At 40.1% G+C, this 463,338-nt stretch overlaps 36 protein-coding genes and 1 non-coding gene across 66 annotated transcripts; 20 read left to right on the top strand and 17 right to left on the bottom strand.

The window, feature by feature from the left end:
* Positions 1 to 5,167: 5,167 nt before the first annotated feature.
* On the bottom strand, positions 5,168 to 118,434 carry macrod1 (mono-ADP ribosylhydrolase 1). 2 transcript variants are annotated; one of them, XM_068326485.1, is made up of 11 exons: positions 117,879 to 118,434; positions 116,911 to 117,009; positions 116,072 to 116,179; positions 52,669 to 52,698; positions 39,723 to 39,839; positions 18,380 to 18,501; positions 14,719 to 14,749; positions 13,213 to 13,286; positions 9,366 to 9,447; positions 8,892 to 8,921; positions 5,168 to 5,720 (listed from the first exon to the last, which is right to left on the bottom strand). In XM_068326485.1, the coding sequence occupies exons 1-10, from the start codon at positions 118,420 to 118,422 to the stop codon at positions 8,917 to 8,919; spliced, it is 1,212 nt and encodes a 403-aa protein (XP_068182586.1). In that variant the 5' UTR covers positions 118,423 to 118,434; the 3' UTR covers positions 5,168 to 5,720; positions 8,892 to 8,916. The 2 variants fall into 2 exon arrangements, with proteins under 2 accessions (XP_068182586.1, XP_068182585.1); XM_068326484.1 differs by lacking the exon at positions 8,892 to 8,921 and having other exon boundaries at positions 5,171 to 5,720.
* flrt1b (fibronectin leucine rich transmembrane protein 1b) lies at positions 92,986 to 96,254 on the top strand. The gene has a single exon (XM_068326483.1). It carries the CDS (start codon positions 92,992 to 92,994, stop codon positions 95,182 to 95,184), a length of 2,193 nt encoding a protein of 730 aa, XP_068182584.1. The 5' UTR covers positions 92,986 to 92,991; the 3' UTR covers positions 95,185 to 96,254.
* Positions 118,178 to 127,681, top strand: fermt3b (FERM domain containing kindlin 3b). Of its 3 annotated transcripts, none has more exons than XM_068326482.1 (15): positions 118,178 to 118,311; positions 121,307 to 121,431; positions 121,656 to 121,889; positions 122,175 to 122,291; positions 122,547 to 122,715; positions 123,399 to 123,501; positions 123,607 to 123,714; positions 124,142 to 124,276; positions 124,527 to 124,573; positions 124,720 to 124,844; positions 125,274 to 125,380; positions 125,494 to 125,715; positions 126,016 to 126,140; positions 126,754 to 126,895; positions 127,009 to 127,681. In XM_068326482.1, the coding sequence occupies exons 2-15, from the start codon at positions 121,308 to 121,310 to the stop codon at positions 127,186 to 127,188; spliced, it is 1,938 nt and encodes a 645-aa protein (XP_068182583.1). In that variant the 5' UTR covers positions 118,178 to 118,311; position 121,307; the 3' UTR covers positions 127,189 to 127,681. The 3 variants fall into 3 exon arrangements, with proteins under 3 accessions (XP_068182583.1, XP_068182582.1, XP_068182581.1); XM_068326481.1 differs by lacking the exon at positions 118,178 to 118,311 and adding an exon at positions 120,081 to 120,267; XM_068326480.1 differs by lacking the exon at positions 118,178 to 118,311 and adding an exon at positions 120,081 to 120,284.
* Positions 127,682 to 127,818: 137 nt separating this feature from the next.
* trpt1 (tRNA phosphotransferase 1) lies at positions 127,819 to 131,140 on the bottom strand. Of its 2 annotated transcripts, XM_068326486.1 has the most exons (7): positions 130,989 to 131,140; positions 130,728 to 130,809; positions 130,281 to 130,450; positions 129,183 to 129,360; positions 129,043 to 129,099; positions 128,844 to 128,954; positions 127,819 to 128,735 (listed from the first exon to the last, which is right to left on the bottom strand). In XM_068326486.1, exons 1-7 carry the CDS (start codon positions 131,061 to 131,063, stop codon positions 128,713 to 128,715), a joined length of 696 nt encoding a protein of 231 aa, XP_068182587.1. In that variant the 5' UTR covers positions 131,064 to 131,140; the 3' UTR covers positions 127,819 to 128,712. The 2 variants fall into 2 exon arrangements, with proteins under 2 accessions (XP_068182587.1, XP_068182588.1); XM_068326487.1 differs by lacking the exon at positions 129,043 to 129,099.
* A 75-nt stretch (positions 131,141 to 131,215) lies between these two features.
* zbtb3 (zinc finger and BTB domain containing 3) lies at positions 131,216 to 136,154 on the top strand. Its single transcript, XM_068325915.1, has 3 exons — positions 131,216 to 131,248; positions 132,127 to 132,986; positions 133,413 to 136,154. Exons 2-3 carry the CDS (start codon positions 132,142 to 132,144, stop codon positions 134,431 to 134,433), a joined length of 1,866 nt encoding a protein of 621 aa, XP_068182016.1. The 5' UTR covers positions 131,216 to 131,248; positions 132,127 to 132,141; the 3' UTR covers positions 134,434 to 136,154.
* Positions 136,155 to 136,333: 179 nt separating this feature from the next.
* rnaseh2c (ribonuclease H2, subunit C) lies at positions 136,334 to 137,752 on the bottom strand. The gene is made up of 5 exons (XM_068326170.1): positions 137,676 to 137,752; positions 137,118 to 137,272; positions 136,830 to 136,942; positions 136,615 to 136,734; positions 136,334 to 136,485 (listed from the first exon to the last, which is right to left on the bottom strand). The coding sequence occupies exons 1-5, from the start codon at positions 137,696 to 137,698 to the stop codon at positions 136,462 to 136,464; spliced, it is 435 nt and encodes a 144-aa protein (XP_068182271.1). The 5' UTR covers positions 137,699 to 137,752; the 3' UTR covers positions 136,334 to 136,461.
* Positions 137,753 to 138,150: 398 nt separating this feature from the next.
* On the top strand, positions 138,151 to 143,881 carry LOC137602920 (seipin-like). Of its 6 annotated transcripts, none has more exons than XM_068326032.1 (11): positions 138,152 to 138,201; positions 138,787 to 138,868; positions 138,948 to 139,211; positions 139,313 to 139,391; positions 139,487 to 139,630; positions 139,749 to 139,784; positions 140,048 to 140,182; positions 140,270 to 140,367; positions 142,398 to 142,521; positions 142,610 to 142,691; positions 142,777 to 143,881. In XM_068326032.1, exons 3-11 carry the CDS (start codon positions 138,961 to 138,963, stop codon positions 142,917 to 142,919), a joined length of 1,092 nt encoding a protein of 363 aa, XP_068182133.1. In that variant the 5' UTR covers positions 138,152 to 138,201; positions 138,787 to 138,868; positions 138,948 to 138,960; the 3' UTR covers positions 142,920 to 143,881. The 6 variants fall into 6 exon arrangements, with proteins under 6 accessions (XP_068182132.1, XP_068182133.1, XP_068182134.1 ...); XM_068326033.1 differs by having other exon boundaries at positions 139,313 to 139,400; positions 142,806 to 143,881; XM_068326030.1 differs by having other exon boundaries at positions 139,313 to 139,400.
* A 277-nt stretch (positions 143,882 to 144,158) lies between these two features.
* Positions 144,159 to 158,265, top strand: nxf1a (nuclear RNA export factor 1a). 2 transcript variants are annotated; one of them, XM_068325261.1, is made up of 22 exons: positions 144,159 to 144,222; positions 147,038 to 147,097; positions 147,542 to 147,752; positions 148,433 to 148,595; positions 148,680 to 148,763; positions 148,902 to 149,006; positions 150,000 to 150,080; positions 151,460 to 151,529; positions 151,887 to 151,975; positions 152,103 to 152,210; positions 152,311 to 152,420; positions 154,584 to 154,620; positions 154,831 to 154,899; positions 155,096 to 155,151; positions 155,261 to 155,368; positions 155,639 to 155,697; positions 155,812 to 155,927; positions 156,021 to 156,063; positions 156,562 to 156,640; positions 157,516 to 157,698; positions 157,790 to 157,850; positions 157,940 to 158,265. In XM_068325261.1, exons 1-22 carry the CDS (start codon positions 144,180 to 144,182, stop codon positions 157,976 to 157,978), a joined length of 1,974 nt encoding a protein of 657 aa, XP_068181362.1. In that variant the 5' UTR covers positions 144,159 to 144,179; the 3' UTR covers positions 157,979 to 158,265. The 2 variants fall into 2 exon arrangements, with proteins under 2 accessions (XP_068181362.1, XP_068181363.1); XM_068325262.1 differs by lacking the exons at positions 144,159 to 144,222; positions 147,038 to 147,097 and adding an exon at positions 146,758 to 146,980.
* A 1,616-nt stretch (positions 158,266 to 159,881) lies between these two features.
* On the top strand, positions 159,882 to 186,885 carry atg2a (autophagy related 2A). Of its 2 annotated transcripts, XM_068325367.1 has the most exons (42): positions 159,882 to 160,407; positions 160,787 to 160,949; positions 161,231 to 161,380; positions 161,559 to 161,661; positions 162,939 to 163,083; positions 165,843 to 166,088; positions 166,214 to 166,313; positions 166,626 to 166,790; positions 167,180 to 167,325; positions 167,775 to 167,853; positions 168,071 to 168,320; positions 168,823 to 168,964; positions 169,289 to 169,387; positions 170,044 to 170,199; positions 170,636 to 170,909; positions 171,264 to 171,336; positions 171,469 to 171,643; positions 171,728 to 171,870; positions 172,200 to 172,312; positions 174,441 to 174,592; positions 176,979 to 177,111; positions 177,226 to 177,410; positions 177,495 to 177,575; positions 177,797 to 177,903; positions 178,001 to 178,093; positions 178,281 to 178,351; positions 178,864 to 178,940; positions 179,810 to 179,980; positions 180,244 to 180,370; positions 180,961 to 181,184; positions 181,283 to 181,506; positions 181,740 to 181,875; positions 182,216 to 182,437; positions 182,520 to 182,621; positions 182,936 to 183,020; positions 183,146 to 183,299; positions 183,418 to 183,487; positions 183,601 to 183,683; positions 183,903 to 184,024; positions 184,129 to 184,283; positions 184,483 to 184,641; positions 185,090 to 186,885. In XM_068325367.1, exons 1-42 carry the CDS (start codon positions 160,237 to 160,239, stop codon positions 185,324 to 185,326), a joined length of 6,063 nt encoding a protein of 2,020 aa, XP_068181468.1. In that variant the 5' UTR covers positions 159,882 to 160,236; the 3' UTR covers positions 185,327 to 186,885. The 2 variants fall into 2 exon arrangements, with proteins under 2 accessions (XP_068181468.1, XP_068181469.1); XM_068325368.1 differs by lacking the exon at positions 160,787 to 160,949 and having other exon boundaries at positions 160,283 to 160,407; positions 185,090 to 186,884.
* A 765-nt stretch (positions 186,886 to 187,650) lies between these two features.
* On the top strand, positions 187,651 to 190,529 carry trmt112 (tRNA methyltransferase activator subunit 11-2). The gene is made up of 4 exons (XM_068325876.1): positions 187,651 to 187,852; positions 188,530 to 188,631; positions 188,866 to 188,958; positions 190,186 to 190,529. The coding sequence occupies exons 1-4, from the start codon at positions 187,778 to 187,780 to the stop codon at positions 190,285 to 190,287; spliced, it is 372 nt and encodes a 123-aa protein (XP_068181977.1). The 5' UTR covers positions 187,651 to 187,777; the 3' UTR covers positions 190,288 to 190,529.
* A 1,731-nt stretch (positions 190,530 to 192,260) lies between these two features.
* On the top strand, positions 192,261 to 199,365 carry tgfb5 (transforming growth factor, beta 5). The gene is made up of 7 exons (XM_068325605.1): positions 192,261 to 194,122; positions 195,076 to 195,239; positions 195,404 to 195,536; positions 195,613 to 195,723; positions 196,803 to 196,980; positions 197,330 to 197,483; positions 198,916 to 199,365. Exons 1-7 carry the CDS (start codon positions 193,753 to 193,755, stop codon positions 199,072 to 199,074), a joined length of 1,269 nt encoding a protein of 422 aa, XP_068181706.1. The 5' UTR covers positions 192,261 to 193,752; the 3' UTR covers positions 199,075 to 199,365.
* A 4,316-nt stretch (positions 199,366 to 203,681) lies between these two features.
* On the bottom strand, positions 203,682 to 214,279 carry kcnk4a (potassium channel, subfamily K, member 4a). 5 transcript variants are annotated; one of them, XM_068326327.1, is made up of 10 exons: positions 214,127 to 214,279; positions 211,501 to 211,651; positions 210,110 to 210,189; positions 209,675 to 209,965; positions 209,283 to 209,400; positions 208,970 to 209,130; positions 208,380 to 208,566; positions 207,822 to 207,955; positions 207,468 to 207,742; positions 203,682 to 207,197 (listed from the first exon to the last, which is right to left on the bottom strand). In XM_068326327.1, exons 4-10 carry the CDS (start codon positions 209,876 to 209,878, stop codon positions 206,654 to 206,656), a joined length of 1,623 nt encoding a protein of 540 aa, XP_068182428.1. In that variant the 5' UTR covers positions 209,879 to 209,965; positions 210,110 to 210,189; positions 211,501 to 211,651; positions 214,127 to 214,279; the 3' UTR covers positions 203,682 to 206,653. The 5 variants fall into 5 exon arrangements, with proteins under 5 accessions (XP_068182428.1, XP_068182424.1, XP_068182427.1 ...); XM_068326323.1 differs by having other exon boundaries at positions 203,685 to 207,742; positions 214,127 to 214,277; XM_068326326.1 differs by having other exon boundaries at positions 203,685 to 207,742; positions 209,690 to 209,965; positions 214,127 to 214,277.
* Positions 214,280 to 215,080: 801 nt separating this feature from the next.
* Positions 215,081 to 235,104, bottom strand: si:dkeyp-115e12.6 (centromere protein F). Of its 2 annotated transcripts, none has more exons than XM_068325918.1 (18): positions 234,916 to 235,104; positions 232,045 to 232,225; positions 231,631 to 231,827; positions 231,325 to 231,428; positions 230,543 to 230,604; positions 229,435 to 229,696; positions 227,362 to 227,555; positions 226,772 to 226,897; positions 226,486 to 226,614; positions 224,425 to 224,547; positions 223,761 to 223,896; positions 221,541 to 222,976; positions 220,604 to 221,437; positions 219,940 to 220,280; positions 219,743 to 219,842; positions 218,422 to 219,001; positions 217,558 to 217,686; positions 215,081 to 217,090 (listed from the first exon to the last, which is right to left on the bottom strand). In XM_068325918.1, exons 2-17 carry the CDS (start codon positions 232,204 to 232,206, stop codon positions 217,571 to 217,573), a joined length of 4,902 nt encoding a protein of 1,633 aa, XP_068182019.1. In that variant the 5' UTR covers positions 232,207 to 232,225; positions 234,916 to 235,104; the 3' UTR covers positions 215,081 to 217,090; positions 217,558 to 217,570. The 2 variants fall into 2 exon arrangements, with proteins under 2 accessions (XP_068182019.1, XP_068182020.1); XM_068325919.1 differs by having other exon boundaries at positions 229,435 to 229,693.
* Positions 235,105 to 236,987: 1,883 nt separating this feature from the next.
* Positions 236,988 to 239,501, top strand: zgc:162144 (RD3 domain-containing protein). The gene is made up of 3 exons (XM_068326176.1): positions 236,988 to 237,191; positions 237,559 to 237,866; positions 239,123 to 239,501. The coding sequence occupies exons 1-3, from the start codon at positions 237,186 to 237,188 to the stop codon at positions 239,484 to 239,486; spliced, it is 678 nt and encodes a 225-aa protein (XP_068182277.1). The 5' UTR covers positions 236,988 to 237,185; the 3' UTR covers positions 239,487 to 239,501.
* A 5-nt stretch (positions 239,502 to 239,506) lies between these two features.
* On the bottom strand, positions 239,507 to 247,615 carry stx5a (syntaxin 5A). Of its 2 annotated transcripts, XM_068326174.1 has the most exons (12): positions 247,471 to 247,615; positions 246,857 to 247,087; positions 246,341 to 246,411; positions 246,042 to 246,097; positions 245,866 to 245,936; positions 245,627 to 245,743; positions 244,842 to 244,898; positions 244,650 to 244,731; positions 243,431 to 243,517; positions 243,185 to 243,288; positions 242,774 to 242,895; positions 239,507 to 242,129 (listed from the first exon to the last, which is right to left on the bottom strand). In XM_068326174.1, exons 2-12 carry the CDS (start codon positions 246,917 to 246,919, stop codon positions 241,970 to 241,972), a joined length of 990 nt encoding a protein of 329 aa, XP_068182275.1. In that variant the 5' UTR covers positions 246,920 to 247,087; positions 247,471 to 247,615; the 3' UTR covers positions 239,507 to 241,969. The 2 variants fall into 2 exon arrangements, with proteins under 2 accessions (XP_068182275.1, XP_068182276.1); XM_068326175.1 differs by lacking the exon at positions 243,431 to 243,517 and having other exon boundaries at positions 239,510 to 242,129.
* A 4,229-nt stretch (positions 247,616 to 251,844) lies between these two features.
* On the bottom strand, positions 251,845 to 266,517 carry vegfba (vascular endothelial growth factor Ba). 2 transcript variants are annotated; one of them, XM_068325509.1, is made up of 8 exons: positions 265,055 to 266,515; positions 260,024 to 260,075; positions 259,737 to 259,933; positions 259,570 to 259,643; positions 259,432 to 259,467; positions 257,555 to 257,629; positions 256,154 to 256,381; positions 251,845 to 255,583 (listed from the first exon to the last, which is right to left on the bottom strand). In XM_068325509.1, exons 1-8 carry the CDS (start codon positions 265,130 to 265,132, stop codon positions 255,562 to 255,564), a joined length of 762 nt encoding a protein of 253 aa, XP_068181610.1. In that variant the 5' UTR covers positions 265,133 to 266,515; the 3' UTR covers positions 251,845 to 255,561. The 2 variants fall into 2 exon arrangements, with proteins under 2 accessions (XP_068181610.1, XP_068181612.1); XM_068325511.1 differs by lacking the exon at positions 257,555 to 257,629 and having other exon boundaries at positions 265,055 to 266,517.
* A 1,637-nt stretch (positions 266,518 to 268,154) lies between these two features.
* Positions 268,155 to 272,731, bottom strand: dnajc4 (DnaJ (Hsp40) homolog, subfamily C, member 4). Its single transcript, XM_068326271.1, has 8 exons — positions 272,306 to 272,731; positions 271,763 to 271,825; positions 270,661 to 270,785; positions 270,482 to 270,572; positions 269,850 to 270,031; positions 269,484 to 269,648; positions 269,181 to 269,267; positions 268,155 to 269,085 (listed from the first exon to the last, which is right to left on the bottom strand). Exons 3-8 carry the CDS (start codon positions 270,750 to 270,752, stop codon positions 268,989 to 268,991), a joined length of 714 nt encoding a protein of 237 aa, XP_068182372.1. The 5' UTR covers positions 270,753 to 270,785; positions 271,763 to 271,825; positions 272,306 to 272,731; the 3' UTR covers positions 268,155 to 268,988.
* nudt22 (nudix (nucleoside diphosphate linked moiety X)-type motif 22) lies at positions 271,760 to 276,728 on the top strand. 3 transcript variants are annotated; one of them, XM_068326269.1, is made up of 7 exons: positions 271,760 to 271,845; positions 273,607 to 273,706; positions 273,803 to 274,286; positions 274,373 to 274,492; positions 275,183 to 275,280; positions 275,991 to 276,084; positions 276,275 to 276,728. In XM_068326269.1, the coding sequence occupies exons 2-7, from the start codon at positions 273,621 to 273,623 to the stop codon at positions 276,407 to 276,409; spliced, it is 1,017 nt and encodes a 338-aa protein (XP_068182370.1). In that variant the 5' UTR covers positions 271,760 to 271,845; positions 273,607 to 273,620; the 3' UTR covers positions 276,410 to 276,728. The 3 variants fall into 3 exon arrangements, with proteins under 3 accessions (XP_068182370.1, XP_068182369.1, XP_068182368.1); XM_068326268.1 differs by lacking the exon at positions 271,760 to 271,845 and adding an exon at positions 273,005 to 273,144; XM_068326267.1 differs by lacking the exon at positions 271,760 to 271,845 and adding an exon at positions 273,198 to 273,339.
* On the bottom strand, positions 276,682 to 282,267 carry si:ch211-107m4.1 (heterogeneous nuclear ribonucleoprotein U-like protein 2). Its single transcript, XM_068326266.1, has 11 exons — positions 281,741 to 282,267; positions 280,814 to 280,890; positions 280,424 to 280,666; positions 280,228 to 280,340; positions 279,837 to 280,103; positions 279,410 to 279,532; positions 279,206 to 279,307; positions 278,846 to 279,014; positions 277,371 to 277,604; positions 277,253 to 277,293; positions 276,682 to 276,822 (listed from the first exon to the last, which is right to left on the bottom strand). The coding sequence occupies exons 1-11, from the start codon at positions 282,199 to 282,201 to the stop codon at positions 276,751 to 276,753; spliced, it is 1,902 nt and encodes a 633-aa protein (XP_068182367.1). The 5' UTR covers positions 282,202 to 282,267; the 3' UTR covers positions 276,682 to 276,750.
* Positions 282,268 to 283,187: 920 nt separating this feature from the next.
* Positions 283,188 to 287,191, bottom strand: zgc:153018 (Transmembrane protein 179-like). Of its 2 annotated transcripts, XM_068325830.1 has the most exons (4): positions 286,731 to 287,187; positions 286,166 to 286,303; positions 285,963 to 286,041; positions 283,188 to 284,656 (listed from the first exon to the last, which is right to left on the bottom strand). In XM_068325830.1, the coding sequence occupies exons 1-4, from the start codon at positions 287,051 to 287,053 to the stop codon at positions 284,465 to 284,467; spliced, it is 732 nt and encodes a 243-aa protein (XP_068181931.1). In that variant the 5' UTR covers positions 287,054 to 287,187; the 3' UTR covers positions 283,188 to 284,464. The 2 variants fall into 2 exon arrangements, with proteins under 2 accessions (XP_068181931.1, XP_068181930.1); XM_068325829.1 differs by having other exon boundaries at positions 285,963 to 286,303; positions 286,731 to 287,191.
* A 2,083-nt stretch (positions 287,192 to 289,274) lies between these two features.
* hs6st2 (heparan sulfate 6-O-sulfotransferase 2) lies at positions 289,275 to 293,618 on the top strand. The gene is made up of 2 exons (XM_068325685.1): positions 289,275 to 290,525; positions 290,850 to 293,618. The coding sequence occupies exons 1-2, from the start codon at positions 289,951 to 289,953 to the stop codon at positions 291,676 to 291,678; spliced, it is 1,404 nt and encodes a 467-aa protein (XP_068181786.1). The 5' UTR covers positions 289,275 to 289,950; the 3' UTR covers positions 291,679 to 293,618.
* Positions 289,438 to 289,510, bottom strand: trnaf-gaa (transfer RNA phenylalanine (anticodon GAA)). The gene has a single exon. It is a non-coding gene; the product is annotated as a tRNA-Phe (tRNA).
* Positions 293,619 to 293,632: 14 nt separating the features above from the next.
* Positions 293,633 to 322,496, top strand: mbnl3 (muscleblind-like splicing regulator 3). 2 transcript variants are annotated; one of them, XM_068325687.1, is made up of 9 exons: positions 293,633 to 293,838; positions 294,314 to 294,398; positions 300,890 to 301,850; positions 309,682 to 309,846; positions 310,294 to 310,497; positions 310,587 to 310,826; positions 311,420 to 311,573; positions 315,843 to 315,937; positions 316,806 to 322,496. In XM_068325687.1, the coding sequence occupies exons 3-9, from the start codon at positions 301,677 to 301,679 to the stop codon at positions 316,821 to 316,823; spliced, it is 1,050 nt and encodes a 349-aa protein (XP_068181788.1). In that variant the 5' UTR covers positions 293,633 to 293,838; positions 294,314 to 294,398; positions 300,890 to 301,676; the 3' UTR covers positions 316,824 to 322,496. The 2 variants fall into 2 exon arrangements, with proteins under 2 accessions (XP_068181788.1, XP_068181787.1); XM_068325686.1 differs by lacking the exon at positions 294,314 to 294,398.
* Positions 322,497 to 323,606: 1,110 nt separating this feature from the next.
* Positions 323,607 to 328,037, top strand: rap2c (RAP2C, member of RAS oncogene family). The gene is made up of 4 exons (XM_068325688.1): positions 323,607 to 324,125; positions 324,241 to 324,574; positions 325,880 to 326,165; positions 326,664 to 328,037. The coding sequence occupies exons 2-3, from the start codon at positions 324,302 to 324,304 to the stop codon at positions 326,156 to 326,158; spliced, it is 552 nt and encodes a 183-aa protein (XP_068181789.1). The 5' UTR covers positions 323,607 to 324,125; positions 324,241 to 324,301; the 3' UTR covers positions 326,159 to 326,165; positions 326,664 to 328,037.
* Positions 328,038 to 329,884: 1,847 nt separating this feature from the next.
* On the top strand, positions 329,885 to 334,204 carry zgc:92907 (uncharacterized protein LOC436733 homolog). The gene is made up of 4 exons (XM_068325821.1): positions 329,885 to 330,029; positions 331,012 to 331,174; positions 333,293 to 333,431; positions 333,514 to 334,204. The coding sequence occupies exons 1-4, from the start codon at positions 329,949 to 329,951 to the stop codon at positions 333,623 to 333,625; spliced, it is 495 nt and encodes a 164-aa protein (XP_068181922.1). The 5' UTR covers positions 329,885 to 329,948; the 3' UTR covers positions 333,626 to 334,204.
* A 5,459-nt stretch (positions 334,205 to 339,663) lies between these two features.
* Positions 339,664 to 350,226, top strand: sesn4 (sestrin 4). The gene is made up of 9 exons (XM_068324911.1): positions 339,664 to 339,881; positions 346,682 to 346,879; positions 347,017 to 347,199; positions 347,383 to 347,628; positions 348,070 to 348,184; positions 348,303 to 348,427; positions 349,607 to 349,773; positions 349,854 to 349,998; positions 350,087 to 350,226. The coding sequence occupies exons 1-9, from the start codon at positions 339,816 to 339,818 to the stop codon at positions 350,174 to 350,176; spliced, it is 1,335 nt and encodes a 444-aa protein (XP_068181012.1). The 5' UTR covers positions 339,664 to 339,815; the 3' UTR covers positions 350,177 to 350,226.
* A 5,788-nt stretch (positions 350,227 to 356,014) lies between these two features.
* Positions 356,015 to 361,328, bottom strand: foxo4 (forkhead box O4). Of its 3 annotated transcripts, none has more exons than XM_068324909.1 (4): positions 360,999 to 361,328; positions 359,310 to 360,898; positions 356,709 to 358,241; positions 356,015 to 356,152 (listed from the first exon to the last, which is right to left on the bottom strand). In XM_068324909.1, exons 2-3 carry the CDS (start codon positions 359,748 to 359,750, stop codon positions 356,739 to 356,741), a joined length of 1,944 nt encoding a protein of 647 aa, XP_068181010.1. In that variant the 5' UTR covers positions 359,751 to 360,898; positions 360,999 to 361,328; the 3' UTR covers positions 356,015 to 356,152; positions 356,709 to 356,738. The 3 variants fall into 3 exon arrangements, with proteins under 3 accessions (XP_068181010.1, XP_068181011.1, XP_068181009.1); XM_068324910.1 differs by having other exon boundaries at positions 359,310 to 359,759; XM_068324908.1 differs by having other exon boundaries at positions 359,310 to 361,328.
* Positions 361,329 to 366,894: 5,566 nt separating this feature from the next.
* Positions 366,895 to 373,407, top strand: ubl3b (ubiquitin-like 3b). Its single transcript, XM_068325499.1, has 6 exons — positions 366,895 to 367,037; positions 367,580 to 367,695; positions 370,092 to 370,200; positions 370,722 to 370,808; positions 371,342 to 371,419; positions 371,832 to 373,407. The coding sequence occupies exons 2-6, from the start codon at positions 367,669 to 367,671 to the stop codon at positions 371,882 to 371,884; spliced, it is 354 nt and encodes a 117-aa protein (XP_068181600.1). The 5' UTR covers positions 366,895 to 367,037; positions 367,580 to 367,668; the 3' UTR covers positions 371,885 to 373,407.
* Positions 373,408 to 390,984: 17,577 nt separating this feature from the next.
* prss23 (serine protease 23) lies at positions 390,985 to 394,700 on the top strand. Its single transcript, XM_068325887.1, has 2 exons — positions 390,985 to 391,151; positions 392,934 to 394,700. Exon 2 carries the CDS (start codon positions 392,951 to 392,953, stop codon positions 394,094 to 394,096), a length of 1,146 nt encoding a protein of 381 aa, XP_068181988.1. The 5' UTR covers positions 390,985 to 391,151; positions 392,934 to 392,950; the 3' UTR covers positions 394,097 to 394,700.
* A 303-nt stretch (positions 394,701 to 395,003) lies between these two features.
* Positions 395,004 to 401,845, bottom strand: cfl1 (cofilin 1). The gene is made up of 4 exons (XM_068325888.1): positions 401,693 to 401,845; positions 397,768 to 398,078; positions 397,305 to 397,381; positions 395,004 to 396,006 (listed from the first exon to the last, which is right to left on the bottom strand). Exons 1-4 carry the CDS (start codon positions 401,693 to 401,695, stop codon positions 395,894 to 395,896), a joined length of 504 nt encoding a protein of 167 aa, XP_068181989.1. The 5' UTR covers positions 401,696 to 401,845; the 3' UTR covers positions 395,004 to 395,893.
* A 1,733-nt stretch (positions 401,846 to 403,578) lies between these two features.
* Positions 403,579 to 413,788, bottom strand: atl3 (atlastin 3). Its single transcript, XM_068325986.1, has 14 exons — positions 413,661 to 413,788; positions 411,714 to 411,936; positions 410,467 to 410,601; positions 409,804 to 409,908; positions 409,671 to 409,721; positions 408,434 to 408,490; positions 408,229 to 408,321; positions 407,994 to 408,132; positions 407,758 to 407,885; positions 407,620 to 407,676; positions 407,471 to 407,542; positions 407,173 to 407,364; positions 406,716 to 406,955; positions 403,579 to 405,532 (listed from the first exon to the last, which is right to left on the bottom strand). Exons 2-14 carry the CDS (start codon positions 411,915 to 411,917, stop codon positions 405,470 to 405,472), a joined length of 1,536 nt encoding a protein of 511 aa, XP_068182087.1. The 5' UTR covers positions 411,918 to 411,936; positions 413,661 to 413,788; the 3' UTR covers positions 403,579 to 405,469.
* Positions 413,789 to 414,262: 474 nt separating this feature from the next.
* si:ch211-145o7.3 (forkhead box protein N2) lies at positions 414,263 to 418,948 on the bottom strand. 2 transcript variants are annotated; one of them, XM_068326099.1, is made up of 5 exons: positions 418,705 to 418,948; positions 417,307 to 417,956; positions 416,976 to 417,097; positions 415,950 to 416,005; positions 414,263 to 415,548 (listed from the first exon to the last, which is right to left on the bottom strand). In XM_068326099.1, exons 2-5 carry the CDS (start codon positions 417,913 to 417,915, stop codon positions 415,202 to 415,204), a joined length of 1,134 nt encoding a protein of 377 aa, XP_068182200.1. In that variant the 5' UTR covers positions 417,916 to 417,956; positions 418,705 to 418,948; the 3' UTR covers positions 414,263 to 415,201. The 2 variants fall into 2 exon arrangements, with proteins under 2 accessions (XP_068182200.1, XP_068182199.1); XM_068326098.1 differs by lacking the exon at positions 418,705 to 418,948 and having other exon boundaries at positions 417,307 to 418,097.
* Positions 418,949 to 419,425: 477 nt separating this feature from the next.
* Positions 419,426 to 423,749, bottom strand: yif1a (Yip1 interacting factor homolog A (S. cerevisiae)). Its single transcript, XM_068325473.1, has 9 exons — positions 423,671 to 423,749; positions 423,230 to 423,281; positions 422,586 to 422,830; positions 421,955 to 422,059; positions 421,153 to 421,231; positions 421,010 to 421,067; positions 420,768 to 420,923; positions 420,537 to 420,630; positions 419,426 to 420,100 (listed from the first exon to the last, which is right to left on the bottom strand). The coding sequence occupies exons 2-9, from the start codon at positions 423,258 to 423,260 to the stop codon at positions 419,942 to 419,944; spliced, it is 927 nt and encodes a 308-aa protein (XP_068181574.1). The 5' UTR covers positions 423,261 to 423,281; positions 423,671 to 423,749; the 3' UTR covers positions 419,426 to 419,941.
* Positions 423,750 to 427,156: 3,407 nt separating this feature from the next.
* Positions 427,157 to 430,593, top strand: fosl1a (FOS like 1, AP-1 transcription factor subunit a). Its single transcript, XM_068325869.1, has 5 exons — positions 427,157 to 427,325; positions 427,425 to 427,546; positions 427,773 to 428,030; positions 429,109 to 429,216; positions 429,340 to 430,593. Exons 2-5 carry the CDS (start codon positions 427,430 to 427,432, stop codon positions 429,892 to 429,894), a joined length of 1,038 nt encoding a protein of 345 aa, XP_068181970.1. The 5' UTR covers positions 427,157 to 427,325; positions 427,425 to 427,429; the 3' UTR covers positions 429,895 to 430,593.
* A 138-nt stretch (positions 430,594 to 430,731) lies between these two features.
* Positions 430,732 to 433,749, bottom strand: ccdc85b (coiled-coil domain containing 85B). Of its 2 annotated transcripts, XM_068325871.1 has the most exons (2): positions 433,276 to 433,749; positions 430,732 to 433,150 (listed from the first exon to the last, which is right to left on the bottom strand). In XM_068325871.1, exon 2 carries the CDS (start codon positions 433,107 to 433,109, stop codon positions 432,624 to 432,626), a length of 486 nt encoding a protein of 161 aa, XP_068181972.1. In that variant the 5' UTR covers positions 433,110 to 433,150; positions 433,276 to 433,749; the 3' UTR covers positions 430,732 to 432,623. The 2 variants fall into 2 exon arrangements, with proteins under 2 accessions (XP_068181972.1, XP_068181971.1); XM_068325870.1 differs by having other exon boundaries at positions 430,732 to 433,749.
* A 2,704-nt stretch (positions 433,750 to 436,453) lies between these two features.
* Positions 436,454 to 443,442, top strand: fibpa (fibroblast growth factor (acidic) intracellular binding protein a). Of its 2 annotated transcripts, none has more exons than XM_068325374.1 (11): positions 436,454 to 436,500; positions 436,899 to 436,983; positions 439,776 to 439,974; positions 440,556 to 440,682; positions 441,123 to 441,223; positions 441,476 to 441,609; positions 442,059 to 442,167; positions 442,263 to 442,326; positions 442,395 to 442,481; positions 442,576 to 442,673; positions 443,144 to 443,442. In XM_068325374.1, exons 2-11 carry the CDS (start codon positions 436,899 to 436,901, stop codon positions 443,211 to 443,213), a joined length of 1,074 nt encoding a protein of 357 aa, XP_068181475.1. In that variant the 5' UTR covers positions 436,454 to 436,500; the 3' UTR covers positions 443,214 to 443,442. The 2 variants fall into 2 exon arrangements, with proteins under 2 accessions (XP_068181475.1, XP_068181474.1); XM_068325373.1 differs by having other exon boundaries at positions 436,461 to 436,786.
* A 1,268-nt stretch (positions 443,443 to 444,710) lies between these two features.
* Positions 444,711 to 454,596, top strand: efemp2a (EGF containing fibulin extracellular matrix protein 2a). 3 transcript variants are annotated; one of them, XM_068325678.1, is made up of 13 exons: positions 444,711 to 444,896; positions 446,478 to 446,793; positions 448,358 to 448,530; positions 448,883 to 449,166; positions 450,076 to 450,124; positions 450,249 to 450,434; positions 450,971 to 451,093; positions 451,199 to 451,315; positions 451,710 to 451,829; positions 451,967 to 452,086; positions 452,204 to 452,330; positions 452,886 to 453,081; positions 453,695 to 454,596. In XM_068325678.1, exons 4-13 carry the CDS (start codon positions 449,065 to 449,067, stop codon positions 453,866 to 453,868), a joined length of 1,314 nt encoding a protein of 437 aa, XP_068181779.1. In that variant the 5' UTR covers positions 444,711 to 444,896; positions 446,478 to 446,793; positions 448,358 to 448,530; positions 448,883 to 449,064; the 3' UTR covers positions 453,869 to 454,596. The 3 variants fall into 3 exon arrangements, with proteins under 3 accessions (XP_068181779.1, XP_068181778.1, XP_068181777.1); XM_068325677.1 differs by lacking the exon at positions 446,478 to 446,793; XM_068325676.1 differs by lacking the exons at positions 446,478 to 446,793; positions 448,358 to 448,530.
* Positions 454,597 to 463,338: the final 8,742 nt, after the last annotated feature.

The following is a 463,338-nucleotide window of genomic DNA, read 5'->3' as shown; positions in this document are numbered from 1 at the left end:
TTTGAGGGGAATGCTATGGAGAATAAACCCAAGGGACAGTTTTATGTTCCAGTAGAGCCACTTATCATAGAAATGTCTGATATCTGACATCTCTCTCTAGTCTCTAAATGCATAGCTATGCAGTATGCTGACATTTTAATACGACGATCATCTTTTGACTTTGTGTAAGGAATAGTGGCTGAGACTGCTCAGATACATACGTGCTTAAAAGTACTGTGTATCATAAATATCTTTATCATAGTTGTTTGCATATTGAAAAATACATAGTATAACCTATGACATAAGATACGCTTAAGAGTTCACTTAGTAAATCACTAAAAATAAATGGGAGAACCTCACCTTAGTGGTCAGATTAATTTTGATCTTTGCCCCATGAAACAAAATTAATGTGCTTATGGTTGCTACACATTTCTCTCAGCATCAGTTAAAACCTCTTAGTTACAGTTAAAGGTCAGGACTTTAACTTCGTAGTTGTTTTATTCCAGATCGAAGCACTGAAGTGAAGAGCCAGATGAGTCATAGTTCAAATACTCGTAGGCAGCGATTTACTGCATGTTTCAACACGAGGATGCTGCATGTGTGATTAGGCCATTTTACTTAGACATGATGCATTTCTACATTAAACTTTTTCTCCATGTTGTTTTTCACTGTTGCTATTTCCAAGGTCAAGAATGAACTTTAAGGCTTTGAAGTTTTGATTTATCATGAAGAAGTGCTCAAAGTGATCAGAGAAAATAAAGAAACCTGCTGATAAAATTCTTGGGGCAACATAAATTAATTATTAAATTAACAGGGTTTTTTTTGACTCGCTCACACACTCTGAATAAACATGGCTGAAAACACAAGTGGATCATAGCCGTTTGGATGCCATTTTCAGTAGCCATTAATCAAACACCATGCACAGAATGATGACTATATATCTGTCAGTTTCAAATTGGACGCTATTTCTCTCTACAAAGTATTAAAATTGTGGCGCTCGATTAGTTTTATCACGTTGCTTGAAAACCTCACGTCCTACGGTGGTGATTGTTGCTGCTAAATTGTGTTTTGTTTCATAGAAGCAACATTTGTAGTGTGTTTATGATTGTGATTAAATGTGAATAAGTAATTGTGCCCTAAACCATCATTTATTTTGTGGTTTAATGCACACTAAAGCTGCGACAATACCTCTTCCTGCCACTTTTATTGAAGTGTTGATTCAAAGTGTAGCCCTTAGCTTGAAATGTCACCCACCCTGCATGTGTGATGGCCTGAGTCTGAAGGAGAGCCTTCAGACCCTTTGCTCGTAGGTAGCCTGCAGGTTTGTGAGGTCCTTCAGTGAGATACTGAAATATCCCATAACTGCAGATTCAGAGAATTTCAGGCCAGAGCAAAGCCTGCAACAGTCAGTCATGCAGAGTATATCATTCACTGGAGGAGGACTCTTGACAGCTTCTCAACTTGTTAATGCTGTAACCTTGAATTTCTCATTTGCACGCACCCTTTATTTAGTATACATATGTCATAGAGATTAACATGTACAGGTAAGTCCAGAAATGTTGATGGTCCCACAGCATATGTTATACTGCAGAGTTTCTTCCGATATGAATGACTTCTCTATGGACCATTACTTCATTCCACCAAATGAGAAAACCTGCCTTTAACAGCTTTAGTGTTGAGTTTGCACATGCATCTGTCAGCTCTAACACTGCTTATCCTTTTGCAGGATCAAATCATGCGAGACCTGAAGTGGACTCCAACTGACAGCAGGCAACAGGCAGCATACACTCCAGGCAGGTTGAAGGTTCATCACAGGGCTGACACATAAGAAGAAAACAACCATTTTTTTCAACTGATACAAGGACAAAACACCACACATGGAAATGCTTCGGATTTGAACCCAGAAGCTTCAGGATATAAGGCCACAGCACAAACCGCCAACCTTGTTGTCACATTGGACAAGTAGTAGAGCCACTGAAACAGGACTAAAATGACGGACAGTAAATCTAGGCCGAGTACGCCTAGTCATAACTGAGATTATAATCATCTGTGTAGGTTCAACTATGACCACGCTGTTCTATTAAGAAGGAAATATGTGGCAAAACATAGTCCTTCAAAGTAGAAAGACTCTATCAGAGTTCTGATTATCATTTCCCTCCTTTTATTCAGCCCATAATTTCAGTCCAACACCAAGAGTTAATAGCACGACAATCTTTCCTATCATTTCATAATGTTTAAATGTTATTTCAAGATGGCTGTGTAAGAAAAAGTAAAGAAAACCAATCCACTCTGCAATTAGTAGCACTGCTCAGGTGTGCAACAACACAATCAGCTGGGCAGACTGATGAAAACTGGAATTTGCTGCAATAAACACAAAATAATGACCAACAAGATCACACAAGCACAGATTTTCCTCAGTCTCCATATAAGACCAGTTCAGCAAAAAACAGAAAGAGTTCAGTCTCTAAATAGGAGCCACTTAGATTAAAATGACACAATGAAAAAGCAATAAACTAAAAGTCGGACCAACTACTTGAAGATTGTTTTCTGTTTCCCTGCTGGACGAAACTCAAGCAGAAGAGTAACAAACATGCTGGAATGCCAAGAAAATGTTGACAGGGCAGTAAACTCTGAGGCTGAAGGAACAAAGTCAGCTACAGCAGTAATCAGCCTAAAATAATTCTTCATGTGATGCACAAACAGAATCTAAAAGGAAATATCATAGATCAAGATAATGTGTGCACACTTTTTGCCTTGTACTGTTTTGGTCAGGTTTTATGTCAAAAAGGTTTTTGTTTTGCTTTTTTTTTTTGTTGCTATTTTGTCATTTTATCAAGTACGATTTTATTACCTAGTTCTATGTCACTATACTTAAATATCCTTAAAGTTATTATTAATTGAAATTAAAGTTTAATTAGTCTGCGATGGATGTTATTTTTCTTATTTATTCAAAACTGAACTGCAATATTTGATACAAGAGTCAATATGATAATCTTTAATGAAGAGTCAGGTTATTTTTAAAGCATGCTTACATTTGTCATCTTGCCATGCATCTTATAACCTGAGATTAATTTCTCTCTCTAAGCAATCTCATTTCTAGTACTGCATTAATCTTGGTCAAATTTATTTTAAGCATATTTTTTAAAATAGTATATTTTACTTCAAACTTTCATTTTCCGGCGAGCGTAGTGTTATTATATGACAATGGTCATGCCACGTTCTAGGTGGAGTTTGAATGGCATCCTGTCAAGGATCTATCTCAGAGTTTAGCTGGGTTAATGGCAATTGCGCCCTTAATGTCATCACTGCAAAGCAGTTAGAGTTAATTGTAACAAACCTTGAATCAAGAATTGTGTTTATCACTGGTTTTTCACCCAAATTAACAAAGTGAAGCCAACATTCATTATGGTTAGGTGCTTAGAATAAATGGTTTGCCACCTTCAAGGGATTATTCACACTTCCCTAACCTAAACTTACCAAGTACTGTACTATTTCCTCACTGAACAGAAAAGTAAATTAATTTACCTGTACCCAGCTCCTTCTGAAATCAAGTCTTTTTCTTTCATTTGGTCTTATATTCCGTTAAGTGTTGCTGCGCGAGAGTTAGCTGCAGTCAGATCATTCCAGTCGAAAAAGTAGAGGACATTTTTCTAAGACTCACTCTTCCACAGACTTTTCACACAATATTTAATAATTGTGATAAAGTTCTACAAACATACACACACAGTTTTGAGAGCTATATGGAGTGAGTAATTTCTTATGGACAACAGGATTATCACTTTGCATTCTGGATGATGGCAGGGAATCAGCCTTCAAGTTAACAGTTAGTATAATTGGTCTTCATCTGTCATCTCAAACAGAGCTGTGGAACATTTGAGTCCCAGACAGAGAGAGAGAGACAGACAGACAGAGAGTGAGAGAGACAGAGAGAGAGAGAGAGAGACAGAGAGAGAGAGAGAGAGAGAGAGAGAGAGAGAGAGAGAGAGACAGAGAGAGAGAGACAGAGAGAGAGAGAGAGAGAGGGAGAGAGATAGAGAGAGAGAGAGACAGAGAGAGAGAGAGAGAGAGAGAGAGAGAGAGAGAGAGAGAGAGACAGAAAGATTACGAATGGGGACAGTGATGAAAATCAGAGGATAATGAGTCTCCATGTCTTTTCATTCTCTCTTCCTGTCTGTCTCTCTCATTACTCAGAGTGACTGGTCTGAGCGTAGCTTCACAGTCTGTTGCTTATTAAAAAACCCAGAGCGCCCTTAGATGAGTTCATCAGGCACTCCACCACTTTTCTCTCTCCATCTTTCCATCCTCCCGCTGGCTATGCATCCTCTCATCCCTTCACCTTTTTCCTCCCTCTCTATTTTCAAACTCATACATCCTTCTTCTGTCTCTGTGCCTCCCATCTGTTTGTTTTTTTCCACCATCCTGTGGAGTGGAACAGGGAGGAATACAGATGAAGAGAAGGAGAAGAAACAGGCCCAGACACAGAGGGAATCAAAGAGCTCAGGAGAGGAAAAGACAATCCCCTTTGTGACAGATGAAGCTTTTATAGAAAAAAAAAAAAAAAGAATCTTTCTCCCAATTTCCTCTTGATATTCTTTGTAATTTTTTTTTCCACATCTACCCCTCTCCTTCCTTTGTCCCCCGTGCGTTGACGCTGCTGTGGAAGATTGTTTGGAATCGTTAATGATGGTTGTTGGCAGATTACAGTTGTGGGGCGGGACGGCGGCTCACTAAACACTCAATTCGCTTCACATAAATCACCGCCTGAGTCCCACTGACATGTGACAGCTACATCCAGCAACACAGTCAACTACCAATGCAAATGCACTGCAGAAACAAGCATGATCTGTAAGCACACATATGGTGCGTTCTGACAGACAGACAGACAGACATACAGGGTATATGGGATCTGGACAGCATGACATAAAAGACATAAAAAAGGGGGAAGGATTAGGTGTGATGGTTGTAAAATAAAAATGGAGTTATGAAGGTGAAAAACTGAATATTGATGGCAAATGTATTCAGAGTATTTGAATCAATCTGATGCTCAGCAGGAACCAGCATATAGACATAAATGTATCATTTTCTATCACTGTTATACTTTACTTGATAATGATACGAATAAGTGAAAAAAAGGATCCTTTTAATGTTTCAAATCATTAAACTTCAGAGGCAGCTGTTTTGATTTTTTTATTCTATCTCCCTGACAGCAACTGGAAGAAAACTAATAAGAAAATATTTCTGTGTTCCCTCATGACACCATAACACACTGGCTTGTATTGCAAGCAGAGAAATAATCAATTCATGAACACCATATGCCTGCGTGATTCATTTTAATAAACCTTGTCACTGTCTCACATGCATTCATACACACTGAAATTGCTTTATTCAAATAACAAATAATTCATAAAGTGTCCTAAGCTTGACGCTGCTGATCAGATATAATAAACAGTGCCATTCAAGGTTCACAGATAATTTATCACTAGGAGAAATGAATATAATTTCACACCTTCATCATGCCACCTCGCTTAAACTCAACTGTTCAAAATTTGCACAAGACAAAGAGCAGAATTTAAAGAAAATTGCATTTATTAATTTAGGACTCATCTTGTTACTAAAGATGGTGTTCAAGATGGATGATGAAGAGAAGCAGTCTGGATGCTGAGCTTCCATGTGTGCATCCACAGCAGCCAAATCTAACCAATCAACTCACAGTTTACTCTTGACGGTGGAATCTATGGGAGCTGCAAGAAAAAAAACAGGCAAAACTTGTTAAACAAGGAAACGTAGCATTTTATAGTGGTCATGTTGAAGCTTTTGCTTTTGGTAGCTTCAGAAAGATCTGATAGCATTAGTCACTACACACTTTTAGCACATGCACACACAAAACATACAGACACACACACACACACACGCACGACAGGTGTTGGAGATGCATAAGGGTTTAAAGTGGTGGGTTGGAGAGCTGACTGCAGCAGCTCTGTCACACAGGCAGTTCCAGTTAATCTAACAGTAAAGCATTGCAACAACATACTAAATGCTGCAAAGAATCTGCTACACATCCATTAGTGGAGAAAGATAGCAGCTGTAGAATATGGACAGGGTTCAATTAGGGATGCGGACACTAAGGATAGATTCCAGCCAGAGGATCCTTTTATCAGCTTTATTTTGAGCAACTAGTCACACAGGCCCACACATAGAAACTACTTAAGGTTAACACACATACACTGAAAAATCTCGATTATACATATGTAACTGTAGCAATGAACTTACACAGTGTCCATAAAACACACACAAAACTGAGAACGAGAGTTCTCCGTGTCTGCTGTCATCATCTCCGAGCATCAACACGTCAGCAGCGCATTGCATCCGCTCTTCACATGATGGGGCGTTCAAGTGCATCATTGTAAAAACTAGCGCTCAGCGAATAGGCTTTCAGACAGCAGCTATTGCAGCTCAAACTGATTAAAGGGGCCCTATTATGAAAGTCACACTTTTTCATCGTGTGTATAGGGGAAATAACAGTTCTTTTCTTGACCGAAACGTTGTGTCCCATGCTTCAACTTTTAGTCAACAAAGCATGACAAAACCAAAACCTACAATGCAATGGTTCATCTATCAATACTGAGTGACTTACTCCTATCGTGCTGGGGACAGAAGGCATATATTTTCAAAATATATCTTTGTAATGATGTAATTATTAACAGGACACTGTGGTCCTTGTGCAAATACAGGAGAAAACAGTACACCGGGAATTCTTTGAGTGGTAAAGAACAGATGAAGATCTCAAGTGAATGTTAATAAAATACAATGTTGGGCTTAAGTAATCTTCGATGAGCATTTCCATTCATCAACAAATCATGTCTACACCTCACTGACACACATACTATACCTGTCAGCCTGTCAACTAACCATTGGTTCTTGCATCTGCATGGGATTTATTGAAAATAATAACAATCTCAATAATGCCAACATTGTTTTTAAGCTCATACTTACAACTAGATGCTATATTCTATTTCAGTCTATACAGTTAGACGTCTGCTTACTTATCATTGTTTTAAAAGAAATCTCCAAAACACTCCCTACAATAGCAATTTGGGATTTTATTCCAAGCGTAGAGAAGCACAGACGTATAACAGTTTAAGATCCCATTATTTGGTAATTGATTTTCCCTCAGGGTTGCATTGATATGAGAGAGAAATTCCTCTTGGAAAAGGCTGCTGCTGCTCAGCTCTGTCTGGAAGAAGTAATGAAAATGAAGACTTTGTCTGAGTTTAAAGCTTATGTGAAAGACGGGTGCAAAGTTGATTGGCTTCTGCTCTTATTTTAGTTGGCTTGTCCTCATTTGTACTTTTCTCCTCTTTAGCTCTTTATCTGTCAGGGCAACAAATGTACAATGCTTCAACGTCTCAGTTCGTTTTCTGATTTCTAACCCCAACTCTTGTTTTTCAGCACACATAAAAACATTAAATGTCATTCATTACAGATAGAATGTCTTTGAAATGTGAACAGCATGCACGTGAAGTTATACTGAATGACAGATTCCATTCCTTGAGGCTTTTCTCTTCTGGGTTAGTTTTATTGTCTCCACCATGACATTTCATCTTTCAGTTAACATTAGATATAATAGTCTTCGAGCTCTCTAAGATAGTTTTCTATAGTTGATGTTGCCAAGGGTCTCTTGAAAGTTTAGTGTGTGGAGGTCTGTTTGTTGTGGTAAATCTTTGGTTCTTCTTCTCAGTGAAAATATTATCAGTTTTTGTGACTCATAACTCCCAAAAGAAGAGACATGTAAATGATTTCAGTCAGTGGATTCCAATAGATTTGTAAGGTTGTAAGTTCATAAAAACAACTAATTCACAAGGTTAACATTTACAGTGTCTCTTGATAGTTTTGTTTTTTGCTCATAATTTTTGCAGTAGTTGTGTACAAATCAAAGGGAAAAAAAATCTCACTACAAAAAACATCAGATTGTTGAAAAAAAAATCTCACAATGTTATGGAAGCTAGAAGTGAGTTTGATTTATAGCTGTGGTAAAGCAAGACATTAGAGGTTAAGGCTGCAGTTGTAATACCAATGCTTAATTTGAATAATTGAGTGAATGACTGATCATGCTTAGGAGCCCAGCCTGCTTGGCATTATAACACTATCCATCAAGAGTGCAATCAAAACAAATGGGCGAAGTCATCAAGTCACAGCTCGAGCCAACATAAAATTTACGTATTTACTAAACTTAATTTAAACACACCCATCAATCTGAGCTGATGGTAAATGACTTTCTTTCCAGTTAAATTTGAAAAGCAGGTCGGACAGGGCCTGCTGACTGACCGAGGGACCCTGAAGGCTTGAAAGATGGCAGTTTAAAAAAAACAAAGTAAACCAGAACCTTCTCACCTTTGCAAGTGGAGGTTTTCACATCATAATAGTGACAGTTTCTAAACTAGCTAACTAAAGGTCAGCAGAGCTCATTAGGAATGGAAGGAAGACAAAAAGTCATTTTTATTTAACTGAAGTTCAAATACAGTCAATTAATAACCAAAATATGAAAAGTACTCGATAGAGGAAATGTCAGGGTTTGCCTTTATGAGCACTTCACACATCATTTATATTTCATGTCGGGGTTAAGGCTGACCATCCTCAGCCCTGATTCTAAATGAGTTACAACCGTCTAAAATATTAATATAACGGAATGAGATAAATTCCTTATCTTCTATTCTATTCAATGGGCCCCAGTTTAAAGACAGTATAAAATTATACTTCATGAATATTCTGAGTTTCACTCAGTAGCAAAAACAGAATATAAAATACTAGAAAACACCTGACTGTACCACCCCATAGAGTTGTGCAAACTGATTAATTTGGTTATTGTTTTGATAAAGCAAATTGGTGGTAGTAGTTCACACCGTGCTAGTTACCTGAAAGATAAGCTGTTGTCATTGGTCAAGCTAAACAGACAGACATAAAAATGAGGAAAGAAAGTGTTGATGACTAACAAACAGGGTGAGTCAAACAAGTAATGAAGGTCATATTCTTGGAAATATGGATTGACTGCATCAAAAATGGTCCGAACAACATGTGTCATGTTGGATTAATGTGAAGCCGCTGTATGAATGAGCTAACAGGGGTATTTATTATTTATTTCTGTTTATATGAGTTTTAAAGAAATCACTATTGCTTTTATTTTTTCAGACTTGGATGTTCCTTTTCCAATTAGTTGGCAACAAGTGATCTACAAGAGACTAGTATATGTATAAAACCAGTGGCGCCGTTATCATGTGAAAGAGTGGATCAATCAGACAATTGTGTGTCTCTATTTGTTTATTTTGTGTGTGAAATAAAACCGTTGAGCTGAGCTTTCATCACAGAGCGAGAGAGAGAGAGATGCTCACCGGCAGGGAAGTAGAGTGGGAGATTCTGCAGGTACAGCTTCTTATCCGTCGGCAGGAACACACAGAAGATGACTCTGTCCAGCTGAGACAAGCAGACACAGACAAATGTATCCTGTCCCACATTATGACTGCATTCAATAGCTGTGAAACCATTAATAGCAGGGAGGACAATGAAACGGTGTGTTGGCAGTGTGTTAGAAGAAGCCGCTAATGGATCAGTCCATTAGTCCTCTGTTAGCTGCCTATTGTGATATTGCCCCAATACACCATTTATTACAGTACATGTTGAGGAAAGAGGGCTACAAATAAAGGGGGTAGAGAGAGAGAGAGAGAGAGAGAGAGAGAGCGAGAGAGAGAGAGAGAGCGAGAGAGAGAGCGAGAGAGAGAGAGAGAGAGAGTGAGAGAGAGAGAGAGAGAGAGATTCTCTTGTTGTTTGTGGGTTAATATAAGAGTTTTGGCAATGCATTTTATCAATGAAGTCTGTGTGTGTGTGCGCGTGCGTGCGTGCATGCGTGCGTGTGTGTGTGAGAGAAAGCCTTAAGCTTTTCTCATTGGTATGTGCAAAAACATTCAAATCAATCCAGACTCAGCCACAGACAGTAAAACTCAAACAATATACAGACAGGGGCCCCAGTGAGTACAGAGATTTTACATCAATAAAAAAGCTTAATGCTGTGCTCTTAGTTTCTTTAGATCCTGGCTCTGTAGTCCATTATATTTATATATATATATATATATATATATATATATATATATATATATATATATATATATATATATGTACGTTACTGTAGTAAAAATAAGCTTCCAGGGATATTAGATCCACCTGCTTCTTATTACACTCCACTAAACAACAGTACCAGCCTCATGCCTCAACAATAATTTTGATTTTTCTGTTTTGGGCAAGGCAGAGTAATTTATAGCAAGACTGGATGTCACTTTGTGTCTGATGTGGAAGTTAAAGTTTGATTGCTTTCAAACACAGACATTTGTGCAGTCTGTCACTCTCTAGGATTTGAACTGAGGCTGTGACAATATGGAAATGTGGCGTAAGTAACTACCTTCCACAAGTTCAGAATCTGTAAACTCTGTCTGAATTGCCTCAACTTGTGCCATTTTGCAACCCTTTTCAAATGAAACCAAATAGTTATGATCAGTTTTTTTTTTCTTTTTACAAATGTACTAAAGCAATTATGTTTCATACTAGTTTAAAAAAAGACCTTGGGAGCTCTAAACCTAATTTAAAAAAAACCAATGGGCTGTGACTACTGCCTGGTTAAAGAGAAACACTGAGCTGCTAAGTGTTCCTTTTTTGAAACAGATAATGTGTGAAGCAATTATTATTTTTCCATCTTTTATGGGTTTTTACCTCGATGGCCTGCTGTGGAGAATTCATGGGCACTAAAAATTTAAATCACATAATGGACTACACAAAGTTGTACACCTCCATTTAATAATTTCACATTTTAACACAGTGTACTCATGATAGAGTTTTCTATAAATCTTTTTTGTGTTAAATACCTGTTGAAACTTTTGTGATTTAACATTACAAGGGCAATTTTATGATTCAAAATTGATGGAGCCTCAGTTCCCAAAAGCGGGGAGTCATTTATGAGGAGGGAGTAACAACACCCAATCAACATTAGCATAAAGAGAATGTAGAACAGGACAGGTGTGTTAATTTTTGTGTGTCATTAATGAATCAAATATAAGCCATGTTCATACGAATTGTAGTAAGTTTCCAAAACAGGTTTCATTTTAGTAGCATCACAGAGGATCGCCCTGAAATTGGCAATTAATTTACCAACTACTTTGTCCTGTTTTGGCAGAAAGGTGCTGTCATTGGTACTTTACTGGTTTAGCAGCTAAACAAACAATATATAATTTGGAATGAAACTCATCAAGCAGCCAAAAATACTCATCCAGAAGGTTTCATACAGGATCTTATTTGAATTTTACAAAAAATATTTGGGATGTATTTGGAATTTCCTTCTACGTCGAAATTAGATGTCTTTATTAGCTATTCAGATATTTTACAACCAACGTGTGCTTTCTTTCTTCTTATGTCACTCTATTTTCTACTTTAACACATTACATGCACAAATAAACAAAGCTAAATGAATGAATGTTCATTTGTGACCCATAACTGTTTGTTTACAAAAATCAAATCCAAATAGGAGCAAAGTTAAGTGAAAGGAAAAAAAAAAAGTGTTCAAATTGGATCAGAAATCAACCGCCATCTAACAGAGACCGTAAATGAATGGTTTTGGTGAGTAATTTGAAAGTGCTGTTGAAGGGATATATAAATTACTACATTGGAAAAAGTTGCTGCTGCATTACATGTTACACTTCTTTTGCCTGTGGAATGTTGATGCCGTCTAAAATCAGGCACTAGAGTGGTGCTGCTGTGGATTTGCTCAGAATAAATAAAAGAAAAGAGGCATAGAGATTGTTAGCATCATTCATCTCTCTCACTTTGGGCTGTCAATCAAAAGCAAACATATAATTCAAATATGTATTTATAATCAAATAAAAGGTAGAAAGATGGGAAAAATACACATCAGATATAAAATATTTCAAATGGAAAATTAGGTTATTATGGGCAACATAGTCAGGTACACTAAACATAACAACTTAATGACTATATATATAAATAGGAAAGAATACAACAGAATAAGAAAAATATATTATATTATTTTATGTCACTATTAATAATAATAATAATAATATTGATAACAATAATAATAATAACAATAATAAAGATGGATGGAACCCTACAAAAATCAACGTAGATAAATGTAAAGATAAATTTTGCAGCTATGTATGTAAAAGACGCCAGCAAGGAATAAAATAGGTATAAAAAGGGACTAAAGTAGGAAAGATGACTTAAAACCATGGCTGATTAAAACCTCAAATAAAACACGAGAATAAAATTTAAACGAGTGGCAGCACATCACAAAAAAGACCCTCACACTGAGCTGAAATGAAAACAGATCACACACATAAAATAAACTGAAGGAGGTTCAGTTAAAGAATGAACCCAATATCCTCAGCTGACAATTATATGTATGCAAATAAACTGCCAGATGTTTTCACTATAAAACCCTCATCTTCTTTAAGAAAAAAGGCAAACTGTTACTGGGAAGAATGTAAAGTAACATCTCTTATGTTCAGCCCTTTAAAACCTCTTGACTGTTGTCCTCTATTGGGAGGCAGGTGACATTTAATATTGGTTTGTTGAACTTGCTGCTGCTGATGGCATAAATCAGCCGGTATTGCCACAAAGACTCTGGAGACTCCGATGCTAACAATAACATTGTCAACACCCTCTCTGGGAGGTCAAACAGCAGAGTATTTAGAGGGGAAGAAAAAGGACAGTTCAGAGCATGTAAACTACAGATTGGAAAGTTTCCTTTTTGCTCCCACCATTACTCCTGCCCCCACCCCCTTGGCCGTCGCCTCCAGTCATCTATTCCATCATTTTTGTATTTGCCTTTTCTCAGGAGAGAGAGTGCATGTGTGTGCATGTGTGCATGTTTGTGTTAGTTGGTTTTAGTCCCGCAAGGAGCCAATTAAAACACAGACTTGGCCATGAGCATGATAGCAGGACCTCAGGAGTGTGTGTTTGAATACGTGAATGATTGTGTGCATGTCGTAGTGTGCTGTTGTGTTTTCTCTGTACACCCCTCTCCTCTTTCCCACCTGAAAACAAAAACAACAGCTGTGAAAGGAAGAATACCTTGAGGAAATGGTAGGGAGAAATTACCAATCACACACACACGCACGCACACGCACACTCACACGCACGCATGCACGCACACACACACACAGACACACACACACGAACCTTGTCATGATGATCATCCAGATACTCCCTCACAGCTGCCAACGCTTCATGCACAGCCTGCTCAGGTGGATATCCTGCATGATCACAGAGGCAGCAAAAAAATAAACACACAATTTGTGATAGCAGGTGCGGCAACAAAGTTGTGTGTGTAAGGTCGCTGTCTACACTGTTCTAACACTATACGTCCGGTGTGTCTCATATATCCTCTCATCCCAACTCGCTTATTCCCGCGAGACACAACAAACACACCTGTTGGCTGCAAGAAGGACAGAGAGAAAGACAACGTTCCTTTCATAATCATCCACTGCTCATGACTTTTTTAGGGTGGAAGAATCTAACGAATGTATGTGAAGCCGGTAAAAAGTCCACTTCTGACCAAAAGTATGTGGTAGTTGCTGCACTCAGGAGAACAACAGCCACCAGCGAATGTATGGGTTTTATAATATTATTTAAAGAATGCTTAAAATACCCACACGTTGGCAGCTAAAGCACGAATCACGTTGCTAAGGCTATGCTTGGGGAATTTTTAATATGATGACTGTAGAATAACGATCAGCAGCTTAAAAATATATTTAAAAGAAGTAATACTTAACTAGATGCATCTGCTCCTAACTGTAGATGATTTTTTTGGTTGTCTTTACTGACTCACACGTGTGAGTAAAATTCAGCTGTTTATGCTTTTCTATGCCTTACTGTGAACCCAATAAATATTTATGATCACAACATGTTCTCAAGTGGATTTGGAAGGCAAAAATCTGTGATCTGAGTAAAAATAAATAAATTATATATATATATATATATATATATATATATAAACACATATATAAACTGACAACATTATTTCCATTCCTCTCATTGGCTGCTACACTGACAGATACCAGCTTCCTGATTTAACCTGATTTTTAAAGCGACATGGAAGACAACTGACAATACTGTTAATCCATCCTCATTAAAATGGTTTCAGATGAAACAGGTAGTTGGGAAAAAGATACAGATCACTCAGTGAGCCCTTTCCTCTATCTAGCAACAGAGGAGAGTCACCAGCCTGCCCTCACACTCAAACCCACCCCAGGGACTGTGTAAGCACTATTCTTAACTCCCTCTCCTGCCAATGTGAAGAGGGATTACAGTCAGGCTGACACAATCTACAGCCTAATCTATCTTAATCTGCTGGTCTTAATCCAAGACCTTAATCTGAGAACCACCTCTGGGCGGCAGGAGATAATGTGACAAATGAAATTGGTCCGAGTGGCTCAGCACTCTGGTTAAACAGGAAGACTAATACTGGGAGCAGGCGATGGAAGAGCGTACAAACACAGACACAGACACAGACACAGGCTGCTGTCGTGGTATGACAGTGGATGTTTTCCTCTCTCATTCTGTAACCATTAGTTTGGGTTTAGAGCTTAGAGCAGTGAGATGTAAACACTTATAAAATTTGAAGATACGAGGCACGCCACACAACACATGGAAACAACATGACACGCATAGAAACAAGTCACTGACCATAAATCCCAGTTGAGATGCAAGGAAAAGCCTGCAAGGAAAAGACGACAAACAGTGTGTTTACTGGCTGTTGTTGATCATTTAACAGACATCTTTCATTCCTCACAAACAAGCATGCTCTCTGACATGCAAACACACACACACACACACACACACACACACACACACACACACACACACACACACACACACACACACACACACAAACACACACACGAACACACCATTGCACACAAATTGTGTCTCGATTGAAGATATCTTCTCACTACTTTACACAGAAGACTTTTTTTTCTGTCACATTTATTTAAACACCAAACTGTAGCTCGTCCTTCATTTTAGAGGTCTGAAGCAGCTCCATCAGTTTACATTGGAGAGATTATATTCTTATAATAATAAATATCCTCCTCACCCCATGGGGAAGATTTTCTAGTATCTTAGTTGTTGATATGACTGCACATCTCTGGACAGAGATGTTGACAGGGCCTAATGCTCCTGTGGCCACTGGGACCACTATGGTTTTCACCCTCCACATCTATTCCAGCTGTTCCTTCAGCCCCTGGTATTTCTCTATCCCTTCATGTTCCTTCTTCCTGATGTTCCTGTCAGCTGGGATTGTCACATCTATCACGAGTGCCTTCCTCTGTGCCTTGTCAACCAGTATGTCTGGTAGAGTAGCCAGCAGCTGCTTGTCATTCTGGAACCTGAAGTCCCACAGGATCTTGGCTTTGTTGTTCTCCACCACTTTTGATGGTGCCTCCCCTCGGGACTAATACTCAGCACAGATGCTTGTGTACACTTTCCCAGACACTTGGTAATGCCTCTGAGTGTATGCCATCCCAGCTAGAATCGTACTGCATGCTACTATGAGTAGGTGTCTCAGGGGCATCTGTGCACAGCCTGCGCTGTGGGTCCTGTCTGCTGTGGTAGACTGCGGTCTCTATGGATCTGGTGCTTAGGGATCTTCATGTACTGCCATCATCCTTCAGTCCAGCCACCTGTACAGTTTCTTGATGACGTCCCCTATCTGCTGGTAGCATATCCCATGGTCTTACACAATGCCACTTCTTCTTCCTCATCACTTTTTGTCTCTTGCTGTCCGGGACAGTCCACCCACGGGTATGTTAATGGATCTCATGATCTCAATTGTCCACAAGGACTTGGCTTGGACCAAAATGGACCAAAGTGTACCAAAATGTGTGGAGCATTCACCTCCTGAGCACTGCTGTAGTATGGGAAGGCTCCTTGGGAAAGGCACTGAACCCCACAACATGGCTGCCCACCACTCAGGGATTAATAAAGTTCATTAAATCCTATATGGCTCAGAGTCTCAGGGTGCTGGACTGTTTGTGGAACAGTTTTCACATCTTGTCATCAGTCAAGGCAGATGGCCGCCCAAAAGAGTCTGGGTCCTGCACGGAGTTTCTTCCTCATCGAGGGAGTTTTTTCCCGCTGCTGTCACTTACACTTGCTCTGCAGGGCTCAGTTGGGTTTTTCTGTTTGTTAAAGCGCTTTGAAATGTCTGTTGCCATGATTAAGCGCTATATAAGTAAAACTTGATTGATTGATCAGTGCCAGTGAATCGATGTCCCGTTCATTCTAAGCATATATCTTAATGACATCCATGTACAGGAGGTGGCTGATGGTCACTATGTTTGTAGCCTCTCTTCTTGATGATCACTATGCAGACCAGCAGTGGGAACAATGGTCAGTTCGGTTCATGCTGATGGCGTTCAATGCAATGATCTGTTGTTCTCAGTCCATGTGTTTGTCTCTTGTTTCAGTAGTAGTTCCTTTTCTATGTCCTAATTGGTGGCTGACCAGGACCGGCTGATACAGATACTTTATTTTATTTGACTTTTGTGCATATTGTATGAATAAAAATATTAGATCTATACCTTTTTGCTTAGTTTTATTTATCTATTTATTCCTACTTCTTAAGCACAACATGAGGGAGCCTATGACACAACAATTTCATTGCCAGTGATGTCCACTGAGTAAAGATTTTGTCGTTGTACATATATTAATTGAACATTTTGTGACTGTGTCTCAAATGTGAACAGTTCAGTACAACATAAAGAGGTTCTTTGTCTCTGAAAAGCTGTCTAATACTTTCAGCTGAATACTGGAGAGATTTATAAATAGAACAAGGATTTTCTCTTTGTTTTTGTTTTTTTTCTTTTTTACATGAAAATTGAATTAGAAAGTTAGGCAAGCTGCCAGGACAGCTCACTGGAACAATTACAGAGACCAACAACTTTTTCAAAGAGGCAGAAAAAAGACAAACTGTCCTTTAGTAAAAGGCAAAATAATTCATGTAAAATCTTTGCAATGGCAGTAAGTCAATAAAATGCAGAAACAGCAATTTTATGAAATTAAATAACAATAACATGTATGTATTGTGTCCTATGAATTTTTTGTTTCCTTTGAATAATTTTTACTAACAAAATAATTCCAAACGCTGGGAGGTGAACTACTCCAGCAAAAGAGCAATAATTAGTCAATGCAAATATAGTCAATGTTTTATGCTGAAAAACCTCAGCGTATATATACATATATATTTATTTTGAAATAAAATCTATAGATAGTAACATTAAGTAATTCAGATCCATGGCAGCCAGCCTTATGCCACACCACTGGCTGAGGAAAAAAGTCAGGGAACTTCAAAGTTAATCAAATCTGGCAGAATCTCAGCCTGCTGTCGAATACTGCAGCGCGAGCAGATGCCAAGATGCTCTCTGTGTCTCCCGATCTGTTTGTTTTACCAGATTGCAGAGCTGGCAACTAAAGGCGAGAGCAGTCATGACTCCTCCGGCTGTAAGTTGCTCATTAAACTAAATGAAAATAAACTAATAACAACAGTAAGGTTGCTTTTAACAGCAGGTTACTGAGAACACATCAAGATTTAAAGTTCAGTTGACCATCCTGTGTAAACAGCAATAAATACCTGACTGGTAACAAAAGTCAAATTCATTCTGTGCCAACCAAACACACGGAAGGCCCTCGAAACAACTCTAATATTAATTAATTGAAGTTTTTTTCATTTTCAAAAAAATCCTTTAGATGAAGATTTTTGAATTTGGGGCAAAAATAAAATTAGACTTGACTATTGGCTGAAACCATACATTAAAAACCTTTATATCACATTACTTTAAGGGTAAAAGCACACAAATGCAGGGAAAAAAAACAGGAAATAAGTGAAGACAAATTACTGTTGACAATAAAATTTCTACTACGTTACTACTCGAGCTGAATGAATAGAAAACTCTGACCTTGACACGAGCATCATGAGCTTGTTTTCTTCTGTCTGCTTCTGACTTTATTGTCATTTTGGTTTGGTGCATTTCTTTGACTCTAACACCTCGTTCAGTTGTGAAACCACCTGCCTGGTGTGTTTCATAAAAACCTTAGAACTCAGCATCGGTAACAGCAGCACCTGTTCCCCTCTCTCCATCTATCTCAGTTTGAATTTTGCTTCCTTTGAAAAATCTTTGTGTGATAAATTGCTTTCTTAGGCATGGGTTTCTCCATTATTCTCACAACCACCACTCATTCTTTCCTTATTACTTCTTTTACTCTTATCTCTACAGCTTTTCTTTCCACTGCTTCGTCTCCACTCCTGTTTGTCCTAGCCTAAATCTTGACCTTGTCTTTTTGTCCTCACCACTGAACGTGTAGTGTTTTTAGTGGCTTCTTTCAGACTGTTGCTGTAGCATGATCTCAAGGCCTTCTTTTCCTTCTCTCCAACTCCTCCTTGTGCAATCGGTCCCACTGTATGGATCACATCTGCAGACAGCAAGAGACAAGAATTTTTTTTACCATGGTGTTACATGGTAAATACAATAATGGGATAAATGCGATAATGACACCTTTTTTCTTCCGTGCTAAAAACCATCAACACTGGCATCCCATTAGTCTTTGGTAAGTCTTTAATTTTTCTCATGCTAATTACAAAGAGTGTTGTTTAATTTTATGTTGTAGTTGTAAAACTGCTGTCATAGCTGGAACTAATATTGGTATTTACCGTGCTAGATTATTTACATATTTGTGTCATATCAAGCGTGATCATATTCAGACTTGTGTGACTATTGTTCATCATCCACGGTACAAAGTTTCTGAAAGGTCCAACAAATTCAACAAGTTCATGTAACTTCATTTTCAATATTACGAGGAGCATGGATGCATGACCTCAGATATGGGTCACTGAAATTAAACCTAACCTTTGTGGACACAGAATTATTCCTTTTTTAAAGCTGGTGCAAATGGTGAGAGCAATGGTGTGCATGAACTGTGCCACACCCAGCTGAACATTCAGTGGAGTGGACTGTTTGATTTACTGTTTTGGATGGTAGAATCGTTTTGAAAATTTCATCCATCCATTAAGCCATTAAACAAAACCTGCCAACACCAGAGAAAAGTTGGCTGGGCACAGCAAGAGCCTGGGGGCTCAATCCTGCAGCTACAGATGAAACTTGAATACTGATACGTATCGGTGAATGTTGCGTGTGTGTGTGTGTGTGTGTGTGTTTGTGTGTGTGTGTGTGTATAGACATATATTGTCCTACCTTATCTCTGTTTGGGGCTGTGACATCTTCTGTATAACCGATGCCCTGAGCCTGTATACCTACTATTCATTAACTGCTGTTTCCTGACACTAACTTCCTTGGATGAATTTTTAGGTCAAAAAGACAGTATGAGAGTGAAAGCAGTGCGTTTGTCATTTAATGACAGGAAACTTTAGTCGTAGATATGTTGACTATCAAGGGATCTTCAGCTATCAGGGGAGTTAAACCTGTTCTATGCTTTCTTCTTGTTGTGAGCAGGGTATGTGGGGGGCAGACCATGTTTTTCATGTTTCATACAGTAATGTTTAACCCACAGGAGACTGTACTCATTTCTTTGACTTCATTATTTATTTCTATCCAGTTAGCTGTAAAGAAAAGCTGCAGAAGTGGGTAAAAATTCAATGGGTCCAAAACCAGCTACAGATTACATGCACTTAGTGATCAGTAAACAACTCCTTCTCTTATAACCGGCACTGTACACAGAACACTGATGGCATTTAATGTTTGATTTTAACTACACTCCTGGGAAGCCATAAAGGAACTGCTGTCACTGGTTCGAATGCTGCATGCAAATTATTTTTAAATGTATAATTGGGCAGGAAAGCCTGAGACACTTGTAAAATAATCTTGTGGGTGTTAGTCATTAAATATAAAGTCGTGGTTTGAAAAGTAAACTTGTATCCTAACTGCTGAGGATAATTTGCTCGGCACTGCTAGACTGTTAGCCTCTAAGGTACCTGACCAAATATTATTACAAGCAGCACTTTTGTCAAAAGCTGACAAGGCTGTCAGAGGAGGCATCAGGTCACCAACTAAGTTCTCTCCATTGTCCAATTTTAAATTATTCTCACATGAATGCTTCAGCAGCACAAACATAAAATTTATTGTTTTGCAGTGCACGTTAAAATGTAATTTTCTATCACTCTTTCCGCAAGCTTAGAGCTGCAATGTCTTTCACAGTTTTGCAGCATTTTGGTCAACTGGGCATAGATTACCTACTGGATTCATAACATTTGATGGAAAACGGAGACATGTGCCAAAATGGAAGCCTAGAATTTTGGATGGCATCCAGATAAAGGGGTGGATCCATGAATTTTTCAGTGAAATGCAGTTGGGAGTTACAGTTCCCATGAATCTTTGAGAGATGCAACCACTACGCGGAAAGTTAGTCTACAGTATATTTACAGTTTGGCAAATGAACTCAATCAACAGTGTTTAAAATGATTAATTTGGCAGATTCTGTTTGCAACAAAAATAGAAACACAGATTTCTTTATCTCTGTAATTCCCACATGTATTTATCAGCATCTGTTTGCAGTAGATACCAGAAATAATAATATCCTCTTGAAAGTGTCACAGCATGAGCTGCACACTTCTAATTTTCCACCATCAAAGCGGCCAGAGCAAATCGACGCCAAATAACCTGGACAATAATGTACTTCCTATTGTTTTCAGTGCTGTAATGCACCGACCCATTCGAGCTGATGCAGTCGTGTCGTTTCAAGTCTCTCAATCAGCAGTCCCCTTGTGTGCCAGAGCAGATTGATCTCTTTTACAATTCACAGTTGCAGTTTCATGACTCATTATATATTAAGATGGACACTAATACACCTGACATGGTGCCAGAATTCCAGATTGCCAAAGTAAGCCAAAGTAATTTTGGGTGGGCCTTTTAATTGTACATATTAACACTGTTTGTTGTCATTCGATGGTTTCGAAATATTTCCACTAAAATAGAAATTACCAATATTAAAGATTAAATTACAGATTAAATTAAAGATTAAATCAAGAGTGTTTGTCCACTCTTGTGATAGTATATTTTTGCCCAGCCCAAGACTTAGCGCACTGACCTACTGCCGTGTATTACTGAAACCATTTGACAAACAAAAGTATATTCACTATACTTTTTTTTCCGATGTGTAGACCAATATGTCTGTTCATTTAACAATGATAACATTTAAAATCTATTTAAGGATAACATTTTGATAAATATAAATAATACTAATAAAGTAGAAATATCTTGTCTAAATTATCTTCATCAATATAATTTTGGCTTCAGTTTGATGCTTAATATGACTACTGGGTGAGCTACATTGAATTTCAACAATAAAGAGAGGTATACTACACTGTCACTGTGGATTTCAAGGTAATATAAAGAAGTGAGGTAGGACTTTCAGCTGTAAGTCCCATCTCGTCTTTGTCGCCTCTTAGGTGCTTACACAGATTACACACAGCATGATGACACGACATGATCCTCGAGACTCTTTAAAGCTATTTACGAATCAATGATGTTGTCCTGTAGCAACAGATTAATGTAGTGCTGCTGTGATTGGACCAGACCTCACATGTGGTGCAAGATCAATCAATACCATCTGTCAATATTTGTTGTGGACATAAAAATAATTATTTTAGTCTCATTTGTGCATTTATATGTACGATAGAAAATAAATTCAACCTCAACCCACCTATAACACCATATCTGTCAAACACACACGCACGCACGCATGCACGCACGCACGCACGCACGCACACACACACACACACACACACACACACACACCATACTAACAACCCACAGACTACAAACAAAAGCAGGAGCTCTTTACTATAATCTAAACCTCCAAGGACGGGAATCATTTAGGCAGAAAGATTGAACATTTCTCTGCTCATTTCAAAACCAAAACTGAGAGACGCATCAAATGTATGAAACCTTTTTTGTGGACCCTACACCCTAACCTATCTTGTCAGACATTGTTGTAGGAGTATCATGTGAAAAGGAATTTTTGAAGCCTAAATACGCAGATGATGCAGGATTTCCCCATTAGGGCAGCAGGATAAATGTCTGGCACCTAAAAACTGTTATAAAAAGTTTCTTCTTATTAAAGAAGGACTTGAAGCATGAAGATGAGACAGTGGACAGTGGAGGAATGAAAAAATGAAGAAAAAGTCAGAATGAAAAAAAAGTCACAGCTTCAGTCTAGAAACACTTTTTGTTTAAACATTTTGTGACATAACAAAGGTTTTATAATGACGGTTTCACATGACCTTGTTTATACACTGCCATTTACATGTTTCAATTATTTTAAGTTTAGTGTATTTTGGTGTTACAAGCAGAAAGTAGATTTAATTGTTTTTGTCTATTCATGAATTTTTGTGACTTCATAGCTTTCAATAAATAAAGGCCACAAGACAAGTGTTCATGAATATGTTTAAATTAAAAGTAAAACAGACAATTTTAGGTGCACCAACTGATTTTTTGAGGCAGCACTTGTTGTCAACTTAACTCTGACATGACTCTGACATCTGGCATGATAGTGCTTTTATAAAAATATTCAGTAACATAACTATGGAATCATGTGTTTTGTCTATCCGACAAACAGTTTTATCCTCATTCTCTGTTAGCTGCTCTCCACCAACTGCTGAGAGAAATATGTCGTCCATTTGCAGCTAAATACTTCACGATATTCTCCAGCTACATGCTGTGTGTGTCTACTATTTGGTGCTGCAAAGGTAGACAGCAGTAGATTTTAAAAACATCTGCCTGATGTGGATAAGAACGCTAATGAGAGTGAAACATAACTGTTAGGGGACGTAAAACCAGTACAATGAGCTGAAATATTATAATAATATGTTAGTGAATCACTCTAGGAAACCCCTCTCAATCACTCAATTCAATGTTTACGGAATGACATCATGACAGCTTTAAAGTGAACAGAAATATGCACCGCAATCAGTGAAGCTTTTATGAGTTAGCACCCCAAACATGGGTTGTATGCTGTCTTGGATTTCCGTCATCTCTGCCACACATTAACAGACTATACTCCACATGCAGTAATTAAACAGGAGACGAGTAGCTGTGCAGCAATGGCAGGGCATCAAAAAGCTCTACGCTGCGATGCCTCTTAAGACCAGAAGTGTGTGGATGAGTGTCTGCACCACGGACGAGCGTAACAGAACATCTTACAGATGATAACACTAAGAGAGTTTTATGAATAACACTATGCTGATGGAGAGAGAGCGATCCCTGAGAACTTACTTTACACTTAGACAGCTGTGATACAATGATATCCGCCTCTTGCATAGATTATCAAATATTTATGCATTAAACCATCAGCCCAATATACTAACAGCTGAACATTTGAAGAGCACAACCTCTTTTATGACAGATATGGATTTTTCCGTCATAACAATATCCATGTTATATCCAGCATACAGGGATGAGGTCCACTGAGGGGACACTGTTTGACACATTTACGCCAAAAATCTCTGTTGCTGCTCTGCAAATCTCCTTGATGCTTATATTTTATCCCAGTCAAGCGTCAATGCAGACGCTCATTCCCAATCAACCGTTAATCCTGTACAATAATGGACTCCATTATCCACCTTTTATTGATGGTGGATCGACCTCTAATAAACAGTGGAGGAAGTGACTGTTGAGTCCCTGGAAAAAAAGCACAGCTTAGAGTCGCAGGCGTGCAGTTTTACCATATAAATGAGAAGAGCCCTTTGAGAAATCCCTTTTGAATTAAATCATTTCATCAGTTTTTACTTCAATCTCTCCTCTCATACACTCATTTACTTGTAGCTGGAAGAACCAATGATGATAATTCTTTCACCAATAAGTCAAAAAGCTTAGTGTATTGAAAAGCCTCCGACAAGTGATGCAATATGACCAGACATTTGCCAACAGCCAGCCATTGGCCTGTAGCGTCGCTGCCCTTTGGCTCTGCAAATGCTTGATTTGTCCAAGATACAATTCGTACTACAGTGCGCCCTCGTTCCTCGCGGGTAATGCCTTCCATTTATATTATTATTTACAGTAATTTAAACGTTTATGACTGTCCCCATACTGATATTAAATCACCTTCTATCTGTATTACCTTTTCCCACACTCTTATCAACTGTTTGAAGCACTTTTGTGTCTCAAGGAAGTCAGAGACTCATGGAACAGAGCGCACTTCCAGATGCCATCAGCTAATAGAATGTGCGTATTGTATCACGTGACTGCCTACCGAAACTCCAATGAGGTGAAGTCGCGAGCGTTGAAGCGCAAATGCGTGAGGGCGCACTGTAGTCACTTTACTATCGAAAAAAAATAAACAGGTAAATGTTTACATTTGAGAGGCTGGAGCAGTAAATGTGGGGTATTTCACTTGATAGGAAAATTAAACATTTTAACTAATTTTTTAAAACATTTGAGTATTAACATTCTGTTGACAGAAGAATTTATGTTTTCAAGAGAAATTGTTTTGTGGTATGTAGTAAGTTTGGTGTGTTCTATCAGTTCAGTCAGCGTCTCAAATAACTTCACAAGGGAAAAATAACACCTTGAATAACCTACAAGTATTTTTACAGTGCAGAAGCTGTGAGCTGACATTATAAAACCAAATATTAGACATTGAAGCAGAAACAAAAAACCCTTGTTTTAATGTCAGACTTTAAGAGCTTCTAAAATCTGGCTATTGCGTGACTCAGTATTGTCATTCACCGCCGCAGCGAGCCTTTTATTTATCACCAGGTCCATGCAGTCGATGACTGTAGAATATGGACAGGTTTCAACAACGACTCTTTCAATTGTCCTCAAGGTAAAGCAGAACATGTGATGTTATGACACAAGTCCGATGGACATGAGTTCAATCACCTTTGTCAAACACCCAGTTTTTCTTGAAGCAACCAAACATAAAAAGATCCTCATAATCAGAACAAAAATGTGCTTGTGCGTTATGTGTATTTTCTTTGTTAATTTCACCAACAATTGTTGTAGGAAGTTAATGTTTGTGACAACACAATGAAATTTTGTGGAAACTTGGGTCGTTTAAGGGGACAACTGATTTGAATTTGCGATTTTCCAGATGACAATATCCCACACTACCCTCTCTGTAATGTAGTCAAGATTCTCTCAATGAGGAACATATAAGAAATATCATCGTCATGCCAACCCAATATGCCGATGCAGGGCACTGCAAGTTACGGCACTGCCATAGTATAGGATTCGTAAATTGGCGGGGTGGTGGGCTGCACTCTCAGAGCGCCCTCTAGTGTTACTCGTGCATTTACGCTCTACGAGGTTTATGCAACTCAGGTAGCCCAGACTGATCATGTGATCTTAATGCGTCCAGGTTCAGAACTCATGTTTGTTTCTCTATGGGTCACTTGGTGGTCATTCATCGGCTAAATCTTAATCTAACACTGTTTTGAAATCCTTTGTGTATCTTTGCCTTCTCGCTTTCCATCATTTTTTTAATCTACCATCACCTTTCCATCTATCTTCACTTCATTTTTCCATTTCTAATGTCCTATGTCATCACTCTTCTCTCTACTTCCTCCTTAAACATTACCTCATCCTGCCATCCCACCTCTTCTCTAACCCCATTATCCTCTCCTCCATTCCTCTGTCACCTCCTTTCTATCTTTTGCTCCCATCATCCCTCTCTCCTACCTTGTCCCTTTCATCCCTGCTTTATCCTCTTATGCCTCACGCCTTTCTCTTCCTCCCTCTCCTCCTCTAATAACATATTCCTCTCACCCCCGCTCCCCCCATGTCTCCTCTTTTTCCCTGTCTCTCTCTCTCCGTCACCTGAGGTAGACAGTTCTGCCTTATTTACGGCTTCTCTTCACTCCTGTTTACATTATCGATCGGCAGGGTTGCTTTAGTTCCACCATACATCAACAACACCCCCTCTCCTCATCTCCACCTCAGTGTTATGGCTGCTGGCTGACATTACCCTGAAACACAGAGGGTGAAGGAGGGAAAGATGGGGGAGCACTGGGGAGATGCAGAGTGAGTGGGGCATGTTAGAATGTGAGAGGGATTTATGTGTGAAGGACAGCGTGTGTTGCGTAGTGTATTATGGAGCATGAGTAAGTAAGGATGTGAGGAGCACTGTTAAAGTGAAGAGGTGGATGTGCATGTTCTGAAATGTGTGTGAATGATACTAAAATGGGATCTTATGGTTGCTGGTATCAATTTTGGAGGATGCTCAAATCTGCTCAGATCAGATTTGGTTAACTTGATGATATTCATTCATCATTATAAATAATCTACATTTACTCTGGAGAAGGAAAATCAGTGCTTAATTATTACTTAGCACAACAGGCTAACAGCTAACAGCATGACTATTGTATGAATATCAAAAATAACGGTTCATACAATTTAGTTAGTTTCACAGAGGTTGCTGATTGAAGGTTGTTAAATGTGCAGAGTGTACACTACATGGACAAAACTAAACGGACACTCAAACATCATTGAGTCTGCTTAGTTCATCCTAAAGGTGTTCTGTTGGGGTCATGAGGACACCCAAGGACTGGTTTTTGTGGCATAAATTGACTTACTCATGTATTAAAGACAGGTTTTCATTTAAATGTAACATACATTTTACAGAACTTTCAGAACAGACACATTTTCATCTGCCACCAAATTGAAGAGCTGGTGACACTAACTCTCCAGTCGGGTACTATTAAACCTTTGCAGAAGTAAAAGGACGTAACAAGATGGTGTCATTAAGGGAATTAATTGTCTTCTCATGGCTCCGCACAGATCTAATGTTTTAGTCTGCTTCTATTTTTAGCCGCTTCAGTGAGCATTCAGGTGACATACCCCATAAATCATTTCTTTAGTGTTTTTGTCATTGCATTTGCCCATTGTCACACTTTTCGTGCCTCAACTGTGGATATTTTTTCCCAATATTTAAATGCATTTTTGAGTTTCTGGCATTCAAATTAAAACGTATACCTTAAAAAAACACCCTTAAAGAGGAAGATAGTAACCCACTTAAGAAGTACTGTGAACTGGTGCAGTCGAGACTTTGGACAGAATAAAAATACAAATTACCTCAGAACTATTTAGGAAGGTATCACACAGCCAAATAGGGGAAAAAATTTAAGTGGATGTACATATATATCCAAAGTGAATTTTTGGATTTGAATCGAGGTAAGGCTGTCCAAAAGTCCTACACTTTATCCCCCTGAAAAGATGAGATGAACTCCATCACTTTAAGAAGTTCAACGTTTGACGAGACTCTCATGATTTGTGAGGGATCACACCAACAACAACTGTCTAAAGTGTTCCTAAGCTGCTGTAATAATTTATATAAATGTGTTTCACACATTCTCTGTGTTTTCCTGTGAATGATCTCAAGCAGTAGTACAAACATGGTACTATTGCCCGTTATGAATATTAACCTGTTTACCTGTGGAATTATCCAATGAGGTGACTGGGACTATTTGCATAATGTCTCAGTTTTTCGCTGCGCTTGTCCAAGCTTGTCTAAAAAGTGTTGCTGGCTTCAAAATCAGAAAGAGCAAATTGTAAAAAAAAACAACAAAAAAATAATGAAGTTGATGAGGCAAAACATTCAAAAAAGGAATTAAAGGATTAGCGGATTAGAAAATTATCACATTTGGTTTTGATTAAGTTTTACACAACATTCCAACTTTTCGGGAATCAGGGCTTTATGATTGAGCTATGAAAGCTTGGTAGTTGGTCATAATCCGATGTGTGTCTGACATGTTACTGTGGGTGGGCTAAAAAGACTTTGGCAATCTTGCACAACTGGCCTTAATGACTGGGAGAAGATTCAGGTTTGAAACATTCATTGGAATTCTAAAAGTTTACCCTTACCTGTAGTCTTGAGATGTTTTCCTTTTTAAACCCCAAAGGTAAAAACAACAGTGGTTTTCCAACAAGAAAACAGGTAACTGGACTGTAGACACTGAGGCTAACACATTCTCTCTTTTTGTTGCTTGATTCTCTATTAGTAATATTTCCTTAGAATTTAGGCCAACTATGATGTCATAGCTGACTTTGCACACACTACAGGTACCCAGATTTTGCTCTGCAATGGATCTGAAGTACTTAGAGGTAGAAGTAGTTTTGGTGTGATAGTTGTGTCTGAGGAAGTGAGCAAAAACTTGTTAATAAAACAGGTTTTGTACAACCTTTCAGATTGTGTCGGCTACAGATTAATTCATTCTATAATGTACTACTTATTTCAGTTGACACAGCCCTGATATTATGGTATAAAGACCTTCAACAGCTTTTATTCAGAGAAATGAGATACTATCTTATATAAATGAGAAACGCCAACACGTCGGTTTTTCGACTTTCTACCTTGTTTTAATCAATTAATCAGAAAATGAAACTGAACAGCTCACTCATAACAGGAAAAACGATTTTTCCCAACAAGCGTGTCTGCTGTACTGTAAACTGTAATGGCCACATTTTATCACCTCGCAGTCCTTCTGCTTCCAAATTGCCATACATGTTAAGTGTCTAAGTGCATGTAAAACTACGCACAGACATTAGCATAAAATATGAATTACTACTTTATCTTTGTGAGCCTTGAAAGGCTGAACTTCCTCACAAAGGGAGGAATCATTGCCACTTGTTAAAAAGATGCGAGGTTATTTTTTTCTTACCCCTGCAGGTCATGTTATCAAGACAAATAACAGCAAGCTTGATCAGATGGTAATGGGACATTCTCCGTGATTTAAATGTAGCCTAGCGTCATGTTATCTCACAATGCAGATTTCTCATTGATCGCCTAATTCTCTTCTCCCCTCCTATTAGTTTGCTTTTCCCAGTGTTGACATAATCATCATGGCCTTGCTGCTCACATATTTCACAATTAACATTTTTCTTTAAAATTTTAACCAAGTTTGGTTAAATTTTGACTACTTTTCAAAATAAATTTGTGTTTTGTTTTGACTACATCTTTTCCTTGAATAATCTTAAGCATCTGAGCGCATTTGACAGGAGCCAAACTGTGATGCTACAAAAGTGGTACATAGCATATCAGAAACTACAGGTCTTGTTGAGTGGTCTCTACAGGTTAGTATCGATGAAAAGTTTTCTAAGAAAAGATGATAATGAAACCAGTAGCAGACTCCTTAATACCTATGGGGAGCAAAGTTAGCCAGTGTCTGATCAACCCCCCCAGAATAAGGAAAAGGGTTTTACTGTTCCTGCTGGTTTTGATTGAAAGGTGTCCAAACACACAGTGCATTGCAGTTTGTAGTATAGAGGGCTGTGTAGGCACAGACCAATAGGGTGCCCATGGTGACTCCTGAAGTACCAACAATGGTTGCATGACCATGACAGCTGGATCAAGGAACAATAGAAGAAGGTGGTCTTGTATGATGAATCAACTTTTCTTTCACATCGAGTTGGTAGCTGGATGCATGTGTGTCACTTACCTAGAGAACAGAGTCACCAGGATGCGCTGTGGCAAGCATATAAGGAGGCTCAAGCAGAGTGATGTTTTGAACAAATGCTCTCTCCTGGGAAACCCTGGGTCCTGCTATTCATGTGGATGTCAGAATTTACATAACCTATGTTGCAGAGCTAGTCCACACCTTCATGGGAAATGTATTCCCTACAACAGTGGCCTCTTTCAACAGTTGCTCAGATCCTGCAAAAGGGGTTCAGGAATGGTTGAGGAACAAAAAGAGGAAGGTTGATGACTCATCCTCCAAATTCTGTATATGTGAATCCACCTGACGATAGGAGGTCCTGGAAAAACAAGTCCATACTGTGTAGGCGTTTGCTTACAACGTACAGGACTTGTCATCTTGCTGTTAGCACCTTGGTACCTGCTAATACAAAACACCTTCAAGTGTAGTGTGAGATGTTTTGGCTGCAAAAATGGGACTCATACAGTTAGGAAGGTGGTCATGATGTAAATGTACCACTGTAAAATACACTGAAATATTTCTTTTTTTTAATGTAATAGGAGAGAACATTAAGTAAAATATATAGAATAAAACCATAGATATAAATATTTACTTAAGGAAAGTATCAAAAGAGGGCTCTGGTAGAGTGAATACTGTCAGGCAAATTTACAAATGCCATGAGAAGCCCTACAAGGCCTCAAGATGACATGTCTCTAATATTGGCCCCCAACAAGCCAGTAAGAGCAGACTACAACACGTCATGGTGTCGCCATTGGAAATATCATTAAAAATAAGTAAGCAAGAAAACAAGCAAACAAACAAACAAACAAACAAACAAACAAACAAACAAGCCCCCGCATTCATGCCATCATTCAAATAAGGCTCAAAATCTAATCACCTTTTCCTGTCCCTAGCGTTCACCTAGGGACAGAGAGAAACAGAGAGAGAGAGAAAGAGGGAGAGAGAGGGAGAGAGAAAGAGGGAGGGAGAAATAGAGCATTGATCACATTACCTCTTCCAGCTCTCAATGGTGGAGGTAATTAAATGTGTTTTGTTGCTTTCCACCACAAGCTTCTAGGTGCATTTTCATTTGTTTGGTTACAAACAATGGAAATAATTCTGATGTAATAAAACTGGTTCCTGTGGATCCACCACTCCTATTTTTTGGAAAAAGATGTAATAAAAACCTATGATATGTTACGTTATAAAAAGAATAATTCAAAGTTGGTGTGCAGTATCTCCCTTTCAGTTTTCCTTCTCGTTTCTCCTCACAGAGTGCTAATGTCCTTTGTTTTTATCCTGTTTTCCACCTGCTGTTCTTTATCAGATGGATTAGAATAAGATAAGAAGCTTCTTTCATCAACATGTAAAAACACAAATTCAGTCTGACATAATCACCGGTAAAAGACAAAAGCTTGTTTGTAACAGAGAAAGACACATTCGTAAGATATAATGCTTGACTTGATTTATTAGGTCCTAATCAGACTGTCAAATCTTTTTGCATGAACAATAATAAACTGGGTGACCAACATAATGAAAGGAAACGCTGTAATGGGGGAAAAATAAGGGAAGGGAAACACTTAGTAATGCAGAGGTAAGCAATGTGTCCACAGTGTGTGGACCTGATCTCATGGGCGTCACACTAGAAAGAACTTTAACAGAACTTGACTGAGTTCCATCTGGTGAACCCGGCCCAGCTCTCCTCTTTGTCCGCCTTCAAAGATTTTCTTTTTTCGTGCCTATTGTCATTATAGCGCTCTTTAAAGCTCCATCCACCCTTCCTTCCTCCCATGGCCTCTTACTATTCTTACCTGGGAGGGTAATGAGTCCTCGCTCGTTTTTCTAAGTCTGTCAGTCCGTCCATCCTCTCATCCACCCCTTTTTCACTCTCTTTTCTCAGACTCCCATCTGTCCCTCGCCTTTCTTTATCTGCCTTTAAAGCAGGACGCAGGAAAAAGGCTAGCTGGTCCTTTGTGGGCTCGGCCTCAGTTTGTGCTCAGCCAAGCGAACACAGCTCTTAAATCCAGGCTCTGGCTTTGGCATAAAAGGAAGGCTCAGGTCGTGTAAAGGCCCCTACAGTTCACCCTATCTCTTTCCACCTTTCTCTGAAAAAGAGAGAGGGGCGGTAATTCTAAGCAGGACCAAAAGACTGGTCGGAGAGGGTAAGACAAGATGCCAATGCTTCAGGGAGCTGACATAATTTTCTACATCAGAGAGTGGCACAAACATTCTTTGGTCCCTCTCTCTCCCTTTCCAACTCTCATTCCAAGAGCCAAGCAACACTGGAACTTTTTTTTTTTTATCCCTTTAGCTGCTTGAAGGCAAATGAATTAACAGAATGAATTAACACCAGGACTGCTGCTGCTGTGATCATCATCATCAGTAGCAGCAGCAGCAGCAGCTTTGATGAAGCTTTTCAACACTTAGTAGGTTCACACTGCTGACGCCGAGGCAGGAAGAAGTAAAAAATGTCGACAACCTTGTCAAAAAAAAAAAAAAAAAGTAAAAAATAAGTGAGGGGAATAAGCTCCTGAGCTCACAAGGTATCACCATGTGAGTGTTACCGTCTTTAGCCCAGGGCCGTAAAATGTCTTTGCACAACCAAAGAAATCTTAATGCTGTTGATGGGAGGAAGATGGAAGAAGTGAGATAGGGAGGGAGAGGAAAAGCAGGTAGAAGATGGGCGCGAGATGGAAAAATTGAGATAAAGAAAATAGAGAGAAGGTGAAAAGAAGCAGAAAGGTGAGTAAGGGGATGAGAAGAACTGAAGGAAACAAGATAGTGGAGTCGTTGATGGCAACAGGAACACACTATGTCATCAAAGAAAGACAAACAGAAAGAAGGAGCGATGGGGTGACAGGTGAAGCAGAGATGGAGGTCTTCGAGGAGAGGAAGAGGAGTCTGGGAGTGCTGCAGTGAGGATTTTAATTAGTAGTAATTGGCCACTGAGGGAACAGAAACTGAGAGATCGGAGGCAGGGAGGGGAGCCTAACAGTCAGTTTTTGACAGAGTGATATCTCTCTTGCTTTGTACCTCTCTATTTCCTTCAGCACTTTTTCTATCTGATCCTTTCATCTCCATCTTGTTTTCCCTCCATCTTTTTCCACCTCCAACAGTGCTACTCCTGCAATCCTCAAACAGTTTCCTTCACTCCTTCATTTCCACCTCAACACAAGAGACCACAATATATAAAATATTCTGCATATAGGATGACAGACAGCCATATTTGCAATTAATATGAAAGCTTCTCACACATTACTAAGCCTCAGGATATTTTTTTTTAAATTCAGTTAATTTGGATCTTTTGCACTGAAGCCTGAAAAAGATGTGGAAACCATATGTGTCATCTATAGATAACCTGCGGGCAGACTTTGTGTGGAGAAACATTCTTTTAGGATTAAAGGTGTTGATTGTTTTGTAATTTATTTTAACATGTTAGCTGAAATGAAACAGTTTGTTCTGTAATCAACACTTTTATAATCACTAAGCTGGCGCTCATATATCAAGAAATCCAAACAGACTCATAATCTACAAATATCCTCAACTGTACAAAACCTCACAGTTTTCAAGTCTTGTTTAGGTTTTTCATTCTCCGCCTTTTTGATGTGATGTGATAATCACCTCTCTTCTTAGCATTGTGTTCAGTTCCAGCTATTTTTATTTCCTGAAGAAGAAGCTTTTAAAAACCCTCTGTACACAATTTTTCCGATTCCGAAAGATGCAGTTGCCAAAAACTTTGTGAAAGTAGTGGACCACTTAGCGGCTTAGGCGCTAGATAATGACCACAGGATACTGATCAACAATAAATACAAAGGTAAAAAAGTCAATATCAGACGTACACTCCCCAAGTGGCCACAACGGCAGATAAATCATGAATGAATGAGTTGTGTGTCTGCTGGATGTGCAAGTCATAAAGTGTTTGCTAACAAGTTCATCATATCTTCATAGTTGCTTCGTCGATGACATGTTTACAGTCCTGAGGGGCTAAAGCATCAGTTATGGCTGGTGTAAAGCTTCTGAGGTAAATGACTGCCATAAATATAGAGAACAGTTTTGGTTTTTGAGTGATAAAATGTTTCGTCTTGTACTTATATAATCTTCTGAACGACTGAGTTTACCGATCTGTGTTGAGATTTTCTACTTTTATACGTTTTGTCATAAGAACATTCAAAACTGTGACATTCAGAAAAAAATTACACACCTCTATTTATATGTGTGTGAAAAACTCATGGGCTGTCTTGGAGTACTTTATGTCTTAGATTTTTACACTGTATTTTCAGCGCTGTGATGGTTGTAGATCAGTTGATCAGCTAAGAATTAAAGGTTGTCTGTAAGTCTCTGTTACTAAAGCAGAGTGCCGGCTTTACCAGACAGTAATTACAGCCCCGATCTCTTGTTGTTGAAAAATCTCTCTCCGTCTCTTTAGACCTGCCAACGGCTCCTTTTCTCCCCAATGAGTCATGATGTTATATCTCTTCATGTTTGGCAGGGGAGCAAGGGCTGGCTGGGGAACAGGTGAGCATGGTTGCAGGAGTTTTTATTGGTACACAGGTGAGCTCTGAGACGGTGTGTTGTCTGGACAACACATATGGTCAACAATCCCCTCTCTGACAACTAGACAAAATTAAACACCTACAAGTGGGCAAGAAAGTCTCACAGAATGCAGCCACCTCACCGGTCAGCAACACATTCATGTTATGTTTCCACACTAATCTCACACTTATTCACTTGAAACGATCCCTCTTATTATAGTAGTTGCTATAACCAGCTATCTGCCTGAATGCTGATTTGACGACTTTCAGTTCCAGTGGAGTCGATTTTAGCAAGCATCTGCTTATAATTTTCTAGCTGCCATTTGTCAACATCCTTAAATTGTATGTGACTCTTGCAAAAGAGAACAGAGTGGGTGTTGCTAGGTTACAGTACTGGGATGCTGCAGGCTAAGTGGCTGCAGGATCATTGATGGACACTCTCCGTGGAGGGTTGACAGCAGTTCTTCTGAACTATGTTGCAACTTGTGAGTCAGAGACTCTTGAAATCCCACATTTGATGACAAACCCATACAAATCAAGATCAAAGTATTGGTTTGGAGATTGGACCTGTCTCTCAACCTTTCTGCCTCTCTCCTGTCGAGTATCATTTTCTTCTCTCCTCTTTATGCACAGCTATACTTCACATGATTGTCTGCTTGCTTTGTTATCCCTTCTTTGCTTTCCCTCTGCTGCTGCTGTCACATCTTTCCCTCCTGCTGAGAGGTAATCAAGTCCTGTTGTGAGTGTTTAAGCTTCGGTGCAGATGCATGTTGAATTAGTCTTGGGACTTAACATTTTGCCTGGAAGAAGAGTCTCGACCTCCGTACCACATGCTGGGTAACAGGCACACGCACAAATGTAACAAACATACAATTACCCTTTGTGTGTGTGCGAGTTGGACAGTCAGTCATAGAACTCATGCTGGTATAGTACAGGTGAAAGAATGATCTGAAAGGTAGCTGTATTTACTGATATAGAACACTTAACCCAGCATAGACAGTAGAGTAAGTACAGGAAACACAGGTACGCTACCACAATTTACAAACAGGTAAATTGTCAGAGATGCTCACAAGTACAACTTCACACACATATGAGCGCACAATGGTAAGCATCAGCATCATCCACATATAAACAGTATAGCAATGTACTCAAAAACAAACAACTGAACCAACGACGGCGATTTGGCAATGTGAGAACTCATTTCCTTCGTTGTGTTTTTTAGCTCCACTCACACTCATCGCTACCTCTCGTTGCTTCATTTTATTTCTATTTATTTTCATCACCCCCCCCCCTCTTTTTGTACTCCTACCGTCCGTGCTGCCCTAAGCATATCTTTTATCATCACTTTTTCCTCTCTTGCTTTTTCTGTTAATGATGCATAAGATATCAATCTCAGCGTTTCTTAAATCTTTATCTTTCTCTGTCTCTCTAATACATGCACGCACGCACGCACGCACTTGCGCACACACACACGCACACACACACACACACACACACACACACACACACACACACACACACACACACACACACACACATAACCTACCCATACAAAGCTTGAGTAGGTTATCACTGCAATGCCCATTACAGTTATCTTTTGTGTGTGATAGAATGAGGAAACTTTCAGTGAAGGTTCTTTTAAATGATTATAAGAATTCTTGAACTAAGGGTGTCTTAGTGATATAAAAAATTGTATACCGAATGTTTTTGTCAGGCTTTTTTATTAAACCTGCGGTGCAGATTGTTTGTCTCTCTATATGGAGGCATGAGTAATTGTACAGCCACTGCTGAGGCTCACATGACCTCACTGGCTCCTGCATGCTTCTGTTTGCTGCAGCCGACTCTGTCACACCTGGGTGACCAGTCTGAGCTGGACCAGATAACACACATCACCACCAGCACAGCAGTGCAGGAAAGTCACCGCGGACTCCACATTTACAATGTCTGGTCTACTGTATAATACAGAGACATTTATGGAAACATTCAGAAGCAACACAGTCCCTGCTCTGTCTCCAGACAATAATAGCGATTCGTAATCCCAAATTCCTCTGTTGAAATATATCTGGAACACCATCCTAACACGATATCCAACTGCAATCTCACAAACAGAATTTATAAAAAATGAATCCAATCATAATAACAATGTGCAATGATGAGGTGCTGTCCACTGAATCACCAGCCTAATCAGTATTGTTTTATTTTGCTCATTTAGGAGGGAAGACAGCCGCTTGGCCGTTTTTCAGCGAGGGCTGAAAGCTACCGACAGAGTTAATCATCTTAATGCTCAATGGTGGCCCCCAGAATGGCTGCTGAGCACAGGAAGGTGTCCTCTCTAATTCAACTACTGAACCTACAGGGACCCAAATCAGCTGAATTCCATCTTGTGGTGTAATTATGGTATTCTCTAGTTCCAGTAAAGTAGGTACTACAGTAATTTGGGACATCATTACAAACAATCCTGTAAAATAGACACATCTTAATGTACAAAATGTCCATCCCAGTCATCCCAGACTGATAAAATGAGCTGAAAGAATTGTTTAGGTGACAGAGGGAACTTTTCTTGGCACCAGATAGACTAGTAAGCATGTAACCATTTTTATAAGAAGTATTTTTTTCATCCTGAAGCAGAAACCAAAGAAAATTTCCGCAAATATCTGAAGGTCCAGTTAAAATTAGTGCTGTCAGGAGATTAAAAAAATTAATCTAATGAATAGATTTAGACATTATACACATGTTATTTGCTAATGCTATTTGGTATTTTTGCTAGCTTCACAGTAGTCAACTTTAATCACACTCTCATTTAATCTTTGCAGACAGTTGAACCCTATCCCAGTACACACAGAGCTCACAGAACTCATCTAATCTTTTCTCACCCTTGAAGTCTGTACACATTTGAACAATCACACACACACACACACACACACACACACACACACACACACACACACACACACACACACACACACACACACACACACACACACACACACACACACACACACACACACACACACACACACACACACTTCCACACCCCCACACATCCAAGGTAACAGTTCCATTTATGGAAGTCTTCACACTTATGGGGTGATCAGGATGTAGGCAGGATTGTTTACAGAATGAGACCGGAGACGGAAACTACGTCGAGAAGATGCGGCCGGAAACCTATCACGGATTGGTCCAGAAGACACCACATCCCCTCATGCATATTCTTAATCTGAAATTGTTTAAATCTGACCGGACCAAGATAGAATTTGCTCTTCTTCAGCTGCGTCAGATGTAAGACCTGTGTAGTACCGGCAGTCAGGGACTATGGAGAGCCTGGATATCTGTATTAGACTTGTTGTCAGGAATAAACTTTTTAAACTTATGACGATCGGCTAAGTTTCCTACTTTACCTCAATAACAAGAACCCACGGAATAAAGAAACTAATTATTTACAGCATTTGTAATTAATTAATCTAATTAATCGCATTTTAACCTCATACCTGCTAAAGGCCCCCAAATAAAGAGTTTGAATTCTAGGACATTACAAAATTGTAGTGAATGACTAATCAATAGAATACACCACAAAGAGAACATTTGAAATCCATATTTTTATAGGTTAAGTGTGCTTTATAATTGAAATGCAAAAGAAAAACGGTCAAGCACATCAGCAAACCAATTAGGCCAGGGGCATTTCTCAAAAATGCATTACGAATACAGTTAAATAAAATGAATAAAATTCAGAAATAAAATAAGGCTGAGTCTCAAATAGGCACATAAGCAGACTCTCAATCAAAATGAATACTAAAGCTGACTCAATACAGCGATTCAAAATGAATAGAATAACATGCCTCTCAATAAGGCAACTAAATAGCAAGATGCCAACAGGCTTTTCCTTTAAAAGGGTAAGCTAACGTTCAACTCTCTGTCCTTGACATGTTTTACATTTTAATGATACGTTAGGCTGGAGCTGCTTCGGTGATATGAAAATTCTCTTTTACAAAAGGTCAGTCAGTCATCTTACAACCCGCTTAATCTGCTAACGCAGGTCGCGGGGGAGCCAGTGCCTATCCCGGCAGTCTCAGGGCGTGAGGCGGGGGACACTCCGGGCATGACGCCAGTGTACAAAAGGTACAAATAATAATAATAATAACAATAATAATAATAATGGATTAGATTTATATAGAGCTTTTCTGGACACTCAAAGATGCTTTACATCAGATCCATTATTCATTCACTCCTCATTCATACTTGGTGATGAGAAGCTACATGTGTAGCCACAGCTGCCCTGGGGCAGACTGATGGAGGCAGATTGGCAGCGCAGAATCACTGATAGTCCCGTCTTTGTTCTTTTTAGAAATAAACTTTCCACCCAAAGGTCCGAGTGGGCTTGGATCGCTCTCCTGTGTCGTGTCCATCTCTGTTGTCAGTCTCCCTGCTTTTCACTAGTGGCGCAGGCAGGAAGTGACGTCACCGCAGCCTACGGGTCCCTCAATTGGCCAAATTTAAAATGCTTGCGCATTGACTTGTCACTCGCGATTAATTGCGTTAATTTTTTATAGCGTGTTAATTTGTAGCGTAATTAATTAATCTGATTAACGCGTTAAAGTGCAGATTTAATGCAGGCCTCATACACTAGTAATCCTACACTTGCTGAGTTTATGTTTGTTCTGCTTTTCAAAGGAAGACATTCCCTGTTGGAGCAACAGAAAACCGCAATTCAAAAATATTGCTTTTTCCTTTTTTAACTCATACTTAAATTTTTGACCATAACCTGTCATTTTAATCAACTAATTATTTAACCAACAAGCATATTCTGCAGATTAATAAACAAGAAATAAGATAAATAAACGCAGCCCTTCTTCCAAGGTGTCAGTATTAAGTGTTTTCCTTTAAACTTTCCAACCAAAGTCTGACAGCTTTGACGCTTGAGCTGACCACCCAGTTTTCTTTCAAAATGTCAGAACAATTTTGTACATTACAACAGTGTTATATTTTTGTCTGCTAAAGATAAACAAAAATGAGAAGAAAAAAATCAGAAGCAACAAAAATGATGAAACTAAATGAAAGACCTCAACAGCCTTATAGCTAAGACAGTATCTGGAAACAGAAAGAGACTTGGTTTCACAGTTGCTGTTCGTTTCTTCTTATTTATGTCTACATCATGCATTCATCACACAAACCTGCAGAAGTCACGTGTTGAGTTGTGTTTCAGACGTTTTTATTCTGAAAGGAAACACCTTGAAAAGCTTTTTTCCTGTCATGTCCAATCTTCAGTTTTCATCATATTACACACAGAGCAATGGAGTGTCAATTAATAATTGAAGGCCATTTACATTTATCAAAAATAGAAGGCAGCTTTGTGACGCTTTCAATGGACATCTAGCTAAGTTTCCAATGCTGATCGGAAAAGGAACCTTATCTACTTTAAGTCCTAATGGAAAGTCATTAGTTAAACAAAGTATTTTTTTTTCTTGAGAAAGAAACATGTTATTTACTTATTATATACTTATTATATACTTACTTACTTCCTATATGGACAACAAAATAGACCTATTTTATGTTTTTTGCTCTCATTTTATTCATGAGGTTGTTTATCTCAGGAGAAGGAGCTGTGTGGCCTGGTCTTATTTAGCAACAAGTTGCATCATCGTCACACACTCTTACACCTGCAAGCAGTCAAGTGAACTCACATCAAGCAGCCTCACAGGAGAAGCTGGAAAATTGGGCATGAAGTCACAGATTTCTGTACTCACACTTTGCTGGTAAGCCATAGCCACCAGTGATCTTGGCCTCGCCGGTTTCGCATCCATGGAGGGAAGCACACTCCTTTACAAGCAAAGGACCTGCAGCACGGTGGATGGCTCCGTCCACTGGAGAGGAAACAACAGCTGATTCAAAGTGGCCTACTTACGACATGAGAGAGTCCAAATGTTGTGGATTTCAGCAGACACAATCACAAATGCCAAAGCTTAGGACCTGGATAATGGGATAATTAATTGAATTGATCATCTTGAGTAGGTTTCTTTTTTCTTTTACCCCAAATGCTGCTTTCATTTGTTAAATGACCAACACATCAGCCTCTTTATATCAGTGTATTTAATGGATTTTAGGGCTACTGCTTTAGGTAATTACTTGCTTTAATGACTTATTAAGGACTCAGCTGGCTATGACTTTTTGGTAAATTAGTTTTTATTAATCACATTTTCATAAATCTACATATATTCAGGAATATGATCTATCTGTCATCCACACCTCTTTTAAAGACCATGACTGTGTTCATTTCCAGAGAGGCAATGGTGCAAAAAAAAAATTTAATTTTCCAGATGTGTCAATGAGACGCACAGTCATAATCTTTGCATTCCCAGTGGTTAAGCATGCACTTTTCTAAAAGTTAATATTTATATAATTTAAATCTCTTGATTATCTTAATGCTCAGAATTCTGGACCCAGGAAATAACTTGTCATTTACATTTACTCTTCATTTTTAACACTGATTTCAGTGTTGTGTTGGAACAGATATAAATTATTATACAATTCTATGGCAACACACTTCAGGCACGTTATAAATGCAAGATCAGAATTTCACAATCTTCATTATCATTTCAACAGAACTATAATATTTAATATGTTTTCTGCACAAAAAAGATATTTGAATCAGATTTTATAAAGTAAAATCCAAGTGAGCCCTTCCACCTACGTGGCACATATGGCAGTTCAGATGTCAGCTAAACTGCTTTATTATTGCAAAGGTATGCCTTTGACAGGATGGAATGAAAGGACACTCTCAAAAATGTGTAGTTGTATTCGACAGCAGGACACCCAACATGTTGCACACATTCAGGAAGGGCACAGCTGGCTTGCTGGCTGCAAGAATGTCCATCAGACCTGTCCATGAACTGAACTTTGATTTTCATGCCATTAGCCTGAGATCACATCCAACCTTGCCAGATTCTCCTCACTTGGCCTCTTCATCTAAATGTTCTCAGTGGGACGTTGTTTACTCGCAGGTGACTTGAGGAGGTCAAATGCTCACCTTTGCTGCCATCTGGCAGTTTGGAGTATTGACCCTTTCACATATGAATCCCAGTTTACACTGTACCAGTAAATGATGGATGATATGACCAAGCGTGAGCCAGTGGGTTGCTGATGCCAGCGTTGTATTGTATACATGGTGAGAAGACCCTGAGGCTAGCTATTATGCCATTCAGCTTCCTGGAAATTTCTTGCAGAGCCAGCATTCAGGATGCTCTGAACGGTCGTGAACGACAACCGCTTCCAATGCCTGCCAATTATCAGCCATGTGGAAAGTCACTGAAGACGAGTGGGGCAAAAACTTACAGATGTCAAACAGGGAAACAACTGATATTACGGTACCTCCAAAAGGTCAAAGGTCAACTTTGATGTGATCTTGAATCAAGACTCTAATGAAATGTATAATTTACTAGTGTGGCGTAAACCAATCATAACTAACTCGGAATAAAACACATCAGACCAATGATTGGAAATGTCACTGAGTGGAAATTATAGGATTACATCCACTCACATGTTGCAGCTCAGTTTGATGGCCTATGGCTCCAACCGCAGTTTGACTATATAGGGACAAGCTGTTACAGCTGCGCATTTCACCAAACCGAGTAGCTCCAGGTGGGGGTCTGCTGTTATCTGAACATTACCGTTTAAGTCAACGCATCTCATGCGGTGCTGAACTGTAGTGAGCCTCGTCACGCTGTGTCATCTTGAACCGGGCAGCACTGTGAGCTAAACGTAAGTGTAAGTGTGTGAAAGGTGAGCTCTCAAATGCCAGCAAGTTCCTCAGGGCACAGATAAACAAACCCAAGCAGTGTGTGTGTGTGTGTCCATGTATATGTGTATGATGGTGAGGAGGAGTTTGTCTCTCAGTCATCATTACAATTTATAGATGGTATTTTTTTTGACCTGACAGCAACTCTGCTTAGTTCATCATATCCTCTACTGCATGGTTGCAGTTACAGACGCACTGCGTAGCTTGCAAACATTAAAAAAAAACACATTCACACACAAGAGCACATTATTGCTCCACAAAAATATAAGCACTTGTTTTATGCACAAGTTCATGCAACAATATGGAGAAGAGATATGCAGCTGTCCAGGGTTTGGATGGTTCTACGTGGCCTGAGGCTGCGAGGAGGGATGGTTCTGCTGCCCAATTCTTGGAAATGATGCTGAAGACAGTTTATGGTAGAGAAATAAACATTCAGCTCATGGGAAACAGCTCTGGTGCACCATGAAATCTGCAACATCTGTGCCATAGTGATGAATGATAAAATTGCGTGTTTTAGATTGTCCTTTCATTGTGACCATCCTAATGCACACCTGTGCAATAATGATGTTGTTTCATCAGCATCTTGATGTGCTACATCTGCCTGGTCTGGATGGATTAGCTCAGTCCAGTAGAAATGCTCACAAACAGATTCAAACCAAGTTGTAAAGAAAAGCTGAAGCCTTTTGCGTGCAGAGATAAAGCCTAACATTCTTTGCTTGAAATTATGAAAAATGGTGCTCCATTCATTCCAGGATAGACATCTTTTCTTGAAGAAGGTAAATTTAGATTTCATGACATTAGTAAGGACATGCAAACAAGCAGATGTCTAACCGCAGAACCATAAAACTTAAAAACTTGATTAATGTGTTATTTGTACAGCTTGATGCTTCCCTACTTTGGCAATTATGTTTGTCACCCTCTTAATAGGAATATATATCTTACAATAAACCTTATCCTTATAGCAGACACAAGTTTGTGATGCTCGCAAAATTTTATCCTCAGTTTTACTACCAATGGCTGTTTTTGACAAATACATTTTAGGTCGATGTGCTTCACATGATGAATGCAGGAGCTTCAATCTTCCTAGAGCCGCTACAACAGAATCACTCAGTGACTTTCCTGGGGTTTTTTGCTGTTTTATAGTACAACCACACTCTCTGTCAATTGAAAAGTACACATACGTAACTTTAGGGTGTTAGAGTAATGTTCTTTGACAGACGGTGGTCTCCAGATATAATTTGAGCTACGACTGTATTCTTCTTCATTTTGTTTCAAAGTTCAAGTGATGATCAACTTGTGACTGCGTCTGACTCTTTTACCTGCAAATGACATTATTTGAAATTCAAACTCAGCCACAAACCCTTTCAGGTGAATTGCATTTGATGCACTTTAGAGAGGAGAGGAGATGAAAATGAACTCACCCAAACTCTCCCTCTCCCTGCACAAACCCTGAAGAGGGTTAATAAATATTCACACACCCATTCATTCCTCCATGCTTTCAAACTCCGTAGAACAGTCCGTCTAACTACATCCACTGAAGACTTCCCCTGCCAGCTTTCTTTTACATCATGGTAACTTCTGACTCAGTGGGAGCCGGTGTAATAGCCCAGCATGAACGCCACATGCTGCTAAGCAGCTTTAGACACTGTCCTGTCACTTCAGTGCAGTCACAAAAATGAAGGGGAATTCACGAGCAAGGGAAGTGCGAATTAAAGATGCATTTGAAGTAAAGCTCCACCTGCAGCACTTTGTCAGTGGGGGCACAACACAGTTCTCTTCATTAAGGATGGCCTGTAAGTAAGAGAAGCTATAATACCTGTCATTTTTACAGTAACTGAGTGCTTCTGGTCAAAGGTCAAAGTAGATTATATTTAATCAATTGTTCCTCAAACTTTTTTAAAGCAAAAATGGGAAGAAAAAAAAAGAATAGGAACTTGCATTTGTTTGTTAATTTTCTTTATGAACGATGCTTTTTTCAACCTGAGGGTCGGCTCAACGGAGCAGCAGTAAACCCTGCTGCCTCACCCTGTTCTGGGTTGACACCAGGTCTCTCTGGGTGCTGCTCATATCCTTACCACATGTCGGCTTGACTGAGCTGACGTGTCATCTCCACACTGCAAAAAATAGATGAATTACCTACTCTGTCATACGTTAAAGGAATGTCCTCTGCTCTGATGGCAAGAAGCTCCAGGAGAAGGTCTGAATGACACACGGCTCAGTTTCGCAGTTAGTACAAACCTTTGAATGAATTAGAATGACTATGTTAAATTTCTTGGATACTGACGTTGACTGTTTCCCAGATTTAAGCACGGAGACTGGAACAAAGCAGCTCTTATAGATCAACTCCAGCAGAAATGTCAGAGGAGGTTTTGCTCTGAGTAGCTAACTGCTAACTATTATGTATTTTACAGTTCATTTGGGAGAATGATCATTAAAATGTAGCTGATCTGATGTGTTGAAAAGTTGTCTTTATTCTGCTGACATGTGTACACAGTTTGACTGATGAAATTTGTAAATAGCATTTTCCTTTATTGATAGCTCTTGCTTCTGTGCAATCCATTCATTGCACTGGCAGCATATTGCTTAAATATGCAAAGAAAGTGCTTATTTATGGAGAACGCAGGGTCGTGTGTTTCCCCCCAGCAACACATGGCAGATTAATATTTTTTGGTCTTGGGAGACCTATCGTAAAAAAAAAATCTAATTCTGTCTCTGTAATTTCAGCAACATTAGATGATATTTAACAAATCTGGATGATCAACTATTTTACTTCATGTTTTCTTTCTTAAGTGCTCATCAAATATAAAAAATATCCAAAAGTGATTTTGAAACATAACAGAATCCATGTAATGTAATACATTCCTCATCAATTACAATGAGCTTTCCCCAGTCGCCTTTCAAAAAGAGTATTCTGGGTCGGGTCCCGCCTATTGCTTATTCCTGCGATATTTGTAATGATGTTCTGTAAAACTCTGAAGCAGCAGAAGCAACAAAATGTACATACCACATACTGCTCTGGTTGAGACATATTTCCTCACATGTAGTACATGCTGCCACCTTTTAGCAATCACGCACAAACATTAGTTGGACAACAGGCACTGAAAACATACGGGGAAAAAAGGAAATCAAATTAGCTGGTATGATCATGATTATATCCATGACAGGTTCTTAATGTTGTTTAACTTCAGCTCCAATCTAATTTCAAGACACATTTGATCAATTTTCCTTATCAGTGAGTTAGCTGCTGACTAAATCTCCTGGTTGTGGGTAGCACACATAATACCTTGAAAAAAATGCCTCCTTTTTGTGACTGTGTTGCTTGCTCTCTGCTTCTATACAGAAATCCATTCCATGTTGTTGCTACTTTCCCTGCTGGCTACGAGACGGAGTAACAATGATGCTCCATTCAGGCTTTGTAACGTAGAATAGTGCGCTGCCATCTTCAACAGGCTGCATAAATGAGACCAGCATGTCAAAGTGCAGTCTAATTATTCTGTAGTTAAAATAGCTGTATGCTGTGTCTGAAATTAGTCATTCAGTAATTAAACACCCCAGTATGACAGACAGCCCACAGCAGTAGTTAATTCTTATTTTGGAAATGTATGAAATATCATCATTTTTGAGTCTTTTCTGTGACATCTAACAGGGTGTTTGTCACTTGACAAGAGCTTCTCTGATGTGTGATTTGTCTTGTTTAAGTGTTCAGTGTGCCCCACTGCAAATCAACATCCATTTGGATATAATAAAGTCTATAATCTATAAATAAAGTCTATAATAAACTCACATTGGCTCAGGATACTTTCAGTATTGATGTATCCTCATTTATACAGTGGAGACAGGGGAAGCCCTAACCAAATTAGCACCGATGCAGTGTCAAAAGAATCTTGTTCATACTTCACTGACTCCAACTCATGCAAATAGGGCTTTGGAACAACTCAACAATAAGCCATTATTGGCAGTGACTAACGCTACCAACACACGTCAACAGATTATAATGAATTATTCATCAACATAATTTATATTACTAGAGAAAAATCCTTCAGGACGTAATTTCCGTGTTAAAAAACAGAATCAATCATTTAGCTTTCATTACAATAATATATAACAAACCAAGGTTTACTATTATTGAATCTAACAGGGAAAGAGAGATGGGACAAAGGTGTAAAAAAAAGAGACAAAGAGACTCATATAGAGAGGGGTAGACAGAGGGAGATGAGATTGGGATGAAAGAGCACAGCTGAACACAAAGAAATTGTTTTTGGAGAGGGAGCAAGTGGTTTTTTAAAAGGGTGTGTAGTTGAAAAGCAGGAGGCTGAGGAAAACAAAAGGGAAAATGAATATTAATCAGAGAACTGATTTAAAAAAAAGTGCACTGAATGGATGATGGTGTGACAGAAATCAGTGTTTTGGCTTATGCGTACCAGTCAGCAGCCAGCTAAACAGGCAGTTGACCAGTTAAGGTATTATCACCCCCCCCCCCCACAGGCTCTGCATTGACTGAAGGAGGGAACCAGAGAGGAGGGGGAGCGAGAGGTGATAATTGCCGATATGCTTACCTGGCAAGGAGCCTGTGACCCCCAGCAAGACTCACAAACAAAAAGTGGAATGCACACACACACACCTAACTGCAGTGTTATATGGCAGGACGAGCTGCACCTCCTGCATGCCTCCTCCACCTCCTGCTCCAAACACACCCATACACACACAAAGGCAGGTAGGTTGATATTGGAGGAAACCAATCCAGAGGTCTCTCCTGTGGAATACTAATATGGCTGCCCTTGCCAGCTGACCTCTTATAGGCCAAACAGGCTGTCCGTCAAACTAATGGGGCGGAACGCTGGCATATTGCTTTCCCACAATCCCTCAGCAGAGCCAAAAGACTCATTTACTTCAGTCAGCTTGTTGCCTAGGCAACATTTAGGATGGGTTTGGTGGTAGATGCATACACACACAAATTCATACAAAGTTGTATGTGTGTATGTGCAAGATGCAACCAGTTACCTGCTAAATGTTACTATGAACTCGTCCATAGCATGAGCACAACTGTTGCCGGTGAAACAGAGAATGTGACTGAGGTACTGACAACATCTGTGGAGCAAATACTAAGTGCTCTTTGCTGCTCATCTCATGTCGCCACCCAAAAGCAATCTTCTGCTCTCAACCTTTATTCACAATTCATGCTCTCTTGTTCACTTACGCTGAAAGGCAAGTAGACCAGCCTGAATTTTCTCTTCATCCAGACAAGATGAAAGCTGAAAAGGGGTTGCAGACACGGAGGGACCAGTGGACTTTCAAAACAGGGGATCTAAGCCCATCCTCATGCCACATGATTGATTAAAGATGTCAGAACACATCATTTCACTGCATGGCGCTTGTGGATGAATTTATCTTTAAACATAAAAATGAAAAATGCAAGTAGATGAAATTTTAATTTGGATTGTGCTGGTGTGTTATACCCTCTGCCTTTGAAACAGCTAAACCAAAAACAGGCATTGTCTTCATGGTTGTTTAGCATCCTGTGAACTCTGTCCCCACAGAGCCTGAGCAGATTCTCTGATACCAGCTTCCTTTGTTTGAAACAGTGTTCCTCTGTTTGATCAGTACGATGTTATTGGATTTTGTACAGCACATCATAGCAAGTGAGGACTTGCTGTGAGGACGACTTTAAATCTGTTGCTGTGGTTGATTTTAAAAGATTCACATTTTTGCCAAAAGGTGCTGCATGTGTTATGTGTATTAAATTAAACACTGCTCACAGATATGGTTCTACTTTTCTAAGTCTGAACCCCTAATCATATAAAACACATGTCTCCTCAAAACTCAAAGCTTCAACTTATATTTATAGCTATGACATGTGTACTCTCTGACAACTTGATGTTACCCATAGGTCAGGCTTATGGTACCTACAGAATTATACCATGGATTGCAACCATTATGATTGGTCAGCATTGGCTGCTTCTGTTTTCCTCTTTTTAAAGAAAAACACGAAGAATAAAGAAGCCTTTTCTGTAACGTATCTGTAACGACCATGTCCACTGCTAAGTGCTGCCAGCTGCAATCAGGGCTCTCTACTCACTTCTTTCTAATGAATGAATGGATAGAGACATGATGATAGCATTGTGGACTCCAATTAGGTAACAGGCACAAGGTGAAATAGAAATAGTAACCCATGTCACTCTGAATCACAATGTAAATGAGAAATGTGAATATAGTTATGGGGAGGGGTTTAATTACCTCCATACAGCCTGATTGGGTCTAATACTTCTGTCTATCCTGATATTGGTAGTTTCAGCTGATAAAATTCACTGTTGGTTTGAATCAGAATATGTACATTATGTATATGTTGAGAAAATTACCTCTGCAAGAATATCAAAGCTAGGCTGACAAAAGCTGGAAACAGGTAAGTGACTGTTCGCCATTCCACAAAATGATGTTTATGTCAGTTTTATGTATTCAGGGGAAATGCAGCGAGTAGCCTTGGTCCTGGTTGATCATGTGCAACAAACTTGAATCAGGACCGACCTATCTGCACCCCAGAAACAGGTTCTGATCAGCCACCACCACAGCAACATCATTGCAGAGACCATTTACATGCATAACAAACATTTACACAACTAAAGAATTACAGCTCATCTGAGATGTGATGGTGTCTGACCTCACGCTAGTGCTATAATGATGAGATGGCATCACAGAACTTGTGTGTGTGAAGATAATGACCTCACAGGTCTGGGATGGCCAGTGATGAGCCCTGACCTTCAAACCCCATTAAAAGTACACAGCATGAACGTCCATCCACAGATTCAGAACTCCAGACATCTGGAGGACGTTCTGGTGCACGAGGACAAGAAGCACAGCTGTAATTAATGCTGATGGACGACACACTGACTACTGATTGTGCTCCAGTTGCGTCACTTGAGAAATTCACGGTGCTTTCATTTCATGCGTCTCTATTTTGTTATTGATTCAATTATAATAATAATTAAAGTTAATATGAAACTAACGCTGAGTTATTATTTTGCTCTAACACCAACCAACAAGCTCATTTTTAAATAAAAACAGCAGTGAATTTTTCAATCTTTTGATCGTTCACATGTAAATGAAGGTTTCAGGTTTGATGGATTGTCCAAATGGAAAAGAATATATGTTCTCATATTTTATGAATGACTGCAGCTGCATTGAACGGAAGTGAAGGCTCTCTCTTTGAGTGTGTTGTTGAAGTGCAGCTCCACACTCCTCCAGGTTCAAGTGTAAAAACATTGTGTACAGGTGAAACTGAGTGACATTTATCCACATGACCCTTGGGACCAAAAGAAGCCCCACAAAGATCTTTTGTTGCCTCGTCTCTTAAGATGAATAAATGCTTGATGATGAAGTGTTTTCGTCCATTTTGGTGAATGGACGTGTATGATGTTAGTAATATTTCTGAACCATATTCGCTTTTCTCTTTCCTGTCGTCTCATTTTAACCATCACCTCCCCTCTCTCTCTTGTTTGTTCCACTCTTCCCCCCTGTCTCTGTACTCTCTAATTAACACCTTCAGTAGGATGTTTCTTCTTGAACAAACTCCCCAGGGAAAGAGCTAGAAAAAGAGGATTAGAAGGAAATACAATAAGAGAGTGATGAAAGAATTAAACTGAGTAAGAGAGAGGCTAGTACCTTGTGACAGACAGACAAAAAGTAAAAGAGGATGACTGTTAAGATAAAGTTAAAAGATAAACAGATGTTGGAATTTAATTGAACTATTAAAACTTTAGGAATAATTACAAATCCATCAAAGTTGTGACGTTACGTCAAGGCAAAACGTTGTTTCTCCAGCGTAAATATAGTCGAATAGAAAACATAGAAAAAAGAAAAAAAAAAGGTTTATTCTTGAAATCATCCCTGTACTTACAATTTTTGTAGTTAACATTTGTCACAATTGTTAAGCTTCAAGGTTAATAAAGCAGCACAAAAAAGCCTCAAAGAAAAAAAAAAAAGAATACAAAGATTCTCAAGGGTAAAACTGTTCAAATAAATATTCACTGGCTTTGCAACATGTTTAAAAAGTGGGTGTACTTGTAACATTTACATTCTTTCACCTTTTTTATGACAATTCAGAATAGGAGAGAATAACTGTTGAAGGTGTGATGGAGGAATTATTTTCCATTTCCTCCGTCTTCAGTAGCTTGATAGCTTGAGGTCACTGTTTTCATATTTGCTGTTTCGGAATGTGCTGTACACATGTTCAATAGGGGACAGTTCTGAACTGCAGGCAGGGCAGTCTGATACCTTTAATCTTGTACTGTACTTGGAAGTCACACAGTGGAATGGTGTAGATGGTGCCTTCACAGATGTCAAAGTTGCCCACGCTATGGAGACTAAAGTCCTGTTTCCACTATGTACAACAGCTCAGCTTGACTCGACTCCAGCTGTATTTTGTCTTCAGTCTAAATAAAGATCTCCCCAGTTTAAGACCATTTCTTTTTGTAGATAGCAATTAAGGATTTTACATTTAAAAAAAATCATGCAACCAGCTGATTGAGTGGGAAAAAATGCTCCAGTGATAAATAGCTTGGGTGTTGAGCAACAAATGACAGAGTGAAAGAGCGAAAATTCTCTCATCACCCCAGAAGAGAAATCACAACTTCAGCAACATTCTGCTGAATCTAGCAGCTTGCTGTTCAATGCTGATTGGTTGTCATAACCCCCGGAAGTGCCTGCTGTCTAGGTGGGGAATTGGGTGCTTATATAGAAAACAAATGAAACAGCCAGTCACTGGAAACAAATAGCCAGGTGATGGGGCCGCTAGTCAAAACGGGATGAACTTAGCCATGCATACTGCCAAAACAGTCGGCATCCCGATGCAGTTCCTGGAACAGCAGGTGGTATTCACCGAGATCAGACGCATCCGGGGGACGCTGTGTACCCAAACCCAATGGGCCTTATGGGACTTCAGCAAGAGATGCAAGCCGGCTACACTGATATGAGACATTTTGAAAATATTTACGTTTTCTGGGCATGAAAATCAAAGTAATAAAGTCATGTTGGACAGTGATAGGACACGAACGAGAAAAATCGCTGAGACACCAAGCATCACCAACCAAAAAAAAAAAAAAAAAAGGTCCGGTGTGAATGCTTTAGGCAACAGGAAAGCAGACGGTGGGCCGGTTGGGATGTATGGATGTAATTCACATCATCAATCACATCTGCAACACCTCGCCAACAAGGCTGCGCCTGTACCAAAACAGTACACCCATGTGTCCATGCATGAAGAACAACCTGCAGCTAAAAATCCTCACTCTGCTCAGCTGGAATACTTTAGACAGAATGATGAGTTGCATCATTACAGAATAATATATTCATTCATTCATCTACTTATCTGCTTCTTCTGTTTTCGCAGGTCACAGGGGTTGCTGGAGCCTATCCCAACGGACATACGGGCAAGTGGCAGGGAACACTCTGGGCACGATGCTGGTGGACCGCAGCACCACACGAAACACAAACAATCACTCACGCACACACTCACACCTACGGGCAATTTGGCACAATCAATTCTCCTGAAGTGCATGTTTTAGGAGGTGGGAGAATAATAAATAAGACTATTAATTTTTTTCTGTAATGTCCACTTAAGGACAACAAAATTTTAAACTGTTAGTGTTACTTATTTCAGTTGTGTTCTTTTCACCTTTCATGACGGACTGGTCTGGCCCGACCGACATCCGCTGGCTTTTCCCTGCTAACGCTCAGTGAACAAATGTCACTATTTCAAACTTCATTTTCAAACTAATGCTGTATTTACAAAAGGCAAATAAGTTTTAAAAAATGTAACAGGGTTTTACAAAAAAATGTAGCAAGGTTTTTAAAAGCACGACTGCTCACCATCTGACATGTGCAGTACATTCGCACCTTTCTAAAAAACAGCTGCCTCTGTAGAGCCATCAGAGACTTGATGACATCATGTGATGCTGTTGATCACAAACTTCTTGACTGTGTGTGTATGTGTGTGTGTGTGTGTGTGTGTGTGTGTGTGTGTGTGTGTGTGTGTGTGTGTGTGTGTGTGTGTGTGTGTGTGTGTGTGTGTGTGTGTGTGTGTGTGTGTGCGTGTGTGCTAAGGACTTTAGGGGAACAAGTGAACTTTTGAAGGAAGAGGTGCCGCTTTGAAATGACTCACAAATGTGCACAGATGCATAAAAACATACAAGTATAGAGGTGTGTCACTAGTTGCGTCACCATGGAGAATGGAAAGCAAAACCACACACATAAATTATAAGGTTAAAAATGGCAGCTCAAGTGAGTCGGTCTGGGAGGCAAAAGCTATTTGCCCAAAGCAAGAAAACGAAAACAACCACAGGCAAACGCAGCACAGAAATTTGCAAAGATTAACAAGCACACACACACAAACACATGCAGCGCAATTGAAAAAGTGTGTGTTTGTGTATATTTCAGTGAATGTGCCTCAATTACAATGATGAGTGAGCACAAGTTCTCGACATTATATACAGGCAGCAAAGCACTGAACAAAACAAAACACTGAAAAAATGTGTACAGAATACAACAAATGATGAATGGTCAACTTCAGACTTTTTCCACACCCACTAACACAAAGAAAAATAGAAAGGGACAAACACCGTGCAGCATGCAAACGCACCGCGGACACCTGTCACAACCAAGAGCTGCCCGAAACAACAACAAAAAAAAACAAAGGAAATACAGACCTGCCACTCACATGACAAAAACACAAGACACAGACAGACACTCCTGATAGCACACTGCACCACATCCTTTGATTACAAGATTTTAAATTGTTCGTTTTTCAGAAGGAACCATTTGCACTACAAAGCTGTGCTCTCCTAATCAACAAGTACCTTGACAAACAAACAGACACACACAACAAGCAGATCAGACAGATTATGACTTACCTCCACCTCCACCCAGCAGTGTCTTATTGGCTAAAAGAAAGAGAAAAAAAATTATGAAAGACAGGCCTATAAAAATGTCTTAAAAAGAGAAACTCAACAGTGAATGAAAAAGAAAATCAGAACGAACAATATAATTATTTAACGGCACAGTAATTTTTGTACTCTGACTGCAGCAACTCAGAACTGCTCATTAGTCCAAATTGAATATATTTACATTTTTATCCAAACTAAACAACACATTTGAGCACATCATCTTGTGAACTTGTGATTTTTGTGATTTAATTACTAATCACTAGCTGAATTCATCATGAAAATAACTGCATTCCAAATATCAAGAACTAGAACATCACTCGCTGAAGCTCACACTTCAGCCAAGGCTCAACTGTCTCATTCAAATGAAAATCATAGCCTTGAAACCATCATTTAAGGTGACTGGATTTGCAAACATTTAAATCTGCACCAAACTGTGCACATTTAAAAATACCAACACCTTAATAATGGCTAGGTTTTTTTCCATTAAGATCCACTATTCTTGATGCGCAGGAAAGGGTGTCCAAAAAAGTATCTGTTAAAGAAAGCAAAAGAACCACAACGAAAAAGAAAGCTGGATCTTTATTTTTGTTCCTCCCAGCCATTTCCATGGAAATATGTTGCTAAGATTTTGCATAACCTTGTTATGAACCAACAAACCAACAAAAAAAAATGCAGTGGACAAAAATATGAAACCATGACAGTATTTTCAAATATTTTCACTTCAGTAAGAGCACTTGTAGCTCTATTAAACATCTCCTCATTTAACTTTACAAATATATTTTGTTAGGCACGTCAGTATTCCTCACCATGATGGGTTTCAATCCCGGTCTACAGGGTGAGCGGTGTATCCAGGTTTGGTTAACCTGGACGTTGATTGCAGTTAGCCGTCAGTGCAGCTGTAGATCAGTCCCTGATTAGATGGACACTAAAAGAACCGCCAGCTTCTCTGTCCCATCAATTTGAACTAAGCAGCGTTGGCATAACAAGCACAGGTTGCTTCAAGGCTTAAAAAGCAAATCAATAAAGTCATACTGAGGATGAACTTAAAGAAAATAAACAACAACAAAAAAAGAACAGAAAAGAAACGGTCAAATTTGCCTCTTAGTGATAGTCGATTACAAACCTCTTTTTACTTGAATAACAAAAGGAAAGTGGCGTGAATTAAATAACAAGAACCTCTTTTTCTAGCAAGGAAAGTTGAAAATTAAAGCTCGAAGTCACGCTGAGCCGTGTCTCGAATCTCCACCTGAAGCAACCTCCAAATACGTCTAAAGAATGAAACTCCTGGCTGGGATGAAACCATCGCTATTTCTGATATGTGTGATGCAAAATATCCAACATGACCACAAACTCAACTAGAACCAAAGCAGTCGCAGACTACAACATCCCGCAACCCCCCCAATTCAAAATTTTACCCTGACTTACTTGCATAGGTCAAAGATCAAAGCTAGTGCTCTGACCTACATTAATAGATCAAAGCAATAGCTTTTGTCTACGGTCTTACACTGGCCTTCTCCCTCGTCTTTCTATCTTACTGAGTGTAAAAAAGTTTAAATTTGACCTTGACATAGTTGTCTCAAGGTCAAGGTCACCATCCCTTTTGCCGCCCGAGTAATGCGTTTTTTGTTTCATCTTTCTGTCTGCAACGTTTGCGAAGATATTTGGTGGACAAACGGACGAACGAACAGACGGACGAACGGACGAACACACAAACACTGACAATTACAATACATCACCACTTAGAACTGGATGTAAAAAAAAAAATTGGCAGCTGTGATCATGTTAGGAATATCTGTTGCACACATAATCGCTCTGTGAGTTACATCGGAACACATGGGGAGTTTATTTTAGTTACGTGTTGCCGGTGGGTTTTCAGATTTAGATATCAGACAACTTGATTTAGAGAAACTATTTCCCACAAGAAATCCTTTTCAGCGTTGTAACCGTCTATCACCGGCAGGAGTGGCTCAGTGGTAGAGCGGGCAGTAGAGCAGGTCGTCCAATGTTCCTAAGATTGGCAGTTCGATTCCCCCTCCCACCCAAAAAAACACCTGAAGTGGGAGGTGACAGTGGGAGGTGTCAGCTCACCTCTGGGGCACTGCTGAGGTGCCCTTGAAGTACATTTACTAACTAGAGTGTGCTCCTAGTTTCCCTTTGGGGATCAGACCAGTATATAATTTTTTTTTTTAAAAAGAAGAAGTCCCAAGCAGTTTTAGCCTCATTAAATTCTATACATTTCAAACACTCTCTAGCATCAAGTCAGTACATCTTCTCCCTAATTTGAAACTGTGCCCCTCCATATGGTATACATTAAATTGTTTTTAAAAAAAACAACACTTTTTCATTTTATGAAGAACTATAATAAAGCTAATTAAGATTAAAACTCCACTCAAATGAAAATACAGTACTCACAATTATCCCTTGAGTAACAGCAGGATGTAGATAAAAACTGATACCGTGGAGTCTTGGTTGTGTTCATTTGAAAGATATGGCAGTTTTGTTTCACATATGAGAACTTAATTAAAATTATCAACAGAATATGACATAAAACAAAGTTAACTTTAGCTAAAAGTAGGCTTCATATCAGGTTGCAGGGAATTAGTGTGTTTAGTTAGCATGGAAAATAGCTCATATTGAGGAATTGAATCATACACACTTCATTGACATGAGAGATTAACAAATTAAATTTACCAAAACCACTTTAATATTCCCATTCAACTCTGGTTTATTAAAAATTAATTGGTAATTTCCTTTAAGATGTGTTGTGTCGATCATGACCTCTCGGCTCTTGCTGACTATGTTACCTCCCTCTGACATGCAATCACAGGAAAAACAAAACGTTACCACACTGTGTTTGTATTGGGGTGAACTGATGCGCCCAGCTGAGACTGCAGGACTGACTATAAATCTGTCGCTACAACAAGTCTGCATTGGAAAAACATTTGGGGTCAGAAATACATTCCAGCACCTTTGATAAATAAAAAATAAATAAAAGTGACTGTCATGTTCAATATTAACAATTTCAAGCCAATTTACTTGCCATGTTCTTACAACAGAAACCTTCAACAGATTCAAAACCCAGAAAGTAATATAATTCAAGGCCCCATCTGAATAAAACCGGCGCTATAGGGTTGGTTTATCCACCCAAGACTTAAATATAAATCCACTTCAACTCCTTTTTTTTTAAAGGACCAAATGATTTGAAAAAGCATATGAAGCATTGGTGGAAAAGTACAGTAAAACTCACATGAAGATAAATGCTCAACTGTATTTGCTGGACAACTCATCCACAGTTGTTTTGTTGTGTTCATTATTTCCCAATTAGGAGAAAGTCATCTGAATTCTCTGTTTTAATATCTGCTTCAAAGTAAAGTGACAGTGAAGTTGTTTTGTCATGGATATATTTACGTGCTACCTCTTATTTTTGTGCTATCTCTTTCTGATTGAACGAGAGTATTTCATTCTCTGAGCGTCGTGCTGAGGCATTACGGAACCCTGCCACTGCTTTGTCAGCCTGTGACACTTGGATGGAAAGTTTAAATGTGGCTTGCTGAGGTTAACATGCCAGTTAATTACATAAACACATTAAATCAAACGGAATCATGCTTGACTAAACAAGCATTTGGAAAGTGACACTGGAGCACCTGCAGTGCACGACACGAGAACCACAACAAACACATTTTAAGGGTAGAAACAGAAGTCAGTGTCCCGGTCTTTGCTTTATTCATGTTAAATTCTTAGAGTTTCACATGTTTGAGCTTTGGACAGAAAGTTGCATTCAAAAAGAAATATTCAATGTGAGATTTGACTCGCACTTCTATTAATTTGGATCAAAACACATTAAGATCCATAATGTCATAAGGCAATATGTGTGTGTGTCGGTGTGTGTATATGGTATTTGTTTCACTATTAAACTGCAGTAGTAAAATATGACTTCATTAAACTCTGGACCTAATCTGGCTCTCGCTGCTACACTAGAATTTAATTTCCCCCAGCTGCCAAATCCCACTTGAGCCTCTGGTTCTTAGAAACCTTTTAGTTTCCTAGGTTTGATTCTTTAACTTGAACTATAGTGTTAAAAATGCAGAAATGTCTCATCATGTCGGGTTAGACTTCGATGTAGAGTCACAGTAGTTAGTAGTTAGTTAGTTTTAGAAAGCTGTAACTCAGACAAATATTAAATATAACCATTCCTATTTCTGTAAAAAAAAGTTCTAAAAGGTCTAATATTGATTTATTTATAACTTCTTAAATGGAGAAATATCATTGATTGAAAGTTAGCATTAATAAAGGCATTTAAAGCAAGGAGAGTGGGCCATAAAAAAAAGGGCTGGCAGTAGTAGCTTCTTCTGTAATCAAGCTTCACTGTGGCTGCTGGGCATCTCTGTCTGTGTTTGGGCAGCCACAGCAGGGAAAATAGCACCAAATGTTAATTAAACCCCCCCCCCTCAAATTACAAAACAAACAGTAGGATATTGGATGAGCAGAATTTAGTTATGAATCATATCAAACTTTAAAATTGTCACAACCATCATCGGTTCAACTACAAGCAACCACGTCCATAGGTTTGGGAGGTGGAGTCCAAAACTCACAAAAAATACCAGTTTTTTGAGCAGCAACTGAAATTTAATTGAAAGTAGGTTTTTATTAACTTCTATTTTTTTCCTCCTTCTGATGTGGATGAACAAGTACAACACCATGAATGCCTTGATGGCACAGTTTAATCTGATGAATCAGAACAACAAAGCCACACCATTGAGTTGTATTCAAGCAGAGTGAATCTTTTACAACTTTCTTTGGTTCAATGCAGCCTCTCGAAAAAGAAAAAAGTGTCAAGCGCTTCCGTCAGTATATTTTTTTCTATTACAGGTGGGTGGCTATGAACGCCATGCAATGAGTTCATAATTATAGATGGTTGGCTGCCCAAGAAATTCAAGGGACAGGAATCGTGCATCCTTTTCATTTTAATTTCTCTTTCACAGAGAGTTCAGATTCCTGATACCAATACAGAAACATATATTTTATCTCCTATTTCACTTGAATCTGTTTTGCTTTATTCATTGGATCATCATCATTTAACTGATCCATGTAAGTTACAGTAGAGGTATAATAAATGACGTGATCTCAAGTCATTCTGCTGATCTTTGTGTCGATACAAAGATGCTTGAGAACAGCTTCTGAGCGCTGCGCCGACAAAGGCATCAAAGCAACCAAAATGCGTGTGTGCGCGCAATTATGCAGATGCAGACACTTACACACAGACATGTGCGCTTTCACACTTACACACACACACACACACACACACACAATCATATTCTAACAAACATGGCAGCAGACTAGAGAAGACATGAGGACTACAATGTGCATGCATATACACTGAACTCACCAACTGACACACATAGAAGTGTAGAAAATGGAGTTTGGGTAACCATGGCAACGGCAAAAAGCCCAAAGGTTTGTTACTGAAACCTAGTTAATTAGAGAAAGAGAGAGAGAGAGAGAGAGAGAGAGAGAGAGAGAGAGAGAGAGAGAGAGAGAGAGAGAGAGAGAGAGAGAGAGAGAGAGAGAGAGTACTGTCAATACTTGTGGGAAATTGTTTCACCATCTGTTAAAACACACACATATCCTCACCCAGTTGAGGGTGAATCGTGTGTAACTGCATGGATGGATGTGTGTGAATTTCTTCGCAAGAGTCACGTCTGTGTGTGTGTGTGTGTGTGTGTGTGTGTGTGTGTGTGTGTGTGTGTGTGTGTGTGTGTGTGTGTGTGTGTGTGTGTGTGTGTGTGTGTGTGTGTGTGTGTGTGTGTGAGGGGTCTTTGGTAACAATTGTTGCATGGGGAGAAAACAAACACAGACAACTCACATGTGCATAAAGGCAAACAGTTTATTTTTCTTAGCCAGGGCTGAGCAGCTTAATAAAGCCTGTTAGCATCTGCTGCTCACACACCAATTATGGGATGGAGGAAGGCATCAGGGTGATAACTTACACAACTGTATACAGAGAGAGATGGAGACGAGGAGGAGGGTGGGTAAGATGATGGGGAGGAAGAGTGTAAGTTGTCAGAGGAACGAAGGGATGGCACAGGGAGGGAGTTAGAGAGAGAGGGAGGGGTGACAAAGCTGGAGTGAGAGCAACAGACACAAAGTGAAAGAGAGTTGAGGGTGGAGAAGAGAGACACAGGACTAAATTTGCTGGAGATTAAAAAAGCAGCGAGGTGGAGTTTACTCTTCTTTGTCGGGAGGTAAGTCATCACGTGTGCTGGATGGTTTGATCCATGAGTACAGGAGAGGAGTTAAATCCTTAAAAGCTGTGCAGACGAAGCAAAAGAGGCAGGCTGTGATGGATATGACAGCAAGGATAAAAGTGCTTTCTGATTTTTATTTATTTTTAACACAGTTACAGGTGGCTAAAAGTCATGTTTTACTCTGTGAGCTAAACAACATATAAGCACTTTAATAAACGGTGTGTCTGTGGAATTGTGCTTCAGTAAAGGTTAGGCACAGTTATGATGATGATGATGATGATAAAAAGATTAGAATCTCCTTTGCATGAGGCTGTGTGATAAACCTGCTCCCGTCTGTCGTCCTCCATCTTATTTTTCTTTCTCGTTGCTCTGTGCACCCTTCTCCTCCTTATTCCCCAGGCCCCAGAACAACCTGTTTGTGTATTCCTCCCTCTCCTGCCTCCCCCTCCACAGCCATCCCCACCCCGTCTCACTGCAAAACATTCATCCTATCCACCATTATGTCTTTTTTGTTCATTTAATTTCTAGACATTTAGTTGGTCCACATGACAATGACAATCAATTTGCTAGAGTCCATATGGAGTAAAGGACAAAGCTGCTGAAAAGGCACATAACTGATAGAAAACGGTTGTACAGCTGCATTAGAGATTAAATTCGATTATAGTACCACTTAATTAAGTCTTAAAATGACACACATCAGTGTTCAATGACAAGCAAACCAATTTACTGTATTTATTAAGCATTTAAAAACATGAAGTATTAACTTCGGGTTGTTCCACTCTATAGACCAGAAATAAACAACCCAGAGAGATCACTGTAGAGAATTTAATTCCTGGAAGGCCAAAAGATGATTATAAAATATGAGGAGCTTTTTGATTTTTAAGATCTATTTTTTATTGCTTTTCCTTGGCCCCAAATGTAGCTGCAAAATCTCACAGCTTTCAAGCTTCCAGCGGTCCCACTTTAATAAAATAGACCTGAATTTCACCTCAAGGTTGTGGCTTTGACGTAGTGAGAGTATACAGTGCACAAAGAAAAACTATTTCCTCCCGACAGCACAAACGTCTCACTGTGTTCAGTTTCAGTGATGACGCCCTTCAAGAATCCATGGCAAACTTATTTTAGCTGATAAAATGAGATGTTTAGGAGTGATTAGACCTTACGTTTCTAATTGGCGTGTGTTTACACCTGTAGAGACAACATGGCACAAAGCTATCAAACTGCACAAAGCAGTTGATAACAATTTCGAATTAATGTTGAGTGAGTAAATACAGAGATCTCACACAAAATACAAGAGGAAGTTGAAATGAGTTGAGCTTTATTCAAATAAGCAGAGAGGGCAGATGAATTCACACAATGTTCTCCCAGATTAAACTCTCTGCGACTACATCTCCTACAGTTGGCTGCTGTATGCGTACTTTCTCAACAAATCAAACACAAACTGTCAGCAGGCACTCAATACTAAAAACAAATGACAAACAAATCAGTAAATCAGTTTTGATTGGTGAGCTAAGAATTATGAAAAGTGGATGTCATTTTTTTTTCTGTAAAGACTTCACTTTCCCAAACCATTTACACTTATAGCGCTAAAATGAAGGTAGAAAAGGTGGATTCCTTACCACTATGTTACATCAAAATCTATCAGGGAGTTTATTTATATATTTATATATAAATAAAATAAATAAAAACTAAAGAAAAGGTAATTCCTCAATTGTTCCTTTAAACAAAAGCAGTGTGTCTCCTCCTCTGTAGACAGACTCCAGAACTATTCCGTCTTTTGAAACCTTGTAAGCTGTTGCGATTTTTTTCTCGTGGCTTCTAAATAAAATCTATAGGTTATTTCTTCCCAAGAGTCACGTGCAGTTCACCCTTCTCACAAATGAACTGAGCCTTTCCACTGTGGCTGTCAGTTGGATGTGTTAGATGAAGGCCCAGCCTATATTTTGGTGTCTGTAGATCAAGGAAACTTTCTATTACTTCAAGAACCGCATCTGTTGCTTTAGTTTCTGGCATTTTTACCAGAATGGATTCACAGCACATGGAGGACTGGTCCTTTACACTCAAGACCAAGAACATATCCTTAGTCCTCACACTCTGCCTTCATAATAAGGTTGTGGTCACATGTCAGCAACATCGTCATAGTGGAAGCCCTCAGCCACTTCTTCCACACTCCAGATTTGGTTGACGGTCCATTGTGTCCTGGGCCGAGTTGTGCATATGGAATCACATATTTATATTCATCATCATCATCATTGTCCTGCTGGTTGGATAAAGAGGCAGACAGACCCTCTTCTCCTCTCCATGAGGAGAAGAGTAAATTTAGAGTTTATCCACAGAAAAGGTGAAAAAAAAACCCACAAATTTCTTCACAAGATTCACCTGCAGTTCACCCTTCTCGCAGATGAACTGAGCCTTTCCCCTATGACTGTAGATCAAAGAAATATTCTTTTACTTCAAGGATTACATAGGTGGCTTTAATGTCTTTTTTGTTCTTGTTCATGTTGGCAGCTGACACTGCATCTTTTTTGGTTGAGGGTCCAATGTTTCCAAGGCTGAGTTGTGCATGTTTGGGTTAGGGTTAGAGTTCAGGGTGAGGGTTTTTTAAAGCTTTTTTTGTTTCTATCTGCCTTTATAAAGCTTTTAAAACTTTGCAAGGTTATACTTCTGACGTAAATGATGGTTAATATCTCAGATTGCTGTTGCTTATTAAACTACAAGTGCTATGCCTGTGAAAAATATCACTGAAATGTGACATTTAATGTACGAATTTGGTTGATAACGTGTTGTAATGAGAGAGATGTTGTTGATTCTGAGGACGGGAATTTTACAAGTGAAATGGCTTCTACCCATCAACCCCTTTTTGTTCTTTTTCGGATGTTGTTGATGTTTCAAAAGTGATGAAGGTGAAGTCTGCTGTAATAACATGTCCAGAAAGAAAGAAATAAACCAAATAAAAGTATAAACCAAATAAAAGAAAAAAAGAAAAAAAATTAATAAATAAATAGTTAGGGTTATTAGTTGAGTCTGGTAGATGAAGGCCCAGTTTATTATTTGTTGACCGTAGATCAAGGAATCTTCAAGGATCTTATCTGTTGCTCTGTCCACACGATGCTTTTTGAAACACAACTTTTTTGTTGCGTTTACACCTTCCGTCCACACGACAACGCAGATATCCGGAATGAAAACGCAACTTTTTGAAAACACTGGTTCTGCGTTGTCGTGTGGACGCTCTAACCACAACTTTTTTTTATCCGAGGAGCGTGTCCCTGGGACCAAAATCGCTGTGACATCATGCATGTGACCCACATCTACATGTACAAACGGAGTTAAAACCGGCTATTTTCGGATGTATAACAGCTCCACGTCGAAGATGCGTTGATAAACATGGTTTGCACTTAAATATTTGTTCGTATGTTTCTTTATTTATGTGTCATAAAGTTTATATATGTATTCATTTATTCATTCATTCATTCACGTTCCTCGCCAAAGACGCCGACGCCAGTTCTGGGTCAGAACGGGATGCGCAGTCTGCTGGTGGAGAACTCTGTGATTGTCCTTCAAGAGGAACAGCGTGAATTTCCACCCATCGGTCTTCTCTCCTGTCGTTCTCGGAGTTGTTCTGCATATACGCGTGTTGATCAACGCACTGATGCGTTTACGCGTGGATGGAGATTTTTTTGAAAACGCTGTCGTGTGGACGCGAATCGTTTTCGATGCCAGGTGAAAAAAGTTGCGTTTTCAAAAAGTTCTGGCATCGTGTGGACGGGGCCTTAGTTTCTGGCAGGTGAAGTCATTTTTACCAGCATGGCTTCACCGCATATGGAGGATTGGTCCTTTCCACTCACGCCCAAGAACAGATCTACTGTCCTCAAACTCTGCTCCAGGATTATTTCATACTCAGGTTGTGGTTGCATGAAATCAACATTATCATAGTGGAAGCCCTCAGCCACTTCCACACTCCAGATGGCTTTGTTGTTGTTCTTCATGTTGGTAGCTGACACTTCATCTTTTTTGGTTGAGGGTCCAATGTTTCCAGCGCCGAGTTGTGCATATGGAATCACATTTACATCATCCGGTTGGTTTGATAACACGGCAGACAGATTTTGATTTGTACAAAAAGACTTTCATCACATTCAACAAGTTCACAATTTTACATGGCAGACAGTGCGTGCGTTCTTTCCGGGATCTCTGGCTTCCTTCCACCTCCAAAAAACATGCACTTCAATCTAATTGACCAGTTTCAAATAGCACAAAGTTGTGAGTGTGTGTGTGTGTGTGTGTGTGTGTGTGTTTGTCTGTCATACATGTGGCTCCATGGTACACTGGCGTCAAATTGAAAATGAATGAATAAATAAATACTGTACATAGGAGCGGCCGAAGACACTGCATAAGTGCCGATCTAGCTCCACACAGAGGTGGAGTGGCATCCCTCTTAGCCAATGGGATGCCAGGAAGATACGTAATAGGTAATAGCCAATGGCAGAGAAGCTATGAGAATGTTGCGTTCAGGAACCTGTGGGAGATTCGAGTATCAGCCGATACTGTTTTTACATTACGTAAGTTAAAATTTCTTTCGTAAGTAGAGGCAATATTTTCCTGCAGAGAAATGTCGTAAGTAGATCATTTCATAAGTAAAGACATTCGTAAGTAGAAGTATCACTGTATATGCTTTTTCAGCATGACACATGGACAGTTGGTCATATAACAGAGAACCATGCAATACATTTCAATGTGGTACTGTATTAAGACTGTATTATGTTATTACATTCTTTGATGCTGCAGATGAATTACTCTGAATCTGGGGTGAAGAATGTTTCAAGAAAGAATTTATCAAATTTTGGAGGAGATCCTCTATAAATCCTCTATAATTTCCTTGGCAATTACAAGCAATTTCTTTTTGTAACATTTTTTAAATTACACATATAATACATGAAAGACTACCTTGAAATACATTGGGACAGTGAAGTATGCTCCAAAACATGAACTGTTTAATTTTGACCAATGAGGGCAACTACTTGAGTGTTGCACACATCTTACTGGAATTTGGGTGAGAGTATAATTTAACCAAAGGGAATGCTGGGTCTTTGACTTGGGAATGAGCTCTATTAGCTCCCCTTCTAGTTCAACATTTCTATAGTGAGTATTTAATTCAAATTTGGTCTTTTAATATATAATGAAGAACTCCTGAGAGATCTTTTAGATTTTCACAAGTTGGTTTTAAATATAAATTGCATATTGTGGTATTTAAGAATTTTAAATTGCTTCATTTTAGCATTGGGATTACAGTATACGTTCATAGCTCAGTTTCAATGCGTCTGAATCAGGCAGAGAAAGTAAAAAATAAAGGTGGAAGTCAGGTTTCAATGCTTGAACTTAGGTTGATAAATAGCTACTACATATTACTTTGTCCTAGAAATGAATACCAATTGTAACATTCCCCATAAAACCTAGATACAAGTGGGTTTTCATCCACTTAACAGCTGGAGGTTTGACATGCTTATAAACACACAACACATAATCAGTCCACGCAAAAAGAGAAAACATTTTTGCAGGCCGACTGGAACTTCGGGTATGACAAACAAAATATGTTGGTGTCATAAACTTCCAGGCCCAGCACAAAAGCTCGTTTTGTAGGAAAGATTTTTCTGAAATCTGCAGATGAGAATATGTGATGAAGACTTTGTCTACTTTGTGACTGAGGGTTGAAGAAACACATGTGGCTGGACAAATGTAAAACAGCCACAGTATTTGACTTACAAACGTAGAACAATGAGGACTAAGGTTATATTGTTTAACATACAGTATAAGCAGATATCAAGCACAGGATATTTAATGCTTTACAGTCAATATTTGTTGCACAGTTTTATCAGGATTGTAACAAAGTCATTATATCAAGTCAATACTTGACAAGACTTTAGCCTTTTAGAGGCCTATTGTTTCTAATTCCTGTTCACTATTACGCTTCATTCAGGCCACACCAGGCATTGCATCAATTAAGTAAAAAGGTATTGATTAAAAATCACAAGTATTAATTTAACTAATACAAACTAAATTAAAAATCAGCTTTCAGGGTTTTAACAAAATTAAAAATGGTGGGGAAAATCACTGATCCAATGCCATCCAGGTTCCACTCTTGGTTCTTCCTTATTAAATGTCTAACTGCTTAAATTCTATCAAAATTCAGCAGTAAAACAGAAAATTGAAGAAAAAAAAAAAGCCTAATTTTTTCATGTTAAAGTGGGTCTCTGGTACATCCCCAACTATGGCAAAAAAATTCCATGAAGTGTTTTTCTCTTGTAATTCCACTAAAAACTGACAACAACCAATCGAACGTAAACATGCCAATGTCAATACCAGAAGATGAGGGGGGGCAATAACGCATTATCAGAGAGGGTGCTACATCACAAAAGGAAAAAGGATGCAGAAGGTTACTAACAAGAGCAGCTCATCAAGTCAAGTAATGAACAACATTAAAAATTAACATATAATTTGATGTGAGTATACCTCTTTGCTCACACAGGAGGACTAGCAGAGAAAGATGTGTGATTCCACACACGTTCCTGTTCTTTAATTTCCTCCCTGAAGAGAGTTTCTTCTTGGCAGAAGAACTCTATACCACTTTAAGCCAACAGCGCAGGTATATTGATAGTCTATTTGATTATGGTCGGTATGTTTCTGTCTGTTTATTGCTATGTGATACATTGCTGTTTTCATAATACTATTATACAGTACGGAGGCCGAATACTTAGTTCTGGCTGGTCCAAGAATAACACTTACTGCTTAGTCAGGGGACACAACATTTGGTTTTGCCAAACTCAAACATCACAGTACAATGTTTTTTTTAGGTAAATCTGTGATGTTCAACACACCCTGAACACACAACCCCCAGTTATTTCCAGTTGTTTGTTATATAATGTTTTACATGCTTTTTTGGCTGGGAATTTGAAGGATAGCAAGCTTTAACCTACTTTTGCTTAAGACCATAATTGCCTGTGCAGGGTTATTAAATTGATACCATGAGGGAAAGCTACATCATAAATTACAGTAATTTAACACAGATGCACTAATAGCTCCAGTAGGAATATGACTGCTATTTTTCATTATAGAGCCTGTTAAACTGATTTTAAAATCATCCTCCAAAAGTATACCTCATCATGACAGTGTGCAATTATCATTAATGTTTGGTTTTGAACAATGAGGGAAAAACTACAGTATAATAAAGGCTGTATGCAATAATATACAGCCTTTAATAATAGTAATGCATATATGCGCATTTGAACGAACACTTCACTGTCATAATCCAAACAATCAATAATTATACGCCTTATTATTTCCACCCATTGACATTCAAATGTTAAATTATTCATGTAGAGCAAATCGTAATTTGTGCAGATTCTAGTAGACCGATCAATAACTTCAGCGACATTAAGTTATCGCAGATATATTTGAATCAGGTTGTGTTGGTCATTCATAAATGTTTTCTGTCCCTTTCTGTCAGTGATGACATTACAGAAATCAATGACAGGTTTGCAAAACTGAAAAGTGGCCACCTCAGCACATAACATAATCATAATTCTAGTGAATATGCGTATCTGTATATGTATAAAGGTCAACACTGTCTGAGCTACCAATATTTTCCACACATTTTTCAACTACAGAACAGCAACATCTATGCTGAATTCAAAAACCCTGTACCTGTCAGGTTTTAGGTTCTCCTGAATCAAACCAAACCTTGGAAAAATATCTCTGGAAGAGAGTCCAAGGGTGATAGTAGGGCAGCTGCACTTGCAACCAGGGCCCCAAGGGGCCCACGTGGGCCCTTTATACCGGTGCACACAAATTTGTGTGCATCGCTCTGTTTGTGTGTGCTAGGATGGAGAGTGAGTCACTGTTTATCACCCAGCTCTGCCGTGTTCTGCAAATGGTAGAAATTTAATACTGCTGATTATGTAGCACACAAAGGGTTAAGCCGTGGTAAGAACTCTGGAAAGAAAATACAGTCAGACAAACTAAGAGATGTGCTGCTGAGGGGAAATATATTAGTCACAAAGTCTGAAAAAAACACATCGGTATTGGTTAAAATGGGCTGAAAGACGTCCAGTATGAAATTGATGCACGAAGGCGTTTGGTGTGAACACACCAAACTGAAAGTAAATATACACTCAGTTCATTCAGATAGATGTCATTGATGGATCACTTGAGTTTTAGCCCATCACTGGCACAAGTAATTAGCCTTTCTCTTCTGGGAAACAATAGCAACAAACCCATGACAAAGAAGGCCAACAACATTTATTTCCATCATTCCTTCATGATCAATAATCACTGGAGCAAACACAACTACCGCCGTGTATTTGTTGTGGAAGTCACAGATAGCTTGGAATGACAAATGTAATGTCTGGGTTCGCAACATCATCCATAGGCGCACACAGCTCAGAGAAATCTACTGTCCTCTCCCTGAACTGCTTATATTATTGCTTATATTTTTTTTGATAGATATACTTTATTTATCCCAAACTGGGAAATTTAACATTTTATTTTCAGGGTACAGGTAGTCCCAGATCCTTGCGCACTTTATTCCTCCTCTGTTTGCCTGACCTTGTGGATTTTACAGATTTATGTGGCCCACATTTCTTGCTTAAGTTGAATTTAATACTTCACAAAATCCACATTGCCCAGCTTTGACTCTGCTTGCTTCTTGGTTGGAATTTTTATGTAATTAGGCCAGATACAATTTTTACTTTGCATTCAGTGTGAACACCTCATGTCTTGTGTTTTAAAAGAAACCCAAACAGACTCTGACATAACCCAGTATAGAGCCTGGGTTCTTTTCTACATTCCAGTTCAGCGTGAGGAGTCTTTTCTCCCTCCACGAGGACCGAATCCATTAATTTTCCATCTAAAAGGCCTAAACTGGCTGCGTGGGTGTGTGCGTGTTTGTCAGTCTGGAGCCTGGTGAGTTGACGGTGGCTGGTGGACCGTGGTGACCTGCTGAACCCGTGTAACAGAGCTCAGGGAGCCACTGTAAAGACCCGACTGCACCAGCGCGCACGAACACACACACACACGCACGCACAAACACGCACGAACACGCACACGCACAAACACGCAACAACGATGCGCGCAACCTTGTCGCCAGACGAGGAAGAGGAGGAGGATGGAGCGTGCGCTGGAGGCAACACCTGTCCACCTGCTACTAAACACACATGGTTTATTTTAAAGACCGCGGCGCCCCGAACACTTGGGGGGGATTCGGAGAGGTGGAGACGGAGATTAGTCGCACCTTCTGCCGCTGCTTTGCGCGCAGGGAGAGTCCGGAGTCCTCTGAAGAGAGAAGAAAAAGGGGGCATGGTATGTGATATAAACGGTTACCAGCCGTTTCTGGAGTTGAAGAAGCAGAGTTGTCGATGGGTTAGATGTCGACTGAGGGAGGGGGGCGAACTGACAGTGAGTACCGCGAACAAGAATACTGGGAAAAAAACAACAAAACGTGACTTTATCCTCGGTTAGTCTCTCTCTCTCTCTCTCCCGCTCTTTCTCACTCTCCCCGTCTCTCTCTCTCTCTCACACACACACACACACACACACACACACACACACACACACACACACACACACACACACACACACACACACACACACAACTCATTAACCCACAGTGGAGCTCCAGAGTGAAACAACAGGCTGGGAGATAACTAGCGCGCATCGCGGAGCTCCGGTGCTGCAGACCGACGCGTTCTTTCCTGAGAGCCTCGGCGGAGCGCTCTCCCGGGCGGTGGAGGCTGCTGACCGGGACTTGAAAATATCCATTAAGTTGATAGGATGGTTTGACAAGGATGCCGCGGGGGATGTGAGCTGGAGAGAGGCAGAAAAACGGATGACAAAGGTACGATCTGTTCGGGTTGATGACCGGATGAATGCGTAAAGAAAGAGCTGAATGGTTAATTCAGGTTATGCCGAGGTTCTGTCAGGGTCTTACTGCTCATGCTGGTGGAATATTCGTCACTACTTGGAAAATGTGCGGGCTTTGTGTGTGTGTGTGTGTGTGTGTGTGTGTGTGTGTGTGTGTGTGTGTGTGTGTGTGTGTGTGTGTGTGTGTGTGTGTGTGTGTGTGTGTGTGTGTGTGTGTGTGTGTGTGTGTGTGTTGGATGTATGGATGTTGATTTGTTCCGCTACTGGGCCAAAAAAGAAAGAGATTTAAACAACAGGGCTTCAGAGAGTTACTGTCAAAGGGAGATTAAAGTGAGAGATTATACTTTGTCAAGAGACAGAATTCCCACTTGCATGTTTTCTCTTGTGTCTCCCATCGCTTTCCTGCTGCCTCCCTTTATCCCTCATGCAAGCAGTGGTGTGTGTTTTTCATGTGTAATTGCTTGTGGCTCTCTCTCTCTCTCTCTCTCTCTCTCTCTCTCTCTCTCTCTCTCTCTCTCTCTCTCTCTCTCTCTCTCTCTCTCTCTCTGTGTGTGTGTGTGTGTGTGTGTGTGTGTGTGTGTGTGTGTGTGTGCTAAAAGGACATGTCCATCGGGAGTCCTGGCCCTTTTGACAAACACATACGCGCACACACACTCACACACACACACACACACACACACACACACACACACACACACACACACACACGCTACATGTCGTACAGTACACAGACAAAATACACACAAACAAAATGTTGCATCACCCAACACCAGCAGACCTCTAACATCTCTAACTACAGTAAATATGTAGGCATACAAGTACAGGATTAGTAGTCCGAGCCATATTGACCCAGAAGATTACAGTGAGAATCTCAGGGCCAAAGTGGTACGGAACATGGGATTAAAGAAGGGATGGATGGATGGATGGGTGGGTGGGTGGGTGGATGGATGGATGGATGGATGGATAGATAGATAGATAACAGGCAAGAGATTGAGAAGCAGAGGGACACAAGGAGGTGAGGAAGAGAGAGAGAGGGGGCAACATAAAACATGGGATTAAAGTGTGATGTCCTAAAGAGGGAGAGAGACTGAGAATCCAGGCCATGTCATACAGTTATAGGGAACCGCACATTGGCACAATGTGGAGTGAATAAAGAAGGAAGAAGGCTCCAGACACTCATTCTCTATTGCCTCCCTTTTGATCTCCTCATATTCAACCATCCAGCAGAAGAGAGGAGCGATGCTTATATAACTCTCCATTTGAAGCACAATAAACCAGGAATGGGTTTGAAGATTAAAAAAAAAAATCACACAATCACAATACGAACCTTATAAATTCCTAAATTGGCAAACATAATTAAAAAATAAGACCTGGGCGCGGAGGTGTTCATCTTCAAACAGACGTCAGTATCGCCTCTGTGTCTGAAAGGCTGTATTTTTCATTTCCTGCGATCTGTAATGGGCATCATTCATCCAAATAAAGGCCGCTGCTTACACCTTAGAAGAAAACTATTAGACACGCATAGCAGACAGAACTTCTGTCAATTTTGAATCACATGTTCGGACCAATATAACATGTGGTCCTTCATTAAACTAAAACCAATTAATCCAATCTTTTAAGCAGCTTTTAGTCCTCACGTATGAGAAGTGCTGACTTTGCTGTGCAATCAGGCTGCTGATGCAAATATATAGGCAATACCGCACTTGTTCCATGCCTTTTTAAACAACTAACTATTGCATCTTTCTTGACTGAAACTATATAACAGTAAAATGCTAGGAAAACCATCTACTGTTCTGAAAAAGGTATACTTTACAGACTGTTGGTGTAGACTTCATTATATTGACCCTCAAATCACGCAGGGGAAGGGAAAGGTGATATCTATTGATAAGAAAACACTTAATCCAACACTAACCCTAACCCTAACCCTATGAAAACAAAAATCTCTCTTCTGTGTTGTTTTGACATCCACTTGATTTTTAACCTTGCGAGTTGAGATGTTTGTGGACAATGTGTAGCCGCGCAACAAGAGTATGAAAATTAATGAATAATATAGCATTGTATTCCACTCCTGAGAGACAAGAGCATTAAAACAACTTGGGATCTGGCAGTGTGGTGAATAAAACCCATTACCTACACTCCTTTGCTCTGTTTTGGTCCTGACTGTGGGGAAATATCTACTCAGGTAGCTGGAAGACGCTGAATGAAAAGAAGTTTAATCATTTTCTGTCCATTCAACACTAAAAACCATGCACACATGCATGCAACCCATTCCTTATTCTCAGGCATAAACCACTGTGGTATGTCCTCCTTGTGTGAGGCTTCCCTTCACCAGTGGGTGCATCATTCCTTTGCACTGGTTTGTTCAGTTTCCCAGCATGTATAGTGAGCCATGCTCAAGACATGACTAGGTCATCGCTCTGTGCCCAAGCAGCCGGTATAAAGAGGAAAAGCATACCTAGCTTCATATATCTAAGCAGTAGGTCTACTTTCCTCAGGCTATTTGACCTTATCTAATGTGCATTCCTGAATGATTTCTTTTCATCTATTAAATCATTATTCACAAAATCCCAACGTCATAATCTTTATAGCCTCCCAGTGTATCTTACAATTATTAAAAATTAGGGATTGATTTACATCACTTTCAAAGGCTGCCCTCTGCTTTGTTTTCATGCCTACGGTCTTGACATTCAACTTTAATGTTTCTCTACAGGATGTAAATAATTCAGTAGAAGCCAGCATTATGAAACCAGGACCTTACGAGTACATCGATGCCAGTCAACGCTTAGCATTTCCATTTATTAATGACCCAGTATTGGAATTGGTGAAAATCAATCTCAATATATGATTGCAACAAATTGAAGATACAAGCAGAACAAAACAATTAAACATACTTGTATGTTTTTATGCATCTGTGTCCATTTGTGAGTCATTTCAAAGCGGCACCACTTCCTTCCTTCAAAAGTTCACTTGTTCCCCTAAAGTCCTTAGCGCGCACACACACACACACACACACACACACACACACACACACACACACACACACACACACACACACACACACACACACACACACACACACACACACAGAGTTTGGGTTGGTTTATTTGTGCCCTGAGAAACTAGCCGGTTGTATATTTGTGTTCCCAAGAAAACCTAAAGTGTCCGTTATAGACAGATATCAATCAAATAAATTTAATTTTTGTGAGATCTGAGATGTATATATCAAGTCAACAGGTTCTCAGTGGCTTTAATTAATATTTTTGTAATACTATTGTGTCAAAAGTCAAAGGGCTCACTCATGGTGATGATCATAGAATTATCACCTGAGTCAGAGCTTCAGAGCGAGCTTCTGGTTACGTGTTCGCGGTCCAGCTGAGACTGAATATTTCAGCTCTAGGTACAGATTATAATGTTGGGGTTTTTGGCCACAAACAGAAGCTAAAATACTACTGTATGTGTTCAGCACCAAACAGCAGATAGTTGGTAAATGACTGGTGACCACTGCAGAAGAATTAGCAGCTGAAGAACCACATAGGGTTTCTCCCCAAAAACCGTACAGACAAAAAAAAGAGAATAAGAGAGAAGATTCTGTAATTAATTCTGTAATTGTCATTTGGACAAATACAGAACTTACAATTTAGATTAAAATGGCCACATTCACATCAGACATAGATACATATTGCATGTTAATTACTCAGAGCCAAGGACAATGTAGAAAGCAGTAACTCAGAGCCAAGGACAATGTAGAAAGAAGACAATGTATAGCTAATGCATTATCAATATAAATATCTTACCCACAAAGAAAAAGATGCAATAATATACAGTAACTGTACAATGTGTTCAATTCTACAGCCATTTTGGTTTTCCTTTTGATGTTAAATATTACAATGCAAAGACAATGTGTGCATTCAGACATTTAAAACGATATTTCATCCAGCCCTACCGCAGTTCTCCGATTTTATGCCTTTTGTGGTTTGTTGTAACAATGTCTCAAAAACATACTGTGCTTTTACAAAATTGTTGTTCTGACGAGTTCGGCTGAGATTGTCCAAAAAAGAGATAATGAACGCTATCACACAAAAAACTTGAAAAAATAATCCGTTGTATAAATCATAAAAGACAATTTGAAAGAAAAGCATTACACAAGAGAAAGCTGGGACCATTTAGGAGATTTTCTGGCACATTGGTATGAACAGATCGACAGCGCAACATAATGGCCTTATATGAGGCTGTGTTAAATTGAATTATGACTTTAGGTCTATTTGTGTGTGAGTGTGTGTTGTCCATTGGTTGGAGTTGAGGAAAAGTGTGAGATGAAGGCAGGTCAGAGAGTGTAGGAGTCACACAAACAGAGGTTCAAAGATGAGCTTACTTCAGAGCTCTGTTCCCTTACCAACCTTTACAGCAATCACAGATACCTTTAAAGGCATTGTTAGAAAAATACTGCAAGATAAAATTAGCTGGATGCCAGTAAAAATAAAAAAGACCAATCATGTTAAAATTAAGGAGGTTATTCATACAAATGCAAAACCAAAGTGTGGAAAGTATAGACAGCTTTCTTCTCTGGAAGAACAAATGAAACATTTAGCGCCATCGCCTCACATTCATGGGACAAACTGATTGATTTTTGTCATTAATCATTCACACTGCAGGTTAATGACAAAGATCTAACAAATGTTGGGAGAAAGTGTCAGACAGAGAGTGAGAACGAACAGACTTAAGGAGAAAACAAACCCAAGCGGTGGAAGGAGAGTGAAGAAAAACGTGTGATAGTCTTGATGGATTTATTTAACGCAGTGTTTCTAAATAAGCACAAAGCTTTTTTAGAGGGACAGGTATGAAGGTATTAATGATTAAAGCTCGTCTTTGAATGCTTTATTTTGCATTACCTTGGCCCATTTTTCTGTGTTTCTTTCTTAAAATATTCCGAAAAGGATATAAAGCTGGACCAGATGTCCCTCTCCGATAATACAGTTGACAAGAGCTGTAATTGATAAGCAGGAATCACAACCAGAATAACGGAAAAAATGTCCATCCGTTTTAGCAAGGGATCAAGTTAAGTTTTTTTGTCCTAATTTAAATGGAGAATATTTGTAATGGCATCAATGAGCAACAAACTCCAGATTGTCAATATATTTTGATTGTGTATGACTTACACTAAAGTTCCCATCTGTTTCTGCAGTCTGACTGTGTTATCTACACCAAAACGTACTGCTGGGTTTTTTTTTTTTAAAAACCTTCAGTTTGAGATTTTGGGATACAAACTGCATTTGCTAGTAGCAACTTCCTAACCAAGCCATTGTTTTGTGAAATATTAGACTGTATGTATTCAAATGTGGTGATATTGTTTCTCTATAAACGTATGCAGAATGGTGTTTATATTGTATGTGATGACAAGTGCTTTCTCTGTTTCACAGGGCCTCGCAGAAATCAGTTGTCTTTCTAAATTTTGCCTGGGCTTCTTGGTGAAAATTCAAATGTTTCCACAACCAGTTAACCACTATGGCAGGAAAACACACATCTTTTATAACCAAATCTAATTCAGACAAAATACCATAGCAATTAAGTATAAAAGCAGAACTGCTATCAAGAGCTGCAGTGAACCAAATCCCTAAATTTGGACCTTAACTAGTGTCTAATTGGATCTAAATGCCAATGTTCCACCAATTACCATGGCAACAAAGAGTGAAATGCAACTATCACTCCAGTCACTTCATCTGGATTATCAAAGTATGAAAGAAACATGTGCAGCCAGTTACTGGGCTGTGTTCAGGAAGGATGACCCTGTGGGCAATGCCTGACAAGATGGTAGCTTATTGTACTGTGAACTGGCAGAAATATGTGTTTGACCTGATGTGATGAATTCTAATAGATCTCTCAGGTGTGCAGGCGTCGTGCTTGAGTCTATGCTTGAATGAGCTTCAATAATTACCCTATAGCTGTCTTGGAGTGTGCTCATAGTCTCTTTATAATAAGGAACAAAGGTAAACACAGCCAAAACAGAACAACAGCTGACGGAAACACTGGCAGGAGTTCACTCACTTTACTCAGCAACGGCACATTTTGCACAGTTGACATAAGAGGGTTTTTTTTCTTTTCTTTTAAACAAGTTTAGCTCCTATGAAATTCCTTTTTTCCTCTAGAGATAATGATGAAATGGAGGATGAACTAATAGAGAGCGAGAGAGAGGAAGATAAAGTGCTGGTGGGTGTGAGGCAGCAATGCTTCTGACTAACTGGAGCCTGGCCTTAACATGTCTTAGACTGTCACCAGGAGGGCACACGCACTTCACATCATATTGGATTCAAAATAACTTGTTTCATCTGTCACCATGGAGGAACACACACACACACACACACACACACACACACACACACACACACACACACACACACACACACACACACACACACACACACACACACACACAAACACAAAATGTGTGCTCCAGACGCATTAGCACCAATTTGAAGCTAGAAACAGTTGTGACCTATCTTAAAAGTGTTTTCCAGTGGACTGCTGAGTGTATGTGTGTATATGTGTATGTGTGCATATGTGTGTGCGTTTGAGAGAGTGTGAGTTTGTGTGTGCAGGGGTTAATTGCTTGTCTGTAGATACTTCCTGTGCATACCTCATTCGCAGGAGACACAGAGTGTAAATGCTCTGAGCTGGAAAAACCCTCAATCATATTTAATGGGATTATTTATCCACACACTGTCATGAGATGGTGTGTATGCATGCTGCAGTGTGTCTGGAAATGTGTGTTTTACTGAGAGATGGGGTGAATCAGAGCATCTCCTGGCATATAATATTACAGGCAGTTTGGTGTTATTCTTTATGTTTGTCATAAATGTAAAATAATCCTCCTGTACTGATGGAGACTGGTGTAGTGGGTCTGTTTTAAAGCTGTTTGTTTCATTCAGGCACAGACCAGGTCACACTGTCCATCGTTGATGTGATGGAGGCTTCTTAACTGCAGCTCCCAAATATGTTTTTATGAATATTATTTATTTATCGCAGATGTCTCTGTAGAGAAACCATTCCAGAATGGTGTGGGAGGATTATACTCACAGCTTCAGGGGTGTCCGTCTGTAAAACCTGACATAAAAGCCACCTCACCCTTCCAGAAGTAGCTACTAACCCAACTAAAATCTTTCATCCATTGAATCCGTGGTCAAAATGGTGTTACAGGATGCCGTCTGTAGGTAGGTGCCAAAACAAACGGGAATTATTTAAAATCCAAGGTCTGTCCACCTCTAAAACGATCAGCTTTGTAACTGGAAGGGTTTTTAGCTCAGTAACCACACTATCAATGCTCACCACTAAACCTGCATATTTGTCTACACCTAATTGGAGGTGAATCAAGTGGGTGAAGAAGCTTGATTCACACTTGCAGCGCTGCGAATATATTGTCAGCGCACAAGGGTACAGCCCCCCCCCCCCCCCGGGAGATTATACATTTGACGCTTTTGCATAAAAATCTTTTCGCTGTCTCTCTTGCCCACAGTATGAGGTCTGACTGTTGTAATTATTAGCTGCTGTGTTTAAAATGAAGCCGCCAGCATTTTCATTATTTGCACCATATTTATGCAAAACACCTTGAATCTGGGCGTCGAGCTCCTGGTTTTCTGTCCACCCATCTCTGCCAGCTCCGCCCTCGTTGCTTCTTTTCCCTTAATTTCCTCTCCTTTCTCTCTCATCCCCACTGCTAACCTGTCTTTTCACCTCCACTCCTCCACTCTTAAACCCATTGCCTTCTCTCTTTTTACTGCCCTCTCTTCCTCTTTCCAGCAGTGCTCGCCCTCTCTTTCTCTCTCTCTTTCTCTCGATGTCGTTGACGCACTCCTCTGCTGTTCATTCACTCATTGAAAACCGACTTCCTCCAGGGCTAAAACTCTAGAGCTCACTTTGTCTCGGTGTCCGCCTCCATCTACTGTGTGCTCCTCTCTCTCTATCCCTCTTCTGTATCCTCTCTTCTGCTTTTCATAATAATACAGTGGGTTTCAGGACGGATCCACTGAAAATTCACATTTACTTTGCTTGCCTCTCTGTGTTTCGCGCTCATCTTATTGTCGTTGAAATGTATTCCTTTTTGCTGTTCAGGAAAGTGAAAGAGACGAAGATGGAAAGAAACTACACCAAGGGAGATTTCCTCCCTACATATTTGCACAAAGACGAGGCAGTGAAGGTTTAATGTAAATGTTTCTCTTAAATTTCCATGCTTTATCAACAAAAAAAATAACTGATATGATGAACTATCTGTCTATATGTAATAGGTCTGGTTGTGCCCCTGATTAGCAAATGGCAATAGTTAATAGGTCTCAATAGAGAATTTAGTTTTTAGTCAATGACTTCTAACACCTGACAACCACAACACTGGAAAATACATTGGAAAACACTAATAAATATAGATTGCAATCATTTGCAAATGTACTGTTTTTTACTGTTTTACTAACCCCATACAGTAAATATCCTTCATATGGTCATGACGTGGAGAACCACGCTGCATCCTTGCTCTTGTGGACGACAGAGCCTTTTAATTCTAAATCGAGATGTCATCTGTTAACAGACACCCTTTTTACCTGATCAGTTAAGTATACCTCAAAAGTCTGCTTGTTTGATTGTTTGCCCTTAGTCCATCTAGTTTGAAACTATTATAATATTTCTGATATTAAATAAAGAGAATGCACATCTTGAAATTAATGAGGTTGATACTGTCTTGACGATAATATATCAAAAAGATTAACAAAAGAACCATTTATGAAAACCAGATTAAATTATTACTTTAATCGCCACACAGATATCACTTTTGTTGTATCAACAATTGAATAGTCAGATGGCAAAGGCACGAGCTATCCCAAAGCAGAGTGTGGAACATGTCGACAAAGTGAAAAAATGAAAAGCCACAACAAACTTAGATATTGTACCAAGAGGTGTTGAAAGAAACAAGACCGACGGTAAAGATACGTTAGCCGCATTGTTCATCTAGACAGTCCAACAAATGTTCCTGTCTCTGGGGTTCTATTAACCAAACACAAAAATAATGTATTCACATCAACAAGTTATAAATGTCAACCTCAGTTACTATGAAGCCAGACTAGGTCAGAACCCGTTGTACGGCTTAACCGCACGATCGGCTAATGCAAATTCAGCCAATGAGTTACCGGGGTCAGTAGCAGCATTTCCAATGTCAATTTCCAGACATTAAATACTTGTCTGTAATATTTAATTGTAGTTCCACTAGTATTAGTAGTTATCTAGGTGCCTCCCCTCTTTTCACTTGGTGTTGGGTGTTTTATCAGAGTAATTGTTCTATGAAATGATTTATGTCCCTTGTGGCTCTCCGTCCATGGGGAACATGTTTCTCTCCTGCTTTACACAGCCTTTAAACTCACATCCACCCTCACATATCAAAATGAAAGCATTATTTTTACAACTCTTTCCTACAGAAAACAGTGAATTTAGAGGCATATCTTCTGCATGTGCTGTCCTCTTCTGGCCTGCAATCTCCAGCCTCTAACTAGTGGCTGTATTTTTAAACCCACTGGGGAATAGAATCTGAGCTTTTTGATCGTTTGAGGTTGCTGTAGATGGGACGTGTAGCAGCAGGCCTGCAGATTGAGAAGTGAGCACCTCTTGTTGTTCACAGAGCATGGATAATCTATGCCTTCAAGGACCAGCACATATGTTGTTATATATTAATTATCTGAAGTAAAAAAAATTACGTTTGTTAAATACTAATTATTGTATTAATTCCCATTGTGTTTTGGCATGAAACTACTGGATTATGTGGTAGTTATTAATACATACACTACCTCGTGGAAGTCATAAAGTAAAATGACTTTTTCCTTCCTTTTATTAATTTATTTTGCAAAAATAAGTTTTATTGATTTGAAGAAATTGAGACAGGCAATTTTGATGTCGTGAATTACTCCCCAGTGAAAAGAAAACAGAACCACCAACATTCATCACCCAAACCTCTAGTTACTCAGTCAAGGACGACCACATTTGTCAGAATTAGCCCTATGGCACAAACCCCCAGAAAAAAAAAATTGCTTTCTTGTGTATGACACTCATATTAAACTCTACAAAACAAAACATGGAAGAGTAGAAATTGCAGTGGAAGCAGCTTAAGAATAGTCACCTAGTTTCTTTCCCAGCTTCGTGGAAAGTTGACATGGAAGTGTTGGAAGAGTTATTAATTTGTATTTCTTAAATATTTCTTAAATATTTTTTTCAAACTTAATGCTGCTTCCTGAACAGAGAAGGAAATGTACTTACAGTATGTGCCAACATCTTTGACCTCAATGTGCATCAGGCTGGAAAAGGGAAGGAAATATCTGGATACCATATTTTAGTTGATCTGAACTGAAGTCAATAAAGATTGTCTTCTGCAGTCATTTGAAGCAGGAGTGAATGCTAAACACCTGACGTAAATGGGTACTGGTGGATTATTTGTGTGGTCTGACAAGGGTGTAAAAAAAAAGAGTGTTTCCATTTCCAGGGTGTCTGTTTTGGATCTGTCTATAAAGGCTAGCGGCGCAGACACCTCCCAGGCTAAGATTTGCTCGTTTGATCAAACCAAAATGTTAACGTGTTCAACTCGTGACATCAACAAAAATGCTGTATTTTCCAAGACATGTCAGAACTTAACTTTATCGGCAAACAAAGGAAAGCGTTCACTGCAGATTATATTTGACAACCTAAACAAAACTCATCCGAAGGTTCACATATTAGACAAAAGTGACAAGACAATATTACATAACTGTCGTTTGTACAGTTCACGGTACAAACGGCAGTTAAATCACAGCCGTTTCTTAAAATATACCGCTCTGAGTGACTGAGACAAAACAAGATTAAAACTGTTCTTCATTTCAAATTGGAGGGCAGGTGGAGACAAAAATGGTCTCACCAGCTCTGGAGAAGCTGGGATGATTGACCCAGTTCACTAAACGTCAGAGACTAAAAACAATTTCTAACCTACTGCAATGTCCGGCAGTAGGTTGGTGTTTACTACTGGTGTCTACTTTCCTTCCTCTGCTTTTTGCAGTACATTTCGCATGTCTTTAAAGCTGTTCTATTTATTGTCAATGGGAAGCTGTCCAGCAAAACAGTGAAATAACTTTTGATAAATAACTCCTTCCATGCGATGCCGTAAAGAACTATGCTAACAGCAAGAGTGAGAAAAAGATGAGTGGAGTCGTACCCAACATAAAGCATTTACAGTAGCATAGACGGTGCATAATGTTCATCGTTTAACCATTGTTTATACCTGCTATAATTTGCATTTGCAGGAAATAATTCATTACACACCAGTGTATTGGCAATATGCTCTGTTTGATTATAACATTAAGACTGGATTTAATTGTTATGTTAGGAATATACACAGATTTAATGATAAAATACGTAAGAAATGGCTGACTTTCAACAGAAACTGGAATTTTATCTACACAATGACTCATTTAAACAATATTCTTTTATTTGAAATAAAACAGTACCATATTTATTAATTGTCTTCCAGTGAGCTTAAAACAGACATGATTAAATTCTAAAAAAAAAAAAAAAAGTTAGTTTAGTAAGTCACCTACATAATTTAAAAGAGCTTGCATTTTACTCATGAAGCTGTGCTGTCAATGTTATGATTCTATTTTTTTAGAAAAAGGTGACGAGGTGGGAGACAAGTCCACAACTGAATTTCTGTATCCAAGACAGTCCGATGCCTCCATCTCCATCATTGTCAACATCAATTTTCTGGGTGTATTGTCCACTAAAAGGCAGCAATGTGAGGGACTTGTGATCCCTCACTGCATCTTGGTGTTGTTATCTTTTGATCTGTGTTACTACCTCTATTCTTGTGCAAACAAGATCAGGCTGAAATAAAAAGTTTTTCAAAAGGGTTGTGCGCAGCATATTCCACGAACAAACAAATAATTCAAAGCAATGAAGTCTTGCACAAAGCACTGGATGTTGAAACTGCCTGGGTTCAAGTGAAATGGATCACAAAACCTTGGTGTGAATGCCCCTGGCAGATCTATATACATTTCCTGCTTAAAAGGATTTAGACCATTATTATGAAATGTCTCCAGGTCTTGTCAAGAACAGGATAGAGGAAATGTGTTCATTATCGTATCGTGGAAGTAGAGGTTTTGCATATTTTGAAAACTTATTAAAATTCTCCTGCAAGGATAAAAGTTACTTATACACCAGGATTCAGGCGTCAGACTTCCCAAAGGAATAAAACGTGTTGAATAATGATGTTCTTCTGCTAACTCTCGTTTACTTCTTTGTTTGTACGCCTCCTGGCGCTTCAGAGGAGGCAATACCAAACCAAAAGTTGAGCACAAATATTTGTTCTACACATCACCAACAGTGACCTGCAGTGTCACATACGACCCTTAAAAATATCAAATTTATTTTACAAGAGGGAACTCGTTGTGCCGATTTTATTTGTGATGTCTTTCTTCCAAAGCTGAATGTTGCTCGAAGCAATTAGGTGCATTTTTGAAGTTTGAAACAGATTATCAGGGCTCGCCCCCATCTGTTTGGTGGAAACTGTCATGGGATTCCACTATCTGTGCAGAGTAAGTGTTCACTGAGCTGGGATCAGATTGAAAATTATGACAATGTCCAGTACTTACACTAAGATAAGCAATAGCATTATATATATATATATTTTTTTTTTACACATACATATATACATATATGCATATATGCTGTAAATACATATATACTGTATATACATGTATACACATATATACATATACAGTATATGTATACATACACACACATATATATGTGTGTGTATGTGTATATATATATATATATATATACTAGCAGGAACCCATAGAAATTCCACGATTATACAATAATATCAGACTTCATACCAAACATATGAAAACAAATGTATTGGTATTATAAACCAAGCGCACCCAACATAGTCAAAAATCAATGTGGTGATGTAACGACTTTGTGTTGGCAAATCATGGATTGCGCTGGGCGGGCATTGCAAAGCCGTACATGATTGTTAGCAGACTAACTGGAGAAAGAAAGCTAACTAATGGTGAGATTGGGAAAGGAGCTAACATTAAAGGAAAAGGCACCTGTCAAAATAGCAAGTGGAAAAGAAATTTTAGAGGTGATAGTTCCGTTAGATGACTCTATAAACATAACTGTATGTAGTTACTTAGAGAGCATTTTTGTCAGATGCCCGAGGAGCATTTTGGATACTACATCGATTGTCCCATTCCAAACGGAAACCATAGCTGGACAGACTGTTCGTGCTAGCCAGATAGTTTCACTCAGAATTCGTTGCCATTTTCTGTGTCGTTCCTGCTGTTTGGACTCCGCTCAAAAACATAGAAATTGTTGGAACAGTTATGACACTCTAAAATTATGTTAACTGGGAAGTCCATGTATAGTTATTTCTACTCCTAACATAGCAGATCCCTTACGCCATATTGTTTACGTGATCCCTTCTGGCAGATGCACCGTGATTGGTTGGACACCGTGATTGGTTGGGCGCTTGATTGACAGGTAGTGGGTGGAGTTAAAGCATGACAGCGTGAGATTTTCAAGTGAGTTTATTCAAATATTTAGGTACGTATATATATACATACACATATATATGTGTGTGTGTGTGTGTGTGTGTGTGTGTGTGTATTGTTGCAGTTCCTATATACAGTATATAAGCAGTTGCTGCCTTGATGGGCTTCAGTTTAAAGACACAGGTTTATCATATCAGAATTTTTTTTGACATATATATACAAATATATTTTTAAATGTATACAAAACACTGCGCATATGCTTGTCATCTCCTGAAGTCTTGAGGAACCCAAGTAGAAATTAACATAAAAAATTATACCAACCTCTTATGTGTGTTATAGCCTTAAGCTTCCCCTCAGATCTTTGCTGCTTATCCCTCTTCTGTGGCTTCCCCTCATCTCTCTGCTTCTCTGCCCCTCCCTATCATGCTAAATGAAAGCTGTGTGTTGCTATGTTAAAAAGCTAGTCACATCCCTCGTACGTTCTTTTTAGCCCCTCTTCGAATCTCTCCCTCACTTTTTTCATTTCCCATCTGTACCTTGCTCTCTGTCTGTGCTTGATACTTTCTCTGTCTTTTTCACTCCCGCTCTTCTCCCTCCAGCCTTCGTTCTGTCCACGCCGACACCCTCGACTGAATCTGCCGGAGTCACAGCCCGCAGATCCTGACAAGAGTGCAGTGCCTGTGTGTGTGTGTGTGTGTGTGTGTGTGTGTGTGTGTGTGTGTGTGTGTGTGTGTGTGTGTGTGTGTGTGTGCGCGTGCGTGCGTGTGTCTGTGTGTCTGTGTATGTGTGTGTGTGTCCAAGCATAGATGAAATATGAGCTGTTAAATATGAATGCTGGATATTGTTCCGATGCCATGTAGTCACATCACTCATGCATAGAGTAGAGGTTAAAATGTGCATATGTGCATAAACACACACAGACACACACACAGACACACACACCCACCCACACACACACACACACACACACACACACACACACACACACACACGTGGTGTGGCTTCAGTGAGGACAAGTAGCTGCAGAGCTTCCGTGGTATTATTCTGAATCACATTTGCTATCCATTTGTCTGTGATACTTACCACACACAGTCACTCAGACATACAGACACACACAGAGGCAGGCCCTGGATTCAGGCTTCACTGACTTTAAACCTTGCTCAGGCTGACAGTAATTTCTGCCTCCAAATTACATTCCAATGGCTTCATAAATCTGCTACCTCCTCTTCTGCCTCTTTCTCTTCCCCCCATCTTCCAGCTTCAGCTTTTCTATCTTCCCCTTTTCTCTGATGTTCCTCTCTTCATTTTTACTCCAGCCTCACTTCATTTTTCCTGTATAAACCCCTCTGCCTTTATTTCACCATCGCTCTTCCACCAATCCCTCCCCCCCATCACTTGTTTTCTCGTTTCCCCACACACCTTCTCTCTGGCACTCGCTCAATAAATGAGAAACAGGGATGCAGAGAAAGAGGTTACGTGTGTGGAGTAGTTAAACAATCATACACACACATATATACACACACACACACACACACACACACACACACACACACACATAAATCTGTAGAGATAGATTCTCACATCAACTCAAACAGACATGTGCATGCGCACACTTGCAGCTGTGCTCGCACGCACAAACAAATGTGTTTTCAAATACACACTACCATTAGCACACATCCACAGTTAAATATAAAGCACACAACTCTGTCTGATTCAAAGATAATTATTTGTGCTGCCATGAATTTTCAGTCTCTAAATTGACTTACGCAGGCATAATTGTGAGCACACACACACACACACAAACATAATTGCATGCATACACCTGTACACACACATGGCCGTTTTAATGAGTGTGTTCATTTTACAAATAGTGCCTCTAGGTGAAATAATTGCCAATGTTGAGCTCTGATGGCTGATCCAAGTGTTCTCAGGCCAGTTGCCTTTATGGGCCATGGCGGGTCACAAACGCACCCTTTTTCTCCCTCGCCGCCAGTTTAAGGGCTGTTTTGTTGCAGCAGACACACACAAGCGATGAACACGCGGGTATAATATGTGTAGACACCAACTTACGCATTAATACCAAGCATAGACACGCACACATGCAGAGGCCAGCAGAGAACAGAGAACAATAGGGCTGTCTGGCAGTGGGGCTCAGAGGAATTCTTTCCTCCATATTAATATTCAGCAGAGTGGATGTAGTAAGAGTTTGTGTCAGCTGGGACGAACGCTCATCAACCTAACTAACACTGGGGTTAGACATCCACATGATTACAAAGTACTTTGGTCCCCAGACCCATAACTAGGGATGCACAGTTACCAATACCAGAACTGGGTGTCTTTCTGATGCTCATATACTCGTAATCATGACCCCAATACACCAGCGCAGCAGTGTGACGCTGAGCAGGTTTATGGAAGAGAAGCAATGTCAGCAGTTTCGAGAAAGTTTAGGATAAGCGATAATGACAAAAGTATAGGAGGCTGCAAACTACACTCTGCTAAACTGTCAAGATTCCCTCGATCGTGCAGACCCGTTGGACCAGATTACTCTCTGCCATCTTCCATCGAACAGATGAAGGTTTATTGCAAAATCTGAGTTTGAATCTGAGCTCCGCAACAATCTCACTGCTCAGCAGCAAACTGGTATTTTACATTTACATAATCAATGTGCTCTGCTGAGTGGTAGAGAACTGGTAGTCACTATGAATGAGTTCCGTAATATTAATACCTTGTCAAAAAAACAAAAACAGTGGCTTCCTACACGTAACTACTAAAAGCCCTACCTCATACTCCATCGCTTTGTATATACTAGCTCCCTGCAGTGCACGGAGTGAGCATACTGCCAAGTATCACAGCTGCCACTTTCCTTTGCTTTCCAATTTCTCAATTATCCTGAACAGCCTGGTAGAGAAAAAGGGATGGAGGGAAGAGGAGATTTGATATTTTCAATTCACTGCTACCACCCACTACAGCCATTCAACCTTCCATCTATCTTGCAGAAAGAAGTTCACCTGAACCTTTATTTGCAAAAATGAATTATTTATTTTTTTCCTTCTAATTTGTGGTCGAAACAGCAAAAACACTCTAGCATCCATTACTAGCTTGTGTATTACTAACTAAAGGCTTTTTACTTGTTTTTATTCTCGTTCACATGATTTCCTATGATTTTATCTCAAGTCAAAAAACAAAGCACCGTCCTGTCCATCTGTAGGTCTAGGAGAAGACCACACACTTTGAAATACGTTCATTTCTAGGTTACCCCATCTTGAAATCTTTTAGCCTTTAAATGACTTACAGTACAAATTTACATGTCTGTAGACATTGTTCTAGCCCGTTGACCTGTTTAATAAAAACACACAACACTATTATTAGTTATACCAGAGCCTTCTACTGCACAGAGATCAGATGCACATATATTGTGTTTTTATGTTCATGATTCAATATTTCCACATTTGTCCCCTGCTTAATGAATTTTGCTATCAACACCCACCTCTACTGAACTTTTATTGAGAAAAGAAAAAGTAATTTACCATCATTTTGGAGTGAGGAGAACACAAACAACAAGAGCATTTGGACTGAAGCCACAATGAAAGTCACATATCGTTTCGTGCCTGTAGGCAACTCAGTTGTCATTGACCGGCTCACAAGAACAGAGTGATTTCTGTCCCTCTGAGGAGCGAGATGTTCTCTATGCTTTCTATTAAGCATAATAGAATAAAGTCTAACATGAGGTATACACGGTTGAAATCTTTTTGACCTCAACACTGTATGGTTCACCCAGAGGAAAGTTACCTTTATTACTACTTCTGATTCTCAGTAGTGGTGCGAGAGTTATGAGAAAATGATAAAAGTGTGTCTTATATTCAGGAAATGGTTTTGTAATTTACAGTTTTATTTTTATTCAAAGAAAATATTGAAATAAAATCTTATTAGAAAAGCAATATACATTTTTTAATTAAAAAGTACAGCTCAATTTTACTAATGTTTTGCATTTATTCAGAATACTCAGAATAATATTGATTGATAAACATATCTCAGCATATTGGATTTTATTTAACATTTAGAAATCTGATAATAGAAGCTAAATGAATCTTCAAATCACCCAGCCATTGACCTAAAACGGATATAATTTGAATCAAATTAATTTGAATACATTTGTGTTGTGAAAGATATAACCGCTAAAACATTTGCCTATGCAATTTCTTATTGTGAAAAATTGCATGAAAGAGGTGATAAACCCAAAGAGAAGTCAAAGCTTTTTGTGATCCAGTGACAGACAGCTGGCTACATGTCAAGCTGTATTGATTTATTTTAAAAGGTTTTGTGCAATCTGTTTCTTGGAGGCTAACCAATGTATTCAGGTGATCGATAAATGTAGACTATCAATACAGAGTTCAATGTTAATTTGCCCGGTCAAGCAAGGGGGTCAGAAATCCATCACACAAAGACAATTTTAATTTTTCCTCATGCAAATTCTTCTATCATAGCAGCTACGGACCAACTAAAGTCACCAATTTTCCCCGTAGTTAGGGAGACGATTCCATTAAATAGTGACATCACTGCTTTAACAGTCCTCTGAAAAACAACTGTGCGAATTGGAAGATAAAACAATTTCTTTCTCTTTCCTCCCTCAAATACTTTACATTTTTAGACACTCCCCACCACAAAGGTTTTATTATATGCCACGGTATACATTATCATACCATGAAAATCTGTAATAAAATGGAGAAATGGAGAATCTTTGTCATGCCTCGAATGACTTGAAGTGCCTTGGTATGAAATATAAATTTTAGTCTAGATTTGGATCATAAAAGGCTTTCTTGAAATAATTCTCGAAAACCCAACACAGCAACATCTGTGTTGTCCGTCCATTTAAGTTAAATAACAGTAATGAAACACCATTACGTCACCATACCTTGACATTTTATGAGATGATTGTCATTCTGTGTAAATCTCATACTGTTGAGAGCCAAACCTTTACTGCTGCTGCCGCTGCTCCATGTTTCCTGTCTCCCCAGATGGCCTATTGTGTGTTTTAAGAGGGATATTCTGCTGATTGTATTACTAAAATTCCGTGTCTAGTAGCATGGCTTTTAAAAATTCCTGACAAAAAAAAATAAAAAAATATAGAGACTGACTCAACACCATTGTGGATATAGCTTCACATGTTCATGTATAATGGGCAACAGCAGTGGTCTGTGGCTACGCTGCTGATGCTCAATATTCACATCTTGTTCAGAGAAGACAGAAGTCTTCCCTGTGGTGGTGGTGGGGATTAGTGCAGAGTGTAAGTGGACTTGTTTTTTAAAGGCAGTTGTGTCATCAAAGGTGGCATATGCTGTTAATATATGCTGTTAATACATGGGTGATGACGTCCAATTAAGGGGGGGGGGGGGCTGGCACCTATCCCAGCTGACACTGGGAGAGACGCTCCAATTAGGCCTTCATTTGAATTACTATTTTACTTCAAAGACACGTTGGTTTCCAAAAACAGGACGGGATTTATTATCCTGACGTGTAAGACATCAATCAATGAAGTACAAAAAAGCATTAAAACAGGTATAGAATGCACTGTAGACTTTGTTCTGTATACATTTAGACTGTCCTTGGAGAGATCATTATTCAATTTCCCCTTAAATGTCAATCACAAAGTCGTTTCCTTTTACAAACAACGTCTGTTTAGCATTCAGTCCCATCTCGCGCTGTTTTCACTGCACATGTTAGCCGCAGTCTGCACATATAAATCAGCTTACTTTGTTAAACTAGAAATAAGTCTGGAGCCATTTTATTAGGAAGAAAATTGATTGTGCCACACACACTACCAACATTTACCCTCAACTACCTGACTGTCCCACTGAGCTGCATACTCTCTTTAACACATTCCCTTCCAATAGAATAGAGTACATTAGAATATGATAAAATAGAACATAAAGCCTGTATGTCTTTACACCAAAATAGTTTTAGTCAGTCCGGGCGAAAGAGAAAAACAATGATCAAAACTTTGAGCTCAGCAATTAAAGTAACAAAAACGTGTTGACCTCTATAATTTGTGTTCATTCAACATAAGCACAACAAACTAATGCAGTTTTTATCTCAAGGCAATAAGTTTTTATTGCCCTGAGATGCTGCACTCTGCAAGTATTTTATGCTATGGAATAAAATAAATATGATTATTGCTTATGGATGGATTATTCTTTGCAGGTGTTAATTTATAACCTTTAAGGACAGGACATAAGCCTGCTTACCAACCGACACCAACTCAGCTACACATGTGTCCTTTGGAAATGTAAATGAGGGTAGCTTTATTTGTCTCAATTTGTGTTTAAGCAAACTGCATGATAATTTCCCAGTTGGCTACGTTGTCTACTTACTCTGGGATGAAGTGAACAGGAGAATGTGAGCAGCAGAGCATTTAATGGCTTTGATGAATCAGTCTCTGTACACTCAGAATGTCTGATGAAAACCTTATTTCCGAAGCCACAGGGGCGTTTGATTTTGAACATTAGACGCTAGCACTTAGCATGTGGTAATAAATGAAACCTTCAAGCTTTGTGTGACAATAAGAACATATAAACAGCTAACTTCATCAAACATTTCTATTCATAGTGGGATCATAGTGTTATTCAGCCCTTACCTTTTAGTATTCCATACTGGGCCAAGGTCAAAACCAAAATGTACATGAAAGAAAAGTGGAGTAAAAAATAGAAATAGAAATGCATTTCATTTTTGTAACACCTTAAAACTACTATAAATGTTTTGTCAATTTTTTGAATATATTTAGATTAAATGTATACAAGAAGTTTGAAGGTAATCAGCATAACAGGTATGACTCATTACTCATGTTCTGAATTTTATCGAGCCACAGCCTCCTAAAATTTCTGTTGACTAATAATAAAGTTTAACTAGGTAGAAAGGAACCTGCTGACTTTTTCATTTTCCCTGGTTTCATTTAATATATTGTCCAGATGGCCCATTATGTGTTTTAAGAGAGATATTCCGCTATTTGAATTACTAAAATTCCTTGTCCTAATTCAGGGTATCTCCAAAGGAAATTTCTAATACTGTTCATGTTTGCTGTCTCCTTTCAGGCCAGCGTTTATTCAGCCAGATGTCCTGCTGAAGCAAACGGCAGTCAAATCTACCATTTCTGCTAACCTGTGGGAGAATTTCTCACACTGTGACTCACCATCCCAGCACTGCTGAAATTATTTGTGAACTAAAAAGGAAGCTGGGGAAAAAAAGGGAAGGAGAAAGAAGGACTCCCCCTGCCGATGTTCTGCACCAGACCGACCGGTCCATCGCAGCCTCAGTCGGACTCATTACCATCGCTTAAGTCAGAATAACAACTTGTAGGAATTCGTTGATACAGTCAATTAGAAGCCATACGGACTATGTTGGATTTTTCTTTTTTTGTTGCTGAAATGTCATTTATTGTAATAATACTACTCATTTCCTAAAGTCACTGACTATTAATTCGAAGTGAATGCAGCACAACAGACACAGTGCTATTTTTGAATGAACCAGTGCTGAGCACCCAGGATTGCTTTTAACTTCGAATAAGGGCCCTTGAGCCTTCAACTGTCTTCTGACTGCCAACTGTAGCATTGGGTGTAGAGCGGTGGTTTCAGAATAAGGCCTCTGGATGGTTGCTGAAGATGACTTGAGTTGGCAGACCTAAAAGCCACTTACCCAGAGAGAGAGAGTTTGGCAGTACGACACACACAACACACAAATGAGGGTGCCAAGGTGGCTTTGAGCCATGCTGGTGCTGCTACTTGTGGAGCCCTGGAGTACAGGCTATCATCATCCCTATCATCATTCACCCAAGCTGAGGAAAATTCAACGGCCCAAAGGAGCGAGGCTACATTCCTGAGTGATTCAAAGAAAACTGCATTAACACACAGAAATCCAAGGCTGCATCCTCAGTAACACAAATAGACAAATTAATACTCTTCTACAGAAATCTTTCACACAGGAGAAAAAAAGCTGTATTGGACCCGACTTGAAAGGCACAGAGATTGAGCAGGTTAGCAAGACCTCTCCAGTCACATCCTGCATTGTACAGACATTCATACGCACACATTCTTCCTGCATTCAGTGCAATGGAGAACACTACAGTTACATCTTGCTTTCAGCTACATGAGAGAGCAAAACACACTAACACGCTGTATCTGCACTGCAACAAAAGGATTTATTTCAGTGCGTGATTTTAATGTTTAGGAGGGAAAGAAATGGCAAAAAGGGAAAAGAAAGTGAATGCACAAGAGAGAAAACTGAGGCGTAGAGAATAGGAGAAAGAGAAGGGGGAAAGGTGGGGGATCTGCAGCACCTGAATAAAAAAGAGAAACCGAGTCACCATGGAGAAGGGGAGAGAGGAGGAATGGGCAGGAGAACTGAAGCAGAGCTGATTGATCCAATCTCAGTGTGTAGGAAATCAACGGAGGACTGGAGAGGAAAAGATAAAAGATTATTAGAAAAATAGATAGAGACAAGGGAGAAGAGGAGGAGTATGACAGCTTGGACAGTGCTGTAACAAACCCAAGAGTGAATGTAATGAAATATTATGAAGGAAAAGAGTTGTTGGTGGTGGGCAGATGGGAAAGGTAGAAGGCATAGAACACTGAGATAAAGCGATAGCAGAGTGTGACAGTTAGAGAGAGTAACCAAAGAACCAAGGGAGGAGGAGAGACAAAAAATCTAAAGATCATTAGGAGATTGTGACAATAGGAAGGGTTGGTAAGTAGGGACGAAAATGCATACAGGTTCATGCCAACAGAATGTTTATGAAAGGGAAGCGGGGGACAGTGTGGCACAGAAGCATATGCTTGTTCATATTCATAGTGTTTCCAGTACGGTCTCAGCTCCATCCTAGACTCGCTCTCTTTTGTGCATGTCTTTCTTCACCTTACTTTTTGTCTCTAAAACATTGGGAGTGTTCGAAATAGTCTGATTTAAGCTAAAAATACCAGTAAGAAAAGAGAAAAATAAAAACTGGGTCCATGCCGAGATGCACAGCACACTCTGTTTTTCACCCATACATATCAAATACTGCCTTGTGTTGAGCTCAGGCAGGAGCTGGTTGTTGCTGATGCAGATCTCTTTCATAGCAGCATACTTAAATATACACAAATAAGCAGGAGCAGAGAAAAACAGCAGCCAAGAATACACAACATACATCCTTTTTAAATAGACAGTTTATACTAACTTGCGTCTTCAATGCTACAAACTCACTTCTCTTCAGGTGGATTGTCCAAATTACTATACCCCCTTAACCCCCCTATCCCCACCCCCTGTATTGGTGCTATGTATTTTAAAGTTTGCATGGATTTTGACTGCACCCAAGAGGCAACTTTGCATCTAGTACTCAGTCACATACAAACACAAAGGCATACATGCGTGCAGAGAGGGGGGAAAAATTCCTTGTCTTTAAGGGATTTGTTTATCAAATGTGCTGTCAAATCACGTCAGGACTTTTATGTCAGGGCACATTTTCTGGCCCCTGATTGCCCAAAGGAAATAATTAAAACTGTATCATGCCACAATGTAATTTCTACATTTTCATCATCATCACATTCAAAAATATCGTACATACAGAGAGATCATTTTGTCTGTGGTTTAATGCCACTGATTTTGATATCAGGAACTCACTAGGAGATGAGTCATAATTCATCAACTGAGGAATGTATTAATATTGCAGGAAAACACTTCTGTACAAAGATCACACCACTCCACAGCATAATTTATGGAAATTTCACACACAATGACAACTAACAAAAAAAAGGCACTATACATGTCAGCTTGTACTGAACCACTGTGAATGCTTGCTTTCAGTGCGTTTATTCATCGTTGAGTGCATTTCTCTGTGTATGTTTAGGTCATTACCTCACAACACAGATAAGTTCAGAATTTTGTATATAAGACAGGAAAAATGATTTTATATTTTCACAATTTCTGTGCATGCATACCCTTGATAATTTAATTTGAAGGTTGAATATATAGTGGAGTCACAACAAGTTTATCACTTCTTTTGTTTTAAAAGCTACAGTGGGCAATTAATCTGATTTCCTTTTCCTTGATGTCCCCTCTTGTTTAATTTCATGTCACTCACTCCATTTAGTTAATCTCTGTGGAGAAAAATCTCATTTATTTTCTTTTCCTGTAACTGTCACTGTCCAATTTTCTCCATCTCTATCATCCTTTTGCTTTCACTCATTCTTGTAATCTTCCTCGCCTGCTCACTCCACCCTTCATCGCGTTCTTCTCATCTTAATCTGTTTGGCTTCTGCTTGGTTGCTTTGACCTATAAAATACTGGACAGCCCCTTTAAAGCAATTCTGCAGCCTTTACCACTATAGAGGAAGAAACAGATCTTTTAACCTCAGACAGGAAGTACAGAACTTTTGTTAACTAGGTAAATCTGAACTTTATGATATGCATGTCCGACACAATTTGTAAAACGTTTTCTCTTGCCAACTCTTCCTGCTTTCTCTCTCAAATGTAATACTCTTTTTTTAATTTAACAAAGTAATACAGTCTCAGAACTTGTTTTAATTGAAATTTTTATTTACTCTTTCAATTAGGAGCTGCGCACCAACATGGCAGCTGAGAGCCTTGCTGAGCTCCGCGATTGGCTTTTTCTGCTTCTCCTGTGCCTCACCTTATTGGCTGAGGTGCTGGAACTGGCAGCAGCAGCAATTGCCATGGAGACAGATGAGGGAGGTGAGGGCATAGTTTGTCCCTTGGTGTGCCGCTGTGATGAAGGCTTCGTCTACTGCAACGACCGTGGCCTCAGCATAATACCTCCACTACCATTGATGGCTGCCATCCTCTATCTGCAGAGCAACCGTTTGAGTAATGCCGGTTTGCCACCCTCGCTGGAACGCAGCACTTCCATAAGAGTGATATATCTTTATGCTAACCAACTTGACGAATTCCCGATACACCTCCCGCCTTCGTTACGGGAGCTGCATTTACAGGATAATAACATAAGAACGTTACCGAGGTCTGCTCTGACAAAGCTACCATTACTAGAACGTTTACACCTGGATGATAACTCTATATCCACAGTTAGCATCCAGGAGCGAGCGTTTTCTGGGACCCCACGGCTTAGGTTGCTTTTTCTCTCTCGGAATCACCTGTCAAGCATCCCTGCAGGATTGCCAGCATCTTTGGAAGAGCTGCGATTGGATGATAACAGAATTAGCACTATCCCAACACACGCCTTCCGTGGGCTCTCCTCTCTGAGGCGCTTGGTTTTGGATGGCAACCTGTTGGCCAACACGCGCATTGCTGATGACACCTTTTCCCGTCTCTCAAACCTCACTGAGCTGTCTCTGGTCAGGAATGCTCTTCAGTCCCCACCAGTTAACCTACCTTCAGCTCACCTTGTCCGACTTCATTTGCAAGACAATGGAATGACTCACATACCAAGGGGAGCACTAGACGGGATGCGGCGGCTACAGAGACTGGACCTGTCAGGAAACAATCTGACTAGCCTCCCTCGAGGACTTCTGAGGGACACAGAAAACCTGGAGTTACTACTACTGCGAGGAAATCCCTGGTACTGTGGCTGCAATCTTAGGTGGCTCCATGCGTGGCTTCATGGCCGGGGGGCAGCAGTAACTGTCAGGGGTCTGACCTGTCAGGGCCCTGAGTCTGTAAAGGGCCAGACCCTCCGAGACCTATCTTCCCTGATGGAGCAGTGTGAAGGCCCTGCTGTTGGTGCAAATCCTGGAATGGGCGTAAACCTAGCAGAGAAAGATGGAGGAGATGAAGGTGGTGTTGGAGGGGGTCAAGCAGTGGCTTCAGTCCCTCATGGCAGCACCACCACTACATCTCTGCTGATTCCCACACAAGGTTCTCTATTCACCCTGCGAGCCAAGCGACCTGGTCTTATTATGCCTCTGCCTCCCGGTGAAGGGGGACAGGTCTCTGGAGATGCCTTGGAGCTAACTGTAAAACCACTCTCTTCAGACAGTGTACTGGTAAGCTGGTTATGTCCAATGCCAGCACCCTCCTTCCGCCTGTCGTGGCTGAGGTTGGGTAGCAGTGAAGCTCTTGGTTCCATAACAGAGACTCTGGTCCCTGGAGAGAGGAGGCAGTACCTCCTTACCCAGCTCACCCCACGCTCCCATTACCTTATCTGCTTATTACCACTACGGCCAGAGGCTTCTTTTGGGAGTTCCAGCATGGGATCATCACGGGCTGGTAGCATGGACAAAGACAGTAAAGACTCAGCTCCGGCCTGTGCTCAGATAGAGACTGGAGAGGCTCTGGTCAATTCAGGTGAGGAGGGGTCGGATAAAGAGGGACAGGACTCTGAACTAACAGCCCTGCCATTGGCTGGGATCATAGGGGGTGCCACAGCATTAGTAAGCCTGCTTTTAATTTTTGGCATATTCTGCTGGTATGGACAAAGAGTAGGTTACATTTCTGGGGACACAGGCTCATACAGCAGGGGCCGGAGTGGAAAACACTATGATGACTATGTAGAGTCTGGCACCAAGAAAGACACTTCCATCTTAGAGATCAGGGCCCCTGCTGCAGGATTTCAGATGACGGCTATGGCCAATCAACCCCTGCAGCCTAAGCTTGAGGATGTCACCTACATCCACACCATTTTCCCCTCATCTTCCTCCCAAGCCAATGGGACCTACCGGAGCAGCCAAGGAGCCGGTAGCCTCAATGGCACCATCCTCAGCCAGTCCAGCCACCATCGTGCCACTTACGGTACCAACCGTGGTTACAGAGAGGGTGGCATCCCTGACATAGATTATGCCTACACGTGATGATACAGGGACACAATCCCTGAGCCATGAATGCCAGGTGCCATTTGATGATGATCCCTTGGCTGGTGGCCATTTTTGTCCTTGGTTTCCAAAGTACCCTCTGTGCCTCTACTGGTTCAATTCTGAATGGTTTGCTATTTAGAAAAGACTGATTTCAGCTATGTTAAATGGACACTGCTATTGAGTTACAGAAGTTAGTCCTATTATACTGTACTAGTGTATACTACATCATACAATAAGCCCCTCTTTCAGTGCTACTTATTAGTTATAAATGGTGACATTTTCTCTTTTGGATATTTCAGTGTCTTTCATACCTACCGTTCTTCTCAGCTCATAATAATACACAGTAACTTATTTGAGGTTGATATAGTAGGCTTAGCTGATTTAGCAGGAGATATATTTATAATTCGTGAAGAAGGCACTTGATGTTTATAGAGATAGCTCTCATATCTTCTTACCAACTGTAAGCTCTGTGCTGTATAGATAAAAGGGATGACAGAGGGGGAAATCAATGGTTGTTATAACCCACAAATGAATATGCATCATGGTTGACATGAAAAGATGTGTTCCTAGCTCCCTCCTTTTCCTCTAGTTTTAATTTTTCCTCCTTTTTGCCTTGGTTTTTTGGCTGAGGCTTTTTCCTTTTATTTCTCTCTTGTCTTTTGTTGTGCCGTGAGCAGAGGATGACTTTGTTCTCACCAAGGGAGCTGACAGCTGTGATAACAGTTCTGACAGAGATGGGAGACATAAAACAGAGCATGGAGAGACTAATGAGAGAGAGTGGGGGGGTGAGTAGTGGATGGATGGATGGATGATGGAGAGGAAAAATTAAAAGAATTAATGAAAAAGGGCAAGTGACAAATACAGTTGCAGGAGGTAAAGAGCCAGAACAGGGAAGCCATTGTGATCACATGACCATCGTCAACCAGATAAATGGTCCAAGTTGTATCCACTACCCTCAGCAAACACTTTATTGAGAACACACTGTTAGCTTCCTTCAATGTATTTTCAGTTTCCTGTCGTCACTGCACATTATTTTCTGGGCAGTCGTATGCATCACATGAGGAAGATTTAGGACCACACTGAAAAAAAAAAACAATTTCAATAATAAAATGGAAATGTGACAAGAATAAAGTTGTAAATAAGAAAAAAAGAAAAATGTCAAACATTAGGAATATCAATGTAATCAGAATTCTGATGAAAAAAAGCCTTAATTTTTAGAGAATACAGTACTTGTAAGGTGGGAACTTTAGGCTGCATAATATGGGGAAAATTGTCAACAGCATCAAAATGAAGAACCTGAAGCAGTCTATCAATAATTCCAAAGAAAGAAGTAAACAGATTCAGAGGCAATTCTTTGTCCATGAGAACATCGCTTATGAGTTTAGCCTTGTAATGTTGATGAATCTGATTTCATCAAAAAAATTAAAATGTACTCTTGTAAAATTACTTTTTCTCAATTACAACTTCATTCTCATAATGACGCTCAAAATATTTCTCCTTTATATGCTCAAAATTTTGGAAGATTTATGTTGTTTTGGCTGCAATGGATCCATTTTCATAATGTCAGAAAGGTTTATAAGACAGATTAAAGACATGGCAAGTCAGAAAACCAAAAAAAAAATGTTTATCAAGGCAACAAGACAAATCACTTGTAAATTTAAAAAATCCTCTTCTCAGAATTAAATGAATTAGTGCATGAACCAAAATTGCACAATGGTCTGGTTTTATTATGATATTAACTTGTCAAATGAAGTGAAAGAAAGCCAATTATATATCTTATAATAATAACCCATTTTCTTCTGACAGCGAGTGAATTCTTTTTACTTGAGGATCAGTTTTGCAACGTCAAAGTTTTTGTCTTTCTGAACTTGTGTTCAATTTTCCTCAAAGGTTGTAATTGAAGTTGTTCTATTATTAGTGAAGTGACTGTTCAAATACAAACTACTCAGAGTGGGCAATATGGATAAATTATCTTATTAGATGTAATTTTATACTGTAAAATACTGTACATACACACACACACACACACACACACACACACACACACACACACACATCATGCTTTCAATATGCTGATTATAAACGTATCACTGATTAAAATTACCATGTGTTTATTTTTGGATATTACAGTATAACACATACAAAAAACAAATTATAGTATTTCCTCACATTGATGGAAAAAATCTAAATTAAGTAATAGCAAATTAAAAAAATTTTAATCCACCAGATATTAAATTCAAAGAGTTGATAATTACGAGAAGAAAAAAAAATCATTATTGCCTTTTTTTCTTCAGGATTCAGACTTTTTCCATGGCCCATGGTCCACCCTGAGACCCAGTTTCATGTTATCCAATGAAATGGTTTCAAATTTAATTGACCAACATTGTCCCAAAGGTCATGGCAATATTCGCATTAGGAGTAGTCCTTTATCAAAAACCACTCCAATCTTTGGTTTCATCTTGGCTACATGTCTGACCCGCCTACCAAGTTTTGTTTAAACTTTCAAATTACTGTATATGTGTAGTAAAACTAAAATGGTACACATTTATCTGGATCCACTCCAAAATTCAACGCCTTCATTCATGACAAATGCCTAACTGTCCCACAAAGTTTCATGGCAACCCATCAACCAATTTGTTTTGTAATCCTGCTGTTGGACACACGTAAATGAAATCAAAAATTATGGTTCGTGCAACTGTACAATTTATATTGTCTCACAGAATCTATCATGTCACCCCATACTGCAAGGCTTTATGTAAGGATTTTAGCAACTGATAATGGACTTAAAGATGGACTTGAGATTTTAAATTGATCTAATACCATTTGTGAGGTGAAGTACATTAACCGATTTACATTGTCACTTATGTTGGCTTTTCTACAGCAGAAGGAGGGGAAACTTAAAATGAAACTCAAGCAACCCAGTCAGAGATTAAACGAGGAAGAGGAGAGAGTAGAAGGAAAATAATGAGATAATGGTGATGGTGAGGATGGGAGGACAGATACATGTTGAAACCCATTTTTATTTCAGTACCACCATCTCTCTCTTCCAACCTGTGTGACTGTGTACTAGTAATACTGGAAGAGCTCTAGTGTAGATTTCTGTTTCTTACTGCATTTGCTTTTGTCTTTCACTTTTTAAGAGTAATTAAGTTTCCCTTCTTTTATTGCATTATTTTAATTTTGTGCAGAAATCTTTTTCTTTGAAAATGATGTGATAACGAAAACAGTTACGTATAAATATAAACATGGGTGAAAAATGCTATTTCATTTATTGGTATGTTGTCTTTTTTGCTACACGGATGAATAAAGACTTCTGAAAGAAAAGTTTAACGAATTCTATCTGTGTGTGCATGTGTGTAGTGAATGCATGGGGTTCATTAATTCAGGAACAAAGGGTGGAGATATGAAATAATGCACTAGGATGCCTTAAAAAGTAAAAATCAATAAGAAGTTGAGATTATTAATATGATTTATGAATAGATGGAGAGGACATTGTTAAATCACACACACTGGATGAATACATCAGCTGCTGTACGCTTTGATTTGGGAGAATCTGCCATGTCAAAGCAGGCGCGTGTATTTTCATCTTGTGAAGTTTGTGTTAACGTATTAATGTGTTTTGCTAAAAAAAAATGTGTGAGTACATTTGTCTGGATGTGTTCATGCTCTGCGCTTCTGTGCATGGGTGAAGACATGCCTCTCATTCTAAAGTGAGTGCTAATGCTTGTGAAAGCATGGATCAATATAATGAATGGGGGAGAATATAAGTGTCCATCCACTGTAAGAGGAACTGCTTGTGCTGAGTGTTTGTGGAGAAGTGAGTCAGAAAAATAATATTTAATCTAGTCAGGTATGGCTTACTTAATACATTGCATTTGCATTAAAGGAATATAACGTCAGCTTATTTGATGTGGATTTGACTGAAAGGGCTCCGATATAGGAGGCTCTTGATGTCTTGATTTCATGTGTGTTATAAATGTAACAACCTGATAAATATCAGTTATATTATTATTTTTCCTGTCATTTAGAATGCCTGATTACTATGCAGTTGTGATGGTTACATTAAAATTAAGATAAATAAAAAGTTAAAATATATTAATAATTTATAGTTAAAATATGAGCTTTCAACAATATATTTCATTGCTGGTTAAATACTTGAAAACTGTTAAAAGTGGTGTAAAACGGTATTGATCTGTCCAATTAACTTCCAGTTCACCTGCGTGTGACAGGAAGTAGGAGGGCATAAAGCCGGCAATGATGCACAGGTGTACGAGCGAGTGTGATGACAGCAAGTGTGATGACAGCAAGCGTGATATATGAGCTCAAACTACAAAGCGCGCCAACGACTAAACAAATGCAAGCTTGCTAAAGTAACTTGAACTAAAGAGTGCACTCGAAACTAAGAATAATATAAAACCCCGGGTATTTGTGTTGGTATTTATATTAGATTTTCTTTATTTATTTATAGGGTTGTTGTTGGTATGTAAATATTGTTAATATATTTTGTGTGTGTGTGTGTGTTTTGTGTAGTTTATATTATTATAAAGGGATAAACTCCAGACGTACTCCCGTTAGCCTCCGTTAGTGAGAATCATTATTTCCTAGACTATTAATTTACAAGGAGATGGCTCTTTCACCATATAAGAATAAATTTAAGTTTGAATAGATTTAAGTCTTTATTTAGAGTTAAAGGGCTTCACATTTTACGAGCCGATGGTGAAAGGATTACATAAAGGGAGTCTTTCACTGTCGCAGTCCATTATCTAATGTCAAGCCTTCCAGCATAATTATTCCAACTCACATTGCACCCAGCAAAAAGATGTACACTTAGACTCTGGTAAATGTCTGTGGAATTAGAAATGTGCTCTTGTACTGTATCAAATGGCGTCAGTGTGCTTCCTTTAAATAGCGCATCCTCTATTGAACTTAAAATTCTCTCTCGAAGAAAGAACTAATCCTCTGAATCCAACTATACAGTATGTTGAGTGTGTATCAACACGAAAAAGTAATACTTGGATTATCAGTGCCTTCCCATTTATAATAATTTCATTAGGTTTCTTTCATCTAGATTCCAGCATTGTCATAAGAAAGTAAAGATGTTGAAACTTATACAGTATATATTGTATTTGTATGGTTTTAAATTGTGTATGTTTAAACCATGATATAAATTGACAGTCTGTGTTAAGATTTACACATCAGTTTTTCCGGAATTAGAGAGGCATGTCTAAGCTAGAAAGCTTGCTAGTAGTCTCATTTTCTTGTAAGTGGGCCTAACAGAATTGGGTAGACCTACTTGACCAACTGTCCATCCTAAATGAAAGGGAGAGTATACTTTGTTATATATATACACTGCAGACTCCTAAGCAAACATGTCACTTGTGAAACTTAGTTTTTTAAATCCTAAAAGAAAGAACTACCATGGACAGATTTTTTGTTTCATTTAACCTTTATTTAACCAGGAAATTGTCATTATAGTTAAACAGTTGTGGGCGTGGCATGGGAGTCCACCATCTTTATCACTAGAACAGCCTGTATGGCAACACCATAAACCAAAATTAGGCTTTTGTTTATTTTGACAACATGAGCAGCAACTACATTTTCCTATAAGATATATGTGTGCGTTTTAATCAAGCCTTACCCAAAGACGATCTTACAGGCCTGTTGAAATAAATCCTCACTAAATCACAATCTTTATTTTTAAAAATCCATGCATATGGATTCACACCCAAATTTAATAAGGTTTATTCTGAACCAAGTTCCATTGAAATCTATTTAGAAGCTTTAGTGTAATCCAGCTAACAACTGCAACAGGAGAAAACTCCCCAACATGAAATAAAAAGGTCAGTTGCATTTTAAATATTGTGCTCAGTATTTTCGCCAGCTTAGTGCTATTAAGGGAGATGTAAATGTGAATCTCATCATAAAGTGTCTTCCACTGTTTGCATGCATTAAAACTCCTTAAGCAAAAGGTTAATGTATTCCTGTAGATCCACAGCTCTGCTGAAATGTATACATACATACATTTGAGTGACTGCGTACAACCCCACAGAATTATTTCCCAACAATAGACAATATGCATATTTTATTTACGTACAAGTTTTCTGACACATTTCATGTACCATTCACTGAGTATGACAGAAATATTATTGACACAGAATTGTCAAGCATGACTAATGAGTGACCACTCAACCATTTTGATGGTTGATGTTGGACAGAAATTAATAAGCTTTCTGAAGTGTTAAATTAATGCTTCAGTGAAAAGTTTCATTTGTCTGTGTTTATTGGATGCCTTCCTCCAGCCAGCTAGATCATGTCTGCAAAATCAGTATTACACAAACACACATTTCATTTGGAATTTTGATAATGGAGGCATAAGAACTTTCAACTGAGCAGACAATGAGATCAAAAAAAAAAGGAGGATCGGTGCATCCATTAAGCCAAGGAAGGGTGTTACTGGGTGAATATTCTTTAGTCCCACAAATACACGGCACAGATTGCAGTGATATGAAAGTATTGGGTGACACTTAACGATATGTCATTTCTTCCCAGCAACACTCGTCACCGCTGAGCTTCCAACCATTAGTTAGGCTGTCAAAAGTATGGCATAGCAAAAAAAAAAAGTGTACAATATTGTAAATATCAATGCACACACACACAGTGAAAAGGATTGTGTCTTGAAACCCATCTGCATGCATAAAAAAAATTCAAGTATTTGTTGGACATATATTTGTTGGACATATATTTTTATAACTTTGAGTCACAAGAAGACTGGTAGTCATGATGGAGCTGAATAACGAATACAAACATGTTCTTCCCAACACACACACACAAACACACTGCAGGAAACCAGTGAAACACATCTCTGGTGAGAACTGATCCAACATTCTAACGCAATGGATCAGAGCACCTCTGAAAAAACGGGAAGAAAAATAAGATGGCCTCACAGGGGATTATAACACCATGTGTATGAATTAGGCTGTCTATCAAAAAAAGACAGACACTTGGGTGTCACTGCAAGACACTTCACTAGAGAGGAAATAAGACCGACAACTTCTGCTTCTACCACAATGAATTGTGTTAAAAGACAAAATTGCTCTTATTGTGCCACTGTCTGCTATTGGATTTCTTAGCATTTGTTTTATCTTTTCATTTTACTTAATTATAAGAGTGTGTACAAGAGATTTTTTTTATAACCTATTAGAAAAAAATCTTAATTTGAGAAAGATTAAAAGCCTTTATAGCTTTAAGTAGTGTTGTAGCTTCTTCTGTCCCACACTGACATTAAATGAAAAATTGATGGAGTCTTTTTCTACACGTGATAAACCGTGAGGCATGCAGTTTTATCTCCTGCCTACATGAGCAAACGGTGAAGAGACATTGTTCAAATGAGGAGCTTCAGGCAGCGGGCTCCTGCTGGATGGGGTCTTCCAGGGCTCTCAGCTTTCACTCATTGTCAGCTTACTACACACCTCTCCAGGGCTACACAGTGGATCAACAGACACCTCAGCACTTGTAGTTATGGCAACTTGTGATTTCTCTGGAGTCCTAACTCTCTGCCTTCAGCAGGGGCAGGCACACTGCAGCCAAAAAACAAATGAATTCCAGGAAGACGGTAAATTATTCATTACTGAGTTTAAAATGCCATATAGTGTCAGGATTTGCAGTTGCTTCTCTCTCTCCCTCTTCTGAGTCCCTCATAGTTTCCGCCTACCTGGGTGTGGCTGTTCCTGGCAGTAGAGCAGCATACCTGTGACTAATCACCAATCTCCAGACCTTCATGAGGACCAGCTTTCCACCATTTCATCCCCAGGTTGTTTGTACTGCTTGTCAGCATCAGTACCTTGGCTCTCGTAAACTCGCACCTTGACTTTTTGGATAACTCTGTTCTCTCCATGTTTCTAGTTCCGGTCTGCTGCCTGTTGCCTGATCACTTTCCAGCCCACCTACCTGCTTCAACTACCTACCTTCTGCTGACTCACCCGTTCAGCCTGGTCATCTGGTCCACTGTCTCTACACATTTATAGTCAAATCTTTTTTCCTTTTACCTGACGTCTGCGCATTTGGGTCCTACAGTAAACCATGACATACTGTATTGTGATCATAGCAGAGGTCCAGCCCACATGATTAGCTGCTGGTTCAAGGCCATGGCATTTTAATGATGAAAAAACTGAAATAGCAACCAGTATTTGATCACTTTTATTTTGTTAAATTTGGAAGAGACAAAAGCCAGCAATGACTGTTTATTCCATCCAGATGGTTCTTTGTGCCAAAAAATAGGAAAAATATTTGAGGCACCGATAATGAAATGGGACATTCCTTCTCATCTCACTACTGCTCTGGTAACAAAGAGATAAAACCCCATCAATTACCCCATTATACCTGCAAACATGTTAGCAATAAGCAGCCGTTTTGCAGCATGTCAATGGCCCCTGATAAAAAATTACAATGAATTTAATTTTTATAAAACTGATTTTAAAAATAAGTTATTACATGTACGCTCTAAGGAGAAATACTGACCTTCCTAGTTCCAGTAATTCTGTGGGATTTTCTACGTCAGTAAAAGTATTATCAGAATTCGAAGAATTATATGATTAAAGACAGAGAATCTCACTCATACGCACACAGGCTATCTTTAATATATTTTAATCTTTTGACCCTTGTGATAATGTGCAAATATTAAAAAACAAATGCTCATGAATGCATGTGCAAGCCCCAAAGCCCATCACACACTGATCTTGCAAAAGACATAGAAAGTAAAGTGTGTCATCTTATCACTGCCTGACATTACTGTGATTGAGGTGTTCTCTGTATCCTAATGCACCACTATGTCCTTTGTTGTTGTTGTTTTTTACATTTTCTTTTTTCATGACAAACACAAAATTTGCTTTGAAACATCAAGGACAAAAAGAGGGACAAATATTCTTTATTTTTAATTACATATTGTGTAACCAAAATTTCCTAATTTTTTATTTAAGAGCTCAACTAATCTAACAAGATAAATCGGTGACTCTCAAGCAGCAAATTCATTACAGGCAACAATTTTCATTCTCCTTTCTCTCGACACTTTCATATGTGGAACTTTTCATCCTTACGTTTGTCTTTGAAAACAAAGTATACACTGCACTAAATAATGCAGTTGCTCCAACCAACCATGGACAATTTCAACAAAAACAATAACATGATATACTATTTGAAGCTGCTATAAATAGTCATTTCCTAAGCTCACATAAAAACTTTTCAGAGCGTGATAGGCTGCAATTTCAAGATAATAATTATGAGCCATGTGTGCACTGTGCACTGCCTGTTCTCTCTGAGTATCTGTGCTCGATTGTGTGACTAAAGCATCATCTGATAAGGACCTGTGAACAGACAATGAGGCCTCTCATTTCTTGGTGGAGAGAATAGAGATTCAGGGTCAGATTTAAAAAACACCTAGTTTGAAGATTAGAATGCTACATTCTCTGTGCTTAACTACTATGATTGCAAAAATGAGGGAAAATGGAGCGTATTGTTAGGCTGCATTATGCTTTGTTAAGAGACAACACTGCCCAAAATAATATTTCTCTACTGGGCTTTTAACTGTCACAGCATATTCCAATCCTCCTAATGTTTCAGTGTCTCATTTCTGCTCTACACTATTGGTACAGCTGGTTCAATGAGACCGTGTGAAATAAAATGTAAAATTTCTGAATGAAACAACACAGCTTTGCCCCAACAATGTCACCAGCCCCACGGATCAGTCTGTTCAGCTGGAGTCCGCCACCCTCAAACAACTACCCAAGCACACCACAGCCGAGAGGAAAGCAGTGACCACCACAGACTGATAAAATGTCCTCAGCATGGTGTTACAGATATTAAAGGACCTCTGTCTCCTCAGGGAGAAGAGACGGCGTTGGTCCTTCTTGTAGAGGAACATGAAAATCCTTGTCCATCCAGCTTTGAGGTTAACGTTTTTCATAAGATCCTATAAGTCTTCAGGGAGCCACAATTCTGCACAACAGACCAACACACGTGAATACAGCACTTGTCTTGTTGGCAGAGTTTCTGATGGGCCAAGTGCTGATGATAAAGCTGACTCCTTTCCTCTTTTACTCCCTCATTCACTCCATCTCTTTCCATTCCTTACACTGGCCCAATCAGACTAATGAGACTAGCACTTCCTCCATCCCTTCCTGCTTGCTAAAGTGGCGATTGATTGGAGGGGTGGGAAAGCTTTCAACAAGGGAGGGGTGGGACAAAAATAATTAGCACGAATGAGCTTTTTTGCAAACTCCTTCAGTTTGTCTTTTCTTCTTTCCGTTTATTTACTGACCTGCACAACATTAGGGATTAACTGTCTCCAAGGGGATGTTAACTTCTCAATGTCAGGGTGTAAATCAATGACTCGCACTTCTCGGGTCAGGGCTCAGTGATGATGTCTAAATGGATGTGGTGAAGAAAGGAAGGGGAATGGACACTGGAGATGAACCATATAGCATGATAGCACATGTTCCATCTCCCCACTCAAAATGAGACACAAACTACAAATCTGAGCATCCCATTGTAACTCGGGCACTGACCCTTGAAAGATGAAGATTTTCAGTACAGAGAGAGCACTAATGTTGCTGCCCAAATGACCAGAAAAGTGGTATTTCTGACAGTTGCACCGTAATTAACTTGGACAGATCTGGACTGGAAAAACTAGAGCAACAAACTAACTAAATTCACGCTGCAGTAAAGTCACAAAGCCACTGCCTCCCCCAAACATTGCCTGTGGCAAAGACAAATACAAGAGGACAGAATAGACAGAACATAACTTTTCTGCAGTGATGGAAAGAATGAGATATCTAGATTTAAGTTATGGAACATAAAGTGGTCATCAGTATATGTATACAGTATATATACAGATATAAAAAACAGCTCAAAAGCAGAAATGCCCACAAAACACAGCATGCAATGCAAAGGAATTTGAAGGATTTAAACCCCTACTCTCTGTGCCGGCTCGTCAGATAATCTAAACCCAAAGACTTTCACTTACGTTACCATCGAAATGACCTTCTTCACAAAGGTGCACAAGTTTATTTCGTATTAATTTAACGTATAAATAAATTCAATAGCAATACTTCAATCCACTTTGACTAATTTAGGCCCCAGCTAGAGCCTCTATGGCACAATTAGTCACTTAATCTTTTTTTCTTTTTTTTTTGGATGATGAAAAAAATTAATTTTTCAAACAAAAACACCAAAAAAAATGCACTGGTTCTGGCATGATGGCAAACTGATGTATATAAGACGTTTGGACTGTTAAACTGAAAATGTCGTGGCATCCCCTGTCAATTACTGAACTACACCTACTAATTATTTCCCCACCTTTCAGCGGTGATCCTTAATCTTCACTGTCCCCTAATCAGCTCCGTCTGTATAAGAGACAATTAGGGAATATTTATTGCTGCTCTGCTAAGTTTCTAGTCAGCCTTTTCCACCTGCTGACTGGCTGAGACCACTTCCCTGCGTTTGCCTTTGTTTTTTATGTTTTTTTATGTTTTCTATGGAAAACATAGTAATATATTGTTATGCCACATTCTTTTACACAGTTGCTAAAGCAAGTAGAGTAGTAACTCGAGTATAATCTGTTCTGTGACCGAGTTTGTAAGTCAAACAACTCTAAAGTCAAACAACATTTCCCCATATAAAATAACTAAAATCGTTTAATCCGTTCAAGCCTTGAAAAAGCCCCAAACCCCTCTAAATTATAAAAACATGTTTTTATCAACCAGTAGATATGCAGACTTTGGCTGTGCATAATTAATTATACATATGTTACGTAAAAAAATGATCAAGTCTGAAATGAAACACAAAAGTCAGGAGCACAGGCGCTACGTTTTTACTCCACGAATGAGAAAATGATGTGGTCTCAACTGATGTTGCATCCATCCACCTAGTAGCGGTGGTGTCCCGAAGCACGATTCATATCTCAAATTTTACTTGTATGTCAAACAAAAATAAACACAGCATGGCCGTTTATATGAAAAACAAACCTCTTATGTCGAAGTACTCGTATCTTGAGGTACTACTGTATAACTTTTCCTCTTTACTCCAATACAGTAGATTACACGCCAAGGCTAGATTAATACTACATTGTTTTCGCAACAGATTTTTACTTCAGACACATCAAACTTTCCTTTCATCTGAGTCATATTTCAATTAATTGCCAAAATGGCCTCAGGCCCTTAGAACCTGTGAACTTTTTTTTTTTTTACTGTTTTCAACATTTTTTACTTCATAAGATATTCAGCAAATAATCAACAAAGCTCCCTGCAGGTCACTGTTAGTTGGTTTAAAATTTTTATTTGAAAAAAACTTTTGATGCTACACACAGCTGCAAAATTTACAAGACTGCATACACATTTACTTTTCAATGGTCTGGTAAATTCACAATAAATAGGACACTTTCAAAGACAGATACATTTTTTTCGATATTGTTTGAGGTACCCCATGAGCACCCACCCTTGCCTTTGACCAGCATGAGACTGCGTTCAGTTGACCTTTTTAATTCAAATCCATACAGGTCAGACTTACTCAAATGGATTTTCCACTTCACTTTTTATTGGATTTTGTGCAGCAAATCCTCTTTCCATTAAAAACACACACAGGTTAAAAAGGTCTATGTTTGGCACACTTTGTTTGGTGCTCACCTCTGAAAATTTTTACTTGTTTAGAAGCTAGAACAGTTAAGAAGTGATCATGACAGGGCTCGGGTTGTCAGCATGTCATATTTACTCTGAAAATGAAGCCTACAACGTTGATTTGCCTCTGTAAGTGCTAGTGCGTAGAGACATACAGTTGACAGGCCTACTGAGAAAATAAGTCTATTAGTACTGCTTCACAAAACACAAAGTCAGTGCAGCTGGAATGAAACTAGAGCTAAAGAACTTAACTAGCAGCAGGGAGGAATGGGGCGATTGATGGTGGATCTTTTTGATTATGCCTGAAGCTAAAGCATTCCAAATGCATCCAAAGACACACACACTGTAAACACACTCAGGACTACACTACACTATCTGTTTTGTGAGTGTCTTGGAGCACACACAAAAAATATTAATCTGCGATAGCAAACCTGCTGTGACATTTCGCATCTTGTAATATGAGCTGTCATAAGAGGAGCTGACAAGAGCTCTAGGGTAGATGTATGCTAACTGCAGCACAAAGCGATAGAGAGCACACACTGGAGCCTTTGGGATCTCCACAGCACAAGAAATCTCTGTTCCGGGGGTTTCCATCACCTCCCCTGACCCCAGATTCTATTTGGGAGGCTGGGTGGATCACAACAACATGCCTCTCCTGATCAAGATCTCGGAGGAGCTCTGCAACAACAATCACTTAATCATTGACCTGATGCTGGAAAATCCCATTAAAGTAGTTACATATGTTAGGATTCCTTTATACGTCCCCCATCCCTCTTCTCAAATGAGGAAAATGCAGCTCAGGTGAAATCTCACAAATTATTTTAGTCACTCTGAAGTGAATTACAAAAAACAACCTAGGCTTGGAAATCTTCCATACACATTCTAGCGGAGAGTCAACAGCAGGGATATCTGCCAGGCTGATTTTGGTGCTTAGCACAGCGCTAAGTCCCACTGACAGTCAGCTGCGAAGCCTTGCAGCCTTGCAAAAGGAGTGTGATGCTGTGCCAGTATAGAGGAACATTCTTATGGGGGTCTCTACCTGCACAGCATAGGGTTTGTTGGTTTATTTCTACTTGAGGGTTTGGGTATTTATGTTTTTAAATTGCCATACAGGATCACAAACTACTCCAACCCTTTCTCCTACAGCTGCTCTAGTCAAGCAGACTCATCCATTGCTTTGGCTCCTTCATCCTCAATCCACTTGAATGCATCTGGCGGTCGTCATTATCTGTGGATTTTTCTACAATTGAAAAGAAATGCACAGCTGATGTTTATCCCACACGGCCGTTCTGATACAGTGCAGTGTAATAATGCTTGAGTTGATATAGTTGGGTTTCCTCTGCAGTTTCAATCTAAGGTGTATTTCATATCATTTTTTCTCATTAATCTGTCTTTATATTTGTATGAAGTCAGAAGATGTCAGAGCTCTGACTGTCATATCAGGTTTATAGATGAACGATGTAAACGTTGGCATAGAAAGCTCTCAGACCTAGATTTTTTTATGATTACCTTTATTACATCCCGCTTCAAAGCGGTAATGTATTGTGATTGTCAATTTTCGTTCGTCCTTCCATACGTACGTACGTACGTTGTTTGTTCGTTCATTCATCCATCCACCAAATATCTTTGCAACCGTTGCAGATAGAAAGATGACACAAAAAGCACATTATTCAGGCGACAAAGAGGATGAAAGTGAGATGATGACCTTGACCTTAAGAAAAGTAGGTCAGGGTCAAATTTCAACTTTTGTACCTCAGGAACCGGATAGGATAGAAAGACAAGGGAAGAAAGTGTCAGTAAGACCATAGATCAAATCTAGTGCTTTGATCTATGACAGTAGGTCAGAGCACTAGCTTTGATCTTTGACCTATGCAAGTAGGTCAAGGTAAAAAAAAATTCAGGGGTGTTGCGGGATGTTGCAGTCTGTGACTGCTTTGGTTCTATTTTGTTCTATATTTGTCAGTTACTTTGAGTTTGATGTTGATGATGTTGGAAATTATTCATAATTACTTATTTATTTAGGTACATATATCTTTGAAACAGATGTCAGTTCAATGATCCAATTTCAAATGTTGCTTATTTTTGTGTAAATCTTTTTGTGCAGGGAACGATGTCATGATGATGACCATTTTGGGACAATTTTTATTTTTCATTGGAAAGCAATTAAAACCATGACGCCCTGACATTTATTGGAACCTGTACCAAAGCAACTCTGGAAGAACAAGATTACACTGTAAATAGATTTTGCTGTTCAGACACATTTTCAATTTACACTTTACACTTTATACCGTATATCTAGCATTCTTAACTTTTCTCTGTTCTCTTATTTATCTTACATTTTTAACCTATCTTTACTTAACTTATCTTATTCTATCTTATTTATCGACCGGGCGTACTGGGACCTTCAGGGACATATTTCGTACTGTCATATGTAAACGTGTGTCAGCATGACAAATAAAGACTCTGATTCTGATTCTGATTCATAAAGCAGCACTTAGTAGTTTTGTTCTAAGTGTTTTCTCCATCAGCTTCATCAATTTGACACCGAACTCAACCGTATGGTCCACATGTCTATTAATGATCCTTTAAGTATCTTTAAAGTCCTTGGAGCCCTTATGTTTTTGTTTGTTTATATATTTGTTTTTTTTTAAAAGCACAATGGATTTTTTTAATGGAGTCGTCTCAGATTAAAGGACAATATCTTTACAAATTCTCTTCAGCAGTTATATCACTGACACAACTGGAGCGAGGCAGTGAGGCAACCTTCACTTGACAACTCCAGTAACAAGAGTGACCAACGATGCAGTCATCAAACATCTGTCACGCAGTGAAGAAATATTGTGCCACAGAGTACTTCAAGATAGTCAGTCAGGAAAATAAAATGTTAGTCGCAACACTAACTGCTTGACTGTGGTGAAAACGGGAATAAAAATGGAAGAAATGCTTTCGATATTTTACCTAACAATTTAAAAAATGCTAAATTTAACATCATTGCTCATTGCTTTTAGTTTACTTAAATGAGAAATAAATTTTTTCCCAAAAAGGTTTTATCATGTTGGTATCCTGCTTTGCTTGAAAGGACTACCTTCTTTATCTCTAACGCCATTCCTTCAAACAGTCTCTAATTCGAGGTGTCTTTAACCAATAGTTTAATCAGAGGTTTGCGATAGATGAGCTTGCCTTGTTATGCTTGAGACTGAAAAGTCTCACTATGACTGATTTGTATGACTGGATAGTAATTTGACATTGGTTACATTTGCTTCTGCCCTTTGCATCGATTACATCCAAACATTATTATTCCTTGTGAGTTGAGCCTCAGGCAAAACTTTTCAAGACCGCCATTATTCATAAGTCAAAGCAGGCTTGTTTGTGCTCATCCAGACAATCTGAAGAAACGCTAGTCCATCAGAACAACCACATGCCTGCTTAAAAACCTACATCACAGCGACGTCACATCGATAGTGGCAAGACGCACTTAGTGGCATCTGTACTCCTCACCCTCACTAATGACTTTCTGAGCCGTTTCCCTTCCTGCCTATCCAGCCCTTCATCTGACCATCTGCACTTTTCCTATAGGTTTCTAATCAGTGAGAAAGTTTCAGTATAGTCTACAAACACCTCCTCTCTGTCTCATCCTGTCTGTCAAATGAACACCCAGGCTCATATTTATATGCCTCACCTGTTACTACAGCCAGTTGGTTTTCCAGCACCAACCAACAATTTTATCTCTGAACTGCAGAGGACAGCCAGGGAGACCCAATCCCCTACACACACATACACACATGATAGAGTACCTGCACACACAACACATACAAAGATGCACCAATCATGCACCGTATTGCCCCACACACACACATCTAGGCAGGAATGTGTGTGCTGTTTATATTTCTGGCACAAGCAGGTGTAGATGTATACAGGTGTGCTTGTGTAGACACATGCATGCATGTACTCTCGTCAACACATCAAAGTGTGTTCAAGCATGAGATGCAGATATTCAGACTCTCAGCAAACTGAAACTGTGACACTGATGAGAAGTTCAGCTCGAATTAATCCATTAGGATCAAAATTTTGTTAAACACGCAACACTGCACGTCTTCATTTAGTGACAGTTTTCTTTTAGTCTAGCCTGAGAGAGATTAAATAACTGCTCATGCATGGCGGACATTAAACAAAAAGAACTTCTATGTCCAATTTTTAAGACTTTTTCATTAAAAATTTTAATTCTATGCAGGGAAGAAGGTAGGCTAAAACAAATGTCATTTAATGTCAAACAAGATCAACACTTCAGCAGCTGAAACGAAGTCCTGGAATGGAAATGAGGAATAAAACTTTTGGAGGTGAAAATGCAGCTCAGTGCAGCAAAGCAAATTTGCATTTAATCAATTTGAGAAACAGTTTTAATGCATAGTTAGTTGCTGAGATGTTGTATCCCCACACACACACACACTCTCACATTTGCTCGCATGCATACACTTCAAGAACTCATCACTCCAGCGACATTTCATTGTGCAATCCATCTTAATCAGCTACCCCATCAGAGACAATATATCCTCCCCTCCATCTCTCTCTGCTTCTCCGGACGGAGTGATTGAGGGGTGTAAAGAGAAGGATGTTTCAGTCCGCCGTCTCCTACCCCCATAACACCCCCCAACCCACCCCCTCACCAAGACGGCTCTTAAGTGCTTGTGGGTTTTTATGTTTGTAGTGTTTTATAGGAGTGGGCAGGAGCCAGGGGCTGTTAAAGTGTGGAAGGAGGGCGGACGAGGGGGAGGAGAAGGAGGAGGAGTGGGGAGTTACTGTAAATCCAATCTTTATGGAGACTGACACAAACAACAAACAGCAAGCGCCCGGCCTCCTCGCATCGCCCTGCTCACCTGATCAATCAGTGCTGAATGACAAGCAAGGAGGGAAGGAAAGAAGGAGGGAGGAAAGAAAGGAAGGGAGGAAGGAATGAAGGAATGGAGGAAGGAAGGGAAGGAGGACGGAAGGAAGAAAGGAAGGAAAGGAGGAAGGGAGGGAGGAAGGCAGGAAGGAAAGCTGTAGGTCAGAGGTAGGTTGTGTCCACTTGTCACAGGGTTGTTGGTTCTGTTCTGGAGCCTACCATCTACATGTCAAAGTACCCCTGAAGATGATACTGAATCCCAAACCGCTCCCCAGCAGCATAACGATTGATCATCAGTGGTGAGTCAAATATAGAGACATAATTTCCCCTTGTGGATTAAGTTTGTTCGCATCTGTGTCTATACATATCCACACACATGCACACAGATGTTTGAGTGAATCTTGAGTACAAGTGTGTGTTTGAGTGTCTGCAGTCAATTGCTAACATCAGCCAGGCCTGGAAGCCCCCATCCCAGCCTACCTACCAGTCTGCCAGTGTAGCGTATAATTGCCCACAGCTGGCTTCAAATGAATGTCGGCTGCGTTAAAGACTAAATGATTCTTCAAGGCCTATCAAGGCAGCCAAAAAAAACCCCACAACACTCCCATCCACATGTCAAAAAACACAGGCTGTGGTCTGGCTGCTTCCTAATGCTGATGCTTTGCTGCTAGATCTGCAACACGAGGATAATTTAGCCAGCAATTTTCGAAATGGGCATAACTAAATGTCCATTTTGTAACTCTTTTCTTGTCCATCAAAGTCTGCTCTTTTATTTTAATGTCTTATCACTTTAAGCATGGATGACCTCACTGAGATCCTCTGAGTCAATCACTTAGTCATCGAGAGAAAAGGTCAGGCGCTTAGTGGACAAAATGGCCACGGAGACGGTCAGACGGCCATCCAAACAGTCAGTTCAGATAGGGTGATCAAACTCACACCAGCCAGAACCTCTTGGTGAGGGCGCGCTGGAACTGATCATGGCTAAATCTAATACTTTAATACCAGCCAGTGTCCCTAACCTTATTCTCTTTTGCCCTCTTTCCACTGCTCCAGATACCAAGCTGACTTTCTCTCACGCGCCCATCTCTCAGTCACGCTTCCTCAGGCATTGTTGTGCTTTTCACTCTCCCTCCCTCACCTTGCCGTGTCCTCCTCTCTAAATGACACTTTACTAGCTATTTCCTCTTGTTAATTCCACGCTTCTCTGCATTGTGCGACTCTGTAAAGTCTCTAGTAAAACACGAACCCCAACAAAATCACCTCTTCAAGGCAAAGAGACAAATGGTGATCGCTGGTTGCAAACACACAAACATATAATAACGTAAATATTTAATGGCAGATGCATGCATGAGTTCATAACAAATAGAAACGGTGAACAGTAACACCATTAATTAATTAATGTGAATGATCAACATATTCACAGGACCCTGGCACAGTTTACACCTGCTGACAGTCAGCTGCCAGTGAGGATCTACCATTTTCTGCTGAAGCCTCATCATCAAGCATCATTTTGGCATGCAGGCCTGCCTCAGTCTTGCATTATATGTGTGCCAACACTCTGATTAAATTTACCCCAAAAGCACGAGCAGAAGTGTAGGAAAAGGTCTTCAGTAAATAACTATCGTTGGGCTCCATCTAATGGTCACTCCAAAAATCCTAATCCTACTCATGAAGTGGAAAGCAACCAGTGGGAGGACGTGTGAGCAAATATTACACTCTTCTTCATTTTTTAAAAAAAGATCATACCTGTCACTTAATTTATTCAGAAGGTTATATCAGCATCGTGTATCTCTCTCAACTTTAAACAATGACTGCAGCTGCTTCTCATTTTACCTTTGAGGCTTATGTTAATAAATAAAAATTGAGAAGCGTAACCCTTGTAATTAAACTTTTACTAGATTTGGACATGATGTTTCATTAATATTCAGCTCACTTATGAAGGCTACACTTTAAGATAACTGATATTAGATTGCTTTGCCTGAAAGCCCAAATAATTACATTTCAGTTTCAGCAAATAATTTTTTTTCCTCATCAGTGTTGATCGTTTTTTTGCCAAGAAATAACTAAATAATTAATATCCTCTACTCCAAGTTTTTTCAAATGTGACTTGCAGTACGTAATTTTAAATCAAATATTAAATGTGTCAGTTTGACAAAATAAAATATCTGAAGAATTTGCGATGTGCATTTTCACTAATAATTATATAAATCAATAAAATATCAAATTAAGGAAATATAAAACATAATTTACATGTCAGCTGGTAATAAAAATAATCATTATTATGATCATGATTCAGCACAAGGCGTTAGCATCATATCAGAGGTTTGGTTGTGAGTTGGGTTACACTGCCGGATACAGATTACATGGCATTTTTTAAATCTATTTATTTACATGGACAATTTGTGAAATAGATAATGTTAATGAGTATTTTTGATTTATTTAAAACTCAAATCCTGAAGATTTTGAATCAAAATAAATTAAAGCATCCTCAATAATCTGAAACTGACATTTTTTCTTTAAACATTCTGAAAATATTCTCAATAAAATGTGACACATTTGTAATATTTAGCAGTTTCATTTGGTTTAATGAAGTTAACCATGAAGAGCAGCAAAAAGCAGTAGTGACTCCACTAGAGAGAAGACACTGTGTATACATTATTCCTGTGCTTCATTTCTTTCTGATCACTACATAACCATTTTTTTCCTTTTCGCTTTTTGCTTATTTAACATATTTCCACTTCAAAGTAGTCTCTCCATAATCTGATCTGTACTGAGACTCCAAATAAATGCACCCTCTGCTTCTGGGTTGTGTTCCCTCCTTTTGAAGTCTCTACCGTCCTTGTCATTCTAAATCGTCTGGTTGCTCTATATTCACCTGTACAATGTGAACACATTTTAAGAAAAACTCCATGGTACAAACATCAATGCATCCATTTTGAAGCCTGTAACTGTCCCTCCCACATGCTGAGAAAAGATCTCACCCAAAATTACAGCACAAACAGCCCTCACAGGTGTTTGGTGCTGTTTGTGTACAGTAGGCACATCAATGCCCTGCCAGACTGGAGGCTGCACTCAGCTCAGCTCCAGGCTTTTTAATCCATAATCCTTTCTCACACTCACTGCTGATTGTTGCTGTTCTTTGTACTTTTCTAGTGCATGTGTTCCTTTTTTCAAATGCTGGTTATTTTTGTTAATAACAATGAATGTTACAATGAAATGAAAAATGCTTTCCTAAATGTTCCATTTTATTTTGTTAGGTGTAAAAATAGATATTGGTGATTGTGTTGGAAGCCTAACCTGTACACTGAGCCACCTACACATTTACATACCAACATACCTGCATTGACAATGGCATCAATCTCCAGCTTGGTGATGTCACCACTATAGAGGGAAATCTTGCTGTCCAATTTTCCATTCCTCTGGTAGTGAGATTTCTCGGAACCGCCTGATAACAGCAGAGAGACATTTTCTATATTGAGTATCAAACTCAGGTGTCTTTCTAGTCAATATGCACAAGATATGTGTTGTTATTTCCTGTACACACAATTTAAACAACATAATTGCTCCAATGGCTCTTAGTTTATGGATCAGTAGCGTTTAGTAGAAAACGCATCAGCAGTAAGATGGTCCTGTACTTGAGCCCTTTAATGAATGTAAACCAGCACAAATGTAATCATGGTTTGCCTTTCTCTGTCAACAGTGAACAGCTTTTGCATACAGGTATAAACAACATAATGATGATGAATGAAGCTGTTGTCACTTTGTCGGAGAGGAATTGCAGTATTGATTGAATCTTCTGATATGTGGAAATAGGGAAGTCTTGTTGGTACATCAAAAAATAATTGCACTACCTTGACGTGTCTACTATTATTTATTGTACCTCCAGCATCATACAGTCATCTAATGTGATTCTGATAAAAATCCCTCTCTATCTTCAGCTTTGTGCGTGCTATTAATCAATAAGAACATACAACAATTAGAAATGAATATTATAACATTCTACACAGAATTTTTCTACATTCGTCACATTTCTCATAAATTTCTGTTGTTAGATCTGAGGTGAACAAATGTCTGAAGCAACCATTTTCTGTACTTCAAGACAGTAAGTCTCTCCCCCACTACAACCCCACCCTGGATGCATCTGACAGTGACTTTGATCGATGCTGGGCGCCTGACCTGCTGTGGGAGTCCACACTGGGATGTCATCTAGTGGCACAGAACCAGAGGTTCTGTAGTGCTGGCGTCTGTCCTTCACAGACAGAGAAAGCAGGAAGTCTGTGAGAAACAACAGAGAAAGAGAATCAGCAGGAAAATATTTGTTAGACACGTTTTAGCTGCTCTACCAGTTAAATTCACAACTCTTATTCATCGACAGCACTGAAATTGTACAGCTATAAAACAACTTTATATAGCTTTCACATCTGCTTATTTATTTAAGTAAATATTTAACTTAAAAAGAGGAAAATGCTTGGAAAGTGACCTCAGACTGGGTTCTTTAATGTAGGATTCATTAGCTGTACCAAACATATAAGACATTTAAAAATGTTGGACTCTGTTTTGATTGAATTGGAGGAAAATACTCTTCTCCTTTGCTGTTGTTGCATCTGAATGTAGGCATATGCCGAGATAAACTGCAAAATTCAAAGTTTAGTCAATGCCTGATTGATTTTTGTGTGGTTTCTTGTGTCTGAAAAATTTTCATCATGTGCCATCATCCCACAGGATGATATCTGGGGGGGTTGCACCAGTCCATAAGGAGGAGGATTACTCCTGGTATCAACTCTGATGTTGTCTCTTCCAGTTATGTGATCACATAAAATTATTTTGACAATGACTTTTGGATGTTTTTGTTGTCTTTGTTCTTTTTGCAAAATAGGTTAAAACAACTAGTAAAACTTGATAAGTGAAATATAAATTTACTTGTCAAACAAGCAAATTTGTGAATAAACTCAACTCGTGTTCTGCGTTTTTAAACCAGGTCAGACAAAAGAACTTCCTTCACTCGGACTGTGTTTACATGTTCCCTGGGGCCACAGACTGACAGGTGGACATGTGTTCTGTTTCCAGTGACGGAGCACACGGTTCTCTGTTATTTAATGTCACTGCAGGGAAACTGCTGTCATATTTAACCCAAACCTCCTCACCCTTGGTCTGCTTCCAGTCTCCCTCTGCGGAGTTCAGGTTAACTCTGAAAGCCATGGCAGTAAGGCTTCCGGTGTGAAGGGAACCGACCAGGGCGACCGTCCCAACTCCAAGAGTGACACCGAGTGTGACCCGACTCAGACGGCCTCTGCTTCGCGTGGCTACGGGAGATCGGTTCCCCTGGCTGGACCTCCAGAGGCCCGCTGCAAACTTTCTAGCTGACGTTTGTGCGACGTTAATATGGCCGCGCAGAGGACTGGCTCCCAGCGTCTCTGCAGGCTGTGGGGGTCCCGGAGTTAGAGTGTGTTTGAACTTGACACCTGCTCCTTGAAAGTTGGCGCGACGCAGCGGGCCGGTGGGCAGAGGACCCCTGATATATGGCAGTAACGCGGATACTTGTTGCGCCATAGCGGAATAACGATGCACACAATAACGGTTCGTATAGCTCTTCAGCGACCAATGTTTGTCAACAATTGATTTTGTTTCGGTTTCGATATGAACCTGTACGTTTTTATAACGCAAGTCCACAACAAGGCTGACTATCATGTGCCATATTTGTTTGGACGCCACAGTATGGAATGTACCATTTACCAGGGGTGGAGGGGGCATCAGCTTAATTACAAAGTTAAAAATGTGTCATAGGATATTAATGTATGAGTTAATTCCAGAGTTACGCTATGAGTATTTTTACAAGTTAAAAAATGATGTGTTAAAATTTGATCAAGGCTGCATAATTTTACAATTGAACAAAGAGCGTACCCCGGTTGGGATGGCATGGGAAAGCCGAATCCAAAGGGACGTTCATGACGGTCGGAAATAAGGCAATTACGAAATGTGCTTGTAAAAACGACATACTTACACAGTACTAAGATATTTGATGTATTGCTTAAATAACATGAGTAGTAATAAGAGCTCATTCCTCTTTTCTGAAGGTTTTTTCAGAAGAATTAGACCACATACTGTACTTGGTACACCGTAGTCATACTTTTCTCATGAATGTTATGACTTCTTTCACATCACTCTCTATCCCAATAAGACAAAATTACTGTATCATATAGAAAACAGAAGAGTGTCACTCCCCACAGATTTTATACCCGACTGCCTGATGAGTATAATGTATTATTAGGATAGAACTGTTTCCCTAAATTAGTCCAGTGGTTGGTTCTGGTTTGTTTGGGTGTCTGTCTGATAGCAGCATTATTCATACTTTTTTAAATGCATTTTGAGAAGTATGGAAGGCCCAAATAAATATCCTTTAGATTTCAATGGCAATCAAAGATCATTTAGATCCAGAACTTTTGAAAAGGATATGGGCAATTACAAGGCTCTTCCTCAAACTTTGTGGATTATTAAAAGCATTAATTAACACGTTACTGTGTTAATTAATGCTTGCACAATAATTAACACAGTAACATGTACCGCACAAAATCTGATCTGGATGCAGGTAATATTTCAGATCTGGTTATCCAGAGTGTTTTCACATTTCTAGGAATTAATTACTGTGAGATAAAGAATTAAAATACTAAAGAACCAAAGACGTATTGATTCAGTTAAGTCTTATTGTAAAAGGTTATGGCACTAGATCCTAAAGAAAAGCTGCACCCCAAATTTATGCAAGACCTACAACCAACTACTCACTGCTGATCTTGCTGTGCATAAAGTATGATCCCTCATCAGTTTATCATATGTGTGTCTTGCAAAATCTCATGGGAAACTGGAGGCTGTGTTCAAAGAGTGTTCAAAAGTGACCCAGTTAGTTTTTCTCAAATCTGATCTTTTTGCCGAGACTTCATATTCCATCTTTACACATGACCTACATCAGACATCAGAGTGAACAGACCCTATTACTAAAAAACACAATCAGTCCTTTTTCAAAATTACTAACAAAGTGTTGTTGTTTCTCAAATATGGAACTTCCTGTCTCCCAGTTATCCGTCCTCCGATGATTAACCTTTTCTACCACTGACAGTTGATGAACAATGATTTAACATGAGCATGGTTAGAGAATAGAAAACTGTGAGTTCAAGTGTTCACATTGTCAAAACCCTATAACCAAGTAATGAAGGGAAAAAATAGTGCCAATTTTTCCAGCGGTGTCAATGTAGTTATAGAGGCCAAGAGGGGGAGCAATGTGTGCGTTGTTTATCATTCAAAACTTGAACCATTTTCACATTTCCGGCTGTCGGAAACTGACAGAAAAAGGAACAAGACCTTCTTGACAGATGTGACACAAAAGGCGCAGAATTACACACAGACCACAACTTGCATAGCCTGAAGAGGAGCAGTTCACATTTTTACAGAAAAGGCCAGACTACTTTTTTGGACTTCTGAGAGGAGATACAGAAGTTCCCAATTTCCATTTCTTGAAACGTTGGACCGAGGAGACTTACGGTACTGTCCTTCACAATGTGAGTGCAAATAAGACAGCATTGGTGACTTGAAGAAAGCTTGATAGAAAAAAAATTTGTGTAATTCTTAATTAACAAATAGGAGGTCAGAAATTAGGTCTCAATGAAATGAAATCATCGCAACTTATATACTAAGCATTCAGAAAAAAGAAGACGGTTGACTCCTAAAAGAAGTTTGGCATGTCATCTGTTCATTAGTACATAGGTGTAATAATACATCAATGTTTTAAATTGCAGATACTTGGAGAAAAACACATACATCTTAACTTTAAATGTACTTCATTTAGGAAGGGCTTGAGTGAGTTCACTTTGTTGGCACCGAATGAACATCTCAGCTACAGCAGGTCAGAAAGCGGAAGTGTGTGTCCGTGGTGATAGCTAGAGTCAGAAATAGGAAGTATTCATCAAACTCAGCAAGCTCATCATTCAGTGTGTGTGTATGTGTGTCACTCCATATCATGTGAGAAAGAAAGATGAGTTAAATTCCTTTTCTGACACTTTTTAGACTCAATAAATGTTAATTGAACATGTTGGTTCACTTAAAAGTAAATGTAATAATTTTAACTGTCTTGTAATGTTTGTGTTAAAATGAAATGTTAAAAATGAAATTGTCTTGTTTTAGAGGTTTAGAGGTTTTTTTCCGCTTTGTCACTTTTCAGATATGTAGTTTAATAAATCATTAATTGCTTAAATAGGTTTGTATATTTTGACATATCTACAGTTTATTAATGTCAGGCATAAAAAAAAGACATAGTTTAAAAAATGTGGTGAAAAAACCACAAAAAAAACTTACTGAAGTTATTAATTTATGTCCTGTTCATTATCATAGTTTTGCACAAAAAAAGTCAGTACTGTAATCCACCACATCATTTGAAGAAGATTTCTCAAACACCTTTTCCAACAATTTGTTATCTTGTTCAGAATGTTTGTAAGACTCATTCTATCAGTTCACTCTCTCCATGGTTGTCATGCTTCTTCTTCTTTTCTCTTGCTTTCTCTCCTGCTCACGTTCTCTTTCCCAGTATGGCAGCGTGGGACCTGTCAGTCACCGTGGAAGACCTGGGGTCTGATGCACCTCCTGTCATCGTCAGCGTTGCCTCTGACCTCCATGTGGGAGGGGTCATCCTGAAGCTGGTGGAAAAGACACGTGGGTCCACGGCTGTTACTGTTTGTGTTTGTTTTTGTCTTTGCGAACAGTCAAATGAATCATTTATGTTAATGTGTCCAGTGGATCAGAAGGCAATTTTTGAATTCCCAAAGTGAAAATATTATACTATAATCAGATAAATACAGACTCCATACATCAGGGTTGGAACCAATGGATCTTTCTTTTCAGTCCACAATGATGCCTGTCTTTTATCTGTCTTGCAGAGATCAAGCATGACTGGTCAGACCATGCACTGTGGTGGGAGCAGAAGCAGCAGTGGCTGCTGCGAACATCTTGGACCCTGGAGAAATATGGCATCCATGCTGATGCCAGGCTGGTATTCACAGTCCAGCACAAGCCCCTGAAACTGTGTCTGCCCAACGGCATTACCCTGAGGCTCCGAGCCTGCTTCTCCAACCCTGTCTTCCAGACTGTGATTGGCATCTGCAGAATGCTCAGTAAGTCACACCCTTCCTTCTGCCTTTCATTCACTCTCAGACACAGTATCAGTAAGGCATCAGAAATAGCTCCATGTTTTATTTTCCAACGTGATGTGCTGCTATTATAGCATAGAATCTAGGGGAAGGTTTTCCACTGGCTTTATTTATTGCAAAACACTTCAAATGAATGTTGTCAGCTGCTATTTTGAGAAGACTGAATTTTTTATTTACAGATTTCGGTCACTGTGAAAGCAAACGCAAAATAAACTTCCCTTTTCTACTTTCTTTCTGTGGCTCACACAGATATCCGTCACCCCGAGGAACTCTCTCTCCTCAGGCCTGTGGAGCAGAAAAAGAAAAGGAAAGATAAAAACTCAGCTGAGGAAATCTACGACCTGACTGAGGTGCCTCTCACCTCAGGTACACAAATCAAACTTTACTCACACAGCAGGCTTGACATGCACACTTCTTATAAATGGTGGTATTCTGCAAAGAAATAATACTCAATGTCTGCATGATGATCCAACTGTAGATGATCAAAGGATAGACAAAGGGTAGCTGTCCAATTTATTGTAAAAATTTACAGTAGATACAGTAGAAAAAAACCTATTACGTATCTACAAAGCAATCTTCCTAAAGAAGATTTGACTGTAACCATCAGATAATTCTCTGCAGTGTCCCAGCCGTGTCTTTATAATGGCATGCCGGCTCACTTTGCTGACTCACCTCAGATGGAGGCTGTTTACAAGATGCTGTCTGTCACACAGCCTCCTCCAGCTCCTGAGGTCGTAGCTAAGCAATACCGCCCAGCCAGCGTGGTGGACAAGGCTCACATCAACGGCAGGTATGTCTTCAGTCATATCAGTAAGCCCTGTTTTGTTTCAGAACAGACACGGAAATGAACAATTTGGCCTCCTGCAAAATTAAGCAACACTACTGACCTGAATCTGCATTATGTCCTATATGTTGGGGGCAACGTACAATATCTACCTTTCAATGTTGCTACACTATGACCCAATACTTATTGGCCCCCACCAAATATATATTTCAATTTACTGACTGTCTCAACAATGAACCAGTTCCAATTTATTGCATCCAACTCCAGTGATGGATGATTCTTTGTTTTTTAGTTTCTAGAATCTTGTATATTGAACTTGGGCTATCACAGACTGCTTTCTATTAAATATTCTCGTTTTTGTCTTGTTTTTTTCTGTATGTCTATCAGCGCAGACATACATTGAGATTTAGTCCAGCTTTTGAAGCAGCTGCTTCCTGAAAGGTCTCAAATACTAACCTGAAATCTTAAATGCATAATTTTTGCCTAAATCAACCCCACAGATGACTCATAATTGGAGCATTTTGTAAGGTTCAGGCTCATTAAGTTGCAGTCAAGCATTGTCATTTCAGTTACAAAAAAAAAAAAAATTCTTCAAGAAAATGTGATTACTGTATTATTAATATAAATACATCCATCTCTCTGTCCATCCAACCATAGATCAGTCCGTCTATGCTCTCTTTTCCTTTCAGGTGGTTGGACTCATCCCGTTGTCTCATGCAGCAGGGCGTCCAAGAAAATGACAGAGTTTGGCTTCGCTTCAAATATTTTGCCTTCTTTGATATAGAACCAAAGGTGTTTGTGAAACCATGTTGTGCTTAGAGACAAAATATGTAAATATGTAATTGTATTACTCAGTCAGTCCTCTCTTGACATTGGTTCTTTATCTCGGCTGTGCAGTATGATGTCGTGCGCCTGACCCAGCTGTATGAACAGGCCCGCTGGGCCATCCTGCTGGAGGATATTGACTGTACTGAGGAGGAGATGATGCTGTTTGGAGCGCTGCAGGTATGTCAATGGAATTTGTAAGAGAGAGAACATTTCCCCTGACAGATCATTTTTATACCACAATGTTGTTTACATGCTAATATCAATTAAGATACATAATATTTATAGTGTTAGATTGAAAAAGAAGGAAAAACAAACATCTTCAATTTTATTAATAAATGTTACTTAGTTTAAACTACTCGATTTGCTAAATGAAACTGGAAACACTTTTAATCTGCAACACAGTGCAGGTCTGAATCAATATAAAGATAAAACTTGCTCGAATATAAAATGTTCAACTTGCTCACAAAGAATTGCAGCTGTTAGAAATGTTGGACATATCCATATGATACAGCCTGCAGTGGCCCACTGTCTGACTTATCATGTTGAACATCTATCCATTCAGTAGATGGTAAAGTGTCACTCTCTTCCTCTCAAACTCCTGCAGTACCACATCAGCAAGGTGTCTCAGTCAGAACCCCAAATGCTGACCTCCAGTGCCGCCATGGATGATCTGGATCTTGCCCTGCAGTCACTAGAGGTCAAGATGGAAGGAGTGGGGAGCTCTGCATCTGAGATGCTGGTCAGACATGCAGAATCTACCTGTCTGTCACATATCAGTACAAGTTACTACTAAACCCTTAACGTTATTGAAATCCTATTGTTCTATTAATAGATGCTTGTATGTAATAATGGGAGAGATGAACATATAGTTTCTACTGTAACTGTTTAGGACTGCAGCTCTACTAATTTTTATTCAGGTAGTGATAACTTACAAAAAGAAAATCCTACCAATGCTACTTTTTGTATCTTCTCACACTTCTCTCATTAAGGAAAACATGGCTGCACCAGAACTCACTGACTATCTGAAGATATTCAGGTAAAATTTATTTTCATCTTTTGTCTTTAGCGTATTCTATACAATCAATAAGTTTAAATGGCACTAAGATTTAGGTTATTGAAGAATCAAACATGTTTCTAATCTTACTAATATGGTAAAACTGAGTGTTTAAATGTTTGTTCCAGGCCAAAGAGGCTTACTCTGAGGGATTATAAGCAGTACTGGTTCAAGTTCCAGGATACCTCCATCTCTTATTTCAAGAGCAAAGAGGAGAGCGCCAGAGAGCCTATTCAACACATTAATCTAAAAGGTATTCATCATATTGTTTTATTCATAGTTAACAAAACTCCCATCATCAGTCTGACTGTGCTCTGTACTTGTGTATATTGCACGTTTACCCATCCTTGGGAAGGGGGCTCTTCTTCTGTGGTTCTCCCAGAGGTTTATTCTATTAACCAGACTCATTAGGAAACATGTTTGCTAATAGCTCAGGATATACAATCCTCAGGCCATAGTAGGTCCTGAACATTCCCACCAGGTGTTTAAAACCCATTTCTTCTAAATCACACCTTTAACCATTCGTGCCACTGTTAAGTACACATATAATAACTCTGTGATTCAAGAAACCATAGATGTTATCAGCAATCATCATATTCAGTTTTTCCTCCCATCCTTCCTTTGTATGTGTAACCCATAAATGTCAGATTATATAACTGGATCTACTTTCTTGTGCAAACAGGATGTGAAGTGGCTCCTGACGTGAACATGGCAGCACAGAGGTTTCTTATCAGACTCCTGATACCAGCACCTGAGGGCATGAACGAGGTCTATCTGCGCTGTGAAAACGTGAGGCCACACACACACACAAACACACACACACACACAAACACACACACTGCATTTGTTGTTTGATCTCATTTTCCTTTGTTTCTATTGTGCCTCATTCTCTGACCCGATAGGAGCAGCAGTATGCTCAGTGGATGGCTGCCTGTCGACTGGGCTCCAAAGGAAAGACTCTGGCTGACAGCAGTTACCAAAGCGAGATCCAAAGCATCCGGTCCTTCCTGGCAATGCAGAAGAGCAGCTCCAGTTCCCATAGCAATGCAGCAAACACTGATGAAAGCATCAACACCCACAGCCTGGTATCACCACGGTACCATAAGAAATACAAAACCAAACAGGTAAAGAATAGGGAACATCTAAACATGGACACGAAAAACAGCCCAAATGTGTCAATTTAATCAGCGGCAGCTTCAGCAGAGTACAGGAAACCTGGAGTACAGCCATTTTCTCCTTTTCTGATAATGCATACTGTGTATGACATTTAGCAATGGGCTAAATTACTAACCGAACTATCATTTCTCTTGACAGCAGCACTGTGACCTTGTGCAATGAGCTAACTGAAAAATTTACAATTTTTGCTCAAGGCAGCAAAACTCTAACTATATCTGACATCTTTCACCCTGTGCCTGCCCCACCAGCTGACCCCTCGTATCCTGGACGCATACCAGAACGTGGCTCAGCTCTCACTGACAGATGCAGTGATGCGCTTTCTGCAGATCTGGCAAGCTCTGCCTGACTTTGGGCTCTCATACATTGTTGTCAGGTTAAGTTCAAATTAAGTTTTTCAGAATTGATTGAATGCCACTGGTTTCTAATTACCATTTTATAAAAGTGCATTGAAAACAAAGCTACCTAGAATCTAAAATCCTTAAACTTGACACATGAAGAGTTTAAAGTAATAAAATAGCAATTTTATCAACAACTGTAACTACAGTATATGTCACAAACCCCAGATCTCCTCTCATCGACAGCATTCTTCCTATGAATTGCTGATTGTCTTAATGAATGAGGCTTATGAATCAGGAGTCAGATCCTCTACATTGTAAATTCCTGACAGGGTTAAGAAACACCATCCAGTTGGCCGTGAAGAAAGTAAACCAGTAAAAATTTGGACATGTCTAGAGGAGAGATAGTGAACATATTGGTAGAAGGATGCTGAGTTTTGAACTGCCAGGCAGGAGGCCTAGAGGAAGACCAAAGAGGAGGTTTATGGATGTAATGAGGGAAGACATGAAGGTAGTTGGTGTGAGAGAAGAGGATTCAAAGGACAGGGCTAGATGGAGGAAATTGATTCGCTGTGGAGACCCCTGAAGGGAAAAGCCGAAAGGAAAAGAAGAAGAAGAAAATAAATTGGCCGGTGTTTTTTTCCCTGACAGGTTCAAGGGTAGTCGGAAAGATGAGGTACTGGGGATCGGCCCCAACCGTCTGATCCGCATCGACCTGGGCGTGGGTGACGTGGTGAAGAGCTGGCGCTACAACAACATGAAGCAGTGGAATGTTAACTGGGACATACGACAGGTGACACAAATGCTTCAGCTCACTTTTCATTTGGGAGAACAGAGTTCAAACTTTCATTACAGAGCATATTCAGTATAAAGTGCATAACCATCAGTGTGTTTTGACCCCTCCAGGTAGCCATCGAGTTTGAAGGCAATATCAATGTCGCCTTTAGCTGTGTGACTGCTGACTGCAAAATAGTTCACGAGTTCATTGGAGGTTACATTTTCATGTCAACACGCAATCGTGACAAGAGTGACACACTAAATGAGGAGCTTTTCCACAAGCTAACAGGTGGCCATGAGGCTCTCTAGGACTAAACACACAAAAACGGTGGATTTTACACGGACATGAGATTTCCTGTGTGCTTCGACAGCAGACAAGTGGAACAGGATTTCATAAACAGACACAAGAGAAACACAAAACCACAAACATAGTTTAAAACATTTATTATTCTAACATCATACCTTCTTAGTACTTCAGGACTGGCTGATGCTAAGTCTAATTGTTGGTCACCTGTTTCAGGATCATGGAAATAAAACCAACATTTGCACCAGCCAGCAGCAACTGTTTTTCCTTGCCTCACAGTATTCACACTTCCTGTCACTCATGACAGAAAGCCTTCTTTTGTCTGGAGCTGCAGTCCTGCTGCTATCACTGAGACTTCAGGTAGAAACTTGTGATAATGAAAGCAGACACATTTTCACAGTCAAAATTCAACAATGGAGAGAAAAATACAAATATCTAATGTATGCCCTCAAATGGAATAAAATGTTAATTCAAATAAATAAAAATATTCACTTTTCATTCTCTTGTATTGTCTTCATTCCTTAAGAGTTATGGCATATAGTGATAATTTCAGTTGGTTTAACAGGAAGTTTGAAGGCATTTATCTCCCCCCACATTCAGTGTCCGTATCTCACAAGGAACCGTTGCAGCAGTCCATTAACAAAAACCACTGCATCCTCTGCTTTCCCCTTTGTCACACGGTCAACCACAAGATGTTTGCTCAAAGGTTCCTGCAACTAAATGCCTGGGTTACTTTCAGCAACCAATTTTTTTGTAACAACAACCATATATATTTTTCAGTACTTGACGAAATAAAGTGGTATTTACCATCACCTGACTTCAACTTATAAAAACAATAAATTATTTTTCCCAAAAGTACGGAGGCTGACAGAGGCAAATGCACCGCAAAGACATTTTGCAAATGTATGAAGACACTTTAAAGTCACTGTTTAATCCATTTACTGAACTCCCCAAAAAATTTCAAAAACAGCTCAAATCCTTATCACCAAAAAACGAAACCGTTAACTCAGAGGAAGGAGTTTGCCACAGACAGCCACCTTTAAAACACCATATTTTATCTGGTGTTTTTTGACCACGGTTTCTGTTACTGGAGTTGGCGATCCACCAGCAGTGTTGGAAAATGTGTTAAATTGTTGTTTTTTTAGGATTGCCAGCCAAGGCAAACGTTTTCCTTTGACATAACATCCCCATTGTTTATTATGAATATGTTAATTTTTGTCACTTTTTTATTAAGTTGAAGATTTAAACAAGAGCTTTTTATTGTCTTCGGAAAACAATTCTTCATGCGTTGTGCTGTAGTATCTGTAACACTTTTATCGCTGTCTGCCTCGTTATTCAAGCTATCTGGATCTACACAACCAATAAATGAAAGGTTTACCCTTTTAAGATTGCATCTGAGTGCAGTCTATTTTTAAAACTCCCAAAGATGCCCCTGCTTAACAGCAAGAGTTATCAAGGAAACTGATAAGCGCCAAACCCAAGCAGTCAGGTGAATCATGTAATGCCCCATTACCAAGTTTGCCCTGCTGCTACTGTAGTGACAAGATGCTCCCTGAAACACAACACAAAGGTGATTTAAGTGAATAAATTAATCACAGAAATATTTCAATGTTTAAAATAAAGAATTTTCTACCAAAGTTTAAAATGTGTTTTTTCTTACTTGTAGGTCTCAGTCTTATGGCTCTGCTGAAGTATTTAGGGAGAAGTTTACCCTCTGCATTGCCTGCAGTCAGCAGCACTCCATTGTCTGACCAGAAGAATTCAATGCCATCTGCACACATAAAGCATGCAAGAAAAGCACTCTTTTAAATAGATTTATTTGAGTATATTGACTTGCATTGTTAATCGACAGAGCTCACCAGCAAGAGCTTTGGGGACATCAATATACACTGCTAGATCACAGTCTTTTCTCATGCCTGGTAGGAAAGTTAATCACAATTTTGATTTTATTTGTGTTCAGGTGATTCAGCTCTCTATCATGCACACATTCAGACCTTACCACTGACGACGCCATCCTGCCCAGGCAGACCTCGGGCCAGGTGGATGTGTGTCCTGTTCATGCGGCTCAGGCCCTGTTGTTGGATGGAGCTCCAGTTGCGGAGGTAAGAGCCATGGACAGCTTCAGTGGGACAATCAGAAGAACCAGCCAAGACTGGTTTCAACTCCAAATCCACTACCTGACCACAGCAATAGAACGACATTGAACACTTTAATATGGTAGGCTTGTGTTTTTTTGGACTTTGATTAAATTGTGATGTCTGTGTAGGTTCTCAGTCACCCAGGTCATGGTTATCCAAAGCTGTTTAAATCCATTCACTGTTTAAATCAATCCATTGGACATCCAAGAGGTTTCGCCAGTCCTTGGATGAGAGGCGAAATGTTTTCAAGAAACTTTCTTAAAGTCCAGAGGATTGATTTCAACAGCTTTGGATTAACCTCAAAAACTAACTTTTTTTCATAGTTAATCATCGTTTACATAACTTGCAGTATATATAATTAACCAAGCACAGTTGAAGTGTGAATATCTAGTGGTTGATAAAAAAATGTTTTTTATCGTTTAGAAGGGTTTAGGGTTTTTTCACAAGCCTAGAAAGGATTACAATTATTTTTGCTATTTTAAATGGGAAAAATCTTTTTTAGATAAGATCAGATTGACTCAGTCACAGATCATATTAAACTCGTATCTCAAAGTACTGCTGTGTATGTAATTCTATAATAGATCTTTTCTTGCACCCACACTGTCCAACACACATGTAGAAGACACAGAAACATCCAACTTCCACAATGCCTTTTTATTCTAGATGTTGCTGTTTGATTTAAATCACTTGTTTGAGTTATGTTACAATAAATCAGAAAAGTGAAGGTAAAACATGACTTTCATTTATCTATATCACACAGAGATTATCCATGATAGCTGTGCCAGAAGCAGCAAATAATTCCATCAATATTAGTGTAAATCTTTTAATTCACGGACCAGAACATTTACCCGTAACATCATGGCATGCTAGTTTCTGTACAAAAATTAAGTATTTCCTTTCCAGTTCTGTCTGCAGGTTTCCTTGTGTCCCTTTTCAACTGTACTTCCTCTGATATTTACCTGCATCGAATGGCCTTGATTGGCTCGAATCTGAAAGCGACCATCCTCAGGGTGGGGACGAAGCTTAAAGCGCTTTTTATCATTTGTGGCCACAACTCTTTCAACGTCTTCTAGGGAGTATGAGCGGAACTGTGAGTGAGCCAGGAGTTCCTCCAAAAACACAAAGCCATCTAGAACAATAAAATCTGGGGTCAATTTTCTGCAGAGAACTTTCTGTCTCACATTTGTCTCTTTATCTGGAATGCTGTCATAAAATATATTCAGAGCCTGCAATCACATGTGGAGCAGGAAATACAGATGTGTGAATTATGCATGATTGTGAAAGAAACACTGTACCTGCTTATCAAGCAACCATGAGTCAATATAAAGAAATCAGTCTAATGTATAACTAATATATTATCACGTTTTTAAAAGGGATTGCGAAGTTACTTAGACCATAAGGCTCACCTGAACTCACTGTAAGACCCATCTGTTCAGCTCCATGGCGGAGCGCATAAGAGATGGATTTGGACAGCCGTACATCTCTGTCCTATTCGAGGAAGACACAGCAAGTCAGATTTATTTATATTCTGGATTAATCCTTTAACTTGTAGTTTTCGGAAAATATTAAGGGTCGGTTCAAGAAAACACATGGCATGACCATTTCATTTAATTTGTGTGTAAGAGTTTTTATTAAAAATCCTAATTTATTAAAGTATAATCTCTCACCTCAACACCACGATTCCCTCTCTTTCCTCTCCCCTCTCTGCCTCCTCTTCCTCCTCTGTCACTGTATTGTGCCATTAGACGCACGGCACCTGTTTCAAACCCGTTTATCCACACTAAAAAAACCCAAACCTGTCAACAAACGTGCGGTCAGACTTCCGGTTTGTTTGGCACCTCCGCCTGTGTGTGGCGCTGTGGCGGTACCGCGGCACCACAGAGGAAGAGCTGTATTGTGTTCAGGAAGAAAACAGTGCACAGCAGTGGTAAGCAAGGCTTCATTTCTTGCTTCCTCGAAAAAACTAAGTTTTTACTTTTATTCTCACTCTTTCGTAGCACCAGAACCCATACTGGTGTGTCCAAACAACAAAATTATGTCTAAAGGAGGTCCCGGTGTTTGAATTTCACACCTCGGCTTCGCTAACTTGGCTAGCTGATGTTAGCATAGTTGAACTACAACATATTTTTCTTGGTAGACAGTCTTGTTATTTGGATCATTCTGGATTTCCTGTGATAAATAACACGCTGTTCGCGGTCTGTTGCACACATCTATGTGTTTTATCGTCTCATGTGTAGATTTAGTTTTTAAAATTGGGATCTGATTACAAGCATATCACCATGGAAACGCACAGTAATGGAGCTAACCTACAGTATTTCCATCATGTATTGTGCAATTATTTATTTTTTTAAGTACAAGTACAAGAGTATCTGTGTCATTCTGTTAGAATTATTTACAGGCTTTTAAGGGAGCATTTGTAAACGTTTTGAATTAAATTTAAAGTGATGCAGTGATCGATCTCATGTATTGTGAATACTCACAAGCATGCCCATTTCTTTCTTTCTTTCTTCTTTTTTTTTTTTTTTTTCAAAAACCCCTTGTCAACAATTTCAACAGCATGTTGTGTTGACATGGCCTGGAGAGAATATTTAAATTTCTGAGGTTTTAGTGAGGATTGCATTACTGATGTTGAATAAAAGTGAACCAATTGTTTTTTTAAGAAATCACAAGAGAAATATTAAAAAGTGTATTTTGGTGTAATTATGCAACAGAATACAGAGAGATTACAGACTACAATCTGTGATAACTATTTATAAGATAAAATAATATTTTGTCCTCTGTCACCTCCTTTTTCTTTAAATTTAGTCTGCTGTGTCGGCGATGGAGTTTCCCCAGCATTCCCAGCAGCTACTGTCTGCTCTGCGCTCCCAGCGCCAGCGGGGCTTCCTCTGTGACTGCACCGTCCTGGTGGGCTCATCTCATTTCGTTGCTCACAGGGCTGTTTTAGCCTCCTGCTCTCCGTTTTTTCACATGTTCTACTCAGACTCACCAGTGGTCAGTGGTGGAAATGGCACCAGCAGTTCTGTCACACTTGACAGTGACATTGTCACACCTGCTGCCTTTGGCCTCCTTTTGGACTTTGTTTATGAAGGTGTTCTGCATCTGGACGACGCTCCGCCAGTGGAGGATATATTGGCAGCTGCAAGTTTTCTGCACATGAACGAGGTGGTAAGGGTATGCAAGAAACGGTTACAGAGGCGAGGTCCTCTGGCTGAGGCAGACAGCACCCGCTCTGAAGAGAGCATTGGTGCAAGGAAAACAATGGACACAGAGAGGGAGAGTGGAGGCCACAGTGGAATTGAAGCTGTGGTGGCCATGGCAGCAGGTCACTTCAATCCTGTCCCTGCAGCAGCACGACTCTCACAGCAGCACAGCAGCACAATATCCATAACAACAGACAGGAGTCAAGTAGATACTGTGAAATCTGAGTCTAAGACTGGAGATGGTTCTGATCCACGAGTTCAGACTCCTCTGAGCCCGGACTTAGCTGATACCACACAGCCTGGCATGGATGCACCACCTCTGCCCCAAGGTGGAGAGCAAATACAGGGCATTGTCGCGGGCCCGTGTGTTCCTGCCTTAGGAAGTTATGCCAGGTTGACAACTGGGGGTCAGAGAGAGGTGTCTGCACTCTGCAGCCCTTGCAGCACCACAGAGACATACAGGTCTGTTGTTCATTTCGTAACTATTGCAAACCATCCATAAATAACTGACCAACAGGTTAAATACTGAACTGGTTTTTGGTGTCATTTGATTTAAACGTAAAACAAATTTACATTAAAGTCACAATCAGAATCACCATTTAAATTTTGGATTGCTATGAATCTTACAGTTCTTGTGGATAAAGGAAAGTAAACTCAACTAAATTCCCAGGACATGTCAACAATTTCCTAGATTGGTTTACTAAACTCCAAAACTTAAATGTGACATTTACATCATGATATACATGGACAAACTATGCCCAATCACAGATCAAATAAAATAACTGGATCAATGATTGTATTCTTAATTTATCTAGTGAGTTAAATATTCAACACATGAAGTTAATAAAATTGCTTACAGTATGTTCTATTCTGTCTATCGTTCACCAGCCACGGCAGTAACCAGCAGCCCTCATCATCTTCTTCCTCACTGGCTCCAGTGAACCAGGCTGGTGGTCAGTCAGTGATTGCTCTTTCCCAGTCAGAGCCCAGCCTCTCCCCAAGCCCCCATCAGGACGTATCCAGACTAGTCCAAGACAACTCTCTTGGGAAGCCCCCAGAGACTCATCACAGAGAAATATCAGATGGAGGGCAAAAGATGGTCACCTTAACGCAGCCATCATCATTAATGCCACAAAAGAACAAAACACACTCATCTCCCGAAGATGTGCTTCCCCAGATTAGAATCCAGAGCACTGTATCACTCCAGCGACAAAGCTTGGACTTCCACTCTTCTCAGACCCAAACGCTTAAGAGGCATGAGGAGAATATGGGACTGACGAGCAGCCTGAGGACTGACATTAATGATGGTAAAAATGTGAAAGTCAAAGTGGAGGCCATTGTCATATCTGACGAAGAGACAGAAGAAGAGAAAGATGAAAGCAGGGAAAGAGAACCCATAATGGGTAGAAATGATGACTTTGATGATGATGTCCAAGAGGAGGAGCTGAACAGCCCTCAGTTCCTGTCCTCCCATCCACAGGGGCTCTTACATACCAACGCTCATTTAAATGACTTCTCCTTCTCTCTCTCTCCTTCCTCCTCTGGTAGTGGCCCTTCCTCACAGGACACTTCCTCCTTTTCCACCTCACTCATTCCTCTGTCCATAGCTCAGCATCATTCAGACCCTCCTTCCTACTTTCAGGACTCTATGGGGAATATTGTAGAGGATATCCCCACATGTGGAGTCTGTGGGAAAACATTCTCGTGTACATACACACTACGGCGCCATGCCATCGTGCACACGCGTGAACGTCCTTATGAGTGTCGCTACTGCTATAGGAGTTACACACAATCAGGTGACTTGTACAGACACATACGCAAGGCTCATGACCACACACTACCGGCCAAACGCAGCAAGCCTGACATGGAGCCTTCCCTACCGCCACCACCACCACCATCACTTAGCTAACACTATGTAAAGCCATTGTTGTACTTTTGTACTTGTACACACATGATCTTAATATCTTGACTTAAATTCTACTTTCAACGTGAATCAACTCGGGCTGCAAAAAGCAATTATTTCCTGAGGTAATCAATTTCTTCAGTCTAATGAACGTTTATCACATTTTCCCAAATACAAAGGTGACTTCTTCAAAGGGCATGTTGAGTTTAGACCGACAATATACTTTAAATAATTACCAAACAAAATCAGATAATCAAAGCACTGTATGTAAAGCCCTCTTAACAAGTCTTCTGTTGGCCGCTTCTAAAAAGAACATGGCAATAAGTTTTAGAACTTTAAAAAAATGCTTTTATTTTTTTGCTGCTGTTTTTGCCAATCAATAATACCCTTATTTGAGAAGAGTACGATTTGCTGGACAGGCCATCAATGTTTCACCAGGATGCTCCATTTGTGATAGACACATTTTGCCTTAATCAAGAGTCATCTGGAGAAAACACATCAAACCAACAACTAAAACAACATTGTCCAGAATTTGAATTTATGTTGTATCCTCCATTTCTTTTTGACAAACAGTAGCGAATACTGTTTTGAATGCATGATATGGAACTAAATTGATGGGTGGGGTTACTGTGTATAGAAATAGATGGTTATACAAAATGTGTAGAGTCTGGTGTTTTAAGAGCTTACCTTAAATCAGTTTTCCGTTAGAACAGAAAAGTTGTTCAAATTTCTAAATCTCAATTGGCACAGCAACATATTGTTAATGATTTAAGTTTGGTGAAGCTAACATTTATGGTTTGCTCGGTACTCTCAACAATGTTTACTATGGAAGGAGATACACGAAGACTGAATGTATATTTGTTAATTTTTCTTCAGTGGGATAAAAGGTGCAGCCCATCTGGATACGCTACTCATCCATGCTGATTAATATTGTTTGAAAAATTAGCTGCGTACAAGATATTGGCCCTTATTTACCAAATGTGCTGATTAATATATATCACAGTTGTAAGTGGATCTTTCAGTGTACAAGATTTTTCTAAAAACACTTGTGTGGTATTGTATAAGCTCATATTTACAATATGAGCTCAAAACACAAGCAAAGGAAATCTGCTGTTGGTTATATCAAATCTGAAATGTACAAATGTCTTTTTGAAAATAATTCCAGCAGCAGCACTTTGAAAGAACATCAACCATTCCATTGTATAACCAGCAAAAAATGTCAGGGCTGTGGGGATTAATATCAGTTTGGATGAAGGCCACTCCATCAATAACAGCTGTGAAGTGGCAAGTCCAACCCAAAAGTTCTTTTCTTTGTTGCTCCTATTCTTTTGTTGTTTCTCTCTGGTTTTTTACCAAATGCAGCAAGTCAAACAGAACTCAGAGTAGCAGCTATACAGAGTGAATCCTCAATCAGAATGAAAGTGCTCTCTGTTAAATTAAGAGCCATTGGTTGTCAAGAATCATTTCGTCTGGTCTGGGTTTAGTCGGATTTCTTTTGCCCTCTTGTGATGTTCTCAAACGTATATGGAAAAGGGGCCTGATTGCTCAACTTGGGACCTCTCATTCTGCATTGTCAATCCTGTTCTCAGTATAGGCACTCTTTGAAATTTGGATTAATTCTACGTTCCAGTTACATTTGAATTGATCTTTGAATGTGTCTTAATGACTGATTTTTTTTATTTGTTCACAATGTTTTACAATTTGTATATAATTAAAATGGATTCATATTGATATTAAATTGCAAACTGTTCTATAAAGAGTTTTACACTGAATGCTCATAAGACATTGTTGAGTTAGTAAACATTTCATTTTAGCTTGTGTCGAATCGAATAAACAGTTTGGATGAACAACATGTAAATACTTTGTTTCAGTAATATAAATACACAGTAGGTACACAGTTGGTCATTAAATTTTTTTATTATTCTATGTGTTGGTACAAAAAAACATACAAAAAACTGTAACAAAAACTACACTTTGTAAATCCAGATGCGACACCAGTCTGCCACCTCACAGCAGTTAGTTTTGCTCATCTCTTTAGTCTTGTACTGGTCTGTGTATCTGTGAAGACACAAACTATCACTCATCTTCAAGCGTTTTATCAAAAATAATTGGATGCTGTGAAAGACGTAAATCAACACATGGCAGCGTTTATAAACCATTTTTTAAAAAATGATATTTTTAACTAACCGCCTCAGCCAGATCTGGCCAATCCATCGCCATCACAACTGTATCGTCAGAGTTCGGAGGTGTCTCCAGGTTCCAGTATGTAAACTTGTCAAACACGGATGTTAACCTCACAGTCCTGTCCTAGACACAAAAACAAAACAAAAAAACAGTTTAGGGCAATTTATACCCAGTCAGTCACTGATCAGATTAACTATTTTTTGTGATGTGATGTTTACCTCTTGGTCTGAGCTGGGTTTGTTGATCTCTTTCACTACCAAGCCAGTGTACCCCTGTGGGCAGCTGAGTTCCTGTCCCTTTAGCCTACGACCTCTGAATGACACGGTCTTCTCTGTAATGGGAAAAGCACATAGAGCATTATTGAGATGGTTTCCCCTATTACAAATAACTAGAATAAAGCTACATCTACAGTAGTTGTATTATTTGACTACATAATTGTTCCTGTAGAGAACACATAGAAGCCTTAAACTTGGTATAATACAAGATCAAATATGTTCTAAACGTACCTTGTTTGCTGTTTTTTGTTGTAGCATCAAAGTATTGTGAGACCTGTGCCGGACCGTCATGTTCGATCTCACAGGGCATAAGATGGACTGAAGGTCGATCTGCCTGCCTCACTGATGCCACTTGAACACGAGTAACACTTGTATTACAGGACATCCTAGGGGAACAAAACGAATGACCGCAAATCAATTAGAATTTTTATTCGAGCCTTTTTTTTAAACAGACTCGGGAGGTTTGGTTCAGTTTCGAGGTTTGAAATAGCTTCGAAAGCGTATTTTCCCAAGAACATGAACAGTACATGTTGTTATGGTTATTACATTACTAATTGTTATTAGCATGCAGGTAGTTTGCCCATTGTTTATAAGGAGTCGTATTTAGAATGACAAGTGTTTATATAATAGATTAACAGTACCAGAAACTGTCCATTGTTTAACAAATTCTTGTCGAAAAAAAAAATACTGCAAACTCCCTGAAAACAAACAGCATGATTTCCACGTGTTTTTTCGATCCCTTTTAAACATACTTAAACATGTTATTTGATAAAATATTTCACATTTCACCTTTTCAGTTGTCCAAATTTCATCCAATGCAATATAAAATTGAACCATTTCCGGTTGGCGCCAGTCGTTGCTTGTGATTGGACGACAGCGACTTCTTCTTCTTCAGTGGTTTCTGTTCTGCAGGATATGCTCCCCCTACTGGTGAGGAGCAATTGCTCTCTATTTCTTTTGCTTATGTCTGTTTATTGTTCTCTTGACAACATGTGTGATGATGGATCTAAAACAAAACTATAAATATTTGAAAAATTAATCTCATACATCAGTATGGCAAAGTTATGGATTATTACGGTGTTGCATGAGTAGAAATCCAATGACTTGTCCCTCTTATCAATGTGATAGTAAGATTCGGTTCCAGATAAAACATTTTCTTGATGTGGGATGGGCTAAATCCTATCCAGTTACAATATTTTAGAAGCAAAGCATTGTGGGAATTTCTAATCACAAGATTTTGTCAAGACATTTTCAAGTTGTGGACCAACAGATCTTAGGCACAGGAGATGTCGTAGCTGCTCATGGTTGGCTAGAGGTGAGTTGTTGTTGTTGTTGTTGTTTTACAGCAAGACTATGGTTGTGGGTACACCAGTCATAATGTTTTGTAATTTGAGTATCTTCTTTCAGTAATTATTCGGATTTTGGTTGAAAATGTCTATCATCCCCCTCTCTGTAATTTCCAGAGGAAAAAGTTACTCTTGGTCTGTCATTACAAAGCTCTCTTTCTTTTTGGGTTGTGCCAAAAAGGAAAACTCTTTTTTCTTTTGATATATTATGAAATACCTTTAAACATGAAGAAGATGAAACTGAGATTTAATTAAACAAAATGAACTTTATGGACTCTTCATGACAGTTTTTGCATTACTGTATTTTTCATTATGTTGTGTTAAAACAAACTAACTCTTACAAGTGTCTGTGCTTCTCAATACATGCAACACAGTCATGTTGATATTTAAAATAGTTTGAAAACATCTGATTTGAAAGACTTCTGCTTGTGACTTTGATTGGATTTGGTTTTGGAGATCTTAAAGTGGTGCTTTTGTCTTTCATATGATCAAGATGTCATCAACCACAATCAATTTTCTGCTGCAAACAGATATATTGTTTGTTTCTTCTCCAGAACCAAGAACTTTTTGGATGACATTCAAGACATTTTTGTCACAAAAATTGTGGACTTGAATCTATTGAAACTCTATACCTGAGTCAGTATGATTTTTTTTTAACTTTATTTCACATTTAAATTTTGTTGTTTTGACACTTTTTGGTTCTGTGGTTTTGCAGCTGTTCCTTAATTATGGATCAAGAAATTAATTTGTGTCCACGAGGTGATGAAGAACCATCCATCTTTAGAGGTCAGGTACTGCTGAGGCTCCAGGATGCTGTATATGAAAGAATTTCACGCATCCGTCAGAGAGTTACACAGAGCTTTGTTATTGTCTCTGTTCTCTTCCTGGTCTTCTGGATTGCAACTTTTCTATACTGGAGCTTTTACTTCTCGTATATGCCCAGGACTGCATTTTCCTTTCCTGTGTACTATTACTTTAGGTGTGTATTTGAAGTCCTGTTCAGGTGCACCAGTAAAACTAGATGTTTTGAATTCCATCTGTCGTGCTTTCTACTCTCTAAGTCATTAACGCTGTCTGCAGGACAGGATGCGAATCTCCAACTTCTTTTTTGTGCTCATATCCAGTGGCCAACATCTCCCTGATGAGGAAAAACCTACATGTACATACAGTATGAGTAGTTTTGAATATTTAACTCTACTGCTTCGTGTATCTGCATGATAAATTTGTACTGTTTTTTTTAAAATGCTTATTCAGATGCTGACATTTGGCCAGATCTATCAGATCTCTCTGCATTTGGAGATGCCCGACTCCCCAGCCAATCAGCAGCTGGGAATGTTCATGATCAAGTCGACTTGTTTCTCTGTGGATGGAGGCAGTGTTTCCTCATCTTCTCACACTGTAATTTTCAATAAAAAAAATTTTCAGCTTCTACATGGCCATGTCTGCATATATAATCACTGCTTCTAGCTCCTGAAACTGCTACTGATTCTTTATTGTTCTGCTGTGAATTTCCCAGGGAAGCCTACTGGTGTCAGGCTCTAGTTCCCGCTTTGTGAGTACAGCACTGATGCACAATGATCTTTTAATAAAAAATACAGCCTTACCAGAGCCCGATGAGAGAAATTCTGACTTACTGCAGAGCTCCACTACAAGTGACTTTATTACAGACTCAATGCCAAACTTTTGTCAAAGGTTATTTCAATGTTCACAAATGTGTGAGACCTCCTGCAGGGCTCTTCTTTTAGGACTAAAGCATCATCAACTTTTATGAGGAAAAAGAGATTTCTTGTGACATTGTTGTCCCTCTGTGTTCAGGCGATGCTGCGCTACCGTTCAGACCTGCTGAAGTACCTGGAAATGCTGCTGTTGCTCCCGGCCTTTTTGGGAGGTGTTGCTGAGCAGACGCAAATGCTGGAGGTGGAGCTCTTCTCATCCTACATGAACAGCCCTGTGAGTCCTGCACTGCTCTGTGAATGCCATCACATGAAAGTGTGTTTGAATGACAAGTAACCTGTTAATGTTTGTGTCTATGTATAGTACGACCCCGCAACCTTTGTCTTTATTGAGATTGTGTCCAACAAGGTGCAGATCTACTCATCGCAGCTCCATATTCATGCTGTTTTCACTGGTATAAGGTAAGATGCACCAGTATCGTGCACAAGCCTGTAGCATGTAACTGATGTGTGAGGCTGTCGAAAAGAGTCATCAGTGACATAAAGTATATTTATTTAGTATATATCTGTATGTCTAAGTTTGATATCTCTGATAAAGTGAATAATTATGTGTTCATAAGATGTTGAGAGAATGTGTGTAGCTGTTCATCTGAGTTCAAGGATAGTAAGCTTTTTATGAATACATAGTTCTCACATAACCGCAGCACTACAAAGAAACATTCTACTCCTACTATCCAACAGCAGTAGGAGTAGAATACAACATGCAGTACATGTTAATATGGCAGTAATGTAGATCCAAAAACTTAATATAATATAGTGAAATACTGACAAGGAATGGAGGAAGGAGGAATGGAGGAGAAGTGTGCTGGTGCCCATTTTTAAGAACAAGGGAGACGTGCAGAGTTGTGGCAACTACAGAGGAATAAAGCTGATGAGCCATACAATGAAGTTATGGGAGAGAGTAGTGGAAGCTAGACTAAGGGCAGAAGTGAACATTTGTGAGAAACAGTATCGGTCCATACTACAGATGCAGTATTTGCTTTGAGGATGTTGATAGAGAAGTACAGAGAAGGCCAGAGGGGGCTGCATTGTGTTTTTGTAGATCTGGAGAAAGCTTACAACAGGGTGCCCAGAGAGGAACTGTGGTATTGTATGAGGAAGTCTGGAGTGGCAGATAAGTATGTTAGAGCGGTGCAGGACATGTATGAGGACTGTAAGACAGTGGTGAGGTGTGCTGTAGGTGTGACAGAGAAGTTCAAGGTGGAGGTGGGACTGCATCAGGGATCAGCTCTGATCCCCTTCTTGTTCGCCATGGTGATGGACAGGCTGACAGACGAGGTTAGACAGGAATCTCCATGGACTATGATGTTTGCAGATGACATTGTGATCTGCAGTGAGAGCAGGGAACAGGTGGAGGAGAAGCTAGAGAGGTGGAGGTTAGTCCTGGAAAGGAGAGGAATGAAGGTTAGCCGCAGTAAGACAGAGTACATGTGTGTGAATGAGAGGGACCCAAGTGGAAGAGTGAGGCTACAGGGAGAAGAGATCAAGAAGGTGGAGGATTTTAAGTACTTTGGGTCAACAGTCCAGAGCAATGGAGAGTGTGGAAAAGAGGTGAAGAAGCGTGTACAGGCAGGATGGAAAGGGTGGAGAAAAGTGTCAGGTGTGATGTGTGATAGAAGAGTTTCAGCTAAAATGAAAGGAAAAGTGTACAAAACTGTGGTGAGACCAGTGATGTTGTTTGGTCTGGAGACAGTGTCACTGAGTAAAAAAGACAGGAGACAGAGCTGGAGGTAGAAGAGATGAAGTTGCTGAGGTTCTCTCTAGGAGTGACCAGGAAGGATAGAGCAGGAATGAGTACATCAGAGGGACAGCACATGTTAGAGGTTTTGGAGATAAAGTCAGAGAGGCCAGACTGAGATGGTTTGGACATGTCCAGAGGAGAGATAGTGAATATATTGGTAGAAGGATGCTGAGTTTTGAACTGCCAGGCAGGAGGCCTAGGGGATGCAGTGAAAGAGGACATGAAGGTAGTTGGTGTGAGAGAAGAAGATGCAGGAGACAGGGTTAGATGGAGGCAATTGATTCGCTGTGACGACACCTGAAGGGAAAAGCCAAAAGGAAAAGAAAGAAGAAGAAGTGAAATACTGACAAGATTAATTGTATACACAGTAAACCCTTTTACGTCTGATACCATCAACATTTTGTTTTCAGTGCAATACTTTTATTCCTATTATGTTGTAATTATTTCTTGAACTGCTGTTACCAAAATATATGTTGGGTTTGATTCACTTACACTTAGAGCCCACAGTGGGGTGAATACAATACATCCACGTACTGTATTTTCTGTGGGTTGCTGAACTAGAAGATTGAAATCAATGTGTGACAGTTTAGTCGAACTGAGAGATCAGATCATTTTTCCAACACTCTACTATAAGTAAAAGCCAGTGTTTGATTACCGTGAAGCAATAATAATTTTTTTCCTCCCCCATTAGATACTTTCTGTTCCACTTCCCTCTCCTCTCAGCAGTGGTGGGTGTCTTCAGCAACTTCATCTTCCTCAGTCTGCTCTTAGGCCTCAGCTACGTGAGACTGCTATTGACTTCAGCTCCTGATCACGTGAGAGGAGATCCGACCCTGATCAGCAGGTTTCTGTCAGGTGTCGTTCAGACCCAACAAGCTGTGTTTTCCTCCTTGTTGTTTACAGCTGAGAACAGATGGACCATTATTAAATAGAGAGAGCAACATGAACAGCAACCACCAAGAAGATGGCAGTGATGCTGCATCAGGTACGCAAAGCCAACACTGTATGTCAGCCATATACAAGGATTTTGACCCAGTTACTAGTATTTATGAAAAAATATTATTTGACAGGTACTGACGAAATGCTGGGTCTGTCTCAGATAGTTCCAACAAATCTAAACCAGGAGAATCCTCATTTGCTCTTTAGCAACAACACAGAGGTGACAAAGCAGACAGACCGTCGAAGTGAAAGAAATGAATCAGCGGCAGCGTAAGACCATGTATAAAAGAAAGGCAGGCAGAGTAGAATGGTCTTGATTTAAGATGGAAAGCTTTATGAGAGATCTATGGTTGACAATGACCCGGGAAGTATCTAAACATTACTGTCAAACATGCATGTTAATGGCCTCAATTACCCCGCTGTAATTATTTTAGCTTTAACAGTAGGACCCTATGATTTATAGGGGAAATGGCCAAAAACTCTGAAAGTTCCAGATTATAGACATCTGTCATTTTCATTTAATAACTGTTACTTCGTAACAGGACATTAAAAAATAATAATTAAAATAAATAATTGAAACGTTCCATCCCAATTATTTTAATTAATAACACATGATACTGTACAGTCTAGTCATATTTTCTTCATACTTTTTCCAAATTATTTGCTATATTTTTCATAATGCCATCTCTTTCTCAACAAAAAACAACCAGGAGCCAAATTTGTCATTATTTTGTTTGGCCTTAATGAATTTGTCCCGCTCTTGTTTGTTTTAATTTGTGGATCTAAAATTTATGTATTTATTGGAAATGATCAGGTTCTTTTTTTTTCTGTTGGTATGAGTTTCATCTTGAAAAATAATATTCTGTTCATGTTTCTTATAGTGCTGCATGAAATTTTACTTTAAGGTGTAATTAACCTGTTTATTACTTTATTACTTTGTATTTTAAAAGGTATATAAATGTATTACACACTCACAAATGTGTGTGTGTGTGTGTGTGTGTGTGTGTGTGTGTGTGTGTGTGTGTGTGTGTGTGTGTGTGTGTGTGTGTGTGTGTGTGTTTGTGTGTTTGTGTGTGTGTGTGCATACACACACACTGTATGTGTGTGTGTACACACACATATGTGTGTACACACAAACGCATATGTATAAAATTAATAGATTTCTAAGTGATAATGTCATACCTGCTGTAAATCACATTTCTTGTACGTGGTTCATTAAAAAAATGTCAGAAAGTGTTCAGGCTATTTCTAAAATCATGTGGGTGGTCAGAATAAATACCCTAAAACAACACTAAAAAACGTGTACATTTTGCTTTGGCCACAACTTCCTGTGTTTCCACGGTAATCTCTGTCATGCCTAGATTCCATCCTGGCCTACCACTCAGCTTTGTAAATGTCACTGCATGCAAAATATGACACCGGGAGGGAGAATGAGGGAGGAATATAAACTTGGTGGAAAGCCAAAAGCAGTTTGTCACATCGTCATCGTGTGGAGGATGGGAATAAGTTTAACATTAAGATATGCAGGGAATAAATGGAAAGAAAAATGAAGGGCAAGGAGGATGGATTGCTTTGGGGTAAGGTGTGACGATCCAGACGGATGGAAGAATGCAAAGTTGGAAGTGTGATGAAAAGGAACTGCAGACATGGAAACTCTGAGAATAGACTTGAGTTAGCACAAACATGTTTTGTGATTAAAAATAATGAATCTAAATAATCAGTGATAATGAATTCTCCAAAAGAAGATCATCCAGGCAAATCTTATATTCTGTTTAGTAACAAGTGTAGTGTAGTCAGTTGCCTAATGCAAAAGACAATCTGATTTATTATTTTTATTTACATAAAAATTTACTGTGTCACATGTTGTTTCACACAACTTTTTTTCACACCAGGTATACTGACTCCAGGGCTGGTTCTCTCGTGGTAGTTGCAGTTGTGGATATTGCAATCCAGTAGCGCTCCAATGTAGGAGGAGGAAGAGATTCCTACTGATGACGTTTGCTTGTTTTGTAGTGATGAAGAAGCAGAGGCAGTGAATATGGACATTGAATGACTCTAGAGAAATCCATTACTGATGCTCCAGAAGCATCTGACCTAGGTGAACCACACTGGTGAACCAGACTTCAGCCCCTTTGTTTCAACCTTGCTATGTGCCATGTGTGGGCTATGTGTGTGTGTGTGTCATTAATTTCCCCTATGGGAGATTAATAATGGTTGATTCTTCTTTTTTTTTTTTTTTGCTAGCAAGAAATGTTTGATAGTAAGCGTTATTATATATAATTATATTATGTTATATTATTCATTCATTTTCTTATTCGCTTCATGCTTCTTCCCATATGGTGTGTGTATGTATAGACACACACATACCTGTACACACATACATACATACTATGTTACCTAGGAAGATAACATAACGGTAAAAACTTCAAAGTGTAATAAAAAAAAACATGTAAAGTGTTTTACTAGTGCAGGGGGAAAAAAGCATGTTTTCAGATATTGTGCTTTGATATTTTTTTTAAGGCATATAAGGCTGATTCTGTTCATTCAAAGGACTTATTTGCTCCGTAGTTGCCTCTAAGGTCAGTTCACTAGTTGCTCACCAGGTGGCATCACGTGACCAGCGTGTCCGAGAAAATGACGCGCGCGCGTTTGTGACGCCAATCAAAACTCCGCATTTTTTGATTTGAAATAGAAACATTGACTGTAGCTAATTGGTGAACTACGTTCTGTAACCGAGACCTAAGTGGTTCGTTAGCTTCATAGCCACTCGCTAGCTGGGTTAGCTAGCAAGCTAACTAATGTCATCCCGTTAAAAAGACATTAATTTTTACTTGGCACAAGGTAAGAAGACAAAATTGACAATTTACTATTACATATTTTGTATTCTGTGTTATATACATTTAAAACAACAACTTAACTCGTTACGAAATCTGTTAGAACTTTTCTTGATGGACCGCTTGAGTTTTTACCGAGGACGCTACTCCAACCTAGCTGTGGTTGCACATTTGTCGGACGGTGGTAAGTATGATCCGCCATTAAAACATATTTTGACTATAGTCGTGCCAGTTGTCGATTGTATACTAGTTTAGTGTATCATATGATAGTTTACGTCTCCATTCGACTGTAAAAAAAAACAACAAACCCACTTGAATCACTGAGCAGATACTGTTGTACTTTAAAGTAGCTCCATGGGTAAGTTCATGCAGGGTCTGTAATTTGCATCATTAGTAATACCTGGCCAGGAAAGAAGCTGGAGACATAAATGATGACTCGTAGGGATTTCCTCAGGTGTGGTCTTACTAATTCTTTGATCAGCAGGAAGGAATTAGCAAGGCATTTTGCCCCTGAGATAATGTAGTTCAGAATTGACACATTGACAGTTACTCTGTCCAGTGTGGTCGGCATGTTAAAAAGTTGCTTTTTGTCATTGCCGAAATGGAATAGAGGATTTTAAGTTTTAACAGAAAAATGAAAGGTGTTAAATGAGAATGCGTGTATTATTGTGTGTGTTATTTTTAAAATCAGTTTTTTTATTGTTATGCGTCTTAGCGTTTAGATATTAATTTTTGTGTGTTCCATGATTGGCTCATTATTTAGCCAACGAATTTAAATTTTTATTTTATATACTGATTATGATCCCCGAAGGGAAATTAGGAACGCACACTAGCATATTAATCAATCTCACGCATGCATATACAGTGTATTAGTGTGTACAGGCCACTGAAATGCACACAACCACACACAAAGGGGGTCTGTAGCCATGAATTACACAGGGAGGTAGAGTGGCGGGCAGCTCCTTTGTTGGAGCGCCCCAAATGAGCAGCTTGTGAGGGGGGGGGGGTTGCTCAAGGGCGCCTCGACAGTGCTTCGGAGGTGAATTGACACCTCTCACTGTCAGCTCACACTCCGGGTGTTTTTGGGCGGGACCGGGAATCGAATTGGAGCTTTCAGTAGCAGTCTTACACCATTTTAATATCATTAATTAAAAATATAATAATATTAATATATATTAATATTATTTCGTGCCGTTTTTATTTGCCACGGAATTAAAGGTGCCCCGGACATGAAAAGTTCTACTTCCGGTAACGGCTTGTCAACACGCAATAGAAGAAGCGTACTAAGCTAGCAGCCATTCCGACGGCAACGTTTCAATAAGGTCGTAGGGGCCTTTGATTGTCTTTTGACTGGCTTCTGTTAGTGAAGTCGCTCCATAAAGTTGTGTTTTGTCTAAGACAAAATAGTGTGATCGTAAATTGTGATTATTTTGCACAAAAAGCTGTGTTTTTATCTAATATTATTCTGGAAATATGGCGGATGGCGGACATTACTACAACGGTGAGTAAATGTTCTCCCTGGCATTAACGCCTCATGAAATATACCATTTTTCTTCAGACCACGGAGACTTAATGGTGAGAAGAGAGGTCAGAAGCTCTGATTACATGATCCAAGGAGGTAAATTATGTCTCATACACCCCGGAGGTTCACGTGGGTGCGGGCATTAAAGTATTAGGATATGGTAATGTATCGTATGTGATCACAATGCCAGAAAATTGGATGTATATTGAGGTCGTTTCAAGATAGCAGGAGGCAAAGTTTTTTTGTCTTCCCTTGTTTCAGTACTTATGTGTTGTAAAAGACAGACCTGCTAAGTCAAGAGCATTCCTGCTGTATTTTTGTAACTTTAGGCAGTAGCATAAAATAAACCACCAGATGCTATATCAGACACCTAGTAATCCATCCGAGCTGTGACAATTGTTCACTGTACTTTTTTTTTTTTGGTAATTTTTTAGGTGTTGAAATGTATTACACAAGTTTGAACAGAAATATTATTTGTATAACTGTGATCAGTGTATTGATTTAAACTGGATAATTTTTTAATAATCTTCCTCCATTCAGAGCATGATGATAGAACTGCACCACAATTTCGCGGCCGTAAAACCAGAGGCTTCTACAAGGGCCGGGCATATGACCGATCTCGTCGAGACCGCCAACGAGGCAACCAGTCTGGAGGCTTTGGAGGCCCTGGGCCACGGTCTCGGCTTGAGGATACTGATGGAGATGTAACTATGAGTGACAACTCTCAAGACAACACCTCCCAGCACAGATTGTAAGTTTGGGTAATGCCACCTATTGCAGTTTGTAGCAATGTAATCTTTGTGTTCCACCATCCTCCTTTCTCTAATTAGGACTATTGGACACCACTATGAGACCCTCGTTAGCTGGAATCCTGCAAAACTGTTCTATGACTGTAAATGCTGTGTGTCAGTGAGGAAAAGAGGCACAATGCATAAAATAGCTGTGTTTAAGTTGAGGGTAGCATTTGGCATTATGCAATTAGTAGTGCAATGTATGGAATAGATGCATATGCCAAAAAAGATTTACCTTGCCTGTTACATGGCTGTTGAATCCATTATGTCATTAGGTAAAAACCTTGCGCTGTCTCGCTGCTTGAAGATTATTATAGTTGATTATTTTCCTTTTTGAGTTGCCTTTTCTAGGTGGTTTGAACCGCATGACAAGTACGGTATCAAAATATCAATCCTATCTAGACTTCCACCCTCTGTTTACACGGACAGGGAATTGAGTGCTATTACCTCCCTTCGGCTATCACAGAAGTGGAACAAAAGTGATTCTCATTCCATCTTCATTGCATTTATACCAATTGTTGGGATGGAATAAAGGTTTACTGCTCCTGCCTTGAAAAGGCTACAATTCAGGCTCATAAATTCACAGAGCTATGGATTAAAGTGCATCTCTGAAATGTATATATATTTTATCTTTAATCAGCAAACCATATGGTAGACCTTTTCGAAAAGGAGGAGATGGACGGTTTGACAAAGACAGACGACAAGGCAAAGGTGGTAGAGGAGGAGGTGGAAACTTTAGAGGAGACAGAAGTGGAGGCAGCAATGGAGGAGGGAGAAATCGGTCTGGCTGGTACAAAGTAACGGTGCGTATTATATTTGTTGTGTATTACATCTCTACTTGCATCTCATAGCTTGTTAAGTGATCATATTCTTTTTTTGTATGCAAGATACCTCATGGAAGAAAATACGACAAGAAATGGTTATTGACGGCTCTTCAGAATATCTGCCCAATTCCCTTCACACCTGTGCAGGTTAGGTTCTGAGCTGCTTTTAGGATTGTTTATTGTAAATTTCTAAAATGAAGAAAAGTACTTATGGCATTAGATTGAAGAGGTTGATTGTTAATTTTTTTGTCCTTGTTTACTAATTCTTTCTTCAAATCTGTCCAGTACCATGTTGACCATAACAGGGTCCATTTCTATGTGGATGATTCCTCTGCTTCAACTGCCTTGCACAAATGTTCCCACAAGATCACAGACACTGATGGTTATAAGGTACATTGGGCTAATCATGCAGTTCTTATTTTTCCTGCAGAAAGTGTCCTCCTGGACATTTTGCACTACAGCTACATGTTTTGACGTCAAAAGCCTGATTATTTGATTTACTGAACCCTCATGTGACTTTAGTTAAGCACATGTAGTGCTGAAGTCCAAATGCAAGAGACAACATTATTTAACTTTCAAAAAGTAAGTGTGCAACCAGTAACCTTTCTGGGGATCTTCAAATCTGTCAAATAATTCATGTTGATCATTTTATACACAACAAGGGCAACATGAAGCGAGTTTTATCATATCATTCCTCATCACTAAGTTTGGACAATTTCACATAAAGAATTGGGCAGTTTTAACTCCAATACGAAGGCTAACAGGATGGGCTGGAGGAGCAAAATTGAACAGTCTTAAGCTTAATGTTATGTAATTTTTGAGTTGACTGGCTTGATCACCCTGCATTTACACTGACAAAATAGCACTAAGTTAAGTTGTCTGTGTGTCACAGATGGTAAAATGTGACATTTACAGCACCCAAAATTGATTGTAGCAGAATGAAAAATGCAATTTAAATGCATTTACCACTGTTTTTCTGATTTTATCAAATAACCCCCATGCACCAGAAGGTAATTTAGTTAAACATCTCTTAACAAAAGCCTACATTGTCTGAGAATTGTATTTGTTTGAGTTGTATATTTTTTTGTTTGGTCTGTGTAGTATATGATTTTCAAGCTAGTATTTTGCCCTCTGAATTTGAAGAACCTCACTTTTTACAAGTTGCTTATAAACTGATTTAGTGTCGCTACTTAGTGTCGCTAGCTTGAAGTTACCCAGTAACATAAAAAACTCATCATCTTACTGTTCTTCATATTTACCTGTGACTTGCAGATAAAGAGTACACTGTTGTTCTTATTGATCCCCTTGATATCTCTAAACTTCATGTGATGAATAACCAAAAGTCAGACTAAGCTCTTTCACTGCACTTGTTGTATCTTCAAGGTGGAAGTGCATGTCAACCCAAGCGGCCTACCATCCTTCCTACTCGCCGACTTAAAGCCTGAACATTTGGAGCATCTGAAGGTGAGATTAATGTAGAAATAAAAATCTGAAAACAGTGGCATTTTGAGACTAGTGGAATTGCTGAAACTGTGGTTAAAATTTAATTAGGAAAAAGTACAGCTGAACTTCTTAGATGCATCTTCTGAACACTTCATCAGTGAGTTAACCTGGGGTCACTGGGTGATCGAGTCTTTCAGCCTCACACCACTTTGATCATGTGACCCAGCCATACTTGATCAGGCCACGACATGTTCGGACAGCACTCGCTTGTTCATATGGTTCTCCACTCCAGATCCAAAGCTTGTTTTTTGTCTCCGCTATATGCAGCTCTTATGATACAAAGTTTTGTGAAGTGAGCAACACCACAAATACTCTGCAGCCTATCTCTGTGGGCATGCTTGTACTGTAGCTGTCCAGCTCTGCATACAACTGGCTGCTGCTGAGGTTTCTGGGCAACCTCAGCTGTCTCCTGAGAAGCCTCTGACCTTCCTCTCCAGGATCTGTATGGTGGAGATGGGGACTTTAAAAACAAGCAGTGGCCAGGGTAGCCATGGCAATATCCCATGCTGGAAATGCCGTGCCTTGAAGTAGCGTGGGAGGCCTGACTGGTCCTCTGGTCCAGTCAGGCCTCCAGTGGTCCGGTCCCTGGCAGGTTATTTTTCTACAGATTGAATGACTTCGATTTTTCTGACTTTATGCCTATCTTTGACCACTGGATAACTCTTTCCAGCCACCTGCAACCTGGCATTTGGTCGATGGTGACTGGCTTATCTGATTTAATGATCACCTTAATTGCCAGAGCAATCACAGACATTGTGCAGCCTGTGATTATTCCATAATCCAGATTGTGCCGCTTTTGAGAGTTTCCTCTTGAACTGATCATAGTAATCTATGCTCAGGTCTGCAGCATTGCTCGCACCAGGGGTTTAACATGAAGTACTCTCGTAGAAAACACCTTGATTTAAAAAAAATACGTTTTAATATTTAAAATTTTTGAGGAGGGAATTTTGCCATGCAGACTATCGGTAAATATCTGCACATGCAAGGAACTTGTGTGCCCTCAACTCGGCACTAAATACAACAGAACCAGAAAATAACTTTGGAAATTCCATTTGGTACAATAGTCTCAAGAAAAATGTTGGGAATGTTTTGGGACCTATTTTTTTATTGTTCCAATGACTTAATAGGATAGACAGGATTGATGTAATGTGTACATGCATGACTGTAGGTGATAAATCGACTTCAAACCTTGAAAATCAAGCTTGTGGGGAAACCATTGCCTACTAGAATTGGTCCACCTATGTATTTACGTGGGCCTGGGAGATTTTCCAGCGTTTTGTAAAGACAGAACTGTGCTGATCATTTTCATCAGTTTTCATCATTATGTCATCCATTTTCAGCAATGTATGGCAAAGCGTTTTGATGGCTCCCAGCAAGCATTGGATTTAAACAACATCCGAACAGACCCAGGTAAAAAACATTTTTTATTCCATACTGTAGTGATTTATCGAGTTTATCACAGTACACATAGGAATACAGTTAACTGGTTGTTTATACATTACTTTAAATATTAAATTATGAAAGATGCTTTATAATTATTTGTACTAAATAAGTATGCAGTCTCAGCTCTAAGGTAACGGTTACCACAAAGCAGCTGAACTTCTGATGACTGAGAATTGACACCAACACTCACGACAATGTTGTTCTACAATGATGACTCGGTGGATGATGGAGATAATTTGGCAATTAGAACTTAATTTTATAATATCCTTGAAAATGGTTTAATTTTTCTTGAATAGTTTGTAATTATTATTACTAATATTACAGACCTGGTGTCCCAGAACATTGAAGTCATCTTGAACAGGAAAACCAACATGGAAGCCGTCATCAAGGTCATTGAAGAAAACATTCCAGAGGTAATATTTAAAATGGCGTAGATTTGGAAAATAAATATGGTACTTGTTTTTCTGTTGAAGTGTTGCTTTTTTCTATATATGTACGGGTCAAACCAAAAGTCCTTACAGTCTTTTTTTCTTCTGTCAGCTGACTTGCTTGAACTTGAGTAACAACCGTATTCACAAACTGGATGAACTGACTGATTTAGTTTCCAAGGTTCCTCATCTGAATACCCTCAATCTGTCCCACAATGAGGTAAAACTGACTCCATTTGTGGAATAGCCATCATTTAATCAGCCTGATTTGTTTTCAGATCCTATTTCACACCCACTTGTCTTGTTTTGTGGTTGTGTAGCTGAAATCAGACCGGGAGCTGGACAAGTTGAAAGGCTTAAAGCTGGTGGAACTGTGGCTTAATAGGAACCCTCTGTGTGACCTGTTCAAGGATCAGGCCTCATACATCAGGTTGGTCTGTGTTTTGGGGGGGACGAGGGATCAAAGTTTATGATAAATTCAAGATGACCCAACAATGCACACTGACTTTGCTATGAGCAAGTAGGGGTGTTTAGGAGTTGTCTGCAGTGTGCTAGAAGTGTGCATGATGCTGTTATGAAAGCTAAAACCACTTTCCAGCGTTCGTTGACAAACATAATCGCTACGCAGGGGGACTTCCGTTCACCATTGAGGTCCTGTATTTGTGTATATGTGTGTGCATTTGAGTGTAAGAGCGAAGGAGAGAAAATTGTGCAGATTAATTTGCACCTGTTTAAAATTTTTGTTGGGTTTTGTTGCAGACATTTTTCTCACTTGAGTAACTTTCCTTTGCACACTGGAAACTAAACATTTTTTGCCTCCGAACATTTCTGCGAGGACGTCCACCCTTTGATGGAGTTTCCTGCTGCTTTCTACCAACTTGTTTTTAATGCTCCACACTTTGAAGAGGCCTTTCTCCCTGCTTACTTCCTGCTATTCAGCTTCTCCTCAGGACATCCTTTTAAGCTTAATTCTCTTTTGTGGTTATCATTGACGCTGTACCCAGCACTTCACCACTGATATCTTGATTGCTTGTCCCATAAGCTGCTGTCAAATATTATCACACTGGTGATGAAATATAGCTTAACAAACGTAACTACTTGAGAAGAAAAAAAAAGATCTAATAATTTCTTGAGCAATACTATAAAGCAATATATTGGAGATGGAATGTGAACACACTGCAAGTTGGCATTACAAATGTCTGGAAGAAAAAGTCAAAGACGGATTTCCTTTCCCCTCGTAGCACCATTGCCCACAAGGCCTCCTGTATCAGGCGGGTATGGAAGGCTGGATAGCCCATGACGGGTAAGATCCCACCTCAAAACCCCGGGACAACCTAAGGCAGGCACAGTCACGATTACTCGACCTCAGTCCCTGAGAACGCTGAATTGCTGGGAATATGACAAGAACTTGTGATGGGACTTCTCAGGAAATGCCATTGGGCTGAGGCAGAGGGGCATAAGAGCATTTTTCAAGGACTCTTTATGATGAGCCAAAGAGAAAATTGTTCTTTCTCTCCCACTAAGTTGGTACTCTTTGGCCTAAAACAGGCCTCTGCCATTCAGTGAAAGATGTGGAGAGTTTGGCCAAAACCCTTTAACTAACTTCTAACGGAAGGTTATGGAACTGGAAAAGTAACGTCAGTTTTAACTGAGACACATGAGTTGAGGAATAAAAAACAAAACACTTCATCGTCCAGTTTCTGATGGCTGTGATTACTTGATTAAACTTGACCATTAAATATAGAGCAGAGAAATGTTGCTTAAGTTGAACACTTAATGATTTTCCATTCTCTCTGTAACTTGAGGGTTTGGTCCAAATTAAATCACGTCTACAAGAAGTCCATATGTTGCACAGTCCTGAAGACCCTTTGAGTATCAATAATCCCAAAACTTAATGATTGCTTTGTTGTGCAGCAAGGGAAGGATGTAAGATGAGTGGGGGAACTGCTGGGTGCAGCTTACTTTGAGGCCACCTGTCTTTTTTTCTTTTTCTTTTGCTCTGGTCTCAGTCTTTCTTTGCTGAATGTTTGCGGCATCGATAGTGGAAAAAGTGAAGAGGGATTGGTGGGTATGTAGATAAGTGTTTACTGGTTTCCAAGTTAGGTTGCTTCTCCATGTCAGATCAATCTGTATCTGCGTCTTGAGGGAGAGGGTGAGTATGTCTGCTGGTAAGTACAATATGGGGAGGGAGGACTGTCAACAGGCACAACTCAATATGAGTATGTATATCCACAAATGTCCCCACTGTGGGACAATAAAGGATTATTATCTTATCAAGACTGAAAAACCTGTATCTTTGTCAGTTTGTTGATATAATTGTATGCAAAGGGGACCCTCCCCCCAGAACACAGACACACACGCATACACACATTGGCACTGGTTGTACTAAATTTACATTCTTTGCGTCTGTGTATCTGTACTTTATTGTGTCCTTCCCAGTGATACTGGCAGTATAGCATTATGAGATTACATCACATGACAGGCAGAAAGTGGCATTAACTGAGTCAGCAGTTTTGACTGGCACAATACAGTCATGGGTGTGACTTGTGTTGTGGTGGTTTATGACCGTAACAGTTGTTTGTTTCTGTACCAGTGCTGTACGCCAGAGGTTCCCGCGGCTGCTGAAACTCGTAAGTCTCAAAATTGAGAAAGTTAAAATATGATGACTTTTGGAACCTTTTCAAACTATATGGCTGGAATTTCACAATTGTCAATACATCTAATCAGTATGTCTCTGTATTTAAATGAAGTCATTTACGTCTAGCATGTTCTTTAAAAACATTTACATTCATGTTTTGGTATCGGCATGCAGTTACATGAGCGTTATGATCTCTGTTTAGGATGGCAATGACCTGCCCCCACCCATTGGATTTGATGTTGAAACACCCACTACCATCCCACCTTGCAAGGTTTGTGGTCTAGACTTCTGGGTTTTTTGTATATCTTTGTCATCTGGTTTATGTGACACCTGTATACAGGCTCTGCAGGATGTTGTCCATGTCAGAAGCATATGGTTCAAGCTGCATTGTTTTCCCTTTTGAAAGTCTCGACATCTACTGTCTCCTTTACGTCCCTTACAAGTGTTTCTGTCAATGAACCATGCAGGGCAGCTGTTTTGGCTCAGATGAAATCAAGGCTCTCATCCTTCGGTTCTTGCAACAGTGAGTTTTCTTGCTTTAAATAGGAAGAATCTTCTTACTTCATTGCTTTGATTTTTATCAACTTTAGTTTCATGTGTCAAACTCTAATAGTTCAGCTGTTGTGTTGCAGGTATTACAGCATATATGACTCAGGGAACAGACAGCCACTCCTGGATGCTTACCACGATGGAGCATCGTTATCCCTCACAACACCTTACTCTACCCAGAACCCATCACGGTATGTTAGCACACTTGTCTAGAAGTATTGAAACTAGTAAAGCGCCACAATGCTCACATGGGATAGTTTTATTTATAATGTGTCTATCAATATCAGGTAAACCAATAATAATAATGTAACCTCACTGATCAACACATTAAGCTTTGGAATGTGTCATTAAATGTTTCCACTGGTAGACTCATACTTAATTTAAGATTACCAGCTGCTCCATTCATCCCACCCGTTCATTCATCTGTTCACACTGATCTCATGTACCCCTGTTGGTTTTAGGAGCAGTCTGGGAGAGTATCATAAAGACAGCAGAAACCTGAAAAGGATCAAAGACTCCAGTGAGTTTATCATCGAGCTGTTGGCTCATGATTATATCTGAATTATGACGATGGTATTATTTATTTGATTTGGGATTTTATTTCATGTCACTCTTTAAATGTTTCCTTCTTTAGCTATACGATACCGACTTCTGAAACACACACGACTGAATGTGGTGGCATTTCTCAATGAATTACCCAAGACTCAGCATGACATTGCATCGTTCACCGTTGATGTAAACACTTGCACAGTGAGTTAATTTGATCTGTCCACACCTTTCAATCAGTGTTTCTCTTATTTAGACTCATTCTGTTTAATTTTGATTAACTGTGTTAATTTACAGAACACACTGCTGTCATTCACCATCAGTGGAATCTTTAAAGAAGGTGAGTATTTTTTTTGGGTGATCCCAATTAAAATTTTGTTGTGAATCTGGGCTTGCGCTAGCCATTCGCCACTTCGCCATAGGCGAAGTAAATTCCAGATTGGCTACAAGGTTTTTAGACTGTGTAGCCACAGTGGCGTTCTTATTTTTACAGAAAAAAGGCTAAAACTTAATACTTTTTCGTTCGCTAGTGCTGCTCGCTAGCGCCGCTATTTCCGCTAGCACCGCTCGCTAGCGGAAATAGTGCTGCTCGCTAGCGAGTGGCAGTATTTCCGCCGGAGCACTATTTCTGCATGCCAACAGAATTTAGCCGAAGTGACCCGGTACAGCTAGCAGCTTGATATTTGTAGTTTGTCAACTAGTTTTCAATTGTTGAATCTCACATTTATACCTGCATAAAGTAGGATAGAAATAAAGATAGTTAAGCTTGAACTGTTGCAAGCCCAGCAAATGACTGGTGATGATTGTGTTATTGATTTGTGTCATGCCTGTTTTTCAGTTGTTGTAGACGGTAAATCTCGAGAGTCCACCATGGCCTTCTCTCGAGTGTTCATTACAGTCCCAGTAGGAAATAATGGGTAGGTTGTTCTAATTGTTTCTTTACATCTTCTTCTTGTCCTTTGTATGTTGCTTTGAAAATAATGGTAAATTGTTTAATTTTCACTCTATATTATGATACAGAAGAGAGTTTTTTATGGTCGTGTTAGAAAAATTAGCCCAGAGAAGGCTAAACTCAAGTTTCAGAACAAACTGCTGTCTCTTCCAAAATGTCTGTCAAATTTAATCAGTTTTAGCAAAACTATGTATTGTTTTCTTTCTTAGCAATTTATATTTATTAAAGGTGGTGCAAAAGCAATGTTGACTCAGCACAGCAGTTACTACATTGTGCTACTCAAAATACTGTATTTCCCCAAGGTCATCTGGTTTACCCCTGAAATGAAGCTCTCCTTGAGAAAGACTTGTTTATACAGCAATTTTAAAAAAGACAAAACCAGTTTTATTTCTGTCACCTCCCTTATGTTGACAATCTTGGCTTGTCTGTTGTAAAAAAAGAGCCACTTCTGGTGGATGTAATTTGTGCACTGTTGCCCGCAGAAAGTGCATTTTAGTGCGCTGTAAAAACACTCAAGCTCAATCTCCGTGTAATTTTAAGAACTATTGTCAGAAAAAAACTTTTGACTCCAGCTTTCCAGATAGTCAATAAGACGAGTGATTAGTCTAGCATGTGAGTGAATGTTCAAGAAAATAACCTTGTCATGACAAACATCCATTTTGTTGCTGACTTAAATACTTTAAAATAACTTGAATTTAAAGCTCTGTGCTCCAGAACCCCTGTCATTCATAACATTTTATGATTATGTTAGCTTTTTTCATTTGCCTTTTAATGGCTTTTATTCACAGTGTACCTTGGTTTCTTTAATTGTATGTGAACTCTCTGTCTTCTGGTCCACAGTCTGGGCATCGTTAACGACCAGCTTTTCATTCGGATGGCTACAACGGAGGAGATCCGGCGAGCTTTCGTCGCTCCTGCCCCGACGCCATCTTCAAGCCCCGTCCCCACCCTCACTGCACCACAGCAAGAGATGCTTGCAGCTTTTTCACAAATGTCTGGCATGAACTTGGAATGGTCCCAAAAGTAAGACTTGCTTTTGTACATGTTGTCTGTAGTAAAGAAAGACTTATTTGTCACTGATTTAAAACATCGGAATAATTGTTCTCTGCTTCAGGTGTCTGCAAGACAATGAATGGGTGTTCAATCGTGCAGCTGATATTTTCACTCAGTTGAAGGTAACTTAGGAAGCTAAATTTTTTATTGTTTTACTATAAATGTATAATGCTTTAATAACAAAGTCATAAAATGTCTTCTCTATTTTCAGACGGATGGCAAGATCCCAGATGTTGCGTTCATAAAGTGAAAACTGAAATCATGCCTCTGTCAAATGAAAAGGAGTAATTTTATTTTTTTGTATTTGTATTTTTCTTCACTTTTTCCCCAAAAATGATGTAGAAGTTTACTTGTGTACAGTTAATGTTGTTTTATCCCAATGTCAACAGTTTTAAAGACCAATGTTATGATACAATTTATGATTGTGAGTGTAACCAAAGTTTTTGGTCTTTGTGTAGAAGTCACTACGTTTGCATAGGAATATAGACAAATGACCAATAGTAAATCTTGTTGACTTTGAGTTGTCCTATGTTTAATAAAAATATTCTATTGTAAACAGATGCATTTCCTTCAGCTAAAGTAAGGTTAAATGTTGAGCACACATCTTAACCCTAGAACGACATTTCACTGAAGATCCATTCAATGTGTTTCTAAACCTTTCAAACATGTCAGAGTGTGTATGGTACTATGACTGCTGTACAAACTGTAGTCACTAAAGACGACTGAATTTGCCTTTTGAAAGCTCCTAAAAAAGAAAAAGATGAAACCATGAATGCAACATGAGTAATCCTGAAATGGCATGGGGTATATTAGTATCTGGATATCTGTCATTAATCTTTTATTTTTCTGGTACTCATGTGACAAACTACAAATACTAGCTGTACCAAAACTTGCACGAAGATTAGCCACAATACCGAGTTGCATTTTTTGACATTTTTGACATGAGTCTTGCACATTTTTTTGTGTCCATGGGAAATTCCATAGATGATGATCTATACAGGTTGGCAAGACAGATGGGAAGGACATGCAGCAGGTTAGGGTGATTAAGGGTAGGGATGGAAGTGTATTGACAGGTGCCAGTAGCGTGATGGGAAGATGAAAAGAGTACTTTGAAGACTTGATGAACGGAGAAAAGGCGAGAGAACAAAAACTAAAAGAGGTGGCTGTCAGGAAGTAGCAAATATTAGGCAGGTAAAGCGAGGAGGGCATTGAAGAGAATGAAGAAGATATTTATTGATCCCCTCGGGGAAATTACATTTGTCACTCAGGTGTACATTTTGTTACATTTTTGTGTTTTTCACAGTATGTACAGGCCCCTGAAAGAACCACAGCACACAAGAGGGCCTGTAAGCCTGCAGTTAGTACACACAATACACAACTTCAAGCTGTACATTGGGAGGCAGAGTGACGGGCAGCAGCTTCCTGGCGTACGCCCCAATAGAGCAGCTCGTAGGGGGGATGGCGCCTTGCTCAAGGGCACCTCGGCAGTGGCTGGGAGATGATCTGTCTTCAAGACATCTGCTCTACCGCTGAGCCACTGCTGTCGAACACTCAGTCCTGATGATATACCTCTCGAGGTAGGTAAGTGTCGAGGATAGTTGGCAGAGTTTCTGACTGGGTTGTTCAACAGGATCTTAGATTATTTTCTGAGTGGGATTAAGGATTTAACCATTTAAAACGTCAACCATAAAAAAAAATCATAATTTTGGAGAATGAGGTCTAACAAAGGTCTAAATTTTTTTTGTCAAAAAGAGCTTTAGTTTGTATAATTATGGTTAAATCCAGAAACGTTTTCGCGGGGAAAATGTAGACTCATGTGTCTGATTGCATACATAATGTTTTTCAGGAATAAATGTCAAATTTATGATATGGAAGTATCGTAATGGTGGAAGGCAATGATGTACTAGGCTTTATAGGGTAAATCAACCCTGCCACGTGTCATGGAAAGTCTTCGAGTAAATGTTTTTGTTATACTCCTGTTCTGTTCAGAGACACGAAAACTTGACCTCTACGTCACATGGAAGATAAATCGCGAACTAAAGAATGCCCTTACAAAGATGGCGCTTGCGTGCGGACACTTCTTATTTCCGGGTTTCGCTTTTCGATTCTGTGACGTCAGCACGTTCCTCGTACCATCAGTTGGCGTATGATAACAATAAACAACCCTGAAACAAGAGATACGCACCAACGGGACTTGTCGTTGGAATTTTAGCCAAACGTACCACGAATATGGACCGAAACAACGACACATTGTTTGAGTAACGCCTTGTCAAGTACCGTGGGACTCTTGTCGGTCCTGACACAAAGGATTTTCGAGTTTTTGTGTCAAGCCAAGGGGAAAACTGGAGTTGCGATCGACCCCTTCCTTAGCCCCCTCTAGCTAGCTGTGGCTCATTCCTTGTTTATGCAGACTTTGTGTTAGTCTGTTATGCAGTTGCCAGAGAACTGTACTCGCACTTGTTCTCCTCCGCCACCTCTTCCGTCCCTCTCCCTTCTCTGTCTGGCCCCATGTCTCGCTGGCTTTTCCCCTGGTCAGGCTCGATCAAGAAGCGGGCCTGTCGGTACCTCTTACAGCACTATCTCGGTCACTTTTTGCTGGAACGACTGAGTCTGGACCAGCTGGGTTTGGACCTGTATAACGGGAGTGGCGTCATCAAAGAAATCAACCTCGATGTCTGGGTGAGTTTATAAAGTAGAAGTTACTCGTCGACATCGCCGCACTCCAGCTAACACCGTGTGTTTTTGTCGAACTCGTGTACTCTGGAGTGTTTCGCAACTGTACACGATTTCAACAACAATCTCCGGCGTCATGCTCGGAGCCTGGCTCGCATTTCTTCCAGGAACTTCACTTAATAGGAAACATTATCAGCCATCTCTTCCTTAGTGTCCAAATGTTAAACAACACATACTGTAAATCCACATGTTTTCCCTGTGTGACATGGAACTGGACAGGTGTGTTCACATTCGATTTAGTCCGAAAGTGTTGACAAAAATCTTAACAGAATTGTCATTTGTTTGATATTTGGGTTTTTTGCTGGCTGGTCTGTCTTTGCTCCAGGCCGTCAATGAGTTGCTGGAGTCCCTCGGTGCTCCTCTGGAGATAGTGGATGGCTTTGTGAGCACCATCTCGGTGACCATTCCCTGGCAAGCTCTCCTGACTGATCACTGCACCTTAGAAGTGTCTGGTCTTCAGATAACATGTAGACCCAAGTACCGCACCAGTAAGTTCAGTAATAACAGTTTAATAACAGTTTTTTTTAATGTTTCCTTCTGAGACATGCATCACTCAGCCACAGGTTCAGTGAGGGGATCTTCCACAGTCAATTAGAGGTTTTTCAAATCCATCCTGCGTTTTGAGAATTGTGGTTTAAATGTGTCATTAGTACGATGACTAAGTCCTTCCCTTTTGTTACTCTTTTCATCAGTATATCTCGTATTTATTTATTTATCTCGTATCTCGTATATCAATCACGCAACTCCATGTGGTTTTGCTTTTGTTCAGGTGGGGGTTGTGATTCCCAAGGCTGGTCATCAAGTATGACCTCCAGCATACAGCTGGCTCAGGAGTGCCTGAAAGACCCCCCAGAGGCGTCTGAGGAGCCACCTGCCCAACTGGAAGGACTTGAAATGTTTGCACAAACCATTGAGACTGGTGAGTTAAACCTTTGTGTGCTCGCATAATAAAGGGGTGAATTGATAATGTTCTCCCTGACCGTACTGGTTGGATGGTTGGAATGCACCTCTCAATGTAAAACCAAATCTGAAAGCAACTCATTTGAAAGAGCAGTGCTAATGAACCCTTTCATGTTTCTCATCTTTTTTTCTCCTAGTCCTTCGTCGTATTAAAGTCACCTTCATAGACACTATCATTCGTATCGAGCACCAGCCCCTAAACCTGGAAACAGGCGTTGCCTTAGAGGTGCACATCAAACGGTATGTTTTAATCTTCAAATTTATGTTTACGATCAGTTTATGGGCCAACTTGAATCACAACATCAACACAACTTTCATGATTTATATATGCTTTTTCTTGCACGACTTTTACTTTATGTTTTGCACTGTGATATGCACCTCCCTCATGTAAATGAATGTTCTCCTTATCAGTAGGCCATTGTCATAAATACTTCTTAAGATGAGGAAACAAAGAGACACACAAAATGAATACGACAGAAACATAAAGAAAATAAATATGAAAGGGCTAATCATGGTGGTCAGCACAAGGCATACCATTTTCAATCTTTTTTGTCTTTTAAATAAATGCATGGAACAGCTCACATTTGTTGTATTTTAATGTATTACAGCCACAACAGCTTGCTAAAATCTATGCTTGTCGCCAGTAATATTTCAACTCTTGAACATCAGCATTTAATATACAGTCTGGGGAAAATAAATGAAAATTAGAAGCTAAGAATTAGAATTCAGCCTCTCTCTGCTCATCACCTGATAAGGAGATGAGGGCTGTTTTCAGTTTTGGCTGACTTTCCTTGGCTAGGTATTGTGAGGCTCGGTGTGACGGCCATAAACAAGGTCAGTGTTGACTAGGGCACTCACCAGAGCAGTGGTGTACCTAAGGTGTCATCAGTATGTGATGTTGGGTTTCTACGTCCTTGACATTGATGCGTTTGTATGATATGACCACAGTTAACTGTTGCATGCCCAGAAAGATTTGTGTATTTGTGTCATATTAAAAGTTATTGTCAGATTGAGAGTCAGATTTGTGGTTTGTTGCCATCACAATCTAACCCTTATCTGACTGATCATCCAGCAGCCATTGCTGAGCCTCTGTGTTTATTTAGAACCACATAATCTCAGGCAGTGTTGACACTTGTGTTTCACACATTTCACTGTGACATTGTTTTCGGGCTTATTGACAGAAATTCACAAGATGGCTGTGTTGATCCAGGTTCAGTGACCGGATGGCCCAGTGATGTCAAAGCTCAATTTGTCTGTGCTTTTTGTGCTTTGTGGTCTATGGATAGTATTCGCTAAATGGGTTGTTAATAAGTGCTTCTTGCACTTAATTACTTAAAACTTGCTGTATGCCATTGGTATTTACACTTTAAAACCATTTGTGCATTTATTCAATGGAGTAAGCACAGACTTTTTCCTCTCAGTCCTTAATCATCCTCAGTTTTTCTCACTTGAACTAGACGTCATTTTTGTAATGGTGCTAATGCTTGTGTGTGATTGCTTGCATGGTCTTTCTCCAGGCTGGAATACTTTGACGAGGCAGTGAGAGATCCAGCCAGTCAGACTGCCGTGCCTGTCGACATCCACCAGCCTCCTGCCTTCCTGCACAAGATCCTTCAGCTGAGTGCTGTTCAGTTGCTCTACGACAAAACCGGCACAGCACAGGTGATGGTTGCTACACGGCAACTGTTTTTTTTATTTGTTTATCATTTTTTTATTCAGCATGTTGTTCATTCTGAATATAGGTTACTTCCTCGCCTTGTAAGTAAGCATTAGCCTGAAAGGTTATGTAGCCTATAGACAGAACCTAACAAAAGCATTATTAGTGCCGAAAACGCTTATACAACATTCTGCACTGCAACATGAGCAGTCCGGAATGATTTGGATTAAAGGGGTTTATAACTTGTTTGGATAAATATGGAGCTCTTTCTGCTATTCAGATAATCAGTTTCTTAATCTTGATGTCTAACCAAGATGAAATTGTCTATCATGATGCCGTTGCAAAATAACACATAAATACATTTGCTTTTATAGAAAATACAGTACAGATTATTCAGCACAATCTAACTGACATCAACTAAGCAGAATATTCTACTTATGGTAAATTTGAAAACTTAACAACTGATTGGTGTATTTGAAGAAGCTGCTATTAGATCTGGTTATTAAATATATTGTTGGTACAAACCAGGGCTGACACGATTAGTCGACTTCTGCAGTCATAATAATGTTGACTATTAAAATTGTTTTCAACTAATTTAATAGAATAGTTGACATCTTTTTTTAAATCTTTGTTTTCTTCTCAAAACTGCTGCTGTGTGGAAGGATTTAAAGAGCACAAAAGAGAAAATTGTGCAAAACAATAACTGCAAGACAGAGCTTGTCTTGCACTGCAGCACAACTGCTATGCACGAGCACCTGAAAAAGAAATACGTTTCAGCTTCTGACAACAATGAAGAGGGACCTTCGTCTCTTACTTTTTTGATTCATCAGCCTCCTTTAGCACGCATATCTCATGTGTTTTCTGTGACTTTAATTATAATAATTCTTTAGCTACAGGTGCCTACCTCAGTGTTGCGATGTTTGCTGCCAAAGACAGCGAACCAGAAAAGATTTATCTTTGTGTATTTTAGACAAGTGCCTTTTCCTTATTTTACTCAGCTGTTTTCACATTATGGCTACACTGCTGAAAGAACTGTTTGTTGCTACAAGCATATTTCATTAAAAGTTTAATGAACTACTTAATTTTCCTTATTTTTACTTAGTATATACCTCAAACACTTCAAGTCGAAAACTAATGGTGGTAATATAAGAGCAGCTTCATACTGGTGCGATAAGGTGCATGCTTTACATTCAATTCATGTATGATCCAATTATTTGACTACAGTATTTTCTGCACTATAAGGTGCACTGGATTATAAGGCGCACCTTTAATGAACTGTTTATTTTATGATTTATTTCATATATAATGCGCGCCGGATTATAAGGCTCATATAATGAAAAAATTAAATAGATGTTATTTCAATGAGCCATTCTGAGCCTCAAGGAAACCTGATCGCTTGATCGTTAGAAAGGAGTCAACACCCATATTAAAAAAACCTGACATTAAAACTGGTTAAATTCATTCCGAGTGGACCACGCAGTTCGAACAGGGCGGATTATTTCCTCATCTGAAGTTCGAAGCAGATATTTAAGCTCCGACGTTCGTCTTCATTTATTAATTAAATATTGTTTCGATCGATCGGTAGTCCAGTCAGAGGTGAGGTGCAGCTATTTGCTGCTGCACTGTGTGTCCGAAACAATTTTTTTAACTAGTTTTTAATGTCAGGCTGCTAATTTACTGGCAAATATGACACTGTTTTACTCCTAGAATTGACTTGAACGTCGGTGTCTCACCGCCGTGAATCTCACTGCACGTCGCTGCCAGACAGAATACACAAGCCGAAATGCGCTCCCCCCAGTAACGTGTGGTTTCAGGTATCAACTACATTTGCAAATCAATTGCAGCACACCAGACACCTTTGTCTAGCAGTGACTCTGCCCTTGAAATTTCAGAAAAGGCTGCAAGTTCTAACCAATACTAATAGTAATATTAATATTAATCCATATACAAGGCGCATCTGACTATAAGGCGCACTACGGGATTATGAGAAAATTATAGGCTTTTAGGCGCGCCTTATAGTGCGGAAAATACTGTAATCGAAAAAAAATAATTGGTGAGTGGTCAACTATCAAAATATTTGTTTGTGGCAGCCGTAGTACAAACATCAAGAGAATTGATGACCTCAAATATCTTGCCTCAGTTATTGTTGAAAATGGAAAGGATGTTTGTATAGAGTGTCTTCATTTCCATCATGATTTCTCTCTCTTTAGGGCCTGTGTTGAGAATATTTGGTTAGACTTTTTTCCCAAAAAATGAATTAATAGCTATAAGGATGTTTGAATGGAATGTATACAATACTCCTCATTAGTAAACCTCCTGGAAGAATCATCCAGCTGCAAGTCCTGCGTGACCAGTCTGCAATACTGTGACTATAGTAGAGGAAAGAGCATTTTTGCCCGAAAGGATGACTTTTTATTGTGGCTTCCCAAATCAACTGGAGGAAACATGTCCTGATATGATCTCCAGGAGCACCGGACTTATTTTCTTAGTTAGGAGCAGTGAAAGAGCCAGTGAAAATGTTCAGTTACATTACATTTTGATGTAACTAATCCAAGAACATATCTCTGTTGATCTTCTTGCTCTATGGAAGTTCATATTTTTTCAAAAATAACTTGCCGGTTGTAAAAAACATCAATGTGCAATTATGTCTCAAGGTATGACTACATCAAGTCAGACTGGAGGGAAATGAGATGAAAGGACAAAACTTACGACATCAACATTATTTATAACTACAAGTGGTCATAGATATCTGCTTGTGTCTTAGGGTCCTCCCATGGAGCAACACACAGAATCAGCCACAACAAGTGAAGGAGAAAAAGAGCAGGAAGAAGAAGATGATAATGAGGTGGAGGAGGAAGAAGAAGAAGATGAAGAAGATGAGGAAGAGAAAACAAGCCCCCAGATATCTCCTCCCTGTCCTCCTCCTCAGCCAATCCTCATTGGAAGCTGCTCCGGTTTTATCGAGACCACTGTCAAGATCAAACAGAACGACATGCTACCAGGACCAAAGGTGTGTGTTGTTAGGGTTAGGGTTAGTGTGTGTCTCTGTGTGCACAGTAGGTGATACATTAAAATGAAAGCCTGTGATTTACCATGCAACATTTATCCCTTTTTGACTTCCCGTTTGGTCTTCAGTTTGAATTGGATGGGAAGGTGGGCTGTGTCCACATGCTGCTATCTCCAGATCAAATCACACACCTGACGGACCTGCTTGCTGCCCTCTGCATCGACACTGGTAAATCAAATGCTGCTACTTCAATTCAGTTCCACACCATCTTCACACCGGCAGTGTCAACATGTCTTTTGTCTGTCAAAGCTCCATATTCGATTCTTGAGTTTCACGATCGTTACAGGTTATTGTTTAATATGTATCATAATAATGTAAAGGTTGTGTGCTGTAAAACATTTGCTTTTATTATAAAAAGGTTAATTAGGTATGTTCAATTTATCTCTACTGATAGCAAGAACCAGAGTATACTCAAATTATAGTTGTGCATTAATTCTTACATGCTTTTATCAAGCCGTTTCTCTGTCTTTTCTTTCCCAGATCCAGAGACTAAGTGTGGCGGAGTACACGGTCGACCATTAGACTCAGATGACCTGCGTTTAATTGAAGAGGACCTCAGTAAGCAGCTGGGCTCCAGTCCAAGAGATATAGAGTGGGATTCTGAGCCAACTATGGAGCCCTACATCACTGGCCTGGAGAATGGAGGTACACAAGGCACTTTAAAACAGTCTGAACAGTTTAAAACAGTCTTTAAAACAGTCTCCAATTTTAAACAGTCTGAGATACATCACACCAGAAGGTCTGCAATTTTTAACTATGCGAGCCACTGTTTTTGAAGGTTTTCTCTTTGAAATAAAAATATATTTGTAGGTCAACATATTCCGCCACTATTCAGGAGATGTTACGGGAGATATGCTGTAGGATTTAAGAAATACAAATATTTGGTTTTGGTTCTTAGGTCTATGACAAAAATGGATCATCTAGAAGTGTGGAAATGAACTCCTGCGTGTGTGTGTGTGCGTGTGTGTGTATGTGTGTGTGCGTGTGTGTGTGTGTATGTGTATGTGTGTGTATGTGTGTATGTGCTCCTGCAGAGATGTTTTACTCAATGGGACCTGCTGGGATGACCAATAGCGTGGCGTCAGTGCGCTCAGGCAGCGAGCTGTCAGACAGTGACATGGAGTCCTCTACACACAGTCTTACCAGCGTCACACAGCCTGCAGCACTCTCCTCACAACCTGTGAGTGGTGTGTGTGTGGGGGGTCGGGGAGGGGGAGTGGGGAGGGGGCAACTGTAGGTTAATGCCTTCCAGCAACCACATGCGAATAATGAATTCCACGAAACGTTTATGAACCCTCCCAATACTAATATTAAGCCACCTTCTATCTGTATTACCTTTTACCACACTCTTATCCACTGTTTACAGCACTTTTGTGTCTCATGTAAGTCCGAGACTCACTGCTGTCAGCCAATAGAATGCCCGTATGGTATCACATGACTACCTACTAAAAATCCGTGATGAGGTAAAGTTGCGTGTGTTGATGCTCAAATGTGCGAGGGATTACTGTACTTTTATCTTTCTTCACTTTACAAAGAGCATCAGCAAACACAGAACTACAGAGATTTTTATGTTATAATCAAATTATCTGTAAATCTAATTTGAACTTTGAATTCAATTTTCTCCCACAGGGTATGGTGAACTGTCCCAGGAGATATCCTGTAGCAGGATGTCTGTCTAGTCTGCCCCAGTCAAGCAGCTGGACTAGAGGTAAAATCACTGTAGGACTGTGTGAAGGGTTTATATCAGCATTTTAGGTTATCTGCTATCTGCAATATCAACTATTGCATTGTCCTTACATTTACTAAGTACTTTTAAAGGGATTGTTTTAAAACACAATTGCACCTAAAATGTGTTTAATAAGTTCTTTTCATTATGAATTAGGAAGTGAGAACATAAACCTGAACATTCATCCTGTTCCTTGTAGGTCGCTCCCGCAGCAGCCAGACCGAGCAGCTGAAGCCAGACACTCTGTTACGACTGACCCTTGGTGGGCTCACCTTAACTCTGTTGCAAGAGGACCCGCCCTCTCGGCCTGACGGCACCTCGTCAGTTGCTCAGGCGTCTCAGGTGTTCTTTCGAGAGCTGGCTTTCTTCAAGGACAGCATGTTCAGTGAGAGAGACTTCCACCATCTGAGACCTGGCTTTGCCAAGGCTTGTCCATACTCCCACCTCAGGTAGAAACACACAGACACACTTTGTGTTTGATCAGTTCTGATTATCCATGTTGACATGGAGCTTCCCAACTTCTAAAGTCAGCTAAGATTTTTATCTTTTCACCCATCTTAAATGATTAGATAGTCACCTGATTCACAAAGCTTGGTGAAATAATTGTGGGAAAAAAAGATTTTTTAAATAATGCGTCCCCTTTTTAAAAAGATGCAGCCCAGTAAATAAATAACTCATCGTCATATAAAACTTAATGTCGTTAAACAGCCGGTAGGCTGGAAGAATATGACACATGTCTGAAAAGTCTTCTTTTATTTTGTGTAGATTGAAATATGCAATTTCTTTTTTTTGCTTCTCCTCCAATCTGCATTTTTGTTTGCTTCCACTCCCACTCTTAATTTTCATCTGTGCACACAGACACATACAGTATATACCTCTACTCTGTTGATGGCTTCTACAACGTTTTCCTGTCCAAGAGTTAATGTCTAATAATCCATTCCTGTCCTCCAGAGTGACAGGAGCAGCAGTCCAAGTTGCCTGTGAGATGCGGAGTGGAAGACGCCACAGTCGGTCCATGTCGTCCGACCTCTCCTTCAGCAGGCTGGAGATGTTAGAGTGCCTCTGGGAGGATGGAAAGCCGGAATACAGTGAGGTACCAAGTGTCTTTTTCTGTCTGTGTAGCACTGACTAAGTTTACACTCTTAAGTTTGAAGCTCAAGATGCCTTTGCATGTCTTTTTTCTTAGTCATTATATACATATACATCATTTTTAAGTAATGTTAGCCTTCATGAAAGTGGACTATCGAAAACCTACACATCTTAGCTTGTAAACTACACAAGTAAAAGTGACAAACCAGTGTTGCAAATGTCATACATTACTAAACCTTCACCGGGTTCCCAAAAATGCTTTGTGCTGATTGTTCTGCTGACAAACTGAAGAGACACTGAACATTTTCTCTCATTTTTCTCTTTTTAGTTGCTTCAGTTCCAGAAAGCCGGCATGTTCACAGTTGGATCTGCAGCCAAACCGTGTGCCCAACTACACTATGGCCTCACTGAGAAACACCTACGTAAAGTATGCATTTAGACACACACACAAACACACACACACACACACACACACACACACACACACACACACACACACACACACACACACACACACACACACACACACACACACACACACACACACACACACACACACACACACACACACACACACACACACACACACCTGAAATAGATGTGTTTAAAATATTTCTCATCTCAAAAATAATTTTATTTCCTGTGAAGTTTCCTGCATATTAATGTACACGATGCACTGTTCAATTATTTTTGTATGGTTTGTTTAGAAGCTGTTGTATTAATTTGTGTTAACACCCGCCTCTGACAGAAATAGGATGGTGCTGAAATAGGATGAAATAGATCCAAGACTTTTCTGTTGGAGCCCCATTTTTTTATTTGAGTTTCAAGTTGTTTTTTAACAACCAGATTGTTATCCACAGCAGTATACACAGCACACAAAAATAGATTCATTAACAATAAAATGTCTGGATTATGTCAATGATCATGAGAATATTGAAGTAGACTTGAATGTGATAAATTTTAGTGGAAATATTTAGTAATATTCAGTAAAGGCTTTTCATGTTGGAATATCAATTAACTACACAAAAAATATAAACACAGAAGCAACTCTGTGTGTGCGTGCGTGCGTGTGTGTGTTGGCAGGGTAAACAGCGGATGGTACGGCGGGAAAGTGTAGTGCGGGTGGAGTTGGCAGAGCTCAGTGCTGAACTTGACCTTGACGTCCTCGGTCGACTGCAGAATCTACAAAAAGCCTTCAGCCACTGTCCCACACAGACCACTGGACCCGGACTCACAGAGGTAGAACCACACACACACTTATTCCATGGCAGTTTGAAGTTATTCATATTGATAATAACAGTTATTCATACTTTTTTCTTTTTCTTGACTATTTTCTAAATGTTAGAAACACAAACTATGTGACTTATTTTGGTTTCTTTCAAGTACCTAAATGACAGCTGGGTGTTCCACCTGATCATAACTGAGCAAAAAAACCCCACAAAATATATTTTTGTCTTTAATACAGTAATCCCGTTCAGTTAGATGGGGTTGTGTTTAATATGTCAGCAACACGTTGTGAAAAACAAGAATATACAAACATTTTTGGAAACAGCTTGAGGACTTTTATAATTTTGGATTCATTTTTTAGTGACAGAAGACATCTGTCTAAAACTCTGTAAGTCAGTTCAGCTTTTATTGAAAAATAATGAGCGTTTCTTAATTTATTTCCTTGCAGTCTCAGACCAGTGAGCTGTACTCCTCCTTCACCCTCCTCTCCCCCCACGCCGTGCTCAGGCTTCGCTTCCCCATACCTGACCTGCGGCCCCTGCTGAAGCGTCGACCTCTGACGCAAAAGGCAGTGCGGCACGAGACTTTGGTGCTGGAGCTCACAGAACTGGTCCTGAAGCACCAGGAGGCCCCGGACCTCCAGGGAGAGCAGACTTACCCGGGACAGCCGTGGACTCCCTGCCTCACTCAGCTTCTGGAGGCCTCTTTCACAGACCTACATGGTGGGAACATGTTACAGTCAGTGTGTTTTTGTCTTGACTGGATGTTAATGAAAAGCACCTGGGGATGGACACACAATACAATGACCAATGCAGGTTACTCACCTTTAGGTGTTTGTCAAGGGTAAATCCACTATAAAGAAATTCTAAAAGAATAAGACAGAAAAGATGTAAAAGTATTTATAAATGTAATAATTTCATTAAAAAACTTTAATTAGAATCTTATTTTTAGAAAAAGTTGTAAGGAGTTGGATGAGTAATTTTTTGATAAAGTGGCGGAAATGATGATTTTTAGCCTGTTTTTAATGTATGTGTGCCTAAAGTAAACATTTTAAATGTGATGCGATGTGTCCCTAGGGTCATATGAGGGCTGGCAGGGTGGTTCATTCCCCTGCATCAGAGTCAAGAAGAACCACAACTCTTTACCCAGGTTTGTTGATCATGCAAATGATCATTGCACAGATTCTAATACACAGATTGTGTTTCATTGCAAATAATAAATCAAGTAGGTACATTGTGCTATCCAGCAAGGGAGTATTATTTATGTCCTGTTTGTGAGCAGGGTTTCAGTGCGTGTGCGTGGAGGCGAGGCTCAGGACCCAGCAGCAGGTGTGGATGGTGTGAACCTGGGCCTCATCAAGGATCTTGGGGCCGCCTTCTTTGAAAGTCATTGTGAATTCAATGATAAAACCAGCTCTCCATTCTCCTCCAACCGCACCATGTTTGAAACTGAAGAGGTGTGACACACAAGATGTACTGAGTTTATCAGACACGTAATCCCGCAGATCAATCACTCAGTTCTTCCTTCAATGTTGTTTCAGATGGTGATTCCTGCTGACCCAGAGGAGATGAGTCAGTTCCAGGCGCAGTGTGTTGCTCAGTGTCAGTGTGCTGTGGACATCAGCCTGCCAATGGCCTACATCCTCTTGCCCAGCAAACAGGCCTTCCAGAGCATCTATAACAGGTCAGCACGATATCAGCACACCTAGCTAATTTTATCCAGGTTTCCCCTAAAATGTTGTTTGAAATCAAAATGAGAAATAGGAAGTATTTGTGCTGCAAAATCACTCTAGGCGAACACTGTACAGGGTCAAGTGTTATAACATGTATTTTATCTGATTTTTAACACTGTAGATATTTCTCCTTTTATGCCTCTCTTGTTTTTTTGTCTTAAGCAGAAGAAATATTATATTTGATGGATTTACTGTTTCATGCTTTTTTCAATTTTTGGTCTTTTATTGTTTTTAAATCCTGCATCAGAAGTAACTTAAATTTTCCTTCACACATAAACAGGATCAATAATGATCTGTTGATGTGGGAACCTCCTCCCCCCTCGGCCAACAGCTCCAACCACAGCCGCCATTCCCACGATAAGTTCCAGCTGTGCAAGTCAGCCTTTAGATTGGGTGAGTTGATTTCTTTAATGAAAAACAACATCAGAATCAGAGTATTGATCCGCGAGGGAGAAAGACAGAATTTTTTTAGAATTATTAGTTAGAAAAGACACTGGAATAAATAAGAGAATATACAGTAAATGTATATACAGGTACGTACAGTATTCACTGAGCACTTCCATTCCTCCTCCTCCCTATACGACCATCAGGATGAGGACTTGTACAATTTCATGGCCACAGGCAGGGACCCTCTGTAGACTCGGGCTCTTAGGGTGGAGTACATGCTGTCGTACTCCACATAGCTGATGCCCCGTCCACACGGTGCCGGATCTTTTCGAAAACTTTTTTGTTGCGATTAGGCAGATATGCGGGACAAAAATGCAACTTTTTGAAAACCACAGGTCTGCATTGTTGTGTGGACGCTGTATCCAAAACTTTTTCTATCCGGGGGGCATCTTCCTGCAACAAAAACCGCTGTAACGTCAGTGTGTGTGACCCGTGTCTACTGTACATGTACACACAGAATGGATGGGGTTAAAATGAGCTATTCTCTGACGTGAAACAGCTCAACGTCGAAGACCTCATTAAGTTTATGAATTCATTTATTCATTCATTCATTCATTCACGTTCCTCGCCAAAGACGCCAACACCAGTTCTGGGTCAGACCGGTGGGAGAACTCTGTGACGGAGGTCGTCCTCCAGGCGGAACGGCGTGAATTTCCACACGTCTCAGTCCTCTTTCCCATTGTTCTCGGAGTTGTTCTGCTTACAAACTTGTTGATGAACAGATTTATGCGGTTACATGTGGACAGAGATTTTTTCAACAACGCTGTCGTGTGGATGCAAAAAAATTTTCTATTCGGTGTGAAAAAAGTTGCATTTTTGAAGAGATCCGGATACGTGTGGACATGGCCTGAGAGGCACAGGCTTTGAGCACCCCGGGGCTCGCCCCATCTGGGCCTGCAGCCTTCCCACAATGGATTCTCACCTCACCTGCTTTGATTTTAATTGTCACAGCAGGGAGGGGTAGAATTGTTGTCTGGAGGAGGCAGAGGAGGGCTGGAGGCACAAAGAGGAGTACTAATTACTGGGGGGCCAGGATCAGCAGGGGGTGAGGGCATTATTGTTTCGAACCTGTTAAAGAATAGATGAAGTTTGTTGACCCAGTCCACTCTGCCTTCAACTCATCTATCAACAGTACAGTTAGTACCTTGAGATACGAGCTGCTCAACATATAAGTTTCTTTATATACAAGGGTCCCTCTGTCCATGTATTTTTTCGACTTATGAAAAAAATCCAAGTTACGAGCCGGATTGTATACGTCAGCCTACACCAGATTTCATTCTCTTTCAAGAATTAAACAGTAGTGCTTGTGTTCTTGTGACTGTTGCATTTCTTTTCATTCTTTATCATTGTTTACGTAAATTACAAATAATTAATTGTGTACAGGTAAAGTATACATGTCTATTGGTTGATAAAAATATGTTGTTGTTTTTTCAAAACTTAGGGGGTTTGGGGATTTTTTACGAGGTTGTAACAGATTATAATGATTTTAAGTATTTCAAATAGAAAAAATTCATTTGTCTTATTAACTGTTTGACTTGCCGACTCAGTCACAGTACAAATTAGTCTTTTATCTCGAGGTACTCTTCCGTACTCTTCCTTGGCCTCTCTGATCTTTGTCTTGAGGTGTGACTGGATAATTCTCACCTCTTTGTTCCAGCTCTAAAAGCCCTTTTCTTTTCATTTAAATGTATTTATTAATGCCCTTTGTTTCCCAGGTCTTGTTATTTGAATAACATTCAACACAAGTTGATATAGTCTTTGATGCGTTCTGTGATTGTCGCTGTCCTCCCCATGCGAGTTTCTGCAAGTCAGTGAACTCAAAACAGTCATTGATTGCCTCATACGCCTCCGTCCACCTCCTGAATGTTGTTAGGATGGCAAGTTGTCTCCTAACCAGAGGCTCATACGAAGACACTTACTGTACCAAGTTGTGGTCCGACCTACCCAGCGGGGTAGTCGTTATCCAAAATGTCTTGTTTCTCTGAAGCTGTTTTCCAAAGGAAGTCTTTAATTAATCAAGCAGTTTGTTCGTGTTGCATTTGGGTGAAGATACTTTTTCCTATGGCCCTCACAGACTCAGATTCAGAAGAGGAAGAGTCCCAGTTCTACTTGGCCAATGACACAGCAGGACGGACTCAACAGTCAGCTTCCAACCACAACCTCAGCCTCCTCTCCCTCACTGTGCTCATCAGCAAAGGTCGCCTACAAGCCAGAACAGACAGGAAGGTGAGCCATGCGTCTGTTAACCGCAGCGTCAGAAGACCCTGCCTTTACTGAGATGACGGTTTTGTACCTGGACCCATAATCACCAAAGCTGGAGATTCAGCATATCATCCAGTGTTCTCGTTTGCATGCCTCCTTGCGTCTTTGACACACAACTTTTGAAGGGGACGCAAGATCATCAGAGAGTGTGCGTCCCAGGGACCAAAGCTTTAAATGCTTACAATTAAAAAAATCAATGCTACCTTTTTCCGCGATATAATATTGGGAAAAATGCACTTCCATTCAACAAAAAATATTCACAATTTATCCATTTCTCCACTTTAATTTCGTACCCGGAAATCGCCATTATGTCTCCCGCGAGACTCACCTGCGGAATTCAGCCCCGTTAAAATCAACTTGCATCGAGAGTAAAGGCAACACGACGTCTGCTCATTTTCACGCAGCAGTGAGAGAGCGACAAAATAATCTTACATTATCACCATGCCTCCTAAAAAACCAAATGACAATCAGTGCCTTTTTGGACAAATATCAATCATAAATTTATGAAGACAAAGAGACAGATATTTCTGTGGACAGTAAAAATGAAAAGGCAGAAGACAAATAAAAACCAGAAAAATCCGACCATTTGTACACCAATGGACGCAATTGTTTCCATGGGTGGGTACATTGATTGCAATGGAGAAAACTACATATATTGCGAGGTATGCACACAACAGAATTCAGTCAATGGTATGCACAAATCTGCAAAAAAGTCAAAATTTCATGAGGTCCACCTTAACGTGCCATGCTGAACTTAACTCACACATGTTGGCCATGGATATCCCCTCACTGCAAGAAGATCGAAAGAGATGCATTGCAAAACCCAATGCCAAGAATGATAAAGCAATCTTAGTTCTTTTAAAGGTTGTGAAAATGATGGCTGCTGAAGATGTACCTTTCAACAAGCTTAAAACTATCATTATGCATGACACTGGTGTACCTGATGTGGATCTCCTTAAACATGAAAATATGCATTATGACTCGTACGTCACAGGAAGCCAAATTTTGGATAGTTTGGCCGAAGTTGCAGAGAAAGAGTTAATAAAAAAAATGCAGGCATCTCCGGTATTAAGCAAATTTGCAGACGAATCAGCAGATATAACAAATGTAAAGAGGTTAGTTCTCTATGCTCAAATAATTTACTCTGATACAATATTTCTAAAACTGTTTTTTTTTAAGAATAGCTACCAGGCTTAAACATTTTAATAAAAATTAATATGTAATTTTTTCTTTTTACTTAATAAACATGACATTATTAATAATGTCATCAAAATTAACAGTTTGTTAAGTTTTTATATTGTACTATTAGCTAAACTCAATCCTTGCATACGGCTTTTACCATATACCTGTATTCTGGTATTACTTTTAGGATGCATAAACGTCATGCTGGGATGCACAAATTTTTGTTGCAGCGCATCCCAGGGATGCAATACTTTCTTGAGGTAAAACGAACTCTGATCATCTCTTCTGTTTTTCAAAATAAAATTAATGAATCTTATTCATTCATTCATCGTCTACCGCTTCATCCGCCGTAGGGGGTCACGGGGAGCTGGAGCCGATCCCAGCTAGCTTAGGGCATGAGGTGAGGGAAACTCCTGGCATGACGGCAGTGCACCGCAGAGCCACTCAAAGATACAGACAAGCACACATACACACATACACACATTCCTACAGGCGATTTGGGACCGGCCAATCACCCTGAAGCGCATGTTTTTGGAGGTGGGAGGAAGCTAGAGAACCCTGAAAAACCCATGTAAACTCTGCACAGAGCAGGACTCGAACCCGGAACTGCCTTGCCGTCCGGTGACAGCGCTACCCACTGCGACACTGTGCTGCCCTAGTTAATCTTATTAGCAGTCTAATTTAAATTGTTTATATTCTTAATTACTGTATTAGAAATCTATATGTGAGAAATATGTTTTTGTCCTTTTCACCCTGTTTCAAGCTCGGTGATGGAAGGTTGGACATCTTTCTGCATGTGTAAATGGTGTAAATGCTCCGACAACTTATTTTTAAATGATTTTAACTGCTGAAAATATGAAACGTACCATTAATCTGTAGGTAACAATTTTTACATCTTACAAACATTACTAGTTTGGCTATTTGATATATTTAGATTATTTGATTCTGGAAGTTGTATCACGAAACATTAGGTATGGTTTTATCCACTTTGTGCTTATAATGTTAATTTTAACATTCAGCATTTTGAGACTAGAAAATGTGGAAATTTGTTGAAAATGCTTGAACTCTGTCTGTCTTGATCCATTTTAAAGAATTGCTTGCTTCAGCAGTAACCTTTTTTTATCTAATAATTTTTGTGTTTCTTATTTATTTCATCTCATTTCTTAAGGAGGACCAGAGTCACGGGGAAATTGTGCTTGACATAGAAGGGGGGAGGATATTCAGTGTTGCACAGCATCGCAATGACCCCTATCTTAATTTCCTATGCCTGGAGAGCAAACAAGTGGAGCTCTACCATCGAGGTGCTCATTTTCATGTTGTTAGAAAATACTTACTTCTGACAAAATTATTAATTATTTTGTCAAATATTTTAGGATAAACAGTGTTAAGTATTAACATTATCATCACCACTGCAGCTGTGGTGAAGTACAGCCCCATCCCACAACGACTGGAGATGCCAAACTTCACTCCCCCAAAGCACCTGGACCTCACCATCTACCCAACCGAAGTGGGAGTGAGCAGTGTGAGCGGGAGGGAAGGGGAGATACAGATGTTGTCCACAGCTATCAAAATCACGCTGGACCCCCAAAGGAGTGTTAAGGTATGTCCTCCTGACACATGATTTAGTAGTTGTGGTAGTATTTAGTATAAGCTTGAAACTAAATCTTTTTATTTCTCCTCATAGGAGTTCTTGGTTGCCCTTCGACTTCAAGGTGCTACAATGAGACATTACGTGACGCAGACCAGTCAAAGCTGGCATGAGCAGGTGAGAAGCAGGGTAACATATTTTAAGGTCTTACAGAAAGTGTTCTCCGTGTGCTTTAGGAAAGGAGAAATCCTAAAATATTTCTCTATAAGATTAAGGTTTTAAAAACTATTTAGCTTGATTTAATTTTGAAGCATTTAAGGGTATTAAAGGTCACACCGTTTCATGCTACTCCCATTACATAGATGGGGCCTTGAGTGTCTTGTGTTTGTTAATTACAGTTGGTCGACTTCCTGGATGTCACTGATGATCCCATTCTGGGATACACAGCCCCTGCAGTCATCACTGTCCTCCACACACACCTCGCTACCTGTGCGGTGGATTACAGGTATACCTATAACACATGAACTAAAACGATGATGTACAGAATGGTCTTGTCTTTTTGCCACCCTCATCTTGTTTGTGTCCTTTCTGCTCCGTTGCAGACCTTTGTATTTGCCACTGAGGGTATTGTTCACAGCAGAGTCTTTCTCTCTGTCGAGTAATATCATCGTAGACACAGCCACCTTCCATCTCCGGTAAGCTCACTACCCAAGATGAAGAGTCAACATTAGATAAAACAAATATGTAGAAGGTTATGTTGTTGCATTGCTGGTATTACAATTCTTCGAATGACGAGCAGCACAGCAAATACTTTGACGTATTGAACTCTGTATGACATAAGACTTTTTTTGTGTTTGTCTTGATTTTTTATTGGGTTCTCAGGTTCATCCTGGATGACTCTGCTCTCTACCTCTCTGACAAATGTGAGACTGACTCTGTGGACCTGAGGAAAGGTAAGATGCATAAAACATTTACTTACAGAGTAGCTGTTCGAATTATCTTCACTGCCTCCTTTTCTCCCTGTTCTCTGCACTGACCCACGTAGCTAACGTGCTTAATAACAACAGATTAATATTTTAGCTTTGGTTTTGCCAGGCAAGGAAGTTTCTTCACGTATGATTATAGTGGGTCTGTCAGCGTTATCCAGCACACTAAAGCAGTAAGGAATCCAGGATGTTTGTGAAACGTGCAGTCAATATTGGGCTGGTATTGCTCACAAATATTGTGACACCAATACCCTTAATAACGGTTCCAACAGACTTCTAATTCAAAAGTTAATTGAAGCATTACATTTTTTATTTATCCGTTTAGCTTTGGGTAATTTTTGATTGCATTGTTGGAGAGAATGGAAACAATTCAATCTTTGCTATTGAGGTGACACTTAGTCCTCATGTAGTAAAAAAGAATCTGTGTCAAAATTTGTCTTGCACCCATTAAATCTTCTGTGTGTCTTTGTGTCACACAGACTATGTGTGTGTTCTGGACATTGACTTGCTGGAACTCGCTATCACCACTTGGAAAGGCAGCAGTATGGGCAAGCTGGTGAGTGTTCACCATCTATTTACATATTTGTGTTTCATTCACTTTCACTCCGTGGCCACAAAGCAGTGCAGCACAAAAATGACTACAGCTGCCAGAGAAAAATGTCAGCAAAAACAATACGTTATAATTTAGCTCACTTTCCTTAAAAACCCCCCACAAAATCGCACAGACACCATGTTTATAAATATTTGTGTCGCCATAATGAAGTTTCACGATAATAATAGCTCCAGACTACAGTTAAAATCCAATAATCACTCCTCAGTTGGAACCAGGACCATCGAGGCAACAGTAAACATGTCATCACTCAATTTTAGCCAATTGACAACAAGGCATTCTAATGTGAAAATAGGCTGTCTCTGTGACAATGAAATTATGATTCCTAGGTCCATTTTTATTTCCAGCCTTTTTGTGCTGGTTTCAGGTTTGTTTATTCTTGGGGGTTTTTTCTTTATTCTTGAATTCTTTAGAAATGAAACTTTAAATCACAAGTATCTTCCTGAACTGTTGCGTTCCAAACATCATCGCCAGTCAGCAAAATATGGTCTGATTTCAGCTTATTTTATCCTTAGACTTTTATAACATCTTAGTTGTAGAAATGACTGAAACGACAGCTTTAGCGCCCGCTAATTGGGTTTGTTTAAGTTTAAGATTCTTTTCAATTATCTTAAAATGCCAAATTGCTGTTTGGACACTTTAAACGGACCATCTATGGGTCAGTGTATCAGCGGCATAATTCCATCAGGCTTTATGGATCATATGGAAACCCAAAGTACATGAAGTGGAGAACTGTGCGTGCTCTGTCATCATTTGTAGCAACTTTCCTGTCGCTCTTTCAGAAATACTTCTTCTGTTCCCTCTCTGCTCTCCAGTCTCAGCCTCTCTTTGAGCTCCGTTGCTCCAACAATGTTGTCCTCGTCCACACCTGTGCTGACTCTTGTGCTGCCCTGGTCAATGTGCTGCAGTACCTGGTCTCCCAGGGTGACCTGCACCCCCCACCAAGACACACCTCACCTACAGAAATCGCTGGCCAGAAATTACCAGTAAGAACAGTGTATTCAGTTTGGTGGTAGAATAATGGTTCGAAGAAAAAGAAAATGGTTTGATAAGATAAGATAGATAAGATAAGATAACCGTAATTTGTCCCACAGTGGGGAAATTTGTGTATGTGTTATATTCACTAGTTAATGAAAATAAATGCTGTGATGTTGCAGAAGTTCCTTTAGAACAGAAGAAGGCTACTGATATTGAACAGTCTGACAATACCATTTGGTGATGTAAAGCCTGTACGATTCTGTCCTCACAGATGTCAGAAAGCCCAGCGTCTGTGCTGCCCTGCCCTCCAGCTGAAACCGCTGAGATCAACCAGTATGACCTGGCTGATGCTTTAATTGACACCGAGAAGAGCCACAGAGAAGAGAGTGTAGATCCAGGTACTGCAGGAATTTATCTGTTTTTTAACTCACTTTCTCCGATGCTTTGGACATTTATCGGTGTTTTCTTTCTATTCTTGAGCGAAGCGAGATGCTTTGCTCAAAGCGACACCGTGTTCGCTCGCAGGTACACGCCGACGCACGCAAACTTTGTTGCATCTGCAACAAAGACTTCTCAGACTTCTCAGTCTACCCCTGATTCGCCATCTTGTGTTCTGTCACTTGATCAGTTGCTAATTCCATGATTGGAAGTCTGATTTTCACTGACAAGCTCGGCCAGACTTTCTGCCAATTGAAAAATGTGATTGACTTTTATAGACGTGATCGCCAGCCAGTGAGTTAATGTTTCCTCATTCACTCTAGTCATCAGCGTCTCTGCTGGAAGCCTTCATGCCCCAATTCAAAATGAAATATTACAGTCAAAAACATTTATGCGTGCATTATCAATATTCTATTCGTTTTACCATCCACCTTACACATTGAGACATGCACATACAGTATATACAGAGGTACATAAACACTTACTCACTGTCAAATTTAAACAAACTACTGTTTTTAAAATTTGAGATGTTTTCCCTGCATTCATCCAGATTCACCCTCCCTGCCGAGAGGCTCGCCCGTCTCCGTCTACCTGTTCCCCGGTGAAGCCTCGAAACACAACCCCTCTCTCTTACTGGGTGAAGAATCGGAACTTGATGGACTGGTTACGACAGCAATGGAAGCCCAGGCAGATATGATGTCAAACGAAGGCTCCGAGTGCTCCACCGACAACGATGACTTCTGCATCTTGGAGGCACCTGGCATAGGCATTCCCGTGAGTCACTCATTTTGTTTTGTGCCTTGTATGACCTTCTTTTTCCTCACTATTACGCTCTCATTGGCTGACAACATGTCCTTTGGGATTTGTTACAGCCCAAAGATGGGGAACCTGTGGTGACAGTGTTGGCCAAGGGGCCCATCAAGGTGAAGGACAATTATTTCTCTCGGCCCCGGGGAAGTTCAGACCTTCTCCGAGCCCCAAGCCGCTTCCCGGTGCCACAGAGTCGGGTGGTGCTGCGAGAGATTTCTGTGGTCTGGCATCTGTATGGAGGCAAAGACTTTGGCAGGCCCATGTCCATTCATTCCCACACAAATAGGTGACACACACACACATACAGGCACACAGGGCTTAATATTTGACAATTAATTCATCCCTCATCACGTCAACACTGTTTGATATTTATATTCTGATACTTGGGCAGAGATTCCAGGATGTAATTGCTAATCGACAACAAAGCTACTCTCTGCAAAGGAGGCCTGACACGTGGGAACTTTTTCTCTCCCTCTCCTGTCCTTTGTTCTCATCGTCTCCTTCCTCCTCTCTTGACAGAGTTCGTTCAGGCCCGGCTGGTGTTCGGGGATCGCCGTCTCGCTCTGTCCCTTCCTCACGTCCCCAGAACTCCTGGCGCTGGGCTGGAGGCAGCGGACGCCAGCACTCACTGCTCATGGAAATCCAGCTCACTAAAGTATTTACACAATACAAAATATGCTTCTTTTTGCCAAAAATATCAATACCACGCTTTTCAGCAAATTCTGTATCTTTGGACAGAGACAGGCTTCCTGTTTCCTTCTGCTTCTAGTCATTAAGATGAGCAAAGGCAACCAGATATTCCATGCAGGCATAGATTGATGTGTCGCATTGACCTTTTTATCTGCCCCCTGGCAAGAAAATAATTTTCTCAAAATGTCAAACTATTTCATAAACCCTAATGGTAAACTGCACTCTGCCGCTTACCCACTGGCAATTGAAACAAATTTTTCATGTCATCCTTTTACACCTGTTTCTCCTTTTGTTTTGTGTCCCAGGTGTCTTTCCAGCATGAGTCCTACCCTGTGGGAGTGGCAGGACAGGAGGGGGAAGGTTCAGTTGCCACTGGGGTTGGGCCCGTTGGTGAGCAGCCTCTCTCCAGGCAGGTGTTCATCGTCCAGGAGCTAGAGATCCGAGACCGACTGGCCTCCTCACAAATAAATAAATTCCTCTACCTCTACACCAGTGAGAGCATGCCCCGCCGAGCCCACTCCAACATGGTGAGGCAGCAGAAAAGAGGAGGGGGGTGCAGATGTTGATTATGTCATGCATATGATAATGTTTGTGTGTTTGCTTTTAAAGTTGACCATGAAGGCCCTGCAGGTGTGTCCCGATTCTGGCCTCGGTGGTCCAGAGTGCTGTCTACGGATCAGCCTGCTACCACTACGACTTAACATTGACCAGGTACCTCACGCTGTTGAGACTGAACACCAGCAGTTTATGAAAATCACTCTCAAGTTATATGACATCCATAAAGTGATTTCAGACGACTTTGATAGCAAAACAATACTCAATTTACCATCTTTTCAATTTGAACTTTTTCATACCAGTAACAGAGACACAGGAGTTTCATATCATTTAGAAAATGAGCCGTTATGCTCATGACTGAATTGTATATGCATCGCATCCGTCATTCTGCCTGGAAGCATCAGTCTGAGCTGCTCCTGTAATCCATGTCCAACCAATCTAATTCGATATTTTTTCTGTCTGCTATCCAGGATGCACTATTTTTCTTGAAGGACTTTTTCTGTAATCTAGCTTCCTTTGTTAATCCGTATCTTCCTGTGGAATCTGCATGTGAAGGTGAGCTACGTCTAACAATGTTTTGTGTATATTTTGATTAACTTCTGCTAAACATGACTTGAGCATGTTTGCCATTTGATTGTATACATATTTTAAAGAAGATAGTCTTTTTTTTTTTACTTCAGTGAAGGTAGACCCGTCCCAAAAGGCGTCTGAGGAATCTGAGTCAGCTGCTGGTCTGGGACCCGACCTCACAGCCTCTGTGGAAACTACGTACAGTGAGCAGAGCTCCTCCTCTGCCGGCTCCACCTCCTCTGCCGAGCAGCCTATCTACTTCCGGTGTGAAAACAATATTTCACTACAGTACTCAATCTCTTCTAACGTTATGGAATAAGGCCTGACGTGATGCAAATCAGTTATAGAATATGATTTTTTTTCCTTGTCCTGCTGCGTTAAGGGAGTTTCGTTTCACCTCTGAAGTGCCTATCTGGCTGGACTACCACGGCAAACATGTTGTCATTGAACAGGTTAGACAGACACTCATTTGTAGCTCACACTCACCAGACATATGGAATCAATCTCAAGGACTTTATTGAACTTGGTGACTGTCCATACTAAATGCATTTTTAACTATTCGCAGGGAACGTTTGCAGGAATCCTGATTGGTCTGGCCCAGTTAAACTGTTCTGAGTTAAAGCTGAAGAGGCTCTGCTGCAGACACGGGTAGAAACACTCACCTCCATACCAACACAAGCATCCATTGGTTTATTGAAATGCATTTGGATCAGATCATAGACTGTCCTTAATTTGCACCTGGTTCAGTTCTTTTCATTGTTCTGTGGTTTGGAATTATATAAATTACATCTCTGTACCTTAGAAGCAAACCAGAACCACAAAAGTTGAATTTTCAGTTGTAGGTTTTTCTTTCTCACCATGCTTTAGTCTCCTCGGTGTGGACAAAGTGATCCAGTATGCCGTCACAGAGTGGTTGACAGACATCAGGAAGAATCAGCTGCCAGGCATTCTGGGGGGTGTTGGGCCAATGCACTCTGTAGTCCAGCTATGTGAGTTCTGAACCAAAGTTTGTTGTGCATACCATCAGATTAATACATATTTAAACCTGTTTTTTCTTGTGTTATCTTTTGGTTTTATCTGCATGGTTCTCCAGTCCATGGGGTGAGGGATCTGTTCTGGTTGCCCATAGAACAGTACAGGAAGGATGGGCGCATTATTCGAGGTCTCCAGAGGGGGGCAGCATCCTTTGGCACCTCCACAGCATCGGCTGCTCTAGAGCTCAGCAACAGGCTGGTGCAGGCCATACAGGTGGGTCATCGGTTTGAAGTCTGAGTACAAAGGAGTGTGGAGAAAACCTATCGCAGGGCAGATTAAGTTTTATTCCTAATTTCACTCTTTAAACTTTTTGTTTAGTTAATCTCTAAGACATTTGCCTATTCACAACAAACAGGGACTCAGGTTTTTGATTCTTTGTCACTCTATTGTTGTGTTTCTATTTCTCTGCCAGGCCACAGCGGAGACAGTGTACGACATCCTGTCTCCAACTCCCCCTTTGAACCGCCTGACCATCACTGAAGGGCGGGCCCCTTCCAGCCGGCCCCGCAGAGCCGCTCAGCCTGCAGACCTCAGAGAAGGCGTGGCAAAGGCCTACGACACTGTCAGAGAGGTGCGTTTTCAAACATAGACTCTCAAAATTCATTTTCGATTGTTTATCTCTCACATTCCCCAAAGTAGCTGTAATGCTCAGATTAAAAAAAGGAAACCCATTCCATGTAGTCGGGTTATGGGGTCAGAGAAACTGCATTGCCTTCGTTAGCATTTACTTACCTAAAATTATTTATGGCCAACAGTGCAGAAGGATGAAGGAATGTGTAGTTCGTGGAAGCAGCTTTTCTCATTCAGTCGTGAAGTGAACAGTTCAAGTTGATCACTGTTCATTAGAAAAGCAAGCAGTTTGAAAAAATACATTTTTTATGACATTTATTATTAATCATTGTAATTGTAATTACATAGTAATCATTGTAAGTACATAGCCTTATTTTTTAGCCAGCCTGGTTTCTTTTGCACATGTTTAAACTGTAAAACCTTATACACTTTGACTCTCTTCTCTCCAGGGAGTAATAGACACAGCTCAGACCCTGTGTGATGTAGCATCCCGTGGTCACGAACAGAAGGGTCTACCTGGTGCTGTGGGTGGCGTTCTGCGGCAGATCCCCCCCACCGTGGTCCGGCCTTTAATAGTGGCCTCTGAAGCCACCTCAAATCTGCTTGGCGGCATGCGGAACCAGATCAAGCCAGATGCCCGGAAGGAGGATTTCCTCAAGTGGCGCATGGAGGATGGCCAAGAATGATGCTTTTTTTCTTTTTTGTCTGTGTGAGAGAGAAAATGTGTTTGTGTGTGTGTGTGTGTGTGTGTGTGTGTGTGTGTGTGTGTGTGTGTGTGTGTGTGTGTGTGTGTGTGTGTGTGTGTGTGAGAGAGGGAGAGGGAGCTCGTGACTTGAGAATGCTCAGCTAAGGGAGCAAATGTGTATTTGCCTGTGTGTACAGTCTAATGAGAGACAGTGTGTGCTCCAATGCAAAAAAAAAGCAACTATTGACAACCACTGCGGTCACTGACATCCAGTTTTTATATGGTTTCCTCATAAGTGGACTAAATATGATTTGTTTTGTTTCAAACTCAGCATTCTCCTCATATCATCCCCTTAGAAATACGCTCATCTGCATATTCTCCTTACTGTTTGTGAAAGCATATCATCACCCTCAAATGGCTTAGTTTACAGTCTGTACAGGCCAACTAACATTATCACTATCAAGACTACCTAGTTCATGGACACAGACTGTCGACCCTGCGCTGAGCTGCTTGCTTGCGTTTCAGTTTCTTCTGGGGTTTATGCAAAGGAGAAATCATTCAATGATATAGAAAACTGATCAGTTGTGATACCAACACACAATTGGCACTATTTCATATGGATTGGGGGTGGATGAAGTTATATCAGAAATCCATACTTATTAATCATAAGATGTGTCTGCATTAATATGAGTAAAGGTTTACCTGATTTGGTTTAAACCTGTGATCAAGACATTTGATCTACTTGTTGTCCAGTGATGCAAATATAGACTGTGTTACAGACGTGTTTCTAGCAAACACCCCACAGATGTTTTCAGCGTTAGCACATTTGCACACTTGCTTCTTCTGTGCTGTCAGTTGTGCCATAACTCTTCCAGAGTGATCCTTTCACAGTTTGCAATGCCTTCCTCAATTACGCGTCACCAGTGCACAGGTCTGAATCAATGGATACTCTTGATAACACGAAGAATCAAAACTTTATCCCAAATCTGATAGATCCTCTTGAAGCTTCACAGGGTTGTATTTCATTTGTCTGTAACTAATGGTAAACTATCAGGATGTCAGTTAGTGTTTCTACCTGCAGCTCATTTAAGTCTCTGCTTTCCAAAAAGACTGAGATCTGACGTAACCTCCCATCTGCAGAATAGTTTTGTCCACTTCTAGTTGCCTTCCTGTACTTTTTTATGTTTCTTTGGTTTTTTTTTATTTTGTTAAAACAAGTATTGTCTTACTCTTGTTAAAACAAGGGTTGAGCAGATGTGGATGACAATGGAGAATGAAAAAATGGAGAGGGGGGGTTAACTAATGTTTTAAATCTTTATCTTTGTTTAGTAAGTAAGGGATTTGTGTGTGTGTATGAGAATGTGCATATACGATGCATGTCTGTGAAGGTTGACAAGGTGATGATTGTTACGTCTCTTGTGTGTAATTACTATTTACTATATCACACTGTATGAATGACCTGTATAATAAAAAAAAAGACTATACAAAATTAATACAAAAAATAAAAAATTAGATCATAAAAACTGATCCCTGTTTCAGCCTGATATGTGTGCTACGTATCAACAAACTATTTTAAAGTTGTCATTAAATTATAATCCAGTTTATTTACTGAAATACTGTATCTATAGTTGTCAGTGCCTTTATGAGTTTATATAAAAGTTGAAATTCAAAATGTGTTGCTTCAAAAACTGTGTTCTCTCTCAAAGAGGTAAACCATTAGGAGACGTCAATTAGGTCTGTAGAAAAAGTCACGTTTCTGGAAAAAAATCAACATTAGAAACCAATTATCAAATGACAAAAAAAAAATTAAAATACAAAAAGGTATATTTTACAGCATTCGTGGTTTAAATTGCAGAAAGAAATCACGGTTTACAGTCAATATGACAGGAAATGTCTGTATGTGTCCCTTTTGTTGAATGTATGCGAAATACTTTTGGAGTTGTGTTCCTGATGGATATTCTACATACAAGAATAACTTAAATATTTAATAGAATAAAGATGTAAAAATGAAACAAGTAATAAATTTTTTTTTTTTTTAAACATTGAACGCCCCAACAGAACAGACACATTTCTGGACAGGAAGTCAGACGGTTAGACCTTCACCTGAGCCTCACAATGAACACTAAACACTGGTTCCTCCACAGATTGTTGTGTCACCGCAGAAGATGTCCTCTTTTGAGACAACAGTCTAAAATTTATTTCTTACATAATGACTGAATTTAATGAAGTAGCACCGCTGGGTATGAACGCGGAAAAACAGCTGTAGAGGTGGGAACCAACGACAGGAGGGTTAATGCACCGGGGAACGTTTTTAATGATGTACCAGTGGTTTGTCCGTTCCACATGTAAACTCCAGAACGTGATTTATGCGAGAAGGACAGACTGTAGTCAGTTCTGTAAACACATATTAGCGAGAAAAACACCTTTGACTCAGAGGCTCTTTGTCGTAAACATGAAGCTGCTCACGCACAACATGTTGACGTCTCGAGTGAAGGGAGTCACGAAAGGGTATCCGCTCCTCATCAAGGTAAACTAGCAGCATGCTAACTGCTAGCGCTGCTGAACACAAATACTGAGTCTACACTTCATCAGTATCAGAGGACAGATAAACGATTCGTTCGGCGCTGTTATGTTTACAGACATGATATACATCCAGACATGACCTTTAAACCACACTCGTACGGTTGCATTGACTTTGTATGTGTTTGTACTTCCCACAGTATTATTTTTTTTAAAAAGACCAAATTTAAGACTGAGAATTGAAATACAATAATAATAATTCCTCATATGTATTAGAACATGTAACACAAGTGTGATCATAGATAACAGCGGTATTCTTCCTCTTCCTGGAGGATGTTCATGCTGTTTTATGTGTTCATTACCTTTGGATTAAAGGTTTTCAAATGGAGTTGAGGTCAATACTCATTGCTGTCTAGTCCAGAATTGTGATTTTACTCAAACTATGCGGTTCTTGAAAAATTGTTCCACTCTGAGGTTATCATTCATTTGATTACTTCTTTTTTTTTTTTACATATACCATATAGATGACTATTATGGTATTTAATGGTCAGTGCTGCTGTAGCTGTGACCAGTTGGAACTACTGTCTGACTGGCAGCAGGTGGATGTGTCGCTCCTGAGTGTATTGTGACTAAACAAAAGTTGTTTTAGGATCCACAGGGCTCACAATTCTCTTCTTTGTTCAGGCAACTGAGGTGAAAATGAATGATGTTGAATTCAACCCTCAGTTTGTAATCCGGATGATCCCCAAACTGGAGTGGAGCGCTCTGGTCCAAGCGGCAGAGGAGGTTCGTCAAACTGTCAGAAGATTTGTATACTAATCCATGTCAAAGAAATATATGAATGGTAGCTTATATCCTGTCACATATGTGAAGAACTTGAAGAGAAGGGATCTCAATTTAATCATGGAAGAATTGTTGTGCTGTTCGTGATATCTTTTTGAAGTGATGAATGTGTTATGATCTCTTCTAACACCCAGTAACATCCACCTTACAATTTGCGGTTGTTTTTTCTCTCTGCAGCTGGGACAACGGCAAGACCTGCCGGGTGAGCTGGTGCCGCAGTATGAAAAAGACGAGGAGTTCCTCAAGAGAGTACACAGAGTGCTACTGGAAGTAAGGAGCTGACGTCGTTTTATTTCAAGCTTTTCATTCCCCCACCAAAAGGGGCCTTAAAATTTATCCTTGTCTGTCATCAGACTGCTAAACTGAATTCAGTGACATTTAATGGGAATGTGTCATTCTTCAGTTTGATTATTCACATATCTTCATTCACAATTTAACTTCCATCATTCACATATTACTCTAATGTAATATTTGATTTATCTATCCACATCAACTTTCTAATTGCAGGGGATTCTGTGATCTTCCAGTAAATCTTCTAGTCTACGTGTGGTTTTGGAGGGAAGCCCAGTGGTGGGGTCTTAAGGGCCTGAACCCACCCACTTATACATCTGGTCCATCCTTAAATGATTGCGGGAACATACTTTCACCTAAATTTTGCTTAATAACTGTTTTCCTTTCTAAAAAACACACACACACACACACACACAGGCAACAGTTGATGGGCTACTATCATGTGTGAAGTCTGGGCTAATTACAACTGCCTACTTTGTGCTGGCACAGACCTACACAGGCACGGTGGAGTGTGGAGGCTGTTCAGCCGTAAATGTCATCAGAGCAAAGATCCAGCTACATTTTCACAGCCATTAAGCATTAAATTCCACCTGAGATCTTTATTAGCTTAATGTTTTTCTGCTTTACCATGTCATAGGTGTTTGATGTAACAGGCATGTCTCTTGTGTGTTAAAATCAACCAGACGTACAGGTTTTACCCCACAGGATCATTTCAGTTTTAGGGGATATAGTTGGAGTCTGTCAAAGGACTGCAAACGGCATTAACTTCTTTAATTATAAGGACCAGCTAGAATGACTTTGGCCCACCCTGAAATTAAAATCTTTGCCTGGTATAGTTTTGTTTAAAGCCTGGGTATAATTTAAGAAAAAAATTCTGCTCAAAGTCCAAAATAATTATAAGAAATGCCTGTTGATGGATAATTATCAACCTGTGTTTGATTAATCGTAATTGTTTTTTCTCAGCCCAGTACCTGGATTGGGCAACAATTAGGTTGAAAATATTGGAAAACAAATGTGTGTTCTGGTATTTAAGATGTCCTTCAACTAGAATCTAGTGGCCAAAACCAAACTGGACCATCAACCCAGAGTCAAACAGTCCGGAAGTGGGACTATCCATATTCTCTTGTCTATCTGCTGTGTTACTCTGTACTGACATTTATCTGTGGACTCATGTGGCCTCCCGGTTCCGGGTTGCGTGTGCTACAGGTGGAGGTGATGGAGGGATGCCTGCAGTGTCCTGAATCCGGACGAGAGTTCCCCATCTCCAGAGGAATCCCCAACATGCTGCTGAATGAAGACGAGGTGTAGAGGGCATCCAACACAACCTTGTCATTCAGATGATTCATGGATATTCAGAGAAAGAAGAGGTTGGACTCCTGGTTTAAATTAAAACCATGAGAAAGCTGGCCCCACTACTGGGTGGTAGAATGTGCGCAAATGGAGAAAAAGATGTGGAAATGTTCCAAGTTTAACCCCTCGTACTTTTAACTGTATTTATTTTTATAACTTTGGATTTAATTTTTCTTTTTCAATAAAACTCCTGATTTCAATGGTTTGGGTTATGATTTAAAGTAAGGGGTTCTTTCTATTACACATATGCTGGAATGTAAGTCCTGAGGCTCCGTGAGAGAGATGGCGGCTCGGAGCCCCATCTCACTCTCTGAGGGTTGAAGAAAGCGCCTCAGGCCAGATGACGTGGCGGTGGCTCGTCTATATTTGTCTTTTAGGAAAGAGACAAAAAAAAATCAGGCAGGGTAGGAGTTGTTTTGAGGAAGACTTTTTCTTCTTCTTTGTTTTAAGCCACCCATTGAAGCACATGCTCAACACCTGATAGTGCTGCTAGGATACTCTGAGGGTGAAGGAAGAAAAAGGTGGGCTCCACGTGGATGAACCATTTCTCCGTGTGTTTCTTGTGGTCGTCTATGGTGCAGCAGTCAAGTTGGGACAGGAGTCTGTGTTGGTAGCCGCTGTTATCATTTTTAGAAACCGTGCCAGGACACATGATGAAGGGGGGTGTTTTCCTGACCAGATGCCTCGAGGGAGCCCGAGTCTCTCCTACCTTTCCCTTCTACTTAGAGCAATTATAGGTCTGCACCCGCAACTATAATAATGGTATAATGGGATGGCAGCAGAGCAGCAATAAAAACCACCTCTGACAGATTAACAGTCCTCTCCAAGTTCTGGGTTGTAATTAAAAATAAGACTGAAGAGGAACAGAGGAAAGAAAGGAACTAGATTTAAAAGCTAGAAACAAACGGAGAGCCGTAAAGTGATTTCATGATGTGAGGATGATCCTCAGAGCCAACTGCATGAATGAGGCTCATGATGAAAATTCCACTGAGATCCTGCCTGAAGCTGCATTTTGAAAGCTGGATTATAATGAACTCATTTTACTCCCACCTTTCACCGTTTCAATGTGGACCAAACTGCTTTGGGTGGGACCAGTAACTTTGTGGAGTCTGCACTGGTTTCCCAGCTCCTATTGTGTTTCACATTTCATGTTCAAAAGCAATCTGCTCTGCTTGCACTTGTTTTTGTAGGACTTAAACTCTTAATTATGGAGCTTTAAAGGTGTAGTTAGGTGGATTTTGTTATGAACCCGGTTAGGTGCTCATCAGATTTAATTTTTTTTTTTTTTAAGCTTCCAGCTTTATGCTCACAACAAATTTCATATTTAATTTTTTTAATTAAAAAAAATTTTAGTACTCAACCTGAGGAAAGTGAATAAGTAAATCATGAAATTTAAATAACATCATCTTCCTATTGGTTTCACATTTGCTTGTGGACTGGAATATGTGACAGTTCTCAGTTAATAAAGTTTGCCTCTGTTCCACTGATATTTCGACTGAATACTCTCTTGGCTGAAATTATTTTTTTCTAGAAAAACTGCCGAGACATCTTTATCCAAGCAATCCTGAATGACCACTCCCTTGTTAGACAAACCCACGCTATAAAAAAAAAAAAGGCAGGAAGATTGGGGAGAAAATTACATCTGCCAGAATGTCATGGCCGGGGCAACATGACTGGGATCGTGCCGTTGGTATGCAGGAGACGGGGCAGTCCAGACAAAACGGTGGGATGTTGAATGGTTATTCCAGCGCATCTATACTCCTGCTGTTTGACCACAGACTAAACAGCAACTCCAGACTGCTAGAAGAGTGAGACATCATCCTACAGGATGACATGAGGAGGCTGTGTCATTCCATGAGGAGGAGGATTACTGCTCCGATTGAGGCTGATGGAGGGCTGTCGCCCTGTATGCCACTAGAGAAATGTATGGTGCTTATGTTTGAGTTGATTTTGTTCATATTTTAAGTAACAATCATTAAAAGTTAAAAAAAACAAAAACATGAACCATCTTTAAATTCTCATTCATCTCAAATTCCTCTTTAAAGTGTAGATCTCCCTGAATGTGGAGCTATTTTCTCTAGTTCATCGTAAAGCGAAGAGAGCATGGCGCAGGCTTTTTATGGCAAGACAAAATTGCCAAGTGTTCATCTGATGACTGAAGCATGAAAAAAAAAAAAAAATCACACTTCCTTCACTTTGTTGGGAAATAGCACCACCACCACCACCACCACCTTTCACATCCACTGCCTCCCTCCCTCTTCCAAAGCCTCCATCCCCTTCAGTCTGAGGCTCTCAAATGATCTGCAGGATCATGGAGTCCCATCCGGCTGCAGCTCTCAGTTTTTTTCAGCCCTTCGAGCTGTAATTTACTGTAAAGTTTCCTGCCGTGATTTTTAATACACAGCACAAGGAGTTCTTTCATTTCCGTCATGTATTTTTATATCGTCTGACTTTTCCCGTGTTCTTATGTTTATATGAGGAGAAATAACAGCCCCACCGTGGTTTTCCGACATAAATCAACAGTTGCTTTTTTTTTTTCCTTTTTTTTTTTTTTTTAACTACCTTTTGGTACAGACTGCGTTTTGTTTACCTATAGCTGGGAATGGGAGGATCTCGTCGGGTCTATATTTTTTAAGCTGTCAGTGGATTTTGTGAAGCGGGCATGGGGCAGTTCTTCTGCCCTCTGATGGCTCTGGTGGAGGTCGATCCACGGGAAGCGCGCTGCTCCACATCAGATGAGCGTTTCTGCTTTTGCGTTTGGAGGATTTTTGCGACATGGGCTGAGCTCTTCTCTCCTGAAAGCTGTTGAATTATCCGAGGATGGACGACGGAAATAGGAGGCGGACAAGATTCCAACTGATCGATCAAGTCTTCTTTCAAATATTTTCACCTTTACGCGGAAACGGCAGCGGACAGCCACGGAGCGTCTGAGCGCACCAGACTGAATCTGGAAAAAAAAAAAAAAAGCCGATTGGTTGCAAAAAAATGATGAGTTTACTCCGATTGATTTTCTAGTGGTGTGATATAATTTGAAGTGTGTGGTATTTCTGTTCCTCCATTTTCATAAAACACACTTTTAGACTGTAAAGAATGAAAGACTGTCTGCTGGATGGTTCGAACGCGTTTATAAAGTCATATCAGTAGAATGATTTTTGTTCTTTTCCAAGGAAAATTTACCAAAATAACCCGTCAGAACTGAATATTGGAGTTTTTTTTGTTGTTGTTTTTTTTCTTGAGTGTTTTTATTCAGAAAGTTTTTGGACACGCTGGTTTGATTAACCCTATAATGTTCAAACCACTGCACACATTCCTTGATGAGTGGTTCTGAGCCTCTGCTTTAGTTCCAGTACACACACAAACGTGACCCCAGCTGATTTCCTTCGGGTGCCCCCATCTCTCCCCCCCACCCCCCCACCCCGGACCATGTGGCTCCCCCGCCTGGCTCTGCTGCTGCTGCTGCTGCTCCGGTCCTCCGGGGTGGTTCTGGTGGAGGGCATCAACACGTGTCAGTCCATCAACCTGGACAAGCAGAAGTCGCGACGCATCGAAGCGGTCCGCGGCCAGATCCTCAGCAAGCTCCGCATCCGCAGCCCCCCCGACGAGGACGAGGACGAGGACCCCCCGGCCGGCTCGGTGCCCCCGGAGGTCATGCTGCTCTACAACAGCACGCGGGAGCTGCAGAAGGAGCGCGCGCGTCTGGCCGAGTCCACGTGCGAGCGCGAGAGCAGCGAGGAGGATTATTACGCCAAAGAGGTGCAGAGGATTGACATGACGCCCCCCCGCACCGACACGAGTGAGTGTGGATCAAATCCGTCAATCAAATGGTCAGGGTGATCAAGGAGTCAGTTTGATATCTGAAATAAATAAATGATACTTGAGTTTTTGTGCAAAAATAAGAGTTTTAATTCAATTTAAAAATAAGTGTTTAATTCAAATGGTTCTCTGAGTCCAGCAGCATCAGCACCAGAATCACATGATGCTGAAGGGAAAGCAGACCTCCTCTAAGTTCAGGTTCACCATTATGTTGTTGCATGTAAAAACAATAATCCTTTGTTGGTTTGATTCTTATGAAACACTTGGGGACTCACTGTGACACCCCCCACCCCCACCCCCACCCCCACACCCAACATGAATTCAGAATCACACCTGAATCATTGATTTATCCTCATGACACACTTTATTTCACAATCTGGTTTGGCATCGGATTGAATCGACACAATTTCTGCTACACTTTCATGTTTGTGTCGATTTTATTTGTTGTCTCAATATTACGGATTTTCTCTGAGTGCCCAAAAATTAGATTTGGAATATTATTACTCATTAATATATATGTTAAAACAAGGTGTGTTTTTAAAAAAAAAAAAAAAAAATCTAAACAGATTCAACGTTATCTCAGGAGCAAGAAGCAAAACTGCAATGCATTGGATTGTTTCTTGTGCTTCACCATAACCATAACTCACAGACAAACACCAGATTCTTCTGATTCCATCAGAAGAGTCAAAGATTAATCAGTGTTTATATCTCTGGTCATATTACTGATTGCTTACACATATATATCACTGGGAGGGCACATTTCACTCAGGGTGAATACAACGATTTTCTGTGAATATAATATAAGAGCAAAAATCTTTTCTTCCTTAGACCTGACCCATTTTTAATTTGAAGTGATTTTTAAACTTGAGTATTCTGGCTGCATGAGATGCTGCAGCTCTCGTTGGTCATACTTTACACTCTGTTTTAATCCAGACGCGGTGCAGCCAGTGGCCCCAAACCCCCATTACAGAGTTGTTCACTTTGACGTCAGCGGAGTTGAGCTGATCAACAGCACCCTGGTCAAAGCGGAGTTCAGGATCTTCAGAGCCCCCAACCCACAGGCCCGGGCCTCAGAGCAGAGGGTGGAGATCTATCAGGTGAGTGGGGCATAATCCTCTAAATAACTCACAGGACACTCTGCGTGTGTGTGTTGGCTTCATCACTGCCTTGTTACTATATGTGTGTGTGTGTGTGTGTGTGTGTGTGTGTGTGTGTGTGTGTGTGTGTGTGCGTGTGTGTGTGTGTGTGTGTGTGTTACCAGCTGCTGAGGCCAGATGAAGACAGCACCTCCACTGAACGTTACATCGACTCTCGTACTCTTCAGCTGAAGGCTAAAGGATCCTGGATTTCTGTGGAAGTCACAGAAACCATCAAGGACTGGGTGTCAGATCCAGGTCAGATTCAGGCACAAGTCCTTTACAGCGTTTGTGAGCTGATCACAAGAGTCATCCTGCTCTTTTTCCTCATCAGAGAATAATCTTGGGCTGAAGCTGGGCATCCACTGTCCCTGCTGTACCTTCATCCCCTCCACCAACAACATTGTTCCCAATAAGAGTGAGGAGCTGGAGGCTCTGTTTGCAGGTTTGTTGAAGTTCTTTTTCTCTGAACTTGTCAAACTTCTTGTTATAAATAGTAAGACCAGGTTACAATCAGCCTGAGTAATGATGATGATTTGATCTTGTATCAGGATCAGTTGTTCCATCTGTTCCTTCCATCTGTCGTATTATATCCAAAGCAGGTATAGAAAACAATTCAGTAATGTACAAAAATCTTTCAACATACTGCAGACAGGTAGAAAGCTATTTAGTTTATCAATAATGTGCTTTTACCTTATTCCATTTCCCTGAAAACCTATTGTAATACTTGGAATTGTGTATTTATCATTATTAGATTAGGAGTTACTAATATAAATAGGATCTTTTTAGTGATTAATCCTGTTATAGTTTTCACAGATACAATAATATCATTTTGAATATGGGAATGTTACTCAATAAATAACACATGGATGATCCATCAACTATTCCAGTTGTTTTTGGTGAAGGTAGAAGACATGAGAGCCAATGTACCAAAATGTGATGAAGTTAGGAAGTGATGTAGAGTAGGAGTAGGACTTTATTCATCCCTTCAGGAGGTTCCATCAGGGAAATTAGTTTAAAAAGCTCACTTTAAGTGAGCTCATGTTAAGCTCACCTTCACCCCAATGGGTATTATCATTTATTTGCCAGGAGGTCACCAAAAAAGAAGATTCTTCAATAAAACACCCGCAAAGTGTAAGAATAATGGAGAAGAAGCTGAAACTGCAATTCTATGGAATGTCACACTGTGCATTTCCTCTTTTAGACAACATTTCCCTCAGGATTTAGTCTTTTTTACCATGTGGAAAAAAACTTCTGACGTGATAAACAGGGGGTTGCTCTCAGCTTTTACTCTGCCTGAGGCCACGAGCCATCAAAATCATGAAATGCGACCCAAACAAACAAGAGTATAAAGACCAACTGGTTATTACTGGACTGAACTACCACAGTTTAACCTGTTGGACCTCTAAGAAGAGCCTTCATGGTGGCTCAATCTGATTGCCTTTTGTTAGATCCCTCAGCTTCGCCTTGGTCTCTACTCCCAGCTTGAGAAGCACCATATTACTTTTCTATTCCTCTCCGTAGGTGTGGACGATGAAAGACTTCGGCAGTTTAGAAAGCCTGGTCAGGTTAAAGGCCAGGCGGATTTCAGCACCAAGACCCCACACCTCATCCTCACCCTGCTGCCCAGTGATAGAGTGGACAACCCCAAGAAGAATCGCAAGAAGAGGGCCGCTGCCACCGATACCTCAACCTGCTCCCGGTAGGACAGCAGCTAGCTCCCGCCAAACAACACTGACATTCCTCCAGTAATTATATAATAAAGAAATCTAGTTGCAGTGGGCAGTGGATTTTGTTTTTGTTCCTCCTGACCCCAAACCCATTATGCAAACTGTGTGGCAAAACAGTTCGACCCTGTGTTTAGACTGCAGGCCAGCAGACAGTGATTTATCCAGACTGCTTCACACTCACGCTTCAGACTCATCACCTTGTGATGACTGCTTTTTCACTTCTGACCACCGCTCAGATCCCTTTTACCCATTTTGCACTTTTGCTCCACCACAGGAGAGGTAGAATGGGAGTTGAAATGTTTCTTGTGTGTTGTACCTCAGTGGTTCGGACCAGGGCTGCTGCCTGCGCTCGCTTTACATCGACTTCAGGCGTGACCTCAACTGGAAATGGATCCATGAGCCCAAAGGCTACAAAGCCAATTTCTGTGCCGGCAACTGTCCGTACCTCTGGAGCGCCAACAACCACTATAACATGGTGAGCCGTGTATTACATGTGACCAGTGCTGGATATTCAAAGTCAATACTTTATCGGTTTCATCAAAGACAGATTTATAGCTCCATTGTTGAAAACTGTGAAGCTCTAAAAATACTGGGATCCAACCCTATGATCAGTTTCTGGTGTAAGTAAAAAATATCTTCATTATATGGCTACATGTGTTTAGTCACTGATCAACAGTGTTAGCTATGAATTATTACCAAACGTCATTGTGTCGAAGCACCTCCATTCCGTCGTGTGAGTCCAGATACAAAGACCTGTCGGTTGTAACCGTTCAGACTGTTCTTGACATCGACAGTCTTGTAAACGTGACTGACACAGCCAGATGATGAAAAGAGAAACCATCTACACTTACAAACATTTGTTCCAGTCCAAAAAAACCAACAAAAAAACCCAAAAAACAAACAGCTTCTGGAATGTCAGAAAACATATTTTGCCTCTTGTCTCACTAGTAAAACTCTGGATTTGACCAAATCACCTTTCAGCTCGACTTTAATGTATTGAAACTTTGACGTGTGGGTGATGTTTGCCTTTAAATGAGCTTTAAGTGCATCGTTTGTGGCTACTAAACACCATCGTTAGATAAAACTGGTTAACCCCAGTGTCATAAATCGGCCGTCACCTCGCAGCAGACTGTTAGCGAACATATAGCTCCATGCAGTGCGGCCCCAACGCCTCAAAGCCCGTCTGTCTGCTGAACACACAGCAACTCCTACAGAACCTCAGGACTTTTATTCCCTCGTGTCTGTAATTGTGGTACACATTTGCAGAACTTTCACATTTATTGGACACATAAATCTGCTCCAATTAAACATTTTGCTGCTTACACCAAGTTACTGCTTTGCTTTGCTAGCACAAAGATAGAGAAGCGGGAAACACTTAGTTCGAAATGTGGACATCATGCTGCAGAAATCAGTGGAGGCTCAATGAAATTACTTCACTTTGTTAATAATCATGTGAGATAAACAGCTGAAGTTTCTGCTTTTAGCGCAAAGTTTTCACACAACTTAATTTCTGAATATTAAAGGTACATTTGTTAACGTTGCACAAGACAAAATTTGTTGTTTCCCCCAGTTAGTCATCCTCCGTATTCTAACCTCAGCTACCTCTTACCTTACAAATCTGATATTATTGATCTTCCTATGTAAACATTGGTCAGATATCCATTATTATTTCATATTCCCTTGAGTTCCAAGCTGTTCTTTTACCAATAGCATGAAAACCTGACAACAAAACCCAACCGTTGTCTTCTTATTTTGATTTAAATATTTCTCAAACCAGATTGGTGTAAAAATGTGCTTGACATCAGCTTTTACATGCAATAATTACAGATTAAAGATGTTCTGTCACGTGAAATCACAATAAGCAATAAAAAAACATTTGATATTTTTATGTTTCCTTTTCTGTCCAGATCCTGCCGCTGTACAACAAGCTGAACCCGGAGGCGTCCGCCACCCCCTGCTGCGTCCCTCAGGACCTGGAGCCCCTCACCATCATGTACTTCATAGGTCGCTCACCTCGCGTTGAGCAACTGTCCAACATGGTTGTTAAATCCTGTAAGTGCCGCTGAACCCAGAGGAGGAAATAAAAAAACGATCACAGGATGAAAAACTACAAACTGGCTTTCATGGACGATGGATCCTTTTGTTCATTAATGTTTAAAAGACTTCTGAGAATTTACATTTTTATGCTGCCTGACTCAAATGTCAGGATTTTACTTCCATTCTTAATTCATGAAAATCCTTTTCAATTTTTCTTAATTCTGGATTTTTCCCTTTCATGTAGGACTCTGTAAATATGACAACATAGTGTATCACACTTGTACCTGTGCTTGGATATTAAAGCGTGTTTTTGTGCGACTTGGGCCAAATTTCGTCTGCATAGAAAGGATTCTTTTGATCAGGATTTCGATTTTGCCCCCAGTCCTGCCCCTGCAGCCGTGGGCCGAGCAGAGGCAGCTGGACGCCGGGCATGTTTGCTTTGGGTTTGAAGGTGTTGATAGAAAGGAGGCGGCGTGGAATGGTTTGCAGACTGAGATCTTTAAGACGAAGGAGGCAGGGAGCAGATAGGAAAGAGAGAAAGGAACTGTGTCCAAGCGCAGGGCGCTGCCAGCCCTCTGCGGTCCGGGGCTGAAATCTGCCCGGCGTAAACAGGATGTGAAAGATTTCCAGACACCGACCCGACCACTCACGGAACGCTAGATTTAAATTCTCCCCTCATCTCTCTCTCTCTCTCTCTCTCTCTCTCTCTCTCTCTCTCTCTCTCTCTCTCTCTCTCTCTCTCTCTCTCTCTCTCTCTCTCTCTCTCTCTCTCTCTCTCTCTCTCTCTCTCTCTTTCTTTTTTGCATGAGGTTCTGGGATTTGTGGTGGGAGGAGAGAGCAAGAGAAAAGAGAGGCTTTGAAAACGAGACATTGGATCATAGGGCTGCATTTGGGACCAGTTTGGAAGGTGGTATTTTGCAGTCTTAGCAAATTTGTAACTGTTTGGGTCTGGCTCAAACATTCAGCAATCACACTCTCATGCTCATTTCTTGAAGCTGTTGACTCATCGCTTTGATTATATTTTCATCATCAGTCTCGTTGATTACTCGCGCTCAAATTCTGCCTGCACACCCAAATACCCTCACTGAACCACTTTTAACAGAATGTCTGAATGCAGAAAAAAAACAACATGCATTTAGCTGATTTTAAATATAGGCTCTCTGGTATGCCAGCGGTCTGCGTGTGTTTGTGAGAGAGATGGAGGGCAACTGGGTGTATGTGTGTGTGTGGCTGGTGAGGTCATACATGATAGAACAGACATGGCTGTGATTGTCACATGGTGTTCTCTTTTAGGGGCCCAGAAGAAAAGTTAGATATGATTTATGCTTTTTTTTTGTTGTGTGTGTGTGGGAATGTGTTGGTTAGCAATAAAGTTTTTGAATAGAAAGCACTCCATTCGGACAAACACAAGGTTGTCGCAGCAACATCCGGTTGTGGATCAGAACTTTTCATCAATTCACTTAAATTATAGAGGGAGAGCTCATGATGTCAGAGAAGGTGGAATTTGCTGCGGTCGCACCGACTATGTTACCGTTCAGCCTGAATGAAAACACAAAACACACATCTAAAATAAGAACGAGCGGCTGTGAGTTCGACTGTACAATTAAATTTAACAAGAAATCAAAGCCATCTTTTCACAGATCGTCTAAATGGAGCACAGAGAGCAATGCTACCCAAGAAAAGAACTGGAATCAGGGACTCAAACGTGGAGCATCTGCAATTAAAAAAAAAAAAAAAAGTATTTAAAAAACCCAGAGAAGTTATCACTTTATCAAAAAGCTTCAAATTATTCATTTTCTGTAGCTGCTTATATTATGAGGTTTACCAGGGGGCTGGAACCAATCCCAGCTGACGCTGGGCAAGAGGAGGGGTACCATCTGGACAAGTCGCCAGTTCATCACAGGGCTACCCAGAAAAACAAACATCGATCTCACTCACATTCACACCTCTGGGCAATTTAGAGTCACTAAACTACCTTTTACTCTGGAAAGAAGCTGGAGAACCCAGAGGGACCCCCTCATAGGCCTGGACCAGGGTCTCAGGCCTGTGAGACCCTGTGTCGCCACGGAGAAGGCCAGCATAGGTAAAAAATCACCATCCTCCCAAAGTTTTAGTTTAAGACGATAGTTTTTATTTTAGACGATTATTAATAGTTTGATTAATTCTTAGTCTCCCTCTCCAGAGGTAGACGTGTCTCAGGATGTCCTTCCTCTCAGTTCCACTGAGGCGTCTCACAGTGGGAGAGAGATCCCAGTGCTTACAGTAACTAGACAGCTCAGGAAAATACTGATTTACTCAGAACTGAATGGAAGGGTCTTGTTTAGTTACTAATATTCTGTGTTGGTAGGCGTGTAAAGGCAGGACTCTCTGAAGTCATTACAACCACATATAATTCACACAGAACCATCTGCTGCAGCGTTGTTTCGTCATCGGGGGGGGGGGGTGTAGGTCAGTCCCCTACATCTTGGCTTGGGGAACGGAGGGTGACTGGCTCTAGACCAGCGTGGGCCAACATGGAGCGTGAAGTGGTAGTTGGAGAGGATCCATTTCACCTCCTGAGCACTGCTGAGGTGCCCCTGAGCAAGGATTAAAGGCAGTAATCTCAGATAGTCATGACAGAAAGTGTGTTGCTAAATGCTTCTGCAGGTTTTGATGAACTGGACCTTTAACTTCCGGAACTTCAAAAGTAGAAGGGCTGCATCTCATTAATGGTTTTATCCACTCGGCTCCTGCAGTTAAAATAGAGATACACACTGTTCTCCAGCCATCACAGTAAAGTTGTTTTTTCTAAGCCACACTAAGAATGCAGCCTCGATCCGTGTGTGTTGTGTGTTTGTCGGTGTGCTGGTGAGCTGTGGTGAGCCTCCCTCCCCCTGAGTAAACTAGCCCCGGCATCTGTTAGTCTTTTCCATTTAACTACCTCTTGCTATATGCAACCTGTACTTATCCCACTGTAGAGCGCCTCGGTCTGTCTCACACTAAGTCCCACTGTCCTTGGAGAGGGAAAGTCTGCTGTGGATATTGACCACCTCATACACACACACACACACACACACACACACACACACACACACACACACACACACACACACACACACACACACACACACACACACACACACACACACACACACACACACACACACACACACACACACACACACACCTCCACCATGTATGCCTTTGACCCAGAGAGGGTGTGTGCACATAGCCCCTAAATGCCACCAAACACACCCATATATACATGCTGCTTGTTACCCAATAGCAACCCCTGTCACAGCGCCGGGTATTTGCACACTCACGCACCATTACTGACCCAAACTATAAGAGAGCCTTTGACAACCTGTGGAAAATGTTGTTTAGGATGACAGAAAGTGATTGCACCAATTGGTTTGCATCAAATTAAACTCACTTTGCTTCAATGGTCACATTTGAGTCGTTCCTATTTATTTATGGATATTGAATGTCAGTCTTGGGCGAATAGTCCACTGTAAATACAGAATTAAAAGTTATGCAAGCACCAAAGTGGAAAGGAGTAAACAGATGATACCAATCTGAGGCCTCTGCTGTATGGAAGCCATATTTTAAGACGCTTCTGGACTTGAAGACCCCGTGGAGACAAACCACAGAGGCCTGACTGTTCCTGTTTAGAACAGAAGAGGACGACATTTCCACGATTTCTCTTTGGATGAATTACTGCCTTCTCCAGTTAAAAGCAATGCAATTTGAGGTTTTTTCATCTTTGAATTAAAAATTAGAGAAGTTAAAAGTTAGATTTTAAAGGTAAGAGTTTTATGTGGCTGTTGTTTTTCTTATAATACATAACAAGCTTTTTTTTTTTTTTACATTTTAAACCAAACTATTAGAGTTGTACAATCAGAATGTTTAGTGTGATCCTGCAAAACACAAAACACTTGGACCTCCAGATGAGAGAAAGATTTATTTCATGTGATAAAGTTGGAAATGTTGCTTCAGTAAAATAAAAACTTGTAATTTGTGTTATTTAAAAACATTGCTAACAAAGACTGCTTTTGACTTTTCACATGAAAAATTAAGTTTTAACACTTTTTCTTCTGGGATCTTCCTTTTAGGTGTTTTCACAGCAGCTCATCATCTTTCTATTTCCTGTGTCCAGTTTACATGGACACAGGAAATACACTTACATGTCCTCACACACGTCATCCATGATCCTCCATCCTCAGCATGCGTTTCCCTACATACTGTAGCTGTCGTCTCTCTTTTCCACCAAACTGTCCAATGTGTGCTTTTAGCAATGTGTAACTGAAAGTTGTGTCTTGTAATTGATTTGGGAGAGGTTAAATGTTTGTCAGGACAAATCATAAGACCCAACTAGAGAAAATTATGTTAATTAATTTATAATTTCCGCGGTACACTGGCGTCGTGCCCGGAGTGTCCCCCGCCTCACGCCCTGAGACTGCCGGGATTGGCACCGGCTCCCCCGCGACCTGCATTAGCGGATTAAGCAGGTTAGAAAATGACTGACTGACTAATTTATAATTTATTTTATACAACTTGCGTACTTTGAATAAGATTTTATATTTTAAAATGAAATGTATAATTAACATTTGGATTTAATAAAGCATTTAATGATGACTTACAAAAACCCATTGTCAGATGTCAGATATCGGTATGGTACTGTATAAAAATAATTAATAGACAGAGAAGAAAAAATATTGCATAGGTCAAAATTCTGGAATTTTCTTTTTGGACATAATTCCATAGTAAGTTCATCTTTACTTATACAGTATGTTGCAGCAGTGAGAATGTTTTAACATACCTTACGTTTGAAATTACATCAGACTAAGCGGTCAAGGAGATACCAAAATATTCTTGTAGACGTGTCTTTGTTCTGTTGAGCTTAGATCTTTTTTTCACAGCTACAGATTTTAGATGTATAAATGTACATTTATACTTCATTCATACTATTTCCGGTATGAATACTGAGAACACACAAAAACGACTTTGAATTAGTGAACAGTGTGAATTTAGGACATTGGATTTATTTCACACAGCTTCAGGCACTACAGTCACAGTTGAATGTAAAAGTGGTTTGTGAAGTTTTCTCCTTGTTTATATTCTATGTTCTCACAAAAACAAATGTGTGTGAATCCTTGAGGTCCATTAAATGTTTTCTTTCTAGGGACACATCTGAGAATGCAATGTTTCTTATATAGATGAAAGGCACATGTTCTTGTCCCCTACTGATCAGCGACCGGACCCACTTATAAAAACATTAGAACATAGCATTAATAATAGCTGAAAACACAACAGGGAAACCTAAAAAACAAAACAAACAAGCAAACAAAACCCCAGAGAATTTGTGTCCAAGGATGCAGCTTTACGGCTCTAAAGAAAAACTCCATTTGTGCTGATGTGAATGGAACATGAGTGAATGCAAACAAACCAACATTAAACCAAATCAGATTTGACTATCGTTAAAAATGTCAATCATGATAACAATAATGAATTGAACAAAGCACTTATGGGATGCACATCTGTAAGGCCCTGTGACACATTTACCAAATTACACTGAATTCTGTCAGCTTGAGGAGATGTGGGTAGACATAACCAAATTAATGTATGTTTAATTATTACTAAGTGCCTAAAATGTAAAAATGTGCATTCAAACATAACCCCACAGCTATCTAAGTATTTATTTAGTCGATTATTGAACCAGAATTAATATTCCAAGAAACCTGCTTAACAATTTTAATCACCAAGGTTAGAACCAACAACCTTGGAAAACAGAAGGACCTCAGGCTGACAATATGTTGAATATATAACACAAAAGTCCAGATGGACAGAGAGGAGTTCCCTCGAACTCATAAAACGGTTACCCGACGTTCCCCCTGTGGCAGAGCCATAAAAACTAATCACAAAAATACAGAGGCAGCTGTTTAACATCATCCTTGTTGATACCAGTGTCAAGTAGTGTGTGTGTGTGTGTGTGTGTGTGTGTGTGTGTGTGTGTGTGTGTGTGTGTGTGTGTGTGTGTGTGTGTGTGTTGATATTAATTTATGAGGCATACAGTGACATCATGAGGCATCCTGCAGGGTTCAACGAAGGGCAAACAAACAGCACAGTTCTTGAAAGCTGTGCTCATAAGTTTTAAAAATGCACAGTTTGTTTAGCTTTGTGGCAAAGGGGTCAAGACTTTCAAAATAAAATAGCAACAAACTGTCAGCCAAGACGAACATTGGTCACACAAAGAATCTTGCTGACAGGCGCGGAGTAAGGACAGCTGATACTTCTGTAGGTGAAGACCACAAACTGTTAAATGCCCTCAGTGTTGCCTTAAAGGCTCTATGTATGCTCTCTTTCAACATTACTATAACGGTAAACAGCTATTTGCTGTGTGTTTCATGTTTCATCTTAACTTGGATGACTCCTTGTGAAAACGTTGGCTGACTCTTGTGCTTAAGAGAGACTAAAGGTTAGTTTATGTTCAACACTAAAGGAGAAGAGGGCTACCGACTGAGCCTTCTGTTTCGACTTTTGTTCATTTACATACGGACACTATGGAGAAACACTTCAACATGTCTCCGACGTACGCACATCGCTGCTCCTGGCCTCACTTTCGTCTTCTGGTTACATCCTTGTGAAATCAGGACGAATGGAAGTTTGCGGCTGCTGACAAATACATGGTTTGACGTGAGTCTACTAACTTTTGTACGTAGAGAACTACTGAGACATACAGTGTGTTCAGACTGATAGTGTTATTAATGTTTTTATTAATGAACCACTGTTCCAGCTCCTAAGACAAACTCTTTCCATAATTTCCTTTGAGTCTGATCTCTTCTTTTGTATGTTCATGAAGTGAAGCATATTTCCCTCCGTGTGGGTAAATCCACTTTTTATGATTCTGAGATAAACCCTAAGTTCTGCTCCTGCCAGTCAGAGCAGAACCCGGCGTGATTGTCAGCGTGGATTGACTGTATCTCTGCTTACACGTCATCTAGTTCTTCCCTCCGAACCTCTCTGGCTCTCAGCAGCAGCTCCATCAATCACTCTACCATGGAAACATGGTAGAGAAAAAACATACAACCTTAGCTTAGATTACAAAATTTTTGAAGTTGTGATACTTTTTATGACATAATTAAAATTGAATCTTTTTTGACACTGAATTGAAATTAAATAGTTACAAAGAAATACATTTTGAATTATTCTTCATTAAGTTCACTGATTTTTAAAAATATTTGCTATAAATATAAAAAAAAACATTATCGAACAAAATGAGACAAGGGCAACAAAAGACTGAAGTCATTTATAAACCGACAACATTGATCAAAGGTATTAGTGTCGTGATTGAGTATATTAAAAGGCTTACTCATTCACAGGCAGAGACAGTGTAATGTTTGTGTGTGTGTGTGCATGTGTGTGTGTGTGTGTAAAAGTAGCTCAAATGTGTGAGAATGGTTTTGCTAACAGCTCACTCACAAGGAATTAGATGATTTCATCACCAACAGTCTGTAAAATGAAGTGATTCAAAGAATCTGCAGAGATCTCTGCAGCTAACGGGTAAGAAGAAAACCAACATCGGATGCATCAGATGTTCCGTCTCTCAGGTCAAAGGACAGGATTCTGAGCTCAGAGCGTCAGAGCCGACTTCGTTTGGGTCTCTGACGGCAAGTCTGAAAGAGAGGAGCGTGGAGGTGGCGTGGGGGGGTTTGAAGGTGGAATCTCAATGTCGGGCCCCCTCACCTGCAGGGGGCTCCACTTGTGTGACAGCTGCCTCCTCATGCTCCTCCGCTTGGGTTTTCGTGGTTTTCTCCTGTTCTCCTCACTTGTTGCTGAAAGGCCGCGGTCGCTCAGAGTGTCCGAGGACTCGTCGATGTACGCCAAGTTCTCGCCAAAGAAATCCAGCAGCTGGCAGTTGGCTGAGGACGCAATGTTGAGGGCAGCGGAGGGAAGGAGGATTGGATGGCAGGACGAGCGAACGAAAGGACTAAACGGGGTGGAGTTAGTGGGTAAAACTGGGGCAGATGCCCCTGGTTTGGCCCCCTGATTTGAGAGCCCCGTTGCTTTATATTCATATTTCTCTCCTGAAACCAGTTCAGTTTTCTCCTGTGCTGGTTTCACGTCTGTGGCTCCACCCTCCTCCATCCTGCTGAGTGTGTGACGGGGCTGGAACCTGTGGAGGGCAAAGTCGGATGAGGAAACCGAGGAGGCATCCGATCTGGAGTCAAAAGGAGACTCAGATCCAGATAGGGACGCTCCCTGCAAGGCGGTACCTGGTGAGTCCAGCTCTGAGGCGGAACAGGCCGCAGGGAGGGAGAAGGAGCGGGCCAGTCGGTGAGGAAGTGGCCTGCCCGCCACCTGCAGACCCACAGTCGGGTCAACCTTCAATCCAGGGCACAATCTATCTCCAGCAGCACTGACTTGCGGTCTGGATTTAACTGACCTCTCGAGAGACGAATGGGCCTCCAGTTGGCTCATGGAGTTGAAGAGACCGGCCCACTGGTTAGGTAGGTGTCCGTTTTCAGGTCCTCCTGTAGCCCAGTGTCCCAGAGTAACCTGGGCTCCCCGGCGGATGCGGCGACGCTCGCTACGTTTCCAGCGACGACGCTGCAGGAGGAAGGGGTCGTTGAACTCCAGAGGTTTGGGGATGCGGAAGTCCATGGACATGTTCTGGATGTTCTGGGTCCAGTCTGTAGCGTGAGCCCTCAACTCCTCCATCTGAAGGTGAGGGAAAGAGAGAGACGTAAGCTGTGGGGACAAAAAGCCAGACCTGGAGAGCGTCTCTCCTCCTCCTCACCTCAGCGCGGGTCCTCTTGGATAACACCCTCAGCCAGTTGCCGATCATGGTGAGGATAGAGGCAAAGTAGGCGAGACCAAACACGATCCACAGCAGCACCAGGAGCTTGTACACCAAGCCGTCAGGGCCGCCTCCTAGACACAGGAAACATGATCTTATCAGCGCTGTGATGTTCCACTTATCTCCACAGAGAGTTCTAGTATTCCTACTATTTTGGTTTGCGTCATGAGGTCCTTAAGTAACTTCTCTGGTTGACATGAGACCTCGTTCCACAGCAGAGCTGTCGGTTTTGATTTCCAGCTTGGTTTAACATGATATACACACAACAGGAGAAATCGAAGGTTTTTCTCAGCACGGTGTTTCCACATATCACACTGCTCAATTTTAATTTCCTTGAAATGCCCAAAGAGATCTACTATAATTACCTTTACTTAAAAGACGAATTTTGTTTAGTTGAATTTAGACTTTCAGATTTCCTACCCTCAAAACCATCTTATAACCTTTCCGTTTTTTTGTGAACACCTTCTTTAAATAAGATTTCTCTTTCAGTATCATTACCTGCTACATAGTCTCCAAAGCCAACAGTGGTGAGTGTGATCACCACAAAGTAGAATGACTCCAGAAAAGTCCAGTTCTCCGCCCTCTGAAACACAACCGTCGGCACAGCCAGGAAGATCAAACAACCAATCAGGATGGAGAGAACTGCTGAGATCACCCGCACAGTGGTCGGCTTGACCTTGTGTTTCTGAGAGGCGAACACAGAACAGAAATAGTGGCACAGGATTAGATTTAAATAATACTTAACCCGTGAGCTTCATTAGGGACGATGCTGTGACATCAGAGATCTGTGACCAGACATCGGTGGAGGTATCCAAGTGATTTCGAATTTTCTAATTATCAATTAAAGCAAAGTTTTCACCTGGTTCTTTAATGAGGATTCTCTAATCCTCAGCTTCTCTGAGGCAAGCAGCTATGAGTACTGTAATTGCAATATTTTAAGCTAGCTTGAAAGTGAAAACTTTATTTTCTTGAAAATATAAAATAAGATCAATTGTAAGCTGATGCAATAGCATGCAAAATAACTGCGTCTCAGACGGGTATAAATATAATGGAGGCCTCGGTTTCCAGCTAGGATGAAACATTCTCACCAGGAAGAGCTTCTCGATCTTGGCCACAGCTCTCCTCAGCACCCTGCCCATGTGGTCGCCCACTCCGGCCAGCAGGATGCCGAACATGGGGATGCCCACCAGGGCGTAGCACACGCAGAACAACTGGCCGTACCACGTCTGAGGAGACAGGTTCCCAAAACCTGTTCAACCGTAAGAATGTTAACATAAGCTCTAGTTCCATAAAAAAAGCAATTATTACGTATGATTACATATGAATTTACATGCCTGATTCAACAGTCAGCCTCTCCACACAGATATAAAAAATAATTCAAAGTGTGCAGCACCCACCTACCTATGGTGGTGATGATGGTACCACAGAAGAAGAAGGCAGAGGCCAGGGTCCAGCGGCTGCTGACGTTGGCTGGAGGGTTGCTTACATCCAGCCCTGCCTCCACTGCAGAAACAACGACCTGGAGGAAAGGGATGACTTTTGTTTTTAATGTTCCATGCAAATCTGTTCATCCTGCACGTCCTGAAGCTACAGCAGGCAGATGAAACCCAATGAGATAAGACGTAGGATGATACGATGCACAGTGGAGATTAATCTCTGGGATGTGAAAGTCACACAGAATCTAAAAACATCAGTTAAAATGGTAAAATACAAAAACAAAAAAACAATTAATGAAGTAGTTTTATGAAAAGTCACATTCACCATCAGTGTTTATGTAATGAGAAATTGCTTACTGTCTCCAATGGTACCTTCAAGAACTTATTGAAGTCCAATTCGGTGATGCAAGACTTATTTTGCAGGAAGTTTTGCTTGGTTGCGAGCAGGTCTTTGTAAGCCAAATTCTCATTAGGAGCCTCCAAGGTGCGGAAAACAAGCGCTCCCATTACCAGATACAGCATGACTCCCATCAACAGGGCAAAGAGGGTGGTACCCCGCATTTTCCCCCTGCTGACCCTCCAGGGTTAGGGGCCAGAGTCCAGAGGGCCAGGATCTGGTCAGGCTCCCAGTCAGGATACGGGAAACAGCTGGCCATAAACAGGAAGTCACTTTAGAGACCAACTGTTTACATTAAATCAGGTCATATAATGTCCATATTTCTAAGCTGTGATAACTCAGAGAGGGTATACTTCCTTCAACACGTGTCACCAAAACAATCAGGAGGTGATTACCTTCTTCTGTCAAAAATCCATCAACACCGGCTTATCAGAGGGGCGTCGGCGGGATTCCAGTATTTCCTCTATCTGGGTCTCTGAGAGAAGAAAAGGGTGAAACATATATGTTCACTTATCCATCATTATCAGCTGTATCTTTGCACACACTGTGGTGATGTCACAGCAATTATGTCACATTACTTTGCTCTGCGTCACGTCAATAACCAATAGCCAATAACACCTAATCAAACATCTTAAATTGTACGTGCTTCGGTATTTTTATTTTCACTACTGTTATGGGTGTAGGTTCAACCTCATGGTGTTTAAGTTAGTAAAAAAACTGATCCAGAATCCACATCCGTATCTGGATCTTCCAAAAATATAAAACTGGATCAATTCCTCCCTGGCTCGACTTCCACACCTGTATAATTTTTCATTCCAATCTATTGATCCATGAATGACCTTTGTACAAATACATTGAAGACAAAAAGAAATGCTTAAATCAGACGCCCTCGCAGTACGTTCTGGGGCTACAAACTTAAAAGGTCATTTCCCGTTTTCGCAGGATATCTTAAGACAGCACAAGGATGTCTGTACTTCCACTGAAAGCCTTAATCGCTGCAACCATTCATCTGACCATGAGAAGAGCCTGTCCTCATGCCTCCAATAATGTAAGAACGTACTGTTAGGTAGTCTTGGTTCACAGCACCCGTTCAGACATTTATTAGTAATAAAACTGCAGCACAAAATTGTTCCTGAATGGATTTTATCATGAAAGGAGGATTAATGGATTTATCAGGCTGAGGTCTGAAGACATGGGGCACAAAAAAGGCGTTCATGGTGTTAGATGTCTTCAGGAAACAGTTAGGAAACAGAAGGCCTGCTTGATGTTACGACAAAGATATAAAGTCAGATTAACCAGAGGATGAAGTCAAGTAAATCGTACATTATCTGAAGGTCAGCAGCTTCAGCTCAGGTTCTCCTGTCCCACAGTCAGTGTGTGGGACACTGAACTATTAATTACTCTGGATGATTAAAGCAGCACCTTACATGGTAGCTTGCTTCTATCGGTGTGTGTGTGTGTGTGTGTGTGTGTGTGTGTGTGTGTGTGTGTGTGTGTGTGTGTGTGTGTGTGTGTGTGTGTGTGAGTGTGTGTGTGTGTGTGTGTGTGTTAGTTGGGAATAACTCCAAACGCAAACCACATAAAAAAAACAAAAAAACAATGTTGTCCATTTTGTTGGAGACAAGCTTCTTTAAATTAAAATCTGCTCACATCCTAAATCTGAAAGGAATGTATTCTTCACTTCCAAAGACCAAAGACCAAAGACTTGGTGGTTTATTCAAAACTCACATTCAGGACGGCTTGCATTGTGGATAAAGAAATCACAGCTGAGAGAATGACAGGGTACCTTAAGTCACTGATGTTGAGAGCGCATCCCATGTTAAAGCATCACACATGAAGTGATGGATAAATCTTCCTCTATTCCTGCTCTGTGTTCTCTCTTGTTGTCCAACGTCAGCAGCGTCCAGCAGAGGATGACTGACTGCCGCTTTCAAGTTCTCAACACAGAAAAACAGGTAAACACGTGCAAAGTTTAAACATAGATTAGAACGTATAAGAATGGACTCTCTTTAATCTGGTACCGTTTCCTGTTTCTCTGTAGTAACATTAAATAAGGGTTCAGATTGTGGACAGTTGATCATAGTAACCAGGGAGGGACAGACAAACACCAGGCTGTCCTGCTAGTGGTCTCACAAATGATAAGTGTCTGCTAAAGCTCCAAACATGACATGAACCAAAAACACATTTATTGCCTATCTTCTCTGGGAGATTTCTTTGAAGTGCATTTACCTTTAGAACACAGACAGGATGAGGATTTTGGAGCTTCTCGCTCAGGGTCAGAACGGACTTTGACAATGTTCTGAGATTTCCCAGAGTCCAGCCAACTGTTAGGATTCTGCGCTAATGGACTGCTGGCTATGGTTCGTGTGGACAGCGTTGCTCTCTGCCCCTGGCTTCCTCACTGACAGAGATTATTAGTTATCACTGTCTAAACCAGCACTGGCATATTTTGATATTTTTCTATGATCGTCAGTGAGGGGGCTTAGAACGGAGCAGAACTAGCACTGTTTAGCCTGAAGTTAAACAGAGGGGCAGGTGGGGACATCAATCATGATAGGAGCTGTTTGAAAAGATGGAGCTATTCCTGGGTGAGCATTTAAGGCAGGTGAAGAAGACAAAAACTGATCAAATGAGGATGAACCACAGCTGTGTCTAAAACAGCTGCAAACATTTGTCCCAATACGAGGAATCCCTACTTAAACTGTTGGACTGGGATCTGAAGACCTGAGACATCTGTAACAAACCGATAAACTGATAAATATGTTTTGGTTGTTTTTACTTCACATGCATGTTTGAGTTTGATCCAAAACCTTTGTTTTCATATTCATCTCTTGAAGGTGGGAGGTGTGCTAACTTTAAATGCCATATAAATCTGTTCAAATACAATCCTGATTCCAGAAAGGTTATGGGACTCTGTAAAACAGCAATAAACCCAAATTCAATCAAAGACAATTCACTGAAAATTTCATCTCAGCTTCATTAATTTTTGTAAATCTATGCTTATTCTGAATTTTTTAACATACCAAAAAAGAAGTTATTACAGGGGTAACAAAAGAGAAAGTCATGAAATGCTCAAACCATTCCACAGGTAAAGAGGCTCAATGCTAAAAGGTAGTCATGATTTCAGGATGCTGTGTCCTCTGGGCTAAAGGAGAGGGGGGGCATCCTGATTGTTAGCAGAAAGGACACTGCCCATTGCATAAGACACTTCCACATAGCTGAAGGCGTCATTAATACCAAAACATACATTCAGGTTTTAGAACAGCATTATTGTCCACCTAGATGTGTTGTTTTCATGAAGGTCTATGTTCAATCCATCAAGACAAGAAAGACACGTTCTGTTGCTATACAACTGCATGGTTTCAGAGTAAGAGTCAAGATATTATAGTGTGTGTGTGTGTGTGTGTGTGTGTGTGTGTGTACGTGTGTGTGTGTATGTGTGTGTGAGAGAGAGAGAGAGGATATTTAAATAAAAGATTTACATTTAGTTTTAGCATTTTTCCCACAGAGCCATACATTACTTGAATCATGGTTGCCTATTGAATCTTCATTGAATCTATTTGTTCAGTTTTTTGGTAAAAAGGTTTCTTTATTTTTATACAGATTAGCTTTAACAAAGATTTTTAAAAAAACTTTTTTCTTTAATTATACTTATTCATACAGCAGCGGATTCTAAGGAACAAATAAGTAGTGGGAGATTTTATCGTTTGACTGTAAGCCAGTTAACAAAAAAGACCTGTTTATGAATCCAACATGGACACTTATTTTGTCTCACCACCCAACCTCTTGGGGATGAATAAGACCATCTGTTGACGAGGAAGTCTTATCCACCGAGGAATTTACAATGCAAGGAGAGAATAAAGTTCCTTTCAGATGTCATCTCTTTTATAGGTGGTCAACACTGACATCAGAAGGAGATCACATGTTACTTCTCTTCATCTCTGATTTCATGCTCGCGGAAGGAATTATGCCCAAAAACGACAAGGCTGTTTTAAGCTAAGAGCCGAGACAAAAAGATGAATAGAGGGGTTATTTTGCCCTGAGGTTACAAAACCATAAACTGAATCCCTAATAAATTGCTGCACAAGCACTTACAGAAACAAGATAAATAAATATTAAAGTTGGTGCAAAGTTGTTTAATAGGTTTTACAACTAAATTGCTGGATGAGAAAATAACTTTTTTTGGCAGGATCATCAGAGAAGAGGGCAGATCATTGCTTTCTTTTAGAAAGAAAAATGGGAATTTTAGAGAAATTGCCATAGAGCAACACATGCAAACCTAATCAAAACCAAGAAGCATACATAACAAAAATACACATTTCTATTTATAAAGTCAAAACAAACTACTGTATCAGACTTTCTCAAAAACTTTCTCGCTAACCCTTTGAGAGAGAACTTTCTTCATGTCTTACCTTCACTCTGGAGAAGTGTTTTTCTCATGCAGCATGTGCGTTCAGCCTCCAGCTCGGAGCTCTCTGTGTGTTTTCTCCTTGGAAGGTGTTTCCCCACTCTGGTGACCATACATCACTCTGACAGAGCAGAGGAGATAGGGGGAGAAGAAACATTACAGCACCAGCATCGTGATCAAGAGCCATCTCTGCAGAGGAAGAGCAGGGTTTCCTGGGGGAGTGGTTTAGTCCTCTAAATCCTGGCCTTTCCAACCTGTCTTTTTGGGAAGTAAAAAGAGACACTTGTTTCTTCAAAGTCTAAGTTATGATTTGAACAATTTTTCTTGCTCTTAAGGAGTAGCATCATGAAATAAAACAGACTCTGAAGTTGGAGAGTCTAATTCCTCTACTCTTTCATTTTGTTTCAAGTCTGCTCCTTTAAGTCTTCGAGTATCTTCTCAGTAATGTGTTCATGACCGAAAGGCAAAGAGAGAGGACTTTGCTAATTACGGAAATACTTATGTGATTACACAAAGATATTCTACCACACTGTGAGGTTCTCGTCATAATGAAAGTAGAACTCATTTGTACCAAATTCTCTTTTCGATTAAGGCTTGAGCAGTGCTGAGGTGTCTTTGAGCAAGGCACCATCCCCCTACCAGTTGCTCATTGGGGCGCCCCATGAGGGAGCTGCCCTCTGCTCCACCTCTCATTATCTGCATGCCTGCAAGCCCCTTGTGCGTATGTCTGTGTATGTATGCATGTGTGTGTGTGTGTGTTAAGGGCCTGTACTGATATATACACGTGTGATCATTACTAGAATGGAAAAATAACTTCCCCTACAATGGACGAAGGGTTTATTATTGTTAGTTATTATTATTCTATCAGTAATAAACTCCTATACAGCTCAGACTGATAACATTTTATTAACTCTACAACTCGCAGATCTCTAAGATGAATGAATCCATGAGACAACAGTTAAAATAAGAGGTTTTATTTTAGCCACTAACAATACCGATCCAGGCATATCAAATTGTCCATAAGAAGGCAACAAACACACAGTGAACCCAGCAATCATGACCCACTGCCAGAGAACTACAGATCCCAGAGATATTAAGGCAACTGTCTGGGAGGAGAAGTGTGTGGGTGTGTGTAGACATGGCAAATGGATGGCAATGGTACTGAATCAGGCAGGAATAGTCCATACTGTCCTGAACACATCAACACACCGAGGCTGAGAGGCGACGAGTCAACGGTAAGCAAAAAGCAAACATTAAATAAAAGATAACAAAGCATCCCACGCTGTTCACACCAATATGTGTGGAACTAACTCAAAGGATACCTTCACATGCTCACATGTCCAAATGTAAAGTGAAACAATCACTCGGTCTCTTTAACGGTTCCATGCAGTTCACCAAAACATTTTTCTAAGTGATTTCATGATAATTAATGGGGGACAAAACCCACTATCCTGTTTTTAAAGCTAATATGAGCTGAAGACATTCATCAACACAAGCAGGTGTTCTGAAAGTTATTCTAGCTAGAATAAAATTCAGTTTCTTTTGCTATTCCTCAAAAGAAGCAGGATTGTCTAGTGTAACTGTATCCTATAAAGACCGTCTATGGAGAATGTAGATGTGGAAAGCAATCAGGTTATTTATCTTACAGAGGCTGATCTCACCTGTTTATCATTATTAATTTCACAAGCACTGCCAAAGCAGTGGATTCACTGCTGGAGCCCAAGACAGTGTGTGGAAAGTAAAATCTGACCTTCACCCACTAAAGCTGAATGAAACCGCATTAGCTTATTAGCTATGTTGCACTAGTCACTTTAATTTAACCCCCTAAATGGTTTGGGATGCATCGTCACTACATCGCCAAGAGAGGAGTTAGGTGTGTACATGCAGGGATGGGATCTGTAGTTGTGTATGCATCTACTTCAGGATAGAAAATATATGAAAATGTCCTTTAAGTAGTCAGGTATAATAAACTAGAAAAGTGGGGACATCCTCCATCGCAGAAGAAATTAAAACTGGCACATCAACTCCAATCATGTCTACAAAATCTACAGTAACATTTGTGCAAAAACCAAAAAAATACATCTCATAAATATAAGCGAACTGAATGAATCCATGTGCTCAGCTGGTAAAATAAAGCTCCAAATGTTTTTGGTAAATTCATTACAGCGCTGACCACTGAGTGTTTGTGAGTGTTAACAAAGAGAAGCAAAGCAGCCGAGGGAGAAAGAAGCACAGTGTGTATCACCATACATGGAGGGGAAACCAAAGCAGGTTAGTCTGAGTCATAGACTTGCTCAGCCCCCTCCTCTCTCTCTCTCACCCACACACACATACACACACATGCACATATACAAACACTGACATCAAAATGAGGACACACATGTTCATATTCACAGCTAACATCTCTCACACACTCACTCATGAATATTTTTGTAAACGCATGGCGTCTCCTAAAACACATTTCAGTGAGTATAAATAACCTAAATTAAGAATTAAACAGAAAAAAGAACATACAGTGTCATATTTTCACAAAAGGCCTCTCTGCTTTACCTTTTTGGAAAACAAATATCTTTATGAGCATTTGATAAGCATCAACAACTAATTCACTCAAAGAAGGCTGACCCCATAAGTTAACTCTGAAATATAAAACTAAAAGGTCTCTTTGGAAAAGTAGCTGCTAACGGCAACAAGCTAAATCCCTACTTCACCTATAAATAAATAGAAGTGGGGTGGAAGAGGCATGACTGTGATGGAGAGCCTCCACACAGCAATTAGGGGATGAGCTGGTGATCATTCAGACTATTTATGTACACAGTGGAAGCGATCATTCAAAGAAGATGTCCATGTGTGATCGCACTGCTTTGGAAGCGGTCCTGCATTCATCCAGAGGGCTGCAGGTCTCTGGTGACTGGAGGTCCCTTTTTAGATGCCAGTGTCCATTTTCAGTGATTAGTTCTTTCCATCACATCTGTAGACAACAAGGGTGAAAACACAACAAAAAGGAAGAGGAATTTAATCACGCATTTTAGACAAAATCTTCATTTATCCTAGGAAAAATAAATAATAATTTCATAATACTAATTTTATTCACAATTAATTTACGATCACCTCATCTTCAAAAAAATAAATGAATGAATGGACAAATAACCGACTACAAGTCTGCTCTTACTTGAGAAACTGATTCAACTTGATTAAAAAAATGGCAATAGGGACACAACTAATGATTAATGTAGAAATCTGTTTTATTAAATACTGACTATTTATTCTGTGAAACTTCAAATGTTCCATAATGTGTGTCACAAACATCACGTGGAACTGAAAACAAGTAAAGAAGTGAACTAGTTACAGTTAAAGGTTTGTCGTGTCCATAAATTATAGCTTTCAAAGTGAATCTAAAACGGAGCCGAAACTAGAGGGTCAGACTCTGGAGTTTACCTGTCACTGTGTTTTAATCCGTCTCCTCCTGCTCTTGGTTCTTCTGAGTGACAGGCCCGACGGCCGTCCCTAACAGACCTCTTCTTACAATGTAAGGACACGACGGACCGCTGGGGATGTCTGCAAAACCTGCAGGACAGGAAGAGAGGGAGACAAAGGAATAAGGGGGGGCACTAGGGCAACAGGAACAAAAAACAGGTAGATCTGGAATAGTGATGGAGAATCAGTTTTTAACCCAACATTTCTTTGGGCAGTCTGAACTTTTAAATTACAGTGGTCATGGTACCGTGCTAGTATCTAGGAGCACAAGTGAAGATATGTCTTACAGCTTTTACTGACCTTTGACCCTAACTAACCTTTTTAAATTCTTGGTTTTCACAGCAGGGCAAACGTTACTGAGGATTATAAGATAAACTCATAATAAATGTCTGCTCATTTGCCAGACAGGATATCCATCTGTCATTATGTTTAACTAATTTTAATCTTGAAGCCAATTCTGTCGTTAGACACACATTCAGATTCTGTTGGATATTAGATCACATAATGGATCCAGTATTGAGACAGGACTAGGAAAACCTTTGCTTAAAAATATAACAACTCGCCTGGGAAAAAGGAAGAAACCACCTATCTACCAAAAAATAAAATGTTGTTTCATAACATTATGGAAAAATATTTTCATACATTTTAATCAACTGGAGGTCAAACCTGTAGGTATACTGCTTCTTTTCACAAAAAATGTAATGTAAACTAAACACAACCACATGTAAATTTGGTATTGACTGTATATTAATGAGATTTTTATGTTTTATGTTTGGGGCCATTTTCTTTGTGTTCAGCCCACAAACTCACAGCCAATGAAATTACCTTTCATGACGACCTCTGGCAGTCCGTAGGGTTCATACTCTGTGTCGTCGAAGGCGGCTGACAGCTGGGTCCTGTTACGACGGATCCTCTCGGCCAGGCTGGCTGGGTCGGCTGGGATGGGAAAGACCCCTGAAAACAACTCTGTGTCCCCCAACTCAGACGAAGGAAGAGAAGCGGTAGGAGATTCCATTGGCTCTTCTTCATCTTCCACCTCCTCAGTCTGTGTGGATGCACAGCTGAATCGGATTGATTCTTGTGGAGCACTGCCAGGATAAAAACTTTCCTCCGTTTGACTGTTGACACTTTTCATTTCTGTCCTGATGTCTCGGCCTGAGGAACCCCTGCTTGCGTTTATTTGCCTGGAGACGTCTGATTTGCCCTCAGGATTTCCCAGGTGACACTTGGATGCTTTGGTCTGCTTTGCTCCTGAGGCAGTGTGGGAATCTTTGCTGACATGTTGTTGACACGTCTTCTCAGTTGAGGTCTGGATTACTTCAGCGTCTTTCTTCTGTTTAAGCTGTGATTGACAGCTCTTTGAAGGGTGTGAGAAATTGATCAACTGGTTTTCCTTTTCAGAGTCCTGAGTCAAGAGAAAAAATGTAAAACTTCATTCTTCATATGAAGAAACAAAACGTTCTGGTCTGTACTGAGTAAAATACTTCCAACAGGTTTTACTTTTAATACAAACAGAACACTTTTTTACAATCTATACGAACTACTATATCTAATAATTTCATGAGACTGGTTTTATCGCATGACCCAAAAATTTTAAGAATTAGAAAACTGGCAAATTACAAACCTGGTAAAAATTTAGCCTAAACAGAAATATACAATTAGTTCTTAAAACTTCTGTGTGATTTCAACACAAATATTCCACAACACCGCAACATAAAGAGTCAGTAACACATGTAGTGGTCACACATCTCACATAAAGTTAGTGTCTCACATTTATATGCAATCTTTTTTTTTCTTTTTTTTAACTTTTATATCCTGTCGGGCCACATTCATCAAGCTAGTTATTCATCATGTGATGCACTAACAATTTACTGAATAATCAAACAATCCTAACGAACCCAATAAACTTTAGGTGCTCAGTAACTCAAGATCTAACTGTGAATACTTCACACCAGCAGCACATGAGCTTTCAATAGGAAAAAAGACCAGTGTCACCAATTCAGTATCTGACCGAGTTTTGTAATCCTTGTGCACTGGGTAACAACATGAATGTCTGCTAAAAAGGACAAGTTGTACCAGATTCCTTCAGGAAACTGGGGCAAGCAGATTGACAGACATGGTGGACAGTTTGTAAATATAATGTCACCTTGTCAATATTGGCAGGATCCTGATTGTATTTCTGAAGTGTTGAAGTCTTTTTAGAAGGATGGAGATTCTTAGATTCAGGGAGGTTGCTGTGCTGCAGTCTTGTAGTGAAACCAGGTAAAATAAAAGTTAATTCAAAACTGCATTATCATCTTACATTGCCTTTAATGTAAATTCTTACTGGTGTAGTTGTGTTACCTGGACAACAACATGTGTCCCTGCAGTTTACTGGATGAGCAGGACAGGAGTAACTCATCTTCTCTGATGATTGTCACACCACCAGAGCTCTCCTTAACACCCGGATAAGGTTTCTGAAACTGGGCTTGAACAGTTGGAGAAAGAGCCGGGCTTTGCTTTCCTGGCAGGATGTGGGTCGTCTCATCAGTCTGCAACCGATTCTGACTCTCAGACTGAATGTCTGTGTTGGGAAGGTCAAATGTTGGAGCCGGTCCAGAGGAGAGTCTCCAGACAGTGAGCTCCATAGCCTGTTGCTCGGTCTCCTCTGAGAGTGCCTGAATCTTCATCTGCAGCTCCACCACCTGGAAACAAAAGGAAGTGCAGATTAAATCAAACAGCTTCCAAATAAAGCTATCGAAAGGACATAAACAAGCCTGTGTTTACACTTAAACACTCACTCAAACAAGTGTTTTACACTGTGCAACATTTGCTTGAACTGCTTCTCCTTAGTAACATACTATACATTTATTCAATTCAAAGGTAGGATATGAATTCAGTTCCTCTGTAGACTACATGTACAGTAGTTTTACTATACACTTAAATTTCTTGCCAAGTTTGTCACTTTTCTTCATAAGGACATGTCACATCATTGCTGTGGTATAAAGAGGCGGTACACAGTCACTACCTGTTGTTGTAGACGATTGACCTGAAGTGAAGCTGCTCTGTGCTCCTCCTCAGCGCTCCTATCTTCCCTTTCTAAATCTCCTCCTTCGCTCTCTTTGCGAACTGCACATGGAGTGTGAGACGACCTTGGTTCTACTATGCAGGGCAGACAAACATTTCCTGTGTTTTCACTTTGCTTGACTTCTGGATTTTCATTATCAGTTTGTAAAGCTGGGCCACTGACGTTTGAGACACTCAAATCCAAAATTCTTTGTTTCAGCAGCTGATTCTCTTGTTGGAGGGCCTGCAGTTCTGCAGGCCCTGCTACATCTTGTCTCTTTTCTCCATCCTGAATGCACTCAATGTCTCTTGTGTCACGGTGAGTCTGAGTCCTGTCTGAGTCAAAAGAGTCTGGATACTGTTTGCCTGAACAAAGTGCCTCAACAGCATGAGTATGTGTTGATCTTTCAGAATCAGATGTCACACTCTCTGGTTGACTCACATCTCTCTGTTCAGCACAGTCACTGGCTGCTGGTGGGTTTACATTGAGGAATGGGATTACACAGTTCTTGTCTTGGTCTGGTTGAAGGCCAGTCATCTCTCTTAACCTCTCTTTTGGTGCGTTTTCTTTTTGTTGTCCATTCTCTCTCCCTTGAACCGTCCTCTGCTCTACTTTTTTCTTCTCATCCCTGTCTTTCTGGTCCTTCGATGCATCCAGCTTGTGCTTGTAACGCTGCAGTTCCTCTCCTTGGCTGAGAAGAGCGCTCTCCTTTGCTTGCAGCTCAGCCAGAAGGCCAGAGATGTGCTGGCTCTGCTTTTCAAAGGCTTGGGTTAACTGTTGGGTCTGAAGTGTCACCTGAAACAGAAATCAAAGGTGTAAAGTCAGAATAGAGACAGTGTGGAGAGTATTAATATGTGGACAATATAGTGTTCTAATCTGTACGTCAACCATCATCTACCTGGCTCTGCAGGGCTTCTAGTTTGACTTGGTACTGGTTAGCACGTTTGGCCTCCTTTAGTTTCTCTTTTTGAAGCCGCTTCAATTCTTTCTTCATGTCTGAGGAAGCAGGCTCGTCCTCCTGGACCCCAGAAAGTCTTTTTTCTGACAGTGAAGAACCGACCTGATAGTTTTCTGTGGTGTCTTCATGGTCAGAGGCCACATGAGGTGAGAATTCATGTTCTATCACTGCCTCCTCTTCGTGGATGAGAGCTGATGTTTTCTGAGATTCAAGCGTGTTGCGTTGGTTACTGGACTCACACAAAAGGAAATGCTGCTCTGGCGAAGGGAGGAGGCTCTTGTCGTAACATGCAATGTTAGAGTTGAGGGTTAGGTATGTTAGAGGGCTGCTGGCAAGTGACAGTTTTTCCTCTTCTGATGATTTTTTTCTATTAATCTTTAGTAATTCCAATTCATCTTCAAGTTCTTGCAGTTTGATACTCATCTCCTTCTTTAAATTATTTCCTGTGTTTGTTACAAGGTTCCTCTCCTCTTCCTCCATCTTTCGCTCTTCCCGTTCTAAAGCCAGCTGGGATTTCACCTCTGTTAACTGTTTCTTTAGCTGGAAATTAAGTTCTATCATTTCACTCTCCCGGTCCTCTAGCACTTTGGTTTTCTCCTCCTCCAGTTCCAGTCTGTCATTCTTTTCTCTCTCCTCCTTTCCTCTCTTCAACTGTGTCTCCAAAGCAGCCATGGCTTTCCTCAGCTTCTCTGTCTCTGCCTTTTCCTTCTCCAACTGTGCCCTCCATTCCTTCTCCTGCTCCTCCTTCTCCACCGACTGGCTGGCACGCTTGCGGCTGAGCTGTTTGAGCCGGGTCCTGGCTTCTGCTTCGGCCCGTCGTTGTGCTTCCAGGTCATCAAGCCGTTTCTGCAGTTCTTCCCGTGTGTCGTGTAGTTCTGAACGTAGTGTTTCATTCTCCCCTCTGAGGTCTTTAAAAGTTTTGTCTTGCTCCGTCTTGAGAGAAGATTCCTTTTCAGCAGAAAGTGTCAAAGTACTACAATCACTATCTGTAGAAAAGTTGGTTGGTGTATCACCAGAATGACAGGAAGTAGAGAGCTCCTGGTCAAATGTGGAGTTTGTCACCGAGGTGACGTTTTTACTCTTATTCTCCTCTTTAACTTTTCTTTTGTGTCCTTCTCTTTGTAAACCCTCAGAGTCTGGAGAGATAATTTGTTCGGAGTCAATGCCTTCTCCTGGCTCTCTTTCAGAGGGATAAGATGCAACCCTTCTCTTATCCACATTCTCTTCCCTTTTCTGGTCAGGCAGGTGGGCAGCAGTGGACCTGATGTGAGTTGACGTACGAGGATTGAGAGAGTAAGAAGGTTGAGGGGAGAAACTCTGTCCAACAGGGCAAAACGGAGCAGGATTTAAAAGAACTGGAGGGGCAGCGAGTTTCTCTAGAGAAGTAGAAAGCAACACAAAAGCCAGAGTAAGTTGCATTGTAAAGAGCATACATGCAATGAGAGGAACTTCCTAAATTGGGAGGAAAGCAGTAAATTAATAACATCTTGTCTCTTTTAGTGAGCTAATATGCAATGATGGAAGTTACCTCAACCAAGGAGGTTTACACCTGCATCTCTATGTTTGTCAGCTGGATTGTCTGTCTGTTAATGGAATTAAACAAAATTGATTCAATTTAAAATGGAAGGATTACTCATCTGCCACGGAAGAAACTAATTTCAGAGTGTGGGTAAGGACGCACCTCTGTTGCTTTTTATGAAGCTTTCTATAACATTCCGAGAATGTTTTTTCAGCTTTTTTTAAACAATAAAAGAATTATTTTAACTTCACAAACAAGCCTTTTTTCTTCTGAGAAAGTGGATGGTGTTGTTCTGACCAGCAGGAGGCAACAGTGGGAAAAAAGGATACCCCTGAAATCAGCTTTGCAGAGTGACAAGCACTAAAACTTCTTAAGAATCATATTCTTAAATAATATTAGGCACTACATTTTTAAAAAAATGATGTCAACTTTTTTTAAACAAATAAACTTTTCGACAAGAAGATATAATATGCAACTCTGAGTTCTATACTTCTTCTTTACCTCTACCTCAATCTAACCTCTAGCTGGCGAGAAACAAATCTCACTTCAAAACGTCCAGTTCAAAAACATTCTGCATATCATAGCTGATAACCTTCATGTATCAACTCCGTTCCCATCTGCCTCCGCAGCTTGCTCCTCACCCTGCAGCTCCTTGACAAGACGAAGGGCGTCAGCTAGCTCGTCAGCCAGTCTCCTCCCCTCCTTCTCCAGAGCACTCTCCTTCTTCCTGCTCTGGTCCAAACAAACAGCCAACTGCTCCGCCTCCCGAGCTGCCTCCTAATGCAAGGATAAAAAACACAAATGAGGAGGTTGCCTGAATCCGGAACAGAGGAACAAAGCTCTAGGTGTTTATCTACTGAAAGCAAAATAAAGTGGACTGATGTGCGGTCCATGTTCGACCAGTCGATTAAATAAGACGTCTTTTTCAGTGGTCAGTTTTACCCACCAACCCATGAATAACTACAAACGAATATTAAGTATAAACCTGTTGTAAACCTTTTATGTTAGTGTTTGCATTTATGGCACATAACCTGCGTGCAAGAGCTCTGCATTGAGCGCCACATGTAATCACGTTACACAACACAAACAAACTACCAAACAGAAACAAAAACCCAGAATCTACTTCCAGTTCAACATATTACAGGATAAGAACAGGCTAAGACTGACATATGGCAAATCAATACATTTAAAGATTTAGAGGGTGAACTATATATCCGCTGTGCAGCTAATCAATAATTCAAACCCTGACTCACTATAGTCAGGACCATGTGTGTGTGTGTGTGTGTGTGTGTGTGTGTGTGTTACCGTCAGCTTGGCTTGTGTCTGTGCCTCTTTCTTCTGGCTGTCTTGCAGCTGTCCCTCTGTCCACTTCAGTTTCTCTTTAAGGGTGTCCAAATCTTTCTCCAACGCCTGCTTCTGCAGAGACAACTGATAAGAAAACACCACAAGTCAGTGGTTGCTTGAATATACAAAAACTGAAATCAGGCAAAATTAGAAGAACATAAAAAATATTAGGGGAAGAGTTAAGAACAACCAAGAGGAAATGAAAGTCTGTTCAGTTGCAGACATCAGGACCAGTGGAGGAAAGCAGGAGAGCAATCAGTGATCAATAGCAAGCATTAGCATTAATGCAGGCTCTTTCTATTATACTTTACACATCATGAAAGTCTTTAATGTCAAAAGCAGTGTTCTCACTTAGTGCAGTAGTTGATTACCACTGGAGGATCGCAGGGATTTGTTTTTAATTACGTCCTTTCACTTATTACCACAATCATGAATCACGACTACATGCAACTTAAATCACCAGTATGATTTCTGTTACAGCAGGAGTATTCTTACTGGTTGCTCCACTAGCATGGGAAAATTGATTTAAGTGTTCTAGTAACATTTTCTATGAGGAATCAATAATGCATTATGGGAGCACGTGTAGTGGATTAGTCTGTGAAGCTTTACAACTGCATTTAAGAAGACGCAAAGCCTTCTGACATACAATAAAACACAGGTATGCCTGATTTGTGAGTTCAGAGGTCCTTCAGATGTTCTCTTTTAAACTTGTTGACTGTTATATAATAAATCATAAATACAAAAATCCCATGAAGTAAATAGTAAAGAAACATGGTATTCCATACTAAACCATTCAGTGTGATAAGGTGCTGCATCATCAGCTCATATTTATACATCTATAATAATCCACGTGTCATGTTTCATGCTGAAAACATGTCAGGTATTTTCATGAATTTATAGAATCCATGTATCACAGCTGATTTTTATTTAGATACCAAAATGAACAGAATTTCAAGTTAACATTCTCCTCCAAATCATTAGTAATAATAATAATAATAATCATAATAATAATAACTTCATGGGATGTGTTACCAATGTTCATCCTGAGTACAATGTCATAACAGCATGCACTATAAGCATTCATGTGTGTGATTATTCATCTGATTCAATCCAGTTCCACTATGCCTGTAATGTTTGTTCTCTGCAGCCTTATCAGAGAAAATGTGATACAATCTGTTTCATTTATGAAGCGTTTACAAAAAGGGACATTGTGAACAGAATAAATGCTCTTTGTTAATTTTTACACCATGACAAAAAGCCTGGGAGTTCATACCAAGTTAAACTTTTGTGCTAAGATTATGATTTGTTTTACTCTACTGATTAAAAATACATGCCTCAGGATTATTTCATGTGAATTAAATACACAAAAAGAACCACATTCCTGTACATTCGTGTAAACCAACATGACTTCATATAAATCCTCCATCTAGATTCACACTGATCCTGCAGTCATGACTTCTGCTTCTCTTACTAAGATTTAAGAGTATTTTTCACACACAATATCTAAATTGGTGTTATGCTTTCAAAATCAAGGCATTCTGCACTGAGAAACGTAATCACACAGGTATTACCTTCGCTGCTCAACCCTTCCAGTGAGGACAAACCAAGAGGAGAGGAGGATGAAGCGAAGAGGAGGGCAGGTGGGAGTGGGCGCGAACACGGAAAGCAAGATAGTGGAACAGACAGCAAGAGAAATAAACAAGGTCAAGAAGCAAGCGTGAGAGAGGGAGTGAGATACAAGTTTACTGAACTCTAGTACAAATTATACAAGTCCTAGGAAGAAACGGGAGACAGTGAGAGAGGAGGAAAAATAGAGACAGAAAGCAGGAAAGTAAAAAAGGAAAGGGCTTAAAAGGCAAGACACGTGAACCAAAATACAAATACTTTTGAAAAAAAAAAAGTTCATACAGATCCGATTTAAAGACATTACATTGGCATATATATTTGACTGAACATAAACACCAAAGTCTTGTTAGCCTTGTTCATGTGTGTGTGTTTAAGTGACGTTGTGGGATTATTTACCTTGTCAGCCTGTGCCTGCAGGGTATTGTGAAGTATCCGAGCCTGCTGGAGCTCCTGGTTTAACTTATTCACCTCCTGTTGATGTTGCCTCTCCAGACACTGCCTCTCCTTCTGAAGCTCTGCTAAATCCTTCACGCAACAAACATCAAAAATTGAGACACAGTCTTTAGTTATATGTCATATATGTCATTCAAATATGAAAATCTGAATTCCTCTTATGCTTTCATTAGTTGCTTTTCATTTTTCTTCCTTTGTATCTCAGTCTTTCCCTCTCTTCCTGTCTCACCCTCTGATGTTGTTTCTCCTGCTCCTTAGTGCGTTGTTGGTGTTGTAGTCGGCTGCTCTCTGCATTTTGCCTCTGACACCTCAGCTCCTCCTGCAGCTGCTTCACCCTTTGTTCAGCTCCTGATGCCTATCAAACATACACAAAGCATTTTCACTTTAATAATCACAACTTTGGCAGTCATCATCTTCAGTGGCTACATGAGCTAATGTTTTACCTCATCAACTTCCATTCCTCATTTGAAAAAATGCTTTTTATTTTAAGATAAGTGAGACATGTAGGACATTTTTGTGAACAAAACTTTTGGGAGTCCCCCTTGAGTTTGAAAAACTTTTCAGCACCTCTGATTAGATAATACGCAAGTTTGCTCCAGCACATGAGGAGGCAAATAACCGCTTTAATCCATGTTGCATGCTAATTTTGCGGAAATCAGTCCAGCTGTTGTGCCTTCTTCGAAAATGACAAAAAAGAACATCCTATGAATCATTCCAGAATTGGAAGCGAGATGTAATGCGTGCTATTGTTTTCTAACACAGTTTTTATTTTTACAAAGCAGTAATATTAGTGTCAGTAATATTAGTGTGAGGTTTTACCCGTTCACTTTCTTGGGCCATGCGTGTTTGTACCAGGCTGAGATCGTTTTGGGCTCTCTGAATGCTGAGCTCCTTGGCAGAGAGATCCTTCTTGCTTTGTGCCATTTCTTTCATGATGGACTTCAGTGTTTCATTCTTCACGCGCAAGTCCTCCTCCAGAGTAGACACACGGCTCATTGACGCTGATAGGGATGCTGAAGGAAGGAAAGACCACACACAAACACACAGTGGTTAAGATGCTTCTTCTGGTGTCAAACAAGGTCTCAGATAAGCTAATTTCAATTGAACAAATTTCAACCACGCACTTGTGACAATTAAAAAATTACCTTAACCAAATGTAAATAAATACAGTTTGAAACCATCAATGGAGAACTGAAGAGTGGACTAAGTAAAGGGAAACAGGAAATGGTGCAGAGCCTGTGATGAAAATTGATGAATTGATGAAAATGAATTCAAATTTAAATGGATTAAGGTGGATGAAAACAGGGATATTACAATGAAACATTTTTAACATTTAACTAGTTTATCTATTAAAGTGAGCATCAACAGTGTCTTAATTTCAAATGACCAATTACAGCCGTTCACAGAAGCAACATACAGTTCTATTCTTTACAAATGGGGTCAGTCTATACCAGTTGTCGCCTGTGGTGGTCGCAGATGTGAGGCTGGAAATCAATTTACTGTCTGATCGGTATGTCATTCTATCTGCTCTTCCTGTCGCTTTAAATTCAGTTTTCACCTCTATAACCTCATGATTCTCACTTTACTAAACAAAAAAAACATACCATACTAAAAGATATGTTGTAAGGTTTATACCATCTCTTGTATTGTTATATTACGTATTTCTCTTTTAGTTTTAATCAGGATTTAAGTTTGTTATGCATGTCTAAATAGAACTTACATGTGTGACTGAAATTTACAGTAGAAAAGAGCATAATTAAAAATTGAAAAAAAAATCTAATGTAAACTCCGCACCCTTCTGTGCCCCAGCAGGTAAAAGAAGCGTTTATTGTTTCATGTCTCTATCTCTCCCCTTCCTGTACTGAACAAACACACCGAGCTGTGAGAAAGAGGAGTGTCATGTCAAACTACAAATGTACTGACAGTCAATCTGCATTAAGCTGTCCTGGGAGCCAGCAGAAGATTCTATGTCTGAACCAGTGATACTACCACTTATATAACAAGTGTTATTGTATCTATACAAAGTCCATGAGATTCAGAATGATTACACTGCTTCACTAGTTATGAGGTAGTCCAAACAAGCTAAACACTAAACCTCAAGGGATAACATTCCACCATTTTTGCTTACACCAGGAATGCAATAACAATTCCACTCCTGCAAAAATAGAATCATAAAATGACGAAATTTCCACATTTAGCATTATCATATGAATAAACTCCCAAACTAACAACGAAATTATGTAATAGCCAGTGTTGAAAATGCCTCTAAATCTTGAAAGTGCACACAAATCTGTACCAAATACATAAATTGGTGTCAAAAAACTATAGACAATTGCCAGTAACATTGCACTTGGTTGCACACTCAATTCCAACAGATTCCAAATAAATTATTTAAAGCACTTTTTCCCCAACTAATGGGTCATTGCTCCTGTCCTGATCAGAAAAATTAGCTACAAGTCATTATATACAGAATTTTCTGGTGCCTTTCATTCAAAGTCAAGAAGAGCTGTGTCAGTTCTTGCTGCCATGGCCCAGAGGCGCCCGAACAACGTTCCTGTTGACATTGTTTGGTCACCAAAGTTGACTTGGCTAAAAGCATCTGAAAACCTTTGTACTGAGAGGTAATTATTGCGGTCTGCAACATCAACTATCTCAGCCACAAAAAACACCCAAAATTATTATATAAAAATATCAGAGGCCTGTCTTATCACGTAAAAATAACCTATTAACTGACTGTTAACCCAATCACCAGCTCTAGACAAAACCAAGAAAGTTTATTTCAGCTGAGTGCCTTTCTTTGGACAGTTACCTATTCATCTCTACTAATAAAGGACACAAGCTACGCTGTGTGGGTGTGTGTGGGGGGGTAATGCCACGGTAACAATATCTCACTATCTGTCTCTGTCCTGTTGTCCTTCTTCTCAGAAAACCCCTGCGTGGTCTGGACCTGACTGCTTGTATCAGTACAGGGCATCTGAGGAGAGGGCGGGGACTGTCTCCTCTCTGCTGGTCGTGAGTCATCTCGTTCCCATGGAAACATAGACGAGGGAGTAGAGAAGGAGTCTGACTGGTCAGAAGGATGGCGGTGGGGTGTACTCTTGTGCTGCAGTCGTGGTAACGAGGGTGTGCCCACATCTGAGAACTGGAGCCGCTGCTGCAGAGAAGAGAGGGAGTAGATAAAAAGACAAAAGAGGATGCTGGGATGTTTAATAAGAACAGTTTTACAGACATAAAAAATTAAATAAAGGACAAGCTGGATGATGATCTTCATTTGCCTTATTATAAACAAATGCTGTGAGAATGTCAAATTCAGCTACAAAGCCACATTCCAAACAAAGACCTTGAGTCTTGTCCAAAAACAATAACAATGGCTGAGTCACATTGTTGGAATGAGTCACATGTTCCTGAAGAAGAACAGTGGAGCTTATTTTAAGTCAAACAGACAAATACAATTGTAGCACATCAAATTTACCAAGTCGGAAAACTTCAAAACATGGGTCTTGTACTGTAGCCATTGAATTTACCGATGCCCGAGTAAGATCAAGGTTACTGCATGAGGACATTGAACGTTGTTTAAGAAAAAAGTATCTATTTGCATTCTTTTTAAAGATTCATTTCTTCAGTAGGAAACGATGGTTTTGGTCTGAGAACCACAGAAGTCAAATATTGTCTACAATTAATGAAAACACATGAAGAAAGTACAAAATGCTGTTCAAACAGATCAATTCTTACAACCATAGAAAGAACTGGTTCCACAGCATGTTCATGTATTGTACCAGGAACCACACAGATGTACAACTGACTGCTGCATGAAACATGTTATCGCTGTGGGATATTATGATTGACAGTTATTATATCTGGAACACATCGTAAAAGTTTGCCCTTGTCCCTATTATTAGATCCATCTGAATTTTCCTGCTGTGACAAGTCAAAATATCTGCTGTGCAATCATTTGGGCTGGCACAGGTATAGGTCAGCATAAACACATATGGGTACTTACTCGGCTGTGAAGAACTCGGCTCTGTCCTTCATCTCTATGTCCTCTCTCCTCCCTTCTGCTTCCTACAGGGCAAAAGCACAACATATAAATTTGGATTAGCACCTAATAGACATTTCAAAAACTGAACCAAAGAAGCAGCAAAAACAACACTGGTTCACTGGTAAGAGAGGAAAAGAAATGTAATGATCCCCTGAGAGTGAGGGCTGTGAGATAACAGGAACTCTGGGTGTTTATATAACTTCTCTGGTCAAATGGGGCCCTTTGGTTTTTTTTACATCATGTTCCCATCTACTCAGTGGACTAAATGGTAAAAGGGCTGCACTTATGTAACATCTTTCTAGCCTGACAACACAAGTTAGCATTCATCAAGTCACTCAAATCTTCATACAGCAGTGGAAGAGGATACCAGGGTGGTACCGCCAGCTCATCAGGAGCGATATTTATTCATATGAACACTCACAAACCAAATGAACAGCCGCAGGGAGAAAATCTTGGTTCAGGCTCATTATCATGCTCAAGGACACTGAGATGATGAATGCAGCCTGGGCTCAAGTACTGATATTCAAATTAATGGACAATGGCTCTATCCTTTGAGCCACAGGCTAAATTTACAGCATCTGATCAAGCATCAAGACTGGATTAGAATGAGAAAATTCAAATTATATTAAGGCTGCATTGCTGTAAGCTAATAAAAATGAAAAGAGTGACAGCGAATGAAAAGACAGAAATCCACAGAGAGAGTAAGCACAGGATTTAAGAGCTATTAAGTTACTGGACTATACCATTGTGTTCCCAGGGTGAGGCTGTATTCCAGCAGGGTGTTGAAAACAGAGTAGTATCTGCTGACCGGCTACTGTTCTGGAGTTTTTCCAGCTCTGCCTCCAACCTGCCACCAGGAAGAGAGAGATGAAGGAGAAACAGAGAGCTGGTTCAGAGTGGATAAGAAAACATAGCAGGGCCAGGTAGATACAAGAATGATCAGATGACAAAACTCTGAGCTCCTAAATGAGAATGTTTAAAAAAATTATTAACACGAAAAATATTAAAAAAGAAGTCAAATGTATAAGATAATTTCTGCCGGTGCTGACCTTTTGATTTCCAGGATAAGCTTGTTGTTGAGAGTGTGAGCAGCATCCAGCTGGCCCTCAAAAGAGCAGATTTGGGCCTGCTTGGTCCGAAGCTCCTGGGTCAGACGTCCCGTACTGGTCACCGCTGCCTTGGCCTCATCTTGTACCCTCTGGAGCTCTCTCCGTGAAGACTGGAGCTCCCCACGCACTTCCTCATACTACGCAAGGAAGAATAGAAAAAACACAAGACACCAACTTTATTAATTGCTTTATTTCTATTTTTGTTAATCGTTACATTTCTGTGAACAGACGTATATAATCCATAAATGCTTCTGTATCATGCACTATGTAAATAAAAAAGAAATCATGTTATGTTCTGTGTGTGAACACAGCACAATGTAAACAATAAAAATAAACCAGCAAGTTTACTCTTACCTTTACAGTCTGCTGTTCAGCACTAGCATGGATGTTGTCCAGCTGCAGCTGCTTCTGTTTGCTCTCTCTGGTCAGTCGGTCCTTTAGGATCTGGAGCTCCTTCACCTTTTGCAAGACCCGTCCAGACAGTCCCACTGTCCAGTCCTCCTCAGCCCAGCTCATCGCTCTCTGCCTGGGCCTACTGGGGTTGGAAAGGAATACACACATGACAGTTTCTTCTGATTTCTCGTTTGCCTGATCTATCAGTCATCCTGGAGAAAAAAATTTGTTTGTGTTCTAGAAGGAACTTCTAGAGCTGGAGGTGGCTGCCTACATTGAGACAATATATCAGTTAACTTATTCTATATGTGCTCAACAGATCCAGAATTGGACAGGTCCAAGAATCAAGTGACCTTAACTGAAGAACCCGGCCACAGGCAGTGGGAAACAAAGGTGAAGTGAAGGTCTGTTACATAATATGAAGGTAGTTCCATACCGTAAATATCTACACATGTTTTAATCATTTCTGCCTCCAGCTGTGTCTGCTGTCCTGAAGGGTTTGTTGCTAAGGCTTTGATCCATCTGGGAGAGACCTGTTGACACCACAGAGCAGCTGTGACCCAGTGGCTTTCAACAGAGACTGTCTGCAATCTTCTAAGATTGCTTCAACTTTAAGATTAAAATAAGTCCCCATTCAGTAGAACTTCTGTCACAATAAGTACAGTATTGTTTACAAACAGAACACATGACATCACATCTCTAATGCAGTTGTTTTACATTGCTCCAAACTGATCTGTGGTCCTGACTTCCAGCTGACGACGTAGGAGCCGTTTTCTTTTTCTCATAGTAGGAGTTGCTAGGCTCAGGGAGGGCCACTACACATGTGTCCCATAATATGGAACTTCTAAAGTTGAAGTTCAATCATTGTATTTACCAGCAGTAAATATAGATGTGTCAATACCAACAAGTGAACACACACTGAGAAAGTAACAACGTTGGAATGAAGAAAAACCTGATAAAACATTCATTCCAGCCCCAAGGCTACTGAAGCCATACCTCTGATCAGTCTGATCAGATTATCCTGCACGCAGGTTATGTCACTGCCTTTCTCTGTTCTTGAAAGCAAACACAAAAGAAATACTGTTCTCGACTAAGCCTACAGATGTAGAACTGAAATGCTGTATACAATATGTATAACACAAAACTATTCAATTTTACTTTGAGGGACATCTTCAAGTTAAACACTGTATATGCTTAGGATATAACTTTGCCTTGAGGCAGTCAAACACACTTTTTCAGGTGAATGTTCATCATCTGCCAGCACTGAATGTTGGCATGCATGATGTTAAATACATGCAAATCAGTTTGCTGGTTCGAACGCAATTTGAGATGGTAGCCACATTCCGAGGATGCAACAAGGATTAAGGTTAAGGTTTAGTCAAGTTGAAGCCCAAAGCAAAACCAAGATAAGAATCTACTTTACAGTTGGATGTGAAAATGTGCTTGAACAGATTGGAAGCAATTAAGAAGCAAACGTCCACTAATTTTTCAGATGGAAAACAAATAATATTAACAGGGTACACTTGGTTTAAGGATACAGGTACCAATTACTTTTATTATGGGAAACAAAGATTAGCGTCATAATTTCCTGAGCTGATATCATAGAAAAACTGATTTTGAAAGAAACAATCAAAAATCAACCATGTTTGCACACAAAAGCAACAAATCCTCATGTTTGACGCTGGGGCCAGAGAAAGTTTGTCCCATCAACAAACCATTTCAACTCTAGGCTACCATTATGACAACGCTGTTACATATTGATAAGAGTGAAATCCAAAATTCTCATTAGCCTGCATCATGCTCCACAATTGGGCCTTTCCAGGCTCTAAAAAATAATTATTTTTCAAGATGATAGCACGGCACTCAGATGAATTATTAATATTGTGTCATTGCACCTAACATCAGCAGAACCTCATTCAACCAGGCTGTCAATCCTTAAACGCTGAATCTGAAGAATCTGGACTTGTTTGAGGTTTGAAAATGTTTCTACTCTCATCCAAGACACTTCTTTGGTGGGGAATTTCATTATGGGGTGAATTTACTGACTGACTTATTGTGTCAGCAAACTCAGAAGAGTTTAAACATCTGAAATTCCTCACCACTGACAAATTTCACTGAGAAGTTGTAAGCTCATCGGTATCTTTATAACATCCAACAAAGTGGATATGTTGTCACCAGCATTGGCTAGTTTCTCATAAAAGAACACCAAAACAGATTTTCATAAAACTTGCTAAGTTGGGCCCAACTTGTTAGGTTGGGCATGTGACAACAATAAAATCATAACGTTTTTGGAGTGGATCCAGGAACGCTTTTCCACTTTCCACCACATTGTGGGTTTGCTCTTTTCCCTGTCTATTATACTGTTGATGACACTGCCTCCAGTAGCTTTGCACTCTTTTGAATGCTCTTCTATAAATTGAGTGATATACTGTATATGGCTAGGACGACTTATATGACATCTCCATTACATGAAATCAACTTAAAGAAAATAAGTGGCATAGTTCTGATTTGTGTTAGCTAAACTAGCTCTGACAAACCTATGATTACTAACTCCTCCTGAGAATGACATCTAAGCTAGCAGGTTTGATTTCACACTACAGGCGGGAGTCAGTGGAGATCCAGCAGTTGAACCCTGACCTGTGCATCTGATCACGAGTTTCAAACAGAAAGAGACAATTGTTGTTTGAGAATAAAAAGTTACCTTTAACGACCTCCATCAACACACAAGACAGGTTTTCCTGTCTTATAGTGCTCGAAGCATCAGCGGTCAGAGTTTGACAACCAATTTAGCCATGATGCTACAAGCTAACCCCACACTACAACAGCGCTTACCATCAACTGTAGTGTTCCAAAGGGCGCCGCCGACAGGGAGGCTCACTCCGAGCTGTCCTCGGATGTCGCTGTCCGAAATTAACAACTGTCTCCTGTTCCTGGCGACAAGGAACGAACCACTACCTGTGAGAAATCTAACAACTGACGCTAGCTTGTCGTAGTCATTTTCCAGAAGTGAACCGTGGGTCTCGTGCGGCTGACAAGCCAACAGAAAGTCTCTGGCACGAGCCCGAGCCGCGGTTGATGACGTAGCAGGGTGATGGGGGGGGCGGCGGGGGGTGTTCCGGCGTGAACCTCTAATGACCTCTAGCGACACAGACGCTTCACCACAGACCCAGATGAGACCCTGCATTCACTTTAATGGAGTAAATCATCATTGTTTACTTAAAATAAATAACACTTTGCACACACAAACCGGGATATTAATGGAGGTGTGACATGTAAATAATATATAACATATCACAGACGGGTATGTTTGATTCATTTTCATTGTTTGACTAATGTTTTATGAATTCAAATGGACTTGCCCAGCTCTCCAACTAACAATATACTGGTGTAGTTTAGGCTTTTAAAAGGGAACGCAAACTAGCAAAACTCTTGTTAAAATCTGACAGATTACATGAGTTTACATAGACAGTACTGTTTAATACAAAATACACATGCGCATTAAAATAATACACATTCTCTTCCAGTTTTGCCCTCTTTCTAACTCCCATCACTACTTCTTCTGTCCTGTCTGGATAACTCCTGTCTGCACTGTCTTCAAAACCATTTGGATCAGTTATGGGGAAGCTGGGCTTTCAGTTCAATTGATAACAAAATTTCGATAAGGAATGCAGTTCCAGGGGAACCTACAGTATCTGTCCTGCTGGGACATTCCCAGTAGAACTTTATTGATCCCTTAAAGACGTTCCCTCAGGGAACTGGACTTCTCCATCGCACTACACACAGCACAGTGAGCACACAAAAGCACACAGAAAAAGCACACGGGAAGAAATACCGACACCTAGAAAGAATAAAAAAAACACACCATGAAATATACAAATAAAAAGGCATAAATAGGCTTAGGAGTTACAGTGTTTGTAGTGGGATGTGGGCCACATGAGGGAAACCCTTCCCCTCTCTGAAATACTATTATTGCACATTGTTTTGCAGATTTCATATTGAATGGTACACATCAAATAGTAGAATAATGGGTCTGTGTGAACAATAGAGGGATTTCTCACATCCTTTGGACTGTGAACATCATCTTGGCAATGCTTTAAATCAATGATTCAAAATAGTTGATTCATTTATTCAATTTGATTTAAACTTCATGTTTAGTTATAAACTTAGTTATCACTGTTACAGCATCCAGAAGGTAGACAGCTGTAATTAGATTATAATGGTAATTACAATCAGTCATTCTTCCAGGTAGGCTCTGGATTTGATTGTAATCTGGGATTTGGTGGCTCAGTGCTGAGTGGTGCAGAAATCCAGAAACTAGCTGGCAGTAACCTTTTATACAATACCTCACAATGCCAGACAGTCGACAGACTGCTTACACCCTTTGGAAAAAAAGAGATTATGTGGATTCTTATGTCATCATAATGCAATTCTTGCATTATTATTATTGCTGCTAAAGGACGTCAGTCAAAGGAAGCTATTTTCAGACAGTGCACAGTGCCTTGGTAGCAGGCTAACAATTAAAAATTAAAAGGTATGCTGGCAAAAGATTTCATGACTTTCCTGAAACATCCCTGTCAGATAGTGGAAGTTGCTAAAATACATTTAAGCATGATGTCCAGCCTGCCAGTGTGCATGATCTGAACTCTCCACTACAGTTTGCACTCCTGCATTAAAAGGAAATAAAGATGATAAATTCAAGGGGCAAGTGGTTGAAAACTAGTGAATAGATAAATAGCCAGCAATCCCATGCCGTTATGTAAATATGCCAACTACATTCCGTCTGTCATACACACTCTTTGGCCAGGAGCAAACTCATGTGGGGTAAGCTCATCTTGTCACTCGCAGTTATTAATAGAGGATTACATTTATTCTCAATCCCAAACATGCACCACTCTCCATGAGCTCCTCACAGAAGTACACGCATTGTCTGCCAAGGACTGTAAAAAGGTAGCAAGGCAGTCAGGTAGCTGTGTGCTACCAACAGGAGTTAGCATCCCATCTGAAGGTCCATGCTGGGTTAGGATTAGGGATATTCTTTACCAGATAACCAGTGGATTTCTGTTACAAAAAAGAAGACACTGCAGTTTCCAAAATTCAGTTTCATGACGGTAAGAAAATACATTAACTTCTATTATAACATTTAGAGGAAGGGCATAGCTGGAAATTGTTCTCCTAAGAAAGCTTGGTTCTTATTAAACAGCTACTGAAATGTTTGCAGTGTTACATTTAGTAATATTTTAGTTTATCACAATTCAAATTTATAAGATTTATCTGCCATGATATTAAGAGTAATTTAAAAGTTCCTTAGTACGGAAACTTAAATTCTGATTCACATTTATGAATTATATTTGTGATACCTATGCTTTAGTGTCTCTCCAAAATGAACAGTAGACATGCAATAATGTAAGTGTTTCTTATCCATCTTATCTTTACACTATGACATAAGTCTCCATTAGTTCTGTCCTTCTTTTCCAGATGTTTCCTTGGTCCGCTGTTTTCTCCCTGGAGCCTAAAGTGCCCGGCCAACGGACCACAGAGGAACTAGTTACCAATACCCTGATGCTTGAGTTGGGGGCCATGGTGAAGCGAACTGAACGCATCCGTTTGGAGCGGGCCACAGAAGGTCGCCGCAGACGTCGCAGCTCCTCCTCCACGGTCGATTACAGCTGGCTGGCCAGCGTTCCAACCCCACAGCCCTATGAGCTGACACCCAATGACCTGCTGCAGCTGCAGGACCTATGTGCCAAGATCCCTCCTGCACAGTGTGGCCCTTTGATCGTCAGGTGAGAAAGACGCATACGGAGAGAAATGTATGTTGTATGTGTTGGTAGAGGTGTGACTGTTACTGAAGTTGAATGATGTGTAAAGTGAGATAAATGCAGAAGGATGCTGACAATATGAGCCGGAGGGCCACAGAATCAGAGATACTAGTAAGAGAGCAACAACACAGGTGAAATAGAAAAATGTATTAAGGGACAAAGGATATCACTTACAGACAGGAATACAGGATATTAAGAAGAAAAGGAACATATAGCTGAAGAGTTTTAGAATCCATAACAACCTGGGGGAAAAAAACGTGATGATCCCCATTTTTTCTCTGGGAAAATGCATGTAGAATAAGTTAGAAGTTGAAGGTCCATTACAACCAAACCAGAGGTCATAAATAGTTCATGTTGTTGCATGGAGTTTGTTTTCAGAGGTTTAAATGGGAAACTAAGTAATGCATTCAATCAAGTACTATCCTAAATCAAACTAGTTCACACAAAAGGACAGACAATCTCTGTATGAACACATTAAATCTTCGTATGCTGATTTTTATTTAATCCATGTCACACACAGTCATGAGCGCCGATGCTGGAATCTGTTCTGGGTCAATCTCTGTCCTTCCATGGACCACACCATTCTGTAGTGTTTGCTTTATCCTGCCGTCTGACCAACAAACAAATGGACACATGTGAAAACACAACCTCTGATGGATGATTATGAGTCCCATCAATAAGTTGATCAGCAAAACCTATTTATTTATTTTTTATAATTTTCTTACAGTACTGTCTACTGACCCATCTGCTTTCTGTGTATCTGCTGCAGACAGACAGCAGACCTGTGTCACTCCTCAGGCTGTGAAACTCATATTCTACATTCCAAATGACATGAAACTTTATATCAATGTTGCATATAGATTACAGACTTCCTGGGTTTATATGTGGGTAGCAAAAGGTGTTACAATAACTGAAACTGTTTTGTGTATTTCTATTCTGTTCTGTATGTAAAATGAATGACTTTCATTGTGTAACTTTGTTGGACAAATGCCTATAAATCCATTACCATGATGTAATTGACCTTCCAGCACACTTGGCTGGCGTCCTACCACTATAGCTATGTATTTTAGACCCCATTAAAAATACTTGAGAATGATCCTTCCAGCCCTATGGCTGAATCGATCGACCTCTGCCTTCTATATTTTTTCAATTTTTTTGGTTAGATTTTCAGACAAGGCTGTTCCATATAATGAGTATTACTGTAATTCCTCCCACCGTAGGTTCAGGAGATTGGTATCACAGATGGAACCTGATGTTCATGAGGTCCCTCGACTGTTCCGCTCCGTGCTGCATGACTGTGTGGATGAAATGAATGGAAATGAGGAAGTGCAGGACACTGTCTTTGAGAAGCAGCAGCGCAGCAAGAGTCTTTCTTTTGATACTTTCCGCACGAAATTTCGCTCAGGTCAGCTCTTCAAGGCTGGTGGTATGAGAGGCTCCAGGGGTAATCTGCAACAGGAGGTGGATTGGTCTGATGAGGACGATGGAGAAGAAGAGGAAGAAGCCATCAAAGCTAGGGCGAGAAAGGGAAGGAGCAGGAGCATGCCAGAGATCAGCCCGATTGAACAGAGTGCCCACGCATGAAAGATGGCAGTGCTTCAGAGGCAGAGAGGAGTCTGGGACGGAGACGAGGAGCAACCTAACTTGAACATGACTAATTCATAATCATCCCTGTAACATCAATGGCGTTTGATTGTCACAAATGTTATTAGCATTTTGTTGAGTTAATGAGTACATACAAAAATACCACAACCATGCTAGCAGCTCTGTCAAGCTGTACTTAGGCATCAAGGTGCTTTGAGCTTAGTGCTAATGTAAACTTGCTAATGCTCACACAGTTACTACTAAACATGTTGTTTGGCAGGAGAGCATTCACTGTGTTCAACTTCTTAGCTAAAGGCATTAATGTTTTTATTTGCTGCATAAACTTCAGAAGCTGTTCAGAATGATGGCAGATGTTAGTTTTGCAAGTATTGGAATTGGAAAGTTGAACTTTTTAGTGGTGCTTTATAAAAAGTCAGAAGATCACCAAGTGATTACGAAATGTCCTGAAAGGTAAATTAATGTGTAGGTGGTTTCATGGAAATCAATCCAGTACTTCCTCACACATCTCACTCAAAACTGTCAGTCAGCTTGTGACACTAAAAGACAGGGGGCCACCAAAGTCATTCGGGTACGTCATCTGAGGACCTTGGATATTAGTCTAACACACCCAATAGTGCTGAGACATTCGACCAGAGGCAGATCTTCCGATGAAAACTAGCCATCAATGGACCCAAGCTGCTAGGATGGCTAAAACAGAGTTGTTGGTCCAGTTTTTTTTTTTTAATAGCCTTGCTAAGATCACTAACCTTTACATTCCTCAAGAAAGGCAAAAAAGTCTTTCAGCTGCTGTCTGAATTACACATCATGACCAGTCTGCTTCATATTTTGTTGAATGACAAGACAGGCGTCACCTGCAGTGCTCAGCTAAGGCATTTCATTGAACTTCAGCAGCTGTTGGCATGACAATCACGCAAATACACTCAACTAGTGGAAATAAACAGGCCCGATCGTCTCAATGTTTACATCACTTCTATGTAATAGTAGTTTGTTTGTGTTTTTCCTTAAATGTGTGATTTGTTGTGAATTTAAACATGAATCTAATTTTGACCCGGTTATGATAAATGTACATTTCAATCTAGTAGCAATGCTACCAAAAGAAATCAAAGATACGTGGGCATAATCACTTTATTGTGGTCGAAAAGGTAAAATATTTATTAATAAAATCTGTCTGGGGCCTGTACCATGACAAATAAATATATACTTTACTTCTTTGTGGTGTAAATGCATCGAAAATAACAGACAAAACTGCACCTGTTAGCACTTCTTATGACTTGGTGTTCTAGCACGGCACAGCTAATTATATCACCCCTGACTAATCCTCTTAGTCAATAAGATCTCAACCGTGAATGTCAGTACCCCATTATTTTATTAATATGCACTTTCTTATCAATACATCATCATCACTGTTCATATTTGTTAAACTGAAGTCAAGGCATTTGGCTAAAAACCTGGGGAAATGTATGAAGAATATTTCTTCTTAAAAAGCTGTGGTCATTTAAATAACATCTGGTACATAAGAGAGTGAAAGAGGTAAAGCTACTACATCAGTGACAGCCAATCAGACACAACCTTGTCAAATGAGTCACTTCATTCGTGTGTATTCAAAACCAGCCGAACCCCTTCGTACACTTTCATGTCCAAGCTGGATCCTGCTCAGACACGAAACTGCTAAAGCACCGAACGAGCCACGCTAACACTTTCCAACAATTCAACCTGCTCTATGGTCGACAATCAAACCGTTTGATCTAAAGCAGGAGTAAGTATCACACAAGTCATCAACATTTTTCTCATGCTTGAACAATACCATTGGTGTGCACTGAATGTCTTTGAATTGTGTCACAGTTCTCATTTGGCAAATTAACTGAAAGCGAAACAGAAAGTAAGTGCAAGAAAATATTTCACAAAATTACTAAAACGCAGAAAGTGACGAATCGTTAGTGACACAGTCATGATATTCAGTAAAAAAAAAACAACCCAACAACTAAGAAGCAAAATTAACCAAGGATAAATTCCAGTTCTAGAGTTAGGATTTGAAAAAAGAAAAAAATAGTAGCACATGACATGGAAAAGGGTTTGAAAAAGAAAAACACTAAATCAAAATTAAAAAAGACAGTTTGCAGAATCAAACCAAAGTCAATTAAATTATAGCCATTTTGAATAATTGGTCAAAAGTACAACACAGAGCAGTATTTGGCTCGCTATACAAAATGGGGATTTTAGATATTCTATTCTTTCATGTGGACAGGAGTTTGACAACTTCATTCTTCAATGAATTGTCAAATTAAAATAAAGTGTCTGTGGCTTTGGGGAAAGAAAAAAAATCCTTTTAATTAAAGAGTCTCCAAAGCCTCCATCAAACTGCCACTTTGATAGAAGTCTGTCCTTCAAATAAGTTCTCTGGACACCTTGTCTCAGCACAGCTTTAGTATCACTTCCTCTCCAAACACGTCCCCTTGTATTATTTACGCAAAGAAGACGACAAAGATGATGAAGAAGACTATGAGGACAAGAAAGATCTTGATCATCAGCCAGCGGTTGGAGGAGACTGACTGGAAATATTTGAGAATCTCCGTATGGGCAGCATCCACGTTCACCTGTGTGTCCTCCACGTTTGCATCAATCCTGCAAATCAAGTTAAATAAATAAATTTTCTCTCAAATTGATAAATCTGGTAAATTACATTTATTATTTAATATTCTTACATAGTGAGTTCCAATGTAAATTCTAGCAGCACTAAGCACTAAAAGTAAGTTGATCAAGGATCCAGTCAGAATGGAACCCGTTTGGTTCAGTCCAACAGCAGTACTTCCGAAGGTAATTAGTATTCTATTCAAATCGTGGTCAATCTGCACTATTCAATGTGAAAAAATACTTTGTTTTGTCAGCGCAGAGACTTCCTGCAGTCTAATTGTCTGATAAGCTGACAAGCTTTGTGAAAACACCATGGCTGGCAATGATATAATCTTGCCACGCAACCACCCACAAACCCAAAATGTTCTTAGTTTTTACTTTCAGGTTTTGTTTGTATTAAACTATGAACGTGTGAAGCTGTCAGCTCTCAGTTTCCACTAATTATACTATTCCTAAAATAGTGTGTCTCAGGCTTTCACCTTGCAGGCAGGACCAAATTATCAAGTTTCTTATCAATTCTCAGGAAGCAGGCAAACCAAAATATTTTTTTTTAAATGTCTTACGGTTCCCAAATATGATCTCATCATTCACAGATTTTCACCTCCCTCCCATTTTTAGTTAAATAAATGAGTTACCTCTGGATGGTCTCCTCCTGCTCTTTGACCATGTGTGCCAGCTGCTGGAATATAGAGCCAAGTTCCACGATGGTGCTCTCAATATTTTGCATTGTATCTGCACGGCTCTGGATGTATGAGTCCTGTGACGGCAAAATCAGCAAGATTCCAAAAGAGGAAATGAACATAAATGCACCAGTTACGCATTTCACATTTTCCTCCAAGGACTTATGTCAAATATTTCTGCAATGTTTACAGTGGATAAATCTAATACTTTGAGGAGTAAAGAACAAAGTTGTGAGTCAAATGAATTTATGAGATGTGTTTTTTGACCAAGTTGTGTCTGAGATGATGTGTTTTTATGCTTTAGTGAATCAAATGCCAATATTCTTCACCACTTGTATGAGTTTGACAAAAATGCCAAAAATCTACCTGCTCATCAATAAGCTGCAACTGCATGGGATTGGTCTGTGAGTCCATATCAATGGACACGTCGCCCAAACTCCTGGACTCGTCCTGCATCAGGACTGAACTCTCTGAAAAGAAAGACAAACAAGAACGTGCTTCTGTTTAACAGACAGAAGTCCTCCACGGTAGAAGGGAAAAGCAGAAAAATCAGCGGGAACATATAGTAGCTTGTTAAACCCGCTGAAAGAGTCAAACGTTCCAGGGAAATACCTTTTAAATATGAGGTTGTATTGCCCTGGTAGTCATAGCGCGGCTCACGAGCTGCATGCGGCTCCTGGGCCCCTTTTTTGCGGCTCCCTAAAATATTTTTTAATTCTTGCATTATAGATGACCAAATACAGTAAATAATCATTCACAAGGATCTTGAGCAGTACGCTATTACACCAGCTGCTTGAAAAGGCCACTGCCAGTCCAAATGTTTCTGATCATCTATTCAGCTTTTGCAAGTAAATTTCAACCATCTTGATTATTGTAAATCAAATTCTTTGTGGAAATAAGGAACAAAAAGCCTATATGAGAATTTTTAAAACACAACTTTTATTTTTAATTGCAACATAATGTCATAAGCTTGTCTTTTCTTTAACATGAGCAGATATTTAGCTGAATGAATGATAAAATGATGTAAAAGCTTTTAACAAAGTATTTCCTACTGGCAAATGTTTAGATTATAAATGTGGAGCCAAAAGAATTACACAATGTTTTCTATGACAGGTACAATTACAGCAATAATTTAACTCATTTTAAGTTACATTAAATATTTGATAAAACAAAATATTCTGAATATTTGCAGATTAAATGTAACAAAGTACATATAACAAATATTGCCTGTTCAGAAACATTTGGACGGTAGTGTAAATGTCTGCACAGGAAGTCCTTGAGCACCTCATGCTAAATAGAGGGTCTCTGGTTGAGCCGAACATGTCCCTATTTATTTAATTTAGTTGGTACAAAGAGCAGGAGCCAGACATGTTGCATAATGCCTCAAAGCCAAAGAATCAGTAAAAGCATCTTCACTCCATCGCACTTCCAGCACAAGTTTCATGACAGATGAAAAGATGAGTGTTTAACTCTACGTCACAATAAGCTCCAAATTTATGATGACAAGGATATAATTTGCAAGAGTACATTTTGTGTTGTAGAACCAAATGTTATGACAGAAACTTACATTTATCCTTGTCTGTGGAACTAAAGATTATTTGCACTCGTTACTGCATGCTAACAGCTGTTTGCTGTTATCGAGTTTATGTTTAACAACATATATGAATGATTTAGCTGGATGTGAAAACAATAGAGTACAATAGCGTGAATTTGCCCTTATGAAGCTGCACATGCATGCCGTGTTTAGCTTTTAGCGGTATTACTGTAAAGTGAGACCCCTCGTGAATATCACAAAATCTTAGCTTGAAGCTAAGATTTTTGATCAACTTACTGAAGTTGTTGGCCATCATAGGAGAAGATGAGACGGGAGGTTGGGAAAACTGTTCTCTCCTGCTGCGCTGCTGCTTCAGGTTCTATAATAAAATATAAAATGATAAACAATATTAAAAAAAACAAAACAACAATTTCAAAACCTGAGCTTTTCTTTGTTCTTGAATGTTAAATTGTACTAAATGTTCCTCACCTCTGTCCTCACTTCTAGGACTGATTTGAAGTCATTGGACATTGAAGCCAGCTTGGACTGAAAAGGAATACAGATCTTTTTACAAAGAGATTTGACAAGAATTCAACATTTTTATATTACATAATTTCCTTCATTTTATTACTCGGAATATAAAATATAATATAAAAAAATTATATGAATGTAAAAAATAAAATAAAATATGAAAAAATAAGAATATAAAATTAAGAACATAAAAATTAAAAAAAAAAGAAAAAAAAGTGGGGCAGCAGTGGCTCAGTGGTTGAGCAGGCAGTGAAGCGGGTCGTCCAGTGTTTCAAGATTTGAGGTTTGAAACATTGTTCACCGCCAAAAAAAACACTCAGAGTGTGAGCTGACAGTGGGAGATGCCAGCTCATTTCCGGAACACTGCCAAGGCCCCCTTGAGCAAGGCGCCGCCCCCCTTACAAGTTGCTCATTTAGGCGCACCAAGAAGGAGCTGCCCGCCACTCTACCTCACCCTGCACGCATACAAGCCCCTTGTGTGTTCAGGACCTGTACACACTAATATATGCATGTTACTTACACTAGAGTGTGCCACTAATTGACCTTCGGGGATAGAGTGTGTGTGTGTGTGTGTGTGTGTGTGTGTGTGTGTGTGTGTGTGTGTGTGTGTGTGTGTGTGTGTGTGTGTGTGTGTGTGTGTGTGTGTGTGTGTGTGGCTGAAACACTGGCTGCAGGAAGAATGTTCACTATGATTTAAGTTCTAATGCTTTAACTAACAGTAAGGAGGCCTTAATGAATTATACCTGTAATGACACCACTATAGTGTTGGAGTGGGTTTGGATATGTTTGCCTCCCGGAGCTCCAGCGGACCTCACCAAGTCCTGCAGCTGTGCGATCTGTTTGTTAAGACTGTTGATATCCTGCAAACATAAACAGATGGACTTAACAGGCTACAGAGGATTGCAAGACCTGCTCTACTCTGAAATCTTGTAGAGCATGTTTTCCGAAACAAAATTCATGGCATTTTAAAAATTGAACTCACCTGTTTAATAATGTATGTTAGTTCCTCGATCTCCACTGCCTTGTCGTCAAACAGAGATTTCCTTTTTGCCACTGAAACATAAAAAAAATTACCATCATTTCATCAACAATAATTTATCCCACACAAACACAATACACATGGAATATTTTTAATCAAAGTTTTGAAAGTATACTTACAAATAGTGAGCTTTTCCAGTTTTGCAAATGTGTTATTCAAGTCTTTTCCAATTCTCCTACAAACAAACAAACATCATGAAATATAGGTTTATGTGCCATGCATACAATAAAGACTATTTCAACATTTCTGAGAAACACAACTGAAAATGAAGATGAAGAACACATTAATAATCCCAAGGGGAAATTAATGTGCTCACTGAACAAATGGTAAGACAATAACTATGATTTTCAATTAAAACTGGCGACACAAGCTCATTCAAAGACCTTTAACACACCATACAGCACTATGAAGGACTTACTTTGCCATAACCGTGAAGTCGCTGCGCTGCCTGAGGGCATTGAGGACTGGTTTAGAGGCCTGGACTCCATTCTGCCAGAAGTTAAAAGCAGAAGACAAGCAAATTTAAGACATTTAAGAATGGTGAGCTGGATGCTGAGCAGTAAGTTTGACAATGAGAACAATATTACTCGACATCATTTACTAAGTTCTATTCAACTGGTCAAGATGAAGGGAACTAATTGACTCTACTTCAACGATCTGCTAAAGAATACATTATTAAAGAATAGTCTTAGATATAAATTTCATGTATTTCCTAAATGTGTATTTCAACTGAGTAGGATATTCCACGGTTAAATATCAGAGGCAAAGATAAAGGGAAAGAGAGTAATTTGAGGATTAACAATAAATATCGACTGCCAATGTACACTTAATTTGACAAAACATTGACTGGTGGTCAAAATATAGCAACACCATGGAGTTAAACTTCCACACACAAGAAACAGGTTCAAAAATAAGCACAAAAAAAAGATCATACCGGTCTTCCCTGGAGGGATTTACAGGCTGACTGGAACTCGAGGGTCCGGTCACGGCACGTCATCGTGGAAGTGGTTGTGGGTCACCGGCACGCTGAAGACCGGAGATCGGTAGAGAACACCGGGTCCTACTCTTCTGTGTAGTGGTGAAACAAGAAATCCTCCCAGTGTAGTGTGACGCAAACTTCACATCCAAGGTGGATTATCCTTCACGGACGTATTTACAAACATGCCTTGGGGGACAAAAAAGAAGACACGTCACGGTTTCCCAGTTTATGAAGTCAATAAAACCATTTCGATCAACACCCTACACCGTTAGCTAATAACACGGTTGCCAGCTGGGCTAAGAAAGTCATCGATATATGCATAAAACACTAAACTTTAACCGCCAAAAAAACATCAACAACCGATAATGACACCAGGTGTATACTCGGCACAAATGGCATTAGGTAACAGCGATTATCTCGATTCTGCACCAGCTCTGAGAGCAATTTACTGTCCGCCGACACACAGCTGATCACGGCCTGACCGGCTAACCGCTAACGATAGCTATAAAAAGCTAACCTGGCTTTCAAGACGATCTCCCCTGCTTTACCCGTAGTAAAATTAGACTTACGTAGTCATATAGTGATGAATCTTCATTAAAATAAATTAATCTATCTTTCCATCCTCAGTTGAATCGGTATTACTGTATAATATATTTCGACAGCACTCGACGTTTCTGGTTAAAACTAATCTAACCATGAGTTAAAGTTCCGACATACGCCATATCCGGTGTGACGTCACTGCCACGTACCCTTCACAGCTAGAGAAAATCCCTGCAGGCACAAATCATTACCACCGGGGGTCGCCATATCTCCTTGTTAAAGTATCGTTTCTTCGTGTACTGTAGAGTGGCACTGTATCCTTAAATCAAAAATAGACATGAATTTAATTTAATTTACTTTAATTTAATTTAATATAATTTAAAAATGTATTGATATATTGAAGAAGACAGTAGAGAAAAAAACTCTGGAAGTTAGTAATAACTTAGTAAAATCTAACTCAAGTAGGGAGATAGCATCCTATTAACAGCATTTCAATAAAAATTTCAGTCGGACGATATAGATAGATAGCTAGATAGATAGATGGATGGATGGATGAATGGATGGATGGAGGATGGATAGATAGATAGATAGATAGACAGACAGACAGACAGACAGACAGACAGACAGACAGACAGACAGACAGACAGACAGACAGACAGACAGACAGACATGGTGCCACATTCAGACATTTTTCAGCTATATTTATTATTTTATTTTTGTCATTAGTATTATTAGTATTAGTATTATTAGTTTTATCATTCTCATTATTATTACTTTTGTTTGTTGATGTTGTTATTTGTTAATCTGTATAAAGTGATGTTAAGCAAAATGCAAAGTTATTAGTTGGGGGCAGCAGGGTCTGCAATTAATTATCAACAAATGGACAGAGAAAGAAATTTCCCACAATGAAAATAAAATGATAACATGAATATGAATGGAATATGAAGCAGAAAAAAAATTGATGTACTGGAGATGTTTTTGAATGAAAAAAAATGCCTTTGTTACACATATGAATTTTTATCATACCCTTGTCCTTGTCTTCATTTCATAGTGCATATCGTCCCTGAATTATTCTAATACTTTATTCTGCTGCATCCAGAGTAATACACAGCTTTGCCAAAGAAATATGAGCGTTAATCTAAAAATGGAAAAAAGGATGACATGCTGTAGAGACCCCGAACGGAACAAGTTTTATTCTATGACTGCTACTCCTAGTAAGACAGGTTTAATTCACGCAAAGCATCTTGTCACAGAACCTCACAAATTCTACTTTTAATACGTAGCAGTAGTGTTAGGGGTTCAAGATAGACAACAAATATCAGGTACACTCAAAACTTTATTGAAAGACTTCTTAGTTGGTGCTGTTATGCCTGTGTGTGTACAAGAACTAAAGAGGGAGGGAGGGAGGGAGAAGAGGCGGAATGAGCAGACAAAGAACATGATTGGTTGCTGCCTCCAGTGAGTCGACCTGCAGGTATGGTATGGACAGAGAGATAACATCCTGGAGGTTCTCTGATCTCCTCTACTGGTACCTGCATCCTCTACCTGACAGGACAGAGCATGCCCAGACCACAAGTATGCCCTCACCAATTTACTGCTAGACCCTCAACCGCAAAATCTCCAGCCCCCCACTCCTCCTTATACACCATGCAACAGCCCTCACCACTCACCTCAACACTCCCCTTCACCTTTTATACTTACCTGTAAGCCACCAGTCTTATCTCCTCCTGCGAAACGTTCTCCTTTATCATCACGCGAGTTATGTGAAGTTTTGCTGAATAGAGCTGAGCGTTAAAGGAGAGAGGAGTTTCTCCCTAGAAAAAGCCTTTCTTTTCACATTTCTCTTGTGAATATCATACATTTCTTCAACATACTTCATCATTAAATCACATAGTTGTTCTAAGAAAGAGACAGTCAGGGTTTTGTACTTTCTCAACTATAAAATAAAAGTTTGGTTTGGTTTGTGAAAATGCAATATTTTGAATTTAGCGCTCATTAAATGAAGTCACTCTAACTGTGACTGGGACCATGGTAAATGCTTTACTGACAAACTGACAACACACCAGCATGTTAGTACTGCCATTGTGAGAATCTTAGCTTGCTGACATTAGCATGCAGGAAATAAAGCCTGACATAGCAAAGCAACTTAGTCTTTTTTATATATTGTATGTGTTCTGAATTACTCCATGCATATTATAAATGCTGACGAAACTGTATTTAAAGTTATTATTCTGGCCAATAGAGCAAAACAGTTAAATGTGAAGAAAATAAATGCCCTTATAACAGTGATGTTCAAACTAAATTCTCAACCTGTTGACTTAGAGGGTTACTGTTTCCCATGCTGTAACAAGAACTGTAAATCTTTTATCGAGGTTGATGTCCTTCACTGGATTGAGACAGACAAGGTCTGCGGATCCATGTTTCTGTTGGAGATAATGCTGGATATTTACTCTGTCAAATTAAAAAAAACATTCTTTGTGTTCACATGAGAGTGTTTAAAAAGTCACTTTCCTGTCAGTTTAACAGATACCAGCAAACACATGTGACTCCTGTTCACACTGCACAAATTGAACTCAGTCACTCTCTTTCTCGTTCAGTCTTTTATCTCTGTCTGTCTCTCTTTCTCTCTCACACACACAGGAGTGCTGATACCATCAAACAAAACACACTTGCAGTCCAGATAGCATCCTGTACCTGCTTCAACACAGCTGCTGCTACAAAAGCAGGGAGGAAACCATGGCTGCAGTTTTTTAAAAACACAACTCTGAATGCAGAGAAATCAAGGTGGAAAAATACAGGAAGTCCTGATACAAATGCAAAGACTGAGAGAGAGAGAGAGAGAGAGAGAGAGAGAGAGAGAGAGAGAGAGAGAGAGAGAGAGAGAGAGAGAGAGAGAGAGAGAGAGAGAGAGAGAGGGAGAGAGAGAGAGAGATGGATGAAGAGGGGGTGGACGGCCATGGAGGGAGGCAGACAGGGAGAGAAAGGTTAGCTACTAGTAGAAAATACATATAGTCAATTTAATTCATGACAGATATGACAAAATACTGGCACAGCGTTGTGTTCCATGTGAGAGACAGTGACAAAATTTCTGCTTCTACATAATTTTCCAGTCATGATACATTTTGGGGTTTTTTGATGATCGCAGAGCTTTAAAAATCTGTTCTTATTGAGCAGAAGGACCATCTCTGTCTAGAGATCCATGAATCACTCTATCGTTTTCTCTCTCACTCTCTGTCTCCCTAATCTTGCAGCTATATTTAGTTCTGGCATTATGTTCTCCCAGTCAGACAAGTTGGCAACAGTATTTCAGGCTCCTCTCCTCTCCTCTCCTCTCCTCTCCTCTCTGTAAAGGCTAAAAAGGACATCATCATCATATAGAGTATATTTCAGTACTCAGCAGCACTAGTGCAAACAGGTACTGTATTTGTTAATAATACACAAACCAAATCTCCTCTCCTGGGTTCTCACATTCTCTCACACACTTTTTAAGGCAGAACTTTTGTTAAACAGCAGCCCATAGCTGACAATATGGAGTAACTTCAGTTTAGGGTCTCCATGGAGAAATGCCAATCTGGTCCTTCCATCCATTTTCTGTAACCATGGACAAGTCAACAGTTCATCACAGGGCCAACACATAGAAAGACTAACAACCATCACACACAAAGGCAATGTGAAGTCACCAGTTCACCAATATAGCATGTTTTTGGACTGTGGGAGGAAGCCAGAGTAACCAGCAAGAACAGACAGGGGGAGAACATGAAAACTCTTCAGGTCGATTAGAACACAGAACTTTCCAGCAGTAACGCCGTGAATGTAGGAGACAAAAGGTACAAGAAAAAAACTATACAGTTTTTTGCAAATAAGTAATGCAATATAAGATCTTTATCTGACATCATCATTAAAAACAATGATGATAAAGTGCAGTTAATCTGGCCATATGTTCTGGATGTGAAATATTAATTTGAAAAAACGCAAGTAGCTATTTAATAGGTCTGAGGTAAACATAATATACATTGGAATGTAGCTGAGTAGAAGTGTGAAGTAAGTTACAAGTACCTCATAACCATACTAAAGTAAATAAATAGTAATTTTTCATCACACAGTCCGGTGCGTCACACCTATGTATGCAACCAGGTTCTGACTCAGCAGAACAAATGAGATGGGGGGGAAGAAATAATATTATGTCTCATAACAGCACCTCAGCACGCACGCACACACGCACACAAACTTTCTCTGAGCCAAACACCCATGATGACTCTTTCATCAAAATGACTGTTTACCTTTCAGTATCGTCAAAGGAAAGGTTAAAACAAAGAAGTGAGGTGGAAGCAAAGCGCCGCTGGATGGGGGCAGCAGCATGGATAAACAGTGGCAGGAAGAAAATGACATGTTTATACGAAAAATAAGACATATCCTTTAATAACATCTGTAACATCACGGTTGTCTCCTGGTATCATTTTCAATACATTTGACAATGCAGTATACACTTTATAGGGACATTGAATTGATTACTTGTCATTTATATACTAATACAACATAAAAATCCATTGTATTCTACAAATACATCATAATCGGGCACAAATGGTGTAGCAGCAAAAAAAGAGTGTATGTTTTTTTCTTTATACATAGGCTACAATAGTACAATGCAGAGAAGAGATTTGTCGCAGAGTACAGCTGAAATGACATTACAAATAAATTTGAACGTATGAACGATGTCATACACAAAGTCACGGCTGGATATTAGAGACTATAAAATGTTATATAGATTAGTAAGTGGTCTTTATAGGCTAAGACACTGAAGGCTAGAGCAGGGCTACCTCTGCAGTACAATGTAGACAAAGTACACCAATGTCTGATGTTGAATTAGGCTCTGAAACTCTGGACTGGATGTTAACATGTCCAAGTTATTAAAGAGTCGCTGCAACTATACAAGTGGTTTCTGATGAAATTCACTGCTGTTGATTTGATGGTTCAGAATCATTGCTAAAAGACAAAAAGAAATTGGTCACAGCAAGTAACAGGAGACCTTTAGATCTACAGTATATGCATCAAAACTCTTCTAGATAGAATGCTTTTTGTATGTCATACCAAGATAAATCGATTTAATTTCTTTCCTTCCTAAGTGAACTATCGTGCAGTATGCACTTTGCAATCTTTAACACAACTGCATCCGTACTGAAAATCAGTTTTTAGGTTTCCCAAATAAAAAAATTGCTTGTTTCTTCCTAAATGAAAATATCTGTAATTGAACACCAGAAAAAAGAAGTATATAAAGATAAATGCATGAGCAGAAATCGTCAGAATAAATTTTTTTTTTAACTGTTTAAACATTTGGGAAAAGACACTTCAGATGAGCGGACTACCGTTGTCTGTCCAGCAAATACTTTGAAGTAGCTTAAGCAGCAGCTGCTTGACTAATTTTAAAAAAAAATTATAACGTGCTGGTTAAATTTATTATAAACCAAGTAAAATGTTCAGTTTGCTGTTTTCAGGGACTGTATTTTGTGATTTCCTGGAGTGCTTGTTGACACATAACCCCTAACATCACAACTTATCATTTTCACACTATGTTCTTGTTTTAATTACACAAACAGGATGTAATACTAGCTAATCTCTTTTGACAAGATACTGAACTGAAAACAGGAAAAACATGGTTTTATCTCATCAACTTATTTGATTTAGTGAATAACATGTTTCAGAAAAGTTGTAACAGGGACAACAAAAGATCACTTTACCTGTGTTATACACAACACCCCAACTAAGCTGACAGCTGGCTCAACATTTACAGTACAGACATGACACCTACATTAATGTCCTCAAATAACTCTCAACAAGAAGTTAAGTGCATTTCCCAAAATGTTTAACTATTAATTTAAAGCCAAAAAAAAAGGCCACCAGTACTTCGAGGCTACAAATGCTTTGAGAAACTGTCCCATGTTCCACAATCGTCTCACAGTGTCTAGGTCTGTTCTTAAACTCTCCCTCCAATCACTAGAAACTCCTATCGTTTAAAAACGAGTGACAATCACAACAGATCTGCTACGTCTCCACATCAACACTGGAGACTATTCTTATTGATAAATGCAAATTACAAAAACATCCTTATTATAACAGAGGCCTGATAGAGCACAGCGAAAATAACAATGTTTATATACTTGGTCATTAATATGATATGATATAGAGGTAGTGATTCATTGACGATAATAACAAACACTGAACAATGGACTCACGTGTGAAAAATAACCTCATTTGTAGACAGCACTGATAGAAATGAAGCTCTTTTGCTCAAGGCTTACACACAAATAATTCAGAGTCTAGAGTGCCAGGAAAGCGTGGACATTAATCACTTCTGTGTGTCATGGAGCCAACAAGTCACCGATGAAATGTTCTTGAATTCTCAAATTTAGCACAGGACAAAAGTCCCTGTGAGGAGCCATTATGGGCCGTCTGAGCCGCGGCTTTAACTCGTCAAGCTGACTGACAAGCTGCTCCAGACCCCATCCTTTCTAAAACGGTCACAGTTCAAATTGTTGTTCCCTCCCAGCAGCCGAACAGTCATGAACTAACATGGAGATAAACCATGAGATTCATTCAGAATCTAAACAAGTTATGTTCCAAATAAATAATACTCTTCCAATCCTGACATGCAACAAAAACAGCCACGTTTTGCTTTGACGACACCAGGAACCGCTATTTGCTTTTCTTGTTGCTGCAGACAACACTGCTCCACTGACTGTTTGAGTTACACATTATAATATATATAGTCAGCCATCTGTGGCCTGAGCGAGCCGTTTGTTTGAATTCAATACATGTGGGTTTAGATGGCGAGTGTGAACATAGCTGACCACCCAGCAGGACTATTTATGCAGACGGATTAAAAGATGAACAGAAACAAAACAAAGACACACATTCTGCAATATAGAATATCTTTTCAATCAACTTGAAATTACAATAAAATAGAAAACAGTGGAATATAGCACTACAGTATATTAAAAGACTTTGTATTAAATTTCAAATATAAACAACTGTCACATATTTTGCACACTTGGCGTGGCACAATGGAATGCTTATGGCTACCTGCATTCATTTCACATTGCATGTGTGTGTAAATAGGCATGAATGTGTGTCTGCCGCGGCACAGAGCAAGTAATACCGTGTGTGTCAGCATTTGCTGTGTTCCTGGTATTACAAGTGTGAATGTTTATGTGTGAAGCAGTGGACGGCCGCCAGGCCTCATTATTGTCATTCTCCTCACTGCCTTAAAGAGAGGAAAAGACTGGCAAAGGGAGGCAAAGGGTGGCAAAGCGACTGCTTTCAATCCAGGAACCGAAAAAAGATGCAAACAAAAGGCTTAAATTAAACAAATGCTGGAAAGCGGCTTGGAGAGCCAGTCGTGTTCATGCGCTTTGAATGAGAGAGAACGGCTGCATGGATAACCCATCTGGGTCTGTCAATGGGGAGACCACACAGATACACTCCATCTCAGTATTTAGCTCAGCTCCAGGCCCATGCACACTGAGCACCAGTTCATGTGAACGCTCTCCAGCCTACTGGGATGTCCAAGTGTAGACGTCTCCATCGGTAAATTTTGCAGGTGTTCTGTTACCCACCCCAGAAACGGTTGTGGATTTCATATTGAAATCTGTCTTCATGTGCAGTTTGCCTGCAAATACCGTCCACATGGGACCCCTGGCTGAGACCCATTAATGAGTGAGACCTCTCATCCTATGTTCTTGTTTGATATCATCATTTCCACTGATTTCTCATCTGCATCAGTTCATCTGCAGTACTCCCATCATTTAACCACCAAGCAAAGCCCGTTTCTCAAAGTCTGCCATTTCACCCCTCCGCTCATGGGATGTGTTTTGTGACTGTACATGTCTGTACATGTGGACAGACAGAAGCTTCACCACAGAAGCTAAGAGGTTGTATGATGTTTGGGTACACACACAGGCTATAATGCTGCACTTGTTGCTGAAATAGCAGCATTGCAGATTCCATTTCCTTCGGTCAGAGGTATTGGATGTATGAAGCATTTGTATGTTCCACGGCTCTAATGCTCAGAGTGGGCAATGAATCACCAGGGGGATACAAGATGGTGTTAAACGTTGGTAGACACTTCAAGTTCTCATGGCTTCACACCTGGAACGATAAGCAATAGAGAGGAGACGTTGTTTGACAGATATAGAGTTGATTCTAAATGTGGTGACACAGTGAGCAACATGCATGCATATTTCTTCTTATCAGACATTCCTGTCACAAGCAACGTACTTTACATCAAATATAGTCACAGTGGGAGAAATCCTACATTCAGTGACTCATGGATGTTTCTCCATGAGGAACAGAAGCACTAATCATAATAGTCCACTCATTCTACCACATGTGGTACAGTTGATCCCAGAAATGTCTTCTAGGTGCCTTAAATAATGATGTCATGGATCAACTACTCAAATTGCTGACTCTATAATTTAGATAGAAAACAGATTTAGTTTTACAGTGGAGCAAAGGGACATACTCTGATCCACACGTCCGCATCTCTCTAGTAACACATTCTGATGTCTGACTTTATTAAGATTGCCAAATCATGACATTTTTGGAATTCCATTTTTAATATTCTAGATCCCTCTCTGTGTGCTGTTATTAAAGTTACATATGAGTATGTTTAGAAACCAGAAAGAAGAGTTAATATTGTTTGGTATCATGCGGTCCGACCTGCAGCGTCGAGCGTTGAGCCTCCGGCCTTTCCGACTGCAGCTCTCAGCTCTGATGGCGCAGCGGCACTGACAAGACGCCACATCCAACGCCCACTTCCTCCCTCTACAAGGGCGACAATGAGGCCTCTGAGACGGTGATGGAGAGGGAGAGGGAGAGAAGCTGATGGAAGGAGGAGGCAGAAGAGGAGGAGAGGATGGGGGAAGAGGAGCAGGAGGAGGATGGGTCCTGGAGGGAAGAGCATGTAAGGATAGCATTAGCTTTAATCATTTACTATCAAGGCTCTGAAGTCATATAAGTGGATCTGTGAGAATGAATCAGAAGGCTCACAGTGGTATTTTTCAAATGCTATCGTTGCAAGAGCTGAGGCTGGTGGGAACATCATTAATAGTTGTCAAACTCTATCATGAACATCTGAAACAAGTTTGAGAATCCATGCCATAAAGAAAACCACAATCAGAAAACCACAACCAACCAGATTGTGTTGTTACAGGAAAGCTTCATCCTCAGATGACCGTGAACGCTTGATTGAAATGTTGTGGCAATCCATCAAATAGGTATTTTCGATTTTTAGTCTTTACTATCGCTGAGAAAATACAGGCTCGGAAAGATTCTGCTATTGATCCCAAACCTTGTTGCAAGCAAGACTAAAAATAAAATGGAAATCCACGGGACGTATGTACCTACCGTGTGAGTAACATAGGATACTGTTTCCTTTACTGCTAAAAAACTTTCTTGTCTTTCTGCAGGTCTGTCCTTCCATTAGTTACCATGGCTATTGATACTCAGCTGCCTGCGAGGCTTTCGATTTCTCTTCTAGACTCTTCAATCTCAAAGTCTGAGAAAGTCCTTCCTGTCACTTGGTCCATTAACTGCAGCTGGTTCTACCTCTGTCTCCCCGGGAGACTGGAAGTCCTAATGAAGCTACTTAATGAGGCAGAGAGGGGCCGACTTTGTTCGGGTCCTGATGACCACGCCTGTCGCTGGCAGGGACAGTGGAAGCGGAATTTGGGAGCAAATTACATGGATTAAATGATGGATGGATGCTGAAGGAGATCACACCCAAGTTGAGCCATATAGGGGGGAAGCAGGTGTAAAACGGTGGTGAGAAGAAGACTACCTCTGTTATCTTTTATGGATCAGGGCTGAATCATTGAACATTGTGAACTACAGCAGGTCGATTGCTACTAAAGGTGATGCCCTGAAATCCTGACTTGTCCTTAAACTGAACTTCTTACGAGTCTGAACCATAAATTATATCATTAATAAATCTGGTCTGTGTGTGTGTGTGTGCGTGCAAGCGTGCGTGTGTGTGTGTGTGTGTGGCTGTAAGTGCACCAAATAACATTTCTTCACACTTAACGTAGATTTAAGGCTTAAGAGTTAATACAATCAACATACAAAGCTCTGGTGGCTCCAGTTGTCTTCAGCCTGGACATCCCTCTCTCTTTTTTTCTTTTTGACTTCAAATGGGGTCTGGAAGTATCCGTTAAGACATGTTAATAATAACATAAAATAATGACATTGTAATATATTAATAACAGCGATAAATCATGTTTTTTTTCCAGTTCATTTCTTTGTCACATAAGGTTTCTTTAAAGTTACCTTCATCAAACAATTAAATGCTTTTGAAGAAAAACAAGTATTAAGTTTCATCTCTGCACTTGGTTATCAGAAAATGTTTAGCAATGGCCAAGCCAAGTTCCAAAATGTTTAATCAAGATCATATCTCAAAGCGAACGGTTGTTACAATACCCTAATGCAAACCATTTGTGCCTTCAGACATAGTCTCACTTTAAAGCAGGGACCTCAAAGTACAATCACAGTTTGGTGGCAAAGTGTGCTTCTTATATTCTACAGATACTCTATGAATATAATTAGTACAATAATTAATAATTTAATGCATTCAAAGTCAGTTTACATCTTAAGTCAGTACATTTACTCAACATTTACTTTAATTGTTGGCTCTCCAGTTTCACAACTTCAGTTAATACATCAGAAGTAAAATTTTGAATGCAGGGCTTTTAATATTTACAGACAGCATTTAAAGCGTTATGACTTTTAGACTGTTATAACCTCTGGATGCTTATTTCATTTCACAACTAAAAGATATTATTTTATTTTATTTTTTCTTTTATATGCCTAAATAATCCCTGAAGGGAAATTAGAGCCATGAGGCTCATTTAATTGTCACCGTTCATATCCTCCTGCTCATTTTCAATGCTCAGCACTTCTTTAGTAAAGTTAATTAACGTGATTCTACTCACATCTACTGTATGTTTCAGCGTTTCCCTTTCTCTATTCTAATCTCATCTGAAAACTGTAATTCACTACATTAAAATATGGGAACAAAGTTAATTAGTTTCCCTTTGAAATGATCGATAACAGATTATGCTGCTGCTGTGTGTGTGTGTGTGTGTGTGTGCGTGTGTGTGTGTGTGTGTGTGTGTGTGTGTGTGTGTGTGTGTGTGTGTGTGTGTGTGTGTGTGTGTGTGTGTGTGTGTGTGTGTGTGTGTGTGTGTGTGTGTGTGTGTGTGTGTGTGTTGTTCTTTGGAGCCCTAATTTGTTATCATGGATGCGTGACCCTGCTCCATGAGTCTAAGAAAGCACATGGCAAAGGAGATAAAATCATCACTATGGTGACAACAGGATGCGGGCTGTCCCAGGGGATTCTGGGAATGAGTCGCACAGATGCTAACTCACTGAGGGGCACACACACACATATAAACAGACAAAATTCACACAAACTAAAACTTTCATGGACATTAATATGATAAAAAAAACACAGCATGTATACTTTTGCAAGTATGCACAGAGATTTAGCAAAACCACACACAGCCACACAGACAGGAGAACCCCGAACAGAGTGAAATAAATGGTGCACAAACATACTGTATATTTGAATCTTGTATTTATATCCACATCCTAACAGGAAGCAGAGGGCCATAAACATTCTAGATAGAATTATGTGATAGTCAGTATAAGGTACACAAACATCAGCTTCCCTTTACACTGTGTTGTTCTATAAGTTCTGGATCATTCTCAAAAAGCCCAAAACAGCACTGCTGTTTGAACAGGAATCTTTTTTACTCCACTGGATACAACCTGTAGATACAGTACGTAAGATTTAGGCGCCAACACCAGTGCTGTGCATGGCTGCACAGACGGGGTCATCAGAAATGACGGAACAGATTTCATAACAGCTCATTCGCACTGAGCAGACAAGAAAAGATTAAATTCCAGCATGGTGTGAAGGGAAGACTTGGAAAAAGTTTTACCTTGTAGTTGCCGTTGGCTGAAACTGTGCTTTTAATCTGCACACAGATAAGACAGACGGTGTCGGTCAAAGGTGGGGTGAGGTCAGGAAATAAGAAATACACAATACATCTGCAGCCATTGAAAAGGTGCTTTATTACCTGCACTCACACTGACTGTGTTCCACGAAGGGCAGCTCGATGAGTTCATGCTTCATGAAGGAGGTTCTCATTAGCTGCACACAAATCCAGAAAAAAAAATCACATTAATCCAACGGCGCACTGGTAGAGCATACATAGAATTAGAGTATTGCTATCTGAGTGTGTACCTCCATAGTGAGTGTGTGTGTGAGCAAGGGAACACACTCCAGAGCCTCATCGGCACAACAGCCACCACATCGCCTCACTGACACGCAGGATGGGACAAAGAGATGGTGCGTCTCCTCCGGGAACTCTCGCCAAACCTCCACTAGGGTGTCCCGAGGCTCGCAGACGCTCCGTGAATAAACCTCCAACCAACGCCGCACTGGTAGGAACAAATCAATACAGCGATCGATTTCATTCATCATGCTCTACAAAGCAGCGCAAGACTTTTCTGTAGAAACAGGGAGCGTACCTTCTCGACCTTCCCTGAATTTTTGGGAGTCAGCAGGGCGCCAGTGAACAAGCTGGAGGGAGATGTGGAAGTATTGATAAAGTTAATATGAAAAGTATAATTTCAGAAAGTTTATGGTTTCCAGGTCAACTTGACCTTAGATAACATTCAGCATTTCACCTTTGAGTCATATTGACTGGCAGAAATGAATTTAACAGACAAAGAGTGGCAAAGTGAAAAGAAATCAGTACAGTGAACTGTCAAAAGGTCAATAAAAATGTATTTTGGTTTCAGCCAGCATCAACGAAAAATAATATAAATATTAAATATATCTATATATCGTCAATGTGTTTCAAGTTACTTATTCAGCAATACATTATATAAGTGTACTAACCTTAGAAAGAAATACCACACATATTAATGTGAATTGATCAGTTTCAGCACAAAACATTTTTTGAATAAAAACAAAACATAATAATGTTAAAATCATGAAAATGCAACTAAGATTATTAGTAAATACAGTAAATGAAAAAACTGAAATAGATAGTACAATGGTGAGTACTCTCACATTGCTGACATCTACAATAAATTCATACTTTTTTTTCTGCTGTTATTGATCAATAATCAAGATTTTATTCATGATCATCCATTATACTTCCATTGAGCTACTGTCTGCATTCCCCTGTCTGAAACTGAGGTCAGATTATAAAAAGCTGCTGCTGGATATCAACAGATCAAAGTATTTACTGATAATGAAAGTAACAAAACTTCACAGCTGATCTGAACATGAGAGGTTCAATAATACCGGGTGCTAAATGACAGGCAGAGCTCTGAACTTTGATACACAGATATGCATGTAGGAGGGTGAGAGCACCATGACAACTAAATCAAACATGCCTCATTTGAGCCTCTATTCATACATAATCCCTTGATCCATTTTAGCATGGAACTGGAAATGTCTACATTTAACATTCTGGAACAAGTTTAACTCTTTCTCTAAAATCTATTTCGGCCTTTCAAGCACTTTGAGTAGCTCCGCTGTTGGAGATAATGAGAGTATCTATCAACAATGAATTGGGTGTAGCTGAGAGGACAAGACACTTGTCACTGTTTTGTAAAGTGGGATCAGTGAAAAGCTTCTCCTGCTGAGTTTATTCTGACAGTAAGATCTGTCCAACATGTGTTGACCTCTGGAGGAGAAAGCTACACTAAGTTGTTATCAGTTCAACCAGAATACACAGCCAACTGTCTCAGACGCTTTCACTACATGAGATTCAAAAAGACAACACTTCACTACGAACATGAACTGTTTGAAAAATTCTGAACATTTTTAAATAAAGAAATGATATGTCTCAATTATGTAAACTGAAAAACAGCCAGTAATGGAAAAGAAATTGAATATTTATAAAAAGGTGAAGACGCTTAACACTACACGTACACATCTGAGAAGTCACAAAGAAAGAGGAACTTATCTGTTCCCCTAACCCTAACACACACACACACACACACACACACACACACACACACACACACACACACACACACACACACACACATACACACACACACACACACACACACACACACACACATTTTACCTATGCATGTATGAAAACCAAGGCCACTTGCAAGGGAATGTAGACTTTGTCCAGTTGCCCCCCTGAGTGCTCCACCCCCTTCTACACACACAAAAACACACGTAACCACCCACTCACTCACACACACACACACACACACACACACACACACACACACACACACACACACACACACACACACACACACACACACACACACACACACACACACACACACACACACAAACTGGTTTGGCCCACTTTGATCAGAGTTTAACTGGGCCTGAAGCCATTTTGTGACTGGTAGGATGTCACATTAAGTGAGTGTGTTCATTCTGTGGGGCCCTTGAGACGATCGCCTCTTTTTGGCAGCCATATGTACAAGGAACTGGCACACAAACACAATCCTGAGTGCCATCCCATCTGCACTGTCTACTGTCAGACATCTCTGTCCCAGCCTCTCCCACATCACTGTGTACACATGTATGCATGTGAAAGTGTGTATGTGTGTGTGTGTGTTTCCTACACTATCTCTCCCACGCTGTGCCTCATCATTATAGGAAGAATAGGATGTCCCCTTTCTTCAGACATGCTGAAGACAGCAGCAGACAGCATGAAACCAGACAGTCTCAGGTGAGAGATAGCAGCTGTGAACAGGTGACCATGCAGGCCTATTGATGAATGCTGGTGTGTGTGTGTGTTATGTAGCGTCTACAATGACGCATCTATTAAACATGCATCACAGAGCAGCGCAAAGTCAAGGCAGGATCCCACAACGCTGCAGAGCACTGTCTGTTCCTGATAGAAGGCTCCAGACATAAAAACAAAAATAGCATATGCAGGTCTCTCCATGGTGTGTGTGTGTGTGTGTGTGTGTGTGTGTGTGTGTGTGTGTGTGTGTGTGTGTGTGTGTGTGTGTGTGTGTGTGTGTGTGTGTGTGTGTGTGTGTGTGTGTGTGTGTGTGTGTGTGTAAAGCTGTAAAACTTGAAGAGTCCCAAGAAGACAAGGATTGTGTTTTTCAAATGATGCATTCTTTGTACTTAACACTGAAACTCATGGCTTTCAGGCTACAATGATTAGTCAATATATGACTACTAATACTTTATATTATTCAATAATGAATTAATGGGGAGGATAAATTAGTATTTTAGATTTAGAAAGAAAACATCAAATCTTCTGTTTTTTCAGACTAGCCAATGTGAAACTTTTCTGCACTTTGTTTAATTGACTGCCCTGCCAGGTCTCTTACTTGAAGAAGCTATCGACTCATGTCTTCATAATGAAAACAGTGGCTAGTCACAGTCATAATACTGTAGATCATACAGCATTTAATTAATGCTTTAGAGAAGAGTTATAAATCACATTTGCACAATTTTATGCACAGATTTATGCAGATTAAAAACATTGCTACACAGATTTTAATGGCTTTAGACAGAGCCAGGCTTGCTGTTTGAACATGTCCAGTATTTATGCTAAACAAAGCTAACTTAGCTTATCTCCTCTTCTCATCAAACGAATGGCAAGAACAAGCACTAGAAGGCACTCAGAGGGCGTTTACCTCCACTAACACCATTGTCACTAATCAGGCACCTTATCAGTAACCCTGTTAATCTGCTCCTAACATCTAGATTCATGTGTTTCACATCAGTGGTTTATGAGTTACCAACAAATACAGTACATGATTTTCCATGATGGCTGATCCATGTCTACTTTTATAGATAAGATATAGCATCTTCCCTTTCACAGATCCAAAAAATTGATTTCGATATTGATGACGGTGTTGTTTCAGTTCTCCTTTCCTTTGTCAAAATGTGAACCGACATATTTTGCCTCAATCTAAATATGAATTTGGATTTCCCAGATCCAGGTCTGGATCCAATCATAGATAATGGTGGCACATCATGAGATCCCCATGTTGACTTGAATATTTTTTCTTAATATTGTGTAAAATGTAAATTTACAAAAATGTCCTATTGCAAAATGCTGAAAAGGTAAAAAAGCGATCAAGAATCAAGAATCTACATCGATATCCACATTTGATCAACTTTATCCCAGCCCAAGTTTCAGAGCTACAAAACATTCAGAAGTTCTTTAACACAAAATCTATTCTAAATCATTCAGCAATGTTTAGATATATCTGAATCAACCAGCAAATAATGAAAATGATCAATGAACACGTCTCCCCCCCTTCAAGTTTCATGCTGTTAATGGATGAGCTTCCTGCCAGATGTCTGACATGAATTACCTTTACAGAGGTTCTTACCAATGAATTAACCTCTAACTGGTCACAAAATTAAGGAAGATCAGAGATCAAGGAAGATTCTCTGCAAACAAGCAAAGTAAATATAACTATAGTTTATATTTCTTCGCCCATTTACGCACAGAGCAACGATTAGGGTCGATGGATGATCAATCAATCAATGAAATTTTATTTATAAAGCACTTAATCAAGGCAACAGACATTTCAAAGTGTTTTAACAGACATAAAAACCCAACTGAACCCTCTATAGTTGAACTATAATAAGTTTTAATTGATACAGATTTCATTTAATTTAATGCTACTAAATGCTAGTTAGTATAGCTAATAAATCTGCACCGCCGGCGAACAAAAGAACCCAGTTTGTGGAGGCTATTCACTCCAGGATGAAAATATCTAAACTGGGTTTTTAGCACAGTTGGATAATTAATAAATAATAATATGAAACTCAGCAAATCAAATATAAACTCTGTTCAGTGCCCGGAGTGTCCCCCGCCTCACACCCTATGCCAGCTGGGATAGGCTCCAGCTCCCCGTGACCCGCCAGGGCGGATACAGCGGCGGTACATGAAAATGGATGGATGGATGGATGGATGGATGGATGGATGGATGTTTACACTAACATTCCAACTGCAACAGCATTCCTCTAAGTCAAAATTCTGTGACGTCACTCGGTGTCTGCTTGTGCTCGAAAAAGGTTTAAAAGGCTTTTTTTTAAAAAAATCAATAGGAAACCTTCGTATTTACATTCAGATTTTATATTTACATACTTATAAACTGCTGCATGGAGGTGATGATAAAAGCATGATAAACAAGTTTATTGCACATTTTGCACACGGCGCAGACATCATGTGACTTGAGACCTGGGGGCCGGTGCACCTGTACAGCCCCGTGTTTAGTGCCGCACCTGCAGCAGACCAGCAGATCTTTGCAGGGGTTGTTTTACCTGAAGTCCTTGTGATAGAAAGAGGAAACGATAAACACAGTGTTGAAGCCATTCCTGTAGATAAACCACTGATATTACAGCGTTTTTTACTCCAGTTGGACCTGAAGTGACAGGTGTCATTGACCTAGGGGATAACTTCCTCCAAGTCCCACATGATCTCCACCAGACCAGATTCACTCAGACAGAGCAGGACTTTTAATGAACCAGCCTCTATAAGACGGATAAAACCTACAAGTGGCCACCACGGACTTTGTAGTCAGATGCATACATACCTTGGGGTGGCACGTCGGTATTCTGGTGAGCAGGAGGAACTGAAACATTCCTAGAATAACTTGAAGTATAATCCCCATTGTGCAGTAGTCCAGGGGCCACGCAAAAATATTTTTTGGGCCAATCCAAAAAAGAAAGTGGCTTGTCCGGCCGTGTCCCTCTTTCCCAGATCCGATTAACGAAGGAGAAAAGCCACTTTCACTCCCCAGTCTCCCTTCCTTCAAAGGACACCCAGGGTGGCATCCTCAGGGTTCAAGAAACAACTTTACCTTGTGAAAAGATCTAAATGATCGACGCGTCAGTTTCCAGACTAAAAACTAATACTGAGTCTAAAATAACGCTCCCTCCAGTGGGCTGATCTCCACACAACAAACGTGGCTTTCTTAAGTAATGTTTTAATACGTAACCGTGGTGTAATAACCCACTATTGATGGAAACACTTGTTTAAACTTTGAGCAACGCCTTCCTACATTTATTTGATGGCACCACAAGTCTATTGGTCCTGATCCCATGGAACCGGTCAAGGGGTCCGGGTGGCGTGTCTGGAGGATAATCCAGATTCCCGCTGAAACGTGGTGCGAACATTAAATCCTTTGTGTGGTTAGGGGGGGGGAAATCACATCATCCACTTCTAGAACGATCTGTCCCGTAAAAAATAAAAAAATAAAAATCTAACGCTTGTTCCGACGTGCGGAGGGACAGTGCCGCATATTCCTCTTCCCCGGCTCTGTCACAGCCCGTCCACACTGTCGCTCCCCGTGAAAATGTGACGTTTCCCCTCCGTGCGCATCTTCCCGGTTTTTTATTTTTTTTAAAAAAATTTTTTAATCCTCTTAAATAAATGACAGAATCACATCCTCCGCTGACACTGGCAGCACCGCAACATGGAGCCGGAGCCCGCAGCTGATCGTGGGCAGGAGGAGACGTTTGGAGAGGCAGCGGTGTTCTCTGACTCCTCTGCGCGTTTTGCCCATTTCCTTTGCCCTTGAGACGCACGCAGCGTCAGCGCTGCGCTGCCAACTTTTCCCAAACAGGACAGGCGCACTGGATACAGGTGCAGCGTCTCTATTGGTCGCAAACTGTGGGGGAGGTCAGGGGTCTCCAGGGGGGGGGGCCCCCTTTAACCTGGGGATGGGGCTGGAGAACACTGAGGTCACGTCCTCCTATATTGTTAATTTTTTTTTTTTTTTAAAAAGCCGTATGGATTTGGAGAATTTGACAACGTATGTGGTGCTTCATGTCAGGTGATTTACAAAGCGTGGTCATTTGAGTGAACTTTTTAATTATTTCCTGGAAAATTGTCTCCAAGTTAAATCATTTCCTGTAGTTAGTTTACCAGGACTATAAAATAGTTTAAACTGGTAATCAATCTGATCATAAAAGTAGATAAACAGCTCATGAAACATTCTCACTGCAGAAAAAGGTGATCCAAGTCTGATATTTTCTCTCCAGTTAAATCACACCAGGTTTGTGTGTGTGTGTGTGTGTGTGTGTGTGTGTGTGTGTGTGTGTGTGTGTGTGTGTGTGTGTGTGTGTGTGTTTTTCCTTTCAGGGCTGAGTCTGATCTGGGTCACTTTCATATGAGGTCCTTTATCAGATTCTTATCTGATTCCTGCTGATGTGACCGCAGTGTTTACAGTCAGATCAGAATTCTAGCTTTTCTCAAATGGGACAGACTCACATCAGGGTTTTGTCAGCAACAGCAGATAAAATCAAATACAGAAGATCACAGCAGCAACGTGGAGACACGGGGATCAAATTTATGAGACAATGGGAAAATCTTGTATGTTTTTTTTTGCCCTTAGCTTAAAAACCAGATACTCTAGCACCCTCTAAAGCTTTGAATGATCTCGCCCTCAGTGATAAGTTTTTAATGTCTTCCTTGTGTGCACTATTTACGACTACACTTGTAAAATTTAAAATAACATCTCAATCTTATTGTTTGTCAAATCTAAGTTGTGTTATTTTATCATACTTTTATTTGTCATATGCGGAGGTGAACTTGTAAAAAAATCACGTGAGGAAAAAGTCATGACTCAACCACAGCCTTAACCTAAATATAGTCTTTATGTTTTTGCACAGGTCAGCTGCACAAAAGTGTCTTTTTTTAAACAGCCGCACAATTCAGCAAATGTTAACTGAACCTTGTCTCTTTAGACCTTTACCACAGTAGTCAGCTTTACATGTCATGGTAGAAAAAACAAACATGTTGCTAGTAACTACAGATAATATCAATGAGGCCCTGCTCTGTTAGTGTCCCAAAAGTCAGGACAATGAACCAGCATACATAATATAAGGGCCCTGAACTGTTAAATGGCATGTGGGCATCATTATTTAGACCATTTACACCTGTGCTTTTTCTGGTTTGAAATTCTGTTAGATCTGACAAAAACGTTCCCGGCTGACCAGTAAAGATTAAAAACTGAATTATAATCATTCTCATGACAGTTTATCCCATGAAGTACGATCACTACCTCTCTCATGAGGCCCATCTTCCATCCGTGTGTGTGTGTGTGTGTCCGTGTGTGTGTGTTTGAACGCTGACAGCACAATCTCAGTCATTATGGTGTGTTTGGGTTATGACAGGACACTCACATGCCACATGAGGGTGAGGGTGTCTAAGCTATGCAGGGATGTTATCTCTTGTCTCAGGACAGGGGTGGTGACAAAAAGGAAGAGAAGCAATAGGGCAATATTGTTATTTAACAAACAATATGCATGATAGTTCAAAGTCATGTATGTGTAAAAAGTTTTTTTTACAAATATACAAATAAATGTGTCATATGTAAAGTTTTCGGGTCCATCTGACACGTCTAAAAGAGATCAGAGATTTACAACAATCTCAAATTTGACCACTGAGATGATGAAAATTAACTTCTGAATTCTCAAGTAAATAATTATCTAATTAAAGTGAGGTTGACTTGCTTGTGCATTTGCTCATTACGATCAACCATCTACAGTACATGTTTCTAACTCAGACAAGAGGTGGAAATTAATTTTCATGAAGGAAGATAAAATGATATATGGAGTGAACTTTGTCATGTTTTGTATTAAAAAACACAGAATGTGTGAATGAGAGACGAACCAAACCAAAAACAATCATTAATGAGAAAACATTTTAATTATTACCTTTGACATCCCTTCAAGCAGAGAGGTACAGTATGGCAGTCAAATAACAATCTCTGATATCCTAAAAACTGAGGCAAACTGGTGGATGTTGGCTGTGGCTCTATACCACACTGTTACATTTCCAAAGACAATATCTCATCAGTTTGCAATAAATAAATCCCTGTGTGACTCTTTTGTCACAGAACTGACTGACATGATTTTTTTGCATTGCAGGAAACACTGGAGTTGTATTTTTCCTGTAATAAACTCAGCTGCTAAAAAATGACTAAAATTTAGATCTTTGCATATTTCTTTGCCCATTTACTTTACCCTCCACAATCATTCGTCTGAGCAGCCTCATCAAACCTGACTTAACTCTGCAGACCCTCCCCAGAAGAGGATTTTGATCTTTTCTTTCAGTGAAACTTATCGTAACAACAATATTTTGTCTTCAATCAGTTCCATTAGCTGTTCTGCGAGCTCTGCATGATGCAAACAACTACGAATTAAATCAAATACCCCAGTGAGTTGACCAGAGGCAGAGTTCATCGTGGCTCTGAAATGCTTGTGTGCTTCAGCAGGATACTTTTCACACAGTCTGATGACTAAAGTGCTTCAACAGTTCCGCCCATTCTATCATGCAGTCCAGCTTGGTCATATGGAAACATGTGTATAACCAGAACCCCCAGCAAGTCCATGTTCACGTCTGTCTTCAAGTAAGAACAGGAACAATATATCATAAAGCCTAAACTTGTTCCACATTCTGTCTGCTGCCTTCCAACCACTGGGGGTTAAAACCATCACCACTTCACACAGATTGACTCGATCCTATTTGTCATCTCTATCGTTGGATGTGTTATATTTCTTCAAATACTCAGCTTGATTCTGTCGCAGGATTTCCATCTGCTTCTTAAAACCGTTGACCCTGAAAACAGAACAAAATGTTCCGTTATGAGACAAGTGTTCCATCAAACACATTAAAAGTGCAGATGAACATAAAACGGTTTCATCTCCACTCACCTGGCCCTCTCTCTGGCCTCATTGTAAATCTGTGTGATCCTTCGATCCTTCTCATCCATGAAATTGGTGTGAATTTCTTGTAGTTTCCTGAAAGAGATAGAGAAATATTTGAGTTTAGACATTGTTCAGCAGGTAGTATGTGTGTACTGAGTTGTATTAATATGTTTGTGCAGCACGGGAATAAAGCTCCCCAAACACAACTGTCACAGACACATCATATGAAAGCAAATAAATGTTCAGAAGTTATTTTAAGGATAAGACAAAGTGAAAATATGAATAAATAACCCGTGCCCAATATATTACCTGAAGAATAATGTGTGTACTCCAATACCAAGGATCATTATCAGGATGCAGTAGCCCATAACGTGGATGTTCTTCCTCTTCCTCCTCTGCCACTCCTCTGCTGTGGTTTGTGCATAGGACTGATGAAACTGCTCCCAGTATCGCTTGTTATCCTGGTCACCCATGCTGATCGAAAAGCAATTGAAGAAAGATCATTATATACGACATCACACTTCAGTTCTGAAGAAGTCTCTTGGATGAGAGACGAAATATCTTCAAGAACATTCTTAACGTCCAGTGGATCAACTCAACAGCTTTTGGATGAGTATGGAAGAAAGCCAGATTTGAAAACCTAAAAGCAGAAACTGACAAACTAAGTATCTTCACCTCGATGTGGAGCTCATGTGGCTGCTAGAAGACCTGAAGGCCTGGTTCCCACTGTGTGGATATCTGGTTTTGAAGTCATACTCCTTCCTGCTCAGGTCTTTGCTCAACACTCGGTAAGCCTCGTTCAGCTCCACAAATTGGCAGTGCAGCGTTGGGTCAGATGGGTTCCTGTCTGGATGTAGCTGCATGATATCACAGTAATAAGATCTAATGACCGAACCATTATGCTCTGATGCACGCATGTGCAACACACACACAGACACACACACAGACACAGACACAGACACAGACACAGACACAGACACACACACACACACACACACACACACACACACACACACAGACACAGACACACAGACACACAGACACACAGACACACACAGACCTGTATTGATGTACTTTACTTACAACCATTGTTTTTTCTCAGAATAGTGAGTTGTGTCAACCCTCATTTACGTGAAATCAAGTTAAATACACATCATGCTCATCTGTGTTTGCACTGGGAGTCTCAGCATGAAAGCAAACAATCAGGAAGGCCCCTATGGGAAACCTTAAAAAATAAGAACTCAAGTGAAAGGCTGCCCTCACCTGGCGAAACCTTTTATTACAGCTTGTTCACAAACAGGTCTTACCATTTTGGATTTTCTAAAAAAAGCTTTTTTTATTTCCTCCAAACTAGCATCAGATTTGACTCCCAGCAGCTCATAGTAGTTCACAGGTTTTCTGTGGTGAAAAGAGATAGATGTCAAAACAAAACAAGCATCACATATACATGTAGAAAGAATATATGCATACACCACCTAAAGCCTACCTGTGCACATGACTTTGAGAGAGCTGGCGCAGTCTGCTTCTGCAAAACCAGAAGTGACTCTGACAGAGCTGGAACTGAGCTTTCAACTGCATGATGGTATGTATCTGGGCTCCTGTACAGATGACCTGTGCAGAGATATCACGAGATGAGATGAGGGAGAAGAAGCAGGGAAAAATTTTTAAATTACACAGTTGTGTTGGCTTGTTAAAAAATACTACAGATCAAAGTTCAAACCCAGTTCTTGGTATGTGTACACATCTCAAGAACTGGAATTGCATGTCTCTCAAACCCTATAAAAATACATACAATTCAACATGAGAGAAAAAAAAGACAATCTAATCTGAATCTGAATATTGTAGTGCAAACAGCAAACAAGAGTGCAAATGGCCTTTAGAGTAACTAAAAAACCCATACAGCATTATAGATAAATATGATGTAATTCCAGTAAGAAAGACTAATTCTCAGGACACAGCTCTGTTATAATTTGATAAATATATAAAAGTTATAATTCAATGATTAATTTAAATCAAATAAGTCATGTTACAACTTTTCCTTGATTAATAAAAAAAGAAACAATGATTCTCATTTTCCATGACTGACCGACGAGGGAGAGAGTGGGGGATACAGAGAGGGGTGGGGGAGACAGGGAGGGAAGGAGGGATGGATGACCTACAATAAATTTTTATCTGATTTACAGATTTTAAAGATCCTTGGATACAAATTCTGATGTGAGTGAGAGACATGCAATCTCTGCAGGGGTTTTCTGGACTATCAGTGGTGTCGAGTTACTAGATAGATGTCCCAACTTTACTTTATGAATTGGATTACACAGTGGAAACAGCTGGTGAATAGAAATCATTAACTCTGTAACAATAATCAAATCAATAATTTGGAAGGACCATCTGAACTTTTACCTGTAGACCTTACAGTGAGATATACATAAAAGGGCTTCTGTTTGAGACTATTTAACACTGATCATCTCATTCCTATGAGTGAAATATTTTCTTCCCTTATGCCACCATCAGTTTATCTTAAAACACTCACGTTTCAAGCAAAAGCATGCAGGGTTGGTGAATGAATGACAATGCCTTTGTTTCTGTACCTTCTAGTGTGATTCCTTTCGAACCGATGCTGCCAGCTGCCTGCTCGTCTGCTGACACGTGACCTGATTGAGACAACAAAAAGGTAAATATAAACAGATTGATGAATATTTGTTAAAACTTCTTAACGCTAACAAAGCGACACTAGCTATTTGATTATCGGACAAAACATCTATTAAACCACACATCATGCCAGGTTTATTCATGGAAGGGTGTTCATAATGTAAAATCGGAATAAATAGTGTTGTACCCTGGATTAAAATAGTTTGTTTTAACACGTTCCTAGCTTTAATTAGCTACAGAATAATTCTAGAGTGCAACACAAATCAGTGTGTGGACAGAAAAAGCAGGCGGTGACAAAGAGTTTAACAGAACTCAGTTCTGCAACCTGAGCAGCTGCAGCTAGCTAACAGAAGCTAATAGTCAGTCAGCTTCTGTTAGCATGCTATACTACAGTACGAATTTATTAAATGTGTTGTGTGAAAGATTAAGGTCGTTAAAATGGCACAGGAACAAGTGTAAAGTCAAAACAAAAAGAGACTTACCAACAGAACGGGGGGTCAGGACATCAGCCTGCTATGGGGACATTACATAAACTCCGTTTGGTAACGAAGAGGGGAGACAACCGGAAACCCCCGAGTTCGTCCTTTCAAAATAAAGCACATTTTCTCAGCGTTCACATAAATTTTTATGCAAAACATTGATTTAACTTCGATAAACGTGATACTCAGTAAATGTAAAACTACAACACTGTGTCTACATAAAAAAAAAAAAATTCCACGGGTATGATGTGTCATATGAAAATAACAATCATTAACTTTTATTGATCTTTGTTTAATTAGTAAGTAATGATTACAAATGTAATCTCATGGACTGACACAAACTCTGGATGACGTCATCATGTGGGTTGGTAGTTCTGCAGAGCTGCACAGGATGTTCATGTTGGTCATTTGCCTCCATTGTACAAGGTCACAGCTTTAAAAATGGGTTAATCTGTACAGTATTTCTAAAAAAAATACATAGATTGAGTGTAATATTTGACAGAGCAGAAAATGCAACGAATCACAAAAAAAAATGTCATTATATACATCTTTTTTTTTTTTACCTGGGTCTTTAAAACCATTGAGTCTTTTACATAAAGTATTTTGCAGCAGCAAACATTTGTCTTACCTGTATCCTGTTTGACCAGCATTGAATTTTTATAACAACAGGAAGTTGGAGTTGTGACGTGTTCGATGTGTGAGGATTTAACGACACACACATTTAGAGGGGAACGCCACTTTTACGACATAGCCTGAAGATTAGCGCTATATTTTAATTTAAATAAAAACAAACAGTCAGCTGGCGGAACACAACATCTGAGGATACGGCAGGTTAACCCGAGGTGCGGATTGGTGGTCGCTGGGAAGCGATCACACACACACACACACACACACACACACACACACACACACACACACACACACACACACACACACACACACACACACACACACACACACACACACACACACACACACACACACACACACACACACACACACACACCGAAGTTTGTCGCCTGCTTCCATCTTGACAGGTAAAGTAAAAACTGTGGTGTTTGGTCTGGAATTGAAAAATAATTGAAAATGAAAGTAGAATGTTCCTGTTATTTGGTTATTTTAACATCATTGTAAAACATTGTGAAATGAAATGTTCTGACATTCTTCTGTTAAGGTCGTCAAACTCCTGTCCAGGAGGCGACAACCCGGATATAGATTCACATCTTAACATGTTCCCTCTGATTGCTGTCCTTTCATGGAGCCGTTTTAAACCATGTGGTGTTCGTGTTTTATTGTGACTGTAGGCCCTGAGGGACTGATGGACGGGGAGGTGTCTGTGCTGCTGCACTGTGCAGCCTGGGGGGGGCTGCTGGAGTCTCAGGTCCAGGTGGAGCTCTCTGAGAGGTAGGAGAGGAAGAGAAGGAGCCTCAGGACACTTCACAGTTATAATGATGTTTATAGGGACCTGAAAGAAGTTTTGCCTCCATTCCTTCTTCCCAGCTTCAACAGACAGACGGTTTCATTCCTGGAGCGTCAAATTGGTGAGGTGTGGACAGAGCGGGTGTCCAAACAACCGTGGCTTTTCAATGGGTGCAAATTTAGACTGCACTCTTTCTGCTTGGCCGGTTCTACAAGTATTCCATCATCCTTTCTTTCCCCTGAACATCCACGCCGCACTCATTCTCCACCGGTCGGAAATGCAGAACTCACAGAGGATGACGAGACGGAGCCACTCCTCACGCTGAGATTAGGCCTGACCTGCTACAAAGACTTTCTGGGAACAAACTGGTCGAGTCGAGCGTCACAGCTCCGCCAGCTGGGAGAAGCCCAGTTTGGTGATCCTCTGGCGCTGCTGGCTCAACCTCTGGGTGTGGGCGCCATCCTGTGCACAGCTGACAGTCAGGTAGTGTTCATCAGGAGGAGCCAGAGGGTGGCAGAGGCAGGAGGACTTCTTGACATCCCTGGAGGTCATCCAGAGCCAAAGGTGAAGTAAAATATACATTTATGACGTGAATGAGGTGTGAAAATCTCAACTGGATGTCTTAGATGTAATGCTACTGTCCCGTTAAGGCGGTGTGTGAGCTTCTCGGCCGGATGGTGTGTGAGGAGCAGATCACTGTGGACATGATGCAGCAGAGGCCAGTCGTGTCAGAGCTGTTCTCGTCTGTGTGCACTGAGATAAAAGATGAGGTGAGTTCCTCTGGAGGTATCACTGCGCTTCTCACCTAGGGGTGGCAGTGGCTCAGCGGTAGAGCAGATGTCTTGAAGACGGATCGTCTGGCCATCGGTGGATCGATTGCCGCTCTCGCCGTGATGTCCCTTGGAGTGTGAGCTGACAGTGGGAGGTGTCAGCTCACCTCCCAGCCACTGCCGAGGCGGCCTTGAGCAAGGCGCCGTCCCGACTAAAAGCTGCTCATTTGGGGCGCGACCTCCATGCGCGACCCGTCACTCTTCCTCACCTGGACTAATTGCATGATTACAGGCCCCTAGTGTGCTGTGTTTCAGGGGCCTTGTTCACAATACTGTGTGATGTAATAAGACTAACACATATATACAGTATATGCATGTACTGAGAGTGAGAAGAGAATTTCCCCTCTGGGGATCAATAAAGTGTGAGTTATTATTACAATCATTTCACAAGGATTTCTTGGTGAGCGAATGAAAATTAAGTCCTGTTTAGTGTGAGTGTACAAAAAAAGACAAATATATCCATTTTAACATCTCCATAATCTCCATAAACAGATAAGCATCAGTTTGGGCAAATGAAACTTGCAAGTACTTAGTTCTTTTTTTGCGATTAAATTATTCTTTAATATCTAGGTTGTTAGATGACAGAGAACAAGGAACCGGGGCTAAAATCTGATGCATTTTTTTCTGCAGGTGAACATTCCTTTAGGCGCCCTCAGAAAACCCATCCTGATGGGTGTTGCACTGAATCACACCAGCGCTGGCCGACCAAGTGCCGAGTTCTATGTCAGGTACTCATTCTCTTTATTTTAATGCTTAAAATAGAAAGCACTCTTTTTAATTACTCAGGAAAACTAGGAATAGACAGATTAAATCAAATTTTGACTGATTGGGAGATTATTTGAAGATTCACTGTAATATGATTTGCACACCACTTTTTTTTAACTGTGTGGAAAAATCATTTCGATGGTCATTATTCTAAAGTACAAGAGAGAATTAATAACTTACACAAAAATAACTATGGCAGCGTGGGTTAGATTGTTACGGGAGCCACTGGTCACATTTCTGCAAACACATCAACTTTATCCTATGGATTTACTATATACAAAACCAATAGGAATGACATACTTTCAGAAATATTCATTTTGTCAGTGAAAATTTCCAATTGAAGTCCATATATTCAGTTGAAACTGAAACCTTAAAATACTCTGTAACTGGCTGCATTCTTCCAAACTGTTGCCCATGTAAACTCTGTCCTGTAGTTTATGCATAATAGATGGAAAAGGAGAGAAAAAGTATAATTTCACTGTGTGAAAGTAGGAAAAACAGATTTTATTGAATAATTAACCTTTCCTCCTTTCATTTAAATAGCTATTACAAACAGGTCTGTTGGGTTCAGGTGGAAGATGTTTAATGTGTGAAAGATGTTTGACATTTGCTAGGATTCACTTTTTACTTCTAAAGTTTTCCTTTAGAGCTGATTATCCTGCTGTGTCCTCAGCTGCTCCATGACATCCAATGATGTGAGGAGGTTGTACTGGAAAGGAGGAGCAGAGGCCCAGGAGTCCACAGACATTGTCTTCCTCAGCAGAAGGGTAAGAGTCAGTATTGAGCAGTCGTGTAGGATTGATTGTCAGCACAGCAAGTGTCTCCACAAGCATGGAAAATGATTTTAGGTACACAAGCTGGGTTTCATAAATATTTATTCACACCTGAGAGAGCTTTGATCGTAAAGCACGTTGGTGAGATGTGAAGACTGCTTTTTGTTGTCCCTCGATCTTGCAGGAGGTGCTGCAGCTGGACGTAAGCAGTTCTCTGTGGTCAGAGATGTGTCCTTCAGCTAAAGGAGCTGTGCTGCTGTATCAGACGGTGAAGCCTGATGAAGATGAAGGTACCGCAGGCGTCACGACAACCAGCTGATTGTATCAGAGGATGGATACAAATGATCATATATTTGGAATATCTTCAGTTAAGTTCAGGGATGTGTTACCTCGGGATTTGAAGTACTGTCGGATCAATACTGGTGTCAAAACGGAACAAAAATACTCCTTGGTTTTATGTTTACATTGTAACTTGAAAATGTGGTGCATTGAAATTTTTTTAAATAAAAGTCTTAATGAGGGAGTTTGCTTTGCACTGACTATCTTTGATTTAGCCAAAGCAGCGGGTGAAACTCAACTCTTCATATTACACTGATGACATCAGCAGGACGGTTGTCTCTTAAACACTGATCACACAACGTCCTCTGTCTCCATGCTTCGTCACCAGAAGCCTTCATAGCTAGTGAAGCCAGAGTCTCTATAGAAGTAGTCGGAATCCTGATACGTGTTCCACTGAAATGTAAACAGCAGAAAACCACATTAGCCGCATCAAACATTAAAGGTGGTTTCATTTAGCTGCTGTTTAAAAGTGATTTAAATAAACCACAAGTTTCAGTTTTAATCAACCGAGTTAAAAATCGGTATGTCATAAAAATGGACTCCTGATAATAGTTTATCTTCTTCTGACTTGAAACACTTCATAAGATAATACGTAATGAATATTTTTATAACTTTAAAAGGGAATTTTTATTTTAGTCCAAATCTACCTTTGAACCGAATGTGTGTCTTTAAAACCTATTTAAAGATGTTCAAACTCAAGTAGCATTTGAATCATTTTGTTGTGTTCACACCTTTAACTGTAGACACACTTATGACAAATCAACTCTCCCTGTTGTTACCAGGGGCTTTGTGATTGTTTTGTACAGGACTTCAGATAACTTACATATCTGGGCTGCTGCCTCCACGTCTGCGTGTTGCTCCACCCTACAGACAGAATTTACATCCACTGAAAATCTTCAATCATCAAATCAAATCTCCCAAAATCCGCCATCATTTCTCACCCTGACAACCGAGCCCAGTCGAAGGCATCCTGTGTGAAGGCAGAGGGCCTTGAGGGGGGGCTCTTCTCTTGTAAATTCGGAGTTTCCTCTTCTCCTGTTTGGGGATGGGAGGCAGGAGTCTGCGAGCCTCGTCTTTAAACTCCTGCAGGAGCTTCTCTGCCTGTTCCTGAGGGAGCTCAACGTACTGCAGCTCCTCCATCAGGTCGCTGTCCTGCTCTGGAAGGCTGCAGCTCACTGCAGAACGGAGCAAAGGTTAATGTATTAGAAGCATGACAGAAATGACCTTGCATCAAACCCATTCATATGACTCTGCACATGAAGTGTATTTATACAGTATATGAGGCTTCTGTCTGTTGTATAATCCCCTAGTGGACAGATTGGCTCAAAACATTTAAATCAGCGGCTGCTTCTTTTTAAAAATATTTTTTTCAGGAAGTCAGAGCAACATAAAGAGCTGGAGAACGTTCAAAAATGAGCATCAGGAGATACACACTGCACATATTACACTGATCATATTACAGAAAAGAGCAGTGCGGATCCTTCACAAGGTTGGTTTTCTTGAACATACATAACTTGTTTATGCAGTCAAAGTTGCTAAAATTTTATGATCTTGTACAATATCACAATAGTACAATAGTTTTATATAAAGCATTCAACAAATTATTACCACCAAACCTCCAACAATTTTTTATAACTCCAGTCAGGACTCATAACTTGAGAGGTTTTGGATATTTTTCATTGCAGAGAGCTCAAACCACGCGTAAACGTTTTTGTGTGTCTGCGTGCGGAGTGAAACTATGGAACAACCTGGACTCACAACACAAGCAGTGCCAAAGTACACAACAATTCAAACTGTTATATAAACATCACGTCTGGTCAAAATATAGAGATGAGGGTCTTTAACTCAAACTTCTGTTCTGTTTTGTTAACATGTGCTCAGTGTTCTTTACCATCGTTAGTATTTGTTAATTACTGTTGTTGGCATTTGTCCATTACCATTGTTGGTATATAGTGCCTTCCTTACATTGTTGTGTGGAATTGCTATTGCAATGTGATAATTATTGTTGCCCATGGTGATGCCATCATGATGCAATAATTGTGTGGTTGTCCTTAAAAGAAGTAGCAAGCTCAGTGTGTTGATCTCTGAATCAGGAACTGGGGTGGGATTACATAAATTTTCTTCTTCCCACTCCCTTTTAGGCAGAAATGTATTGTTGCGTTATGATCTTTGCTTATTTATTTGCTTATTTAATTATTTTGTTCTTTGTTTTTGTTTTTTTTGTTTTTTCCTTGCCTTGTCTGAAATAAATGAATAACTAACTAACTAACTAACTAACTAACTAACTAACTAACTAACTAACTAACTTCTTCTCTAATAGGACTGCCTTCCAGTTCAGCTGTCAGCATCAGTTTCACCGGCTGGTTTTGTCACTGAGATGGATTGAACTCATACTAACTTGACATTTTATTCAAACCTTGGAGCTTCAGCAGAGCCGTCTCAGGAATCTGCTCCCCATCAGTCGTCTGGTGCTGGGAGAGTCGTCTTTTCCACTCGTCTGCTGAGGGAAAAATAACAATCACCTGGCGCCTGAAGCCAGAGAACAGCTGCAGCTTGTACCGCCGAGCAGAGAAGAGGACGTTACACTGGAGAGCAGAGAGATGACAAAGTACAGGGAGAGAAATTAATAGGTGAAATACAATGTCCACGAGCTGATCCTATCAAACATGCTCCTCTTAATAATTATGTCCGCACTCCAATGACTGAAATGACTCATACTTATCCCTGACAATTATATTTTTGTCCCAAATGCAGCTGTTTCAGGACAATCAGTTACCTGATCAAGGATGTAGTTTCCAGGAGTCTGAGCCGCTATCCTGATCAGATCTGTTAGACACTGAGACGCCTGCTGCAGCCTGCTCTCCTTCTGTCCTCCACTCTACACAAACATTTAGGGGTCAGCAGGTGAGCTGATTGACACACGTGCGTGCATTTATATCTTACATCAAACATGATACTGACTGCTGGATTTTTAACTGACCATCATGCATGCGAGCAGCTCCTCGGTGCCCAACAGTCTGTACTGTTTTTCTGGATGTTGCTTCATGTAAGTCCTGGCCCAGCAGCTCTTCCCCGAACCAGGAAGACCAACAATCATCAACACCTGGAGAGAGAGAGGAAAAGAGACTGATGTGAAATTTGACACACACATAAACAAACCCGTCAGACTGTGTGTTGTGTGGTTACTGTACTGGTCAAATAGCACATTTAGTCAAACTTTTGACCACTTTATCACCACATTACCATTAGCTTTAGCTGTACTTCTAGAAGAGCTACATTAAGTTTAAGTAATTCATTCAAAAGGTAGGATTTAGTTATCATGATGAGAAGGATAAAAACCATGATCATACAGATATCACCCTTTCACTTATCAACATTAAAACACTCTCACTCTCACATCCTCTCACCTCACATTGTGGTCTGGAGGTTGGAGCCAAAGTGGCGCGCACTATTTGTCCTGCAGGAAGAGCTGCCAGAGAAGTAAATCCTTCAGGGCTGGGGTACCAGGGAGGAGCTGTGGGGTCCAGGTGGAATCTGACTGAGCAGCTCTTACAGAGAACATGGGGGAACAGAACACGACTGAGAGGCACAGAGGCATCCAGGGAGAAGGCAACACCCATGGGACGCCCGTTTTTATGGAAAGACAGGTCAACAGCAGCATCTGTGGAAATGGACTGTCACACAAACACAAGAATATTCATGCATTTCTGAGGAGGTGTAGATCTTCATGTGACAAAGCAACAGCCAAAGAATACATTTACAAACACAGGAAGTCTTAAAGAGAAGTTTGTCACTTACAGCATAACAGCCGATGATGTCTCCCACTGAAAATGGTTCTCCAAACTCCTCCTCCTTCCCAGCTGACACTTTTTTACCGCATCCATCATAAGCAAAAGATAATTCATCTTCACCTGGAAAGCAAGGTGTCCCAGCATGAATTAAAACATTTCCAGAGATGAATGTCAAACACACATAAAGACAACCTGAGACTCACCCAGCAGTAAAGACGCGGTCATCATCGACCAGCCTATTCTTACGCCATGAGCAGACATTTTTTCTTCTTTCTCAAGCTGTACGGTCAACAACTTCCTCTCCAGCCGCACCTCAAATCCCACCCTTCCCTGTGGGACACCGTGGGTGAGCCTGCAGCCCGACCACAGGAGGGGGAATCGAGCCCAGAAGTGTGGCTGACCGCACGCGCCGTCTGGACCCACCTCAAAATGGAGATGGCTGTCATCTGTGCAAACAAGGAAGGGCAATGATTTTAGAAGTTCCACTCTCATCTTATCACATCACAGCAAAATTTTCTTAGTTTAGTTTGAATACAAACTGAATAATCATTGTTTTATGATTCTGCAAAAGATGATGTATCTTGAAAACCCACATGGATTTAATCTGATTTTATCTTCATCTCCCTCTTCTTGATCCTCTTTGTCAGTCGGCGGTTGTGGTGATCTGGTTCTGTTTGAGAACAAATAGAAAGCATACTGCTTTATAACAATCTGCTCATAAAGAGAATTGTAAAAGACATATTTTGGGATGGTTTCACAAATACGTGATGTAGCTAAGATACAGTACAGTATATAAAATCAACAAAACCAAATACAAAGCTTGTTTTCTAATCAGTAAAACATACTGGTATAAGCGACAAATTTAGCAAACAAATAACTGGGAAGCTGCAGAATGACCTCAGTTAACTATATATAATGAATCAGAAGCAACATATCCATCTGCTTAAACTCAGATAAGGTTCGTATAGAACAAGGGTGTCAAACTAATTTTTACCGAGGGCCACATCAGCATAATGGCTGTCCTCAAAGGGCCAGATGTAACTGTAATCCCACCCTGTAATTGTAACTAAATGTAATGTAAAATACATGTAACTACTCCATAACTGAATTTATTACTTATTTGAGTTACAAGCATTACAGCTGCAAAGAAAAAATATGTTTGCTTGTTGCTCTGTTATATTAGCCTATGAAACTCACAGAACTGAAATCAAGGATCACACTATCCAACGAATAAAGAAAAATAACACAAACACAAGTTAGGACATTAACCTTGTTAAAAACATTTTTTTGTCAGAGTTAAAACAAGCTTAATTACTGAATTGTGGGAAATGTAGTTTTTACTCAAAGCACACTTTTGACCTATTTATGTTTAGACACTCTGACCTTTTATGATGTGGCGGGCCACATCTGGCCCCCGGGCCTTGAGTTTGTCACATGTGGTACAGAAGATAATCATGATGGACACTGACACTGACCCACGTTAAACCCGTCAACCTCTCCATCCACCCGGGTTCCTTTACCTCTTGTATCGTATTTCCTCTTTGAACTCATAGAAAGCTCTCCCTCTGCCCGGCTCCTCTGAGGCCGGAGCTCCCCGGTCCTCTCCGGGGACTTCCGCATCCCTCGGGTCCGTCTGGATCTCACCGACCTCTGCGCGATCCGCCGGAGCTCCCCGTGAATCCCCCGGAGGCGGCGACTCTGACAGCCCGGAGTCGGTCTCTGTCTGCGTGGCGGAGTCGGTAAGTTCTCCCGGGGACGGACGGCGGACGGGCCGTGTGTCCGTGGGCATCGGCGGGGGGTCCGCTGGTGGCTTCAGCTCACTCCGTGTCGCTCCGCCGTCCTCCCCACCCGGCTGCGCCTCGATAGCGGACCAGAGCCGGCCGACCAGCTCAGCCTTCAGCCCCCTGACGTCCAGACCGAGTTCTCCCAGTCTGGACCGCAGCTCGGACACCTTCAACTTCTTAATTTCCGTTAGTTTCATAGTTACAAACTTCTTTGTGACCTTGTTATTAGTTTAACACAAACGAAAAGTAAACTGTTGACAGAGAAACACATTGGAGCGATCAAAATGGTATCTTTGAATATGATTGGCTCTCGTTTCTTCTTCGTCGGTTTCTATCGTTTCTTCTTCTTTTACTATTTGTAGGTGGGAAAAGAACCTTTAGTACTCATTACCGCCATCGGCTCCAAACGCTTCCAAATGGAAATACTGTGTAGAGTACAGTACAGTACCGTGCTTCAGAATATGCTAAATAATGTGGATAAAGTCCTACATACAGCATGTAATTTGAGCAATTGGTAACCTAGTTTTTTTAGTTGTTACTAAACAGAACAGTTGCAACAGTAATTTGTACTGTCACCACCATTATGCATATTTTCACACCTGTGTTTAATTTTGTACACACTTGCAGTGTGTCCATATTTCACACAGGCAGTGCCTGGTGGGAGGGGGAAAGTACAGTATACAGTACTCGAACCTTCAGCCTACCGGAGGTTAAATCCTGCCATCACTTTCTCATGCAGCATTGAATAAATAAAATGTGATTTGATAACAAATAAAATGAAAAATTGACATCAGTTAATTAAAATTTGATTTAAAAAAATTCACCAACAGTCTGCTCATCATCTCAGCATGGGATTATACTAGTAACACGTGGTTAAGATTGTTACTACAACTGATGTGGATTACATACCTGTACATGTACACATGTGTTTTCTAAGTGTTAAATATGTTTTCCTTTTTGGATGCTTCATTCAGATTTTCTCTATTATTATGGTCTCAATTTTTTGTGGTACATTTTTAACTTTGTGATGCTATTAATTACATATATCGATCAAATTAATATATTTATAGCTATGTATGAACTTCCAAGTTATTGTAGTTGATCTACTGTTTATGTTGTATGCTTTTTTCCAGTGGAATGAGGAAGCATCAAAAAATCAATGAGTCAGATTGTTTGTGTACGTTTTAATACATATTAGTTGAGATGACGATCTTTCAGAAGACAGTCTCTTATTCAACTAACCAGAAAAAAGAACAACACAACACCATCAGTGTGAACAAACAGATAAAAGAGGTAAACATCTGGAACATATCAAGTCACAATACAAAAAAAGAAGATGAAATATGGAAGAATTAATTTCAGTTCATATGACTGTCTCATCTCTCTCTCTCTATTTCAGATTTCATTCTCCGCTGTCTGTGTGTCATTATAACCACGTGAATCAATGATCACAGAAAATAAGTTTCGAAACAACTTTGAATCATTCGTTTCAAAAACTCATCAAAGCTAGAAACGTCTTACGTCTTTATTGATCAGTCCAGGTGCAGCACAAATCTATCTCTACATAAATACCACCACAGATCTATTCGTCCTGCACAGACTAACAGGTATCATATGACGGAATTTGACTGTTTCACTAACACCCTGTGCGGCCACGTCCACACAAACAGCATCATTATAACAATCGTCACGAGAAGAGAGAGAGGACGTAGTGATTTCTGTAACACTACAGAACATTCTGGGCTTGCTCAAACAGTGAGCCTATTTGCTGTACAATCAGGCCCAGTCACAGAGTCACAACATGCTCAGAAGAACGCACCTCAGTGCTACACGCAGAACAATCAGTAAAAAAAATTTCTCCCTGATGACGACACATCTACGCAAAGTGTCGAGCTCCATTTAAAATGTAAACAATCGCCAAAATTAAATATATGCAAAATACTGTAGAAAAAATTAATGTCTGTTTATGATACTCTTTATGTCTCTACAGAGTGGTTGTTAAAGGAGAGAATATTTACCTAACTGTTCATGTTGTTTTTGTCTTCTGTGAAATCTTGCATCATATTGCCGGATTACTGGCAAACAATATTTTGGATTTTAGAAATCTAACAGTGAATAATTGGCACAAGTTTTCTTTTAAAGAGCAACAAAATTCTTTGGTTCTCACAAATTGAGACTTATTTCACATTTTAAACTTTAAAATTACCTTGTTGGAGCTTTCTGGAATACAACTACATAATATAATCACTGTTTCTTAATGAGATGATAAACATCTTTGGCCTTTGCATGGATGAAATATTTACAACTGGTCATGTTCTATTGTATTGCATGATGACTTACATCTAAATATAAGCATGTTTTAAACTATTCATTTAGTGCTGACTGCACATTGGAAAGTATAAACATCAAAACAAAGCTGAGACAACAATTTATGTATCATCATAAATCACAAACTCCCCGTTAAACTAAGAGGGTAGGTGTTACTGCAGGAGGTATGGGGGAGCCGCCCTCAGACGGACTGTGTCCCAGCAGCAGTTCCTTCTCTCGGGGGCGACACGGTCCACTGATTTGCTGGCTGTGAGAATGGTAGAGACGCAGGAAAGCCAGGATGGACTGAGCCAACCACAGCACAGTGACGCACCAGAGAGACGCCTGGGGATGTAGAAAGTAATCAGTTACACTCGTGAGTAACTGTATAAGTCGAATAGTGCATTACACCATTAGCATCACAGTAACTGAAGCCGATTCAGTGGTTTTTGAGGAATCTTGCTGTGGAACAGACTTAGTTCATCACTCTGATTATTAGCATATATTTCTTTGACAGCTGTGAAACCGTTTCCAGGTTGATGAGTTACGTTGAGGTGGATCTGTTACGACCAATTCTCTACGTTTGTCATCTACAGATACACCTTCACTAGAAAATTAAAATCAAATCCTCCTTTTCCTACCACGGTTGGTTCGGCCCCCTGCCTCCCTCCCCTTTCAGTTGTGTGTCTCTCCTCTGTTGGTCCCTGTGAATCCACACCATCAGTCCTCTCACTGACAGTCATGTTACGTAATGATGCATGTTTTCACTCACAAACTGGCTGCATAGAACTGTTTTACATAGGCTGTTATTGAATTCATGGTAATTAACCTCAGCTGAAGTCGTCCCATCTTGGAATGGAATGGCAATGTGCTTAAGTGCAATAATCACATCAAAGGAAATTTAATGTCAGTAAAGGCAAAAGAACACATAGTGCTTCAGCATTTTTGCTGCTTGATCTCAAACAGAGGCACGTAGAGTTTTCATTTTTTGTGACTTATGTGTTGGAAAAGTCAGTTTGCCTTTAAAACCTCTTTATCTGGCCGAGTGTACTGGAACCAGGCATGTTTGTATTGATAGAAATGGCTACATATCAGTAACGTCACTGCGACGTGTGAAAACATTTGGGTCTTTTTTATCTTAAAACAACTGTCAGTTCTTACTCCACGCTACTGTTGAGATTACTCTTCTCTGCAGAAAACATGAACTAATAATTTCCACTTTTACATTTTAGTCAACACATTTTGTCAAGTTGAAACAGTTGAACTAGCATGCTGACGGTCCGGCTAGCTCAGTCGGTACAGCATGAGACTCTTAATCTCAGGGTCATGGGTTCGAGCCCCACGTTGGGCGCTGAAGTTTTAAAGAGTTACTAAATACAGAAACGACAAATATGTGAGCCATGCTGAAGGAACTCTGTACATGATACTTCACCTACATTTGAACCCAGGGCTATCAATAGCTGCCCACGGCTCTGCAGCAATGGGTTGAATGTAGACAACAAATGTATCGATGCTGCAGTGAGTATCATTATATGTGTTGATTCCTTCCACAAATGTTTGATGTATGATTCTGTAAGTATTAACTTCTTAGACATTTTTGCATACACTGTAAAGAAATTCTCAAGCAATAGTGAGGAAGTGGAATTCCAACCTGTGCTAGGTTGAGCTCCGTGTAGAAGGAAGACGTGTCCACGTCCAGGTAAAAGGGAACAGACTGGGACTCTGCACAGCTGAGCAGAAGAACACACCACCAAATGAAAACCAGCGTTTGATTCCGTGTCAAACGGATTGATGATACGTCTATCCACAGGATGTTCCACTATGACATCATACAGGCTTGTCATCAGACTGTACCTGAATGGCTTTGTGCTGTCGTCAGTGATGGTGTCACACCAGGAGACCAGACCCAGAGACAGGATGACACCCGCCCCTCCAGACAGGAAGAGCATACACACACTCAGCACCAGCGTCAGGAAGGAGGAGAACAGGGTGCTGAGCAGAAACACACCTTACAGTCACCATGGTGCGTTACACACACCTTACCTCACCATGGTGACTGTGACATCTTTCTCATCAAAGAGAAGTTTGCTTGATTGCTCAAAAAATTAAAAATCAATCAATCAACTTTAAGCGAGTTTTGATTTGTTTTGCATGTATTATATCTGACTGTATTATAATCATTGATGCATCAAGGTGGAGATTAACATCTGTAATATCTATCTACTAATCAAAAGCATTTGTGCATGATTTAGATGCACAACTGCTTTTGTGCATCTAAATCATGCACAAAAGCAGTTGAGTAAATATACTTAGAGGTATTCACCGCAGAATATTCCCACCCGGCCTGCTGCGGTACTCGTTATTACCGCTACAGCATGAGTGGAGACAGAAGTAGGTCACCGCCTGACGGTGGACTCACTCGTCATGACGTCCGTGCAGATAGACGAGGCCCCTCCAGCCCTGCGCCGCCCCGTACAGCACGGTGAAGATGCCGACAAACGTGACGGCCTGACAGGCCGCCAGCGGCCCCCACTGCTGCAGCACCAGGTGAGAGACGCCCCCGGGCTGCCCCGTCAGCTCCACGCCGTCCTCCGTCCTCCAGTAGCCGGTGGAGAACAGCGCGCAGCGCCCTTTGAACGCGGAGCCGTTGAGAGCCATGGGGATGACCACCAGCAAGCCTCCCAGGATGGAAAGGGCGTGAGCCGCGCAGTGGGCGAGCAGCAGCCGACGGTCCAGCTCCATGTTGTCAGCCAGAGAGCAAAACACACACACACGAACCGCCGAGGTGACAGTTTTGAAGAAAAAATATTGAAAAGTGTCAGCGCATCTCCGTCTGTTGCCTTAGTAACGGCTCACCGTGGAGGAGTGTGGTGAAAGACAATAGGGCGGGGCCCTAGACACAGTCGTTACACAACAGAGAAGAGGCGAAGCAGATAGAGGTCTCACTCTGTCGCAAACTGTAAGAACCACAAAAAAAGTTTTTTTCGTAATTTGATTTTAATTTTACATTGTTTTATTTTTCCTCTTCATCATTTTAAGTATTATTGTATGTTGTTTTATATTGTTGTAGTAATATTTTATTGTCTTTGTTGAAGTATTGCATTTGTTTATTATCTTCTTCAACTCCTTTCGTTCTTTTCCCTTCAGGGGTCGCCACAGCGAATCAGTGTCCTCCATCTAACATTGTCTTCTGCATCCTCTTCTCTCACACCAACTACCTTCATGTCCTCTCACTACATCCATAAAGCTCCTCTTTGGTCTTCCTCTAAGCCTAATGCCTGGCAGTTCAAAACTCAGCATCCTTTTACCAATATATTCACTATCTCTCCTCTGGACGTGTCCTAACCATCTCTGTTGTAACCAAGAAGGTCCGCCAACAGCTGAGAAGAGTGATATGCTGTTTTAAATAAACGATCACAACGCCTCCCTTGCAGTGACGTAGCCTCTGTGATGGCTGCAAACCAACGCCCAGGAGGGCTATTTTCTGCTACATGGCCTATGCATGTAAAAGGTCTTAAATACCCTGCAGACAGACTGATTGTCTGGTCGATCTGATTGATAATCATTAATCAGTGATGCTGAGGAAAGAATCATTTTCCTCTTGGCAGCACTGTGGTGTTAATTGTGATCTAGATTCTCAGGGGTATTGCTGGACATAAAGCTGAATGGGTCATCATTTCTCACATCACAGCATGCTTTATAGAGTAGTCATAGCAACTTATGCACTCTATTGAGTTTTCAATGCCCTTCTTGTTCCTTGATGCTGAATGTGCATTTCTGCTGTCCAATACTTGTCTTCTAAAATTAACTGTCATGTAGACAATGAAACATCGCTCAAAGCACGTTTAGTACACTGTTATGGTGTAACACAAAGAAACTTTAATTTCATTTACATATCTTTCAATGAAAACTATGACTAAAATCCAGAAGACGAGGGGGTCTTCATGGTTTGAATGTATTAATCAGCTCTGGGGTTTATATTTTGGGTCTACATGCTTCTTCACTTCTTCTCTGATGAACACGCCCCTCTCAAACTTTTCCCGGATTTTAACATGAGGGTTTTATTCTGACCAAGATTGTCAGAACAGTAGAATGAGCCACAAGTTTATGGTGAGTTTTGTTTTCTCCTGAATTTGAATTACATATTATGAATAATAATATGACACTGGCTATTCTAAAATTCAATAAAGGAATGTACTGAGCAATCATAAAACAGGCAAACTAAATTTACTTATAAATATGAAAGTTTTGCATTAACATGTCATGATAACCACGTGGAGCAATAGTATTTGAACAGTAAAGAAGGCAAAAATGGGAGGCTTTGCATGGTTGGTACTTGGTACTGTGACCTTTTGATTTCAGCAGTTTATGAAAGATAAAATTGATAGATAGATAGATAGATAGATAGATACTTTATTAATCCCGGAGGAAATTGCATATATCCACTGCTCAGGATATAGATTACTTTATCAAACAGGATATAGATTACTTTATATATAGATTATATATTATAGGATATAGATATACTTTATATATAGATTATAGGATATAGGATAATACTTTATATATATACTTTATATATATATAAATATATATTATATAGATTATACTATATAATATATATTATATATTATATAGATTATACTTTTTATATATACTTTATATATAGATTATAGGATATAGGATATAGGATTATAGGATATAGATTATAGGATATATTTTTATATATATAAACAGGATATAGATTACTTTATATATAGATTATAGAAAACAGGATATAGATTACTTTACTTTATAGATTACATAGATTACTTTATCTGATATATGTGAGGCTTAGTCAGGTGGCTGGTGAACTCAGTATTGAAGAACAGTCTATCCACTATAAAACACACGGTAAATGAACATTCGGGGCTCTTCTCCAGAGGTTTGTTGTTGCGTCTGTTCAGAGAGCCCAGCGCTGTATCCTGACCAACTTGTAAACAGCTGAACGTCTTCAGTAAACCTTGTTTGTAATACAGTTTGACCGATCATTGGAGATACACCTCTCAACCGAGCTCAAGAACCGAAGAGGATTTTGTTCAGAGCAAAACCCTAACAGCCCCCTTTGAAAATCTGCTGCAACAAAATGCCGAAACCCGGGATCGAACCAGGGACCTTTAGATCTTCAGTCTAACGCTCTCCCAACTGAGCTATTTCGGCACGTAAGGACCGACACCTTCCATTGACTTACGTAACTCTTAGCATGTTTGGTACGTTATACGCACTGACGTAACAACCACGCCCCCATTCAGCGCAGAGGCTGATGGGAAGAAAGGTCAAGAATCGACAATAGTGTGAGACATATGGATCTTTCTTTGACAGTTATTATCGCTTCGTTCAACTCATACTATCGGCAAAACGACTACAAAATTTAAAATGATATCCAATATATGCATTTATATACAATAACGCAACGATTATAAGACTTTAACCGTTTTTTTTCTGAGATAATCTGGCTAGGTCCCGTTAGCAGGCAACCATTAGTCTTGTTATTGTTTTAGCTTCATGCGGTGGCCTTAAACGCATCATTCCACGGAGGTGTCCCAGCCGCGGCCCGGTCCGGACCATCTGAGGGATGCGTTTCTGCCTTTCCCGGGAAGATGGATGAGAAGTCCAGCAGCAGCCACCACCGCTTTCTGATCGTCTTGCTGATGGTGTTGCTGTTTGGCGTCATTATGATCCAGTATGTGTGTCCAAGCGGTTCTGAGTGCCAGATACTACACCATATGGGATACTGGTTTATGGACGACGGTGCAACTGGTTCCCAGAGCAAGTCTAGTGACCTACGAGACGGGCAGCAAAGGGATCCGTACAGTGCAGAAGATGGCGCTCTGGTCCGCTTTGTCCCTCGCTTCAACTTCACAAATGCAGAATTAAACCGTGTGGTAGACTTCAACATCAAAGGAGATGATGTTATAGTTTTTCTACACATTCAAAAAACGGGAGGTACGACGTTTGGGCGACACCTGGTGCGAAATATTCAGCTGGAGAGGCCGTGCGAGTGCCATGCAGGTCAAAAGAAATGTACCTGTTACAGGCCAGGGAAGAAAGAAACCTGGCTGTTCTCCCGCTTCTCCACGGGCTGGAGCTGCGGGCTTCACGCCGACTGGACGGAGCTGACCAGCTGCGTCCCGTCACTCATGGACTCACGAGAGGCTCCAGAGAACGTGCCCAGGTTGGTGCGGGACGTGAACGCATCACGATGCAATACTGATGTTAACGAGGATTTAAAACAACAACAACACTGTTTACCTTAATATCAGATTGGTTTTAGCTCCTTATTAGTTCTTGATAATTATTTTAGTTTATCAAATGCAATCAACTATATTCTTCCTAATGTCTGATTAATATATTACATTTTCATTAATATTTTATTCAGCAAATGGGCAAAGAGTTATAATGGCATTTATAAACTACGCAAAGAAAATCAATGACATCTTTAGGCTATGTCATGCTCTTATTATAAACCTAATTCCCTTTTTTTTCCTTTTTTTTCCAGTAAGAACTTTTATTATATCACCATCCTAAGAGACCCAGTGTCCCGCTATCTGAGCGAGTGGCGTCATGTGCAGCGTGGTGCTACATGGAAAGCCTCCTTACACGTGTGTGATGGACGTTCGCCAACTCTGTCTGAGCTGCCAAGCTGCTACTCAGGAGACGACTGGTCAGGATGCTCTCTGCAGGAGTTCATGGACTGCCCCTACAACCTGGCCAACAACCGGCAGACCCGCATGCTGGCGGATCTCAGCCTGGTTGGCTGCTACAACGTGTCTGCCATGAGTGAGGACGAGCGTTGGGCAGTTCTCCTGGAGAGCGCTAAACGTAACTTGTGTGGAATGGCCTTCTTTGGGCTGACTGAATACCAACGTAAGACCCAGTACCTCTTTGAGCGTACCTTTAACTTGGAGTTCATCAAACCCTTTACGCAGATCAATGGCACACGGGCCTCCAGTGTGGAGGTACTTACCGAGACGCAGCACAAAATCCTCCAGCTAAACCGATGGGATGTAGAACTGTATGAGTATGGCCGTGACCTTTTCCTGCAGCGTTTCCAGGTGGCAAGGCAGCAGGAGCGCAGGCAGGCCAGGGAGAGGCGGCAGCAGGAGAGGAGGCGGCACCGTGGAATGCTCATAACAAAGCAAGGGGGTAAACTGAAGCCCACAGAAACAACTCGTCAGCCTGACAGAGACTTGGTGATAAGCGAGCAGCAGCAGAGGAGGAAGGCTGACAGAGACGACGAGGGGCCTGAGATGCTGCTCCCAAACTGGTGGGATATGGATGAAAGCGGCACTATGGAGGATTACTTGGACAATGTGGAACAGTGGTAGTGACTGGAACAAAAAGTAGGGTGTCTTAATAGCCAGCATACCAATTTCTGCCTTGTGCGTTAATTGAGAGAAGTTATTTTTAAGACATGCCTTCCACTATTTTTCTTTTTTTCTCACCATGAATTGTTAGAACTTTTATTCATTGATTATCTTGATGCTGATCATTGACTGACTGATTTCATAATGGATACATTTCCTTTGACAGAAAGATTCTAGGTAGGTACAGCAATCCTTTACCTTTCTGTGATTCTGTAAAGCTCTGAGATGGTTCTCTTGGCTTTTAAACACACTTGAACTTTTGAGATGTAGCTGGGAATGGGTGATGGGTTTTTAAAAAAAATTCTTTTATTCACTACTTTTTGATATTTACAGATTATATGTTTGCCAAATAGTTGTATTGTCTGAAATGTGTATATTTTAAAATGTACTGATTTTATGTCTTGTAAGTTTCTGAAATAGAACTGAAATGTTCGTACATACCTCAACATGAATCATTAACTACTTATGTTGTAAACTGAATGAATGTGTCCAAAATGTAATTTCTTTTTAAAAACATTTCATATTCAATTAACCATCGGTCCATTATTGTACTATTGAGATATACTCCTATCAAATGTATTTTTGTCTCATGTACATTAAACACTGCTAGTTTATGCGTTGAACTTGCAATCCTCTGAAGTGCCAGCAGGGGGCAAAAAAGTAACCTTGATGAACTTCAGACAGACACCGGTGTGCTTCACGTCAGTTTTTTTCCTCCAATGTAGTTTTATAGGATTTGAACAATGAAATGGTTCAGATTTTCACAACACAAAGCATAACAAGTACCTACTTTATAGAAACATAACATGCATCTTCATAAAAAGCCATTACTATACGTTAGTATTCAGTCTGTGTCCCTCAAGAGAAGCACATAGTGACATACAGTTAACTCCATTCACTGCTCGGGATCCATACTACTGACATTTACCCAACCTGAGTATTCCCTCTGCTTTAATTCCACAAAACAGTGACTTCTCATAAAATATAAAATATACTGAAAGATGCCAATGAGGTGCTTTTATTTTTAATATTAGGGCTGCTATATCAATATAAGTGAAACAAATCTAATACTGTATACATATTTACATATTAAAAAACAAGTCATTGTTTTACTGTTTGCTTGTTTTTGTCAATCTGTTTGATTTTCTGCAATAAATCATTAATGGTCTTAGTTTTGTGGATCTTGACCCAAGACGACTTAACTGTCAAGTAAAAATAAAAACACACAGGTATGAAGAAGTCATGATGTTCCACCACCGTGCAATCAGAACTGGATCATAATCACATCATCATGGATCCACGTTAAAAGTTTAAAATTCACAGAGTGGAATGTATGCATGTTTGATGGTAACATGACTCCAGGGGGCATGTTCAGTCACTTTATGTAAATATTAAGATTAAAGATAAAGATATATCTGATAAGAAGTCAAATCTTCAAAAAAAAAAAAAAAAATCCTGATGAGCCAGTATAGAGAAAAATGTTTTGCAGGTAACCAATCTAATTACGAAAAAAAAAAAAAAAACCAGAAACAAAACAAACAACAATTTTTTTTAATAATTTGGCGTGAGGTATATTGGAGTAAAGGTAATCTCTGTTACACCGTTATTACAGGGGTCATGTCATGTCAGTCATAAGGGCTTTGGCGGAGGTATACTTACTGTCATCCTGAGGCACAATTGATGTTCAGTAATAACAGTGGCGCCTTGTAATTCTGTACATACCTAATTTAAGATCATCTTTACTATCCGGGAGCACAGTTATGACTCTGCGGAGGTTTTTTTTTTTTTTACTCGACTTTGGATTGTGCCAATGATTTTAGAAACACTCTGCCTCCCTCACAACTCCTCCCTCAGAGATCTACCGTCCCTCGGATTTTTCTTTTCCAATCAGTGATTCGACTGCGTTCCGGTCACAGCCAACATTTCTGCATGTCACTCCGCCGCGCTTCATCTGTCTAGCTAGCAATAACGCGATGTTTTCTCATTGTCCTCCACCTCCAATTAAAGCTTATTATTCTTTTAAATCGCCTTCAAAACGCGACTTGGCGGAAAATTACCACCAATAAACATTTTATTCAGCGTTCATTGAGGGGAAGAGATTTGAATCTGGACAATAAACAGGTAAGAGCTCGTCTGACGCAGCAATATTAATGCTAGTTTTGTGTTAAATCAGGTTGGGCTCATGTAAATGCCTGTTGCGCCTGAAGCTGGTTTGTCATTATTTATTGCGGTGTTACACATTACACATGAACGACTTTTGTAAACAGCGTTTATATTTTAGTCTTGGAAGGCTTTTGGAATCTGGAAGTCATTGCAAAATGAGTGTTCCAATCCTGTTTATTGTCATGGCAGACACGGGAGAGCGCACATTTATGTATGGGCGGTTTTGTCACGTCACTGTTCTGTGTTCCATGAGCTGCTGGAATGGAAGCACCTGGAGTTTGCTTCCTGGTTTTCTGGCTGCATGCAGGGTTTTTGCTGCCTGTCTGCATGCAGGCATTCTGAAGCTTGTCGTTGTTTACGTCTAGTAGTCGGAGCTCAGATCACCATGACACACATGCTGTCACCAGCTCACTATAGGACTTTTTCTTCATAGTGCCAGTGAAGGCTTTATCATCATCATCATCATCATCATCATCATCATCATCATCATCATCGTCATCATCGTCATCACGACTCATGTGTGTAACGATACAGCCAGCCTAGACAAGCCCACATTCCCTTTAGTCTGGAGATTCTGCACCAGTCTAGCTAGTTTCTCTCTTGACTTAATGTCAACATGATAAACTGACAAACTCCAATGGTTTAACGCTCACATTTCCTGTTTTCATAACCTGTTTTTGTTTCACCTCAGGGACAGTCAGGGCTCACACCCTGAGACGTTCCATCCAACATGTTGTAAAAACAACCATTCATCAAAAGAGTAGCAATAATAACAAGGGGGAAAAAAAAGATGCAAAATGGACTATATATTATTGATTCAATTATATTAACTACTAGCGGGAAACCGTGGAAATTCCACGATAAAACAATACTATCAGACTGCATTACAAACATGAAAACAAATGTATTGGTATTATAAATGAAGCGCATCCATCAGAGTTCTCCCACTGGCAGGCAGCGCGTCCTGGTCTGACCCTGAACTAGCGTCAGCAAGGAACGCGAATGAATGAATGAATGAATGATGAATAAATAAATAAATATATAAACTTTATGACTCATGAATAAAGAAACACACGAACAAATATCCAACTGTCAAGCACGTTTATCAACACGTCTTCGACGTGGCGCTGTTATAAGTCAGAAAATAGCCGGTTTTAACTCCGTCCATTCTGTGTGTACATGTAGACACGGGTCACACACACTAACGTCACAGCGATTTTTGTCGCAGGGAGACGCCCCCTGGATAGAAAAAGTTTCGGTTACAGCGTCCACACGACAACGCAGACCCGTCATTTTCAAAAAACTTCACTTTTCGGACGAAAGGCATAATCGCAACAAAAAGTCTCCCTGCCTGATGCCTTACGCCATATTTTTCACGTGATTCCTTCTGGCAGATACACGGCGATTTGTTGGGCGCAGTGATTGGTTGGGCGCTTGATTGACAGGTAGTGGGTGGAGTTCAAACGTGACACTGACGTTTTCAAGCGAGCTTATTCAAATACGTAGGTAGGGAGATGAATCTAATAATCCAACAACAATAATGGTAAACTTCCAGTATTATGCAGGGAAAATGAACAATCCTGAGCTAACGCTGGGTTTCTCAATTAAATTTACAGGATAACTACGTACATTCCAAATATTCAGTGCTGTGCATCCTCAACCTTCTCCTGTGTGGTAGGATAGGCTTGTTGTATGTTTTGTTTGAATGGGATGCGGTGCTTAGAGAGATGAAAGGATTACTGATACTTAACCTAATTACTTTGCTCCATCCCTCCACCCTGTATGCTTTCACTCTCATACTGATCTATGGATCTTCCACCATATGCTTTTTAATCAATCACCTTGTCATTGACATTTTTCCTCTGTTGCACTTCTTGTTATTGCTCTCAAAAGAGATTTGTGTTCACTGAACTGTAAAACAGACATCATTTAGTTTGGGATTAGAGTTGGTTTTATAACACATTTACGTACTCCTCAACTAAGTATTCACCTTTTATAATTGAGGATTCATTTTCATTAAATATATGCAAATTCCAGAAAACGTGAGGCTGAGGTAATGCAGATTCCAGTGTTTTTGTTCTCCGTATGTAAAGTTCAGTTTGCCTCTTTTCTTTGCTGGCATTTACTTTGAACTGCGATTTGAATTTCCTTACAAAATTATGTTTCAGCAACCAGTTTAACTTCTTTAGTGTCTCCATTGTTTTAAATGATTCAAATACAAGTTTTAAACAGCAAAGAAATTCATACTTACTGATAGATCTTTCTCTTTGTAGCGTTAGCCTCAAACTCATCACATTATTATTTTGAACAAATGCACCTGATCTAAAGAATTCAGTTTCCAATTTACTGTTCAACCTCTTCCTGGAGTTGAGTTACAATCAACCTTTTAAGTCAGCTTTTCTTTATTATTCCAATACAAACTGTTCAGCATTGAGTACACTTAAAGTTTCTCTGTATTTTATATATTAGACTATACATTCCAAGTAGTACATTAGTGTCACGATTTCCAAACTGCCAACATAAATCCACCACTGGCAGGAAATTAAATCGACAGGGAGCTTAGAATATTCACGATGCAGCAAAAGAATATTTCAAAGAGAAAACTGAAAGGAGAAATGTTAATGTGTCACCTTGCTTTTCACTGAGTGCATGCCAGGCTCAGTCGTATGGGTATAAAGCTAAAGGCTATTTATTAGTGTGAGCAGATAAGGTGCAAGGCTCTCTGTTGAGGTAGCAGCCAGCCTACACCAGCCAAACTGCAGACGTCAGAGCTCTGGTGAAGGTTACGCTGCTGGTAGCCCTTTGGTGCACTGTGTTTGATAAGGAACGCAATGCGCAGGAGGAAACGGCAGCCAACCCCCATCCGTCCTCTTTAAACATCCCCCCATCCTGATTCACCTATATCATGATCCCCACCTGCTAACTGCTGGAGTCCCTCTTCTCACTGCAAACACCTGGAGGACAGGCAGCAGCATGACTATTATAACACCATATATATTCATAAAGCCCACATAGGCTTAGCAGGGATGTGGCATTTTTTAATGCTGAGGTTTTTTTTTTTAACCGATTTCATGTTCTTTATTGTAGTTTTCTTATTAGTATTTGGGATTAGAATTGTGGTAACAGTTTCAGGTGAGCCTGTGTATTTCAGTTGAAACTATTAATTGAATTGATTGAAAATCAGCTTTTTTGATAATTAATCTCTTTGAAATTCCTACTGTGTCTCCAGGACCTCTGTTTCAAATGGCTCTTGTCATCTAATTATGTAGTTCTTGTGGCAGATCCCCACTGGCTTCACTAAGGTGTCAGTCAATAGCGTCTGCCCAGCTTCCAGCACTGTCCACATCTGCTTTTCTCTATCAGTTTAATATTTTGTTTGGCTCAAACAAGTTATATATCTCATCATGTATGCGCTGTGTTTACCTAAAGGCTTTAACCCATTCATCAGTGTTGCGAATGGAAGCCATTTAAGTCCATGTGGTGTGTGGACTCCATCTGCACATTAATGCAGCATCAAGCATGTCGCATTAAGCCCTTGTCTCTGGAGCAGATCTCTTGATCTTAGTTTATTGTTGTGGCCTACTTATATATTTGTGTCTGTTGTGGTATAGCTTCATGCATATTTTAGTCTTGCAGTGTGTTTCTTTTTAGAAAGGAGTTTCATGGCTCAAAAAAATACTCAATATGAAACACTAAAGAAATGCCAGCTGAATATTTTGCAGACAGTTAAAGACATGCATGATAATTGTCTGTTTGACTTTGAAAAGACAGCAGTTCAATGAGATTTACACTTGCGGTAGTATGAATATGCTGCTGTTGTCAAATCCAATGCACAGATTTTTCCCATGGAGTGCTTGTGCAGTGGAGTCAATCAAATTTGTGGCCGCGTGGCTGAAATTTATTCATGGTACCCAATTCAGCTTATCACAATATGTCCCTGATCAAGATTATTGAAACTCACAATGAACATATCATTAATAATCACGATTGCTTCAGTAATTGGAATTATCAGTGTACGATAAAGAGGTGATTGAAATGAAAATATCTTATTGACTTCACTGTGTCCAGCTCATTTTCTGTTATTTCTTGTTTGACAGCTCTTCCTTAATGATGTCATCTTCTCATACATATTCTTTTACTGGGAATTAAATTAGCCTTTTGTGCCACTAATTCTCTGGAGGTACTTTCCTGTTGGAGGAGCTTCATGAATCATTTGGTGGCAAAACCAGACATCGCAGCACCAGTATGGGCATATTTGGTGACCGAATGGAAAAGGAGAGTTAAAAAAATGGGCATTTCTTGACCTTACATTAAAAATGAACATTTAAAACCAATAATTTCACAATCTTAAAAAAACCCAAAAACGTCTGTGAATCCACCGACCCACACAATCTGCTGAACTTGGACAGATGGTCAGAGCTGCAGGTCCGACCAGGCAGCTGCTACTGCTGAAGCTTTCAGACACACGATTAAATATAAGCATGACAAAGCCATGTCTTCAAAACGCGCGTTGGTTTTATTAAACTTGCCTTAATGGTTTTATAAAATAAACACAGAAAGACAATCTCAATCATCCATACATTTAATTTATTTTATTATTATATTATTACACTTGCTTCACAAGGCAGGCAAGAAACAAACAAGCAACAAAAAGTGTACAGAAATGGGAATGCAAATACATAGGGAAGTTCAAAAAGTTCAGATATAATCAGGAAAACTTTTTCGCTAAAAGTTTTTTTAAAAAACAAATTTTAAAGTGGTCACTGGCTCGGACAGAGTGATTTCCTCAGGTAGGTTATTCCACGGCCTCGGGGCCCCGGCTGCAAACACGTTGTTTCCTCTAGATCTCAGCCAGAAACAGACTGATGACATCAGTCCAACAACCTCAAAGTATGTGCTGGTGTGTGTGGCACTAAAATGAAGATATACGTGGGAGGGCGACCTTGAAATGCCTCATTCGTAAACAGATCTGCAAGTTATCAGCAAAACATAAAGGGAGCCAGTGCAAAGAGGTTAAAATGTGTCAGCATTTTTAAAATCTGTAAAGTTATAGTGATCTTTTCTCTCCTTGTTTCAAAGTTTTAGTTTTCTGGGATGAAATTGTTCCCCAAGAGTTGTCATTTTGCATATCACACCGCGGCATGATGCTTTGAACTGCCTGTATGGACCTCGATAGATTCCAAAAGCTAAGCTAACGAGGAAATGCTTTACTTACAATCTGCGTAAATTCTTGAGCATATGAAACTCCTGGAAAGCAGATTTAAGGTAGTGCATATCAGCAAGTGAAAGGTCATAACTGTGTATATACAAAGGTACAGGGTGCAGTATAAACAAGAATGACTTTGAAGGAGAGCCAATGTTGCTGCGTAGCGCTCCAAAAATGGTCGCAATGCAACTGTGTGACATTTGGTGAATTGTTGCTGAGGAATGTTGGAGTGGTGTTAATCGTATGTTGATGATCTGCATCATCAGGGTGTGACACCGATGTGGGCCTGAATGGTGGACAGGAAAAGCTGCAGGAGCAGTGACTGACTCCCCCTGAGAAAAGTTTCTGTCAATCTGTAGGTAGAAAGGAAGGAGCAGGAGGAGGAGGAACAGACCACCATGATGGTGGAGGAGGCAAAGCAAATGATACACCTGCTCATCTCTTATGTCTGCATCTTTATTTTGATGTGTCTTTGTTCTTGCATTTGAAGGTGGGTGTATCAGATCAGTTCCCCACCTCCCCCTCATCCCTCCTTCTCCCACTCCACTGCAGTGTTGTGGGTTGTCTATCTGCATACTCTCTCTCTCTCTCTCTCTCTCTCTCTCTCTCTCTCTCTCTCTCTCTCTCTCTCTCTCTCTCTCTCTCACACGTTCCCTCACCCCCCTACCCCCGTCGGTTCCCCTGTCTGTGTCTGCCACCATCACACGCAGGGGCCGATACTATCTGCTACAGCCCCTCTCATCCTCCTCCTATTATTTGTGGTCTGTTCTCTTGCATGTTGCTGTTGTTTATTTACTTTGTGTAAAAATCCACCAAAATGATTTTGTGTAATTTTTCACTGATTACAAAACGTTTTGGGCTTTGCCCCTTGAAGCTAAATTCTACTTTCTCTTCTGTGGTTATCCCCTCACTGATTGTAATTTGTATTCAGTTCAGACAAGTCACTCTGAGAGTGAGTTGCACAGCAGGCTGCATGCATCCACCTCCCATCACTGCAGTACTCCACTGTCTGAAAAATAAAGAAATGATTCCTCCGTGTCTGGGAGCAGAAAAAGAATAAGCTGTTTGAGGTTGGCTCCGAGTTGCCAATTTGAATATTAGCATGTGGTTAAGCCATGACTGCTGTACCAGTAAAAAAAATTCTGGGAGGGACAAGGACAGGCTCTTTGAAGGGAGGAGCTGCTGTGGAAACCCCCCTGTCATTGGCTGATGTTATGCTCTGCGTGACTGCAAAAGTCCACCTGATTGGTTGAAGTCCTGCATTTAGTACAGCAGCTGCAGTTGTGAAGAACTACCCCCCTCTCCCTCTGCCCTGCCTTTCATTTTTTATTTTCATCCCTTCACATTAATAAATGTCTGAAATTGTCCGGGTAACCACATGTGCAGCCTTCTAGGCGACGTCAAGGACGCTGCTCCTCATGCTATACTGCAGTTTTGTGTGTCAACACAGGCAGTTACCTTCTGCTTTGTGGAGCTCAGCGGAGTAGAAGTGACGTCTCTGTCCTGCCTGCAATCTCCTTCCATCCCATCTCTCTCTCTCTCTCTCTCTCTCTCTCTCTCTCTCTCTCTCTCTCTCTCCCTTTCTTGTATCACTTAATCAAGACATATCGCGCCCTTTCCTGTTCACAGCTGCTTCCCTCCTGTATGCGTTGCTCCTCTGTTTGTTTGTCCTCACTTCAGTCTCCGTCTCTTCCCTTTCCACCGTCCTGCCCCGTGGTCCTCGTCACCAAGACGTTTTTCTTTTCAACAGGCTGCAGTTCCTGTCAAGACCTTGAATTAATGTTTACCTTTCTATTTTTACAGTTTACAGCGAAACAGCAAGCAAGGACATGGTGAGAGGTCACTGAGGAGGATGATATCAGAAGAGCAGACAACGCCACAGGAGGAATGAGAACGAGACTGAAGTAAGAGGAGGAAGTGAGCCTCTAAAGTGCCTACTGCAAGTCTGCAGTCTGTCGCTGTTTCTCCATGGTCTAACTGCTGGATGACAGGACAGGACTGAGTGCGTGTTTGGCCTGTATGGGAGCTGCATTTTATCCTGCCAGCCACAGAGTCGTCCATCCCTTGTTGTCGAGCTGCAGGTTCCACGTATCTTGAAGGGATCAGCCACCTTGTCTCATCTGTGCATTGAAACTATCCCTCTAAGCTTCTGCGTTTTGTTCCTCTGCAGTTGTTTTCTGCCCCCGATGTGATCATGTTAACATGAACAAAACAGTCTGTTACAGTGGCAGTCAGTTAATTCAGGTGAAGGCACGGAAGCTCTGACATATCCAAGCATGTTGGTGTGATTTTGGCCAAGTAGTGTCTGCTTTTTCTTTTCTTTTTTTTTATTTTCTGGGAGGCAGAGCTGGACTCTGCTCACAGTCAGCCCCGTTATCAACTCAAACTTCAGCTGCCTTTTTTCCCAGGAGCAACTAACAAGCATCCCCTGACGTACGCCATCCAAAAGGACACATCATTCGTTTGCCCTACGGAAATTTTTTTTTGTGTGTTTCCTCTGTATCCGGGCACAGCCATTAGTCACCCTTTTTCACGTCACAGTTTTGGCCCATCTGTGTCTACCACTGCTCAGGGCTTGTGAGCACCTCAAATGGCCGTCAACATGACCATGGGACGGGACACCAAATGGTTGACCCTTGAAGTGTGTCGTGAATTTCAGAGAGGTACCTGCTCACGACCCGATGCTGAGTGCAAGTTTGCCCATCCCTCCCGGAGCTGCCATGTGGAGAACGGCCGAGTCATCGCCTGCTTCGACTCCCTCAAGGTAATGCAACACCCATCTCCACTCATCAGATGATCTCACATGTTCTTAGAGGTCCATGTTAACTTAGTAATAGTAACAGGTGAAGTAAGTTACTGAAGTGTACATGTGTGTGGTAAAAACAAGCAAGCAAGTGTCTTCTCTTGGGTTTTATAGCAGACATGATATTTCTTTGCGATGACGTGGCTCATTTTATGTACCTAATGCTTTATCCAAAGAGTGAGACTCTCACAGGGTGTTGTCTATTAATTTAACCTCGCAAACATGGTCACTTGATACTTTTTACAGTCATAAGCTCAGGGGTTGCTCTTTTCTGCGTTTTTAAAAAAAATGTTGTTATGGTTTTATTTTTTCTTTTATTAAAGGTCAGGAGTCTCAGACATCTGACTTCAGTGGGGATGGAGGGGGCTGACTGACTGACCCTCGTGTGATTTTAATAACATACCCATGATGTATATTACTTAAAACGTACACTTAATTATCTAGATGGGAATGACGTACTGTATTTATTTTTGAGTACTGTGTAATTGTATCGTATTGGTATGTAAGTGCTGTCTACTGAATGCTGAAAATGTGATCATACAACTGTGCATTGATGAGAAAGAAAAATAGGGGTGACAAACAAAGGTCACCAGTTTGATTATGGATTGCGATGTTGAGGTTTGTGTCCTTTAGTGCCTTCAATTAACGTACGTTGTTTATTATTCATTAAAAATATTTCTAAATCTGTTATTCCCTGATCGAAGCCCTTCTCATTGATTTGCAGCATTACCTGCAATGATGTAAAACAACAATGCGCATCAACAGTACAGTTATTTTGATAGAAATGGTATTGAACAGTGTCTTACAGTAGGTGTTATATGATTATATGATGGGTAACATTACAGACCTCTTCCCTTTGTTCCAAATGACCCACACACATATCAGATCCATTCAAAATTAGCCTGATTGTCTCTGTTCAGCTTTGTAACTGTTTTATTAGCCTCATTGCTGCCGCATTAATTTAGAAGTGAAATCAACATCTGCGTCACAGATATCCATTTGACATGTGTGGTTAAATTTATTCACATCTTCTAGCCAATCAGAATTGATGATTTTCTGTGACTGTGATGTAACCCATCGTATGGCCTCACCCTAATTGACAACAGACAGATTGATTATCTATTCCTGAACAATGTCAGGATGTGCTTTTTTGCTTGTAATTCTAGGCGTAATCTTGCCATCCTCTTTCTCAGTCAGTCCATCATTGATGTGAGTTTGTTGGTGTGGCTGTCTCAACATCTCATCGTCCTTTCTCCTGACTCTCTCGCTGCGCATAGAACAAAAACAATTTAATAGGCTATTATTTTTTATAGTATTTTAGAAAACCATTAAGCAACAACACTAAATTATGGAGGATACTTTTCTGCGTTTAAGGGTTGCAGTGATGAAGATTTTCAAATTCGGCTTTCCTGCAGGAAAGAAATGAGACCCAGACAAGGGGCTTTCTGCCTGACTGCAGCTGCTGTCTCCTAGTTTATTGAGTTAGAATTTATTATTCGGCCATTTTTCTGTGTTATGTCCTCCAGAGCAGAATGGAGAGGTAGAGAGAGAGACGGAGAGAAACAGAGGCGGGCCTAGCAACAGCACATGAGCGCATACCCATTGGATAGTTTGATCTTCCTGAGTGGCACGGCTGTTTTTAGCACAGAGCAACAGCCTGGCTCTGTACTGGTTGGATTGATGGGAGAAAGAGGTGAACTGCTTTATGCCAACACCAGAGAACAGGAGCTAAAGGCCATATTCAGTTGTTTGAAGCCCAAGGGTCATGTTGTTTGTTTGCAAAAGAACTGAAGTTGGTGACAGTTGAAGGTCAATGCAGCTCTCTTTATCAGGAGCTGCAGCAGGGCTTTAGCAGCGGCACAGTATGTCAACAATCACCTTGTCACAACTCTGTGTCTATCCCCACTGTTTTTCAGGATTATACTCAGTTGACAGCCATTGTTTTTGGTGGACAGATGAGAAAACACAAAAAAGTACCTTACTCTGTCCCCCAAAGAGCCCATCCACAGCATCATGCTTTCTTGCTGGCCACACACCCCTCCCCTCTTTTTAATTTTATGGATTTATCTGCTAATGGCCTCCCTGCTCACCATCCCGCCCATATCTTCCATCTCAACCTGGTCCAATGCTGACCTCTGTCATTCCCTGTTGCTCTCCCCCATTAGATCTCTGTGGACAATCAGAAGTGCTGCAGGGGAAAGGAGGGGGCAGCTTACAACCTGGTCCTTTTTGCCTTGTTAACTGTAGAGCTACTTCCCTCTCCATTGCTAAGTGTCGACATCACAGCTGTCCAACAGTCAAATAAAGAGCAACAGCATCACTTTTTGCCAGCAGATTTCATAATCAATATACCTGTTTAACATTATTTGGTCAATTTTTGGAAAAAGGATGAATAAAAAATAGATGAAAGCACAAGTTCTCAAAGATAAAGACTGTCTTAAAGTAAAAACGACAATTTTAAACATAAATCTGATCTTTAATGTTCACTTTTACATAAATAAAATATGTCTGTAGTCATGCTAGAAACTCTGAGGTTATTCCTCAATTTACTATGTTAGCATGAGGATTAAGTTAAACCAGCATATAGAAGAAGCTGAAGTGACCTTAGATGTTTCTCTGTGAACCAGAATGTTAGAAAATAAATAATCAGCTAATTGTCTCAGCTCTACATCATTGTCATATTTAAGATCAGTGTTGACTTGACCCTAATGACCTTTCACCTGATATAAGTTAATAATGTATTCCGTATCAATATGAGACATGATATTATCGTAAGTACCTTTATAGTAGCTTATGTAACAGTTTAGATCTGTGCAGTCAATTTATCAACATCTCATGTTTCTCTTTTCTCTGAATGTTTCAACAGTTCTCGACAGTATGGCCTTTCTCTGTGTTTTCATATGTTGTAATGGCTACGGAAGAGATTCCTGAAACAATATTCTCTTCAGCACATTTTTTCATCATCCTGTTAACTATAATATCAGGCTTTTAAACATTTTTCATATCTGTTTTGGTGTGCATACAACTAGGAACACAATTTTCAAATGTTAATTTGGAGCACAGAAGGTATAAACAACATCATTAGGCTCATGAAGAGGCTTGTTTCTTCCCCCTGAGTTGGTGCAGGCTTGCTGGGCTCAGGGGAGTCATTACAGACTCATCTCTCACCATATACAGTGCGCCATCGCGCATTCGCTCATCAACGCTCGCAACTTCACCTCAATGCCGATTTTTTATAGGCAGTCATGTGATACCGTATGCATATTCTATTGGCTGACGTCATCCGGAAATGTGCTCTGCTCCGTGAGTCTTGGACTTATGTCAGACACAGAAGTGCTTGAAACAGTCTATCAGAATGTAGGAAAAGGTAATTCAGATAGAAAGTGGTTTAATATCAGTATAAAATACCGTAAATTCGTTAATCGCGTGTGGTTCCTGAAACGCATTAATCGCGAGGAACGAGGGCGTACTGTACTGACGTAATGCCGAAGTGACACATCCAATGAAAATGGGAGGGGAGTAATCTGCCAGTAAACCGTTCCCAATATTTTGCTTGCATGCATTTCCTATAATGTGTGAAGTTGTGTGCTGCTATAGAAGACATTATGATTTACGTCATAGCTTTCACACTGTGACAATTTCTTTGTTCCTAAGGGCCATATAGGATAACCCTTGCCCATCCGTACATAGCATGTGGTTGATGCTGAACGTAGCTGGTTAGCAGCTCATTCGCAGTGGCAGACAGCTGTTGGCGACCCAGGGGTTTAATGGAGACTGCAGTTTTTCCTCATGATCGTGTTGACCTGCATTAGTCCTGCAGCATATCTCCACCTTCACAACAGACTATGGTGAGAAGCAAGGTCACTGCTTAGATGATGTTTGCAGGCAAAATGCATTGTTTTCATATGAATGGTTCACAATGTAATTAAGTTTTGTCAAATAAAAATGACAAGGGAGTCAGAGACTGCAAAATCTCGCAACTTACCCTGACCAACTTCCAGTGTAGGTCAGGGTACCCTGAAAGTAGTACCTGACAAGTGCATAGCTTTGACCTTTCAGGGTAGGTCAAAGCTAAGCTATGTACTAGCTTTGACAATAAATCAAAGCTAGTGCATAGATAGATGAAAGCACTAGCTTTCATCTATGATCTTACTCACGCTAGCTTTTTCCATAGTCTTTTTATCTTATCCGGTTCCTGAGTGTACAAAAGTTGAAATTTGACCTTGACCTAGTTTTCTCAAGGTCATCATCTCATTTTCATCCCTTTTGCCACCCAAGCACTGTGCTTTTAGTTTCATCTTTGTACCTGCAACGGTTGCAAAGATATTTGGTGGACTAACGGACAAACAAATGAACGAACACATGAACACTAACAATTACAATACATCACCGCTTTGAAGCGGGATGTAATTAAGCCTTAAGATCAGAATGATTTATGAAGAGGCTGCTGAATCGGGATAACCATGTATAAAGTTAGTTTCATTTTTGCCCATGGCATTGATCACATGCTTAATTACAGATACTTAAATAGCAAAGGAAACTTTTGAGACGCGTGATCTCAGATCAGGAAGCATCTTTCTACAACACTTTCTTGCTGTTTTATTTGCTTTTTATGCAACAGTAGATTACTTTTTTAACTTTAAACTGGAACTCATGTCAGTTTTATGATTGTCAAGTATTGCCCATCTGCAAATGTCCTTGTGTACTATTTGTTGTATAATAATAACTACCATATGTGCCACAGTATTCTCAGGCTGCATCTCACAGACCCTCCACTTTACTTTTGTTTTTACACATCAGTAAGTGATCTGGAGACTGATTACATGTGCGATCAGTTGTGTCTGTGTCATTCATCTGGCTGCGTGAATCCGGCATAGATGCACTTTTGTGGAATGGCGAGCATTCACCATCCCAGCAACTTGTCTGGTGGACTGCCAGGGCTCCAACATTCCAACCCTTCAATATGGGTCATGTTGCCATAACCGAAGCATTCCTCCAAATGTAATTTTCTCAATGCCGTTTTTCAACAAATTGTGTTTTAAGACTAAAAATTTGTCAAAGGAGTCAGTTAGCTGTTTCTATCTAGAATGTAACGTCAATACAGTTACAGCAATAATCTATCTATCTATCTATCTATCTATCTATCTATCTATCTATCTATCTATCTATCTATCTATCTATCTATCTATCTATCTATCTATCTATCTATCTATCTATCTATCTATCTATCTACCTACCTACCTACCTACCTACCTACCTACCTACCTACCTACCTACCTACCTACCTTCCTACCTACCTACCTACCTACCTACCTACCTACTCAGGAACCAGATAGGATAGAAAACAAAAGTTGAAATTTGACTATGAAATAATAATACTTTATTATTATTTATGATAATAAATTGCTTCAGTAATATTTTCCATACAGGTCTTTTACATCTAGTTCTTCTTATATTGGGTTGATATACTTCATCGAAAACTGTTGTTTCCCGTCTCTGGCAGTGAGAGTAATTACACATTGTCAATGTGCTTGTAATGCCAAAGGCTCCACCATCCTTCCATTTGTTGTGGCGTACCCTTTAGCTACAATTTCTTATCCCCATCAGCTCTGGCAAACTGGCATTGACGTATTGTCCTCAAACACTTCACTATAGGCTCCAGATTTTCCAAATCTTTAGTCTACTGCCAAACACACAGAGAATGGATTAGCTGGCAGTGATAGCCTTCATTAGCTTTATGTGAACTCATTTGACAAGAACTTGAATGTAACTCCATTTGTATGTAGAACACCTGCATTGGTTTCCCAACAGTATAATCAGCTTTTTTTATTTTAGTTAAAATACTCAGATATGTGCAAATAAACCTCAAGTAAGGCTTATTCACCTGGCTAATAAATTACTTTTTGTATATAGTCTCTGCTTTACTGTGGAAAACAACAAACAAAATACATTTTATTCCATTAACATTTCACAATGTTAATGAACAGATGTGAAGTACAGTTTGTTGCTCAATGGCCAAGTGATTTACTTTTAGAAAAAAATACAGCTCTGAATAACTGACAGTTAAACGTCTTAAGTGTTTGTTTTATCAGATTATAGTTTTTCCTGTTCAGTATAATTTAACAAAGAGGATTTTCGGAACTTGCTGCACATTTCTCATGAATATGCCATCTTTGAGATCTCTTAATTGTTAGATTGCAGCAGAATTTCCATACTTACACATTTAGTCATCCTCTGTAAACACACTTTATTGCTGATGTTTTGTTGAATATCTTATACTCGATTGAACGGACACCTACTTAACACTGATCCATTGCCAATATTTAGCTTATTGTGAGTTTATTGCCTTGGGTTCATTGGTCTTTGTTAGCTGTTTTAAGGGACATCTCTGCATGATTTAGTGTGAATTTAATTACACTTTACTAATGTCTTTTGAATTGTTTTCCCTTAAATGTCCTGTGTGTACTTGTACAGTACAGTGGTACCTCTACTTACGAAATTAATTGGTTCCGCAAGAAATTACATAAGTAAAAAATTTCGTAAGTAGAGACGTGTTTTCCATGCAAATGCCCTACTCCATTCCAAGCTTCCAAAAATTCTGACATTAATTTTTTATAAAGCATAAAAATGCATCAAAACATGTAACAAATACATGTTACGATTAGATCATTACACAATATATGAGAGTTGTGAATAACGTAAGAAAACAAAGAAAAGAGTAAAGAATAATAATGACGGTCATTTACCTTTAAACTGCTGTCCCCATTGTTTTATGCTTTCTTTGGTTCATGCGCTTCTATCTCACGATGCCAAAAAGTAGTGAATTCCAGCCCTCCTTTTGAACTTCTCCAACCACCCACAAGATGCCTTAAACTTCTTGAACTTCCTTTTGTTTGGCGACTGTAGATGCATTACGACCATATTCTTTGGCAAGATCAACCAAATGCATCCCTTTCTCATGCTTTTCGATGATCTCTTGCTTTGTTTGTATGGACAAAAAAACTCTTTTCTTCGTCTTTTCTTTTCCTCTTTTCTCCGTCACTTTCTTGGGGTCTATAGCGAATACGTACTCAAAAAGTTATTATATTTGTGCAAAACTATCAGACTGCCTCGGGTCTAGTGCTGAATGCCTAAGCCAATGCATAAACACCATCTAGCTCTACATAGAGGTGGAGTGGCATCCCTCTTAGCCAATGGGACGCCAGGAAGATAGGTAATAGCCAATGGCAGAGCAGCTATGAGAATGTTGCGTTCAGGAACCTGTGGGAGATTCGAGTATCAGCCGATAGTATGTTTTTACATTACTTAAGTTGAAATTTCTTTCATAAGTAGAGGCAATATTTTCCTGCTGAGAAATTTCGTAAGTAGAAAATTTCGTAAGTAGAGACATTCGTAAGTAGAGGTATCACTGTAGTCTTAAGTGCCATCTAGTGGTGAAGTTGTAAATTACAGAAAACTGGACACCCTTCAGAGGCAAGCTTAAGACTCACATCTCCTTCAAGACCCTCTCTAGATCCAAATTTTGATTTGTCCTATCTGCGCTGATTTATAAACAGTGGAAATGGAGCTTTTTTCCCTGTGGATACAAAAGGCCGATTGGTTGTAAATGATCATACACTAATAAAAACCCTTTTATTATGTATGCTGTTTTTCCCTCTATTATATTTGATTTTTTACCCCTTAATCCCCTTAAATGCTGCACCCGCTGGACCTTCATGTAAAAGTAACCCCATCTGTCTGTCTGTTCTTTTTTGTCCTCTCTCCTCTCTTCTCTCTCCTCCCTCCTTCTCAGGGGCGCTGCACACGTGACAACTGTAAATACCTGCATCCACCTCCCCATTTGAAAACCCAGCTGGAGATTAACGGGAGGAACAACCTGATCCAACAAAAGGCCACAGCAGCCATGTTGGCTCAACAGATGCAATTCATGCTGCCCGGAGCCCAGTTGCAGCCTATAGTGAGAAGCCCAATATAGAGATACAAATTCTCAATGAATGCATTTGAAGAAATTAAAATAACTTTGACTCTATGTACCAGGAGTGTTGTTCTGTTTAGTGAGAGGGTGGTAGTTTTTCTATTATATAATAATATTCTAGTTGCTTCCTTGATGGTGCTGGTGAAATACAGAATATGTAAATTCTTATATCTGTCTTTAAACATTTAATCCAAACATTACAGCTTTAATTCATGCTCTAAATTACATTGCTTCCTGCTCTTTTACAGTGAAAATATTACGCATAGCTTTGAAATTTAACCATTTGACCATTTCAGACCACAAATATTTAAAATGACTGATTATTTAACATTTTAAAAGAAATGTGAATCAATAATTAGCATCACATTCTTTTCTCAAACAAGAAGCTCTGTAATGACTTTACTCTCTTTTCCTCATTCTCTCCCCCAGACAGCATTCCCAATGACACCCTCCTTGGCATCAAGTCAGAGTATGGCATTCAGTCCATATCTGAACCACATGGGCCCAAGCATGGGGTTGATGCCCGAGCTGCTGCCCAGTACTCCCCTGCTGGTCCCTGGGAGTCCCACTGGCCTGGCAGCCTTAGCTAATGGCACCTCTACGCAAAAGCATGTGCGCACAGACAAGCTGGAGGTATGCGACCTGTGTACACTTGTTATGTTTCTACAACTTAAGTATAATAAACAATAAATGTTGATCAGTATTTCTGCTGACCCTGCCAGGTTTGTCGTGAGTTCCAGCGAGGTAACTGTACGAGAGGTGAGAGCGACTGCCGCTATGCTCACCCCATGGAGGCTGGCATGGTGGACTGCAGCGAGAACTCGGTCATTGTCTGCATGGATTACATCAAGGGCCGCTGCAGCAGAGACAAGTGCAAATATTTCCATCCACCAGCTCACCTACAGGCAAGGATAAAAGCTTCCCAGCACCAAGCTGGTCAAAACACAGCATCTGCAGCCTTGGTGAGTCCTGGTTATCAGTGCAGGGACAAATGCTGTCTAGTATTTCCACCAAAAATTCACATATAACAAAGGAGTTGAACATAAACAAAATCTCAGGTTTTTAGATTCAGTAATGTTCTGTTGTTTTAGTCAATATTGCTGCATGAACCTTAATGACTATATTTGTTATCTTTCATTAATATAATCTTTAACTGAAAATTTAGGCAGGTTGGTTACCAACAAGTTGTGACCTACAAATGAGAGCTGGACATCATGTCCCAACTTTTTTTTCATTTGTTTACACTCACTTGACACATCAGACGATCACAATATCAAGTAAATCTAAAATCAGTTAACATTTTGCTGCTTGATGCAAAAGGAGGAGAGATTTGTTTGATCACAGTTTACTGTACTTTTTAACCCAGACAGAGATGCATCATTTTACTGCTTAATTTTTACTGTTACTGAAGTGTTCATTTATATTTAACTTGCGATAACACCAAGTGAAACAGTTTGTCTGCATAATGCAGTGTTCAGATATTCCAAGGACAAGTTAAGCGATTAGAGTTAAAGGTAACTTCTCATCTCCTTCCTTTGGGTTTTTTTTGGACCAGGGTCCGTCTCCAGCTGCCCTACAGCCGCTACCAAAGAGGCCGATTTTAGAGAAGAGTAACGGCACTGCTACGCAAGTGTTCAACCCCAGCATGTTCCACTACCAGCAAGCCCTGGCTAACATGCAGCTCCAGCAACAAACCTTCATACCCACCGGTGAGCCTCTAGACACTACTTTGAAACACAGTCCAAGTGTTTATCAGACATGTCGGAGTTTGGAGCTTGATTCCTGTGAGAGAAATGAAAAGACATGCATTCCGTGTTTGTGCAAAGCGTCTCTACAATGCAACTGCTCACCATCTACCTCTTTTATCACATCACGATTCCAACCCATACTTGCATTTTCCACCTGCACTCATACTTAATATGTGTGGTGGAAATTCTGTAAATTAAGTTTGGAATCCAATTTGTCATCATGAGGTTGATTAAAAACCTTTGCAAAAAGTTTTCGAGGCACAAATTACATTAAAACGGAGACATCTGTGATGGTGGCATCCACGTGTGCATCGGTGGATGCCTATAAGACTGCGGAACAAGGATAGTCTGCTGTCAGCTCTTAGGAATCGTTGTTTATTAAGTCTAGGCAGAAACAAAGAGTTTTTGTCTTGTTGATTAAATCATGTTGGTATTGTTGAGTTCCTGTTGAGTCACTGGGTGTGTGTCTATAAAATGTGATCAACACAAAGAAAGAATCAAGCATTACAACAAGTCACCAGCCAGGAAAACTGAAATGAAAAACTGAAATACTCGTGCTGACCATTGTTGAAGTTATAAGTAACAGGCACGTCATAATGAGGGGCTGCTTTATAGATTAGTCAGTGCACGCTTTGTCTATTGGAACTTAGGAAAGTACCAATCAGTATAAGGCTGTTGAGCATGCTTTGGCTAGATGTGATGTAGATAACCAACACCGATAATCTTATCATTAGCACATTTTAGTTTAGTTAAAGCTCATACATGCCCTAAGATAAGAGCACTGAAAGGACACTTAAATGTGATGGTTGCTGTAAAGAAACAGTGGCTAGTAAAATGTTTGAGGTCATTTAGACATACAGTAAGTTATATAACAAAGCAGTCTGAAGCCAAAACATACTATACACGTGCGGTCCCCAAACCCCGGGCCATAGACCGGTGCTGGTCTGTGGGTCATTTGGTACCGGGCAGTACAGAAAGAAGAAAAAATTCACATTACTTCCATTTTTTAAGATGTTTTATTTTGAAAAATTACCCGATTCTCTGTAACATCCATTTATGTCAGTTGTCCCCAACCACCGGGTCGCAACCCAGTACCTGGTCGTGGGACATTAGGTACCAGGCGGCACAGAATATTTGACTTGCTTATTTTCAGTGATTACCAGTCTAAAGATGTTTTATTTTGAAAAGTGACGTCTGTTCGGAATGACGCACAGAAATGCATGTGTCTGTCCCGCTTGACAGGTCTCGGTCACGTAACACATTATCAGCCGTTACCCCTAAATTAAGTGCCCACAACTTCGCGAGTGTTCTGGATTAAAGCCAAGACAGATTATCCTGAGATTACCCAGAAAGTATCGAAAACGCTGCTTCCATTTCCAACCTCCTGCCTTTGTAAAGTGGGATTTTCTGCAGTGATCGTAAAGAAAACCAAGCTGCGGAGTAGACCGGACGTCCAGAACACACTTCAGGTGTCATTGTCTCTTGTTTCCCCTAGATCAGTGGTTCCCAACCACTAATTCTCATTATTGTAATTATTGTTATTTGGTTGACTTGTTCATCCTTTTATTGAAAATGATCAGTATTTCTCCTACATTGAATGCACTGTTTATTTAAAAATAAACCTCATGAGTACAGTCACTCATATCGAGTTTTCAATATACCTGTAATTATTTCGTACAAGTATTTCATTTACAGAGATATTGATTATCATTTTATGAAAAAAAGGTTGTTTATTGCCTGTTTATGTCTACATTTTACATAAAACCACTGCGGATGATTTATTATTAGACTACAGCTGTCCTGGTGTCATTAATGATTATCGAGCAAATGAAGGCCGATCTGTGAAAATCTTGTTTTAGATTAAACCGGTCCGTGGCGCAAAAAAGGATGGGGACTGCTGCTCTACGTGATCTGTGCTAACAAAGCATATCCCCATAATTTAAAAAAATTCAGTGTGTCTATTCATCAGTTACAGCAAATACCTTTTCTCTTTTCCTTCACTGGTGCATGTTGTGTGTGTTTCCATTAACTACGACAGTATTGATCGCAAGGGCATCAAATTGACCTCCTGTTGCTGAGGTGACTAAGTTCTTTATTACCATATCTGTGTCATCTATATTTTCATATATTACTTTCTGGGAATGAAATGTAACAATAGCACTTTTGTTTCATTTCAAACAAACAAACTAACAAACTTAAACAGTGCAGCCGACAGGAAAAATCTGATCTATTGCGAACTGTCTCTTTAAAAAAAAAACTTCAAAAATCTGAACTCTGAATACTAAAATTTATTTAAAATCAACTTAGGCAAACCCACAGCATGTGCGATGTTCAGTAGTAAAAATGTTTGCTAAAGAGTATTGAAAGCTCAGAGCTGTTTTGTATGATAATGATATGATACTAAGGGTCACTTCTGATGTGAAGCAGAACCACATCAGAACAAGCATCAAGCATCCCTGAGTTCATTCTTATACAGTTACCAGTGGTTGGTCATTGGTAGTTGTGATGCAATGCATAGCACCAAATCTACTGTGTACAACAAACTTTTATTCTTTGCGTTGCGTGATGGGAGGCAGGCAAAAGAGGAACGTCATTGTGTGCAAAACTGCTGTGTTTTTTACTGTGCATATGGCAATAAAAATTAAATCTTGAGTCTTGTGTCTCTGAAAGGTGCAGGTAGATGACTTCCTTTTATTATAGAGACACATTTATGCCTCTGGAAGAACACAGGACAGATGAGGGGTGACTGTATGACACATTTATTTTGGATCTTTCAGTCTTTGTCTTTGTCGCTTCATCATGTCTGCCTGTCTGCACTCACTTTAAAGACCCATGCTTCTTCAGCTGTGTGGGACCATGTGTGTGGCAGCAGGTGCAGGCTGCTCAGGTACTGGACCTCATGAAACTGTAAGTCTTTTTCCTAAATGTCAGGCTAATGAAAACCGTTTTTTCTGGGCAGAGTGGTTTAAAGGCTCCATGCCCAGACATCATCTTTATAAATTCCCATGAACCTCCCAGAACTATAGTTAATAGTTCATAACTGAGTCCTTTATTGTAGATTAGTATTTCCCAGGTTATGTTGTAGTTATGATCACAAATATAAGAGCAAAATTTTACAATAAATCACATGTGCGTTTCATACATTTAGTATAGTGTGTGATGGTCTGCAGGTGTCACTGTAATATATTTAAAACCCATGAAAACAACTACTTCTAGATCCATAAAGGGTTCGTATACCCTGTGTGTGTGTGTGTGTGTGTGTGTGTGTGTGTGTGTGTGTGTGTGTGTGTGTGTGTGTGTGTGTGTGTGTGTGTGTGTGTGTGTGTGTGTGTGTGTGTGTGTGTGTGTGTGCCTGTGCGTGTGCGTGTGTGTGTGTGTTCATTGATTTTGCCAGGTCTTTGTCTTTTCCGTTCAGATCATGACTGCTGCATACGTGATATGATGATTGAGAAATATATCATCTAGACAGTACTTGGAAAATCTTAGGATGCAGAAAATGATTCTTGAAAACATGTTTTTCTTTCCTTTATTTCTGTCACAAAGCATAAATCTCTGATCCTGGTTAAAATAAAAGTTGGTGTATGTTATAGTAACGGAAAGAGACAGATTTGCAGCTGCTGTCACAGTGATGCTGTTATTATACTAAAATAAAGTTGATGACAGTGAGAAGTGCATATTTGCAACATAATACAAATATATCAAGAATTTTTATTGCCAGTGGGATGTTGAAATGCATCTTGTAAAGCCAATCACAAAAACAGTACTGACAGTAAGGAAGACTTCATCAGCTCATTTCAGCCAGAGTGATGTATGGTATAAACTGACTGGACTGTTTCCATTGAAGAGATCAGCTGCTCTCACATTGTAGCTCTGACATTACTGTCCTTCCATGCACACACCCCGTCCATTTGAATACAATTGTCAGATCTAGTCTGATTAGATTGTATGGTTGTCTACTGCCTTGTTTGTTTGACTATCATGTGTTGTTGAAACAATGCATTTTCTTTTTATTTTTGTAATGTTTTTGCTGGTTAAATATGTATTTTTTTTATTTCTTCTGTTTGCATGGGTCTTAATATTTGTTTAAATTCATCATGGCAATGTCACAGGATTTATGCCATAACTTTTGATCCTGCACATTTCACCATGGTAACCATATCATTCCTGTTCCCCCTCCTCCGCCCCCACATCTTCGTCCTCTGTCTTTCGTCTGACTCGCCCGAATAAAAGTTCCCATGATGCACGGTGCCGCCACCTCCACTGTTTCGTCGGCTTCAACCCCAGTCACCAATCTTCCTTTCGCTGAATCTGCTGCCTCGAATCAGGTTTGCTCTTTCAGTTGTTTTGCTGTTTCAGTTCTTTTTTTATTTTAGCTCAGACGTTTCTGAGAGCTGCTTGTAATCTGCATTCATCAGGTTAGAGAAATGCCTGTTTGCAGGATTACACGTTATGTTCACATCTCATCTGTCTTCACTTTTTCAGTCTTTTGTTATGGGAGCAGGTGTTAACAGAATTTATTTGAGGATAATCTCAAAATAAATTGTATTTTAACAAAAATTAAATTTTTAGTTAACGGGACTGGAGTACACAAGTTCTTTTAGGTATTGCTCTATCTCTCCATCTGTATGTAAACATTATTAGTCTGAGCAATAAAAGCTGTTTATACATTTCTCATCAACCATGTGCTGGAGTGGTTCTTCCACCACAGAGTAAAAGTTGTATCAACAAATGTTCCCTGCAGGTCCAGTTATAAATTAAAGCAGACGGTTCCAGATCTGTAACTGTTTTCTGAACTTATTTCAGACAAATGGTTTGTGAAATTGTTCTTCAAATCTTGGCATGTCCACGGGGAGGTCATTCCAACGGGTTTTCTCCAGAGCCTCGTGCGAAACTTTTCTCACTGTTTGACCCTGAGTGATCATACCATTCGCTGTCACTTGGAGTCTTGTTTGCAAATGAAGGCACACGAATGATTCAGATGAACTAGTTGTTTTTTAGACAGACGTCAGAAACACAAAGATAGCTATGGGTTCTGACTGGGGTTGGAACAAGTGGCTTGTTTGCTGGTTTTACCTCACAAATGATTTGCGCAGTGACTGAATCTTATTGAATTGTCTACTACAGGCTCTCAAGATCTTTGTGTCGCTGGGAAATAAGTGCTCCTCCTCTCACCCTTCTGCTTCTTTCTTACAGACTCCTCAGAGCTTCTGAACCCTGACCCAGTGGATCTCCAGTGCATTCCCATGGAAACCCATTTCTGTCCGGTTCCTAAATTGCTGGTGGCATCTCCGGTGGCGCTTAACCCAGTAAGCCTATCTCGAAACCCCAGTTAAAATCCCTGAAGCATTCATACTATCATGGCAGACATCTTTCTGAATGCAGCAAACATGTGCCTCACCTACAGTGTACACTGACCGAATGGCAATGGGAACTCGATGTAAGCTCTTATGAAAGTGTGAAAGCTGTGATGGTTCTTGCAATACAAGCCTGGACAAATTACTGTTGTTTTAAAGCAGCCATGCTGATGCATACTGACTTAATCAGGCTGAGCAATACAGCTCCCTCATTCTTACAGCCATACATACGCATGTCTTAAAGGTGCAGCAGACATGTGCACCCGTACACACACACACACACATACACACACACACACACATTGAAGACTTCATGCCCTTTATGCGTGGGAGCCATCACATGAGGCAACCCAACACGTTTGACCTTTGCAAAGTCAGGAAATTCAGACCATTTGAGTGGGAAACAGTTTCGCCGCTGATCGTCAACTATCATGTGTTGTCAAAATAAAAGAGTGTTTATTATGTCATGTTTACATTTCAAGATGGCTTAAAAAAATTAACATATATGTTGTTCTACATCTGCTATTCATTTTGTTCCCATGGTCTCATTTTGCCTGTTCAATCTTAGTGAGTTGTTGATCATTTGTTTGTGCCTTTGGTTTATTTTCTCAACTGAAGAGAATATTTAATTTCCAATAAGAGTTCAAATCACACCATACATTGAAAGATTGTCTTATTTGTAATTAAAGGCAATGTCTGTTGTTACAAAAACGCAATGTGTTATTCCCATCTCTCATAATTTAAGAACAATTATAAAAGGGAACAGCACTTTTAATTTATGAAAGTTTGTTATGCAAATCTAAATTATAATTTGTCCCCTGATTTCATTATCATTTTCTAATAATATCTGGATAATTCCACGAACTACAATGACCATGAAAAAGAAAATGTGACATTAATTTAGCATATTAATATTTTCTTTATTATTTAATTTGTGTCTTTATTTTAAGCAAGTTTTGTGACACTCTTCACATGTAGAACTCTATCAGTCCAAAATCAGACAGGTTAAATAACTAAAATGTTTAGGCTAAGTGGCTGAAAAGCAGTATTAGATTGTTCTGTTTTGTCCATACTATGATATAATAACATGGTTTAAGAAAATGACAATCCACAGGCATTGGCGTCTTATCAGAAAAAGCCACATATCCTGATTTCCCGTGCTCACCTGTCTTGAAATTGTAATCAAAACAACACACTTGTAAAGGTCAGATTTAAGATGGCATATTTTATAATTGGCACCACTCAATCTTTTACCCCTGATGTCAGAATTATTGCACAAGATGGAAGCTGGATTTGGTTCTTGATGCTGTGCCTGAAATCTGTCTGTGGTTTATATGAGACGCTGTCACTTTGAATGCAATACCTGTATAAATCCTCCAAATAAGTGTCCCCCACTTGAACACAGATGTATTTTAAAAATGTATAAGTCTCTGCGTTGTTGTCTCCCTTCATGTGGTTTTTGGATTGAATAAATGGCACAAGATGTTTATGTTTTCAGGTAGAAAGCATAGAATTTGAAAATGTCCTGTCTGATCTTATAATGTGTCATCTTTTGTATTGATGTGCCCATTCTGTGAAGTCGTGAGACTCGAGACAGTAGCAGCAGTTGCTTAAACCATGAATGAGTTACTAATATAGTCAAGTCAGGAGATGGTGGAATAAATCATCGTTTTCATGTCTAATGGCAAAAAAAAAATGCAGACCAGTTTTAAAACGTCTGTAAGGAATTGGAAACTGGAAATCATTTTTAAATCAAAATGTGCCTCTTCCAAGTCTCCTAAAGCCACTACTGTCAACGAATTATAGGAACAGACCAGTGCTCAACGTTTGATGTGTTGTTTGGTGCAATATCATGATAATAAATAATCTGTAATGGTTAATTCTCTCAGGCAGCTGAGCTGTCAAAACATTTATGTAAAAAATCAATCAGTGACTCGTGTGCAAACATAACTATGTTGAAAGAGACAATGAATCACACATTTGATTTATGGTGAATGCTGCAGATATTCCCATTGAGCATTATTAATTTTAAATGATGTTATTGTGTTGTGAATGTATCTAATGCAAAAACCACACATGTCCTTCTAAATAACAAATGTAGAAATAGTAATGGTTCACTATAAATAGACTATTTCATGAGGTACTGAGGCACATAGGTACCAGGCTGATATTGTGTTAAGACATATTACAGTGTGTGTATTGTGATATAGATTCATATTTAATGTCAATGACTGATGTGACTAATTTTAGAAGTATCTTTCATTTTTAGAGAAGGTAGAGCAGATTTGTAAGTACAGTTCGACTACCTTTGAAAGAACCCAAAGTGCCCAGATTGTACTTTAAACTACGGCATCATCATTGGACAAAATTGGGAAAATCAGCTTGTTTTTGTCACTGTTGTCAGCCCTTGTTTAGTTAACTCTTAACAGAAGTATTAGTGCAAACATATTCAACCAACTAGGTGGAGTTGCTTGTATGTGACAAAAACACTATCCCTTACTCGGTCAGGGGCCTTCAAAGATTCTACAAACTTGATGGATGGACCAAGCTGCACACTATGCAGGATGCTTCACAATTGAAAAATCAATTTCTCATTGGTCTCTTGTGGTCATTCAATGTAACATTCACCTTGGTTTTAAATTACAAACTGAGTTTGGCATATCTAACCTGCACTTTGTTTTTACTCATCAGAAATTGTATGCACCATTGATAGCATATTTGTAATAAGCTAATATTGGCTGATTTATTAGCCCCCTATACATATGACAGTACAAAAATATAAACAGATGTTTCCCCTGTACGTTTTCTCTGTATGGTAGATAAATTGTTCATAGCCCATTACCTGCCTGTTACTGTAAAACCATTTGTTACATCTCCTTTGCTGCTGTTTTTATATTCTCAGTGCAGCTGCATTTTGTCTTTGAAGAAAATGAACAGAAATCATATTCCCCTAGTCAATAAAATTGATCATCTGAATGTTCAAGACAAATTGGCTCATGTAAATCTTGCATCTTTGAGAGTAGCTTTGTCCAGCCAAGAAATCCCTTCTCTCGAGCCTTCATCCACCCCCACCACCCCACCCCCCTTTACATCATTATGCCTTCACAAAATGCTGTCATCTGGAAAAAAAACAGAATACTTGATCTTTAAAATTGTGCCTCTTGAGGGCATTGGATTTTTGATTCAGGCAGATGTATCGACGCCTACAAGCTTGTTAGTTAAGGGAATTGTGGTGTGGCAGTAAAAAGGTTTTTTTTTTTGCTACTTGTCCTCTTCTTTTCTCTCGTACCTGTTTTTCTTTTGGCCTCATTATATTTTTCTCATATAGTCATGAATCATTGCTCTAGAATATGCAGATCCTTTAGCATGTGGACAGGTAATTGGATCATGAGCGTACTGGACACAAACAAAGGGCCTTATTTCAAAAACACTGTATAAAGATGTTATAAGTGTGTTATGATAGTCACATGTATTAATAATAAGTTAAGTTTTTTTTAATCTTACATTGAAACATAGCATGGAAATAATAATAAAAAAATATTTATACATCGTTAATAGTTTGAGTAGACCAACAAGAAAAAGATATATGGAAAATATGAAAATAATTTGTATACAATGATAGAGTCATTGTTAATGGTAATAGTTGCTGTTGCTGTGGCAACAAAATAACAACATGGCTACCTTCCTACTATCCTAATTCTGATTTTTTTTTCACACTTGAAATCACATACAACTCTTAACTTATTCAAAAAAGGGAATGTCTAATTAGTTTGTCTTGTTGTCAAGGAGTGATAAGTATTTTGTATGGAAAATTCTTGTAAATTCCAAAGGTCCTTAGGGGAGATCAGGTGTTTCTTTTCATTTGTTTTGTTTTGACATTACTTGATTTCATTTGTTCTTGTGTATTGTGATTTTGAAAAAGAAGAATGAACTTTTAAAGCTAACAACTATCTGTCAGGGAGGTCAAGAGGCTTTTGGACCTTAGAAAGATCTTCAGCTTTTAAAGTCAAACTACCCTCAGTTGTCACTGTTCACCTGCTGTAGGCTGTAGGCCCACGCTCAGCGTCCTCTGCTCAGAGGTCTGAGCTCTCCTTGATTGGTTCTGTTTCATTTACGGTCAAGAATGTGGTCCAGAAGTCTCTTCCTGCCCAGCTGTGCTGGGTGATGTCGATCCTTGCTGAGGTGTATATGAATGTGTGACGTTCACCTTGTTTGCACTTATGTACATAACTATGTCAAAATACTCAAAATTTATTTTGAATATAGAGAAAATAATTGATTAAATATCAAACCAATGTATCGTTAATGATATGAGTATTTCTATCATTTTATTATAATATGAAACAATTGTTTTTGAGGGATCTGTCGTTTTCTTTATTTGCCAGAGCCCTTCTTGTTGCCAAGCATGACATTGCCTAGCTGCAAACCATAATTGGTTTGCTTTTAAAAAAGCTTTTTACGTTAAATTATTCGGTTTTTGGTTCAGCAATATCTCAAACAAGAGATAAATCACAGGAAATAGTCTAGAACACATGTTTGTCATGTGTTGTAAACCTTGTCCCTGCTCATCATGAATACAGACAGAGGTACATATGCAGTCGTCTCCACAGTACAGTAATGCATCAAAATAAAGCACAGAGTAGCGCCACCCACAGGAGGAAAGGAGGAGCAGCTAGAGAACCAGACAAAGTGTGAAATGATTTCACAGGGTTTTAAATTTGCTTTAATTTTATCATTTTTAAAGTAGTTATCCTTTGCCTCCACATTGTCATTGCTCAAAATAACAATAAATCTAAATTCTCCTCAGGATTTTAGTCAAAATAACCTGGGTTTCCAAAACTATTCTTGCAGGAGCAGCAACATGTTTATGCAACCCTGTTTCTTCAGGGACATATGCTCTTCAGTTGCTATTAAAGCCAATGATTTTGTTGCCATGGCACTTGTCCTAGTGGTGGATGGAATGAGTTGTTCTGATAAATCGGTTCACAGCCCTCTGACTCCATATGGAGAAAAATACATGTGAAGTGGATATACTGCAGGTTTCCAGTCACCAATAAGTGAGGATGATTGTGAATTTGTTCATTGCTAGTATTCATTTACAATAACACATTAGTATTTGTGCCTTTGTTATGCATGGTGTTGTTTTCTTTTATGTTCTACATCTAACTGACTTTGAACAGCACGTGTACTGAGTGTATGTAAACTTAAAACCTTTATTTAAATCATTCTGTGGATGTGTCCTTGTTAAACTGGGTACAGGGAATGACTGAATGGTAACCTGTGGACGATGGCGAGGGCCAAAGACTTTAGGACTAAGCCATATGAAAAACTGACAGTCTAGGACTAACTTGAAGGTTGCTATTTCTTAGCCATCTATCGTTTCACTCTGTTTTCTGCTTGTGATGCTTGTATGTGTTGCTGTGTTACATGCCAATTTATTTCGCAGTGTAAACCTATTAAGAGTAAGTTACTGTGCCTATGATGAGTTCTGCAATTTCCTTTTGACCTTTAATTAAACTCATAATTGTGATACTTTTGTGGTGTCTTTTTTTCTGTAGCTCTTGAAAAGAGTTTTCTATCATTTGTCTCCAAATTTTCAGTTTCAAAGTGTGACCGCTAAATAATATTTATATGGATATCTCAATTTTCAAATCAATATAGACTTTTTGTATCTCTTATGATACTGCATGAACTAGATACTGCATGAACTAGAATGAACTTCATTTTATTTTAGTTAAAGCAAACATTTTAATAATTACCTGTAAAACAACAAAATAAAAAAAACAACGTAGGTTCTTCTACTACTACAGCTTTCATGTTCGGTTTATATTATGGCAAGTTTGTGTAGTGGCCCAGAGTTAAAGCAATTTTTTGACAAACGTCACCCAGCCCCACTAGTATTTCAGTCTGGTTAAATAGTCTGCCCCACGTTTAAATGTACAGTACAACTAATTTTAGAATTGATGGTGCATGTGTGTAATACAAAAAAATCCACCTTGTAGTTCCTGTCATTCTAAATCCATTAGATGCAGACAACCATAACATAACAAAATTTTGTTATAGACTATATCTGCAGCACCTGTAATCCTATTTGGGGGCAGGTGGTTCCAGTCCAGAGACAAATTCAAATTTAAAAAACTTTATTGGTCCCCAAGGGGAAATTGAAGGCATATAAAGCAATATTGGTACAGAAGGACATGCTGATTGCAAAGAGAAAAAACCAGACTCATTAGACAAAAAACCAATACTAACACTGAAATACACAATAAACAGAAATGTAAGAAATGTACAATATATATATACTCCATGTATGTATGTGTGTTACGCCCTGTGCCAGCTGGGATTGGCTCCAGCTCCCTGCGACCCGCTACAGCGGATACAGCGGCAGAAAATGGATGGATGGACGTGTGTGTGTGTGCGTGCGTGCATGCGTGTGTGTGTAATTTCAAATAAAATATTGCGTGTTATATTGTGTGTTGACTCTAATAAATGTGTTTTATGTATAGTATTTCTCTTTTACTGAACAAAGTGCGAAGTGTAAATAATAGGTGTGACCGGGGTTCCCGGCTGAACCCCAGTGTGAGGAGGTTCAACTGAAGCAAGCTTTTATTTTGAAAAGCGTCACGAGGGTCGGCTTTTGTCGCTAGCGGAAACGAGGCTGTTAGCTTCAGGAAACCAGTTGGTGGGGAAAGCTTCTTTTATGTTTTCACATCTGAACAACAGAGTCAAACTGGAACTTCAACAAACTCCAGCCGGTTCCTCATCGGACTATGATCGGTAGTCGCAGATCCATCGGTTGATTTGCACACCCGCCTTCCGGAGCGCTGGGCCGGAACCAGAACCAGGCCCGAACTGACGGCCGTCACCGACGCGGCGCTGCGTTTTTGCGACACCGGCGGGCTGGTGTGTTTGTGTAGTGATCGGTATGTCGTCTATGGAGGAAATGTGAGGCGCATTGTTCCGACTTGTTGTCTACAGCTGTACAGCAAGTTCGCCGGTCCATCTGGTTCGTCGGATCGGGCGAGCGGCTTGAAGCCTGAGGATGGGACGTGAGTTCAGCCAGGAGCGAGCGGGCTGCAGCGCTAGCTAACAGCAGAGTTACCGAGAGCCAACATAAACTTTTACTCACGAACTAACAACGTAACGCAGGACGGAAAGAGTGAGTATGAGCGAACATCTGGGTTCAGATGAATGAAGAAGAGTGATTTTATGTCGCGTTGCATTTGTAAATTTGCTTTGTTTGCTCCTTTATACGACGTGATAAATGTTTCTAGAGCGAGAAGAGCAGGGGAGCTAAGTCGTTAGCTGCTACGTTAGCCCGCCCCGACCGCCCCGATGAAGGAATACAAAGTGGTCGTGCTGGGCAGCGGCGGTGTCGGCAAGTCGGCGCTGACCGTCCAGTTTGTCACCGGTACCTTCATCGAGAAGTATGACCCGACCATCGAGGACTTTTACCGAAAAGAAATCGAGGTGGATTCGTCGCCTTCCGTGCTGGAGATCCTCGACACTGCGGGGACGGAGCAGTTCGCCTCCATGAGAGATCTGTACATCAAGAACGGACAGGGGTTCATCCTGGTATACAGCCTGGTCAACCAGCAGTCATTCCAGGTATTAGATGGATCCCACACTGTAAACAATGCAGAGGTGGAATCGTTGATTGTCTGACACTTGATCAGTGTTTAGCACTTAGCTTTAAATCAGACGCATCAGTGCTGCGAATTGCACCATCCTTATAATCCAAATTTTTACTTCTTATACAAACATTAATTTGAGGCTTTTGAAAAATGCAAACATTTATTCTAGTGTGACATTCGTTTAAGGCCAGATTGCTATTCATAGCATAATTCATAGGATGATGCTCCCATGGTGTTTCGGTGTTTGTGTGTAGGCGGTTCTGCGCTGCCGGGTGTATTACAGAACAGCAATGTTCTTTAAACTGCAATGTGTTTGGAGAAAAACAAAGTTGGAAATAACAGTCAAAGACGGAAATCAATGTTTAGTCTAATGAGTAAATTTCTCTTTCAGCTTGAAGTCATTTTAAATCATGCAATAGGAATGCACATGCTGACTTTTTCAGTAAATCTTGCAGAGTGACAAGTGAGTTTGCTGTCATTTCAAAGCAAAACAATATAACAGCAAATAGTCCAATATTTCTTTTTGTACAAGAGTTTTGTTGCAATATTTGTACAAGAAAACAGACCACGTCTTTGTCTGTTCCAATTTTTTAAATGATTAAATGTTAGAAAACTACCATTATTTACTGTTTTTAAGATTTGTAGTCATAAATACCAATATGCATATCAATATGTATTCTATTCATTCATTCATCTTCTGCCGCTTCATCCGCCGTAGCGGGTCACGGGGAGCTGGAGCTTAACTCAGCTGGCATAGGGCGTGAGGCGGGGGACACTCCAGGCACGACGCCGGTGCACCGCGGAATCTTTGTCTGTTCCAATTAAATGTTAGAAAACTACCGTTATTTACTGCTTTTAAATTTTTTAGTCATAAATACCAATATGTATATCAATATGTATTCTACTTTACATTTTGTGCCCTTTGTATAGACTGTATGTAAAATATACTGTAAACAATGAATTATGAAACAGATTTTGAAATGCCATGGGAGGACAAAGGGGATTGTGTAATCCTATTAGTTGACTACAATATTCTTTTACGCATCACTTTTACACACCTTTGCAGCATTCTATTGTTATTTATAAGAAGTATGCAGACTTATTTACTACACTATGATTCTCTATTTTTGGATGTGTTTGTCTCTTCATGTTTAAAATCTGCGAAGACATCTGAATGCTAATACAATGCTATCCTGATAACTTATCACAGGACTGAAAGCCTGCTTGTTGCCTCCATTAGAGATCACACCATCATATTCTCTCCCTCCTCATCTATCAGGACATTCGACCAATGCGAGACCAAATAGTGCGAGTGAAGCGCTTCGAGAAGGTGCCGTTGATCCTGGTTGGGAACAAAGTCGACCTGGAATCAGAGCGTGAGGTCGCTGGATCAGATGGGCGTGCTCTAGCTCAAGAATGGGGCTGCCCTTTTATCGAAACGTCTGCCAAGAGCAAGACTATGGTGGACGAGCTGTTTGCAGAGATCGTCCGACAGATGAATTATTCCACGTTACCAGAGAAGCAGGAACAGTGCTGCACAGCCTGTGTGGTACAGTGAGGAAGAGGTACAAGCCCCGCCATCCCTACCTTTCTTTTCATGGTTGCATTCATACATAAACAGAAAAGCTGGCCACTCACTAGTTTTACAAAACGTGCTAAAATGTCACTGCAGTGTCTGTACAAATATGTTTCACAAGCTTAGGACAAGTGTAGCCCATGGATGAGTGTGTGATGTTTTATTGCAGTATAAAAGAGAGAGCTTTGTGGGTGGGTGGTGCTGCTGCTTGCAAACCGTTGGGTTAGCTTGTTATCATGTAACGGCAGAAAATTTGCGGCATGAAGAGTACAATTATATGAAGAGCTCTTTTGAAGCAGACAGACTTATGGGCTGAGGTGCAGAAAGAGGAAAATGTTACATCCTGTAAAGAAATTCTGTTCCAAAACAGGAAGTTCACTTTAGATTGTGTGACAGATGTTGCCTGTGTTAACCGCTGCCCACACAGATTCACGCTGCTATTTTTAGCCATTTAAGCATGTTTGGTTTCTCTCTTTTGTTTCTGCAGATGCATAATTTGTCTGGATCACAACGATTTTGATGAACCTTGAATCTGGGGACAACCGGACTTTTGAACCGATCAACAAAAGCTTGCCGTAGCTGGTTAAGTGTCTGTTCAGAGGGGTTTCTGATGGTCTATTTACAGAGCATCTGACAGGAAAGATGGCATCCTATTTTTGATTATCATAACTGTTGAGATGTTTCTGCTGCAACCTTAACGGCCTTTGCAATGACGCAGGATGGAGTCAGAGAGACATACAGTACGTGTAATAAGCAACAAAGGCCATCTCTGAATTTCTGTCTCTTTTTTTCCTTAGAAGTATCCCTGAAATAATAAAGAGGGTTGGTAAGGTTACAGCTTCTTTTTAAAGATGCTTTAATCACTATTATATACTTTATTACTACTTATATTATGTATTAAGTTTGGAATTCGACAGAGTATTTCGTAATGAAACATTTTGACTTTTAAGCATGCATATCATGACCGGTTTGCTGCCCAGCTGTACTGCCAGTGTTATTTTTAAAATCTTGTCTAGAATAAGTCTTCTTACTGACACAACTTATATCGAAGGGTAGTTACAGTATGATGTGTTATCTTTCGGAAAACAAGGCAGGATGTGCGACTTTGTGGATTAAGCCTGTAACGTTTAAATCAACAGGATGGCCACTTGATCCACTGGTCAGCTCTGCCTGTTGTTTCAGTATTTATCTTTTCAGTATCGCAGTATCCTGGAGCAGCTAGGCTCAAACCACGCATGCTTGAAACTGAAAATGTTCTACTAATTCAACTTGAGGTGATAAAGAAGAGCCATTTTATTGTTTTTAGCCTAGGACGTCTCTGTAAGGCATGAATCGTGTTGAAACTGGTCTTCCATTTTCAGTTTTCTCAAGGTGTCTGTGGGAGAATGATTTTGGAATGACCAAAGGAATCTCACAATTCATATTTGTGTTTGGCTACGTGTGTTGCTTTCATTACAGGACATTTCTCATCATCAGATATCTTGCTGCAATGTGGTTTGATAAAAGTTCAGGCACGGTTAATCAAAGTTAACTTCTGTATTTTTCTTTTTCTTATAGTAGCCTATTTATTAAAAACTAATGACATAGCCAATTTTAAACCGATTTTATACTAGTTTTTGCTTATTTGTGAGTTTCCAGGATATGTGGTACATTATTATTTTGGTTTTTTTGTTTTGTTTGTTTTTTTGAAGCTGAGGATTTAACAGAGCCTTAAATAATTTCTGTTCTACCCTGGTGTCATGTCTCTTCATTTTTTCTTCTAAGAGATGAAGAGTTATTATTTGGTAATAAACATGCTGGCTTTTCTGGTTTGTCATGGAGCAGAGTTTTACAATACAATTAAACACATCAGTTCTTTGTGGCTAATGTTCATTTTCCTTCTGCTGACCTTGAAATGATCATTTCAAATATCAGCTTCTTACAACTGCTGATAAAAGGAGCAAAGCAACATTTTCTCCAGTGTTTGTGTGGGAACCCTCCCGCTGCCTCGTAATTTGGGAAACGGAAACCTCAGGCATCCCTATCTGAATCAGTCGTCTATCTGATCATGTTACTATAAAACGTGTAAATCTGTTTGTTGAAATCACTAAAATCATGTTTACATCTTAATGAGGTATTGAATGACGCCTGAACGTAAAATTGTTAGAGATGTGTCAGAACTGCTTTCAACCACAGTCAGATCAAGTCAAAGTCAAAGTCAGCTTTATTGTCAAATGTACTATATATGCACGACATACAGGACAGATGAAATTGCAGTGCTCTCTGACCCACGGTAGACAGATGTTACTGAAGTGAAAAAATTGATGCACCAAAAAGAGAGAAATATTGACTGGTTTGATAAAGTTACAGGTGAATGTCGGACTTGTGTTAATCAGGTGGGGCGTCTAAAAATGAGTTTCGAAATATCTGCTGGGTGTGAAAATGATCATCCTCACAAGTTTATAGCAACTGGGGAGAATATTATGGTTGTGCCAAAGGGGAATACAAGGCTGACTTTGTACCTAAACAGTTTTGATGAAGGCCTGACCACATGTCAAGAAATGAAACATCACAAATCAATATTTCATCAAGCTTGTCAGGGATCCTGAACGTGTGCATCTTGTAATGGTTTTTTTTTATTTTTCCTACTTCCACTCCTTTAGACAGTCAACCATTTGAATGACATCATAAGAGCACACATTTGCAAGTCTTATGTTAAAACACTGCCAGGCTTCACAGACCGACTTAAACTGTAGGTTCAAATCTTTTTACATGAGGGCTGAAATCCTTGTTATATATGGTTGTTGCAAACAGATGATTGATAGTATATGTCGCACGATAAATCCAAAATAATAATTTCACTTGTTACTGTTTTTGAATTTAAAGAAAGTTTGTATCATTCTACAATTACTTTGATGTATCTGTGGTGCATCCTATGCTTTTCAACCATGTCTTAAAATTATACTTATATTTGAAAGTGCAGAGAGCTTTCTACTCGCTATTTACAAGCCTATGTGTGATGGAAAAAAAAGATTGGAGTTTAATTTTGCAGGATTTGACCAAACTACACTCTGTTTTATTGCTGCTGTGTGCGGTCATGTACCAGATAGTAGAGGGTAAGGGAGGTGTGGGCTTTGCTATTTATTTACATATTATTATTAGAATTATTATTGTTCTTTGTCACACATCATGATCATGCAGTTTTCTCACCCCACTGAGCTCAAGGCTGAGTCGTCACTCTCGCTGTGCACTTGTCAGATGGAGATACTGGGACTGAGTTTGTGCATCAGTCACAGAGCTGACAGCAGCTGCTGTGTGAGGACGATTCGCTGACATCTATGAATCATCTAGCCCCTCTGCTCCTCCGGATGTCTCGAAAGGAGGAAAATACATTTTGAGTATGTGGTTATGGGGGTTGTTCTGAAAAGTATAGAACAAACTAATATGTTAGTTTTAACATCTGATTTAAAATGAGCCTAAGAAATGCAAAGGCCAAGCAAACATTTGTGCAAATAAACGCAGTTGAGTATTCTTAAATCACGTGTGTGTGTGTGTGTGTGTGCGTGCGTGTGTGTGTGTGTGTGTATGCGCGCGCCTAGACTACAGATGGCTAGAAATTGAGGAGAGTAGTCCAACAGTAACAGCAGTACCACTCCAGACCTTTAGGCGGCAGCATTACGTCAGTCAACATTCGGCTGTGACGTAGGCAGGAATAATGCGGAAGTAGACGTCAGCTCTATGGCAGTCGGTGGACAATGAGTGTTGTTCACTAGACTGATGACTGCCGGCAGCCATGAAGACTGTGTTTGTAACTGTGGGCACCACCAGCTTCGACGAGCTCGTCGAACGCATCACGTTGTCAGAGAATCTTCAGGCAAGAAACGCTTTAAGGCCAAAGTTTAACTGGTTTCCGTACGACATTATTTCTGCTTTATTCCGACAACATACGTACGTACAAAAAGTGTCGCACCATTGAAAGTCATGTAAAAGTAGAACATTTTAGTAACAAGGGAGCTGAGTTCCAGTTTCTCTGTAAGTCAAACAGGTATAGACATAAACACGCATCGAGGATGAGAACAAGTGATCACTATTTGGGAATTCAACAGGAAATACTGGAATATCAACTTTCCTCACATTTATTGAGAGATCAGAGCTTTAGTTTTTTTCATGAAGAAATAAAGTAAATACAGGAGTTCTCCTTCATGACAAAGTTACTTTTGTAAAAGTTGTGACCCTTTTGAGTGACTGTGTAACCTTGGTTTGCAGTCCCTGAAGCAGGGAGGGAAAAATTTAATTTAGTTGTAATAAATTATTATTCTGTTCATTCTTTCTATAAAACCCAAACTCCACAAAAGATATAGACTTGTCAATAATCATACACTCATAATTGTTCATAGTCTCCACACTTCAAAATTATTGTCATATCTTCCAAAGATCCCAGTTTTGCTGCAAGTTTTGCTCCAGTCAAGCTGCATTTGAGTAAAATTAGTTTAAAACCATAAAATGGATATCTAAACTACATTCTGTTTGAGTAATGCAGTTTGAAAAACAAGTCGAATCATCAAACATCTTTAAATAAGAGGTTGAACAGGCTTGTGCAGTGTTGCGTGATTCAAGTGCTTAGAAAGTATGAGAACTGATGAGATGCTATGCTTGCAAATCCTCTTTGCTTAAATGTAGTTACGATCTGCACCCACGAAAATAAGATAGATGACGCCAAGACACCAAATCAGATGTATGTGTGTCAGTTAAGGTGTGTTTTGTTTTTTAAGGAAATAATGTAGTTATAGCTTTATTGTCCAAATAGTAAAAGTCTAAAGAATAAGTATTAATTTGTGAACTTTTTCACGTGACAGACATTAAAGGCTCGTGGCTACGAACGTTTGGTTCTTCAAGTTGGAAGAGGAAATGTTCTACCAACTGCTGACGCCTGTCCACATGTCAAACTGGAGGTATTTCGATTCAAAGACTCCATAGAAGAAGACTTCAAGCAGGCGGACCTTGTCATCAGCCATGCAGGTGAGGAAACAATCAAAGTGGAAAATGTCTGTCCAAAGACACACATAACCATCTACAAAATATCTATTAACATGCAGTCAAAATAGTTTATTAGCAGTTTGAAAAAACTAATTATGAGATGCATGCTTTTGGAGCTGACACCTCAGAAATCAAATGACATTCAGTCCATTTTTGTATAGATGTGGATAGGTCATACCGTTATGTACAGACATCCAATGCACAAAGGTAACTAATGTTCCTTTGTCAGGGGAATAAAAAATGACCATTCAAACTCCTGTCAGCAAAGTATGCTTTGTTTGAGTCTTAACTGAGTAAATAATGACTATGTAAATTTTTCCTGCCAATGCGAGTTGGCAGTTATGGGATCACCCACATTTGTACATCTGTTTGTTTCCATGTCCAAATCATTGACAGATTTTTATCACATCTAAGTTATGCCTCTGAAGTCAAAGAATGTTGTATTCTGATTGTGACTCTCGATCAGTTCCTGGGATAGTAGGGCCTTTATGTCAGCTCACAGAGGGGACAAGATGTTGCACTGACACCATAATGTAGTAGAATAGAATAGAATAGAATAGAATAGAATAGAAAGCCTTTATTGTCACTATACATAGTATAATGAGATTTGGGCAACTCCTCGCAGTGCAATAATTTAACAGTAGAAAAGGAGTAAAGAATAATATACAAGTATATACAATTGTTATGCTTCCGATTATTTACAAAGTGTATACGTCGAATAACAAGAAGTGCCGTTCCCTGCACGGCGTATTGCATGTCCCCGATGAGAAATTGCACAGTGTGTGTGTGTGTGTGTGTGGGGGGGGGGTGTATCAGTGCGTGTTTGAGTTCAGGAGTGTAATGGCTTCGGGGAAGAAGATGTTGTGGAATCTTTTGGTTCTTGTCTTGATGCACCTGTATCGTCTGCCTGAGGGCAGCAGGTCAAACAGGCCTGAACCAGGGTGGGAATTGTCCTTTATTACGTTGTTCGCTCTGCTGAGGCAGCTGACTCTCTGGATCCTCTTCCTGTCCGCCATGGTGCAGCTGCCGTACCATACTGTGATGCAGTAGGTCAGCAGGCTTTGGATGGACGAACGGTAGAAGGCCAGCAGCAGGAAGGGGTTCAGGTTGTATTTTTTAAGAACCCTCAGGAGGTGGAGCCGCTGCTGTGCCTTCTTAATGATGACAGTTGTTGTCAGACCAGGAAAGGTCTGCAGAGATGAGGACGCCGAGGAACCGGAACACAGTCCACACACTCACCATCCGTATAGAGCAGCCTGGATCAGGGCTGAGCCTCCTGAAGTCGATGATGAGCTCTTTGGTTGTGCTGGTTTTCAAAGCCTGGTTATGCTCTGAACACCAGGCTACCAACTTCCGGACTTGCACTAGTTACTGCAGGGTCAGAACCATTCAGATGGATTTCATATATCTGGAAAAACAGATCCAGATCTTTCATCATGGAACATCATATCACAAACACATGTTTCTTAATGCTAGCAAAATGTGACCAATGTCAAATGATTACATGTTTTTACTTAACGTGGCATCATGATTAGAGTGGCATCATCCGAGCACTGTAGTGCGTGCCCTGGCTGCAATAATACAATAATTGCTTAATAAAATAGTCATGCTGCCCTGAAGAGATCATGATTATAAATAATTCAAAGTATAACAGAAGCTGGCACCCAAGACGTGTGTCAACATTAAACATAAAGCTGATGCTTGATGTAACAGATACAACATGATGTCATCAGACAACATAGATCAAACAAGCAAGAAGATGTTAATATTCAAGCAAGTACAGTATCTGCTAATTAGGCTTAATCATATTTGAGCGGAAGATTATTAAACTGTACAAATTGACCTCATTCATGATTACGTACTTTGACCCAGTTTACTATCAACTATAGCTGCATCAAATTATTGCTGACTACTTTCAGAAACATGTTATAGTTCTGGTTACTTGTGTCAGATGAATTGTGAATTTGAATTCAGGGGTGTCAAAGGATGTTGTAGTCTCTGACTGCTTTGGTTCTAGTTGTTTTTTGTGTCATTCACCTCCAAGAAACGACAGACATTATAGTTCTAGTTGTGAGTTAAGATCTTGTTTTTTCCCCTCAGGGTCAGGAAGCTGTTTGGAGGCGCTGGGTGCAGGCAAGCCTCTGCTGGTTGTAGTCAATGACAAGCTGATGAACAACCACCAGCTGGAGCTGGCCATGCAGTTACACACAGACTCTCACCTGCTGTACTGCACATGCAGGTATGTCTTCCTCCTATGTAGAGTAAATTCCTCTCAGGATATTAAGGGAAACAGAAGTAACATACTATTTAATACCTTTCAGCACCCTGGAGGAAACCCTGAACACCATGGATCTATCCGGTCTAAAGCCCTTCTTGCCCGGACAGCCAAAGCATTTTGCAAACTTTCTAGACAAAGCTCTTGGTTTCAAATGAAACTGATCTTTTACAGCACGCCTTATTTTATGTTGCGATGTATTTTTGTAATGTTATCATAGCTTAATATACCTGGTTCAGACATGGTATTAGAATATCTGTATTTACTTACGTTCATTGTTGTATACAATTAGATGTGTAAATTTCGAATCCTTGTTTGTGCTGTTGTTATTTGGATCTTGAGTGTGCAGCGGTTCAGAGGCTGAGCTGCATGTTTAGATGAGGCTGCTTTAGTTCACGGCGGCACAGACAAAGAACTTTATAGAAAGCAGTCCATAGAAATCAGGAACCCTTCAAAAACACTTGACCTAGATAATCCGTCTGAATACAGCTGAGTTCGTCCTTATTATTCATGTGTAATGAACTGAGCTCTTTTCAGTTCTTTATTTTTTGCACAGTCACTGCAAATTGTTTGCTGCCCCGACAGTCGATTGTGTCGGCTGATTTGCCAACCTAGAGAGGTGTTATGTAAAAGTCATGCTTGGACTGCATGAAAGGAAAGTTGCTGTCATTAATTTTGATCGTTTACTTTTCTCAAAAAGTGTTGCTAATTATCTGTTCATTACTTAAATGTAAATAAAGAATATTTTTTTAGTTGGTCTTTTTCTTTTCTTTGAATTTCCCAACATATGGTGGTACAACTACCACAGAAATTTCAAAAGGTATACTTGAACTTTTAACTACATACTGAAGGTGTCTATTGTGAAATAATCTAATCGAGAATGCATGCACCTTTCTGAATACAAATGTTACTTCCTGTTAAAGTTGACTTATTTAAAAGGAAAATAAAACACTGAAGTAGATGACTCTCATATGCAAAAAATACATAAATGTGTTGCATCACAGAGTCAAAATGTTCCAGTAAGTTAAAACCAAACACTGATATTCATCTTCCTAGCACACACACTGAGTACTCTCTCTATACAAACTTGAAATTAAGTGCATTTGGTGTCTTTTAAACACTGATCACATTTAAAGAGAAGGTTTAGTTGTGGATATTTATCCTGCAGGGAAGAGATACATGCTGTGGGCATTTGAACAGAACCAACGCTAAAATTCTTATTTCTATTTTGAAAGTATTTATTAAATTCCTGCAAAACTACACCTAAAATACATTCTCCACACAAGGAGGAGTGTTGATGTACTGTAGATCATGATTCATTGTGTGCAGTCAGCTTCTTTACAAGAAGAGGATTTGTCAAGCAGGAAATGAGTGAAAAGCAGCACGTAGCCCGGTTTGGATGATGTCTGCGTAGTGTGGAGTCAGCAGAACGCATTTGTCCATTTTCTGCAACAGGAAGAAGGATTCAGAATTTCAGGAGCAAATGCATTGACCTGATGAAACCGCTACGTTAACAGAGCAAGTTAACTGCCTGATTTCCTCATGATACTGTGGTTATTTATTGCCAAGCTCTTTGACGTAGTTTGCGTTTGATGTAACTTGCTGTATCAGACACGGTGTCAACTGGAAATCTGATAAATGACCTACTTCCTGTATGAAAATGCTTTGATTTGAAAGGATTCCTGGAATGAAAGTTTTCACACTGAAGTTTCTTCACGAGAGCAAGTTCGTTCATGTTTTTTTTCTTTTGACATTGACCAAAATAAAACCACAGTAACTACTTCTACTGAGTGCAATAAATGGAGACGAGTAGATTTGGTTAATGCTGATGTCAGCATGCCAGTCAGTTTATGGACCACATCAACTGAATGAAATAAATGGTTACTTTTAAGTCCACAAAAATAGTTAAGGACATTTGTTTCCACCAGACTCGCTGAAAAACAAAGCAATGTGTCAAAAGCCTGTTTCTGACATTCATGATAGAACTGATATTAATATATTGTCCACGAAATACCATCAGCAAATTTTACTTTCTGTTTCTTATTCCACCTTTTCAATTTCCCGTAGGATAAAAACTACAAATGTAAGGTGTAACCTTGTATTTTAGGAAATCTGTTATCACATTTTGTCAGTATTTTTTATATTTCATGAATTAAACATCAATTATGAAAGTAACCTTAGGTTGCAGCCACAAAATATTAGACAAGATAAAATTGGATTGAGAAATGTCCTTTCCGCAGATTTTCCAGGTAAGGTCAGCACCCTTTCATGGTGCGGCTGGTTTCGTCTCTGATTCAGTTTGAGTCACACAGTGTCTATCTCAAAAGAGATAGACACTTTCTGTCCCGACCCCAACTTCTCTAAAAACTTTAGTTTCAAACAAACAGTGTGACTTCAGATTAGCACTAAACGACTTTTGCTTCTTTATTGGGATACAGAAACCAAAGCAAATTGGTTGTAGATTCAGTTTTTACACAGCATAAATCAGGAACATTAAAACTCCATCAAGAATATGATGGAAAACATAAAAATACAAATACAAAAAATAATGTAAATTATTATAAAGAAGGAATAGATTTTATGAATTGAAAAAGAGAAAGGGAGATTGGTTAGCAGCCTTGCCATTTATTGAGAAACTGATCTTTCCTAATTCAAGTAAGGCCAAAATGTCCCTACACCACTCTAATGTATAGTCGAGCCTTAGGTGACTTCCATAAAAGCAAAAGTAGCGTGTGGACAAGAGAGATGTGAAAGCAATTATGTCAGAATGAAGAAGTCGTTGGAGAAGAGTCAGCAGGGACTCCAACGCAATAAGAGGGCAGGTCTTTGTTATCACTCCTACAGCCTTGGTCATAATTGTAAAATAATCACTCTAGAATGTCTGTAAACTTGAGCAACAGAAAAACATAAGACTCAGGCTGTCGGAGGAAAAAAACAAGTGGGAAGCAGGCAAATTGAAATCAGACGACAAATTGAATATAGGAAAAGTGCCATTTATTAAAGAAACAAAACAAAAACAAAAAAAAAAACCTGAAAACTCTTATGTCACATCCCAAAAGAGGCGTAGGTGACTGAAAGATCGACCGAGGGCCTTTTCAGCAGTGGTGCCAAGGTGGAGGATGAATAAAACCCGGAGTTACTTCTAAATTCATCCAGTGTGGAATCCGATAACCATCAAGGTTGTAGGATTTTATTGGTAAACAGGAAACATGTCTAGGTCACAATATGGGGTATTTTCATATGTCTGCACGTTTTTCAAATACCTTAAAGATATGAATCAAATGGAACAAATGGAGCAGCACCAACGGAAATAGTGTGTGTGTATGTATGTGTGTGTGTGGGGGGGGGGGGTGTTTTCATATTTCAAACAAGGCAAGATAAGTTTGTACGTACACAAATTACTTTTTACATGACCCTTTACTTTGTTATATACAGTACAATTTACAAGAAGATCTTGCATTTCGTGCCATCTGCCCAAATTTTCTTCTTCAAGTTAGCTGCATACTTTTCACAGACACCTTTTAAATCTTCCAGTTCAGGCTTCTTCACATAATATGTCAACAAAATGTTACACCCCCATCATGACCTACATCCTTGCAGGGTCGTTCCTTTTCAGACGCTGGTTCAACCTCAGCTGCAGTTTAGATGAACACTACAACTCTTTTAACCTTGGTGATGTTTATGCAGAATGGCGAGGAGTCAAAGTGTCGCTTGGATGTTGCTTCAAAGGTTTGGTGTTGTAATAAAGAGTATCTCTTCGTGTGTCACCTTCCCCGAGGGATTTAAATAATTATGCCCTCGGAATAGTAAGATCATAATTTGCATAACAAACACAAAATAACTGCCTCCCTGTTGCCAGCCGACACTGAAGAACATGAACGTGTGCTGGGAACTGGATGGGGTTCAACAACTTTCTGAGGATTCATCTCAGTTTGGGCTCAAAATGAACGAACCTCCCACATCTCTGTATTTACAAATCGAAACAGGGTTGATACTTTACGACTGTCCCATTCCAATAAATGGTAAGAAGTTGGTGGTGCGACCATCGGCCTGTTTCATGAAGCAGTGTTAATAAAACCTGTTTCAAACCTGTGGCTCTGGATTGACTTACACTGAGCTTGTAAATTCAGGGTTTCCGGTTTCACAAAGGCTGCTATGGGTTAGTTTTAGCAACCCAGTGTAAGTTCACTCCTCCAATCGAGGTAATAGTATGAAGAACAACACAATTATATCACAGACCCACTCAGGAATCATCCTGAGGTGATGTAGGCACTGGAAACGGGGTTTCAGCAAACCTACAGTCATCTCCAAACGGACTCTCGTCCTGCAGTGAGCCCAGTTGTAGTTCTTTGGAGAGGCTTGGTTCGTTTTCAGGGTCAGCAGCCTCAGTTGCCATGGGTAACCCCTATCCTGCAGATAAAAGGCAATAATATATCCTCTAAACATCAAACTCTCATGTGACGTACAGTGGATTAAAGGACAGAGACGAGTGAGTTATTGCACACCTTTACTCTACCTACCACATTACAGCCTTCTGCTCAGGTAAGACTCATCATACGTCTGAGTCAGGAACCGACCCAGAAAACTTTGCCTCCACATCAGAAATGTAGCCAACAGCATCACATATGATCTAAACAGATGTTAGTTTACCTATGAATCAGTCTTTCACATGTTGAAAGCTAGTCAATCCACATGTACCTGCACATTTATGATGTGAATGGACTTCCTGTTCACATCATCACCTTCATTATGTGAGGGAGCCTTGATGAGAATATTGGTACCATCTACCGTATGCAGCCACTGACATTGGGAAATCCTAAAAGAAATTACGAGTTACTAATCCAATTCTGAGGTTGCAGCACAATATCATTAAGAGACTACAATTTCAAATTCATTTATCATATTTATAAATTCCGTCTTACTCCCTATGCCAGCTGAGATAGGCTGCAGCTCCCTGTGACCCGCTACGGCAGATAAAGCAGCAGAAAATGAATGAATGAATGAATGAATGAATGAATGAATGAAGGAATGAATGAATGAATGAATGAATGAATGAATGAATGAATGAATGAATGAATGAATGAATGAATGAATACATTATTTACCTTCGAACCTGTGGAACTCCTCCTTGATGATCTTGTGGTATGTTCTGTTTTGTTTTTTCCTGGTGTTTGGCTGAGCAGTGGATATGGGCAATTTTCTCCAGGATTATTAAAGTATCTATCTATCTATCTATCTATCTATCTATCTATCTATCTATCTATCTATCTATCTATCTATCTATCTATCTATCTATCTATCTATCTATCTATCTATCTATCTATCTATCTATCTATCTATCTATCTATCTATCTATCTATCTATCTATCTATCTATCTATCTATCTATTCTGATAGGTTTATTTCCAGGGTAACTGACAAACTGGGGTTGAAGCTATTTCAAGGTGAGGCACACTGAGTATCTCCACACATTGTATAGAAAACTACTATTTGCAAAGAAACAAAACTAAATGCAGCGCTACACACAATACCTGCTGGGATGTGAGAGCATGACTGCAATTTGTTCTGCTGCAGATGTGAATTAGGTTGCGGATGTGTGTGATGGATTCAGACGGGAAACGGTACCGATTCTAAAGATAACTGTCTGGCTATGATGGGACATCTGAACGCGATACAATAATATTATATTATAATATAATATCTGACTTTCACATCACTGGTATCGCACCCGGAGTGTACCATGCTTCCTGTCCTCAGTCAGCTGGGACAGGATCCAGCAACCCGCGACCCACGACAGTGGATAAACCAGATTTAGACGATGAATGAATGGAATGTATATAATATATAGGTAATTCTCTTCGAATTAGATATTATAAAAAACATTTAAAAACAAATCTAATTCTCTGTGAATTAATCCTGAACTTCCATCAATGGGATCTGCGTCATGCCATGTTTACCTTCCTTTATGAAAACGGAAACCCTGGTTTTCCCTCATTCCAGGGTTAACATACCCAGGGTTTCCACTGAACCTGCTTTGTGAAACGGACCCTGTATGTCTGCTCTGGCTCACTCATCCCCCCCTGAGCTGCTGTTTGCAGACGCTCATTAGCATAAAGCCTGTAGCTAGCCCCGCCCCCTGAGCTGTGATTGGTCGCACTGTTACTGGAGCTGGCAGCTCTGCTCGGGAAGGTTTCCTCTGCTCTCAGTCAGGGCTACAGCTAGAGAAGGACTGACTGCGAACGGTGGTAAGTTTTCTGCCTTTGTTCGCTAGCTAGGAAAGCCTCAAGGAACGACAGAACCGCATCCATGCAGTAGCAGCACTTCTTTTTGTCTTTTTTTTTTTTGGAAAATGATCCTTTGTGCCAATAAAATGGAGTACCCCCTAAGAACCCAGTGCCAGCGAGTCCAGAAACAGGTAAGGCTAAATCCGATGACTGTAGGCAGCCTTAGTTAGGATAAGTTTTCAATTATGGCTAGCGGCTAACTGGCTAGCCTGAGTAATGTTCATTCATTTCCCGAAGGAATTATTTTTTATAACCCGATTTAAAACATTCTTGTTTTACCCAGAAACAACGTTAGCTTTTTTTAAAAAATTTTTTTAAAGCTTTTTAAGGGACCCATTTGGGTGACCAAAAGCCAATAGGTAAGTCAAGGGTTATTTTAAAAAGCTTTTTCGTATCTTGAAACTTTTTAAGTCATTCGGTGACGTTACAAAGGCTGTAAATTGGCGAAAAATGGCTGTAAGCAAACTTCTAACTCCAGCTAGCTAATGGCTGGTGTTAATCTGACAAACGTCACAGTCGAGTTAATAGAAGTATTCATTCAGGGGATTGGACTGTTAGCGTTCCTCAACTCCAATAAATAATTAGCAGATTCCGTTCCCACTTGTAAAAACGTGACGTTAAATTGTCAAGTCTCATTTTTTTTATAACAGTGTTTTCTAAATTCACATTCGTTCTGATCAGTTTCAACAAAATAAACAATGGCGTGTTAAAATCTGTGTTGAAAGCATCTGCAGATGATTGCATTGACTTTATTCCTGTAGACTCCTACAGACAGATTCTGGTGGATGAACGCTAACATATCGCTGTAGAGGAGAAAGCTGTGACGCTGACATCATCTGAGGATTTGGGAGTAAATTGTCACGGCTGTGAAGTAATGCAGTGGAATATGTCTATGTAAGATAGGAGGATATCTATAGAGTGAAAATGCATTTAATTCATTAGCGCAGGTGGTTATTGTTCCGCCTTCCTCGTTTACAGTCCCGACAAATGCTGGCGACTTTTATTGTCCTGCAAAAAGCTGGCCGAACTGGACTGCCAATCAAAGTTGTTTTTCTCCTCTGCCTGTGTTTTTCAATGTGCAACAGACAGGGGGCGCTGTCCCGGCTGCAGTCCTAAAAGGCTGATGGCTACAGATTTGTGTCTAGAAATGGAGCTAAACACAGGAATGTGAGCAAGAAGGGATTAAAGAACCTTTTGTTCTGGTTTCTAGTTAAATTTTGTTAAATTTCCAGACTGGTTGTCTTTCACCTTCGCTGTCATTCAGGTGGTGTTTTTCGTAACATGTCATTTGAATACATAATAATATTAGCTTTGAACAAACAGCCAATGTTTTCTGATCCAGTGCTGCTGCAGAAGCCTGTGGGTTTGCATAAACTTAATTCACATGCTCGCTTTCAGTTTTTCTGATGCATTCAACTCAGTTTGTCCCTTGTGTGTGAATCAGAGGAGTAATGAATATCTGTGTTATTAGTTGGGTTTTTTCAACTGCGCTGCACCTTGGCTCGACCTAGCCATTGTGTTTTCTTACAGGTTCAATCATTTATGTTGTGTACATGGACTTGTCTATTTGCCATCTGTCTTTCTTTCATTCATCCTGTTTGTTTTTCATGGTTTTGTTCTACGTGCTATCCTACCAAGTAGCTCCCCTCCTCCCCTCTCCTTCCCTCTCCAAACAGCTTTGGTGTTTGTGCTGGTTTGTTTTGCACGACTCCTTGAGTTCAGATTGCAGAGTCAAAATTGTCCCTGGGTGCTTGTGTTCCCTGTAATGAGGGATGGGGGGCGGGGGGGGAGCGGTGGTGATGTTGGGGTTTCAAGGAGTTAATGGCCCCAAGGACACAGGTGCATGATAGGGAAGTATCCCCTTCAGAATGCAGATTGAATGTTGTCATTCTGTATCTGCTGCAGCCCACTGCCGTCACACACCCATGCAGACACTACATGCACATCTCATCTCAAACTGACATCTTTACCGTTTCAGTGCTGGCATAGTTTTTCCTTTTCTTTGTCTGTCATCTTAGTCCTGCCCTCTCCTTTGTATCCCTTCCCCTGCAGAGCTGCTGTTTTGTTTGTCAGCCTGCTATCAAAGCCAGTCTTTGTCTCCGTTTACCTTTCCTTGCCTCAGTGACGTCACCCCTGTTTTTCATTTCATCGCTGCCTCTTGCTCCTTTGTGATCAATAAACAAATGACCTCTCTTGTGTTGGTCGGTAATTTTTTGAATGTCAAATGATCTGCACCTGTGAAATCTTTGTCCACAACAAGCCCTCTGTCAGTTTATGGCCATATTTTTCTGCCCTGCCACAAGTTGAAATGTTGTAATTTAAATACAGTAAAGCTCTCAAATTAATATCATGATTTCTTTCTCACCATTGGCTTTATCAAGCATCTGTTTGACCCAGGAAAATTACCGCTGACTTCCCTGTCGCAGAAGTAATGGAGCTGCTTAGACAGGACCCTAATTTTCTTGTGCTCGATCATATTAGTTGCCTCGTTTTGTAAAAGGAATATGCTTTGTAATACTGCGTGTGTGTGTGTGTGTGTCCACCCATATATATATATATATATATATATATATATATATATATATATATATATATATATATATATGTGTGTGTGTGTCTGTAGCTTGTCAAACAGAACCTTTTTTTGTGATGTAGGTGGACCATATATAAGGTATTATTAAATGTTCTCTCTGGGGGTTATTTGCATACAAAGATGAAACCTTGTGAATAGGTGTCTAGACACAGCATTGACAAAGTGTCCAATAACAGACATTAATACAAAAATGGATGAATTCTGAAACTCTTAACTCAAACAATATGAAATGGATCTGTTAGATGTTTCAAAATCTTTTTATACAATTTATTAAAAATCGACACATTGCCATAATTTAACAACGCAATGTCTATTTTAGTTTCAATTTTGGTGTCAGCAGACTGATGTCAAAACGTACGATGTGTCATTTCCTTCTGTGCAACTGTACACATTAACTGTACTTCCTGTTCCTGTGTGACATAAAAACCATGGGGTGTTATAATCGGCAGTTATAATCTCTGTTTTTCAGACTGGAGCACGTCTGACAAACTGTACATATATTAACTATAATAAATGTGTCTTTGCGACAAATTAAATTTTTATTCATGAATGAAAAGTTTTATGTCAATCAAAATGTTTTTCAGGAAACTTACCAGATCATTCTGTTTTGAACATGTCTCACAAACCTGTACCTTGTCGCTTGCTATGGTATTGAGCAGCGTCTTTCATCATTTACATTCAACTACAAAATTCATTGATTTAGTTTTCCATGGAGAAGGATTTTAAGATGACTGCTAAAGGTTAACACATATCCAAAATAATGTACATAACTCAGGGCTCGCCCAAGAATGCAGGACATCTTAAAAAATGATGAATTTGTTGTTTATTTTATTGGAGAATGTTATATCAATATGCCATTTCCACATGCCTCTCATTAATTGATGTATTGGCTGACAGATATTTCACATGTCAGCCAAAACATGACAAAGCAGTTTGATGTGGGTCCCACACAATCAGATGGGGTGTATCGGTGAATACGACAGCTCTATCATTCTGCAGACTAGAAAACAACGGGGCTGTGTGATCTCACCACATGATAACCCTGACAAGTTTCACTCGGAGCGTGTTTTCTGTACTCTGAATTATCAGTTAGTGCCAGAGGGACCAAGACTCTTTATGCTGCAGTTCAGAAAATACTCTGATGTTTCTTTAAATTTGCTCTTGTCATCAAGTCTTGGAGTGGCGATCACTTTTGGGCTCTACACTGAGTCCACATCCGAGATTTCTTTCCTATGCCTGGTTCACTTGCTGCTATCCCTTTTTGTATTTTTTGCTCTTCAGTTCTATAAACCATGACATTGAGAGAGATCATTTATTTGTAGAATGTTAGCATGTCTTTGAAGATATGAGTATGAACTGTATTTGGGTCAGGAGGTGGAGCCTCATACAGGATCAGGAGGAATCCCTCATCCACTGTGGGGAGAAGTGAAATGCAAAGTGGGGCTCTTTGCCAGACAAACATCAGGCTGAATGCCAAAGAAGTGTATGTGGCTAAAATTAAGCACACAAGAAACACTAGCTGCTACACCCTCAAACTATCCATGCCATGGGTTCGGGTGTCAGTGATTTCACATAACAGTAATATTCTGAAACAACCATTTCTCTTGTTCAAAGGGAAGGTTTTTTTAAAGCATTATTATGGTTCAAACTAAGCAAAACATTCGAGTCTGATCAGCACTCACCCTTTCCTCGAGGTCATTGCATGTCGGCGATGGAACTAATACATTTGAGAAAGAACAGCTTCCCTCTCCACATGGGTCTGTTTCTCTTGGCCTCAGCCTAAGCCTGTGTTTGCTCTTATTTATTTGCTGCTGCAGAGCTAAAGCCTCTTCAGGGCCTCCTAAGACCAGCTTTCATTTCAATTCATCAATTTCTAATTCCACCTAGCATGTAAATCCCCGTCGTCGTTGGATTTTGGTGTTTATTGTTATTGCGTTCAGTTGGTATTACAGGGTACCTGTGAATCCGCTGTGCTTCAGCTACATGCAACCACAATGTTGGATTGTATAAAGAATCACAAGCTGCTGCAGCCAACACAACTCCATTGTCTCTGCATCTGTTGGGCTCTCAGCTGAGCTGAGTTGTTTGTGTGTAAGTCATGTAAAGAATGCAGATTGGGTTGCAGTGGTCACTGGTCTCACGGCGTAAGGACTTGATGCTTATTATGTCGTGAACTCTTGTTTGGTGCCAGTTTTATAAAGCAGACGTGAGGAGTCTCTGCCTCTTTTACTGACAGGAATCACAGTAGAGGAAATGGTGTCGCTGATTTTCATCCCACTAGGGAAAGTAAAGTCAGTAAAACGGGACCAAGTTTCATATTTGAACACCAAAAGGATTTTTTCGTAAGGAAATGTCAGTGTAAATTGTCCCAAAGAGACGTGACCAGTTTTGAAAACACTGGTCTTTCTGAACATAACCCTTACGTCAGGTCACAGTGTGTGTCCGATTCATTATTTAACAAAGAAGTGTGTTCAGCAAACAGCATTCTGCAGAGTCACAGACCGAGAATCACACAGATCTGCTTTTCTCTCTAGGATTCTTTAAAAACACCATGAACCTCTAAGAGGTTGATATCATGTAATTTTTAAAATAATTTTCTTCATTCTCTGCAGTGATATCTGTCTGTTCCTGTCTGTGACAACTTCACTTTCATCCTTCTTTAAATAGATTAAAGTTTTTTTTATGATCTTGTTCCTCTTTTGAGCCAGAGATTTACATCCTTTTTTTGAAGAAAAAAAAAGACTTAAAAATCATACTTTAACTTAAAAACAATTTTAGCAAACTGATAAGTGTTAGTACAACCAAATAACAGTTTTTTGTATAGCCATAACTACTACTAATAACTTTAATAATAATAATAATAGTGAAATTCTCTGACATATTTTCGGAGAGGATTATATTCTGAAAGTTCTGTGACAACGCTTGGGCTCACCTGCAGCAGCACTGGGATGCGAACATCACAACATTGTTTTTCCTGAAACAATCTTAGATATCACACTCTACAAATAGACCATCTAGCCTGCAACCAAATCTGACTATATATTTGATTTTTTTGCATATTATCAGAAAAATCCTCCAGCCCCGGTTGTTGCATCTTCAGAATGCTTTGTTTTGATCAACTATCTCAAACCCTGACTTTATGTACTGTTGGTGGTGAAATGAAGCGAAAAGCAGGATATCCACTTATTCCAGCTGCTCAAATGAAGAAGTAACAGTTTATGTTTTAGCAGTTAGCTCATGTGCAGTGTCACACAGCAACACACGCCCTATTAGAAAAGAACTTGTCTTTATTACTATTAATACTTCTTCTCAGTCTTCTTCTACTGATCTCTAGGTGTGTAGCCATCTAAAATCCTGTTTATCTACCATCTGGTAGATTAAGGACATATTGTTACATCCAGGTGGCTCACATTTAAAGAAACTGACTCACAACTCATTCTGTTTAGGAAGAAAAGAATAGTTTAACTCTAATCCTCAAACCTGGTTTATTCTGTGTTTTTCCCGTGTTGTCAGATTCATGTGAATCCGCAAGTTGACGTCTAACAGAGGCCTGAACCACATGTGGTTGAAGTAGGAGGGCAGAGCTACAAATGACAAAATCACAAATGATCGTGGTTGATCATAGTTCAACATGAACAATACACATTTTGTTCCCCCTTTGGTCAACACTGTATTATAAATGTCCAAAGCAAACCCCCTTAAATCCCTCCTGTATTTTTTCGTGGTGCAGAAGAAAGGATTGAAATTTTTTTTAATAGTAACCTGGTCTCCCTTTATGGAACTGTTGCTCGATATGGAACTGTTGACCTCACCACCTCCACCTCCCCCTGGGGGAGGGGGAGGGGGAGGGGGAGGTGGCGAGGTCAGCACGGGGTTGAATGGATTTAATTTAATTTAATTTTATACTGTTTATATTTTAATTTTATACTGTTTATATTTTAATTTAATACTGTCGTATTTTTTAAATTTTATGCTGTTTATATTTTAATTTGATAGTGTTAATATTTTTAGTTATAGTTTATTATATAAGTCCTGTTAGTGCTGCATGTGTCTGTTAGTGTAGTGTATGTCTTGCGGTGTGTCCTGTGATGTCAGTGTTTCTTTTTCTCCTGGTGTTTATCTAGTATTATTCGTTATGTAATGCCTGAGCAGTGGATATATACAATTTCCTCCGGGATTAATAAAGTATCTATCTATCTATCTATCTATCTATCTAGTTCAGTTTCATTTCCACAGACTTTTACCTCAGTATCCTGCTCATGAAATGAATGATACACACTCAGCTTTTACTGCTCCTTCCATCGTCAATCAATCTTGTTTCTGTCTCGATTTCTGCAGGTGATAGCGAACAGTGAGAAGGAGCGAGTGTCGCTGCTCTTCATGAAGGCTCTTGTCAGCACGGGGAGCGTGGACGCTGTGTCCCAGCAGATGGCCTCGCACCCTCAATACTTGGAGAGCTTCATGCGCACACAGCACTACATCCTGCACATGGACGGCCCCCTGCCGCTGCCGTACCGCCATTACATCGCCATCATGGTCAGCAAACAGGCTGTTCTTGTTTATGCAGGCTGCTCGTGTAGCTAAACAAGCATATTTCAGGTTTCAAACTGCTGACATGAAACATGGAAGATTTCCTAATCTGTAATTTGTCGTTTCACTCCTGTGGCTCACAGGCTGCAGCACAACATCACTGCAACTATCTGGTGTGCCTGCACTCAGCCCAGTTTTTGAGGGTGGGTGGGGACCCTGTTTGGCTGCAGGGGTTGGAAGTGGCACCCCCCCGCCTTCGTCTTCTCGACCACATCAATAAGGTTCTAGCCCACCAACCTTGGATTACCGCCTGCTCTCACATCCAGGTGCAGTAAAGAAAAACACAAAGATGTGGAGGAAACAGTATTGATTGTCTCCTATCAGCTCAGGTGTACTTGTATCTTTTGGGTTTTTTAATGTGCAGACAAGTAAACGTAAAGAAAACCCTGAAGTTTGCACTGAGTGCTTTTACCCGTCCGGTGGTGAACTGGTCCCGGTTGTCTCCTCAGACGCTGCTGAAGTCGGGCGAGCAGTACTGGTCGCTGGCTGAGCTGGTGCAGGCGGTGGTGATCCTGGCCCACTGCCACTCCCTTTGCAGCTTTGTGTTTGGATGCGACACACTGTCTGACTTGGTCCCTCTCTCCAAATCTCCTAATGGTACCCCACCGACCTTCTGTCCCTTTGATGCTGCCAACGGCAACACCAACGTGCCTCAGTCGCTCACCGTTCCCTCTGAACACATAACACGGCGACGGGTGAGAAACAAGACGTGTGTTTCGTTGAAATGAACATCAGGTAGTTGTTGGCTAAAAGCGTAACATTTAATGTTAAGAAACCTTCAAACTGCCTTTGCTTTGGTCGTCATTGTTAATTGTTTTTTTCAAAAAACAAAACAATTCAGAAATATAAAACAGCAAAACATTCTCATGCTTGAAGTTGAGCTGGATCTTAGTTTTTTAGCAGTTAGAGGCAATGATTGTCTTTCTAAAGTGTTTGCATGCATGTGTGTGTGATATACCTTCAGTCAAATCCAAATGTTTCTTGTTATATTTAGAGTTCTTTGTCAGTACGAGATAGAAATTGGATTAGTCATTTCTTTATGACTGTGCTGATGTTATTTCCCATCAAACCAGCAGTAGCTGGTCAGTTCCTTCAGATATTTCATCACTATGTTTCTCCTTTGTTCCTGTGGTCAGTCTTTGGACTCCAGCTGTGACATACTCTGTCTAAAGGAGAGAATTCAGAAGTCCCAGGAGGAGCGTGAGAAGAGAGATGAGCGTCTCCTGCAGACACAAGCACTCCAACAAGCAGGTAATCGACTAGATTATGAGCAAACAAAACCTCAACGGTTCCACTCACCTGTCCTTCTGTTATGTACTGACCCATTCTGACTCTCCTTCATCTCCTTGGCTTTCGTTGTCTTTATTAGATGTAGAAGAGGAGGAGGAGATGATTTGCTTCACAGACCCAACGCGTTTCATCACGGACCCTAACTTTTGCTATCAGGAATTTGCTCGTAGGGAGGAGGACCACTTTCAGATACTTAGAGTTCAGGTAAAGTGTGACGCTTATTTTGAATCCTACAGGGAGAGCTGGTTGTGTAATAGGTCACCTCAGTCAGCCAATCAGCTAACACCTTTAGAAGACACATAGAACATTTAACAGTCGTACCAAATGTGTGGCAAAAGTCTGATTTTGGCCAAACAGGAAACGGAACCAGGAGACATTTCTCAGAAGTAACAACAGTAAAGGGAAAAAGTTATCTCAAGTCTCAAATCTGCTGAGTAAGTCTGAATATCTGACTATAATCACATTAAAATAATCATTCAATGCTATATTACATTATAGCCATTTGAGTTACATACAGTAGTCCCTCGCTTATTTATGCTTCAAGATGCGCGGCTTCACTTCATTGTGGATTTTCACTAGGTACTCACGTGATACCGTACGCGCGTGCTATTGGCTGACAGCATCCATGTGTGCACTGCGTTCTGAGACTCACGGTTCCTCAAGCAACTGTTTTTTAATAGAAAAGTGATTTAAACAGTCTATAAGAGTGTGTGAAAAGGTAATACAGATGTAAGGTGGTTTAATATCAGTATGGGGAGGCTTCATAAACGTTTAAATACCGTAAATGATAAAATAAATATTTGGTTGCTATATCACAGGATTTCGTTTTCCGCGGGCGGTCATGGAACGTGTTAACCGCGAGTAACGAGGGACTATTACAGGCTCCTTTTGAGATGAGGCCCATCTTAAAGTAGTAGACGTTTACCTGTCCGAAGAAAAGATCAGAAGGTGTTTCAGGACGCAGGTATTCCTAATTGCTTTTGTTCTATCACATTTTTGAAATCACTATAAAGTTCAGTTAAAGATTGTTTTGTCAAGCAATAACCACAAGACAAATGTAGCTGTTGCTTGTTACTCTAAACAGAAATGGTTGCAGTTTTCAAACTCACCACTAGATGGCAATCCTCCACATTTACCTATAAAGATGTACTGTAAATCTGCTGTCCGAAGACAGAAAAGCCCACGGGTTCATCAATACATGTTTAGACATTTAAATAATAAAACACACATAAAACTCCATTAAAGCCCTGCTGTAATGAATGCTTTGTATGTTTTCACTTTTACACCAAACCTGCTTTATGTGCTTTCAATTGCCCCTTGGGGACTTATAAAGTTTTTTGGATTGAAATAAATTGAATCTATTCTGTTTGCTCTGCCCTTCAGGACTATTCATGGGAGGATCACGGCTTCTCCTTAGTCAACAGGTTGTATTCGGACATCGGGCACTTCTTAGACGATCGCTTCAGGAGAGTGACCACCCTTCCCTCGTTGCACAGCCCCGACCTGAAGAGGGCAATCTGGAATTACATCCATTGTGTTTTAGGAATACGGTGAGCGACTGCTCTTTGTTACTCATATCAAAGCCTTAACTTTCCTTGTTTTAAGTGTATAAATATTGGTTTGGTTACAGGTATGATGATTATGATTATGGAGAGGTGAACCGGTTACTAGAACGAGATTTAAAGCTGTACATCAAGGCTGTAGCCTGTTTTCCAGACGCCACTAAAACTCCAATTTGTCCACTGAATTGGTCTTCACTTAAAACTTCAGAATGGGTAAGAAGATCCTCACTGTTAACGTGTCTAATGGATAAATCTTTAATCTGCATATGTGTGACTCATAGTTTAATTTTTTTCCTTGCAGACACACGTGAATTTACTGATCATGGAGGCGCGACTGCAGGCTGAGCTGCTATACGCTCTGAGAGCCATCACTCAGTACATGATTGCCTAAGTGCTCGGAAAAAGAAGCTAAACGAAAACTTTCCACCGGTACAGAGACCGAGAGACGAAGAGAAGGAATTCTCAACAGCAGATGAAGTAGAACGAGAGTGGAACTTTTGAGAACGCAGAGCTTTTTGTAGGCACAGTCATTTCATAGCTGTGTCTCACTGCTACGCTTTTCCCCCTCAGATTTAAGGTATTCATACCATTGTGTGCCACAAGTTCGCATCTTAGCTCTTCTGCAGATTCCCTTGTTGTCAAGTCCTCTCATCACACTTCTCAAATCTCAAAGGTTATGTGCAATTATTACTGGACTTGTTTAGGTTTTTACATGTTTCCTGTTCCCGCTCAGTCTGTGAGAAACTGCTTAGTCGTGGCAGAGTGTTAGAGCGGCCGATACGTTTCTGTTTAGTTGAAGTCTCCTTTAGTACAAACTGCACTCCCACCCCTACCTAGAAAAAAAAAATCTTTGTTCTAGTTGAATGAATGTTAATAGAACACTGAGGCGTTTATTTTGGGTTTTTTTGTTTGTTTATTAGACAATCCTTGTCAGTGTTTGAGGAGGACATTAACTAACATCGTGTATTAATGCTGGTTGAGAACAAATACAACAGTGACACTGCTGGAACTACTCCATCACCATGGTTACTTTTAAAAAGCACTTTTTAAAAAAAAACAAAAACTTTATATATTTATAATACAGGATAGCTTGTTGGTAGACATTGAGGCGTGTGGTGTGGGTCTGATGCCTTTCTTCTTCACTGTACGATGTGTAACAAGGATTTCTAGATTGTTTGTCCTCAAATGGTCAGACTTTGATTTTGCTCTCAGCCCCAGATGAGTGAAGCAACTCGATCCAAGACACTCAGTAAATTATTGACTAAGGAGATCAGGGAGCTGTTTCCTGCGGAGAAAGATCAAGAGACTGAATTTCACTGATGAATTGGATTGATGAAAGCAGGTCGGCTGTGGTCATGAGTTTCAGTTGAAATCAGGTTTTTGCACATGCTTTGTATTAAAGCTTTTCTGTGAACAGTATCAAATCTGACTATCGAATCAAAATCCATGGTACATTTTGCAAAGCAGAGCAATGTGAAAGCTATTTTTTTTTTTTTTCCCTTCAGTTTTTCATTTTTATAGTTTTTGTAAACTCTTGACTATTCCTTGTGTTGTTTTCGGTTGTGACTGTACGGCCTGCTCGCTTATTGTACTGCAGTTTGGGTAGATGTAGTTGTGTGACTGACTGTTTAGAGTTAGACATTAGTAACTGCAGATGTAACGAAGAAACAGAAGTGCATATCGACAGAAGCAAAGCGCTGTTAACACAGGTGCCTTGAGGCGAAACTGACTGAAGTGGAAGGATTGACTACCGGAGGCTGGATGTGGTCATAGGTTGCAGGGCAACTTACACTTTTCCCGCGTGGGGATGGATATCTCTTGGTGTTGGTCAGCACCATTTCAGAGAAACATAAGAGCTGTGAACGCCCTTGTTTTCTACAAGTCCCAGCAGCTCGGCAAGAGCCTTTGACACGGATGGATGTTAAAAAATGTTACTCTTGAGCAGCTTAAAATATGGGAGGATATTTATAAAAACAACTGAAAAAACAGAACAAATGAAAAGACAAAAAAATGTTTTTTGAAAATGTGAAGAAATGTTTTCTATAAAGATGCTCTATGAAAATAAACGCTGTCTCTTTTCCATTTTTTTCTTTTACACCATACCTCGAAGAACCACAGCGCTGTTGGTGCTCATTTAAATACATGAGGAAGAGGGAGGTAGAGGATTGATTCCATCAGTGATTCATTTTTGAATTTTTTTATTTTTCCTGTTGCCACGGTTACAAATAAGGAGAGTCACTTTGTCACCAAATTTTCTAACTGCAACAAACGAGAGCGAAATGGGGCAAACGGAGACCTTTATCCACCCATATGTAGGACTACTGGACAGCCTTAGAGGTGTGCATCTCATAATTTGTCTTTAAATTGTTTTTAGGCACTTCAGAAGTAAAAACATGTTCATGTTAGTTGTGTGAAATTCAGAGTGTTCCAGGTGTAGTGGCATCTGTGTCCTTGGACACATTAGAATTAGTTGCCATGGTTACAGGTAAGAGTTTGGTTGTGGGATTTGTTTCAGGAGTATACATCAAATACAAAATTAATTCACAAAATTAAACATGCAGTGCAGATGTGTGCATTTTTTTCTCAGAGTTGCCATAAAAAGGAAATGTATTGAATAGGAACTTAATTTGTCAGCAATAAAATGAACCAAAGTATTGCATTAGATGTTTTACCTTCAATTAGTTATGAAAATACACTTAACTTATCCCTCTGAGTGTCACTGTCTATAGTCAACATACTTTGAAGAGAACACGTTAAATGCGTTGGGTTAGGTTCATATTTGCAAGTCTTATTATTCGCATAATTTTCTACTTTCCATGGGAACATTTTAATAAAATTGAAATGTGTAGTCAAAATCTGGGGTTTGGGAAATCCCAAATATGCAGTAGTCAAATTGAATGTTGGCCTTCAGTGATCTGTCATACTATTATCAACAGGGTATTTCTGCAGTTGGTTTTATTCATCTAAACGGGTCTTGTCCTTTGCCCTTGGAAATTTTAATTAACCTGCTGTGCTACTACGAGTATTTTTAGTACACAATAGATAATTTAAATTCACTCCTGATAAATACAGAAATATAGACTACAATTAAGTCATATTTTGACGTAACACATAAACTATGTATAAAGCTATGCTACCATATAGTGGTTTGTTTTGGGGGACCCTGCCCCCTAGCGGTAGAGCTGCAGAACCGAAGTTATTCTGGACTGTATATGTAATATGTACAAAAAACTTTCAGAAGAACTCAAAGTGCACCAACGTCAGTCAGCATGGGTTAAACAGTTTATTAAATTTATTTCTGCTGTTCAGAACTGTTTGTCATCTCTGGCTTATTTTAGTCTTAAAAATACTGAAGGGGGAAGAAAGAAAAAGAAAATCTATCAAAAATCAAACAATTGGCGTATGCACAACTTATGGTAACCTGTCCATCCCACCCTCCCCTATTGGAAAACAAAAGTTAAAAAAACCCACCCTTACACATGATTAAAATACTCTATCGAATGGGGCATTTGTTAAGTTTCAAAACATACAGGGACTAACTGCTAATTAAAACTAGTTAATATGTAGATAGTTGTAATTACATAGTGGGAGAGATACAAGGGAAGTAATAACACCACACATGACCCACCCTCATCACCCATCATCAACCCCTCCTATTTAGGAGCCAACAGTAAATTACAGACATGAAATCCTATTGCAGCACATTCTCACAAAACCACTACTCATTTTACAAGATGCAGTCGCTTCAATCAACGGTTTCACTCCCAACAAGTGGGACAACAAGTTCAGAAAATTGGGATTTGTTGCATTTTACAACCTGCTAAATTAACGACTAATTTCAAAAAGAAGACAAACCATGCACCTGGAACAAGCAGGTCTTCTGTTCCTAAATTTTTAATTGACCGTTTTGGGGTAAGAAAAAAATTGGAGAGACTGATAAAAGACAAACAAAATTGTTGTGTTCTACACAGAAAATTCAAACAGCCCTGATATGCACCCACTGTATCCTGGCACATCCCCAGCATACAATACAAATTAAATCTAGCACCATTACAAATAAAAACATTTTATGGAAATAGAGTGCTTTATACAAATCAGAGGCTAACATTCACATATCTACAGTGAAATGATGAATATTAAGAGCCTGAACTGTATGGGGTGTTGTTACTGATCACAACAAGGTTTAACGTTATGAACAAAAATTAAATACAAACACAAACCACAAAAAATTTTAAAAGGTGGGGTTCGGGGGGGACAGAAATTAAATTCATCTTTCTACAAAGTAAAGTCATGCTATAGTGTTTTAAATATTGGCAGTCAAAACAAAACATAAAAACCCTCAAAGGATAGACTGGTACTAATAAACATGGCTGGATACTAAGATACATTTCACTAAAAGAAGGGAAGTCTTGAGAATTTGAGATCGACTGGGCAGAAACACCTGCAGGAAAACAGGAGAGACGTGGCGTTGTTGGGTTCCAGTTTGCGCCGACAGGGGAACAAACAAATGGAATAAATATTTTTTGCTGTCGTCACATGATCTGATTACATCTGTGCACGGCTGCTTTCCTGTCTGGTTTCTCCCGAGCGACCCTGAGAGGTAATGGTTGTATTAGTCTCGCTTTGAGATGACGATTCTTCGGCAGGTCGAAAAACGGGACAAAGAAGATTTTTTCGCCACGCCAGATTTCAGCGCAGGTTTTTCTCTTTTACTTGGATTCACAATCAAATGCAAAAAAGTAATGAGGCAGATCACCGGGAAGTTTAGTTACAATGGTCAAGTATTGATGCACTTTGCCTCACTTATATTTCAAAATAAATTTCAAATGACAGGCCTCTTTTCTTTTTTTTTCTTTTTTTTTTTTTGCAAAGCTTATGTACACTTTGATACTGTGTCCTGACCAAACACTCGCTAAATGCCATGCAAAGATTAGTGTTCCTTTGGTTATGTAAAAATTCTACATGCATTTCATCCTTTACAAAAATAAAAGTATAGAAAATTACCGTTAGAAACGATCCGCAAATGCTTCTTCCAATGTATAAAACATCACTTGTCATTAGTAATATATTCATACGTATTAATATATCATTTGTTACCTCCATCTAAACTGTATATTAAAACTATAATCAAATATATTCTTTTTTTGTACCTCTTACACAGTGATTTAATTTCTCGAACAAAATAATTACTGAATAATTAAGAAATTGTGACAGAATAGTCTGACCTCCACGTCCCCTCACACACCCCCTGACCAAATGTCAGGAAAAAGTTAAAGGGCAAAAAAAAAAAAAGCCTTCAAGAGATTTTTCAAATTTCTTTCAAGATTTCATCTCCTTGTCCTAATAAGTCTGCATAGCACATCATCATGTACATGAACATGTACAACGTGTACCATTACACATTTTTCTATAGGATTCAAACTTTGTCTTTGTGAAATGATGCAACCTAAAGCGGATATATGCTCCTAGTCCAGGATCCCTGTGATGCAGGGAACGTAAGTGCTTTGAAAAATGCATACTCGATAGGAATCATCAGGTAGACCATGTGTCAGTAAAGGCATACTGCTGAGATAAGTAATACTAGGCCAACCAGTCATTTGTTGGCATACATTTACCCTTGAATGCCCTGTGTATCAAATCACATTTCTTCATTTTGTTTATTTAACTGCACATATGGGATGAAAAAAACCCAACGACCTCTAATTGACATCTACCTTAACACCAAAAAATGCATTACTGCAGATCTCGAATCTTTTATCTAATGTTCTCATTCATGACAAATCAAAATGGTACGTGTGATCGCGGTCCGACCACAGGATGGGGCGAGATGTGTAGCAAACGTTGAATCAAGCATGTCATACCGCCAGTCTGTATCTTCTAGCTGTTCAAAACTCAAGTCACAATCCTCAAAGTCTTCCCCGACTCCTGCGGGGTGACGGGTCAGCGCTCCCGATCCGGAGAATCAGAGGGCATTTGTTCTGAGGATCCACACGAGGCTAGTGTCAATGGAAGATCTGGCCGTTTCTTGGAAAAGCACAGTCCCCATACACCCTATATCTACTCTGGTGTATTCTGAAGGAACAAGTCCCACCAGTGGGGAGTTAGTTTGTCTTTCACTATAAAAAAAAAATAAAAAAAAATCACCACCTTTTTTTGCATGTTTTTTTTTTCTTTGTTTAAGGGAGAAAACTCATGCCTGAAATTCCTCCCTGTCTTCTGCATTCCTTGGCACGTGGCATCACAGATGTCTGCTTTTGTCTTTGAAGTCCAAGAGAAGTGTTGTGTTGGGAAATAGAACGTCCACCCGGCGTGGGGAGGAATGCACTGGTCATTTTGTGAGGTCATCTTGTAACTTTGGAGATCTAATCTGCAAAACAAGGTGATGATTAAACGGTCATTCCTCTCACTGATTGGCTCATAAATCCAGATTACAGAAAGAGATGCACTGAGAATCACCTCTGACCTCACCCGCCCAGTGTGTGGGGAGTTTATGAATGCAAATGAAGTCTCAATCCAAATGGATTAATGAATTAAACAAATCAGAAAGTTTCTTTTCAGACTAAAAGTGATAAAAATCTGGAGCATAAAGAACATTTGACAGAAAAATCGTAATTGAGGAACCAACTGTCAAGTTTTCCACATTTCTTTAAACCCACCCTCATCGTTTTAAAATATTTATTGAACTAAAAATCCATTTTCTACTTCCAGCTGCTGAAGATTTGTTGCTTTTCTCTTTCCTGTCATTGGAAATAAAATCTATTTTTGACATTAAAGTTGTTGTCTGAGGAAAACGTGATTTGCATTTGCTATAATAATAATGATTATTCTCTACCAACTTGTAAACAATGAACTCATTAAAGCGTCATAAAAACCGTTACTGACACATTTATCTGTGTGTTGGTGTGTGAGAGCTGTCGGCGTACCTGGCAGACTCGTCTCGGTCAGTGGAGGACTTAGCTGGGCACCCAGTTGTGAGCGGAGCTCTGCGTGGTGGCAGGCCCGGCGTAACCTTGGCTTCCAGGTGGCATGGGGTCAAAGTTGAAGTCGATGCCATCTCCGTCCATGAGGTCACTGTTGATGATGTAATCCACGTCGCAATCCAGGTTTTCGGTGAACATGTCTATGTCCAAGTCTGTGGGAAGTCGGTCCTGAGTGGTCTGGAAGAAGGACGGCGCTCCGAACGGAGTCACCCCCTGCAAACTCATGCTGGGGAGCGCCGACGCCACAGGCCCGCCGTGATGAGGCGCCAGGGGGGGCACTGAGGCATGCTGGGCTTTGAGGGCAGAGAGCTGCGATGGGTCCTGAGACATACCTGAGAGGATCATCCCCAACCCAATGCGAGTGTGATGCTGGTGTTGCTGCTGTTGCTGCTGGTGATGAAGATGATGCTGCTGCGCCTGCATCTGAGCTTGCATCGGCATCGGCGCCACCGCGTTGGGCTCCAGGGATTTCCCCAACAGCAGCTGATTGGGTTTGGACCGTACGCCCACCACAGAAGTGCCAAGTCCCATCAGGCCCACCCCTCCAGGGCTGGGCATGAGGGGGTCCACCTGGGTCATCATGACATCGCTGGGAGGGGGTGAGTCGGAGGTGAGGAGAGCCTCCAGGCTGGAAGGCACGTGGGGGCTGTAATGGCCGCTCCCACGAGAGGCGGGGCTGGTCATGGGGTTGAAGAGGGAGTTGCTGAAGGTGGACGGCTCCTTGCTGCCGGGCCCACACGGAGAGATGGACGTCTGGGACACGGTGTGGGGGGGTGCTTGGGGGAGGCTGGAGGGCTGCAGCGGATTGAAGGTGGAGAAGCCGGAGCCACGAGGCAGCAGGGTGGAGGCAGACGGGAGTGGAGTGGGAGGCGCCGGCGGGGCAGTGCTGGGACTCGCCCCTCCCTGCTGTCCGGTCATCAAGGTGAGGCCGTCGATCAGATCCAGGTCCTCCATGAGGGTCTCTGTGAGGGTGGGGGTCAAGCTGCTGGCTGTGTATCTCCCCAGCAGCGAGTCCTCGGGCAGGTTGTCGTCGTCCTCCTGTCCGGGGGCGATGGGGGACAGACGTCCGCTCAGGGTGCTGGCGTTGGAGCTCGTGCGCGGGCGGAAGGTGGTCCACATGTCCGCGTCGTCCAGGCTGCCGCGGGACGAGGGGCTGCTGCTGTTGACCCCCCATTTGGGAAACTGCTGGGATGAATTAGGGCTGTCGGCGCCCGCTGAACCTGTGTTGCCGTCCCCCTGGAGCGCCCCCCCAGTCCCCCCCAGGCTGGCTGCTCCTGCCTGCTTCTTGGTCTGCTTGGCCCGCATGCGGCTCTTCAGCAGCTTGCTGCTGTTGTCCATGGAGGCGGCCCGGCGGCGAGGAGCTTTCCCCGTCTTGCCGCCTTCTGGGTTGAGCATCCACCACGAGCTCTTGCCTGTTGATTCATTGTGAACCCTCAGGAACTTGTTGTGGAGTGACAAATTGTGGCGAATCGAATTCTGAAAACAAAAACGAAGAAAGGAAGACACAAAGAATGTAGATTAAGAAGAGAGCGTCATCCAGCAACTCATAGAAATATTATCACACTCTAGAATGAGTCAATAAAACCAAAGCATGGGTAGACATACAAATAAATGATTCACTTATCAAATTATGCATATTAAATTGTGTAAAGTGCTGATTTTGGATCTGGTCAAGTCGCCCCAGAGAAGCTGTAAATCAATGCAGCAAAATTAATTTTACAACATAATTGTGGAAAACAGTTGTTACACGTGAATATATATCTTTCCTTGTTTGATCCCTTCAAAAAAATGGAATCATAACTACAAAAATATTATCAAACTATGAGAATGAGTTAAAAGCAATTATTTTATTTTGCTTCTTTTCAAAGTAAACATGCAAAAACGTTTTGGGATGACTGATGATACAAATAACCACACAGCACTCGGAGACGCTGAAGCCGATCGTTGTGTCGCTGCACCCGGACGCAGCACAGACTTGGGTTGTGTTGCCATGACGACATTGTTCCAGTTTGACTGCTGCCTGCCAGCTGAAGACAGGCCACCTGATTCCTTGGCCCAAGACAGAAGGTCTTAGCATCTGGAGTCATGTGTTCATCAGTGTTTGACGAGTTATCAACAAAATATTATTTTGTCTAATTGCAATCCAGATCTATTTCTGACTTGGTATAACTTATTAAATACTTGTGTCTCTACCTCCAAACCCCCCATAAATATATATTACAAATATATATTTTAATCTTCAGAAAGTTCAGAATTAAGACATCGATTTTGATTCATCTGTGTGATGGAAAATCGTGATAATTTTTGATTTTGCATGACCACCCATAATTTTTTCATGATTTCATTTTTTAATGTCTCATTAATTCATCCTCAAATACTCAAAAAAAAAACATTAGAAAAATTTAAAGTTAACATTTTTATCTAAAACTGTGATTATCTATCAATATCGACAAATCTTCCACCACTTGTGACTGTTTTCTTCATATTTCCCAGTGGGTCTCTTACATTTCATGCACTCTAAAGGGACACGACCCCAGCACCCACCTTCCAGCCTGCAGAGCTGTTGCTGTCTCCTTTGTCTCTGAAGTAAGGCACCGTCTTCACCATCCACTCGTAGATCTGCGCCAGGGTCAGCCTCTTCTCAGGTGAGTTCTCGATGGCCTGACTGATCAGATCCGCGTAGCTCTGGTTCCCCCACGCGTTGCGTCGGGACGATCCTTTCCGGGGCGTCGCGCCGGCTCCGCCCCCGCCGGCCACGAGTCCTCCCTCGGCGGACGCGACGGCTTTCTCGGGCTCGGACGTGATTTGCTGCGGTTCGGGTTTGTCCTCGTCGGCGGGCGGGGTCCCGGCGGCGGACTCCGTGCCGTCCGCGCCCTCCGGTTTGACAACCGAGATGTCCGGTCGGGGCAGGGGCCACGTGCAGGAGCGGGGTCTGCTCTGCGGCTCGAAATCTGGGTCAATGGGGGGAATCGACGTTTCCTCCATGATAGTCCGCTAAACGTCAGATCAACCAAAAAAAAAAAAAGACCTGACCGCTTAAAACAGACTTTTAAATGTTAAAAATAACTTTTAGATCGGGATGAGTTTTTAAAAAAAAAAAGTTCCCGACACAAAAACAATATGCTCGAGTCCCTGCGGGGGTGTAAACAGAGGGGCCGAGAATAGAGACGTAATAATCTGGACACACCAATAGCCTCGGTTAATCCTCAGATTGGAGATTAGGGAACCCAAATAATCTCCTTAATAGTAACTATCATAAACCTTCCGATTTGTACCGAGTGAAGGACTGTTGTGATGACAGGTCCTTTGTTCGAATGAGATAAAAACAAAAGTGACAACAAGCATTAAAACATCTGCATCTACACGACTCACCTGAAAAGCATTTTTTTTTAAAAAAAGGTATCAAAACAATTAGTTTCCTGTAGATTAACACTCAATTTGAATATTTACAAAAGAGTAAATTATATACTTTAAACTGAGATATGTCACTAATAAATTAAAACAAAAGGAGATTTCGTACCAAAAGGTTAAAATTATACATAATCCAATATGAATAACATCGAAACCCGGGATTTTTTTTTTTTTTTTTTTTTTTTTTACTGTAAGGCTGTGAAGACAACAAACAGGGATTATCTGATTACAGTTACAAAAAAAAAAAAGTCGTCTCAGAGCCCCTCCGCGTCTCCACTTGTAAACAGCGTGATATTCAGGCGCTGCACATGCCGCAAAACTTCAGCGCCGACTTTTAAACTATCCCCAAGTTGTCCTGAAACAGCCAACAGCCGGATCGGGGCAGAGTGGTTTCAACGAGCAGCTGATTACACCACAAACACTGAGTTCAGCCTCACGACACTTCAGACGCGCTCCTGACGCGCTGGCCGTCGTGCGCTCGGCCTTGCGTTTCGCACCGAAGAAACGTCAAGTCCGATAGCAGTAAAAGAGAGGGCGGATTGGATTAAATGTTTAACAGGCTTGTGTGTTCGATCTGGAACAAGGAAAGATGACATAAACGTTCGTAGGAAAAAGTCTGCGCTTCAAGGCTGCGCGATCCGCCACATTGCGTCCAGGCGTATGTCACCATCTGCCATGTTCATCCACGGTCCTGCCGCCGCACACGATGCTCGAAGTAGCGGCTGAAAAAAGAAAAAACAAAAACAAAACAACCTCGATCGAGGCCCGGAGCTCACAAGAAAAGCTCCCCACGGTTTGGTGAAAACCCCCCAAGTGTGTTACCGTGGGCTGGGTGAAGTCGGTCGTTCTCTGGGGTCTGTCGGTTCCCACTCGCCGTACTTTGAAAATAGCACGATAGCCCCGTAATGTTAGCTGGTTAAGCTTCGGCTACTACAGAGTTTAAAATCCGTGGAAAAGTCAATGAGCTGCCTCCGATAACTTCCTCCAAGTTGCCTCATCTACTCACCGAACACTTTTACACAACTTTCTGTCGTTGTAGCGCCTGAAATATTCACTCTTTCTCTCTCTTTTTGACTTGTTTTGTTTTGTTTTGACTCGAGGCGAAGACTCCCTTCTGACGTCTGTTTACCACTGTCAGGCGATCACTTCTGCGCATGCGTCATGTGGATTTCTGGGAAACCGAGTCATTCGTGTGACAACTCCGGCGTAAACAGTGGCAACCTGTACCTGAAATAATCTATTATGTAACAGCCATTAGGCGTGAATGTGTTCCGACTCCTAGAGGACTAAAGGTAGTTAAGGTGTTTCCAGTTTTAAGATCACAATAATTTAACTCTGTAAAAAAGACTTTAAGAGAATATCAGTAACTATTCAAGATCCACTAATGGAGGAACATTCTACTGACGCAAAGACAAAAGGAATTATTTTATTTCACCACTTTACTGTACATTTAAGATGTAACTCTCCAGAATATGTGCATGCGTTTTGTAAAAAAAAACAAAAATATTGTTTTGATTTATGATGTGAAAACACTCATCTAAATTAAATCACTGTCACAGAATGTGCCTGAATTCCCATTCTAAGCCTAGGAATGAAAGAACATATAAATGATAAAGAACTGTACATAAAGGTCGACTTTTCACTGCGTGGTTATTGTATGCCCCTCCTTGAGTCATCACCTTATCGTGGTGGAGGGATTTGTGTGTCCTAATGATCCTAGGAGCTAAGTTGTCTGGGGCTTTGTGCCCCTGGCAGGGTCACCCACGACAAACAGGTCCTAGGTGAGGGACCAGACAAAGGACGACTCACAGACTCCTCATGATGAATAAAAACAATGGACCACGTTTTCCCTTGCCCGGACGCGGGCCACTGGGGCCCCCCACTGGATCAAGGCCTGGAGGTGGGGCTCGCAGGCGAACGCCTGGTGGCCGGGCCTGCACCCATGGGGCCCGGTTGGGTGCAGCCCGAAAGGACAACGTGGGTCCCCCTTCCCATGGGCTCACCACCTGTGGGAGGGGTCATAGGGGTCGGGTGCACTGTGAGCTGGGTGGTGCCACCTCTCTGGCAGGGAAGGAGCCTGAGCTGGTGTGTGAGGTAGAGAAGTTCCGACTAGTTATAGTCGGGCTCACCTCCACACACAGCTTGGGCTCTGGTACCAGTCCTCTCCAGAGGGGTTGGACTCTCTTCCACTCTGGAGTTGCCCATGGTGAGAGACGCCGAGCAGGTGTGGGTATACTTATAGTCCCCCGGCTTGGCGCCTGTACATTGTGGTTCACCCCGGTGGATGAGAGGGTAGCCTCCCTCTGCCTTCGGGTGGGGGGACAGGTCCTGACTGTTGTTTGTGCTTATGCAACAAACACCAGTTCAGAGTACCCACCCTTTTTGGAGTCCTTAGAGGGGGTGCTGGAGAGCGCTCCCACTGGGCACTCCATCGTTCTGCTGGGGGACTTCAATGCTTACGTGGGCAATGACAGTGAGACCTGGAAGGGCGTGATTGGGAGGAACGCCCCCCCCGATCAGAACTGGAGTGGTGTTCAGTTATTGGACTTCTGTGCCCATCACGGATCGTCCATAACGAACACCATGCTCAGACATAAGGGTGTCCATATGTGCACTTGGCACCAGGACGCCCTAGGCCGTAGTTCGATGATCGACTTTTTGGTCGTGTCTTAGACACTCGGGTGAAGAGAGGGGCGGGGCTGTCAACCGATCACCACGCGGTGGTGTGGTAGCTCCGATGGTGGGGGAAGATGCCGGTCCAACCTGGCAGACCCAAACGTATTGTGAGGGTCTGCTGGGAACACCTGGCGGAATCCCCTGTCAGAGGGAGTTTCAACTCCCACCTCCGGCAGAACTTCACCCAAGTCAAGAGGGAGGCGGGGGACATTGAGTCTGAGTGGACCATGAGTTTTGATGTTTGGTAGTTAACCATCCTGAGGAGTTATTTAGCAAGTCAGAAGGCTTAGTGGAGTCTACATATGGAGATGCTGCAAGCTGCATGTAAAATACAGTACATTTCAGTCATGCATATTTCACTGCACAGAGAAAACAGACGTCACAAGACTTTTCTATGATAAAGAAGAGGCCATACTGGATCTAATTCAATCATAGTTCCATTATTTTCTATTCATGCAGGACAATTTTCCAGAATGTTTGCAATTTGGGGTACAATTAAGTATAGGTGTAAGGCTGCTATTTCTCATTCTGCAGTTAAATGAACACTATGTCACTATTTTATGTGAAGAAAAACAATCAAAATTATATAAGTATAATTTGTATATCATTTGTGCAAAACATCTGCAATAATATAGATTCACAAAAATGCAATATCAAAAGGAAAATAAAATATACAATTGATGTGTGCCCTAAAATACAGAATACAAGTGTTTCACCACATGGGACATTAAAAAGGAGCTTATTTTTTAGTGTTGTCTGAATGAAGTTTGAAAAGTCATTTCTTTATAGATCACATAACACATATTGTACGTCTGATTTAAGACCATCCTCAAAGAGGTAAAAACATGTACTGTATGTGTTTGAAAATCTATGCCATATAAAAATCAGTGTAATTAATCTGTAATATGAGTGGATGCATCTTCTTTGGTTGTTCTGCCCGTCACACTTCAACTGTACTGACTTTTCAATGAATTACAGGCTTAAAAAAGAAAGTTCTTCAGAAAAAATGCTTAAACATCGAGACTGTTACATAGTGCAAAATCATATTCAAATATAAATAATATGAATATAATGTAAATAAGATTTATTTTAAGTAAGTCAAGACCTTTGTGTTGATGATAGCACATCTTTCTATGATTGTTCACACCGTGGAGATATTATTAAATTATTTGTGGTTATCTGTTGCTAAAACTTCGACAGAGAGCCACTGCGAAGAAAGAAATGACATAAAGAAAACAGGGGCCCAAAGATTTCCCCATCAAATGAGAATTGTATGTATTTTTTAATAGTTTATTTAGTTTTTGGAGAAGAAATTAGTCTATGAAATCTTGATTTCAAGAGATTTGAAAATTATCATAGAAGCAACCTTTGTAAGCAAGAGCTGAAAGAGGTTACGTAATTACCTATGCTTGTTTGTTTGGTTGGTTGTCTGCATGTCTCAGAACATTGTAATCAGATTTTGATTGAACTTCAGTCAAGGGTGGATCTTAGGCCAAAGAAGAGATAGAACAGTTTAATTTCTGAAGTAGATCCAGGAGCAGTTGTGTATCCTGGATTGTTTTTTGCTTTCTTCAAGATTGAGGGGAAATATTTTTTGTTCCAAATTAACACAGACAACACAATACGAATAACCACTGATATCATGATTATATGAGACAGTCGGGTATATAACATTTTATACAATCTGCATTTTAAACAATCTGCAGTCAAAGTACAGATTTTAGTCTATGCATATGAAGATTTTGAGTACATTTTTGGAAAAAAACAACAGCTTTGCAGCTGCAAAGAAGAGAGAGATAACATGGGAGTCATGTGTAAGTTTAAATGTAGTACATTGTAATCACGATAAAATTACAGAGGTAAACAGCATGAATGGTAGTCTAATTATTTATTTTATTTAGGTGTAATCCAGCAGGGGAGAAAAGCACAGCAGCTGAGAATGAAGTACAAAAACATTGTTCATACTTGTCAGACTTCTGCTTCATCTCATGGGTTTACCTCATCATTTCGATTATGTTTGTCATTGTCCAGTAAATATTAAGTAGATGTTTGACTGTTCAGTTGTTTTATCGCCAACATAATGCTCTTTGTACACACATAAATGTGCTCTCACCTACATTAAGTTCTGTGGAATAGTGAAACCTATTTAAACTTTTAAAAATTTTATTCACATAACGGAGTAAATCGGCATTTGTGCTTTATAAACAAAGTTCGAAAGAAGAATATTCAAACCCATGCATATACCTATATTATATAAGAACTGGAATCAAGAACTGATGCATGGTTTTCTTGATAATAGGGCAAACTGCTTTAGTTCTTTTAGTTCTTTTAGATTTTCAGTAACTCCTGTCCTCGATAAAAGCCATCAAAGTCTCCTGTGATGTTTAGTGGATATATTTGACTGGATTAAAGGAAAGAGATAAGTGAGTTATTGTAACGCTACCGACCACGTTACAGTCTGTTACTAAGGTAAGACCATACATCCTTGAGTCATGAACCGACCCAGAATACTTTTCATATCCACATCAGAAATGTAGTCTGCAGCATCACATATGATCTGGAATATAAAATAATATTGCATTGCATGTTCTCCCCACATCTAGCTCCCTTTGTAAAACCGGAAACCCTGGGTTTCTGTCATTTCAGGATTAATATACCCAGAGTTTCCACTAAACCTGCTTCGTGAAACGGACACAAGTGTGTGGTTGTCACTAACATTCAACGGCATTATAAACAAGGCAGTCATAGACTGCAACATCCCGCGACACTCCTAAATTCAAAGTTTTATCCTGACCTTCTTGCGTAGGTCAAAAACCAAAGGTAGTGTGCTCAGACCTACTGTCATTGATCAAAGCACTAGTTTTGATCCATGGTCTTACTCACACTGGCCATCTCCCTCTCATTTTCTATCTTAGCCGGTTTCTGAGTGTACAAAAGTTGAGATTTGACCTTGACTTAGTTTTCTCAAGGTCAAGGTCATCATCTCATTTCCATCCCGTTTGCCGCCCGAGTAATGTGCTTTTTGTTTCATCTTTCTATCTGTAACGGTTCCGAAAATATTTAGTGGGCGACCGGACGGACAAACACATGAACACTGACAATTACAATACATCACCACTTTGAAGCGGGATGTAACCAGAGAGGACGTGCTCTCTGCAGCTTTTCCTGCACTGGATTTTGTACCTATGCCCCCAAAGCTGGATCACTGTATGTGATATTTGAGCCCTGGTGATATCTGATCCTTCATCACTGACTGGATCTATATCTTGGATGAAATTGAGAAGGTTCATGGATTGATTAAGTAGAGCCACAAGTTGAATAGGCAGACAAAGTTCTGTTTTAATTGAAGTTAACCAAAACGATGAGTTGACTGTAACTGAATTAAGAATCCTGTTTCATGCAAAAGAAGACTTAAAATTCAGGAAACTGAAATGATCAGTTCATGCTGCAGAATAATTTTACATTAGGAAAATAAGTTATTTCAGGATACAAATAATAAATATGACATTTTAAAGAAAGTAAATTATCATGTTTTCATATCTAAGATTATAAGAAAATATATTAAGAAATAATATCGGCCAGTTGTCTTACTTGGCCCTACAATACGCTGGCGACTTGTCTGGGGTATACCTTGTCTCTCATCCATATCTATCTGTCTGTCTGTCTGTCTGTCTGTCTGTCTGTCTGTCTGTCTGTCTGTCTGTCTGTCTGTCTGTCTGTCTGTCTGTCTGTCTGTCTGTCTGTCTGTCTGTCTGTCTGTCTGTCTGTCTGTCTGTCTGTCTGTCTGTCTGTCTGTCTGTCTGTCTGTCTGTCTGTCTGTCTGTCTGTCTGTCTGTCTGTCTGTCTGTCTGTCTGTCTGTCCTAGTTTAGTTTAGTCCTAGTTTTAATATTTTGTAAAGTGACCTTCTAGTTGTCATGAAAGCAGTTAAACAATACACTACTTTTTAACATTAACGATGACGTAATGGAGAGCCATTAAATGATTGTAAACTTCAATTCCCAGTGGTCTTTGCGGTCGTTCTGTGTTTACAACCAGCTGATATCCGGCGTCTTTCCGTCCATTAGGCACCGATATTCAGACTCAACGATATCCAACTACACTCGGTATTTTCTTCATGAAAAGCGCTTCCCGCTGATTCCTCAATTCAACCGAATGTAAAATTCCATCATAATTATCAAATGCAGGTGAGGTCGACGAGACACCGAATAGCATTGGACATTTAGGTAGCTAGCTAGCCAGCAGATAGCCACAAACACAGAAGCTAATGCTAGCTTTAGCAAAAGCCTTAGCAAAGCTCTCTTTTCAGGACTGCGAGAAACATCAATGCTAGCTGTTGTGCTAAAATAATTTTCTTTCGTTAGTTTAGCTGATGTCCTACTGCGAGCCAACTAATGATGAGCGATCGTTCAACATCTCTGATGTTAGTAACATCATCCCACTAGCTAGACGTGAGAAGACCTCAGCTATTAGCCTGTCGAGCTACGTTTGCTATTCTGAGCAGCTAAAAGGTGTTTGAGTGAAACCTTTTGGTGCAGAATGTGATTTCCAACTATAGCTACCTGACTGCTCAATCGTGTGCACGGTTGGCGCTGGATTGACAATGCTGTAGTGTTATTTGTAACATTAGCATCGTGTTAGCTTGTCCGACAACGGATTACGTGAAGTGCAGTTCAGTGATGGTGGTCTGCAGGAAGCAGCCTCACGGTGCTTGTGTTGCTTGTGTCAGGGTCGCGGCCCCGTCTTCAGCAGCTGAAGCACACCAACCCCGTCTTCTGCTCCACGTTCACGGCATCCCCCCCCCCCGCTTCCTGAGCCATGACCACCCAGAGGGATCTCGATATGGTGAGTGAGGGTCTGAAGTTACCTTCCTGTAGCAACACAGAGCTAAGATGCTAATCTTGGTTTACTGGAGGCATGTGTTCTCTCTGCTTTGGTGCATGGGTTGCTGCTGCGTGAAAATATCTAAATCTCAGTGTAAACATATGAAATGTTTCCCCAAATTAAAATAATATTGTTTTTTGAGTTGGGGGTGGGTGTTCATGGATTAGCCACCGACTAGAAACACTTAGCTGGGACAGTGGCTGCTGTTTCTGTGACCACCATCTGTCTAATCCCAGTTAAAACGTTGCCCTACTTTCCTTTCAAGGTTTAAATGCCAATTGATTGTACCCTCTAATAAATTCTGCCCCCCCCCCCAACCCCAACCCCATCATAGGAATGAACAAAATGCATTTACAGACTGAACAGAAATAGCAGATTATTTTTGTTCGTATACCATAGTGTTGTCAAACCTGCAAGTCTTATCAGATAGATATAAAATTCCTTCATATCTAATGCTATTCGTACAGATTTACCTTAACAATTTGAAGATTTACAAGTTTATTTCACTTTTGTTTTTACATTGGTCCAGCAAATATAAACATGTTGAAGATGTCACCACTTAAACCAAGACGGACTTTGTAAAAAAAAAAGATTTTCTGACCATTCTTATCCAACCCACTCAATCAATTGCCTAAGTAATCAGCAGAGAATATTTAAAGTTGACAGTATTTTTTTTTAATATGTACTAACAGTATACTATTTATGTGGAACACACATCCTTCCTGTTAGAATAGAAAAACTATTCAAGCCTAATTTGTTTTACACTAGACACCTACATACAATTTCCTCCGGGATTATCTATCTATCTATCTATCTATCTATCTATCTATCTATCTATCTATCTATCTATCTATCTATCTATCTATCTCACTATCTATCTATCTATCTATCTATCTATCTATCTATCTATCTGGTAAAAATCTTCATTATGGCACAACAGGATTTGATGGATCATCTGTTGCTGATGTTTTTTGGGGGGGGGAGGAGATTAAGCCGTTGTTAGCAATGTTTGCTCTCAAAAAGGAAGTTTGCAACAGTTTTAGGATTTAACATCTTCTTTTGGATTGGATAACCTCAAGGACATTTGTGATGTAAGATTATGCCACGAGTAACCAGGCAGATTTGACCATTTTTATTTAGTTGGGGATGAAAGGGATGGAAACAAAGCCGGTTAATGACGACATGGGTAGGTAACCCTCTATTGAGGTTATTCGGTTCATGGGGGGGAGGGAAGGGGAGGACCACCGGGGGAGGATTGCATTTGTAAACAGATCAACCAGTGGGGTCATCCCTCTCTGACGTCACACCTCACGGTTAAGTCTCTTTGTTTACCCCTCTGATTTGTGAGCCAAAGTCAGTCCATGTGCCATCTTTAAAGAAAAGGCAAATAAAAATGAAATTGAATTCCATCTGTCAATTCTGACATGTGAGTAGAGCTGTGGAAAGATTTTATTTTATTGGAATATTGTCATTGTATATTGGCTCCAATATGAATTTGAAATTACATCCTTAATAAACAATTCACACTGAAGTGCTGTTTCAACCCTGAGCTGACTGTATAGACAGAATACAATAAGTGGACATAAATATGAATGTAAATCCTGCAGTATTGATAACTGCTTTAAGGAGTAGTCCTCAGTCTAGGATATAATCCTGGAATATCCAGAATTCAGCATTACTCGTGCTTTTGTATGAACACTAAAGTTTGTTCCTTTTGTTGATTTTTTTCAACAAAAGTCTAAATCTAAGGATTTCCTGTTGTTGCTATAGTATTTACTCCTTAAGTTATGTTAGATGAGCCAGCCTTAATTTGTAGTTGTTTTTTTAACATTGGTTTATGCAGTTTCCCTGAGGATGCAATTCAGAGAGAGCCCCACTCTTGAAGACCCCCCCTCACACTTATGCACTGTCCCCCTCTGAGAAACGCACTGGCCATGTAAATTTAATAGCATGACCAAGAGCTGTCTGGGACACCTGGGGTTATCGCATTAGGCCAACAGCCCGGAGAGAAGTTTGGAGTGCCTTGATACTAAAGCTTGCCGTCCGTCCCCCCCGCCCCACCCATATCCATTGTCATCTCTGGGAACAGGGGCTCACTTTGATTTATGCTCTCCATGAATGTAGTTGCCCAGTCAAAGGGTGGAGATCTGGTGCGGATAAATCTCATTAGACTGGAATGCCTGTGTCTTCACAGCCTTCTGAAGGTCACCCCATGTCTGGAGAGGTTAGAGGAAGTTGAGAGATTCCACCACAAAAAATGAAGAATAACTCAAATGGAACTGTGGTTTTGCATTGGCTTTGCATTAATACAACTGTTGTAAGGGCTCAGATTTAGCTGTCTTTGTTTGCTGTTGTAGGTGAACCTCCGCCTTATCCTGGTCAGTGGAAAGACGCAAGACTTCACTTTCTCCCCAAATGACTCGGCCACAGACATCGCCAAGCATGTATTTGAAAACTGGCCTGCAGGTAATCCTTTTTAAAAAAATTATTATTATTCAAATGTTGTTTGTCTTTCTATAGGTAAAAATTTTTTTTGCATTGATGTGACTTCAATAACAATGGAGGATGTCTGAAGGTTCTCATTCATCCAGGTAATGGTTATTCAAAGGCGTTTAAAGCAATCTGATAGGCTTTCTTACAAGTCCAGCAGATTGATTTGTACATCTTCAAATATTAAAGTGTGTTGTAAATGTGGACGGATGATTATCTTCATCCAACGCTGTGGGTCCACTGAGGCATAAAATAATAAAAGGGTATTCTAGTTTTATCTGAAAAAAATTTTCTCAGTATGTGTCTTGTGTCTGATCTTAACACTTAATTGTAGTTTTCTTTAATCCTGTTCTTTGTTGATTTAAATTCATTGACAGTACCTGATACTGGTATACTTTTTCAACGTCTGTACATGTTCATGCTGGAGGTGGTCTCAGACATCCAGTACAGCCGTGCCCGCTGTAAGTGACGCCCCTTGTTTCTGTGCTCTGTGACAGGATGGGAAGAAGAGCGGGTGAGCAGTCCCAGCATTCTCCGCCTCATCTTTCAGGGACGCTTCCTTCATGGCAACGTTACCCTGGGAGGTGAGGCAGTCACTGAGCAAAGACACCGTCATTGTCACAGCTTGTTTGAATTTGTTTGTCCATCTCATTTAAGACACTTATTATAATTCGATGAACACGAAGAGCGTCAGGCTCAGCCTCATTGCAGCACTTTGTTTAACATCTCCTTTTAAACACATTTACTTAACTGTTAATCACCTTGCATTCACAGCAGCTAATCAACATCCGTTCTCATCCAATGTACAAATCATTTCTCTTTTATAGAAGTTTATAAAGTAATGTTCCCTAATAGGTAAGTCCCGACTAATCTGACTGGAAATGGACTGAAATAACAACGTCAGATTGGTCCACACATATCTGAATGAAAACAGATTCAGATCAGATACTGACTGAAAAAACCCCATCATCATGTGGGTCAAATTAGATTTGCTGCGTCATCCTTTCAAGGCAATCATTTGTCTGAGCACTGTATAACATTATATAAAGAGGAGTTTATAGTAACCTCCCCCATATGATAATGGATAATAAATAACGAATCTTTCTTTTGCTTGAAGCCCTAAAGCTACCACCAGGCCGAACAACCGTCATGCACTTGGTTGCCAGAGAGACTCTTCCGGAGCCCAACTCTCATGGTGAGCATCGTTTTTGATTTTTGTTTTTTCACTTGTTTTAATTAAAAGCTTTTCAGAATTATCAGTTTACTATTAATATCAACATACATGATTAGATATGAAATGGGATTGAAGTAGTAACATTTGAAGTTACAGCAGCAGAATAAGTAAGGTCAGACATTCTGCAGTTCTGTAGCTACATAATGCAAAATAAATGTGTTTGTGGTTCTGCATGAAATTGCATTGATAGAAAAAAATGTGTAAAGCAGTGGGTTTCATCAGAATCACGTAGCTTTTTTTTTTTTTTTAACTGACCTTTCACATAAATCCTGCAGTGCTGCTTCTGCTGCTGCCGCCGTTGCCCTCAACCTCATCCGACTCAGTCTGTGGTGTGATTATCTCACTTCATGCCTCTGCTGTCCTTTCTCTGTAGGTCAAAGGAACAGAGAAAAAACCACAGAGAGCAACTGCTGCCTCCTCTTGTAAAGCAAAAGAAATCCCCCTCCCCCCCACACACACATACACACTCACATACACAAACATATTAGCATCCATACACCCCAGTCTCTCCTGCCTGTCAGCTTTGGATCTGGAATAAAATCCAGGACTTCTGGTTGGTTTGGCTTTAGCTAGGCACTTGTCAAATCTGAAGCTTTTTTGTGCCAGTATAACCCCCCTACACAGACACACAGACACACACACACACACACACACACACACACACACACACACACACACACACACACACACACACACACACACACACACACACACACACACACACACACACACACACTGTTACTGTATCGGCAGAAGTTGCTGTTGTTATTCCTCTCATTGAAGATCATGACTTCACCTTCCCTCGCTCACCCGTTTGCTGCTGGACAAGTTTTAAAAAACGTTCATACGTAGTGAGGAAGGAACTCTGTACTCCTCATGGACAGTATTTCTATAAAGGATGTGTGTGGTATTATCCCTTCCTACTAGTCACACTGATTCCTCCCCAGGTCTTACCGAATGATGCTAACCCTCTCGTTGCACTTAACCATTCTTTTAATTCAGAAGTGTTAATTGTGTTTCACCTTTTTTCCCCAAATGTTTTTATTTGGTCACAGAAATAGAGCTTAATTCCCTGTGTGGTAGAAAATGTGCCATTCTCCTCATGAGACTGTTTCTGCCTCTTACCAACTGAACCGTTTGGTCTGTATCACCACCGGTGGCATTTGTGCCATTTCCTTACACCTGTTTGGTCCTGGCATAGGACCTGTGGGAAAAAGACTTTTATTAGGAGGAGCTGTGAGGCTTGTAAAGACGTCAAAGTACTTGGTGGGTTGATCGTGTGCGCTCACCTTCCCTTGTTTGCACCTCTGGCTTTGACTTTTCGAGCTAGGCTGTCCGCGCTCCCTGGAAATGGGAGACGACATTTCCGGCCAGTTAAGCGCAGACAGACGAAGCGGTTGAAGAATTTAAGGAGTGTCATCGCTGTGAGACGACCAACTACCCGTAAAACAGACAGACGGAGGGGATCCTCCTATGTGTATGCAGAGTTAAAAAGATGTTGGTGTTTCACCTCCTTTTCATTTGAATGCTGTCTTTACTATTTGTTTGCCTTTTATTGTGGAATTCAGTAATATCATTAATATTGAAATTTAAATATATCGATTTTTATCTCGTGTATAGGTATTTGTTTGATTTTAGTGTGGGTGAGTTTGCGTATGAGTGCGGCTGAGGATGCGATATGCACGTGGCATACTTTTTGAGAACTAGTGAGGGCATGTGGTTGTATAAAAAAAAAAAAGGTGGTGCACTGGGATTAATGATGGGCTGTGGTTTCTTTAGAAACAGTCTGAGACCCTTTGATTCCTTCCATTGAGTGTCCTTTGGTTTGTGTTTCGTCAATCAGTGTCACTGCTATGACGTTTAGCTCGGTATGAATAAATGTAAAAACTAAAAATGCAATGTGGTCTACATAAAAGCTTGTATTATAAATTAATAAATCTTTAAATAAGGCAAGTTTTGATTCTTTATTTTACTATATCAGCAGGACTTGGCTATATTAGCATCTTTTTCAGTATAATTCAGATTCATTTTATTTAGGCTTTAAAATTTCATTATCCAAGGTAATATCTTTCAACTGCAGCTGATAAAAATGTTCAGCCTTTGACTCATTTTGACTTAACTTGCTTGTTCAATAAAAGTAACTTTTTTTCTTGATTGGAAGAGAAACCCAAAAGATAAGTTAATGTGTAAGACGCATCGTGGAAAAAATATTTCTCAACTTTTATCTAGGCTTGAAAAACAAGTGACACATCCAAAATTATTCATACTTTTCGCAATCTGTCAGCCTATGGGAAAACCTGAAGTTTAAGTCAATTCCAAATAGTACAGGCTGTTCTAGAGCATCCCAATTACACTGAATTGTTGGAAGCGGCTGCTTTAATCAACTCGACAGGTGAAAACAGCAGGTCTCTGCAGCTGGTTTGTGGAAAGTCATGGCAGAGATGAAGGAGCGCTCCAAGGACTGTGGAGGCTCACGAGTCAAGAGAGATATAAACCCATAGCTGAATGTTTTTCAAATTTCAGTTACTACAGTAAACAGTATAACGTATTATAAAATACATGAATTTCCGTGTTGTGAAAAAATCTGAGAAAATACTGTATATGTGGAAGCCAAAGGTGATGCCTGTGGCCAGGAGGATAGTGAGGATCACCACCAAGGCCATCCTGGTGAACCTGAGCTCTGCTGGTACCAGTGTTCAACGGTCACCACACACGGCTGTGTGAAGGAGTCATTTTGCTAAAATGTACATGTGCTTGGACCATACCATGGATCAGACTGAATGTAGGTTTACTTACAGACCTCTAGGTAGCAGTGTTTCTCCGTACGGCTGCCTGACGGGCCTGCTATGGGATGGAAGTATCAACACTGCTGCTTTGACTAATGCACTGACAGAAGTGAAAGTGACAAAACCAATCTGTAAAACATCAGATGAACATGGATTAAATGTAAACAAGCAGAAAACTCAGAAATGGTTAAAACTGATTTAGTCTTTCAGTTGTATGATTTTAAAAAAATGTTTTTCTGTTGGGCTGATCTTGAGCTCTTTTTCCCATCTGCCTCAGGAATCTGCTTCTGATGCGTCGCTGTATAAAGTCCAGGTTTCCAGTTGACACTGGCAATGCACCTTTGGAAAAGTGCAGTCAACCACATATTTCTAACACACTGTACTTCCAAACCTTTATTGTGTTGAAACAGCTTGTCATTCTACATCTTATCACATTTTCCACTTGCTCTTGCTGAACAGCATTTTGACAGAGTTCAGTGGAAAGTAAAGCCTAAACAGAAGCTGACCCCAGAAGCCATCAGCAGTGTTTTAGCTTGAGTGTCTGATGAGGCACTCTGTTGAAATCTGTGCTGCTAAAATCCCCCACATTCATAGCTGCAGCAGGAGGAATGGCTTCACGTGGTCGACATGAGCTGAAGGACGCGTGCAGCCAGTTGTTAGGGTGTACTGCAGCAGGCTGCGGTCCAGCCACTGCTGGTCTCTCTGGGCTCGTCTCCCACTTTGGCAACGGCATGTTGTAAGAATGCTGCTCAAGTACAATAACACAGACATGAGTTCAACAGCACATGCAAAGCATCCTGCAAAATCTGACTTATTTGACAGCACCAGCCCTTGTGAGACAAACAGAAGGGAATGTCAGCCGATTTAGTGAACTTAGTGTTTCAGAAAAGTGTTGAATCATTTAATCTTAAAAAGTCTTTGTTCAATTGTACTGTATGTGGCTAGGATATGTATATGATCATGTTATATTAGACATAGAATATTTACAAATATATCATAATGTGCACACTCTAGGCCACATGTGTCGGACTCGAGGCTCGTGGGGCCAAATGTGGCCCGCTACATTATTTTATGTGGCTTGTGAGAGCATTAAAAGTCAGAGTGTCTATAATAAATACTGTAGGTCAAAAGTGTGCTTTTACTAAAAACTACATTTCCCACAATTCATTAATGTCCTAACTTGTGTTTGATGTTATTTTTCTTTATTCACTTGAATAGGTTGATCCTTGATTGATGGAGTTTTGTTGTTTAATAACCTGACAAATTAAAAGGATTTAAGTTATAAGAGAGAAATTTAAAAAAAGTCTGTGTAACTGTAATGTTTGTAACTTGAATAAGTAATAAATTCAGAGTTATTTAACATTAAGGACTAGTTACATTTATTTTACGTTACATTGAGTTACATTTAGTTACATTCATAAGTTACATCTGGCCCTTTGAGGACAGCCATTATGCTGATTTGGCCCTCGGTGAAAATTAGTTTGACACCTCTACTCTAGGCGGTGCTATAAATCTTTTAAATTAATGCTAAACTGTTCCACACAAATACTTGTATTTTGCGATTGTGTGAGATTCTTGTTTCAAATTTGTGAATCTGACTTCCTCGTCGTCTCAGCTCACGTTGTCTCCTATAATTACAACACTTGCACTGAATTAGGACAGGTTGAAGTGACGGACTGCTGCACACGACTTCAGCATTGGCAAGTATGTGTGCTTTTACCACCCGCCATTATTTATCCCAAACATAACAGCTGAGGCAAAATCCCTGGATGTGTGGCGACACAGATCACAATGGACCCGTGTGCAGTTCAGTCACACTGAAGGACACCACACACACATTCTTCACACATGTTATCATCAACATTTTTTTTTACAAAATAACCTTTCATCATATTCTCTCCTCACCTTCTGATCACAATAACCAAGTTGCAGGTTGCAGATAAGGACAAAGTGATGATGCTTATGATTAAATGTCTTTTATCATATTATAATTTATACCATATTGAAATAAACAACATGCACCATTTACTTTTGTTTTTCCCTGGTATGTTGTAGCCCTTTTGTAAAACCAGTCTGTCACCTTTTGACAGAGGCAGTAGGGATGTTTCCACTCCGTGCTCTACATTAAGGTGACTGACATCCAGCAGGCATATTTACCACAATATTGAACTATTCCTCTGATACAGACTTCATGCTCATGTTTTTTTCAAGAGTGTACTAATTAATTTTATACTGTAAAGAGATGAATAGAAACCAGCTGATGGGTCACAGGTATTTGTAAGCTGTTATTTTCTCACTGAATCCCTTTTTCCCCTCACTGTTTCTGTTTTCTTATCACCAGCTGTATTAAAACCAGCTGTGAACACACACACACACACGCACACACACAGAGGTGAGCACATACAGTAGAAAGAGGCTGCTAATGCCTCTGACACTTGACTCGGCATGTAGGAATTAGAAACAAGTCAAAGCATGGATTACAGAGAAGCCTTTTCATTCAGCATCCATCATTAAATCAGACTCTACTGTCATGTGTGTATTCCCTTGAGTCTGTTCTACAATGACAGTCTGGAGGACCACATGTGAAAACAGAAGCCCTGATAGGAGGTGGAATCAACCCTTCAGGGTGTTCAGAAGCTGCTGCTTCTCTCTTTTTTATCTCTACATCACTTTTCTGCGCTCATTAGGGAAAACAATACACCCAGATGACTGAATCATATTGAAATAACTTCACGTCATGGAGGTGAACTTTTGAATCGTTCTCAGTACCTCACATGCTTTCCAGGTCTTTATGATGTGTTACTGTAAAGGGCTTCAACTTTGAATATCACCTCCACACAGAGCAGAGATGGAAGGAAACATCCAGAGACTGCTGAGACTGATGGAAACATTTATTCTAGCTCACCTCCCAGCCTTGGACTCCTCCAGTTACTCTAGGCTGAAGCCAAAGTCTAGATTTAAAAGAATCTAAAAAATCCTGAAAAGTTTTCAGTAAACCTCCTGAATGTTCTGTATATTTCACAGTCATGGCTTCTATGTAGCCACAGACATTCATGTAGGATCATATTTATACATCTTTTCATATTTTGCACTCTGTATTATGACCATATATTATTTGATTGCCTCTTTCACATTTCTCGTTAGATGCAAACTGCATTTAGTTGCTTTGTACCTGTGATGCCATGACAATAAAGTTAAATCAAGTCTAATCTGATCTGATGCTCATTAACACTTATTTTGGGATGCTTTTCATTTCCAGACATCCTCTACTTCATGGATGATATAATCTTTATCATGCTGGATGTTTTATCTTTTTAAAATGTCATCTGAGTGTTATTGGACCTCAGGAAATACCCAGAATTCACTGGAGAGGTGTCACGTCTCATCCACCCCAGGAATGCTTCAATACCCCCCAGGAATGACTGGGGAAGAGTTAAAAGAGGAGCTCTAGAATACAATGACCGTGCACTAAAAAGCAAAACATGATGGATGGATGGATGGATGGATGGATGGACATTTGTTCATTTTATCACTTTTTCTGCAATAAACCTTATTTATGACTCCATACATCTCCTGTTGGAGAAAAAGGACCTACAGTATTCAGTTTAGGAAGCAGGAAAGAAAAAAACGTAAGTTCCTTGTGAAATTCTGTTTATTCTGCCCCTTCTTCCACTGAAAGGTATTTGGGTTGGGGAGTTGACCTACCAGATGGAGGTCAACATTTTCCTCCTTCAGTTTCTGATCATTTAGAACCAGTCGAGCCACAGTTGAATTCATTTCAATGTTGGCACCGTGATCACATTCCTAGCCTTGTTATCCATGATAGTAACACTATTATATCATACATGTGCTGAGTAATTCTATGTTTCCTGCTGCGATCCAAACTGTTGAACATACTGACCATCCAAGTCAAGATAAACCTTTACCTGAAGGTTAAAGGTCACTGTTGAATGAGCCATGTTTGTTTCAGCATGTGCCTCACAGATGATCCACATATTCTTTCTCTTACAGTAGCATTTTTTATTGAGTCGGCTCACACGGTGTGTCCTCATGGTTTATATAAGACTTAATGCTCCAACCTCAGAGCAAACTTTCTTACCCTCATATAAAATGTAAAGCACGAAATGAGTTATGGAGGGAAACATGCCAAAGTTATTACTCACAGGACTGAGTTCAAACATGCTGAATGCAGCCCAGAGACATTCAGACCCACTCATTACACAGAGTCTCCTATGGATTATGCAGATTATGATCACAAAAGTGAATCTGCTTTTGTATGGATCATTGAATTTTATTTTAATCAGTGTTTCCCTTTTTTAGTCGTTTGACTCATTTATACTTTGCAATCAATAAATCTGACTTTTATGTGGTTTCATTCAACCAGTATTTACAGATTTGGCTTCAACTCAGGATGAAGGTTCTAATTTACATCAATTTATCTCTGACTTTTTGATTTACATGCTCTGACTCTCTCTGTTTTCTCTCCAGGCATCATTAAACTGAATTAATTTCTCAGCATTCAGTCATTGAATTGCTCCACATGTTCACATTGTGTGTGATTATTGCTCAGTGACACCAGCGTCTGACCCAGGGCCATACAGTGCCCTGCACGTCTGAGAGGAATGAAGACACGCTTCCTCCCATCAAATTCCTCAGTATTAACATGCGAGAATCATTTTGTTTTGCTTAAAAACACATTTTAAAATACCACTGTTATTTTACAAAACTGTTTTATAATAATAAATAAAATTATATTAAGAAATTGCTCCACATAGTCACACATTTATTTTCTAAGAGAAAACTCCTCTGCCGTCCCCACTGTATGCTTTTGATCATTTGCAGCAGTGTATGGTTCCTACGCTTTACTGCGGTTGTTGCTGTGTGTATATTGTTCATCAAGACATCAAATCTCTTTACAGTTCAGCGCTCTTTTACACTTCCTGCTGGAGCCAGAGCTGTTATTCCAGTAAGTGTGGGATCAGATGGAGGTCATTGCTGGCCTTGAGGGGTTGAAGCGCACCACAAATCCACCGCACCTCTTTGGACTACATTACAGCTTTTATCCTCTCTAATGGGATCTCTTGGTGGGGAATCCTGAGGGTGATGGGGATTAAGATACCTGGCCTCGCTCCCACACGCCGTTTACCATATGGGGCGCAGCAAATATGCTGCACATGCTGAGGCAGCTGTAGCAATCCTTACATTTCTAGGTGCACGAAGGAATCACAAAAACACAGTCAGGTACAGCATGACTAGCTCTCAGCGCCTTGACCCACTTGAATCGGACACTGAAACTCAATAAGAGAGTGTCGGGTCACGCTGCTCAGCCCTCAGAGAAACACACACTGAATGTCAACTCTCAACATGAATGACATTGTTGAACATTTCGGAGTTTCCCATTGCCACAGCCAAAGAAACCACAAAGAGAACCCAGATTGAATAAAGAAACGAGGGTGGATCAAGTCATCCATCTTTCTGAGTACATCTAACAAAGAGATGAAAGAGAACAACGAAGAAAAAAAAACATATTTTAACAGACAAAACAGTATAGGGTCCTAGATTTCTGAGCTCATCTCTGTACTCACTTTTATATTTTACTTCCTGCTAATCCGAGTCTTTGTGACTCATGACAGGAAGCTGCATCTGTCCGTGACATGTTGTCTGAGCGACTATAAATAAACAAATGGCTTCAGATTGTTTGTTTCTTGTTTATGTCTACACTATTCATTATGCTAATCGATCCTCCACATCCTTGACACGAGGAAACATTTCCTGCATTCTCTTTATGATACTCACAATTCCAAAATCCACATGTGACTGACTGCACTTTGACATTTGCTCACTTTGACTTCTGCCTCCCTGCAGCGGCAGAAGCAGCTGCTCTAATGCTGAGGGCAGCAAATGAAAAGTCAGATGGTGTCCATTGTTATAGAGGTGATCGGGCTCTAATTTAATGGAGGAAGGTTCACGAATGTTTGTCTTTTTTCTTACAGGAAGAGAAAATGATCATTTAGATGGGTCATACCATGTTCTGTACAGACGGTGCTGCGTTTGCCGTTTTCCCTGCTTTAAATGTAATCTGAGGACACTGAAGTCACCAGGAAGGCTGCAACCAACTAAAATGCTTTCATTATGAGTGAAGTGCTATTCCTGTTGTTAATAAAATAACTGGAAATAATAAAAAGCCCACTACATATTTATTGTTACGAAAAGTTCCTACTCAGTTTAAAATACCAAAAACAAAATATAAAACAATGAAAGAGAAGCAAAAACTACTTGAACGGCTCAAAATTTTTCAAAAATTGAGTCAGAACACAAAATCAATGTTTTTCATTTCTCTTAATGTACATGAACAGGAATATATACAGCAGCTAAGAGTAAGGAACAAAGAAACCACACAGGACTGTTATGAACAAATATTTGTGAGCATACATAAACACACCACTCACTCATAGACAGAGATATACTGTAAAGTCACTGTGTGTGTTTGGGTGTAAGGTAGGGTTGCAATGATTGTCAGCATATGAAGATTGGTCATGCTTGCACACCCCCCCCCCCCCCCCCCGATGAGAATCTGGAAGGTGATGACGTCTGTGACAGCAGCATTGCATTATGACTGGGACCGTGCCAACAGATGATGACCCCTGACACAAACCTCAGTGAAACCTACGGGGTCGGGTGAGGGAAGGTGTGTGACGATGACATCATGTAGAGGTCGATCCAGTCAATGAGGAGCAGAAAGATGTTAAAGATTATAAAGACTGTAAAACCAGATACGATCATTGGTAGCTGTCAAGAGTGAAAACCGATTGTGCAACAGTTAGAGAACATGTATTAATATATTTATGAGGTGATTTCATGCTAAATGCATCAACATTATTTATGAGGAGGCGTCTGGGACTCCTAGCAGACCGGAGTCCTTTGGGTTCTGTGGTGAACCGTCACACTTTAAGCTGACAGTCATTCGGCAACAAGCACAGGCTCGTAAATTAAACATCACCCTCTGTCTGCACGGACCTAGAAGAGGCGAAGTGCTTGACTGCATGCAGGAAGGAAAATAGAACAGACGATAAACAGCAACAGTAATTTATTCAACTTCTTGAATACGAGATTATCTTTATGGCAGGAATTTTTAGGTGAAAGAATGATGAAGATAATAAATTCAGGGAAGTCCATCAACAAAACTGCTACCTCTAAATTTATCATTAAACCCTCTGAGTCAAGTCTGACATGTCTGAGTAGGAAGACATCCCTCCTGCATCGCCTAGATGTTAAACTAACAATGAAGAGCACATTGTGGAGCTAAAATCGGCAGCGGTTTCATTTAGTATACAGTTCAAACAAATACATGAGCTTCCGTCAGTGGAGCAATCAGGGCTGTGAGCATCTAATATAATTCATTGACTCTCTCATCCAGCATTTCTTTGTCCTGCTCCTGGAGAACGTACACCTAAAATGCAGGATGGGGCGTTTCCACCGCTTTGAGGTTAGATATCTTCAATCACGTAAACTTGTTGAGCTACTAAGGGATGCATATGATTCCATGTTATTACCCAGGCCGGTCTGTTTTAGACCTGAACACTAATCTAAGTGACATATCGGTGCTTAGAAATGGTTTCTTTCTCTTTCGCTGCAGCAGTTTACATGATGACAGACTTGAAAATAATTTCAGGATTCATGACTGAGATTTGCCAGACTACATCTCCCATAAATTCAAATTTGGCAAAGAATAATCTGTTTATTGTAATGTGTAAACCGATTACCTTAAACAGACAATCCCAACATAAACATAAAAAGTGACACATAGTTCCATGATAATGGACGATTCTGGTTTCTTTGTGGAGGACAGTGTGGAGCTGCACGGTTTCAGGATGTTTTCAACATCAACAAGATGGATAAACTGATCCGCTTGAGCGTTGATGTCTGCTGTGCTTCACTGCTGCTTCATCGCTGCTTAATGTTCTCTGCGTTTGGCTGGAGTTCAACATCGGCCCATGGTTGTGGTGCACGTGGCTGTAAAACTCAAAGGACAACAGTAATGGGTTGATGGAGAGCGTTGAGATGTGAGAACACACAGCTGCAGCCCAGCCTCTCCTGCACTGAGATCAGACTGGTCAGCTCGTACCCACAGCTGCTGTGTGTACGAGCTGACCAGGGAGAGAACCCTCTTTATTTGTACAATCGCCGACTGTTGTCCCCCTTCTTACCGCCTTTTGCATGCTTCATAGAAAAATGAACGGTGCACAGCGTCCGTTGGATCGATGTGCAAAGTGATAGCAACAGGTTGGATTTTTTTGGGTCCTGTTGCACAATCACTATAACTACTTCTACAATATTTTATGAATCATTAAAAATAGGAAAGGTGCACACAACTGAGACTTTTATGAAGTGTTTTGGCTGTTTGGTTTTTGCACGTCTCTTTCTCCGTCTCCTCCAAATGGATCTCCATGTTTTTTGTTTTCCTTGGCTTTTTATGGGGTTTTTTGGACTCACTTGTTTATTATGAACAGACCTAAATTTGTAAAGCTCTCGTAATCATTCAAGACTCTCTTTCTCGCTTTCGTTTCTGAGCTTTTTGTTCATCTAACTGCGGATAACCTTTATATAAGTTAGATTCATTAAACAGCTGCCACTTTGAATGTTTGTCATAGCCCTGATGTCTTTTTGGGCCTGCTAATCTCTGCAATGTGTAATGTCTTTTGAATTTATCCCTAGCGGCCATGACTTTAATGCACAATGAGCTGCAGCTGAGCTCTAAGCAGAGATACGGCAGACTGGAATCCAGTTTGTGGTTGATCTGCATAGAGTATTATTCTCAGGAAAATGAGCTCCAGGGCTTTCAGGGGTCCTGTGTCAGCCTCTGGGAGTGAATGCTGGCTGTATTGCTGTGTGATATGCAGTGGCCCTGTAGATATGTTAGATGTGAACACGTGTTCTGATAATTTATCCCTTGGTACAAACTTTAATTAGTTTGTAGGAAGGGAGTGTCCGCCTGGAGCGAGATGGCCCTGTTTCTCTTCATTCAAGCAAGATGTTTCTTGCCAAGCAAACGTCAACTTTGTGAGCAAACCGCTGCGATGCTGTGTTTCAAGGTGCAGCAGTGTCACACAATGGATTTTTGCATGTAACTGAGAGGAGCTGCAGATAAGAACACAACCAGACCTGGCAGATCGTTGGCTCTGGTTTGCAGGTGGAGCGAAGCAGACGAATACAAATCGAACATGAACTCACAGTTGTCTAAAATACAGTTTCCTACCTTCACTGTTGCTGACAAGCACTTGTGACATTTCAGTGGGGCTTTTCTTGGTGTTTTTGGGTTTAAGGATGGAAATGTCTACACCACCACCCCCTCTGTATGCACACACACTGCCTGGATTCCAGTGCTCAGTTAACAGACACCACAATGGCCGTTATCAAGCCTTCCTCACTGCTAACTGTGTGGGAGCTTTGGCCGCTGCAGACGAGAGCTGAGGTGATAACATTCCAAAACATTCTGAATGTTCCGGTGCTCCGTAGGTCTTTGATTGGTGTTTACTCAGGAGGTGACCGTAGAAATGATTATCAGGAAAACTATTTATGACCAATTCTTTTGTGACAAGTCGATCATCGACCTCCGGCCTGTTTTACACATGCCAATAGCAGTGCTTTTTTAACAATTTACCGTCCCTGTTCCAAAGTGATTGTCAGTGACGTCTTTTCTCTTCTTTTCTCTTTTCTTTTCTTTTCTCCTCTCCTTGTAGCTCGTATTTTGTTGCACACAAAACATGTTGTGAAAATGCCTGTTATGTTAACCCTAGCTGGTTAACATAGCTAGGAGAAAAGCTAACATGCTGTGGAGACAGATATTTTCTCAGAAGGTGGTTGAGTTGATATGGGATTAAATGTCAGCATTTATTGAACAGTCAGACGCATCTCTTCTATAAGTAATATTGCTCCATAACAGCTGGATGGTTACTCTAGCAACTGTTTGCTAATACAGAACAAAAGTCCATTAATGCAGCTGTAAAAACAACGTCTATCTTTTTGAGAGATTTTTTGAAGCCTCGTACTGTTGAACATGAACATGCACATGAATTTTATTTGTCAGCTGGTGCAGAAATTTGTTTTGCGACCCAGCAGCCGTTTTACGCAACAGAAGAAAAAACGTATCAAACACATTAATATGACATATATTTACAACATGGAAACATAAAAACATAAACGCTGCAGATTTTACTTTGGCAGCCAACGTGGCCGTTGTAATATTGCTGCAATAGATATATATGGATAGGTACAGTATATATACATACACACACACACACACACACACATATATATATCATCAAAGATAATCAAACTTCGGAGACATGTAAAGATCCTTTCTTGCCTCAAACTTTGATTTGATTAGTTAGGATGATGTGAGAGGTTGTTGTTTGGAACGCTGCTCCACAAACTCAAATCTATTCAAGAATAAGTGACTGCACTGGTTGAGACTTCTCTGTGCAAACCGACTGGATGCCAACGATCATAATTCAATACTTAGGCTTTCAGTCAGCGACATGGAGGTGGGAGGTTGGAGTCTACTCTGACGTCTCTGTGCATGACGGAGAACCTCGTACAGGAGAGTGTTGGTGGGAATGTTCTCCAGGCTGAGGCTGTAAATATTTGGGTCTGTTTACAGAGTCCTTTACACCAGATTTGTTCTTCGACTCAAATTACCTGAGTGCTTTGTTTCCATGTTTCCATGGAAACAGATTATTGAAGTTTGATCAATCTGTAGTGGTTTGGAGTCGCCGCCCACCGCAACAGGACACATCAGGTTTTCTGTTTTTGTAGTATTTATTCATTGATGTTTTTAAAGGGTTTAGTTGTGATAACTACGGGTTTGCGTTGCGTAAGCCTGTTATCTGACTGACGTTTTCCAAGATGTGGAACAGCTGTTTGTCTGGTGTGACTCCAGACCCTTTCACTTCGATTATCAGTAGTGATCAAACATGAAAGACACTCTTCTGGTCCCGTCCAACGACTGACATCTCACAGTATTTCTAGCATCCATAACGTGATTTCTCCCATGTGGGATCAGTTAAAATTACTCGCATATTAAACCCACATTTGGATCATTCCTGAGTTCCCCTCAAAAATGTTGACGTCGACCTTTTCATCATGGTGGGAGGCTGTGTGTGAAGTTTTTTTTTTTCGCGAGGAACAGAGAACTTTAAATTTATCCGCTCTTGTTAAATTCCCAAGTGAGTAACATATTTTTCTTCAACACTTTACCAGGAAAATATGTTTGCAAATCCAAATATTTTTCTTTTAGAACATCTGCGACCAACAGCCTTCTACAGAGAACCAACATTTAACCAGTTTGAGGACAATCTGTGAAGTGACTTGATAATTTTGCCTATTTGGATTAATATTCCTGCTGTCACATCATATCACAGATGCCTCCTTTACATTTATCCAGAGATGTTTAGAGTTAGTCACTAGAGGTTGGGGAAGTCACATTATCAGTATGGGATGACTTCCAGTCTCAGCTACAGACTGCCTCGCACGTCTTCCATTGATTTCAGACTAGCTTACAGATATGAGGAGACACGCTCTCCCGCCTCCATCATGATGGATTTCATCTTATTCAGTTTGCATTCCTCAGTTCTGTTTTTGCTAACTGTCTGTTTGCTTTTTTCACCCCTTTCCTTTTACAGCTCTTGTTGCCAAGCTGACATGACATCATGCTGATTGGAAGTCGGCCTGAACACGTACCCTCAAGGCCCTAAAGGAGAACCAGGGACCGATGGCTGGAGGGGGATCAACTCCACAAGAAGATGAGAGTTTTGCCTGGTGAAGAAGATAAAATGGTGTTTTAAAGTGTTTTGTGAAGTGCTGCAACAAATTATTTTTGTCTCCTCTGCTTTGACCTGAAGAGAGAGGTCAGACGGACGAAGATGGTTTAAATAAAAATGGAGTGGCCAAGGATGAATATGTTTATGTAAAAGGAACATAAAACAATGAGGAACCCCTCTCAGGTTTCTGTGGCCCAGAGAAGGTGGGTCTCAGAGTAAAGTCAGACATCTGTGTAGCTTCATGTATTCTGGATCAGATCTGACAGGTTTTCTCAACCTATCACCGATACAGTCAATGATGACATCCCAAAGGCCTTTCTCTTTTTCTCAGTAATCATCACTTAAATAACTAAAAGGGCATGTCGCCTTGTTTAAGATGCCAACCTGGGGGTTCTTATTTGTAATTCTTCTCTCAATTTAAGAGTGACTTTATTTGCTCGGATCGACAAGGATTGGACGTACTTAAGTTTGCTTTCCTTCTACAAAGCCATTCATAGTTCTCCCACTTTGTTTACTCCCTTCCAGGTTTGCCAAGATCATCTGTAAATTGTCCTCTGTTGTAATACAGGTAGATTGAGTCTTTAGCGCATATATGTAAAACATGTCTGCTGACAATAGTAATGATGCAATAAATGAGTAGTTAGGGTTGGGATTGGGCTTAGGGTTTAGGGTTAGGGGTTAGGGGTAAGGGTTTAGGGTTAGGGTTAGGGTTAGGGGTTAGGGTTAGGGTTAGAGGTTAGGGGTTAGGGTTAGGGTTAGAGGTTAGGGTTAGTCTCTGCAGTACAAGAAACAGTCTTCATTTATGTTGCGTTTCTCTAGACTGAAACCATAACACTGGATTGAATTTTACTTTCTGAAATATTGTTTCAGAAGTTTTCAGTTCACGTAAATGTTATTCTCCTGTAAATAGATGAGCACAACACAACACAACACAAGAAACTTACCATGTAAGTAAGCCTGGTTCAAAAGCTTCAGAACAGGTATAAAAACTTCCCTGCACTGGTTTAAGGTTCAGATAGTTTGTTTGGATCTAAACCCTATTATCAGATTAAAGCGTCCACGGAGCACCCTGTGATCCAGTTAATAAATCCCATTTGCTTACAGAAACTGTTGTGGGGCCCTCACAGCATGTCCGCTGAACAGTCACATAAATCCCAACCACCCGTCCGACCACGCTGACATTTGCAGAAGGAGAGGGGCCACATGTTTCACTATCTTATAAAAACGTGTCGTATCAGTCTAGTTTGCGCATGAGGAAATATTTATAAGGGCTATACAGTATGATATGGAAGTATTGCAGGTTATGACTTGTGCTCAGCACCGGAGCAGCATTTCCATGGAAATTGAAGGTATGCCTGCGCACACACACAGCGTGAACTCACTCCTCTGGAATCCAGTGACAACATAAATTAGGGAACCCTGCATGAACACTTAGTAATTCAGAAGAAAGTCAAACACAAGTGACACATAACCTGTTCATTTAATTGTTTTCCTCTTTGACGTGTCATGTGGTGACAGACTTCCCTAACAAGTGCACATGAAGGGTATTTCTCCTGGGAGGGTCAAAAGTGGGGTGAGAGGATTTCTTTTTTATGTTCTCCACTGAATCACTTTGGAACATGTGAGTGCGTTTGGGTCGGAGGGGGTTACCGTGTGGGGGGTCACCCACTTTCAGAATCCCCACGTCAAAGAAATAAAAGTGAGGAAACACATGACTCACTCGTTTCTTAATGCTGAAGATGTTTTTTTTAATTTAGTTTTTCTCATCCTTGCTTTCCAGTGCTTATGTTGATGAGCACCAGAGACAATGTTGTAGATAGCTACTGTTTGCTCTGGTGTTTTGGTGGAGAAACTAGGATGTTTGTCTTATCATTATTAAATGAATATACCTCTCGGAAGTGCACATTATAATTTTTATGCGTGAAGTTATTTATCCTTGTTAAGGCATCAGCTGTAGTCATATCTGAGCACCAAACAAAGTCCTCCTGGCATTCAGTTATGTGACCTTCCACATATCCCATCTATAAGACAGACGATAAGATTCAGGTGAATTTAGAGTCCACAAATTTTGTACCTGTGATGAACTTGAAATTTGTACTTTAATTTCACCTGTCTGGCTCCCAAAGAATTATGGAATCTTGTTTTGAAGGTCACAGCTTCTTTGATCCTTGACAAGAGAGATCCTGTAAAGCCTGAAAAATATTACCAATGGTTGTGAAATGAAAAAGAAACTAACAGCTGCTTTTAATTTTTTAGGGTGGATTTATCCATATATGGTGCAGGTTTCTTCTGTAATATGAATTTTACTTCTTGCAAAGTAAAATTAATTTACATTAATTCTTTGACAAAGTGGGGAAATTGTGAAGGAACGTTTTTTTTAATCATAGATAAGACATTTTTATACAGTTTTGCAAAATACAGGTACTGGAGGCAAAAGGTAGACCTTTTTAAAAACATTTTCTAGATGCGACAATATTTTTCATGGAAAAAAACTACCAGATGAATGACTTAATGTTTTAACTAACACCAATAACTTGTTCATTCTGTATATTTCTTTTCTACTCTTTTTTTTTTTAATTAATTTTTTTTACTAAATATGAAGTTTTAGCTGGCAGATATTTATTTTTACTTCGCATGCAGACTGGAAACAGATGGAAACAACTAGTCCTCACACCTGACACTCAACATTCACGATATTGTTCATCTGTTTGGTTTAATTTGGACTCAAACCACAATCAATATTTGTGTTGATAGTTTAAACCTGTAGCTCATCTTTTTACACCTTGCTTGTAAATGAACTTCTTACCTTTGAACACAGTCGGTCTTTCTCTTTGTGGTCTTTTTTGTAAACTAACTGGCTAATGGCTTTGACATGAGAGTGGTGTTAATCTTCTCATTTCCCAAGTGGCGTGTTTCTTCGGTACCTGTAGAATTTGTCCTGTAATACTGGCAGACTTCTTAAACTTTCTGTGAGGAAAAGTGAAGAGGATGAAAACAGCTGGAGCCACAGAAAAACAGTTCTTCACTCTTAACACCTTTATACCTGTTCAGCCTTTTGTCTGTTACTTTACCTTCTATCCACAATGATTTACCTCTGATTACCTGGGAGGAATACACTTTATACTTAACCTGTCAACACCACACAATCTCAGTGCAGGAGCTGAAGTCTTTCATTAGCGGGGAGAGCAGCAGGTTGGCTCTGGGGTGACGTTTGCTCCCAGGACAACAGGAGCCACATTGTGCTGACAGCCTGACTTGTGTCCTTGTTGGGAGATTCCTCAGCATTCCTGAAAGCGCTGTCGCTGTGACTAAGAGCTCTGTTTTCGGCACCCTTGGAACTTCAAAAAAAAAAAAAAAAAGAACCTTTGGGAGTATCGGCTGAGCTCTTCCCAAAATTCCACAGGTTTATACAGACCCCGAATGAGGAATGAAAAACTTGGTGGAGATCAAGGTCGAGCAGCAGATGATGAAAAGTCTGCTCGTTACAATCTCTCAGGAATTAAAAGATATTCCACCTCCACCTATAACGGCTAGTGGTACACATGATGCAGCAATGGAAGAAACAACATGTTACTTACTTGGATATAGCTGTAGGCTAATAATGCATGTGCTCAATGATAAATATAAAACCTTAAGATCTGTAACTGTCATGATATGATAGATGATTTGATTCATCGCACCAGATGTTAAATGTTTTTCATAACAGCACTAGACTGAAAATTCTGTTGTTGTTTAAATCCTAATCTGAACAATATGACAGTATAATGTTGAAAACATGTTTAACATCATAAATAATATCATTATTATTATTGTCTAGAAAAGCAGCTCTTTTCATTCAGACTTCAATGAAACGAAAAATGAAGCTTGACTAAAATGTTTGGTTAATGTTCAGAAAAAGTAAGAAAAAGAATGTTTTAATCCACTCTATCAGCACACACAGTCATTGAAAAGTATTCTCTTTACTGAATGAAAATGCTGACTGATTCCAATGTTAAAAATTGATTTAGAATCTTAATCGTTTAATCCAAATAAAACGTTTGATGATTTGTTTTAGACCTGCTAACACCTTTGGTTCTATTAGTCTGAATCTGAGTTTCTGCTGCTGCTCCAGTTTTTGTAGTAACTTGGGAGTGGCACAAGAAAAACAAATATTTGTCGGACTGATATGTAATAATTGTAGCTGTAGTGCCAGAAGGTGTTGTCTCCTACCTAAACCCACTAATTAGTATAAACCTACTAAAAACTATTTATAACTTTGCTAGCAAGGAAAAATTTGTGTGTTTTGTGGATGGAAATGAGATGTTGTGTGAAATCTGTACATTCACGTTCCTCATAAATTTAACCATGGTTGTGGGTGTTCCACTGCTTAAAATATTAAAACAAAACATACTCAGTGAAATGCCTCCACATTTACACAAGTGATCGTTAGATTATTTCATAGATTCAATTTCGCAGAAGATGAACCCCTGGTTATTTTGGTAATGGCATGCCCAAAGGGTGTGTGTTTGGACCCCTCGTCTTCATCATCAACATGACTATCCAAGATTCTCACCTGCACCCTGGAAGCAAATCTTTATTTTCTCCAAATAATGTTTGGATCAAGTTATAATGCTAAACTAAAAAAAAACCAAATAAAATGATCAACATTTTAAACACGACTACCAGTAAAAAAAATGTTGTTGTTTTTTTTTTTTAAATAACTATGATGATAGTTTTCAACATTATGGATTGGGGCGTGCTAAATTTTTAACTCTAGAATGTCGCATGTTTAAAATTATGAAGCCCATCTTTAATTATTAATAAGCTGCCCGCCCCCCTCCCAGCGGACGCGCCGGCGCACAGGGGGCGCTAGGACCGTGAGGCTGGACGCGCACAGGGTAAACACGTCTTGTCAGACAAGAGGCTTTTATTTGAGGCTGTGTGTGTGAGCGGGGCAGGTTGGAGGAGACGCTCCTGACACCAGAGGCTCAGCATCTGTCGCCTCAGCTCGACTCCATGTTAAACACGCTGCTTCTTCATCACAGACCACCTGGAAAATGATCCTGAACGACTCATCCAACGGGAAGGACACGGATTTCTAATAAAGAGGTAAAGATTAAAGTTAGTAGTTTGACTGTGATGGTAGGAATCTGACAACCACTGTTGTGTTCACTGGATTTTTCAGTGATGAAGGCTTAACATCCATGAACTGTTTCATGTTAGGGTAAAACACTGGCTCACAGATTTGATGTCAGTATGAGATTTCAGGTGTTGCTCTGTTTCAATATTATTTATTGATTCTCAGGTAAACTTCCCAGTATTTTTTGTTGTAGCACATTTCTTAGAAGGGGATGAACTTCATTTCACTGTCAGACAAGGTAATCTTACTTTTAAATGTTGATCCCTGAATCTTTTTACAGGCTTCAAACCAAATTCCTGCCTGTGTTACTTGCATATTGAAATGTTAAAAGTTTTGTATTTTTACTTTTTGCTGCAATACATGAACTGCGGGAATATTTCCATTATTTTTTTCATCTTTAAAGATGCACCGTAAGTCATCCAGCTATGTAAAGAGGATTGATCTTCCAACATCTTCCCTCCAGTCATGTGTTATAACTTTTGCACAGGCATTTTTCCTGAATTATTTCCCTGTGGTTTTCAGAAGAATGAGCCTCTAAATATTTGGGAAGTTCTGTGTTTTTTTTGTGGAAAACTGTGTTCAGACTCAAACGACGTGTTCCACATTTGACACGGGCTCTGAGAACGTTGTTAACCCATGACTTTATTCAGACTGCATCAGATCCACCACAGCTTGTTCGACCGCTTCCTCACTCGCCAATTTAACACTTAATACCTTCTGACAATCGACACGTCAGCATGGAAGGAAAAATGTACTTTCTCTGCTTACAGGGGCTCCTTTTCATAAATCTGCCTGCTTTGTGGTTTCCTATGGGACGGTGCATAGGTGTGTGAAGAAGCCCCACCCTGGCCTCCTCCAGGAATAATGCTCTGCTTTACCACCATGCCCCGACTTGTTCCTTTTTACTTTTTAAACACCTGCTCTCTTCGCACCATGAATGCCTCAGGATCCACAGTCTTTGAAGGGGATCGAGTATCTCCCAGTACCTGCTAATCTCCCCTGAAAGCCCCAACGCCCCCCACAAAGTAGTTATTGTGCAGTGATGAACACCGTCTTGCTTCTCAAGTCGTATTTGATTGGTGTCTTTGTTGTAATCTTTTATTGTTGGTCCTCTGCAGACTTTTTATGCTAAAAGCAATAGTTATTGAAACCAATTGTCAGGTAATCACACTCTGCATTTCTGATGTCTGTGTAGGTTCTCAGTTATCCAGGTCATGGTTATCCAAAGCTGTTTAAATCAATCCACTGGACTTTAAGAAAGTTTCTCGAATAGGTTTCACCTCTCATCCAAGAGGCTTCTTCAGTTCTCGTGGTTCTCTTGATGAGAGGTGAAATGTCCTCAAGAAACTTTCTTAAAGTCCCGTGGATTGATTTAAACAGCTTTGGATAACTCTGCATTTCTGTTGCTTTAGAGCTCTGATCACTCAGGCATGTGTGGCAACTTCCTTTTGTACCAAACTGATGCTTATTTGCTTCCTTCCTGCTGAAATCCTATTTTCCTGGTAATCTATATTAAAGGAACAACTGAGTCATTGTTGCCTCACCTCACCATGTAAATCTCTGGCCTGTGTTGCGCTGCTAGATTTTGCAAGCTGACCTCATAAAGAAGTCCAGATCCATATTTATGTCAAAATAGTCTGTAATACTCTTTGTGTTTTCCACAGTTGTTTACTGAAAAGTGTCAGAGTTCACACAAACTCCGGTGGATAAGCACTCCTTCCCATGTGTGTGATTATTCTCTGTCTTTGCAGCGGATTCCATCACCACGATGACGCCACGCGACACCTCCTTCCTGTTTTACCTGCTACTGTTCCTGCAGCTCTTCCTCCCTCTCACCCTGTCGTTCCTGCATCCTCCTCACCGCTCATCGGTCCACATCCCCACGCTGATCCCCCATGCGCCGATGCCTCTCATCCGCTCCCGCTTCAGTGCTCACGCTCAGCTGGACTTCACCACTCACTGTAACTCCAGCTGCTTCTACAGAGACCAGGAGACACAGAGGGAGCATCTCGAAGACGAACTGGCTTTTGAGACGCTGTACGCCGACGGCTCGCGTACTTTCACTACTGTAGATGTGGAAGACGATGAGGAGTTTGAAGAGCATATGGATCACCCGCTACGGAGGAGAGGACCAATGAGGAAGCAAAGGCGCGTGAGGCGGCAGATCTACGGAGCCGACGGACGCTTCAACATCCAAGGAGACAACTTCCTGTTGGATTATCCTTTCTCCACAGCTGTGCGGATCTCCACCGGCTGCACCGGTGTTCTTGTGTCTCAGCGGCATGTTCTCACTGCTGCCCATTGTGTGCATGATGGGAGAGATTACGTCAAGGGAGCACGGAAACTCAGGGTGGGCTTTTTAATTCCTCCATCCATCAATGTCACCAAAGCTGGCTTGACGTCTGCCAAGAAGCCTCTGGTGCGCTGGGCGAGGGTGAAACGTACTCGTGTGCCAAAGGGCTGGATCCATGGCCCTCAGGAGATCAGCATGGATTTTGATTATGCCCTACTTGAGCTGCGTTGGCCTCACAAACGGCCTTTCATGCACCTCTCTGTGGCTCCCTCCTCTGACGACTTGGCGGGGAAACGCATCCACTTCTCTGGTTTTGACAGTGACAGGTCAGGGGAGCTGGTGTACAGGTTTTGTCCTGTGGAAGGAGAGTCCAGCAACTTGATCTACCAGCACTGTGATGCCCGACCCGGAGCCAGCGGCTCTGGAGTATACGGAAGAGTGTGGGATAATGATTTAGGGCGATGGGAAAGGAAAGTCATCGGCATTTTCTCTGGACACCAGTGGCTGGAAATAGACGGGGAGAACCGAGATTACAATGTGGCTGTACGGATCACCCCTCTGAAGTTCGCCCAGATCTGTTACTGGGTGCATGGTAACCGACTGGACTGTGTCTCAGGTTAAGAAGGACACATGTGGGACAAAAGATCAAAGAGGTTTCCATCAAAAACGAAAAAGAAAGAAAAAAGGATGGGATGGAAGAAGAAACAGGATAAAATCCATAGACAAATAAACAACCCTTAGACAAATCAGTGGAGCAGATCTACTGAGATCCAAATCATTGTGTCTGTCATGTGTTGGATTCTCTCCCTATAACCTCTGGGTCTTTTCAACACCAATCGGATGAGAGGCAACACCAGAGAATCCTTGAATGTCTTTGTTCACAGTCAGATTGGTAACACATTCAATATTTCCAAAGTATTAACATAAACCACTCTTTACATGGACAAATACTCCTGGTGTGTACAGTGTGTGTCAGTAGCTCCAGATTATTTTCATGCTGTGGATGAAGGCGATCTGTTCTCTTCTCGTTTTACTTCTAAAGTTTTAACTGTGGGGAAATACTTACTATTTTTTTTTATATCTCATTAGAGGCCATCCAGGTTTGGATACTGCTGATTTTTGTTTCTGAAAGCAGTACGCTCTTCTCAGTGTAAGCTGGACACAGATAGTTAATTTTATTTTTTGAAGAATGCTTGATATATTTTAATAAAGATTTTTAAGTTTCTGTCTCTGGGTTTCAATGTTCTTCATAAGTAGTGTTGGGTTTCCCCCCTGTGGCCACGATGGGTACTACAGCAATAAAAGGCCTTGAACTTCACATGGATTTATTCCGGTTTGGCAAAATTAATTTCGGAATCAAAGCTAATGGTTCAAAAACAGGCAAAATTTGGGTTCAAATTTTGAGTGTAACTATTTGATGTTTCTGGTGTTCCGTGAAAGTTAATAGAGTATTTGAGTTTTATGACCGTCCCCAAGATGTCAAAACAGTAGTTTCACAAGTAACAAAGGGTAGAAAGAGCCAAACAAATCAGTAGTTTAGTGCTTTTTATTAGAGATAAGGAGACAATACAAAACATCAACCATTCAATATTCAGTCTCAACTCTGACCGCTAGTCTTTCAAAAACACATCACTCCCCATCAAACCTTCATAACACCAATTTTCAGTCAAGAGGAAGCTGCTTTTAACAAATACAAGGAATGTTGTCCATTTACTACATCAAATGTAATGGTTTTCTGACCCAGAACTGGAAAAAAAAAAGGAATCATTCAAGTTTTGGAATTTGCATGTTTAAAAAGGGAGGAAAAAAAAACAATAACAAAAAATATATTTATATTTATAACCGCGCTCCCACAGAAAAAGTTTTGTTACATCTTGTGCAATCAAGTGAATTAGTTTATACTTCACCTAGTCTCAACTACACACACGTACAAAACTTAACTAGAAGTTTGGCCCAAAAAAAAAAGAAAAAAGAAAACAAAAACCATAGGAATGATTATTTATCAGGAATCAATGGTTGGAAAATGTAAGCTTTTTTTTCCAGTCCCTTTCTTTCTCCCCCTGCAATCATTCAAACAGAACCAGGAAAGAACAAAAACCTGTCCACAAACATGAACAATATGTGTATTTAAATTTATCATCCTTCAGTCATAGTTCAATTTGTTCCTTGGTGTGAGTTACGTACTGTACATATTCTTGATGCTGTACTAACTGGAATAACAAGTCTGCATTTGTTGAATTTTGTTTACTCATTTTTTTTGTCACTCTACCCTAAACCCACCCACGAAGTCCCACAATTGCTGGTTCTGCTTTTGATCCACATCAATCTGGAATGATGAACAGCTAAACCCAAACGGATGTGTCTGAAAGGCCTCAACAATCGAAGCCGGTAGGAGGGGTGGGGGTGGGGGTGGGGTATTTATATAGGGCTTCCTTCCAGGCTGACTACTGAAGAGCCACCAAGCTTTTCTGCTAGGGTGTGCCGATCTTTGAGGTCTTCCAAACCATTCACCTGCCACTCGTGCTTAATACCTGCAGGTGGAAAAATTTTAGAATTACAACATTGAAAAAGATTTTAGGAAAATGAAATTGATCTTATTCTCACTTTAATTAAACACTTTTTGATAAGTATGACACCTGTGCATCTAGTCAGCCGATCTGATCAACATCTAGTAGCAGCAGTGGAGGTAATAAACGGATATGAATCATAAAATATTTTTTTCTAATAAAAATGATATGGTGACACCATTCATGAACAAAATAGTAGAAAATAGCCACTGACAAAGGTTTTTGGACTCTTACGTTGGGTATAACAGCCAATAGTAGATGTATCGGGCACAACTAATATGTGAGAGGTCTGATTGTAGCTGATAAGTGTCTTATTGGTCATTTCAAGCAATACAAAAAGCATAGAGTAATATGACTACACAAATCTGTCCTCCACATTGTGATTTAAAGCTCTAAAGTCAACTCGTGCGAAACCAACTCTAACAATAGATGAGAGATGGTGAGTTAAAGCTAATGGTTACTTTAAGACATTATGAGAGTCACATGAGAGGTTAACTATATCAGTAGATTTAACAGCAGACTATAATATCAGACATAAGTTTGACAGATAATCCAGGCTTAAGCGATACATTTGGAAGAGGAAGACTGGAAGAACAAAGAAATCAAAATTGTGTAGATGCATATCTGCCTATGTAATACGACAGAATTATATTTGTGTGTTTTATCAACTCCCTTGCATTATCCTCTCAGAATTCAGCTCATCGAATTAAAAGCAGAATATGAAGAGATGCTGTCATGACCTAATAAAACTTTTCACCAGTATCTAATGTAAGATATCGGTTTAAAAAAACACACACAAAAAAAACCCAAACAAAAAAAAAAAGCACCGTGACTTTGCTTTAGGCAACAGGAAACAATATTAACAGAAACCAGAAGGGCTCCTCCTACCCAGGGTAAAACTGCCCAGAGCTTCCTGGATCTTCTGAACAATAACATTGTTCTCCAGAGATCTGATTGGACAGCAGGCTGTGCTATTCAATGTTTTGATCTGTTATCTCTCAGCCAGCTGCAGAACACGATAGATGTACAGCTCTAGTTGCCACGCTGCTAAAAGGGGAACTGGTGTCATCGCACTGAGCACCCAGACTTAACCCTGAAGTTACTTAAACCACAAACCAAACATTAGGTTCCGGGCCAGACAAGCTACAGGATGTACAGATCCTCTGTAGTACCCTCTGGGTCTGAGGGATAATTCTCTGAGTGCATCTTTCATTTCCAGCCATGGGTTACATGTGTTTAATGGGGTTTATGTTCATATTTACCTTCAAACTTTCTCTTGATTGCATCTTTTGAGCTGGCATAAATCATCTTGCTCTTCAAGGGGGCAGAATCTGGAGCCCTGCAAGAGGAGGGAGGGTTATTACAGTCAAACATCATCTTAACTCATTGGCTGCCAGCTCTTTGGAGCAATTGCTCTCCGTTGGTAGACTTTCTCCGACACGCCAGACATTTATGTTTTTTTTTCCTGCTCAAACCAACACCTTTTGTGCTCGCTGACATACGAACACTTTTTTGAATTATCTTCCACTGATACTCTGTTCGGTAACTGGATCAGTTGTCATGACGCTAAACTCCATGATTAGAAGCCTGATTTTCACTGACTATCTCGACAAGAAGGTCCCCCAGCCCTCCGCTTTGAAACACGGAGTTGACATCTATAGTTGTCATTGGTAGCCAGTGAGTTAATGATTGTCATGAAACCTTCGATGTCTGACAACAACTCACCAGAAGATGAAGACCAGGTCCTCCTTCTTGGTTTCTTTGGTCTCATACGTGGCGTCATACAGGGCGTAGCGGCAGTCGTCTGGAGGAAGCATCTTCACAAAGTGCTGATAGGGATCCTGGACGGTGGTTCCCAAGTCACCGAGCAGGATCTCTTTGCCGTCATCCAGAACGATATTCTTGAGGTCCTTGCTAATGCAGAACAGAATGGCCTTCTTCCTCTTCCTTTTCTCATCCTCATTCGCCTGAGCCTTACGCACCTTCATATCGTTGAAGACTGCAATAACGTCATCTGTGACTTTCACACCGGAGGCCTGTGGAGGAGACAAATTGTTATTTGAGTTTTTACATTTATGACTTAATTCTGGATCTATGCACTAGAATACCTGGCAGATTTTGGGTATGACTGAAACTTCCTTACAATCATAATTCAAGGGGTCTTAACAGAATATTTGTTTGAATGATCCCGTACCATTTTCATGACCCATGATTGATTCATAACTCTGGTAATATGAAAAAAACAACAACAACAACAACATAATCGAGCTTTAACAGTACAACAGTCAATAAGAGCAAAAGGATTGACCAACACAATCAAAGTTTTCCAAAATAATCATGTCCAAATATGGTCGTCTTCAAAAATCTAAAACCAAATGTTTGAATTTTTATTTAGAGCAGGATTAGCTAACCTAAACTGATACCAAGTTTCCATCAGTAAACAATTCAACCCATAATGAAAGTCAAGTCATTAATGCAGCTACCACATGAATAAAAAGGATAACAGTTGACACATTATAACAGAAAACAAAAAGTTTTAATGAAGACACCAAGACGTTTACGTTCACATTTATAACGCTTAAGGGCCAAGTCACTTGAAGTGTCTGTAGATACACTATAAACTCACTGGATTCACAAGGTTATCAAAAATAAATATTTGCTGCTTTGAAAATAAGGACTCTGGAAAGTTGTGATGTGATATTAAACAAATGACCGCCCTCAGAAAATAACTGACATACTGAACAATAGCAAAAAGTAATTTGTCAGCTGCAACGCTCCTTTAGCAAAAGTTGTGTCTGAATGATCCATCAGCTAACGTCAGTTTCACCAGGTCATAAGTGTTGACTTTAGCAAGGCAAATACAACAGAGTGTGAAAAAAAGCCTGAAAGGGTGGCATTATGATTATCACACACACACAAGCGCAAGCACATACACCCCTGTGCACACGCACACACACACAAAGCAGGAATGCTCCTTACGAGGCAGACTGATAAGAGATTGAAATACAAGCTGTTAGCCCTGCTCAGGGTGGTGGTGGAAGACTCAAGTTGAGTACTTAAATCTAAGAATAACACTCTATGTAATATATTTGGTATACATCAGTGCAACATGAAAAGTTCAGTCTATACAATGTTTTTTTACTTTCAATCATTTTATCATGCATAAGCTCAAACTGGAATACTTTAGGACAAATAAAGAACTGTGTGTCCAAAGTCCAGCCTGAACATGAATAATCATCTGTACAGAGAGCAGGTGTGTCTATGTTTCTGTCACAATGTCACATACAATGGAAGAACTTATTTCCGCAAATGCAAGAATAACCATGTGACTCTACCATAAAGATGACCGTGTGGGTGAGGGTGCGGCCATGAATTCAGTGTTTCAGTGCAGGGTTCATTCAAAGACAATGAGGCTTCTGTAGGATTCAAGTCACATCGCAGTCACAGCTGCTCCTCAAACCCACTGAATCAGGTCTTCTGACTCTGCTTAAGGCACCCTTCACAGGAAAATGCTGCCTCAGGAGAAGATGGAAGAAAACTGCTATCTACCAGCCCCAGTAACACATCAATGGGGGGGGGGACAATGAAAAGGAAATAATGGGACCGGGAAGACGGGAAACAAAAGGAACCTCACAGCACAGGCAGCACTATGTGTTTGCTCAAGGCGTAAAAGACCTGAATGAGATAACAGTGAATTTCAGAGTAATAATTAACCAGCAAACAAATTTGCCCACTTCCTTAACTTCAATTTTCAATTAAAAAAACTGTACTTGATAGGTTTTCATGTTCCTTCAAATAACCTCAAAATCTGTTTCAAAAATATTTCAGCCAAACCAGTTTTTATATATTTACATTATGACTGCACCCATCTGTGTCACTGCATGTCTCACTGATTATCCCTAAGAAATCACTATGACTACATGTTCAGTATGTTTCATTGTTCCATACACAAAAAAAAGATTAGACCTATTAAAGTAAAAAAAAACCTTCATGTTTCCACTCACTTTAACCCGGTTCCTGTTTTCCAGTTGCTGTGGGACTTTAATGCCACCATGGTGATCTTTTTGCTTTTACTTTTATCTAATCTCAATCACTGATACCGTTTTACAGGAGACAAGGTACAAGTGACTCAACACTAATTTAATTTACAGCCCAATTTTTTAAATTTCTAAAACAATTGGTGATAACAAAATAAAAGACAAATTTCGCCTGCAAGTGCCATTACTTATTCTTTAAAAAGGCCATAGTAATGGTGTGCCACAGGCAGATTTAGTTGATGTCAGGCTAGAAATCCTGCAGTCATCAATAAATAAGACGGACGTTAACACTAAATTGTAATACATAATAATAGATTACAATAATAGATTACAGCTATGAGGTACTAGTATGATTTTTAAGGCATTGTTTTCTATCCGTTGTCTTTTTACAGTGCTGATGACAATGCAGTAATACTTAAAAGGAATCCATCTGCTAACTCCCAAATGTAACGAGCTCAGGGTGAATCTGAACGGATGTAAATGACAGCAAAAAAGAAGGAAGACGCGCAAATCCGTACGATTAAGACGCACAGACAGCGGCCCGTTAGCTCCCGTTAGCGGATCCAGCCACCAAACTGCATTACATAACGGTGACAATTCCGACAAATGTCTGCTACATTATCACTGGTTCGGGTCAACGTGAGGGCATGTCAAATTACAGAACAACAAATAGAATTGTGGAATCGTAATAATTCCACACCAACTAAAATGGTCTTTGCACCAAATTCAGGGTGGGGCCGTGAATGCAGCATACGCACATGTGAGCGCTAGCTTGCTATATAAGGAAATTCTAAACGCTCCGTTCGTTTGTCAATTCATTCATTTTGTGGCAGAGGTTAACTCGTCCAGAAACACACAAATTAACCATCTAGTATGACAATGAATTGAGAGCGATTTGTTTTACAGCACGTACACAGCCTGCGTCCGCAATGCTAGTAGCGACGAAGCCGTGAACCGTTACAGACAAAGAGCGACAAAATCACAGTTAGCTCCAGAACGGCTGTCATTTTCTGCCGTTGCTAACCTAAGCTAGCCCAGCTAACAATACCGTTAGCATGATAAGTGCTAGCCCGAGGCGACGCTGCACCTGCCAGCCGACGCTACGCCGCTATTGTGTAGAGGCACCGAGTAGAAAGAGCAAAATAACGGAAACCCGCTGCATTATCACCCGGACGTAACCGGGTCATAATAACGGTGTGAATGCTTATACAGTACAAACTCTTGTTGCTCGGTGAAACTAGGGACGTGGGTGATATTGCGCTAGTTGTTACGGAATGTTAGATATTTTTTTTCCCATGTCTATTACAACAATCTTGTAAAAAAAAAAAAAAAAAAAAAAAAAAAGGCAGTTAAATTCAAGTGTAATTTAATTGAAATCTAAAAGCACAAATGGCTGCCTAACCTTTCGGATAGCAAAGCTGTTTGCTGCCTAGCATTAGCGCTAGCAGCGGCTACTGCGGCACAAGAGCGGTTTACTAGGTCTGATGCCAAAACATAATCAATGAGCTAAAAAATTAACACAAATTCACCACGAACATTCCTTAATCTATACGTGAAGTTTCTATTACTGTCAAACTAGCTACAGTGTACAGCGTGAAGGCTAGTAGACTTACCATTGCAGCAGTTCTGAGTAGGTCAGCGTCTGGTTAGAAACTGAATGGACAATGATGATGAATTGTAGAGCTCGCTCCCAGACTGGATGCGCGACGTGGATGCGCTTCAAAGCGCGGCACCGACCTTACAGACGTGCACGAGCGGGCGTGCACGGTGGTCAACCACGACTTCTCTTTAGTGGTAATATTGACCTAAATATTTGTCGCATGTGGTTGAAAAAAGAGGGATGTAGAATTATTTGATAATTTTAGTGCAGTGTCTCACACACTGAATAGGCAACACAACACCATAAAAACAAAAGTTCCACATTTCAAGTGTCATTAAAAGGGGATACTATTTGGCATGATTATGTGGAAAACAACACTCCGTTATTATATTTTTAAAAAATTCTCATTATGTCTATTGTCCTTTTCCTGTGATATCACCTTATATTCTTTATTCTCAAGAATGATCAGGAAACTTGCGTGTGCACCATTGATTCTTGATTCATATTTGGAATTAGACAGATTACAATTAAATATGGTGACACTTACTTTATTATTATTATTATAACATGCTATCAAACTGTGAAGAGTCCTATAAAACCTGCACTGTAATCTCACTGACAGTTTAAAAATGTGTGCAATTAATTATCGCGTGATGGATGATTCTATTTGCCGCTGCATTGGTCGACACTCAGCAGCCAGTCGGACACAGAGAGAAATTCTTCCTTTCTCCTTCCCCCTCACTCCTCCCTTTCAAACTCTCCCCTCCCCTCCGAGCGGTTTTTGTTGGACTCACTTCCAAATATGGAAGCGAACGGTGAGCCGCGGCCGCCGGTGCACGCGCCTCGCTCACAGCACGAGGGTCGGGCCCCGACGCTCATCACCATATATGGAAACAAGGGACACGAAATTTGCTGTAGCGGATTTTTGTGCATGGCATCTGGTGGATGGGAGAGAGAGACAGAGAGGCTGTGTGAGGATGAGGAGCAGCGGCAGACTTCCTACTGCCTAGTAGGAAGGAGGACGAGTCGACAAGCAGGGAGCTGAAAACACATTCTGCACTGAATGAAATGATGCTGTAACCATATTCTCCCAGCTGACATGTTGGATATTATTAAGCACAAAACATAACTGTAAATAAATTTATTACGCTGTATAAAAAACACATACTGAAACAGTGTTTATTTTCACTCTTGACATATTAGTTCTGTCAACAACTGGTGTGGGACATATTTAAAAACTAGATTTTGTCCAGTGTTGAAGCTGATCTGAGGAAGATGAATATTCAGGTTGAGTGTTTTAGATTATTCAATAATGTAAGATGGGGAATTTGTGCCCACACAATTTGATAGCAAAATTAAAAATATTCAGGTACAGAAAACTCATGTGAACCCCACTATTCTACATCTATTCTTGTCAATAAATTATATATTGTGAGGACAATGTGTATTTGGGGAAACAGGGATGGGTAAACACTATGTAGCTGGGAAAATGCAGATCCCAAACTGAATGCATGTGTCTGTGAAAGGTAAAACATATTAAAAAGATCTATACCAGCCATTATGGAATATCATATTTTTCTAATAGTATCAAGTACTGATGATAAACATATGATCCAATCAGGGCCATGGAATTACGTATAACTTTGTTTGAGGCACATCCAAATAAAGGAACGTTACCATGGTGACATCATAGCATGCTATGGCTTGAGTGCAATGATAGAATAATTCATAGTTTAGTATATAACATTTCACTCTTCCTACTCTACATTAGACCTACTGTTGATACTGCATATGAATGTTTTTATAAATTATAACTAGGATAATTGAATCAAACAAAAACAACATTTTTACTTCATTGTTCATGAACCCATCGAAAAAAACAGATTGGAAAGAAACCAACAGCTTCAAACTTTTATTTGTTCTCTACAAAACAGCATTTCTCAAGGCAAGGCCACAATTGCTCTGCAGATGATTACATTTGCTGCTAATACAGTATTGCATGCATTTATTCCACTTTTGGACTGAGCTATGTGCAAAAAGCACTGAAGAGGAAGGATAGTGCAAGAGTAAGTATTTGTACATCCCAAAGTGCCCTCCTCTGGTGGAATGGTACAAACATGGAATGTGCAAAAAAAAAAAAGTTGAAAATCATCAATTAGGAGAGTCTCTAATACTCTTTCTTTTTTGACTCGGTCTTCCTATGTCTCATACCTACATCTTCATGTGTTTTTGTGTTTATTATAAATCCCAACATGTGAGGAGTCAACTTTTGCTCTATAATACAATGTTGTAGCATTATATCTTCCTGTCTGAAGAAAGCAAAAACTCCACCTCACTATCCAATGCTCCATGAAAGAATCTGAATTTCATCATCATATTAGAGATTTTAGGAATAGTAGGGTCCTTAAATCCACTGCGTGAATCCTTCTGAGGTGGACTGAGGAAATTTTATATGAAATCAATTTTTGAAGTCATATTTCTGAATTCTTACGGAATACGAGCAATGCTGTAGTAAGTGAAATGAACTATTTCAGAGCAGCCATATTGTAAATTTCAACTATAAACTGCATCACAGTGACGTGGAGCTCAGAACATACGCTACAAATGGTCCCTGAAGCTGCATCAACATACAGAGGCACTCTGACAGCCGCTGAATCCATTCAGGATCTGTTTGAGTGATGTTACTTAAAAGAGAAAAACAAATGGCTCAGCCATTTATTTTGTGGGTTTTTAGTGCTTATTAGTTGTGCTTGTTTGGCAATTCTAACACAATGCTTATAATTTGTTCCAAGTGTGTTTACCATTGTTATGAATTGTGGTCAATGGCTTTTTGAGACATTTCCAGTAATAATGTACTCTTGTTTACACTGCACTAGGTTTTTAATCTTATATTTTCTGAGGTAAGTAGAGATAAGAATACAAGGCAGAACAACAGTAATATTTAAAGCTAATTCTTTGGCTGACTGGTCACTAGTTTTATTATGCTGGGAGTTCAACATCACTGAGTATTACAATAGTGTCTTATCTTTGGAATTGTACAATTTTGCAGAGTATATTTCACTGGTAGTTTAATATAAGGTGTCAAAACCTACATAGTTAAACACATTTCCATCATGGAATAAAGACGAAGCACTTAGAACAAATGAGATCAAACAAATTTCCCATTCCAAGCAGCATTCAGAACCAACTACACTATATAGAAATTGTAACTTGTCTTCCCACTACCATGAAGTAACAGTTAACCTGCCTAGAAATTCTAATTTATGATGCATAAAGAAGAAAAAACAAACAGAATGTAACGTCTTTAAGGCAATAAGTAACAGAGTAAATGCAGTAACAAAGAATGTGCATTTAAGCATGAGCATTAAAGCTAGCGTTTTTAAAGGTAAATGTTTGAAAATCACCCTGACTACTTCGGTCTCACAAATACACAACCAAATAAGATGCATGTTGTGTAAGTTTAAAGGTAAACCATAGACTTGTCAATTAAGACCAAATGTAAACTTGAACAGAAGTAACTGGAGTGTCTGTTAAAGACGAGTAATATCGGTAAGGTTTGAGCTCTTTCTTCCCGCTTCGATGAGTCCAGACACCATCATATAAGCTTGGACAGGCGGAGTAATGGACTTAATACAGTTGCTGGTGTGTTGGTATCATATGTTTAACTTGTGCCAATGTAATTTGGCTTCATGTTACTTCCAATGGGTGGCCTTATAAGGCTTTAGTTCTGAATGTGTGCTTGTGTTGTGCGCTGGTTACACTGCATCAAGATCACCGCATTTCAGGACCTCTAAGTGGATTTTTTAAGGTCAACAGTGCTTGCTCCTCTTGACTTGTTCATAACCACAGTGGCCTAAAGAAAGAGAAAAAAAGGAAGAGGTTGTTCTGCTGCACACAGAATTTCTCACAGGCCGTAGATAATTTAGTGAAACTTCAAACCACTTCCTCCACATTCATGTCAGACAGAGCTGGGTTCACGAAATTCATTCCACTTCTGGTTTCATGTGAGTACGCATAGCAAAGTTGAGTGAACTCTATGTGACCCCTGAGGGCTGTTAGCCTTTAGTCTCTAGTTTTTGGTTTTGTTTCTATTTCTGCTTGATATTAGATGCAGCTGATTTCAAATGTTTTATCTGACAAAAGTAAATAATTTTTCAGAAAACAATTACATGATTTACGTTATACAAAGGGGTTGTAATTGTTTGTCAGTGAGACAAAAAAAAGAGTTACTTTATTCATGTCACTGTACTGTATTACTGAGACACAAATGAAAAGATCTATGGCTTTTATGTTTGGTTTCGGTCATACCCAACTTGTGGAGTTTCAAAAGGAAACTGCCAAGTTGTTTTCAGAAAGGGAAAAGGCCTGGTGAGCATTATCAAGCGTCATCAGTGAGAAGGTGAGCCTGCTTCCCAGAAGGTCCAACATAGTACAGAAACTACACCTCTCTGGTGGTGGCACTAACGCAGCTGTGGGCCAATGTCTGTCATAATCAAACAGAAAATCTGACATTCCTTTTTCATGCAAGAACCAGCCTGATGGAGGAGAAAAAAATGGCAAGATTTGATTATTTTTTAAAATAATTTTGCATGTCTTCCACAAGAGATTGTTTAAATGAGGAACTATTCTCATGCTTAACCTGCACTTTCAAGTCTGGCTGTTCAAAAAACAACAACAGAAAATTCAACCTTTCATCTTATTGCTGCAACTAGTTCCTCCCCAGTACATCCCTGTCAGAGTGAAGTCTGCTTGTGCAGACCATGATATAAACTTGATATTTTTGAAACGGAACTCTTCCTGTTGTTTTTATTACACATTTTTGCCAGGTGAGTTCAATGTTTGCTTCAAACTTATTTTTCCATCCCTAGAACTGCTGGAGTACACTTCTGTACTTCCCAGTTGTATCCATCGCAAACTCTTGTGGGTATGCGTATTTAAAACAATGGTTGCCAGCATCACATTATGAATTAAAATCTCTGAAAAAGAGCAGACATCAGTACACAACACTTCACTGCCACCAGCCCTGTTATTCTCACCTGCTCCAGGACGACACCTGCAGCCTGGTCAATGGCTCCTCCGACAGTCTGGTACCGACCAGAGTAGCGGATGAACGTCCATGTCAGCATGGCCATCATGACCGCACCCAGAGTACAGTCACAAACCAAGGCAAAGGTCGCCAGGCCCACGAAGAGAAACACTCCTGACAACACATAGAGGAGGCACACCAGGACAAACAGCACCGCAGGCGTCCGGAAGGCGCTGAAGAGATTTTTTGACTTGAACAGCAAAGAAAAAATTGGACAATTCAAAACATTGAATTGAAAACAGCAGTGGATGCAAAAATGTTGTATTAAAATTTTTTAAATATTTGTTTTGAATATTAGAGAATGTTAGGTATTTTTGATAAGATGTGGTTCATTTTTTTGTTTTTTTAGAAAAACATTGAAATAGATAATAAATAAAGTTACATCAGGTAGACTGAAAGGTCTTCACCTCATTGTGCTTGCTGAGTGACTGCCATGTCTCCTCCAGCTCTGCCTCTAGCTGTGCTTGGTAACGGTCACAAAACTCTTGTCCTCCCATCTTCTTGGTTGAGGAGAAGGTGCGAAGAGCCTCTTGTAAGTAAAAATTGTGTTTTTCCACCAGAGAGTCAGGAGCCACGTAAGGCAAGTCTCCTCCACACACCTTAGAAAAGAAACAAAACGTAATGAGAAAAAACATGACTGCAGTCAGGCTCATCAGTTCCCTTTAAGTTGGTTTTTTTTTCATTTTAACATGAAAATGCACCCACCTTCTCCATGTTCTTGTTATATTGATCTTTGGCTGTTGCCACGGCAGCCAGGTTATTGGCCTCTGCTGTAGCCTGGTAAGAAGGATAGACATTTTTTAGAAAGACAACAGGAAATAGCAGCAGTTTGCTAAATCTTAATTCCGCAGTACCATGAGCATCGTCTTTGGCTGTGGCAGGTCTTCTCCCTGATAAATCTTGATGTAAGCCTGGACAGACAATAACGAAAATATTAGAGAGGAAACACTAGTTTGAATTTACCAAGACAACTCAGACGGAAAATATAGTACCTTGAAAAACTCGAGCATGCCCCGGCAAGTCACTTTGTTTCCATTAATTTCTTTCTCAGCCAGGCGATCCGGGTGCAGCAGTTTAGGAATCAGGTTTCTCAGCTGCTCTTTGAAAGGGGGTGCCACATCTAAAGCATATAAATACATCCAACAACTTAACCCTGTACTCTTTGCATTGATATTCTGTAAAATTTCAACTTTAAAATGAGAAGTACACGGAAAATGGAGGATCCTACCTATCAGCTGTCCCTCAAATGAAGGGCTGGTAGCGACCTTCAGCCCAGGGTGAGGTAACAAGAAGCAGGAAATTTCAGTGAAACATGAATGGATGTGCTCTCTCACTGTCTGCAACTCCTCATGTTGGGCCTCCTTAACCTTTAAAAACCAATGCAATTGTAAGTTAAAATCACCAACTCTGTACCTAAGATTAGTGAAGTGTTTTTATTAAGCTCGCTGGTTGATGACTGGTACCTGCAACCGTTTATCCAGGAATTCATTCCCTCCTTTGAAGCCGTAGCTATACTCGTAAGGAAAGCTCCAGTCTCTGATCAGGAACATTAAAGACTGTGAAAGAACATAAAATGTATTACAGAAAAAATTAAAATATTAAAAACAAACAGCAAGGCTCTAATGTCATGTCTGAGATCAGTAACGATACATAAGGGATTTCTCTTACCTGAAAGGGCTTCAGAAAGATCTCATCCATGGCAAGACGACCGTACTCTGTGAACAGCTGTGAGGAGGAGGCAGCCATGACATAAATTAATAAATTACCAGTAAAAAAAATGTTTCTAACAGGGGCAGAAAAGGTATTTAATAAATGGTTGTTTTAAGACTTAAGATTTAGGCAGTGGTTCCCAAACTTTCTCTGCTGGGCCCCTCTTTGGTATAACATTTTCTTCACTCCAATCCAAAATGTAGTCAGTGTTTTTACTCAAACTGTAGTCTCATGTTGAATCAGAGGTGGGCAGGTGTACTGAAGGGGTCACGGATCCAGTCACTTTCTCTGGAAATTATTCTGAAGGGCAGAGACACGCGCTTCCATGCATGGGTTCTCTGTGTCCTGCAGCTTTTTTGTCTTGAAGAAATAATTTCTAAGGTTTTCAAATGAGTCCAGATTTCGATCTTTCACTCACTTCAGCAACATCTCCACTTTTCCAATGATGTGATTTTATCTGCCAGATGTGGGAGGTGTCTTGCAACTGCAAATACACTTCACTGAGTTTCTGAAACATGTCACTGAGGCATGCACGCAAGAGAGTATTCATTCCTCCACAAAACGTGTGGCATTTTACACTGCACCACCTGGTAGGCAACTTTATATGAAGCGAGTTGAGAATTTGCTGACACCAATGCAAATTTAAGGAAAGACAGCCTGTTGAGCATCACGAACTTTTCCTGAAAAACTCAAATGGGTTGTCTTTGTGCTCTAGACGTTATGTCTGCAAGTGGTGTCTTAGCTTGTTCAGCTTCAAGCTGCCACAAGCTAGCACTTTAAGACAGACCACACACTGCAGTCTGCCCTGGTTACCCACTATTATTCAGGTGAAACGGAAGGCTAAATATGCTTTATCATATCTTCTCTGTTGTGGAAGATAATTGCCTTGGAGAGACACTGGGCAGAGCATCATCCTCTGATTTCCCCCTGCCAGAAACTTGTTCAAGTTATGCTAGCTATGCTAATTTTTGATTCAATCATTCCTCCTGCACACCCTGCCCCCTTCCCACAATTACCCCAGGGGGCACGCCTCCCACTTTGGGAACCACTGGCCTTAGGAATGAGTTAAAGCTAAATCATTTTGTCTTTAGTGGAAATTCTGAAACTCATTTCAGAAACCGTACCAGAGCAGGCGTTTCTTATCCACATACCAACTGTTATCAGATTAACTCTTATCATAAAAATGTAAATAGACCTGCAGTTGCTGCAGATCGTCTTCTTGTATGTTCTGAGACAGGTTGTAGATCTGAAAAAGAAATATGGCGTAAGCATGAATTATAAGGATAACGACAGGTTGTATTAAGTGGTAATAAGATGAGCTTGGTCACCTGTATTGAGCTGGTCATTGTACTGAGGGCAAAGATGGTGGCACAGTCCTTCACGGTGGACTGGGCATCAAAGGCTCCCTGAGTGTCCATTAGCACCACCGCCACCTACAGGAGCCGGGAGACATTACAAGGACCTGACATGAACACATTGCATGACAAGACTTCTTCAAAGAAAAGGAAATTAACAGTTTAAAAACATTGAGCATAGCATTCAAATAACCAAAGCAACACGGACAGTATTATATTTCCGTTCTTGTATAAAGTTGCACAAGACTTATGGCGACTTATGGGGAGACAACAATGTATGTATAAAAACCTTTTTTATGTGCTAACACTGTTTAGTCATAAAGCCGCAACCTGACAGCTTAAACTGTGCTTAGTAACACGCCAGCACCTGTGGACTGGACTGTTTACAAGTCAACCAGTTTACAATTTGTTTTGAAAGCACCTTCGGGCTGGTAGATATTTGTTTAGCAAAGAAATTTGTTTTTGTCATTTGTCTGTTGATTGCTGTCTGCATTGTCTTGCTGTCTGATTGCTGGCTCCTTCCAGATACTCTCACTACAGATAACTAATTTTCTGACACAGCAAAAATTCTTATGAACTAGCTGGGAGCAGTTCATGGAGCAATGATAACTCTTCATTAATAAATTGTGCAAGTACCTCTGTTCCATCACTCTTTACAACAGGAAAAACTTCACTCCACAGCTGGATGCCGGTTGTTTCTGGTTCTGAACCCCCCCTCCAAGAAAATCCAGACAGCGGCTCATCATCACGCCCCAGCCAGTCTTCCTCACCCTGTGGAAATACAAGTTACATTATCAGTTTTAGGCCAGCGCCGGTACGGGCATTGTGAGTCTCTACAGAATAAAAATGACAGTTTACAACTATATTTTTTGGAAAGTGATTTGAGATAACTTTTGTTGTGATTTGGCACTACACAAAGAAAACACAATCGTCCTGAAGACAACAGGAGGAGCAAGTGTAAATTATGTATGGTCAACTTCAGTCAGGACAGAAACATTTCTCTCTCTAACATCTTGTTTGACCTGGTGGTTGTGCTACAGTAAGGGTGATGGTGTTAATACAATTATAGATTATTCAGTGAGCCCAGAAAATGTAAGGCAAACTATTTGGTTAATTTATGGCATCTTTGAGGAGTTTCAAAATGCAACACTGTGTTTATAAACCTTCACATGATGTATATTAATATTTTGTAATTTATTAATCAACAAAAACAGGCCTATTGTGGTTGCCACTGGTCCACCAGGCTGTGGTATCTCATAAAGCACAGACCTGCCTTCAACATATCAATGGCACAATCCAGGTCATGTTTCACAGTCATGGCTAGTGCGGCAATGGCATGGGATTTTATTTTTACTGCACAATTTCAGAAAATACTACAGAATGCAGCGCCCCACTTACATAATCATTAAAGTAGCAGAAGTTGTCCTCATAACACATAAAAGACATGCAGTGGATTCATATATCTATATTTTAAGTGTGAAATCTGTTAGAAAAACTCATAACCAAAAAAAAAAAAAGTAAAACAAAAATTAAAAAATAGAGAAAAGGTTTTCCCTTAAAATGAATGATACATTTTTAAAACCATTGGGTGTATGCATAGATGCCACTGCTTCATAAAGGTAATGACTAACTCTTCGTAACTTCTGTTCAGTAAACTTGTTAGTTCACATGTTAGAGCTGGGAGGGACATTGGTTTGGAATGAATCTAAAAAGCTTTCCTTCCATCTACAGATCATCAGCGGTTTTCTGGACCATCACAACTTCTGGTACGAGACAGAAGGACTCCCTGTGACCACCGTGACAATATTTCATAAACAAAGAAGCCCCATTAAATGCTGCAGAATAATATGGAGAACATTCAATGACATTATACTGTAACTCACCTTTCTGTACATGTAACGAAGCATAAAGTCAAGTAGGAAGCTCTTTCCTTTTCTGAAGGCTCCAGCCACCGACAGCACCACCACATTTTTGTCTCTGACCGCGGGAGCCAACAGAACCCGAGCCAATGCCTCTGTGTCCAAAGAAAAGGAGTGGTCCTCCTTACACACTGTGACAATCTGAACTGGACCTGGTTCAACCCCCATCCTGAAGTCGTACTGATACCTGTGAAAATCCATTCCAAAAAAATTTGGTGGAAATTAATGTTTAAACAGTTTTAGGTCTGCCAGATAGTTACGATTCATTACATCCCACTTCAAAGCAGTAATGTGTTGTAATGATCAGTGTTCGTGTGCTCGTCCGTCCATTTGTTAGTTTGTCCAACAAATATCTTCGCAACCGTTGCAGATAGAAAGATGAAACAAAAAGCACATTACACAGCTGGCAAAGGAGATGCTGACATTGGCCTTGAGGAAACTAGGTCAAGGTCAAATTTCAACTTTTGTACACTCAGGAACCAGATAAGATAGAAATACGAGGGAGGCCACTGTGAGTAAGAAAATAAATCAAAGGTAATGCTTTGATCAATGAAAGTATGTCAGGGATGTTGCAGTCTCTGACTGCCTCGGTTCTAGTTTACGTCTATTTTTGATGAATGGTGTCATAAACATGGTTGCAAAATATGCTAAAAAGTCAAAGTATAGAAAACTTGAAAAGTTTTGCTTGATAAAAAAAATCTTGGCAATTACATGATTGAAGTATGCATTGATTCAGCACAAAGGTTTTATTAAAATCAACCTGCAACAATCAACCTGGTTCAATCAAATTTTCATTACAGTATATGTTAGTAGTTTTATTCATCAATATTTATAAAACCAAATCAGCTACAATTTCTTGGAGAAAAAAAACTCTTACTTTGAATGGATTTTGTTGTTTTGTGTTGGCTGGCGCTGACATTTCACGGAAAAATTCATGTAGAATTTGAAAAAAGGCTGCTCTGGTGTGACTGTGGCGTATCGAATAATTCCACATTTTCCACCACACAACACACACACACACAAAAAAAAATCAAAAACAACACAGTTGAAAAATTAAATACAGCAACTTATTTTTATGACTAATGGACAAATGCCTGTGGTTTTTCCCAAATCATAGGACAGATTATCGTTTCAGATTTACACGGTTGTGATATTCCCATGATAATCCCACTCAAAGCTGTCTATGAGTGACAGACATGCGTTGATCTTCCTCCAACCAGACACAACATTCAGCTGTGAGTAATGTGGATTGCGGTATGTTCTCATGGCTGCCCTGCACCTTCGCCTTCAGCTATTGGATTTGGAATTCTCTCCATTGTGCTGTTCATATTAACTTCTTCAATCGAGTTCATTGTTCTCATTTTCAAGGGAGGATTTTCTCTCCCACGTTGAGGAAAGAGCTTTCATAACAGTTTGCAGGGGGTTTAAATAACCAAAGCTCCAAAACTTCACACCTCAGAAGGTGTGGCACCAACAGTAGCATACCACACATTCTGTGCCGTATGCGGATATTCTGCAGCTACAAGACCCAACAAAATTGTATCTGTATTTGCAGTGAGCAAACACAGCTGGACATAAACCCAAACCCAGTTGAGCCTTCACACTGACGGCTGCATTGTTAGTTAGCGTCAGCCACACAAACAACGCTGATTTTGGATGTACTTTTACAACTTGACGAAAGCGATACAGTTTATATTATAAGTTAACCTACATATATCCGAAAAGCTCGCCTAATAACTGAAGTAAATAATGCACAACTTTACTGGTTAAGGGTGTGTCGTGTGCATAAAACCTTAAAACAATAACAACGACAAGCTAACACTTCATCGTATGATGAAAGTTACGGTGCAACGGTCTGAATTAGCCTGTTTTGCTACTTGCATTAGCTGTCGTGTCACGAATTAATGTTACCTTTGACGTCTTCAAACGGCTTCAAGAAATTCTTATGAGAGTTGAAGACGACGTCCTGGTTTTTTCACACTGGCGTGAAAACAAAAAAAAAAGAGAACTTTTTTCCAACACGCAACTGACACTTCCGTATTTAGCTCGCGCAATGTTGATTGAGAAATGTAGTTTTCCAATTACTCCGTTCAGGTTGTTAAATGTCGAGATGAACTACAATACCCAAGATGCCAATCGTGCAGGTCGATGTAGTTTTCTTGTGGAACTTACGAATACGGAACAACTATATAAAGTATGCAAATTGGCTGTTTTCTAAAAAAAAAAAAACCGTACATGGATGAAAAAGACATAAAACACAGCAACATATTTTGTTAAATGGATTATTAACCTGAATATCTAATAACGTGTGTCCATGGGCTGATTGTTACACCATCTAATGGTGTAAACGCATTATCAGAAATAATCTTACACATCAGAAGAATACCTGTTTTTCATTGCGACAAACTAACGCACCGAGTCGATAGTGATTTGTTGTTAACAGGACATGTGTACACAAAAACAGAATAACAGATTTTATTTGTTAGATAATAAAATGAGATCTACAGCTTTTGAAATGAAAATTTACGAACAGAAATTCAATGTACAGTACTCTGAAAATAAAGCAAATCTAAAATCTAAATGGCAGTGAGTACGTCATACGTTTTTATTCAAACTTTGTCTTGATATAAACATCGTAGCTTTTTTTAAACAGAAAACTCATTCAAGAAATTAGTAATATGACATATACTTAAAATAATTTGTGGCAGACATGATCAGAAAAAGGAAAATGGGGGTACTGTATTGAAATTAATTAGACATACAATTGTGTAGTGCTTTCTCCCTTTTTGAGTGCAATCTATGATAACTACATTATAAATATATTCTTATGAAGCATTAAACAATATTTTCAATTTTTATGTGTTCTTCAAGGTAAACTCTAGCAAAACAATAAGAAAAATTGTCAATTTTTTTTTTGAACGCATGGGTAAGACATTATGTTTAAATGGTAGTCATCTGAAAATAAAAATTTTTTCAAGCATTTTCAACATTTTCAAAAATGTTAATTTCACTTGTATAACATTAAAAAAAACCCAGAACCATACTTCTGCTTTAGTTGGAAGCAAACCTTACACCCCTGAGAATGAAATCAATATATTAAAATGTGGAAAACCTTGAAAATTCCATTGAACTTAAGATCATACTCCCTTAATACTTAAATATCTCAGCACATAATTTTGTTCATGTGTTTAAGTTTAATATTACACTCCCATTACACTGTCTAAGGTGTCAGAGAACACAAATCCAGCTTCTGCATTGAAAGTGCTTGAATACATGTGAATATTATCCTAATGTCAAAAGTTAATGTATATAAAATAATACACAAGCCGTGGAGCATTGTGAGATCTTAGGAAGTAGAAATTGATTTGCCAAATATCATCACCTCATCCATTAAAACGTAAGCATAAATCCAATGATGCTGCTCATTATATATTGCTGAACATGATACATCTTTAATATCCACCACCCGCTAGGTCCAGCAGTGACCCAGCAGCCTCCTGGACCTCAGCATCAAGCTGGAGGATCTCCACTGTCTCCAGGTCCAGTTCAGCTTCACCCGGCAGCACCAGGTACTGGTGAGACTGGTAATAGTGAAATTCTATGTACCCACTGTCCGACAGGGGGTCTTTCTCCATTTCTTCTCTCATCTCCTCCTGCTGGTATTCAACCGATTCCATGGTGACAAGCTCCTCGTGATCCAAGGTCAAAGGGCAAAGTTGGTTTTCAGAGAAAGTTGGATTATCATTGGTCAAGGTTTGTGGAGAGGGCGTGGAGAGGAGGAGGGCCTGAGAGAGAGGATCTACAAAAGAAAAACACCATAAATATAGGAAAAAATGTAATATTAATATCCGTAAGTGGTTTTCATAAAGCCTGTTGAAGAATATTTTTGTGATTGTTCAGTAAGTATGTGGCCCATACAGCATATTGGCTCAGAAACAAATGGGGAGAAATGGACGGACTAAGCTAGGCTATTTGCTGGGATCCCACTGCAGGAGAAGGTTGTTGCCATGACATAAGAATACAAACAGAAGAACAATGTTGACTGTTGAGAAAGCTGCAGAGTAGGATCAGGTAATAAAAGTGTCACTGGGAGCTACTGATGAAATATTCTAGACTGAAACGACTTAAAAAAGGTTGAAATATTTCATTCTTTGCTAATTACGTGAAAGGAAATTGCTGAGTCTAGTAATCAACACTAACCTGCAATTTCAAAAGAGTCAGACACAGCAGGCAGCCCAAATTCAGCCCCTTCCAGCCTACAAGACAAGAAAAGATAGGTAGACATTCACAGAATATAGTTTAAATTTCAGTGCGGCAGCATCATTAAAATTTTAAAAGTTATTCAGAAAGATCTCACACATCAGAGCCAAATATTATTTTAGTCATCCAGTTGGAAGAAATCCAGACAAAATTACTTTGTTAGAGAAAAATAAACCCATGCATACAGATTTATACATAGGAAAAAGCAATTAGTTCAAGACAAATTCTTAAAATTGCATGTCCAACCACCTATCAAAAGATTTTTAAAAAATCACCAAAATGACAATAAAAAATTGGCAAATGTGGATAGTTGGTGGCAGTGAATATTTAGTACATCATTAAATGACTTAATACTTTATCATTATTATTTACCTTTCTTGTGATTCATCTAGAATGTGATTCATGAACGATATCATCACTAATATTCAATATTGGCATTTTATCTAGCAGTAAAAGAATGATCCACTGCAGGGAACCAGTTGTTTTCATTATCCAGTACAACATTGCTTCTGAAAAAGGATATGACACTAAAAAAAACATGCTTTTTTATTTTTAAAGCTGTTTCTAAACCCAAGGGCTCATCCTGAACATTAACCTTCATGATGATTTACCAATTAACCTTTATCATTACGTCATTATCTGTGGAATTTTCTAACTCGGGGTCTCAAGGGTTTCATAAATTTCACTCTTTTGTTGGTCCTGTCCCTACTTGTCTGAAATGCAATGCTAGCATCAAATGTAGATTAAGCATGTATTTAAAACAATCAATGAAACGACCTTTGACACAAACATCCAAATTTGGAATTCTCCTTGTAAAATATGGAGCTGCTTATCTCGTACTTATTTAAAACGGTATAATGATCAGTTAAACACAATAGCATTAATTAACTTTAATACTTAAATTTTTTTGAATATTCATAATAGAGGTAGTTGTTTGTTGTGTGTAAACAGTGTGATCCTACTCACAGTGCAGGCTTATTAATCAGATTGCTGTTGGTGCTGTGAAAGCTGTGGGTCTTCCTCAGCATCTCGATGAGTGCTGGCCGATACTCTGGACACACACACCAAAGCGATCCCTTCCCCACTGACTAAACAAATACACAGAACAACAAACTTAAAACTGTAATGACGGCACAAACACACTGAACCTGAAAAAAATTAACATGTTGACAACAGAACTGGAATCAGTGAGTTGCTGAAGGATTGTTGCTCGACCATCTGTCCTATATTTAGGCACAATAGATTTCATCACTAACAGACCCAGTTTCCCTGCAGTAACAGTGAGTCCTGTACCCACCTGACTCTTGTCCCTCTGAATGCGACAGAAGCTCTTGCTCAGGGACAGATTGTGTCTGACAGAGTTCCTCCAGCCTCCTGTGGCAGTTCTGTAGTAGGGGAAATTGTTCACAATCCAGTCATAGATGTCTTTCACTGGAAGCCTCTTGTCAGGTGAATCTTCTATTGCCATGAAGATCAAGCTACTAAAGGAGTATGGTGGCTTGGATGAGGCAGGAGAAAGAGGATGGGCAGATTGTGAAGACTCCAACTGAGGCAGTGGTGGGATTTTTGTTAGAGGCTGCAGAGGTAACAGGTTGCCCCTCTGATGCAGCCAGTTGAGGCAGGTAAGGTCATCTTGGTCAGATATATTGCCCGTGATAAGGTGCTCTGTGTTTTTCCCTTCAAGACACTGAGTTGCAATACAGTGTGAAAGAGGAGAGGAAGAGTGAATGGACTCAGCTGTTGCTGGAGAAAGTGAGGCAGGGGGTGGGGGGAATGAAATAGGAACGAGTGGAAGTGAGTCGTAGGCATTTGAGCAGGTCTGCTGTGGTGAGGAGAATGGTCGAGACTCTCTGAAAGAGGTTGGGCATGGCGATGAAGGCGGCGGTGTGTGAAAACTATTCTCCATCTCTCCCAGGCACAAACCTCCAGGATGATTCAGCTGTACCACTGCAGATATCACAGAAATGAATGGAGGTTATTGTTGTAAGAAATTAGTAAAACAAATTAGTATTAAAGGTAAGCTGGTTCATTTTACTGTGGGGCACGCTCCTGATAATTCACATGAAGTCAGTCCTAAGAGTTAAAGTGCACCCCATTTATAAACATCCAAAACTCCTCAACAGGTCAGACAGAAATTAATATTAACAGAGTAGAAAAATTAACTTTGAGATTTTTTATTAGACTAATTTCTGTGAATCATTTCAAGAGTAGATCAAACCTACTACTTAAAACAAAAGCAATAATTTAAACACACAGAAAAACATCTCTTGGTTCATGTTAAAAAAAAAATTAGGGATGTAAAACAAACAGTGATTCAGTTAAATGTTAGCTATCTGTTCAGCTCCGATGAGCATCCATTAAACGTACAAAGTCCAGTATGTGTAGCCGACACTAGAGTGCATCTGCTTGAATAAAACGCAGTGTTACCAGCTTTTAGGTGCAGGTCTCCTAAAGCCATTTTTTGTTGGCATCTATACATATTCAGTTGAGTTTACCAACAACAATAATAATAAAGTAATTGTATGCAATATAAAATTCAAAGTTTGTGCACGATTCCACATGGTTGAGTCCAGCAGGGAAATGGCGGAAGAATATAAAGTTTCATGTAGTCAAGAAAGCCGCGTTTTTCCTCTGGCAGGTAACCCCTTCGATGACGTTACCTAAAACGACAAAATAATTTTAACTACTTACTCACCAAATAATTAAATCGACAATTCAGACCCGGTTCAGGCCTTGTTCAATATCCAGAAAACGTTGTTTTAAAATTAAAGGTGACATTCGAGCGTTCAGACTAGAATCGGAGTCGAACAGACTCTTCTGCGCTCTGTTGCCGTCGGAAGTTTCCATGGAAACGAAAAGGACGCGTTGTAAAGTGGACGCGCACGGGCGCGCACCCGTCGCGCAATCGCTCAAGCGTACTGCGGAGAGGCAATACACAAACACAGGAGGGCAGTAGTTCATTAAGGAGGAAAATGGTGGGCAAAAGAATTTGTCACCTTTTGTTGTAACTTAAGTATCACTGGCCAGAGTAAAAGAGACATGCCTCTGAAAGAGTACATGAGTAAAAAAATAAATATAAAAGTACTTCATGTAACATAGAAGGTTACGTGATCATTACATAGCTGATGCTTAACAGCAGTACTTTGGTGCTGTGGCAGGTTAACCTGAGGTTATTAATAATGACAGAATGTACTATTCAGTGATTCGATCAATAAAATCAGTAATGTACTCTAAAACCTCTGTTGAGATAATAGTAAGCACATACAATATTTCAAATACATTTATTCAAACAAGTTTAAAAGAGAAAAGTAATTAATGAAAAAAGAGGAACTGACAGATCCAAAAAAATAAATAAAATTGTTCCAAACAGAGATTATATATCACTAGGATCAATAAAACTCACAGAAACTGCAAAATATTAATGCACAAAGCTCAATTTATTTTTTCTAAAAAAAAATTCAAACATGCTTTGTCAAAGGCAGATAAATAAAACCCAGGACTTACAAGGTAGAGGGGGAAAAAAACGCAGCACGTTACCATATCAGAAAAGTGGCACTCGAATCATATGTGTAACGTGCTTTTCTACTTTGTGAGGTAAATACTGCAAAGCTTCTATGTTTTATGTAAAAGGGAAACTGAAACTGAACAAACACATGACATAATAAAATTCTTTATTTTCAAAGTAATGTGGCCAAAAAACAAAAGTATGTCAGTGTTACTGTGCACTTATTGCAGATGAGTACAGACTTCCAGTGCAATATTTTCTGTTACACTTTGAAGTTTACTCATCAAACCATTTCATCATTAATTCGTCCATCTGAAAAGCTCAACACCCGCTGGAACTCAACACTCTGCATGTTTTGTTTTTACTAACAAAACAGCATATAAGGGCACTCAACAACCACATTACCTGGCTTAAAAATGCCTCGTGGTCACCTGATCAAATGAGACGTTAACCAGTATATAATGATTGGCTGAAAGAGTGCAGTAGCCACAGTGATATAAAGACGGAATTGAGGTTTGGCACTTGTTCCGGTTCCCATAGAGTCAGAAGAGAGAGAGGGAAGGATCTTCATCTTCAGAGATCGAATCTGTAAAGATAGTGAAATTATTCAGCCTGTAATTAATGGAGAACAAATAGTAAGAAATTTACAAAGCTGATTTAATTCACAGAAAAAATATATTTTGGGAAATATGAAGATTTATATGACAATAAATGTTAAATGAGCACAGCTTGTTCATGTCTGCGTGAAAAATCAATAGTTTTGATCCCATAATTATACTGGTATATATTAAATAAGACATTTAATATAATTTTGTCTGACGCATGATCAATGTATTGAAAAAGCAAGCGTTTCACACAAAATTTTTGCTCAACAGCCAACAAACGACAGCAGTAGAAATCATCCAAATTTCAGGTTTGCAAGAACGTAGTTATTACGGATTGATGATTTGTTTATGGCTGAAGAAAAAAGCTCAACCTCAAATACTTAAAGGCTTTTTAATATGATGGATGATGATACTTACAATGAAAAACATGAGGGAACAAGATGACCACGCAAGGGCCACAAAATAACCATCACTGCCAAACAGTAGGCCGCACAAAATTGAGAAGATCATCCTAAAAGGAGACAGAGGGTCAACTTACTTTTAAAATAATTGATCAATTCCTGATAAACTCCAATTAACCCTAATCCACCACAATATTTTGACAGAAAAGCAAAATCAGATACATCCTAAATATAACATGGCATTTACCCAACATATTTGTATCCACTGTAGGCAATGAGGTCAAAGGTTGTGAGATCGCTGTGTACCGTCAGCAGGTACAAACTCAACAACATCACCAGGACCTCAATGATGACCCACACCAGGGCCGTACTGGCACACAGTCCAAGAACCTCTGGGCTGAACCTGAACATGAACACAATACACATCCGTCATTCAGATTACCTGACAGGAACATGCTTACTGTGACCAGATGTGATTGAGTTACTCACCGTTTTTGAATCCCAAGGGCCATTCCGGCAAGTAAAACGTAAGTGATGAAAGCCATTGCTAAAAGACAATAAATACACATAATAAACATCTAAGACTCCAGAACGTTATAATACTGACAATTAAGTATTTATAGAAATCTCACTAGGGATGTAAAGATCAGGTGCATTCACATCCTGTCTTGGAGTGAGTGGAGTGTCCCGATGGTAGCGAACTTCCCAGTCCTATCAGGGAACAAGACATGAACCATGTGTTCTTTAGTGTTTCTTTTGTGTTTTTTTCTTACTATCAACAATGTTCATATCAACACAAAAAATGACGATGCCAAACATGTTACTATTTGTCCTTTCTTAGGTACTCAAGACTGATTTGTTGTACATGACGAAATAAAATGAATAAATCTATTCACTTACAAATGGAAAATAATTACCCAAGAAAGCAAAGAGAAAATGCCTCCGTGATTTGTAATCAGACCTTGAACAAACATGAGTAAATTGTTTGTTGGAGGCTGTTCCTGTATAACTACACCTACACATTTATCAGTGATCATGGGTTTCATCATTTAAGTACACACCACTCATGAGGACATCAAACAATTACAACTCACTTTAATGGTTATAAATACTAAAAAGCATTACATGGAATTTAGGAACAGATAGTCCATGCTGCTTGACCCTGATTTTGCAAGGAGAATTTGCACTGTGTAGTTCACACATTATCAGGGTACAAAATGTTTAGAGTGGTGACTTAATTTACAATCTGAATAAGTTAAGATGTGTGTGAATTTACTGGGCTCAAAGTGCTCATAAAGAAAACAAGACTAGTGATTAAATGGCTGAAAGCAGATACCACCTTTATTATCATGCAGTCTTAAGATGATAAAAATGTTCTGTGTTGTTCTGTATGTTGATGTACAATAAAGTCTGAATGAAAAGCTCTCATTTTACCTGATGTGTATATGGGAACATGAGGATCATAAGTTTCTTCAAAACGTATCTTGTGTCCACAGCAAAAAAGTATTTCAGCTTGTTGACAGACATGAACCTGCTGATCTGAAAGGTAAAAGTGAAGATATTATATTCACAAAAGAAGAGTGACAGTCTGACAGATTTAGCAAACACAGCTGTGTCATTGCATTTCCCACAGATAGCTGTGACTTAACATTGACATCAATTCTACATACTTTGAGCCTCCAGCACATTAGAGTTGCCAATCCAGTAACACAACAGCAGTTTAGTTAGTGTCATCAATGGGTGGTACTTTTATTTAGATAATTGCCCGTATTTTATTCCTGACAAAGAGAATTGACTGATTGTACTATTAAACGACAAAATGGATCAGAAAATATGTTTGACTGAAACTTGTCTGATAAGAATTACAATTCCAACACTACCTTTTCAGATTCCAAGCCTTAATATGAAAACTGTGGAATTGTAGCTAAAAACTTTAAAGCAAATCACTATATTTGAGAAGGTACTGTATTCCTGTTCATACACAGATTTTACAGCTGGAAAGAACCCAGACTGTTAGACTGATATATTTACACCTGCACATACAATTTTCATTTTTTCACCTCACCTCTTTGTTTACCATATCCTTTCCCTGGTTGGCTAACGACGAGCCGTACATCACCGCAGCATTGGCCATTGGGTCAGTGAACAGGTTGTTGACCTCTGCACTTCCTTGCATGTCATTTGTGTGTCCTCCCATACTGTAACCAGGAGTGTAGTACCCTTGACTGTTCAATCCTGGGGCTGCAGAACTGGTATCTTCAAACAGGATGGAATCGGATGTGGGGGGAGCAGCGCGGGCTCTTGGTTTGGCTGGGGAAAAGATGCACTAAGTGGTGGCATTTGATCTTCTGTCGAATTATTTTAATATTGACTTGATATGTTACCACCATATTATCCACAATACTGACAGTGAACTACCTCCTCACTGTTTAACATGTCAATTCTTTAATTTGAGACATTACAACTGAAGCAAGAGCAAAAATGACAATTTATTATGTGTAAAATAATATATGAACTCATAACACTACATTTAATTCAAAGCCAATCAGTCCAGCTAATGGAGTGGAATATATTAATGCATGTCAACATTAAAAATGACAGGTATGTTTGTTGAGCCAAGTGGGCCTTGCTTTCTTCAGAAATAGGAAGTTGACATTACCTATGGATTTTTAGCCAAATTTTACACAAATGATTCACATTTCCACTTACTTGCTCTGTAGCCATGATGTGGTAATTCCATGATGACGTCCGTTAACGCTAGCTTAAAATAATAAAAACAATGATACCTTATAAAGTTATCTAGCCCACTCGTCGGTTAATGTCACTTTTAGTTAACGTTATATAAAGGTTGGTACAACAGGGTATTGGTGAGCTAAATAAATCACTCCGTCTTATGCCGCTACTATTATTGAAAGCATTTAATAATGTGATAAACACTTTTAGCAGCCAGATCTACGTTCACAGAGTGTACGACTGCTAGCTACCGAGTCAGATGAGCTAATTTACCAACATATTTTCAATACACGCTCAGTCATACCGCATAGTTGATGATAATATATTTAGCAGTAGCTTATTAAATATTTATACAACTTATTTAAGAGATGAGGTTGTTATTTTTTTGATTAAAATAGCGAGATAACGAGCACTTACCACAACAGCTAACGTGGCTGGCTAGCTACGTGGCTGCAGTACTGTCGGGTTGGCCCCGCCCACCAGCGGCGGTATGATGACGTCACTGTGCCTGCGTGGCAGAAAACACGGCTCACAGCTCATTTACACATACATGCGAGCCTTAAATCGCAAATGTAACCACTTGTGAAAACATTTGAGTATAGTTTACATCTGATCTGCATGTTAACACAGTTTTAACACATTTAAGGGACTTTAAAAAAAAGCACAATTAATTTGAGTAACGCTTTCACGATTCAAAAATTCAGTGTATTCATATGCGTGGGCCAATTTTTTGCATGATTTTAAACATTCCAAACTACAAACCACTACCCTTATAGAAAGAGATTAAAATTTGGAAGAAGATGACATCTGCAAGAATAACAAACCACCATGTCTTAAGTTTTGTTTCTGATTTTAAAAGAGATAGTCATTCAATGCTATTACGTTTACATGTGCTTATAATATTAGTTTTGACTTCTAAAGTAATTTTTGCACTCAAGACTTTCAAATTTAGATTCAAGGCCAATGCATCTATCTATCTATCTATCTATCTATCTATCTATCTATCTATCTATCTGTCTGTCTGTCTGTCTGTCTGTCTGTCTGTCTGTCTGTCTGTCTGTCTGTCTGTCTGTCTGTCTGTCTGTCTGTCTGTCTGTCTGTCTGTCTGTCTATCTATCTATCTATATATATATATATATATATATATATATATATATATATATATATATATATATATATATATATATATATATATATATATATATATTTCTGTCCATGGTGCTGACTAAGAATTGACAAACTATAAATTACAATTCAAACCAAATGAATGGAGGTGTATGAGAGGAATGTGTGTGGGCTAGATGAGTTATGTGAAAATATGTGGAGATCTAGTAAATATGCACTGGAATTCATCCTCAGAAACCCCACAAAAATCTTGACTTTTAGAGGGTAAATGTGGAGTCAATCAGAAACCAGCATTCTTCCTAGACACTGATATGCAAGAACATGTGATGAAAAATATTTCTTGCCAAAAAGGGCTTATCTGGTAAGAAGACCATTCAATTAATTTGTCTTCTTATCTGCTTCTTCTGCTTTTGGTGGGTCATGGGTGTTGTTGGAGTGTTATAGGCAGGAGGTGGGGGACACTCTGAGCAAAAGACAACCACTCACGCACAGACACACAATTTGGAACTGACCATTTCACCTGAAGTGTGGACATGAGGAGAACATACAAACTTCACACAGAATGGATTTGTTCACAGAACCTTCTAGCTATGAGGCAACACTGCTACCCACTGCGCCACCGTACCACCCCTTAAATTATAGATGAAAGAAGTAGTGGCCCAGTGATTCTGGCATCAGGGTGAAAAGGTATCCAACATGTTGTGACAAGTCACAGCATTAAGTGTGTCATCACTGCATTCCTGAAACATGAGTCATCTGATACCCACCTTTACCCTATTTAAACTTCACATGACACCATCAAACCAACCTACATGTGTGTCCTCATTAGTCGATGGCGTAATATTGTTGAAATCTTGAAATATGGCTCATGTGCAGTGAACAACAGATATGTATACCAAGGTCCTCTTCAGTCCTCACACATTTGGCAGCATCTGATTTTCCTCCTTGTTGCTACTCCCATTTATAAGACATGAGGGGACAAAAGCCCAAATTTAGTTTCTCAATTTCTATATAGCTGATCATTAATCCGTATCTTATTCTGTATTGTAGAAAAGAGACCAAAAATATACCAAAGAAACAGTCTGTTATATGGACTCTTTTGATAATCTTTATTCCTCAGAGAAGAATTAGCAGTAACGTGAGACATTAGTTCAACAGTGAGCAGCTATGAGAAACCTGGCCTTGCCGGGAACTCTGTCCTTGGAGACTGCAGGGTCAGCAGCTGTTAAGCTTACTGAATCTACAGCATGCATTTTTAAATCTGTACTAGTTGGCGTAGTGTGCTTGCAGGTAAAAAAAAAAGTTGTTGAATTGAATGGTGTAATAACTCAGCAGCTTTGTGAAAATCAAGTGACTCATCTCCACAGGCATGCTTACATTGATGTGGTTTGTGAAGTGAGAGTGACTGCCAAAAACCTCAAGACAATTAAAAACATTCCTGCCGCTGTGCCCACATCCATTTTGTAGGACTGGCAATTGTTTTTTTGTTTTCTTACTGTTGTTCACTTTACAAGTGTATTAAGTATTGCCAGAGTTGAAAACTAAATACAAGAAACTGTGGAATGTACATTTCTTTATGTACATTTCCCATAGACAGACAACTGCTCACACTCACATGATAAGACCTACGGAAAATTTGATGTTACCAATTGACCTAATTTTCATATTCTTGGAGGTGAGAGGACTGAGAACCTGGAGAGAACCCACGCAGAAATGGGGAGAACATGCAAACTCCACACAGTAAGGAATCAAACCTGGAACCTTCTTGCTGTGAGGTAATTGTAAATCAAACTAGAACCAAGGCAGTCACAGACTGCAACATCCCGCAACACCCCTGACTTCAAAATTTTACCCTGAAGCACTTGCATAGGTCAAAGATCAAAGCTAGTGCTCTGACCTACTTTCATAGATCAGAGTACTAGCTTTGATCTATGGTCTTACTCACAGTGGCTTTTTTCTCCCTCGTCTTTCTATCTTATCCGGTTCCTGAGTGTACAAAAGTTGAAATTTGACCTTGACCTAGTTTTCTCAAGATCAAGGTCATCATCTCATTTTCATCCCCTTTGCCGCCCGAGTAATGTGTTTTTTGTTTCATCTTTCTAGGTGGACTAACGGATTGATGGAGGAACACACGCAATCATAATACAGTACATCACCGCTTTGAAGCTGGATGTGATTAAGTTCATTGTACTTTGACATATTAACTTAGTAGTAATACTTTCTACCTTATACTGACAGTACAAATTTCACTGATATAATGTGCATGTCCTGTATTTCTTTCTTTTTTTTTTAACTGTAATGAACTCTGTCCACTCAGCTTTATGAATCCAGTCTGTAAGTCTGTTTAAATTGTAATGCTAACATACTGTATAGTAATATTCTTATCATGTAGAAAATATTAAAATTAAATGAAAACGTCACGGCAACGTTCAATTTCAATTCCCCTTTTATGTCATCCACGTAGATTTTTGTACAACAAATATAATTCTAAAATGAGTCGACTCATATTAATGATATTGAACACACGGCAGCAGATTACCGAGGCTGTTGTCGTAGACTGAATAATATTGGAACGAGAAAAACAACTCCTGGATAGTCTTTTTTTTTTTTTTTTTTGCCTGAGGAATCCCTGTTACTCTCTGGAGGAAACTCACCAAATATGGGCAATGACGTCACGACGCGAGGAGGTTCGTGAGAGATTCCAGACAACACTATTTCCCGTAACTGTGGAGGGGCGTGGAAAACATTTAGTGCCGCTTTAAGAGTTTACAACCTCACAATCATTGCCAGACTTTGACTTCTAGATCTATGACTAAACACAAACGGATCCACTGAAAGTTGTTTTTCGACGTGTTAGACCATCTTGGAAAAAACCGACGAAATATATTCTTCTTGGATCCCCCTTCACAACACGACCGCTTGGACTCTACCGATTTACCGCAATAAGGTGGGTTTACTTTGAATTGGGACTCAATCCCATAGTAATTTGTGAGAGCCGAGGCCTTTATAAAACCATCTGGATCCTGTTTTGTCGTCTTTATAACAGAGAGGATGTATCGAAACTTTGGTAATCAAGGAGGAGGCAACCCGGCGTACACTGGTAGCGTCTCCGGCTCAAACTCTGTGTCGCTAGCGAGCACCAGCACTTCAACCACGCAACAGGAGCAGGTAGGTGTGCTGCTGTCACTAAAGCCGGCTACAGATAATTATATATCTATTATATTAAGTTATTATTCTGTCTATGTAAAAACAAGTTATTTCGTAATTTAATTATAATTAACTTTGCTTTGCACTTTCACTACAGAAAGTATGTATTTTTGTTCGATTTAGATCCCCTGTTGGAAAACTTGTGCACTAACTTTATTCACATTTTATTTTATTACATTTTTTCCAGAAATTTACAATGGCTGGAAGCAGTCAATTTGTACCAAGCCTCAATGCCATCACAACAAATCAAGACCTGCAGTGGCTGGTCCAGCCCTCCCTCATGCATGCACCGGGCCCTTCACAGTCTCCAGTACCTCCTTATCCAACCATGTCAGGGGCCCGGCCACTGGGACCACAGCCTTCCCATTCCCATCTTCTCAGACGTGGGGTCATAAGAGCAGCAGCAAACACTTCTGGTTCAACAAGGCACCGAAATGAAGACCATGTAAGATAGTTGTCCTTAATTCTTTGAAAATGTATGACAATATTTGGTCCCAAAAGGTTTTGAGAGAAGCTGGTTATTGTGGTTTTGTTACATTTCTCCAGCTTGAAAAAAAAAAAAAGAGAGACTTGTCATAGGTGAAGACAAAAAATTCTTGGGATTCAAATTTTCCCTAGAGGGTAGTGAGGTGTGAATAGCCACTCAAACATTTCTGAGTAATATCCTTTAATACTCTATGACACAGTGCAGTCATTTCCTTTATACTCATACATAAAATGAATCCTTTTAGAGAAGAGGATGATCCTAAAAAAGAGTGTTTGGCTATGTTGTTTAATGCCTTATTTAATTAGATTTTGAAATTCTATATTATAAGAAAACAGAACTTTGACTTTCCAAAGGTAACCTTGCGCGGCTTATATTCTCAGATTATGTTTCAGTCAATATTCCCCCACCTTTGACACAGTGTTTGAAAATGTCTGCTCTTTGTTATCAAAGCAGTCTTTCAAGTCAAAACAAGATAGCAAAGATGTAGAAGTGACGCAATTAAATATAGTACTTTTTGAACCACCTTCATATTTGTCAGTACTCCAGAGTTGGTTTCACCAGTCACACATGTTGGCACATATCCCAGTCGCAGTTTGCTCTTTGAGTTGTACCAGCATGATACAGGAAGTGAACTGTCATGTGACTCATAGGGGCGAGTCATTTTCTGTGACTCAGACCTGAGTCACTGCTAGTGCCTGACTATGACTCATTATCCTGAAAGGGCGGGAAACTTTGGATGAATGGCAGTTATTTACTGGATGAAGTCAAAATTAGGGTGTTACAAAGGCACAAAAGCTCAGACATGTCAATGTCGTTCAGCTGCCAAGACTGTGATGACTCACTGCAGACACGTGCTGTTTGTCATGTCTCATGCTGCATGTGGTGGGATCCCAACATTTCTACATTTGACATTTTGAAATGTCTTCTGAAATCAAATGGTTTTCGCAATATAACATTTAATATTAAATGGGATTTAGACTCTGTCTAACTGTGTAAAGTTCACTCCTTTAATATGTTTACATCTGTTTTATCAAAGCTATCACACGAGGAGATGGAGAGACGTCGAGTAAGAAGGGAGCGGAATAAACTGGCAGCAGCAAAATGTCGTAATCGCCGTCGGGAGTTGACAGACACATTGCAAAAAGTGAGTGAATGTTACACAAATATCAAAAATCCATGACTGAAATACAAGTTACTGGTTCCATTTAAGCAAGTGACAATTTACATACCGTATATCTGTGTCTTTCTGTGCTTTCCCATAATGTAGGAGACTGATGAGCTGGAGGATGAAAAGTCCCATCTACAGAAGGAAATAGCTGAATTACAAAAGGAAAAAGACAAGCTTGAGCTGGTCCTGGAGGCTCACCGTCCCATTTGTAAAATAGAGGATTCTGAATCAGATTCTGACCCAAATCCGTCCGTCTCCTCCGTGGAAGGCATCAAAATGGAGCCGAAGGACTCTGGTAAACCTGGATGTTCAAAGCCACCAATGAAGATGGATAAGCCCAAACCGAAGATAACTATCCCTAGCAAGTCTGTGACATCATTTTCCTCAGCAGCTGTCACTGAATCAGAGTCCCTCCACACCCCAGTTCTGACTTCCACTCCCTCCCTGACGGCCTTCACTTCTAGTATGGTTTTCACCTACCCTTCTGCCCCAATGGACACTAATCCCTCCACCACATCCAGTGCTACATCACAGCAGGGAAGTGCTCCACAATCTCATGCCCGAGAGTCCTGTGGTATAGCTCATCGCCGCAGCAGCAGCAGCGGGGACCAATCAGATCACTCCCTGCACTCACCAACCATCCTCACTCTGTGATACGCATTGAAACACTAATATTCAGTTTTACTTAAGTCAGAATGTGTATGACAAGGTTGATGGCTGGTAAAAATGACCAAAATGAATGCAATTGTTGTGATAAGCATTTCAAGATTAGATTTGTGCCTTTATTTCATTTAATCTATTCAGAAAGTTGACTGTTCCTTGTCATGGAGGTTAGCGGCATTATTAAGATATGAATTTTACACTTTATAGTTTTAAAAGTCTATATTTCAAAACTGTCAGATATAATATTTGGGGTTTAATATGAAAGCACTGCATGCAGAAAATATTCTCTTATGAATTATTCAAGCTTTCTAGAAATAATTGTACTATTTTAGAACTATTAATGTACTAATAGTAACAATTTTGTGTACTTTTGCACTTAATGACTTGTTACACTGTCATGTAACATTGTAAGGTAACACTTTATAAACCTCAACTAAGGGAAATAGACCTATAAATAAATTGCCCTTATTTTTTTTCATGTGAGAATTCTAATATTGTCTATGCAAATTATTGACCACTAAGGCTGGGCCATAGGAGTTAATGTTTGATCAAATATTTATTTTTGAGAGTGTAATATATTTTTGGTAGTTTTCAAGCTGTCAGATGATCTGTCTTAGGGGGGCGGTGCCTTGCTTTTGTCTACTTTTGTATTATTTTACAGACAATAAACGATTATGGTTCCTAAACGTTTGATACTGTCATGGTGTGATGTTATGGTGACAAACAAAAGGAGAGTCCAGTTTTACTGAAAAACATCTTAATTAAATAGATTCAAGGAGGTTAAAAAGTAACGGGAGTATTAATGTAGAACAAAGTGAAAAATAATACCAAAATAAGATAATTGACCTGTTGAGGGACAGGATATTCATTTGTATTTGATCAAGTGAAAATGATAATTGAATGTAATCTGATTTTATTTTCTGCATTTTCTGAATGTTTTTGTTTTGGTTAGAATAAACAAACAAGCAAACAAACAGAAAAAGTACTTTTCAATCTGGTAAATCAATTCGGCATGTTTCATTTTTGACATTTCATTAAAAGACTAATCAAAGAAACAATCACAAATTGCAGCTTCCACTAAGGCTTAATGATTCCAATATGTACTGGCAAACTCCACCGATGGCTGTGGACACTGTGTTCTCTGTTCATCCATTTTCCAAAAATGAATCAAATCTCATGCTAATACATACACGGCTCAGGGAGCATTGGATTGCTCTGCTAAATGAGGTTAGAGATGGAATGAGAGTCAGACTGAGAGCATGAGAGAGAAACAAATCTGTGTGTATACTGCTGTCAAAGCACCTCTGTAAGTAAGCATTGCTGCCCTCTTAAGCTCTCCACACTGTGCTAATAGGGATCTAAAAATAAAATGGATAGATATCTGTGAAGTCTCTAAGTCATTAATAGAATGTCAATCAACCGCATCTGGTTCAGACCACAAATGCAGAAATCAGTACTTCAATTATGTGTCATTTAAATGGAAGTGATTCTTTCTGAAAGTCAAACACATAAAGACAGAATAGCACAAAGTGTCATCTCCACTGTATTTAAAGCTCTTCAATCCACTATGAACATAGCCCCCAATAAAGTTCTCTAATCCATGTGCATTATCTATGATTTAAACTGAAAACGGTTAGTAACACTATTTAATACAGATAAAGGATAAAGAAGGGTCAACGTTAAGATTATCCCTAGTAAATACAGAGCATGGGTTCCAGGAAAGGCTAATGGTTGCCAACCTTGGCTAGTCTGTGAGATGCCAATTGAACATCAACAACAATGTAGTAAAAAAGTGAAATTAAAGTGACATTAAATAGTTTGGTTTGAATATAATGTAGAAATCATTCAAACTTGTGGACCTTTCAGTTTGATATGGAGAAATTCCAGTTGAATTAAAAAGAAATGACATAAATTATTGATTTCATCAATGAAGTCCAAGGACATATATCCAAAACCTTCATAGGTGTGCTGGCTCTGCCCATGGCTCTAGCTTTTGTACATTATGCACAGCCGCCCCACCCACTGTAAACCTGAAGTGCTGTCACATCATACTGGTTGACAGTCCTTCATAAATTATGACAATCATCATGCACATTTGGCACTCCAATCCCATCCTGAGGAAGAGAGTACATGAAATATTACACATTATTGGGCATCTAGCAAAAGCAAATACTGTATCAAATTGTTACATATTTTTCTTTACCACAACTAATTTATTTCAGTGCTGTTGGGAATCAGTGGACTAAATATGGCTCATTGGATTGAACTGAATTGAAATGAATCTTATGATCTGGAAATTAAAGATTCATTATAATGCTGTCCAGTGCAATAGAAAAAAGGCTTCTACCAGTGTAGGCTAGTCCAGTGCATGAGATAAATTTATACATACGACCCACTTTTTGGTCAGTTTTTTTTTTCAATAGACCACTGAAAAAGAGGAATTTCCCAAAAAACAGAAGAAATCTTCCAAAAAACACTGTAAAATTCAGGTACATAATAATCTAGCAAACATCTATTAAATGTCTTTGTAAAATCTTGAACTTGGGAGAGCCTTTGTCCAGTCAAAACATAGAGGCACACATTTCTCTGCAGCATTCAGGAGGCTCTGATATGAAGTCACCTGTCCGCTGAGAAAGCCTCTGTGCCTGGGGGTCACAACGCTCCTTACTCTCTAGGTTCCATATTTGGGTCGCAGAAGCCCTGCAGACAAGAACCTGCCATCAATCATCAGGTGAACACACCAGGTGAAGCTGGTCTGGACTCCCCACGCTGCCTGTACTGGAGCTTCCGTCCCCCAGATCCCGGACCACCATGCAGGGCAGGTTGAGCTCGCTGGACCCTCCAGGACTGGAGTCACTCCTGCTGACACACTCCTCCTCCAGAACCAGGCACAACTCCTTCAGGTCAATGTTCTCCTTAACCAGCCCGTCCTGCATGCGCTCCAGATCTGCCAGCTTCTTCAAGTACCCACCCAGGTCCTCTCGCATCACTTTGGCCGCATGATGGCCGAAAAGCTGCCATTCCCTGGCCAGCTTCTTCACTTTGAGTCGGTCGTCGTCCAGGAAGCAGCACAAATCCCGCAGCTCCACGTTTTCCTCCTGCAGTCGCTGATTGATGACTTTCAGCTCCCTGATTTCCAGGAGGTGTCCCTGCAGCTGTTTGTTTACCTCCTTTATCAGCCGTCCTCTCTGGATCAGAGCTGACATTTTATCCGACTCCTCTTTCCGCAGCCGATTCACCAGCTCCTCTTTGGAACACGCCAGCAAATCCTCGTCAGACATCTTTGACAGTTCTCTGTTTATTATCTCACTTTCGCTACCCATTTTTATATAAAAAAAAGAGAAGAAAATCTACACTAAAAATAAAACGTACCTGAGACTATATCAAAAACGCTGAGATGTGACCGGATGCTTCATAGGCTTCAAGTCCTCATCTTCATCTGCATCCAGATGTCATGTGTGTGCAATCACGACAGCACCGGAGGCCAGTGCGAAGCAGAAACAAGAGATGTCTTTATTTTGATGGCTCTCTTCAAGGCGCTGCGCCTGAACCCAATGATAAATGTGAATAATGTAATAATGTGGGTCAAAAAACCGCACAAACATCAAACTGTGAGCATCCTGGTGGAAGGCATCTCGACATCAGGCTGTGCTGCTCTCGCTAACGGTTGAATGAACGTCGTCCCTCGTGTGGCTGGAGGATGAGTTTCACAAACCATTCATTCTCTAGATTTAAAAAAAAAAAAAAAAAAAGGAGAAAACGACCCCAGCCCAGCTTGGTTGTCTATGAAAATAAAATGCATCCCCCAGTTCTTCCTCTCAGGCTGCCATCACAACAACGTCCGCCTCCGACACTTTCCCGACTGTAATGCCAAGAGGCTGCGCGTGAAGCTAAATCTGAACAGGAAGAACATATTTACAGACTTCAAAATAAAACTATCAACGATTTGTTTTATTAAATGAGTAGAAATATAATAAACGTAAGAATTTATTTAGATTACATATGTATTTTTTATTTGTATGACACATATACACTTGTGATTTTTTGCCAAGAGACGTGTTTTCCTTAATATTGTGTGTTTTATTTTGAAGGATGCCTGGGATATCACCGTCCTCATTGTATACTGATCATCACACGTCAATTTGAGGGTAATCCGGAATATTTGCGGTTTCTTTTAAGGTTGTCCGCAAACTCTTCTCATACCACTGACCACTTATGGCATGGTAGTAAATGACAAAATGGAATCGACCAGCTCAGAGATTCGGTTAAACCGACATCTCATTCAAATTATGACGAGAATTGAGGCTGAACATCTGTTCAGTACTCTCTTAGGAATTTGGGAAGCAATAAGAAGCCATTTATAATAAATCTATTTCTTAAAAAAATATTTGAACAACAGAAAAAAATTCCCACATTCTCATGAATTTTATTGAAAATACAGTTAGGTTGGCCTATTTGTACTAGTTTCTTTTAAACGAGCACTAGCGGAAAGTGTGACAGTACTCCCCCCCACCCCCTCCCATGCAGAGGTATTCAGCCACATCCTTCCGCACTCTGTTCCCCCTCCATTGTTTCACAGAGGCTATAACAATGTAGGGTGTTAACGGTGTAGGGGGGTGGGGGGGTGGGGGGGGGGGGGTTGGGAATAGAATCGGGGTGTCGTGTGAAGTTAGGAAAGAAGAGTGTTGATGTGCAAAACGACATGATGACTGAGTGGTTTTCCCTTACGTTGTGATTTTGAAGGACATGTGCAGAAACACAGAAAGGGAGTGAGAGGTGAGGGATTTGCAAGGATTTATTTAGATTAATCGCCGGAGGAAAAGAGAGCAGATTGTACAAACGCAGAGAGCAAAGTGCATTGGCTTATGGATGCGGTGTTCACATGAACGACGATCTGTCGGCCTCATAAACGTAAAAAAAAATCATTAAAAATAGAAAGCAGTCACCAAGGTTATTGTCACTATTAAACTGTAGTGGAAATAGAACGCACAATCTGCATTATCTTAGCTATAAATTGGTGGCAGTGTCATTTATCTACCATCTTTGTTCCTTATTTTTCGGCCAATATTTAGGTTCATTGTTGTGATGGAACATTGTGAACTGTCCATGGCTGGATATTTTATTATTATTATTATTATTATTATTATTAATAATAAATGGAATGTAAGAGAAATTTACACTAATAATGAAAAATATTAGAACACAATAAGTCTAATCTGTATCAAGCATTGAACATAGCACAAAAAGAAATGAAGAAATAAAAGAAATGCAACACAACTAAAAACGAAGCATGTTTAATGAAGCCAGTATTTGTTAGTCTAGTTAATATAAGGTGAGTGTAAAATGATAAGATCAACAGTGCATGTGGCATACAAAACAAATATCACTTTCAACGTTAGAGTGAGAATGCAAGTGAGCATCCACTCATCTATTCCACCTTGTCACTACTGGGAAGAATTGAACAGTCTGAGGGTAAAAGTACACACACAGCATTCTGCAGCTGAACATGTGTCTCTGTCTGGTGAATGTGGTGCTCCGGGGGTGAAGGCCATTGTCCATGATGGATGGCAGTTTATAAGGGTCTTTCTCTTTGTCAGTGACACAAGGGAGCTCAGCTCAGCACTAACCACAGAGACAGCACTCCTCACTTGTTTGTCCAACTGCTTCGTGTCTCTCTTCTTGAAAATGCCTCCCTAGCACACCATAGCAGAGAGGAGAACTCTGGTGTCAATTGATGGGTAGTTATAATATTAAATTCTGCAGTACTGTCATTAATCTATAATAAGGTATACGGTCGATTCACATCCTCACAGGATGGGTGTAACCATGTCAGTGGATACACACCTTCTGGTGTATTTTGTTTTGGGTTCAATTAATGTAATGATGTGTTTTCTTTAAAGTCATATAGTCCCAGATTTGCAACTTCCTTGGATTGGCTTCCAAAGAAAATTACTTGGCAGAAATCTATTATCCTGAAATATCAAGAATTGTGCTGATGAAAATGGCAGCAATAATTTTTTTTTTTTTCAATTTTTAAAGAGATGATGAAAAGAGATGTAAAATGATAAGATAAACAGTGCATGTGGCATACAAAACAATAAAATATCATTCAATGTTAATATCATGACTTTCTGTTCTTGACTTTCTGTTGCAACTTTTATTGGTACTGGGGGGGAAAAGCCTACTTCATTCTTTGTTAGAACATTCCTCTGATCCATGCAATATCCACCCATCTACTTTCTATGATAAGTAATTTCTTGCAGGTTTCCAGAGCTGCTTGGGGGGGAGAGGGGTGGGGTTGTTCTACTGTACAAACAGTAGACCCCCCCCCCCAAAAAAAAAAAACCCAAACAAAAACAAAACAACAAAAAACAATTATTTACTATATAATGTTCATAAAACACACAACAACCTAGAAAGTAGTACACACAAAACACACACACGAAAGAAAACAACCAAAAAAAAAAGAAGAACAAAAACATTAAAGACCTGCTTCTCGACCTTTATTGTGGTGGACGTGGAGCACTTCCGTTGACGTCACTAAAGCGGAAGCTTGTGCTGCTTGACTGCTGGTATTGACACTGAGCGCTCACCACGGTACACTTAAGCTATCAATTCAGAGATGTTTTATAGAAAGTGTCTGTCTACATTTGAATACCTTTTGTTCGTTTGTCCTTTATCTTTTCTTCTTGTTGGAAATCAAATCGTCGATGACACTGCTACTTTTGCAACTTAGCAGTAATTGGAGATTAGCCTTCATTTCAGGTAGTAAGCTAAAGTTACAGAGGACGTCATGGAGGGACGATAGGTTTTAGCGGTAAAGTTTACACCATACCTTGTTTTTGTCGTTTCGTGTTGGAAAGGGGTTTGGACTCAGAATAAGGTAACGTCACACTGGCTGAATCGTGCTAACGTGAAAGATAATATATAGACCGGTCTTTGAGGTGAACAATTGTAAAACGTCTTTCCCATGTTGTGATTCTGTCTCCGCGCAGATGGCGGTGGAGCTGGACGTGTTTGTGGGGAACACCACCATCATGGATGAGGAGGTTTACCAGCTCTGGCTGGATGGATACACGGGTATTTTAGAATAATTTTTAAAAAATCCATCCATCCATCCATCCATCAATCTTCCACCGCTTATCCGGAATCGCGTCGTGGGGGCAGCAGCTTCAACAGGGAGCCCCAAACTTCCCTTTCCCCCGGCCACATCCACCAGCTCTGACTGGGGGATCCCAAGGCGTTCCCAGGCCAGTGTTGAGATATAATCCCTCCACCTGGTCCTGGGTCTGCCCCGAGGTCTCCTCCCAGCTGGACGTGCCAGAAACACCTCCCTAAGGAGGCGTCCCAGAGGCATCCGCACCAGATACCCAAACCACCTCAGCTGACTCCGTTCCACGCGGCTCTACTGAGTCCCTCGTGAACAGCGGTGTTTCTCACCTTATCTCTAAGGGAGACACCAGCTATCCGCCTGAGAAAGCCCATTTCAACCGCTTCCCGTTCTTTCGAACAGAATTGGTGATAAAGCGCAGCCTACTACCAAGCCCCCTCTAGGATCCTTGTGAGAGTAAAAAGCTGGTCTGGTGTTCCACGACCAGGACGGAACCCACATTGTTCCTCCTCAATCCGAGGTTCGACAGTCAGCCGGACCCTCTTTTCCAGCACCTTTGAGTAAACTTTCCCAGGGAGGCTGAGGAGTGTGATGCCCCTGTAGTTGGCACACACCCTCTGGTCCCCCTTTTTAAAAAGAGGAACCACCACCCCAGTCTGCCACTCTTTCGACACTTTCCCAGACTTCCACGCAATGTTAAAGAGACGTGTCATCCATGACAGCCCCTCAACACCCAGAGCCTTCAGCATTTCCGGGCGAATCTCATCAACCCCCGGGGCTTTGCCACCGAGAAGTTATTTAACTACCTCGGTGACTTCACCCCGAGAGATTGACTCGAATCCCCCATCATCCTCCAGCTCTGCCTCTGCAACAGAGGACGGGTCAGTTGGGGTACATGCCCCTGAAGGCCTCCTTCTTCAGTCGGACGGCTTCCCTGACCACCGGGGTCCACCACGGTGTTCGAGGGCTACCGCCCCTTGACGCACCCAAGACCTTGAGACCACAGCTCTCAGCTGCAGCTTCAGCAATGGAAGCTTTGAACATCGACCATTCAGGTTCAATGCCCCCAGCCTCCACAGGCATGCACGAGAAGCTCCTTCAGAGGTGTGAATTGAAGGCCTCGCGGACCGAGTCCTCCTCCAGACGTTCCCAGTTCACCCGCACTACTCGTTTGGGCTTACCAGGTCTATCCAAAGGTTTCCTCCGCCAATGGACCCAACTCACCACCAGGTGGTGATCAGTTGACAACTCTGCCCCTCTCTTCACCCGAGTGTCCAAAACACATGGTCGAAGGTCAGATGGTACGATCACAAGATCAATCATTGACCTCCGACCCAGGGTGCTCTGGTACCAGGTACACTTATGAGCATCCTTGTGTTGGAACATGGTGTTAGTTATGAACAATCCGTGACTAGCACAGAAGTCCAACAACATAACACCGCTTGGGTTCAGATCAGGGAGACCATTCCTCCCAATCACGCCCCTCCAAGTGTCTCCATCATTGCTGACGTGTGCATTGAAGACCCCAGGAGAACAATGGAGTCCCCTGCAGGGATCCCATCAAGGACCCCATTCAGGGACCCCAAGAAAGCCGAATACTCTGAACTGATATTTGGTGCGTACGCACAAACAGCTTTAATAAGACGTAGGGAGGCGACCCTCTCATCCCCTGGGGTAAACTCCAACATAGCGGCGCTCAGCCAGGGTCTTGTGAGTATCCCCACACCTGCCCTGCGCCTCACGCAACTCCGGCGTAGAACAAGGTCCAACCCCTATCCAGGAGTTTGGTTCCAGAACCAAGGCTGTGCGTGGAGGTAAGCCCCACCACATCCAAGTGGTAACGCTCCACCTCCAACACAAGCTCCGGCTCCTTCCCTGCCAGTGAGGTGACATTCCACATCCCCAAAGCCAGCTTCTGCCGCCCGGGTCTGGTCTGTCGTGACCCCCTGTCGTCACTGCCACCCATATGGCAGCACACCCGACCCCATCGGTCTGCCCTGCAGGTGGTGGGTGCACAGGGGTGGGAAGAGGCCACGTTGCCTTTTCGGGCTGAGCCCGGCTGGGCACCGTGATAGACCCGGCCACGAGACTCTCGCTGACAGGCCCTCCGTCCAGGCCTGGCTCCAGACGTGGGCCCTGGGCTTCCCCTGGGCAGGGTCACATTTTTCCCTTTCTGATTTTTCATGGGATCTTCTGAACCATTCTTTGTCTGGCCCTTCACCTGAGACCTGTTTGCCTTGGTTGACCCAACCAGGAGTACCAGGATCCTTAGGGCACACAAACCTCTCCACCACCATAAGGTGATGGTTCTTGGAGAGGTTTTTTTTTGTATTTTAATTTTTTAAAATTTTATTTTGGTGGTAAAGAAAATAAAAACAAAACCAGGACACAGCCAGATGATCCACCACTATACAACTGTATTTAAATGCATTACAATCTGCATATTTCTATTTATACTTAAAATATTTATTAGGTCATAGTAGGAAAATGTAGAGTCAGCACACTGTTAGGAGTGTGTAGCTGAGAAAATGCAGATTTAGAAATGATCTATTATGATTTAATTTGAAATGCATATATGTTAAGAATTTTACATTTAGATTGCTTTCAAAATGTTTTTCTACCTATAGTTACATACAGTACAATGGTTCGTCATGTGTATAAATATTAAGAACGTAAGAAGTTGCATGCTTGTATGTTTATTGTTTTCCTTTTTTTGGTTCACCAACCTAGTGAACTAACCTTGTCTGACTTTATTCAACAGTAAGCGATGCTGTAAAGGTTCGGATGGAAGGAGGAGTGATGGAGGAGTGTGAGGCGAGTGCAGATGTTCTACTGAGTGATACCATGGACCAGTACAGGACTTTCCAGATGTGTGAGCGTCTTCTGCACTGCCCGTCCAAACTAGCCAACCAGCTTCTGTTCCAGATTCCACCTCATCGACAAGCCATCCTCATAGAGAGGTAGTAAAGACACTGTCATTAACTCATTCACTGCCAGCGTTTTGTACCCATTGATATTCTCCCGCTGGAATTTCTCTGACGCTCCAGACATTTAACGTTATTTTCTTTCTGTTCTTTACCGATCTCAAGATACTTTGCTCACAGCGATGTCTTGTTCACTCACGTGTGCGCTCTGACATACGCAAACTGTGTTGCATTTTAAGCTGCTGCACCTTCTCCATGTTCCTCTGATTCACCGTCTTCTGTTCTGTAACTGGATGAGTCTTCATGATGCTATAACCTATATTTGAAAGCCCGATTTTTACTGACAAACTCCACCAAACCTTCCCCAAGACCTCCCTGTTGAAAAACGTAATTGATGTCTGTAGACGTCATGGGCAGCCAGTGAGTTGCCCTTCAGATATCTGATGTGTTTCCACTGTCTGACCTGAAGCTGTCTGAACATTTTTTATGCTCCTGTCGTTTTCTAGCTTTTACGTTTTCCTTGAATTAGGTCATTCGCTTCTCAAGACAAACGAACATGGTATGACAATAAATTTTCATGAATAGTTACCTGTCCTGCTGCGGGTTTCCCTGTTTAGATACTATGCTTTCGATGACTCGTTTGTCCGTGAGGTCCTGGGAAAGAAACTTTCCAAAGGAACCAAGAAAGATTTGGATGACATCGGTGCCAAGACTGGTGTGACTTTGAAGAGCTGCAGACGGCAGGTGAGTCTCGTTGACAGTTCATTTGTGTTGTCAGTTTTTAAATGGTCATTCCTCTCAAGAATCTGCAACTTTAAAAAACACTTGTCTTTATTATTTGAGAAACCCCTTCAATTTGCACTGAGTCATAATCTGACTTTCCACCTTACATTGGTAAATAAATGTAATATTGACAAAATAACTTCCTTGTAGTTGCTTAATGTTGATTTTGTTTAAGAAGCAAATAGTCTATTTAATTTACATCTTTTATTGTCTCATGATCTAGTTTTACGTTCAGATCAGCAGTTCTTTGAGGCAGGTTTTCTACAAGTCACATTGTATATGTGACTTGTAGAAAATGGGAGAATGAAGTTGTACTCTTGTTTGTGCGTACGTAACGGTTTTATCAGAGGCTTTTTTTAAAACCTTTTTTTAAAACTCTTATTTCATGGGTGTTATTTCAGTTTGACAACTTCAAACGTGTTTTCAAAGTTGTGGAAGAGCTGAAAGGACCCCTGGTGGAGAACATTCGTCAGCATTTTCTTCTCTCTGACAAGCTTGCCAGGTAAAACTGAGAAGAAACCCTCCTGTTTGTGGTTTATTTCCTCAGTTGGTGTTGGTTCGGACTTCTTGTGTTGTAGATTTAATAATTCATTAATACTGGCTTTGTATTGTTATCTTATGAACAAAACAACACAACACAAAAGATTAGTTTTCGGGATATTCAAGCATGTACGAAACAATTGTAGTATGAATATCCTGATCGTTTGTGGTCTTTTCTTGTTTGTTCCATTGATTTCTCCTCTGATTATTTCAGAGATTATGCTGCCATTGTTTTCTTTGCCAACAATCGCTTTGAGACGGGGAAAAGAAAGCTACAGTATCTCACTTTCCAGGACTTTGCGTTCTGTGCTGGGCAGCTTATCAACAGCTGGACCGTTGGGGCTGTTGGTGAGCTATTTTCACATGTTGGTTTTGGCTGTATTTTTTGTGCTTTATATGTAATGGACATGTTTCTGATTTTAAAACCTCTACGTAAGGCATAAATCGATCTGTAGAACTGGTTTAGTTTGAGGCTTACCGAGTGGTAAATCATCAACATTGATATAAAAAAAACCAAGAATTTGAGAAAAAATTCAAAAATGGCATAAAAGAAATGTCTCACTCAAAAATTGGAGATGTGATATTTATGCTGGTTATTATTAACAAGTGACAGAATTTTGCCTCCTTCAGTGAGATCTTGTGACCACCAGAGGTCCTTCAGGAATCACATGAGTGATTCCTGTGTGATTCAAGTGTGGAGTAAAAATTTTTGTTGGGTGGATTTTGTCTAACATCAAAATAATTCAACAAGTTTAAGGGATATCCTTTAAAGTGATGTGACAATGTCTTATTTGTAGATAACATGGTGGAAGACATGGATGTTGATCTCGATAAAGAGTTTTTACAAGACCTGAAAGAGCTAAAGATTTTGATTACTGACAAAGATCTGCTGGATCAGCACAAAAGGTAACAAAGAAAAAGCAACACATTTTTTTCCTCCTTTTTATGTGAAACAGGTTCTATTTTCTCTTTTTTTACCCCATTCTCCCCTCTCTGTCCAGTCTGGTCTGTACTGCTCTGAGAGGAAAAACCAAAGCTTTCACTGAGATGGAGGCAAATTTCAAGGTGAGTAACAAAATAAAATGTTCTAGACCTTGCAAAGTGACAAGAAATAACAGCTTCTCCTCCTGTAGAATCTTTCTAGGGCCCTTGTGAACATTGCCTCAAAGTTGACAAACACAAAAGACGTCCGAGATTTCTTCATCGATCTTGTGGAGAAGGTGTGTTTCAGCTTTCCTGAGGCCAACTCCAGCTCGTGGGATGCCTTCAAAGCTGTGTGACGTAACGTCTCCTCTCCTCCCGTTTCTCCCCTAGTTCATCGAGCCGTGTCGTTCAGACCGCTGGACAGCAGCAGACATGAAACTTTACCTCACTCACTACACCAACTCCGCACACATACTCGACACATTCAAGTGAGTACTTGTGCTGTAATTTTGAGTGTGATATCAACTCTGCCTTGTTTTTTCAAATCCCAAGGGGACAGCCCGCTCTATAAATACAAGCAGTAACAGATTAATGATATACTGTTGGCCAGTCATTACAATCTGCTCAAGCATTAAATTGCATGTTAGAAATCATCTCTAATATTGATGTTCCTGTTCTGCCAGTGGGTGTCACCCTTCTCGCTCCTGATTTTTCTTCTTAAACTGTAGTTACCTTGTTTCTCCTGGAATGTAGTTAAGGGTTTACACAACACTGCACCACTACATGATTCACAAAGAGATATTCATAAAGAGAAACACAGGCCCCCCCATTACACTGATTGGACAAAGATGGCCTCATTTACTCTCTTCACCCAGGTTTCACAACAGTTTATCGTAAAACTTACAGTACCTCTTTGCTCCGTTCACTTACAGTTTGCTCTCTGTTTTCTGCCCCTCAGACACCAGGTTGTGTGGGACAGATACATGGGAGTCATCAAGAGCTGCATTTTGAAAATGTATCACGACTAAACCCTTTTTCTTCGTGGCTTAGCACTTCACTTTTCATCAGTTTGTGTTCGCTCTGTTGCCCCTCTGGAGCTGCTATCGTAGCCCTTTGGTTTGTGTTTTCTTTTCTTTCGATTGGTCAGTAGTGATGGATTTTTACCCTCCTTGTTTGCCCCCTTGGTGTCTGTAAATGTGACTTGTAAATAAATGATATTTACACCCAATGGTCACTATGTTTCCTGGTAATGTTTCATCTGGACTGTTCTTTGGAAAAGATATCAACTTAGAACCAGAGATTATATAAAGTATACCCCCATGAAGTTTAACGTTTCAGCGTGGAAGCATGACAGTGTGTTGATCAGTTTGGTGTCCGTGTGTTCATGGCAGTGTAAGGGATCCACTGGGGGGTTGTCTAGCTAGGGGGTTGTCTGTGATGTTTTACAACATGCCTCGTAATGACAGCTGTCATCTCTGCCACCACCCACAGAGACGGCACAGATAAACATTCTAAGGTTGCGAAAAGATTTGTAAAGCAAAACCCCTGAGATGCACTTAAAAAAAATGTAATGCTCCCACGTGACGTAATAACAAAAAAAAAAAACGGCACGATTGTTCTAACACAAAAAAATAGTTATTTTCTTGAAGTAGCTTGTGTTGAAATCAGCTTTTGAAGCAACTGACAAAGAGAAAAGGAGGCTTTAATTTCACAGGAAATACGGGGGTGACCCTGATGGTTGACTTGACATTGAGTCAGACTCAAAATAATAAAGACTAACGTGGATTAAGTAACATCTTAACTGGTTTGCAACATAACACACGTAAAATAAAAATGCTGGAAATGATTCCGCTTGCAGTAATGGATGAGTCATGCACAAACAGAGTTGGTCAAGAGTAGTGAAGTAGTATGTTTTCTGTATTTAATCCCAGAAAGCATTCTGAGAACCGAAATGACAAATTTTCCGAATAGCTCTCCACACTCTGTCTGTCTTCCCCTCTAATTTTTGTCCACATTCCATTAACTTCTCTCTGCCTTGCTATAAATATCCTGCATGTCAGATTGGACCGGAGTGAGAGCTTTAGTTGCTTAATGGAAAAAAAAAAAAAACAAAAAGATTGAGGAGGTTAGATAGATGGGGGGTAAATGGGTGAAGGGAGGGAGGACAGTTGGGAGAGCTTGGGGCTTTTGTGGGGGGTTAGTTTAAATGAAACCAGGTGTGTTGTGGGACTAGCAAGAGGGCTGGGGGTATTTTTTGTGTGTGTTTTTTGTTTTAAAAAATGGTCTGGGGGGGTAGTTGTAGGGGTGCAGTGTGTGTGAATCTGTGAGTTGTTCTTCCTGCAATGATTTGGATGGATTTAGAATTTTGGTACTTGGCCCACAGACCAGGAATTTGCATCCTGGGGGGTCAGGCAGAGGGGGTTTGGAGTGTGGAGGATGGCAGTGCAGGGGGCCAGAAGGCGGACGTGGGGGGGGGGGGGGTGAGAATGGGCTGTCCCTCTCTCTCTCCTCTTTGCCTCTTGCTCTCGTTCTCCCTCCTTTCGCATGTGTTCAGCTGCTCCAGCTGTCGGTCTCCCTGCTCACTCTGGCGGGGGTCACACAGGCAGGAGCTGAAGGGATCACTGCTGAACAACCAGCTCAGCCGGGACAACCACAAGGACGCGCCGGTCAGAGGGAGACGGACACACAAGACCCATCAGAAAAACCCATCAGTGAGTTTTCGTCAGTTTCCTTAACAGCTGATATGAGTGTTAAAGGGGATATGTGTCGAATGTGGACCTGCATTCTCATGTGTTAGGAGACATTTAAGGAGAAGTTGTGGAACTTAGATGTGCCTCTGAACCACTTTCTGCTAAAGGCCGAACACGTTTTAGTTGCACCGCGGCTCGGCTCTCTCAGCCACACTTGGCTACTTCTTAGAGCCAAGATAATGTCTGTGTAGTTTGCTTCTTGGCTACGTGTTACTGTAATAGGGGGGTAGACAGGAAGCACTGAGTCACAGGGCATGTATTATTGTACAGTTTGTTGCAGAAATTTTCCACCTCATCCCTTTTAGACAACATTTAAAGTCACTCTAACAATTGTATAAAAGTAGAAATGAGAAAAATCCAGTTGAAGGCTAAGAGAGAAACAGGTGCCAGCTGGAGGAGTATTTACACAAAAACACCCCAAAAAAAGACATTAGAAGCTGTGGACTTAATGCTGTTTGACATTATCAGTGCTTCCACTTGTAATCGCTAACATATGACAGCCCCACCATCCCTGGGATGACTCAGGTGGGATTAGGAAAGCAGGAGGAAGGAGTCCTATTCCCATGAGAGCATCATATCATCTGATGACACATTGTGTGTGTGTGTGTGTGTGTGTGTGTGTGTGTGTGTGTGTGTGCGTGTGTGTGTGCGTGTGTGTGTGTGTGTGTGTGTGTGTGTACACTAGTTCGTCACAGCCCTTAAACACGCTTTACACTGTAAGACAGAAATGTTCAGGTGGGACTTGGTGCAGGTACGATGTGTTGATTTCTCTTAAAGGCCATAATCCATCACTGACTGGGGGGGGGGTCCCTCTGGGCAGGAGTTCTCTGTGTGAGAAAGTGGCACCATAATCATGAATTTTCAAATTCGCAGCCACAACTGTAAAAGAGCGCAGCTGGTGCATTCTGGGCCACCGAGTTCTCAGACTGCTCCACGCACAACCGAGCAGAACAATACAACGCTCCCTACGTGTGCACCAGCACACAGGAGTGTGTGTGGTCCAACTGTGTGTTTTTTCAGGTCCCCATGAGGTCACTCATACCACACCTGACATTCTTCTTGTTAAACTGTGCTCACTGTGTGAATTTTTACTTTGCTTTCTGTTACTAAGGCCAATTACAGACAGTAAGTGTGATTTTAGTAAATTAAATTATTTTATTATGAGAGGTGCAGTTGAAACGAGGGCGACTGATGTTAGACTGGAAACATTTTTAAGTTCCAACTTCAAATAATTTCTTTATTCATTAATTTGTTTATTTTGTCAACTGTCTTGACTTATGAGATAAATTGGCAAGAATTAATCTAGAAAGAATCCAGAACCCAAACAAAATATCTTTAAAATGTCTTGTTTTATCCAATGAACATCTCACAGCCAAAAAAAATATTTTTGATTTTTCTGTTGTATTTGATAAGGAACGGGAATTTAAAATATTTGTGAGGATGGAACCAACAAAACCGTTAGCTTTGGTTGCAAAGTGACAGAAATGATCATTATAGAGTTGTCTTATAGTGTCAACCTGTACTCCTCCACATCATACATAGACAAACCTAAACGACCAATTCTGGCACATTCTCCGACACCCTCCTACGTCGTAAGAGGAGGCATCCAGGGAACAGTGGCCGGAGGTTTGGCACCATCTATGCCCTTATGTGAATCCATGGGGGGTTTCCAAGAACCTGATACTCTGGGAACCATTGCTGTGGCAGAGCATCCCAGTTGGGAGCTGACGCCCACATCCTTGCCACTGGCATTCCAGAGGTCCACCGGCATTTGAACTCCAGAGGCAGCGAGGCAACACCCATGCATCCCCACTGGCCAGAGTTAGTAGCCAGTGAGTGACTGGACCCTGGACTGATGGTCAGTTTGTTTTTGGGTGGTTTGGGGTCACATTCTTACTGGTTGTAAGTGGCTGCTGAGCCAATGCAGAGAAGTCACTTACTGTGGCCGTGGTGGTATGTGTTACCATCAGTGCTTACAGGGTTGATGGCATGTTTTGTCAATTTTCACACACACAAAGGTCACAAACATACTATGATGTCATCCATCATGCATTTTATGGCGTCCACATCATCCTGCGGCATTCTGTTTGTGTCTGTATGAAATAAACAATGCCTCAAAATGTGGCCTCTGGACTTTATATCAGAGAATGCATCAATGCACTCAGACAGCCAGTGATTACAAATTTTCTGTCTTTGTTTTAACTGGTATTACATTTATTTAAATCCTTTTTTCAGGTTTTAGTCTTTAAATGGAATCGGTGACTTGTTTATATTTGGAATTGGTTTAAATTATCAGAAGGCAAATTGTGAGCTCAGTTACAGGTTAGTTGTAGTTTGTTTTGTATATTTTCATTTGACCTTAATAGTTATGCTACTCAGACTAACGTATTTCTGGTTAGCTAGACTAGCACCAAGTGGTTGTAACTGGTTAGTGTATTCTTGGAGCAATTCACTGAATAAAAAAAGAGGTGGAAATAAGCTATTTATATTGTCTCCCAAAATATTGATATAAATGTTTAATATTTTTTGGGTTATGCCTTATAAGGGACAAATTGCGCTGACAGAATGAGACTTCTGTGTTAAATTTGTAACCACGGAAATTAAAAAAATCCTCAATTAAAAATAAAGATCTCAAATAACAAAAAACAAAACAAAAACCAAACCCATATTATTACTTGGTTGTTTTGTGTTGGGTTTTCTAAAAAAAAAAAAAAGACAAAAAAAAGGATCAAATGATATTTTAGATTTTCTCCAGAAACAAACCCTGATGGGTACATGATGGATGATGGAACACATTCTTTTACCATCCTCCTCATTTGGTCGACACAGGGATGTCCTGGGATGGTGGAATCCACTGTTAAACTAGGTACCGTGGGCCAAACTCTAAGAAACACTATTTTATCAAGATGATGCACAACAAATGACACTGTAAATTAGCTCTTACACACATTCATCCAAATGACGTCGTTTCTACAGCAAGACAATGCTAACAATGCTAATGTGTCAAATTCAAGGCCTGGGGGCCAAATGTAGCCCTCCACATCATTTTATGTGGCCCGCGAGAGCATAAAAGGTCAGAGTGAAATTCAGAGCTATTTAACATGAAGGAGTAGTTACATTTTTCTTTACATTACATTGAGTTACATTTAGTTACATCTGGCCCTTTGAGGACAGCCGTATTGCTGATGTGGCCCTCAGTAAAAACAAATTTGACACCCCTGCCTTAGAGATTGAAGTGATTGGACAAACTGAGAAATCTCGATTTCATATTGCTCTGAAACATATAGGAATGCAAGGAAAGCAAGTCTAAAAAAAGAAAAGTATCTGAAAAAAACCAATATAAATAAATTATGAAATTAAAAGATATTGCAGACAGCATCTGCGGATAAAGAGCTTCAATATAATTAAGTTTTCTTTTCCAGAAACTGAAGCAGCTGAGCAGAAAAATGCTGTTATAAAATATGCAAGCGAGGATTTATGTGCTCCCAGCGATGCTGCTCTGATACACAGTGAAACCAACCCCCGGAGGCGGCGCTCAGCGAGATGATCATTCCAGAGAGTTGTAGAGTGCCAGTCTGCAGACAGAGAACCCTCTGTGAGCAGCTAATATGAAGTATTTCTGAGATGTTGACTCTGTTATTTTCAGCACAGGGATGCAGTACGTCACAATGTTTATGTTTTCACCTGGCACACTGATTCATTCCAGTTATCCTTCAAGGGGGGGATTGTTAGGTTGACAAACAGTGAACCGAGTCCAAGACGGTGTTTGTGTTCTTACTGACTACTTAAAAATTGGCTCCACTGCTCTCATTTTGAGTTGATTTATGCATTTCAGCTGCAGGGAAAACTTACAGCAGTTTTGAGGCTGAAATGAACCATTATGTGATTTGTAATTTCCTAATACTGCTTTTTTTTTCTTCTTGTCTTTATCTCTCTCTATCACACAGATACCACTTCTTGGCAGCTCTGTACATCACAAAGTCAACTCTCAACTTTTATAACAGCTCCACCTGTCTGAAAGCTGTGTGTGTGTGTGCATGTGTGTGCGTGTGTGTGTGTGTATGTGTGTGTTTTGTGTGCATGTTTTACCCATCTTCCTGTCCCATCTCCCATAAATTAGAGAATTAGTATGCAGGGTGTTTGTGTGTCAATGTTGTGCGTGTGCATATGCGTGTCTGTTCTCCTCCGCAGCGCTATTTCACAGCCACCCACAGAAAGTGACACCTACACGGTAAGGATGGCTGAATCTCTGCCTCTAGCGCAAGTCTTTTCATCCAGACCATCATACATGACAGATTGTAACGCAGGATCATATGAGATCCAAACCTTTGCAAAGTGTTTCACACTCCTTTTTCTTCAGTAACGGACTATTAATAAATGCTGCTGAGTCTCATCATCATCACAATAACTCATCGGACATTTCTTTGTTCTTACATCACAAGTCAACGATGACACAGCCATTAAACATGAACTACAGCTCAGCTCTGATGTTCTCTGATACAAAATGTTTTGACCGCCATAGTGTCACAATCATCAGATACACATTTATCTTGTAGTCTCTTCTTTTTCCTTTTTTTAAAAACTCTTTTTCCATCCTGCATCTCTCCGTTGATGTTACGGCTTTTCTCTGTGGACCGTCGTTTTCTCTCTACATTGTTATGACTTCATGTTTCTGTAGTTTTAATATCACACAGCAGCATTTTCTTGGCCAACATAGCTGGGGGTCATTTTAGTTTGAACTCCATGTTTCTTTAGGCTTCACTTATTTTGTTCCATTTCATTGACAGCATTTTTTTTTTTTTTACCCCCTGATGGATAATTACTCAATTTTCCAAATACTGGCTTTATATTTATTCCTGAAGTGACGTTTGGCTCAGGGAGAGCAGTTTAAAATGTCACAATATCCTGGAAAGTACAGCCGACATCTTGTTTTTTTGGCCCAACACTCCTACATGAATGCAAAGGAAATAAGTCTCTCTTTCCGCTGCTTGTTTTTTTTTTGTTTTTTTTTTAATTACATCCCCCTACTGGGGATTTATTAAGTATTATAAATAAATTAGGCAACTGCTTGGCTTGGAGCGACTGTTCACATCTTTCTTTCCATCGTTTTCTCACACTTTCCCTCTGCTACTCTTTGCAGGAATGCACAGATGGGTATCACTGGGACCCTCAGACCGACCACTGCAAAGGTAAAAACTCTCTTTAAACTGCGTTTTTCAATCTCACCAACTACTTTTGTGTGTGCAGTAAATGTTGTGATCATCCTGTTGCTGATTTGGCGCTTACATGTTACTGCTCTTCTTCTCTCATCAGACATAAATGAGTGTGAGACCATCCCAGATGCCTGTAAAGGTGAAATGAAGTGCTTCAACCACTACGGGGGCTACCTGTGCCTTCCACGTTCTGCATCACTCATCCCAGCCCCGGAACCCCCCATCACTCCCACCGTGGCCAACCCCTGTCTTTCGGGCTATGAACCCCATGGAGACAGCTGTGTGGGTGGGTGTCTGGTTTTACAAGTCTGGGGGGTTGGAGGTGGACAGGTGGCCACAGGAGGAGTGATCATTAACTGTGTTTGTGTGTGCGGGTGTGTGATTGTTTAAATCAGCGGTCACGGATTGCGAGGGACAGGTGTCCGTGGCAGGTGCTGGGACTTCAGGCAGCATGTTGGTGTAATGTGTGGGGGTGGGAGTGAGCCATGAGTCCATGGGGGGGTGAAGGGGGGGGCAGACACAGTGTAGGAATTTGGAAGATTTCACACGAGAACAGCTGCTGTGCTTTAAGAACAGGACTTTCAGTGAAAACCTACGGTTGCCGGAGGACAGCAAGGTGCTCATCAGCCCGCATGAGACAGCAAACATGACTCAACATGATGTCGTATTTTCAGCTGTTGGGTGAAAATTAGGGGAACGGAGTGGGCATCATCTGGCCTCCACCAGTCACGCTGTATCATCCAAATCAAGCCAAAAGATGTTTGCGTACAAGAAGTGCATTTTGACACACGTGTCCCTGTTTCACCTCACCCACAAACGCAGACATCGACGAGTGTGAGCGAGACGAACACGACTGTCAGCCCAGCCAGCAGTGCATCAACTCACAAGGTGCCTTCACCTGTCAGTGTCCAGACGGTTATCGCAAGGTCGGCACGGAGTGCATCGGTCAGTTCCTCTGAAGTTATTCCTCAAATATTTTACTGAAGCAGGTGGAGGCCGACCTCAACAACCTGACCTGAACAAGAAACTCTGATTCTCTCTCTGTCTTAGACATCGATGAGTGCAGGTACAGGTACTGCCAGCACCGCTGTGTCAATGTTCCTGGGTCCTTCTCTTGTCAGTGTGAACCTGGTTTCCAGCTGGCAGGGAATAATCGATCCTGTATCGGTGAGTCACCATGTCCTTTGTGAATCCACTGATCATTTTGACAGACAGACACATTCACAAATGCCTTTTTAAAAAAAAAAAAAACCTCATAAGGAACATGATTGCATATGTGGAAGCAGTTGTGAGAACCATCCACAGCCCAATGAAGACCTAAAAGAAACGGTCTCAAGTAAAGTCACTTGAGTCCAAAATAAGACTCATGAGAAATCAATATTTATTAAAGGTTTAATGTGCTAAGACTCAGTTGCTCCGCTTCATCCATGTTGATTTGATTACAATTGATTGATTGAGCAACAGAAGTCAAAAACTTGTTTTCACAGCTTTTACATTTGGGAGCTATTATTCCAATTTGAAATGATTTTGCATTAATAGAACCTTCTTTCCCTCCTTTCAGATGTGAATGAGTGTGACATGGGTGCCCCTTGCTCTCAGAGGTGCTACAACACATACGGTACCTTCCTTTGTCGCTGTGACCAGGGCTACGAGCTGAGCCCCGACGGCTTCACCTGTAACGGTAAGAGATCCGTCTGCAAAGACAGATACACCTGGGTGACATCATTAACAATTCCTGCGATGGCAGTTTGCTCTCTTTTCTGATTTGTATCTGTAATTGTGAAGAAATGCATGAATGCTGAAAGTGCACCTTTGCAGACATCGATGAGTGCAGCTACTCCAGCTACCTGTGCCAGTTCCAGTGTATCAACGAACCAGGGAAGTTCTCCTGCGTTTGCCCAGAAGGATACCAGCTGCAAGGCAGCAGACAATGCCAGGGTGAGCACCCTTATAAAACCAAACTCCCACCTCTCTGTGCTTTCACAGTCACTAACACTGTGCTGAGTCAGTTCCTGGTCTTTATTTATTTATTTATCTTTTGGTTTTCTTCTGCAGATGTAAATGAATGTGAAACAGGTGAACATCTGTGCACTGACACACAGACCTGTGTGAACATCAACGGACGATACCAGTGTGTAGACACAAACCGGTGCCAAGAACCTTATGTACAAGTGTCTGAGAAGTGAGTGGCACCTCATGAACGTGTGTGTGTGTATGTGTGTCTGTGTGTATGAACACAAACTCTTCAACACACGCAACACTTCACACGCATCTTCCCAATTACTAAAGCATGTGCTGGCCAGGACATAATCAGCCCCCTGTGTGGAGAACGTATGGCTAAAAACTCCAATATTACTCCAATTACTTTTTCCACATGTGGGTCCAACTTCCAGTCTTTTACACTCCAGTGGAATAACAGAACTATTACAGAATGAATATGTGTTGGATTGGTAACAGGTGTGGCTCATTGTTAACCATTCCCAGATGATATGGTAGTATAAATGTGTTATAGAAAAGAAAAAGGGAAAAATGGTTATTGTTCAATATTTGTAGAGATGTAGGGGATTCTCCTGTCAGTCTTATTCCTCCCCCTGCTGGCAGATTTATGAACAACTATTAATATTTTTGTCTGCACCAATTATTCCCACAATCTCCTGAACACTACTGAAAGAGGTCTAACTCTGACTCTCATGTGTGTCGTGTGTGTGTGTGTGTTTTTGTGTGTATGTGTGACCAGCCGCTGTGTGTGTCCCATGAACAAGCCCGCCTGCAGAGAACTGCCTTTCTCCATCGTCCACCGCTACATGAGCATCACCTCTGAGCGCTCGGTTCCCTCTGACATCTTCCAGATCCAGGCCACCAGCATCTCTCCAGGGGCTTACAACACCTTCCGCATCCGCTCTGGTGATGAAAACGGTGACTTCTATATTAGGGTGAGAGCTGCATTCAAATATTTTCTACTGATTATAGCTCACCGACAATGTTAAAGTTCAGCCTAGAGACTAATCAGGTTGTTGCATCTCCTCCCTCTTTTCTCTAACCATGTCAGACATCCTGACGGGCTTCACTGCTAATAACAGCGTCACAAATCAGGCCTTACATTCATTTTCTTTACTGTTTCTACACAGTAAAGACTATTTATGCTTCTTCAGATTAAAACCGTTTACATCTGGATTTTTTTTCTAGGTTTTTGCCTCATTTGTTTTATTTTTCAGCTTCTGAATACATACCTGTACAGTATTTTCCGCACCATAAGGCGCGTCTAAAAGCCTTTAATTTTCTCAAAAACCGAAAAAAACTGCATCTTATAATCCAATGCGCCTTGTATATGAACAAGTTTTAGGATGTGGCATTCATTGAAGGTGTGCCTTATAGTCCAGTTTGCCTTATAGTGCGGAAAATACTGTACATGATTTTTAATCAAATTCAACTCTTGTTCATATAAAACATTTTCCAAAATGTCACCTTATTCCTTGAGTCTTGTGTCATTTCTGTTTCCCTCTGCGTTCTGAATGTGCTCAGTCATATTTGTTTTGTCTTCCCCAGCAAATCAATAATATCAGCGCCATGCTGGTGCTAGCCCGGGCCGTGTCTGGGCCCAGAGAGTACACGCTGGACCTGGAGATGGTGTCCATTAACCCCCTGCTCACCTACCAGGGCAGCTACCAGACCAGCTCCGCTCTCCGACTCTCCATCTACGTCGGACCGCACACCTTTTAAAGAAGAAGAAGAGAGGAAGCACACAAAAAAGAGAGAGAGAGAGAGAGAGAGAAGGAGAGAGAGAGGGAGAGGGAGAGAGAGAACATAGGAAAACTAGTACAAAAAAAAGAGAGAAACTGAAGCGGTAAAACAAAAGTCACTGTGATGTTACACCCTGAATTTTTCATACTTACTTGTCCAGAGGGAGCCACACGTTTCTGTAAGCCCCCTCTGTTGCATATAAGAATATACGTATGATGCAGTATACACATACATAAGTGACTCACAGATAAACAGTTTGGAAACAATTAGACCAATGAAATTAGTTCCTTTGTGTTTTTGTGTGTTTTCCTTTTCCTTACCAGATCGTGTTTACTGTTATTTTGTGCTTAACACCGATCTGACAGCGTCGGTCTGTGGTCAGTGTGCATAAGAAGGGTTTTAACTCTGCCTCCAGGTGTGATTCACATCCTGTCTCACAGATTAATGTGTTTTCACTAGATTACAGCCTTATTTTCAGTTCTGCTCTGTTTGTCACTCGTCCACCTCCCTTTCCTGTTGACAGATGTGATTCAGTAACCACTCAGATCAGACCTCAGAAAACCTTCCTTCACCCTCCACTGTTCAATCCTGTTCCTATCCAGATCTGCTGCGCTGCCTTTTGTAGGGTTATATCACATTGCTGAGTGTGTTGTGCTTTTGTTGTCTGAGATTTCTACCCAAAATAAAACGATATACCTTTAAACTTGTGTCAAAGTGAAAGTCCAAACATCTTTATTCCTGTGTTCTGCAGGATCCAACCCTCTGGAACCTTTTACACTCCTGTAGAAACAAACAGCTGATTTAGAGGCTCAACAGCCCAAAGAAACTGAGCCTTGTGATATATTTCACTTTGCCGATTCCACCGCAGACAGCAGATACATTTAGCAACTGCTGCTTTTCCCTGATTCAACCCAATAAAAACTGAGTACAGTATCTTAGGCTTCAGACTTTTAGAGAAATCCTCGACTCAACCAGCATGCATGGAAATTGTAATTCTAGGTGTCTTCAACCATAGTCTGGCATCAGTACAGACAATAAGGACACTGCTGCCAATTGTCAATACCCTTCATTGTGTCTCTGTAATCATTTTCCTTTCTTTTTTCTGACTTGATTAAAATGCTTCCCAGAACCACCATCTTTTACATTTAGTTACCGCCTTCTTTACCAAATTGACAATAGTTTGTCATTTATGTCATTATTCCTTCAACAAAATGCTCCGACTGTATGTTCTCTTAACATCTTGTCAATATATAACATGTTTGTTTGTTTGTTTTTTGATATAGATATAATTTCTGTCCCAGAGGGAAGACATATAAATCCCCCCAATATCCCTGACTTGGAGAGAAAGGGAGTGCCTGCAGTTTAAATCAAACAATATTGACGCTCTGCAGCTCTTCTGTTCTATTTTTACCACCACAGCACTTCACTTGTGATTCTGTGAGTGATTCTCCTGACCCACACCAAAAGGAGGAAGGAGAGAGAGGCAGAGGGAGAGAGAGGGGGAAGCCCTTATTTCACAGTCCACCGCTGCTCGCCCCGCCCAGTCACACACACACACACACACACACACACACACACACACACACACACACACACACACACACACACACACACACACACACACACACACACACACACACACACACACACACACACACACACACACACACACACACACACCTTCCATCTGTCCTACCGCTGGGGGTTGATGACTCACACACAACCCTGTGGTTTATGTAATCCTGGTGACCGTCCAGCCACCAGGGGGCAGCATCTCACACAGATCTCAACTCCACAGCAGTCCAAGAATAGCAACAACCTGAGGAGAGTGTTGGTTTTATAACCTCATTGACTGGTGAACCTACATGTTTTCCTTGAACTCATTCAGCAGTGGGAGGAAAAAGTGATGAAAACTTTGTCTACTTTTCATAATTAATGTACGATACAGCAAGTACTGCACACAAATACTACCCAGGCTCTGAAATACTGTAAGTGGTTATGTAGAGTTTTCTTGTCATCTCATCTTCTGTGTGTGTGTGTGTGTGTGTGTGTGTGTGTGTGTGTGTGTGTGTGTGTGTGTGTGTGTGTGTGTGTGTGTGTGTGTGTGTGTGTGTGTGTGTGTGTGTGTGTGTGTGTGTGTGCTACCCGTCACACAGGGGGTAGACTTGACTAAAATAAGTAGAAACTGTCATGTGTGAATTATTGGATGATTCTAAAAACCCCACAGAGACATGAAGAGATGTAACATGACTTAAGAAAAACACCAACGAAACAAAACAAAAAAGGTCAAAATGGATGTAACACAGACCACTGAAAAGTCAAATGATCACAAAGAGATGTTATATTACTGCAATGATTAACATAAAGACTAAAAATACGAGAAAAAACACAGAGACTGAACACGTTTGTGGTAGTGTTGTGTGTGTTACGTCCTTTACATCTCTGAGCCCAGGTTCACGGCCGCCGGATTAGCACAGTGGGCAAGATGTGGGTGTTTGCTTTGGAGAGCATGTGCTCGAAAGAAGACACAAATTGGCATCTTTGCTCAAAATGATCTCATTTTTGGACAGGTTGTGCCCCGTTGGACAGAGAGGAGGATGGCGTTGGATCAAAAGTGGAAAAATGACCGTATGGGGCAAAATATGCCGACCATTCTAGTCCACCAGAACAAACACGGTGGACATAAAGACTCACCTTTGCATATTAAACAATCCTTTTTTTTTTTTTTAGATAAATCCTGAAGAAAATTAAACTTCTGTTTTTCTTGAATGCCTGTTGAACTAATAATGACACTCACTTCAATCCAGGTTCCAGAAAAGGTTGGGTCTGAATGGACAACGACACAAGGATGGTGAGAAGGAGCCGCCTTGGGGGAGGTTTAGTCTCTCTGAATCCAATCAAAATTATTTGGCTAATCCACAGAAAAATTTGTCTTAAACTTTTTAACTAGATTAAACACAAGCGAGGCTGAGATTTGGTACAGCAGTGTGCAAAACAAGATTAGCTTTTTTACATGCTGGCAGCGATGATGCTAACGTACTTGATGCTACCTAGGTGTAATGTTTACCATGATCAACAGTTTATCACGTCAGCATGCCAATATTTACTGATTAATACACAAGAAATACTGATGGTGAAAATGGAATGTCATTATCTTTATCGTTTAGGATCCATTTCTTCTGGATTTAGTGCAACCTTTGAAGGTCTGGATTATGACCTGGATCTAGGACACAGATCAGAGATCAGGACTGAAGCCTTTTTGTTTTGATTGACATATTGTTTTTCATGATGGTGGCAAAATCTAAAGAAAAAGAAAGAAAACTCACAGGCGTTGGTGATTAATATATGCTGTGATTCACCTAAAATTTTGCTCTATACCTTCTTGGCCTAAGGGAGACTTTTACATAAAATTTTATAAAGATATATTAATGGGTTTTTGAGATATTTTGCAAACAAACAAGGAAAAAAAAATCCAACCCAAAACCAAAAAACAACCACAACTCTTGTTTTCAGATGTCAAAACAGGAGACGTTGATGTTTCCGTCTATGAGGACCTAACAAGTCCGAACCCATCCGCTGGAGTTGAGGCTGGGCTGCATGCGATATGTAAATTGCCCTCCTAGTAATACAACAAGAGTAATTTCTTGTTAGTGCTGGAATTAATTAGTTTATCAGTCTGGTCCAATTACAGGTTTGATTGCCGGCCATGCTCATTACCTCAGGTCGGGATAATCTCCCTTCAGCACCCAGGGATTTATAGAGCAGGGCATCGCCACGAGGAGGGTATCGGGTCACATGTCAGCGATTCAAAAGAGCGTAATTAAAAATATGACCGATATGACCGACCATGTCTGCACATACTGTCTGTTCTGGATGTGGAGACTCAGGTCCGATTGTGCAACATTTTTATCCATCTTTGTCATACAAAGGGACAAAACATGAGATGACAAATTGGATTACATGAGAGGCTTGAATGGTTTTACATAAGGCTCAAACCAGACATTATCCTCTACCTTCAGTTTCTTTACTCGTTGCATAAATGTGGTTACCAAGAAACGACAATGTGTTGCTATGGGTGTGTGGGTGTACAGCAGCAAAAGGGACCGATGCTGAAAATACATTTAGTTTAGAGAAAAATAGGAGTGAAAAACTTACAGGTATACAAGCGGCGGAGAGGAAATATGTGAAGCATAAAACTCTGATTGTGGAACCAATGTTTGAATGGTGTCTTTTAGTTGAGATATCAGCTGTTGTGACTGTTGTTGTTGTTGTTGTTGTTGTTGTTGTTGTTGTTGTTGTTGAATTCAAGTGAAAGAAATCCTAGTTCACTGCGGATTTGCCATCAGTCTGCAGAAAAGCGCAGTTTGTCTGCTTTGACTTCCTGTCGACCCCGGGGCCATTGCTAACACCTCAGAATAAACTTGACATTATTTGATCAGGATTTTCAATAAGTTTTGTTCTCATTTGGGTGTCCTCATTTGACGGGCGTACTTGCTTTCTCCCTGTCCTGTATCATTCTACACTGATGTAATAACTGGAACAAACCTCAACAGGAAGAAATGAAGAGGCTTCAGCAGACGAGTGATCGACCCCACCCATTCATGGAGAAGCCCAGGATGAATGAATCAATGGATTGCAGAGGCGTAGAGACAACAAAAACGGGGGGATAACAAAAGTAAATTCTAATGGAAGATATGAAAGGGGAGTCATGTGACCTGTATTATAATGTCTGATCAACAGCGGTGGGTATTGAGTGAGGATGGTGAGGAAAAATGGGGCAAGTGGATCAGCTCTAAAAAAAAATCCATTGCCTGCTTTTGTTGTGAAACAACCTTGTGCAAGGTGCTCCATTTATGCACATATGTCTAGAATTTAAACATTAAGTCCAATACACAAGAGAATGCCAAGTGTAAAATGTATCCCTATGTCTGGTCTTTGTCTTTTTGATCAGTGGTTGACCTTTTGTCTGAAAAATTAGGTGAGAGTTAAACAAGAGGAGCGAGAGAGAAAACGGGGAGCGAGATGGCAGAGAGGGAGTCTCAATGAAAGATTTGCTGCTTGGAGGTCTCTTGTGATGTAACACATCTACATCATGTCACCATGGCAACCCAGCATCAGCACCAACTTAGTGTGGGGAGAAAGTCACCATCTGTGCTGATATGTCACCATAAAATACCCCAGGAAAAAGTGTGTGCAGGTCGACAACAAAAAATCAACAACACACAAATGAGTCAATGGATTATTTTTATTCGCAGATATAAGAGCTGAGCTGCCCGTCCACAGGAACTACACCTCAGCTCTACTACAACCCAAGCAGACGGGTCAGTCAAGAAAGCCCAACAATATATGTTGTCTTTTATATCAGTGAAAATCTCTTTCACATCTCTTTTGGCACTGAGGAACTTCTTGACGACCTCTGTGACCTCTGCCAGGGATGTGGACCGTTCTTCCACCGGGTCTTTCATCTCCGCTGCCTCCTTTGTTCTAATTTAGCAGCTCTCCTTGGCTTTGCCATGTGTTCAAATTATGTAAGCGTTACCTTAAAAGTTGATTGAATACAGGTTTTATCCTTGAGCAGGGATACAGTCTCAGCCAATATAAAAGCCGTTTGTCGCAGACTTCATCCTCAGTGCTAATATGCTGGTTATATAGAGAGTTATTGTCCTAATGTTCTCCCAGAGTATAAATATAATCTAGGGGCCTTGGGAAGAGTGAGAACTCAAACTAAAGAGCTCTTGAGAAAGACTTCTGCCTTGTTTTGAGCCATGGCGTCTAAAAATAAGCTGGTTATTGAAAGTGAAGAGAAAAGGTACAAGGCTACTGGCTCACAAAGCCACACCAAGACGAGGTGGAGATGAAGGAGGGGGATGAGGAGCAGGAGTGTGGGTGGAGATGTGTGTGGGTGATTGAATGGTTCATATTCACAAGTTTGCATCTGTCTGTCAATGGGTCTGTCAGGTTTCGAGTCAGGCGGAGCGGTAAGAGATGGTATATGAGAACTGAATACTGGATAAAGCAGGTTCAAATATTGCCGAGATCATTTTCAGGGTCGTTTGTTGTGATTAATCCTCTGCTTTATTGAATAATTGCTGCAAAAAGTACTATTTTCTGTGAAATCATTTGACGGCAAACCTGATGAACCTTAAGTTTTCTATGACATTTATCCTCTTCCTGAGTCAACCATCCAGGCATTCATCCCATAAGAGGTGGAATTCACCTGGACAGTTCATGTGGGAGTGAGCTAAATAAAATAAAAAAACATAACAAAAAAAACATGACATACAAATTTACACTGATTTAATATTTGGAGGGATGATTGTGGAGATTTTGACGACTTTTAAAAAGTTTCCGAGTTATATCTTTAATAATAATAATAATAATAATAATAATAATAATAATAATAATAATAATAATAATAATAATAATAATAATAAATGCCTTGTTAGACATTTGTACACTTTGAGTACTGTCCAGTTTTTTTCATGGTTGAGGGATTAAAAGCCTTTTGCTTTTAACCCATAAAGTAAAGAATGGCTTCACATGTTCAGAACAAACCTCTCTTTTAATCTCATTTCTACATCTCTACTGTGAGTTTGGAGGAGTAAAGGTGAATGCCTGACCACGGCAGTAAAAAAAAAACAAAGAAATTTAACTGCTTCTGTTAATAACATGATTGATTTTTATAAGTGATGAAACAGCGTCAATCTGCAGGACATCAACAGAAGCTTCAAACACAGCAGTCGATGTGAAGACCTGGTGACATGTTTGCATCTTTTTTAGGTCCAGCCCCTCCGATGCTCGTCTTTGTTGAATGTCATACAGCATCTGTACCAGCCTGTGTTTGGATAACAGATTCTTGAGTGGTCCTTGAAATCTAATTTATTTGTTTGTCAGATTTATTTAAAAGGAAAAAATCCAGATTAATTTTGTTACTATGCAACAGATGCACTGTAGGGTACATGAAGGAAATTAACCCGCAGGTCTCAACCCCACTTTGCCTTTTGAATTGTTCACGTCAATTTTATTTGTGAATGTATGGACACATGATGTTGCACACGGCACATTCTCATAAACAGTGTGTGTGTACGTTATAAACTGCATGCACATGCGTGTGATCAGCATCACATGTCTGTTTATTCAGCTTTTACTCCCTTACGTCCACGTTTCACCTCCCCAGTCACCCCTCTCTATATCTCTGTGTCCCTAATTCTTTTTTCCCTCAACTCTCCTCTTTACTCCTCGTCCTCCCTCTCACTCTGTTTCGATGCTAGAGTGGGAGGTGTTGCTAGGCAACAGATTAGCTCCTTCCTTTCAAGAAGCAGAGCAGAGACCTCAGCTCTCCTGATATAAAAATAAAATGATAAAAGAAAAGAGGGTAAAAGGACAATTATCATTCACCTGTGGCACCAAAATCACACCACCATCCTAAAAATCACGCATCCCCGGCCACTTGTGCCCAAAGTGGTCCAGAAATAATTGACTTATTTATAGGTCCCATTTACATTTGAGATGAACACAATCTATTTATCATCATCAGTACAAGTGTTGACATTTTATGTGTGATGGAGTTGTTTCACGGACCGATGATCTATCCACTCCGCTCCCTGTAATGTGATGACTAAGGCTGTGAAGGAACACGCTGCTCATCCCTCATCCACAGTTTCAGTCTGTCAACGGCTGAAGCTGTGAAAGTCACACCTGTTGGTCGCTGCTACTGAGAAGAAGTGTGTGTACAGAAAGATCCCGGGTACTAATGTCCTTCATGCATCTGCTTAGCGAGTGTGTGCTTAAGACAGAGAAAGAGAGTATGTGTTGCTGAATGACTGTGTAGCTGGGTGAAAAACTGGATTTGACAGGTTAAATACGGTCATGTGAACGAAGGGGCAGTAAATAAATAAATGCATAACTTAAGGAGTGTGTGGTTTGTGTGACACATCTACATGAATGGAAGCAGGAGAAAAAAGTGGTTGTGTCTCACAGACAGAAATAGCCTGATGGATTGTGTTAATCAGTCGTGAGGGCATGAATGAATTAGTAAAAAGGTGAAGACATCGATGAGAGAAACGACTGAGTGAAAGGATAAATCCGACTAAACATGCACCTCATCAACTTGACTGACTTTGTAAATGTATGCTTATTCTGAGTTTTATGACAAAGACAACAAAAGACCAGGAATGTTTGAGATTTTTTTTTATGCTTTGCAAAAACAATGACATGATTCCATGAGGCGGATTATTGGATGGGTGAAAAACGAGTGAAGACATGATTTTGTGAAACACAAACTAAACATGAAGAACACCCAGAAACGCTGCCGTCTGGTCTGAGCCTGAACTCACCGCAGAGGGACGCAGTGTCCTCTGGTCTGACAAGTCCTCTTCTCAAATTGTTCATAGAACTTCGGACCAGGTGAAAGCTCAACAACCGTAATCCAGTTTGTTATGGGGAGACACATCTGTGAAGGTCAAGTTAGGGTGACCCCCGTTTATTCCATCAAAATCTGTCTGAAATGTCTTAGTAAAAAAACAAAAACAAAAACAGAACAAAACCACACATGTCCCTATGACTGAGTGAAGAAATGAATGAGTGAACGAGCGACAAAATGAGGGAATAAATGAGTGAGTGAGGATGAGTGCCTGAATTAATGTGCTAGGATGAGTGAAGCGTAAAGAGGCTTATGAGACTAAATGAGCCTCCACATGAATATTGAGACAAACAGGAGTTTCTCTCACAAAGACGGGTCACTAATTGGATTCATTTGAGTCCGTTTGCTGTCAGGGAGATGAGGCACTCATCCCTCCGACCCCTCACTCTTCACACATCCGCCTTTACACAGCCATGTTCCTGCTCGCCACCCACCTCAAACCCCTGGCTCATAATGGCAGGGATTATCATGACAAGCGCAACAATGGAAGCGCTTGAGACGATGGAGTGTGTGGGACACCGGGACAGCTTAAGTGCCTACAAGACTACTGGGTGAAAAAAACAAACAACTATGAGTGTTTTGTTCTGGGAGCTCCTGCATAAAGATGTGTGCTATTTTTGCCCAGAGAAAATCTGCCGGTGTGGTGTTTTTTTTTAAGGCGAGCTCTGAAAACACTGAACTGTGAATTAAACGATATGTGCTTAGTCATAAATCCAAAGAAAATGAGATTCACATGTGGGGCAATAAAATTGTTGTGTTTTGTTTCAGCAATGGGGAATCAGGTAGTCCTACCAATGATTAAAGATGATTATTCATTAGTTGATGGAGCAGAGGATCGCTGTCATGCAATGAGTCAGACACTTTCATAACATATGAAAACGTATATGTAACCTTTATTTATCAGTAACGCCTGGCTGTTCCACATGAACATCTTCACGGGTCATCTAATTATGTCAGCCAATGAGAGGAGAAGGATGAGGTCATGTGATCAGCTGTTAGTAGCTTATCTGTGACCACTTTTTGACTT

Source organism: Antennarius striatus, chromosome 10 (genome assembly GCF_040054535.1).
Source record: "Antennarius striatus isolate MH-2024 chromosome 10, ASM4005453v1, whole genome shotgun sequence".
Classification (NCBI taxonomy): domain Eukaryota; kingdom Metazoa; phylum Chordata; class Actinopteri; order Lophiiformes; family Antennariidae; genus Antennarius; species Antennarius striatus.
This window is presented reverse-complemented; position numbering and strand designations above follow the sequence as displayed.

What these genes read in the sequence shown, in the direction of transcription:
- flrt1b (XM_068326483.1), top strand. Translation starts at nt 92,992, where the DNA reads ATGGCAGCTGAGAGCCTTGCTGAGCTCCGCGATTGGCTTTTTCTGCTT.
- macrod1 (XM_068326484.1), bottom strand. Translation starts at nt 118,422, where the DNA reads ATGATAGTCAGCCTTGTTGTGGACTTGCGTTATAAAAACGTACAGGTT. An exon ending in ACTGCTGGGTGGAGGTGGAG is followed by an intron (nt 39,840 to 52,668) that starts GTAAGTCATAAT and finishes TTTCCTCTCCAG; the next exon opens with TGGACGGAGCCATCCACCGT. An exon ending in AAAACACTACACGTTCAGTG is followed by an intron (nt 14,750 to 18,379) that starts GTGAGGACAAAA and finishes TTTTCCTTGCAG; the next exon opens with GCTTTTCCTTGCATCTCAAC.
- fermt3b (XM_068326482.1), top strand. Translation starts at nt 121,308, where the DNA reads ATGGCAGCGTGGGACCTGTCAGTCACCGTGGAAGACCTGGGGTCTGAT. An exon ending in TCAACACATTAATCTAAAAG is followed by an intron (nt 124,845 to 125,273) that starts GTATTCATCATA and finishes TTGTGCAAACAG; the next exon opens with GATGTGAAGTGGCTCCTGAC. An exon ending in AGAAATACAAAACCAAACAG is followed by an intron (nt 125,716 to 126,015) that starts GTAAAGAATAGG and finishes CTGCCCCACCAG; the next exon opens with CTGACCCCTCGTATCCTGGA.
- trpt1 (XM_068326486.1), bottom strand. Translation starts at nt 131,063, where the DNA reads ATGGCACAATACAGTGACAGAGGAGGAAGAGGAGGCAGAGAGGGGAGA. An exon ending in GCAGGATGGCGTCGTCAGTG is followed by an intron (nt 129,100 to 129,182) that starts GTAAGGTCTGAA and finishes CTTTCCTACCAG; the next exon opens with GCATGAGAAAAGACTGTGAT. An exon ending in TGTCCCCAAAGCTCTTGCTG is followed by an intron (nt 128,955 to 129,042) that starts GTGAGCTCTGTC and finishes TTATGTGTGCAG; the next exon opens with ATGGCATTGAATTCTTCTGG.
- zbtb3 (XM_068325915.1), top strand. Translation starts at nt 132,142, where the DNA reads ATGGAGTTTCCCCAGCATTCCCAGCAGCTACTGTCTGCTCTGCGCTCC. An exon ending in AGCACCACAGAGACATACAG is followed by an intron (nt 132,987 to 133,412) that starts GTCTGTTGTTCA and finishes ATCGTTCACCAG; the next exon opens with CCACGGCAGTAACCAGCAGC.
- rnaseh2c (XM_068326170.1), bottom strand. Translation starts at nt 137,698, where the DNA reads ATGAAATTTGGACAACTGAAAAG. An exon ending in AAATTTGGACAACTGAAAAG is followed by an intron (nt 137,273 to 137,675) that starts GTGAAATGTGAA and finishes TTGTTCCCCTAG; the next exon opens with GATGTCCTGTAATACAAGTG. An exon ending in GGCCAGATCTGGCTGAGGCG is followed by an intron (nt 136,486 to 136,614) that starts GTTAGTTAAAAA and finishes GTGTCTTCACAG; the next exon opens with ATACACAGACCAGTACAAGA.
- LOC137602920 (XM_068326031.1), top strand. Translation starts at nt 138,961, where the DNA reads ATGGATCAAGAAATTAATTTGTGTCCACGAGGTGATGAAGAACCATCC. An exon ending in AAAACCTACATGTACATACA is followed by an intron (nt 139,401 to 139,486) that starts GTATGAGTAGTT and finishes ATGCTTATTCAG; the next exon opens with ATGCTGACATTTGGCCAGAT. An exon ending in TGACTTCAGCTCCTGATCAC is followed by an intron (nt 142,522 to 142,609) that starts GTGAGAGGAGAT and finishes TGTTGTTTACAG; the next exon opens with CTGAGAACAGATGGACCATT.
- nxf1a (XM_068325261.1), top strand. Translation starts at nt 144,180, where the DNA reads ATGGAAAGAAAAATGAAGGGCAAGGAGGATGGATTGCTTTGGG. An exon ending in CAGACACTGATGGTTATAAG is followed by an intron (nt 149,007 to 149,999) that starts GTACATTGGGCT and finishes TGTATCTTCAAG; the next exon opens with GTGGAAGTGCATGTCAACCC. An exon ending in GTCCCAGTAGGAAATAATGG is followed by an intron (nt 156,641 to 157,515) that starts GTAGGTTGTTCT and finishes TCTGGTCCACAG; the next exon opens with TCTGGGCATCGTTAACGACC.
- atg2a (XM_068325367.1), top strand. Translation starts at nt 160,237, where the DNA reads ATGTCTCGCTGGCTTTTCCCCTGGTCAGGCTCGATCAAGAAGCGGGCC. An exon ending in TTAGAGGTGCACATCAAACG is followed by an intron (nt 161,662 to 162,938) that starts GTATGTTTTAAT and finishes GTCTTTCTCCAG; the next exon opens with GCTGGAATACTTTGACGAGG. An exon ending in ACAGCCACCTTCCATCTCCG is followed by an intron (nt 178,094 to 178,280) that starts GTAAGCTCACTA and finishes TTGGGTTCTCAG; the next exon opens with GTTCATCCTGGATGACTCTG.
- trmt112 (XM_068325876.1), top strand. Translation starts at nt 187,778, where the DNA reads ATGAAGCTGCTCACGCACAACATGTTGACGTCTCGAGTGAAGGGAGTC. An exon ending in GGTATCCGCTCCTCATCAAG is followed by an intron (nt 187,853 to 188,529) that starts GTAAACTAGCAG and finishes TTCTTTGTTCAG; the next exon opens with GCAACTGAGGTGAAAATGAA. An exon ending in TGGTCCAAGCGGCAGAGGAG is followed by an intron (nt 188,632 to 188,865) that starts GTTCGTCAAACT and finishes TTCTCTCTGCAG; the next exon opens with CTGGGACAACGGCAAGACCT.
- tgfb5 (XM_068325605.1), top strand. Translation starts at nt 193,753, where the DNA reads ATGTGGCTCCCCCGCCTGGCTCTGCTGCTGCTGCTGCTGCTCCGGTCC. An exon ending in AGAGGGTGGAGATCTATCAG is followed by an intron (nt 195,240 to 195,403) that starts GTGAGTGGGGCA and finishes GTGTGTTACCAG; the next exon opens with CTGCTGAGGCCAGATGAAGA. An exon ending in GCTGGAGGCTCTGTTTGCAG is followed by an intron (nt 195,724 to 196,802) that starts GTTTGTTGAAGT and finishes TCCTCTCCGTAG; the next exon opens with GTGTGGACGATGAAAGACTT.
- kcnk4a (XM_068326323.1), bottom strand. Translation starts at nt 209,878, where the DNA reads ATGCGGGGTACCACCCTCTTTGCCCTGTTGATGGGAGTCATGCTGTAT. An exon ending in TACCATCATCACCACCATAG is followed by an intron (nt 209,131 to 209,282) that starts GTAGGTGGGTGC and finishes ACGGTTGAACAG; the next exon opens with GTTTTGGGAACCTGTCTCCT. An exon ending in CTTTGGAGACTATGTAGCAG is followed by an intron (nt 207,956 to 208,379) that starts GTAATGATACTG and finishes TCCTGTGTCTAG; the next exon opens with GAGGCGGCCCTGACGGCTTG.
- si:dkeyp-115e12.6 (XM_068325918.1), bottom strand. Translation starts at nt 232,206, where the DNA reads ATGAGCTGGGCTGAGGAGGACTGGACAGTGGGACTGTCTGGACGGGTC. An exon ending in CTTATCCTGGAAATCAAAAG is followed by an intron (nt 231,429 to 231,630) that starts GTCAGCACCGGC and finishes TCCTGGTGGCAG; the next exon opens with GTTGGAGGCAGAGCTGGAAA. An exon ending in TCAATCGTCTACAACAACAG is followed by an intron (nt 220,281 to 220,603) that starts GTAGTGACTGTG and finishes TTTTGTTTCCAG; the next exon opens with GTGGTGGAGCTGCAGATGAA.
- zgc:162144 (XM_068326176.1), top strand. An exon ending in TGTGGCCCTTTGATCGTCAG is followed by an intron (nt 237,867 to 239,122) that starts GTGAGAAAGACG and finishes CTCCCACCGTAG; the next exon opens with GTTCAGGAGATTGGTATCAC.
- stx5a (XM_068326174.1), bottom strand. Translation starts at nt 246,919, where the DNA reads ATGACGTGCCGTGACCGGACCCTCGAGTTCCAGTCAGCCTGTAAATCC. An exon ending in TCCTAGAAGTGAGGACAGAG is followed by an intron (nt 244,732 to 244,841) that starts GTGAGGAACATT and finishes ATTTTATTATAG; the next exon opens with AACCTGAAGCAGCAGCGCAG. An exon ending in TACAACCTCATATTTAAAAG is followed by an intron (nt 243,289 to 243,430) that starts GTATTTCCCTGG and finishes CTTTCTTTTCAG; the next exon opens with AGAGTTCAGTCCTGATGCAG.
- vegfba (XM_068325509.1), bottom strand. Translation starts at nt 265,132, where the DNA reads ATGGGGATTATACTTCAAGTTATTCTAGGAATGTTTCAGTTCCTCCTG. An exon ending in CACACACACTCACTATGGAG is followed by an intron (nt 259,644 to 259,736) that starts GTACACACTCAG and finishes ATTTGTGTGCAG; the next exon opens with CTAATGAGAACCTCCTTCAT. An exon ending in CAGCCAACGGCAACTACAAG is followed by an intron (nt 257,630 to 259,431) that starts GTAAAACTTTTT and finishes GGATACTTCCAG; the next exon opens with ACCCCATTTGAAGTCAAAAA.
- dnajc4 (XM_068326271.1), bottom strand. Translation starts at nt 270,752, where the DNA reads ATGCAGTTGAAAGCTCAGTTCCAGCTCTGTCAGAGTCACTTCTGGTTT. An exon ending in TCTCAAAGTCATGTGCACAG is followed by an intron (nt 270,573 to 270,660) that starts GTAGGCTTTAGG and finishes TTTTCACCACAG; the next exon opens with AAAACCTGTGAACTACTATG. An exon ending in TTTTTAGAAAATCCAAAATG is followed by an intron (nt 270,032 to 270,481) that starts GTAAGACCTGTT and finishes GATATCATGCAG; the next exon opens with CTACATCCAGACAGGAACCC.
- nudt22 (XM_068326269.1), top strand. Translation starts at nt 273,621, where the DNA reads ATGGACGGGGAGGTGTCTGTGCTGCTGCACTGTGCAGCCTGGGGGGGG. An exon ending in GAGGTCATCCAGAGCCAAAG is followed by an intron (nt 274,287 to 274,372) that starts GTGAAGTAAAAT and finishes TGTCCCGTTAAG; the next exon opens with GCGGTGTGTGAGCTTCTCGG. An exon ending in AGTGCCGAGTTCTATGTCAG is followed by an intron (nt 275,281 to 275,990) that starts GTACTCATTCTC and finishes CTGTGTCCTCAG; the next exon opens with CTGCTCCATGACATCCAATG.
- si:ch211-107m4.1 (XM_068326266.1), bottom strand. Translation starts at nt 282,201, where the DNA reads ATGAAACTAACGGAAATTAAGAAGTTGAAGGTGTCCGAGCTGCGGTCC. An exon ending in GGCTCTGCTGAAGCTCCAAG is followed by an intron (nt 277,605 to 278,845) that starts GTTTGAATAAAA and finishes TCCGTTCTGCAG; the next exon opens with TGAGCTGCAGCCTTCCAGAG. An exon ending in GACTGGGCTCGGTTGTCAGG is followed by an intron (nt 277,294 to 277,370) that starts GTGAGAAATGAT and finishes TTCTGTCTGTAG; the next exon opens with GGTGGAGCAACACGCAGACG.
- zgc:153018 (XM_068325829.1), bottom strand. Translation starts at nt 287,053, where the DNA reads ATGGAGCTGGACCGTCGGCTGCTGCTCGCCCACTGCGCGGCTCACGCC. An exon ending in CTGCACGGACGTCATGACGA is followed by an intron (nt 286,304 to 286,730) that starts GTGAGTCCACCG and finishes GTTTCTGCTCAG; the next exon opens with CACCCTGTTCTCCTCCTTCC. An exon ending in CGGAGCTCAACCTAGCACAG is followed by an intron (nt 284,657 to 285,962) that starts GTTGGAATTCCA and finishes CTACATCCCCAG; the next exon opens with GCGTCTCTCTGGTGCGTCAC.
- hs6st2 (XM_068325685.1), top strand. Translation starts at nt 289,951, where the DNA reads ATGGATGAGAAGTCCAGCAGCAGCCACCACCGCTTTCTGATCGTCTTG. An exon ending in GCTCCAGAGAACGTGCCCAG is followed by an intron (nt 290,526 to 290,849) that starts GTTGGTGCGGGA and finishes TTTTTTTTCCAG; the next exon opens with TAAGAACTTTTATTATATCA.
- mbnl3 (XM_068325686.1), top strand. Translation starts at nt 301,677, where the DNA reads ATGGCCGTCAACATGACCATGGGACGGGACACCAAATGGTTGACCCTT. An exon ending in GAGCCCAGTTGCAGCCTATA is followed by an intron (nt 309,847 to 310,293) that starts GTGAGAAGCCCA and finishes TCTCTCCCCCAG; the next exon opens with ACAGCATTCCCAATGACACC. An exon ending in TGCGCACAGACAAGCTGGAG is followed by an intron (nt 310,498 to 310,586) that starts GTATGCGACCTG and finishes TGACCCTGCCAG; the next exon opens with GTTTGTCGTGAGTTCCAGCG.
- rap2c (XM_068325688.1), top strand. Translation starts at nt 324,302, where the DNA reads ATGAAGGAATACAAAGTGGTCGTGCTGGGCAGCGGCGGTGTCGGCAAG. An exon ending in TCAACCAGCAGTCATTCCAG is followed by an intron (nt 324,575 to 325,879) that starts GTATTAGATGGA and finishes CTCATCTATCAG; the next exon opens with GACATTCGACCAATGCGAGA.
- zgc:92907 (XM_068325821.1), top strand. Translation starts at nt 329,949, where the DNA reads ATGAAGACTGTGTTTGTAACTGTGGGCACCACCAGCTTCGACGAGCTC. An exon ending in CCTTGTCATCAGCCATGCAG is followed by an intron (nt 331,175 to 333,292) that starts GTGAGGAAACAA and finishes TTTTCCCCTCAG; the next exon opens with GGTCAGGAAGCTGTTTGGAG. An exon ending in CTGCTGTACTGCACATGCAG is followed by an intron (nt 333,432 to 333,513) that starts GTATGTCTTCCT and finishes AATACCTTTCAG; the next exon opens with CACCCTGGAGGAAACCCTGA.
- sesn4 (XM_068324911.1), top strand. Translation starts at nt 339,816, where the DNA reads ATGATCCTTTGTGCCAATAAAATGGAGTACCCCCTAAGAACCCAGTGC. An exon ending in GCCATTACATCGCCATCATG is followed by an intron (nt 346,880 to 347,016) that starts GTCAGCAAACAG and finishes TGTGGCTCACAG; the next exon opens with GCTGCAGCACAACATCACTG. An exon ending in CATTGTGTTTTAGGAATACG is followed by an intron (nt 349,774 to 349,853) that starts GTGAGCGACTGC and finishes GTTTGGTTACAG; the next exon opens with GTATGATGATTATGATTATG.
- foxo4 (XM_068324908.1), bottom strand. Translation starts at nt 359,750, where the DNA reads ATGGAGGAAACGTCGATTCCCCCCATTGACCCAGATTTCGAGCCGCAG. An exon ending in ACAGCTCTGCAGGCTGGAAG is followed by an intron (nt 358,242 to 359,309) that starts GTGGGTGCTGGG and finishes TTTTGTTTTCAG; the next exon opens with AATTCGATTCGCCACAATTT.
- ubl3b (XM_068325499.1), top strand. Translation starts at nt 367,669, where the DNA reads ATGACCACCCAGAGGGATCTCGATATG. An exon ending in CCCAGAGGGATCTCGATATG is followed by an intron (nt 367,696 to 370,091) that starts GTGAGTGAGGGT and finishes TTGCTGTTGTAG; the next exon opens with GTGAACCTCCGCCTTATCCT. An exon ending in TGGCAACGTTACCCTGGGAG is followed by an intron (nt 370,809 to 371,341) that starts GTGAGGCAGTCA and finishes TTTTGCTTGAAG; the next exon opens with CCCTAAAGCTACCACCAGGC.
- prss23 (XM_068325887.1), top strand. Translation starts at nt 392,951, where the DNA reads ATGACGCCACGCGACACCTCCTTCCTGTTTTACCTGCTACTGTTCCTG.
- cfl1 (XM_068325888.1), bottom strand. An exon ending in GACCTGGTCTTCATCTTCTG is followed by an intron (nt 397,382 to 397,767) that starts GTGAGTTGTTGT and finishes CTCCTCTTGCAG; the next exon opens with GGCTCCAGATTCTGCCCCCT. An exon ending in AATCAAGAGAAAGTTTGAAG is followed by an intron (nt 396,007 to 397,304) that starts GTAAATATGAAC and finishes TTCCACCTGCAG; the next exon opens with GTATTAAGCACGAGTGGCAG.
- atl3 (XM_068325986.1), bottom strand. Translation starts at nt 411,917, where the DNA reads ATGGGGGTTGAACCAGGTCCAGTTCAGATTGTCACAGTGTGTAAGGAG. An exon ending in TTCGTTACATGTACAGAAAG is followed by an intron (nt 410,602 to 411,713) that starts GTGAGTTACAGT and finishes GTATTTCCACAG; the next exon opens with GGTGAGGAAGACTGGCTGGG. An exon ending in TAAAGAGTGATGGAACAGAG is followed by an intron (nt 409,909 to 410,466) that starts GTACTTGCACAA and finishes CGGCTCCTGTAG; the next exon opens with GTGGCGGTGGTGCTAATGGA.
- si:ch211-145o7.3 (XM_068326099.1), bottom strand. Translation starts at nt 417,915, where the DNA reads ATGGAGAATAGTTTTCACACACCGCCGCCTTCATCGCCATGCCCAACC. An exon ending in CTGATTAATAAGCCTGCACT is followed by an intron (nt 416,006 to 416,975) that starts GTGAGTAGGATC and finishes CTTGTCTTGTAG; the next exon opens with GCTGGAAGGGGCTGAATTTG. An exon ending in TGACTCTTTTGAAATTGCAG is followed by an intron (nt 415,549 to 415,949) that starts GTTAGTGTTGAT and finishes TTTCTTTTGTAG; the next exon opens with ATCCTCTCTCTCAGGCCCTC.
- yif1a (XM_068325473.1), bottom strand. Translation starts at nt 423,260, where the DNA reads ATGGAATTACCACATCATGGCTACAGAGCAA. An exon ending in ACATCATGGCTACAGAGCAA is followed by an intron (nt 422,831 to 423,229) that starts GTAAGTGGAAAT and finishes TCTTTTCCCCAG; the next exon opens with CCAAACCAAGAGCCCGCGCT. An exon ending in AGGATATGGTAAACAAAGAG is followed by an intron (nt 422,060 to 422,585) that starts GTGAGGTGAAAA and finishes TTTACCTTTCAG; the next exon opens with ATCAGCAGGTTCATGTCTGT.
- fosl1a (XM_068325869.1), top strand. Translation starts at nt 427,430, where the DNA reads ATGTATCGAAACTTTGGTAATCAAGGAGGAGGCAACCCGGCGTACACT. An exon ending in GGCACCGAAATGAAGACCAT is followed by an intron (nt 428,031 to 429,108) that starts GTAAGATAGTTG and finishes GTTTTATCAAAG; the next exon opens with CTATCACACGAGGAGATGGA. An exon ending in TGACAGACACATTGCAAAAA is followed by an intron (nt 429,217 to 429,339) that starts GTGAGTGAATGT and finishes CCCATAATGTAG; the next exon opens with GAGACTGATGAGCTGGAGGA.
- ccdc85b (XM_068325870.1), bottom strand. Translation starts at nt 433,226, where the DNA reads ATGGGTAGCGAAAGTGAGATAATAAACAGAGAACTGTCAAAGATGTCT.
- fibpa (XM_068325374.1), top strand. Translation starts at nt 436,899, where the DNA reads ATGGCGGTGGAGCTGGACGTGTTTGTGGGGAACACCACCATCATGGAT. An exon ending in TGAAGAGCTGCAGACGGCAG is followed by an intron (nt 440,683 to 441,122) that starts GTGAGTCTCGTT and finishes GTGTTATTTCAG; the next exon opens with TTTGACAACTTCAAACGTGT. An exon ending in AGATGGAGGCAAATTTCAAG is followed by an intron (nt 442,327 to 442,394) that starts GTGAGTAACAAA and finishes CTCCTCCTGTAG; the next exon opens with AATCTTTCTAGGGCCCTTGT.
- efemp2a (XM_068325676.1), top strand. Translation starts at nt 449,065, where the DNA reads ATGCAGGGTGTTTGTGTGTCAATGTTGTGCGTGTGCATATGCGTGTCT. An exon ending in GGTCGGCACGGAGTGCATCG is followed by an intron (nt 451,094 to 451,198) that starts GTCAGTTCCTCT and finishes TCTCTGTCTTAG; the next exon opens with ACATCGATGAGTGCAGGTAC. An exon ending in ACGGTGACTTCTATATTAGG is followed by an intron (nt 453,082 to 453,694) that starts GTGAGAGCTGCA and finishes TGTCTTCCCCAG; the next exon opens with CAAATCAATAATATCAGCGC.